This window comes from Phyllobates terribilis, unplaced genomic scaffold, assembly GCF_046119375.1.
Source record: "Phyllobates terribilis strain yellow unplaced genomic scaffold, ASM4611937v1 Scaffold_11__3_contigs__length_659146591, whole genome shotgun sequence".
In the NCBI taxonomy this organism is placed as follows: domain Eukaryota; kingdom Metazoa; phylum Chordata; class Amphibia; order Anura; family Dendrobatidae; genus Phyllobates; species Phyllobates terribilis.
In genome coordinates this window covers 282,091,140-282,667,855 of record NW_027362771.1, presented here as the reverse complement: position 1 = coordinate 282,667,855, position 576,716 = coordinate 282,091,140, and the positions used below count along the sequence as shown (strand labels likewise).

Below are 576,716 nucleotides of genomic sequence, written 5' to 3'. Positions count from 1 at the left end.
TTAAAAAAGTGTGGTATACCCCAGTAAACAATAACTGTGGTTTTCCTCTTCCACGGTTGTAATCTACTCTTTATTACCCTTTTTCCATTGATAGTGCAAGTGTAAGCTATTTTACTTCATTTACAATGGGCAAGGGGCGTGGAAGTGGACGTTCTGGTGATGGTTCGTGCAGAGGACGGGGCCGTGGCCAAGGTGAAAATGTGCCACAACCAACAGCCACATCTTCTCGCTCCCACTTCTTGACCGAATTACTAGGGAAGCACAGAACAACACCAGTATTGAGAACTGATCAATGTAAACAGGTTATTAATTGGATAGCAGATAATACTTCCAGTTACCTGGGCACCACCACCTCCGGTCTGTCTTCCACACGGCCAACTCTTAGTAGCCGTGAGTCTCGACCGCATACTCCTCCTCACCCTGATGCTCCTTCCTCCCACCATGCCGAGTGTCGTCAGACAGCAAGTGATCCCACACTTGGACACTCTGAAGAGCTGTTCACTGGTCCATTTCCATATTTGGGCCCCTCGCCTGATACGCTTGAAGTGGTGGAAGAGGAGATCCCATGTTGCGATGCCCAAATATTTGAACAGCCACGGCCACAGGAAGTCGACGTTGGCAATCTGTCACAAGAGGTGGACGATGACGAGACACAATTGCCAGGAAGTGAGGAGGAGGATCGTGGTGCGCAAGTGGAAGAGGAGGAGGTGGTGGATGATCTAGTAACTGACCCAACGTGGAAGGAGGACATGCAGAGTGAGGCCAGCAGCACACAGGGGGAGGGAGGCAGAGTACCCCAACAGGCAGGAAGAAGTAGTGTGGTGGCCGCAGACAGAAGGCAGGCAATCGTTCCACGTAACACCAACACGAGGGACGTTGCCAGTACAAGCGGTAGGTCTTCCAGAGTCTGGAATTTTTTTAAAGACTCTGCTGATACCCCAAAAAGGCCATATGTACCACCTGCCATGCCAGCATCAGCAGGGGTGACAAAACTACCAGCCTGACCACCACCAGCATGATCAGGCACATGGCAGCAAAGCACCCGACTTTGTGGGGCGAAACCCAGGGTCCACGACCAGTGTCAGCGGGTGTCACCACTGCTTCGTCCACTGTTGTGCGTGCAATAGAACCCCCTGTTATGTGTGCAAGGCAATCCCCTGTCCATACTGCATGTAAAGATGCCCCCTCCTCTCAGTCTTCACTTGTTATGGCAGTTTCTCAAGAAACAGCATCAACGTCCACGTCCACGTCCCACCGCAGCGTTCAATTGTCCATATCTGCCGTGCCCTCAACAACGCAGTTACTGGGAGAGTCCACCTGACAACGAACTCGTGGACAAGTGCTTGTGGCCAGGGACGGTACATCTCCCTGACGGCACACTGGGTAAACATAGTGGAAGCCGGGACCCAGTCGGATCTTGGGAAGGAACACATCCTCCCCACACCGAGGATTGCGGGCCCTATGTCAGTCAGAGTTGCCCCCACAGTGTACAGCTCCTGCGCATCCTCCTCCTCCTCCTCCTCATGTTCAGCCTCCATCTCAGATATCACCACATCAGTTACAAGCTGGAAGCATTGCAGTACTGCCTCCGCCAAGCGGCAACAGGCTGTGCTGAAACTCATAAGCTTAGGTGATAAACCTCACACTGCTTGTGAGTTGTGGACAGCTGTGAAAGAGCAGGCAGATCTGTGGCTGAGACCGCTGAACCTACATCCCGGCATGGTCGTGTGTGACAATGGCCGTAACCTGGTGGCGGCTCTGAGGCGAGGTGAGATCACACACGTACCATGCCTGGCTCATGTGCTTAACCTCGTGATTCAGCGGTTTCTTAAATCGTACCCCGAGTTGCCAGATCTGCTCGTGAAAGTACGTCGCCTGTCAGCTCATTTTCGCAAGTCGGCTACAGCTTCCGCCGCCCTTGCTGTGTTGCAGCAGCGTTTGCAGCTTCCGGCACACCGACTGGTGTGTGATGTCCCCACACGTTGGAACTCTACCCTCCACATGTTTCAAAGGATTTGTGAGCAGAAGAGAGCAGTTGTGGAGTACCAGCTGCAACAAGGCCGTCGATATTCAGGTCAGACTCCACACATAAGACCTCAGGAGTGGACCTGGATGTCTGACATATGTACCATCCTGACAAACTTTGAGGAGGCCACCAAGATGGTGAGTGGCGATGACGCCATCATTAGTGTCAGCATCCCACTTGTCTGTCTTTTGCAATGCTCTCTGCAGAGAATTAAAGAGGAGGCATTGCAGCCAGAGTATGATGAGATGGATCAAGAAGCCGTAGCGGGCGATTACACACAGCCCAGCCTCATCTCATCCCAACGTGCATTGGGGGACAATGAGGGAGAGGAGGAGGAGGAGGAAGAACAGGAGCTGCTATCATGCGTTGTAGACGGTAGTACCTGTACAAGTGTCATACCGTCGGTTCAGCGTGGGTGGCCTGAGGACAGGGGGGAGGAGGAAGAGGAGGAGGAGAGCATGGTCAATCGTCATCTTGGTGAGGACACGGAAATCTTGCCCGTTACCAGTCTGGCACGCATGGCTGACTTTATGTTACGCTGCCTTAACCGTGACCCTCGCGTTGTCAAAATGTTGGGTGACAGTCATTACTGGTTGGTGACACTTGTAGACCCCCGCTACAAGGAGAACTTTCACTCTCTTATTCCTGAGGTGGAGAGGTCTACAAAAATTGGGCAGTACCAGAAGGCCCTTGCTGCAGAACTCTTAAAAAAATTCCCATCTGAACACGCTAGCGGCAGAGGTCACAGTTCATTGCCCAACCAAGGCGTACAAGCGAGAGAGATGCAACTCCAATCCAGCAGAGGCAGGGGAACACTGTCAACGTTCTGGGACAGTTTTCTGACACCCGCCCAGCTTACAGGCCCTGAGACGCGGGGTACTCTCACAAGGAGTGGAAAGTTTCAAAAGATGGTGAGGGAGTACTTTGCCGACCATACCAGCGTCCTCCGTGATTCCTCTGTGCCTTTTAATTATTGGGTATCCAAGCTGGACACTTGGAATGAACTCGCTCTGTACGCCTTGGAGGTCCTGGCCTGCCCTGCCGCTAGCGTGTTATCGGAGCGTGTTTTTAGTGCCGCTGGGGGAATTATAACTGATAAGCGCACTCGCCTGTCAACTGACAATGCTGACAAGCTGACCCTTATCAAAATGAACAAGGGCTGGATTGGGCCAGACTTCTCACCACCAAATGACAGCAGAGTAACATAAAGTCAAATCCACTGTGTTATTTCGGGAGGTGTATTCACATGCACCGCTTCACACCCACACATGGGTATATGCTTCCTCGTTTCGGCTGTTTTATGTTCTTCTCCTTATCCTCAGCCTCCACCACCACTATACCACCAGGGTGCCAGCATTGCAAGTTCCTCCGTCCTTATTTTTGGCAGCTTTTGCTTGCAAGGCATAAGCAAATACTATGGGACACCCACTCCCCAATAATGGGACTTATGTTTGTAATATGCTGTACTGCATGGCTCTTGTAAGGGGCATTGCAAGTTGCTCCGTCCTAATTTTTGGCAGCTTTTGCTTGGAAAGCATAAGCAAATACTATGGGAGACCCACTCCCCAATAATGGGACTTATGTTTGTAATATGCTGTACTGCATGGCTCTTGTAAGGGGCATTGCAAGTTGCTCCGTCCTAATTTTTGGCAGCTTTTGCTTGCAACGCATAAGCAAATACTATGGGAGACCCACTCCCCAATAATGGGATTTATGTTTGTAATATGCTGTACTGCATGGCTCTTGTAAGGGGCATTGCAAGTTGCTCCGTCCTAATTTTTGGCAGCTTTTGCTTGCAAGGCATAAGCAAATACTATGGGACACCCACTCCCCAATAATGGGACTTATGTTTGTAATATGCTGTACTGCATGGCTCTTGTAAGGGGCATTGCAAGTTGCTCCGTCCTAATTTTTGGCAGCTTTTGCTTGCAAGGCATAAGCAAATACTATGGGACACCCACTCCCCAATAATGGGACTTATGTTTGTAATATGCTGTACTGCATGGCTCTTGTAAGGGGCATTGCAAGTTGCTACGTCCTAATTTTTGGCAGCTTTTGCTTGGAAAGCATAAGCAAATACTATGGGAGACCCACTCCCCAATAATGGGACTTATGTTTGTAATATGCTGTACTGCATGTGACGCGCCCCCTGGGCCGTGTGTACACGTGTGTGGGATACCCGGTGCCGGGTCTCTGGGGTCTGTAGTCTCCGTGGCGGTGACCCGGTCCCGTGGCTCAGGCTGGTCAAACCTGTGGCAGTCTTTCTTAGGTTTTGAGGTTAATTGTCCGACTGCGCCACCCGTGGATTGCGGTCAGGGAGTACCACCGCTGCGAGGCAGACCTCTGAGGCTGGTGTTGTGTGCGCAGCAGGGAATGGGATAACTCCCCACGGGAGAAGTATAGCCTCAGGGCAGTGAGTGTGGATGATGGGGGTGATGGTGCACGAGCGCAGCAGGAACGACTCAGAGTCTTTGCAGTGCAGTTCAGGGTCTTTACTGATGATTATAAGGTAGACCCTCCCGGGAGTACTGGCTAGCATAAGAGGCCTGGTCAGTCTGTGAGCAAGCAGGAGTTCCCCTGGCCAGGTGGAGTTGTAGGCCTCCCCGTCTGTCTGCACTCTTCCTGGCTACCTTGCTATAAGCGGGTAGAAGTAGCCCACGTCCCTGAGTGTACCGTGTAGTGCTCACCCGTACGGCTGGTGACTTGCGGCCTTCTGTTAGCCTCCTCTCCACAATGGCGGTGCTGGTCCCTTGCTTGTGACTGAGCCTCCGGGCTTCTATGGCCAGAGGACCTGAAATCCCCTGCCGTCTGGTTTCTGCTGCTGGATATATAAGTCCTCACAGCCTCGGACTCCTGTGTCCGGTTCCTATTGTCTTCTGCCAGGGCGAGCTCTGCTCAGCTTCCAGCCCCTGGTCTTTAGCTCCTAGCTCCTACAGAGCTCCTTGCTGTTACTTTCCCTTGCTCTCACTCTGACTCTGACTGTTCTCTGTTCTCTGACTCACTCAACCCCGCCCCAGATCCAGTTTATAAGGGCAGAATTCTCCCCTCCCAGGACTGGGGCAGGAGGATGTTGCATGTTAAAGGGATCCTGACCAGGAAACCTCCCACTTGCTCTCCGACGTAATATCTCTATTACTGTGGTGACCAGACCCCTGGGGTGCCACACATGACTCTTGTAAGGGGCATTGCAGTTCCTCATAATTTTTGGAAAGCCTTCCATTCACTGCTTAGGCCAACAGTGCACAGGAGACCCAGTTGCTATAAATGGAAAAAAAGGTTTAGTTAACGCCCTCTGACCTCCATGTCATTTCCAAGGGGCATTGTAGTGCCTCAAAATTTTTGGTAGGCATTGCACTCACTGTATGCCCTATAACTGTGTAGCTGAACCGCTCCTTTTGTTACAGAAACATATCCTACAAGACATATCTGGTTGACTGGCCTGATATTGATGTGAATGGTCCCTGTTCCTCCTGCTCTTTCTCCTTTGCCACTACCTCATCCATCATTTATCACCTGAAGCTTTGTTTTAACGGGAGTCATAGAACTTGGATAGTAGCAGGAAAACATCCAGTAATCCTCGGAGGAGGTAGGATATGCACCAAAACACTGACCACCTCAGGCCTAGCCGCTACTACATACATGCGCTTGCATTACAACAAAACAAAGCAGATGCTAACTTCTATCATCCTCATCATGCTCCTCACCTTGGCACTCTCAACTCCCCTGATGGAGAAGCCAGGGCCCACCGGAGGAGTCTGATAGTCCGGTGGGCTCGGCCAATACTGCCCTAAAGCAGGCCAGGCTAAGAAAAGTGTGGGAAAGGTTACCGGGACAAATAGGGGTGGCTGGGGACCGAGTATGGACACCCGTCCACCCCCTGGAGGCTGGGGAGCAAGCGGGGACACCCGGCCACCAGGCGGCTGGGGACTGAGTATGGATACCAGGCCGCCGACACAGCCATGGCGTGGTGGCCAGATTCCGCCTCCACATGCCTAAAAGGCCCAATTTAAAGTGCAAGCAAGCAGTATGGTATTGCAGCCTGGGGGTGGGTGGGTGGCAGGCTGCATACTTGCGCTTGCATTGCAAGGAATGGGAGAGGTACAATTGAACACTGCCCTGGGACAAGGACTTGAATGGGGATAGTTGCAAGTCTGCAACGACAGGTGCAAGGTGGGAGGCATCTTCGCATGTACCATGAACAGGGGTTTGGCATGCACACACTACAGCGGAATAGCCTCTCCTTCCCACTAAATGCACTGGGGAGGGCACAGGTAATGTTTTGGTATACACGCTTAATCTTATGTATAAGGCACACCAGGACAAATAGGGGCGGCTGGGGACTGAGTATGGATACCTCGCTGCCGAAGCAGCCATGAGGTAGTGGCCAGCTTCGGCCTCCTCCAAAGTAAAAGGCCCCATTTCAAGTGCAAGCAAGCTAGCAGTATGGAATTGCAGTCTGGGGGTGGGTGGGTGGCAGGCTGCACACTTACACTTGCATTAAAAGAAAACATAGCAGATGCTAACTTCTGTCATCATCATCATGCTCCTCACCTTGGCACTCTCAACTCCACCGATGGAGAAGTCAGGGCCCACCGGAGGAGTCTGGTTCTCTGGTGGGCTCGTCCAATGCTGCCTAAAGCAGGCCGGGCTAAGAAAAGTGTGTGGGGGGATGTTCCAAGGAGAAATAGGGGCGGCTGGGGACCATTTATGGACACCCGGCTGCCCCCAGGCAGCTGGGGACCGTGTGTGGACACCCGGCCGTGGGGCGGCTGGGGACCGAGTATGGACACCCGGCCGCCGGGCGGCTGGGGACTGAGTATGGATTCCAGGCCGCCAACACAGCCATGACGTGGTGGCCAGATTCCGCCTCCACATGTCTAAAAGGCCCAATTTCAAGTTCAAGCAAGCAAGCAGTATGGTATTGCAGCCTGGGGGTGGGTGGGTGGCAGGCTGCATACTTGCGCTTGTATTGCAAGGAATGGGGGAGGTACAATTGAACACTGCCCTGGGACTAGAACTTGCATGGGGATAGTTGCAAGTCTGCATCTTCTGATGCGGCAAGGATCACTTATGATGGGCACACTTTTAGACAGTGACCTGGGAGTCAGAGATGCTTCCAGGGGTCTTCCCTATGCTGTTCCCATGTCTTTTCAGCACTTTATGCATGTGTCACACAGCACATGGCCAGATAAGGTTGTAAAATGTTAAAATGACATTTTCCGGTGAATGCATTTGTCATAGTTGAAAGCAATACAAAAGTGCAAAAACGCATAAAAAATGCTACTTGTGAACATAGCCGAAGGTGTGGAGGAGTATTTTTGTTTTTGGTCATTTATTTTAACTTATACACAAGTCTTTTCCCTGGAAAGGATGTTCCTTAACATATTTCACAATAAAAAAGTTTCACTTTGGTTTTTGAACGTTTTATTGTGAGCCCGTAAAAGTGGCTTAATACCTCTGACCACGTTGTTGACAGCAGTGACCTGGGGGTCAGAAATGCTTCCTGGGGCGATCCCCATGCTGTCCCCATGTCATTTGAGCACTGTCACTATCGTTTTGGGCACTTGTTAGGCTTTTAAAAGACTGCCGGGGGTGCCACCGCAAAAATGCTCGAGTCTCCCATAGACTAACATTGGGCTCGTTGCTTGGGTCGAGCACCCGAGTATCAAGGCGAGCTCGGCCCGAGCTTCGAGCACCCGAGCATTTTAGTGCTCGCTCAACACTAGTGCTAACTAGTGATGAGCGAACATGATCGCAACTACTCGGTACTCGCCCGAGCATCTCAGTGCTCAAGATGCTCGGCGAGTATTTTCTGAATGCTCGGGCAGGAGCTCGAGTCCCTGCCACGCATGTTTGGCACTGTTTAGACAGCAAATTAACATGCGGGGATTGCATGCCACTCACTGTAATGCCGCAGCCATGTTGGTTGTGGCTAGGCCCGGATTGGCAATGTGCCAAAGCGGGCAGATGGCTCAATATTACAAAGTGGGCCGCCGGCCCTTTAAAAATCTCACTGACGGCCCTGTGTGCGTTCGCTCTCACAAGCATGCTGCGACACCCCCTGTCAGGTCGTGCGTGGCTGTGGCCCCACCTGTCAGGCCGCGCGATGATGCGGCCCCCCATGTCAGGCCATGAGCGGATGCAGCCCCCCATGTCAGGCCGTGAGCGGATGCGGCCCCCCATGTCAGGCCGTGAGCGGATGCGGCCTCCCTTGTCAGACCGTGCGCGGCTGTGGCCCCCTCTGTCTGGCCGTGCCCCGGATGCGGCCCTTCCTGTCAGGCCGTGCCCGGCTACAGCCCACCCATCAGGCAGTGTTCCGATGTGGCCCCCCCATTAGGCCATGCGCGGATGCGGCTCCCCTGTCAGGCCGTGCACGGCTGCGGCCCCCTCTGTCTGGCCGTGCCCCGGATGCGGCCCTTCCTGTGAGGCCGTGCCCGGCTACAGCCCACCCATCAGGCCGTGTTCGGATGTGGCCCCCCCATTAGGCCGTGCGCGGATGCGGCTCCCCTGTCAGGCCGTGCACGGATGCAGTCCTCCCGTCAGGCCTTGCACAGCTGCAGCCCCCCAGACAGGCCATGCACGGCTTCGGCCCCCCATGTCAGACTGTGCGCGGCTGCGGCCCTCCAGTCAGGCCGTGCGCGCTGCTGCTGCAACCCCTGTCATTGCATGCGTGTGACCATTGTCAATGTGTGCAAGCAAGAAGTTTGAAAGGGCCTCTGCGGCGCGCACAGGGCTCTTCTGTCTGACGCTGGCCTGTACCAGCTTCAGGGCGACTTTTTTTTATGGTTCCTGCTCCAATCACCAGCCCCAGCCAGGGTTCCACTCTTCTGCGCACCTGACGATGGACCCTCTTCAGCTCTTCATCCTCCCCCCATCTCAAGGATCTGGGTGAGTCCCAATATGGAAACTTTTTTATGTATATACAGCATTTGCAGTATCACCTGTATACTGTATATAGACTACTGTATATACAATATATAGGTGATACTGCGATTATACACAGCAGTCTGTATATTATATAGGTTATACTGTGACTGCTGTATATATATTACATATGTGATACTGTGATTCTATACAGCAGTCGCAGTATCATCTATATATTAAATATATATAGCAGTTGCAGTATCACCTGTATATTATATATATAGCAGGCTCAGTACCACCTGTATAATGTATATAGACAGCAGTCTATAAGTTATGTATGTGATACTGCAACTGCTGTTTACATTATATAGATGATAATGCTGTATATATACTGTATGTTACATAGGTTATACTGCGACAATACACAGCAGTCACAGCATCACCTATATAATGCATAAACACTAGTTGCAGTATCACATACATAATGTCTACATTTCTGTCTATATACATTATGTATGTGATAATGTATGCGATACTGCGACTCTGCTGTATATACATTATGTATGCGATACTGCGACTGCTGTGTATAGTCGCAGTATCACTTATATATTGTATATACAGCAGTCTCAATGTGATATATATTCAGCAGTCATGGTGACCAGTATGTGATGTGTGCAACATAATATAGTATATAGTATAATGCTGTCTTAATATATTATATAATGTAGAGTTGTGTGTGTATATATAGTGTACAGATGTTTATATAGTATGGTGCTGTGTATATAGTATATTATGTGAAATTCACACTATATATACACGTATATTATGTGAAATTCACACTATATATACACAGGCACACCGCTCCACTCTATATTACCTAACACAGTATATATTATGGAGCTGTGTATGTTGTGTATACTTCCCCTGTCCTGTATACATGGTGTAATTCTCAGTATCTATATATGCTGGACATTTTATATATATACAGTACAGACCAAAAGTTTGGACACACCTTCTCATTTAAAGATTTTTCTGTATTTTCATGACTTTGAAAATTGTACACTCACACTGAAGGCATCAAAACTATGAATTAACACATGTGGAATTATATGCTTAACAAAAAAGTGTGAAACAACTGAAAATATGTCTTATATTCAAGGTCCTTCAAAGTACCCACCTTTTGCTTTGATGATTGCTTTGCACACTCTTGATGAGCTTCAAGAGGTAGTCACCGGAAATGGTCTTCCAACAATCTTGAAGGAGTTCCCAGAGATGCTTAGCACTTGTTGGCCCTTTTGCCTTCACTCTGCGGTCCAGTTCACCCCAAACCATCTCGATTGTGTTCAGGTCTGGTGACTGTGGAGGCCAGGTCATCTGGCGTAGCACCCCATCACTCTCCTTCTTGGTTAAATAGCCCTTACGCAGCTTGGAGGTGTGTTTGGGGTCATTGTCCTGTTGAAAAATAAATGATGGTCGAACTAAACGCAAATCGGATGGAATAGCATGCCGCTGCAAGATGCTGTGGTAGCCATGCTGGTTCAGTATGCCTTCAATTTTGAATAAATCCCCAACAGTGTCACCAGCAAAGCACCCCCACACCATCACACCTCCTCCTCCATGCTTCACGGTGAGAACCAGGCATGTAGAGTCCATCCGTTCACCTTTTCTGCGTCGCACAAAGACACGGTGGTTGGAATCAAATATCTCAAATTTGGACTCATCAGACCAAAGCACAGATTTCCACTGGTCTAATGTCCATTCCTTGTGTTCTTTAGCCCAAACAAGTCTCTTCTGCTTGTTGCCTGTCCTTAGCAGTGGTTTCCCAGCAGCTATTTTACCATGAAGGCCAGCTGCACAAAGTCTCCTCAGTTGTTAAAGAGATGTGTCTGCTGCTAAAACTCTGTGTGGCATTGACCTGGTCTCTAATCTGAGCTGCTGTTAACCTGTGATTTCTGAGGCTGGTGACTGAGATAAACTTATCCTCAGAAGCACAGGTGACTCTTGGTCTTCCTTTCCTGGGGCGGTCCTCATGTGAGCCAGTTTCTTTGTAGCGCTTGATGGTTTTTGCAACTGCACTTGTGGATACTTTCAAAGTTTTCCCAATTTTTAGCACTGACTGACCTTCATTTCTTAAAGTAATGATGGCCACTCGTTTTTCTTTACTTAGCTGCTTTTTTCTTGCCATAATACAAATTCTAACAGTCTATTCAGTAGGACCATCAGCTGTATATCTACCAGACTTCTGCACAACACAATTGATGGTCCCAACCCCATTTATAAGGCAAGAAATCCCACTTATTAAACCTGACAGGGCACACCTGTGAAGTGAAAACCATTTCCGGTGACTACCTCTTGAAGCTCATCAAGAGAATGCCAAGAGTGTGCAAAGCAGTCATCAAAGCAAAATGTGGCTACTTTGAAGAGCCTAGAATATAAGACATATTTTCAGTTGTTTCACACTTTTTTGTTAAGTATATAATTCCACATGTGTTAATTCATAGTTTTGATGCCTTCAGTGTGAATGTACAATTTTCATAGTCATGAAAATACAGAAAAATCTTTAAATGAGAAGGTGTGTCCAAACTTTTGGTCTGTACTGTGTATATACAGTACAGACCAAAAGTTTGGACACACCTTCTCATTTAAAGATTTTTCTGTATTTTCATGACTATGAAAATTGTGCATTCACACTGAAGGCATCAAAACTATAAATTAACACATGTGGAATTATATACTTAACAAAAAAGTGTGAAACAACTGAAAATATGTCTTATATATACAGTACAGACCAAAAGTTTGGACACACCTTCTCATTTAAAGATTTTTCTGTATTTTCATGACTATGAAAATTGTGCATTCACACTGAAGGCATCAAAACTATAAATTAACACATGTGGAATTATATACTTAACAAAAAAGTGTGAAACAACTGAAAATATGTCTTATATTCTAGGCTCTTCAAAGTAGCCATCTTTTGCTTTGATGACTGCTTTGTACATTCTTGGCATTCTCTTGATGAACTTCAAGAGGTAGTCACCGGAAATGGTCTTCCAACAATCTTGAAGGAGTTCCCAGAGATGCTTAGCACTTGTTGGCCCTTTTGTCTTCACTCTGCGGTCCAGCTCACCCCAAACCATCTCGATTGGGTTCAGTTCTGGTGACTGTAGAGGCCAGGTCATCTGGCGTAGCACCCCATCACTCTCCTTCTTGGTCAAATAGCCCTTACACAGCCTGGAGGTGTGTTTGGGGTCATTGTCCTGTTGAAAAATAAATGATGGTCCAACTAAACGTAAACCGGATGGAATAGCATTCCGCTGCAAGATGCTGTGGTAGCCATGCTGGTTCAGTATGCCTTAAATTTTGAATAAATCCCCAACAGTGTCACCAGCAAAGCACCCCCACACCATCACACCTCCTCCTCCATGCTTCAAGGTGGGAACCAGGCATGTAGAGTCCATCCGTTCACCTTTTCTGCGTCACACAAAGACACGGTGGTTGGAACCAAAGATCTCAAATTTGGACTCATCAGGCCAAAGCACAGATTTCCACTGGTCTAATGTCCATTCCTTGTGTTCTTTAGCCCAAACAAGTCTCTTCTGCTTGTTGCTTGTCCTTACCAGTGGATTCCTAGCAGCTATTTTACCATGAAGGCCAGCTGCACAAAGTCTCCTCTTAACAGTTGTTGAAGAGATGTGTCTGCTGCTAGAACTCTCTGTGGCATTGACCTGGTCTCTAATCTGAGCTGCTGTTAACCTGCAATTTCTGAGGCTGGTGACTCGGATAAACTTATCCTCAGAAGCAGAGGTGACTCTTGGTCTTCCTTTCCTGGGGCGGTCCTCATGTGAGCCAGTTTCTTTGTAGCGCTTGATAGTTTTTGCAACTGCATTTGGGGACACTTTCAAAGTTTGCCCAATTTTTCGGACTGACTGACCTTCATTTCTTAAAGTAATGATGGACACTCTTTTTTTCTTTACTTAGCTGTTTTTTTCTTGCCATAATACAAATTCTAACAGTCTATTCAGTAGGACTATCAGCTGTGTATCCACCTGACTTCTGCACAACACAACTGATAGTCCCTACCCCATTTATAAGGCAAGAAATCCCACTTATTAAACCTGACAGGGCACACCTGTGAAGTGAAAACCATTTCCGGTGACTACCTCTTGAAGCTCATCAAGAGAATGCCAAGAGTGTGCAAAGCAGTCATCAAAGCAAAAGGTGGCTACTTTGAATAACCTAGAATATAAGACATATTTTCAGTTGTTTCACACTTTTTTGTTAAGTATATAATTCCACATGTGTTAATTCATAGTTTTGATGCCTTCAGTGTGAATGTACAATTTTCATAGTCATGAAAATACAGAAAAATCTTTAAATGAGAAGGTGTGTCCAAACTTTTGGTCTGTACTGTATATACGCAGCAAGTGGAGGACTCTTTATTAGCCCATGTGATAACGTTTCGGATCCACAACAGAACATTTCTCTGCTATGGAACTGAAATGTTGCCCCATGGGCTAATAAAGAGTCCACTGCTTAAGTCTGTCACCCCCTGGGACGTTTTTTAGGTATTGATACGGGCATACAGGTGACAGAATGGTTAGAATAGTCCTACCTGTATGCTCATATCTGCAGACTTGTTGTGGAGAAATCATCTATGGTAATGCATTCTTCCAGGCTCCGGGGCATGCGGTGCCTGGAAGAAAACTCTGCCTCCAGTCTTCATTTGCATACCACCCCATCCCATCAGCGTCATAGTGCTTTGTGACGTGTACTCTGCCCATTGAATGGCGGAAAAGGTGCATATAATCACGCTATTGCAAGGCGCAGGCACGGGATTCCTGGGCCACCAATACACGTCACAGGGCCCTGTGACGCTGATGGGAGGGGGTGGTACGCAAATAAAGACCAGAGGCAGAGTTTTCTTCCAGCCATCGCATACCCCAGAGCCTTGAATATCGCATTACCATAAGCAAATAAAAGATGATTTCTCCACAACAAGACTGCAGACATGAGGCATACATATAGGACTATTATAACCATTCTATCACCTGTATGCCCATAGTAATAGTTTAAAAACTTCCCAGGGAGTGACAGATTCCCTTGATTTAGTGCTGCTCAGTTATAAGATATATACTGCCTGTGGGGGGCAAATCTAAGTATCTGTATATCCACACTGCACAGTACCACTTCTCCTGTCCTGTATATATACACTGCACAGTACCACTCCTCCTGTCCTGTATATATACACTGCACATTGCCACTCCTCCCGTCCTGTATATATACACTGCACAGTGCCACTCCTCCAGTCCTGTATATATACACTGCACAGTACCACTCCTCCTGTTCTGTATATATATATACACTGCACAGTACCACTCCTCCTATCCTGTATATATACACTGCACAGTACCACTCCTCCTGTCCTTTATATACACTGCACAGTACCACTCCTCCTGTCCTGTATATATTGTGGCATTGTGGTAAGATGACTCGCTCGGCCACTTCCAGAAGTAGACTTAGAAACCAGGTTTTCTCTGCAGGCTTTATTATATGGCATAAAGCCCTGCAACTCCAGCAAAGATAAACATGACCTTACTGGCAAAATGACAAAACAAAAGATAAAAGGTAGCACAATCCATATGTATGTGGAATTCGCCCACATGGGGTGTAGTACCAGCCTTCAGCTCCGTCATGAGCTGAAGCTTTCCCAGTCTGGAAACCTTGCCTCTCCAGACCACAGCACAGAAAAAAAACCAGGACTGAACATTTAAAGCATGCTCAGCCATACCCTGAGGGGAGGTATGGTGAATGACATCCCTCCTATCTCTATGTCATTCACATGAATGCCAGTAATATCCCACAATTCCAAGAAACGCTCTCACCTGCTTCTTGGAGAGTGGTTGCGGCCAGTTCTGAATTGCCTCGATCTTATTGACCTGTGGCTTAATTTCGCCTCTCCCGAAGAAGTAGCCTAAGTACTTGAACTCCTCCTTTCCAATGGCACATTTTCTCGGCTCTATTGTAAATCCTGCCTTCCTTAGAGCATCCAGAATTGCCTGTACCTTTGGCAGATGACTAGCCCAGTCTGGGCTAAAGACGACAATGTTATCAAGGTAGGCTGCGGCATACTTCTTATGTGGTCCGAGGATCTGATCCATGGCCCTCTGGAAGGTGGTTGTTGCCCCCTGCAGTCCGAAAGGCATTCGAGTGTACTGGAAGCACCCATCAGGTGTTGAGAAAGCTGTTTTCTCCTTGGCCCTCTCCTCTGGGACATGAAGATCTGCCAGTAGCCTTTCATCAAGTCGAGGGTGGTAATATATCTCGCAGGTCCTAGCCTCTTGATGAGTTCATTGACGTAGGGCATCGAGTATACATCACAGTTGGATACCTCATTCAGCCTGCGGTAGTCATTACAAAATCTCCACTCCCCGTCGGGCTTCGGCACGAGAACGATGGGACTCGACCATCCGCTCTTTGATCCTCTATCACGCCGAGGTCCAGCATCCTCTTCACCTCGGCTGAGATTACCTAACGGCAGGCTTCTGGAATCCTATAGGGTTTAAGGTTTATCCTAACATGCGCTTCCGTCAGCACGTCATGCTCGATCACCAGCGTACGCCCCGGCAACTCCGAGAACAGGTTACGGTTCTGTTGCAGCAGCTCACTACATTGTTGCTTCTGTGCCTGCGATAGAGTCTCTGCTATCGTGACTTCCTCGACTTCGGCTTTTGGACTGGCTCCCAAACGAGAAGCCCCCAACGTTTCCCGATCTCACCATGGCTTGAGTAGAAGTAGCAATAATATGATTTGTATTCATATATATATCATACCCAGTCATCAATAGAATACAGCAAGGGCATTTCAGACTCTAAAATATAACTTTTAATAGATAAGTTTAAATATTAGGTATAAGACAAATATGACGGAGATAAAGTACACATACTCCCCAGGTCGTGGTAACAACTATAATAAGAGAGCAGAACACGTCACCTAAATGGCGTACCGGACCCTGGTCAGATAGGACCAAACAAAAACCCTAATGACACAGGATCCCTATGAAATGTCCAAAAAGTGAGTGGACAAGATTAGACGTTTCTCGAGTGAAATCAAATAATGTCAGATGATGATCCTATCATTAACAAAGGATAAACGTCTTAGGATGATTGAAATAAAGCGTTTCTCATTTACATTCAAGATAGATGAGGTAAAGTTATGGTAATCATCCATCCATATATATATATATATATATATATATATATATATATATATATATATATATATATATATACAGTACAGACCAAAAGTTTGGACACACCTTCTCATTTAAAGATTTTTCTGTATTTTCATGACTTTGAAAATTGTACATTCACACTGAAGGCATCAAAACTATGAATTAACACATGTGGAATTATATACTTAACAAAAAAGTGTGAAACAACTGAAAATATGTCTTATACTCTAGGTTCTTAAAAGTAGCCACCTTTTGCTTTGATGACTGCTTTGCACACTCTTGGCATTCTCTTGATGAGCTTCAAGAGGTAGACACCAAAAATGGTTTTCACTTCACAGGTGTGCCCTGTCAGGTTTAATAAGTGGGATTTCTTGCCTTATAAATGGGGTTGGGACCATCAGTTGTGTTGTGCAGAAGTCAGGTGGATGCACAGCTGATAGTAGTACTGAATAGACTGTTAGAATTTGTATTATTGCAAGAAAAAAGCAGCTAAGTAAAGAAAAAGGAGTGGCCATCATTACTTTAAGAAATGAAGGTCAGTCAGTCCGAAAAATTGGGCAAACTTTGAAAGAGTCCCCAAGTGCAGCTGCAAAAACCATCAAGCACTACAAAGAAATTGGCTCACATGAGGGCCGCCCCAGAAAAGGAAGACCAAGAGTCACCTCTGCTTCTGAGGATAAGTTTATCCAAGTCACCAGCCTCAGAAATCGCAGGTTAACAGCAGCTCAGATTAGAGACCAGGTCAATACCACACAGAGTTCTAGCAGCAGACAAATCTCTACAACAACTGTTAAGAGGAAACTTTGTGCAGCAGGCCTTCATGGTAAAATAGCTGCTAGGAAACCACTGCTAAGGACAGGCAACAAGCAGAAGAGACTTGTTTGGGCTAAAGAACACAAGGAATGGACATTAGACCAGTGGAAATCTGTGCTTTGGTCTGATAAGTCCAAATTTGAGATCTTTGGTTCCAACCACCGTGTCTTTGTGCGACGCAGAAAAGGTGAACAGATGGACTCTACATGCCTGGTTCCCACCGTGAAGCATGAAGGAGGAGGTGTGATGGTGTGGGGGTGCTTTGCTGGTGACACTGTTGGGGATTTATTCAAAATTGAATTCATACTGAACCAGCATGGCTACCACAGCATCTTGCAGCGGCATGCTATTCCATCTGGTTTGCGTTTAGTTGGACGATCATTTATTTTTGAACAGGACAATGACCCCAAACAAACCTCCAGGCTGTGTAAGGGCTATTTGACCAAGAAGGAGAGTGATGGGGTGCTACGTCAGATGACCTGGCCTCCACAGTCACCAGATCTGAACCCAATCGAGATGGTTTGGGGTGAGCTGGACCACAGAATGAAGGCAAAAGGGCCAACAAGTGCTAAGCATCTCTGGGAACTCCTTCAAGATTGTTGGAAGACCATTTCCGGTGACTACCTCTTGAAGCTCATCAAGAGAATGCCAAGAGTGTGCAAAACAGTCATCAAAGCAAAAGGTGGCTACTTTGAAGAACCTAGAATATAAGACATATTTTCAGTTGTTTCACACTTTTTTGTTAAGTATATAATTCCACATGTGTTAATTCATAGTTTTGATGCCTTCGGTGTGAATGTACAACTTTCAAAGTGATGAAAATGCAGAAAAATCTTTAAATGAGGTGTGTCCAAACTTTTGGTCTGTACTGTGTATATATATATATATATATATATATATATATATATATATAACAGTAAGATATTGAATAAGAGTAATGGAACGTCCTCACCCGATATGTGGAGTAGTACACGTCACAGTGGGGTAAAAAGAGGAGATATTTCCTGAAGGGGAGGCAGGTAAGCAGGCAAAAGTCCAGGGGAGGCGTATATTTCTGCCCCTATTAACACCATATATAGACTGCGCTATCCCTGTACCCCTTTGCTCCTGCCCTAACAAGGACAGTCCACATCTAGACTGCTCTAATAGCCCTGTGCTTGCCCTTATTCAATATCTTAATGTTCTATATATATATATGTATGGATGATATAAGTTTTCTCTTGATGATGTCATTACTATAAATTTACCTCATCTATCTTGAATGTATATGAGAAATGCTTTATTTCATTCATCCTAAGACGCTTATCCTTTGTTAATGATAGGATCATCATCTGACATTATTTGATTTCACTCGAGAAACATCTAATCTTGTCCACTCACTTTTTGGACGTTTCATAGGGACCCTGTGTCATTAGGGTTTTTGTTTGATCCTATCTGACCAGGGTCCGGTATGCCATTTAGATGATGTGTTCTGATCTCTTATAGTGGTTACCACGACCTGGGGAGTATGTCTACTTTGTCTCCATCATATTTGTCTTATACCTAATATTTTAAACTTATCTATTAAAAGTTATATTTTAGAGTCTGAAATGCCCTTGCTGCATTCCACCATGGCTTGAGCAAGTTCACATGGTACACTTGGTCGGCTTTCTTCGGTCAGGCTGGTGAACTTTGTAGTTCACTTCGCTGAGTTTCTCCACCACCTCATACGGGCCTTACCACTTGGCCAGGAGCTTGCTTTCGATGGTGGGAATAAGCACCAGAACGCGATCCCCAGACTGGAGCGGTCTCAGCCTCGCTGACCAGTTATAGACCCTTGACTGGGCTTCTTGAGCCTTGAGGAGATGCGCCTTCACGATAGGAATCACTTTCGCCATTCTCTCCTACATCTGGGCGACATGTTCTATGATGCTCCTGTGGGGCATAACCTCGGCTTCCCAGGTTTCCTTGCCAATATCCAGGAGCCCTCGTGGATGTCGCCCATACAGTAGCTCAAACGGGGAGAAACCCGTAGAGGCTTGTGTGACCTCTCTTACCGAGAAAAGCAGGAACGGTAGCAGGTAGTCCCAGTAATGACCATACTTCTCTGCTACCTTTTTGACCATTGCTTTTAAGGTTTTATTAACCACTTCGCGCCAGAGCCTGTTTTTGCCTTCGTGACCAGGCCAATTTTTTCAATTCTCACCACTGTCACTTTATGAAGTAATTACTCTGAAATGCTTCAACGGATTCCCCTGATTCTGAGATTGTTTTTTCATGACATATTGTACTTCATGATAGTGGTAAAATTTCTTCGATATCACTTGCGTTTATTTGTGAAAAAATCAGAAATTTGGCAAAAATTTTGAAAATTTTGCATTTTTCAAACTTTGAATTTTCATGCCCTTAAATCAGAGAGATATGTCACACAAAATAGTTAATAAATAACATTTCCCACATGTCTACTTTACATCAGCACAAATTTGGAACCAAAAATTTTTTTTGTTAGGAAGCTATAAGGGTTAAAAGTTGACCAGCGATTTCTCATTTTTCCAACAAAATTTACAAAAACATTTTTTTAGGGACCACATCTTATTTGAAGTGACTTTGAGAGGCCTTTATAACAGAAAATACCCAAAAGTGACACCATTCTAAAAACTGCACCCCTCAAGGTGCTCAAAATCACATTCAAGAAGTTTATTAACCCTTCAGGTGTTTCACGGGAATTTTTGGAATGTGGAAGAAAACAATGAACATTTAACTTTTTTTCACAAAAATGTTACTTTAGACCCAATTTTTTTATTTTCACAAGGGTAACAGGAAAAAATGGAATACACAATTTGTAGTGCAATTTCTCATTAGCGCGCTGATACCCCATATGTGAGGGAAAACCACTGTTTGGGCGCACTGCAGGGTTCGGAAGGGAAGGAGCGCCATTAGACTTTTTGAATGTAAAATTTGTTTGAATAATTAGCAGACGCCATGTTGCGTTTGGAGAGCTCCTGATGTGCCTAAACAGTGGAAACCCCCCACAAGTGACACCATTTTGGAAACTAGACCCCTTAGGGAACTTATCTAGATGTGTGGTGAGCACCTTAACGCTAAGGTGCTTCACGGAAGTTTATAAAATTGAGCCATAAAAATAAAATTTTCACATTTTTCCCACAAAAACGTTTTTCATCCCTTAATTTTGCATTATCATAAGCGTAATAGGATAAATTGCACCATGAAATTTGTTGTGCAATTTCTCCTGAACACGTCCATACCCCATATGTGGAGGAAAACCACTGTTTGGGCGCACGGCAGGGGTTGGAAGGGAAGGAGCTCCATTTGACTTTTTGAATGTAAAATTTGCTTGAATAATTAGCGAACGCCATGTTGCATTTGGGGAGCCCCTGATGTGCCTAAACAGTGGAAACCCCCCACAAGTGACACCATTTTGGAAACTAGACCCCTTAGGGAATTTCTCTAGATGTGTGGTGAGCACCTAGCACCCCCAGGTGCTTCACAGAAGTTTATAATATTGAGCAGTAAAAATAAAATTTTCACATTTTTCCCACAAAAAATGTTTTTCATCCCCTAATTTTGCATTATCATAAGGATAGCAGGAGAAATTGCACCATGAAATTTGTTGTGCAATTTCTCCTGAGTACGCCGATACCCCATATGTGGGGGAAAACCACTGCTTTGGTGTACGGCAGGGTTCGGAAGAGAAAGGAGCGCTATGTTGGCTGGGATAGGTTGCAGACACCATGTCACATTTGAAGAGTCGCTGACATGCCGAAACAGCAGAAACCCCCACAAGTGACCCCATTTTGTAAACTACACCTCTCAAGGAATTAATCTAGGGAAGTAGTGAGTATTTTTTAATTTTTAAATTTATACCATTGAGCAGTGAAGAAAACATAATTGTATTTTTACCACAAAAAAATGTTTTACCCTCAGATTTTACATTTTCACACAGGGCAATGGGTAAAAATGGTGCCGAAATGTGTCACACAATTTCTTCTAAAAGTGGCAATACCCCATATGTGGCTGTATCGTACCACTTAGCCATACGGCGAGATCTGGGAGGGACGGAGCGCTATTTGACAATTGGAGAACAAATTATTGTAGATTAGGCATTTGGATTTGGGAGCACAAAATTTTCTGAATTTCTTTTGGAGGGCAAGGGCCATTTCGCTTTTCCAGAGCCTTTCTGCTACCAGTAACTTGGAAGTCCCTTATATTTTTAACAGATGACGGACCTGAGTGGGGACTAGCTTTTTTTGAGGACCGAGTTGAAGCTTTTATTGGGAACATTTTACGTAACATTTATCCGCCGCTCTAGGCTGAGCACTTACATCGGGGTTTCCATCTAAATTTCCAAGTGATGTAATTCAGATGAAACCCCTGCAGGATCCATTCACTATAATGAGGCAGCAGAGTTACTCTGGACTCCGTCTGGCCTCTGTTTAGCGGTGTCCTTTTTTTCAGAAGTGCACAAAACTGTGGCCAACCGCACTTTTATGCACGCCTAAAAAAAATGACACCGTGGGATCACAGGCCAGATAGCATCCACAGTGGCCTATATCTGCCTCATTACAGGGAATCTTCCGTCATGGGTTCCGTCTGAATCACATATTTCAGAGATTTACACGGAAACTCTGGTGTAAGTGCTCAGCGCAGAGCGCAGGATAAATGTGAGCAGAGCCTTACTGCGATCTTTGGAAGACATAATAAACTATTCAGTAGCAGGTGAAGAATTGGTTTTATTTACCTCGTGCGTTATAAGTGATGAGATTACTTTATTCTTCGGGTCGGTGCGATTACAGAGATACCAGATTTATATTGGGTTTTTATGACTGACAGCAGTCACACACTAAGAGACGCTTTTTTTTGCGAAATCTAGTTTTTGCATCGTCATATTTTGAGAGCTATAATTTTTCCATATTTCGTCCAACAGAGTCATGTGGTGGCTTGATTTTTGCGGGACGAGTTGACATTTTTATTGGTACCATTTTTGGGTACGTGATATTTTTTGATCGCTTTCTATTCCGTTTTTTGGGAGGTAAAATTAACAAAAACCAACAATTCAGGAATTGTTTTTTGAGAGCTTTTTTTATGCCGTTCTGCGTGTGGTAAAAGTGATAAGGCAGCATTATTCTTCGGGTCAGTACGTTTACAGCGATACTACACTTACTGTATATTTTTTTATGTTTTGGCGCTTTTACACAATAAAACAATTTTATAGAAAAAATATTTTTTTTTGCATCGCTTTATTCTGAGAGCTATAACTTTTTTATTTTTTGGCTGATGGAGCTGTATGGCGGCTTTTTTTGCGGAACAAGATGACGTTTTCAGCGGTACCATTTTTATTTCCATTTTGCTTTTTGATCGCATTTTTTTCCACTTTTTGTTTGGCGATATGATGAAAAGCATAGTTTTTTGCTCCGTTTTTTATTTATTTTTATTACAGTGTGCACAGAAGGAGTTAATTAGTGTGACAGTTTTATAGATCGGGTTGTTTCAGACGCGGCGATACCAAATATGTGTACTCTTTTTGATTTTGCATAAATATACGGATTTATTGGTTTAATATTTTATTTATTTATTTTTATTTATTTTGTGATTTTTTTTTTTAAGTTTGAAAACATTTTTTAGACTTTTTTTTACATTTTTACTTAGTCCCTGTATGGGACATTAATTTTTATTTTTCTAATCACTGTTCTCATGCAAAGTAATAGACATGTATTACATTGCATGAGAACTTTGCTGACAGTTTCACACTCTCTGTCTCCTGCTGGACTCAGCTGCAGCCTGAGCTCAGCAGGACACCATATATGGCAGATCTGGAGGCGGTCATGTGACCTCCAGCTGCAATAACAACGGCAGGTCCTGGAAGGCATCAGGGGGCCGTCGGAGAGGTAAGTGGATGACCCCCTCTCCTCTCACTATCTTCTATATGCCGCGATCACTATAGATCGCGGCATATAGAAGATAACATAGGGTTAACATCATTGGGACCTGATCCAATCAGGTCCCGATGATGTCCCCTGTCAGAGCTGTCGCTCTGAACCGCAACCGCAGCACTTGCAGGACCCTGGGGGTCCTGAGGGCTGCGGGACCGACCGTTCATAAACGTCGGCGCTGCACAGAGCCCAGGCAGCGCCGACGTTTATGTACAGTGGGCGGTCGGGAAGTGGTTAAAGCATTCCACCAGGCCGTCTGTTTGTGGATGGTAAACGGAGGTTCGCAGCTGGTTAATCTGAAGGACTTTACACAGCTCCTTGCTCATGAACGGGGTTCCTTGGTATCTCCTTTGGCAGTCCAGTCCTGGCAAATTTATGGACAAGTTCCCAGACTATGCTCCTACTTGATGAGTTCCTCAGTGGTACCGCTTCCGGGTACCGGGTTGCATAGTCCATGACAACCAGGATTTATTGGTGGCCCCGGGCCGATTTGACTAAGGGTCCTACTAGGTCCATGGCAATCCTCTCAAAGGGGATTTCTATCACAGGTAGGGGGATTAAAGGACTACGGAAGTGGGAAGAGGGGGTGGTTATCTGGCAGGTGGGGCAGGACCTACAATAGTTCAGGATCTCCCGGTAACACCCTGGCCAATAAAGCCTCCTCAATATCCTCTTCTGAGTCTTCTAGACCCCCAGGTGTCTCCCCAGAACATGTGATTGGGCCATATCTAATAGCTGCTCCACTATCTCATCACCCCTTGGTTTGTTCACCCGATCCAATAACTCCCCCTGAACTGCGAAGTGTGGGTACCTGGTGTCTGCCCCGGCTCTTGAGCAACCCCATTACAGACAGTAACATTGTCCCATGCCCCCTTCAAGGTTAAGTCCCGAACTTGAGCAGACCCAAAGTTCTCTCCTGTCACCTCTAACTCAGGGAGGTCAGCCTCCTCGGTCACAGTCTCGTTCCCGTTGCCGGCAAGGACACACAATGGGAACTTATCCCCTAGAGAAGTCGACGGGGGTATTTCCCTAGGGACCTGGATTTTGTCCACGCGACTCAGTCCGGTTCCTTTCCCCCACAAGTCCCAGAACGGGAAATCGCGCCCCAATATGACGGGATGTATCAGGTCCTTAACCACCCCGACCTCGTGGGATTGAGCACCACAGTCTGTTCCCACTGTCACTCTGGCCACAGGGTAGTCCTTGGCGTCCCATGTATGTGACGCGCCCAGGGGATGGGGACGACTCGGCGCCCGGGCCTTGTTGTTGCCTGACCTTGAGGGATGTCACGGTGGTCGGCTCCCGGGCCCGTACCCTGGGGTCACTGTTAAAAGAAAGGGGGGAAGTTATATGGGATAGGGGAATGTTCGTGACGCCACCCGTGGTGTCTGGTGAGGATCACCAGCGCTGCGGCAGTCCTCTGAGGCCGGTGTTCAGGCAGCTTAGTTGGTGCGGCTCCCCACAGGTGGAGTGGGGCCTCAGGGAATAGGCACGCACACCGGAGTTCACTTCAGTACCTTTACTGGTGGTGTTTCAGGCACGATCCAGGGCACTGTAGGGTGAAGGGTGCATATCAAGACTCTCCCCAGTGAGCAGATGTGGGGCCTCCTGTTTCTTGCCTTTCCTTGATAAGTTTCTGACCTGCCTGGAGCTAGGCCTAACTTGGTCTCTGTCTTGCACCGGCTGACCTGGTGGTAGGGCCTTCTGTTGGAGATCACACACTCTGGTCTCTTGGGCCTCCGTCACTCCTGACCCTGGTATAACAGTCAGCTTTTGGTGTTCCTGGGACATATAGTTCGCCAGGGGTTCCGGTTGTTTCTGATGGGCCTAATGAATCCCTGCAGATGCGGACCCGGTGTCCGGTAAATGGTTTTGGGGTGAGCTAGTTAAGCTCCTCCGCCCCCTATGTTGCTCTCTTTCCACTTGCCTTCGGCCACGCTCTGGGCCCTCGCTAGGTTTCTCACGGGCAGTAGGCCTCGCTACTCTTCACCGCTCTTTTGGCGTTGGCACGCCTTAGGCTCACTAACTCGAGCTCTCTGAGTCTGGACTGACCTGACAACCTCTCTGGCTGCAGCAGACTGTAGACTGCATACTCCAGGCTGTAGATACCAGACTGAGCTGCCTAGCTCCACCTTCCCTATTTATATCCCTAACGGGCTCCCTCTGGTGGTCTGAGGTGGAAGGTGGAGGTGTGTGAATGCTATGAGGGCCTCTTGTGGAGGAATCCATCCATGCACCCCTCTGGGATCTGTGGCACCAATGCGCAGCAGGGCGCCACATTCCCCCCTAGCAAAGCTCAGTACTCCCGGACTCAAGCAATTTTTATAACAACAATAACTCTTCCCTTTATGCTTGAACGTTGCATATAAAACATTAGAGTTAATAAATAGATATGTACAATACAATAAGCAACCTCAGAATTCAAGTATCTTCCGGTGAGGTCCCCTAACAGGATGTCCATCTCACAGGTTAAAGTACTTGGTAGCTTGAGGGACCTGTCCAAAGCAAACCCTCAACGTAGGCCCTGGGGTGGCAGCAGGGCATGGTGATCCCGAGTTGGACCTCCGCTTGTGCCGCGCCAGACAGGTTTTTGTTCTGAGGTCACCTAAAGTGCAATTATTTACAGCAAACAGTTTTTGGGCTGCACACAGTCCTCAGCCGCAAAGTTCTTTATGTACCCCTACGGGTAACTAGAGGCAACCAGAGAAGTGTCCATTTCACTTAGATTGTCCATTTTAAGGCAAAAAACAAGTTAAGAAATTCATACATGAAAATACACAATATAATACCCCAAGGGCAACTATTTACACTATCAGAGTTTCCTTCTTTACTCTCTGTATCTGACAGGGGTCTCACCTCGTGTGTTACGTGTCGATCTGCGTAGTACGGGAGTGTGGATGGTATCTGTGTCTGCACCATCTGCTACCCTGTCAGTTCTACGTGTGGGTAGATTGTAAAACTACCTTAACCTCTCTATGGGACTGGCAAGTGTACCATTGGCTGGGCCTTCTTGCTCTGCTCCAACCGGGGATCCTTCTTCCAGGGATTCTTCTTGAGCCGGCTCTTCTGAAGCACTTACAGGTTCTATTTGCTGTGGAGGGTCTTCTGACTGTTGAAAGAAGTGGATCACAGGTATTATTACTGCTCCTCCTAGTTGAGGCCAATCTTCCGGGAAATCTCCTAAGTCAGTATGAAGTACTGCTTCTTTAGGTTCCTCCGGTACGATGAGAGGCACTTCTTCTTGGGGCTTTAGCAGGTCTGGACACAACTTCAGATAGTCTCTAGATACCGTTGCAGTCGTTATTCCTCCGTCTTTGCTAATCAAACAGGTCTTCTTGTTATCAAATCATGAATTTAACACGGTGTAGGGTTCTCTCTCCCACTGGTCATCAAGTTTGTGGTTTCTCCTTTTCCTCTTTAACACCACTTCTCCTGGTGTGAAGGGTTCTGCGGGCGCACTTTTATTGTAGTGGGCTTCCTGTCTGTCCCTTACCCGAGTGAGACTGTCTTCAACACAGGCCTGTACTCTTCTGTACTGCTCCTGTCTGGTCGTGTCCCAGTCCTCAGTGGACATATCTGCTTCTGGTTCTACTACACCAAGCTCCAGGTCCATGGGCAACTTCCCGAGTCTGGCTCGCATGAGATATGCTGGAGTACAATTGGTGGAACTCACAGGGATGTGGTTGTACAGATCTACCAGGTCAGGTAGTAGGTCTGGCTACTGATTTCTCTCCTCTAGTGGTAAGGTCTTCAGCAGGTCGATGGCGATGTTATTCATCTTTTCACAGAGACCATTGGTTTGGGGGTGGTACGGTGTAGTCCGGATCTTTTTACACCCGTACAAATGGCAGAACTCCTCGAACAATTCGGCTTCAAAGGCTGAGCCTTGATCTGTCAGCACCTACTCCGGGTATCCTTGGGGCCTGCAGAAGTACGCCTGAAACGTCCTTGCTGCTGTCTCTGCCGTCAGATCCTTGACGGGGGCGACCACCAGGAACCGGGAGTAGTCATCCACCATGGTCGGGGCATAAGAATATCCGGACCTGCTGGGTGACAGCTTGACATTATCCAGGGTCACGATCTCCACGGGATGAGTCGTCTTGATGGGTTGCAGGGGTGCCTTCTGGCTGTTGTAGTCTTTTCTTCTGAGGCTACAAGGCCCACAATTCCGGCACCACCTCTCAATAGAACTGCGCATTCCTACCAATAAAACCGACACTTCAGCAGGGTTTCTAGCTTCTTCCAGCCAAAGTGCCCCGCCTGATCGTGGTAGGCTTCCAACACCATCTGGATGTCTGTCTTGGGTACCACTATCTGCCATACCATCTCATGGGTTTTGGGGTTGACGTACAGTACAGACCAAAAGTTTGGACACACCTTCTCATTTAAAGATTTTTCTGCATTTTCTTAACTATGAAAATTGTACATTCACACTGAAGGCATCAAAACTATGAATTAACACATGTGGCATTATATACTTAACAAAAAAGTGTGAAACAACTGAAAATATGTCTTACATTCTAGGTTCTTCAAAGTAGCCACATTTTGCATTGATGACTGCTTTGCACACTCTTGGCATTCTCTTGATGAGCTTCAAGAGGTAGTCACTGGAAATGGTCTTCCAACAATCTTGAAGGAGTTCCCAGAGATGCTTAGCACTTGTTGGCCCTTTTGTCTTCACTCTGCGGTCCAGCTCACCCCAAACCATCTCGATTGGGTTCAGGTCTGGTGACTGTGGAGGCCAGGTCATCTGGCGTAGCACCCCATCACTCTCCTTCTTGGTCAAATAGCCCTTACACAGCCTGGAGGTGTGTTTGGGGTCAATGTCCTGTTGAAAAATAAATGATGGTCCAACTAAACGCAAACTGGGTGGAATAGCATGCCGCTGCAAGATGCTGTGGCAGCCATGATGGTTCAGTATGCTTTCAATTTTGAATAAATCCCCAACAGTGTCACCAGCAAAGCACCCACACACCATCACACCTCCTCCTCCATGCTTCACGGTGGTAACCAGGCATGTAGAGTCCATCCGTTCACCTTTTCTGCGTCGCACAAGACACGGCGGTTGGAACCAAAGATCTCAAATTTGGACTCATCAGACCAAAGCACAGATTTCCACTGGTCTAATGTCCATTCCTTGTGTTCTTTAGCTCAAACAAGTCTCTTCTGCTTGTTGCCTGTCCTTAGCAGTGGTTTCCTAGCAGCTATTTTACCATGAAGGCCTGCTGCACAAAGTCTCCTCTTAACAGTTGTTGAAGAGATATGTCTGCTGCTAGAACTCTGTGTGGCATTGACCTGGTCTCTACTCTGAGCTGTTGTTAACCTGCGATTTCTGAGGCTGGTGACTCGGATAAACTTATCCTCAGAAGCAGAGGTGACTCTTGGTCTTCCTTTCCTGGGGCAGTCCTCATGTGAGCCAGTTTCTTTGTAGCGCTTGATGGTTTTTGCAACTGTACTTGGGGACACTTTCAAAGTTTGCCCAATTTTTCGTACTGACTGACCTTCATTTCTTAAAGTAATGATGGCCACTTGTTTTTCTTTACTTAGAATTTATATTATGGCAAGAAAAAAGCAGCTAACAGTCTATTCAGTAGGACTATCAGCTGTGTATCCACCAGACTTCTGCACAACACAACTGATGGTCCCAACCCCATTTATAAGGCAAGAAATCCCACTTATTGCGCCTGACAGGGCACACCTGTGAAGTGAAAACCATTTCGGGTGACTACCACTTGAAGCTTATCAAGAGAATGCCAAGAGTGTGCAAAGCAGTCATCAAAGCAAAATGTGGCTACTTTGTAGAACCTAGAATATAAGACATATTTTCAGTTGTTTCACACTTTTTTGTGAAGTATATAATTCCACATGTGTTAATTCATAGTTTTGATGCCTTCAGTGTGAATGTACAATTTTCAAAGTCATGAAAATACAGAAAAATCTTTAAATGAGAAGGTGTGTCCAAACTTTTGGTCTGTACTGTACCTCCGGCACAGCTTCTCTCTATAGATGAATAGCCGGCTCTTCTCATTCCACAGCTGCTTGGCTTGTAGAGACGCGTCCTTCTCCAGGGAGGAACCTTCCTGGGTTATCAGCTCTTTGATACGGCTGACAGTCGGGTCGCTGTCCTGGGTCTCCTTCCAGCTGTGGAGAGGCAGGGGGTTTAACGTCTTACCGCGATGCCTCCTGGAGGCTCGTTGCTCGAGGACCACTCCATTACAGTGGAAGGCAGGTAGCTCAATCTCCTCCAAGTCATCCACTTCTTCAGTGTCCGACTGGTGAGGCATCCTGGACAGGGCATCGGCGTTGGCGTTCTTGCGGCCCGCCCGGTACTTAATAGTGAATTGGTAGTTTGACAGGCGAGCCATCCATCGTTGTTCCATAGCTCCTATCTTGGCTGTTTCCATATGAGTCAAGGGGTTATTATCAGTGAAGGCAGTGAACTTACTGGAGGCTAGGTAGTGCTTGACCCGCTCGTTGATGGCCCAGACCAGGGCCAGGAACTCCAACTTGAAGCTGCTATAGTTCTCTGGGTTCCTCTCGGTCGGGCGGAGCTTCCGACTTGCATGGGCGATCACCTTCTCTCGGCCATCCTCCTAACCCTTCGTTGCTGGCATCAGTGTACAGTAGGAATGGTTGGCTGTAGTCAGGGTAGGCTAGGATCTCTTCGCCGGTCAGAATCCCCTTCATATCCTCAAAGGATTCAGCTTGCTCCTTACCCCACTGGAGCGGGGGATTTCTGCCTCTCCCGGACTGTCCTATCAGGAGATCTTGCAAAGGCGCCGCTTTCTTGGTATAGTCCTTCACAAACCTCCGGTAATACCCGACTAGTCCCAGGAACTGACGTACCTCCTTGAGGCTCTTCGGCTCCGGCCATTTCTGGATGGCAGTGACCTTCTCCGGGTCTGGTGCTACTCCCTCTGGACTAACGATGTGCCCCAGGTACTGTACCTTTCGCTTGAGCAGGTGGCACTTTGAGGGCTTCAGCTTCATCCCACACTGGGACAGCGACTCAAATACCTCCGCCAGGTGCTTCAAGTGGTCCTCATACGTTTTGGAGTACACTATCACGTCGTCCAGGTATAGTAGTACAGTCTCGAAGTTGCGGTGTCCCAGGCAGCACTCCATCAATCTCTGGAACGCTCCGGGGGCGTTGCAGAGTCCAAAAGGCATACTATTGAACTTGCAGAGTCCCATCGGGGTAGTGAAGGCCGTCTTCTCCCGATCCTCCTCAGTAACAGCTACTTGCCAGTTCCCACTAGTGAGGTCAAGGGTGGAGAAGTAATTTGCAGACTTTAAGGCAGCCAGGGATTCCTCTATACGTGGTAAAGGGTATGCATCTTTATGTGTAATGCGATTTACTTGTCTGTAATCTACACACATTCTCATGCTTCCGTCCTTTTTCCTGACTAGAACTAGGGGAGCTGCCCAGGGACTACAACTATCCCTTACTACCCCTACCTTCTTCATGTCGTGCAACATCTCCTTCGCCTTCTGGTAGTGTGCTGGTGGTATAGACCTGTAACGTTCTTTGATGGGTGGATGGTCACCTGAGGGGATATGGTGTTGAACCCCCTTAATCCTCCCAAAGTCAAGTGGGTGCTTACTGAATACCTGCACGTATTCTGAACCACCCGGTGTACACCCTGCTTCTGATGGGCAGGAGTGGTGTCTGTCCCAACATGGAGCTGTTGACACCAGTCTTCCACCTGGGTTGCCAGGTCATTATCCTCCACTTAGTCTGGTGAGGTTAAGAACTCTGCCGTGTGTATGGAGTTGTTATTTACTGTGTACAGTTTGGCAACAGTGGCGTAGCGTTGTAATCTAACCTCATCCTCCCCATAGTTTAGGAGGCGTACGGTACCCTCTCATTGCGTACATCCACTACCCCTCTGGCAGTCAAGAGTGTAGGTCTATGCTCCGAGCTAAGGGGCTCTACTACCGCCTGGTAGCTCCGTCCTTTGAGACCTATTGCTGCTCTACACCAAATCAGCATCTCACTCATCGGGGGAATCACAATGGGTACCAGGACAAATAGACAAAATAGCAAAACATAATGAAGTGATTGTAATGGGGGATTTCAACTACCCGGATATTGACTGGGAAACAGAAACCTGTAGATCTCAGAAAGGAAAAAGGTTCTTGACAAATATTAAGGATAATTATCTCTCCCAACTAGTGCAGGAACCAACGAGAGGGAAGGCCGTGTTGGACTTAATATTGACTAATAGGCCTGATAGAATAACTGAGGTACAGATAGGGGGGCACCTAGGTAATAGCGACCATAATATTATCGACTTCAAAATGCCCTTCAGTAGGGTTATCAATAAGGGAACAACAAAAACATTAAACTTTAGGAGGGCGAAGTTTGATCAGCTGAAAGAAAGCCTTCAACTTATTGACTGGGACAAAGTTCTTAATCAAAGGAATACGAATAGTAAATGGGAAACCTTCAAAAGAATTCTGAATACTCAGTGCGAGAGGTATATACCGTATGGGAATAAAAGGGCCAGAAATAAGAGGAAACCAATATGGTTGAACAAGAACGTAAAAGGGGCGTTAAATAGCAAAAAAGAGGCATTCAAGAGATTAAAACAGGAAAACAGTAAGGAGGCACTAATGTGTTACAAGGAAAAAACGAGAACCTGTAAAAAACAAATAAAAATAGCGAAGGAGGAAACAGAGAAACGTATTGCTAGGGAAAGTAGATCAAATCCCAAACTGTTCTTTACGTATATAAATAGTAAAAGGATTAAATCGGATAATATTGGACCGATAAAAAGTGAGGAAGGCAAAATCATAGAGAAAGATGAGGATAAAGCTAATCTATTAAATAATTTTTTTTCGACAACTTTCACAAAGGAAATCGAACTAACAGGAGAAATGAGAAGTGACAAGCTTAATCCTCCACTAAGTATGACAAGTATGACAAATCTAACCCAAGCTGGGGTACAGAAACGCCTCAGTAACATTAAAATAAACAAATCACCAGGACCTGATGGCATACACCCACGGGTACTAAGGGAACTAAGTAATGTGATAGACAGACCGTTATATCTTATATTTAAGGACTCTGTTGAGACTGGGTCTGTACCACTTGATTGGCGACAGGCGAATGTAGTGCCAATATTCAAAAAGGGAGCGAAAAGTGACGCCGGAAACTATCGGCCGGTGAGTCTGACGTCCGTTGTGGGCAAAATTTTTGAAAGCTTCATTAAAGAGGCAATTACGCAGCATCTTGATGCTAATAATCTTTTAATCCCGAACCAACATGGATTCATGAGGAATCGCTCCTGCCAAACAAACCTGATTGACTTCTACGAGGAGGTTAGCTCTCGAGTAGATCAGGGGGAACCAGTGGATGTCGTGTATCTCGACTTCTCAAAAGCGTTCGATAGCGTGCCACATAATAGGTTGGTATACAAAATGAGAATGATGGGGCTGGGGGAAAATGTCTGCAAGTGTGTAGCTAACTGGCTAAAGGATAGAAGGCAGAGGGTGGTTATAAATGGAATATACTCAGATTGGGTAAGCGTCACTAGTGGGGTACCACCGGGGTCTGTACTAGGCCCAATGTTATTTAATATCTTTATTAATGACATAGTCAACGGGATAAATAGTAAAATATCAATATTTGCAGATGACACAAAGTTATGTAAAACAATTAATACAAAAGAGGACAGTGCAGACCTACAGAGGGATTTGGATAAGCTGGGTAGGTGGAGCATTAAATGTCAAATGAGGTTTAATGAGGAGAAATGTAAGGTCATACATATGGGAAGGAAAAATGGAAGTCACCAGTACTCACTGAATGGGAAATCATTGGGGAATTCAGAGATGGAGAAGGACTTGGGCATCTTGATTGATAGCAAACTAAATTGGAGTGCCCAAAGTCAGGCCGCTGCTGTAAGGGCAAACAGGGTAATGGGATGTATCAGAAGAGGTATAGCTGCAAAGGAGGAGAATATTGTTCTTCCACTGTACAAAGCACTGGTCAGACCACACTTGGAATACTGTGCTCAGTTATGGGCCCCAATATATAGAAAGGATATAAATGAGCTTGAAAAGGTACAAAGGAGGGCAACAAAATTAATAAAGGGAATGGAGGGACTGCAATACCCAGAGAGGTTGGCAAAACTAGGACTATTCAGCCTGGAAAAGAGAAGGTTGAGGGGGGACATAATAAATGTGTACAAATATGTTAGGGGACAGTATAGAGATCTTGCCCGGGATTTGTTCAAAAGGAGGGATATTACGGTAACAAGAGGGCATTCACTAAGACTAGAAGAGAAAAGGTTTCAGCACCAGCATAGGAAGGGGTTCTTTACGGTAAGAGCAGTGAGAATATGGAATTCACTGAGTGAGGAGACGGTAATGTCGGATTCACTACACCAGTTCAAGCGGGGACTGGATGCATTTCTAGATACCAGGCAGATTTCAGCATATACTTAAAAATAAAATAAAATAGTAGGTTGATACAGGGATTTATTCTGACTGCTGGTTTCAGAGTCGGGAGGGAATTTTTCCTCAAGTGAAGATTGGCTAAATCATTTGGGGTTTTTGCCCTCCTCTGGATCAACTTTAGCAATTACAGAACTAACAGGTCGAACTTGATGGACGCAAGTCTTTATTCGGCTTTACAAACTATGTTACTATGTTACTATGTCTGTCACCCGTACATTACCAATTTCACCGCCTGTTAGCTTTACCGGTTGCTGGTACATAAGGGCTCGGATCTCTTTCTGGAGCGCCCTTCTCTGCCCTGGTCTGGCAGTGTCAGCTATCTGTTGGAGCAAGAACAACACTTCTCCCAAACAGTTACTAACAATATTTGTGCCAAGTACCATATACAAGTCTGTATCACCAGGATTAGTCTCTACTACAATTAGTCCCTGGTCCTTCAGTTCTACTCTTCCCACCTTTACTGCCACATCCTTAACCCTGACTAGGTTAAGGGGGAGGCCGTTTGAGGCATACACGGAAAGATCTGGATCTGGTGGGTGAAGTTCGTCTATGGACCAGAACCTTTTGTAGAGGACATCAGGCATGATGGTTACCTGAGATCCTGTGTCCAGCAGAGCGGGTGTCGCGATGTCGTCCAGCACGATGGACAGGAAAGATCTTCCTCCCACGAACCTGCGGTACCAGTTTGATGGGCCTGAGGGGTCTACTCCTGGGTGTCGGCCCTCGGCCCCAGGGTTTGCTCATTTAAAGGACAGCTCCGGACGGCGTGACCTGTCTTGTGCCAGCAGTGGCAGACAGGGTCTTTCGGCGGGCGGTGTTGGTCGCTGGTCATCCCAGGGGGTGGCGTTGTCCTCCTTCTGCTTCTCATCCAGGGGACATCCTCAGGGCTGTCAGCTAGCAGGATCCTTCCTTCCTCCTCGGGCTCCATCTGCAGCTGCAGGGCACTCAGTACAGTGGTCAGGGTTTTGCTCAACTGACGCACTTCAGAGCGCAGGCTGTCCAGCTCACTAGGGGACGTTGCTTGCACCTTGGCTTCAGCAGCCACCGGGGAAAAGGTGGACGCTGCAGGCACTGGGGTGGCCCCACCCTGGTAACATTGGATAGCAGTTGTTTCCAGGGGCTGCAGTCCTTTTATAGCCATGTCCTTAAGGGTGTCAAAGGTGGCATCTGGATGATCCAGGGACCACCAACGCACAGTCCTGCTCTCCTCTTGAGACCTCAGTCCCCGGATAAACTGTTCCTTCAGCATTTTATTTTCATTATCGATGCTGGTTGGACTAACCTGTTTCAGAGCTCGCAGGGCCCCTTGTAAACACTAGGCATAGTCCTGAACACTGTCCTCCAGTTGCTGAGCGCAGTTGTAGAACCTCATCCGGAGGTCTGTCTCAGTACGATTCTCAAAGACAGTCTGTAACTTTTTAAAGATTGCGGACACTGACTCTTGGTCTGCGGCCGACCAGGTTTCTACTTCTCGCTCCGCAGCACCAGTCAATTGTCCCAATACAACAGCGGCTCTATGCTTGCCTGTCATAGAGTACATGTCCGGTATACCGCATATTTTCCTATTGAATCCAGACAGGGTATCTGGTTTGGCGCTGTACTGGGGGAGCCACTTCACTCCAGGGATGTACGGTAGGGCCATGGGTATGACAGGGGTTACAAGCCCTGCTGATGGAGCGGCTGCTTCGGCCTGCTCGGCGCCTAGCGCGGATTGATGATCAGGGCGGTTAACCGGTACTCCGGCGTTGTGCTGTTCTTCGGACATTCTGGCGCCCCCTAGCGAACCATAGCCTACCTTCTTTTCTTTTCTTCCGCAGGTGACTGTCTTCCTTCAGGACCTTGCGTCGCTTGCGTCCTACGTCAGAGCGCTCAACGGGGCTCCTTCCAGGACCTGGCTCTCCCTGGTTTGACGTCGAGGCGTGGGGCATGTCCGGGGCATTGCGCGCTTCAGCAGGTACGCCTCTCAGTTTCCCGCGGTTACGCCCTTCTTCCTGCTCGGCGGCACAACTATGGCGGCGATCTTCGCCACAGTTAAATACACAGTTCTGATTAAAGGCGCACAGTACCCGGTGGCAACGGGCACAACATTCCGTCGTTGCACGGAATCCTGTTCGTGACGCCAGGAAGAGATGACGCGCCCAGGGGATGGGGACGACTCGGCGCCCGGGCCTTGTTGTTGCCTGACCTGGGGGGATGTCGCGGTGGTCAGCTCCCAGGCCCGTACCTTGGGGTCACTCTTAAAAGAAAGGGGGGAAGTTATATGGGATAAGGGAATGTTCGTGACGCCACCCGTGGTGTCTGGTGAGGATCACCAGCGCTGCGGCAGTCCTCTGAGGCCGGTGTTCAGGCAGCTTAGTTGGTGCGGCTCCCCACAGGTGGAGCAGGGCCTCAGGGCAGTGTAGGTGAAGGGATGCAGGACAGAGGGGACCCAGCCGGGTCAGGGGAAGGATAGAAGAATAGGCACGCACACCGGAGTTCACTTCAGTACCTTTACTGGTGGTGTTTCAGGGACGATCCAGGGCACTGTAGGGTGAAGGGTGCATATCAGGACTCTCCCCAGTGAGCGGGTGTGGGGCCTCCTGTTTCATGCCTTTCCTTGATAAGTTTCTGACCTGCCTGGAGCTAGGCCTAACTTGGTCTCTGTCTTGCACCGGCTGACCTGGTGGTAGGGCCTTCTGTTGGAGATCACACTCCCCGGTCTCTTGGGCCTCCGTGACTCCTGACCCTGGTATAACAGTCAGCTTTTGGTGTTGTTGGGACATATAGTTCGCCAGGGGTTCCGGTTGTTTCTGCTGGGCCTAATGAATCCCGGCAGACGCAGACCCGGTGTCCGGTAAATGGTTTTGGGGTGAGCTAGTTAAGCTCCTCCGCCCCTATGTTGCTCTCTTTCCACTTGCCTTCGGCCACGCTCTGGGCCCTCGCTAGGATTCACACGGGCAGCAGGCCTCGCTACTCTTCACCGCTCTTTTGGCGTCGGCACGCCTTAGGCTCACTAACTTGAGCTCTCTGAGTCTGGACTGACCTGACAACCTCTCTGGCTGCAGCAGACTGTAGACTGCATACTCCAGGCTGTAGATTCCAGACTGAGCTGCCTAGCTCCACCTTCCCTATTTATATCCCTAACGGGCTCCCTCTGGTGGTCTGAGGTGGAAGGTGGAGGTGTGTGAATGCTATGAGGGCCTCTTGTGGAGGAATCCATCCATGCACCCCTCTGGGATCTGTGGCACCAATGCGCAGCAGGGCGCCACATATGCAGCGAATGCCCACAGTCTTGGCAGAGATCAGCTGGTTGGCACTGATTAGGGTCACTAGACTCCCTGAATTCAACAGTCCAAGCACCATTACCCCATTAACAGACACAGCACATGCCTGCGGCCCCTCACCAGGTTGACCATCCACGCTACAGGCCGGATAGGCATAATATGAACCAGGGGTGGACACTGACTGCTTGGGGCCCCTGTACAAGAAATGTGTCTGGGCTCCCCCACCTTTTATGACGACAAAGCTACAGATGTATATATAGTCACACACACATATATACCGCTTACATAGCCATAGCCTCCTTTATTATGTATATTGCCGTCCCTTGTTACACAGTGCCCTCTCTTGTTATGTACAGCACCATCCCTTACATATTGGATAATATAGCACGCTGTTTTTTATTACATACCGTCCTTTCTTGTTAGATATATAATGCAATGACGGCTGATGGAGCATGGGAAAGCTTCTTTTCTGATGGAGGAGCTGACGGACTGGTCTTCTGGTCCCTGAGTCCTCCATCAGCAGTCATTTTATATCTAACAAGACACGACCATGTAATAAAAGAGGGTGCTGTGACTGAAAAAATTAACAAGAATATGCTATGTAAGGGACAGCATTGTACATAACAGCACAGTAAGCTCTACAATAAGAGACGGCACTATATATAATTAGAGACGATGGTACGTAATAAAGGAGGGTGTTATACATAATAAAAAATGAAACTATATAACTAACGATGGCGCTTTACATAATAAGTGAGTACACTATATACTAAGGGACTGTGCTATACATAATAAGGCTACATTCCTGTATCTGTGTGCAGTGTCGGTGTGCTGCCCGCTTTTACAGACGCATTGTGCATGTCCTATTCTAATCCACAAAATCAGATCAGAACAGGACATTCTCTGACCCTCACAGATCTCATTCTCAGATCCGTGAATTTTCATGGATGTGTGAATGGATCTGTAAAACTCTACGAGTCCATGGACCATCCGATAAAAGAATCTGTCAGCACACGGACGTTTCACACAAATGTGAGAATGCAGCCTAAGCGATTTTACAGATAACATTATCACTCCAAGTCACACAGTGCAGATACAGAATAATATTTACATCCAGGCACTTTCCGCTGACGTCTCATCTGATCAGAGTCAGTTTCTGCAGCTTCTTCTCCATCTGGTCAGACCTTCATGTCAACATCTCCCAGCCACGTCTTGTCTTGTCACGATGATCTCCAGCCTAGTAAAAACAAGGTCACATATATTGCATACATACATGAGTCTCCCCCACACTGCACCCCTGAATACAGATATGTACCCCCCCCATTAATATACTATTAGCCACTTAGTAATCAAAATATAAAGTGATAAGCACCGCTGTGCCTCCCATTAACTATAATCTCCACCGGCCAATAATATAAATGATTCAGTCTCTGTGACTCTCCCCAATTAACTGTAAGACTATGTGCACACGGAAAATATACAAGGTTTTACAGTACAAGCAAAGTGAAACCCCAATCATTGCTCTCTCCCAGCACCCCCGTGATTTCTCTCTCACAGCATCCCTGTCATTGCTCTGTCCCAGCACCTCCATCATTGCTCTGTCCCAGCACCCCCGTCATTGCTCTATCCCAGCACCCCCGTCATTGCTCTGTCCCAGTACCCCCGTCATTGCTTTGTCCCAGCACCCCCATCATGGCTCTCCGCATCGCCACCATTGCTGTCCTTAGCCCCATCATTGCTCTCCCCATTGCCACCATTGCTCTCCTTAGCCCCATCATTGCTTTCCCCATCACCACCATTGCTCTCCTTAGCCCCATCATTGCTCTCCCCATCGCCACCATTGCTCTCCTTAGCCCCATCATTGTTCTCCCCATCGCCACCATTGCTCTCCTTAGCCCCATCATTGCTCTCCCCATCGCCACCATTGCTCTCCTTAGCTCCATCATTGCTCTCCCCATCACCACCATTGCTCTCCTTAGCTCCATCATTGCTCTCCCCATCGTCACCATTGCTCTTCTTAGCCCCATCATTGCTCTACCCCACCTCCCCTTATTCTCCTGTTCTCCCCAGCGTTTCAGTATATAAAAATAAAAAAACACACAACTTACCTCTCAGCGCGCTCCGCATTGTCCTCACCGGCAGCTTTCTCTCTGACACAGGCCCGCGCTGCATGATGACATCATCAAGCATCGCGGGCCTGTGTCAGGGAGAAAGCCGCAGCAGCGAGCAGGAAGCAGAAGTGAGGACGCCGGATACCTCCAGCTCCGCTGCCATTTTCTCCTGTCAGCAGCGGAGCTGGAGGGATCGCTCCCCGCACCGCCGCATATAATGAGGGCAATTTGGCCATGGGCCCCCCGGAGCTTGGGGCTCTGAGAAGCAGGCCAGATTTCCCTCATCATTAGTCGCCCGGCAAGGGCCCCCCTGCACCAGCTGCACCAGCGGTAGGTCCGCCCCTGATAGGGACACCGTCCTAGGCTGCAGTCCATTGGTTCAGGAGACATACAACACTGGGCCTCTATGTGTCCAGGGTCATGATACCGCCAACATACCACATCCCTCACAGCAGTCTTTGCAGGGCCCTCAGTGGGATTGGGACGACGCCCGTTTGTGACTCTAGACCCCTTATGTGGTGAGCCCACCCCTCTTTGGGTACTACAGTACGGCGAATTGACTATATCCGGTTTCCCAAGAGATTTTTTGACCACTTGGTACCTCTCTACCAGGCCCACGAAGTCGTCCGCGTTCCGGGGGTCGCCCTGGGCAACCCAGGTCTGCACCGGCCTGGGTAGGGAATGGACGAACCTGTCCATCACCACTCTTTCAACCATCTGGGCAGGAGAGGAAGACTCTGGCTGCAGCCATTTCTGGACTAGATGTAACAAGTCAAACATCTGCGAGCGAGGGGGTTTGTCACCAGCATATGCTAAGTGGAGGACCCTTTGTGCTCTCACAGACATATTCACTCCCAAGCGTGCCAGTATATCGGTCTTTAACTTGGCATACTCCTGTGCATCCTGTTGAGTCAGGTCATAGTAGGCCTTTTGGGGTTCACTCGTTAAATAGGGGGCTAGCACCTCCGCCCACTGCTCCAGCGGCAGTTTTTCCCGCTCTGCTACCCTTTCGAACACAGTCAGAAATGCCTCAAGATCATCCCCTGGGGTCATCTTTTGCAAAGCATGCCTTACCGCCTTCCAGACGTATGAGACATCACCTGGAGTTGGGGGAGGGGCGGCCTCTCTGTTGCGAACTTCCCCCGCTAGAAGTTCCATCTGCCTTTGTTGCTGCTGAATTTGCTGCATCAGGAGTTTATCGGTCTCTTGTTTTGCCTGCTGCTCTCGTTGCTGCTGTAGAAGCCTCCCGGTGCTGCTGTTGTAGGCTCTGCAAGTGCAGTTGATGTTGCTGTTGTTGGCTCTGAAGCAAGTGCTTGAGGAGCTCCTCCATGCTGCCGGACACCTCTGGCTGGCTGGCAACCTTTACCCAGGACATCCACCGATCTCTGTGGCAGGTACGCATGTTCCTGGAATCGTGCTTGCACTCTCACACAAACTGTGGTAAGACGACTCGCTCGGCCGCTTCCGGAAGTAGACTCAGGAACTGGGTTTTCTCTGCAGGCTTTATTATATGGCATAAAGCCCTGCAACTCCAGCAAGAATAAACACAGCCTTACTGGTGAAACGGCAAAACAAAAGATAAAACGTAGCACAGTCCATATGTATGTGGAATTCGCCCACACAGGGTGTAGTCCCAGCCTTCAGCTCCATCCTGAGCTGAAGCTTTCCCAGTCTGGAGACCTTGCCTCTCCAGACCACAACACAGAAAAAAAAAAACAGGACTTAACATTTAAACCATGCTCAGACACACCCTGAGGGGAGGTATGGTGAATGACATCCCTCCCATCTCTATGTCATTCACATAAAACCACACCCTTTAAAAGAGTTAGCCCCCAGCATATAACATGCTGGCAGAAATTCAGTAGGTCTCAGTTCACACAGGAGAGCAACCTGAGTGACACATACCTCCCTCATATATCACACCAGTGACTCTGTCACAATATATACACACACTGCACAGTACCATTTCTCCTGTCCTGTATATATACACTGCACAATACCACTTCTCCTGTCCTGTATATATACACTGCACAGTACTACTGCTCCTGTCCTGTATATATACACTGCACAGTACCACTCTTCCTGTCCTGTATATATACACTGCACAGTAACACTCCTCCTGTCCTGTATATATATATATATATATATATATATATATATATATATATATATATATATATATATATATATATATATATATATATACACACACTGCACAGTACTATTCCTCCTGTCCTGTATATATTCACTGCACAGTACTACTACTCCTGTCCTGTATATATACACTGCACAATACCACTCCTCCTGTGCTGTATATACACACTGCACAAAACCACTTCTCCTGTTCTGTTGTCGGAGAACCGTTAATATTGGTTTAGTATTTTCAATATTACTATGGCAAAATAAGAATAAATATTGGAAAACCTGTTTAAATAGATTATCCTAAGTAATCCCCTCTCCTCTGGATAGGGGATAACTGTCCAATCGCTGGAGATCCAACTGCTGGGACCCTATGATCCCAAGAATTGGAGCTCCTGTAGAGCACCATGTACAGTAAATGCAGCTGTAGTCGATCATACGCACTGTGGCTCTTCAAATAACTCCTTTTAGGAGAGTGAGGGGCACAACAAAATAAAGCAAAATTCACAGATCGAGGGTAATGAGTGTTATACTATGTGGACTGGTGAGGTTTGTGTGGCAGGGCTGTTTTTTGACCCAGTCCAGCCCTGGTTGTGGCATTACAGTGATTGGCTGGCCGCATAGCGTCATCGGGTCTATATAAGACCCAGTGACCCTATGCTCGTCACAGTCTACCCTTCAGACAGGCAGAGCTGCAGCTGAGTGAGGGACAGAATTGGCAGTTGATTTAATCAGGTAATCCACAGCAATATACATCTAAAGTAACAGTCGTTCTAAGGACTAATTCAGATGTATATCATTCATGGTGATAGCAGGAGTTAGGCAGGCAGTGTTTGTGGAGAGTGTACACAGCAGAATAGGGTCCATTACACGTTCTGTCTGCTGCTGTTACTGATATCCATAGCTCTAGATATCAGGGCTAATATTCTTTTTCCTCTTAATCCTGATTATTTTGTTAAAAACCAATATAATACACTATTTTTACTGCTCCATTTGCTTGTTAGCAGCATACAGCTAGATTTGTTTGATTTTAATGTCATTGCTGTATTGTGGAAGCATAGAAACTTGTCCACCATCTCAGGTGATCCTATATTACTTCAGTAGTAATCCTGCCATTTTTGGGAACGTGACAAAATATTATACTCCATTTAAAGTCTGCCAGTTATGTATTGTTCAAACCTATTCACATTTGGTCACTGACCAATACCATACTATTAGGCCACTGCCTAAAACCGTGGTCATCATATGTGATCCCATATTACTGTGGTAATAATCCTGACATTTTTGGGAATGTGACCAATATTATACTCCATTTAAAGTCTAGCAGTTGTGTGTTGTTCAAACCTATTCACACTTGGTCGCTGACCAATACCATACTATTAGACCACTGCCTAAACTGTGGTCATCAGACGTGATCCTATATTACTGCGGTAATAATACAGACATTTTTGGGAATGTGACAAATAATATACTCCTTTTAAAATGGGCAAGGCACATGGCAAGGGATGGGGAAGTGGATGTGATGGTGATGGTGCACTCAGAGGCCGAGGTCATATGCAAGCTGAAATTGTGCCTGCTAAGGGAGCACAACAAACACCCACATCATGTCGCCTTACCTTCCTGTCCCACTTTTTAGGGGGCCACGGAACACACCTATTGAATCCAGAGCAGTGTGAAAAGGTTTTGGTTGGATAGCAGATAATGCTTCCAGTCAGTTTGCCACCACCACCACCCTATCTCAGTAGCCGTGAGTCTGGACCACATATTCCTCACCCTGATCCTCCTTCCTCCCACCATGCCGAGTGCCCGGAGACAAGTGATCCCACACTTGGACACTCCAAAGGGCTGTTCACTTCTCCATTTTTTTAGATTCGGGCCTCCCGCCCAGCACGCATGAGGAGATCGCATGTAGCGATGCCCAAATAATTGAGCAGCCACGGTCACACAAAAGCGACGGTGAAAAAGTGCAATTACTGTCGCAATAGGTGATGATGATGATGAGACACAATTGCCAGCAAGTCAGGAGGAGTCCCAGGGTGCGTATGTGGAAGATGAAGTGGTGGACGATGAAATCACTTTCCCAACCTGGCAAGGTGATGTGCATAGCGAGGACAGCAGCGCAGAGGGGGAGGGAGCTGTAGCACCACAACAGGCAGGAACAAGCAGTGGGGTGACCACAGACACAAGGCGGGCAACTGTTCCCCAGAACACCAACACGAAGGAAGTTGCCAGTCCAACTATTAGGTCTTCCCGAGTCTGGCTCTTTTTTAAAGACTGTCCAGTTAACCCCAAAAAGGTAATCTGCAAGATCTGCAACGCCAGCATCAATAGTGGCAGCAAAACTACCCAGCCTGACCACCACCATCATGCTCAGGCGCATGACAGCAAAGCACCCGACTAGCTGGGCCGAACGCCAGGGTCCAGAAACAGTGTCTGTGGGTGACACCACTGCCTGTCCCGCTCTTGTGCATGCACGCCAATCCCCTGTCCATGGCACAGGTGAAGATGCCTCCTGCTCTGCACCTGTCACATAGGATTTCGCTCTGTATATCTATCAACCCCATGGATTAAATGAGCAGCTGAATTTTAGTTGCTTCGTTTGAATGTTTTCAAGTTGTCAAACATGACTTAAATAGGACCGTTAAAATCTGATATATAATATTGTCCCTATTGGGTAATGGACTTTGTAATACTATACCCAGATTAGTGTTTTCTTTTCTATCTTTAAAGAAACCACTTATCATTGCATTTTTGGTGACATACTCCTTTTATTTGTGAACTGTGATATCTTCATGATAAAAGTGCCCCTTTTGTAACCCCCAAACATTATATTATCAAAAGGAATCTATGTCATAGATACCGATCCCAGAAACGCAACCAGTAGAACGCACATAGACTTCCGGTCACGTGCTTCTGACGAGCTAGGTGACGCTGACAGCGATGGTGTCTGGAACGCTGGAAGTATTCATACCCCTTTAATTTTTTCGCTCTTTGTTTCATTGCAGCCATTTGGTAAATTCTAAAAAGTTCATTTTTTTCTCATTAAAGTACACTCTACACCCCATCTTGACTGAAAAAAAAACAGAAATGTAGACATGTTTGAAAATTTATTAAAAAAGAAAAACTGAAATATCATATGGTCATAAGTATTCAGACCCTTTGCTCAGACACTCATATTTAAGTCACATGCTGTCCATTTCCTTGTGATCCTCCTTGGGATGGTTCTACTCCTTCATTGGAGTCCAGCTGTGTTTAATTAAACTGATAGGACCTGATTTGGAAACACACACACCTGTCTATATAAGACCTCACAGCTCACAGTGCATGTCAGACCAAATGAGAATCATGAGCTCAAAGGAACTGCCCAAGGAGCTCAAAGACAGAATTGTGGCAAGGCACAGATCTGGCCATGGTTACAAAAGAATTTCTGCATTACTCAAGGTTCCTAAGAGCACAGTGGCCTCCATAATCCTTAAATGGAAGAAGTCTGGGACCACTAAAAGTCTTCCTCGACCTGGCCATCCAGCCAAACTGAGCAATCGTGGGAAAAGAGCCTTGGTGAGAGAGGTAATGAAGAACCCCAAGATCACTGTGGCTGAGCTCCAGAGATGCAGTAGGGAGATGGGGGAAAGTTCCACAAAGTCAACCATCACTGCAGCCCTCCACCAGTCGAGCCTTTATGACAGAGTGGCCTGACGGAAGCCTCTCCTCAGTGGAAGACATATGAAAGCCTGCATAGAGTTTGCTCAAAAACACATGAAGGACTCCCAGACTATGAGAAATAAGATTCTATGCTCTGATGAGACGAAGATAGAACTTGTTGGTGATAATTCTAAGCGTTATGTGTAGAGAAAACCAGGCACTGCTCATCACCTGCCCATTATAATCCCAACAGTGAAACATGGTGGTGGCAGCATCATGCTATAGGGGTGTTTTTCAGCTGCAGGGACAGGACGACTGGTTGCAATTGAAGGAAACATGAATGCAGCCAAGTACAGAAATATCCTGGATGAAAACCTCTTCCAGAGTGTTCTGGACCTCAGACTTGGCCGAAGGTTCACCTTCCAACAAGACAATGACCCTAAGCACACAGTTAAAATAACAAAGGAGTGGCTTCAGAACAACTCTGTGACCATTCTTGACTGGCCCAGCCAGAGCCCTGACCTACACCCAATTGAGCATCCCTGGAGAGACCTGAAAATGGCTGTCCACCAACATTCACCATCCAACCTGATGGAACTGGAGAGGATCTTCAAGGAAGAATGGCAGATGGTCCACAAATCCAGGTGTGAAAAACTTGTTGCATCATTCCCAAGAAGAATGATGGCTGTACTAGCTCAAAAGGGTGCTTTTACTCAATACTGAGCAAAGGGTCTGAATACTTATGACCATGTGATATTTCAGTTTTTCTTTTTTTAATAAATTTGTAAAAATTTCTACATTTCTGTTTTTTCAGTCAAGATGGGGTGCAGAGTGTACTTTAATAAGAAAAAAAAAAGTAATAATCCCTTGTAATAATTTAGTTGCCCACCTTTGAATTGACTCTAACTTCTGAATATCCATTTTAAAATGTGGAGCTCAAAACTGGATTCCATATTCTAGATGTGGCCTTACAAGTGATTTATAGAGGGGCAACAATACGTTAGGGTCATGAGATTTTAGCTCTCATTTCATACAACCTAAAATCTTGATTGCTTTTGCTGCTTGGCATTGAGTACTGCTGCTCAGCTTACTTATAATCAGAATACCCACGTCCTTCTCCTGTTCTGTAGTCCCGTGTACACTCCCATTTAATGAAAAGTATATGCATGTAATGACCGGAGGTCCGAGAGAGATCCAGTGAGTCACAAACTGAGACAGAGACAGAAATAAACAACACTTTCTTTACTAAAACAGGGATTTGACTAAAATTCAATATTGCATGAATCAGTCTCAGGCTCCACCTGGGACACTGTCTCTACTAAATACACACAATCAGCAAAAGCTGAAATCAATGTGCCAATCTCAAGGTTTCCAGCTTATGTGAATTATTCTAAAGATCTGGAAAAATTTTACCTAAACAGTCTAGTTAGGGCGGTCTATAGGGACCCCCTGAGATGGCACCCTGAGTACAATCCTACCACTATTAACAATAACAATGCATGAAACTATACCAATTGCTCTTATACCCCTATTATAAAGATACCTGGGTATCTTAAAGTTACGGTACCGTTAACCTCAGATGTAGTCTAGCACAGGCCTGTGAATCGCGGTGGCTGCAGCTAGTCCCGGAAAACTTTGGCACCAAAACAAAAGCAACGTTCACAAAATCAGCAAAGGTTCCTTGTCTTGTCGGCCGATGCCGAGCCCACACGCTGGGGACTTTAGTCCTGTAGCCTCAGGTTAAGGTCTGGGAAGATCTCTTCACAAGGCTTGTCAGTATCCTCTCAATGTGAATGGCACCGGACCTCTTCTCTCCTCTCGCAGTCACTCACTCTTTTCCAGATCGCCGACCAAGTGCTCCGTCATAGAGATGGATTCTTCAGTCTCTTTCCCTTCTCACTCGACACTTGGCTCCTTCAGCACAAAGTCTCTAGTCCACTCAGCATGGACTTCCACAAAACTCCAAAGAGCCACACAGCTTTCCCCAGCTCAGCACTTGTTCTTAAGCAGGGACACAGCTTCACCAGGGACAGGGGTTAACAATCTCCACAGGGAAGCTTGTAGAGACAGCGTCTTGTTGCAGCTCAGTTCTCACAGACTTCCTGTCTAGCCTCTCACACAGCAGACACCCTCAGAACACACAGGGTCTCCAGGTCTGCCCCTGCTCTGAGCTCAGCCAGGCAAAAGTCACAGGGTCCTAATGCTCTCCTGCTGCTATCACAGTTCACACTCTCACATGCCACCCCAATAGAGGTTGGCGTCCTCGACACACCTCCCCACTCAGTCGTCTTGTGCATTGCGCTGTGGAGGTATACCCGCCGTAGCTCGAGTAGTTCTCCTGGGACCCACCCCAACAGGCTCGGCTCCCGAGGGGGCAGAAGTCTCTTCAACGGGAGCCAATGAGGCTGCTCCCTCCTGAGGTGTGACGCCCTGTGCCACATCATATAGGTCAGGTAACTGACCTGATTCCCCGTTCTCTGAAGGACATACCACATTCTCAATACTCTCTCCACACGGGGACAGATTGATCGCAGGGGGCAAGTAAGCAGGCGCGGAGGCAGACCCACCATCAAATTCAAGAGCATTAAGGATGCCCACCCCTCGGGACATGGCCTGTGGTTCCGTGGAAACGGGGACGGCATCTTTAAACCAGCACCGTTGTAGCATGTTACGATGAAGATTACGGGATGGTCCCCCTGTCCCCACTGGCTCGACCTCGTAGACTGGAATCTCAGGGCTCACCCGTTTTTTTACCAGGTACGGAGTCGCCTCCCACCATTCACTCAGCTTTCCGAACCATCGTTTGATTCTCACCAACACTCTATCCCCCGGGGAGAAAGGCTCGGTTTGCATGGGACGCATGTCCCTATGGGTCACCTGTCTGAGTCGATCACCCACCACCTGATACACCACCCTCAATCGCCGCTGATGTTCCCGAACCCATTCTGATGTGGTCCGAGGGGGATTGGAGGAGGGATCTGGCATGCTCAAATCCTCAATGTCCTGCCCTGGCCTCCCGAACATCAACATGTGTGGTGAGTAGCCAGTAGTGCTGTGCACTCTATTATTGTAGGCCCACATCAATTCGGGGAGATACTCAGGCCAGCGTACCTGTTGTTTACCCTCTAACGTCCTCAACATCTGCAACAGTGTCCGATTAAAGCGCTCACAAGCTTCGTTACCTTGGGGATGGTAAGGTGTCGTTCTCGACTGTGCGACACCATACAGCTGGTACAGCTCCTTCATCAATGCCCCCTGAAAACATGCCCCCTGATCCGAGTGTATTTTTTGCGGACACCCAAACACCTGGATGAAATGTTGACACACGGCTTCAGCCGCCGACTCCGCCATCTGATCTCTTGTCGGCACTGCTACAGCATACTTGGTGAAGTGGTCTGTCATTACCAAGCAATAGGAATACCCAGACGTTGAGTATCCTATCAAGACATAGTCAATCATGAGCAGCTCTAAAGGAGCGGAAGTCTTAATAGATTTCGTGGGCGCCCGCTGCTCAGGGTTCTTACTGAGCCCACAGACCCGACACTGCTGACACGCCTCTGTCACCATCCCCCCCAATTCAGGACAATAGAGGACTCGCTGTAGCCACTGGAGTGTCTTTTCACTCCCAAAGTGGGCCCCCTTCTCATGCGCCTCGCGAGCGACCATCGGACCCATCCCCATAGGGATTACTAGCTGGTACCGGTGCTGCAGCTCAGATGGAAGGTACACCTTACGGTACAAGAGGCCCTGTTCCACACACAACTTATCCCACTGTCGCAGTAGTTTCATTCCTTCCACGGACAGCTGGGCCTTTTCCTCTGCACGTGGCCAGACCCCTTTTTGTACCCAATTGCGCACTAGTGCAATGTCAGGGCAATCGTTCTGGTCCTTCGCCCAATCCGAGGGTGTTTTTCCCAGAACACACGGCATCCCTGACGCCACCCCACTTGAATGTACCACACTTCGGAAGATAGGCACCTGCCCCAAGTCAGGGGTTTCAGTGTCCTCAAGCTGGACATCAACATTTTCCCCTGAGGACCCAAGGTGCACCCTTGAGAGTGCATCCGCATTTCTGATTTCCCGCCCAGAGCGAAACTTAATTCGATAGTTAAACTTAGCAAGGCGAGCGACCCACCGCTGCTCCAACGCTCCCAGCCTTGCGTTTTCTAGGTGAGCCAGAGGGTTATTATCAGTCATGACTAGCACCTCAGCTCCCGTTAAATACTCGGCAAAGGGTTCTGTCATCGCCCACACCAGGGCCAGTAGCTCTAGGCGAAACGAGCTGTAGTTAGCTGGGTTGCGTTCAGTGTCTCTTAAAGACCTGCTGCCATAGGCGATTACTCGCTCCTGACCATCCTGCACTTGTGCTAGTACCGCCTCCAGCCCATGCAGACTGCCATCAGTGTATAACAGGAAAGGGGAATCAAACCGGGCATACGCTAACAACGGAGCACTCGTTAGGGCGGCCTTCACCCCCTCAAATGCCTTTTGCTGCTGGGGTCCCCATGGGATGGAGCGATTTTGTGGGCCTTGTGCCGTCCCTCTTAAGAGCTCATTCAGGGGACTCACTACTTGTGAAAACTTAGGTACAAATCACCAATAGTACCCCGCTAAACCTAAGAAGGCCCGAACCTCTCGCAGGGTAAGGGGGGGTGGCCACTCCTGCACAACCATGACCTTACTGGTCGCGGGCAGAAACCCGTCCGGAGTCACCACGTGACCTAAATACTCAATCTGACTCTGTAACAGTTGGCACTTCTTTGGTTTTATTTTTAGGCCATAACAACTGAGTCGCAGGAGAACTTGACGTAACTTCTCAAGATGGTCTTCAAATGAGGTCCCGAACACCACAATGTCATCTAGGTATATCAGGACTGATTCAAAATTCAGATCGCCTAAGCAATGTTCCATCAGGCGTTGAAAAGTTCCCGGGGCGTTAGTGAGCCCGAAAGGCATCCGGTTGAATTCATAGAGCCCCAGTGGTATGACAAACGCCGTCTTGGCCCAATCTTTTTTGGCCATTGGTACCTGCCAAGAGCCACTTGCTAAATCCAATGTCGAGAAATATTTGGCCCGACCCAATGCCGACAGAGACTCTTCTATGCGAGGTAATGGATATGCGTCCCTCACCGTGTGAGCATTCAATTTGCGATAGTCCACACAAAACCGAAGGGTCCCATCCTTCTTCCGCACCAAGACCACAGGGGCCGCCCAGGCGCTCTGGCTCTCTCGGATCACTTGGTTGTCAAGCATACTGGCCACCATACGCTTCACCTCTTGATAGAGCGTTGGGGGGATTTGACGATAATGTTCCCTAATAGGAGGAGTATCCCCCGTGGGAATCTCATGCTCAATGGTCCGGGAACAACCGAAATCCTCCGCATGTCACGAAAAGGTCTCTTGATGTTCCCACAAGACCTTCTCCAGCTGCTCCAATTGCACGGGGGTCAGTTCCTCCCGATCCAATCCCATCTGGTCCATGATCACACGACCATTCCATTCTTCGGTAGGAGGTTTGGTCCGGCCTACTTCGACCGCGAATGTCCAGGAAGACTGTTCATCTGGGCGAAGTTCGAACACTGTCTTGTCAGGCACCTTCCCTGCTGGCACGAACAGTTCAGCCAGAATGGTCCCAGCAGGAATTGTAACAGCCTCATCTAAAACGTTGATACATCTGACTGGCACCCGTCCATTCTTCACAATCGCCAGAGACCGGGCCACATGCGCCTTGGCGAACAAGGACTTCTCTGGGGCTGGCTCGATGAGTACTTCAAGCCTATTCAGTCTCTGCGCAACCCCCACCGGCAGCATTAAGAGTTCTTCATGCCGGGGCGCTAGTGAGATTGTGGTCCGCGATGGCACACAGACCTGGCCCACCCGACCCCCAGGGACCGCACTCTGAAGGGGATCGCAACTCAGCACTAGACGGTGTAACATTCTCTGGGTGGGTCGATGGTGGGTAGCACGCGCCCAGTATCGGGGTCCCTCACTGGCATACATCTGATGATTTAAATCTCTCAGATCGTTCATTCCGAGCGTCACCTCCATCCCTCTTCTAGGAGGGTGGTCCACCAGCACTATCCCTTTCTGACCCAGCTCTTGACCAAACATTTTCAGTTGCATCCACACGATCCCCTTCACCGTCAGTTGGCAATTGTTAGCGTCTGTAAGCCTTATCACTCGGCCGTCCTCGGGAACCACGAGTTGACTGAAGTGCCTTTCGTACACCTCTAAGGGCATTATGGTACATTCGGATCCTGTGTCAACCAAGTGTGGCGCCCCTGAGGGTTCAGTCGCCACAGGGGTACTGCACCTCAGAACGAGGTGTGGTATCTCCTCTCCCAGGTAAGGATGGAGTACTACACAGGACCCCAACCACACACTCAACACTACACCACTTCAGTTCTGAAGGGGGCCTAAAGCATCATAGTGCTGCCCCGGGCCTGAATGGAGGAGTTGGGGGGAACTAAAGTAAGGGGAACCACGTAGTGAGTGAGGGTGGAGGAAGCATTTACTTAAGCATTGTATTAAAATTCTATATAACTGGAGGCCATTTTAATAACAAGGTCTTTGGTGGTGGGTCTTTGGGACGGCAAGTCAGCACAAAGCAGCAGCCGGCTGAGGGTCCACGGTCCCCGGTCTCAGGCCTCGAGACGGGGGGTCGGGGCAGAGTTATAACCGGCTCTATCCCCGGTCAGGGTCCAAGCAAGAAGGCCCAGGAGGGGAGCAGAGGAGATAGGCTCCACAGTCGAAAGGATCTCAGTGGGTGTGGACGGAGCGGAGTCGCCACCTGCATACCTTATTCTGGCCCAGCCAGAGAGACCCTGCCGCAAGAGGGGGGTACCGGTCCCCAATTATCTGACTTTGCACTTCACATCTCTGTCGGAAAAGTCCGGAGGCTTATGTGGATCCCAGGGGGATACGGACGGAGCGGAGTCGCCACCTGTATGCCCTAATCTAAGTTTATCCAGAGGGACCCGGCCTTACGCCACATTCTCACCACAAGTCACCAAAAAGGGCACCCAGTCGGTCCGGGAACTACACGTTACCCACAAGGGACTTCGCGGTACCCGTACGGGACTCAGTGGGGGAGACAAGGCGGGAGAAGTTGAACAAGAGAGGAACACACTAGAGTGGGGGGTCGTGTCAAGTGCTCCTGAACTACCTGGAGTGTGCTGAACCCCACCCTGGCGGCCGCAGCTCGCCATGTGACAGCAGAGAGAAGCTCTGAGCTGAGAAAACACCACAGTGAGTAAAGACTTGGATGACTTCAACTACTGTCTCTGTCTGTTCTTTCCTCCGCGGCTCTGCACCCGCCAACGCTCTATTCTACACCCTCTCTACACTGCCCTGAGGCCCCGCTCCACCTGTGGGGAGCCGCACCAACTAAGCTGCCTGAACACCGGCCTCAGAGGACTGTTGCAGCGCTGGTGATCCTCACCAGACACCGCGGGTGTCTGGTGAGGCGCCCCTGAGGGTTCAGTCGCCACAGGGGTACTGCACCTCAGAACGAGGTGTGGTATCTCCTCTCCCAGGTAAGGATGGAGTACTACACAGGACCCCAACCACACACTCAACACTACACCACTCCAGTTCTGAAGGGGGCCTAAAGCACCATAGTGCTGCCCTGGGCCTGAATGGAGGAGTTGGGGGGAACCAAAGTAAGGGGAACCACGTAGTGAGTGAGGGTGGAGGAAGCATTTACTTAAGCACTGTATTAGAATTCTATATAACTGGAGGCCATTTTAATAACAAGGTCTTTGGTCGTGGGTCTTTGGGATGGCAAGTCAGCACAAAGCTGCAGCCGGCTGAGGGTCCACGGTCCCCGGTCTCAGGCCTCGAGACGGGGGGTCGGGGCAGAGTTATAACCGGCTCTGCCCCCGGTCAGGGTCCAAGCAGGGGAGCAGAGGGGATAGGCTCCACAGGCGAAAGGATCTCAGTGGATGCGGACGGAGCGGAGTTGCCACCTGCATACCTTATTCTGGCCCAGCCAGAGAGACCCTGCCGCAAGAGGGGGTATCGGTCCCCGATTATCTGACTTTGCACTTCACGTCTCTGTCGGAAAAGTCCGGAGGCTTATGTGGATCCCAGGGGGAGACGGACGGAGCGGAGTCGCCACCTGTATGCCCTAATCTGAGTTTATCCAGAGGGACCCGGCCTTACGCCACGTTCTCACCACAAGTCACCAAAAAGAGCACCCAGTCGGTCCGGGAACTACACGTTACCCACAAGGGACATTGCAGTACCCGTACGGGACTCAGTAGGGGACACAAGGCGGGAGAAGTTGAACAAGAGAGGAACACACTAGAGCGGGGGGTCTTGTCAAGTGCTCCTGAACTACCTGGAGTGTGCTGAACCCCCACCCTGGCGGTCCAGCTCACCGTGTGACAGCAGAGAGAAGCTCTGAGCTGAGAAAACACCACAGTGAGTAAAGACTTGGATTACTTCAACTACTGCCTCTGTCTGTTCTTTCCTCCGCGGCTCTGCACCCGCCAACGCTCTATTCTACACCCTCTCTACACTGCCCTGAGGCCCCGCTCCACCTGTGGGGGGCGCCACCAAATAAGCTGCCTGAACACCGGCCTCAGAGGACTGTTGCAGCGCTGGTGATCCTCACCAGACACCGCGGGTGGCGTCACAAACATTCCCCTATCCCATATAACTTCCCCCCTCCTTCTTTTAAGAGTGACCCCAGGGTATGGGCCCGGGAGCCAGCCACCGCGACATCCCCCAAGATCAGGCAACGACAAGGCCCGGGCTCCGATTCGTTCCCCCATCAGCTGGGCGCGTCACAAGCATCTCATCTTCTGCCCTTCGAACTCTACTTCCAGCACTAGACTGCATGCAAACAAATCTTGTTCTTCCCATCGAGGGCTTTGTGGGGGGTGGGCCGCTGCTGCTCGCCCTCTCATGGCAGCGGCTGGGAGTTTCACGCCGGCGAAGGAGGCTCCGGGGCTGCAGACATCCGGCAGTACTGGGAGATGTGTCCCCGAAGCCCACACCTCCAGCAGGTGACTGCTCCTCGTGGACGATAACTTGGATCATTCGAGGAGGGCGACCTGGCAGACTGTGGAACCACCATTCCAGAGGACAGGGCGGGTGGCCCTTCCGTAGGAGTAGGGACCGGCCCAGCTCTGAGTTTAGACACCTCCAGCTTTAGCTCCTTCAATTCGGCACGCAGAGCCTGTACAACGTTCAAAAGTCCTCCCCCTCCTGAAACTGGCGCCGGACCTCCCTCCAGCTGTGCACTGTCAACTGCCCCCTCGGCCACCAGAGTAGACTCCTCCTCCCTTTCCACCGCGGCCCGATAAATCTGCCAGAAGGATAATTCCGGGGTAGCTCGGGACATCTCCATCAGTTTGTCTCGAAGGAGTCTATTGGTTAACCCCGTTATGAATTTATCCTGGAGCAAGCGGTCTACCTCTCGGAATGCCCCCATGGCCCCTGGGTCTATTCGCTGCACCTCATTCAACGTTTCCTGTAAAGTGTTCGAGTACTGCATCAAAGTCTCACATTCCCTTTGGGGCCGATTGAAAAACAAGGAACGAAGCTGGGCCACACGAGCCCGGCCTCCTGAACTCCCTTCTAACAGCTCCAAGATTTTCTCTATCGTGCTCCTTTCTGACTCTGGACGTACCATCACCATCCGCCTAGCGTCGCCCTCTAGTGCATTTAATGCCAACTCTGCTCGTAATGCGGGGGCCAGATTACACATCCGCAGAACACTCCGGACCCTCTCAGCCCAATCCTGCAACGGCATGTTACGCCCGTCGTATTTCGGCATATGCTGGAGTAAAGCTCCTACCGGCACATATCCTCCCACAGTCGTCGCGGCTGCCAGGGGTTCCGCTACCAGCGGGGGGGCTGCTGGTGCGGTAGAGTCATTTCTTCCCTCGCTTCCGTCCATGACAAGCACTGGATCCTGCCGACTACGCCAAAAATCTATTGACCGGAGGTCCGAGAGAGATCCAGTGAGTCACAAACTGAGACAGAGACAGAAATAAACAACACTTTCTTTACTAAAACAGGGATTAGACTAAAATTCAGTATTGCATGAATCAGTCTCAGGTTCTACCTGGGACACTGTCCCTACTAAATACACACAAAAAGCTGAACTCAATGTGCCAATCTCAAGGTTTCCAGCTTATGTGAATTATTCTAAAGATCTGGAACAATTTTACCTAAACACAGTGTCAGTCTAGTGAGGGCGGTCTATAGGGACCCCCTGAGATGGCACCCTGAGTACAATCCTACCACTATTAACAATAACAATGCATGAAACTATACCAATTGCTCTTATACCCCTATTATAAGGATACCTGGGTATCTTAAAGTTATGGTACCGTTAACCTCAGATGTAGTCTATCACAAGCCTGTGATTCGCGGTGGCTGCAGCTAGTCCCGGAAAACTTTGACGCCAAAACAAAAGCAACGTTCACAAAATCAGCAAAGGTTCCTTGTCTTGTCGGCCGATGACGAGCCCACACGCTGGGGACTTTAGTCCTGTAGCCTCAGGTTAAGGTCTGGGAAGATCTCTTCACAAGGCTTGTCAGTATCCTCTCAATGTGAATGGCACCGGACCCCTTCTCTCCTCTTGCAGTCACTCACTCTTTTCCAGATCGCCGACCATGTGCTCCATCACAGAGATGGATTCCTCAGTCTCTTTCCCTTCTCACTCGACACTTGGCTCCTTCAGCACAAAGTCTCTAGTCCACTCAGCATGGACTTCCACAAAACTCCAAAGAGCCACACAGCTTTCCCCAGCTCAGCACTTGTTCTTAAGCAGGGACACAGCTTCACCAGGGACAGGGGTTAACAATCTCCACAGGGAAGCTTGTAGAGACAGCGTCTTGTTGCAGCTCAGTTCTCACAGACTTCCTGTCTAGCCTCTCACACAGCAGACACCCTCAGAACACACAGGGTCTCCAGGTCTGCCCCTGCTCTGAGCTCAGCCAGGCAAAAGTCACAGGGTCCTAATGCTCTCCTGCTGCTATCACAGTTCACACTCTCACATGCAGCAATAAGATTACTGAGCACTAGGTGAATTACCCTACATTTATCAACATTAAATCCCATTTGGCAAGTGTTTGCCTATTCAGACATCTTAACCTGATCATTTTGTAATGTTGTACTATCAGTACAATTTGTTATGCAATTTCCCCTGAGTACACAGATACCCCATATGTGGTGGAAAACTACTTTTCAGGCACAGTGCAAAGCTTAGAAGGAAAGAAGTGCCATACTGGAATTACAGATTTTTCTGCAATGGTTAGAGGGTGCCATGTCACACTGGCAGAGCCCCTGAAGTGCCAGAGCAGCAGAACCTCCCCCATAAGTGACCCCATTTTATAACCTACACCCCCTAATGACTTCATCCAAGGGTGCAGTGAGCATATTGACACCACATGTGCCTCACAGATTTTTATAACATTGGGCAGTAAAGAAAGAATAATTACATTTTTACCACTAAAATCTTGTTTTAGCCCCAAGTTTTTAATTAATATAAGGGCTAATGGGAAAAAATGGACATCACAGTTTGTTGTGCAATTCCTCCTGAGTGCGCCAATCCCTACATATAATCGGGAAATACTTTTAAAGCACAGTGGAAAGCTCAGAAGGGAAGGACGCCATATTATAGTGCAGATTTTGTTGTTATGGTTTGCAGATGCCATGACCACTAACCCCTCCGTAAGTGACCCCATCTTACAAACTACAGTGAATTCATCTAAGGGTGCAGTGATCATATTCACACCACAGGTGTGTCACAGAATTACATACCATTGGGCAGATAATAATATACTACGTTCTCATATCATCTCATATGTAAATGTAGATTCATGAGAGTAAGCATTTATAGATGTTCTACCCAGATACCACCACATATATAACTAGACTATACAGAGTACCAAAGAAATGGTACCAACAGTGCTATAAAGAGCAATCAACAATTAATAAAACAAATAAATCAATAATTACCTCTGGGGAAAAGGGGAACACAGATAAAGATAAGGCTGCAGTATCTGACAAAATGAACAAGTATATGTCATAATAGGACAAATCGGGGCATAAATGACCTAGATACAATACCGGTCAAACACACATCAAAGATTGTAGATCCAAACAAGGTAAAGCAGCCACATTACTTATCTTATATGTAGCTATCTGCAGGGCATCAGCCTAATTTTCTTGATCCCATCTTCTCCTAATGAACTGTTACCAGATGGGGAAACGCGTGGCAATTTCTCTGGGGGGAGGGGAGGGAAACACCTATATATAAGATAAGTAATGAGGCTGCTTTACTTTGTTTGGATCTATAATCTTTGATGTGTATTTGACCGGTATTGTATCTAGGTCATTTATTGCTCCTAACTAATCACACTTAACCAACAAATAACTGCATAAATGCAAATAATTCAGTCCAAGGTTGGGGCCTGGGTGCCGCGGATGTTGGTGCACTTACAAGAACCATTGGTGCACTTTAACGTCCCAATCAATGCAAAATCCCTTCAGTTCAACAGTTTTCTGATGAACTTCTTAGCAATAGAACTGCAAGTCTCAATAATAACTCCTCAACAACAGTTCGCATACAGATTTCTTAGTAGTGGAGCCATAAGTCCAGCAGGATGTACTCACTCTTTGATGCAACTCTCTAGTCATCTTGTCTCCAGCTTGAGGCTGCAGTGTTCAGACACCTGGGGACACATGGATAGCGGCCAGGAATCTCCTGTCTGATAATCCAGGTGGCGATGGACATCTCCTGGTAACCTGGCCAGTCTGTAGACTGGGTTCACCTCCAGGATTGTGGGAAGAGATTGGGGGGGGGCAGAAAAATCACTGAAATGGATAGAAACAGAGCTCAGATGGAATGGGAACAGCATGGTGAAGACGCCTGACTAACAGGTCGCTGCTGGGAACAATGTTGTCAGAGTATTACGCAACGTTTACACAGACTGACAAAACATGCAAAACCTAAGATAAAATGGATTTCACAGGAAAAAATGTTAGGAAACATTCTTTCCTGTATAATGACTTGCATATAAGGCAAAATTAAAAAGAGAAAAAAAAAACACCGCCTACTCCACCCTTTAATAGTTGTGCCGTCTCTCACCATATTTCGCCATTGCCTATGACTACAGTAGATTACATAGAAGAGGATGAAATAAAACTACACCCACTAGTAGTCAATGTAATTTTAACATTTTATTACCTTATCTGGGCATGTGGTGTGTGTGACCTTTATGAGGGAAGGACTAAAAAAAAACTGCCAAAAATTAGAAGGAAGAGGGACTCTGATACACTCTGTATTAGACATAAAGGAGGGCCTCATACACATTATGTTAGGTAAAAGTAAAAAATAGTTTTCCAGCACACGATGTAGAAAAATTAGAAAAAGCCTTTATTTAATCCATCGTTAAAAAATACAATTCCAACAGAGATAAAAGCATGTGTAGGCTACACGTTTTTATCTCTGTTGGAATTGTATTTTTTAACGATGGATTAAATAAAGGATTTTTCTAATTTTTCTACATCGTGTGCTGGACAACTATTTTTTACTTTCACTGAGGATTTTTCTCCCAGATGGGGATGGACTAATTCCGAGCACCGAGATCATGGAAAGGAGGACTGGGCAGGCTGGGCCAGGTGAGCTGAAGATCTTTTTTTTTACTTACATTCTGTTAGGTAGTAGGTCTCCTAGACTCATAAAGCCTATGCACTAAGTGCAAGGGTTGCCAAAAATTAGAAGGAGGGACTGTAATACATGCTGGAAGACAAAAATTTTGAATGAGTGCCGCATGATGACCATCTAAAAATTTGGAGACAGTGACTATAATGACCTTCTAAAAATTTGGAGAATGACGCATAATGACCATTTAAAAATTTGAAGAGAATGACGCATAATGGCCCTCTAAAGATTTGGAGAGAGTGACGTATGTTGGCCCTCTAAAGATTTGGAGAGAGTGACTATAGTCACCCTCTAAAAATTTGGAGAGTGACGCATAATAGACCTCTAAAGATTTGGAGAGAGTGACTATAATGACCTTCTAAAAATTTTGAGAAAGTGATGCATTATGGCCCTCTAAAGATTTGGAGAGAATAACTATAATGACCTTCTAAAAATTTTGAGAAAGTGATGCATTATGGCCCTCTAAAGATTTGGTGAGAGTGACTATTATGACCCTCTAAAAATTTGGAGAGTGCCGCATAATTGCCCTTTATAGATTTAGAGAGAATGACTATAATGACCCTCTAAAAGTTTGGACAGCAATGCATAATGGCCGTCTAAAGATTTGGAGAGAGTGAGTATAATGACCTTCTAAAAATTTGGTGAGACTGATGCATAATGACCCTCTAAAGATTTGAAGAGAGTGACTATAATGACCCTATAAGAATTTGGAAAGTGACGCATAATGGCGCTTTAAAGATTTAGAGAGAGTGACGCATGTTGGCCCTCTAAAGATTTGAAGAGAGTGACTATAATCACCCTCTAAAAATTTGGAGAGTGAAGCATAATGGCCCTCTAAAGATTTGGCGAGAGTGACTATTATGACCTTCTAAAATTTTGGAGTGTGCTGCATAATGGCACTTTATAGATTTAGAGAGAATGACGCATGTTCGCCCTCTAAAGACTTGGAGAGAGTGATGCATAATGACTGTCTAAAAGTTTGAACAAGTGCCGCATGACGACCCTCTAAAAATTTGGAGAGTGACGGAAAATGATGGTCTAAAAAGTTTGACGGTACAGTGAAACTGTGAATGGCTCATTAAATCAGTTATGGTTCCCTTGATCTCTCCAAACCGTTGACTCGGACAACTGTGGTAATTCTAGAGCTAATACGTGCAAACGAGCGCTGACCGACAGGGATGCGTGCATTTATCAGACCAAAACCAATCCGCGACGATTCATTCGGGTGTCTGCCCTATCAACTTTCAATGATACTTTCTATGCCTACCATGATGACCATGGTCACTCAATGAGGGTAACAGTGGTTTTACTACAGAAAGGAAAATATTTAGCGCTGACAAGGACTGTTGTTTTAACAGTGCAGCAGCGGTTTGCAAGTACTGCAATAGCAATATTAAACCCTGCCTAGATGCCTCTAATTCAAAACTATCCTTCCACTCAATACAGGTAACAAGGAAAAGTGTGAGGACCGCCTGATGACCATGTAAAAATTATAATTGAGGGCCGCCTCATGACCCTATAAATATTTTGATTGAGGGACACCTGTAGACCTTATAAAGAATTTTAGTGCGGGTAGGCTGTAGAAACTATAAAGATTTTGAGTGAGGACCGCATGATGATCCTATATTTGAGCCTACATTTGAATTGGCTTTATGTTCCGTTGCTGTCGATGGGGTTGAGAAGTCTGGGCCAATCCAGGCCTTGTTCACTTTGAGAGAGGGCCGCATGATGACCCTATAAAGATTTTTAGTGAGGCTGCCTGAAGACCCTATAAAGATTTTGAGTGAGGGCCGCCTGTTGACCGTATAAAGATTTTGAGTGAGGGCTGCCTGTTGACCCTATAAAGATTTTGAGAGAGGATGGCCTGTTGACCCTATAAAGATTTTGAGTGAGGGCCGCCTGATGACCCTGTTTATATGGTGGAGGTGGAGGAGGAGGACAAGAAAAAGAAGAAACCATGAACAGTATACCCTTTTTTGGGCGGGAAGGGGTGCAAGGGAATACACCAGAAAAAAAAGAACATTTGAATTGGCTTTATGTTTCGCTGCTGTCATCTGGTGGGGTTGAGAAGTCTGGGCCAATCCAGGCCTTGTTGACTTTGATAAGAGTCAGCCTGTCACCATTTTCAGGTAACAGACGGATGCGCCTATCAGTTATTATGCCCCCAGCTGCACTAAAAACCCGCTTTGACAAAACGCTAGTTGCAGGGCAGGCCAGCACCTCCAAGGCATAGAGGGCAGTTCATGCCATGTGTTCTGCTTGGATACTTAATAGTTGTACGGCACAGAAGAATCACTGAGGATTCTGGTAGGGTCGGCTAGGTACTCCTTCACCATCATAAAATTTTTTTACTTCCTTCTCAGACTACCCTGTGCATTAGGGCCTGGGCACTGGGAGGGTCTAATGAAACTGTCCCAGCCATTTGATAGTGTTCCCCTGCCTCTGTTGGACCTGGTGTGTGTCTACCTCATCTCTCCTCCTTGGTTGCCCAAGAATCTATGACCTCTGCCGCCAGCGCTGTCAGATGTGAATTTTTTTTACTAATTGTTCGACTAGGGCCTTCTGGTATTGCAACATTTTACTAGCATTCTACATCGCAGGAAGGAGAGTTAGAAAGTTCTCCATGTAGCGTGGGTCGAGAAGGGTGAACAATCAGTAATCAATGTTGGTCAAAATGAGTATAATGCGAGGGTCACGAGAAAGGCAGCAGGGCATAAAGTCAGCCATGTGCCAGACTCCCAACAGGCAAGACTTCCCTGTTCCCACCAGGATGATTACTCTCCCTCTCCTTCGCCTCCTCTTCAGCCCATCCATATTGAACAGGCGGGATGAAGCTGGTGTGGTTAGTACCCCCAGTAGAGCAGGCAACCATCTCCTGTTCCTCCTCCTCAGTCTCCTCCTCATTATCACCATTATCAAACATGTATAAATACATCAGGGGGCAGTACAGAGATCTCTCCCATGACCTGTTTATACCAAGGATGGTGACAAAGACAAGGGGGCACACTATGCGTCTGGAGGAAAGGAGGTTCCTGCACCAGCATAGAAGGGGATTCTTTACGGTCAGAGCCGTGAGACTCTGGAACTCTCTGGGAGAGGAAGTGGTGATGTCCAACTCACTTAATGAGTTCAAGAGAGGTCTGGACACCTTTCTTGAGAACAATAAAATTACATCTTATGCTTAGTGATAGTTAATTAATCCAGGGATTTAATCTGACTGCCAGATTGGAGTCGGGAAGTGAATTTTTCCTTAATGATGTAAATCGGCCTATACCGCATGGGGTTTTTTTGCCTTCCCCTGGATCAACGCTGCGGAATAGCTGCAGTGCACAAGAAATAGGCTGAACTGGATGGACGCTTGTCTTTTTTCGGCCTAATAAACTATGTAACTATGTAACCCAAACTGCACTGAGAAGATGAGATGAGGCAGGGCTGGGCTGGTTAGCATCACTCTGTAATTTCTTCCTCCATCTCCATCTGGTCCACATGCTAACTTCCTCTTTAATTGTTAGCAGCGAGCGTTTGAGTAGACACAGAAACATAGTGAAAATGGCCAGCACATCCTTACTAATGTGAACAGGAGCCAACTAATAAAATCCTAACTATAAAAAAAGGTCAAAGTTGCCTCCTAAATTGCTAAGAGTGATTGCTCTAAGACATTGAAACTGCATTACTGCAATAGAAACATAGGAAAGCGCTACAAAATGTGCACATTAAATATTTGAAAAAAAATTTCTGCAATATTAATATTAAAAATTACAGTAAAGGAAAGCACTTAGTGCATAGATTGGCCAATATATGTGTGCCCAACAGCCAGCGTCAAGGCGTCTTTCATTGTTGGGTCCCTGTCCTTCTCTCTCACCTCTCTTGGGCTGAAATGCAAGCCTACAATTTATGGGTTAGGACTGAACCAGCTAACTACTTAAAATCACCTGACGCTACTGGGGTAGGGAGTGTACATGCCAAATAGAGAATTTAGAAACCTGTGCACTCCCTCCCCCATCAGCCTCAGGTGATTTTAAGTAGTTAGCTGGTTCAGTCCTAACCCATAAATTGTAGGCTTGCATTTCAGCCCAAGAGAGGTGAGAGAGAAGGACAGGGACCCAACAATGAAATACGCCTTGACGCTGGCTGTTGGGCACACATATATTGGCCAATCTATGCACTAAGTGCTTTCCTTTACTGTAATTTTTAATATTAATATTGCAGAAAAATTGTGGAGCAGCGGCAGCTGTAGCTGACTTGCAGAAATGGGAGCACAAGCAGTGTACCTTCACAAGTAGCTCAGGCAAATCTGGGTAGATTTTGAGAACATCCTCGCAGATGTTGTCCTTGGTGGGATTTGGGCTGCACCCCCATATATCCCCTGTACCCCCACATGTAGCCTGCACCCCCATATGTACCCTCACATGTAGCCTGCACCCCATATGTGACCCGACATGTAGTCTGCACACACACATGTAGCATGCACCCCCATATGTACCCTGCACCTCATGTACCCCCACACTCAGCCTTCACCACTATATGTACCCCCACACACAGCCTTCCCCACTATATGTTCCCCCCTACTTGTAATCTGTTGCATGGCTCCACCCATAAGTCACATTGGCATGATGTCATCACAGGTCCTTCACCTCTGATTTTTCTTCTTCTGTTGGGTGCAGGAAGCTGATCTGTGCTCCTCTGCCTATGTCCCTCACCCAGCCTGGAAAAAAAATAAAGATGGCGGTTTTCCTCTCCAGTGCAGCGGAGGTAAGGAAAGGAGGGAGATTTAAAAAAAAAATTAAGTCTTCCTACATGGTGGCGCTGTTCCCTGCAACCTGCCGTCCTAGGCACCCGCCCTGTGGGGCCTAGTGGCAGAAACTGTCATGCCCACATGTCTAATTTACATCAGCACAATTTTTGCAACAAAATTTTTTTTTTGTTAGGAAGCTATAAGGGTTAAAAGTTGACCAGCGATTTCTCATTTTTCCAACAAAATTTACAAAACCATTTTTTTAGGGACCACATCACATTTAAAGTGACTTTGAAGGGCCTATGTGACAGAAAATACGCAAAAGTGACACCATTATAAAAACTGCACCCCTCAAGGTGCTCAGAGACACACTCAAAAAGTTTATTAACCCTTCACGTGCTTCACAGTAACTGAAGCAACGTGGAAGAAAAAAATGAACATTTAACTTTTTTCACAAAAGTTTTACATCAGAAGACCACAATTTTCTATTTTCACAAGGGTAACAAGAGAAAATGGACCACAAAATTTGTTGTGCAAATTCTCCTGAGCATGTCAATACACAATATATGGGGAAAAACCACTGTTTGGGCACACGCCAGGGCTCAGAAAGGAAGGAGCACCAAGTGACTTTTTGAATGTAAAATTGTCTGGAATCTAGAGCGGATGCCATGTCGCGTTTGGAGAGCCCCTGATGTGCTTAAACAGTGGAAACTCCCCACAAGTGACCCCATTTTGGAATCTAGACCCCTCAAGGAGCTTATCTAGATGTGTGGTGAGCACCTTGAACTCCCAGGTGCTTCACAGAAATTTATAACGTAGAGCTTAACAAAATCTACAATGGAATGGTTCAAAAATAAACGTATCCAAGTGTTAGAATGGCCAAGTCTAAGTCCAGACCTGAATCCAATCGAGAATCTGTGGAAAGAGCTGAAAACTGCTGTTCACAAATGCCCTCCATCCATCCTCAATGAGCTCAAGCTGTTTTGCAAGGAAGAATGGGCAAGAATTTCAGCCTCTCGATGTGCAAAACTGATAGAGACATACCCCAAGCGACTTGCAGCTGTAATCGCAGCAAAAGTTGGCGCTACAAAGTAGTAACTCAAGGGGGCTGAATAATATTGCACGCCCCTCTTTTCAGTTTTTAATTTGTTTAAAAAATTTAAAATATCCAATAAATTTTGTTCCACTTCACAATTGTGTCCCACTTGTTGATTCTTCCCCAAAAAATTAGAATTTTATATCTTTATGTTTGAAGCCAGAAATGTGGCAAAAAGGTAGAAAAGTTCAAGGGGGCCAAATACTTTCACAATGCACTGTATATAAATAATATAATATATATGAGTTGTCAGGAATCACCACACCGATGACAACAAGGAGATCACACGATATCTCACTGTGCCTTCACGCTGTCAGTATTTTGTCCAGATTTGCAAGCACACGATGCAGACGACTCGCTACGTGGATATCGGCAAGCGACCAGTGAGAGTATTGCGTCACACCTCTGGGTTCCAACGCATGGAATCCATGTTTACGCCCCTGTACCATCACTGTCAGCTTCACGATAGCCCGATTATTAATATTATTCTCTGCTACCACAGGCCGAGTTTGAAATATAATACAGGTTTGGCAGGATGCCTGCATTTTGGTAGCGTATATGGCTTCGGAGAAGGGAACGATTACAGAACAAAAGAAACAGAACTATTCAATTTTATATTTAATCCAAAAGGGAGGCAGTGTTTAAGAAAAAATATATACAAGGATGTTACAAATAAGACATTAAAATACATAAGTAGTCACATAAAATAAACAGGATAAAAGAAGACAACTTACTTTATAAAGATCGCTGCGACGATTCAATATGGGTGGAGGGGAGACGCTCCGTTTAAACTGTTATCAAACAGGGTCCTCACCTATGATAGACATATACAGTACTCCCAGGCAAAGAACACAGCTTCAGCCTCAACAAACTAATTTATGCTGAAGGGAGAGACCCTCCTGTGATGACATCACAGGGGCTGGCTCCACCCTTCAGATTTGTTTTATAAACCTGTTTTTTGGGATAACTCATTATGCATTGATCCCAGAAGCCCAAAAGTGATATCATATTTTCTATTATGATTTTACCTTCATGTAGAGACCACACATCACATAGTTGCAGTCTGCTATCCTGGTGTTTTTGCGCTACAGCTCCCCAGAGGGGCCTACGACTATGAAAAACTGAGCATCTTGTTTCATAGCTGTCCCTGCCACCAAAAATATGGGTCATATTATTGTCAGAATTACGGAACATCAGTTATTCCATATTTCATATCTGAGTCGACGTGGCTGGAGATCTCTTTTTTTTAAGCTCGGGAAAGCAAACCTTCTCAGTTACAGACAACTTATTGCAATCTTGCCACTAATTACCCCCTGCGTCTTTCAGGGACAAGATGCTCGCATTCTAAGTAGCTTGGTGGCACATCTTGGCTGCCATTTGTTTGTGTAAGCTCTTACTCGTGGCTGTGTTAATTGGGGCTTTGTGCTCAGATTTTTATGGAGACAGCTTGGTACTGACAAAAGGGAGAAATGGTCAATATCCATGTCAGGGAAATATGGAAGAACATCTGCTAGACATCAATATCTCCCTGCCAAGAATATATATATATGATATACAGTATATATAATACACAGGGTGGGCCATTTTTATGGATAAACCTAAATTAAATGGGAATGGTTGGTGATATCAACTTTCTGTTTGTGGCACATTAGTATATGGGAGGGGGAAAACTTTTCCAGATGGGTGGTGACCATGGCGGCCATTTTGAAGTCGGTCATTTTGGATCCAACTTAATTTTTTTCAATGGGAAGAGGGTCATGTGACACATCAAACTTGTGTTCAAAGTGCTGCCCATTGTGTTGGATTGTCAATGCAACCCACTTCTCCAACTCTTGACACACTGATAGCAACACCGCAGAAAAAATGCTAGCACAGGCTTCCAGTATCCGTTGTTTCAGATGCTGCACATCTCGTTACTTGATGGTATGGTGAGGTATATGGGGTACAAAGATAGTGTGGCCATTCTTCATCAATGGAAACCTCAATGCCACTGGATATCTGAAATTGCTACATGATGATGTGTTGCCCTCTTTATGCACTGAAGATGGCATGTTCCCTGAGTTTTTCCAACAAGATGGTGCACCACCACATTATAGGTGTCAGGTCCGAGCATGCCTCCATGAACAGTTTCCGGGAAAGTGGATTGGTTATTGTAGGCCAGTTGAATGGCCACCAAGGTCTCCCGATCTGACCCCCTTAGACTTTTATCTTTGGGGTCATCTGAAGGCAATTGTCTATGCTGTGAAGATACGAGATGTGCAGCATCTGAAACAACGGATACTGGAAGCCTGTGCTAGCATTTCTTCTGCGGTGTTGCTATCAGTGTGTCAAGAGTGGGAGAAGAGGGTTGCATTGACAATCCAACACAATGGGCAGCACTTTGAACACATTTTATAAGTGGTCATAAACTTGGAAATAACTCATGAAAGAATAAAGTCATGTTAAAACCAAGCACACCATTGTTTTTCTTATGAAATTCTCAATAAGTTTGATGTGTCACATGACCCTCTTCCCAATGAAAAAAATAAAGTTGGATCCAAAATAGCCAACTTCAAAATGGCCGCCATGGTCACAACCCATCTGGAAAAGTTTTCCCCCTCCCATATACTAATGTGACACAAACAGGAAGTTTATATCACCAACCATTGCCATTTAATTTAGGTGTATCCATATAAATGGCCCATCCTGTATATATTATAGAAGATGAACATATATCCTGCTATAAGTAAAAAGCAATAGTGCATGTAAATAACATAGGGTACTTAGTGAACAATGTTTTTGGTCAAGAGAAAGCCGTAAAAGCCATCCCACCAATGCCAAGGCGTGCCCAGTCTTACCATGTGCCAAAAATGACCTCAATATGTATAAGGGCCGAGCAGGCCCAACTGTGGACACCCAGCCATGGGGTGCTATATAAACGTAATGCCAGCTAAAAAAAAAAAAGGGAGGCCATGCCCTTATTTGCACAGAGTGCAAAAACCTGAAATAAAAACCTAAAGAGTTGAACTGGAATATAAGTTGGTTGGTATGCATGCAACTTGAAGGCGCATGTTCACACTGCCACTAAACACTCTGTGCAAAAACTTGAAAACGGGACATCCTGCAGCAAAAAATTACTCTCAGCCTACGAGCAACAGATGAGGTCTATGTAAACATGTAGAAAAGACACAGGTATTTACCTCCATGCAGACATAATATAAATTTAATATAATATTTTTCCTCAACTGCATCACATCCAATTCAATATAGATGATCCAATAAACAAATGTTCAGTTCAGTATGTTGGCTGTACCATGTGCTCTTTGAGAAGATGCATTGGAGAACACATAAAGGACATGGTGAACTCAGAAAAATACTTAACAGAGAGGCATATTAAATCCTACAATTGGGGACTTGGTTTGTGCATCCAACTTGATATACACTTACTAATCGCACATGTACCTAGGTAGGAAGTTAGCATATTCTGCATAGAAAATATTATATTATATATCCACATCAGAATTAGTTTATCATATCTACAATATTTTAGAACATGCATAAGAAGTGGATATATTGAGATCAATATTTATTTCAGCACATCTGAGATCTTTACAAAGTTATGTTACATGATGGAATTAATGTTTTGCGTATTTTCCAGGCTGCCACACGCAGAGAATTACAAAAAAAAATCAGCATTTTGGAGAATATGGATTTTTGTAAAATTCAATTCCACTGAAATAAATTTTCCCATCTCTAGTATTTTGCCATATTCTTTGAAGAGCACTCACCAACACTGTACACTGTTCTATTAATATACAACAAAAGATGTCTCCTATATGTACAGATTGAATCACTTAACATCTGCTGCTATTGTGCACTGTAATACTGACAATATTGCTCAGTCTATGCATGGAGCAATTTATCACCTTTGAGTCATTTAGGATCATTTGCAAGGGCCCCCAAATTAGAGACTTTTATTGCATATGCATTTTTACACTCTAGACAGTATGTAGGTTTTAATATATGGGTATTTCTATGTGGTGCTATCTATGCCTGCAGACTACTTTTGGACTACACTAGTAGGATTATTATTAATAGCATTTTTTAGTACCATAATAAATTATCCATCAATTACACTTTGAAAGCTTGCATAAAAATCTTTGTTATACCTTTGTGAAGATGATGAAGTCTAGGTGTCATTAGACCTTCCAACGTGATGATCCCATGCCAAGCACACTTCAAAGGCTTGGTTTCAAAAGTCCTGGAAGATTCTGGAGTGGCCATCACAGTTGCCTAACTTGAACTCCATAGAAAATAACTTTAGACTATTACCCATGAAGAATGGGCTAAGAATCCTCAGGGATGCTGCCAGAATCTGTTAAATGACATTTGCAGCAGATCATAAGATCCATAATGTGCTCTACTAAGCACTAAAGACGGTTGTCATGCAGGGTTTGAATAATTTTGACACTACCGGATTCTTTTATAGTGGCATTTTGTGAATTTGGAGAAATGACTTGTAATATTAGTTAGAGGCGTATCTATGGAAAACAGGCAGGGCATACGTCCAGGGCTCATCTAGCAGGGGGGCGCCGTCGGGCTACCTGATGTGGCAGTCTAAGGTGTCTCCCCGGCGACTGCATTTTGCCGCCCTCAGTACTGGGAGTCGGCTGTTTTCAGAGTCGGCTGTCATGTATGCGGACACAGTATGAGGAGCGAGGGTGATGGGATGGGTACAGACACAGTATGGGGGAATATGTAAGGAGGCAGTATGAAGTGCGAGGGGGTAAATATATGAGGAGACAGTATGGTTAGCAGGGAGGATGTGAGAGGAGACAGTATGAGGAAGGAGTGGGAAACATGTGAGTAGACTATTGATAGGAATAGGGTGAGGAGACAGTAGGTGGGGAAAAAAGTGTGAGTGGGCACAGAATAGAGACTGAGTAGTGTGGGGGAGTGTAGCATGGGGGGACAGTGTAAGGGCACAGCCAGGAGAGGACAGTAAGCCAAGGAGGGGGAGTGTGATGAGGGGGCACAGTATAGAGACTGAGCACAATATAGGAGAGCACAGTGTGAGAGGACAGTGTGAAGAGAGAGCCCATGAGGGCATGTACCATCAGAGGGACAGAGTGTGGGAATCATATTTTCTGCAGGGAATATAGGGAGGGGCAATCATTTATTCAGGGGCTCAGCGTAGGGCAGATATTTCTATTCAGGAGCATTATAATGACACTGCTATTTTTAAGGGCATCGTGTTGGAATGTGCTGCAGAATACCAGAGAAGATGAAAGTCTGCACAGACGAGTTATGGCTGTGAAAAGTCATCATGGAGTCTGGACAAGATGAAGAAGAAAAGAAAGAGAACAACTTCAATCAGAGACAATGTCATCTATAAGGTACCTGGATGTAATTTTTTTTTTTGTGATACTGACTAATTCTCATATTTTTATTTATATTAGGAGTAGTGATGAGCGAGCGTTCTCGTTTAACCCTTTTGCAGAGCACGCTCGGGTGCTTTCCGAGTATCTTCGGCGTGCTCGTATATTAAGTTCGAGTTCCTGCATCTGCATGATTTATGGCTGTTAGTTAGCCTCAACACATACAGAGATTGCCTATTTGTTAGGGAACCCTCACATGTGTTGAGGCTGACTAACAGTCATAAATCATGCAAACGCAGGGACTGTAATATACGAGCACACCGAAGATACTCGGAAAGCACCCGAGCACTTGCTCATCACTAGTAAGGAGAATTAAAGGGGTTGCCCAAGTCTGTGATGAGTCTCCAGTCATTCTATGTGACTTCAGACTTTTGAATTCTCACAGTGCGCATTGCACACTGTCAGGATTCTCTGGTGCTGGCGATTTGCATACATGCGGGCATGTGCCGACTAGACATGCGTGGTCTCACTCAATGAAAATGAATGGAGCATGGCCGAACACGTCTAGTCGGAATGTGTCCAGAAGTATACAAATCGCATACTTGAGCTGACATGACTGTCCACTCTTGCCATCAGCCAGGGAGAATCCTAAAAGTGCACAGTGCATGCACTGTGACAATTCAGAAGCCTGCAGTCACCTACAGTGACTGCAGACTTTCATGTCAAACCTGGATAAGCCCTTTAATTTTAAAATGAAACCCTATAGCATCCCAATCCAAACAGCGTGTAATATACTCACTGGTAGTATTTAGCTCTGCTTGAAGGTTACATCAGTTATCACATGGCCATTTCACTCACATGCGATTTTTATACTTACGGTCACGTGACAACAAGCTTCTCTTCCTGCTTCTCTCAGTTTTTCACTGAACATTGAGAGAATTAGTAAGAGCAGCTCGTCAGCATGTGACTGTAAGGCCACTGCCCCACTATCAGTATTTGTTCAGTATTTTTTCTTAGGAGTGGGAGCCAAAACCAGGAGTGGGTGATAACTGCAGAATTGGTGCACTTGTTTCTATTATACCTTTTCTCTGATTGTTCCTCACCTGGTTTTGGCTTCCACCACTGAGAAAAAATACTGACCAAATACTGATCATGGGGCCATGGCCTGAGTGTGAAATCGCATCTGAGCTTGGGATGGGGGAGGAGAGGTAAACTGAATTCTTGCCCTGGGTGCTGGAAAACCTAGACCTCTGATATTAGTTGTGTTGAGGTATGTAAATTGTTCTTGTTAGATTGGTTTATTGCAGATAATAGAAAATTTGTACATTTTGCTAATAATCCTAATTTGCAATGGGGGTTAAGTAATTCTGATTGCAGTCGTAGCTGTAAAAACTGACTACATAAGTAACCTGTATCATTTTGATGATAGAATCAATGATAACTTAAACATAAGAATAATAATGTAACATCATTGAAATTAAAACCGATCGGCACAAATATTCAAGCTTATAATAATGCCTAAGTGGATCACTGATTTATTTGAGCTAATATTACTTTGCAGTTTATTATGAATGGTTTGTATTAAATGCATTAAATGTATTGCTTTTACCGCTTCTAAATGAAATGACTGCATTAATCATCTGAAGGCCACTTTCACACATGGTTGTTTAAAGCAGCCTATTAAGCAACAACGTAAAGTACAATGCAGATGAATGAGGTTTTTTTTGGCAGCAGATGTTACCGCAATGGTTGCAAAGAAAAAGGTGAAATCTTATGCCAAATTTACTGCAAAATCTGCATTTATTATGTGCCTTGACTTTGCGGCATAGTTTCAGGGCATTCCTTTAGATGAATTTTAAATCTTTATGTAAACTTAGCTACATATTTTATTTTATGCTTTCATTTCTTGTTTCTATGTTTTATGTTGATTTCGGTCCCTTTTCATACAGGTGTATTTTTGTCAAGAATTTTTATATCAGATTTTATAAGCCAAATCAGAAGTGGCTCTATAAGGGCTCTTCCACACATCAATGTGTCCGGTACGTGTGGTGAAAGTTTCCACACGTACTGGAGATATTGACACACGCATTCCCATTCAAATCTATGGGTCTTTGCACATGTCAGTGTATTTCCACAGACCATGTGTCTGTGTGCTACACACTTAGACATGTCCGTTTTTTACACTCTGCATGGTCCGCAAAATGTCCCACGCTGAACACACACAGATGACATCCGTGTGTCATCAGTGTGACACGTACCGGCACCTGAGAATCAGTGTACAGTTAGTGCTGTTCCCAAGTGCCGGGTGGTGAACGCTGCCCTCATCATTGTCCCTTGCTCATGCTGTGATGAGCATGAGCAAGGGACAATGTTGGGAGTAGTAGTAGTCTACTCCCGCAGTGTCCATGTGTAAAAATAAGAATAATATAATAAAATTCTTATACTCGCCTGTCTGGAGCTGTCCCTTGCTTTAATCCTCTGACCGCTGACACCAAGGAGCAGTGGCATTTTTTTTTCATGTGTTTTTTTTCAGAAGAAGCATACAGAGAAAAAATGCATCAAAGCCGCAGAATTCAGCAGCGTCTTCAGACCACAGCCTGTGGAGATTTCATAGAATCACGTCTACTTTGCTTTGAAATGTAGACCTTGTTCACATGTAGTGTAAATGCTGCGTATTTTCTGATACTTTTTTTGCACAGAAATTCTGCTGTTTAACTGTACAAGCAAAGTGAATGTGTTTTCCTGAGAACTGTGCCCCCTGTGGTCTAAAGACACAGCTGAACTGTGCAGTTTTGGTGCTTTTTTCTCTCTATAGGCTTCTATGTGGAGCCTAAAAAAAACATGTAAAAAACTGCAGATACTTTTTTAAATGTAGAATCAAAACTTTTCAGTACACATTAAAAACGCAACTTCACAACTGTACCAGAAACGCATCAAATAAGTGGGAGAAGATTGGTATTGAGTAGTTTTGTGCGGATCCTACAGAAAACAAAAAACACAGTATTTATGCAACGTGAACACGGCCTTACAGACACACAAAAGCTAGATGTCGTATAGTGAAGCTACATAAAGATAAGAAAGTTCTGGCATCTCCGACTGTGAATAAATTAACAAAAAATAAATCCACAGGTCCCAACTAGAGATGAGCAGGACTCACAGATGACATCACACTGCCCGGACTAATCAAAACCCGCGAAGGGAAAGGTAAGAGATTTGTGGCCTCCCATCCAGCTGCCAGGTAGCACCGACCTGGACGCTGGACTGGAGTCCCCTGGATACAGCGGACAGTCCCGGATTTGGGTCTACGCCCTGTAGTCTTGGGCATCTGCAGAATATCCCTCACTACCACCACCCCTCTGACATCTCCTCCTGCCATGGGATAAAAAAATGGTAAATGGGCATGAATTGGGGTGTGGCCAGCCGCATGGCCAAAATTTGCCACAGCGTGCTACGTGAGACGCATGATTTGCATAAGGGAACATGGATGGTGTGAAGATCCGGGGTCTTCCGTGGGCGTAACACTACTCAGACAACACAGGGTGAGGGTAAAACAGTGTGGAAGTACAGTACAGACCAAAACTTTGGACACACCTTCTTATTTAAAGATTTTTCTGTATTTTCAGGACTATGAAAATTGTACATTCACACTGAAGGCATCAAAACTATGAATTAACACATGTGGAATTATATACGTAACAAAAAAGTGTGAAACAACTGAAAATATGTCTTATATTCTAGGTTTTTCAAAGTACCCACCTTTTGCTTGGATGACTGCTTTGCACACTCTTGGCATTCTCTTGATGAGCTTCAAGAGGTAGTCACCGGAAATGGTTTTCACTTCACAGGTGTGCCCTGTCAGGTTTAATAAGTGGGATTTCTTGCCTTATAAATGGGGTTGGGACCATCAGTTGTGCTGTGCAAAAGTCTGGTGGATACACAGCTGATAGTCCTACTGAATAGACTGTTAGAATTTCATTATGGAAAGAAAAAAGCAGCTAAGTAAAGAAAAACGAGTGGCCATCATTACTTTAAGAAATGAAGGTCAGTCAGTGCGAAAACTTTGAAAGTGTCCCCAAATGCAGTTGCAAAAACCATCAAGCGCTACAAAGAAACTGGCTCACATGAGGACCGCCCCAGGAAAGGAAGACCAAGAGTCACCTCTGCTTCTGAGGATAAGTTTATCCGAGTTACCAGCCTCAGAAATCGCAGATTAACAGCAGCTCAGATTAGAGACCAGGTCAATGCCACACAGAGTTCTAGCAGCAGACACATCTCTTCAACAACTGTTAAGAGGAGACTTTCTGTAGCAGGCCTTCATGGTAAAATAGCTGCTAGGAAACCACTGCTAAGGACAGGCAACAAGCAGAAGAGACTTGTTTAGGCTAAAGAACACAAGTAATGGACATTAGACCAGTGGAAATCTGTGCTTTGGTCTGATGAGTCCAAATTTGAAATCTTTGGTTCCAACCACCGTGTCTTTGTGCGAAAAGGTGAACGGATGGACTCTACATGCCTGGTTCCCACCGTGAAGCATGGAGGAGGAGTGGTGGGTGTGGGGGTGCTTTGCTGGTGACACTGTTGGGGATTTATTCAAAATTGAAGGCATACTGAACCAGCATGGCTACCACAGCATCTTGCAGCGGCATGCTATTCCATCCGGTTTGCGTTTAGTTGGACCATCATTTATTTTTCAACGGGACAATGACCCCAAACACACCTCCAGGCTGTGTAAGGGCTATTTGACCAAGAAAGAGAGTGATGGGGTGCTACGCCAGATGACCTGGCCTCCACAGTCACAAGACCTGAACCCAATCGAGATGGTTTGGGGTGAGCTGGACCGCAGAGTGAAGGCAAAAGGGCCAACAAGTGCTAAGCATCTCTGGGAACTCCTTCAAGATTGTTGGAAGACCATTTCCGGTGACTACCTCTTGAAGCTCATCAAGAGAATGCCAAGAGTGTGCAAAGCAGTCATCAAAGCAAAAGGTGGCTACTTTGAAGAACCTAGAATATAAGACATATTTTAAGTTGTTTCACACTTTTTTGTTAACTATATAAATCCACATGTGTTAATTCATAGTTTTGATGCCTTCAGTGCGAATGTACAATTTTCATGGTCATGAAAATACAGAAAAATCTTTAAATGAGAAGGTGTGTCCAAACTTTTGGTCTGTACTGTACTGTACTTTACTGAACCACCAAAAGGACAATAAACACATAGAGCAGTCCTAACAAATACCCAAGAGGGTGCAAAATTACACAGTCTCACCCTTCAGCTGGCCCGATGGTAATAGAGCAGCTGTGACTTTGGGACTTCCATGGCCAACTAAATCAACCAGTAGCCCACCGGTTGTGGCGGGCCTCCACAGAGAGGCTGTAGCGGCAAGCTTAGGAAGCTTACAGTCCATTGAGGTACAAGGCCAGGAGACCCGAGGGTCCCACCCTGGCTTCTCCTAGAGTTTCCATGAGGCCAGATGACCAACTGGTCCCAATCGGCTTCTCTGAATGTCTCCATGGGTTCCAGGCGACCGGAGGGTCCCACCTGGCAACCCCAAAACAACATATCCATGGGGCCAGGGGACTTTATTGTCCCAACCTGGTCTCCCCAAATGAATCCATGGGTTCTCTGGAGGTCAATTGAGAAGATCTGTATCCTTCCAGTCAGGGCCGTGTACTCTCAGGCCGGAATCATGCAGAATTTAAATCTGTGTCTCTCTAGATAAAGTTTTGCTACCAAGCTGATGTCCTGAAGAGTCTGTCTGATCTTTGATTCTCTTTGTCAAGTCTGCCTGCTACAGAGGCCTTGTTCCTTAAATAGATCACGATTGTTCTTTCAAGCACACATCCACAGGTGAGGGAGGGTACTATTTCACAGGGCTAAGGTCTTAGCTTTTAAAAAATGTACATAGTTGGTACAGCAGGGGGCACTGGTAAATCAACATCTAGCTGGCTTTAGTATAATATGTAATTATAATATTAACAAACATTATTGTTTCCAGACTTCAAGAGAAGCCAACATTCAGGTTTATACACATAATAGTATGTCCTTCTTGACCAGGCACAGAAAAACACATACATTCACAAGTCAACACAAAGACAATAAAATCTAGACATCTGGCTGATTAAGATAAGAAGCTGTTTCAGCACAGATGGCTATAAGGTAAATGTTCAATGAAGCCAAATAAACAGAGGAGTTTTATTGGGGGAATCTTGTGAGGGGACACTGGGGACAGTGTCAGTAGACCATTTGGGGGAAACAAAGAGCTGGGAGACAGTATAAGCGGGAATAGTGTGAGAAGGCAGTATGAGAGGAATAGTGTGAGGGGACAGTATAAGGGAGAAAAGTGTGTGGGAACAGTATGTATGGAAAGTGTAGGGGAAAAGTATTAGTGGGGACAGTGTGAAGTGAAAATATGAGATGGAAAGTCAGCTTGTGACTGTAAATGTGCAAATCACATGATGACTAAAATTGCTTAAGCTGTGTGCAGAAGCTGTACATGCTATATACAGTGGGTACTGAAAGTATTCAGACCCCTTTAAATTTTTCACTCTTTGTTTCATTGCAGCCATTTGGTAAACTCTAAAAATTTTATTTTTTTTCTCATTAAAGTACACTCTGCACCCCATCTTGACCAAAAAAAAACAGAAATGTAGAAATTTTTGCAAATTTCTTAAAAAAGAAAAACTGAAATATCACATCGTCATAAGTATTCAGACCCTTTGCTCAGACACTCATATTTAAGTCACATGCTGTCCATTTCCTTGTGATCCTCCTTGAGATGGTTCTATTTCTTCATTGGAGTCCAGCTGTGTTTAATTAAACTGATAGGACTTGATTTGGAAAGGCACACACCTGTCTATATAAGACCTCACAGATCACAGTGCATGTCAGACCAAATGAGAATCATGAGCTCAAAGGAACTGACTAAGGAGCTCAGAGACAGAATTGCGGCAAGACACAGATCTGGCCAAGGTAACAATTGAACACATTTTATAAGTGGTCATAAACTTGTAAAAACTCATGAAAGGATAAAGTTACGTTTAAACCAAGCACACCATTGTTTTTCTTATGAAATTCTCAATAAGTTTGATGTGTCACATGACCCTCTTCCCATTGAAAAAAATAAAGTTGGATCCAAAATGGCCAACTTCAAAATGGCCGCCATGGTCACCACCCATCTGGAAAAGTTTTCCCCCTCCCATATACTAATGTGCCACAAACAGGAAGTTGATATCACCAACCATTCCCATTTAATTTAGGTGTATCCATATAAATGGCCCAACCTGTATATGTAAGATATACGAATAGTAAGTGGTGATGATATAAGAACAAGATGAAAGGGCAACCAAATAAGCAAACACAAAATTTAAGAAGGGGGAGAGAAAAATTGGTAATGGGCCTACAATATATACAATATATGTTCTGCTGCTGGCGTCATACCAGAAGAAGGACTCTTATGGGTATTGCATATTAAGGCTTATCCTGGTACTTACCTTCATTACAGCACAATACCTAAGCTATTATCTTGTACTTTGTATATATTTTCCCTTTGGATACATTGTTACTTTTTCCATGGCCCTATTGTCCTCTCCTGTTGGCTGTGGTGCTTTTTTATTGATGGAATCATGTTTTCACTGTGACTAGTTTATTTAGATTATATTTTTGGCATATATTGAACTCTTTTGCAGGATTTAGCCTCATCTTTCTCCAGACTTTTCTCAAGCCAGCTGCACAGTTATGCTCCCTGCAACTCCTATCTGCTTTCCAGTGTTCGACTACTAATACACGATCAATCCAGTGAATCCTATTGCTATTGCATTCTCAACTCTGCTGAATCTGGCCAACTCCTTTCCCGTGATTAACCTCGTCACTGCTGCAAGTTCTTTATTGCATATATGATTGCATATATAGCTCTGGCAAAAATTAAGAGACCACTGCAAAATTTTTATTTTCTCTGATTTTTCTCTTTATAGGTATATTTTTGAGTAAAATGTACATTGTTGTTTTATTCTATAAACTACTGACATGAGAAATCGTCAAAATAATAAAAAAGAAACAGTGCTTTCAGACCTCAAATACTGCAAAGAAAACATGTTCTTATTCATGTTTTAACTCAGGAAGAGTTCAGAAATCAATATTTGGTGGAATAACCACGATTTGTAATCACAGCTTTCATGCGTCTTGGCATGCTTTCCTCCAGTCTTTCACACTGCTTTTGGGTAACCTTATGCCACTCCTGGCACAAAAATTTAAGCCGTTCTTCTTTGTTTGATGGCTTGTGACTATCCATCTCCCTCTTGATTACATTCCAGAAGTTTTCAATGGGGTTCAGGTCTGGAGATTGGGCTGGCCATGACAGGGTCTTGATGTGGTGCTCCTTCATCCACACAGTGATTGACCTAGCTGTGTGGCATGGGGCATTGTCCTGCTGGAAAAAGCAGTCCTCAGGGTTGGGGAACATTGCCTGAGCAGAAGGAAGCAAGTCTTTTTCAAGGATAACCTTGTATGCGGCTTGATTCATACGTCCTTCGCAAAGATTCCCCAGATCATCACCGATCCTCCACCAAATTTTACAGTGGGTGCAAGACACTGGCTTGTACGCCTCTCCAGGTCTCCATCTAACCATTAGACGACCATGTGTTAGGCAAAGCTTAAAATTAGACTCATCAGAGAAGATTACCTTACTCCAGACTTCTGTGGTCCAATCCTTATGGTCTTTGGCAGACTTCAGCCTGGCTCTACTTTGCTTCTCATTGATGAAAGGCTTTTTTCTAGATTTACATGACTTGAGGCCTGCCTCTAGGAGCCTGTTACGAACTGTTCTTGCCGTGCACTTCACCCCAGCTGCCATTTGCCATTCCTTTTGTAGGTCACTTGATGTTATCCTGTGGTTGCTGAGTGACGTTCGAATAAGATGACGGTCATCCCGGTCAGTGGAGTGTCGCTTTCGCCCTCTGTCGGTCTGTAGCTGTAATGCACACGCCCGGGCTGAGTGGCGTGTGCGTGTGTATGTAGTGATTCCACTGTGCCATGAACCGGAGAGTGCCTGGAGGGGCGTAACTAAGTATCTGCCCGATCCGACCAAGGTCGCACGACAGAATACGACGCCAGTGCACCAGGGAGGAATCGAGCAGAGGGACCAGGGTCTACTCCAGGTCAGACTCCGGACACGATTGTTGACCCACACCGGGGAATACAGGAACAGGCAGACTAGAGCGCAAGCTGGGTAGGGTCCAGTACAGACTGGAAGACAAATTCTAAACCGCAGACGCGGTGGACAGGGCAGAGCAAAGCGAAACCGCAGACGCGGTGGACAAGGCTGAGCAAAGCGAAACCGCAGACGCGGTGGACAAGGCTGAGCAAAGCGAAACCGCAGATGCAGTGGACAAGGCTGAGCAAAGCGAAACTGCAGATGCGGTGGACAAGGCTGAGCAAAGCGAAACCGCAGACGCGGTGGACAGAGCTGAGCAAAGCGAAACCGCAGACGCGGTGGACAGGGCTGATCAAATCGAAACCGCAGACGCGGTGGACAGGGCTGAGCAAATCGAAACCGCAGACGCGGTGGACAGGGCTGAGCAAATCGAAACCGCAGACGCGGTGGACAGGGCTGAGCAAAGCGAAACCGCAGACGCGGTGGACAGGGCTGAGCAAAGCGAAACCGCAGACGCGGTGGACAGGGCTGATCAAATCGAAACCGCAGACGCGGTGGACAGGGCTGAGCAAATCGAAACCGCAGACGCGGTGGACAGGGCTGAGCAAAGCGAAACCGCAGACGCGGTGGACAGGGCTGAGCAAAGCGAAACCGCAGACGCAGTGGACAGGGCTGAGCAAAGCGAAACCACAGACGCGGTGGACATGGCTGAGCAAAGCGAAACCGCAGACGCGGTGGACAGGGCTGAGCAAAGCGAAACCGCAGACGCGGTGGACAGGGCTGAGCAAAGCGAAGCCGCAGACGCGGTGGACAGGGCTGAGCAAAGCGAAGCCGCAGACGCGGTGGACAGGGCTGAGCAAAGCGAAACCGCAGATGCGGTGGACAGGGCTGAGCAAAGCGAAACCGCAGACGCGGTGGACAGGGCTGAGCAAAGCGAAACCGCAGACGCGGTGGACAGGGCTGAGCAAAGCGAAACCGCAGACGCGGTGGACATGGCTGAGCAAAGCGAAACCGCAGACGCGGTGGACAGGGCTGAGCAAAGCGAAACCGCAGACGCGGTGGACAGGGCTGATCAAATCGAAACCGCAGATGCGGTGGACAGGGCTGAGCAAATCGAAACCGCAGACGCGGTGGACAGGGCTGAGCAAAGCGAAACCGCAGACGCGGTGGACAGGGCTGAGCAAAGCGAAACCGCAGACGCGGTGGACAGGGCTGAGCAAAGCGAAACCACAGACGCGGTGGACATGGCTGAGCAAAGCGAAACCGCAGACGCGGTGGACAGGGCTGAGCAAAGCGAAACCGCAGACGCGGTGGACAGGGCTGAGCAAAGCGAAACCGCAGACGCGGTGAACAGGGCTGAGCAAAGCGAAACCGCAGACGCGGAGGGGACAGAGCTGAGCAAAGCGAAACCGCAGACGCGGAGGGGACAGAGCTGAGCAATTCGAAACCGCAGACGCGGAGGGGACAGGGCTCTGTTCACACGGAACAGACTGGAAGGGAAAGGCAGAACCAGATACACACAGGATACTTACAATGAAGTAGAGAGTGGACTCCAAACTCACAAATGGGAGTACAAAGACAACGAGTAGGAGATAGGTACGGGATCAGATTCTGCAAGAAAAGGGAAGGTACGGACATAGAGAAAAACAGATAACAGGCTAGAAGAGTATACAAACAAGAGCAGGCAAGATACAGGAACGGATCTAGGTATGCCCCTAGAAGGCGGAAAGAACAGGCTAGGAGCGTGTTCACACTGGCCTGGAAATACAGCCTCCAGGATAGGCAGAAGACAACAGGCTAGAGAGCGTGTACAGACTGCAGGTTAGAGTACACAGGTAGGACACAGTACAGACACGGGAACAAATACTGCAAGACAGGTAACATACACAGGACCTGGCATGTCAGAGACAAAAAGCCAACTGACAGGGCAAGATGCTCAGGCATGGGTTAATTGGAGCAGCTGGTTTAAATACCAGGTGACAGACAGCAATAGGCTGAGGACGCACAAGGGGTGTGCCTGCAGCAGGTACAAAAAGCAGGAAGTGATCGGGCGCCGCCCTTAAGCAGCAGAAACAGAGACAAACAAACAGCATGGAGGGAAGCCAGAGAGACATTCTGAATTGGAGATCAAGTGCGCTCTCTTGCACAGTGGGAGATGGACCACTATGCAAGGACGCCGCCAGGTATGTTACAGTAGCTTTGTTGTCCCCAATGTCTGCTGCTTTACCTTGTTGTAATGGACTGCTGTCTTCGAAATTTTAAGGTTGGAGGCAACATGATGCTCACTGTATCCCTCTGCTAGAAAAGCCAGAATTGAGCCCTTCTTTTCGTCACTCAAGACTTTTCTTTTCAACTCCTTTGGCATGGTTAAAAGTTATTTTTTCATTCAAATTACTTTTGGGCTATTCCTAGCACTTGTTTTGCCATCCAGCTTGTCCTATTGCAAGAGTATTGTGAAGACCACAGCAGTGTTTTTTATACTTTCCCTCGTTACATAAGATTTGGTTCAGGTGATGACCTAATCAGAAGCACATTAAGTAGAATGAGGTGGACTGTGGTTGGAATTCAACTGACACTGGAATGGAATGGCTGTCAGACATGTAGAGATGGTGATTTTTAAAAAAACTGTGCAGTGGTCTCTTAGTTTTTGCCAGAGCTGTATGTTACAAATCATGGTTTCATGCTCCCACCTGGTAATGGAGCTGGTCCGGTACGGCATGTTTCCGGTTGCAAGCGCCATTGTTCTGACCCAGGAGGCAGAGTTACTCCGAATGCAGGTAATCGGTCCCAATTTGGTGTAGCGTCTAGCTCTGGTGTTGTGGGATGTGAGAGGACACAGGACCCTGTGTCCCTCACTGATTTCTATGCCCAAGGAAGATGGGACGGTATCTTCCCTGGTGCCAAGCAACGCAGGAAGCTACTTTGCTTGACAATGAGCAATGGTGGGATTTTGTACAGCCTGTGGTTGAAGCTAGCAGGGAGTGGCTGTCTGGGGATGATTGGAAAGTGGTCAACACTTGATCTTTAGGCCGGCTATATAATGCTAATAATTTCATAATAATGAAAGGGCTCTGACAAAAGTCTCCTTTCCATTTTATGGGAGCTGGGTGAAGAGTATTCCTGGTCCTCAAGGGCTTGCCTAGCTGGGCAGCTTATGCCAAGAGCGTCTGTGGCTGCGCCTTTACTGGCTTGGTGCCAGTCTTTTGGGTCCCTCTTACGAGCACATGAAAATATAAAACTCTACTATTCCTGTGGTTAACCATATTCTTGCTGCAAGATACCTGATTGCATATACTTCTTAGCTTTTCATGTATATAACTGCCCTACATCTGCATCTACTGCTTCCAGCTTCACTTACCCATCAGCCCTGCCATCCTGCATGCTCTCCTAGTCCTCGCAGATCCACATATTTTCTATTTCCACTGCATTGTTATCTATGCTGCTCACCAGGTGAGCCCGTAACAATATGGAAGAATTATTCAGTTACTGTATTGTGAAATGTAAAATCACTGTATCACACCAACCTTCAGTTATTTAGTAATTGAACAGTATTTTTAGCTATAGATTCTTAATAATTGTATACAGAATAGAATCAGAGTTCAAACATTAAAGGGGTTTTCTAGTTTTACGTTGGTAGAGCTTATTCATTATAAAAAAAAATCTCCAACCTTCAATTTACTTTTGTTTCAGTTCCTAAAATGAACTCATTCTTTAAACGTAGAACCTATTAACTCAATTTAAAGAGAGTTTTTGCTAAGCCATCTAAATGCTGAATAAAGTAGGGGCAGAGACATGGATTCCGGTGGTGTACCATTCACGGGACTTCTTGTGTAGTTTTTTGAAAAATCACTGTTTTATCTGCTAGAGATCTCCTAGTCTCAATGATTAGCTTCTGTTATGTAGTTAATATTAATGATCTCTAGATGTTCACCCCCATCACTGATTGACAGCTTACTTCCTATGCACATTGTGAATAAATGTTGTAGGCGGGGTGATATCAAAACTACATCAAGAAGCCCAGTAAGTTAGACAATGCTGAAATCAGGGTGGGTCTATTTCCCTATATTATGCTATGTTCAGATTGAGGAGCATAAACTTAGTGACAGATTCCCTTTGACTGAACATCACTTGATGTTTGGGCCGCCATGATGGGTGATCGATTCCTTTATGTAAACCCCAAACTAAGCAAAAAATGGTCATATGAACAAGACCTCATTTGTACTATTAACAAAGAAAATAGTAAAATAGGATACATAAAAATAAAACTAGTGACTATTCGCATGCACTATTTTATTACATTTATATAATTCTCCGTATTTTTTTTTTAGCATTTATTAAAAGTCATTACTCAAAATGGAAAAGCCTACTCAACTGTTATTAAAATTTGAGTAGAAAATTAAATCCATTCACAGTTCATTAAATTTGGAAGCTGAATTATCAGCAGGGAAGATTATCCTGAAATAGTGTAAGTTTCCTGTTGCAAACAAGCTGAGAAAACATGAATGCAGATAATTTAATACTATAAAAAAAATCTACTTCTGGAATAAAGTAGTATGTAAGATACAGGATTAAATGAAGAAATAATTGTTTAAAGCATAACAGGCCCCAAAGTGTACTTTCTTTTTTTAATAACTGCTTATAATAAGAACTAAATTGCAAAGGATATTTAAATACACCAGTGTTCCTTGTGGAAGAATACAAGAGAAATACACTGGCAGTACGGAGGTACATCGATAGATACATCTTTTACTGTTTAAAATTGCTGGGATAAGGAAGGAGATGGGGAGGGGAGGGGTAGCAGTATAAAAACATCACAAAAACAAACTGCATTATTTTTACATACAGTATATAGTAAAGCCACCAAGATCATTAACTGAGAAGCTACATGGAATTTTCAGGACGCTGCACAAGAATCAGGGTCTCGCAACAACTCCTGCTCCAGAAACCATGCAGTTAAATTGAAAAATTGGCAAAAATCCTTAGAGATATGTATTGTCAGTATTTCATTAAAGCTTTTCCATACTATTATAAACTGTCTCACTCTCTTTTCCTTGCTCAGTGGGGCTTCCACCAATCCATAAGAATAATGTGAGAAAGGACTGTGGGTTGAAGCCAAGTTTGTAGGATTGCCTTATAATTTTCTCCCATGACAAAATGCAATAATCTATGGCATCCCAGAGTACAGTTTCATATGACAAGGTCAGCATAATAAAATATTATCCATAATGGGTCAACAGGGGTGAAGTTTGACATATGTGAATCGGTAAAGATAACTTTTTCCCAAAATTCCCTTATTAAAAGACAGTAAAACAAATAGTTTTATAACCCTGCACCTGGAGCCCCACAAGTAAAACAATCTGACGATTTATACACTATGTGGAAAAAACTATTGGGACACCTATATATTACAGAAGCTTTTATGACATCCCGTCCCACATTCATAGTCAATAATATGGAGTTGGTCTCTTCTTCTGGGAAAGATTTTGGGATGTGTCTGTGGGAAGTTTTGGCCAGTCATCCTGGAGAGCATTTGTGAGGCCAAACACTGATGTTGGAAGAAAAGGCCTGGCTCACAAACTCCATTCTAGTTCATTCCAAAGGTATGTGATGTGGTTGAGGTCATGGCTCTCTACAAGCAAGGTCAAGCCTTCCATACTATACACCCCCCAACCATGCCTTTATGGACCTTGCTTTGTGCACTGGGGCACAGTTATGGAATAGAAAAAACCTTCTGGAGACAAACACCTGTAAATTAGATGGGCTGTCATTGCTACAGAAATGCCAAATGTGGCACCCTGCTACCACAGGTACAACAGAACCCAAAAGGGTGCATGGACGGATTTCTCCACAAGAGGCCCTCATTACATAACAGACACCTCCACCCTTGCACCTCATACCACCAGAGGGAGCCTGGGTCCGCACCTACAGGGTCCTCTACGCCCAGTAGGGACAACCGGTATACCAGGAGGATTGTAAACCCCTCGTCAACCTGAAGCTACAATCATTTAAAGAACTAGGAACCACGAAGGCCCCAGCTTCCAGGGATAGCGGTAGCCAGAAGAAAGTTCTTACCACCAAGCATGCAGGTGAGGAGAGGGAAAAAGTACAGAAGCTAGGCCTAGTTCCAGCCTGGCCAGAAGCTTCAGAGAGAGAGGAAGAAACAGATCAGGAGGCCATATACCCGCTCACTGGGGAGAGTCCAGAAGTGCACCCTTCCTATCAAGTACTCTGGACCGTACCTGTCGTCTACACCAGTAAAGCTACTGAAGCGAACCCCCCTGTGTGCGTGTCTGTTATTCTCCCCTGGCCCGGCTGGGCCACCTCTCACCTGCATCCCTTCCATAAACTCTGCCCCGGGGGCCCGCTCCGCCTGTGGGGAGCAGAAACATCCCAGCTGCCATCCCATCACACCCGGAGGTCTGCAGCAGCGCCGGTACTCATTAACGAGAACCACAGGTGGCGTCACAAGACAAAACTGTTAACAAACCCCTTTTAAAGAGTGACCCCAGGGTACAGGCCCGGGAGACGACTGCCGTGACATCCCACAGAAGGTCAAGGCCCGGGTACCGAGTTTCCCCCATATCCCCCTGGGCGAGTCACCAAACATGTGGACGTTAAATGTGGTTTAGGCACAATATGGGGCTCAGAAGGGAGGGGGCATTTGGATTTGAGAGTGCAGAATTTGCTGAATTTCTTTTGGGGGGGAGGAGCAAGGAGCCATAGTGCTTTTGTATCGCCAGCCATGTGGCTGCCCCCTATATTTCCATTAAGAGATGACGGACCTGCTTTTTTCGTGGATTGATTTGAAGCTTTTATTGGGAACATTTTGACGCGCCCCCTGGGACATATTCCTTTTTGAGGGGAATACCCGGCACCGGATCAGATGGGGGGTTGTAGTCTCCGAGCGGCTGTGACCCGGTCCCGTGCCCAGGGCGTCAAGCTAAGTGTTATGTGGCAGCTTTACAGATGTTACTAAAGTTCTTTTGTGTCGACTACGCCACCCGTTGTGATGCGGTCACTGTGGCCGCCGCTGCTGCAGGGTCCGCTGAGGCTGATGGTGGGTGCGCAGCTTGGTGAGATAACCCCCAACGGGAGGGGTATAGCCTCAGAGGGGACAGGCGCAGAGGATGGGGGTTGTGGTGGTGCGATGCAGCCGGCAATGAAGACAGACTCGGGTTGTGCAGTTAAGGGTGTTTACTTACTGCTGATGTTGTACTGGTCACTCCAGCTGCTAGTGACCACCCGAGCCGTGCTGCGTCCACCAGGTCCTGGATCCGGTCAACCCCCAAACAAGTCCAGAGCGTGGCCCTGAGCTCTCCCTCTGTCCTTTCTTCAGCCGTCCCCACCAGTGATTCACCTAGGTCCAGCTCCCTCGGGCCTTCTTTTGGGACACCCTTGGCCCTGGGTTCCCTGACCCTTCATGTGGTTTGCCTTCAGGGTGAATGTGGTGGGTGACCGTGGTAAACGCTGCCCACGATCTCCGGTCTCTGGCTGGGGAATGTCTTTACCCCCACCAGCTTGGGTTCCGGTACCCTCTTGCTGACTCCTCACCCGGTGCTCTAATTTGGGTTCTTGGGTCCCTTCAGTCTTCCCCCTCTGGGTCTTTCTCTTTCTTTCTCCTCTCTCTCTCTCCAGGGCTGCTGTTTCCTTCTCTCTCCTCTCCAACTGACTTGTTCTCAGCGTCTGACCCTGATCTAAGTTGGTGCCCTCCTTATATATCCCTCTATGTGTGAGCTCAGGTGACCAGCACCCAATGAGCTCCTATCACTACCCAGACTGCTCCCCCTATCTGCCCCTACACTACATGGGATGTACCACCCCCCTCCCACTCCAGCCAGGAACAGGCTCGGTTGTACCTGCACATTTCTAAGTGGGAGTACCGTCGGCCTGCTCCTCTGGAATGGGATGTATGTAGTGCATGCAGTCTATCTGAGCTCAGTTCCACACTCCTTCCTTACCCGGGAGTGGAATATCACACCTCTGGGTTGAGGTGCAATACCCCTGTAGCAGCCGAATCCTCAGGGTGCTACATTCCCCCCTGGTAAATCACAGCACGTCCTCGGGCTGTAAGACATAAAACACCAAAACATACAAATTTTTATATAAACATATAAAACATATAAGACATTATATATATAACATATCTTATCAGATAAAACTTTCTCGTAGACTTCTCTTGTCTCTGGTTCCTCCTCCGGACACTGTGCAACGTGTGTCCGGGAAAAGTGCGACAGTCTCTTAGAAAATCTGGTTTTCTTATAAAACCGGTAGGGGGCGCTTTAGGACGCGCAACTATATACAGGGAAGTTGGAAGTTGGCCGCTCTCAGTCCTCGGCCAGGTAGAGGGAAGGGAATGGCTGCTCACAGTCCTCAGCCTGTAGGATGAAGGGGTTAACGGGTAAAACAGTTCACACATGCTGGTCCCAACGGGGACTATATTAGCAACAGCAACAGTTCCAGTTCCTTTATACCCTGATTGGGTAACTATTTACAACACTTGCTCTGCCGCACTCAACGGCGTCTTCCTCCTGCTCTTTGCTTATAGCTGGTTGTTACTTCAGACCCGTCCGGGTCCTCTTGCTCCTCCCAGATGCGGCACTCTTGGTCTTATGGGCGCGGTGGTGGTGGCGCCCGGGTTGCCCAGGCCTTGCGGCCAGGCCTGGGGCACCTGGAAGGTGAAGGGCACCGTTAATACGGCGGCGCCCTGGGCTACCTGGCCTTGCGACCAGGCCGGAGGCTCCGCAGAGGTAGGGGGCGCTGTTGGTGTTGCAGCGCCCGGGGGTACTAGGCCTTGCGACCAGGCTGGTGGTAATTCCTGCTTTGTCACGCTCCGGGTCGAGACGTGTGACGTCACAGGGGTCGCGGCGGCGGCTTCCGGTTGGGGCCTAGTCTGCGTCGGTGACATGGCGTTTTCGGGCACAGCAGGGGGACTTTCGGGCTCTGCGACGGGGAGCTGGGGCAGGTAAGCGGTGTCACGGCTTGGGGTATAGGCGTCCCCTTTACCTGCCTCCATGCGTTCGGCTCCCTCCTCGGCGCCGTCTCCGGCCTTGGGTCCTCCTGCGCCATCCTCAGAGGCGGTCTGCTTCCTCTTCCAGGGTAGCGTGCTCCGTTGACTGGTCTCTGCTTGCTGGGTCATCTCCCGGCCCCACTCCGCCAGTATCTCGCGCTGTACCCGGGCCATTCTCCTTGCGAGGCCCTCCAGGGCAGTTTGTGCACACTCCCGGTCTCGGGGGAGCTGCGCTAGGATCTCCGCTAGACCTAGCGGGGTTGTGGACTCTAGCAGGCTCCTGACCATCGGGTCGGTGCTGCTCTGCTCGGCTTCCGGCAGGCTCCTGGCCAGCGGGCTGGTGCTGCTCTGCCCTCCTTCCTCGGTCTCTAGCAGACTCCTGGCCAGCGGGCCGGTGCTGTTCTGCTTTCTTTCCATCTCCGGGTGAGCTTCTCCGCTACTCCTTGTTAGACCTCTTGCCTCCGGGTGCGCTCGCTCCAGACTGCTCCAAGCGACACCCATCTTTTCTCTTCTCTTTCGTCTCCTCCCACTTAGAGGGCGGTCCCGGGGCAACTCGGTGACTGTCAGCTCCAGGGGGAGTTCTTTCACGCTGACAGACACCTCCAGCATCACAGTCTCTGTTGGTGGGGGCGGTTTCCACTTTTGGCGCCATTTTCTGTCCTGGCCCACGATGGGAAGTGGCCTCTTGCCCTCCTTTGGCACGCCCATAATGGCGTCCGCTGCTCTTCCAAGGCGGGAAATCTGCGGTTTTGGCGGGAAGCGTCGCCCAGTGGCGGGAAACTCTGCAGATGGCGGGAACAAGCTGGAAATGGCGGACAATCGGCGGGAAACGACTGGTGATGGAGTCCGATGGCGTGGACCCTCCGGAACCGGCAGGAGTCTTCTTTCTGAGGTAAACTTGCACTTTTCTTCAGGCACGCAGTACCCGGGTGTTGCGGGCACGTAATCCTGCCGACTACGCCAAAGTTGACGCGCCCCCTGGGACATATTCCTTTTTGAGGGGAATACCCGGCACCGGATCAGATGGGGGGTTGTAGTCTCCGAGCGGCTGTGACCCGGTCCCGTGCCCAGGGCGTCAAGCTAAGTGTTATGTGGCAGCTTTACAGATGTTACTAAAGTTCTTTTGTGTCGACTACGCCACCCGTTGTGATGCGGTCACTGTGGCCGCCGCTGCTGCAGGGTCCGCTGAGGCTGATGGTGGGTGCGCAGCTTGGTGAGATAACCCCCAACGGGAGGGGTATAGCCTCAGAGGGGACAGGCGCAGAGGATGGGGGTTGTGGTGGTGCGATGCAGCCGGCAATGAAGACAGACTCGGGTTGTGCAGTTAAGGGTGTTTACTTACTGCTGATGTTGTACTGGTCACTCCAGCTGCTAGTGACCACCCGAGCCGTGCTGCGTCCACCAGGTCCTGGATCCGGTCAACCCCCAAACAAGTCCAGAGCGTGGCCCTGAGCTCTCCCTCTGTCCTTTCTTCAGCCGTCCCCACCAGTGATTCACCTAGGTCCAGCTCCCTCGGGCCTTCTTTTGGGACACCCTTGGCCCTGGGTTCCCTGACCCTTCATGTGGTTTGCCTTCAGGGTGAATGTGGTGGGTGACCGTGGTAAACGCTGCCCACGATCTCCGGTCTCTGGCTGGGGAATGTCTTTACCCCCACCAGCTTGGGTTCCGGTACCCTCTTGCTGACTCCTCACCCGGTGCTCTAATTTGGGTTCTTGGGTCCCTTCAGTCTTCCCCCTCTGGGTCTTTCTCTTTCTTTCTCCTCTCTCTCTCTCCAGGGCTGCTGTTTCCTTCTCTCTCCTCTCCAACTGACTTGTTCTCAGCGTCTGACCCTGATCTAAGTTGGTGCCCTCCTTATATATCCCTCTATGTGTGAGCTCAGGTGACCAGCACCCAATGAGCTCCTATCACTACCCAGACTGCTCCCCCTATCTGCCCCTACACTACATGGGATGTACCACCCCCCTCCCACTCCAGCCAGGAACAGGCTCGGTTGTACCTGCACATTTCTAAGTGGGAGTACCGTCGGCCTGCTCCTCTGGAATGGGATGTATGTAGTGCATGCAGTCTATCTGAGCTCAGTTCCACACTCCTTCCTTACCCGGGAGTGGAATATCACACCTCTGGGTTGAGGTGCAATACCCCTGTAGCAGCCGAATCCTCAGGGTGCTACAATTTTACATAACATTTGGGATCACATTTATCCGGCGCTTTACGCTGAGCACTTATATCGGGGTTTATATTGGGGTTTCCATCTAAAATTCACAGTGATGTGATTCAGATGAAACCACCGAGGGAGCCACTCACTTTAATGAGGTTGCAGAGTTACTCTGGACTCAGTTCAGCGTTGTCCTTCTTTTCAGAAGTGCACAAAACTGTGGTGGACCGTGCTTTTATGCACACCTAAAAAGACAGACACTGCCGGATCACAGGTCAGATGACGTCCACAGTAACTCCATCAGCCTCATGATAGGGAAGCTTCCTACGGGGATTCCATCTGAATCACGTATTTCAGAAATTTACATGGAAACCCCGGTGTAAGCGCTCAGCGTAGAGCAGGATAAATGTGAGCCGAGCCTTACTGCAATCTTTGGGAGGCAGAATGAAAAAATCAACAGCAGGTGAAGAATTAGTTTTATTTTTTACGCCGTTTCCTCGTGCAGTATAAAAGGGATTAGATGACTTTATTCTTCGGGTCGGAGTAATTACAGCAATACCAGATTGATATCAGGTTTTTATATTTGGCAGCTGTCACACACATAGACGGGACACCGAGAGCAGGAAATGTACTAAGTTCACTAGAAATTCAGAAGATTACCAACAGAATCGTGTCTACAGATGGCGAGACAGACAGGCTCCCAGACGAAATTTTACACGCTTCGGGCACTCCTCTACAGATCAATCTACCTCGGGATCAGAGGCAGACAGACGCGACCTCACCACCTCTACTAATTTTTTAGGCAACCGCAAGAAGAATTTCAGAAGAAGAGGACCAGGAGAGGAGGCACCCGGAAAAGGCAACACGGACTTTGTTCGAGTGACCCGCTCCCAGGTATAGCCCCACTTGTAATGAACATTTCCTCACGCTCTCTGAGCATTGCTGAAATTGCTGTTCTTCAGAAAGGTCTCAATTTTTGTCCTTCTAACAGGTGTAATACTTTTACATTAGATATGGAATTACAAAGATTTTATCGCTCCATCAGACTCAAAGCACACTTTTCACAGGAATCCCCCCCCCCAACATTACCACTTCACCCCCCCATAGGTTCACCCCACATTACTGCAGCTAGTCTGGGCCTTAAACCCAAAAGTACCTACCTACCACCACGTAACCAACATGCAGTAAAGACCTTCATTGAATTTATAGATAATTTGTTTCAAAAACTATGATTCGACATGGATAGAGGACATATACACTACCATCATAATATGTCCAGTTTGGACAAACAAGCCCTTAAATCACTACAGGCTGACCAGTCAATCATAATTAAACCTGCAGACAAAGGCGGAACTATAGTCGTAATGGACAAAACAACATACGTTACAGAGATCCAGCGATAACTCAATGACACCACTGTATATTTGAAATTATCAAATGACCCCTCACACGACATTAGCACATCCGTCACAGGGATTATAGATCAACACCTGAGTAAGGGCACAATTGATCTCAAAACACAAGATTTTTTAATTAAGAAATTTTCCATAACCCCAGTATTTTATATACTTCCTAAAATACATAAATGCCTAGCGAATCCACCAGGACGCCCGATAGTCGCCTCCACTGATTCTATATTGTCTCCATTATCAATTTTTCTAGAAAAAATACTGACCCCTTTGATAAAAGAAAGCCCTTCGTTTATACTTGATACAGGAACTTTCCTCAATATGATTTGAACAATTCACCAAATTCAACCAGGCGCTCTCCTAGTGACTCTAGATGTCAATAACCTCTATACATCCATTCCACCCAAAAAACGAATCCAATGTGTGGGGAACTTATTGGACAAATCTGACATATCTCCAGAAACTCGCGATCTTTGCATAGATCTTCTCACACTAGTTTTGCCAAAAAACTTCTTTCTGTTTAAGAACACTTATTACATCCAAAAACAGGGGACCGCAATGGGCTCCAACGTAGCCCCTCCATACGCCAATTGCTACATGGCCACTTTTGAAGAAAATATCGTTTACCCTAATAACCTATACAAAACTCATGCTATCTTATGGAAAAGATACATAGACAATATATTCTGCATATGGGGGGGCTCGGTCGAGTCACTTACAGATTTCTTCAATACTATCAACTCAGCATGGGAGGGACTCAAATTCACGATTTCCTCAGACCCTGATTCCATCAATTTCCTAGACACTAGGGTCATAAAGAACCAGGAGGGGATACTCTCTACTGATCTTTACGTTAAACCCACTGATCGAAACGGGCTACTCCGTTTCGACAGCTTACACCCCAAATCCATGGTTTCCTCAATCCCCAAGTCACAATTCCACCTTGTGAAATGAATAGTTAGTGATCTGACTGTTTGTGACCTTAGACTCAAAGAAATGCAATACAAATTTGAGGAACGTGGATATCCCTCCAATCTGTTAAAGAAATCCTTGCAACCTAGGGCCAACATCCGACCCACAACCTCTAACCGCATTCCTTTTGTCCATACCTACCATCTGGCCGTACTCATCCTCCATAAAAAAATCCGACAACATTGGAAAATACTACAAACAGCATATCCCTCTGTACCAGAATTTAACAGCCCCTTCTTACCTTGCTTTAAGAGAGCCCCCAATATCAGAGATCAACTCATCCGAGCTGATTTTGGCACGACTAAAACTCTACCTAGAGAGAGATTTCTATCAAACCCGAAAACCATCACGTTTCCATGCCTACAATGTTACCAGTGTAATAATGTCACCAGAGGTAACACATTTTACCACCCACACTCAGGTAAACAGTACCAAATCAAGGACTATTACACTTGTAACTCAACCTTTGTGATCTATCTAATCAAATGCCCATGCGGGCTTATTTACGTTGGAGAAACAACACAATCCGTCAAAGATCGTATATCAAAACATAAATCCACCATACGTTGTAAGAACTTACTATTACCATTACCCAACCACTTCACATCAGCCGGCCACACAGTTTCCAAACTAAAATTCCAGGTTATTGACCATATACCATTACCACGCCGGGGGGGGGGGGGGGGGTGACCGTATACGTATGCTTATGTGACACCCCAGGGGTCTGGTTGCCACAGTGATAGAGATATTACGTCTGAGAGCAGGTGGGAGGTCTCTTGGTCAGGGATCCTATGCATGCCACACCTCCTGCCCAGTCCTGGGAGGGGAAGAACTTCCCCTATATAAACCTAGGGCTGAGGCAGGGTGAGTGAGTAGAGAAGAAGTAGAGAAGAGAAGCAGCATAGGAAGAAACAACAGGAGCTCTGTGAGAGCAGTGCTACAAGGAGTCAGGGGCTGGCAGCTGCAGAGCTCGCCCTGACTGAGAAGTTATCACCGGACCCGGAGTCCGAGGCTGTGGGGACTAACTCCTATCCAGCAGCAGAAACCGACAGGCAGGGGATTGCAGGTCCTATGGCCCAGAAACCCGAAGGCACGGTCACACGCGTGGGACCAGCACCGGCCATACGGGTGAGCACCACACGGTACACTCTGGGACGTGGGCTACTTATTCCCGCCTCTAGCAAGGTAGCCAGAAGAGTACAGTCAGTTTGGGAGGCCTACAACTCCGCCTGGCCAGGGGAGATCCCATCTGCTCAAGGACTGACCAGGCCCCAATCGCTAGCCAGTACTCCGGGAGGGTCTATCTTTGTAACCAGTAAAGACCCTGAACTACACCGTACCGTCTCCGAGTGGTTCCTGCTACCTCCATCATCCACGTCGGCTGCCCTGAGGCCCTACCCCTCCCGTTGGGGGTTATACTATCACGCTGCACCATCCTACCACCGGCCTCAGCGGTCTGCCCTGCAGCAGCAGCTCCTTAGCTGTACTCAACGGGTGGCGTAGTCGTACAACATCTACTGCCATAAACTGCCACTTAGTTTGACTCCCTGGGCACGGACCGGATCACCGCCACGAGACTACAACCCTCAAGAGATCCGGCTCCGGGTAAGCTCCCGCGTGCGCAACGCAGCGCGACACAGGCCCAGGGGCGCGTCAACTTTTGGCGTAGTCGGCAGGATTTCGTGCCCGCAACCACCGGGTACTGCGTGCCTGAAAAAGACTGAAAACTTACCCGTGGTGAAGATTCCCGTCATCCGGCGCCATCTTCCGCTTTCTTCCCGCCGTCGGTGGAGTTTTCCCGCCATCCGGCGCCATCTTCGGCCTTCTTCCCGCCATCTGTGGAGTTTTCCCGCCGTTGGACGCCATCTTGAGGACGCCGCGCGGGAAGAAGAGGGGCGTGGACTCCGAAAGCGCGCGAGAACTGAAGCCCCGCCTCACGTCCGGACGTTGCGTAAGGTCCTGGAAGGAGCCCAGCAGACGCCGACGTCACAGGAGCGCGACGGAAGGTCCTCAACCCTGACGATCCACTGCGGAGCCGCGGCCTACGGAAGAGGATCATCGCAAGGTAGGCCACGGTCCACTAGGGGAGAGAAGGATGTCGGATACGGAGGAGAGCTTCACCGCTCCAACCCCCGCCAGCGCCACCGCTGTTGCGGTCATGCCTTTCACCATGCCCTATATCCCGGGGGCAGCCTCAGGGGAGTCACATACCCTGCAGGACTTTAGAGAAAAACTGGATAGCCTCTTCCAGGTGTACCCCCTCACAGAAGAGCAAAAAGTGAGCATCCTGGTGGCCCAATTAACCGGGGCAGCCCAAAGGGAGGTAAAGTCCTGGCCACCTGGGGGGAGGACTGTCGCAGGGATACTAACCCGGCTGAGGGACACCTTTGATACCCGCACCTCAGCCGAGATCAAGCTTAGATTCTACGGGTGCAAACAGCGGGCACATGAGAGTATAAGGGACTATGCCCTGAACCTACAAGAGGCCCTGAGAGCCATTAAGCAGACCGACCCTGACGGCGTGGGAGACGAGGACAGGCTGTTAACTGAACAATTTATAGAGGGTTTATATTGCAATGCCCACCGAACCCAGTTGCGGGCAATGGCCTTACAGGACCCTCATCTGGGATTTGCACAGTTCAAGGACAGAGCCATCCGGGTGCTCCGAGAACCGGCACCAGGTGGCGTTGTGACCCACAGACGCCCCACTACCACTTACCACCAGGAGGCGGCGCCCTTGTCGGCAGGGCCTGTGGGAGCTGATGCGCAGGCTTTGAACAATGACTCGGCTCCAGACCTGCACCATCAGGTCCAAGAGCTAGCTAAAAGCGTTGCTGCGCTAACCCGAACTGTGCAGTCTTTACAGGTTTCCACTCCAGGGAAGATCCAGCTGGCATCCGGACCGGAGGACATCCCGTGGCGTCGACCAAGGAGGACCCCACCGGCCAGAGGAAGACCCAGCGACCGATACAACGAGGACGGACAACCCATCTGCCGCCGCTGCAATCAACCCGGACATATGGCAAGGTACTGTCCTTTAAACTGGCACAACCTAGGGTAGAGGGCCAACCCCTAGGAAAAAGATCATCAGGCCCATCGAACTGGCGCGACAAATATGTGGGAGGACGTCTAGTCTTGCCTGTGGTACTGGATGGCATTCCTATGAGTGCCCTACTGGACACCGGATCACAGGTCACCACCATCCCGTACGTGCTCTTCAAGCAGTACTGGAATGACTCGGATATTACCCGCTACCCTGACGACGACTTGAGTATCATCGCCAGCAATGGTCAGCCCGTGCCACAGATCGGATTTAAAGAGGTGACCATTAAAATTGGTAGAGTTGAACTGGCAGCACAGGGACTGATCATTGTAGACATTGACAAACACGAGAGTCACCCAAAGATAACTCTAGGAACTAATGTAATTGAAAATTGTCTTGCAGAGGTGATTTTCCTTTTACAGCAGGTTGCCAAGAACGCCAGCTCCGGCCAGCAGCGAGTGCTCCAGAAAGAGATCCGGGCACTGATGCGACGGCAACAGCTAGAACTCTCCGGTGGTGAGATTGGTAGCGTGCGAATGTGTGACCCTTTCCCTATTGCCATGCCCCCGAAAAGTGAAATGATGATTTGGTGCCGGGCAGCTATTGGTCTGAGAGGTAGAGATTACCAGGCAATGGTAGAACCAGTTTACTCAGACAGTAGGCCCACCATTTTGACAGCACGGGGGGTGGTCAATGTACGCCATGGGAGGGTGCCCGTTCGCATAATAAATATCGGGAAGAGGGAAGTGTACCTGCCCCGGTATGCCACGCTAGCCAAATTGTATACCATCAATCAAGATTCCATACAGTCCGTAGAATCCTTGCCTCCATCTTCCCCGGAGGAAGGTAACGGCTCTAAGAAAACAATGGAGGACTGGTGTCAGCAACTACATTTGGGTACTGACTCCACTCCCTCACACCAGAAACAGGGAGTCTATCGGGTGGCTCAAGAGTACGAGAGAGTGTTTAGTAAACACCCGTTAGACTTCGGGCGAGTCAAGGGGGTAGAACACCACATCCCCACGGGAGACCATCCTCCCATAAAAGAGAGGTATCGACCCGTACCCCCTGCACATTACCAACACGCCAAGGGGATGCTTAGAGACATGAAGGAGGCTGGGGTGATCAGGGATAGCTGTAGCCCCTGGGCAGCTCCACTAGTCTTAGTCAAAAAGAAAGACAACACCATGAGGATGTGTGTAGATTACCGGAAAATCAACCGTATCACACACAAGGATGCGTACCCCTTACCAAGGATAGAGGAGTCTTTGGCTGCTTTAAGATCTGCTAACTTCTTCTCTACCTTGGATCTCACTAGTGGGTACTGGCAGGTTCCTGTAGCAGAGGCGGACCGGGAGAAGACCGCATTCACCACCCCGATGGGACTTAGTGAGTTTACCTGCATGCCGTTCGGACTCTGCAACGCACCAGGAACCTTCCAACGATTAATGGAGTGCTGTCTGGGCCACAGAAACTTCGAGACGGTCTTGTTGTACCTGGACGATGTCATCGTATATTCCAAGACGTATGAGGACCACCTGAAACACCTGGCGGAAGTGTTCGAAGCTCTGGCAAGCTACGGCCTAAAGGTGAAACCCTCCAAGTGTCACCTCCTGAAACCAAAGGTGCAGTACCTGGGACACGTGGTGAGCGCTGATGGAGTGGCTCCCGACCCTGATAAGATCACCGCAATTAAGGAATAGCCAAGTCCCTCCAGTGTAAAAGAAGTGCGGCAGTTCCTCGGGTTGGTAGGCTATTACCGCAGATTCATCCCCGGTTTCACCAAAAAGGCAGCTCCTATGCAGGACCTCCTGATAGGCCAGTCCCGGAAGGCCAAGAACCAGAAGCCACCCTTCAGATGGGAGAAGTTAGAAGAAGAGTCCTTCCGCCAGCTGAAGATGGCCCTCACGGGGGATGAAATCCTGGCGTACCCTGATTACAGCCAGCCCTTTATCCTCTACACTGACGCAAGTAACATCGGGCTAGGAGCCGTGCTGTCCCAGATCCAGCAGGGGAAAGAACGAGTAATCGCTTACGCCAGCCGAAAACTGCGACCCACCGAGAGAAACCCTGAGAATTACAGCTCATTTAAGCTAGAGTTCCTGGCAGTGGTGTGGGCAGTCACCGAACGCTTTAAGCACTACCTCGCTTCTTCCCGGTTCATCGTGTATACGGATAACAACCCGTTGACACACCTGGACACGGCAAGACTCGGTGCCCTAGAGCAGAGATGGATGGCCCGTCTGTCCAACTACGAGTTCACAATCAAATACCGGGCAGGACGCTCCAATACCAACGCGGACGCCCTGTCCAGGATGCCAAACCTACCGGACGTAGGAGAAGATCCAGAGGGACTGGAAGAAGTTGAACTCCCCGCGTTCCACCGTCATGGGACTATCCAGTATTCCCATCTGGTAAGGAGTAAGCAAGCCGCTACGTTTAACCCCTTGCCTCACTACAACTGGGAGGAGACGCAAGACAGTGACCCTGCCGTCCGACTGGTGAAGGAGATGCTGACTCGGCCAGAGGCTCGCCTTGACCCAGACGCTCCGGAGGAAGCCAAGCAACTATGGGCTGAGAAGAGTCGACTGTTCCTTTACAAGGGGAAGTTGTGCCGCAGAATGGTTAACTCCCGGACGCATGAACTAATCTGGCAAGTAGTGGTGCCACGAAGAGACGCAGCCATGGTGATGGAGGCATACCACGACGGGGCTGGACACTTCGGATGGAAGAAGCTGGAGTTCCTGCTGCGCGAGCGGTTCCACTGGGTAGGCATGAGGGGAACCATCGAGAGGTGGTGCAGAGACTGTGGCCCGTGCAACCTAAGAAGGAAGGACCGTGCCAGCCAGAAGACTCCCCTGCAGTCCATCGTCACCCGGCAGCCGTTGGAACTGGTAGCCTTGGATCATGTAAAACTGACCCCAAGCAGAAGTGGCTACGTCTACGCACTAACCATCGTGGATCACTACTCCCGGTTCTTGGTTGTCGTTCCCGTCAAGGACTTAACAGCTCGAACAGCAGCTAGAGCCTTCCAGCAGCATTTCTGCCGTCCACACGGGTACCCGGACCAAGTGCTGACAGACCAGGGACCTGCCTTTGAAGCGGAGGTCTTCCAAGAATTCTGCACTCTGTATGGCTGCCGGAAGATAAGGACAACACCCTATCATCCGCAAACTAATGGACTTTGTGAGAAAATGAACCAGGTGGTAATGGATCTTCTGAAAACGTTGCCCCTGGAAGAACGCAGTCTGTGGCCTGAGAAGCTGCCCGATCTGGTGGACCTATACAACCACATCCCGGTAGGTTCCACCAACTGTACCCCGGCTTACCTAATGAGGGCGAGACCTGGTAAGTTACCTGTTGACCTAGAAATGGGAGTCCTGACACCTGAGGACACTTCACCAGAAGCAGACTGGGACACAGAGAGGCAGCAGCAGTACCGGAGAGTACAGGAGAGCGTGGAGCGAAGTCTCTGTCAGGCTAGGGAAAGACAAGAGAAAACTTACAACCAGTATGCTCCCGCTGTTCCCCTGGTACCCGGAGAGCAGGTCTTGAAGAGAAAAAGACGGCTCCACAAGTTGGACGACCAGTGGGAGAAGGACCCGTACACCGTACTGCCCTCAAGCCACGACAACCCAAAGGTCTGTACCATCAGTAAAGACGGAGGGGAAACCACGACCATTGTATCCCAGGATCACCTGAAGAAGTGTCCCGAACAGCTACGGAACCCTGAAGAGGAACAAGAAGACCCTCGACCCGTAGAGGAAAGGGAAGACATGGTTAGTACTGTGCTCGGAGACTTCCCTCGGTCCTGGACTCAAGTCAATGGCGCAGTTGTGGTACCCGTACTCACCTTCCTCCAACCAGCATCCCAAGTGCCTACGGAGCGACAGGTAGAGCTGGAAGAACAGCCGGTCCAGGAGGCAGAAGACTCCACACAAGCAGAACAGGAGGATCAACCCTCTGCTTATAGTGAGCCTGCCGTACCCCTAGTGAGCCAAAGAGCCGGTAGACAGCTGCCCAGTTTACCCTTGACAGCTCATACACCCTGTAGTTCAGGGCTAGACAGTCAGCTCCGTAGGTCCACTAGGGCCACTAGGGGCCAGTTACCCGCACGTTGGAGGATTTGAAGTGTATAAATTGTTTTATTTGTGGTTACCTGTTTATTGTTGTTTGTGTATAATTATGTGTTTCTAGTTGTTTATAGGAGTCTTTGGTGGATTTACCGGGAATCCTGTGTACATAGTTGGAGCGTAACCCAGGACGGACTAAAGACTGTTAAGGACTCGGGGCAGGACAGACCCCTACCTGGTTACGTCTCCCTGTTTTGGTGAAATGGACACCTTGCTTTCTTCAAAGACTGCACCCAGTTACGGACATGCCGTGACCACCTTTATGTGTTTCTTTATTGTATTGTTATATCTTGTTATGTTTTTCTAAAATATGTTTAGTCCCGGAGTACTAAATTTCACTAGGGGGGAATGTGACACCCCAGGGGTCTGGTTGCCACAGTGATAGAGATATTACGTCTGAGAGCAGGTGGGAGGTCTCTTGGTCAGGGATCCTATGCATGCCACACCTCCTGCCCAGTCCTGGGAGGGGAAGAACTTCCCCTATATAAACCTAGGGCTGAGGCAGGGTGAGTGAGTAGAGAAGAAGTAGAGAAGAGAAGCAGCATAGGAAGAAACAACAGGAGCTCTGTGAGAGCAGTGCTACAAGGAGTCAGGGGCTGGCAGCTGCAGAGCTCGCCCTGACTGAGAAGTTATCACCGGACCCGGAGTCCGAGGCTGTGGGGACTAACTCCTATCCAGCAGCAGAAACCGACAGGCAGGGGATTGCAGGTCCTCTGGCCCAGAAACCCGAAGGCACGGTCACACGCGTGGGACCAGCACCGGCCATACGGGTGAGCACCACACGGTACACTCTGGGACGTGGGCTACTTATTCCCGCCTCTAGCAAGGTAGCCAGAAGAGTACAGTCAGTTTGGGAGGCCTACAACTCCGCCTGGCCAGGGGAGATCCCATCTGCTCAAGGACTGACCAGGCCCCAATCGCTAGCCAGTACTCCGGGAGGGTCTATCTTTGTAACCAGTAAAGACCCTGAACTACACCGTACCGTCTCCGAGTGGTTCCTGCTACCTCCATCATCCACGTCGGCTGCCCTGAGGCCCTACCCCTCCCGTTGGGGGTTATACTATCACGCTGCACCATCCTACCACCGGCCTCAGCGGTCTGCCCTGCAGCAGCAGCTCCTTAGCTGTACTCAACGGGTGGCGTAGTCGTACAACATCTACTGCCATAGACTGCCACTTAGTTTGACTCCCTGGGCACGGACCGGATCACCGCCACGAGACTACAACCCTCAAGAGATCCGGCTCCGGGTAAGCTCCCGCGTGCGCAATGCAGCGCGACACAGGCCCAGGGGCGCGTCACTTAAGCACCGCGAAGCCTATTGGATCCATGAACTACAATCACTTACATCTAAGGGACTCAACAGAGAATATGATCTTTTGTCCTTTACCTGAACAATATTCCTCCAATAAACAACACAACCTTTGCGTTAAACCCATACTAACTCGGTCCTTAGTCATAAGATTTTCCAGCACATATTGTGTTATGAGAATATATGGGATCTTTTGGTTCTACGTTTACTTTTTGGTTCTATGTACAATACGTACCTCATTGATGAGTATGATTGCATAACCTATATATACTCGCCATTGTTTTCCATAAATAGCATTTATACTCTGGTATATGTATCATTGCATGTATTCTAACGTTTTTTCCTTATTTCCTAGAATCTTTCCTAGATCCCAGCCTTCTTCCCTGATCCTTCCTGATGTCCCTACTTTGGATTCCTCTTTCCATTCTTTGCATTTTCCCTGCAATAGCCAGCCATTCTCACCAGCTGCACAGTGGAACGCACAGCCCACGGAGTGGAACGCAAGCGGCACGTCACTTCCGCCCACGAGACACCGCTCAGCTACAGGACCCACCCACAGCCTATTTAAGGCTTACCGCACACTATCCACACCACCCATCACCTGAACAAGTGGTGAATACCGCGTTCTTACAGCTCCATGCAGTCCATACATTAATGCAAGGTATGTGTCCACCATTGACTCCTCTCTGGACCCAACGGATATTACCTTCTTCTCCTAATAATACCCTTTCTCTCCACAGCCTCCTTAGTGGCTTCTGTCCACCACATGAAACTCTAAACAAACAAATACTGGTATGTTCTCTTTCTTTTCTTCCATTTCTGGGACATCTACCTCATGCCTCCTTCCCCTCCTTTCCTGACCCTCCCAGTACAGGTAGTCCACAATTGCTACAACTGTCGTATATTATATTATATATCTTGTTATATAATGGCGTTTCTCTCAAACCTCTGTGACCATATATTGATTGTTATTTCTTTTGTTTTGTTATTTTAGTACACTGATGAAGGTCCTAAGCGACCGAAACGTTTGTACATTGTATTAAACCTCATTAAAATCAAATCAAGAAAATGAATCTAAGTTTTTGAGTGCCGGGTTATTATAATAGGCTTATATCAGGTTTGGTACCATACCCGGGCACCAACCTATATCAGGAGTGCGATAATTTTCATATTGTCACACACTAAGGCTGCATGCACACAATGCGTTTTTCATGCGTTTATGCTGCGGAATTTCCGCAGCGGAAACGCATCAAAAACGCATGGTAATCCACACCCCATGGTCCCCAATGGCATTCCGCAATGTCAATGCACATGCTGCGGATTTTTCCGCAGCGTTTCTGCAACGCAAATAAATCCGCAGCATGTTCATTAATTTTGCGGAAGCGCCGCCATTGACTTTCATTGAGACGCATAATATCCGCGCCTGTACATTTGTACAAGCGGATTTTATGCGTCTCTATGTGCGGATGGTACCCAGTTCTGGAGGAGAGGAGACTCTCATCCAGACCTGGGTACCATTGTACCTGTAAAAAAAGAATAAAATAATAAATAAAGTTTATATTCACCTGTCCGGCGGCTTCTCTCTGCTTGCCGGCGCTTCTCCTTCCAGGACCTGAGATGACGTCGCGGTCATGTGACCGCAGGCTGTCTCGCGATGTGCCGGCAACCCGGAAGAAGCCAGGAAGAGCGCTGCAGCACACGCCGGGGCATCGGGGGTGAGTATAGCTTTATTTTTTTTATTTTTACGGTCACACTGTACAAATCCATGCCGTTTGCATGGATTTATACAGTGTGACCTAGTTGTCAAGCACTTTCCAAGTGATGCTATCGCCTGGAAAGTGCTTGTCAGTCCGCATGCGGAAACACATGCGTTAACGCATGTGGATACGCATGTGAATCCGCATGTATTCCGCATGTATTCTGCAGGAAAAACGCATGCACAATCTGCATGCATTTTTTCTGCCAGGGAGATGCAGAAATGCTGCAGAAATTTTCTGCTTCATTTCTGCATCGTGGGCACATAGCCTAAAAGACGCTTTTTATTGCAAAAACAAGTTTTTGCATCCCCATATTTAGGTAGCTATAATTTTTCCATATTTTGGCTGACGGGGTCATGTGAGGACTTGTTTTTTGCGGGATGAGTTGACGTTTTTATTGGCACGATAGCGGTTGCGGCCAGGTCTGGATTGCCTCCACTTTATTAACTTGCCGCTTTATTTTGTCTCTCCCAATGATATAGCTCAAGTACTTGGCCTCCTCTTTTCCAACGGCGCATTTTTTTGGATTTATTGTAAATCTTGCCTTCCTTAGAGCATCCAGAGCAGCCTGTAGTTTAGGTAGATGACTAGCCCAGTCTGGGCTAAAGACTACAATGTCGTCAAGGTAGGCTGCGGCATACTTCTTATGTGGGGCTAGGATCTGATCCATAGCCCACTGGAAGGTGGCTGGGGCCCCATGTAGCCCAAATGACATCCGAATGTATTGAAAGCATCCATCTGGTGTCGAGAAAGCCGTCTTCTTCTTGGCCGCCTAAGACATGGGGATCTGCCAATAGCCCTTCATCAGGTCAAGAGTGGTGATGTATCTCGCCAGTCCAAGCCTCTCGATGAGTTCGTCGACGCGGGGCATCGCGTACACATCACACTTGGACACCTCATTTAGACAGCGGTAGTCATTAAATCTCCACTCTTCGTTGGGTTTTGGCACGAGGACGATTGGGCTCGGCCACCCACTCTTTGACTCTTCTATCACACCGAGGTCTAACATCCTCTTTACCTCAGTCGAGATCACCTCCCAGCGTGCTTCCGGAATATGATACGGCTTCAGATTCACTCTTACATGTGGTTCTGTTAGCACGTTATGGACTACCACCTGAGTATGCCCCAGAAACTCTGAGAAGAGCTCCCCCGCTGAAGTAGTTCTCGACACTGTTGCTTCTGGGCTGGCGATAGCGTCTCTGCTATAGTGACCTCTCCCACTTTGCCTTCGGGAGAAGCTCCCAGGCAAGGAGTTTTCACAGGTTCCCGGTCCCGCCACGGCTTGAGCAAGTTCACATGGTATACTTGGTGGGTCTTTCTTCGGCCAGGCTGGTAGACTCGGTAGTTTACTTCACTGAGTTTCTCCACCACCTCATTGGGCTTTGCCACTTGGCCAGTAACTTACTTTCGACAGTGGGAATGAGAACCAGAACGTGATTCCCAGGCTGGAACTGTCTCAGCCTTGCAGACCGGTTATACACCCTCGCCTGGGCTTCCTGTGCCCAGAGGAGATGTTCCTTCACGATGGGCATCACTTTTGCCATTCTCTTGTGTAACTGGGTGACATGTTCGATGATGCTCCGGTGGGGTGTGACCTCGGCTTCCCAGGTTTCCTTGGCGATGTCTAGGAGACCCCTTGGATGCCGGCCATATAGAACTTTGAACAGAGAGAAACCAGTGGAGGCTTGGGGAACCTCTCTGACAGAAAAAAGTAGAAACGGAAGCAGGTAGTCCCAGTCTTGACCATCCTTCTCGACGACCTTTTTGAGCATCGCTTTCAGGGTCTTATTAAAGTGCTCCACCAGGCCATCGATCTGTGGATGGTAAACGGAGGTTCGAAGCTGGGTAATCTGAAGCACTTTACACAGCTCCTTCATTACCTTGCTCATGAATGGGGTTCCTTGGTCTGTCAGGATTTCCTTTGGCAAGCCGGTCCTGGCAAAGATGTGGACAAGTTCCCGGCTATGCTCCTACTGGACGAGTTCCTTAAGGGTACCGCTTCAGGGTACCGGGTCGGATAGTACATGACGACCAAGATGTATTGATGGCACCGGGCCGATTTAACTAAGGGACCCACGAGGTACATGGCAATCCTCTCAAAGGGAACTTCTATCACAGGTAGTGGAACTAAGGGACTAAAGAAGTGGGAGGTGGGTGCGGTTATCTGGCAGGTGGAGCAGGACCTACAATAGTTTAAGATCTCCCGGTAACATCCTGAGTTTTTTCAACCCCTAGGTGTCCCCATAGAATATGTAAGTGGGCCATGTCTAATACTCTCCGACGGTAAGGCCCTGGAACTAACAGCTGTTCCATCACCTTTTCACCTTTCAGTTTGGTTACCCGGTATAATAGCTCCCCCTGAACTGCAAAGTGTGGGTACCTGGTGTCCGCCCCTGACTTTTGGGCAACACCATTACAAACTGTAACATTGTCCCACGCCTCTTTCAAGGTCAAGTCCCAAACTTGAGCTGCCCCAAAGTTCTCTCTGGGCACCTCTAATTCAGAGAGGTCGGTCTCCTCAGTCACAGTCTCATCCTCGTCACCGACAAGGATACACAGTGGAAACTCATCCACTTCCGATGTCGACCGGGGTATTTCTCTAGGGTCCTGGCTTATGTCCCCTTGTCTGAGCCTTGATCCCTTCCCCCACAAATCCCAGAACAAGGGAAAATCATGCCCCAATATGACGGTATGTATCAGATCCTTGACCACCCTGACTTTGTGGGATTGGGCGCCACAGTCTGTTCTCACTGTCTCTCTGGCCACTGGGTAATTCTTGGCATCTCCATGTATGCAGCAAACGCCCACAGATCTGGCGGGGATCAGCTGGTGGGGAAGGTTGGCACTGATCAAGGTCACCAGACCCCCGGAGTCCAACAGCCCCAGGACCATCACTCCATTAACAGACATGGCACACGCCTGCGGCCCCTCACCAGTTTGACAGTCCACACTGCAGGCTGGGTAAGCATAGTATGAACATCGTCTGCCTAGGCTGCGGTCCATTGGATCAGCAGACGTATGACACTGGGTGGCTACGTGTCCCGGATTGCGACATCGCCACCAGATCACATCCTTCACAACAGCCCTTGCAGCCGCTTCAGTGGAAGTGGAATGCCACTCAGTTGTGGCTCTGAACCCCTTCCGTGGTGAACCCACCCCCTTTTGGCACTCCAGTAAGGGGAGGTGGCTATGTCGGGTTTCCCCAGGGATTTTTCGACCACTTGGTATCTCTTTACCAGACCTACGAGGTCGTCTGCATTTCGAGGGCAACTCAGGTCTGCCCCAGCCTGGGTAGGGAATGGATGAACCTGTCCATCACCACACGCTCAACCATCTGGGCAGGAGAGGAAGACTCTGGCTGCAGCCATTTCTGTACAAGATGTAACAAGTCAAACATCTGTGAGCGTGGAGGTCTGTCGCCAGCATAAGCCCAGTGGTGGACCCTTTGTGCTCTGACAGACATAGTCACTCCTGAGAATTCCAATATTTTGGTTTTTAATTTGACGTATTCCTTTGCATCCTGTCAAGTCAGATCGTAATAAGCCCTCTGTGGCTCCCCAGTCAAATATGGCGCTAGAACCTCCGCCCTCTGCTCCAGCGGCAATTTCTCCCGTGCCGCCACGCTCTCAAAAACAGTCAGGAATGCCTCAACATCATCCCCCGGGGTCATTTTCTGTAACGCTCTCCTTACCGTCTTCCTGACGTATGCGTCATCATCTGGACTTGTTGGAGCCGTCGCCTTGCCACGGATCATCTCTGCACTTAACTCAATGTGCTGTTGCTGTTGGCGATGCTAATCCTGTTGCTGCTGTTTCTGGAGCTGAACCTGTTGTAACAGCAGCTTAGTGGTCCTTTGTTGCTGCTGTAGCTGCTCACGGTGCTGCTGCATGCTCTGCTGGCTCTGCTGCATACTCTGCTGGCTCTGCACCAGGTGCTTAATTAGCTCTTCCATGCTCTCCTCCTGGCTGGCAGCCTTCACCCAAGACATCCACCGGTTTCTGTAGCATGTACACGTGTTCCTGGAATCTAGCACGCACTTTCGCACCAACTGTGGTAAGCCGACTCACTCGGCCGCTTCCGGAAGTAGACTTAGGAACCCGGGTTTTCTCTGCAGGCTTTATTAAACGGCATAAAGCCCTGCACTCCAGCAAAATAAACACAGCCTTACTGGCAAACGGCAAAACAAAAGAATAACACAGGTTGTAGTCCCAGCCTTCAGCTCTGTCCTGAGCTGAAGCTCTCCCAGTCTGGAGATCTTGCCTCTCCAAACCACAACAGAGAAAAAAAAACAGGACTGAACATTTACACATTGCTCAGCCACACCCTGAGGTGGAGGTATGGGGAAGGACTTCCCTCCCATCTCTATGTCATTCTCATAAAACCACACCCTTTAAAAGAGTTAACCCCCAGCATATAACATGCCGGCAGGAAGTTGATTGGTTTCAATTCTCACAGGCTAGCAACCTGCATGACACATATCTCCCCTCATATATCATACCAGTGACTCTGTCACAATATACACAGATACACATATATTTAAATACAGTCATGGCGGAAAATATTGGCACCCTTGAAATTGATCCAGAAATGAAGTATTTCACAAAGCCACAAAAACAGGCTGCACAAATTTGCTGGCACCCTCAACTTATATTTACATACAGTTTATCTTACTTCACATTTTTTCATTTTTATGCACGATGCAGCCAGGCCCATCACTGTTGGTCTTGTAAACTAGGATATCTGTCCATGTGGGGTGCACTTATATACCGCTGGGCAGCCTGACTAATCTAAGGCCACGTGGACCTGTCGAGTATTTGGTGATTTTTTTATCTCTGTATTTGTAAGCCAAAACCAGGAGTGGGTGATAAATGCAGAAGTGGTGACGTGTTTCTATTATACTTTTCCTCTGATTGTTCCACTCCTGGTTTTCGCTTACAAATGCTGAGTTAAAAAACTCATAAAATATTCAACTTCATTCACATGGCCTAAGCCAGAAATTGTGCACTACATCTGTGTGACTGGTGCCATATACAAGTCTTATTCGTGTGCAATTCTAATACCTTGCAACCACCTCCTCCTTTAATTTGTAGGTATATATAGTTTGTAAGCTTGCAAGCAAAGCTCTCACTCCTTCTGTAACTGTTAAACTACTGTATATGTAACTTTGTAATGTCTTTATTATCCCCGCTTAATTGTAAAGTGCTACGCAGAATGTTGGCGCTATATAAATACAATTATTATTATATTATTATTTAGGCGAGTGTGGTTGTTTCATCAGTATTTTGCATCTGTGTTGCCTCTGCCTTTATAAAGGGGGCGGCTGCATCCTGTACTGCATTAGTTTTGTGACCTGTGTTAGTAAATATGGCTGCCTTTTTACTGCTAGGATTTCCAATTCAGTATGCTAGCAAGAGGTGCAAGAATCTGAATTTGTCCATAACTCCTTCATGTACTTTAAAGGTTTTTAAAGTAGCGATCGCACCCAGAGTCAGAGGGAACAACACCAGGCCGCTATATTCATCTCTGTACATAATTGTGAGTTTCTTGTTTGCGACGTTTAAAATGACACACCCTAATATTGAAAGACTAAAACCACAAACCACATGGGTTCTGTTTTTGTAACCACCATGCTTAAGTGTCTGTGCTTAAAGTAAAGTTTTTCAGTGTCTGCAAGGGTGACTGAATAAGTGTCTGAAATCAGTCATTATGAATGACAAAATCACTACTTCATGACCAGTTTTACTTTAGCTGTGAGGACTGGAGACCAATCTTTTATATCAAATTGACTAACACATGCTTCCCTCCTCTTGTCCGCCTGAAAAGTTATTTGTAGCGGTGATATACTGTGATTATGCTGGGTCTTTGCTACTTTTTAGAATATATGTGAAAACATAAGCAAAAGTCATACTATGAGTACACTATTTTTGTTAAAGCAAAAATACTTTTGTCCTTGTGAGTGCTGTCTCTGATCTAAACATGGCCGCTTCAATCTCAGTCAGTCCAAATCAATACAGAGAGTATGTTATGGTAACCGTTAACTCAATACTGGGTTTCTACAGCCAAACTTGCTACAAGTCACTAAGTTAGCAGGCCCCAGAGTACCTTTGGTTGTCACCCTATCACCCATATACAGGAATCTGGCCGCAGAAGCCGCTGGAGTGCATCCTCTGAGATACTGTTGTCCAGAAGAGCGTGTTGAGAGTAGAATAGTCAGCAAGGCTAGTCAAAACCTGAGAGGGTATTTTGTCAGAATCAGAGGGGTCATGCAGAGACATGAGGCAAAAGAGGACTTAAACAGTCCAGGTACAAGGCACATAAAAAGTTAATCAACAATTGGGTCCGAATATAGGAAATTTATGACGTGGAAATTTGGCTAACAATTTCTGTACTTCTGCGTCTCTAACCACCTTACTGGTGGGTCTCTGGTTGTGTGAACCAAAAGTTCTTTGCAATAAACATCACTCTCAAGGTGGACTCAACCGTGTCACGGTGGACTCAACCGTGTCACAGTGGAGCTGGGGACCCCTCGCTTTCTTGAAGAAGAAACCATACAGTTTTAGAAAAATAAACTCTTCTTTACTAGGTGTTGAAACTATATGTGACGCACCCCCGGGGTCGTGGGGTGCTCGGCAGCCGAGCCTCTGGTTGCCGGGAGGGGGGGGGGGGAATATCACGGTGGCTGGCCCGGTCCGTGACCCAGGGCGGTCAGTACAAAAGGGGGGAAATATTTGTATATGGGGTTTTTGGGATTTTTCGTGACGCCACCTGTGGATTGCGGCTAGAGGGAGCCGCCGCTGCGGAGCAGTCCTCTGGAGCTGGTGTTGCGGCAGCAGGGATGGTGTGGCTCTCCACAGGTAGAGCAAGCTCCAGGGCAGTGTAAGGTGGTGTGGGCTGCGCTGGGCGTTGTAGTGCAGAGAGGGAACAATGGCGCAGATCAAAGAATGGACGGAGGCAGTGCGGTGCAGTCATCCGAGTTTTTACTCACAGTTCTTATGACAGTTCCACTGGTGCACTGTACAGGTGTCAGCCTCCCACGTCGCACTGCGTTCACCAGGTAGGGGTACAGCACTTCCTCAGGGGATTTAGGAATGCCTGACAGAACCGCACTTTCTCGTGTTCCTCTCTAGACCGACTTCACACTGGGTCTTTCTCCTTCCAGCCCTGCGCTGCCCACTCTCAATCCGGCTCGGGTGCTCTGAAGTCCTTCCTGTACGTCGGATCCCGGACCTGCTTGACCGTCCTGGGTTTTAGAATGCGGTTATGATCCCTCTGTCTTCTGACAGATTCGGGGCGTACGGGTGCCGTCCTGCACTCGCCGTACCCCCTAGGATCCCTTCTTAGAACGGAGCCTACTCCCTGCTCCCCTCCTGGGCCTCTGACACTAGGCCCCACTTGTGGAGCAGAGCTCCTACTGAGACTCTGCTCCCGGACTGTTCTTCTGAACTGTCCTCTCACTACTGTCCTATCTCATCTTGTCTGAACTGTTCTGTCACCCTAAGATGGCTTCCCTATTTTATACTCCTACCAAAGTGCTCCACCTAACTACTTCCTCCACCCACACCCACTACTGGTTCCCCCTACCTTTGGGTTCCCCCCATTCCAGCCAGGGTCAGAGCTCAGCAGAAAGATACATTGCGTCTAGCCCCTCCAGCCTTCCTGGAGCAGTGTTGTGTTGGATGTGAGTGTTTGGGTTCCGGGCAGTACTCCCTCCTTACCTGAGAGAAGGAGACACCACACCTCTGGGTGAGGTGCAGTACCTCTGTGGCGACTGAACCCTCAGGGGTGCCACATATGCAATTGGTAGCAGGTAAAATTCTTAAAGAAGATGTCCAGTACTTTTTACTATGCCCCCAATGTACCCTCTGCAGATAAGGGTTTTTGTAAATACCTCTCTTTTTCCTTCTTGCCTGTGAGCGGCGCCATCCTTGACCGCTCACAGGCATCACGTGACCCCCGGCTGCAGCCGGCGCTGACTTCCGCTGTCTGGATGCAGCCGGGTGTGACCTAGTGCTGCGCTCCACGGTGAGTGATGGGCTGTGGGTGGGGTTACCCCGCGCGTCACACCCAGCATCTACCGTGCGCTCTCCCTCTCATTCATTGTGAAAGCACGCGGTGGATGCTGGGTGGGACCACGTCACTGATGTCACGCCTCACCTGACGTGACATCAGAGGAGGCTGCAGCCGGGGGTCACGTGATGCGGTGCTATCGCTGGCCACTCACAGGCAAGAATCATAACAGATGGTAATTACAAAAACCCTTATCTGAAGAATGTAAGTACATTGGGGGACATTTGGGCCACACTAAAAAGTACTGGACAACTCCTTTAAATATGGTTTCTTCTGTGACACATGACAGAGGCACATACGTGGCATTTGTAGACGGTGGCACAATTCTTATGGACAATGGTTCTATTGTACAGCGGTTAAATTGAGGATCCACATCTTCCTGGTACATGACGAAAATGTTACATGTGTAAAGTGATAGCCACTATATCCAATGCTACAATCTATGAACTGTATATTCCTACAAACAGTTATGTTACACCAACATAAGGGAACCACAAATAACTTTATGGAAAAATATTCATAAAAAATATGTAATACCATCATAACAAGAGGGACAGGGAAATACAAAACATAGTTACCCAGAGGCCAGATACCCACCCCCCGTTTTGCCTGATGCTTTTGTAAGGGTGTGTACTACCGTGACCCTGCCCCTGAAGACAGCTTTGCATTATAAGAATAGTGTTGTGCGGTTTTACTGCATTTTAATGCTTCATATGTAGTGCAGGGTTAGCATAGGATAAGATATAATTCAGGATTTAGGACCCAGAGTAGTGACAAATAGAACAGAATAGATAGTGATAGGCATTATAAGTGTAATATGCTTAGTACATACTGTTAGGAGATATTGACTGTACTTAAGTAGGTAAAAGGTTAAGTTTGCCCAGCAACAAGACTGCTGATGCAGACAGAGTAAAGAGACAGTTAAAATGATTGGTCCAGCCCAAAGTGGGAGGGGTTAGGGCCAGAAAAAGGCAACCATTTCCTGGTTTTAGTCAGTTAGTGAAGGAGTTTGTTGGTGAGAGTTGCTAGGGTGCAGTGGGCTGAAGCATGGCATGGGCAAAGACGTTCTGGTGGTAGGAGGTCGCACAAAACTCCCTACGGACATTTGTGCAACGTCCGGACCCAAAGGCTCGAGTCGGGGGCTATAAAGAGCACCGACAACCCTTCCGTACAGTGGAAGATTGGCTTGGAAATGCGTGAGGGAAATGTTGTGGATCTCGGGCATACTGCGGAGCTGGGAAATCCTGGGGCTGACAGGAGGATCAAGCGTAGGTCTGTGTTGAGGAAGCAAGGGACGAAGGGTGCTGTGCCCGATACTGCACATTAAAGATGGCTGTACTTCAACTGTTCAGTAAAAATGAATTTGTTTTAATGAACTGAATGTCCCCTATTGAATGTGCAGCTGTTCCTGAATCCAGGATCATGGAAACAGCACTGCATTTACAGCACATGGAAACTGGGACACCGTTTATTTGTAGGGTGCCAGGGTATGGGAGAACAACAGCCCCTCACCCATGACTACCACCATGCGCACTTTACACTTTCTCAAGACTTTCTCTCACATCCCCTTCAGAAATCATCAGGCTAAAACACACATTGGGGTGTGGGCATCTGTTTGGCCTCTGGGTAGCTATATTTTATATACTATATATGTGATTATATCCTACTTTGATTGCTATTTGATATCGGGACACAGTATCTGTGCCCTTTGATGTTTTGCAGTAGTGTAGCTCTCTTTGAATTTTACTGTATTTATTATATTGACATTGATCCATAGAGTTATTATTTTATATCCATACCAACGCATGTCTGTCTGTACAGTATTTCCCTGACTCCCTCTTTCTAGGATGATGTTACATACAGTACAGACCAAAAGTTTGGACACACCTTCTCATTTAAAGATTTTTCTGTATTTTCATGACCATGAAAATTGTACATTCACACTGAAGGCATCAAAACTATGAATTAACACATGTGGAATTATATACTTAACAAAAAAGTATGAAACAACTGAAAATATGTCTCATATTCTAGGCTATTCAAAGTAGCCACCTTTTGCTTTGATGACTGCTTTGCACACTCTTGGCATTCTCTTGATGAGCTTCAAGAGGTAGTCACTGGAAATGGTTTTCACTTCAGAGGTGTGCCCTGTCAGGTTTAATAAGTGGGATTTCTTGCCTTATAAATGGGGTTGGGACCATCAGTTGTGTTGTGCAGAAGTCAAGTGGATACACAGCTGATAGTCCTACTGAATAGACTGTTAGAATTTGTATTATGGCAAGAAAAAAGCAGCTAAGTAAAGAAAAACGAGTGGCCTTCATTACTTTAAGAAATGAAGGTCAGTCAGTGCGAAAAATAGGGAAAACTTTGAAAGTGTCCCCAAGTACAGTTGCAAAAACCATCAAGCGCTACAAAGAAACTGGCCCACATGAGGACCGCCCCAGAAAAGGAAGACCAAGAGTCACCTCTGCTTCTGAGGATAAGTTTATCCCAGTCACCAGCCTCAGAAATCGCAAGTTAACAGCAGCTCAGATTAGAGACCAGGTCAATGCCACACAGAGTTCTAGCAGCAGACACATCTCTTTAACAACTGTTAAGAGGAGACTTTGTGCAGCAGGCCTTCATGGTAAAATAGCTGCTAGGAAACCACTGCTAAGGACAGGCAACAAGCAGAAGAGACTTGTTTGGGCTAAAGAACACAAGGAATGGACATTAGACCAGTAGAAATCTGTGCTTTGGTCTGATGAGTCCAAATTTGAGATCTTTGGTTCCAACCACCGTGTCTTTGTGCGACGCAGAAAAGGTGAACGGATGGACTCTACATGCCTGGTTCCCACCGTGAAGCATGGAGGAGGAGGTGTGATGGTGTGGGGGTACTTTGCTGGTGACACTGTTGGAGATTTATTCAAAATTGAAGGCATGCTGAACCAGCATGGCTACCACAGCATCTTGCAGCGGCATGCTATTCCATCCGGTTTGCGTTTAGTTGGACCATCATTTATTTTTCAACAGGACAATGACTCCAAACACACCTCCAGGCTGTGTAAGGGCTATTTGACCAAGAAGGAGAGTGATGCGGTGCTACGCCAGATGACCTGGCCTCCACAGTCACCAGACCTGAACCCAATCGAGATGGTTTGGGGTGAGCTGGATCGCAGAGTGAAGGCAAAAGGGCCAACAAGTGCTAAGCATCTCTGGGAACTCCTTCAAGATTGTTGGAAGACCATTTCCGGTGACTACCTCTTGAAGCTCATCAAGAGAATGCCAAGAGTATGCAAAGCAGTCATCAAAGCAAAAGGTGGCTACTTTGAAAAACCTAGAATATAAGACATATTTTCAGTTGTTTCACACTTTTTTGTTACGTATATAATTCCACATGTGTTAATTCATAGTTTTGATGCCTTCAGTGTGAATGTACAATTTTCATAGTCATTAAAATACAGAAAAATCTTTAAATGAGAAGGTGTGTCCAAACTTTTGGTCTGTACTGTATGTTTTTAGGAATATTTTTCAATAAAGTTATGTGTTTCCCTTATGCTGGTGTGACATAACCTTTTGTTGGAATATATATATATATATATATCTGTATGTACACACCTGTTGATATACTTTATTGTATGTACTGTAGGTTGTCTCAATCTATGAACTGTATAAGGGAGCTCTCACTAGCTACCACTTTACTGATGTGCTCCAGCCTGGCTGATCCCGTATCCTTTCACTGCAAACCTCCAGGTCTGGTTAACACTTTACTTGAGCTCTACACCTCTTCCATTAGATCCCCAACTTGCCTGCTGAGAGGAGATGCTGCCGTCCCTGTTTGTCTGTAGTAAGGCTTGCTAATTGCTACCTTTTTGAATTAGTGGCTTTCTTCAGCACACACCCGAAAACAGCTCCCTGAGAGTCCTTCTTCTTCCTTTAACTGCACTAAATCTCCATCTCCCCTAAAACCAGTAACTAAGCTCTAGTTCCTACTTACTTCTCCTCAAACATGGGCTGGCCCTACAGTTAACCTTGTCACCACTGTGCCATAAGCAAATTAAACACTGCAATAACTGGCAAGGGACAAATGTCACATGGGAATCAGCAATTCTTCAGATATACAGTGTATGTTAACTCATTTGTTCCTGCCTATGGCGCTTTTTTTGTCATCACGCTAAGAGTAGCAGGTATGAGCATGGACATTTCAATAAACATAACTGCAGAATATGTTTTATGTGTGACTTCTATGACTCAACCTGTAACCTGGATGTCATTGAGTGATTGTTACATACCAGATGCAATGAAATATGTAATGCTAATGAAAATTGCTAAAGATGTAATTTTTTTGTGAATGCACCAAGCAGAATAATATGCATCTAAAGCTGTGAACATTTCTCTTCATTGACTTTGCTGCATAATCTTCATTCCTACATTTTACAAAATTAGATCTATGCCATCTGGATGCGTATACTCGTGTGCCCTGTGCAAAATACTCTCCTCTCTTGAGAATAAATCCTTAAAGAGAACAGCTCATACATGGTGCCTAATCCGTTGGAAGCATGTATCAAGCACTGCCTGTATGTACTCAGCCAGGTATGTTTGACTCTGAAATGCTGCAGCGTTTAATAGCTGCCAGGGACCGAGCCATGCTATAGACTAGTCGGACAGGCAGGTCCTTGTTGGCTTCTTCCTGCCCGCTGTCTTGAATTTACAAGTCTCTGCTTATACACGCATATAGAATAAATAATTAGCGTGCACTCTTGTCATAAGACGAGAGGTGCTGATGAAGAGACACGAGGTGTCCAATACATATATTAAATTATATCATCGCACACTCATGAATTCTGATGCAGTGTTCATTTATTAACATTTGGCATAATATCAAACCGATCAAACGTGATTTGCGACAGTGATTGGCGACAGAGACGTTTCGGCCTTATCCAGGCCTTATTCATTGAGTCGCACTACTAAAAGAGAGGAAATACGGTGTTAGGAGTAGGGATATAGGAAATCACATTAGTTAAACAGAAAGTCCAAAATATACATTATTGAAGAAAGAGAGGGGAGGAGGGGGGGCAGGGGGGGGGGGGGACGAAGGAAATGAGGGGGAGAGGGGAGAGAGAGATAGAGGCAAGGGGAGGCAGAATAAAATCACAATTATGCATATGTACATTATATACAGTGGAATCATCAAGTAACATAAAGTATACTGTGGGGTTACCTTAAGTGGGTTCAGATGAAGGTATATGCCATAAGAGATAGAATAAAAATCTTTATATGGTGCTGTAATAGTAAGAAATGCATGTTAAGCGCCTGGAAAATCAAACAGGGTTTTTTTAGAGAAAACAGACCACTACCTTTAATGTCTCTTGGTTCACAGCCTAAAGGAGACTTTCATGCTGGTGTGACGTGAAGTCTCTACGTCTTGATACAGTGCTGGCGTCCCTGTTGTGGCTGTTTCATATAGTAGAGAGGAGCGGTGTGGCCTTTTCCCTATATTGTTATTCATATAGTGTGGGGGACTGGAGTAGGGAGAATGTCCCAATTAGTAGTAGGGGTGAAAGAAGAGGGGAGGGGGAGGGCTCCTGGGAGCTGGGTACCTTGTTCCTGTTGGCTTCCGTTTCTGGTTGTGGTGCAGGAGTCCCAGATATGGCTCGTTGTTGCAGGGGAGGAGGAGGGCAGCGTGATCGTCTCCCAGCGCTGTGGAACGTGCACTGGGAGTCCTCATTTAAGTATGTGCGCGCTGAGCGCTGGGGCGGAAGTGCGTCACAAAAGGGGGCGGGGAACCGGAAGTGACGTCGCGCTAGTGGAAAACTCACTTATGTGTGTTTTGGTTGCTATGGTGCGCTGTATACACTGATAGCTGGTTGGCTAATGCACATGCAGAGCGTGTACACTTCACAGCATATCGTGTCATGCCAGTAAAGGGGCATACCTCGCTGCTAGGGGTAAAAATACTCCAGTAAATCAACCATGAGGACTATATGATCCACAGAAATTGTGGTAGTGGAACAGGGTTAAGGTGACTAAACCTCATACTTAAAGAAAGGAAATCTATGTGCACAAATTGTCCTGGATCCCTTAATACACTGTATGTAGTCATGGGTAGTACAGATAGTAATGTTGTCTATTTAGGGGGGGGGGGGGGGGCAAATGATAAGAGAAATATCATGGCATATAGATGGGCACATCAAAAAGTCAGATAGGATAACTTTTAGTTGTGTAATCTTTAGGGGGAGGCAACTGGTAAGAGGGATATCATGGTATGTATAAGGGCACATCAATAGGTCAGAAAGGATCACTTTTAGTGGCAAAAGATAAGAGGGATCTCATGATATGGGCACATCAATAAGTCAGAAAGGGTAACTCACCTAAGAGTGTGTTCAATGGGTCTGTAGGAGCAAAAAGGTCAGTAATTAGAGGTGAGAGAAATAAACTCAATAGATTAAATGGCAATTTTTAGAATCAATGGATCCAGTTAATTTCTCGGTTCAAGCCTTTAGGGGATAGTGTCTGGAGTGTGTGGATCCAGTAGGACTCCCGCTGTTTCAGTAATTTAATATGGTTGCCACCCCTCCTTGGTCTTGCCACATGTTCAATTACTTGGAAGCGGAGTTGGGCCACTGTGTGCCTAGCTCTGGTAAAGTGGTCGGGTAATGGGAGCCAATTTTTGCCGCAGCGGATGGTAGACTTGTGGCTCGCTATGCGATCTTTAATATGTTGTGTGGTTTCCCCTACGTATAGAAGACCACATGGGCATTTGATGATGTAGACCACAAAATTTGAATCACATGTAAAAAAGCCTCTGATGGGGTAGCTTTTCCCTGTCCTTGGGTGCGTGATGGTATCAGACTTGATGATGTTGGAACATGCTGCACAATTGAGGCAAGGGAAAGTACCGTGACGACGGGTACTGAGTAGACGTTGGGAGGCAGTTGTGCGGGAAGATCCTATGTCAGCCCTAATAATCCTATCTCTGATGTTAGGGGCCCGCTTGACGCACATAAGTGCAGGATTGGTAAATGCGGGGATTTCTGGATAGGCTCTAGATAGGAGAGGCCAGTGCTTCCTAATAATGGCTTGGACTTTAGGTATTAGTGGATGGAAGGTATGTACAAATGGTATTCTCTCAGGGCTAGTGGTAGTCAGCTGGGGTGGTTTGGGTTCTAATGCTCGGTCTGTCTCTTGTCGTAGGAGTTGGGTGGGGTAGTCACGTTCTCTGAATTTAGTCGCCATTTCCTGTAGACGTCGAGAGAGTGTGTCCGGGTTGGATACGATTCGAGTCACCCTGTGGAATTGGGAACGTGGAAGGCTGTTTTTTGTCGATTTGGTGTGGCAGCTTGAGTAATGTAGGAGGCTGTTACAGTCGGTGGGTTTCGAAAAGATGTCGGTTATTAGTTTATTATTGTCATCACGGATGACTACGGTGTCAAGGAAAGAAATTTGGTTGTAATCATGGGTAATTGTGAACTGTAGTTCAGGTCTGATTGAGTTGATATGTGTGAAAAAGGAATCAAGTGTTTCTGGTGGGCCTTGCCATATGAGAAAGATGTCGTCTATATATCGATGGTAAGTGGTGCAGTACTGTTTGAATAGCTCATTGGGGTATATGAAGTCTTCCTCAAACTTGTGCATATAGGCGTTGGCATAAGCTGGAGCTACATTGGAGCCCATTGCGGTGCCCTGTCTTTGTATATAGAAGTCATCGCCGAACAGGAAGTGGTTTTGATGTAGGACTAGGGACAGTATTTCCAAGCAGAATTGGATAGAGAGGGGGGAAAGGTCAGATTCGGAAAGAAGATGTGCTGAAGCTTCAAGGCCTAGTTCATGGGTTATGGAAGTATACAAACTGTTGACATCCAGTGTAACCAGTTGACTGGTCGGGGAAAGGCATGTTTTTTTTTTGATGATGTCCAGAAAGGCGTTAGTGTCAAGTAAAAAAGCTCTAGTTTTCTTCACAAGTGGTGTTAGAATTTTCTCAAGATAAATCGCTAGAGGGGAAAGGATAGAATCGGTAGAGGCTACTATCGGTCGTCCCGGAGGATTGCTCAGTGATTTGTGTATCTTGGGGAGTATGTAGAACACTGGGGTTATTGGGTGGGAGTTGGTTAGGAATGTAGCGGTTTTTTGGTCAATTGTCTTACAATCAAGATATCTGGTAAGAATCGCTTGAATTTTAGAATGAATGTTATGGGTGGGGTCATGGGTGATACGATCGTAGGTTGTAGTGTCCGCCAGTTGGCGATTAACCTCGTCTATGTAATTCGTCCGGTCCATGATGACCGTCGCACCCCCCTTGTCTGCTGGTTTAATCACAATGTTTTTGTTACCACTCAGACTCTTGAGGGCCCTTTTCTCCTCATTTGATAAGTTTTGATGTGTGGGAAAGAAACCTAACTGTTGCTCATGTAGCAGACTTCTAATGTCCCTTGTGATGAGGGCAATAGTTGTCTCAGTTGCGTGGTTGGTGTGTGGGGGATTGAATGTACTGTGTGTGCGTAACCCCAGATTAACTATTGAAAGCTCCATTACAGTATCACCCCCAGGTGGAGGTGCTCTGCATATGGAGGTCTCTTTTGACAGTCCAAAGTGAGTCTTCAATCGTAGCCTTCCACGTTCCCAATTCCACAGGGTGACTCGAATCGTATCCAACCCGGACACACTCTCTCGACGTCTACAGGAAATGGCGACTAAATTCAGAGAACGTGACTACCCCACCCAACTCCTACGACAAGAGACAGACCGAGCATTAGAACCCAAACCACCCCAGCTGACTACCACTAGCCCTGAGAGAATACCATTTGTACATACCTTCCATCCACTAATACCTAAAGTCCAAGCCATTATTAGGAAGCACTGGCCTCTCCTATCTAGAGCCTATCCAGAAATCCCCGCATTTACCAATCCTGCACTTATGTGCGTCAAGCGGGCCCCTAACATCAGAGATAGGATTATTAGGGCTGACATAGGATCTTCCCGCACAACTGCCTCCCAACGTCTACTCAGTACCCGTCGTCACGGTACTTTCCCTTGCCTCAATTGTGCAGCATGTTCCAACATCATCAAGTCTGATACCATCACGCACCCAAGGACAGGGAAAAGCTACCCCATCAGAGGCTTTTTTACATGTGATTCAAATTTTGTGGTCTACATCATCAAATGCCCATGTGGTCTTCTATACGTAGGGGAAACCACACAACATATTAAAGATCGCATAGCGAGCCACAAGTCTACCATCCGCTGCGGCAAAAATTGGCTCCCATTACCCGACCACTTTACCAGAGCTAGGCACACAGTGGCCCAACTCCGCTTCCAAGTAATTGAACATGTGGCAAGACCAAGGAGGGGTGGCAACCATATTAAATTACTGAAACAGCGGGAGTCCTACTGGATCCACACACTCCAGACACTATCCCCTAAAGGCTTGAACCGAGAAATTAACTGGATCCATTGATTCTAAAAATTGCCATTTAATCTATTGAGTTTATTTCTCTCACCTCTAATTACTGACCTTTTTGCTCCTACAGACCCATTGAACACACTCTTAGGTGAGTTACCCTTTCTGACTTATTGATGTGCCCATATCATGAGATCCCTCTTATCTTTTGCCACTAAAAGTGATCCTTTCTGACCTATTGATGTGCCCTTATACATACCATGATATCCCTCTTACCAGTTGCCTCCCCCTAAAGATTACACAACTAAAAGTTATCCTATCTGACTTTTTGATGTGCCCATCTATATGCCATGATATTTCTCTTATCATTTGCCCCCCCCCCCCCCCTAAATAGACAACATTACTATCTGTACTACCCATGACTACATACAGTGTATTAAGGGATCCAGGACAATTTGTGCACATAGATTTCCTTTCTTTAAGTATGAGGTTTAGTCACCTTAACCCTGTTCCACTACCACAATTTCTGTGGATCATATAGTCCTCATGGTTTATTTACTGGAGTATTTTTACCACTAGCAGCGAGGTATGCCCCTTTACTGGCATGACACGATATGCTGTGAAGTGTACACGCTCTGCATGTGCATTAGCCAACCAGCTATCAGTGTATACAGCGCACCATAGCAACCAAAACACACATAAGTGAGTTTTCCACTAGCGCGACGTCACTTCCGGTTCCCCGCCCCCTTTTGTGACGCACTTCCGCCCCAGCGCTCAGCGCGCACATACTTAAATGAGGACTCCCAGTGCACGTTCCACAGCGCTGGGAGACGGTCACGCCGCCCTCCTCCTCCCCTGCAACAACGAGCCATATCTGGGACTCCTGCACCACAACCAGAAACGGAAGCCAACAGGAACAAGGTACCCAGCTCCCAGGAGCCCTCCCCCTCCCCTCTTCTTTCACCCCTCCTACTAATTGGGACATTCTCCCTACTCCAGTCCCCACACTATATGAATAACAATATAGGGAAAAGGCCACACCGCTCCTCTCTACTATATGAAACAGCCACAACAGGGACGCCAGCACTGTATCAAGACGTAGAGACTTCACGTCACACCAGCATGAAAGTCTCCTTTAGGCTGTGAACCAAGAGACATTAAAGGTAGTGGTCTGTTTTCTCTAAAAAAACCCTGTTTGATTTTCCAGCGCTTAACATGCATTTCTTACTATTACAGCACCGTATAAAGATTTTTATTCTATCTCTTATGGCATATACCTTCATCTGAACCCACTTAAGGTAACCCCACAGTATACTTTATGTTACTTGATGATTCCACTGTATATAATGTACATATGCATAATTGTGATTTTATTCTGCCTCCCCTTGCCTCTATCTCTCTCTCCCCTCTCCCCCTCATTTCCTTCCCCCTGCCCCCCCCCCTCTCCCCTCTCGTCCTTCAATAATGTATATTTTGGACTTTCTGTTTAACTAATGTGATTTCCTATATCCCTACTCCTAACACCGTATTTCCTCTCTTTTAGTAGTGCGACTCAATGAATAAGGCCTGGATAAGGCCGAAACGTCTCTGTCGCCAATCACTGTCGCAAATCACGTTTGATCGGTTTGATATTATGCCAAATGTTAATAAATGAACACTGCATCAGAATTCATGAGTGTGCGATGATATAATTTAATATATGTATTGGACACCTCGTGTCTCTTCATCAGCACCTCTCGTCTTATGACAAGAGTGCACGCTAATTATTTATTCTATAAATTACCTGGTCTTCAGCGTTGCACCGGTCTTCCAGATGTCAAGCGATACTTTCGCCTACGACGAGACCACCAGTCACAATATACTGTCATCAGTAACTACATATCATGTGAATTCCTTAAGACTCCCTCAGAGGAGATAAGAAGCAAGGATTACGAGAAAGAGAGACGACGTTTCGTCTCCTATGACCTACATGCTGTAACTTTAGCCGAATATCACAGACAGGGAAAGATCCCTAGGGGTCTCAGGAGTAATCTCCGACCCACTCTTTTTTCAGACAACGAACAATACTGTGAAAAATTTAAAAAGATATTAAATAAGTGTTCTCTTGATATAATTATACTCACAGTGGATTTCTTACAGAGAGCCATCAAAGAAAGTCAGAAAACTATCTCCGCCATCGAGACCCAACTCACCGCCAACTTGTCCTCAACCGAGTGGACGACGTTGAAAAACAGGACTGATAAGATCCTTTCGGACTACCAAAAAACTCTACAGGAACGCAAACGCCAGAAATTTCAGAGAGACCAAGAGGACTACAGCAGTAATCGGATCTACAGATGGAACGCCTCCTCCGGTCCCCCCACCCGCCGCTACCAAGCTGGCCATCGCAACTACAACTCCTTCAGCTCAGGAAGCGATTCCTCCACCGGTCGACAAGAGTCGAGTTTTTTATGGAAAAACAAAAAAGGAGGACGCCAACACCCAGACCCACAAGGAGATCGCGGAAACGAAAGAATGACGACCCGCTCCCAGGTAAGACATCGAACCTGGTAATGAACATCTCCAGTTACACCCTCTCCCCCACTGAACTGGCAGTCTTACAGAAAGGTTTATCCTTCTGTCCGACACCAAACTGGGACTCATTCCAGTTGGAGAAGGACTTGCAACGCTTCTATCGATCCCTACGATTGAAGACTCACTTTGTACTGTCAAAAGAGACCTCCATATGCAGAGCACCTCCACCTGGGGGTGATACTGTAACGGAGCTTTCAATAGTTAATCTGGGGTTACGCACACACAGTACATTCAATCCCCCACACACCAACCACGCAACTGAGACAACTATTGCCCTCATCACAAGGGACATTAGAAGTCTGCTACATGAGCAACAGTTAGGTTTCTTTCCAACACATCAAAACTTATCAAATGAGGAGAAAAGGGCCCTCAAGAGTCTGAGTGGTAACAAAAACATTGTGATTAAACCAGCAGACAAGGGGGGTGCGACGGTCATCATGGACCGGACGAATTACATAGACGAGGTTAATCGCCAACTGGCGGACACTACAACCTACGATCGTATCACCCATGACCCCACCCATAACATTCATTCTAAAATTCAAGCGATTCTTACCAGATATCTTGATTGTAAGACAATTGACCAAAAAACCGCTACATTCCTAACCAACTCCCACCCAATAACCCCAGTGTTCTACATACTCCCCAAGATACACAAATCACTGAGCAATCCTCCGGGACGACCGATAGTAGCCTCTACCGATTCTATCCTTTCCCCTCTAGCGATTTATCTTGAGAAAATTCTAACACCACTTGTGAAGAAAACTAGAGCTTTTTTACTTGACATTAACGCCTTTCTGGACATCATCAAAAAAAACCCATGCCTTTCCCCGACCAGTCAACTGGTTACACTGGATGTCAACAGTTTGTATACTTCCATAACCCATGAACTAGGCCTTGAAGCTTCAGCACATCTTCTTTCCGAATCTGACCTTTCCCCCCTCTCTATCCAATTCTGCTTGGAAATACTGTCCCTAGTCCTACATCAAAACCACTTCCTGTTCGGCGATGACTTCTATATACAAAGACGGGGCACCGCAATGGGCTCCAATGTAGCTCCAGCTTATGCCAACGCCTATATGCACAAGTTTGAGGAAGACTTCATATACCCCAATGAGCTATTCAAACAGTACTGCACCACTTACCATCGATATATAGACGACATCTTTCTCATATGGCAAGGCCCACCAGAAACACTTGATTCCTTTTTCACACATATCAACTCAATCAGACCTGAACTACAGTTCACAATTACCCATGATTACAACCAAATTTCTTTCCTTGACACCGTAGTCATCCGTGATGACAATAATAAACTAATAACCGACATCTTTTCGAAACCCACCGACTGTAACAGCCTCCTACATTACTCAAGCTGCCACACCAAATCGACAAAAAACAGCCTTCCACGTTCCCAATTCCACAGGGTGACTCGAATCGTATCCAACCCGGACACACTCTCTCGACGTCTACAGGAAATGGCGACTAAATTCAGAGAACGTGACTACCCCACCCGACTCCTACGACAAGAGACAGACCGAGCATTAGAACCCAAACCACCCCAGCTGACTACCACTAGCCCTGAGAGAATACCATTTGTACATACCTTCCATCCACTAATACCTAAAGTCCAAGCCATTATTAGGAAGCACTGGCCTCTCCTATCTAGAGCCTATCCAGAAATCCCCGCATTTACCAATCCTGCACTTATGTGCGTCAAGCGGGCCCCTAACATCAGAGATAGGATTATTAGGGCTGACATAGGATCTTCCCGCACAACTGCCTCCCAACGTCTACTCAGTACCCGTCGTCACGGTACTTTCCCTTGCCTCAATTGTGCAGCATGTTCCAACATCATCAAGTCTGATACCATCACGCACCCAAGGACAGGGAAAAGCTACCCCATCAGAGGCTTTTTTACATGTGATTCAAATTTTGTGGTCTACATCATCAAATGCCCATGTGGTCTTCTATACGTAGGGGAAACCACACAACATATTAAAGATCGCATAGCGAGCCACAAGTCTACCATCCGCTGCGGCAAAAATTGGCTCCCATTACCCGACCACTTTACCAGAGCTAGGCACACAGTGGCCCAACTCCGCTTCCAAGTAATTGAACATGTGGCAAGACCAAGGAGGGGTGGCAACCATATTAAATTACTGAAACAGCGGGAGTCCTACTGGATCCACACACTCCAGACACTATCCCCTAAAGGCTTGAACCGAGAAATTAACTGGATCCATTGATTCTAAAAATTGCCATTTAATCTATTGAGTTTATTTCTCTCACCTCTAATTACTGACCTTTTTGCTCCTACAGACCCATTGAACACACTCTTAGGTGAGTTACCCTTTCTGACTTATTGATGTGCCCATATCATGAGATCCCTCTTATCTTTTGCCACTAAAAGTGATCCTTTCTGACCTATTGATGTGCCCTTATACATACCATGATATCCCTCTTACCAGTTGCCTCCCCCTAAAGATTACACAACTAAAAGTTATCCTATCTGACTTTTTGATGTGCCCATCTATATGCCATGATATTTCTCTTATCATTTGCCCCCCCCCCCCCCCTAAATAGACAACATTACTATCTGTACTACCCATGACTACATACAGTGTATTAAGGGATCCAGGACAATTTGTGCACATAGATTTCCTTTCTTTAAGTATGAGGTTTAGTCACCTTAACCCTGTTCCACTACCACAATTTCTGTGGATCATATAGTCCTCATGGTTTATTTACTGGAGTATTTTTACCACTAGCAGCGAGGTATGCCCCTTTACTGGCATGACACGATATGCTGTGAAGTGTACACGCTCTGCATGTGCATTAGCCAACCAGCTATCAGTGTATACAGCGCACCATAGCAACCAAAACACACATAAGTGAGTTTTCCACTAGCGCGACGTCACTTCCGGTTCCCCGCCCCCTTTTGTGACGCACTTCCGCCCCAGCGCTCAGCGCGCACATACTTAAATGAGGACTCCCAGTGCACGTTCCACAGCGCTGGGAGACGGTCACGCCGCCCTCCTCCTCCCCTGCAACAACGAGCCATATCTGGGACTCCTGCACCACAACCAGAAACGGAAGCCAACAGGAACAAGGTACCCAGCTCCCAGGAGCCCTCCCCCTCCCCTCTTCTTTCACCCCTCCTACTAATTGGGACATTCTCCCTACTCCAGTCCCCCACACTATATGAATAACAATATAGGGAAAAGGCCACACCGCTCCTCTCTACTATATGAAACAGCCACAACAGGGACGCCAGCACTGTATCAAGACGTAGAGACTTCACGTCACACCAGCATGAAAGTCTCCTTTAGGCTGTGAACCAAGAGACATTAAAGGTAGTGGTCTGTTTTCTCTAAAAAAACCCTGTTTGATTTTCCAGGCGCTTAACATGCATTTCTTACTATTACAGCACCATATAAAGATTTTTATTCTATCTCTTATGGCATATACCTTCATCTGAACCCACTTAAGGTAACCCCACAGTATACTTTATGTTACTTGATGATTCCACTGTATATAATGTACATATGCATAATTGTGATTTTATTCTGCCTCCCCTTGCCTCTATCTCTCTCTCCCCTCTCCCCCTCATTTCCTTCCCCCTGCCCCCCCCCTCTCCCCTCTCGTCCTTCAATAATGTATATTTTGGACTTTCTGTTTAACTAATGTGATTTCCTATATCCCTACTCCTAACACCGTATTTCCTCTCTTTTAGTAGTGCGACTCAATGAATAAGGCCTGGATAAGGCCGAAACGTCTCTGTCGCCAATCACTGTCGCAAATCACGTTTGATCGGTTTGATATTATGCCAAATGTTAATAAATGAACACTGCATCAGAATTCATGAGTGTGCGATGATATAATTTAATATATGTATTGGACACCTCGTGTCTCTTCATCAGCACCTCTCGTCTTATGACAAGAGTGCACGCTAATTATTTATTCTATAAATTACCTGGTCTTCAGCGTTGCACCGGTCTTCCAGATGTCAAGCGATACTTTCGCCTACGACGAGACCACCAGTCACAATATACTGTCATCAGTAACTACATCATGTGAATTCCTTAAGACTCCCTCAGAGGAGATAAGAAGCAAGGATTACGAGAAAGAGAGACGACGTTTCGTCTCCTATGACCTACATGCTGTAACTTTAGCCGAATATCACAGACAGGGAAAGATCCCTAGGGGTCTCAGGAGTAATCTCCGACCCACTCTTTTTTCAGACAACGAACAATACTGTGAAAAATTTAAAAAGATATTAAATAAGTGTTCTCTTGATATAATTATACTCACAGTAGATTTCTTACAGAGAGCCATCAAAGAAAGTCAGAAAACTATCTCCGCCATCGAGACCCAACTCACCGCCAACTTGTCCTCAACCGAGTGGACGACGTTGAAAAACAGGACTGATAAGATCCTTTCGGACTACCAAAAAACTCTACAGGAACGCAAACGCCAGAAATTTCAGAGAGACCAAGAGGACTACAGCAGTAATCGGATCTACAGATGGAACGCCTCCTCCGGTCCCCCCACCCGCCGCTACCAAGCTGGCCATCGCAACTACAACTCCTTCAGCTCAGGAAGCGATTCCTCCACCGGTCGACAAGAGTCGAGTTTTTTATGGAAAAACAAAAAAGGAGGACGCCAACACCCAGACCCACAAGGAGATCGCGGAAACGAAAGAATGACGACCCGCTCCCAGGTAAGACATCGAACCTGGTAATGAACATCTCCAGTTACACCCTCTCCCCCACTGAACTGGCAGTCTTACAGAAAGGTTTATCCTTCTGTCCGACACCAAACTGGGACTCATTCCAGTTGGAGAAGGACTTGCAACGCTTCTATCGATCCCTACGATTGAAGACTCACTTTGTACTGTCAAAAGAGACCTCCATATGCAGAGCACCTCCACCTGGGGGTGATACTGTAACGGAGCTTTCAATAGTTAATCTGGGGTTACGCACACACAGTACATTCAATCCCCCACACACCAACCACGCAACTGAGACAACTATTGCCCTCATCACAAGGGACATTAGAAGTCTGCTACATGAGCAACAGTTAGGTTTCTTTCCAACACATCAAAACTTATCAAATGAGGAGAAAAGGGCCCTCAAGAGTCTGAGTGGTAACAAAAACATTGTGATTAAACCAGCAGACAAGGGGGGTGCGACGGTCATCATGGACCGGACGAATTACATAGACGAGGTTAATCGCCAACTGGCGGACACTACAACCTACGATCGTATCACCCATGACCCCACCCATAACATTCATTCTAAAATTCAAGCGATTCTTACCAGATATCTTGATTGTAAGACAATTGACCAAAAAACCGCTACATTCCTAACCAACTCCCACCCAATAACCCCAGTGTTCTACATACTCCCCAAGATACACAAATCACTGAGCAATCCTCCGGGACGACCGATAGTAGCCTCTACCGATTCTATCCTTTCCCCTCTAGCGATTTATCTTGAGAAAATTCTAACACCACTTGTGAAGAAAACTAGAGCTTTTTTACTTGACACTAACGCCTTTCTGGACATCATCAAAAAAAAACCATGCCTTTCCCCGACCAGTCAACTGGTTACACTGGATGTCAACAGTTTGTATACTTCCATAACCCATGAACTAGGCCTTGAAGCTTCAGCACATCTTCTTTCCGAATCTGACCTTTCCCCCCTCTCTATCCAATTCTGCTTGGAAATACTGTCCCTAGTCCTACATCAAAACCACTTCCTGTTCGGCGATGACTTCTATATACAAAGACGGGGCACCGCAATGGGCTCCAATGTAGCTCCAGCTTATGCCAACGCCTATATGCACAAGTTTGAGGAAGACTTCATATACCCCAATGAGCTATTCAAACAGTACTGCACCACTTACCATCGATATATAGACGACATCTTTCTCATATGGCAAGGCCCACCAGAAACACTTGATTCCTTTTTCACACATATCAACTCAATCAGACCTGAACTACAGTTCACAATTACCCATGATTACAACCAAATTTCTTTCCTTGACACCGTAGTCATCCGTGATGACAATAATAAACTAATAACCGACATCTTTTCGAAACCCACCGACTGTAACAGCCTCCTACATTACTCAAGCTGCCACACCAAATCGACAAAAAACAGCCTTCCACGTTCCCAATTCCACAGGGTGACTCGAATCGTATCCAACCCGGACACACTCTCTCGACGTCTACAGGAAATGGCGACTAAATTCAGAGAACGTGACTACCCCACCCAACTCCTACGACAAGAGACAGACCGAGCATTAGAACCCAAACCACCCCAGCTGACTACCACTAGCCCTGAGAGAATACCATTTGTACATACCTTCCATCCACTAATACCTAAAGTCCAAGCCATTATTAGGAAGCACTGGCCTCTCCTATCTAGAGCCTATCCAGAAATCCCCGCATTTACCAATCCTGCACTTATGTGCGTCAAGCGGGCCCCTAACATCAGAGATAGGATTATTAGGGCTGACATAGGATCTTCCCGCACAACTGCCTCCCAACGTCTACTCAGTACCCGTCGTCACGGTACTTTCCCTTGCCTCAATTGTGCAGCATGTTCCAACATCATCAAGTCTGATACCATCACGCACCCAAGGACAGGGAAAAGCTACCCCATCAGAGGCTTTTTTACATGTGATTCAAATTTTGTGGTCTACATCATCAAATGCCCATGTGGTCTTCTATACGTAGGGGAAACCACACAACATATTAAAGATCGCATAGCGAGCCACAAGTCTACCATCCGCTGCGGCAAAAATTGGCTCCCATTACCCGACCACTTTACCAGAGCTAGGCACACAGTGGCCCAACTCCGCTTCCAAGTAATTGAACATGTGGCAAGACCAAGGAGGGGTGGCAACCATATTAAATTACTGAAACAGCGGGAGTCCTACTGGATCCACACACTCCAGACACTATCCCCTAAAGGCTTGAACCGAGAAATTAACTGGATCCATTGATTCTAAAAATTGCCATTTAATCTATTGAGTTTATTTCTCTCACCTCTAATTACTGACCTTTTTGCTCCTACAGACCCATTGAACACACTCTTAGGTGAGTTACCCTTTCTGACTTATTGATGTGCCCATATCATGAGATCCCTCTTATCTTTTGCCACTAAAAGTGATCCTTTCTGACCTATTGATGTGCCCTTATACATACCATGATATCCCTCTTACCAGTTGCCTCCCCCTAAAGATTACACAACTAAAAGTTATCCTATCTGACTTTTTGATGTGCCCATCTATATGCCATGATATTTCTCTTATCATTTGCCCCCCCCCCCCCTAAATAGACAACATTACTATCTGTACTACCCATGACTACATACAGTGTATTAAGGGATCCAGGACAATTTGTGCACATAGATTTCCTTTCTTTAAGTATGAGGTTTAGTCACCTTAACCCTGTTCCACTACCACAATTTCTGTGGATCATATAGTCCTCATGGTTTATTTACTGGAGTATTTTTACCACTAGCAGCGAGGTATGCCCCTTTACTGGCATGACACGATATGCTGTGAAGTGTACACGCTCTGCATGTGCATTAGCCAACCAGCTATCAGTGTATACAGCGCACCATAGCAACCAAAACACACATAAGTGAGTTTTCCACTAGCGCGACGTCACTTCCGGTTCCCCGCCCCCTTTTGTGACGCACTTCCGCCCCAGCGCTCAGCGCGCACATACTTAAATGAGGACTCCCAGTGCACGTTCCACAGCGCTGGGAGACGGTCACGCCGCCCTCCTCCTCCCCTGCAACAACGAGCCATATCTGGGACTCCTGCACCACAACCAGAAACGGAAGCCAACAGGAACAAGGTACCCAGCTCCCAGGAGCCCTCCCCCTCCCCTCTTCTTTCACCCCTCCTACTAATTGGGACATTCTCCCTACTCCAGTCCCCCACACTATATGAATAACAATATAGGGAAAAGGCCACACCGCTCCTCTCTACTATATGAAACAGCCACAACAGGGACGCCAGCACTGTATCAAGACGTAGAGACTTCACGTCACACCAGCATGAAAGTCTCCTTTAGGCTGTGAACCAAGAGACATTAAAGGTAGTGGTCTGTTTTCTCTAAAAAAAACCCTGTTTGATTTTCCAGGCGCTTAACATGCATTTCTTACTATTACAGCACCATATAAAGATTTTTATTCTATCTCTTATGGCATATACCTTCATCTGAACCCACTTAAGGTAACCCCACAGTATACTTTATGTTACTTGATGATTCCACTGTATATAATGTACATATGCATAATTGTGATTTTATTCTGCCTCCCCTTGCCTCTATCTCTCTCTCCCCTCTCCCCCTCATTCCCCCCCCCTCTCCCCCCCTGCCCCCCCCCCCTCCCCTCTCGTCCTTCAATAATGTATATTTTGGACTTTCTGTTTAACTAATGTGATTTCCTATATCCCTACTCCTAACACCGTATTTCCTCTCTTTTAGTAGTGCGACTCAATGAATAAGGCCTGGATAAGGCCGAAACGTCTCTGTCGCCAATCACTGTCGCAAATCACGTTTGATCGGTTTGATATTATGCCAAATGTTAATAAATGAACACTGCATCAGAATTCATGAGTGTGCGATGATATAATTTAATATATACACGCATATAGGCAAAGACCAGTAACTGCCAGTAACTGGCAGAGGGCAGGGGGGAACTCACAGGGACCCGCCTGTCCGACTAGTCTACAGCCCAGCTCGGTTCCCGGAGGCTAATAAAGTATGTTTTCTCTGAAACTCCGCAGCGTTTTAGAGTTAAACATACCTAGCTGAGTTGATACAGCCAGTGCCTGATACCCGATGCCCACATATTTGGCAGCATGTATCAGCTGTCAGGTTCTCTTTAATATTACATTGCTTTGAGAACAGTTGAGTGAAACTCTAAATATGAACTGCAGTTATTCATTTACCTTGGGATACATGAATACAGCCACCGGTACGGTCATCCTTGTGACAGCACATTAAAGTGGTCATGTGCAGTGATTTCAAGGTATGCACAAATAAATGGACAGCATTAGAGCCTGGTGATGATGCTGACATATGACCACTTGGATGTAAACTTCCAAGTATGAAGCTCATTGAGTTGTTTAAGGTTGATTTGATATCTACATGTAGATATCAATGTATGGATAACATGCTAATAGCTACCTATGACTAAGGGCTTCGGCCAGAAACGCATCAGAATAGGCACGGGTTTTTAACTGTTTGGATATCCTTTTAATCATATGGAATAACGATCAGAATTTTTAAACAAATAATGACACATGGATCCTTTTCCTTCATTTTCTGTAAGGATGGTAATGGTAAGGATGGTAAGGATGGTAATTCCTCATCTTACTATATTTCAGTATTCCCCCTTTATATTTGTTGCTGCCCCAATAAGGTTATAATTGCTTTTTACATACTCTCATTATGCTACTTGTTTGCAGTGGTGCCCTTGCCCACCTCCGCTGTGGCCGCAATACTCCATACCCTCCAGCAATAACTACAGGACACTGACCAGCTTGTCTGCACAGAAGGGAAGTACAGGGTGTACATTCTAATTTATCTAGGTCTAGCTTATTCTTCTCAGTGTCCAGGGCAGAGGCGGTCATACTATTGGTGCAACCTGTGCAACTACGCAGGGGTCCAAAAGGTAAGGGGGCCACCACCATATCCAAAGCATCTTCTGTTACAGACATATAAACGGGTGCATTGTGATGAACTATTCAACTGTAAAGTGCTCATATATTGTTCTTATGCAGACACTGTGAGATTTTGGTTTTGGCTATTATCTCTGAATAATCTTCCTTTCTGAAGAGACAATTTGCAAATATTTCCGTAACACTCTCAGTGGAATAGAGGAGGAACTTGATAAGAGTCCTTTTTTATTTTTTAAAGGGATTCTCTAAAACTCCAAAAAGTGTTGAAAATTTGATGACTACCATCTGTGCATACACACAGATCCAGCATGACCATGAATATTGCTGCAGTGACATAAATTTGTAACAATGCAGTTCCAGATTTCTTGGCTCAGGACCCCAGGAAATCAATTCAGTCCAAGAAAGGCTGCAGTCACAGTATGAAGTAATACTATTATTACTGCATGTAGTTTTTAGGCAAAAACTAAGAAAGGATTTAGTAAAGTGGAAACTCATAACTATTTCAGACATACATCTACCCTCTGTAAGCTTCATTCCCTCTTTTTGCTACAAAACATTCAAAAGAGAAAACACTGTTTATATCATTTTTATTTTGTGCTGACAGAATGAATAATGAATACAAATAAATTGCATAGTTTCATTCTGTCAGGTAATTAGTCTTAATATCTTAAATGAAATCACATTGAGCTACAACGGCCAAAATGGAATGAAAATGAGTTTTTCATACAATTCATACAAATATAAACCAAAGAAGAGAGATCTAGAAGTAAATGTATATTCTCTGTGGGCTTAAATGCACTGCCCCCTAGTGGTAATAATAGGGGATTGTTCCCCATAATAAAACACATGAGACGTGTGGGAGAATCTCTTACTGGGGATGAATTATTTTTTAGGATTTTTACAATTGCGAATATTGTTTAAGACATATTGTGTACAAAGTAGTACCGCAAGATGGGGAACTGGTGTACCCCTTATGTATAAACTGAGCCTTTGTGCAAATTTCAATGTACTGAGCAATGGCGCCAATGAAAATGACCTTTAGCTAGAAAATTACCTCCACAGTGAGTATTTGGTGAGTTTTGGATGTTGCAGATTTTCTGCACCATTTCTGCCCCCATTATGTAAAATAGGTTACTTGCATTTTTTTTCACAAATCTGCAACATCAAAAACTCACCAAATACTCATGGTTGGAAGTAAGCCTAAGGCCGTGTGCCCACGTAGCGTTTTTCAAGCGTTTTTGATGCGGAATTTCCGCAGCGGAAACGCTTGTAAAACGCTTGGTAACCCGCACCCCATGGTCCCCAATGGGATTCCGCAACTTCTATGCACATGCTGCGGATTTTTCCGCAGCGTTTATGCCGCGTTCAAAAATCCGCAGCATGTCATTTAATTTTGCGTTTCCGCAAGCGGAATTGCCTTAGTCCAATGCATAAAAAACGCAAGGCAATTCCGCATGTGGAAAACGCGTGATAAACGCGCGAAAAATGCGCGATAAACGCGTGCGGAATTCCGCATGCGTTTTTCCGGGAGAGGACTTGCATTTATGCAGCAGAAATTTTCTGCTTCATAAATGCAACGTGGGCACATAGCCTAAGAGGTATTTATTAGTACTGGTCTTCTCATATGGGCCAGAGACCTTCTGTGCTCCCTAGGCTCCAGTGTCTGGGGGCAATTGGAACCCCTGCACCCACTACACTGCTGGCACTGAGATTTGTGCTATGAGATAGCAGGTATTTGGGCTGGCAATAAGGCAATTTCCACTCCCAAATTTTTTTTGCAAATGGCTCCTTCACTGTTCACCCTTAGTCCTGGGTTTTGCAACTGGCAAATCTTTCCCCTCTTGATGATACAGAAGAGAAATGGACTTGGAACTTTCTATTTCCGAGTAAGCTCCTAATGCTGTGGGTCATCTACATCGTGGGGATCTGGAAATAAACAGTCTGTTCCTGAACCAGACATCATTCTTATCAAGTACCCAATCACCAAAACAATACACTGCTCTGCAGACAAACATGATCAAAAAAGAAAGAATCCGTAAATATATATGGCTTCATATAATTTAGCAAATTATAATTTGCATGAATTTAATATGCAAATTGCCTCTTCAGAGAAAAAGAGGACTATAGCGCCACCTATTGGAAGCAGCAATCCTACAAGTCACAATCAACCCTTTAACGAGTTGTGCAATATGACTTAGGATAAAAGCCAAATCAGAATCTCAATTTGCAGACACGGTGTTTCAGGCTGTTGGCCCTCGTCAGTGCAAAGTATGAGAACTGATTTGGCTAGGTGAGAGGAGCACCCAGAGGAGCATTGCACGGCGAATAAGCCTCCTTACCTTGACGTGCCAGAGCGGGTGTGTCACTCTCCATAAGGAGAAACATTACCCCATGAATTTAATGAATTTGTCATTGTGCATATATAAGATTCTAGCTAAGGCACCATAAAAGACAAGTATATAAATTAACTACCGTCTGATCTATATATCATAAACTATCTATCTATCTGATCTTTCATAAACTATTTCTCTGATCTATGAAAATGTATGTAATATGCTGCGGAATATGTTGGCGCTATATAAAAAAAAAAAGATTAATATTATCTATATCATGATATATTCTATCATCTATCACATTTAATAAAATTATAATAATCTATTTATCATATGTGGAAGTGGAACTTCCCAAAGTGAAACTTGTGTATATATTATATAGCTATAATTTGCTTAGAACATCCCGTCTTCCTTACTGAATTGCATCTAGCTGCCAGCAGATGGCGCTCTTCCAGAGCCGCTGCAGGAACGCTTCTTGTCAGCTTTGTACTCACTAGCCAGGATAGGAGCCTCATTGACGTGCACGGGGTTTTGGTGCAATGCGAATTATCTCTGAAGTCATTATTGAGTTAGTGCTGTCAGGCTGGGCAGGGAACTCACACACCGCTCCGGCGTGCTATCCCCATAACAGCATGCACTAATCCTCCGCTGGTAGCGCAGTGGCAGTAGGGGGAGCACAGCCTGCAATTGGCAGCACCACCCCCTGCTTGTGTCTGATAACACTGCCATGCATCGCTGTCTCCTGGGAGGGAGCGCTCTGTGACAGGGGATACCTGCTCTACAGTCCTCAGCTCCGAGTGTGCGGCTCAGTGCAGGACTTGTGGCAGACTGGAGAGGCTGCAGAGCCCCACAGCGGCAGAGCAGCAGAGCAGCACAGCCCCACAGCAGCAGAGCAGCACAGCCCCACAGCAGCAGAGCAGCACAGCCCCACATCTCCAGCTGAGGAGCAGTCACCTTCAATGTGACAGTGCAGTCAGATATTAGGGCTGATCCGCTCCGCTGGTTTGGGCAGAAGCTAACCAGGAAGTATTTGCTGACAGAGGAATTCAGCTCCGAGAAGAAGGGGCATCGTGAGGTGAACTCTTGTCTTTGGGGGACATATCAAGTCTTACTTGTTGCCATGGCTCGGGAGAATGGAGAAAATAGCATCTCCTGGAAAAAGCAGGTGGAGGACATAAAGAAGATTTTTGAATTCAAGGAGGTTCTTGGCTCGTAAGTACCGAATTAGGTGGTACATGGGGTATATAAGGGCAGAGATGGTGTCTATGGGGTATATGAGGACTGGGATGTGATGGGGCAGTGATGTGGTACATGGAGTACATGGGGCAGTGATGTGGTACATGGAGTACATGGGGCAGTGATGTGGTACATGGAGTACATGGGGCAGTGATGTGGTACATGGAGTACATGGGGCAGTGATGTGGTACATGGAGTACATGGGGCAGTGATGTGGTACATGGAGTACATGGGGCAGTGATGTGGTACATGGGGCAGTGATGTGGTACATGGGGCAGTGATGGGGTACATGGGGCAGTGATGTGGTACATGGGGCAGTGATGGGGTACATGGAGTACATGGGGCAGTGATAGGGTACATGGAGTACATGGGGCAGTGATAGGGTACATGGAGTACATGGGGCAGTGATAGGGTACATGGAGTACATGGGGCAGTGATAGGGTACATGGGGCAGTGATAGGGTACATGGAGTACATGGGGCAGTGATGTGGTACGTGGAGTACATGGGGCAGTGATGTGGTACGTGGAGTACATGGGGCAGTGATGTGGTACGTGGAGTACATGGGGCAGTGATGTGGTACATGGGGCAGTGATGTGGTACATGAAGTACATGGGGCAGTGATGTGGTACATGAAGTACATGGGGCAGTGATGTGGTACATGAAGTACATGGGGCAGTGATGTGGTACATGAAGTACATGGGGCAGTGATGTGGTACATGAAGTACATGGGGCAGTGATGTGGTACATGAAGTACATGGGGCAGTGATGTGGTACATGAAGTACATGGGGCAGTGATGTGGTACATGAAGTACATGGGGCAGTGATGTGGTACATGGGGCAGTGATGGGGTACATGGAGTACATGGGGCAGTGATAGGGTACATGGAGTACATGGGGCAGTGATAGGGTACATGGAGTACATGGGGCAGTGATAGGGTACATGGGGCAGTGATAGGGTACGTGGAGTACATGGGGCAGTGATGTGGTACGTGGAGTACATGGGGCAGTGATGTGGTACGTGGAGTACATGGGGCAGTGATGTGGTACGTGGAGTACATGGGGCAGTGATGTGGTACGTGGAGTACATGGGGCAGTGATGTGGTACATGAAGTACATGGGGCAGTGATGTGGTACATGAAGTACATGGGGCAGTGATGTGGTACATGAAGTACATGGGGCAGTGATGTGGTACATGGGGCAGTGATGTGGTACATGAAGTACATGGGGCAGTGATGTGGTACATGGGGCAGTGATGTGGTACATGGGGCAGTGATGGGGCAGTGATGTGGTACATGGGGCAGTGATGTGGTACATGGGGCAGTGATGTGGTACATGGGGCAGTGATGTGGTACATGGAGTACATGGGGCAGTGATGGGGCAGTGATGTGGTACATGGGGCAGTGATGTGGTACATGGAGTACATGGGGCAGTGATGTGGTACATGGAGTACATGGGGCAGTGATGTGGTACATGGGGCAGTGATGTGGTACATGGGGCAGTGATGGGGTACATGGGGCAGTGATGTGGTACATGGGGCAGTGATGGGGTACATGGAGTACATGGGGCAGTGATAGGGTACATGGAGTACATGGGGCAGTGATGTGGTACATGAAGTACATGGGGCAGTGATGTGGTACATGAAGTACATGGGGCAGTGATGTGGTACATGAAGTACATGGGGCAGTGATGTGGTACATGAAGTACATGGGGCAGTGATGTGGTACATGAAGTACATGGGGCAGTGATGTGGTACATGGGGCAGTGATGGGGTACATGGAGTACATGGGGCAGTGATAGGGTACATGGAGTACATGGGGCAGTGATAGGGTACATGGAGTACATGGGGCAGTGATAGGGTACATGGAGTACATGGGGCAGTGATAGGGTACATGGAGTACATGGGGCAGTGATAGGGTACATGGGGCACATGGGGCAGTGATGTGGTACGTGGAGTACATGGGGCAGTGATGTGGTACGTGGAGTACATGGGGCAGTGATGTGGTACGTGGAGTACATGGGGCAGTGATGTGGTACGTGGAGTACATGGGGCAGTGATGTGGTACGTGGAGTACATGGGGCAGTGATGTGGTACATGGGGCAGTGATGTGGTACATGAAGTACATGGGGCAGTGATGTGGTACATGAAGTACATGGGGCAGTGATGTGGTACATGAAGTACATGGGGCAGTGATGTGGTACATGGGGCAGTGATGTGGTACATGAAGTACATGGGGCAGTGATGTGGTACATGGGGCAGTGATGTGGTACATGGGGCAGTGATGGGGCAGTGATGTGGTACATGGGGCAGTGATGTGGTACATGGGGCAGTGATGTGGTACATGGGGCAGTGATGTGGTACATGGAGTACATGGGGCAGTGATGGGGCAGTGATGTGGTACATGGGGCAGTGATGTGGTACATGGAGTACATGGGGCAGTGATGTGGTACATGGAGTACATGGGGCAGTGATGTGGTACATGGAGTACATGGGGCAGTGATGTGGTACATGGAGTACATGGGGCAGTGATGTGGTACATGGAGTAGTGATGTGGTACATGGAGTACATGGGGCAGTGATGTGGTACATGGAGTACATGCGGGTAGTGATGTGGTACATGGAGTACATGGGGCAGTGATGTGGTACATGGAGTACATGCGGGTAGTGATGTGGTACATGGAGTACATGAGGACATGGATGGGGTACATGAGAGTAGAGATGTGAATGGCAAGTAAATGTTTTGTTTTTTTTCCAAGCGTTTCCAAGTGTAGCCCACTTCAGGAAATGGTTATGAGTATGAGGGCAGGGATGAGGTGGTACATATAGAATATGAGGGTATGAATGTAATACATCGAGTATATGGGGGCATGGATGTGTTACATGGGGTATATGAGGGTAGTGATGAGATACATGGAATATATGAGGGTTGTAAATGCGGTACAATGAGTATATGATAATAATGGCTTGTATGGGAGATGAAGTGAGGGAGGACGTTAGTGTGTACAGGACATGAATGAGGGAGGTCAGTAGTGTGGTACCTCAGGTGAGGGAGGTCAGTAGTGTGGTACCTCAGGTGAGGGAGGTCAGTAGTGTGGTACCTCAGGTGAGGGAGGTCAGTAGTGTGGTACCTCAGGTGAGGGAGGTCAGTAGTGTGGTACCTCAGGTGAGGGAGGTCAGTAGTGTGGTACCTCAGGTGAGGGAGGTCAGTACTATTTACCTCAGGTGAGGGAGGTCAGTAGTGTGGTACCTCAGGTGAGGGAGGTCAGTAGTGTGGTACCTCAGGTGAGGGAGGTCAGTAGTATTTACCTCAGGTGAGGGAGGTCAGTAGTGTTTACCTCAGGTGAGGGAGGTCAGTAGTTTTGTACCTCAGGTGAGGGAGGTCAGTAGTATTTACCTCAGGTGAGGGAGGTCAGTAGTGTTTACCTCAGGTGAGGGAGGTCAGTAGTGTTTACCTCAGGTGAGGGAGGTCAGTAGTGTTTACCTCAGGTGAGGGAGGTCAGTAGTGTTTACCTCAGGTGAGGGAGGTCAGTAGTGTTTACCTCAGGTGAGGGAGGTCAGTAGTGTTTACCTCAGGTGAGGGAGGTCAGTAGTTTTGTACCTCAGGTGAGGGAGGTCAGTAGTATTTACCTCAGGTGAGGGAGGTCAGTAGTATTTACCTCAGGTGAGGAAGGTCAGTAGTATTTACCTCAGGTGAGGGAGGTCAGTAGTTTTGTACCTCAGGTGAGGGAGGTCAGTAGTATTTACCTCAGGTGAGGGAGGTCAGTAGTTTTGTACCTCAGGTGAGGGAGGTCAGTAGTATTTACCTCAGGTGAGGGAGGTCAGTAGTGTTTACCTCAGGTGAGGGAGGTCAGTAGTGTTTACCTCAGGTGAGGGAGGTCAGTAGTTTTGTACCTCAGGTGAGGGAGGTCAGTAGTATTTACCTCAGGTGAGGGAGGTCAGTAGTATTTACCTCAGGTGAGGGAGGTCAGTAGTATTTACCTCAGGTGAGGGAGGTCAGTAGTATTTACCTCAGGTGAGGGAGGTCAGTAGTATTTACCTCAGGTGAGGGAGGTCAGTAGTATTTACCTCAGGTGAGGGAGGTCAGTAGTTTTGTACCTCAGGTGAGGGAGGTCAGTGGTGTGGTACCTCAGGTGAGGGAGGTCAGTAGTGTTTACCTCAGGTGAGGGAGGTCAGTAGTATTTACCTCAGGTGAGGGAGGTCAGTGGTGTGGTACCTCAGGTGAGGGAGGTCAGTAGTATTTACCTCAGGTGAGGGAGGTCAGTAGTGTTTACCTCAGGTGAGGGAGGTCAGTAGTGTAATACCTCAGGCGAGAGGGGTCAGTAGTGTGGTACCTCAGGCGAGAGGGGTCAGTAGTGTGGTACCTCAGGTGAGAGGGGTCAGTAGTGTGGTACCTCAGGTGTGGGAGGTCAGTAGCGTGGAAAATATGAGGGAGGTCAGTGGAGATATGAAGTGAAGGTAATCAGTGCACTGGTACGTCAAGAGAGGGAAAATGATGGTGTGGCACATGGGGTCAGCAAGGTGACTGATGGTTGGCATAATGGTGTGGTACATGAAGGGAGGGAATTCAGTGAGTTGTATTTTAAGAGATGGAAGACAGTGGTTTTGTACAGACAGTGGACGGTATTTGAAGTAAGAGAAGACAGCAGTGTGCTACATGATGTGAAGGGGGACATTGGTTTCCTCGTGGCTTTGACAGTAAGAGATGAGAACAGTGGTTTTGCAAATATATTTGTAGAAGACAATGGGTAATAAATGAAGTTAAGGAAGAGTAAAGGATGATATTAGTTCCCAAATGAAGTGAGATAAGGGAGGATATCTATGTGGTACATGAGGTGAGGGAGGATAGTGGTATGGTACGTGAGGTGTAGAGAGGACAGTGGTATGGTACGTGATGTGAGGGGAGGACAGTGGTATGGTACATGAGGTGTAGAGAGGACAGTGGTATGGTACATGAGGTGTAGAGAGGACAGTGATATGGTACGTGATGTGAGGGGAGGACAGTGGTATGGTGCATGAGGTGTAGAGAGGACAGTGATATGGTACTTGAGGTGAGTGGAGGACAGTGGTATAGTACATGAGGTGAGTGGAGGACAGTGGTGTGGTGCGTGAGGTGAGGGGAGGACAGTGGTATGGTACGTGAGGTGTAGAGAGGACAGTGGTATGGTACGTGATGTGAGGGGAGGACAGTGGTATGGTACATGAGGTGTAGAGAGGACAGTGGTATGGTACTTGAGGTGAGTGGAGGACAGTGGTATAGTACATGAGGTGAGTGGAGGACAGTGGTGTGGTGCGTGAGGTGAGGAGAGAACAGTGGTATGGTACTTGAGGTGTGGGGAGGACAGTGGTATAGTACGTGAGGTGTGGAGAGGACAGTGGTGTGGTGCGTGAGGTGTGGAGAGGACAGTGGTGTGGTGCGTGAGGTGTGGAGAGGACAGTGGTATGGTGTGTGAGGTGTGGGGAGGACAGTGGTATAGTACGTGAGGTGTGGGGAGGACAGTGATATAGTACATGAGGTGTGGGGAGGACAGTGGTATGGTGTGTGAGGTGTGGGGAGGACAGTGGTATGGTGTGTGAGGTGTGGGGAGGACAGTGGTATGGTGTGTGAGGTGTGGGGAGGACAGTGGTATAGTACGTGAGGTGTGGAGAGGACAGTGGTGTGGTGCGTGAGGTGTGGGGAGGACAGTGGTGTGGTGCGTGAGGTGTGGGGAGGACAGTGGTATAGTACGTGAGGTGTAGGGAGGACAGTGATATAGTACATGAGGTGTGGGGAGGACAGTGGTATAGTACGTGAGGTGTGGGGAGGACAGTGGTATGGTATGTGAGATGAGGGGAGGACAGTGGTTTCACACATAATGTGACTGAATGGACAGTGGTCTGGTACATGAGGTGAGGGGGACAGTGGTATGGCATTTGAGGGAACTAGTTTCACAGGGGTGAGGCAGATGGAGTAAGAGAAGAGATGCTTTAGTAGATATAATGACGGAGTATGGTGGCAGGATACATAGAGTGAGCAAGGACACTGAGTAATTTCATGGAGTAAAGCCATATTTACACCAGCCGGCATTTAGCACATTCACATAGTGATTGGCAGCCTGTTTATACTGCACGATTATCAAAAATAAGCATTCCTAAGAGCGCTGGTACCTGATAATTGTGCAGTGTAAATGCACCTTAAGCCAGAAAGTACACTACGTCTGTAGGTCTGTAGTACCTGATAAGACAAGACAAGTGATGAGCACTTAGTTGAGATTATTATCTGCTGACATGGAGTTAATGACAGAAAGATGGTTTTGAATGTGTATAATATCAATATAGCATTTTATAACTTTCCAGACACTATCCCTTCATTACGTGAATAATGCTTACAATTTTTTAAACAATAGAGTATAGTGTATATGGAAAAAATATATATATACAGTACAGACCAAAAGTTTGGACACACCTTCTCATTTAAAGATTTTTCTGTATTTTCATGACTATGAAAATTGTACATTCACACTGAAGGCATCAAAACTATGAATTAACACATGTGGTCATCTGGCGTAGCACCCCATCACTCTCAAATAGCCCTTACACAGCCTGGAGGTGTGTTTGGGGTCATTGTCCTGTTGAAAAATAAATGATGGTCCAACTAAACGCAAACCGGATGGAATAGCATGCCGCTGCAAGATGCTGTGGTAGCCATGCTGGTTCAGTATGCCTTCAATTTTGAATAAATCCCCAACAGTGTCACCAGCAAAGCACCCCCACAGCATCACACCTCCTCCTCCATGCTTCACGGTGGGAACCAGGCATGTAGAGTCCATCCGTTCACCTTTTCTGCGTCGCACAAAGACACGGTGGTTGGAACCAAAGATCTCAAATTTGGACTCATCAGACCAAAGCACAGATTTCCACTGGTCTAATGTCCATTCCTTGTGTTCTTTAGCCCAAACAAGTCTCTTCTGCTTGTTGCCTGTCCTTAGCAGTGGTTTCCTAGCAGCTATTTTACCATGAAGGCCTGCTGCACAAAGTCTCCTCTTAACAGTTGTTGTAGAGATGTGTCTGCTGCTAGAACTGTGTGGTCTCTAATCTGAGCTGCTGTTAACCTGCGATTTCTGAGGCTGGTGACTCGGATAAACTTATCCTCAGAAGCAGAGGTGACTCTTGGTCTTCCTTTCCTGGGGTGGTCCTCATGTGATCCAGTTTCTTTGTAGCGCTTGATGGTTTTTGCAACTGCACTTGGGGACACTTTCAAAGTTTTCCCAATTTTTCGGACTGACTGACCTTCATTCCTTAAAGTAATGATGGCCACTCGTTTTTCTTTACTTAGCTGCTTTTTTCTTTCCATAATGAAATTCTAACAGTCTATTCAGTAGGACTATCAGCTGTGTATCCACCAGACTTCTGCACAACACAACTGATGGTCCCAACCCCATTTATAAGGCAAGAAATCCTACTTATTAAACCTGACAGGGCACACCTGTGAAGTGAAAACCATTTCCGGTGACTACCTCTTGAAGCTCAGCAAGAGAATGCCAAGAGTGTGCAAAGCTGTCATCAAAGCAAAAGGTGGCTACTTTGAAGAACCTAGAATGTAAGACATATTTTCAGTTGTTTCACACTTTTTTGTTAAGTATATAATTCCACATGTGTTAATTCATAGTTTTGATGCCTTCAGTGTGAATGTACAATTTTCATAGTCATGAAAATACAGAAAAAGCTTTAAATGAGAAGGTATGTCCAAAACTTTGGTCTGTACTGAATATATATATATATATATATATATATATATACACTGCTCAAAAAAATAAAGGGAACGCTCAAATAACACATCCTAGATCTGAATGAATGAAATATTCTCATTGAATACTTTGTTCTGTACAAAGTTGAATGTGCTGACAACAAAATCACACAAAAATCATCAATGGAAATCAAATTTATTAACCAATGGAAGCCTGGATTTGGAGTCACCCCCAAAATTAAAGTGGAAAAACACACTACAGGCTGATCCAACTTTGATGTAATGTCCTTAAAACAAGTCAAAATGAGGCTCAGTATTGTGTGTGGCCTCCACGTGCCTGTATGACCTCCCTACAACGCCTGGGCATGCTCCTGATGAGGTTGCGGATGGTCTCCTGTGGGATCTCCTCCCAGACCTGGACTAAAGCATCCGCCAGCTCCTGGACAGTCTGTGGTGCAACGTGACACTGGTGGATGGAGGGAGACATGATGTCCCAGATGTGCTCAATCAGATTCAGGTCTGGGGAATGGGCGGGCCAGTCCATAGCTTCAATGCCTTCATCTTGCAGGAACTGCTGACACACTCCAGCCACATGAGGTCTGACATTGTCCTGCATTAGGAGGAACCCGGGGCCAACCGCACCAGCATATGGTCTCACAAGGGGTCTGAGGATCTCATCTCGGTACCTAATGGCAGTCAGGCTACCTCTGGTGATCACATGGAGGGCTGTGTGACCCTCCAAAGAAATGCCACCCCACACCATTACTGACCCACTGCCAAACCGGTCATGCTGAAGGATGTTGCAGGCAGCAGATCGCTCTCCACGGCGTCTCCAGACTCTGTCACGTCTGTCACATGTGCTCAGTGTGAACCTGCTTTCATCTGTGAAGAGCACAGGGCGCCAGTGGCGACTTAGCCAATCCTGGTGTTCTGTGGCAAATGCAACGCGTCCTGCACGGTGTTGGGCTGTGAGCACAGCCCCCATCTGTGGACGTCGGGCCCTCATACTACCCTCATGGAGTCGGTTTCTAACCGTTTGTACAGACACATGCACATTTGTGGACTGCTGGAGGTCATTTTGCAGGGCTCTGGCAGTGCTCCTCCTGTTCCTCCTTGCACAAATGTGAAGGTAGCGGTCCTGCTGCTGGGTTTTTGCCCTCCTACGGCCCCTCCACATCTGGTGTACTGGCCTGTCTCCTGGTAGCTCCTCCAGCCTCTGGACACTACGCTGACAGACACAGCAAACCTTCTTGCCACAACTTGCATTGATGTGCCATCCTGGATGAGCTACACTACCTGAGCAACTTCTGTGGGTTGTAGAGTCCGTCTCATGCTACCACGAGTTTGAAAGCTCAACCTACCTTCAAAAGTGACCAAAACATCAGCCAGAAAGCATTGGTACTGAGATGTGGTCTGTGGTCTCCACCTGCAGAAACACTCCTTTATTGAGGGTGTCTTGATAATTGCCAATAATTTCCATCTATTGTCTATTTCATTTGGACAACAGCATGTGAAATTGGTTGTCAATCAGTGTTGCTTCCTAAGTGGACAGTTTGATTCCACAGAAGTTTGATTTACTTGGAGTTATATTCTGTTATTTAAGTGTTCCCTTTATTTTTTTGAGCAGTGTATATATATATATATATATATATATATATATATATATATATATATATATATATATATATATATACACAGTTCATGCACAGTTGGGAAAATAAGTGTATGATTCACTGCCGATTTTGCAAGTTTTCTCACCTACAAAGAATGGAGAGGTCTTTCATTTTTATCGTAGATACACTTCGACTGTGAGAGACAGAATCTTAAAAAAAAATCCAGAAAATCACATTGTATGATTTTTACATAATTAATTAGCATTTTATTGCATGAAATAAGTATTTGATACAATGTAAAAACGGAACTTAATATTTGGTACAGAAACCTTTGTAATTACAGAGGTCAGACGTTTTCTGTAGTTCTTGAGCAAGTTTGCACACACTGCAGCAGGGATTTCGGCCCACTCCTACATACAGATTTTCTCCAGATTTTCAGGTTTCGGGGCTGCTTCAGCTCCCTCCAAAGGTTTTCTATTGGGTTCAGGTCTGGAGACTGGCTAGGCCACTCCAGGACCTTGAAATGCTTCTTACGGAGGCACTCCTTGGTTGCCCTGGCTGTGTGTTTCGGGTCATTGTCATGCTGAAAGACCCAGTCACAACCCATCTTCAATGGACTTACTGAGGGAAGGAGGTTGTTGGCCAAAATCTCGCGATACATGACTCCATCCAGCCTCCCTTCAATACCGTTCAGTCATCTTGTCCCTTTTACAGAAAAGCACCCCCACCAACGTATGATGTTTCTCCCACCATGCTTCACAGTTGGGATGGTGTTCTTGAGGTTGTACTCATCCTCCTTTTTCCTCCAAATACGGTGAGTGGAGTTGATACCAAAAAGTTCTATTTTGGTCTCATCTGACCACATGCCCTTCTCCCATGCCTCCTTCGGATCATCCAGATGGTCAATAGCGAACTTCAAACAGGCCTGGACATGTGCTGGCGTGAACAGGGTAATCTTGCATGCCCTGCAGGATTTTAATCCATGACGGCTTAATGTGTTACTAACGGTAATGTTTGAGACTGTGGTCCGAGCTCCCTTCAGGTCATTGACCAGGTCTTCCTGTGTAGTTCTGGGCTGATTTCTTACGTTTCTCAGAGTCATCCTTACCCCACGAGGCGAGATCTTGTATGGAGCCCCAGACTGAGGTAGAACGTGAGCAGGGGGACCTAGCGTGCCCTGCAGGATTTTAATTTATGATGGCACAGTGTGTTACTAATGGTAATGTTTGAGACTGTGGTCCCAGCTCTCTTCAGGTCATTGACCAGGATTTTAGGTGTAGTTCTTGGTTGATTCCTGACGTTTCTCAGAATCAGCCTTACCCCACGAGGTGAGAGCTTGTTTGGAGCCCCAGACCAAGGAAGATTGACAGGCATCTTGTGCTTCTTTCATTTTCTAATAATTGTGCCAACAGTTGTTGCTTTCCCACCAAGCTGCTTGCCTATTGTCCTGTAGCCCATCCCAGCCTTGTGCAGGTCTACGATTTTGTCCCTGGTGTCCTTAGACAGCAGTTTGGTTTTGGCCATGGTGGAGAGGTTGGAGTGTGATTGATTGAGCGTCTCGACAGGTGTCTTTTTTACAGATAACAAGTTCAAACAGATGCGATTTATACAGGTAATGAGTGCAGAGTAGGAGGCCTTCTTAAAGAAAAACAGTTCTGTGAGAGCCAGAATTTTTGCTGGTTCGTAGGTGATCAAATATTGTATTTTTCGGACTAGAAGACGCACTTTTTTACTCCCAAATTTTGGAGGAAAGTGGGGGTGCATCTTATAGTCCGAATACTATATACATGGCTGTGCCTGGTGGTGGGTGTGGAGGAGCAGCAGTGGGTGATCAGCGTGGCACAGGAGGCAGAAGCCACCTGCTGCAGCCTAAGCTGTGTCCGCTACTAAAGAAAATGAATATTCCCTGCTCCCCACGCCCATGTGCGACCCTTAGCAGCAACAACTGCAATCAAACGTTTGCAATTACTGGCAATGAGTCTTTTACAATGCTCTGGAGGAATTTTGGCCCTCTCATCTGTGCAAAGTTGTTGTATTTCAGCCACATTGGAGGGTTTTCAAGCATGAACCGCCTTTTTAAGGTCATGCCACAGCATCTTAATTGGATTAAGGTAAGGACTTTGACTAGGACACTCCATAGTCTTAATTTTGTTTGTCTTAAACCATTTAGGTGGACTTTCTGGTGTGTTTTGGATCATTGTCCTGCTGCATAACCCAAGTCCTTTAGGATTTTGTGGTAGATAGCAGAATTCACAATTCCATTTACAACAGCAAGTCTTCCAGGTCCTTAAGCAGCAAAACAGCTCCAGACCATCACATTCCCACCACCATATTTTACTGTTGGTATGATGTTCTTTTTCTGAAATGCTGTGTTACTTCTACGTCCGAGAAAAATGATCCGAGTTTCATCAGTGATTGTGATCAAAGTTTCTCTAGACTATGGTCAGTGTGTCAATTTTTACAATCAGAGTGTGGTCAGAGTTTCATTAGTTTTTCTTTATTGGGAAAAAAAGAGGTTTCTCAAGCTTCTCTTACTAAACAGTCCGAAATAATCAGATAGCACACAGGTGGCATCCAAGTGCTGTCCAATTTTTTCACTGACCCCTGGATTTGCTTTGTCAATTTTCAATTTGGTTCCGAGAATTGGATTAATATCGGACAAGTCTCCGTGATTTTGTGCAGACCACTTGGTCCGATGAAAACTTGGACATGTGAACTACCCCGTAGACTGTCATAGGTGCTAATGCTATCTGATAACACGCCCTTAGGCTCAGTTTTTTTCACGTACGAGAAAAACAGACCAGGTTTCATCATTGATGTTCATCAGATTTTCATCAGAGTGTGATCCAAGTTTCATCAGTTTGGTCGGATTTTCAGCAATTTTTCTCGTATGTGAGAAAAAAAGTGTGCCACCATGTTCTGCTATCTATCAGTCCGTGAAAAAACAGACTGCACTTGGATTGCATCAGAGTAATATCCAATTTCTTCACGGAATTTGCCGAATTTCATCTAAGATTCAAATCAATATTGGACGCGTCTCTGCAATTTTGCATGGACCTCCTGGCCAGCGAAATATCACAGACATATAAACTGCCCCATTGATGATTATAGGTACAGTACAAGTGCTATCTGTGAAAAACATGGATATCACTTGTACGTGAAAAACTGAAGTGTGAATGATGCTTTAGGGTGAATTTTGCTAAGATTTCCCACAGATTTCCACTTTCGATTGCAAATCCCAACATAATCCGAAATGTATTTCAAATTTTATTTTATGTTTTTAGGAAACAATGAATTCATGCTTTGTTTCATTGGTAATTACTTTGAACTCTTTCCAATTTGATGTTGATGATCTCACATACAGTTTCTTTACAGTTTCTTTATAACAGAATGCCACACTCTCTGAAGCAGATTAGATTAGTTTGTCTGTTCTTTTATTATCTTTATTATCAAGATTGGAAACATGGTCCAGGTGCATTGCCTATGGTGTTAGAGAAAGCGAGATGTGCTGCAAAATACATTTATGGATAGAAAGAAGAAATACAGCCCCTGGGAGTCATGTTTGCTTTTGGCTTTGCTTCTACAGGTACCATGGAAATAAATACTTTGGTGTTTTTCCAAGTCACTGGCTGAGATTATAAGGGGATAAAGTACTGTATTCTTTTTATGGGAAGCTAAGCGCTATTAGTTGTGTTAGTGACATTAACCTCAGTGCCGTGACATCCTACCAGACATTAAGAAGTTATCAAGGGTCATGTATTTACTAATTTCTTTCCCCAGACTGCAGGTCCTAGTGCCAGTGTCCTGTCCTCTGTAATAGGGTTGGCCGGGATTTTGACAACTAACCTCTGGTTAAAGGTTTTGTCCACTTAGCCTATTTTTTAAAAGGCACAGAATGCGATAAAAGAATGTAAATAAAAAAATAATCTTCACCTCTGCTGCTATTTCTCTGGCATTTGTCTTCAGTTCCTGTTGCAGTGATGTCATCTGACACAAGGACTCATAACCACTGCAGCCAATCAATGGCTCAGGCGAGAACCACTGCGGGCAGTATTTGAGCAGTCTTTTTTTATGTGAGATCATGAAGCCGTAGAGACCAGCAGGAGAAACATCAGAACAGAATTTGCAAGATATCACTCTTCTTTGCTTATGTTGTTTCAAGACTTTTTTTTTACATTTGTTGAAATAGATAACCTTTTTAAAATCAAATCTGGCATCTACTATGCCAGAAATAGCAGTTTGACCCACCGCCTTGCATATGGATGATTGCTGGCTTTTTGTGACATCCACTTTAATTAAGCTTTCTGATTATTAAAAAAAGAAGAAATATTATCATATATATTTTTCTCTTTTGTTTTGTGCATCTTTTTTCTGATTATTTATCAATGCAAGCAATGAATGTTTAAGGCTATGTGCCCACGTTGCGGACCTGAAGCATATTTTTTACGCTTCTCCCTGGCGGGAAAATCGCATGCGGATATTACATGCGGTTTTCCCGCCAGGTAGAAGCGTTTGTGAGGCGTCTTTGCATGCATTTCCGCATGCGGGTTATCAAGCACTTCTCCAAGCATCACTTGGAAAAGTGCTTGACAACTTGTTCAGAATGGTAAAAAATAAAAAAATAAACTTTTATACTCACCTTCTGATGCATTCTCTGCCCCGTCCGGAGGCTTGAGCGGCTCACGCTGTTGTGTGCAGGACCTGCGGTGACGTCATTGAGTCATGTGGTGGGTCACATGACTCAATGACGTGGCAGGTCCTTCAGACAACAGCGCGACGGAGGGAAAACATCAGAAGATAAGTATAAACTTTATTTTATTCTTTTTTTTTACAGGTTCTTTGGTACCCAGGTCTGGATGAGAGTCTCCTCTCATCCAGACTTGGGTACCATCCGCACATTGATTCCGCTGCGCTTCCGCAAAATTAATGAACATGCTGCGGATTTTTGACCGCAGCATATACGCTGCGGAAAAATCCGCAGCATGGGCATTGACATTGCGGAATGCCATTGGGGACCATGGGGTGCGGATATACATGCGTTTTTCAAGCGTTTACGCTGCGGAAATTCCGCAGCATATACGCTTGAAAAACGCTACGTGGGCACACAGCCTAATTCTAGTTACCATAGCCAGGGATATTAATACATGTAAACATGGAAGTTCCTTCTTGCCTCTAGGTTATGCCAGATAAATGACTTAGCCTAGGTTCACAGTAGAGTTCTTTGTTGCTTTTTTTTTTAGTTCCGTTATGTGAACCTAAAAATGATACTTTTGCAAAAAGAAAAAGCATCTGTTCTACAATGGATACAAACGGCGCCAAGTGGACTCCATTCACTATAATGGTGTCAGTTTGGTTTTTGCTTAGGGGACTGTCATTTTATTGAAAAAAAACAAACAACATGGTGTGCCCACAGCCCATCAATCAGCAGGGAGCGCATCACTGGGTCACGCCTGGCTGCAGCCGGAACTTGACTGGATGTCAGCCGAGGGCACATAATACCTAGTGAACGGTCAGCGATAGCGCCGCTCACAGGCAAGAATGACAACACAAGGTAATTACAAAAACACTTATTTCCACGCTTTAAATCAATGGGAGCAGTATATATAGTAGTGGACATCCTCTTTAAGTACCAGACAAACTTCACGATCGCTGCATGCAGGCAGAACCACACCCACATGCAAAGACCAATGGCCACATAATGTTGTGAGTGAGAATGAGGTATTACCTTCTAAATCATCTAGCCATCGGCCACCATTTGGAGGCCTGATTTCGGTTGTGTGACATATGTTCCTGGCTGTTCTGTGATTTTAGTACTTTAAATATTTATCTAACAAGATGAGTAGTCCGGATATAAAGTAACAGGTGGAGAGAAAAGATGCTTTCTCAGCACCGTATAGTCTGCGGTTATCACCGTAACCCTAGAAGCAGGAGATTAAACAGGCAATATTTAACTTTTTTTAAGAGCAGGAAATGAGTACAAGGCAAACAACTTCTGTTAAACAGCTGTTGCTTTAACCCATTCTCTGCCCAAGAAATGGCACCTTCTCCTGCTCACTTCAGATTTTTTTGCGACTCTCAGATGTCTTTAAATGAAGAGAATGATTAGAAGTCCTAATATAAGCCAGTGATCACTGATTAGTCAAGTAGGATGACTAGTTCATGGCTCCTTTACGAGAAAGGCGGATATAATATAATATCATTACAACTTACAATAGGATCTTTACTTTAAAAAGTGACAGATTGGTTCTTAAAGGGAGTCTGTCGGCAGTGAATGACTGTTCAAACTAAGTCCCACCACTCAGTGCTTCATGGTGTAACCAATCATTTATATACACCTTCCCACCTGCTTGTGTTCCTCCATCTCTGCCATCCTCTTCTCTGATTGACAGCTCTGGCTTCATAGGACCAGAGAAGGAAGGAGATAGATGGAAAGCAAGCAGGTGCGAAGGTGTATATAAATGATTGGTCCTGCCGTGAAGCACCGAGTGCCTGTACTTGGTTTGAAAGACAGTCATTCTGTAATAAGAGTCCCTTTAAAAGCTAATACAGGCTAAAAGTGAAACTATTGATCTTTGATGGTTAGGAAACTAAATATGAGTTTGATCACCATGGTTCAGAGCTCTTCTTTTTGACAGAACCAGTTTTTGTCAATGATAACCAGCGGCGGGCACAGACAGAAGAGGGTTCCTATGCATGAACAGTATATGGGACCTTAGGGCTATGATCCCATGTTGAGTATTTGGTGCGTTTTTGATGTTACAGATTTTCTGCACCATGTCTGCGCCTATTATGTAAATTAGGTTTCTTGCATTTTTTTCACTGCATTTTTGTGTGTGTTTTTTTAACATGCGTTATTATCTGTTATTGACGCTGCAGTTTTTGACTCTTTTTGGTGCGTCATTCTTTAAATAACGCTGCTTTATTTTGGTACTTCCTGGCTTTGACATAACTTTATTGATAAACTTAGGAGCGGAGTACATGTGTTTTTTGATGCATTTCCGCAGCGACTAAAAACCCATGTTCGTTTTTACCAGCGGATTTTCTGCATTTAATGCAAGTCTATGGGGAAAATCTGCACAGAATGCCCAGCATACTCGCAAGAGAAATTGACACCTTGCGGATTTGAAACGCGCACCGCAGGTCAGTTTGCACTGAGTAAAAAAGAAGCACAGAGGGCATGAGATTATTATAAATCCCATCTACTTTGCTGGAACTGTTAAGACGCTGCATTTTTGACACAGGAAAATTTGCATCATTTAAAACTCACCAAAAGCTCATTGTGGGAATGTAGCCTTAGGTAAATTAAGATACTTGCGTTTTTCTTTTTCATTAAGTTTTTGAGTGTTTTTTCACATGCGTTTTTATGGCGTTTTTTTGACGTTGTGGTTTTTGCCTTTTTTGATATGTCATGTTCTAAATAAATCTGCTTTATTTTTGATACTTCCTGTATTTGGCTTTTACAGAACTGTATTGTAACAGTCACATGCAGATTATACGTGTTTTAAGTGTGTGTCTGCAGCGGAAACACACTAAGAACGCATGTGTTTTTTACTTGCAGACTTTCCACATCTAATGCAATCCCATGGGGAAAATTTGTAGATAAAACTCAGTGTAAGGCTATGTTTACTTGACAATATTTTGGTCAGTTGTACACATCAGTATTTGTACGCTAAAACTAGGAGTGGGTCAAAAGTCATTGATTGTTCCACTGCTGATATTGGCTTACAAATATTGATGAAAATAATGAAAAATACTGACCAAATACTGATGTGTGAACATGGCCAAACTGCAAGAAAAAATCGACATTTCGCGAGAATTTCAAAAGTGCTCCGCAGGTCAGTTTACACAGTGTTAAATAAAAGCAGAGATGGCATCTTATTTCTATAAAACCCATCCACTCTGCTGTATCTGTAAGCAAAAACTCACCAGGAAACTAATCGTGGGAACTTAACCATGCCGTTCAGTAGCTCATAATAATTCACCCCTTTATGCGTCTGTGACAGAAGTTCACAGAAACAAAGAGTCATCAGTGACCTCCATTTCAGGAGCTGGGCTAGTCCCTGTTCTACTGAGCATAAGTCAGTTTTTAATTCCTACATATGTTCAGTAGATTCCTGTCACTACACACGGTTTTTCTTAGTGCACAGTGACAGTGCGCCCTCTCGCCAGCTCGGATCAGAAGTGACAAGCTGGAAACAGAGCACACTGTTACTGCACAGTGTAAGTGAAGAACTATCGAGCAGAGACCAGTGCCGCCCCTGCAGGTGGCGTCAAAACTGAGGCATGCTCAGTAGAGCAGGGACTAGCCCAGCTCCTGAAATGGAGGTCACTGATGAAGCTTCGTTTCAGGAAGAAAGCAGAGGTTGCGGCAGTGACCGCAGCCTCTGCCCCCTGATGATACTTCGTTTGCGTATCCAGCAAGTACTGGGGATTCTGAAATGAAGCATCAAAGAGGAAGTAGCAAAACAAAATGAAGCAGTGTAATTAGGGATGGATATTGAATTTTTAATTAAAGTATATTAGAAAACAAGATGTGATTATGACATTAAATAGATTTTATGATGAAAATTAAATTTTGTTTTGGACCACTCCTTTAACCCCTTTCTGGCTCAGGACGTACTAATACGTATCTGTGCCCTGGACCTTATGGGGCAGATACGTATTAGTATGCCCTGGCGATTTCGCCCGCACACAAGCGGTGCGGGCGAGATCGCTGCCGGGTGTCAGCTGATTGTCACAGCTGACACTCGGTGCTATGTGCAGGGAGCGGTCCCTCACCGCTCCCTGTACATTAGCCCCCAAAAACCCCAAAATGCTGCAATCTAAATGGATCGCAGCATTCCGGCGGAAAGAGGTAAGAGGAGGTAAGCGCGACACTTACCTTCTTTTCCAGTGTCCCACAGCGTCTGAATCCAGTCCTGAATGTTATCTTGGTGACCCGATGTCATCATGACAACATCCGGGTCACCAGGAGGCAGGAAGTTACTTTGGTTATGCAAAGTGCGCGACCAAAGTAACTTCTCCCTGTGCGGCGCTGACAGGCTGCGTAGCATAGGGATAGTTCTGCATTCCTGTGCTCTACAGCCAATCAGGCTGCAAAAAGTGAAAGTCACATAGTGGGACAAAGTGTAAAAGTAATAAAAATGTCAGAAAGTGAAAAAATAAAAAAAAATTGTAAAAATATTTAAAAAAAAATAATAAAAAAATAACCTATAAAACTGTCCCACTAGTTAACCCCTTTAGTGAACACGGTAAAAAAATAAAATAAAAAACGAAACATAAAACAATGCTTTATCATCATACCGCCAAACAAAAAATGGAATAAAACGCGATCAAAAAGACGAATGTAAATAAAAATGGTACCGCTGAAAACGTCATCTTGTCCCGCAAAAAACAAGCTGCCATACAGCTCCAACGGCCGAAAAATAAAAAAGTTATAGCTCTCAGAATAAAGCGATGCAAAAACAATTCTTTTTTCTATAAAATAGTTTTTATTGTGTAAAAGTGCCAAAACATAAAAAAAAATATACAAATGTGGTACCGCTGTAAACGTACTGACCGGAAGAATAAAGCTGCCTTATCAATTTTACCACACGCAGAACGGCATAAAAATCAAAACAAAAAAACAATTCCTGAATTGTTGGTTTTTGTTTATTGTGCCTTCCAAAAATCGGAATAGAAAGCAATCAAAAAATGTCCCGTGCCCAAAAATGGTACCAATAAAAACGTCAACTTGTCCCGCAAAAAAGCAAGCCATCACATGACTCTGTCGCCCGAAATAGGGAAAAATTATAGTTCTCAAAATATGGCGATGCGAAAACTAGTCTTTGCAAAAAAAAAGTTTTTTTTAGTGTGTGACAGCTGTCAATCCTAAAAACCCGATATGAATCTAGTATCGCTGTAATTGCACCGACCCGAAGAATAAAGTCGTCTAATCACTTATACCGCACGAGGAACGGCGTAAAAAATAAACTTTAGGGTTAGAGTTGTGCTAGGGTTAGGGTTGTGCTAGGGTTAGGCTTGTGCTAGGGTTAGGCTTGTGCTAGGGTTAGGCTTGTGCTAGGGTTAAGCTTGTGCTAGGGTTAGGCTTGTGCTAGGGTTAGGCTTGTGCTAGGGTTAGGCTTGTGCTAGGGTTAGGCTTGTGCTAGGGTTAGGGTTGGGCTAGGGGTAAGGTTGGGCTAGGGGTAAGGTTGGGCTAGGGGTAAGGTAGGGGTAGGGTTGGGCAAGGGCTAGGGTTGTGCTATGGCTAGGGTTGTGCTATGGCTAGGGTTAGGGTTGTGCTAGGGTAAAGATTGTGCTAGGGTTAGGGTTGTGCTAGGGTTAGGCTAGGATAAGGGTTGAGCTAGGGTTGGGGTTGTATTAGGGTTGGGATTTTTTCAGAAGTAAAGAAAAAAAATGACGACGATATGGCGACTGATGTTGAGCGCAAGTGCTTGCTACTTCAGTTTGCATCGGGTGCTCTTGTATGCACCGAGTATCGCGGGTGCTTGAGTGACATGCTCGAGTCTCCACCGCAAATGTTTTGCAGCTGTTATACAGCCAAAAAAACCTCGCAGGGATTGCCTGCGATGCACGAGTGATCCCGCATATTTTTTTTGGGGTGCCTAATAACCGTGAAACATGCGGGGCGGGGACTCGAGCATGTCACTTGAGTACCCGTGATACTTGGTGCATACCCGAGTACCCGATGCAAACTCAAGTAGCGAGCACTTGCACTCAAGACTAATGACAACTTATTCAATATGATTGTTATGATCTGCAACAAGTACTAAGGAAAGATAGGGGAAAGCTGTCCCTACAGTAAGACTAAGCTGAATATCTACGATGTAGTGGGCTGACTGGTCCTAGCGAACAGACCCGCCTTAGTCCTCGGCTAGTCTGAACGAAGACCTGTAGCATAAGGGGAGGGGTCCCTAAAAGAACTAAGGACTGGGACAGAAAAGGGACACCTCCTAAACAGAGAAGTTGTTGCAGAACACAAAAAGACAAACTGACAAAAAGGTACTAGAGGTCCCAGAAGGACCAAGCGAACTGACAGAGAAAGGCACAGAAGCACCTGGCTAGAGAAACAGTCAAACACTGAAGTCCAGCACAGCCAAAAGGGCGGAGCTGGAATATAAAGGCAGATGGTCACGTGACTGCAAAACACAAGATGGAAAAAACAAACAGGAGGGTTCTAACAGTACCCCCTCTTTTATGAGGAGCCTCCAGGCCAATGCCTATCCGGAAACCTCTTGTGGAAAGCTTTAACAAGCCTAGGAGCAGAGACATCAACCGTCCTTACCCAGGAGTTGTCTTCGGGACCGAAACCCTTCCAGGAGACAAGATACTGTAATCTCCCTCTATGCCATCTAGAATTCAAGATCCGATAAATTTCATATTCGCCATCTTCCACCACAGGAGGAACTGTGACAGTGGCGTCCCCATCTGATGCATCATCCTTTTTCAACAAGGAAACATGAAACACAGGATTAATCTTCCAAGAAGTAGGGACATCCAACCTAACAGCAGACAGGTTAACAACCTGAAGCACTTTAAATGGACCCACAAACTTAGGACCCAGTTTTTTAGAGGGAATCCTCAACCGCAGGTTCTTTGAGGACAACCAAACCATGTCACCCACAGTAAACAAAACCTCCTTACGTTTCCACATACATTAGTCCAAACTCTCTCCAAATCACCGGAAAAATTCTCCTCTTCCGGCACCGCCGACCCCAATTTGGAGAACGAACCAAAAGACGGATGTCTCCCAGTACAACAAAAGAAAGGAGAACACCCAGCAGAGGAGGGTGTATGATTGTTAAGAGCAAATTCTGCGAGAGGCAGAAACTCAGACCACACCTCTTGATTGTCCGCCACAAAACAACGCAAAAACTGTTCAACATCCTGGTTCTTTCTTTCAGTCTGTCCATTAGACTCAGGATGATAACCAGACGAAAATGACAAATAGACTCCCAACCTGTCACAAAACGCACGCCAAAAGCGAGCCACAAACTGAGGTCCTCTATCAGAAACAATATCCGTGGGAACGCCATGGAGCTTGACAATCTCCTTAACAAACGCCTTAGCGAGTGTCTTGGCACAGGGCAACTTAATGAATGGAACCAAATGACACATCTTACTAAAACGGTCCACGACCACCCAGATGACAGTAAAACCCTCGGACACAGGAAGATCAGTAATAAAATCCATAGTGAGATGCGTCCAAGGCGCAGTAGGAACCTCCAGAGGGCAAAGCAACCCCGCAGCAGGAGTGTGTGAAGCCTTTGACCTAGCACACACAGTACATTGATGCACCCACTTGATGACTTCCTTCTGCCATACAGGCCACCAAAAACTGCGACTGATAAGTCTCTTAGTCTCTGAAATTCCTGGATGACCTGCCTACCAGGACTCATGACACTCCACAAACAAATCTCTCCTAAAGGCTCTAGGCACAAACAACCTCCCATGGGGAGTGTTAGATGGAGCATCATCTTGAGCTTTCAGAATCCCATTCTCCAAAACGGAGTCCAATGCCGCCACCACAACTCCTTTCTGTAAAATGCTCTCCTCCTCTTCGGCACCAACTGTAGAAGAGAAGCTGCGAGATAAAGCATCGGCTTTAACATTCTTAGTACCAGGGATATAGGTAACAGAAAAATTAAACCGAGAAAAAAAAAGTGCCCACCTAGCTTGACGGGCATTCAATCGCTTGGCAGGATCCAGATAGATCAAATTCTTATGATCTGTGAAAACCTGAATAGGAAATCTAGCGCCTCTCAAAAAATGACGCCAATGTTCAAACGCGAGTTTAATAGCCAGCAACTCCCGATTTCCAACATCATAATTCAGTTCGGTTTCCGAAATTTTTTTCGAAAAGAAGGCACAAGGATGTGCTCCATCCTTGCTCTCCTGAGACAAAACTGCTCCGACCCCCACCGATGAAGCATCGACCTCGACCAAAAAAGGCTTGGTCTCATCATGTTGCATAAGGATAGGGGCAGAACTGAACCTCTCTTTGAGATACTCAAACGCTTTAATGGCCTCAGTAGTCCACTGGACCGTATTCGCACCTTTCCTGGTGAGATCGGTCAGAGGCTTAACAATTATAGAAAAATTCTTTAATTAATTTCCTCTAATAATTGGCAAAACCCCAAAATCTCTGTATAGATTTCAAACCAGTAGGCCTAGGCCATTCCTGCACAGCCTGAACCTTCACCGGGTCCATCTCAAAACCCTCGCTGGAGACAATGTAGCCCAAAAAACTAATTTTCTGCTCAGCGAACTCACATTTCTCCAGCTTAGCAAAGAGTGAATTATCACTCAATAACTGCAAAACTTCACGTACACTCTGCCAATGGGACTCTAAATCTGGTGAATAAATCAAAATGTCATCCAAATACACAACCACATTCTTACCAATCAAAGGTCTCAGGATGTCATTAATAAGGTTCTGAAAAAATGCAGGTGCATTGGTAGGACCAAAAGGCATCACCAGATTCTCAAAATGACCTACCGGAGTGTTAAAAGCAGCTTTCCATTCATCACCCTCCTTCACTAGTAACAAATTGTATGCCCCCCGGAGATCAATTTTAGAGAACCACTTGGCCCCCACCAGCTGGTTAAACAAGTCAGAAATTAACGGCAATGGGTAGGAATTGCGTACGGTAATCTTATTAATTTCACTAAAATCCAGACATAAACGTAAACCTCCGTCCTTTTTTTTAACAAAGAAAAATCCAACTGCCACAGGCGACTTAGAAAGTCTAATGTGACCTGCAGCCAGGCTAGTCTGTATGTACTCCTCCAAGGCCTTTCTTTCAGGAATAGTCAGATTAAACAAGCGACTCTTGGGAAGAGTAGCTCCAGGAACAAACTCAATGGCGCAATCATAATCCCTATGAGAAGGTAAAACTTGCGACTCCTCCTCTGAAAAAACCTTCCAAAAATCTTGAATAGGTACAGGTAATTCCCCTTTTTCCACAGCCGCAATGCGACCATTACAACATTTATCATAACACTTCGGACTCCAAGACTTAATCACATTAGTAGACCAGTCCAGCAAAGGATTGTGCAGTTTTAACCAAGGCAAACCTAAAACGACCGGAGAGGGTAAATTATCTAATACAACCAAGTCCAAAATTTCTTGGTGAACTCCACTGATAGGGGAAATGCAGCAACCTTGTGAGTAATACATTTCTAGGGAGTGTTATCAATTGCAATCACAGAAATAGGTGATGACAAAAGTTTGGATTTCAATTTAAGGTTTTCCAAAAACCCTTTATCAATCGCATTAAGTGTTGAACCACAATCCACAAATACCTGAAATTCAATCAAATTTTCCTGCAAAGTAGTACTCCCAGAAAGAAATACTCCTGCAGAGCGTAAACAAGCAATTCGGGCGTAACTGACTTTTTTTTTCTTTACTTAAACGAAGCTCACAATACTTAATCAAATGGTCAGCTTTACCACAATAAAGACACAATCCCTCGGCGAACCTCCGGTCTCTAACCTGAGAGCGGAGTGACATCGCCCCAATCTCTATCGGTTCTCCGCCGTCAGAGCAGATTTTCTGGGGACTAGGACCTGACATTACAGGAGTCTTTACCTCATTCACCCTGGACCTCAGTCTCCTGTCCACACGAACAGCTAATTGTATGGCATCCTGCAGAGCCTCAGGTGTAGGGAATGCAATTAGCAGATCCTTAACCCTTTCACTCAGACCAGCAAGAAATAAACATTTCAGCCCAGGATCATTCCATTTGACTTCTGAAGCCCATCTCCTGAAGTGTGTGCAATAATTTTCAACATCACCTGACCCCTGATTCAAACGCCTGAGTTCTGCCTCAGCAGAAGAGATTCTATCAGGATCGTCATATAATAGCCCCATACAAGAAAAAAATTATTCTACAGACCTTAAACACGGATCATTAGGTTGGAGAGAAAAGGCCCACCCCTGTGGTTCATTGCACAAAAGTGACATAATAAAACCTATGCGCTGTGATTCATTCCCAGAGGACCTTGGTCTCAAACGAAAATATAACAAACAAGTATTTTTAAAGGAAAAAAAATCTTGCTGTTTACCATAAAACACATCAGGCAGTCCTACCTTGGGTTCCACAAAATGCGTTCCAGAACAGCTACTCGCGTGTTTCTGTAGCTCGGCCACCTCCAGAGACAATCCCTGCAAGCGTTGAGCCAAATCCTGGATGGAAACCATACTGATCCTCAAATATCTTTCCTTTTAGTTTTTTGGGCTGGACTTACTGTTAAGATCTGCAACAAGTACTAAGGAAAGATAGGGGAAAGCTGTCCCTACAGTAAGACTAAGCTGAATCCCTACGATGTAGCGGGCTGACTGTTCCTAGCGAACAGACCCGCCTTAGTCCTCGGCTAGTCTGAACGAAGACCTATAGCATAAGGGGAGGGGTCCCTAAAAGAACTAAGCACTGGGACAAAAAAGGGACACCTCCTAAACAGAGAAGTTGTTGCAGAACACAAAAAGACAAACTGACAAAAAGGTACTAGAGGTCCCAGAAGGACCAAGCAAACTGACAGAGAAAGGCACAGAAGCACCTGGCAAGAGTAACAGTCAAACACTGAAGTCCAGCACAGCCAAAAGGGTGGAGCTGGAATATAAAGGCAGATGGTCACGTGACCGCAAAACACAAGATGGAAAATACAAACAGGAGGGTTCTAACAATGCTGACTTAATATAATCAAATTCTGTGTACAAAATGTTCACTATACCCCTTTATAAAATCCTTGAGGGGTGTAGTTTCCAAAATTGAGTCACTTGGGGGGGGTTCCACTATTTAGGCACATCAGGGACTCCCCAAACGCAACATGGCGTCCTCTAATTATTCAAGCAAATTTTACATTCAAAAAGTCAAATGGCGCTCCTTCCCTTCCGAACTCAGCCGTGCGCCCAGACAGTGGTTTTCCCCCATATATGGGGTATCGGCTTACTCAGGAGAAATTGCACAACAAATTGCATGGTGCAATTTCTCCTGTTACCCTTATGAAAATGCAAAATTGGGGGCTGAAAAACATTTTTGTTGGAAAAATGTGAAAATTTTATTTTTACAGCTCAATGATATAAACTTCTGTGAAGCACCTGGGGGTTCAAGGTGCTCACCACACACCTACATAAGTTCCCTGAGGGGTCTAGTTACCAAAATGGTGTCACTAGTGGGGGGTTTCCACTGTTTAGGCACATCAGGGGCTCCCCAAACGTAACATGATGTCCGCAAATTACTCAAGCAAATTTTACATTCAAAAAGTCAAATGGTGCTCCTTCCCTTCCGAACCCTGCCGTGCGCCCAAACAGTGGTTATTCCTCACATATGGGGGTATCTGCGTGCTCAGGGGAAATTTCACAACAAATTGTGGGGTCTATTTTTTCTGTTACCCCTGTGAAAATAAAAAAATTTGGGTCTAAAGTAAAATTTTTGTGAAAAAAGTTAAATGTTCATTTTTTTCTTCCACATTCCAAAAATTCCTGTGAAGCACCTGAAGGGCTAATAAAGTTCTTGAATGTGGTTTTGAGCACCTTGAGGGGTGCAGTTTTTAGAATGGTGTCACTTTTGGGTATTTTCTATCATAAAGGCCCCTTAAAGTTTCACGTCAAATGTGATGTGGTCTCTAAAAAAATGGTTTTGTAAATTTTGTTGGAAAAATGAGAAATCGCTGGTCAACTTTTAACCCGTATAGCTCCCTAATAAAAAAAAAATGTTGGTTCCAAAATTGTGCTGATGTAAAGTAGACACGTGGGAAATGTTATTTATTAACTATTTTGTGTGACATATCTCTCTGATTTAAGGGCATAAAAATTCAAATTTTGAAAATTGTGAAATTTTCAAAATTTTCGCCAAATTTCCGATTTTTTCACAAATAAACGCAAGTGATATCGAAGAAATTTTTACCACTATCATGAAGTACAATATGTTACGAAAAAACAGTCTCAGAATCCGTGGGATCCATTGAAGCGTTTCAGAGTAATTACCTCATAAAGTGACAGTGGTCAGAATTGTAAAAATTGGCCTGGTCATTAACGTGCAAACCAGCCTCGGGGGTAAAGGGGTTAATAGACAGACCGCAGTAAATGACTGCCGATGGGAAATGGTTTACCGATTGGTGGTCATTTAGTGCTGCAGTATACAGGACCCCTATACAGAATAAATATTTACATCCAGCAACTTACCCCTGATGTCTGTACTGATTACAGCCTTTTTCTTCTTCATCTTGTTGAATGTTTTGTCGATGTCCTAACGACATAACTCGGTCACTGCAGAGTTTTCTGCACTGGTCAACGGGCCCCTGAAAATAAAAAAGATCATGTACAGTATATGTACACATTTGTTTCCAGAATAAGAAATCTTCTACACTGCGCCGCTGAAAGCAGACATGCACCCACTATTAATATATCATTAGACATTATGCAACCCAAATGTAAATTGATAATATTGTTAACTATAATTAGCCACTTTCCTCCACCTGATAAATATATAAATGAATTAGCCACTGTACTGTTTTTCCCAATTCATTACCAGTCACTCACCTGTGTCCTCAATGACCCACCACTGTGCTCCTCCCACTCACATGATTCATTATAGTTACATGCCACTCTCCACCCCAGTTAATTTTGTCATGTCCTATCTTTCACCCACCCACCCTCAATTCATTATAATGTACTCTCTCCCACCCCAATCTTCAATTCATTTTAATATAATGTCCGCTCTTCCACCCCCACCTTCAATTCATTATAATATAATAGAAGAAGTAGTGTTCTAGCGTCTGGATATGATTAAAACTTTCAAGTTTATTGTACAAAAAGGTTAAAACATCACCATAGGTCACCAACCCAACCAGAATGATATATTACAGCAAATGCGTTTCAGACCTGCATATTTAATCATTGCATGCAGGTCGGAAATGCGTTTGCTGTAATATATAATTCTGGTTAGGTTTATTTTCTACAATAAACTTGAAAGTTTTAATCATACCTGACGCTGGAACACTACTTTTTCTATTTTGGATTCCTGCCGCACAGCTGGTTCCAAGCATCGGATTGCCACATGGGTGAGCTGATACAGTCTGTCTTTTTCTCTATTATAATATAATGTTCCCTCCCCCACCACTCACCCTTTATTCATTATACTTTCTTCCCCCATCCTCTGTTCATTATACACTGCTCAAAAAAATAAAGTGAACACTCAAATAACACATCCTAGATGTGAGTGAATGAAATATTCTGCTGGGTTGTTGCCCTCCTACGGCCCCCTCCACGTCTCCTGGTGTACTGGCCTGTCTCCTGGTAGCGCCTCCAGCCTCTGGACACTACGCTGACAGACAGCAAACCTTCTTGCCACAGCTTGCATTGATGTGCCATCCTGGAGTAGATCCCACAGGAGACCATTCGCAACCTCATCAGGAGCATGCCCAGGCATTGTAGGGAGATCATACAGGCACGTGGAGGCCACACACAATACTGAGCCTCATTTTGACTTGTTTTAAGGACATTACATCAAAGTTGTATCAGTCTGTAGTGTGGTTTGGGGGTGACTCCAAATCCAGGCCTCCATTGGTTAATAAATTTGATTTCCATTGATGATTTTTGTGTGATTTTGTTGTGAGCACATTCAACTTTGTACAGAACAAAGTATTCAATGAGAATATTTCATTCATTCAGATCTAGGATGTGTTATTTGAGTGTTCCCTTTATTTTTTTGAGCAGTATACTTTCCTCTCTCCCAACCCCATTTCATTTATTGAAAAAAAAAATGTTTTCTCTCCATACGATCCCCTGCAACTCCACTTCTTGTGACCTTGGGCCCTGGACGGTAGCCCAGATTGCCCTCATTATAATCCGCCTATGATTATGCATTTACAGAAAAATGTAAGCGATAAGATGTGTATATATATATATATATATATATATATATATATATATATATATATATATATATATATATATATATATATTCTTTGGTTGAAAGTTAATTAAGGACAATGAAAAAAGCATTATTCTGGTAATCTATTTAGGTAGATATAGCACATAATTGTGCAGTAGTCTTGTAGTGCGGTTGCTATTTCAGGTCGTGCAGTCTGTTAGTTTGTGACATCCTGATTTCCTCTCCAGTGAAGCATCCCATGTTTATATTTGCCTGCACTTTGCACATCATGCTCTGTGTATCTGTAATTCACTCTGACTTCACTGAATTGCCTAGAGCTGACTAATCATTGAAGAAAAAAACAAGCATACATCGGAAGTGCAGTGGATATGGGCTTTTTGGTTTTTTTAGCTTGCAGAAAAACATACCCTTCCTACTGAAAGGTATATACTGTACATATTTCCTGTTCATTGCAAACACATTTTACTTTTGTCGCTTATTTGAGTCACAGGCCATACCTTGAATATATAAAGATAATGTTTTATTTTCCTTTAATTATCAATTTGTTTTACATTGTTTAAAAATGTCAGTCTAGTGGTCCCTACCTTCTTGTCTAGTCCCATCCGACAACACACAGACCAATGTTGACCACAGGACAGATTAAGATGTCAGTGATTTTTCTTGTACACCAAGAAAAGAAAAGAAAATCAGTATTTTGAATGACATTTTCATTAGTGTTTGGTCAGTTAATCAGTTTTTATCATTAGTTTCATTAGGTTTTTCTTTTTGCAAATGAGAAGGTTTCAAACAAACATGAAAATGGTACAGCTCTATAATGCAACAAGGATGACATTGTGATGCTGTTGTTTTTTTTTTTTTTACAAGGAACTATAGACTTGAAATTAAGAGTTTGATCCATGACTAGGATGGACAAGTCTCTGTTCTTTTTTTTTAGGTAGGCATAAAACTTTTGCCATGTGAACAGCACCATATAAGTTCACCTTATACAATAAGGCTATATTCACATGTTACATTTTTTCCCTTTTTTCTGCGGGTTTTTGCCTAAAAAAGACAGCAGTTTACTATCTCAGCAAAGTGAATGAGATTTCTGAAATCTCATGCACATGTTGCTTTTTTTTTTTGAGATTTGAAGCGGTTTCATATCTGCAGCATGTCAGTTCTTTCAGCGCTTTTCATCCAGCTTATCATAATAAGAGACAACGCACATATTTTACGCAGCATTTTCCACATCAGTATTTGCAGTAGATTTGTCTACTGCAAATACTGAACGTGTGCACACAGCCTTATGATTACAATTGTGCAGTTAAAATCACAGATAGAAATTGTATTAGAATCACAGACTTCTGAGTGAGCCTTTAGGTCCATGTGGGAAAAATCTCCGCATTCACTAGTCTTTTGTTGTACAGAAGAGACAGTCAGTGTTTTAATGGCGGAAAGCTCTTGCACCTGTCTGCTATGTGGATGGGCGCACAAAGCTGAGTACAGACTTAGTTACCATGCGTCATTTGTGAACATGATTAGTCTGAGAATGGCGATGTTTGTCTGAATAAAGTATAAGTAATATGTTTTCCTTTAATAGATCATTCAATCTAAAATGATATACAGTGCATGTCTGATCAGTGGGTTGTTTCTGTCACTTTACATATAATTCACTGGATATAAATATTTCATGAATGACAGTCATCAGAATACCACTTTAAATACCTTCCTAAGCCGTCTATATGGGCATGCAGGTCACAGAAAGCTGAATAAAATGATACCTTTATATCTGTGATCTGATGTCTTATCCCAGAGTAATCCATGTTTTTCTTGCATGAAAATCAGCTGTTAAGATCTATGGGCCAGAGAATGATCTCCCTGAGAATCTGCCTCCAGAGCTTATAGCTAATGACTGACACTTTGCTCTCATAATCACACACAGCATCAGTGAGATCAGAGCCAACTCAGTACAGCACAAATGACGTTTGTCTCATTACAAACACATTTGTTGCTGCAGTCATAACATGTCTCACATTGATAACTGGTGATCGGACCCATAGATCTAAACAGCTCGTTTACATATAAGAAAAAGTGGATTTCTCTAGAATAAGACATCGGATCAAAGATATCAAAGTATAATTTTATTCAGGTTTCTATTACGTACATGCCTGTGTGGACGGCTTAAAGCACCACTCCAATATTTATTTTTTGCTCCGTTGGAGTGGTGCTTTAAATGTAATTCCCCTGCCCAGTCTCATATTCACCTGCTGCCACCTTCATCGTTTTCCAGAGTTGCTTTCGTCGGTCTATGGCGCCCCATTCAAAATAAAACCATTAAAAAAAATAATCAAAAATACACATATTTGGTATCGCTGCATTTAGAATCGCCCTATCTCTCAAAATATAAACTAAATTAATCCGATCGGTAAATGGCGTAATGAGAAAAAAAATCAAAACACCAGAATTAAGTTTTTTGAGCCGCCGCAACATTGCAATAAAATGCAATAACAGGCAGTCAAAACATCGTATCTACCCCCAAATGATATCAATAAAAACGTCAGCTTGGCGCGCAAAAAATAAGCCCTCACCCGGCCCCAGATCCAGAAAAATGGAGACGGTACGGGTCTTGGAAAATGGCTCCATTTTTTTTTTCTTACAAACGTTGGATTTTTTTTTCACCACTTCAGTAAAAAGAACCTATACATATTTGATATCTGCAAATTTGTAATGACCTGGAAAATCATAATGGCAGGTCACTTTTAGCTAGCATTTAGTGAACATGGTAAAAAAATAAAAAAACAATTGTGGAATTGCACTTTTTTTTTTAGAATTTAACCGGACTTGGATTTTTTTTTCCATTTTCCAGTACACTATATGATAAAATCAATGGTGTTGTTCAAAGGTACAACTTGTCCCGCAAAAAACAAGCTCTCACACGGCTATGTTGACGGAAAAATAAAAAAGTTATGGCTCTGGGAAGAAGAGGAACAAAAAATGAAAATGCAAAAACGGAAAATCCCAAGGTCTCATTTTATGCCATTCACAGACATGACTTCCATCTATACATTAGAAGAGCCAAAATAATTCCCTTTCTCACAAAGGTTCAGTAATGCAGCTATTCATTTCTACATATCGAGGGATAGGTTCCCGGTGGCATTACTGTACTAAGTGAGCAATCTTTTAAGTGTGAACTTTAGTGCATACTACTTTTAGACCTAGAGCTGTTGTAAATAAAAGGTGAACTACACAGAATAAAGACATCTCAGTATTGTGAAATAATTTTGTGGGATAAGTATGTTATGTGATGTAGACGTCAATTCAAAATTGGCATTTCTGTGACCTACATCAGTTCTATAATATCACCATTTGTAGCTGAAGGCTAATGTGTTTCTGGCTTTGGTCATTATCAGTATATTGTTCATGCCAGATTGATTAAATCTAGTTAATAGCTAGTTTGCTATGTAACTATTTCATTTTAGGGATGATGGAGGGGGCACCAGATGCATTTGTAGTTTTTTTTTCTTTATAATGGGAAATTCCTGTATATGGCCTCATTCAGACATCAGTGATTTTTCATGAAAATGAACATTATTTCTCCCTGGAGCTGCTTGCTTTCAGTCATACAAAAGTGCCCATGTGGCTATATTGATCACTCACTATATTGTAAGTGACAGTATATTGCATCAATGCAGAACTATCAGTAAGCCAAAGTGTCGGGGTATACGATGTACTTACATCTGCCACTCACAGTGCTGCGAGCAATGACTGTAGCCGTGTCTGCAGTCTTGTATGACTGAAAGCCAGCGGCTCCTGGGAGAAATAAATGTAATTATCTCCTGGGTGCTGCACTTTCAGAATGGTGTCCAGGCACCTTCCTAACGCTATTAACCTGCAGATTAACCCTATATCTGCAGATTGATAGTGTTATGCAATGTGACAGGTTAAAAAGGCATTATTTTCACATCTGGTATTGTATATCACAGTGGTCATGACATGAAATTCCCATGTTTTACAATATCAGTAGTTTTGTTTTTGGTATGGAGCAAGTTACCTCAGGACTCTTTCACACTTTGCCTTTGATGCACTTATTTGATTGCTCCAGTCAGAGCGTATCTCCAGCCGAAAACCAAACTTGAGTCGAACTCTTTATGTGCACTAACAATGTGCAGAATTTTGTTCATAAACAGTCTATGAATGGAGAGACAATATGAATAAACATATTTTGGGAGTTCATTAATGTTAAATTAAAGTATACCTTCAACTATGACAATTTTCTTATTTGTTTATATATTTACAGGGTTATACCCAAAATGTTAAGTTATCCTCTCCATATTACACAGAGCCCAATTCCTGGGTAGCTGTTCCCCGATCTTGGGATCACAGGGGGTCCCAGCGGTCAGACCCACAACAATCAGTAAATTAACTCCAAACCTCAGGATAGCCCAACATTTTGGGAATAACCCTTTAAAATTTAAGTTTTAAGTAGAAATTTAGGTAGAAAATTTTGGAAAGAAGCATTTTATAAAATATCTCTGTAGGGAATTGATCTCTGTGTTTTTATAAAGCGCATCCCCTTTCCAGCTTTCTTTCTAACAGCAATAAAAACATTGGAGGCTAGCAGCTACCATTAAGCCGGCTACAGACAAGCATTAAAGCCGCCGGGTACCCATCTCGCCGACTCTTCTCCTGTGCAGGCTCAGTCCCCGGCGTCTTTAAAAGTATGTTTTTCTCTGAAATGTTGCAGCGTTTCATAGACAGATATGCTTGGCTGCAATCATACAGCCAGTGCCTGATACATGCTGCCCATGGATCAGCAGCATGCATCAGCTATCAGGTTCCCTTTAACAATCCCCGCTGAACATTTTTTAGAAATAGACTCTAGTTGCCTCATTTGTGCTTAGAAGGGAAGTTGTGACAGCAGAACTTATTTCTTCCTTCTAGAAAGATAATTACTATGTTCACAAAGTTTTTTTTATTGATAGAACCACAGAGAAACATCTACAATATTGCATGTCATCACTTGTTGTTTACAGCCTTTCTAGATATGTTATAATACAATGTTCAGTGAGCAACATACTCGGATAAATTACGGCTCTGTCCATCATCAAACATATATAGGCATTGATATGTCACCATATTTGTAAGTGTTCTATTTTATTTGTGTCTGAAAATGGTGTGCAATAGATAGGTTCCCTAAATGCTTTTAACATGATCTGAAGCTTCTGGGATAACTGACCTCTGTTTATCAACATCCCTCATGTTTATGAAAGGGAGAACCTGCATGAGCTACCTGGCTGGGTAACAGAACATCAACCCTTGTGAACAAGGCTATCAGTGTTGAAATGTTCACCTGAGCAGTTCATCGTTTGGAACAGTGCATTCAAGGGAAAATATTTTTTAAACTTTACACTTTGGGCATTTTTTCTTTTTTTTTTTGTTTACCCCCCATCCTTACACCTTGACGCAGTAGTACATCAAGAGCCTTAGGTAGTTTTATGTATTGTTATGTCCCAATGGTTTGCATGGGCTCAGCAGATGGGCCATGTTATTACCATGGGATCGCATAGGAATGACATAGACCAGACCTGGGCCATAAGGGACCCACAAGGTACATCCGGCCCTCCACAACAGTCACAGTCTCTCATGTGCCCCCTTAGCAACATTAATTTCCCACCCCTGACATAGACTGTGTGCAGAAGGAAAGCAGGTGACCCCCACAGGCTATGCACTCTTAAATATCAATGACTCTCAGGACAAGTAAGAGCAGATACTTCATGAGATGTAGAAGGGGAATTCACGCTAGAAATGATGCCAGGCAGGCACATGACTGCTGATGATGGCAGCAACATCCTAGACTCACAGACATCCAATCCATTGTGTATTATTGGGAGGGATACAGCCACATAGGAAAAGTTTGAAACTAGAAACTGTATATCATGAGCATGATAACATCATTTATTCCACATTTTAAGTGTCCATAGCTTTTACTGCTAAAATAAGTTTCATCCTCAAGAGGTTAAGACAGAAAAATATGTCTAGAAGTAGGAATTAATGCAAAATTTCTAATTTTACCATTTGTAATTCAGTGCAATAAATTTAATAAAACAAATTTATATGAAAAACGAATCCTCTAATTTTTTCACATGGGTTCCCATTGTTAGGGCTCATGCAAATTGGTCCGATCTCAGACCGCAATACACGGACTGGCTGCTGTTCTGGACTGTGACGCTTGGGTCAGGAGTGCCGCAGCCAGTCCGTATATTAGCAGTATGCTCAGAACGATTTGCATGAGCCATTATTTTATTGTGTCTTCAGTCATTAGCTGATCATTGAGGACACTTGATCATCTGAACCTTTCACTTGACTAAGATTGGCCTGGAAAAATGTTTTCCTAATTTCCTTAATGGCAGAGCGCTATACAGCAGTGAGATTTGACATTATATTGGTGCATGTTTATATAGTCCTTACTTGTGAGGTGTATCCACTGTAATAACATACTATATATATCGATGATGGATGCAGACAAGTAAAGACTGAAATTCCATTAAATGTCAGGCCTATAGAAACATCTATCTTGTATTTAAAAATTTTGTAGAAATAATTATGGGAAAGAATGTGGAATATTTATCATTACTGTCTAGTTGTTAGAGAGCGCAAACTCAGACCAGACAGCCTAAAAAGAACCAGATTTATTTTAGCGGCTGATTCTGTTTGATAAATCTTGTGAATTTTTAGACTGCCTAGTCTTAAGTTTACACCACCCATTAGTTGGCTTACTTCTGGTGCATTTTTTGGCACATGATTTCACATGTTAGATCTATTTCCCCAGAAAGCCACACCCCCTTCTCAATTAGGTCACGCCCCTTATTTGGACAAGGCAAAGAAAGTGTTTGAAGCACATAATAAATAGGGTGCAAGTAATGAAAAATGGTATTTTTTTGCACAAATTCGGTTAAAAATTAGAGGAAAAAATGCTACCTCACTTTTCTATTCCAAATAGGAAGTATGAGGCCACACCACCGCCCCGTGTTTGTAGATGCACATTTGACTAGAAAAAGGTTCAGCTCCAAATCTGATTAGAGATAAAATCATAACTTTATTGTTGGTCCATTAAAATTATATATACATTGCCAAAAATAAAGGGGGAGACCAGGACTACTTTATGCTTTATTGGTTGTTGTTGGCCATACTGTTCACCCTGTTGCAGTGAAGATACCTCTCAGTATTATGGCAGTATTACTTTTCAAATGCCATATTCTATGTTGTTATACCTGCTGTGTTCTGCCAGCAATGTGTTATTACTAGATATGATTATGCTCATGACAATTACAAATGCACTCTATTGCCTATTTGTTTATTACTGTCGTGTGGCATGCATGTGCTGCGAGAGATGTTCAAAAAATGATGTGACAAACAAGACAGATATCCGAAACACTGCATGACTGATGCAAGTGAGTGACAAATATATGATATGCCCAATTTAAAAATGTCTAGACAAGATGCCACTGGTTGTTCTGAGTTGATACTCATTACAAAGTGAGTGTTGCTCGGTGTCTCAACAATTATTCCACTGACTTGCAGATGACACGACTGGGTCAGATGGCTGCATAGGGTTAGCACCATAAGCACAACCACCTGTCTTAGAATTACAAAAAGTACAGAAGATTCCTGTTTAAATTCAGTAGAGGTCAGATACATGCAGATGAAGCAGCCAGGCAGGAGGACAAGCTGTGTGGCCCAGCAGAGGTGTCCGTGTCACAGCTAGCTAGTAAGTGGGAGTGAGTTGTATTGTGTTTTTATACATGTAAAAAGCTCCAGCCTGTACTGATGTAAGTGTAGTTTTTCCCAAATGAAGATCAGATTACCTCTATGAGAATATCGCCATTGCTGAGAGAACAAGGATTCACACCATAGAGGGGAGACAAGAGGGTTATTCCTGTGATAGGAGGGTGCAGATAGGTGTGGATTAGCTGCTCACATAAGGCAAAGAGATAACACACCACATGGAGTCTATATGCTACTGCTCAAGTGTGAAGGCAATTGCCAAGACTGCCAAGAGTGTTGGCAACGTAAGGAGACTTGTACCTGAGTGTGCAGGACTGATAAAACTTATACACTGAAGGTAGGCCAGACAAATTTCAGTAGTGCATTTTTGCAGGAGAGAGGTGACCAAAAGAGGGCCTGTGACAGGCACTGTGAGACTGTGCTGTGTTGTGATCAGGGGTGGATTAAGAGTAGCCAGGGCCCCAGGCAGTTTAGAAGGTGTGGGCCCCCCCCCAGGTACCCGATGTGTCACGTGACATGTCACATGATCCCCTTTGATTGATCATGTGATAGGTCATGTAACACACAGGTGCTCTGGTGCACATATGTAGATGAAAAATGCCAGAGAGAGATAGTGGCGTACATAGCGCACCGCGCAAATTTTTCCCTTATGTACAGCACTATACATAACACAGCACTATACATAATAGAGCAGTGGTGATAGACAGTGACTGTTGTGGAGACTGAACGAATAGGCTGAAATTAATTTTGCTCAATATTAACCCCTTTACAGCCCATGACGTATTAATACGCGTCAGTGCCCTGGGCTTTAAGAGCCTGACCCGTATTAGTATGTCATCGCGATCGCGCGCGCACACAGGCTGTGCGGGCTCGATCGCCGCCGGGTGTCAGCTGACACCCGGTACTATGTGCAGGGAGCAGTCCTGCACCGCTCCCGGCACATTAACCCCTGCAATGCTGCGATCGAAGTCGATCGCAGCATTGCGGTGGCAAGGGGAGGTGATCGGTATACTCACCTCCTTTTCCGGCCTCCAGCGCTGTCTGCCGTGGCTTCCCGGGTGTTGCCATGACGACCCGATGTCGTCATGATAACATCCGGGTCACCAGGCAGCAGGAACATTGTTTGGTCATGCGCAGTGCACAACCAAACAATCTTCTCACTGTGCAGCGCTGACTGCCTGCATGGCACAGGGATGGTGCTCCATCCCTATGCTGTGCAGGCGATCAGAATAAAAAAAGTTAAAGTCCCAGAGTGGGACGAAGTAAAAAACTGTAAAACCTCTCAGAAAGTGAAAAAAAAATTGTAAAAATATTTAAAAAAAAAAATAAAAAAAAGAATCCACCAAAAAGAAAAACATAATGTACCCATCAATAAATATTATTCTGAAAAAAAAGCAAACAAACAATAAAAGTACACATATTTGGTATCGCCGTGTCCGGAACGACCTGACCTATAAAACTGTCCCACTAGTTAACCCCTTCAGTGAACACGGTAAAAAAAAAAAAAGCATAGCAAAAAACAATGCTTTATCATCATACCGCCAAGCAAAAAATGGAATAACACGCGATCAAAAAGACGAATATAAATAAAAATGGTACCGCTGAAAACATCATCTTGTCCCGCAAAAAACAAGCCGCCATACAGCTCCATCATCCGAAAAATCAAAAAGTTATAGCTCTCAGAATAAAGCAATGCAAAAAAATTATTTTTTCTATAAAATAGCTTTTATTGTGTAAAAGCGCCAAAACATAGAAAAGCAATATAAATATGGTATCGTTGTAAACGTACTGACCCAAAGAATAAAGCTGCCTGAATTGTTGGTTTTTGTTTATTCTGCCTCCCAAAAATCGGAATAGAAAGCGATCAAAAAATGTCACGTGCCTGAAAATGGCACCAATAAAAACGTCAACTCATCCCGCAAAAAACAAGCCATCACATGACTCTGCCTGCCAAAATATGGAAAAATTATAGCTTTCAAAATATGGCGATGCAAAAACTAAATTTTACAAAAAATGCGTCTTTTAGTGTGTGACAGCTGTCAATCATAAAAACCCCATATGATTCTAGTATCGCTGAAGTCGCACCGACCCGAAGAATAAAGTCGTCCAATCACTTATACCACACGAGGAACGGCGTAAAAAATAAACTCTCAGGTTAGGGTTGTGCTAGGGTTAGGGCTGGGGTTGGGGATAGGGTTGGGGTTGGGATTTTTTTCAAAAGTAAAAAAAAAAGATGACGATATGGCGACTAGTGTTGAGCACAAGTGCTCGCTACTTGAGTTTGCATCGGGTGCTCTGGAATGCATTGAGTATCGTGGGTATTTGAGTGACATGCTCGAGTCTCCGCCCCATATGCTTCGCGGCCAAAAAAATTTTGCGGGGATTGCCTGCTATGCACGAGCGATCCCTGCATGTTTTTTTTTGGGTGTCTAATAACCGTGAAACATGCGGGGCAGGGACTCGAGCATGTCACTCGAGCACACGCAGTACATGGTGCATACCTGAGTACCCGGTGCAAACTCAAGTAGCGAGCACTTGCGCTCAAGACTAATGACAACTTATTCAATATGATGACCTAATGTTATCAAATTCTCTGTCGTACCTCTGGGTTCAAAATGTTCACTATACCCCTTGATAAAATCCTTGAGGGGTCTAGTTTCCAAAATGGGGTCACTTGTGGGGGAGCTCCAATGTTTAGGCACACAGGGGCTCTCCAAACGCGACATGGTGTCCGCTAACAAATTGAATGGAAAATCGGCTCAAATTGTTAGCGGACACCATGTTGCGTTTGGAGAGCCCCTGTGTGCCTAAACATTGGAGCTCCCCCACAAGTGACCCCATTTTGGAAACTAGACCCCCCAAGGCACCTATCTAGATGCATAGTGAGCACTTGGAACCCCCAGGTGCTTCACAAATTGATTCGTAAAAATTAAAAAGTGGAAAAAAAAATACTTTTTAATTTTTACGAATCAATTTGTGAAGCACCTAGGGGTTCCAAGTGCTCACTATGCATCTAGATAGGTGCCTTGGGGGGTCTAGTTTCCAAAATAGGGTCACTTATGGGGGAGCTCCAATGTTTAGACACACAGGGGCTCTCCAAACGCGACCTGGTTCCAATTTGTTAGTGGACACCATGTCACATTTGGAGAGCCCCTGTGTGCCTAAACATTGGATCTCCCCCACAAGTGACCCCATTTTGGAAACTAGACCCCCCAAGGCACCTATCTAGATGCATAATGAGCAATTGGAACCCCCAGGTGCTTCAAAAATTGATTCGTAAAAATGAAAAAGTGGGGAAAAAAAACACTTTTATTTTTACGGATTAATTTGTGAAGCACCTGGGGGTTCCAAGTGCTCACTATGCATCTAGATAGGTGCCTTGGGGGTCTAATTTCCAAAATGGGGTCACTTGTGGGGGAGCTCCAATGTTTAGGCACACAGGGGCTCTCCAAACGCAACATGGTGTCCGCTAACAATTTGAGCCGATTTTCCATTCAATTTGTTAGCGGACACCATGTCGCGTTTGGAGAGCCCCTGTGTCCCTAAACAATGGAGCTCCCCCACAAGTGACCCCATTTTGAAACTAGACCCCCCCAAGGCACCTATCTAGATGCATAGTGAGCACTTGGAACCCTCAGGTGCTTCACAAATTGATTCGTAAAAATGAAAAACTGGAAAAAAAAATACTTTTTCATTTTTACGGATTAATTTGTGAAGCACCTGGGGGTTAAAAATGCTCACCACCCATCTAGATAAGTTCCCAGGGGGGTCTAGTTTCCAAAATGGGGTCACTTGTGGAGAGTTTCCACTGTTTAGGCACATCAGGAGCTCTCCAAACGCAACATTCAATTATTCAAGCAAATTTTACAATCGAAAATTCAAATGGCGTTCCTTCCCTTCCGAGCCCTGCCGTGCGCCCAAACAGTGGTTTTTCCCCACATATGGGGTATCTGCTTGCCCAGGGGAAATTGCACAACAAATTTTGGGGTCCATTTTTTCCTGTTACCCCTGCGAAAATAAAAAAAAATTGGGTCTAAAGTAACATTTTTGTGAAAAAAGTTAAATGTTCATTTTTTTCTTACACATTCCAAAAATTCCTGTGAAGCACCTGAAGGGTTAATAAAGTTCTTGAATGTGGTTTTGAACACCTTGAGGGGTGCAGTTTTTAGAATGGTGTCACTTTTGGGTATTTTCTGTCATAAAGACCTCTCAAAATCACTTCAAATGTGATGTGGTCCCTAGAAAAATGGTTTTGTAAATTTTGTTGGAAAAATGAGAAATCGCTGGTCAACTTTTAACCCTTATAGTTCCTAACAAAAAAAAAATTTTGGTTCCAAAATTGTGCTGATGTAAAGTACACATGTGGGAAATGTTATTTATTAACTATTTTGTGTGACATATCTCTCTGATTTAAGGGCATTAAAATTCAAATTTTGAAAATTGCAAAATTTTCAAAATTGTCGCCAAATTTCCATTTTTTTCACAAATAAACGCAAGTGATATCGAAGAAATTTTACCACAATCATGAAGTACAATATGTCACGAAAAAACAATCTCAGAATCAGGGGGATCCGTTGAAGCGTTCCAGAGTAATTACCTCATAAAGTGACAGTGGTCAGAATTGTAAAAATTGGCCTGGTCATTAACGTGCAAACCACCTTGGGTTGTAAAGGGGTTTATTATAATGATTTTTTTTATATTAATTGTATGACTTAATATTGAGCACAATTAAGTATGCTGACATCCCCCTATATACAGTATGAGCCCCCTCAATCAACAACCAAAGCGATCAACCGGGGCCCTTATTCTTGTAAACCATAACAAAAAAAGACCATAAAAAATTATTTCATTAATTAGTTAATTTAAAACCCCAAAACATAAAGACAGAAATGCACACACATTTGCACAGAAAAACAGTGATTTTAAAAAAAGAGCAGAAATGAGGGGAGATGAGGACTAGTTTTGCCCTTCACAATTCCCTTCCTGAGAGCGGAGGTTGGCACCCTAGGTTCGGTATGGCGCCCCCGCTCCACGTCGACCTTCCCTATGTAGCCCGACCACTACTGTACCTGACCAGGCATCCTCTATAGGTGAGCACATAATATGTAATGAACATTATATATACAGTACAGACCAAAAGTTTGGACACACCTTCTCATTTAAAGATTTTTCTGTATTTTCTTGACTATGAAAATTGTACATTCACACTGAAGGCATCAAAACTATGAATTAACACATGTGGAATTATATACTTAACAAAAAAGTGTCAACCGAAAATATGTCTTATATTCTACGTTCTTCAAAGTAGCCACATTTTGCTTTGATGACTGCTTTGCACACTTTTGGCATTCTCTTGATGAGCTTCAAGAGGTAGTCACTGGAAATGGTCTTCCAACAATCTTGAAGGAGTTCCCAGAGATGCTTAGCACTTGTTGGCCCTTTTGCCTTCACTCTGCGGTCCAGCTCACCCCAAACCATCTCGATTGGGTTCAGGTCTGGTGACTGTGGAGGCCAGGACTTCTGGCGTAGCACCCCATCACTGTCCTTCTTTGTCAAATAGCCCTGACATAGCCTGGAGGTGTGTTTGGGGTCATTGTCCTGTTGAAAAATAAATGATGGTCCAACTAAACGCAAACCGGATGGAATAGCATGACGCTGCAAGATGCTGTGGTAGCCATGCTGGTTCAGTATGCCTTCAATTTTGAATAAATGCCCAACAGTGTCACCAGCAAAGCACCCCCACACCATCATACCTCCTCCTCCATGCTTCACGAAGGGAACCAGGCATGTAGAGTCCATCCGTTCACCTTTTCTGCGTCGCACACGGTGGTTGGAACCAAAGATCTCAAATTTGGACTCATCAGACCAAAGCACAGATTTCCACTGGTCTAATGTCCATTCCTTGTGTTCTTTAGCCCAAACAAGTCTCTTCTGCTTGTTGCCTGTCCTTAGCAGTGGTTTCCTAGCAGCTATTTTACCATGAAGGCCTGCTGCACAAAGTCTCCTCTTAACAGTTGTTGAAGACTTGTGTCTGCTGCTATAACTTTGTGTGGCATTGACCTGGTCTCTAATCTGAGCTTTTTTGTTAAGTATATAATTCCACATTTGTTAATTTATAGTTTTGATGCCTTAAGTGTGAATGTACAATTTTCATAGTCATGAAAGTACAGAAAAATCTTTAAATGAGAAGGTGTGTCCAAACTTTTGGTCTGTACTGTATGTGTATATATATACATATATATATATATATATATCATCAGTATTTTTCAACAATCTGACCAGAAAAAAAAAAACTAACAAAATTCAAGAAGAAACATGAGTCCTTGTCAAACCCTTCAGATCATAAATGGCCGGTCATGTTTTAGTGCAAATAACTCTACAAATCTGACGTGACACCACTTGCTATCACTGAGCGCAGCTCCAGGGGCACTCGCTGCAGCTCGTCTGCCGAGTGGTCGCATGGATTACAGCGAGGGACACTTAGGAAAGGTGATTATATGGCTTTTTTATTTTATTCTTATTTTTACGGATGGACATTGCAGGAGCAGACACTACTACTCTCATCATTGTCCCTGCTGGTGCTGATCGCAGCACCGGCATGGAACCTTGATGAGGGCAGCGTTCAGCACCCGGCGCTTAGGAACAGCGGAAACTGTACCGCTGATTCCCAAACACCGGTCCGTGTCACACGGATGTCATCATTCACTTGAATGGGTCCATGTGATCCGTGCTGCCGGCCGAAAACAGACATGTCAGTGTGTGGATCACATTGTCTGTGTAAACACACTGACATGTGCGCAGACCCATAGATTTGAATGGGTCTGCGTGTGTCAGTGTCTATGGTACGTGTGGAAACTGTCACCACACGTACTGGACACACTGACGTCTGAAATAGGCTTAAAATGGGGTTGTTTGAGTAGTGGAAAACCCCTTTAAGTAGTTAACAGCAGCTGGCGGAGCTCAGTTCCACCCACGACTGCGAGAGACAGATCCTGGTTGTAACTGCGCCCCGACACTGACAGCTGCTCAGCATTAGGGCTCTTTCACATGTCCAGATATTACCGGTATTGGAAAAAACAGTACTGGAGATATCCGAGTCACTGTGTACCTGTGTGGAATACGTGTGGCAACCGTGTGCTGCCAGTGTGCCGCATCAGGATCACACGTACTGATGCCTGGGACTTAGCTGTACAATTAGTGCTGTTCCCAAGCACGGGGTGCTGGAGGCATCACTCATCATTGTCCCCTACTCGCGCTGCAATCAGCACAAGCAGAGGACAATGTTGAGAGTTGTATTGTGCCACCGCTGTGTCCAGCAAGTGTTCAAATTAGAATAAAATAGAAATATCCTTATAATCACCAGTCTCACGCTGTAATCCATCTGACCGACAGGCGACCGTATACGCCGAGGAGCAGAGCAGAATGACTTGCTGCCGCGAGCGGACCTCTGACCTGTGCTGTCACTTAGTGAGCTCAGGGCAGGTCAGAGTCCCGCTCGCTGCAGCGAGTCATTCTGCTCTGCTCCTTGGTGTGTGCGGTCGCCTGCCGGTCAGACGGATTACAGCGTTGGACACTGGATTTTATTTTTTTTATTTTATTCTTACTTTTACACTTGCTGGACACAGCGGGGGCTAGATACAACTGTCAACATTATCCCCTGCTCATGCTGATCGCAGCGCCAGCAGGGAACCATGATGATGGCAGTGTTCAGCACCCAGCGCTTGGGAACAGCGCTAACTTTACACTGATTCCCAGGCACCGGTACGTGTCACATGGATGACACACGGATGTCATCAGTGTGGGATGTTTTGTGGACCGTGCGGTGTGCAAAGAACGAACATGTCAGCGTGTTTTGCACACGGACACACGATCTGTGGAAACACACTGACATGTGCACAGACCCATTCATTTGAAAGACAAGGAAAGACTAGAAGCAATGGGATGAAACTAAATGGGAGGAGACACAGATTAGATATTAGAAAAAACTTTTTGACAGTTAGGGTGATTAATGAGTGGAACAGGCTGCCACGAGAGGTGGTGAGTTCCCCTTCAATGGACGTCTTCAAACAGAGGCTGGACAGACATCTGTCTGAGATGATCTAGTGAATCCTGCTTTGAGCAGGGGGTTGGACCAGATGACCCAGGAGGTCCCTTCCAACTCTACCATTCTATGATTCTATGAGTCACATGTCTGTAGCCACATAGAGTCACGGCGGACTTGTAGATTTAGACCGGACAACCCCTTTAGACACAGTGCAGCTCATGCCATAGTTACTGTATGGGGGATTGTTATACTATCAGACAGGGGCTTATTATAAGTTCTAAACTGTAAATATAATATGCCCCTACCTCCCTATCTCCACCCTCCCCAGACAGCAGCTATGACATGAGATTGCACATAATCTCAGTACACAAGGCCCCTTGTGCCCCCCACCCCGCTACCCCAATCAGTTCCCCCTATTCCCCTCACATCCACTCCCACAGTAACATTATATGTTGCAATTCATAAAAAAAAAAACTAAATTGGCTCCAGCAGCACTTACATATGAGCCTGATGGTGATTGGTCCGGACCAGGCACTTTCTAGGCACAATCTCTGCTGCAGCAGCTCACTAGGACACAGGGTCCAGTGTGGACCAATCAGGGCGCTCATGGGTCGGAGCTAACTGCAGCACTGCCAGCCTATAAAAGATCATAACAAGCCGGCATGCTCAGCTACTCAGCTCAGGCAGGGGAGCGAGGGAGGTGGAGCGGCTCCTCTTCGGCAGACCAGTCAGCGCGTGAGTCACAGCTTTTGAACAGACGCGCCCTCGCTGTGTATGCTGGGTCCTGCTCTGCGTGACGTCATGCGACAGGGCGGGCCCAGCATCACAGCCTGAGGCCGCGGCCCGCTCCGATGATAACACACATGAGATTGTGGATTATAATGGGGGCAATTCATGGGGCCAGTGTGAGTCCTGTAGATCAGGAGAAGGGACATTATATGTCTCTCTTTTGAGTAACACCCCCTTTCATTTAAAATAAGCTCTGCAGGCAGATTCTGAAGGATATCTGTGTCCAGCCAATAGATCTTAAAGGCAATCTGTCAGTAGGATCAACCCTAAGCCATCTATATGGGCATGCAGTTCATAGAAAGTTTAATAAAATAATATCTATATCTGCCATCTGATGTCTTATTCCAGAGAAGTCCAAGTTTTCTTATATGTAAATTAGCTATTCAGGGCTATGGGCAAGACACTGATCTGTGTGTATGTGTGTGTATATATATATATATATATATATATATATATATATATATATATATATATATATAAAAAGCACATACTGTATATAGTGAAAAGCACATACATATATATTACAGAGTCAGATATTACAATATCAACCAGTGGTAAGGGAGAAATCAAATTGCCTAGCCAGCCCAATTTATTGAAGTATTAAGAAAAATGTGGATTTCTCTGGAATTAGACATCGGATCGCAGATACTGAAGGGAATCTGTCAGAAGGATTTTGCTATATATTCTGAGGACAGCATGAGGTAGGGGTTAAAACACTGAATTCAACAATGTATCACTTATCAGGCTGTGTGCTGTTGTTTAATTACAATGAAGGTTTTATCATTATGAGATTATCACTGTTAGGTCTGATGTGCACTGGACTGCTTGTCTGACTCCACCCCTTCTGTGATAAGCAGCTCACTGTCTATAGAATTTGTACACATAGAGCCTGGTGTGGGCGGGGTTAGCTTTCTCAGCTCTGCTGCATTGATAAATCTAAAAGCCCTGATTACTTCAGAACTGCTGCACCAGTAAACTAAGTGATATATTGTTGGATTCAAGGTCTCTTTGCCTACATCATGCTCATCTCACATGAAGTTGCAAAAACCTGCACAGATTCCCTTCATGGTATCATTTTATTCAGCTTTCTTTGACTTACATTCCCATATAGATGGCTTAGGGGGTTGATCCTACTGACAGTTTTTTTAATCCATCAAGCTTGTTGCCTCTTGTAAGTCTCTGTAACCAGCAGGCATGTTGCTTTTTCATGAGTAAAGCTATCTTTGAAGTGCCTCCTTTGTACACCTGCATTCTTTCTGCCATCCTAGAGTAGGATATACAATTTATTTAATAGTGCACACCACCACCCAACAAAGCTGGTGCACACTTCTCCTTTAAATGCTAGTTTTGAAAGATTGTAAACTTTAGTTATAGTAAAAAATATATCTTAGCTCTAAACACTGCTAGAAATACAATTTTATTGACTTTCACCTGACAGTTTCCCACACCTCATAACAACAACTTAATTTTCAATTGAGGTGTCAACTATTGTTGTACGCATAGGTTCTCTGCTTATTCTATACGGTTTTTTTTCACCAAATTCAGTCAGTAACTATTTTTAATAGTCACCCCCAAAATGGCATTAAACCTACCTAAACATTTATATAGGCGGCATAGCTCCTATTTAAATCACACTATGCAAGTATATCTTAACTTTATAGTTAATTAATAATCAACTTTTATTTCATATGCACATGAAAGATGCTTTGGTTCAACATTGGCATGGCCTATGCTTTGGTGCACTGTCATACCCTCTTATTTGCAAAATAAAGCCACTGCCTCACATTGATTGACTTGTTTCTAAGGCCCAGAGCGAGCGCTGCATGCTCACGGAGTGAGTATTTGTGCTGGTGCACACACAGTGGCTGCAGGTGCATTCTGATGTCCAGCTCCTGCCTATCGGTGGCTGCCGCTCGCTACACTTCTGGGTAACCTTTGCCGTAATCATGCAGTGTCAGTGCATAGGCGACAGGGCCTTACAGACAAGTCAATCAATGCGAGGTACCAGCTTTATTATGCAAATTGGGGGGCATGACTGTGCGCCAAGACATAGGCTATGCCCTCATTTGCATATCAAATAAAAGTATAAAGTTAAAGAAGATGTCCACTGCTTGGACAACCCCTGTTCATACCCCTCGCTTGGCCCCCATAAAGTAATAAAGCTTATACTCGCCTCCTGTGCTGGCGCCGTTCCCGCGGTGTTGGCACTTGCGGTCCCGGGGCTGCCACGTGTTGTGACACGTGACCCCAGCGCCCAATCAGTGCTGGCGTCACTGTTCCCACCTTCTGTTGAATTGAGCATTAAGAGGAAGTCAGAGATCAGCTGCAGTTCCTTTTCATGTCCGATTTGTCCAAAGCTGGAGACAGTGACGCCAGCGCTGATTGGGCTCCGGCGTCAGGTGTCACAACAACAGCACGGGAGCCCCTGGACCGCGAGTGCCGACACCGTGGAAGTGGCGCCAGCATTGGAGGTGAATATAGGCTTTATTATTTTATCGGGGGCCAAATATTTTGATCAAGAAGGGGTTGTCCTAGTAGTGGATAACCCCTTTAAGTCCTACTTACCTAGCTTGATTTAATTGGGGCTATGTCCCCTACATTTCAGAGAAAAACATACTTTTAATAACGGCCAGGGACCGAGCCACTCTGCAGATTAGTTGGACAGGCGGGTCCCCAACAGCTACTCCCCGCACGCTGACAGTGACTGATAGGTCTCTGCTTATATTGACATGTAGGCAGAGAACTGTCAATCCAGGGCAGCAGGCAGTGGGGAAGAAGCTGCCGGAGACCCGCCTGTTCAACAAGTTTATAGTATGGCTTGGTCCCCGGCTGCTATTAAAAGTATGTTTATCTCTGAAATACTGAAACATACATGACCGAGATCGCACAGACAATACCGATACATGCTGCCCACGGACTGGCTCCAGCTGCCACAGTAGACCTGCAAACTTGAGCTAGAATTTGATTTTACATTGCTTTTGTAGACTTATGTTTTGTTTATTGAACAGTCAGTAGAAATGTCATCCCATTCACAGCAATGCCTTAGCAGTGTGTGTAACAAGGTGTAATGTAAAAAATGAGGCTTATTGCAATTTTGCACCAAAATTGAAAAATCCTTTTATTTCAATTTAAAAGGTATTGCACAATTATAGCTATAATAATGTTATAGCTTACCAAAGATATCTGTAGACCTATATACATGCATACATTTATACTTTTTACCATGGTAGATGAAAGCTGTTTTCCATGAGACTGACCTCAGTCCAGTCACAGAATAGATTAAACAAATTAAAGTGATGAAGTAGCCAAGCTGTAGAAACATTGAAGCACAAATGGATGTAGACAGCAAACAGATTAAGCCATATATCCATAATGCCTAATGTTGTTAAGAACAAATGCACTAGTTAATTACGATTACAAGTTGCCACTTACAGTGTCAGTTCTCCATTTGCAGTGTTTTGGAGGCAGCTGATGGACAAGTCTGGTCACATGATACTTTATCGGCTTCTATATTGGGAAAAGGAGGGCTGTGCAGTCTGGGAGGAAGGCTGCACCAAAAAAAGTGAAGGATGAGACCCTGTAATACTTATAGTAAGTTCCTTAGTAAGTGGCATAAAATAATGTCCCCAACACCCTTGGTAAAATTATGTAAAAGTGCAGAGCCCATTTAACCATCCCTGTGGTGTTCTACTCGTGTTTCATCAAGTACAGCAGGGAAGCAAGAGCACCTAAGGCAGAGGAGTATGAATTGAAGCCTAGATCTAAAATTTGCATGGCAGAAAATCTAGTTTTTAGCATTATGATGTACACGCTCCACATCAGAAAGCCAAGTTTAAAAACAGCGGCTCACTTTCAAAATTAGAATCAAACTAATAAATACATTTTGAGATCAAAACTACATGAAAATGAACCTGTCATGTGAAAAAAACGCTATTAACCGGCAGATATGGGGTTAATCTGCAGGTTAGTAGTGTTCTGAAGTTGCCTGATGCCCCCACTGAAAGCCCGGCGGCCGGGAGGAAAAGAACTTTATTCCTCAAAGTAACTTTGGCTATCAGTCATAGAGGCACAGTCGGCACTTCTTAAGTCACCGCTTGGTACATAGTGAGCAGCAGCTGTAACCACAGCACTGACTGACATCCAGCTCAGCACTAATGCACTGCAGTGCCAGCTGTCAGTCAGTGCCAGGCTGTGGTTTCAGCCACTGCTCACTATGTACTGACGACCCGAGGCGGCCGGGAGGAATAGAGTTAATTTCCTGCCAGTAGCCGGGCTTTCAGTGCAGGCATCGGGCAACTGTCTGCAAGTTTCCATTAAGTGCGTTAATTAATTAAATGTAAATTATATGTCATACATTTTGGAGTTTTCTTTTTTTACGACTTGGAAAACTTTTTATCGGTATGATGTAAATAGCAAGACAAGGCATTTTAGGCCTTTATCACTAAAGGTGGCCACAGATATTAGATAAGTGCCTGTACCCTTTTCCAGAAATGAAGAATCCTAGCCCAAGCAATGAATACTAATACCATTAAATAGCCTCCACTAAATTTTAAAGCATGTAATTTGGTAGATGCAATATTATTCTCCACTCTTCCACCAAATGCAGGTTCACCCATTAGCCTGGCAGATTGTACATGTGATTAATCAATCAGGAAATGCTCTTTTTCTGAGACAGTTTTTAGAGGAGGTCTTAAAGGGACTCTTGTTAGCAAACAATGACTGTTCAAACCAAGTACAGGTGCTCGCTCGGTCCTTTAATTTCATTTTCTTAAGCAGTATAAGGCCGGTTTCACACGTCCGTATATCTCCGGTACCGGATGAAACGGTACCGGAGATATCCGTATTCCATGTGTTCGTGTGTGTTTTACATGTTGCATCCATGTGTGGCACGTGTGCCGCATCAGGATCACATGGATGGGCACCTGGGAATCAGCACTACAGTTAGCGCTGTTCCCAAGCGCCGGTTCTGAACACTGGCCTCATCATGGTTTCCTGCCGGCGCTGCCATCAGCACCAGCAGGGACCATGATGAGGGTAGTGGTAGTCTGATCCTGGTGTCCCAACCTGTAAAAATAAGAACAAAATAATAAAATCCATGTACTCACCTCTCCTAGGTGTCCCCCACTGTAATCCATGTGACCGCTGGAGCCGGGGAGAATGAGACGCTCCGGAGCTGCGCTCAGTGAGTGACAGGACACTGCTCCTGTTCTGCAGCTCTGAATCGGCTCATTCTCCCTGGCTTCAGCGGTCACATGGATTACAGCGGGGGGACACCTAGGAGAGGTGAGTACATAGATTTTATCATTTTATTCTTATTTTTACACGTGGGGACACTGGGATCAGACTACCACTACCCTCATCATGGTCCCTGCTGGTGCTGATGGCAGCGCCGGCAGGGAACCACGATGAGGACAGCGTTCAGCACCGGCGCTTGGGAACAGCGCCATTCCCAGGTGCCGATACCAGTCACACGAATGACACATGTCATCCGTGTGGTACGTTTTGCGGACCGTGTATCTGCAAAAAAACTGACTTGTCTCCATGTGGAGCATACGGACACACAGTCCGTGAACACACACTGAGATGTGCACAGACCCATTCAGTTGAATGGGTCTGCGTTTGTCAGTGTCTTCCGGTGGAAACTGTCACCAGTCGTACTGGAGATATGACGTGTGAAAGAGCCCTAAGGATATGTGCACGCGGCACCTTTAAGACGTTGACGCACACGCCGAGCTTTTCCCAGATGAAGCTGCTTCAGTAAAAAGCTGGCAGTCATTTTTCTGAAGCAGCTTCGCTAGTGGTGTTACCACTGACGGTGTCTTTTTTTTTTCTGTGATTTTATCCCCTTAATGACCTCCTTTTTCCCTCATCGCCGTTTTAAAACGATGATCAGAAATAAGTGTATACCACCCCTCAGAGTGCAAAAATCTCCAGGGGAGACCCTGGAGATCACGATCAGGGCTGGATTTTTTGGTCCCTGATCACGTAAAAAAAAAAAGTGTGCCCGCTATCAAAATCACTTCTCTCTCTTCTGACATGATATACATGTCAGAGGAGAGAGAAATGATGTCCCCCGGCACCTCCTCCATCGCCCACACCCTCCTGCTCCATCCCACGGACCTCTGCCTCCTCTTCCTGAAAAAAAATGTCAGGCGCATGCGCAATGCGCCCGTCGAGATCTGCCGGCCGGCAACAGCAGGGAATTTTCTTATTGGTTCCTGACTTGATCACTGTGATAGACCCTATCACAGTGATCAAAAGGCAATAATTAGTAAATCATCCCCCCCTGTCATATCCTTAGTCAGATTAAAAAAATGTTATTTTATCATTTTTATTTCTTTCATTCTTTGCCGTTAGGGTTACGGTCGGCCTTAGGGTTTAAGTTAGGGTTGGGCTTAGGGTTGGGCTTATAGTTGGGGTTGGTGTTGGGCTTAGGGTTATGGTTGGGCTTAGAGTTGGGCTTTGGGTTAGTGCTGGCCTTGGAGTTAGGGTTGGGTTTAGGGTGGGGGTTAGTTTTTTTTTTTTAAAATGATCACGATATGACGACTAGTGTTAAGCGCAAGTGCTCGCTACTCGAGTTTGCTTTGGGTGCTCGGATATGCATAGAGTATCGCCGGTGCTCAAGTGACATGCTCTAGTCCCCGCTGCTCAAGTGACATGCTCTAGTCCCCGCTGCATGTTTTGCGGCTGTTAGACAATCGAAAAAAAAACATGCGTGGATTGCCAGCCATACACGGCCAATCCCCGCATGTCTTTTGGCTGTCTAACAGCCGTGAAACATGAAGGGCGGGGACTCACACGAGCACTCACTATACTCTGTGCATACTCGAGCAGCGAGCCCTTGCTCAACACTAATGACGACATATTCAATATGACTATCTAATGATATTAAATTCTGTGTAGTACCTTTTGGTTCAAAATCCTTACTATACCCCTGGATAAAATCCTTGAGGGGTATAGTTTCCAAAATGGGGTTAGCTGTGGGGGGTTTCTGAAGTTTAGGTACCTTAGGGGCCCTGCAAATGTGACATGTCACCCGCAATCTATTTCAGCCACTTTGTGCTTCAAAATTCAAATTACTGCTCCTTCCGTTCCGAGCCCTGCAATTTGTCCAAACAGAACTTTTTGACTACATGTGGGGTATTGCTGCGCTTGAAAGAAAGTGGGTAACAAACTGTGTGGTCTACTTTTTGGTGTTACCTCTTGCAAAAAATGAAAAAATTGGGGCCAAAGAAACATTTTAGAAGTAAAATTTACTTTTTTTTTTTTCATTCTATTTTGCATTAATTCCTGTGTAGCATGCGAAGGGTTAAAAAATTTACAGACAACAGTTTTGAAGTATTTGAGTGGTGCAGGTTTTAAAATGGTATCACCTTTGGAGAGTTTCCAACATATAGGCCCCTCAAAGTCCATTTAAATCTGAATAGGTCCCTAAAAAAAAAAAAACGAGTTTTGGAAATTTGTTGAAAAAAATAAAAATTGAAAAATGGTGCAGATGTAAAGTAGACATATGGGAAATGTTATCTATTAATTATTTTGTAAGACATGACTAACTGGTTTAAGGATATAAAGATTGAAAGTTTGAAAAATACAATATTTTCAGAAAAAAACGCAGGTCATATCGAACAAATTTTACCATTATCATGAAGTACAATATGTCACAAACAAAACAATCTCACTGGCATCTGTTGAAGCATTCCAGAGTTATTACCACATAAAGTGACACTGGTCAGATTTCTAAAATTTGGGCTGGTCATTAAGGTCAAAATTAGCTCTGTCACTAAGGGGTTAATTATAACTAGTGACCAGCGTCCTAGCAAAAGCCACTCAAAGAATGAACATACAACTTCTTTTATCATTTCACGATTTCCGAACCCTGGAAAGGTTAAAAGAAGTGACAAAAGACTGAACATTTCCACAGCAATGTCGTTCCTACATTGCTGTGCGTTATGCTAATTTTTTAGTATGGATTTTCAGGCAGAATCCTCCTGAAAGATGTTGTGCTGAAAAATATGTTGTGTGCACATACACTTAAGACGTTTTTAAAGGTTTTTGGATGAGTTTTATTTCAGAAGCAGTTTTTTTTTGCAGTGTTTTGAGTAGACAGTGCTTAGTTTGCAGTGAATTTCATCAGGAGCCGCTTTAATGAAGTGGCATGCACTTTCTTTTTCCCACTTTTCAAAACCTGAAGCGAAATAAGATGCTCAAAATTCAGAACATATGACCAGGAATGTGATTTTATAATAGAAATAAATAGGAAGAGGGTTTTTTTTTTTACAATTTTTTTTATGTTTTTTTGGAGCAGACCTGCTAAAAAAACACCTAAAAAAACTCAACGTCAAATTACTAGAGTTCGGATCGATTTGCAGGATTTTGGTCCATCGGCCAAGGTCAACAGTCTGTGGCCACTGGTCGAGTGGCTCTTACCTTCCAGTATCCCCTGCTCAGCTTTTGATTAGCAGGGCTGGCACAACATCATCATTGCGGCGTGACGCACAGCTGAATTTAAGTGTTATTCTTGGCTTAGTGTACAGTAGCCCTGTAGATGTTTTCTGCAGAATATATAGTACTGTGCAAAAGCTTTAGACAGGTGTGGAAATATGTTGCTAAATAAGAATGCTTTAAAAAATTAAAGTGTTAATAGTTTATTTGTTCAATTAACAAAATGCAAAGAGAATAAATAAACGAGAAATCTAAAATAAAACTATTTTGTGTGTCAACCATTTCTTTCAAAACAGCTTCAATTTTTCTAAGTACACTTGCACAAACTCAGGGATTTTGTAGGATTATTGTCAGGTGTATGATTAAGCAATTATACCAAACAGATGACAATGTTAATCACATTCATATTAGGTTGAAACACTGTCATTAACTGAAACATAAAAAGTGATGTATGAGGCTTAAAACTGGTTGAGGAAACTGCTACAAAGGTGAGGTTCTAGAAGACTGTTTTTATGTCACAGATCTTACACAAAGGCAAGACTGAGCACAGCAGCAATACATTAGGTAGTTATACTGCATCAGCAAGATATGTCCTAAGGAAAGATTTCAAAGCAGACTGGGGTTTCAAGCTATTCAAGTTCTGTTGAAACACTGAAATGGGCAGTGTTGTGGACGTTAAATGCAATGGTGGACCAAGGAAGCTTTTTGCGGCAAATGAAAACCAGCTTCCTTTTGAAACCAGAAGATGTCCAGCAGTGTCATCAGCTCAGAACTGACAGCAAACAGTGGGATCCAGCTACACCCATCTATTTTCAGAGAAGTCTGGCTAGAAGTAATCTTCATTTAATAATTTTGGCCAAATAAACATACATTCAAAATGGAAACGAGGCCAGTGAGTCAACTATGCACATAAATATAGCAACAAAGGTGCAAAAAAAATGGCTGCAGCTGCTTCTGGACTAATAAGTCAAAATGCGTTCTATTTGGTTGTAAAAGAAAGACGTTTGTTACATGAAAGGCTGGGTAGCGGTACAGTAATGATTGAAGCATGGTGAAAGTTCCTTGCAAATTTAGGGCTTCATTTCAACAAATTGAGTTAAGGATTTGGTCATGATTAATTATGTCCTCAATGCTAAGAAATGCAGGCTGACACTCATCCATCATTCAATATCATCAACATTATTGCGTCTCTCTGAGATTACATGAAGAGACAGAAGGATTTGTGCAAGCACATCCCCAAAATGACTGTGGTTAGTTCTTCAAGATGTTTGGAACAACCTCCCTGCCTAGTTGCTTCAAAAACTGTGTGCAAGTGTAACTAGAAGAATTGATGCTGTTTTGAAAGCAAAGTACAGTTTTACCAAATGTCGATTTGACTTAAATTTCTCTTTTGTTCATTCATTTTGCATTTTGTTAATTGATAAACTATTAAGATTTATATTTTTAAAGCAGTCTTACTTTGCAGAATTTTTCAATACTTGCTTAAAACATTTGCCCAGTCCTGAATGTGAATCACAGTAACCTACAGCCTTTATTGTGCTACATTAACTACACTGCAAATATAGATTGTGTTATCGACAAAGTTAGGCATTCTGTATGAACATTGAATATTTATGTCAATCAGATTGTGTGAATTTATAAATAGACTTTAAAAGATTATATTAGATATTTTACTCTATACTAACAAATATATAGAGTAAATCAATTTAAATCTTGTTGTTTTTTTTTTATTCAGGTACAGCTTTGAATACATGTATTGAACTGTGCTTTGCTATTGTATGCTTCAGAGCTTTCATATGTGCAAGTTATACATTATACATGGCGTAGCACATTTATACTGCATTTCTTCAACAAACTGAACTGTGCCGTGTCTATGATATCATCTAATATTTATCAAAGCATCCTACTATGCTACCTTTGTCTGACATTCCAGTCGATCTAATGCTGACATGAACAAAAAAGATATGCTACATAAAATACAACAGGAATAGTGATACAAAAGGATTCATGAATGGAGGTGAAAAATCACTGTTTGATGGAATTTTCAAAGTGTAAATCCATTTTTTTTCATGTTGCTTTCATACCATTTCAATTTGTGCGTACTTTGCAAAGACAACTCAGCACGCTTCAAATAATGCTTATTGCAGTTAAATGTGTTTATATTAAAAGAGTTATCCACTCTTTCAATATTGATGACCTATTCTTCAGATTGGTCATCAGCAGAGGCATAACTGCACTGTGTGTAGAATTATTGGGCAAGTGAGTATTTTGACCTTATTATCATTTTATGCATATTTTCAAACCCTAAGCTGTATAAACTTTAATACTTACTGGATAAAGCAGATCAGGTGATGTGTATTTGTGTAATGAGGCAGGATGTGGCCTAAGGATGTCAGCAGCCTTCATCAAGGTGTACAGAATTATTGGGCAGCTTGTTTTCCTCAAGAAAAATGGTCCAAAAAAGAGATGTATCACTCTGAAATTGCTAAGATATTGGGGCTTGATCACAGAACCATCAGAAGTTTGTTGTTAATAGTCAACAGGATCGCAAAAAACATGTTGAGAAAAAAAGACGCACATTAACTGCCAAAGATTTGAGATGAATCAAATGTGAAGCGACCAGGAACCCACTATCCTCCAGAGCTGTCATATTCCAGAACTGGAACCTCCCTGGAGGCCCAGAAGTACAAAGTGTTCACTGCTCAGAGACATGGCCTAGGCAAGGAAGGCTGAAACCCGACCACTGAACAAGACACATAAGTTGAAACATCAAAAATGGGCCAAGATATGTCTAAAGACAGTTTTTTTAAAGGTTTTATGGACTGATGAGATGTGAGTGACTCACATCTAGATAGTCAAGGGCACAGATAGATGTGCCCTTGACTGGAACAATAACGGGTACAGACCTCCATGTCAACTCCGACCTCATCAAGGTGGAGGTGGGGTACTGCGATGGGCTAGTGTTATGAAAAATTAACTAGTTGGGTTGAAGATGGTCTCAAAATCATCTCTCAAACGTACTGACAGTTTTTGGAAGATACGTTCTTCAAGCAGTAGTACAGAAAAAAAGTCTGCATCTTTCAAGAAAACTATGATTTTTATGCAGGACAATGCTCCATCACAATGCATTAAAGTCCTCCACAGCTTGACTATCAGTAAAGGCCTTAAGGATGAAAGAGTAATGACATGACCCCCTTCCTCTCCTGAGTTAAACCCTATTGAGAACTCCTATGTCATTCTTAATTGGGAGATCTATGATGAAGGAAAACCGCACTCCTCTGTGAACAGTGTCTGGGAGGTTGTGGTTGATGCTATTCAAAAAGTTGATTGTCAACAGATTAAGAAACTGACCGTCTCCATGAATGACGTCTTATTACTGGTATTGAAAACAAGAGCTCTATATTGGTCACTGAGATTTCTTTGAAATGTCAGACATGTCATTTTGTACATTTTGAGTTTGGTTATTATTCTCACTTTAATAGGTGAAAATAAGCAATTGAGATGGAAAATTTACATTTTTGACTTAGTTGTATAATAATTCTTCACACTAATAGCTGCCCAATCATTCTGCATACAGAGATATACTCCTAAGAAAGACAAAACCTCACTTTTACTTTCTTAAATACTCAGGTTTATTAACCCCTTAATAACATTTGACGTACTAATACGCGTCTGTGCCCTGGGACTTAAGAGCCAGACCCGTATTAGTACGTCATGGCGATCGCGCACGCACACAGGCTGTGCGGGCGCGATCGCTGCCGGGTGTCAGCTGATTGTCACAGCTGACACCCGGTACTATGTGCAGGGAGCGGTCCTGCACCGCTCCCAGCACATTAACCCCCGCTATGCTGCGATCGAAATCGATCGCAGCATTGCGGGGGCAAGGGGAGGTGATCGGCGATACTCACCTCCTCTTCCGGCTTCCAGCGCAGACTGCAGCGGCTTCCCGGGTGTTGCCATGACGACCCGATGTCGTCATGACAACATCCGGGTCACCAGAGAGCAGGAAGATTGCTTGGACATGCGCAGTGCATCTCCAAGCAATCTTAACACTGTGCACTTCTGACAGCCTGCATGGCATAGGGATGGTGCTCCATTCCTATGCCATGCAGGCGATCAGAAAAAAAAAAGTGAAAGTCCCAGAGTGGGACAAAGTAATAAAGTGTACAAACTGTCTGAAAGTGGGAAAAAAAAAAAAAAAAAATGTGCAAAAATATTATAAAAAAATAAAAAAAATAATACACCAAAAATAAAAATATAATGTACCCATCAATAAATATTATTATAAAAAAAATAAAAAAAAAACAATAAAAGTACACATATTTGGTATCGCCGCGTCCGGAACAGCCTGACCTATAAAACTGTCCCACTAGTTAACCCCTTCAGTGAACACGGTAAAAAAAAAAAAAAAAAAAAGCAGCAAAAAACAATGCTTTATCACCATACCGCCAAACAAAAGTGGAATAACACGCGATCAAAAAGACGCATATAAATAAAAATGATACCGCTGAAAATGTCATCTCGTCCCACAAAAAACAAGCCGCCATACAGCTCCATCAGCCGAAAAATAAAAAAGTTTCAGCTCTCAGAATAAAGCGATGCTAAAAAATATTTTTTCTATAAATTAGCTTTTATTGTGTATAAGCGCCAAAACATAGAAAAATTATACAAATGTGGTACCGCTGTAAACGTACTGACCCGAAGAATAAAGCTACCTCATCAATTTTACCACACGCGGAACAGAATAAAAAAAACAAAAAAAAAACAATTCCTGAATTGTTGGTTTTTGTTTATTCTGCCTCCCAAAAATCGGAGTAGAAAGCGATCAAAAAATGTCACGTGCCTGAAAATGGCACCAATAACAACGTCAAGTCATCCCGCAAAAAACGAGCTGTCACATGACTGTCTGCCAAAATCTGGAAAAATTATAGCTCTCAAAATATGGCGATGCAAAAACTAGATTTTACAAAAAATGCGTCTTTTAGTGTGTGACAGCTGTCAGTCATAAAAACCCCATATGATTCTGGCATTGCTGTAATCACACCGACCCGAAGAATAAAGTCGTCTAATCACTTATACCGCACAAGGAACGGCGTCAAAAATAAACTCTTGGGTTAGGATTGGGCTAGGGTTAGGGCTGGGTTTGGGGCTAGGGTTGTGCTGGGGCTAGGGTTGTGCTGGGGCTAGGGTTGTGCTGGGGCTAGGGTTGTGCAGGGGCTAGGGTTGTGCTAGGGCTAGGGTTGTGCTAGGGCTAGGGCTGGGGTTGGGATTTTTTTCAAAAGTAAGAAAAAAAGATGACGATATGGTGACTAGTGTTGAGAGCAAGTGCTCGCTACTTGAGTTTGCATCGGGTGCTCTGGTATGCATTGAGTATCGTGGGTATTTGAGTGACATGCTCGAGTCTCTGCCCCATATGCTTCGCGGCCAAAAAACTTTACGGGGATTGCCTGCCATGCACGAGCGATCCCTGCATGTTTTTTTTTGGGTGCCTAATAACCGTGAAACATGCGGAGCAGGGACTCGAGCATGTCACTCAAGCACACGCTGTACATGGTGCATACCTGAGTACCCGATGCAAACTCAAGTAGCGAGCACTTGCGCTCAAGAATAATGACAACTTATTCAATATGATGACCTAATGTAAACAAATTCTGTGCCGTACCTCTGGGTTCAAAATGTTCACTATACACCTTAATAAAATCCTTGAGGGGTATAGTTTCCAAAATGGGGACACTTGTGGGGGAGCTCCACTGTTTAGGCACATCACGGGCTCTCCAAACGCGACATGGTGTCCGCTAACAAATTGAATGGAAAATCGGCTCAAATTGTTAGCGGACGCCATGTTGCGTTTGGAGAGCCCCTGTGTGCCCAAATATTGGAGCTCCCCCACAAGTGACCCCATTTTGGAAACTAGACCCCCCAAGGCACCTATCTAGATGCATAGTAAGCACTTGGAACCCCCAGGTGCTTCACAAATTGATTCGTAAAAATGAAAAAGTGAAAAAAAAACACTTTTTCATTTTTATGAATCAATTTGTGAAGCACCTGGGGGTTCCAAGTGCTCACTATGCATCTAGAAAGGTGCCTTGGGGGGTCTAGTTTCCAAAATGGGGTCACTTGTGGGGGAACTCCAAAGTTTGGGCACAGAGGGGCTCTCCAAACGCAATGTGGTGTCCGCTAACAATTTGAGCCGATTTTCCATTCAATTTGTTAGCGGATACCATGTTGCATTTAGAGAGTCCCTGTGTGCCCAAACATTGGAGCTCCCCCACAAGTGACCCCATTTTGGAAACTAGACCCCCCAAGGCACCTATCTAGATGCATAGTGAGCACTTGGAACCCCTAGGTGCTTCACAAATTGATTCGTAAAAATGAAAAAGTGTTTTTTTTTTCACTTTTTCATTTTTACGAATCAATTTGTGAAGCACCTGGGGGTTCCAAGTGCTCACTATGCATCTAGAAAGGTGCCTTGGGGGGTCTAGTTTCCAAAATGGGGTCACTTGTGGGGGAACTCCAAAGTTTGGGCACAGAGGGGCTCTCCAAACGCAATGTGGTGTCCGCTAACAATTTGAGCCGATTTTCCATTCAATTTGTTAGCGGATACCATGTTGCATTTAGAGAGTCCCTGTGTGCCCAAACATTGGAGCTCCCCCACAAGTGACCCCATTTTGGAAACTAGACCCCCCAAGGCACCTATCTAGATGCATAGTGAGCACTTGGAACCCCTAGGTGCTTCACAAATTGATTCGTAAAAATGAAAAAGTGGTTTTTTTTTCACTTTTTCATTTTTACGAATCAATTTGTGAAGCACCTGGGGGTTCCAAGTGCTCACTATGCATCTAGAAAGGTGCCTTGGGGGGTCTAGTTTCCAAAATGGGGTCACTTGTGGGGGAGCTCCAAAGTTTGGGCACAGAGGGGCTCTCCAAACGCAATGTGGTGTCCGCTAACAATTTGAGCCGATTTTCCATTCAATTTGTTAGCAGATACCATGTTGCATTTAGAGAGTCCCTGTGTGCCCAAACATTGGAGCTCCCCCACAAGTGACCCCATTTTGGAAACTAGACCCCCCAAGGCACCTATCTAGATGCATAGTGAGCACTTGGAACCCCTAGGTGCTTCACAAATTGATTCGTAAAAATGAAAAAGTGTTTTTTTTTTCACTTTTTCATTTTTACGAATCAATTTGTGAAGCACCTGGGGGTTCCAAGTGCTCACTATGCATCTAGAAAGGTGCCTTGGGGGGTCTAGTTTCCAAAATGGGGTCACTTGTGGGGGAGCTCCAAAGTTTGGGCACACAGGGGCTCTCCAAACAGAACATGGTGTCCGCTAATTATTCAAGCAAATTTTACAGTCAAAAAGTCAAATGGCGCTCCTTCCCTTCCGAGCCCTGCCGTGCGCCCAAACAGTGTTTCTTCCCCAAATATTGGGTATCTGCGTGCCCAGGGGAAATTGCACAACAAATTTTGGGATCCATTTTTTCTTGTTACCCCTGTGAAAATAAAAAAAATTGGGTCTAAAGTAACATTTTTGTGAAAAAAGTTAAATGTTCATTTTTTTCTTCCACATTCAAAAAATTCCTGTGAAGCACCTGAAGGGTTAATAAAGTTCTTGAATGTGGTTTTGAGCACCTTTAGGGATGCAGTTTTTAGAATGGTGTCACTTTTGGGTATTTTCTGTCATAAAGACCTCTCAAAGTGACTTCAAATGTGATGTGGTCCCTAAAAAAATGGTTTTATAAATTTTGTTGGAAAAATGAGAAATCGCTGGTCAACTTTTAACCCTTATAGCTCCCTAACAAAAAAAAATTTTGGTTCCAAAATTGTGCTGATGTAAAGTAGACATGTGGGAAATGTTATTTATTAACTCTTTTGTGTGACATATCGCTCTGATTTCAGGGCTTAAAAATTCAAATTTTGAAAATCGCAAAATTTTCAAAATTTTCGCCAAATTTCCGTTTTTTTCACAAATAAATGCAAGTGATATCGAAGAAATTTTTCCACAATCATGAAGTAGAATATGTCACGAAAAAACAATCTCAGAATCAGGGGGATCCGTTGAAGCGTTCCAGAGTAATTACCTCATAAAGTGACAGTGGTCAGAATTGTAAAAATTGGCCCGGTCATTAACGTGCAAACCACCCGCGGGGCTTAAGGGGTTAACCTTTTGAATTGACCGGCTGCTCTGGAGTTGATCAATAATAAAATGAATCATCAAAAATACAGATTGCCTAATAATTGTGAACACAGTGTAAATGTGTATTACAGTATATACAGATCTATCCAGTAATCCAGTAACTTACTGGTGTTTTTTCTCTGTGATCAAAGTCATTAATTTCAATTGTTTTTCTCTGTACAGCCCCGACAGCCATGACAACTTCATCCATTCACATCTTGTTTCTGCAGAATGTAACACCGAATTTTTTGTCTCATCACTTTTACTCAACCCTAAATAAAGTAAACAGCACCACCCACAGTAATAATTCCATCCCTCATTGAGAAAGGCGGATATAGTTAAAAGCAATGCGTGCCTGGTGATCCCGGTAGCCTCCTTTCCCCCTGGGCACGGAATGTGAAGGCGATTGTTATCCACTGGTCATCAATATCAGATCATTGGGATCAGACACTCCTTCCAATAAAGGGAATCTGTCTGCAGGTTTTTGGTAAGTAATCTGATTGCAGAATGAGGTAGGGACAGAGATCCTGATTCCAGGGATGTATCACTTAGTGTACTGGGTGCAGTAGTGATAGAATCACAATTTTCTCTGCTGCAGATCTAGCAGAGCTTGGAATGTTGAGTAACCCCGCCACACCACTGATAGGCAGCTTTCTGTGTACAACGTATAGTGACAGAAAGCTGCTAATTAGGAGTGGGTAAGTTTAGTTACAGTTGATACAAATTTGATGGAATTGTATAGGAGCTTGTTTTTTGTTTGACAAGCTGTAGTTTTTACTGGTACCATTTTTATGAGATCCAACCAGTGTAAGGGTAGGTTCACATGAGCGTATAAAAAAAAAAAATCGGTCAAAGTTTCATTCAAAAAAGTGGGATGATTTCTTTCTCATTTATCATACATGTGCAGCTCGTATGCCATCCATTTTTTTCTAAAAGCAGCAGTTATTAATCATTTACAAGACCATTTACAGTTTCCTTTGTTACAGAATTACACTATATCTGTAAAAATCGGGTGCTGTCCTGTGGCTCCGTATGACATGCGATATTTTTTTTATGCACCCACAGACTTCAGTGGATGAGTCTCATCCAATTTTTGGAAGAAATTAGTGCATGCTGGGAATTTCTTCACATGCAGATTCACTTAGTGAAGAAAATCGTTCATCTGCACACCTCTATTGAATAACATTGGTCTGAGTGAGGTCCAGTTTTTTCACGGATAGCACTTGGCCTGAAAATACAGTCATATGTACAAGCCCTGATATTCTGGTGCCATAGGCCCAGCAGTAAAATTGAAACTGGGACCCTACCTATATCTACATGCAAATAATATCTACCTGCCGTTAGCAAACTCTTGGCCAACACATTCCATACATTTGAATTAAAGATTGGCTGCATTTCCATGCATCATATGATATCCAAGTATATGGAGAATGGAGTGGGAAAATATGCATAGCCTGGCTGGTAGAGCATGGTTGTCAGACTCAGAAGGCAGTCGGGAAGTTGCTTCAAAACCAGGGGATATAGAACGGGAGCAGACAAGTGGATGGTTCGAAAACGACCAAGGTCAAACAACAGAAAAATACTAGCAAGGCTGAGTCAGACAAACATGTGTTGACCAGGTCTAGAATAACTATAACTGGCAATGGAAAACAGGAAAATAGCCAGCAGCCCCCCAGGATTAACTGCAGGACTTCCAGTGATCTGCAAGTTATACCTGTTAGAACCCTCCTGTTAGCTTTTTTCTATTTTGTGGTCAGGTGACCTGCTGCCTATTTATTCCAGCTCCGCCCTTCTGGCTTTGCTGGACTTCAGTGTTACTTTGACTCTTAATCTAGCCAGGTGCTTTGTACCTATCTCTATAGTTTGCTTGGTCCTTGGACCTCTAAGTATTTTTGTCTGTCTTTTTGCTCCGCTACAACTTCTGCTAGGAGGTGTCCAATTTTGTCCCAGTCCTTATATTTTTAGGGACCCCTCCCTTATATCTATAGGTCTGCGTTCAAACTAGCTGAGGACGAAGGCGGGTCTGTTCACAAGGAACAGGTTGCCCGCTGCATCGTAGGGAATCAGCTTAGACCTATTGTAGGGACAGTTTTCCTACCTTTCCTTAGTTTTTGTAGCAGATCATAACAATACCCTGCACTATGGATTTAGTAGGAATAACCATTTTATAATTTTCTTTCAGTATTAGCCTGCCACCTTGCCCTTATTACAGATTGTTTCTGTTCATGCCCTTACCTCGGACTAGGAGCCAGGGATCCATGCCCACACTATGCCAGCTCACAGGCTCCTTTACCTGTCTGTATATAGTGCATCAAGTGTACTCTACCAAGAATTGCTCATGTAAGAGAGAAGGACCCCCAGTGCTTTCCCATATGGGCGTGTCCAAGCCTCTATATGAGATTTTATTGATTTTTTATTCCAGATATTTGGGGAAACAAAGTGACTAAAAACAACTCAAGCATTCTTCTCTTAATAGTTTTTTTGGGGTGTTTACGTAGTTGGATAATGTGATATTTTAATAGTTCAGACTGTTACATACATGGGAATTCTAAATTTGTTTATTGTTTGTGTTCCTCTCTGAATGGACAATTTGCATGTTTTTTTAATTGTAACTTTCATTTAGTGCTACTAGGCACTGTAGTGTAGTGTCACTCTTTTCAGCTGTAAAAGTACAAAGATGACAAACATTGGGACTTTATAAGATCCCTGGATGATAAACCATCATCACCCCACGATCGCTTTGCTGGGGGTTTAGTGGGATGAAAGAGGGAGACCCTAACTAATATTGACTGAAGCATCTAAAGAGTGAGACCCGATACGAAGTTATGTCTGATCCTGGCCATTATAGTAGGAGATCAGATTCTTAGCCCACTCCGTACAACTCTGAATTCCACCGTAAAATTTTTGTGCACTACTGTTTATCATGTTTGATAGTTTTTTGACATGCAAAAAATATTACAACGCTTGAATGGTAAAAACGGAGACATAGGACAGAAACAGTTGAAAAATGGATGTAACACACTGATAAAAATCAGTTGTTTTTTAAGACTATAAAAAAAATAATGAACATGTAAATAAGGGCTTCTTCCGCTGTTGTTCCATAGTACACAGAAATCCATCTGACATTGCAGATTGACTGCACAGATTTCTTCTGAGTTTACATGCTTGCACACTCATGGTCTAACCCCTCAGTGTTATCTCCACCCCAGAAGCTGGAAGTCTCGCAAAGCTGTCAAAATTATTAATTAATCCAGCTGATTCCAGTCCCTTTATTATTCAAGAAGACATTTTTTTTCATATGGTTTTATATTTTGATCTCTTATTACTTTATGAAGTTTTCTAGGAGATGATAGTTCATCTTTAATATTCTCTTAGAATATGGGCTGATTCTGACCCTGGTTATATATTCCTCTTTAGTGGTGAAAGTTATGATAACAGGAGAATGCATTGAGCTGTAGGGTGCATTGCTGGAAAAGGGGGGGGCTCTTTAAATCTCTTAGTTTGCGAGTGTGACCGGAGTGTAAGTGCGAACGAAAGTAAGTGTGTGACTTGTTTTTCAGTGACTTGTGATTCAGGGAGTTTGGAAGGGAGGACTTTGGACTGAATTGCTGTCTGTATTTTATTAATTCTTTACTTTTCTTTTTACTTAACATTCTGTCTATTGCAATCCCCATTAGAAAATGAGCTCCATTATTGACAATGCTATCCAGTGTACATCTTGCCACATGTATGCATTCCTTGAACAGCCGGTCGGGGTTGCATACTGCTGCGCGAGATGTGTGCACGTTGTGCGTTTGGAAGCCCAGGTACTGGATCTAAATGAGCAGCTGGCAACACTGAGATCCATTGACAATATGGAAAGGAGTCTGCTGCTCACTGAGCAGCAGCTCACTGGGGTAGATGTGGGGGAGGGTGGTAGTCGGGAGCTGCAGGACAGTGAGGCCGCTAGTTCCGTGACAGTTAGAAGGGGGAGTAGAGGGAAGAGTGCCAGGGAGGCTAGTCCTGATCTGGCACACCCCAATAAGTTTGCAAAGTTGGCAGATGAGGGGAGTGACGGTACAGGGGTAGCACTGCTGCAGCAAGGCATGTCCCCTGAAAGCTGGAGGAGTGTCAGCTCCAGTAAAGAGGGAAATAGGAGAGCAGGGCAGGCCAGGCAGGTGCTGGTAGTGGGGGATTCAATTATTAGGGGAACAGATAGGGCAATCTGTCACAAAGACAGGGATCGTCGAACAGTGTGCTGCCTACCTGGCGCTCGAGTCCGGCACATCGCTGATCGGGTTGACAGATTACTGGGAGGGGCTGGTGAGGACCCAGCGGTCATGGTGCACATTGGCACAAATGACAAAGTTAGAGGTAGGTGGAAGGTCCTTAAAGATGATTTCAGGGAATTAGGCTGCAAGCTGAAAGCAAGGACCTCCAAGGTGGTATTCTCTGAAATACTACCGGTACCACGTGCCACGCCAGAGAGGCAACAGGAGATTAGGGAGATAAATAAGTGGCTCAAGAACTGGTGTAGGAAGGAGGGATTTGGGTTCCTGGAGAACTGGGCCGACTTCTCAGTTGGCTACAGACTCTACGCTAGGGACCGGCTGCACCTCAATGGGGAGGGTGCAGCTGTGCTGGGGGAGAAAATGGCTAGAAGATTGGAGGAGTGTTTAAACTAGGGATTGGGGGGGGGTATTTATTTTATAGGTGGGGAAGATAGTGCAGATAGTGACCTGGGCATAAATAAAGAAATTGGGGGTGGGGTTAGAACAGTCAATAAAGTAAGAAGGAATAGAGGTACAGAGAGATACATAAAATGCATGTACACTAATGCCAGAAGCCTCACCAACAAAATGGAGGAATTAGAATTAATTTTGTTGAAAAATAATTATGACATGGTAGGGATATCTGAGACGTGGCTGGACGAGAGCCATGATTGGGCAGTTAATTTACAGGGCTATAGTCTGTTCAGAAATGACCGTACAAGCGAGGGGGGGTGTTTGTATATAAAATCATCCTTAAAACCCCTCTTGAGGGAGGATATATGTGAATCTAATGAAAATGTAGAGTCCCTGTGGGTGGAGATAAGGGGAGGGAGAAAAAATAATAAATTACTGATAGGGGTTTGTTATAAGTCTCCAAAAATAATGGAAGTAGTGGAGAATATCCTCGTAAAGCAAATAGATGAAGCAGCGACTCAAGGAGATGTCATTATTATGGGAGACTTCAACTACCCTGAAATACATTGGGGGACAGAAACATGTAGTTCTCGCAAAGGTAATAGGTTTTTGACAACGATGAGAAACAATTACCTTTCACAACTGGTTCAGGACCCAACAAGAAGGGGGGCACTGCTAGACCTAATATTAACCAACAGGCCAGACCGCATATCAAATATACGAGTTGGGGGTCACTTGGGTAATAGTGATCACAAAATAATACGTTTTCATGTAACCTTTAATAAGATGTGTAGTAGAGGGGTTACAAGGACACTAAACTTCAGGAAGGCAAATTTCCAACGGTTGAGAGATGATCTTAGTGCAATAAACTGGGACGATATCCTGAGACATAAAGCTACACAAAGCAAATGGGAGACATTTATTAACATCCTGAATAGGACCTGTGCACAATATATACCCTTTGGGAATAAACATGCTAGAAATAGGAGGAAACCACTATGGCTAAATAGAGCTGTAAGGGGCGCAATAAGTGACAAAAAGAAAGCATTTAGAGAACTAAAGCAAGTAGGTAGTGATGAGGCATTAAATAAATATAGAAAATTAAATAAATTATGTAAAAAACAAATCAAGGCAGCAAAGATTGAGGCAGAGAGAATCATTGCCAGAGAAAGTAAAAATAACCCCAAAATATTCTTTAACTACATAAATAGTAAAATACTAAAAAATGATAGTGTTGGCCCCCTTAAAAATAGTCTGTGTGAAATGGTGGATGAGGATGAGGAAAAAGCCAATATGCTAAATGATTTTTTTTCAACCGTATTTACACAAGAAAATCGCATGACAGAAAACATGATTAGTGATAACAAAAATTCTCCAGTAAATGTCACTTGCTTAACCCAGCAGGAAGTACGGCGGCGTCTAAAAATCACTAAAGTTGACAAATCCCCGGGTCCGGATGGGATACACCCGTGAGTACTGCAGGAATTAAGTAACGTCATAGATAGATCATTATTCTTAATCTTTAAAGATTCCATAATAACAGGGTCGGTACCACACGACTGGCATATAGCAAATGTGGTGCCAATATTCAAAAAGGGGACAAAAACTGAACTTGGAAATTATAGGCCAGTAAGCTTAACCTCTACTGTGGTTAAAATCCTGGAGGGTTTCCTAAGAGATGCTATACTAGAGTATCTGAAGAAGAATAACCTCATGACCCAATATCAACATGGGTTTACGAGGGACCGTTCCTGTCAAACTAATCTGATCAGTTTTTATGAGGAGGCAAGTTCTGGACTGGACCAAGGAAATGCAGTGGATGTTGTGTATATGGACTTTTCAAAAGCTTTTGATACGGTTCCACACAAAAGGTTGATACATAAAATGAGAACAATGGGGATAGGGGAAAATATATGTATGTGGGTTAAGAATTGGCTCAGTGATAGGAAACAAAGGGTGGTTATTAATGGAAAACACTCAGACTGGGTCTCAGTTAACAGTGGGGTACCACAGGGGTCAGTATTGGGCCCCCTTCTTTTTAACATATTTATTAATGACCTTGTAGGGGGCATACAGAGTAATATTTCAATATTTGCAGATGACACTAAACTCTGCAGGGTAATCAATACAGAGGAGGACAATTTTATATTACAAGAGGATCTATGTAAACTAGAAGCTTGGGCTGATAAATGGCAAATGAGATTAAATGAGGATAAATTTAAGGCAATGCACTTGGGCAGAGGAAATAAAATGTATAATTATATGCTTAATTGTAAAACACTGGGCAAAACTGTAACTGAAAAAGACCTGGGTGTATTGGTGGACAACAAGCTCACGTTTAGTGGCCAGTGTCAGGCAGCTGCTGCAAAGGCAAATAAAATAATGGGATGCATTAAAAGAGGCATAGATGCTCATGAGGAGAACATAATTTTACCTCTATACAAGTCATTAGTGCGACCACACTTAGAATACTGTGTACAGTTTTGGTCTCCGGTGTATAAGAAAGACATAGCTGAACTAGAGAGGGTGCAGAGAAGAGCGACCAAGGTTATTAGAGGACTGGGGGTCTGCAATACCAAGGCAGGTTATTACACTTGGGGTTATTTACTGTGGAAAAAAGAAGGCTTAGAGGTGATCTTATTACTATGTACAAGTATATGAGGGGACAGTACAAAGACCTTTCTACTGATCTTTTTACTCTGAGGCCTGAGACAGGGACAAGGGGGCATCTTCTACGTCTGGAGGAAAGAAGGTTTAATCATAATCACAGATGTGGATTCTTTACTGTAAGAGCAGTGAGACTATGGAACTCTCTGCCGCATGATGTTGTAATGAGTGATTCACTGTTAAAATTTAAGAAGGGCATGGATGCCTTTCTTGAAAAGTATAATATTACAGGTTATATATACTAGATTCCTTCATAGGGCGTTGATCCAGGGAACTAGTCTGATTGTCGTATGGAGTCGGGAAGGAATTTTTTTCCCCAATGTGGAGCTTAGTGTTTGCCACATGGGTTTTTTTGCCTTCCTCTGGATCAACATGTTAGGCTATGGGTTGAACTAGATGGACTTAGCCTTCCTTCAACCTTAAAAACTATGTTACTATGTAATATGTGGTTAAATACTTGTTTGTATATATTCAGTTTCCTTAATACGCTTTTTATACTGAATGCCATAATTATTCTGTATTTTTAATTATGCATTTTTGGAACCTAATCTGTCTACCATTTTGTAGTCCACGTGTATAGCACATATTGATATAATCCTGGTATGTGAAAAGTTTCAATAAAAAATGTATTGTAACTAAATTGCTACAATATATTATGCATTATTTTAAATGCCTTCAAGACATGCCCCTATATCACTCTTTCCAAGTCATCATTTTAATGACTAATTAATGGCAATTACATAGGTTGTTTGGATAACTATAAACAGATAAAAGAGAGCCAGAAACTGCCAAAGTTGTTTAATTAGGCATCTTTGATGGTGTGAATCATGGTCTAGCATTGGTTTCTATACACTAGTCATTTGCAGTTTATGTACAGAGGTTGTGATAGGACTGGAATTTCCACATTTCCCCCTGGTTGTGGACTGGATTCGAAACATTTGCAACAAATCTTCCTGGATTAGCGTACTGTGTTACCATGGGAACCTGAGGTTGAGCGATAGTAGTATCAAGTTATGCAATGGATGGAAATAAATTGCTATATACAGCATAATAGAGGCGCATCTTGTGTGATTAAATTTAGCAAGCTGGTGCTTTTTTACAGTAGGCGACTATCATGGAATGTAGAAATCACTATATGACATAAGTATGATATAGCATTACATACTAGCGTATAATATTACTTTCTAGTGTTATACATGCTATTCCGTAATCCTACATCATATTTCATAGCATTGGCTGATGAGTAAAAAAAATTAGATTCATTATAAAATGTAATATAACACTACATCTACTATACAAGTCAGATAATACCAATGCTTAGCTCATCTAGCACTGTCAAGCCCTGTTAGACAAGAACATGCATAGAAGGAGCACTTAATAAGGGAGGGCATAAAAAACTGGTTACTCAACCAACTGTTTTGGTCTCTGTCTGGCATATGTCACTGGAAGTGTGTTTGTGTGGGGGGGGGGGGGGGTGCAACATTATCCTACTTCTTCTGCATTAGAATGGGAGCTTCGTGAGATTGATAACGCTGAATTTTATTTTTTTGTACTAATCACAGCCCTTTAAGGGCACTGTCAGACGGATCGCATCGCAGTGCATGTACTGGCCGGCGGCTCTCCTGACCCAGGTGCGACAGCTGCATAGAAATACATGCAGCTGTCACTCTTGGGTCGGAAGATCCGCCGGCCAGTCCGAGCATTCGTCGCGATTGTCGTCCATGTTATACGGCCATCTGACTGCGCCCTTAAAGTAATTTTTATGGACTATTATTAAAATAAGAGATACCATGTTGGAAACCAGACAGACACCATTAGTATCGTTTACATCCGTTATGAACCGGATCCATCCTCCTCATAGATTCCAATTTTCTATTCCAGGAACAGAACAGAGAAACTGAATTGCAACAGGCAGGTGTGAACAGAGCCTATCTTCCCTGACTATTGTTAGTTTTGTTTTGTTATTTTTTACTCAGAATAATTAAGAGCATTAATTGCCAAAGCCTTGATGACAAGAACAGCCCCACCCCAAAAGTTTACAGTGAATGTTCGTCTAATGTGTATGGCCACATTACTGCTGTCAGGCACTGTAGTTACCTACATTTCAGTAATTGACCAGACCGGTTGCTTGGCAAAGAGCAGGGTTGTAACATATGAGCCAATAGCAGTAAAAAGAAGAAGAAACAAATAAAAACTGTATTTGTTCTGTATATTTCATATGGGTCAGAGATCAGTATTTGAAATGCAAGCAGAAGCCTGGGGCCATACGTCTTTCTTTATCACAGTCAGGAAATGGAGGTTTCTTAAATCCGTCTCCTTTCTGTTTACTGTTGGAGTGTACGTGCTATGGAAACTTTGGCTTGTTCAAAAAATACATCTTATACAGTTACTACCTGAATCAATATGTGTTCAGTAGTTGAATAGTTCACCCTGCGAACGCACATATCATGTTACTGTAGAACGCTATAACAAATCATACCTCCATCTCTCCTGTAATGTCATAGCAGCACTAGAATTATTATCATTACAGTTATCTTGCCGTTGGATTTAACCGCTCATTGAAAGCACAGTTGCATTCACAAGCACAGACTGACTTTTTATAATCTATGCCTTAACCCGTCTAGCCAGAATTTACCAGTGTATCATACCTTTGACTCTGTATGTGGTTCTATTGACCTACAAACATGATGAATTGAGAAATTGCGTCATTGGATCATCTTATGATAACCTTATTCTCACCTCTATTACCTAGAAAGATCAATTATTCAGACTGTTCAAGAAAGCATGCTAGGTAGGTGTTTAACCTCTTGCTTCAGCCCTAAGGTAGAGAAGTGAAATTTAATTTAGGCTTAGGTTACATTTTCATACATGAGGATATAGGATGCTATACTATCTACAGGGGCCAGCGCTGCCAATGCCAGAGGTTAAAGAATAACTAGCCGACTTGACATCTGCTTTCCTATTAACTGTATTATACAATTTTCCTACCTCACTGTTTATTGTAATTTAATTATTTCCAAGGTCTGGTTCATTCACTTTATTACACAACATGCTATAGTTTCGGATTACTTGTATCCATTTTGTATTATGCTAAGCCTAAATTCAGAGTTTTCTTTTTGCTGTGTTTTTCACCATTCTATTCCTCGATAAAATTACAAGCTATTGATACATCATGAGAACTTTTCTGTCAATGGAAATTAAATGGTGTCATATGAATGTCAGTGATGTTGACATTAACTTTTTTCTGGTTTCCTTCTAACATATATGCTTTTATTCATACATTTCCTCCTGTATTTCAGAAAGTATACAATACACATTTGAAAACATCCACTTACCAGTGATGAAGCTCTGTAACTGATGATGGTGGACAAATTGAATGATTTATCATGTAATCCATGCTGCCCCAATATATTGGGTTGGATAATGTAGAACATGTTCTTCCTTATAGGGAACCTGTCAGCAGGAATATGCATGTTAAACTAAAGCTATTGGCAGAATGGCGCTGTCATACTGATTTACAATAGGTACGGAAAGCATTCAGACCCCTTTAAATTTTTCACTCTTTGTTTCAATGCAGCCATTTGATAAATTCTAAAAAGTTAATTTTTTTTCTTATTAAAGTACATTCTGCACCCCATCTTGACGGAAAAAAAACAGAAATGTAGAAATTTTTGAAAATGTATTGAAAAAGAAAAACTGAAATATCAAGTGGTCATAAGTAATCAGAACCTTTGCTCAGTATTGAGTAGGAGCACCCTTTTAAGCTAGTACAGCCATTGGTTTTCTTGGGATTGATGAAACAAGTTTTTCACACTTGGATTTGGGGATCCTCTGCCATTCTTCCTTGCAGATCCTCTCTAGTTCTGTCAGGTTGGATGGTGAACGTTGGCGGACAGCCATTTTTAGGTCTCTCCAGAGATGCTCAATTGGGTTTAGGTCAGGGCTCTGGCTAGGCCAGTCGAGAATGGTCACAGAGTTGTTCTGAAGCCACTCCTTTGTTATTTTAGCTGTGTGCTTAGGGTCATTGTCTTGTTGGAAGGTGAACCTTCAGCTAAGTCTGAGGTCCAGAGCACTCTGGAAGAGGTTTTTGTAGCATCGGCGTCACTGCCTCCTGTCGGGCAGAGACGCCGTTCCCCTTAGCGCCGCGGTCCCGGTCCGGCGTCTTCCTGCTCCCCTTCTGCTGCTACTGTGGCACGCGCCGCGCGCAGCTTCCCGGACACTGTGCTTAGGGCGCACGCGCGCCCCCCGCCCCTCTTAAAGGGGCTGCGCACACCGTCCTAAAGAGTCCCGGGCCAATGACTGGGGGACTTCCCCTATATAAGGCACCTACTCCAAAATGAAGGTGCCTGTGCAAGGTTGTTGTTTTGTGTGCTAACAGTCTCCTCAGCCCTCAGGTCCCGCTGCCTGTCAGCCATGCCCGCCAGTCTGTCTGTCTGTCAGCCGTGCCCACCAGCCAATCTATCCGCCTAGCCCGCCAGTCAATCTATCAGCCGTGCCCACCAGCCTGTCCTACCAGCCGTGGCCACCTGCTTGCCTACCCGGAGCACCTGTCTGGCTATCCGCCGTACCCGCTTGCTTGCCTACCCGGAGCACCTGTCTGGCTATCTGCCGTACCCGCCTGCTTGCCTACGCGGAGCACTTGTCTGGCTATCCGCCGTACCCACCTGCTTGCCTACCCGGAGCACCTGTCTGGCTGTCAGCCGTACCTGCCTGCTTATCTACCCGGATCACCAGCCAGCTTTCCTGCCGTGTTCATCTGCTGTAACGGTCAGCTCCTGTCATCTGACCTGTGGGAGCCACCTGATCTCACACAAGGTCGGTTCCAGAGTGGCACCTGGTTCACCTGACCGGTCCCTCCCTGGTTCACGGAGTCGACTAAGCCGCCGTGTGACCTGGGTCAGTCCGAGTAGGCACTTAGTTACGCCCCTCTGGTCCCTCCTTGCACCGAAGCGCAGAGGTTCCACCACTCGGACCCGTAACAGTTTTCATCCAGGATATCTCTGTACTTGGCCGCATTCATTTTTCCTTCAATTGCAACCAGTCGTCCTGTCTCTGCAGCTGAAAAATACCCCCTAGCATGATGCTGCCACCACCATGTTTCACTGTTGGCATTGTATTGGGCAGGTGATGAGCAGTGCCTTGTTTTCTCCATACATACCTCTTAAAATTATCACCAAAAAGTTCTATCTTCGTCTCATCAGACCAGAGAATCTTATTTCTCATAGTCTGGGAGTCCTTCATGTGTTTTTGAGCAAACTCTATGCGGGCTTTCATATGTCTTGTACTGAGGAGAGGCTTCCGTCGGGGCACTCTGCCATAAAGGCCCAACTGGTGGAGGGCTGCAGTGATAGTTGATCTGTGCCTTGCCACAACTCTATCTCTGAGCTCCTTGGGCAGTTCCTTTGAGCTCATGATTCTCATTTGGTCTGACATGCACTGTGAGGTCTCATATAGACAGGTGTGTACCTTTCCAAATCAAGTCCTATCAGTTTAATTAAACACAGCTGGACTCCAATGAAGGAGTAGAACCATCGCAAGGAGGATAAACAAGGAAATGGACAGCATGTGACTTAAATATGAGTGTCTGAGCAAAGCGTCTGAATACTTATGATCATGTGATATTTCAGTTTTTCTTTTTTAATAGATTTGCAAAAATTTCTACATTTCAGTTTTTTTTTTCAGTCAAGATGGGGTGCAGAGTGTACTTTAATGAGAAAAAAAAATGAACTTTTTAGAATTTACCAAATGGCTGCAATGAAACAAAGAGTGAAAAATTTAAAGGGGTCTGAATACTTTCCGGACCCACTGTAATACCTTCAGTGTAAAAATCTGCAGTCTGGTTTTCGTTAAACCATCATGATTCATTTTGATTTCCTCATCTCTTCGTGCTCCAGGGCGGGACTTGTGGGCGGGACTGTGGGTAGGGTCTTCGGCTCAGAGGACTCAGCCACGGCCCCTCCGCTGCCTCTGTTGTATTCATCATTTAAATTTTGGGCTGTCACTATCCTCAATGTGGGCGGCGCTCACTGCAGATTCAGCTGGTGACAGTCTTCATGAATATTGCGCCGGCGCAGATGGTCCTTCGATGGTCTTCAGGTAAATGGCACATTAGGTGACGCATGAGCAGAATGAGATCTCGGCTTGTCATTTACCTGAGATCTCATTCTGGCGCCATTTTACTGAAAACCGCCGGAGGTCGATATGCGCCAGCGCCATTTTCAAAAAGACCGTCACGAGCTGAATCTGCGAGAGCGTTGCCCACAGCTAGGATGGCGCTAACCCAAAATTTAAATGCCGAAGATGATGAATACAGCAGAGGCAGCGGAGGGGCAGTGGCTGAGCCCTCTGAGCCGAAGACCCTATATACAGTCCCGCCCATAAGTCTCGCCCCGAAGCACAAAGAGATGAGGAAACCGAAATTTATCATGACAATTTAACGAAAACCAGGCTGCAGATTTTTACACTAAAGGTATTGTGACAAAGTCACGGCAAAGTACTGGAGGGGAGATATGTAGCACTGAGATTATTAGCTCCAGTAATATAAATATAGGAAAATGCTACAGCACACAAAGTGTTCAGAGGGGTTAATCAGCCATGTTTAGTGCTAGGGTGATTAAACCTCTGCAGAGTGGGAGGAGTCCAGAGGATAAATACTCAGTCTTCTAGAGCATTTGTTGTAGGGTGGGCCTGGAGGTACAAGTTCTGGAGCTGTACTGTAATGTGAAGGAAAGCTAAACATTGTGTTATTTGTTCCTGAAGCAGGCGTTTTCACGTAGCAACAAGGATGGTGCCATACGTTATGTGTTGTTTTTCCTGTTAGGCCGGGAAGGCCATGTTTGTTTTGCTAATGTTGCCCTGGTTTTATGCAGCATGTTTAATAACGCCAGTGGAAAATTTAAAGAGACAGTGTTCCTGTGTCTACCTCTATGTGTAGCCAATCAACCACAGTATGTATTAAATCAGTAGGACAGCGCCATTCCGCCCATACCTTTAGTTTAACATGGATATTCCTGCTGACAGGTTCCCTTTAAAGGGGTTGTCCAGTGAAAAGAGAATGAATTAGAGCATTGGTCGAGAATCCACCTTGCTGCTCTTTTCTAGTATTCTAATATTAAAAGTGCCCAGTTCTGCCAATCAGTCAGGGTACCTGCAGTCGTCTAAAGCCCCCGTCACACTAAGCGAGATCGCTAGCGAGATCGCTGCTGAGTCACAAGTTTTGTGATGCAACAGCGACCTCAGTAGCGATCTCGCTACGTTTGACACTTAGCAGCGACCCGGCCTCTGCTGTGAGATCGCTGGTCGTGTCAGAATGGTCTGGACATTTCTTTGATCGTTGAGGCCCTGCTGGGTAGCATGCATCGGTGTGTTTGACACCTTACCAACGACCTTGTTGACGACTCAGACACAGAAACACATAGGCGTGCATTTGCGTTGCATCGTTATACAGATCGTTACGGGTCGCCGCATCGTTGCTGCGTCGTTGGGAAGATCTGACTGTTTGACATCTCACCAGCAACCACATAGCGACGCAGCAACGATCCCTGACAGGTCGTATCTTTGTCGGGATCGCTGTAGCGTCGCTTAGTGTGACGGGGCCTTTAGATGGATCTAGAAGTTACCACTTTCATGTGGATAAATGATGACTTCTTTTCACTGGACAATCCTTTGGACTTGATTCATATATTGTGCATTTGCCTGATTTAAAAAAAAAAATAAGAGAAAATCATAAGTAGTTTACTTAAACCTTTCTATCGGTGTTTTTTGTAGCGATTGTGGAATGATTTAACAGGGTACAAACTAATGTAAATATTTACCCAATTTAATGTTCCCTTTGAGGCAGTGAATAAAGGAAATGATTGAATACATTCTAGCAAGTTTCTAGGGATAATTCTTACAGATTATTTGTGCTCCCTTAGGCACTGATTTTGAAATAAACCAAACCTTTGCATTAGGCGTGAGACAGCCAGGAAAATGTGCTTATTGGAAGCAAATCACACCCATGGGAGGTCAGAAGACCTTGGGTGAATGTGATTATGTTACTTTCTTCCCTAGAGCGCTGTTCTTGTTGTACTGCAACAGTCTGTGGTTTGGTGACAAATAGATGGTGCTTGAAAAAGCGCAATCCTCTTTCTCACTGGATGCTCTATTCAGTAAATATATATTTTGATACATTTTGTCAGCATTCGCTTTGTGAATCAACACTTGTATTGGTTGTCGTGAAAAAATATGACAGTGCACTTTTGGCACTCAGCTTGTTATTCTCCTAAACCTAGTTGGGACCTCATTTATTCCATCATGTAGGGATCTTTTTTAGATCATTTAGAGCAGGGTTCCCCAACTCCAGTCCTCAAGGCCCACCAACAGGTCATGTTTTCAGGATTTCCTTAGTATTGCACAGGTGATGGAATTATTGCCTGTGCAGGTGATGGAATTATCACCTGTGTAATACTAAGGAAATCCTGAAAACATGACCTGTTGGTGGGCCTTGAGGACTGGAGTTGGGGAACCCTGATTTAGAGGCCAACAGCTCTGCACTACTATCTGCTCTGCTTTCTATTGTTCTATTGTAGTCTGTGTGCCCCTGTGATGTCTCAGTGTAACATGTCCAGTACGTAAGGCCTAATACTACACATTAAGGGGAACCTTCCAGTTTATTCATGTTGCTCAAAACGTGGGCAGCATGAATCAGAGCCTGGCTGCACAATTGCAGGCTAGTGTGCTTTTCTCTGAAACGCTTCAGCGTAGTTTTAAGATCCTGTTTGGGATCAAAGGGAGAGATCAGACTAGTCCAGCGGAGCCCTTAGTCTTCACTGCTCCGCTCCAGGTGATTTTCAGGTATTTTTTATGTGTGTACATCTGAAGAGACCTGCTATGGCTGAGTGTCCTCACGTTCACTCTGCCGGCACCATTATAGTCTATGGACCCATCAGCACATACTTCCCAATCCCGTTTTGCGTAGGGTGTTCGGACACAAGCCCTGATGGGAGAAAAGCGCAATGTGAAAGCACCCTAAGGGGTTAAGCTTATTATATCCCTGTTTTTCAGGATATCTAAAAAAAACCAAATGTAGACCTTAATTATACTGTACCGTACCAATGTTCAGAAATATATGCTGCCACGTGTCAGTATATATTATGATAGGCAATTGCAGCTGCGTCACTCATTGTACTGCAATACATTTTAACAGTAATGCACAGCTTTTACATATTTTCTATACACATAACATTGTACATTTTTAGAATTTAAGGCTTGCTTTTTAGCAGTGAAAAATTATTTCTAAAATGTGTCTGAATCTTATAGCCTGCAGTCAGGAGAACCTGACAGCACCAGACCCTACTGACTGCTTTCTTGAAGATCATAAAGCAGCCTGCCTGATCATTAAAATGCTCTTCTAATGGGCGCCTCTGTAGAGCTGCCTCTAATTACCATATACTACTGCTTCGTGTCTGAAATCTTGTTTATTCCTGTTTTCTGGATTCTAAGTGGATTTGATAAAGCCTTAACTTTTGCATTTAATGGATGGTGGAAGCTCTTTTTACCACTTCATCGATAATCCGCAACTCTTCATCCTGGAGCCAGGTAACCACACTTTCCAGGATGGAGCCAAGAGCAGGCTACGGCATCTCCACCATACTTTTCCTGATCTGTCTGATCTACACAATGGAAAGGAGTTAGCAGTGGTTAGTGCTACCAGCATGAGGGGAAGTATCAGCAGCTGTCCCCAAACCCACACTAATGGGGAGCAGATGCCAGCATTGTTTATTTAAGTGTGTAAGTACATGACATGGTGTATCATACCACCATTCTTACTGTTGCTATAGCGCTACCCTGAAATATGGTCTTGTGAAAAATGTTATATACAATTTTGGGACATTAACTCCTACACGTGCAAGACCACCAGGGAAGCTTTAACCTAGGTTCATCCTGTGATTCTTAACACCTTCACTTCCCTGGATTTAGTAGTTGATCTTATGGTGTATGGAACTGTGGCGCCCCTGAGGGTTCAGTCGCCACAGAGGTACTGCATCTCACCCAGAGGTGTGGTATCTCACTATCCGGTAAGAATAGAGTGCTGCCCGGGACCCTAACGCCTGCATCCAACACGTCCACTTCAGTAGGGCTGGGCGAGATTGCTCCTAAGGGAGAGCACAGTCCCTGGTACCTGGCTGGAGTGGAGGGGAACCAAGTGAGGGGGAGCCATGTAGTGGGTATGGATCGAGAACGTAGATCAGGGGAGCACTTGAAGAGGAGGTGTATAAAAGAGGGAACCATCTTGGAAAGACAGATCAGTCAGAGGAGGAGAGTGTGAGAAGCAGGGGCTCTACAGGAGCTCTGCTCGGGAGGCGGGCCTAGCCTGAGAGGCCCAGGACTGAGAGAGGAGAAGGAGTAGGAGAAAGGCTCCAGGAACAGAAGTGATCCCAGGGGTACGGGAAGTGCTGTAGGCCACCCGTACGCACGAATCTGCCAGGCGGTGGAGGGATCGAGCCGCAGAGGGGACTGGCCCCTAAACTAGTGGAAAACTACAGTGGTGGCCAAAAGTATTGGCACCCCTGCAATTCTGTCTGATAATACTCAGTTTCTTCCTGAAAATGATTGCAATCACAAATTCTTTGGTATTATTATCTTCATTTAATTTGCTTGCAAGGAAAAAACACAAAAGAGAATGAAGATCATTTCACACAAAACTCCAAAAATGGGTCAGACAAAAGTATTTGCACCCTCAGCCTAATACTTGGTTGCACAACCTTTAGCCAAAATAACTGCGAACAACCGCTTCCGGTAACCATCAATGAGTTTCTTACAATGCTCTGCGGGAATTGTAGACTATTCTTCTTTGGCAAACTGCTCCAGGTCCCTGATATTTGAAGGGTGCCTTCTCCAAACTGCCATTTTGAGATCTCTCCACAGGTGTTCTATGGGATTCAGGTCTGGACTCATTGCTGGCCACCTTAGAAGTCTCCAGTGCTTTCTCTCAAACCATTTTATAGTGCTTTTGGAAGTGTGTTTTGGGTCATTGTCCTGCTGGAAGACCCATGACCTCTGAGGGAGACCCAGCTTTCTCACACTGGGCCCTACATTATGCTGCAAAATTTGTTGGTAGTCTTCAGACTTCATAATGCCATGCACACGGTCAAGCAGTCCAGTGCCAGAGGCAGCAAAGCAACCCCAAAACATCAGGGAACCTCCGCCATGTTTGACTGTAGGGACCGTGTTCTTTTCTTTGAATGCCTCTTTTTTTTTCCTGTACACTCTATGTTGATGCTTTTCCCCAAAAAGCTCTACTTTTGTCTCATCTGAACAGAGAACATTCTTCCAAAACGTTTTAGGCTTTTTCAGGTAAGTTTTGGCAAACTCCAGCCTGGCTTTTTTATGTCTTGGGGTAAGAAGTGGGGTCTTCCTGGGTATCCTACCATACAGTCCCTTTTCATTCAGACGCCGACGGATAGTACGGGTTGACACTGTTGTACCCTCGGACTGCAGGGCAGCTTGAACTTGTTTGGATGTTAGTCGAGGTTCTTTATCCACCATCCGCACAATCTTGTGTTGAAATCTCTCGTCAATTTTTCTTTTCCGTCCACATCTAGGGAGGTTAGCCACAATGCCATGGGCTTTAAACTTCTTGATGACACTGCGCACGGAAGACACAGGAACATTCAGGTCTTTGGAGATGGACTTGTAGCCTTGAGATTGCTCATGCTTCCTCACAATTTGGTTTCTCAAGTCCTCAGACAGTTCTTTGGTCTTCTTTCTTTTCTCCATGCTCAATGTGGTACACACAAGGACACAGGACAGAGGTTGAGTCAACTTTAATCCATGTTAACTGGCTGCAAGTGTGATTTAGTTATTGCCAACACCTGTTAGGTGCCACAGGTAAGTTACAGGTGCTGTTAATTACACGAATTAGAGAAGCATCACATGATTTTCCAACAGTGCCAATACTTTTGTCCACCCCATTTTTTAGGTTTGGTGTGGAATTATATCCAATTTGGCTTTAGGACAATTCTTTTTGTGTTTTTTCATTGAAGACAAATTAAATGAAGATAATAATACCAAAGAATTTGTGATTGCAATCATTTTCAGGAAGAAACTGAGTATTATCTGACAGAATTGCAGAGGTGCCAATACTTTTGGCCACCACTGTACAAGGCTCAGCTAGGAACCGGAGGCTGCTGTACTTGCAAGGTGCAGTGGCCACATCCGCAATTATATCACTGAAAAGGTGGCCACAGAGGGTCCAGGGGACTGCAGGTCGCTCGACAAGACCCGAGGCTACCGGATTGGGACACTGATTGCGAGGCGCAGGGCAGGAGGGCGAGAGCCAGCGCAGGAAGACGACTGGGGAAGGCACATAGAAAGGGGTCCTGTCAGGCACTCTTGAATTACCTGAGGGATTGCTGAGCCCCTGCCTGGTGAACGCTGCACGACGTGGGAGGTTGTTGTCCGGAACCTGTAACCTGAGCAACTTAACAACTGTGAGTGGGCTCGGAAGACTGCACCCCACTGTCTCTGTGATTATTATCTGCGCCATCACCCCTGCACTACAACGCCCAGCGTTACCTATATCTTCTATAACATCTACACTGCCCTGGGGCTAAGCTCTACCTGTGGAGAGCCACACCAGCTTTGCTGCACTAACATCAGCTCCAGAGGACCTGCTCCGCAGCGGCTCCCTTTAGACACATACCACAGGTGGCGTCACGAACATTCTACAAAAACTATAATCCCCGTAAATAATCCCCTTTTTAATGACCGCCCTGAGTCACGGAACGGGTCACCGCCACTGTGACATCTCCCATAGCAACGACCGGCCCGGCACCGAGTACCCCACGGCCCAGGGGGCGCGTCAGAACAAGCTCAGAAGCTGAGCCCATCCCATAAAGCTCATGCTGATATCCATGGATCTCGGCACGATCACTGACTGCAATGCACACGCTGTCCGCGCGTCTCCCATCCAGAGCATGACAGCTTGATATACAGTCATGGCCGAAAGTGTGGGCACTCTTGAAATTGTTACAGAAAATGAAGTATTTCTCTCAGAAAATTATTGTAATTACATGTTTGGTTATATACATATTTATTTCCTTTGTGTGTATTGGTACAAAAAAAAAACAGAAAAAAAAAACAGAAAAAAAGGCAAATTGGACATACTTTCACACAAAACCCCAAAAATAGGCAGTTTGCCAAAATGTACATTAGTAATCCAAAATCCTTCTGGGAAAGTGTCTCATGGACAGATGAGACCAAGATAGAACGTTTTGTTAAAACACATCATTCTTCTGTTTACCAAAAGCGGATTGAGAAAAGAACACAGTACCTACAGTCAAATATGGTGGAGGTTCAAAGATGCTTTGGGACTGTTTTACCATCTTTGGCACTCGGTGCCTTGACTGTGTGCAAGGCATCATGAAATCTGAAGATCACCAAAGGATTTTTGATTGCAATGTAATGCCCAGTGTCAGAAAGCTGGGCTTGCATCCCAGATCATGAGTCTTCCAGCAGGGCAATGACCCCAAACATACTTCAAGAAGCAACCAGAAACAGATTGAAACAAAACATTGGAGAGTTCTCAAGTAGCCAGAAAGGAGTCTGGACTAAATCCCATTGAACAACGGTGAAGAGATCTTAATATTGCTGATGGGAGAAGACACCCTTCAAATATGAGAGACCTGGAGCAGTTTGCAAAAGAAGAGTGGTCCAAAATTCCAGTTGAGAGGTGTAAGAACCTTGTTGATGGTAATAGGAAGCGATTGATTGCAGTTATTTATTCCAAAAGGTGTGCAACCAAATATTAAGGGTGCCAACTATTTTGTTCGGCCCATTTTTGGTGTTTTGTGTTAAATTATTTCCAACATGCCTTTTTGTCTCTGATTTTTTGTGTTGTACCAATGCACACAAAAGGAAATAAACATGTGACAAAATGTGTAACATTTTTCTGGGAGAAATACTTCATTTTTAGGAACAATTTTAAGGGTTCCAACACTTTCGGCGATGACTGTATTTTTATGAGGCTGTCATGTTTGGATTGGGTGACCCCCCAGCCAGTCTGTGCATTGCAATCCACCTTGGGACCGAGATGCTTGGATGTCTGTATGAGCCCTTACAGAACAGGTGCAAACTTATACAGCTGAAATCTGTTTCTAACAGCAGCTTTTGAAGAGTGCTCCAATCGTTGCTGTTTAACCACTTAAATGCCACTTTCAGTCACAGGGTGCAGATGGGTTGCTATAGCAAACTACTAAAGGCCCACATTGTCCACATCTTGATGTACGTGTGAAGCTCAGCAATAGGCTAGGTTTCATAGCATATTATTTATCTGTGCTATGTCTTACATCACTGAAGTATTCCAGGTTCAAGTCCCATTGGGGGCGGGGGGACTAAAAAATAAAGTGAAAACCAAATAAAAAGTTAAAAGAAACAAAACATAACAGCTTGATTTACCACCTTTTTCTCATTTAAAAATAAGTCAATACAAATATAAGTATATTCAGTATCACAGGGTCTTTAAGAGTCCATGCTATCAAAATATAAAATTATTTAACCCATACAGGTAACATTAAAGCCAATTAAATGAGAATGCGTAAAAACTGTGAGGATTCTCTAAAACAATAAGAATTTTATTACATTAATGAAACACAAAAGCAATTAAAAGTACACTATTGATCATAGTACAACAAGTGTATGGTCATAATAAACTCATATACCCAAACCTCATACTACATAAATACAGATATGCCACCAGTCCTGTGATGTAAATAATAATCTATCATGCAGCCTGATCCAAATTGCATAGATCATCATAATTACAGGTAATCATAATCACTGTGCGTAATAATGTTAAAAAATATGGCAGAAAAAAGGCAGCTGTATTTACCGACACAGGTTACAATTCTGATGCAGTACAGGATGCAGCAGCCCCATGATAAAGGCGGGGGCAACAAAGGTGCAAAATACTGATGAAACAACCTCTCACTCACCTACCATCCATGGAGCGGGTGGTCGTCACCTAGTATTAAAATTGCACACGGATAAGGCTGCTATAGGGCGCCAATCACACAGATGTAATGCACTGTGTCTTGCTTATGACGCGCCCCCTGGGCCGTGGGGATACCCGGAGCCGGGCCTTGTAGATGCTGGGTGTTGTAGTCACCGTGGCGGTGACCCGGTCCGTGACCCAGGGCGGTCAAACCAGGGGTAGTTTATGTGCACGAATATCAATGTCCGACTACGCCACCTGTGGATTGCGGTTATTGGTAACCGCCACTGCGGGGCAGTCCGCTGAAGCTGGTGGTATGTGCAGCAAGGTGATGTGACTCCCCACAGGTGGAGTGTAGCTTCAGGGCAGCGTGAGTGGATGATGGTGGTGATGGTGCAATGTGTCGCGGTGCAAGAATGATCACAGAGTCCAGATGATGCAGTCCCAGATCCTTTACTCACGGTTTAAGCAGTTCCACTTACAGGGCCAGTGTAAGAGCCCACGGCGTCCTGTGCTCACGCAGTAAGGGGCTCGGTCGACCCTCGGGTATCTCTGGAGTACTTTTCAGGACCCCCCTTCTATGTGTCCTCTCTGACCTCTCTCCTTGTACCTCACACCTAGCGGCACCTCTGTCCAGGTGTCCTGGCGGTCTCACCCTGGTTTAAAGGGCCTGGCTCTGGCGTCGGGAATGGGACAGCTTCGGTGGCACCCGGGATCTGCGACTCCACCAGGGGGCCCAGGAGCAGGTCGACGCTTACAGCGTCCGGCACAGGAGAACTTCTCCTACCTGCTCCTGCGGCCGCTCCTGCGTCAGGCGCCGTCTCCTGACCTCGATCCCGGTCCTCGGAGGCTGGGGCGCCGCCGGTGCTGGGCAGCGTCGCTGGCTGCCGGGCCGCCATCCTTTGCTCCATCTCCCTCTTCCAGTCCACGATGGGCCATCCTCCGGCCCAGATCTTCCATGCCGGCGCAGAGGAATTCAGTATCCTCCCGGGGGGAGATTGGCCACCAGCTCCTCCAGGGTATAAGGCACTTCGGCCGGCAGCATGTCGCTGGCAGGGTCTCCGGAGCTGCCACGGTCCATCTCCTTTCCCGGGTGCGGCCTGCCTCGACTGGTCCAGACCACACCCTGTCTCCCAGTTTTCTTGCCTCCCCTCCCCTTTCGGGGACGGTTCAAGGGCAGTCTGCTGTCGGTCACCTCCAAGGGAAGCCCCCCCACGTCGATGGACACATCCACATACATGATCACTGCTGGTTGGGGCGGGCCCCGCTTTTGGCGCCATTCTGGGACCTGGCCCACGATGGGAGGTTACCTTTGGTTGTTGTTTGGCTGGCACATAATGGCGCCCGTTCTTCAGGGGTGGGCGCCACATTCAGTAGAAAACACAGTCTCTTAGGCACACAATACCCGATGGTAACAGGTGGGTTACGTATCCTGCTGACTACGCCAAAGTTGACGCACCCCCTGGGCCGTGGGGATACCCAGAGCCGGGCCTTGTAGATGCTGGGGGTTGTAGTCACCGTGGCGGTGACCCGGTCCGTGACCCAGGGCGGTCAAACCAGGGGTAGTTTATGTGCACTAATATCAATGTCCCACTACGCCACCTGTGGATTGCGGTTATTGGTAACCGCCACTGCGGGGCAGTCCGCTGAAGCTGGTGGTATGTGCAGCAAGATGATGTGACTCCCCATAGGTGGAGTGTAGCTTCAGGGCAGCGTGAGTGGATGATGGTGGTGATGGTGCAATGTGTTGCGGTGCAAGAATGATCACAGAGTCCAGATGATGCAGTCCCAGATCCTTTACTCACGGTTTAAGCAGTTCCACTTACGGGGCCAGTGTAAGAGCCCACGGCGTCCTGTGCTCACGCAGTAAGGGGCTCGGTCGACCCTCAGGTATCTCTGGAGTACTTTTCAGGACCCCCCTTCTATGTGTCCTCTCTGGCCTCTCTCCTTGTACCTCACACCTAGCGGCACCTCCAGGGGTGGATTAAGAGTAGCAAGGGCCCCGGGCAGTTTAGACGGCATGGGCCCCCCCCCCCACATACACACACACACACACACACACCTGATGTATCACATGACTTGTCACATGATCCCCCTTTGATAGATCATGTGATAGTTCATGTGAAATTAATTCTGCACAATATTAATATATTAATTATAATTATTTTTTTATATTAATTGTATGACTTAATATTGAGCACAATTAAGTATGCTGACATCCCCCTATGTATGTAGAGTCTCATACTGTATAATATGAGCTTTCACATAATCCTCCTATACACAGCAGGAGGCCGCACGGCGCCCCCCCAGATGCAGCCGGAGGCCACACGGCGCCCCCCCAGATACAGCAGGAGGCCGCACGGCGCCCCCCCAGATACAGCAGGAGGCCGCACGGCGCCCCCCCCAGATACAGCAGGAGGCCGCACGGCACCCCCCCCCCAGATACAGCAGGAGGCCGCACGGCGACCCCCCCTAGATACAGCAGGAGGCCGCACGGCGCCCCCCCCCCCCCAGATACAGCAGGAGGCCGCACGGCGCCCCCCCCCCCAGATACAGCCAGAGGCCGCACGGCGCCCCCCACAGATACAGCCGGAGGCCGCACAGCGCCCCCCACAGATACAGCCAGAGGCCGCACGGCGCCCCGCCCCCCCCAGATACAGCAGGAGGCCGCACACACACAAACAAACATATACAGACATATACAAAGACAAATACATACACGCATAGGCTGCGTGCCCACTGTGCATTTTTCAAGCGTTTCTTTGCCACGGAATTTCGTCAGCGAAAATGCTGAAAAAACGCTTGGTAATACATGCCCCATGGTCTCCAATGATAATCCGCATGAGCTGTGCACATGCTGCGGAAATTTCCAATGCGGATTATCATGGCAGTCCCGGGCCCCGGGCGGTAGCCCGGATTGACCTCATTATAATCCGCCTATGGGCACCTCTGTCCAATGTCCTCGGGCCTTGGCGGGTGACGTGTGTTCCGTCCCCTGGCCCTATGTGGCTTCTTTCCTGGTGGCTGGTGTGGACGGCTTGCTGTACTTGAAGTGCTGCAGCCTCCGGTTCCCAGTTGAGCCCTGTAGTCTCTGCTTATTGGGGGACCCGGTTCCCCTTCTTGGCCTGACCCCCCTACCTCCTGGCAGCGGCGGGCGTACGGGTGGCTTGCTGCATAGCCCATACCCCTGGGGTCCTTCCTCCTCTCGTCCTGGAGCCTCTCCTGCTCCCCTTTTCCTCCTTTCTCCTCCAGGCTCAGGCCTCCTAACTAGGCCCGCCTCTGGAGCAGAGCTCGTGCAGAGCCTCTGCTCCTGTCACCTCTCCTCCTCTGACTCACTGACCTAAGATGGTTCCTTACTTTTATACCTCCTACTCCTGTGCTCCCAGGATCTATGTCCTCCACCCATCCACTACTTAGTTCCCCCTCTCTAAGTGGTTCCTCCCCACTCCAGCCAGGGATCAGGGACACTTGTGCTCTCTCGTAGGAGCATTATCGCCCTGTCCCCCGGAAATGTGGTGTAGTGGATTTAGTGTTAGGGTCCTGAGCCATACTCCTTCCTTACCTGAGAGTGAGATACCACACCTCTGGGCGAGATGCAATACCTCTGTGGCGACCGAACCCTCAGGGGCGCCACACTTACATACTATTAGATGAATCAGACTGCCCACTATATAGGTGCACCCCACAGGGACAGGCACCCTAGTTTACCAGGCCAACATTGATGAGCTTGGTTGCTTCCTAAATGGAAATGAAATTTGAGGGGTTCAGTTTTTAAAATGTCTTGTTTGGGTGTTTTCTAAAATATTTGACTCTCAAAGTCACTTTAAAAGTGAAATGGTCCCTAAAAAAAATATTTTAATAAATTCTGATGAAAAAATAAAAATTGTGGCTAAACTTTTAAGCCTTCTAATATCTTAAAGAAGCATACGTTTTTGGGAAAAAAAACATGCACTTTTATGTTTTTCCTTCTAACAATAGGAATCACCATCACTAATAAATACAATATCTATTCCTTTACAGTGGTATAATCTGGGATGTTTATTGTTCTTAAAAGAGTAAGGACCAAATATAAAGCTTTCCTTATAATGCAGTTCTTCTTCCATCAAACTTAGAGAGGCTCATGATATAGAAGGACCATCAAAACAAGGAACCATATGTCCTTCTGTAATAAAGATGCCCAGAACATTTGTGGCGATGGTGTCTTGTTTTCCTCTTGCTTTGGTAGATTCTAATTTTTCCATAAATCACAAGCGTGACTACAAGTCTTTTTCTCATACTAAGGTCTATCTAAAAGCCATGTGCTGCCCCCATGATCTTCTCGCTGAATGCTTGAATCACTATTTACACATGGTGGTGATTCGGAGCTGGATATTGCTTGCAATGCACTTGGTTTCAGATTGATTTGTAGTGCAAGAGATAAGAATGTTCTGTTGCTATCAATGAAAGATTGAAACATTATAATTTTAAAAGTGAAGCAGATAGCTTAATGAATAGGCCCATCTTTACAATGCCTATCTGCTTTTGTTCAGCTAATGGATTGTGACGCAACTTCTGTGCTCACCATTTGCTAAGAGATGTGAATTATCTCTCCCTAAGAAATGCTTGGGTTTTCCCCCTGTCATCACTAATCTATTCTCATTCATCCCAAGGTGAGAAGAAAAGGATTAGTAGATTCATCTGACCCAGGTTAGTGTGCAGTAATTACAAAGGGAATGTGAAATTGAACAGTTGGAGCTTCAGCTTTCTTGCCTGTGAGACTATAAATACAGGGAGTGTTAAATGCATCCAGGGAAACAATATCATGCAGTAACATTAGGTCGCTTGGTTAATATTAAACTTTCCTTCTGCCGATGTTCATATGGCTCTTTCCTTGTGAGGCAGTCACAGCAATAACCCTCCGCCATAGTGGAATAATTGTTGTGATTACCATTTGCAGTAAAGGGGCAATTTCCTTTCTAGCATCTTATATTACTCAACAATAGCCAGTAGCAGAATCCATTAGCGTGCAGTAATATGATATGAACCCACTGAGGACAAGATTGCTTCACAAATTACTATGAGACTATATCTGTCTGTATTTATTATATAAATGTTAATTGTCTGTCTGTCAACCTGTCTATCAAAAAGAATGCATCGCTTTAGGCTAAATTCAGTGAAGAAAAGGTGATATTAGTCACCCATGTGCTCAACGTTTCACAAGATTGATGAAAACCCAAGTATATCGGGCTGTAACGTTGCATACATGATGGGCATTTATCTAACGAATAGGACAGGTGCACAATGCCTGCCGATCCTGCAGATGCGACGCAGTCAATGCTGCTCACCACCCAATGCTGATGTGAGTGGCGCCAGACTTCAACTTCAATGTTCATTTTGAATAACTACTATTTCAGATGTCTAGCTATGTATGAGGCAAGGCTTTATGCACATCTACATTGGTCAGCTCTGTTTTTCTGTTCCATTATATCAGCAGAACAACGGAATTGATGGCAGTACAGGATCCATCACATGACAGACAGACCACATTAACTATAATGCCGTCCATTGGATTTCTATCATGGTGTCTGTTATGTTATTGAAAGAATAGTTCAGAGTGCTGTGTTTTTCTTCCCCAACAAACATGACAGAATCTGCAATGGAGCCTTTAAACAGTCTCAAATACAGATGTAAGCAGAGCCTAACCTGCACTGGACCTGCATTGATTTAAGGCCTTTGTATCCGCCACAAGGTCTTTTGGTTGTCAATTTGTCGCCATGATTTCATTTTTCTCCATAATATAAATGCATTATTGTATGAGCAGAAGATTCTAATGTAACAGGCATCAGCATCACTCAGGGTGATTGATGACTATATGGATATGCTGGTCAAGCCTGTGTCGGCTTAACCAGAAAAAGTTGGGCACCATAGCAGACTTTTGAATGGGCCCCCTTTCCTTGAGCATGACACATACACATTACAGTATTTTAATACATCTGAATTTGTAAGTGGAAACTGGCTTGTAAACAGAGAAAAGCTATATTAGAAACATTTTGCACCTTTTCTACATCTTTTAACCACTCCTAGCTTTGGCTTACAATTACTGATGATCCCCTGGTCTTTCGTATGTAAAACTAACATCTATAGGTTGGTGGCCTGGAGTCCACTATTAGGTCTTCATCTGCCATCTGTGATCAGGTTATGGGGGAGGAGGGAATGGGGGGACAGTGATAGCCTAGTCATTTAGTAAAACACCTAGATACAGGAGTCTGCACTAACACAACGTCTAAGTGAAATTGCCATGATTGATAAATACTTCTGGAACCAGCAAGTGATGGTGAGGACTAGTGATGATTAAGCGTGTTCTATTAACCCCTTCGGCGAGCACGCTCGGGTGCTCACTGAGTATTTTGGCGTGCTCAGCAATTCTTTTAATGTCGCCGTGCCTGCAAGTGTCACGGCTGTTTGACAACTGTGACACATGCATAGATTCATGACAGGCAGGCAATCTCCGCATGTGTCACAGCTGTCAAACAGCCATGACACTTGCAAGCGCGGCGACATTAAAAGAAATGCCGAGCATGCCAAAATACTTGGCGAGCACCCGAGTGTGCTCGCCGAAGGGGTTAATAGAACACACTCGATCATCACTAGTGAGAACCCATCACCTGTGCCAGCATCATCATTACACCATATTAACATCACCCCAATTTATACACCTCCGCCTCTACCGTCTCCCTACACATGACAGTGGTGTTCTGAGCCCAGACCCTGCAAGTGTATGCATGGGACTTTAAAGACATTTATGCAGATGTCACATGACTGGAGCAGCAAATCAAAAGGAATGGGTGTTTTCCAATAGATTTTGGTGACTCAGCCAGCATATCATATCGCCCTGATGACTTGGGGTAACGTTTTTGGAAGCTCAGCATTTTGGAGGATGTGCTCATTTAATGTAAGTACTGAGCTGCGCATCCTCTACTTTGGTCAGGCAGCCTGACCCCCTGATACCTCGGGCCCCTATAGCTCCTTCTATGGTGGAGGTTACACTCCTAATTGTCAAGGTGTGTGTAATTATTATTTTTTTTAATTTGCGCTATCTAAGCTTATCACATTGTTTGCTTTCAATGCATTTTTTCATAAGTGAATATTTTTTCCTAGTGTTGATCTCATATATAAGTGATATTATGGCGAATAGCAGATTTGGTAGCATCACCCATGGCTCTTGGAAACCTGTGATATTTTTATAACATTATATAATTCTATAACAACCACTGAAGTCAGTGATATAAATTGTCAGAATGCCAGTTTCCTAATCTGAATAAACCTTCTGTCTGTGTGGGAGAAAGGGAAATAATATCCTCTCTGGATATTAGCAATAGCAGTGCTCAGATAGGAGTTTGTCAACTAATTATACTGATACTACATAGGGGTTAGGATCCCACCATGAGTCACACACACACAACAGTCATGCCCCCTGTGTCCTCAAATGAGCAGATGAGATTGCAAGAACACTGAGGTATTACCCGCAAACTTCTACGCTTATTCATCCCTTCAGATGGACATGGCTTTCGGCTTAAAGATAATGAAGTATGAATGCTGTGCCATTTTTTTGTCTTTGTTCCTTGTGACAAATACCCAAACTTTGGTCCATCGTGGCGATGGATGAAAACTGTTTTGAGTGTGTATAGTTAAAGCTGTGTACTAAATGGCATAGTTGCATTAGCTTGTAGATCATCAGCATGTGAAAATCCAAGGCTGGATTCTTAGGAGTTTATTCTGTGTTTTATAATACAAATATATGTGAGTGAAAAATGCTATGCACATCACAGAATTGAATACCTCCTCTGATGTGTGATATTTCTGACCCCAAACACAACCTTGTGGAGTGCTTGATGACTCACGCATGTCTGGCTTTGACAGATTTTATTTCTGAATATCACTTTTGCATGGTATATCCTTTGGTGATTCATTCAGCTATCAGAAATATATTGCCTTCAAGAACCTTTGACTGGAACTAAAAGAAGGTATTGAGGTGATGTAGGCAGATAAGGTGCTTACTATAGAATCAATCATTGCCAAAATCATTAGTCCGCATCTAGGTTGGCAGGAGCTATGAATCCAAGAAACCTGTCCCACAGGCATTCAGGAAGGGCTATGGAGTCATTACCAATCACATGGACAGTCAGAGACAGTCTTATATTGGCAACAATGCAACAGATTTACCCATACATAGATTTACACACACCATAGTTGCTTAGTTTTGACTGATGAAATGTAGGAGTTGTCATCCATCATAGATGGATGATTCAAAGGGAACCGGTCAGTGGCTGCAACAGTGGGTCTTGGAGGATGGACCCCAAAATCAGTCATTGATAACTTTTTCTATAGAAATGTCTTCAGTGTACAGTGTAGTGAAAAGTGTTTGACCCCTTCCTGATTTCTTAATCTTTTGCTTGTTTGTCACATTTAAATGTTTCAGATCACAAAACAAATTTAAATATTAGACAAATATAACAGAAGTAAATGCAAAAATGCAGTTTTTAAATGAAGGTCTTTATTATGAAGGGAAAAAGAAACCCGAACCTACAAAGCCCTGTGTGAAAAAGTTATTGCCCCCTAAACCTAATAACTTAGCAGCAACAACGGAAATCAAGCGTTTGCGATAACTGGAAATGAGGCTTTTACAATGTTCTGGAGGAATTTTGGCCCACTCATCTTTACAAAATTGTTGTAATTCAGCCACATTGGAGGGTTTCCGAGCATGAACCGCCTTTTTAAGGTCCTGCCACAGCATCTCAATCGGATTAAGGTCAGGACTTTGACTAGGCCACTCCAAAGTCTTAATTTTGTTTTTTTAAGTCATTCAGAGGTGGACTTGCTGGTGTGTTTTGGGTCATTGTACTGCTGCATAACCCAATTGTGCTTCAGTTTGAGGTCATAAACAGATGGCCGGACATTCTCCTTCAGGATTTTTTGGTAGACAGCAGAATTCATGATTCCATTTACCAAAGCAAGTCTTCCAGGTCCTGAAGCAGCAAAACAGCTCCAGACCATCACATTACCACCACCATATTTTACAGTTGGTATGATGTTCCTTTTCTGAAATGCTGTGTTACTTCTACGCCAGATGTAATGGGACATACACCTTCCAAAAAGTTCAACTTTTGTCTCGTCAGACCACAGAGTATTCTCCCCAAAGTCTTGGTGATCATCAAGATGTTTTCTGGCAAAACTGAGACAAGCCTTGTTGTTCTTTTTGCTCAGCAATGGTTTTCGACTTGGAACTCTGCCATGTATACCATTTTTGCCCAATCTCTTTTCTTATGGTGGAGTCATGAACTGTGACCTTAACTGACGCAAGTGAGGTCTGCAGTTCTTTGGATGTTGTTGTGGGGTCTTTTGTGACCTCTTGGAAGAGTCATCACTGCGCTCTTGGGGGATTTTTGGTCGGCCGGCCACTCCTGGGAAGGTTCACCACTGTTCCATGTTTTCGCCATTTGTGGATAATGGTCCTCACTGTGGTTCGCTGGAGTCCTAAAGCTTTAAAAATTGCTTTTTAACCTTTTCTAAACTGATAGATTTCAATTACTGTGTTTCTCATTTGTTCCTGAATTTGTTAGGATTGCAGCATGATGTCAAGCTTTTGAAGATCTTTTGGTCTGCTTCACTTTGTCAGGCACATCCTATTTAAGTGATTTATTGATTGAGAAAAGGTGTGGCAGAAATCAGGCCTGTGTGTGGCAGGGGACATTGAACTCAGCTTCCCAAAGATGTGATAAACCACAGTTAATTTGTTTTAAGTGTGTGTGTGTGTGTGTGTGTGTGTGTGTGTGTGTGTGTGTCTGCTCCTGGTGTCTGTTATTGTCTGCAGTGTTGATGCGACATTGATAGCGCTGTACACAATTGAGCTCAGCGACTCTACCTGTGTAGACGGCAAGAACCATTGAGGTCACTGGCAGCCAATCAGGCTAGTGCCATCTACAAAGGCAGAGACACTAATTCATTTGTCTGCAGCGCTGTCGATATCATGCAAGTGCTGCAGACAACAACATCGGGACCAGCCACTGAGATTGAGTGCTGGACCCGGGCAGGGTAAGTTAGGCTCAATTTGCCTTATGTTATTACTAAAGGAACTTATAGGAAAATGTTTCTGAAAGGGGACAGACCGTTAAATAAATGTTCATGATGCTTTTTATGTATTTTCAATGGCAAATAGTCAATTTCAAACTTATTGTTGGTTAGCTGCCCTAAATTCTAAATATCTTCAGAAATAGATGCCTGGCAGGAAGGTCAGCGTTTTATCTTTTAATGCGAAACAAGTTTTACAACATGGCAGCATCTCCAGAGCCCTCTTTTGCTATTTTTAGCTAATCTCTGCAGTTTCCCCAGCTGTTCTGCTCACCCTAATGCAGCTTATACTAATGGGCATAGACAGATCCGGAGAACCTAATATTGCAATGACTTAGATTTGCCTCTTGATTTTGAATATCCAACAAGTCATATAATGCCTCTTGTCCTTAATATGTAGATTGTAGTTTTGTCTCAGCCAAGCAGTTAAAAACTGAAAAAGATTTTTGCAATCTGCTGCAAAGTTAAAATATAAATTTCCCCTAACATTACACCAGGTGTTCTGTTAACTTCTAACCACATATTTATACATTGTTCTCATTTAGGGCTGTTGCAGACGACCATATTATCCTTCCGAGTGCGATCAGACAAAACATCAGATTGCACTCGGACCAATAATACTTTATGGGGCTGTGCACGTCCGATTTTTTTTTATGGACAGAGCTGGTGCAAGGAAAAAAATCGCAGCATGCCCAAGTTTGATCCGATATTCAGATCGCACTCAGCCATGCAGGTCAATGAGTCCGTGGGAAACATCAGACTGCAGTCCGATTTCCATGCTCTGACACAATGGAGAAGATGGAGAATTTTTTTTCCATCTTCTCCTCATCCCAGAAAATTGGATCAGAGTGTGATTTGCATAATTGACCCAATTCTCTCGTATGAGAGAATATACGCTTGTTTGACCCAGGCCTTAGGGCAACCAGTGTACAACTTGATTCAGGTTGCCCATTCTTTTAGAATAACCAGATTTCATGTGACGGCTAATCATACACATTTATATAGTTTGATTAAGGCCTTATTCATGTGATATCATTAGATTTTCACATATGCGCGCTGTCAGTGTTTTTCACTGATGCTATTTTCTGTAGGTCTTATACATGTCAGGTGTTTTTATGCTCAACTATGGTCCGATTAAAAAAAAAAATGGAGACATGTCTGATTTTCATCTGATTTATGGATTAAATTTGCCTATTCAAGTGAATGGATCCATGAACAAAACACACAGCACTCTGATGACATCCGTGTTGTATTCATGTGCTGACCGTATTTCACTTACTGATGCTAAGAAAAGTTTGGGAAACCTCCATCAGGTTTTTTTCTCCTACAAGAAATACGGATGACGCACACAAAGCAAAAACAGTCATGTGAAAAGACCCAAAGACTATAATGAGTACATGTTCTAATCACACAAAAATAGAATGGTGCTCCAAACTCTGACGTGTGAATGGGGCCTTGTTCATTTATATTTCAAGCTGACACTTTGAGCTTGAACCATTTAACAGGTATATTTTTGTTGCAGATCGTTTTTTGTGGGAGGGCTACACCGCTTGGTGAAGTATTTTAGTGCCTCACTGTTAGCTATGCAGAGTGATCCTTGAATAAATATGTATTGTAGCACACACATCCTAGGCAGGAGAATCCATTATCGCTGCACATCTTCAGACAAGAAGTGTTAAGTAACTGATAACATTTTTGACACTAGCGCTGGATTCTCAGTGCCATTCACATATAAAAAAAAAAGCTGCATCTTGCGTTCTGATAGAATCTGCAGTATTATCGTCTTGTGAGAAATGTGGAAACGTTTGTGCTTAGCACTCCACACCTTCTTTCTGTAGGATTTTCTGGTTTGTTATACTTGATAATATTTTAACACAACTATAATTACAATTCCTATGTAATGTTTAACCTGTTCAGTAGCGGAGGGTTTGCCCCTCTATATGCAAACCTATTTTGGCTGAATTTTCTCATTTTTCATTGCCGCATTTAGAGAGCCATCCATTTTTTTTCTTTCATATGTCAATGTAGCTTTCTGAGAGCCATGTTGGGACACGTATAACTTTTTTTAAAATTATTAAAAGGGTTCTCCACTACTTGAACAACCCCTCTTTATTGCTGTAGTTCCCCGAGTAAAATAAAAACCCCTTATACTCACTTACTGTAGCGAGGCTATTCTAAAAATATCAGCACAAGGGTGTCCCAGCGCTCTCATGACATTGTTAAGTCACATGAGCGCTGCAGCCAATCAGCGTTTGCTAATAGGCTGACACTTTTTGCGAAACAAAACACGGACAGCTGAGGGAGGTGTCAGCACTACAGTCCAATAGAGGTCACTGATTGACTGCAGTTCTCCCGTAATATAACAATGTTACATGAGCCCTGGGATACCTGTTGCTGACATTGCTGGAATGGCACCTGTGTGGGAGGTGATTGTAAGTTTGTTTTTTCTATTTTACTTGGAGACTAAAACATTTAAAGGGAATCTGTCAACAGATTTTAGCAAAGTAATGTCAGAGAAGCATGATGTAGGGGAAGAGACCCTGATTACAGTGATGTTTAACTTACAGAGCTGTGTTTTGCTGTTTCAATACAACCAGTGTTTTATCAGCAGCAGATTATCATTAACCGCTTCCCGACCGCCCACTGTAGATAAACGTCCGCGCTGCCTGGGCTCTGTGCAGCGCGGACGTTTAAAAACTGTGGGTGGTCTCGCAGTGCTCAGGACCCCCAGGGTCCTGCAAGCGCTGTGAGAGCGGTGCAGAGCGTTAGCTCTAACAGGGAACATCATCGGGACCTGATTAGATCAGGTCCCAGTGATGTTAACCCTTTGCTGTCTTCTATATGCCGCGATCTATAGTGATCGCGGCATATAGAAGACAGCAGGAGGAGAGGGGGTCGTCCACTTACCTCTCCGACCACCCCTTGATTGCTTTCAGGACCTGGGGTTGCTATGGCAGCTGGAGGTCACATGACTGCCTCCAGCTCTGCCATATATGGTGTCCTTCCTGTGAAACAGTCGGTGAAGATCTCATATAATGTAATACATGTCTATTACATTACATGAGATCAGGGATCAGAAAAATAAAAATTAATGTCCCATACAGGGACTAAGTAAAAATGTAAAAAAAAGTAAAAAAAAATGTTTTGAAACTGTTAAAAAAAAAATACAAAATAAATAAAAATAAATAAATAAAATATTAAACCGATAAATCCATATATTTATGCAAAAATAAAAAAAGATCACATATTTGGTATTGCCGCGTCCGAAACAACCCGAGCTATAAAACTATCACACTAATTAACTCCTTATATGTACACCGTAATAAAAATAAATAAAAAACGGAGCAAAAAACTATGCTTTTTCCTCATATCGCCAAACAAAAAGTGGAAAAAAATGCGATCAAAAAGCAAAATGGAAATAGAAATGGTACCGCTGAAAACGTCATCTTGTTCCGCAAAAATCAAGCCGCTATACAGCTCCATCAGCCAAAAAATAAAAAAGTTATACCTCTCAGAATAAAGCAATGCAAAAAAAATATTTTTTCTATAAAATTGTTTTATTGTGTAAAAGCGCCAAAACATAAAAAAATATACAGTAAGTGTAGTATCGCTGTAAACGTACTGACCCGAAGAATAACGCTGCCTGATCACTTTTACCACACGCAGAACGGCATAAAAAAAAACCTCAAAAAACAATTCCTGAATTGTTGGTTTTTGTTAATTTTACCTCCCAAAAAACGGAATAGAAAGCGATCAAAAAATGTCACGTACCCACAAATGGTACCAATAAAAATGTCAACTTGTCCCGCAAAAAACAAGCCATCACATGACTCTGTCGGCCGAAATATGGAAAAATTATAGCTCTCAAAATATGGCGATGCAAAAACTAGATTTCGCAAAAAAAAAGCGTCTCTTAATGTGTGACAGCTGTCAGTCATAAAAACCCGATATAAATCTGGTATCTCTGTAATCACACCGACCCGAAGAATAAAGTAATCTAATCAGTTATATCACACTAGGAACGGCGTAAAAAATAAATAAAACCAATTCTTCACCTGCTACTGATTTGTTTATTATGTCTCCCAAAGATCGCAGTATGGCTCGGCACACATTTATCCTGCGCTCTGCGCTGAGCACTTACGCCAGAGTTTCCATGTAAATCTCTGAAATATGTGATTCAGCCGGAACCCATGACGGAAGATTCCCTGTAATGAGGCAGATATAGGCCACTGTGGATGCCGTCTGGCCTGTGATCCCACGGTGTCATTTGTTTTAGGCGTGCATAAAAGTGCGGTTGGCCACAGTTTTGTGCACTTCTGAAAAAAGGACACCGCTAAACAGAGGCCAGACGGAGTCCAGAGTAACTCTGCTGCCTCATTACAGTGAATGGATCCCACAGGGGTTTCATCTGAATTACATCACTTGGAAATTTAGATGGAAACCCCGATGTAAGTGTTCAGCCTAGAGCGCCGGATAAATGTTACGTAAAATGTTCCCAATAAAAGCTTCAACTCAGTCCTCAAAAAAAGCTAGTCCCCACTCAGGTCCGTCATCTGTTAAAAATATAAGAGACTTCCAAGTTACTGGTAGCAGAAAGGCTCTGGAAAAGCGAAATGGCCCTTGCCCCCCAAAAGAAATTCAAAAAATTTTGTGCTCCCAAATCCAAATGCCTATTCTACAATAATTTGTTCTCCAATTGTCAAATAGCACTCCGTCCCCCCCAGATCTCGCCATATGGCTGAGCGGTACGATACAGCCACATTTGGGTATTGCCACTTTTAGAAGAAATTGTGTGACACATTTCTGCACCATTTTTACCCATTGCCCTGTGTGAAAATGTAAAATCTGAGGGTAAAACATTTTTTTGTGGTAAAAATATAATTATGCTTTTTTTCACTGCCCAATGGTATAAATTTAAAAATTAAAAAATACTCACTACTTCCCTAGATGAATTCCTTGAGAGGTGTAGTTTATAAAATGGGGTCACTTGTGGGGGTTTCTGCTGTTTCGGCATGTCAGCGACTCTTCAAATGTGACATGGTGTCTGCTGCCTATCCCAGCCAACATAGCACTCCTTTCTCTTCCGAACCCTGCCGTACACCAAAGCAGTGGTTTTCCCCCACATATGGGGTATCAGCGTGTTCAGGAGAAATTGAACAACAAATTTCATGGTGCAATTTATCCTGTTACCCTTATGATAATGCAAAATTAGGGAAAGGAAAACATTTTTTGTGGGAAAAATGTGAAAATTTTATTTTTATGGCTCAATATTATAAACTTCTGTGAAGCAGCTGGGGGTGCAAGGTGCTCACCACACATCTAGATAAGTTCCCTAAGGGGTCTAGTTTCCAAAATGGTGTCACTTGTGTGGGGTTTCCACTGTTTAGGCACATCAGGGGCTCCCCAAATGCAACATGGCGTCCGCTAATTATTCAAACAAATTTTACATTCAAAAAGTCAAATGGCGCTCCTTCCCTTCCGAGCCCTGCCGTGCGCCCAAACAGTGGTTTGCCTCCACATATGGGGTATCGGCGTGTTCAGGAGAAATTGCACAACAAATTTCATGGTGCAATTTATCCTATTACCCTTATGATAATGCAAAATTAAGGGATGAAAAACTTTTTTGCGGGAAAAATGTGAAAATTTTATTTTTACAGCTGATTATTATAAACTTTTGTGAAGTACGTTGGGGTTCAAGGTGCTCACCACACATCTAGATAAGTTCCCTAAGGGGTCTAGTTTCCAAAATGGTGTCACTTGTGGGGGGTTTCCACTGTTTAGGAACATCAGGGGCTCTCCAAACGCAACATGGCGTCTGCTAATTATTCAGACAAATTTTACATTCAAAAAGTCAAATGGCGCTCCTTCCCTTCCAAACCCTGCCATGCGCCCAAACAGTGGTTTTCCCCCACATATGGGTATCGGCGTGTTCAGGAGAAATTGCACAACAAATTTCATGGTGCAATTTATCCTATTACCATTATGATAATGGAAAATTAAGGGATGAAAAACGTTTTTGTGGGAAAAATGTGAAAATTTTATTTTTACAGCTCAATATTATAAACTTCTGTGAAGCACCTTGGGGTTCAAGGTGCTCACCACACATCTAGATATGTTCCCTAAGGGGTCTAGTTTCCAAAATGGTGTCACTTGTGGGGGGTTTCCACTGTTTAGTCACATCAGGAGCTCTCCAAATGCAACATGGCGTCCGCTAATTATTCAGACAAATTTTACATTCAAAAAGTCTAATGGCGCTCCTTCCTTTCCGAGCCCTGCCGTGCGCCCAAACAGTGGTTTTCCCTCACATATGGGGTATCAGCACGCTCAAGAGAAATTGCACAAAAAATTTTGGGGTCCATTTTTTCCTGTTACCCCTGTGAAAATAAAAAAAATTTGGTCTAAAGTAACATTTTTGTGAAAAAAGTTAAATGTTATTTTTTTTCTTCCACATTCCAAAAATTCCTGTGAAGCACCTGAAGGGTTAATAAAGTTCTTCAATGTGGTTTTGGGCACCTTGAGGGGTGCAGTTTTTAGAACGGTGTCACTTTTGGGTATTTTCTGTCATAAAGACCCCTCAAAGTGACTTCAAATATGATGTGGTCCCTAAAAAAATGTTTTGTAAATTTTGTTGGAAAAATGAGAAATCGCTGGTCAACTTTTAACCCTTATAGCTCCCTATCAAAAAAAAATTTTGGTTCCAAAATTGTGCTGATGTAAAGTAGACATGTGGGAAATGTTATTTATTAAGTATTTTGTGTGACATATCTCTCTGATTTAAGGGCATGAAAATTCAAAGTTTGAAAATTGCAAAATTTTCAAAATTTTCGACAAATTTCTGATTTTTTCACAAATAACCGCATGTGATATCAAAGAAATTTTACCACTATCATGAAGTACAATATGTCACGAAAAAACAGTCTCAGAATCAGGGGGATCCGTTGAAGCGTTCCAGAGTAATTGCTTCATAAAGTGACAGTGGTCAGAATTGAAAAAATTGGCCCGATCACGAAGACAAAAACAGGCTCTGGTGCGAAGTGGTTAAAAGACAAACTCCCTCGTGCATCCTAGTCCAACTACTCTCTCAGCACTGGTTAGCAGCTTTCTGTCAATATACAGTGTACACAGCTGCCAATCAGTGGTGTGGGCATGGCTGAATATCTGAGCCCTGCTAGATATGCAGCAGAGAAAACTGGAACTATATCACAAGTAGTGGAAAGCCCCTTTAACTTTTTTCAAGGGGAATAGGAAAAAAAGAATTAATTCTGCCATTGTTTTTTTTTTTATTTTAAATTCATGCTTTTCAATCTGCTGCATATATAAAGTGTTTCTTTTATTGAATGGTACGGTTAAAGGGAATCTGTCACCTGAAAAAATGCTATTAACCTACAGATATGGGGTTAATCTGCAGGTTAATAGCGTTCTGTACCTGCCCAGTGCCTGCACTTAGATTCCCGCTGCCAGGAAGAAATAAACTTTATTCCTCCCGGCAGCGTTTGGGTTTCAGCCATGTGGGTGGAGCTGGCACAGGTTCAGTAACCACTCTGTGTTTAGAGATTGACAGCCGGCCCCAATGCTGATCCTGCTGTCAGTCAGTGCCGGGGGTGCAGTTACAGCCGTCGCTCTTTATACACAGAGCGGTGACTGAACCTGCGCCAGTGCCACCCCTATTACTGGAATCCGAACGCTACAAGGAGGAATAAAGTTAATAAAGTTAATTTCCTCCCACCAGTGGTGCTCTAATTACAAACGCCGGGAAGGTAATGAATGCTATTAACCTGCAGATTAACTCCATTACTGCAGGTTAGTAGCGTTTTTTCACATGACAGGTTCCCTTTAAGCATCAGATATGTGAAAAAAAATAAAATTTACTACTTTTCCACAACAATAGCAGTTTTCATGGAAAGAAAATAGTTTGCATATTGATGCTTTTCAGGAGCCACAAACTCTTTATTTTCTTCTATGTAGCTGTTTTTTTGCTGGACAATTACTATTTTTTTTAAATCAAAACTATAAATTTGGGTTAAGGCCTCACTAGATCAATTTCCCATCAGTGTTCTTGATCTGATATTTATCGGTGTTTGTGCGAAAAAAATAAAAAAACTGCACCATTCATAACTCTCATGACTTGAAAGGATAACAGCATACAGCTCGCAATTATCCGGGAACTCCGGGTGCTTCACCAAACGCAAGATTTGCAAGAGAGAAAAGGAGGCACTCGCTGTCCTATAAGAGCGTGATAGAGACAGCAATGGTGCTTCAGCGATTGTTTGCACCTGTTGAAGCACCATTGTGTGTGAAACGGCCGTCGTCCGCCTCTTGCTCCCACATTCTCCTCCATTTTTTAATGATTTTGCAATAAAATGTTTTTATGGGACAGAGAGTGTCACCTACACCAGGTGTTAGGCCTACTACACAGCCGTTTATGTTTCAGTTAAAGACGTTGTCCAGTACTTTGTATTACCCCCCCAATGTATCCCCCCGGGGCCCCTAAGACTTATTGTAAATACCTTCTGTTGCAGGTTCTGCCTGTGAGTGGCGCTATCGGCCGATCACAGGCATCACGTGACCCTGCGCTGACGTCACGACAATTGAGGCGTGTTACACCCCACCCCCCACCCCCGCGCGTCACAACCAGCATCCACTGCTCGCTTTCCCAATGAATGGGGAGAGGCAGAGCACACGGTGGATGCCGGGTGTGACGCGGGAGGAATAACCCTGCCCACAGCCCAGCAGCCACCGTGGAACCAGGAAGATCGGGACCCCCGGCTGCTGCCAGCACTTGTCGTGACATCAGCGGATGTCAGAGCCGGCTGCAGCCAAGGGGTCACGTGATGCCTGTGAGCGGCCAGTGATAGCGTCGCTATTATTATCAGCAACAGAGGGTATTTACAAGAAGTCTTAGGGGCCCCGGGGGGATACATGAGGGGCGGAATATAAAGTAGTGGACAACCCCCTTTAATGACTGTGTTTCAACCTACATATGGAAATGATCATTAGAATCTGGTGTAGTTGGTTATTTATTTACCTGACTATGATCCTACAAAATTCCTACATTTGTGCAATTGTACCTAGAAGAATTGATGCAATTTTGAAGGCAATGGGTGGTTACACCAAATATTGATTTGATTTAGATTTTTCTTTTTGTCATTCACTTTGCAATTTATTAATTGCTAAAAATAAACTATTAACACTTCTTTTTTTAAAAAAACATTCGTACTTTCCAATATTTTCCCACAGCTGCCTAAAACTTTTGCACAGTATTGTATATATTTTGCACACTTGGATGTAGGCATATTATACGAGGATTATGTTTCTGGCTGGCAGTAACTGGCACTGACAATGCCTATCACTCCTTTGTGGAGATTCAATCTTTCTGTGTCTGCAGTTGAAGTGCAATATGATGCCAGAGGGCTGCCTGCAAGTTCCTTATCTCAGATGTTATTTTTTTTAAGAAAAAGATTGCTGAGCAAATACAACTCACATGTGACAAAGAAATTTTTCCCACAGCTGTGACAAATAATATTTTGTGATGGATATGCTAAATAATAATAATAATAATTAAAAATAATAATATTACAGTTATATTAGAATAATAGCATTGATCTGTATTCTTTGCCACATTGTTAATATTGGTGTATATAGATAATACATAACAGTTTACTAGAATCGTGCGTTATTATAACCACCATTGCCTTGCAAAATCGTATGGTGTTAGTGTTCACACTGTGGGGTTTATTGTTAGCAAAAGGCAGCAGTGGATTCAGAAGGAATGAGAAATATAAAGGAGGGATTTATACTCCTACCTAATGGACCCAGTTTGCTTTGTCTTAAAAAAATGCATTAAAAACTGCAATTGTTCTTTCTAAACGTGGTGTGTGTTAAACCTTCCCTAGGGTATATTTCCAGAAGGTAGATATGTTGCAGAAATTTCTGTCACTTAAAACGGCTTTTGTGATATGTTCACATGGAACTTTTTGACATGTTTTTTGCCACCTATTCTGTGCTAAAATTCACATTAACCCCTTCACGACACATAAAATAAAGTTAAGTCAAATTTTGCGTCCTTGTTTTTGATGAGGGCTCCCGGCAGGTGATGGCTGATTTATACAGCCATCATGTGCCTCTAACAGCTGCAGGTGGAGCGGAGCTCTGTCCGCTGCTGTTAACATGTTAAATGCCCCTGTCAATTTCTGACAGCGGCATATAACATGCGCCGGCAGAGTGGGGCGCATCATTCCCCGCAACCATCAGCACGCCCCTGACCTGATCGTGGGGCGCCGATGGGTTGCCATGACTGCTGGGGGTCTGCTGAAGACCCCCGTGCCTGTTATTACGATAATTCTATGAAAGCCAGTATTAAGACGATGCACTGCTATGTATAGTACAAGTGATCGAATGGTCGCAGCTTCAAGTCACTAAGGGGACTATTAAATCCAGTAAAAAGTAAAAAAAGTTTTTAAAAATATGAAAAAAATATAAAAAATACAAAGGTTCAACTCAACCCCCTTTTGTCCCATTAAAAATAAAATTATATATATATATATATATATATATATATATATATATTTAATATCACCGTGTTCAGAAAAGTCTGATCTATCAAAATCTAAAATAAATTAATCCCGATTGTTAAATGGCGTAATGAGAAAAAAAAAATCGATATATGCTTGCCAGAGCAAAGGAGGGCAATTGTTACCCGAGTTTTGTAGTCCTACTGCACGACCTGTTGGTTCCTATTGTGGTGGTAGTGATGCTGCTGCTAATGGCTCATTCATTTTTGGCTACGGTATGGGACATTTTTTCTCTCACACTACCTCGTCCGTTGCCAGTTATATTTTTTTGTTTACCGCACATTTTGTACCAGATTTCTGCAACCCTTGATAAAAAGGAATGAAGAAAAAAAGCTTGGTAGGTTGTACGTAAAGCCTAAAAAACCTAAAGCAACAACTTTGCGTCCATAGTATTAGTGGGATGTGTACGTGTCTCAATTTGACTAGTTAAACAGTTTAGCCAAAATAGACCTGCACAGTTAAATTTGTTAAAAAAAATTTTGTTGACCAAATGAAATGACCCTGGCAAAAAAGGACATAATAAAAATGCCAGCTAGGTACACTAGGAAGACAAATGCTTCAAGGAAACAGCCTGCAGAATTGTGTTGCATATGCTTTTCAAATTGGACTAGCAAAATAGGTATGCAAAAAGCCGCAAACAAAAATGCATCATTGGTAGGTAGATACACTCCTGCAAAGCAAGAAGCCACAATTACTGGTTGTGTCACATAGTTGTCAAATTGCACTAGTAAAATAGGTATACAAAAGTTAACACAAAAATGTTTGTTAGTTTTTTAAGTAAATTCAGTTCCTCCTTTCCTAAACAGACTGTAACTAAAAATATAGGTTGGTATTACTCCCAAAAGCCAGCACCTGCATCAGGGCAGTGTTTTCATGTGGTGTGCACAGGTGTAATATTGGACTAGTATAGCAAGTGAGTAAAAAAGTAAAATAAAATTGTAACACGCACACTTTGTGGGGTAAACAGTCATAATTAATGTCTGGAATGTTGGTATTCTAGTTTTGTCTCTGTTCAAAAAAATGAAAACATTTAAAAAATTACCCTCTCCACAAAAATGAATGCACAAGAAATGCAAAAAGTTGTCACTTCTTGTTTTTCAGTGTCACTAGAGTGCAAGAACACTTTTTGTGTTTTTTTTCAGTAGAGAAAAAGACTGAGAGGTAAAAACTGCCTTCCTGCAGTATAACGCTTCAAAAATGAAGAAAGAATTTGTGTAATTAAATTCACAGGCAGGAAGAAAAGGTGTCTGGCTGGAATATATAACTGTCTGACCAATTTACACACAGTTTGCAGGTGTAAGCAACTCTCATGTCACTCTCTCTCACTATTAATTAAATCTATGTATTATTCACAGACTACTATCATTCATACCTTCTGTCTTCACGGCACAGCCGCTCCTGAGATCATTTTAGCCCTTTGTGGCTGATACAATCTTCTATAGTATATAAAATGCCAGTAGGCATTTTTGTAATGGTTTGTGCCAATAGCAACCCAAAAATAGCTAAATAATTCAATCACAGTGGATAATATATATATTAAAGGATATACTCCTTGAGAAAGCCATCCGGCGAAACGGCGTTGGAGGTGGTGGGGCATAGCCATATGGTATTTATATTGAATTTTCCCTTCTATGTGTTTACTTTAGCACTTTTTGATGCATTCTTTAGCACTTTAATATATATATTATCCACTGTGATTGAATTATTTATCTATTTTTGGGTTGCTATTATATGTATCTGTTTGCACTATGCACTTTAACACATAGTCTGGATTTGTTATTTATGATTTTTCCCTACATTGATCTATGCCCCACAACAAATTTATTTATTGGCTATTTATTATACTATATATCCCGGAGTCTGTTTTCCTGTAATTATGTCTTTTTGATCTATATGTGTATATTTATTAAATGAATAATTTTAAAATGATTGAGTGGTTGTTCATTGTTTTTTGAGAGAGTCGTATATTGAAGATTAATGAATTACCTGGTGTAATATATTGTGCCATATTTTGGTTAGTTGTGTTGCTGGTTTTAATATAGTAATAGTTTTTGCCAAGCGTATGGAAAACTGCTGCCAAAAATGCACTATGACTCAAACAGTACATCACACCACTTGACAGCTGCCATTATACTAGATAATATTATATACTGGTTTTAATTAAATGTCTGTAGGTTGTAATTATCATTTATTTTATATTTTCTCAAATTTTATTCTTATTTTTGCAGTTTTCTAAATTAATTTATTCAATGATTTTAACAAACCAGAGCTGTAATTCGGCATTTTATCACCTGGTGGAAAGCTTAGTGACACATCCTCCATTACACACACACACATGTATGCACATGCCAAACACATATACAAACATACACACTACACACACTTATTATATCTGCACATTGCACACATAACACAGTCATAAATAGACATCACACCTTAGCTATTCCTCTCCCAATGACGTCATCAATGATATCCTAATTTTCTGGGAAACACCGGTCACGCTATTAGAAGCATGGGGTACTGCACATAAGAACACAGTCCGTGATATGAACCTTGTGTTAGGGACTAGTGTTGAGCGAATTTGTTTGGCATTTCAAATTCGGATTCGTGTTCGGGGTTCCGGCTTGTTTGCGCCAAAAAATAGTCTCCGCCCACGAACATCCCTGATTTGCCACGCTGTCACGCAGATGTTAGCAGATGTCACGCAGATGTCATGCACAAACAAGCCGGAACCCCGAACACGAATCCGAATTTGAAATGCCAAACAAATTCGCTCAACACTATTAGGGACTGGTATGACAGACTTGAGTATTCTTGTATGCGTTCTTGAAGATTTACACATCTCTAGTCATTAAGTTCATATCATAATGTATCTTCCGTAGTGACTGGAGGCTGGCTCCTGAATTGGGAATACACTCTGAAGAGAAAATATCAGCAGCCTTGTATTTTAACAAAAAAAGTTGCAAATGTTGGCTTTAAATTGTGACTTTTCTCTCTCTACTTTCTGGATAACAAGAAGATGGCAGGAACAGAAAGGTTTTACAGATTTGTCATTATTGAACCCAGAAAATGGCCCAAATTATAACTGAAATCTCATAGCAAGCGTAGCACATTTATTTTTTGCCTTCAGAACAGTCCAAGAGGACATTTGTTAATGAGCATTCACTTCTTAATGAATTTGGCACATTTCACTCCAAAAATTCACGTTTACACAAGGTCTGTCCCCCCACTCCCTCTGCACAGTTTGTTGTCCAGCATCATCAACTAAACTACATTAAAGAAGCACTCTCAACAAAATTTTTATCCTCTTAATATATATCAATAATTGTATTATAGAGCACTGTGTACTTACAATTGTCAATTTTGCCTTTCTTCCCAGCTAATTCTTCTCTTTTTCATTTGGTCTATGACATCACATGATTAAAAACTGACAAGCTGAATTCTTCTAAGCTCTATGTAGAAACAGGAGGTCAATTTTCCCTGTATAGAGTCATAAGTCACTGCAAAAGTCCCTGGCAGAGTTGGTGGGGGGGGGGCTTAACGGAGCAGCTGGGTTAGGAGTTGAAGAGGGGAATAATATTTGCAGGGACAAGTGACTTCTTGTTTCTACATAGAGCAGAGAAAAGAGAAGAATTAGCAGGGTAGAAAGGCAAAATGAGCAATTGTAAGTACACAGTGTTATATACTATGATGATTGCAATATATTAAGTGAATAAAAACTTTGATGGGAGGAGGAGTGCTTCTTTAAGCTGCACATGGAGTCCATTGAGTTGAACACACATGAAGGTTTCATGCAACAGTTACTCAGTAAATACAATATATAATAAAACAGACATGGGCCTAAATACATGCAAGTTACTCACACAACACTGCTACCTTGGCTTGCATTGTGTTAAAAGTAGTCTTTAAACAGTTTTAACGGCTCAGAACGGCTGACAGCACTGTATAACTAACGATGCGAGCAATTGAAACATACCTACTGTGCATGGTCATATAGGTTTCCTAAGGTAGAAAAGTATACATTTGTTTGCCTACTAAATTAAATGTAACACACTGCTTTTTATGCTATTTTAGTGTGCGATTACTAGATTATTTTCTAAACAATAGGACATTCATAGTATTAAAGAAAGGCTCGGTGCAGTAGTTGCTTGGATAATGTCTCAGTGGAAGCCATTGTTGTCACCCACCTGCTTTCTGCTGAGGGTCCAGCATGACATTTTTATTCTGGTAAAGCTTTTTCCTGTTGTGAAACAAGTTCTACCTTAGTTATCTGAAAATAAATGCGAACACAAAACATTCATTTTTAGTGCTAGTTTATGTTATAAACTAATCCCTGATTCATCATTTGTGGGGGGGGGGTTTAAGTCACTTTCCTTTTTGAGTCTTGAGGTATTGCTGTTTTTGGTGCCAAATTTATCAAAATGGCAACGTGATTCACAAACTTGACGCAAAGTCAAAAAAGGGTTTTCTTACTGTTTTGAACTGTTTTTGAAACTTTTGGCTCCAAAAAGTTCCAAAAATTGTACCAAAATACTAGAGTACTCAAAAATACACCAGGGAGGGGGTACTGGAGTGAAGTTGCACCAAATTTTGTGACTTTTCAAAAAGTCGCAATTGGGGAATCAGGCTGAAACATAAATAAAACAGGCAAGCACATATAAAATAGTCTTCAAAAAAGGCACAAATAAAATAATTTGGTGTAAACAAATAAGACACAAAACACAGAAAGCTAGACAAAAAACAAGCACAAAGGCAATGCTGAATCAGGACATAAAGGTTTATAACGAGTCTATTGTTTCTGTATACTCAACTCTAATAAGCAATACAGTATTAAAGCATGTATGTATGAGCTTTTTCTTATAAACATACATTTTAGTATGCAGATGCATACTATTGGTTCATAATGTCTGGCTTTTTGGTTACTAGACTCGGAAAAGTATCAGTTTAAAGAGTAACCATTGTTTTAATTTTGCTTCCATAAATCAATAAAACAAGTCAAGATGTTGAATTTATAATATATCTTACTAGATAAACATGTCCATTTCTCTATCTGAACGGATCTTTCTCACTCTCAGATCAAGTGTAACATCTGTCTTCAGTAAAGAGAGTTTTTGAGCTCACTGAGAGATGACCGTTGCTGCTCATAAAAGTCTATGGCGAGGGGGGAAGAGGAGCTAGGGGCAGACACAGATATTTACCTAAAGCATTAACAACATTATTTACAAGATGTGTACTTAGTATCGGCAGCACTTTGTCACTGCACAGATTTACCTCGTCTGCATTAGCACATTCATTACCGCAATAGGACTTGCAAATGGTGGAACTATTTAGCAGTTTTTCTGTAGTGGGCATGAAGGACAATGTGGTTCTGTGTATAATTACCCCTTATTAGCAATCCTTTAACAAAAAATCAGAACAATTCTGATACTATTTTGTAAAGCATTCTTTCGTTGCAGCATTTTTTTCCAGACAAGGCTAAAACTTTTGCACAGTGCTGTATGTGTTAATATGCAGAAGTATTTTGTAATTTGTAAATCTGCTGCCGGTTTTAATAACTTTTTGTTCAGATATTCAAACGTACTTTCTTTTTGAGACAACCTCTGGCCATATATCAGCAAATCTTCAATCTACTCTTATTTGACCTGGCATTTTTGCACTGCGCTGGACACGTTTTTTCAACTTTAAAGAGAACGAAAAGTGTCTTAACATATTGTGTTGTCACTGCTTTTCTGTTCAATGTCATAAGGTGTTACAGAGATATATTAATTCTATAAATCTGAATATATCATAGTAACATAGTTTTTAAGGTTGAAGGAAGACCATCTAGTTCAACCCATAGCCTAACATGTTGATCCAGAGGAAGGCAAAAAAAAACATGTGGCAAACACTAAGTTCCACATTGGGGAAAAAAATTCCTTCCTGACTCCATACGACAATCAGACTATTTCCCTGGATCAACGCCCTATCAAGGAATCTAGTATATATAACCTGTAATATTATACTGTTCAAGAAAGGCATCCATGCCCTTCTTAAATGTTAGTAGTGAATCACTCATTACAACATCATGCGGCAGAGCGTTCCATAGTCTCACTGCTCTTACAGTAAAGAATCCGCGTCTGTGATTATGATTAAACCTTCTTTCCTCCAGACATAGAAGATGCCGCCTTGTCCCCGTCTCAGGCCTCAGAGTAAAAAGATCAGTAGAAAGGTCTTTGTACTGTCCCCTCATATACTTGCACATAGTAATAAGATCACCCCTAAGCCTTCGTTTTTCCAAAGTAAATAACCCCAAGTGTAATAACCTGCCTTGGTATTGCAGACCCCCAGTCCTCTAATAACCTTGGTCGCTCTTCTCTGCACCCGCTCTAGTTCAGCTATGTCTTTCTTATACACCGGAGACCAGAACTGTACACAGTATTCTAAGTGTGGTCGCACTAGTGACTTGTATAGAGGTAAAATTATCTTCTCCTCATGAGCATCTATGCCTCTTTTAGTGCATCCCATTATTTTATTTGCCTTTGCAGCAGCTGCCTGACACTGGCCACCAAATGTGAGCTTGTCGTCCACCAATACACCCAGGTCTGTTATTATGGAATCTTTAAAGATTAAAAATAATGGTCTATCTATGACGTTACTTAATTCCTGCAGTACTCGCGGGTGTATCCCATCCAAGCCCGGGGATTTGTCAACTTTAGTGATTTTTAGACGCCGCCGTACTTCCTGCTGGGTTAAGCAAGTGACATTTAATGGAGAATTTTTGTCATCACTGATCATGTTTTCTGTCATGTGATTTTCTTGTGTAAATACTGTTGAAAAAAAATCATTTAGCATATTGTCTTTTTCCTCATCCTCATCCACCATTTCACCTAGACTATTTTTAAGGGGGCCAACACTATAATTTTTTAGTTTTTTACTATTTATGTAGTATCAGAGCTGTAAATTCATAAATCTGGATAACTATGGGCAGCACGGTGGCTCAGTGGTTAGCACTGCAGCCTTGCAGCGCTGGGGTCCTGGGTTCAAATCCCACCAAGGAAAACATCTGCAAGGAGTTTGTATGTTCTCCCCGTGTTTGTGTGGGTTTCCTCTGGGTTCTCCGGTTTCCTCTCACACTCCAAAGACATATGGATAGGGAATGTAGATAGTGAGCCCCAATGGGGACGTTGACGATAATGTCTGTAAAGCTCTGTGGCATTAATGGCGCTGTATAAGTAAGTAAAATAAATAAAAAATAAATTAAAAAAACAAATATTACTACTCTTTATAGTAGGTGAAAGCTCAAATATTGGGTGAAAGCTCAAATATTGGAGTTTTGTATTTTAATATAAAAATAAAGGGGAGCCACCCAATTGACAAATTTTACGTTGTGGCCTGCTCTTTTTTTAAAACTAAGTCATTTATAAAATGCTACACTGTTTCAAAGTAAAACCCATCATATATTTAGGGATACTGTTAATTTGTCATACTGCTTATGGTAGTGTAAATCTCCTCCCTGGATCTCTATAAAACAACAAAAATAGAAAAGCTCAAGGCCAAAGGTCAATTTTAGTTGCTCGTGATATACTGGCCATCAGGTGGCACTGCATTAAAAACAAGCATGATTCGGTCATGCAAAACATGACATGGGCTCAGGGATACTTCCAGAAATTATTAACTGGGAACACATTTTCCGTGCAATCCACAAATGCAAGTTAAAGCTCTATCATGAAAAAAGAAGCCATTTATCAACACAATCCCAAAACACTGCCGTTTTCTCTAGACCAAAGGTAATTTAATATGGACTGAGACATAACAAAAAACTGTTCTGTGGTCAGATTAATCAAACTTTGAAATTCTTTATAAAAACCACGGGGCCTGCACCTCTGACTGTATAGGGTGCATTAGTGCCTATGGAATGGGCAGCTTACACATCTTGAAAGGCACTAACAATGCTGAGCTTTACATAGGGGTTTTAGAAAAAGATTTAGACAACTTCCATTTCAAGGGACGTCTTGCATATTTCCGCAAGGCAACACTAAACCACATACTGCATCCATCATAACAGCATGGCTTTGCAGATGAAGAGTTTGGGTGATGAATTGGCCACCTGCAGTCCAGACTTTTCACCAATAGAAAACATTTGGTGCTTGTTGAAATTAAAAATTCGGCAAAGAAGACCGAGGACTGTTGAGCAGATTGATGCTTACATCAGACAATAATGGGACAATATTCGTCTCTCAAAACTCCAGCACTTGGTCTCTTCACTTCCCAGACATTTAAAGACTGTTGTAAAAAGATGTGGATGCTACACAATGGTAGACATGACTGTGTCCCAGGTTTTTTGGAATTGGTGTTGTAGGAGGCTACGATCAGTTTAAAAAAGATCCAGTAGTGATGGCTATAAGTACAGATTACATAGAAAGCACATACATTTGGCATTGCCGACAAGAAAAAACTTTTCATGAATACCATTAACTGTAAAGTGACGTCCTTTTCGCTCCACTTTTTGTGCAAATTTATAGCCATTACACATAATGTTATTAGTGTGAACTGCACCAATAGTAAGACAATAGCAATGTAACAATAATTCATAGTCTGAAGATTGCAGAAAGCTTTCTATACTCTCTTGCCAAATCTCTCTGCTCGTAAATCATGTAATGCTTTTTAAACACTTTCATTTACATTAATGTGTGTTGGTTTCAGGTGTGCCATTAATGTGTGTTGGTTTCAGGTGTGCCATTAATGTGTGTTGGTTTCAGGTGTGCCATTAATGTGTGTTGGTTTCCGGTGTGCCATTAATGTGTGTTGGTTTCCGGTGTGCCATTAATGTGTGTTGGTTTGAGGTGTGCCATTAATGTGTGTTGGTTTGAGGTGTGCCATTAATGTGTGTTGGTTTGAGGTGTGCCATTAATGTGTGTTGGTTTCAGGTGTGCCATTAATGTGTGTTGGTTTCCGGTGTGCCATTAATGTGTGTTGGTTTCAGGTGTGCCATTAATGTGTGTTGGTTTCAGGTGTGCCATTAATGTGTGTTGGTTTCAGGTGTGCCATTAATGTGTGTTGGTTTCAGGTGTGCCATTAATGTGTGTTGGTTTCAGGTGTGCCATTAATGTGTTTTGGTTTCTGGTGTGCCATTAATGTGTGTTGGTTTCAGGTGTGCCATTTATGTGTGTTGGTTTGAGGTGTGCCATTAATGTGTGTTGGTTTCAGGTGTGCCATTAATGTGTGTTGGTTTCCGGTGTGCCATTAATGTGTGTTGGTTTCTGGTGTGCCATTAATGTGTGTTGGTTTCAGGTGTGCCATTTATGTGTGTTGGTTTGAGGTGTGCCATTAATGTGTGTTGGTTTCAGGTGTGCCATTAATGTGTGTTGGTTTCAGGTGTGCCATTAATGTTTGTTGGTTTCAGGTGTGCCATTAATGTGTGTTGGTTTCTGGTGTGCCATTAATGTGTGTTGGTTTCAGGTGTGCCATTAATGTGTTTTGGTTTCTGGTGTGCCATTAATGTGTGTTGGTTTCAGGTGTGCAATTAATGTGTGTTGGTTTCAGGTGTGTCATTTATGTGTGTTGGTTTGAGGTGTGCCATTAATGTGTGTTGGTTTCAGGTGTGCCATTAATGTGTGTTGGTTTGAGGTGTGCCATTAATGTTTGTTGGTTTCAGGTGTGCCATTAATGTGTGTTGGTTTCAGGTGTGCCATTAATGTGTGTTGGTTTCAGGTGTGCCATTAATGTGTGTTGGTTTCAGGTGTGCCATTAATGTGTGTTGGTTTCTGGTGTGCCATTAATGTGTGTTGGTTTCAGGTGTGCCATTAATGTGTTTTGGTTTCTGGTGTGCCATTAATGTGTGTTGGTTTCAGGTGTGCCATTAATGTGTGTTGGTTTCAGGTGTGCCATTTATGTGTGTTGGTTTGAGGTGTGCCATTAATGTGTGTTGGTTTCAGGTGTGCCATTAATGTGTGTTGGTTTGAGGTGTGCCATTAATGTTTGTTGGTTTCAGGTGTGCCATTAATGTGTGTTGGTTTCAGGTGTGCCATTAATGTGTGTTGGTTTGAGGTGTGCCATTAATGTGTGTTGGTTTCAGGTGTGCCATTAATGTGTGTTGGTTTCAGGTGTGCCATTAATGTTTGTTGGTTTCAGGTGTGCCATTAATGTGTGTTGGTTTCAGGTGTGCCATTAATGTGTGTTAGTTTCAGGTGTGCCATTAATGTGTGTTGGTTTCAGGTGTGCCATTAATGTGTGTTGGTTTCAGGTGTGCCATTAATGTGTGTTGGTTTCTGGTGTGCCATTAATGTGTGTTGGTTTCAGGTGTGCCATTAATGTGTTTTGGTTTCTGGTGTGCCATTAATGTGTGTTGGTTTCAGGTGTGCAATTAATGTGTGTTGGTTTCAGGTGTGTCATTTATGTGTGTTGGTTTGAGGTGTGCCATTAATGTGTGTTGGTTTCAGGTGTGCCATTAATGTGTGTTGGTTTGAGGTGTGCCATTAATGTTTGTTGGTTTCAGGTGTGCCATTAATGTGTGTTGGTTTCAGGTGTGCCATTAATGTGTGTTAGTTTCAGGTGTGCCATTAATGTGTGTTGGTTTCCGGTGTGCCATTAATGTGTGTTGGTTTCCGGTGTGCCATTAATGTGTGTTGGTTTGAGGTGTGCCATTAATGTGTGTTGGTTTCAGGTGTGTCATTTATGTGTGTTGGTTTCAGGTGTGCCATTAATGTGTGTTGGTTTGAGGTGTGCCATTAATTTGTGTTAGTTTCAGGTGTGCCATTAATGTGTGTTGGTTTCCGTTGTGCCATTAATGTGTGTTGGTTTCCGGTGTGCCATTAATGTGTGTTGGTTTGAGGTGTGCCATTAATGTGTGTTGGTTTCAGGTGTGTCATTTATGTGTGTTGGTTTGAGGTGTGCCATTAATTTGTGTTAGTTTCAGGTGTGCCATTAATGTGTGTTGGTTTCCGGTGTGCCATTTATGTGTGTTGGTTTCAGGTGAGCCACAGGTGTTTACAGGGCATTCCTTTTGGGTATATATTAAACTACTAGTGTTTTGAGATAACAATGTGCTCTCATTTTAATAGCAATTAAAATGAAATGCTTACGTTGTATGTCCCCACTCGTACATTTAGACAAAAGCCCAATTGACTGTGTATTGTGTTAACCCAGATTCACCACTGCTTCCAGTCATAACATAATACATTTTTATAGTGTGCACTTTAGGTATTGGTAACAATTTTCCTATCTTAGAGCACATTAATTGCTTGTGGGCTCCTGCATCATTGAAAGAGAAAGCGTCTCTAGAAAAGATTGATTTCCCTGCCATCAGTGGATTGGTGTAATGTTAGAGCTCTTTCGGAAATAATGAAAAATATAAATCAGAGTGTTGTAGCAATCACAATGTAAACAAATTACTTAATAAGTACGTCTTTATAGATCTGCCGTGTTTAAGATTACACATTATTTCCTGAAATTTGGAATATATTTCTGAAAGTGTCTTACCAACGAAAACATCCATGGCCTAGGTAAGCATAGTTAACAAAAAAAAACCTGTATGTGTATATTCTTTTAGTATACATTCAGTATACATCTGAATCAATTGAAAGTGGTAGTCTGGTTTTAGAAGAAACGTTTGCAGTCATGATTTTGTGCCGAATCATGACGATGATCAGTACACACATTTTCACGATTCCTCTGTTTTCCTTGTTAGGTGGGGCAGTCATGCGACCGTGTGTATGCGATTTGCAGTCACTTGTCGGCTAATCCTACTCCGCTTCTCACAATAGAGAAGTGACCCTTCACTTGCATGGGGAGTATAAGGTAATCGTGGCAGTGTGTACATCACACACTGACGATTCGGCAGTCTGCAGCAACATAGTGACTGCAGACTATTCTTCTGAGGCTGGACAACCCCTTTAACGAAACAATAAACAGAAAATTCATATAAAAACACAATAACTTCTTGTTAACTTCTTTGTTTTGATAATGGTTTGTCTCATGTTGTGGTTAAAACTAAGAAAATATAATGGGTGAGATTTATCAAAATAAAAGCACCTGAATTCTGGTGCCATTTGCTCCAAGAAACCTACCACATATTTATTATGTGAACATTTATGTAAACATTAGTGTTGCGCGAACGTCCTCGGATAAGGGGTTATCAGAGCACACTCGAGTCCTAACAGATTATCGGCGTGCTCAGAAAATATGTTTGCATCGCCGCAGCTATCTAACAGCCGCGAGACGTGCAGCCGCGGCGACGCAAACATGTTTTCCGAGCACGCCGATAATCTGTTAGGACTCCAGTGTGCTCTGATAACCCCTTATCCGAGCACGTTCGCGCAACACTAGTAAACAGGAGATAAGGTACAGTACATCGGACTGTTAGAACCTTGCTGTTAGGTTTTTTTTCCTTTGCTGGTCACATGACCTTGTTGGCCTATTTAATCCTGCTCCGCCCTTCTGGCTTTGCTGGACTTCATTGTATATCTACTTTCTAGCTAGCCTGTGCTCTGTATCTAACTCTGTTAGTTTGCTTGGTCTACGGACCTCTATGTTCTATCTATTTTGTTTGTTCGTCTGTCTGCTACTATTTCTGTTAGGAGGTGTCCCATATTCCTCCCAGTCCTTAGTACTTGTAGGGATTCCCTCCCCACATCTATAGGTCTTCGTACAGACTAGATTAGGACTTTAGCAGGTCTGATCGCAGGATCAGGTTCCCTGTTACATCGTAGGGATTCAGCTGAGTCTTATAGTAGGGACAGATCTCCTCTCTTTCCTTAGCTTTGGTAGCAGAACATAACAGTAAGTCCAGCCTGCAAATTCTCTAAGGAAAGATTTTTCTGTTCCATCATGGTGTCGGTTCAGGATTTGGCTCATCGCCTGCAGGGACTCTCTCTGGAGGTGGCCGAGCTCCGTCAGCACGTGAGTAACTGTCCTGGAGCACATTTCTTGGAGCCTAAGGTATGTTTGCCGGATTTATTTTTTGGTGAACACCGAGAATTTTTTTCATTTAAAAATGCTTGCTTATTGTATTTTCGTTTGAGACCTAAGTCCTCTGGGGATGAATCCCAGCGCGTAGGGTTCATAATGTCACTTTTGCGCAAAGAGCCTCAGGAGTGGGCCTTTTCTTTGCAACCTAGTGATTCATGCTTCAGATCAGTGGATAGTTTTTTTTCTGCTTTGGGACTATTATATGATGATCCTGACCGTGTCGCATCAGCTGAGACTGAGTTGAGACGTCTAAAACAAGGATCGGGTAATGTGGAAAAATATTGTACACATTTTCGTCGTTGGTCCACTCAAACAGGGTGGAACGATTCTGCTCTGAAAAGTCTATTTCTTGCTGGGCTCAGTGAAAGGGTTAAAGACCTGCTAATTGCTTATCCTACACCTGAGGATTTGCAACAGGCTATGCAATTAGCTATACGGGTGGATAGAAGACTGCGTGCTAGGGTTAATGAGAGCAAATCCTCTGCTATGTCAGTTTCTGGTTATGATAATGTGTGTACTAACAGTGGTGAACCGATGGAGATTGGATCGGTGGCACCTCGCTCTCAAGAAAAAGACCGTCGTTTTTCGCAAGGCTTGTGCTTCTATTGCGGAAAATCTGGTCATTTGATTAAAGGCTGTGAGCTTCGGATGAAGAAAGAAAAAAAAATGGTCAGTCACGCCCGTATTGCCTGTTTAAATTCCAAAGGTATATTTTTAGCTGCTTCCACGATTGCTCAGGAAAAATTAATGGAATTTCGGGTGTTTGTTGATTGCGGGTCTACACTGAATGTAATTGATGGGGGATTCGTGGAAAAACTCAATTTAAAACCTGAACCTTTATCATCCCCCATTGCTGTGGTTTCTGTGGATGGCTCCCCTTTGAAGAATATTACTCTCAAGGTCAGTGAATTTCCTCTCACTATTAATGGTGTTCACCATGAGAAATTGGATTTGGTAGTGTTGAATAACTTGCCTTCTCCAGTAATATTGGGTTTGCCCTGGTTAAAATTTCACAATCCTGTACTGGATTGGTCTACCAGTGAAATTAAATCCTGGAGCCATAAATGTTATGACAAGTGTTGTAATGGGCGTATTGCAGCTTTGGATAGGGGAGAATTGCCTGTTCCTATTCAGGATTTTTGGAGAGTTTTTTCTGAGAAGGAATCGCAGGTTTTGCCTCCCCATAGAGACTATGATTGTTCTATTGAATTTGTCCCTGGAGCGACTCTTCCTAAAAGTCGTTTATTTAACCTTACTATTCCTGAGAGGAAGGCTTTGGAGGAATACATACAGACAAGTTTGGCCGCCGGTCACATTAGGCCCTCTAAGTCTCCTGTGGCGGTTGGATTTTTTTTTGTAAAAAAAAAGGACGGCGGTTTACGTCCTTGTCTGGATTTTCGTGAGATTAACAAAATTACGGTACGCAATCCTTACCCACTGCCATTGATTCCTGATCTGTTTAACCAGTTATTGGGGGCCAAGTGGTTCTCTAAAATTGACCTTAAGGGGGCATACAATCTGTTGCGCATGAAGGAGGGTGATGAATGGAAGACTGCTTTTAACACTCCTGTGGGTCATTTTGAGAATCTGGTTATGCCTTTTGGTCTTACTAATGCTCCTGCATTTTTTCAGAATCTGATTAATGACATCCTTAGACCTTTGATCGGTAAAAATGTGGTTGTGTATTTGGATGACATTTTGATTTATTCGCCAGATCTGGAGTCTCATTGGCGGAGCGTGCGTGAGGTATTACAGTTATTAATGGACAATTCACTTTTTGCTAAGCTGGAGAAATGTGAGTTCGCTGTACAGAGAATTAGTTTTTTGGCTACATTATCTCCAGCAAAGGTTTTGAGATGGATCCGGTTAAGGTTCAGGCTGTGCAGGAATGGCCTAGGCCTATTGGTTTGAAATCGATACAGAGGTTTTTGGGTTTCGCCAATTACTACAGAAAATTCATAAAAAATTTTTCTAGTATTGTCAAACCTCTGACTGATCTCACCAGGAAAGGTGCTGATGCGGTTCAGTGGTCTTCTGAGGCCATCGAAGCTTTTGTGTATCTCAAGGAGAGGTTCACCTCTGCTCCCATCCTTATGCAGCCTGATGTTACTAGGCCGTTTTTGGTTGAGGTTGATGCTTCCTCTGTGGGGGTTGGCGCAGTATTGTCTCAGGATAACGGGGATGGATTACATCCCTGTGCCTTTTTTTCAAAAAAATTTTCGGAGACTGAACTGAATTACGATATTGGTAATCGGGAATTATTGGCTATTAAACTCGCATTTGAACACTGGCGCCACTTCTTGGAAGGTGCGGAATTTCCCGTTCAGGTTCTTACGGATCATAAAAATCTGATATATCTTGATGCTGCCAAGCGCCTGAATGCCCGTCAGGCTAGGTGGGCACTGTTTTTCTCGCGGTTTAATTTCTCCGTTACTTACATCCCTGGTACTAAGAATGTTAAGGCGGATGCCTTGTCTCGCAGTTTTTCTCCCATAGTCGGTGCTGAGAAAGAGGAAAACATTTTACAAGAAGGTGTTGTGATAGCTGCTTTAGACTCCGTTTTGGAAGATGAGATTCTTAAAGCTCAGGAGAATGCCCCATCTAACACTCCTCATGGGAGGTTGTTTGTGCCTGGGACCTTTAGGAGAGATTTGTTTGTTGAGTGTCACGAATCTCGGTTGGCAGGTCATCCCGGAATCTCTGAGACCAAGAGACTGGTGGGTCGCAGTTTTTGGTGGCCTGGATGGCAGAAGGAAGTCATTAAGTGGGTGCGCCAATGTACTATATGTGCTAGATCTAAGTCCTCACATACTCCTGCTGCGGGGTTGCTTTGTCCTTTGGAGGTCCCCAGTGCTCCTTGGACACATTTGGCTATGGACTTTATAACTGACCTTCCCCCCTCTGAGGGTTTTACTGTCATCTGGGTGGTCGTGGACCGTTTTAGCAAGATGTGTCACTTGGTTCCCTTCGTCAAACTGCCCTGCGCTAAAACTCTCGCTAAGGCCTTTGTCAAGGAAATTGTCAGACTTCATGGCGTTCCTACTGACATTGTTTCTGATAGGGGTCCTCAGTTCGTGGCTCGTTTTTGGCGTGCCTTTTGTGACAGGTTGGGAATTCATTTGTCGTTTTCCTCCGGATATCATCCTGAATCTAATGGCCAGACAGAAAGGAAAAACCAGGATGTTGAGCAGTTCTTGCGTTGTTTTGTGGCAGACAATCAAGAGGGGTGGTCTGAGTTTCTGCCACTTGCCGAATTTGCTCTGAACAATCATACATCTTCTTCTGCTGGTTGTTCGCCTTTTTTTTGTTGTTCTGGGAGACATCCGTCGTTTGGGTCGTTCTCCAAGTTGGGATCTGCCGTGCCTGAGGAGGAGAATTTTTCCGGTGATTTGGAAAGAGTTTGGACGGATGTGCGTGGTAATCTTCAGGAGGCCAACAGAAAATCTAAAGACTACTTTGATAGGAAACGACAGGAGGTTTTGTTCGCTGTTGGTGACATGGTTTGGTTGTCCTCTAGGAATCTGCGGTTGAGGATTCCTTCTAAGAAATTGGGTCCCAAGTTTGTAGGGCCCTTTAAGGTGCTTCAGGTTGTCAACCAATCTGCTGTTAGGTTGGAGGTTCCTACCTCCTGGAGAATTAATCCGGTCTTTCATGTCTCTCTGTTAAAAAAAGCTGTTGTGTCGGATGGTGACGCCTCTGCCTCTGTTCCTCCGGTGGTGGAGGACGGGGAATATGAAATTTCTCGCATCCTTGACTCTAGACGGTATAGAGGTAGTTTGCAGTATCTTGTGGCCTGGAAAGGTTTCGGACCCGAGGATAACTCTTGGGTGAGGTCAGATGATGTTTCCGCGTCCAGACTTATCAGAGCGTTTCACAGGAGATTTCCTGATAAGCCTGGTCCTAGGGGATCCGGAGGATCCTCTTAGAAGGGGGGGTACTGTTAGAACCTTGCTGTTAGGTTTTTTTTCCTTTGCTGGTCACATGACCTTGTTGGCCTATTTAATCCTGCTCCGCCCTTCTGGCTTTGCTGGACTTCATTGTATATCTACTTTCTAGCTAGCCTGTGCTCTGTATCTAACTCTGTTAGTTTGCTTGGTCTACGGACCTCTATGTTCTATCTATTTTGTTTGTTCGTCTGTCTGCTACTATTTCTGTTAGGAGGTGTCCCATATTCCTCCCAGACCTTAGTACTTGTAGGGATTCCCTCCCCACATCTATAGGTCTTCGTACAGACTAGATTAGGACTTTAGCAGGTCTGATCGCAGGATCAGGTTCCCTGTTACATCGTAGGGATTCAGCTGAGTCTTATAGTAGGGACAGATCTCCTCTCTTTCCTTAGCTTTGGTAGCAGAACATAACACGGACACTAAACAGTGTTGTGGCCAGGGAGGTTTTAACAGCTGATTGGTGGGGATTGCGGGTGTTAGCCAGCTATACTTTCATTAAAAATTAGAATAAATTACTATTGGTGCAGTAAGGAACTGTACATGTGATGAAATAATATCTAAGTTATAAATTTGTAGGTGTAGTTATTTATTTATTATCCATTTATCCAAGCTTGTTCACATTTGGTGGATATTTGTGATCTATTGTGCTGCAGTTTGGAATTTATGATAAAGGCGCCTGGTAATTTTTACTAAATAGTTTTAATTAAAACTGTCTGAGAAATATGGATGCGTAAGCAGATGCATGGCCTTGAGAGTGGCCTTCCCTCAAATGCACAATGCAGAAAATATAGAATTAGATCTGTTACACACGCCGCCTAAGTTCAGATAGAGGCGAGTCCAGTAACATGAATTCGTTGGAATCCTGGGGGAACCGTTACTCAGGACGACCATAGGCTGCAGCTTCTCTCAGGCACACAATAGATTCAGTTGCTGAACAGACACATCTGACAAGAGTCTTCATAAACGGTAGAACTGTAACATTTAATGAGGCACGGCCAGTGCAATGCAAATGTCTCTTTGAGCAACAGGCTCCAGTAATAACAGTACAGTCTCCTTTGCAGCACAGCAATACACAGTCTATTATCCGGTAGCACAGTACAGCACAGTTTTAATGCATATGCAACCACAGTCTTTTCCTTCACAAGGACTCAATAGTACACAGCATTCTTTATCCTGCATGGAGATGGGGGAGGGAAGGGTGTGATGAGGGAGATGATCTCTGTGACAGGCTTCCTTCCAGTCCTTATCTTCCTGGCCATTAATACTCCACACTGTTAGCTTAGGGAGTCTAACTGACCTGTGTTTAGCTTCCCTCCTGACCTGAATTCTACTCCCTTGCCTTCTGTGAGATACAGATCATAAGCCACCTTTCTCTTTGGCTCCTGCCAGACAGTAAATAACTTCCCCACAACCCCCCTGGGGCTCTGCTAAAACATGCCCCTTCTCCTGTGACTGTGTTAACCCCTCTAGTTGCTGGATGCTTCTGGAGCACAACACTTCCTGTCTCCTGTGCTTGTGTTACTTCTAATAGTTGCTGAATGCCTTTAAAGCAACAGTACTACTTCTGCATGTCACACTCTGCAACATCACTACTTCTGCATGTCACAGATCATGACTCCAATAGTATTAAATGAACTGGGGCTTCAATGCAAACATATATATATACAACAACTATTCAACAGCACTCTGCAATCAATGAACACATGATCTCCACTATAGCTACATACATAAAAAACGTGAGCCCATCTACCTGCGTCAAAGTGAGCTCATGGCAGATAGGAGCTGGAGCTTGTCTCTACAAACTCACCTCTCCATGTGCCTAGGCCTCAAATGAACTAGGGAAGAAAAGATCCAGCTATACACTGCTCTAATTAACAACAGTATGGGAAAGATGAGTGGATAATAGGGTGTGCTGCCTTGGAGGTAACCACGTCCCACAATGAAAAAAATGTAGACATTCCCCAGAACTACATATAGCATTAAATTAACACACAGGTATGCTGTGGGTGCAATACAAATGTATATATGCAAATACTATGCAACATCACTCTTCAATTATTGAATACATGAACTCCACTTTAGCTCCACATATAAAAAAGGGAGGTACTTAGTTTACAATTTTGATCAAAATAGCATAAGCCCATCTACCAGCAGCAAGGTGAGCTCATGGCAGATGTGACCCTGATTGTACACACTTGTGCCTAGGTGTCACATGAACTGGGGAGAAACAAGATAAGTTGTATGAGTATCAATGTAGCAGAAAACCCTTTTAATATATTAGGGGCAAGGTGATAAGCTTAGGTGCAGGATGAGCTCCATAGGAGAACTGCAATTTTACTTCACACTGCAATACTGTGATATTGCAATTTCAAGTACCTTAAAGGGGATGTCCACAACTAAAAAAGCTCCTTCTCAATCCAAATGTTTGGCGCTGATAAAATAAAAACACGTATACTCCTCTCCCATGCTGATGCCTGCAGTGTTGGCACTCGCGGTCCCGGGGCTCTCGTGCTGTTTTTGTGACACGTGAGCCTGGCGCCCAATCAGCGCTGGTATCACTATCTCCGCCCTCAGACAAATTGAACATGAAGAGGAAGTCCGGGCTGCGGCTGCTCTCTGATTTCCTCTTGATGCTCGATTTGTATTGCCATTTTCCGAGACCTGTAACATTTTAATTTTTCGGGATGTTGGCCTGTGTGGGGGCTTATTTTTTGTTCCCTTAGCGGACGTTTTTTCTGATACCATTTTGCGGTAGATACGATGTTTTCATCACCTCTTATTGCATTTTATTGCAATGCTGTGGTGGCCAAAAAAACATAATTCTGATGTTTTGATAAGTTTTCTCATTACACCGTTTAGCAATTGAATTAATTTATTTTATATTTTGATAGATTGGACTTTTACCAAATAGGTCTAATTTTTATTTATTTATTTATAATTGTTTTATTTTTAATGGGGGCAAAAAAGGGTGATTTGAAATTTTGTGGTTTTTTTTTTATTTTTTTTTACTTTTTACTGTATTCAATAGTCCCCTTAGGGGACTTGAAGCTGCGATCGTCTGATCGCTTATGCTATACAGAGCAGTGCACTAGCACTGAAATCACAATCTTCTATGAATGCCAGCTAAACGCTGGCTTTCACAGGAGGATTGTAATGACAGGTATGGGGGTCATCAGCGGACCCCCAGCTGTTATGACAATCCATCGGCACCCCGCGATCATGTCAACGGCGCGCCGATGGGCGGGTGGAATAACGCTCCCCCCTGCTGGCGCATGTTAAATGCTGCTGTCAAAGATTGACAGCGAGATTTAACAGGTTGACAGCCGTGGGCGTACTGGAACAGCCAGAGTGCTGGTTGTGGCCCGCGAGATGCAGTTTGCCCATCTCTGGATTAGTGAACTCAACATGTAATGAGTGTGACCATATGTAACTTTCCTACACAAAGTGAAAGTGCTTGACAAAGCCACCTCTTTCACAAGACACTCCTGATCCGGATTTTTGTGATGGATTTGTAGTCTCCTTACAGACTATGTTTAATAAGAGCCTCGTGCTGTTACTAAGTACTCCTATATGTTAAATCCCCTACTGGAAGTTCATCTTCACAGCAAGAAAAAAAGGCAAAACCCCTGCTTTTGCTTTTTTGTCTTTATGTTAATTGCCTGGCTGTTTGATCTGCTGAAAGGCCCTGTCTGGTCATAACAGCAAGCAAAGCTTACCTGTACCTTGGGGTAGGCCTTGGTCCGAACAAGGTTCAGTTGAGAATTAGGTGCCCCTCTAGTGTGGACAGTGCAGATTTTGAAGACAATCTACATGCTGGTGTTTATTTCCATGATTACTGTCTATACAATAATATAATAGGGAGTTTGTGCAGCACTTACATATTGATAATTCACCCGGAGTATAGGTCATCAATAGCAAATCCATGCTGATCCAGCACCCCACCCATCAGCTATATCAGGTCCCACTGCAGCCAGATACACATCTTCCGACCACTGTAAAGTGGCCATTTTTGGGGACTGCGTCTTCTCTTCCCTTCAGTAGTTTTTTGTTTGTTGTAATCTATTTTTTCTGGAAAGTTTTCACAAGTAGCATGAAAACAGACCACTAAAATTATGGTAATTGCTTTATCACTTTATGTCTGTTTTCTCCTAGATACTGTAGAATATGTATAGAACTAAAACAAGTCTTTTCACCTATTACAGTTTTAAAATGTGGATGCTAATCCCGATCCAAATCTATGTTAGTGTAAATCAGGATTATTAAAAGGATTAGCGAGATTATCAGGCAAGTGTATAACAGAAGCTCTCGAGTTCATCACCCTATGAAACATAAGGCAGATTAGCAGGTTCTGGAGTCAGGGATCATAGATGTGTTTTTTTTCTAGTCTTTGTTATCGACTCAACCTATTTTTCTACTTTGTGGCAGCCAACAGAATAGATACACAAGTGAGACCGAAAACAGGATGGCTTTATTCACATTAGTGTTTGTTATTTCCATTTTCCTGCTCCGTCACAGGAGCGGAAGAGCAAAATTAATGACAGTTCTGCATCCATCAGATAGCATTGATATCGTAGGATCTGATGAATTTCTGTCATTGACTCTTCCAGATTTACGGGGCAAAATAACTTAGTATCTTGTGCTAGTTTGTCCTTTATTTTTAATAGATCCGTGTTAGAGGATCCAAAAGCCTAAATGAGTTTTTCATATAGAATTCCAGTAGATAGAGACATGTAGTGGCACATTATTTGCATTATAAATGTGTTTATTATTTATGGAAAGTGCACAAGCATTAAACTAAATGGCGAAATTGGAATTAATCAGTCGCATGTTGCAATAATAGTATCAAAATATTGAGAGGATACAAGACATACAGTTCATGGAATTCGAATTATTGTAAGTGGCAATTGGCATGTGCTTCATAGGGTTTCTTTCCTTTATCTGGATCAACAAAGTAATAATAAAGACTGGACTTGATGAATCTTTGCCTTTTTTATTAACCTTATAAATTATGGAATATATACAGTATACTCATTACTTATAGATGATATTGCTAGCATATAATTTATTAGTGATCAGGACAGAGATGCAAGCAGTCTATATATTTGTTAAAGTGGCTATACAGGATTTTAAGAGATGCCCACAAAGCTATTATTTAAAGAGGTTGTACACTACTAAGCCATCTGTTCTCAATCTGAATGATTGCCACTATTAAAATAAAAACACCTCTACTCTCCGCCAGTGTCGTTCCAGCTGTGTCTGCACTCGCGTTCCCGGGGCTCACGTCAGGTTACGTCAGCCGGGTCTCTCACCTCCTCTTGATTACTTACACGTCTGAAGGCGAGGACAGTGACCCCAGTTCTAATTGGTCTCAGGGATCACGTGACATAGCAGACTCATGTGAGCCCCGGGAACAAGAGTGCCGACACCGCTGGAGTGGAACCGACACAGGAGGTTTTTATTTTAAAGGGGGCAAACATTCAGATTGAGAACTGGTTGTCCTAGTAGTGGACATCCTCTTTAACTGGTATATCCCTTGCCCCTCCTGTGCTGCAGCTATTTTGCTTTCTATCTTGCTGTGATAACTCACTGACCACAAACACAAACACACGACTGCTGCAGCTGTCACTGGGCTCTGTTATGATGGTAGCACAGTCATCTCATGACTACAGAGACCAATGTTTGGTGCAGCAGTCACGTGCACGGGGTCGACATGTCATCACTGCAGGACTGTTGGACCATGGGGAATGTGCCAGTTGAGTATGACATATTTTGTTATTTTATTGCTTTCCCTGCTTTGTGGGCATTTTTTAAATATCCTCGGCACCCTCATTAGTGATAGGTGATATCTGACTCAGAGTGACATACAGTCATGGCCAAAAGTATTGAGAATGAGACAAATAGTAATTTTTCCAAAGTTTACTGCTTCATTTTTTGTAATGGCAATTTGCATATACTCCTGAATGTCAAAGAGTGATCAGCTTAACAGCAATTACTGTACTTGCAAAGTTAATATTTGCCCAGAAAATGAACTTTAACCCCCAAAACACATTTCAACATCATTGCAGTCCTGCCTTAAAAGGAGCAGCTAATATCGTTTTAGTGATTGATCCATTAACACAGGTGTGGGTGTTGATGAGGACAGGGCTGGCGATCAATCAGTCATGATTAAGTAAGAATGACATCACTGGACACTTTAAAAGGAGGCTGGTTCTTGATATCATTGTTTCTCTTCAGTTAACCATGGTTATCTCTAAAGAAACACGTGCAGCCATCATTGCACTGCACAAAAATGGCCTAACAGGGAAGAGTATCGCAGCTCCAAAGATTGCACCTCAGTCAACAATCTATCGCATCATCAAGAACTTCAAGGAAAGAGCTTCCATTGTTGTCAAAAAGGCTCCAGGGCGCCCAAGAAAGACCAGCAAGCGCCAGGACCGTATCTTAAAACTGTTTCAGCTGCGGGATCGGACTACCAGCAGTGCCGAGCTTGGTCAGGAATGGCAGCAGGCAGGTGTGAGTGCTTCTGCACGCACTGTGAGGCGGAGACTCTTTGAGCAAGGGCTGGTTTCAAGGAGGGCAGCAAAGAAGCCACTTCTCTCCAGAAAAAACATCAGGGACCGGCTGATATTCTGCAAAAGGTACAGGGAGTGGACTGCTGAAGACTGGGGCAAAGTCATTTTCTCTGATGAATCCCCTTTTCGATTGTTTGGGACATCTGGAAAACAGCTTATTCGGAGAAGAAGAGGTGAGCGCTACCACCAGTCTTGTCTCATGCCAACTGTAAAGCATCCTGAAACCATTCATGTGTGGGGTTGCTTCTCAGCCAAGGGTATCGGCTCACTCACAGTCTTGCCTAAAAACACAGCCATGAATAAAGAATGGTACCAGAATGTCCTCCAAGAGCAACTTCTCCCACCCGTCCAAGAGCAGTTTGGCGCCCAACAATGCCTTTTCCAGCATGATGGAGCACCTTGCCATAAAGCAAAGGTGATAACTAAATGGCTCATGGAACAAAACATAGAGATTTTGGATCCATGGCCTGGAAACTCCCCAGATCTTAATCCCATTGAGAACTTGTGGTTAATCATCAAGAGACGGGTGAACAAACAAAAACCAACAAATTCTGGCAAAATGCAAGCATTGATTATGCAAGAATTGACTGCTATCAGTCAGGATTTGATCCAAAAGTTGATTGAGAGCATGCCAGGGAGAATTACAGAGGTCTTGAAGAAGAAGGGGCAACACTGCAAATATTGACTTGCTGCATTAACTCATTCTAACTGTCAATATAACCTATTGGTACTCATAATATGATTGCAATTCTATTTCTGTATGTGATATAAACATCAGACAAACACTAATAAAAACCAGAGGCCAGCAGATCATGTGAAAATATAATTTTGGTGTCATTCTCAAAACTTTTGGCCATGAATGTACGTCCTATTTGCTATTGCATAGAAAAAGTTAAAGCACACAGAAGAAGGTTTACTTAGACTTTCATATGTCATTGTAAAACTGATGTGCGGTGAAGGAACATGAACCAAATGTATTAATATGATAAACACTCCCCTTAGTAAATTTGGCACATCCTTGGCTGTTTGTGTGCCAGAATTTGCAATGTACGCAGTATGCATCTATACTGACCTCTTTATTTTCTAGGCTGCACTGGAACATAACTATGAACTATGCTTACTGTGGCCAACAAGGACACTTTTTTGCTGACAAATTCTTACTTCTTGGCACAAGACAAGTTATTACTTAACATAACCTCTCCTGGAAGAGGCAAGGAGCTGGCAGGAGTACTTCAGGCTCTTCAATCTAATTCTGGGTTTCTCCTCCACCAATACTTAACTTTTTGTCATAAGATTACTGATTAAAATGCATGTGTTGAATATATTTATGTAAGTTTTTTGTGCCTTTTTAGCTTCCTCATAAAATATCCTGCTCGTAAAATATTTTTTCTGTCTTCCAAGGTATATTATTGGGTAACGGAAACCGTGATGTTTGACTATAGAGTTTCTGAATTCAATATTTTTTTCTTTTTTTAACTGTCCTTCAGTGATGATTTACTGACACTGCATATATGACCACTGCAACCCATCACTGCCTCAGTAGTGATGGTAAAACAGTTGAAACGTGATCCCTGAGGTCAGTGATTGGCTACAGAATGTGTAGCGTCAGAACATCATCACAGAAAGAAGTTCATCCAGGACATGATCTAAATTAGATTGACAAACGGAATTGGATAGATTTACTCTTTGTGCGTGCTCTGATTGTTGAAAAGCTGAAGACCCGGTTTATAGGAGGATTTAGCGTTTTTGGGACAGAACATAACAGTTTACATCTTTTTATACATTTTACTAGAAAACAGCCAATCTTGTGGGTAATGTATTACAAATCTGAAATAAAATAGTAGTCTGCTCCATTTCATGTTTTATTATGGAATTCTTCTTCTCCAGAAGCATTACCTCCACCAGGGAACATTATCTCTGACATAAGGCACCTGGTGTGAATAAGACCTTATACTGAGGACTTGATGGGCATCCCAGTACAAAACTGCTGTGAGATCAATGTACTTATTTTGGCTTTGGCACCTGGTACATAAGTTGAAAAAATAATCAGTTCTAATGTATTTCTATGTAAGTTCTGGCATTTCTGCAAACCTTTACCCTTGTTTTCTCCTTGTACCACAACTTTTAGGATTTCACTCAGCTCCACAGTTATTACCAATTCATCCAGATAATTTCAGCTATTTTCATTTCATGTTTTTGTTACTTGGATGCCAACCAGGGTTTTGTCCTACACTGTAAAATATATTACTTAGATGGATAAAACTATAATAAAACCAAAGTCGTTATAAAGAATCAGCTTCAATATACTATAGTTAATCGATGAGAAACAGATTAGCTTGTATTGTTTGTAACGCAGACAAAGAGCCACAATTAATCTTGCTCTTCTGAGGTTTTTGTTGTTGTTTTTCTTCCAGTACACCTTTGAGCAAGATTTTGAAACAATGACAAAATGTAATGTAGGCTTGGTTTCTATTATGTGCCTCTTTTGGTGAGTTTATAAGCAGATTTGTCAGCATTGTCAAAGCGCGGTATTTAAAGTTAAAGCAAGTAACATATATGCCTACTAGTGTTGAGCAAGCATGCTCGTTTAACCCTTTAAACAAGCACGCTCTGGTGCTCGCCGAGTAGTTTCGGCGTGCTAGGCATCTCGACACATGCAGCCGCGGAGGCTCAAACAGAGATGCCGAGCATGCCGAAACTACTCGGCGAGCACCCGAGTGTGCTCAATTAAAGGGTTAAAAGAGCACGCTCGCTCAACACTAATGTCTACTATAGGTTTATAAAGGTGAATACTGTCCAAAACAGCTTTGGCAACCACTTATCTTCCAAGAAAACAAGTGGATCAGGAGTTTGAATTTAAGATGCACAATCCTCCTCTCACTGACATCATCAGATGGGGAAATTCAGGCAGCTTCCAAACATATTAGACGGTTGACATGTCAGGTTCTTTTGACTTTAATTTAATATAAAAACTAGAGGGATTGGAGTAAACCATAATCACTGAAGAGAAGAATTGTTAAAAAGACAAAAAAAAATTATTGGTACGAAAAACACAATTCTAAAAACATAGATACAGGTCCAAAAGGATAAGATATGATGGACAGAATGGACAGACAGGCAACACCAAAAAGTATATGCTACATAGATGAATACTTTGGCCCAAACAAAGGAGATTTGATATTTACAAACAGTTGTATACAAATGAATATTGCAAAATATATGCAGGATAGTATCAATTAGATAACATCATATAATAAAGAATGGCCAAGTATAAGTAAAGTATCAGTGCATGAGTGAAAGAGAGAAGATAGAATGTCCTAATTGTGGTTCCCTAGATGCTGAATTTTCCTGCATTGAAACACTATTAGGTAAATATATGTATATGTATTCGGCTCCCAAACATTTAGAGCAACGAACCACATGTATTAAAGTTCAAGTGCATTATTAGGGATAACCTCTCTAGACTCTCAACTCTCTCATTTAAAAAGGTACTGAGATGATATTACTTTAAAAACCATATAGTCTATTATATTGAGGACTGGTGTACCACGAAGTAGGATGTCAGTCTGTAGTATTAGTCTATTGGCACTACATTTCCATTACAGCATAAGTATGTTTGGTATTACAGAGTAGCTACTGCTTAAAGATCCCCATACACATTGGATGAAGGTTGTCAGAACCCACTAATTTCTGTGAGACTAGCCGACAATCTGATATGTATGGGGGTCTCACAACTCTCTGCCAACAGATAATGTCGGGGAGAGAAGTTCCCATCAGTTGGGATTTCAACTCCCAAACCTTTTGTTTTCAGGGAAGATAAGTCACTGTGGAGCGTTCATGTACATAAGGGAGTTGGGAGAGGTAGCTGTTTGCCTTACAAATGTTCAGCTAACAGCTATCTCATGTGTTTTCCCATATTTAAGAAGTGTCATTAAAGTTCAGTATATTAGTTGCACAGAAGGCCAACTAGTTGGTTGAGACGACAAAACTGTTAAAGGTGGGATTGTCTTTATTATGCCATTAGTTTTCAGCAACATTTTTTGAAGCACTTAACTGGTAAACTTGTTGAACAAATGAAGCTGAATTACCAATGTCCTTATTTATTTTATTTTACATTGTAAGTTTCGTCCACTTCTGTCTCTTTTAACTATTAATACTTCTAGGAAAAACAGTACTTTAGCAGTCCTAATGCTTTCAAATGCAATTATTTTATAGAAATATTATCTCTTTCTTCTTCTGAATGTCATTCTTAATATCTGATTTAGTGGTTTTGAATGGAAATGAGATGATCTAAAAGACAATATGCTCTTTAGAGTCAATTTATTGGCAAAATTATATTACACTTTAAACACACCCCAATTAATGATAAATGCCTTATAAAATATAGTCCTGCAGGGTATTAATCAGACAGTGAAATATAATTAATCAGAGAATGAACTGCTATCTTAAATTATAAGCTTTATCGGACATTTTACTTTACAGTCGGGGTAGCTGAACTTCACAGAAGTACCAAAATAGCAGCAATGGGGCCTTCAGCATACACCCGACTGCCTTGGTAAACCATCAGTGCTTCACCATCACTCCACGGGTAGGCAGTGGAAGCCATTGGGCGCACATCTGCTCCTGCTTAATTTAAAGAGGTTGTCCACAACTTTTACATTGATGGCGGTCTGATCGGCTGGGGTTTGACACCCAGCACCCCGCCGATCAGTTGTTATTGTTGGCGGCAGCCGGTGGCCGGCCGGAAGTACTTACTTGTGGAGCTGGCAATCTACTTGTAGTGGCCGGGGCCTGGTACTGCACATGCGCCTCCTATTGATTTGAATATGAGGTAGATGTGCAGTAAAAATTCCTGCCACTACAAGTAGACGGCCAGCTCCGCAAGTAAGTACTTCCGGCCGCCACTGAGAACAGCTGATCAGCGGGGGTGCTGGGTGTTGGACCCCGGTCGATCAGACATTGATGACCTATCCTAAGGATAGAAAAAAAAAGACCCTCCTACTATATACAAAACATATATGCAGAGAAAGGTAACTATCATGGGAGAGTAGGGATATTGACTCTAATGAAAGTCTAACGGTTTCCCTACCTTGCCGCGGAGGTTGGCACTCTATGGGGGAACAAAGTGGTGCCCCCGCTCAACGTTGGCTCTCCCTAACTCTCCCTATTACTCCCTGCATCCCTGCAAGGGAATTGCACCACAAAAAATGTCAAACAGCAAGCAAACATATACTAACATGTACTCTCTCAAATAGGACTCTGATGTGTCCTCTATAGGCATTAATCCCCTGATAAACCCCTACCAGTAGAGGGGGGAAATGCATGGGGATGGATATCGGATTATCATTGAGGATGAGTTCTTTATGGATACTATCAATTTATTGTGTCTCTATTTGGGCTATTACCTATTACCGGTACTTTACTGTATGTTCCTGTGTCTCTGTATGGCAGCTCTGATTGATCCGGTAAAAAATCTAGTATCAATATACTGTTATATATGAATTTTCTTGGGCATGTTATATTTTTTTCTGAGGTGAATTATCGACTTTAAATTGATTATTAATAATCTTTGACATCTTTGGGAGTGAAGGATCCTCACTCCAGACTTCAGGATATATCTAATGCGTGTATCTCTATTTATTGGCCTGTGGGCAAGTGTAATAGATTCTCTTTTTCGCATGGTAAGCCAATATGTAATCCCCCTATATAGGGGCTGCCTCCGCTTTTGATCTAACTTCGACTCCGGGGCTAAGGAATTTTAGTGTCTTCCTGATGATTTTTGGAAGGGTTTATCTTGATTCCTGCCCATGCAATATAGGGATTACTGGCTATGCACATTACAGCCATATAAGTGTACCCTAATCCCTGTTTATATATAGGGGCTATTGGTTATAGCATATTATTACATCCATTATTACCATATAGGGATCCATAAGGAGCAATATATTGTTGTGATCAGGTCCAAAAACCATGTTTGCAACACCTGAATGTATATTGTTATCTCCTTGAGGTGTGTGTGATTGCAACTGGTGTATATACTGAAAGCCTGTGGCACGTACAGTACAGAGACCAAAAGTTTGGACACACCTTCTCATTTAAAGATTTTTCTGTATTTTCATAACTATGAAAATTGTACATTCACACTGAAGGCATCAAAACTATGAATTAACACAGGTGGAATTATATACTTAACAAAAAAGTGTGAAACAACTGAAAATATGTCTTATATTCTAGTTTTTTCAAAGTAGCCAAAGTTGCTTTGATGACTGCTTTGCACATTCTTGGCATTCTCTTGATGAGCTTCAAGAGGTAGTCACCGGAAAAGGTTTTCACTTCACAGGTGTGCCCTGTCAGTTTAATAAGTGGGATTTCTTGCCTTATAAATGGGGTTGGGACCATCAGTTGTGTTGTGCAGAAGTCAGGTGGATACACAGCTGATAGTCCTATTGAATAGACTGTTAGAATTTGTATTATGGCAAGAAAAAAGCAGCTAAGTAAAGAAAAACGAGTGGCCCTCATTACTTTAAGAAATGAAGGTCAGTCAGTCCGAAAAATTGGGAAAACTTTGAAAGTGTCCCCAAGTGCAGTTGCAAAAACCATCAAGCGCTACAAAGAAACTGGCTCACATGAGGACCGCCCCAGGAAAGGAAGAGCAAGAGTCACCTCTGCTTCTGAGGATAAGTTTATCCGAGTCACCAGCCTCAAAAATCGCAGGTTAACAGCAGCTCAGATTAGAGACCAGGTCAATGCCACACAGAGTTCTAGCAGCAGACACATCTGTACAACAACTGTTAAGAGGAGACGTTGTGCAGCAGGCCTTCATGGTAAAATAGCTGCTAGGAAACCACTGCTAAGGACAGGCAACAAGCAGAAGAGACTTGTTTGGGCTAAAGAACACAAGGAATGGACATTAGACCAGTGGAAATCTGTGCTTTGGTCTGATGAGTCCAAATTTGAGATCTTTGGTTCCAACCACCGTGTCTTTGTGCGACGCAGAAAAGGTGAACGGATGGACTCTACATGCCTGGTTCCCACCGTGAAGCATGGAGGAGGAGGTGTGATGCTGTGGGGGTGCTTTGCTGGTGACACTGTTGGGGATTTATTCAAAATTGAAGGCATACTGAACCAGCATGGCTACCACAGCATCTTGCAGCTGCATGCTATTCCATCCGGTTTGCATTTAGTTGGACCATCATTTATTTTTCAACAGGACAATGACCCCAAACACACCTCCAGGCTGTGTAAGGGCTATTTGACCAAGATGGAGAGTGATGGGGTGCTATGCCAGATGACCTGGCCTCCACAGTCATCAGACCTGAACCCAATTGAGATGGTTTGGGGTGAGCTGGACCGCAGAGTGAAGGCAAAAGGCCCAAAAAGTGCTACGCATCTCTGGGAACTCCTTCAAGATTGTTGGAAGACCATTTCCGGTGACTACCTCTTGAAGCTCATCAAGAGAATGCCAAGAGTGTGCAAAGCAGTCATCAAAGCAAAAGGTGGCTACTTTGAAGAGCCTAGAATATAAGACATATTTTCAGTTGTTTCACACTTTTTTGTTAAGTATGTAATTCCACATGTGTTAATTCATAGTTTTGATGTCTTCAGTGTGAATGTACAATTTTCATAGTCATGAAAATACAGAAAAATCTTTAAATGAGAAGGTGTGTCCAGACTTTTGGTCTGTACTGTATAAGAACCATTAATATAGCTGATTCACCTCTGAAGTTGGGCCTTGACTGGTCACATATAAGTTACATTTTCCTATGTGTTCTCTGGTCGGCAGGGATATTTAGCTTTTATAGTTACCACCCTGTCAGGGATTGTTAGGACCAGGAAGGGTGAGCTGATGTTGAGCAGGGGTGCCATTTAGACTACTAGGGTGCCAACCTCTGTGGCAAGGTAGGGTAAGCATGAGGATGTGAATTAGGCCACAACCCCACTCTCAGTATTTGGTCAGTATTGGGTCAGTATTTTTTCTCAGGAGTGGTAGCCAAAACCAGGTGAACAATCAGAGAAAAGGTATAATAGAAATAAGTCACCAATTCTGCATTTATCACCCACTCCTGATTTTGGCTCCCACTCCTGAGAAAAAATACTGACCGAATACTGACCAAATACTGATAGTCGGCCTGTGGCCTTAGGGTCATTTTCCTGGTTACCCAACATTTTTCCCTGCCGATATGCAATATTCTTTCTGTTAAGGTATCTAATACAAGATATTGGAGTGCATTGTTACCAGACAAATACTCATGTGCCCTTATCATTGCTCTCATGTATGTTGGTATATGTTTTCTTGCCGTTTGACAATTTTGGTTGTGCTATTCCCTTGTAGGGTGTAATAGAGAGAGATAGGGAGAGCCAATGTTGATCGGGGGCGCCACTTTGTTCCCCCCTAGGGTGCCAACCTCCGTGGCAAGGTAGAGAAACCATTAGACCTTCATTACGGTCAATATCCCTACTCTCCCACTATACTTACCTTTCTCTGCATATATGTTTTGTATATAGTAGGAGGGTCTTTTTTTATGTTTTTTCTGGGTATCGGGACTTGAGTTGTTATTGATTTTTGTGTGCTTTCTAGCCTAAAGATAGGCCATCAATGTAAAAGTAGTGGACAACCTCTTTAAATGCAATGTCTAAGATGGACAGTGGCATCTAAATGGTTAACAGAAGCAATTGGCGTTCCACTCCGTTTTCTGCTTTTAGACACAGATGCCGGTTATGTAACATAGCTGTTATCTACCATGTGTGAAAGGATCTGATTGTGAATTATAGGTTCTTTGGTTCTTTTGCTATTTTATCATGTTTGTTTTAAACATTTTTTATAATCTCGAAAAACTCCCTCAATGAATTCTAAAATCTCACAGCTAAGAATAAGCAAAGTTGTTTTTGTTTTGTACACTAAAGGAACATATGGTATATATTTCATTGTATCTGTGATTCTAAGACTCTATTTAGAGTTAATATCTGATGATTACGTGACTGAAACAGCAGTGCGTAAGCAAAGCCTTCTATCTAAAAAGTACAATTCATGTAAATTGTTATATTATGATAGAGATAGCATACTAATCAATATTAATAAATTATAATCAGAATTCACAAATAATCCTGCAGTATTTGGCTCATAAACATGGTTGAAATGGAGTAAGCATTGTTGTAATAAATTTGTAAAGTGAAAATGATCCAAAAGACCTTTTTTTTATCACCCACTCCTGGTTTTGGCCCCCACTCCTGAGAAAAAATACTGACCGAATACTGACCAAATACTGATAGTGGGGCTGTGGCCTTGGGCTGAGGCTACACGACTTTGAAAGCCACACAGCTTCCGTGGCCAAAAATTGCTCTGTGCTGCACCTGCATAGTGCGGGTGGATGGGGTGAAATTGTGACCTTTAGTGTACTGCAACTGTGACAAACAAAAACAAAAAAGTTGGAGCCATTGAAATTTTTGAAACTATGAAGAAATAGTTCACACTTTACTATTCTGATTTGTGTTATATTTTAGCCAAAAGTAGGCATGGACCCTCCTCTTTTTTTATATTATTAAAAATATCATCAGATAGCAAATTATGAATTAGGCCTTACACTGATTAAATCTATATTTCTAATAAGAAATATTCATATATTTTATTTGTAGTTATCAATTATTATTTATCATTATTCTTAATACTTTAAATTCTTACTATACATGTGTTAATTTGCTATGATGAATACCACGTGTAGTCATAACTTTCCCACAGACGTGTGTCAAGCCACTCAGTAAATTCTATAGTCTTTTTAGTTTATATTTATAGTTTATATGTATTTTACATTTAGAGCTTGAAGGGGTTGGCGACTTTATCTTTGTTTTACAGACAAACAAAATCCACATGTGATGCAATATGAGACACATAGGTAGGAGTTGTAAGTAAGATGTTAATTGTGTGTTCAGCAAGACAGGAATAGACACAGTCAGTGGTCACACAAGTCCACATTCTATCAGAAACATGAAAAGAATCAAGCAACAGCAGCCACCAATAGTGAAGTATTGCTGGTTCCCTTTGTATAAGGTCTCATTCACATGTTCAGTATTTGGTCAGTATTTTACATCAGTATCTGTAAGCCATAACCAGGAGTGGGTGATAAATACAGAAGTGGTGACGTGTTTCTATTATACTTTTCCTCTGATTGTTCCACTCCTGGTTTTAGCTTACAAATACTGATGTAAAATACTGACCCAATACTCTGTGAACGTGGCCTATAAAGCAACTTTTTATCACTAAACAGGGTATTTAATATGGCATATCCGTGATCTCTAAAGTATAATCTACAAAACAAGAGTAGCCACGTGTCTATTCTTCTCAACTGGAGTTTCACCTTTCCGGCTTTTTGTGGGGCATGGTCTCATTCCCATTCCTTTCTTTTATTTAAATCCTCTTTTATCCCATTAATTCCATATTTTCATTTGTTTGCCACTGATAAGCATATTATAAGCCCCTTTCTCTAAGCCTGCATTTTTAGCATACACTTGAAGCTTTTGATAATTTTCTTTAATTAACCCCTTCATGGCATGGCCATTTTCCATTTTTTCTTTTTTGTTTTTTCCTCCCCTTCTTCCAAGAGCCATAACTTTTTTTATTTTTCCTTTAATGTAGCCGTATGAGGGCTTGTGTTTTGCGGAACGAGTTGTACTTTTGAATGACACCATTCATTCTACCATACAGTGTACTGGAAAACAAAAAAAGAATTCCACGTGCGTTGAGATAGCAAGAAAAGTGCAATTTTACAATTGTCTTTTGGGTTTTTTATTTACTATGTTCACTATATGGTAAAATTGACCTGGCAATATGATTCCCCAGGTTAGAATGAGTACACAGATACCAAATATGTATAAAAGAATGTTTTTGCTTTTGTCACCATTTTCTAAGACCTGTAACGTCTTAATGTTTTGGCATCTGGGGCTGTGTCATGGCTTATTTTTTGCACCGTGAGCTGACATTTTTACTGATACCAGTTTTAGTCACCTGTTAGTGCACTGGTGCGCCAATGGGAGCATTGAATGGCGCGCCGCCTACCAGCGTGTGTTAAATGCCGCTGACAGGTTAACAGCCATGGGCGGAGCTCCACTCCACCTGTGGCTGTTAGAGGCACATGATGGCTGATTAAATCAGCCATCATGTGCGGGGGGGGGAACGTGGGTTCTGCGTGCGAGCCTGCGTCAAAGGCAGGGACCAGACATATGACTTAAGTTTATGTCATATGTCGTGAAGGGGTTAATTTATTGTTTTAAAGTTACTTTATTTTAGCAAATTTGTTGGGGTTTACAAATTATGTTGTGACACTTCTAATATATAAGTATTGCAGCTTTCCTGTTCTGTTGGCTGCTGATGGAGGAGCAATGTGACCAGACAGTCTCTGTCTCCAATTAAAAGAAATAAAAGCTTTAGTGTGTGCAGTGGTTTTCAGTTGGAGGAGACTGATGGTTTTACAGGTGATTTGGTATTAGAACAAAAACTAGAAGAGGACAGATCAGACTAAATCTATTTACAAGAAAGACACTTATGAATAGCAAATAATGGACATAAACATTGCAAATGGATACTTAGTTATGTTTATGGGCTCCACGGTTTGCTTTCTGGCAGGCATTTCCAGTAATTGTATTTTTAATAATGATATTCTTTCCAGACTTAGTGGTTCTATTTGTAATCACATTGTGCCTTTCTTTATGCAAGACATGGAAATGTGTCTGAAAGCAAATAATTCAGAGAGGAATCAAATATCAACAGATACAAACTTCACAGTGTCTTACATTTGTAGACATAGATTAATGAAATAAGTGCCATTTCTGATTATTGTGTGAGTAAAATTTTTAATGTATGGTACACTGTTCTGTGCAAAAGTTTTCTGCAGTAAAAAATACTGCAAAATGAGAATGCTTTAAAAAAAAGTGCTAATATTTTATTTGTATCAATTAACAAAATGCAACGTAAATGAACAAAATAGAAATAAAATTCAGATCAATATTTGGTGTGACTTCCCCTTGGCCTTCAAAACTGCATCAATTCTTCTACATATACTTGCACAATGTCAGGGATTTTGTATGGTTTTAATCTGGGTTACTATAGGAGTAAGAAATTATACCAAACAGGTGATAATGATCATCTTTTTCATGGTTGAAATACAGTTATTATCTGAAACAGAAATAGCTACAGTGGGGAAAAAAGTATTTAGTCAGCCACCAATTGTGCAAGTTCTCCCACTTGAAAAGATGAGAGAGGCCTGTAATTGACATCATAGGTAGACCTCAACTATGAGAGACAAAATGAGAAAACAAATCCTGAAAATCACATTGTCTGATTTGGAAACAATTTTTTTTTAAATTTTGGTGGAAAATAAGTATTTGGTCAATTACAAAAGTTCATCTCAATAATTTGTTATATATCCTTTGTTGGCAATGACAGAGGTCAAACCTTTTCTGTAAGTCTTCATAAGGTTGGCACACACTGTTGCTGGTATGTTGGCCCATTCTTCCATGCAGATCTCCTCTAGAGCAGTGATGTTTTGGGGCTGTCGCTGGGCAACACAGACTTTCAACTCCCTCCAAAGGTTTTCTATAGGGTTTAGATCTGGAGACTGGCTAGGCCACTCCAGGACCTTGAAATGCTTCGTTGCCCTGGCGGTGTGCTTGGGATCATTGTCATGCTGAAAGACCCAGCCACGTTTCATCTTCAATGCCCTTGCTGATGGAAGTAGGTTTGCACTCAAAATGTCACGATACATGGCCCCATTCATTCTTTCATGTACACGGATCAGTCATCCTGGTCCCTTGGCAGAGAAACAGCCCCAAAGCATGATGTTGCCATCCCCATGCTTCACAGTAGGTATGGTGTTCTTTTGATGCAACTCAGCATTCTTTCTCCTCCAAACACGAAGAGTTGTGTTTCTACCAAACCGTTCTACTTTGGTTTCATCTGACCATATGACATTCTCCCAATACTCTTCTGGATCATCCAAATACTCTCTAGCAATCTTCAGACGGGCCTAGACATGTAATGGCTTAAGTAGGGGAACACATCTGGCACTGCAGGATCTGAGTCCCTGGCAGCATAGTGTGTTACTGATGATAGCCTATGTAACTTTGGTCCTAGCTCTCTGCAGGTCATTCATTAGGTCCCCCCGTGTGTTTCTGGGATTTTTGCTCACCGTTCTTGAGATCATTTTGACCCCACGGGGTGAGATCTTGTGTGGAGCCCCAGATCGATGGAGATTATCAGTGGTCTTGTATGTCTTCCATTTTCTAATTATTGCTTCCACAGTTTATTTCTTCATACCAAGCTGCCTGCCTATTGCAGATTCAGTCTTCCCAGCCTGGTGCAGGGCTACAATTTTGTTTCTGGTGTCCTTCGACAGTTCTTTGGTCTTCATCATAGTGGAGTTTGGAGTGTGACTGTTTGAGGTTGCAAACAGGTGTCTTTTATACTGATAACAAGTTCAAACAGGTGCCAGTACTACAGGTAATGAGTGAAGGACAGAGGAGCCTCTTAAAGAAGAAGTTACAGGTCTGTGAAAGCCAGAAATCTTGCTTGTTTGTAATTGACCAAAAACTTATTTTCCACCAAAATTTGAAAAAAATTTCTTTACAAATCAGACAATGTGATTTTCAGGATTTGTTTTCTCATTTTGTCTCTCATAGTTGAGGTCTACCTATGATGTCAATTACAGGCCTCTCTCATCTTTTTAAGTGGGAGAACTTGCACAATTGGTGGCTGACTAAATACTTTTTTCTCACTGTATATTATTGTAAGCACTCTAACGTTGTAGCTTTTTTTCCATGCATACCTAAAAATGTTAAGGTAACATTTTAATATTATTCCCATGCAAGTAAAATGCCCCTAATGATGGTGTACTTACATTACAAGAAAACTAGAATGACTCTATAATCCTTTCTGAACATGCAGCATGCTATGATATACACTACCATATTTTCAAAGTGTATTCAGGCTGTAAACTTTATCTCCTCCACCTAGCTCGAATGCAGGGTCGGCGTTAGGGGGGGCAAACTCGGCATCTGCCTAGGGCCCCCACTCCCTTGGGGCCCCCCCAGCGGCTACAGCAGGAGCTTTACTGATAATAGGATTATCAGTGAAGCTTCCAATGTAGAGACTGGTTGAGGACCTGTAGTGACATCATGATCATGTGACCATGATTTCACTGGCCTTGCAGTCTGAAGAGCTTCAGGACCTGGCCACTGAACCTCCCTCATCAGAGTGATAGAAGCCTCACTGGCCAGTGCTCCTGTCCTCCTGTGTCCTCCTGCACAGAGCCTGAGAGGGAGGGGGAGCCAGAGACCGGCACCTACTGAGCTGAGCTGCCAGATAAGTTCTCCTGTGTCCTCCTGTGTTTGCTGTGCTGCTCCTATCATCCTCCTCCTGCCAGCCTTCCCTTGCTCCTGCCAGCCTCCTCTTGCTCCTGCCAGCCTCCTCTTGCTCCTGCCAGCCTCCCCTTGCTCCTGCCAGCCTCCCCTTGCTCCTGCCAGCCTCCTCCTGCTCCTGTCAGTCTCCTCCTTCTCCTGTCAGCCTCCCCTTACTCCTGTCAGCCTACTCTTGCTCCTGGCAGCCTCCTCCAGCGCCTGTCAGTCTCCTCCTGCTCCTGTTAGCCTCCCCTTACTCCTGTCAGTCTACTCTTGCTCCTGGCAGCCTCCTCCTGCTCATTTCAGCCTCCTCCTGCCAGCCTCCTCCTGCCAGCCACACCTTGCTCCTGCCAGCCTCCTTCTGCTCCTGCCAGCCTCTTCCGCCTCACCTCCTCCACCTGCTCTTGCCAGCCTCCTCCGCCTGCCCCTACCAGCCTCCTCCGCCTGCTCCTACCAGCCTCCTCCGCCTGCTCCTGTCAGCCTCCTGTTCCTGCCAGCTCCCTGCGGAGGAGAGGGCAGGGAGGTGTCTGCTGGGACAGTGCTGCTGTGAGCAGGAGAAGCTGCAGCTCATATGTGTAGAACATCTTCATTTCCTCCAGCATAAAGCAGTGTGTGTATGTGAGGTGTGTGCAGTCTGTGAGAGATTTGTATGTGTTTATATGAATGTTTGTTGTCCTGCATACATGTGCTGTGTGTAATGTGGGGATCTGCTGAGCATTTGTTGTGCAGCTTGTATGTGCCATGAACATGTGTGGGCCGTATACAAGTGTGTGATTTGTGTGCCGTGTACGTGTGTGTAGTGTGTGTATGTTTATAGATTTTATTGCATTATTCTAACTTGTATATACACTGCTCAAAAAAATAAAGGGAACACTTAAACAATAGAATATAACTCCAAGTAAATCAAACTTCTGTGAAATCAAACTGTCCACTTAGGAAGCAACACTGATTGACAATCAATTTCACATCCTGTTGTACAAATGCAATAGACAATAGATGGAAATTATTGGCAATTATCAAGACCCACTCAATAAAGGAGTGGTTTTGCAGGTGGGGACTACAGACCACATATCAGTACCAATGCTTTCTGGCTGATGTTTTGGTCACTTTTGAATGTTGGTTGTGCTTTCACACTCGTGGTAGCATGAGACGGACTCTACAACCCACAGAAGTTGCTCAGGTAGTGCATCTCATCCAGGATGGCACATCAATGTGAGCTGTGGCAAGAAGGTTTGCTGTGTCTGTCAGCATAGTGTCCAGAGGCTGGAGGCACTACCAGGAGACAGGCCAGTACACCAGGAGACGTGGAGGGGGCCATAGGAGGGCAAGAACACAGCAGCAGGACCGCTACCTCCGCCTTTGTGCAAGGAGGAACAGGAGGAGCACTGCCAGAGCCCTGCAAAATGACCTCCAGCAGGCCACAAATGTGCATGTGTCTGCATAAATGGTTAGAAACCGACTTCATGAGGGTGGTATGAGGGCCCGACGTCCACAGATGGGGGTTGTGCTCACAGCCCAACACCGTGCAGGACGCTTGGCATTTGCCACAGAACACCAGAATTGGCAAAGTCACCACTGGCGCCCTGTGCTCTTCACAGATGAAAGCAAGTTCACACTGAGCACATGTGACAGAGTCTGCCGTGGAGAGCGATCTGCCTGCAACATCCTTCAGCATGACCGGTTTGGCAGTGGGTCAGTAATGGTGTGTGGTGACATTTCTTTGGAGGGCCGCACAGCCCTCCATGTGCTCGCCAGAGGTAGCCTGACTGCCATTAGGTACCGAGATGAGATCCTCAGACCCCTTGTGAGACCATATGCTGGTGTGGTTGGCCCTGGGTTCCTCCTAATGCAGGACAATGCCAGACCTCATGTGGCTGGAGTGTGTCAGCAGTTCCTGCAAGATGAAGGCATTGAAGCTATGGACTGGCCTGCCCGTTCCCCAGACCTAAATCCGATTGAGCACATCTGGGACATCATCTCTCGCTCCATCCACCAACGTCACGTTGCACCACAGACTGTCCAGGAGTTGACGGATGCTTTAGTCCAGTTCTGGGAGGAGATCCCACAAGAGACCATCCGCAACCTCATCAGGAGCATGCCCAGGCATTGTAGGGAGGTCATACAGGCACGTGGAGGCCACACACAATACTGAGCCTCATTTTGACTTGTTTTAAGGACATTACATCAAAGTTGGATTAGCCTGTAGAGTGTTTTTACACTTTAATTTTGGGGTTGACTCCAAATCCAGGCCTCCATTGGTTAATAAATTTGATTTCCATTGATGATTTTTGTGTGATTTTGTTGTCAGCACATTCAACTTTGTATAGAACAAAGTATTCAATGAGAATATTTCATTCATTCAGATCAAGGATGTGTTATTTGAGTGTTCCCTTTATTTTTTGAGCAGTGTATGTTAATAGTATATGTAGATGGCCGGGTGCGACACACAGCGTGTGTGCGTGCGTGATCCACATTTATAAATCCCGGCAGTGTGCCCATCATTCTTCCTCAACTGGTGTAAAGAGACCGGCAAACAACCGTCGAATGAATTCAATATTGTCGATCACGCTCATTAAACGGCCTGAACTCAGTGCATGTAAATACAATCAAAATGTTTGAGTGTGATGGTGCAATATGTGAGCATTTAGGGCCCCACATTAAACTTTTGCCCTGGCATCCACTTTGCCTAAAACCGGCCCTGCTCGAATGGCAAGCTATTTTCACTGTCCTCCCTGCTCCGGCTGCTCAGATCTTGCAGATACTCTTTAAAAGCTACAGGTTTAGTGTGTAATAACATTTTCTAATATCTGCTGCAAGAATCATGTTCATCAAGAGTAAGGCCCTGTTCACATTGCATTTCCCGCAGCGTGATCGCAGTCTCGTCTGAATGCTCCTAAAAATGGGATAAAGACAGACCCCCAATAGGTTCATAAACAGTAATGACACAAAAAGGTTTTCACATGAACTGTGTATTTTTTTTCTGAACTTTTCTTTTCAGATATAACTCAATCGGAGTTCATGTGAGCTCCGTTTGTGTATCTACAGACTATGGCCCCATCCTTAATGCATTACAGAAGTGCAGTGTGTACAGGGCCTATGTCTGCATTGTATACTATCTATAGTAAACCATGGTAAATGTTAGATAGGAATTTCATGGGTGTCCAACACAGTGCTGTGTGCAGGAGGGAACAGATGAAATTGAGTATTAAAGGGACTCTGTCAGCACAGAATGACAGTCCAAACCAAGTACAGGCGCTCTGTGCTTCATGGTGGCCAAACATTTATATACACCTTCCCAGCTGCTTGTTTTCCATCTATCTCTGCCCTTCTCTGGCTCTGTGAAGCCAGAGCTGTCAATCAATAAAGAGAGGGGGTGGAGAGAGAAAACAAGCAGGTGGGAAGATGTATATGAATGATTGGCTCTGCCATGAAGCACCGAGCAGCAGGATTTGCTTTGAACAGTCATTCTGGGCTGACAGAGTCCCTTTAATAAAGTGCACGAGCGTAAAACATCGCATAGCACTCGGCCCAATGTTATTCTGTGGGACAGCTCAGATCTGCCATTATTTTCTCATCCCGATTCGGTTACACTGGTGTTTCTAATAATAAAAAAGTAAAAACCTCTCTAAAATCTCAGTTTTCCCAATAAATCTGGAAAACACCCAGAAAAACTGCACACATTCGGTATGGCTGCTTCCTTAACAACCTGTTGTATAAAACTATATAACTTCTTATCCTGCATGGTGAAAAAGAAAGTGATCAAAACGTCATGTGTCACACTGTCAACAGATGAATAAAACAAGTTATAGCACCCATAATGACAGTATTTTTTTGTAAAGAGTAGCTTTATATATATATATATATATATATATACAGTACAGACCAAAAGTTTGGACACACCTTCTCATTTAAAGATTTTTCTGTATTTTCATGACTATGAAAATTGTACATTCACACTGAAGGCATCAAAACTATGAATTAACACATGTGGAATTATATACTTAACAAAAAAGTGTGAAACAACTGAAAATATGTCTTATATTCTAGGTTCTTCAAAGTAGCCACCTTTTGCTTTGATGACTGCTTTGCACACTCTTGGCATTCTCTTGATGAGCTTCAAGAGGTAGTCACCGGAAATGGTTTTCACTTCACAGGTGTGCCCTGTCAGGTTTAATAAGTGGGATTTCTTGCCTTATAAATGGGGTTGGGACCATCAGTTGTGTTGTGCAGAAGTCTGGTGGACACACAGCTGATAGTCCTACTGAATAGACTGTTAGAATTTGTATTATGGCAAGAAAAAAGCAGCTGAGTAAAGAAAAACGAGTGGCCATCATTAATTGGGAAAACTTTGAAAGTGTCCCCAAGTGCAGTTGCAAAAACCGTCAAGCGCTACAAAGAAACTGGCTCACATGAGGACCGCCCCAGGAAAGGAAGACCAAGAGTCACCTCTGCTTCTGAGGATAAGTTTATCCGAGTCACCAGCCTCAGAAATCGCAGGTTAACAGCAGTTCAGATTAGAGAGCAGGTCAATGCCACACAGAGTTCTAGCAGCAGACATATCTCTTCAACAGCTGTTAAGAGGAGACTTTGTGCAGCAGGCCTTCATGGTAAAATAGCTGCTAGGAAACCACTGCTAAGGACAGGCAACTAGCAGAAGAGACTTGTTTGGGCTAAAGAACACAAGAATGGACATTAGACCAGTGGAAATCTGTGCTTTGGTCTGATGAGTCCAAATTTGAGATCTTTGGTTCCAACCACCGTGTCTGTGTGCGACGCAGAAAAGGTGAACGGATGGACTCTACATGCCTGGTTCCCACCGTGAAGCATGGAGGAGGAGGTGTGATGGTGTGGGGGTGCTTTGCTGGTGACACTGTTGGAGATTTATTCAAAATTGTAGGCATACTGAACCAGCATGGCTACCACAGCATCTTGCAGCGGCATGCTATTGCATCCGGTTTGTGTTTAGTTGGACCATCATTTATTTTTCAACAGGACAATGACCCCAAACACACATCCAGGCTGTGTAAGGGCTATTTGACCAAGAGGGAGAGTGATGGGGTGCTACGCCAGATGACCTGGCCTCCACAGTCACCAGACCTGAACCCAATTGAGATGGCTTGGGGTGAGCTGGACCGCAGAGTGAAGGCAAAAGGGCCAACAAGTGCTAAGCATCTCTGGGAACTCCTTCAAGATTGTTGGAAGACCATTTCCGGTGACTACCTCTTGAAGCTCATCAAGAGAATGCCAAGAGTATGCAAAGCAGTCATCAAAGCAAAAGGTGGCTACTTTGAAGAACCTAGAATATAAGACATATTTTCAGTTGTTTCACATTTTTTTGTTAAGTATATAATTCCACATGTGTTAATTCATAGTTTTGATGCCTTCAGTGTGAATGTACAATTTTCAGTCATGAAAATACAGAAAAATCTTTAAATGAGAAGGTGTGTCCAAACTTTTGATCTGTACTGTATATATATACAGTATATATATATATATACATATATATATATATATATATATATATATACAGTTGAAACCAGAAGTTTACATACACTATATAAAAAGACATATATGCATGTTTTTCTCAATATCTGACATGGAATCAGAATAAACCATTCCCGTTTTAGGTCAATTAGGATTACCATACTTTTTAATATTTGCCAAATGCCAGAATAATGAGAGAGAGAGAATGTTTTAAGGCATTTTTATTACTTACTGCAAAGTCAAAAGCTTACATACATTTCTTTAGTATTTGGTACAATTGCCCTTAAGCTGAATGACTTGGTTCAAACATTTGGGATATCCTTCCACAAGCTTCTCACAATAGTTGGTCGGAATTTGGGCCCATTCCTCCTGACAAAACTGGTGTAACTGATCCAGGTTTGTAGGTCACCTTGCTCGCACCTGCCTTTTCAGCTTTGCCCATAAATTTTCAATAGGATTGAGATCAGGGCTTTGTGATGGCCACTCCAAAACATTGACTTTGATATCCTTAAGCCACTTTGTTACCATTTTGGCAGTATGCTTCAGGTCATTGTCCATTTGGAAGACCCATTTCCTCCCAAGCTTTAACTTCCTGCTTGATGTCTTGAGATGTTGCTTCAGTATTGCCGCATAATCTTCTTTCCTCATGATGCATCTATTTTGTGAAGTGCACCAGTCCCTCCTGCAGCAGAACAACCCCACAACATGATGCTGCCACCCTCGTGTTTCACAGTTGGGATGGTGTTCTTAGGCTTCCAAGCTTCTCCCTTTTTCCTCCAAACGTAACGATGGTCATTATGCCCAAAAAGTTATATTTTAGTTTCACCAGACCACAGGACGTCTCCAAAAATTAAGGTCTTTGTTCCTATGTGCATTTGCAAATATTAATCTGTTTTTTTTATGTTTCTTTTGGAGTAATGGCTTCTTCCTGGCAGAGTGGCCTTTCAGCGCATGTTGATACAGTATTCGTTTCACTGTGGTTATTGACACAATCTTACCAGCTTCATCATCTTCACAAGGTCTTTTTCTTTTGTCCTTGGGTTGATATTTTGGGATTCCATTTCTGGTATCTCAAAGGTTCTGGAAAAGCGACATGGCTCCTGCCAAACACCATCCCAGCAGAATCCAGGCTTCCAAAGTTAAATGTCTCTCCTCCCTTCTGAGCCTCGTTTTCTGCCCAAAAGGAAGTTAGTGTCCACATCCATAGTATTGCTGTAGCAAAGAGAGCCCTCTTAACACTTTGCTATGTGCATGATTCCAGAAGCACAGGCTGAGAAGCTATTAAACTGTCATATTATTTAACCCATACTGCTAACATTGTAAGAAAAATTAAAAAAATTCTTAGTACACTCCTAAATGAATTAATAGAGGTGTATAATAGCCAAAATGGGGTATTTTTCTCTACAGTTCTGCCACTTCATGAGCTTTGAAAATGGCATCCACAAGCTGTTCCAGAAAAATCTGCATTGTAAAAGTCGAATAGCACTGATTAGCTGCTTTCTGCCAATATACAATGTACATAGAAAGCTGCTAATCAGTAATGTGTGGGGTCAGCATTCTGAGCACTGCTACATTTATAGCAGAGAAAACTCTGAATTTGTCATAATGGCTGCACCCAGTAAACTAAGTGATATATCGCTGGAATCAGGGTCTCTTTCCCTACGTTATTCTGCTCTCAGATGAGGTAGAAAACACCTGTAGACAGATCCCCTTTAAAGATGTAGGGTTTGTTCATTTTCTTAAAGCCAAAACGGTAGTAATGGATCACTTCTGGTTTGGCTTTAAAACTTGCATCAAAAAATTAACAAAACCTACAATATGTCATACCCTTTGTAGAACAATCACATTTGTATACTCTTTTGTTTAAAAGGAGTAAAATGACTTAATAGTGAAGGGTAATATAATTTTTAAGAAGCAAATTCATGCTCCTGCCTTCCAAGATAATACTATATATCTTCTGTGTGTTTTCTGGTTAGTATTTGGTTACTCCTTTAGTTTAAGGGGTATTCCCATCTGCAAGCTCCTATCCCAATATGTAGTAGGTGTAATAATAATATTATTAGCAAATACCTCCAATTAGGAATGTAGTATAGTTCTTCTAATTCCCTTTGTCTCTTTCCTCATGTTCAGGTATCACAAGCCCTTAGGTATCCATGGTTACGACAACTAGCAACTAGCTTGTTGTCACTATATCAGTGGTCGTAACCATGAATACCTAAGTTCCTGCAATGCCTGCACATGAAGAAAGAGACGTAGCGAATCAGAAAAACTATACTACATTTCTAATTAGAGGTATTTGCTAATATTATTATTATTACACCTACTACATATTGGGATAGCATCTGAGAGATGGGAATACCCCTTTAAGTCTATATGCCTTTCAACCTAAATTGGTGGAATAACAGCAATGGCCATGTATAGGACACAATGGATAGCCAGGTGAATACGCTCATAACAATAGTACTAGGTTCTCCATCCCTGGCCTAGAATATAAGCAGTACATCTGTATTCACATCCGTGCCGACCTCATGTATCCCATATTGCATTTCCGTTTCACAACTCAGGGCTTAAAAGATTTAGTATTTGTGGAAAGTACTCATGGGACTCTATAAATCCACTTATCGGTCAGGCATACCGCAGATGTGCCTTTAAATCTACTCAGTGTTTTCCTTATGTTACTTGCAATGTAATAAAGGTGAAAATCAGCATCCCCACATGTTACCAATTTCTTGGTTTTCTCCTGAATAAGAACAACTATTCCGTACAATACAGCAGAAGAAAGCGTCTAATAATTCTTACTGCACAAACTACCTATTTTTTTTTTCTTGAAGTGTACCTAAAATTAAAAGAGCTCTTACATTGGCAATACTTGGGTTTGATTAATTTACTCTGCTTCCTTTCAAACCTATTGAAGGCGAGCGACCATGTGACAGCTACATGTAGAGATTGTAAAAACTTAACATGGCACGTGCTGCGTTAAAATCCACAAACTTTATCAGGGCTTTAAACATAAATAGATGCAAGCTACTCACAGTTTTGTAGACATCTTCCGGATATCGTCCACTGTCATTAATAATTTAAACAGCTCTTGTGAATGTTACATTCAGAGAAAGCTGACACATCTCTATCGCATAGACACCTTTTCTCATGCAAGATTACTGAATGAAGCTGGTGAACGCCATGATCCAGTATTGACATATTATTTTGGTTTGGATACTAGTCAGGTACATTATGTATATTACGGGTTTCCTTAGCTGTTGTATTAAATAATGTACAGGCTGCTTTTCTTTCATGCTCATGTCTGAGGTCTGTTTCACACATCCTGATATTTCCGGTATTGGAAAAAACAGTTCCGGAGATGTCTGTGTGCACCTGTGTGGCCAGGGGTGGATTAAGAGTAGCAAGGGCCCCAGGCAGTTTAGAAGGCGCCCCCCCCCCCCCACACCTGATTTATCACGTGACCTGTCACATGATCCCCTGTGATAGATCATGTGATAGTTCACGGGAAATTAATTTGGCACAATATTAATTGTGCTGCCCCATCTGAGAGCAGCACAATATTGGGGCAGATACCCTGATTCCAGCGATGTGTCACTTTTTCAGCTGCTTGTTGTCATTTTGAGAAAATCACCGTTTCATCTGCTGCACATCTAGCAGCTCTCTGAATGCTGCGCTCTGTATAGCCCCACACACACCACTGATTGGCAGCTTTCTGCCCATGCTCAGTGTACACAGAAATCTACTGATCAGTGATGGGGGTGGGGTCCTACAGAACTTACTAGTCAATTACCTTCTGACAAATCAATGATTTTATCAAAGCAACACTAAGCAGCCCAGTAAGTGACACATTACTGGAATCAGTGCCTCTAACCCTACATTATGCTGCTCTCAGATTAGGTGGCAAAAACCTGATGACAGATTCCCTTTAAAGGAGCTGTAAACACAAAAAAGTTTGTATTAAAAAAAATACAACCCATTTGTGAAATTAACTTTTTTTCATTGTTAATTCACATTAGACTGTATCTTCAACACTTTTGTCAGCAGGTCTTATTACAGACTCTGAATAGGGCAGCTCTCTCCCTCTCCCTCAGCAGAAAGTCACAGCATGGTTAAAAAACGGGATCTTTTATGATTTTCTCATAATAAATAAAAAAGGACATGCAAGTCCTACAAACTATTTTCCATTTCTCTATAGGGGTGGTCCTAAATCTTTCTTGTTCTTTAGTTGATCACATGTCAAAAAGGCAAAGCATTTACTATGAACTCGCCTAAAAAAATATACACTGGGAGAGTAATATCATCATCTGCATGTAAATATTCCTTGACTCTAAGGGCTCGCTCACACTGTCGTATAACACGGCCGAATGCTATGTGATGTTTTATCGGATAGGACTCGGCCCTATGTTATACTATGGGACAGTGCAGATCTGCGATTATCGGCATGAGAAAATAATGTCATTCGATATTCGGACCATGTGCACCCATACAAGTCTATGGGTGCACGTAAAACATTATACTGCACTCGGATGTCATCCAAGTGCAGTCTGATGAACACTCACAGAGACTATGGAGAAGATGGAGAAAGTAAGTTCTCCATCTTCTCCATATCTGTGCTGCGAGAGAATCTGATCACACTCAGTTGAAGCTCTGACAGAGTTTGAGCCGAGTGTCATTAGCATAATTGGCCCTATTCTCTTGCATGAGAGAATATATGGCTTAGTGAGTGGACCCTAAAACTGAATAGTAGTGACGGACAGGCACCTCACAAGCGGGATCCATGTAGCTCTCAGATGTCTTGTAGGTAGGGCTTCATTCCATGGGGTAGGGCTTAATTTCAAGGTATATAAAAAAAATGGACTTCAAATAAAAATTAAATGAACACAAAAAGCACTAATTGAATTATTTTTTTCGTATTTATGTTTGCAGCCCCTTTAAAAACCCTTTGAGGACCAAGGCACATATATGTCCCATAGTTTTAAAATGGAAAAAAATTTGATTGAATAAAATTTAAGGTCCTCGAAGGTTTAAGTAGGTCATAAATTCATATGAATACTTGCTCATACAATTGCATATGCCAGTAGATGAAGAAGAACAGAATCAAAAATATGACATTAAGTGGAGCACTTACAGGTATTCAAGGTGAAAGAGACCAGCAAAGGCATCGTCTCGAATGACAGTAAATGAGTTAGAATTCAGCAAGCTGAAAATGAAGACAGCAGGTTAGAAGCGAACCAGACTTTATGGTGCTCAGAATTAGTCAAGCAGAATTTATTGACTGCTCTTGCAAAGCACTGAGACTCCCGCGGTATATAGATGGCGCCGTGTGGCCTCCCGCTGTGTATAGATGGCGCCGTGCGGCCTCCCGCTGTGTATAGATGGCGCCGTGCGGCCTCCCGCTGTGTATAGATGGCGCCGTGCGGCCTCCCGCTGTGTATAGATGGCGCCGTGCGGCCTCCCGCTGTGTATAGATGGCGCCGTGCGGCCTCCCGCTGTGTATAGACGGCTACGTGCGGCCTCCCGCTGTGTATAGATGGCTATGTGCAGCCTCCCGCTGTGTATAGATGGCACAGTATAGATGGCTACGTGCGGCCTCCTGCTGAGTATACGTGTATAGATGGCTACGTGCGGCCTTCTGCTGAGTATAGATGCCGCACAGCGCCCCCCCCAGAGACAGCAGGAGGCCGCACAACGCCATCTATACTCAGCGGGGGGCCGCACGTAGCCATCTATACACAGCGGGAGGCCGCACGGCGCCCCCCTCAGAGACAGCAGGAGGCCGCCCAGCGCCATCTATACTCAGCGGGAGGCCGCACGTAGCCATCTATACACAGCGGGAGGCCGCATGGCGCCCCCCCAGAGACAGCAGGAGGCCGCACAGAGCCATCTATACTCAGCGGGAGGCCGCACGTAGCCATCTATACACAGTGGGAGGCCGCACTGCGCCCCCCCAGAGACAGCAGGAGGCCGCACAGCGCCATCTATACTCAGCGGGAGGCCGCACAGCGCCATCTATACTCAGCGGGGAGCCGCACAGCGCCATCTCTACACAGCAGGGGGCCGCACGGCGCCATCAATACACGATGGGGGGCCGCACGGCGCCATCTATACACAGAGGGGGGCCGCACGTAGCCATCTATACACAGCGGGGGGCCGCACGTAGCCATCTATACACAGCGGGGGCCGCACGTAGCCATCTATACACAGCGGGGGGCCGCACGGCGCCCCCCCCAGATACAGCAGGAGGCCGCACGGCGCCAACTATACTCAGCAGGTGGCCGCACGCAGTCACGCACACACACAAACATATACAGACATATACATACACGCATAAACACATTTGAAACACAAAAATACATATAAACAGACATCACACAATGATATCTGCCCACACACACACAAACAGACATCACACAATGATATCTGCCCCCCCCACACACATACAGACATCACACAATGACATCTGCCCACACACACACAAACAGACATCACACAATGACATCTGCCTACACACACACACACACACACATGCACACACAAACAGACATCACACAATGACATCTGCCTACACACACACACAAACAGACATCACACAATGACATCTGCCTACACACACACACAAACAGACATCACACAATGACATCTGCCCACACACACACACGCAGACATCGCACAATGACATCTACCCACACACACACACAAACAGACATCACACAATGACATCTGCCCCCCACACACACACACACACACACACACACACACACACACACACAAACAGACATCACACAAGGACATCTGCCCACACACACACACACAAACAGACATCACACAATGACATCTGCCCACACACACACACACATATACAGACATCACACAATGACATCTGCCCACACACACATACAAACAGTCATCACACAATGACATCTGCCCACACACACACACACATCACACAATGACATCTGCCCACACACACACACACACACAAACAGACATCACGCAATGACATCTGCCCACACACACACACAAACACACACACACACACAAACAGACATCACACAATGACATCTGCCCACACACACACACAAACAGACATCACACAATGACATCTGCCTACACACACACACACATACAGACATCACACAATGACATCTGCCCACACACACACACAGACATCACACAGTGACATCTGCCCACACACACACACAGACATCACACAGTGACATCTGCCCACACACACACACACATACACACACATACATCACACAATGACATCTGCCCACACACACACACAGACATCACACAATGACATCTGCCTACACACACACAGACATACAAACAGACATCACACAATGACATCTGCCCACACACACACACACACAGACACAAACAGACATCACACAATGACATCTGCCCCCCCCACAAACATCACACAATGACATCTGCCCACACACACACACAAACAGACATCACACAATGACATCTGCCCACACACACACACACACACATATAAACAGACATCACACAATGACATCTGCCCACACACACACACACAGACATACACACACACACAAACAGACATCACACAATGACATCTGCCCACACACACACACACAAACAGACATCACACAATGACATCTGCCCCCACACACACAAACAGACATCACACAATGACATCTGCCCCCACACACACAAACAGACATCACACAATGACATCTGCCCACACACACATACAAACAGACATCACACAATGACATCTGCCCCCCCCACACACACATACAAACAGACATCACACAATGACATCTGCCCACACACACAGACATCACACAAACAGACATCACACAATGACATCTGCCCACACATACACACACACACATACACACATATACACACACACACAGACATCACACAATGACATCTGCCCACACACACACACAGACATACACACACAAACAGACATCACACAATGACATCTGCCCACACACACACACACAAATACACACACACACATACACACACATACACAGACATCACACAATGACATCTGCCCACACACACACAGACATACACACACAAACAGACATCACACAATGACATCTACCCACACACACAAACAGACATCACACAATGACATCTGCCCCCCCCCACACACACACAGACATCACACAATGACATCTGCCCACACACACACAAACAGACATCACACAATGACATCTGCCTACACACACACACACATACAAACAGACATCACACAACGACATCTGCCCACACACACACACACACAGACATACACACACACAAACAGACATCACACAATGACATCTGCCCACACACACACAAACAGACATCACACAATGACATCTGCCCACACACACACAAACAGACATCACACAATGACATCTCCCCACACACGCATACAAACAGACATCACACAATGACATCTGCCCCCCCACACACACATACAAACAGACATCACACAATGACATCTGCCCACACACACACACACACAGACATCACACAATGACATCTGCCCACACACACACACACATCACACAATGACATCTGCCCACACACACACACAGACATACACACACAAACAGACATCACACAATGACATCTGCCCCCACACACACACACACACATACACACATACATACACACACGCACACATACATACACACACACACATACACACACATACATACACATACACACACACATACACATACATACACACACACACACATACACACTCACACACATACACACACACATACATACATACACACACATACACACACACAGACACACACACACATACATACACACACACATACACACACACACACATATATACACACACATACATACACATACATACACATACACACACATACACATACATACATACACACACATACACACACACACACACACATACACACTCACCATCCCCCGGCTCGGCTCCAGTCCTCAGGCTCTTCGGTGCAGCAGTGCAGGCCGGGTGCGCACTGCGTGACGTCACAGCTAGGAGACACGGCCGCGCACAGGGCCGTGTCTCCTAGCAGTGACGCGGCCGGGCCAGCACAGGGAAGTTAACTGCTGCAGTGCTGGCCCGGCCGATGAAGAAGTAGCGGCAGCCGCTGCTGGGGGAGCGGTACGGGGCCCCCCCTCCCGCCACTGCTACCGGTATGTGCCGCGGCGGCCCGCACATATAATGAGGGCAATCCGGCATTAGACACCCCGCCCGGAGCCGCGGGCCCTCTGGAGGCTCGGGGCCCCGGGCAGTCGCCCGGATTGCACTCATTATAATCCGCCTATGTGTGTGGCATACATGTGGCAACTGTGTGCTGCATCAGCATCACTCGTACCGGCGCCAGGGAATCAGCAGTACAGTTAGCACTGTTCCCAAGCGCCGGGTGCTGGAGGCAGCTCTCATCATTGTCCCCTGCTTGCGCTGATATCAGTGCGAGCAAGTGACAATGTTGAGAGTAGTATTCTACCCCCGCTTTCTCTAACAAGTGTAAAAATAAGAATAAAATGAAAATCACATTATACTCATCTTTACACCTAATTCCCTGAAGCCATTGTCCCCTGTAAAAGAAATAAAATAAAAAAGAACAATATCTCTCACCTGTCCAAAGTTTAAATAATCCAGTGTCCCATTTTTAATCCATCTGTGTAACATATGTGCATCAGCGTGAGCGGTGGCTTGAAGCGACTGCACACACTGAGGAGCAGCGGAGAGTGACTCGCTGCAGTGAGTGGACCCATTGCCTGCAGCACCAGGCGCCGGGGAGCAGTGAAAACTGTACGATGATTCCCAGGCGCTGGTACGTGTCACACTGATGACACACGGATGTCATCAGTGTGCACGTGGGTGGGACGTTTTGCAGCCCGTTGCGATGTGTAAAAAATGGACATGTCAGCGTGTTTTGCCCACAGACAAACGGGCCGTGGAAACACACTGACATGTGCGCAGACCCAGTCATTTGACTGGGTCTACGTGTGTGTGTCTCCAATATGTGTGGAAACGGACACCACACTTACTGGAGTCACGGACGTGTGAAAGAGGCCTTAAGGAGCAAAAACTTGGCACTCAAAATATTTGGAAATTCAAAGATAATTTAATATGCAATCCAAAAAAGGTTTCACAGATGTTTTGGTCTAAACTAGACCTTCTTCAGTGTAAAGGTTCATATCACTAAATTAGAATATCATCAAAAAGGTAATTTCAGTTCTTCAATACAAAAAAGTGAAACTCATATTATATAGAGTCATTACAAACAGAATGATCTATTTCAAGTGTTTATTTCTGTTAATGTTTATGATTATGGCTTACAGCCAATGAAAACACAAACGTCATTATCTGAGTAAATTAAAATAATTAACAAAAAACACCTGTAAAGGCTTCCTAAGCATTTAAAAAGGTCCCTTAGTCTGTTTCAGTAGGGTCCACAATCATGAGGAAGACTGCTGACTTGACAGATGTCCAAAAGGCAGTCATTGACACACTCCACAAGGTCCCAGAGTTTCAAATTTCATTTGGAAATCAAGGTCCCAGAGTCTGGAGGAAGAGTGGAGAGGCCACAATCCAAGCTGCTTGAGGTCTAGTGTGAAGTTTCCACAATTAGTGATGGTTTGGGGAGCCATGTCATCTGCTGGTGTAGGTTCACTGTGTTTTATCAAGACCAAAGTTAGCGCAGCCGTCTACCAGGGAATTTTAGTGCACTTCATGCTTCCCTCTGCCGACAAGCTTTTTGGAGATGAAAATATCATTCTCCAGCAGGACTTGGCACCTGTCCACACTGCCAAAAGTACCAATACTTGGTTTATAAACAACAGTATCACTGTGCTTAATTGTCCAGCAAACTCGCCTGACCTTAACCCCATAGATAATCTATGGGGTATTGTCAAGAGGAAGATGAGAGACACCAGACCCAACAATGCAGACAAGCTGAAGGCTGCTATCAAAGCAACCTGGACTTCCATAACACCTCAGCAGTGCCACAGGCTGATCACCTCCATGCCACGCCACATTGATGCAGTAATTGATGCAAAAGGAGCCCCGACCGAGTATTGAGTGCATTTACTGAACATGCATTTCAGTTGGCCAACATTTCACTTGGCCAACATTTCACATTTTTCAAGCTGTTGTTATAAAGTATTCTAATTTACTGAGATAATGACTTTTGTGTTTTCATTGGCTGTAAGTCATAATCTTCAACATTAACAGAAATAAACACTTGAAATAGATCACTCTGTGTTACGGATCCGGGTGGTGGAACCTCTGTGCTTTTATACAAGAAGGGACCAGAGGGGCGTAAGTAAGTGCCTACTCGGACCGACCCAGGTCACACGGCGGCTTAGTCGACTCCGTGAACCAAGGAGGGACCAGGCAGGTGAACCAGGTGCCACTCTGGGACCGACCTTGTGTGAGAGCAGGTGACTCTCACGGGTCAGATGACAGGAGCTGATCGGTACAGCGGATGAGCACGGCAGGTAGGCTGGCGGGTGATCCGGGTAGACAAGCAGGCGGGTACGGCGGATAGCCAGACAGGTATTCCGGGTAAACGAGCAGGCAGGTATGGCAGGTAACTTGGCAGGTGCTCCGGAAAGGCAGGCTGGTGGGCACAGCAGGTTACTGGCAGGTGCTCCGGGTAGGCAGGCTGGCGGGCACAGCAGGTAACTGGCAGGTGCTCCGGGTAGGCAGGCTGGCGAGCACGGCAGGTAACTGGCAGGTGCTCCGGGTAGGCAGGCTGGCGGGCACGGCCGATAGACAGACTGGCGGGCAGGACTGTTAGACAGACTGACGGGCAGGACTGTTAGACAGACTGGCGGGCAGGACTGTTAGACAGACAGGTGGGCAAGGAACCTGAGGGCTGAGGAGAGTGTTAGCACACAAGCAACAACCTTGCACAGGCACCTCCATTTTGGAGGAGGTGCTTAATATAGGGACAGTCCTCCGGCCATTGGCAGGGGACGCTTTAGGAGGGCGTGCGCGGCCCCTTTAAGAGGGAGGGAGCACGCACGCGCCCTAAGCACAGTGCCCAGGAAGCTGCGCACAGTGCACGCCTCAGCAGCAGGAGAGCAGGAAGACGCCGGACCGGGACCGTGGCGGTGAGGGGAACGGCGTCTCTGCCCGGCAGGAGGCAGAGACACCGATGGTACACTCCGTTTGTAATGACTCTATATAATATATGAGTTTCACTTTTTGTGTTGAAGAACTGAAATAAATTAACTTTTTCATGATATTCTAATTTAGTGAGATGCACCTGTACCTCAACTTCAATTGCATGGCACATAGTCAGGATTGCGTTTATCTCTCTAGAGACTTAGGAAGTGATGAACGCAGCATCCACCGTTGGTTCAGATAAGAAGGTCTAGTTTAGACTGAAACGTTTGTGAAACTTTTTTTGGATTACATATTAAATTATCTTTGAATTTGCATCTATTTTGAGTGCCAAATTTTTGCTCCTTAGTATAATGGGTTTGGATCCTACTTGTGCACCATTAAGCCGTAGTGACGTGGTTTATCTTTAATTATCTTGGTATCAATTTTAGACACACCACAAGATTAAAAAAACAGCAGCGCATGTTAATATATGTGGCTTTTGCTGTTAGGTCCAAAGACTCCAGCTTTTGCTCTTATTTTCTGCTGCTTCTCTGAGTAATCATTTTTTTTTTAAATCCGCCATAAGGTTACTGATGGACCTTTTTATTTAATGCTCATTTTTTGTCAAGGGGGTGGTGCTCATAGGATTCTCTGGGGCGTGTCTTTAGGCTGCCCTAAATTATTACCCTGTGAGCAATGCCTCCCTTTCCCATAAAAATTAGCACTAAACAAAAAGGTTCTCTGGAACTGTATGGTAGATTGAAAAAAAGCGAAACAACGGAATACTCACGAGAGCGGCGTGAATAAAATAAGAGCAAAAACTGGCCATTTTGGATTTGGTGATAGGTCTTCTTTAAGGACCTTTTTTTTTTAGAATATGTTCTTATCATTTTAAAACTGAAACATTATTGTTTTTATAAATGAATTACCATCACAATAAGAGGGTTTATGACGTTCTGTAGTTAAAGACCATTGTGGCAAGAATTTAGTAAAACCTGTAAAGAGTGTGTCTTGTCTAATTTTCATACAGTGGTGACATTGTAGGGGAATTGAACACTTGCTGTCTGGTTCCAAATTATTGCAAATTGTAGGGGGTCTTATCAGTGACATTCCTTACTAAGCAATGTAAAGTTAGCACTTACAAAGAATGGAAATATCTTATCAACTTGGATTGAATGAATAAGCTGAGTACCTATAATGACATTGGCTCCATAAATAATATAGATGATTATTATTAACAGGGTCTTCTCTATGAATTCACTATGAGAGTGTTTAAAAATGGCTTTCTCAACCATATAATATTCATTTTATTGATATTTCCACAATATTATATTAAATAGCAGTGATGAAAACAAGATTAATTTTATACATTGCTGTCCTGCCATGTTAGTCAACTATTTAATGCACACTGAGATCTACATTGGTCAGTGTTTAGCTTTGTCTATTATTGGTGAGATCCTATTCATTTTTTTTATCTGCACAATTGCTGACAGCTATGTTTTTCTCTGAAATGCTGCGGAATTTCTCAGAAAATATACATTGAAGACCCTTCTCCTCGCTCCACTCCACTTGATTAACAGGTCTTTTTCCATGTGTGTACGTAGGGAGAGACCTGTCAATCACCTGAAGCGGAGAAAAGCCGGGACTTCAACAGACTCATCTCTTCTTATGACTCTTAAAATTATGTTTTCTCTGATTCATGCTGCCCAAACCACAGACTGTATGAATCAGAGAAAACATAGTTTGAAGAGACGTGTGACATGAATGACAGGTTCCTTTTAATCAAATACGGTATTTCCTTCTTCTGTTTCCTACCTTGGCTGATATTGACTGCTTTGCTATTCTCCCTAAAGGTTACTGCAAGGGAAATGCCTGGGTGAAAAAATTAGCTGTTTGTTAGGGGTGCTAGACATATATTTTGAAAGGAGTTCCCTTTTATGAAACAACTCCTTTAACCCTTTAATGACACTCAGTGTAACTATTTCACGGTGGCCTTAGCACTGTAAAAAGGCGGCGCTAAGGAACAACTAAACGGTGCCCTCCAATGGTCAAAAATGTAGTGGGTGTCCACTTTATTCTATAGGTGGCATCCTGCTGCATCTGCCACATCCAGTTATGACAGCGGCACCTAGATGGTTAAAAGAGGGGGTGGGCTCCTTCTTTAGCATAATCATCAGTCCAGATATTTTTTATGGTAGCTTGAGGCCAAATAATGGCCTCAGTGTTTGCTGGCCCATTAGGGCTCGCTCACACTAGCGTATACATCAGATGAGTGCTATCCAGTGTTTTATCCAAATGCACTCAGACCAATGATATACTATGGGGTAGTGCTGATCAGTATTTTTTTTTCTCATACCGATTTAGCATGAGGAAAAAGTTGCAGCATGCTGCAATTTGCAGAGCAAATTAGATCGCACACACCAATTTAAGTCAATGGGTGGGTCGAAATCATTGGACTGCACTTGGATGATATCTGAGTTCAGTCCGATTTCTGCAGACTCACAGAATGGAGAAGATGGAGAAATTTTGTTCTCCATCTTCTCCTGACAGTGTGCTACAATTCTCTCATTTGAGAGAATCGTATTACACCCAGCTGGCACTCTGATCATAGTTTGATTGGAGTGTCGTTAACATAATCGATCCACATGAGAGAATCTACGCTCATGTGAAGTGTGAAAGGGGAACTATTCCAAAAATTAAAACTGTAATAAAATGTTAATTTGGTTTTAAATAAAAGATAGTTGACTCATTTTTTTTGGGATGAGCGGACCCGTAGAAGTTCGGGTTCTGGTACGCGACCCGAACCTTATTCCAAGGTTTGGGTACCAGAACTGTACCGTAACTTGAATCAGAACTCGAACCCCATTGAAAACAGTGGGGACCCGAACTTTTGAGCTGGAAAATATTCTCTCTCTGCAACGGACTTCCCCCAGAAACCTGAACCTGAACATTGCAACGGACCTCCGGGAGAAGTCAGTGTTCGGCGTTTAGCATCAGACACTAATTGTCCAGTACAAACCAGAACTTAAAGTTCGGGTACGCTCATCTCTACTCATCTTTAAAGCGAACCTGTCAGCAGGATTTTGCTAAGTAAACTACAGGCAGTGTTATGTTGGGGTTGCTGCACTGATTAATATGAGACCTAAGGTGAAGAAATCCGTCTTATCCTGATGCTCTAGGCCAGAAAAGACCTGCCCACAGGCCTGCCTCTATCTGTCTCTCTGTCTCTATGATGAGGAACATACATGTGCTTCGGGATGGCCTGTGGGGAGGTCTTTTCTTGCTGATCTGGCCTACAGCACCAAGATAAGACCCTGCCTACAGTCCCGCCCCGGAGCACGGGCATATCATTAACTCAAAACTGCAAACACTGATTACACAAGAACCACAAGATGGATTTCTTCATCTCAGGTATCATTTTAATCAGTGTACCAGCCCAACCTGACAATGCCTGTAGTTTAGGCCAGTTTCACACGTCCGGATATTTCCGGTGCCAGAAAAAACGGTACCGGAGATATTCGTGCCCATGTGTGGTATCTGTGTGCGGCACATGCTGCATCTGGATCACACAGACAGGCGCCTGGGAATCGGCACCACTGAGCTGCAGGTCTGGAGCGGCTCATTCTCCCAGGCTTTCTGCAGCTGCGGTCGCATGCATGACAGCAGGGGACACCTAGAGAGGTGAGTATAAGGATTTTATTATTTGATTCTTAATTTTACAGGTGGGGACACTGAGAGTACACTACTACTGCCCTCATCATGGTCCCTGCTGGTGCTGATCACAGCGCCGGCAGGGAACCATGATGAGGGCAGCATTCAGCATCGGCGCTTGGAAACGTGTCACACAGATGACCCAAGGATGTCATCCGTGTGGTACGTTTTGTGGACCGTGTGTCTGCAAAAAAACAGACTTGTCTCCGTGTGGAGCATACGAACACATGGTCCGCAAAAACACACTGAGGTGTACACAGACCCATTCATTTTAATGGGTCTGCATGCATCAGTGTCTCCAATACGTGTGGAAACCACTCGTACTGGAGATACTGACGTGTGAAAGAGCCCTTACTTAGCAAAATCCTGCTGACAGGTTCCTTTTAAAGCTGCACATAGCTACTTGTTCCTTTTACTTGAAAAAGCAGGAAGAGCGACTCTAGAGCGAGCTGTTGACTCTAGAAGTATTTAGGAACATTTGAAATGAAGGAAGTAGATTTTGAACAAAGACATTGTAACGTGTAAATCCACATTGACGCTAAAGGTTATCTGAATGGCAATCATAGGAACGTCTCAAAGTGAATTTCCTCATTAAATACATATAATATAACACATATACATTTTTCAATGTATTTTTCTCTGACCGCTCACCAGGCATCACGTGACCCAGCTGCAGCCGGCTCTGGCATCCTCTGATGTCACGTGAAGTTCCGGCTGCAGCCGAGGGTGACTCAGTGACGCGCTCCCTCCTGATTGATGGGCTGTGGGTGGGATTTCACCGCACATCACAGCCCAGCATCCACTGCTCGCTTTCCCAATTAATATAGAGGAGAAGGAAAGCACTCAGTGGATGCTGGGCTGTGACGCACGGTGAAACCCCGCCCACAGCCCATCAATCGGGGGGAGCGCGTCAGCGGGTCACGCCCGGCTACAGCTGGAACTTGACATGACATCAGCGGATGCCAGAGTCAGCTACAGCCGGGGTCACGTGATGCCTGTGAGCCGTCAGCGATAGCGCCTCTCACAGGCAAGAATCATAACACAAGGTATTTACAAATAATCTTATTTACACCTTTTAAATCAGTGTTTCCCAAACCCCATCCTCACGGCCCCCACAGGTCATGTTTTCAGGATCTCCTTAGTATTGCACAGGTGAGAGAATTCCTGATGCCTTGATGATACTTCAATCACTATGGAAATCCTGAAAACATGACCTGTGGGGGCCGGGAGGATGGGGTTTGGGAAACACTGTTTTAAATCAACGGGGGCATGCTGTAAATGAATGGACAACCTCTTTAAGGTACAAAGTCAGAACGAAGAGGATTTTGGGAGGTTTTGTACACATACACTGAGATTAGTGCCAGGTCAGAAAGAAAAGGGGCAGAAGGCACTGTCCAAACAGAGTAACTCTTTTAGGTATAATATGTTGTTCTCAAATATATATATATATGAATATATAGTATGAATGTCTGCTTATATACTATATTTATGCTGTTTAACACACCGCCAACATATTTAGAGATTTACAAAAATTATCATTACTTCTCTCATTTGGGCTCGCGGTCTAAATTTCATATCATTATGTGTTTTTGGAGTGTAGAAACACAAGGAGGACATACAGCTCCATGCATATGTTACCCTTGGTTGGATATGAAACCATACCCCAAGCACGGCCACAGTGCTATCCTCTGGCCACCGCGCGGTGAGAAGCAGTTATAAGCTTCTGGAATGCTTTCCTTCATTATACTGTATGACATGCTTTTACTTGTCATAGTTTCATCTTAGTAAAATATTAGGCTTGGGGGCTACACGGTGACATGTGTACAGATACAGACATTCTCAGAAAAGTTGTACAACAAAAAACATTTGTACAACAAAAAACATTTGTGCAACGTGTCTGCAACTTGTTGACATGCAACTACTTTAGGGTGATTTTTGCTGTGAATAAAATACCAAGTCGCTGAGATGTCACATGCAAGTCACAGTGACTTGCATTGAAGTCTATGCCAGGTGACTGGCCAATAACAGAAAATCCAAGACATTAGGAAACATTTGTGACTCTGTTGCTGACATAGTAGATCGCAGGTCGCAATGTGGTACCATAGGAAATCATTAGCTGTGAGTCGCCATGTAGCCCTAGCCTTAGGTTAGGTTCACACAAGCATATAAAAATCATTCAGAGTTCTATCCAGAAAACAATTTTTGTCTTGCTTATCATCCTTGTGCTGTCCTTATGCATGGTAATCCTTTTATCACTTACTTTATTATTTATGGACTACTGCAACTTTCTTCTGATCGGTCTCACTCTTACCAAACTTTCTCCTCTCCAGTCCGCCCTGAATGCAGCAGCCAGGGTCATGTTTCTGGCTAGCCGCTTCACCGATGCCTGTCTTGTGCCAGTCATTACACTGGTTGCCCATTTGCTACAGAATACAATATAAACTCATCACCCTCACCCACAAAGCATCTCCACAGTTCTGCACCGCCTTATATCTCCTTTCTCATCTCTGTCTATCGCCCAACAGGTGCCCTCTGATCTACAAATGACCTAAGACTAACATCCCCCATAATCCGAACCTCGCACCTCCGACTCCAAGACTTCTCTCATGCTGCGCCAGTTCTCTGGAATGCTCTAACCCAGACGATCTGACATGCCTAGCCACCACGTCTTTAAACGCGCTTTAAAAACCTCTCTCTTTAAACAAGCCTACCACCTCAACTCAGTAAACTAACTTTCCCCTGTTCCCCCCATCTAAATATTATTCAGAATCTGCACCTTACTGTTCATCTATCTTCACACCCTCCATGCACAAGATAACTGCACTCAATACTTGATTATTGCACTTAAGCATACTGGCTGATGACCGGATCATGCAGCTTTATATGAAAATCCCTATTATAATTGCTAGATCTGAAATAACAAGCACTTTTTACCTATTGTGTCCACCCATTCCCTTGTAGATTGTAAGCTTGCGAGCAGGGACCTCACTCCTAATGTAATTGTTTAAACTAGGGCTGTCAAGTTGGAGTCGTGGAGTTCGAGACCATTTTGGTGGAGTCGGAGTCGGTATAAAATGGACCGACTCCCACTCCTAAAATATATAATGAATTGGGTACAGTAGTTCAATGCAGTTTGTGGGGAATATTTTTTCATAAGAATTTGGGAAAGTTCTGAAATGTCCTATAAATGTCTGTCCTATTCCTGATCTAAGGGTGTAGACTTTTAGCTGAGATTAATCTGTGCTACAGTAAATTTATCACTTAAACATGAGCCATGTATGAGGGAGTCAGAGTCGGTGTCATGGAAATTGAGGAGTCGGAGTTGGAGTCGGAGGTTTGGCTTACCTACTCCACAGCCCTGGTTTAAACTGTCTTACCTGTATTGAATTTATTGTTTTGTACATGTCCCCGCTTACTTGTAAATTGCTGCGGAATATGTTGGCACTTCATAAATAAAAATAATTATTATTATTACATCAGCCACTATTAATAATTTACAAGAGCATTACAGTTTCCTATGCTACAGAATTGCAATGTATCCGTAAACAATGTCTCTGTATGGCATCCAATTATTTTTATGCACCTATAGACTTAAATGGGCGAGTCTCATCCAATGTACGGAGGAAACTCGTGCATGCTGCCATTTTTTTTGATATGCAAATTCGTTCAGCGAAAAAAATCACTTATCTGCACTGCCCCATTGAGTGATATTGGTCTGTTTTGTTCACGGATAGCACTTGGACTGAAAATACAGTCGTGTGAACGAGCCCTACACTGTGTTCCAAATTATTATGCAAATAATATTTTCTCAGATTTTCCCAAATTACCTATATGAATTGCAGTCATTGTAATTTTCCAGTCAAATAACTCTTAGAGTACAATTGAAAGGTTTTTGTACAAACTGCCTATGATAACAGTATATTTTTAAAAAAATAAAAAACTCAAACTGCACTCAAAATGCATGTTCCAAATTATTATGCACAGCAGAGTTTTCAACCTTTTCATTTTATTAAAGAACAAAAAAATGGTCATTTTTGAAATTATAAGCATTAGCAGGTGATTACAAACTGAAATCAAACAGTTTTCAACTCAAAACTTTATTCTAGGTGATGTTACATTTGCACATAGGATCGCTTGTTTTAAGGAGCTTCTGAACTCTCTCGTCCATTGAATTTGTCAGGTTTTGGATGATTTCTGCTTTAATTGTTTTGCATGAGGACAGAATACCCTCCCAGAGCTGTTGCTTAGATGTGAACTGCCTCCCGCCATCATAGACACTCCTTTTGATGATGCTCCAGAGGTTCTCAATGGGGTTGAGGTCAGGGGAGCATGGGTGCCACACCATAAGTTTGTCCCCTTTTATGCCCATAGCAGCCAGAGATGCAGATGTGTTATGTGCAGCATGAGACCGGGCATTATCATGCATGAAATGATCTCGATGGTCCAGATAGATGGAGTGGAGGATGGCTGATTGATGGACACCCCATGCAAACACGGCTACGGCGCTAACAAGGAGGAGGTGGAGTAATGTTTTGGGCTGGAATCATGGGGAGAGAGATTGTCGGCCCTTTTAGGATCCCTGAAGGGGTAAAGATGAACTCCATAATGTATGTTGAGTTTCTCAAACAGCACTTCCTTCCATGGTTCAAGAAGAAGAACCGTGCATTCCGCAGCAAGATCATTTTCATGCATGATAATGCACCGTCTCATGCTGCACATAACACATCTGCATCTCTGGCTGCTATGGGCATAAAAGGGGACAAACTTATGGTGTGGCCCCCATGCTCCCCTGACCTCAACCCCATTGAGAACCTCTGGAGCATCATCAAAAGGAGTGTCTATGATGGCGGGAGGCAGTTCACATCTAAGCAACAGCTCTGGGAGGGTATTCTGTCCTCATGCAAAACAATTGAAGCAGAAACCATCCAAAACCTGACAAATTCAATGGACGAGAGAGTTCAGAAGCTCCTTTCGAACAAGGGGTCCTATGTGCAAATGTAACATCACCTAGAATAAAGTTTTGAGTTGAAAACTGTTTGATTTCAGTTTGTAATAACCTGCTAATGCTTATAATTTCAAAAATGACCATTTTTTTGTTCTTTATTAAAATGAAAAGGTTGAAAACACTGCTGTGCATAATAATTTGGAACATGCATTTTGAGTGCAGTTTGAGTTTTTTATTTTTTTTTTAAATATACTGTTATCATAGGCAGTTTGTACAAAAACCTTTCAATTGTACTCTAATAGTTATTTGACTGGAAAATTACAATTACTGCAATTCATATAGGTAATATGGGAAAATCTGAGAAAATATTATTTGCATAATAATTTGGAACACAGTGTAAAGTGAGCTCCCTTTGAGCTATAGTTATAAAGTTTGATTGGAACAGGTTGGCTTACGTGAGATCTTTTCCTGTCCACTATTGTATATGAGGATAGAGCGAATACAAGGATAATTTTCTCCAAATTATCTAGATAGGAAGGTATTTTTAGTAATGATACAGGGAATAATAAAGAAGAAAACAATACGTTGCTAATGTGTTTGACAATATATTTCCTGTATAGTGTATGACTTTTTCTATGTTTTTCTATTCTATTTGTGCATTGAATAAAAGTTAGTCTATAACTACATTTATTTGCCATTTTTACCATAATCTCCATTTTCGGATCCTGGTTAGCTATTACATTGCCAAATATTTTCTGGATCTGATCAGTTGAGAGTGAATGTCAAGTCTACTTACTGTACTTTCATTAAATATTAAGGCAGCAAAAACTCAAATGAATAAATAAACTGTTTTCTGTAACAATAGTTTGTTTAACGTGGCGTAGATATGAGATTGAAGCAGCCAGAGAGAAGTGAATAGGTGATGATTGACTGATGAAACATGAGCCGGTGTGCACACAGCATAGTGCTTGTGGGTCAGTGCAGTGGAAAATGAGAGGCTCAATTCAGCACATTTTGCGCTGATAAGTCAGCACTTTAGAAATGGATACAACCTCGTCTTTTACTGCTAGCTGTTTTCTGCCTCAGTAACTGCAGAACAACTAACTGTGCAAGAAGCGGAAGTCACCAAATTACAAATTAAATATGCTGTAGAAATAAAAAAACAACTGTATCATTTCCAGTATGTACATACTGTATAGCTAAAATGTATACGGTATTAATGTAAACACGTTATGTGGACTAAAATGACAAAAGAAGTTGTATGAACATGCAGCTGGAGTGCTAACAATCATAGCATTCCAACAACGGCCATTGCTATGACTTTTCAAATACAAAGGGAGAATTCTTCACACAGGAAAAATGTATATTAAAGGGAACCTGTCACCAGAAATAACGCTGTTAGCCTGAAAATATGTGGTTAATCTGCAGGTTAACAGTGTTATTATGCTGCCCGGCGCCTCCACTTAGCCGAATGCATTGGGGAGAAAATGAACTTTATTCTCCCTGCCAGCATTCAGTTTCAGTCATGGAGTCGGGAGCGCCGCCGGTTCAGTCATCGCTCTGAGAATACAGAGCCGCTGTAACCGCTCCCCCAGTCCTGACTGACAGTCCGCCCCAATGCAGAGAAAGTCATTTAAGGCCAGGGCTGCGGCTACAGCGGCCGCTCTGTATTCTCAGAGCAATTACTGAACCCGTGGCGCCCCCGTCTCCATGACTGAAATCGAATGATGTAGGGGAGAATAAATTTAATTTTCTCCCTGCTGCATTAGGCTGCGTGCAGGCGCCAGGCAGCATAATAACGCTGCAGATTAATTGCATATCTGCAGGTTAATAGCGTTATTTCTGGTGACAGGTTCCCATTAAAGTTGAAAATATTTGTGCCACTCGTACTTTTACCATTTTTCTCTGGCTTGGTGGGAGGGACGTGGTCAACTGTGTTGTGTCCGATATACTATAATTTATGCATTAATTAATTTGGCGTATCTTACTTCCAGGAGGTTTTTGATTAAAACTTGTGGAGGAATTTCCCCCCAAAGTCTCTATTATGTATGAAGCAGAAAAGCACAATTTAAAGGTCTTTGTAGCCATTAACAAAATGTGCATTTTGTTTTTAGCTTTAACACCTCTAAGGCTAAATTTCCACTATGAGTTTATGGTGAGTTTTTGACATTGCAGATTTTCTACAGCTGTTTTGTAAATTAGATTACTTACGTTTTTTTCATTGTGTTTTGAGTGCGTATTTTTACATGCGTTTTTATCGTGTTTTTGCCGCTACTTATTTTGTCTCTTTTTGGGGTGTCATGCTTTAAATAAAGCTGCTGTGTTTTTGATACTTCCTAGTATTTTGCTTTGCGCTTGAAAAATTAGTTTTAGTTCAGTCGCCATCGTTTGTTCGCCGCTTTTTTTTTTAACCTATAAAATAATTCTATGCACTTGTGTAATTTTTAAAAATAATTTTTTTTGTTTGAGGATTTTATTTCATTCATACATTTTTTTATTTGCATTTTGTTCAAGTATTTTTCAAATCCTAGAGTGAAGCTAATGGAAAATACCTGAAAAATGTCAGTCCTTGATCACTTATTTATGTTATTTTACAGCAATTTTTTTCACCACATACAACCGTTCATTTTTTAAAAGGAAACAAATCAAAAACACAAACTGCCAAAAAGATTGCAAACCTATACTACTGTATCTGCTATGATAGAAAATGGAAAAGTACATCTTAAAGGGAACCTGTCTTTTTGGAAAATGCTGTTTTACCTGTATATATAGGGCGAATCTGCAGGTAAATAGTGTTATTGAAAGTGTGGCTACTGGGAGAAAATTAATATTTCTTCCTGGAAGCTGCTTCTCAAATAGATTCTTATAGATCCCTTCTTAGGTACATAGTGATTGTGGGAATAACCTCCCTGAATTCAAACTAGGGTGAATGATTTTTTCAAAATGTTATTATTGCTATTTATTTATTTTTTGTCTGGCATTTAAATCCTATAATGACGCTTAATGGAAAATGCCTGAAAAATGACAAACATAGATCACGCTGCCTTTTGAAAGAAAAAAAGCGTAAAATGGCACAAACAAAAAAGTCTTTGGTGAATCAGGATAAGGTTTTGGCAGATTATTTTTTCCCCACTCTTCAGTTTGTGAACAGACAGGATTTGACTGAATAATTGATATTATTTTGATGTGTGCATTTACCTGTGCAGTTGTTTGACATTTTGATGTAAAATTCATGATATCCAATATCCTAACACAGTGGGCGACGTGTGAAAACATGGATAAAGACTATAATTGTTGCCTATAACATCAGTCACTATTCACCACTTTTATTTCTCATTGCTGCATATTTGCATCCGAAAAAAAACGCTCTGTATTGTGTACAGGTAAAAAAAAGGATGAGATTTCTATAAATCTCATACCTACTGTGCTTTTATTTCATGCTGCAGAAAATGATCCGCGGTGCGATTTTGAAATCTGAAACATGTTAATTTTTGTAAATATGGAAATTTGAGGTGCAGAAATTCAACAGATAAAACACGCATATGTGGATTTATTGCACTTTCGTTGCGGCGACGCAGTAAAAACGCATGTAATCTGCACTTGAATATATCAATACATTTATATGAAAACTAAGTAACTTCGACAATAGGAAGTTTCGAAAACTAATTTTATTTAAAACTTGACCTATCCAGAAAAAAAGACCTATACAGCTGGGAAAAAAGCAATGAAAAGGCATGTAAAAAACCACAATGAAAAATGGAAGTAACCTTAATTTGCTAATTGGTGCAGAAATGCTGATGAAAAGCCGCAGCATAAAAAATGCACCAAATACTCAGTGCTAGTTTTTCGAAATTATCACTAAGACTTCTTTCACATGAAAGAAAGATATCACAGTTTATGCTGCGTAGGCAAAGAGCAAGAACCCAGGAAAACGTTATCTGTGAGACCACAATAAGTCACACTTGGCAGGACTGTGAGGTCACTCCACTTTTAATTAAAAAAATGCTGTTAGTGCCAGTAAAAGTGTTGGTGGATTACATTCATTTTACATTTATGTTCACTGTATATGATAACCACATCTATAGATCCCTGTTCACCAGATTACAGCAAATTTGTGTTCTGTAATCTATATCAGGGTTACAGTTTTGGGGGTGTATAAAGGTGATACCAGCTGCCCTATTTCATGCAGTTGCGTGCTGCAAAAATACATGTATTCTGCAGTATTTCTTGCAATGGAGTCCACTGTATGGCATCTGTCGCAGTATTTTGTTAAATGTATATATTTTTTAGCTTTTCTTCCTGTAGGCATTTAATGGAAGACTTGTTGGAAGTTGTAGTATTTGAATAGAGACATAGAGTTATAAGGATCATGAAATGTGTCCTTGTGAACCCAAATTTTAAAAGGGCGGCACTATATTGGCAGCACGGTGGCTCAGAGATTGGCTCTTTATCACTGGGGTCCTGGGTTCAAATCCCACCACAGACAACATCTGCATGAAGTTTGTATGTTCTCCCTGTGTTTGTGTGGGTTTCCTCCAGGTTGAAGAAAGTGTAAATACAGCAAAGGGTCCAATAAAAAATTCTTCTTTATTTAAAGTCCATTAAAATCCATAAGTATTAATAACCGCAGACGCGTTTCTGACTGATATTCTTATTCATCCTTATTCATTGGTATGCAATGAATAAGGACATCAGTCAGAAACGCGTCTGCGGTTATTAATATTTGTGGATTTTAATGGACTTTAAATAAAGAAGAATTTTTTATTGGACCCTTTGCTGGATTTACACGTTTTCTTCATGGTGGAACCTTGCAATACTACAAGATCATCCGTGCAATAGGGATCCATTTATCCATGGGTGAGCTGATTTTCTGTGGACCCTGACGGGTCTCACACTACTTTCTCTTTCCTCCAGGTTCTCTGGTTTCCTCCCATACTCCAAAGACATACTGACAGGCTTGGATTGGCCCACAGGGGAACAGGAGAATTCTCCAGTAGGCCCCTGTGATGGAGTGTTAATGAGTAGTGCTATTACACTTGATTCACTATTTGCAAGAAAAAGGTATAATATAATCATTCATTAAACAAGTTAGCCAAATTATTATTACAAAGAAGCAAAAGTAAATTTGGGTACTAGGGTCAGGTTATTTTTTGCATATAGCTGAACGGTGGGCCCCAAGAATCAATTTTACTGGTGGGCCTTTGCCAACCCAGTCCGACACTACATACTGATATTTAGATTGTGAGCCCCAATGGGGACAATTATGATAATATCTGTAAAACGCTGTGGAACTAATGGCACTAAATAAATGAGCAAAATAAAGAAAATAAATAATTGTCATTACAAAACGTAAATTGAGACAAGAAGGTTCAGGGCAGATTATTTTATTTTTAGTATATTGTGTCATTGTAAATCTGTAGTAGCCAAAACTATACATTTTATCTCAGTGAGCTAATTTCAGATTCTAGAGACTTGTGATGTGCTGTTAGCATCTGTGTGTACATAGGACTTTTTGAAGATTTAATACTAAAGTTTTATATTAAAATGACATAGTGGCTTATAAGATTGCTGGCGTGCAGCTGTTCGCTGTATCAACAGTAAACAGATCAATGATACGCACTGTTTTGTGAGCTAGGCTTGGGAATAATCCATCAAGAGTTCAATATCCTATCACTCAGCAACCAAAAGAGCACAATAGTATTGGTTTCGTCTGATTCATTTTTAAAGAGGCATCGATGTTCCTATCATGAAAAAAAAGCATAATTGTGGTATGATTTTGTCTGAATATTAATGTTTCATATACATTGAAGGACAATTCGAAGCTGATGATGAAGACGTTGTGTGATTCATGTGTTATCCTACAGGACTTTTCCTCCTTTATGACTGAAAGCTAGAGTTGGTTAAGAGGCGGACAACTAGATTAAATGTGATGGAAGGTCGATCGTATGATAAGAGATTAGAAAAATTGAGCTTGTTTAGCTTAGAAAAGCGACGCCTCAGAGGAGATCTCATTTACATGTATAAATATATGTGTGGTCAGTACAAAGGACTGGCACATGACTTATTCCTTCCAAAGACTATACTAAGGACCAGGAGGCACTCATTACGGGTGGAAGAAAGGTGATACCGGCACCTAAACAGGAAAGGGTTCTTTACAGTCCGAGCACTCAGGCTGTGGAATGGCAGATACTGTAACAGCATTTACGAAAGGGGGGCATGTTTTTCTCACAACAAATGGCATTGTGGGTTATAAATAATCTAGCAATTTGTATATCTGGTGGAGAAAGGTTGAACTTTGATATGGACATGTCTTTTTTCAGCCTATGTAGTTCTTCATCATTCTGCATAGATGGGTGTACAGTAGGCCAAGACAGACCTTTGTCACTGCTTTTGTATGTAACAGTTTGTGTGACAATATTGTATGTATCCAGATGATAAACTATAGCAAAACTCCTTTCAATTTTACCAGACATGAGTCTAAGCTAAGACATAATCCTATGTTTATTTGGGATGACCCGTCTGTAAATGGCTCACACATGGGAAAACCTAAAGCAATAGTAGTTTGTTATATTGTTGTAGAGCAATTTTTACACCATATTTCATAATACTTCTATAAGAAAAAAATCCAAAAAATATATACTGTCAAAAAGAGTGCAAACATATACAACTATATCAAAACCAAAATAAATGAACTGGAGTATAAGTTGGTATACATGGAGCACATTCACACTGGGGCCATTATACAGACAAAACCTTAAGTAGAAACAAAATGAGCAAATATTCTGTTGAAGGTAAGTAAAGCCTAATAGTACATATAAATAACATTGGTTACTTAGTAAAAAAGTGTAAAAGCCACCCCACTAGCACCAAGGTGTACATAATCCGGACGGGCCTAACCTCTAGTATTAAAGCCTTAACATGTGTCAAAAATGACCTCAATGTGAATAAGGGCCGAGCAGGACCGGGGCCTGACTATGGACTCCCAGTTAAGGGAAGCTTTAAAAATGTAATGTCCAACTCAAAAGATCACTTATCCATTCTTATAGGAACTTAGCTCTTCTAAAATTCATAACTGTATTACTGATTTCACTAAATTTTTTTAACATAAAAAATGTTTTATTTCATATATAAATGAGGGGATCTTGGTATCCCATCAACATGGCCAAGGACCCAGTGCACCGTTAAACCCCCTCAATTTCAATCCTCCACATCTCTCTTTATGTTGATTGACAGCTCTCGGTTTGGAGTCCAGCCTAAATTGAATCCCCAGGTCTGCACACACTAAAATGGCAGTAACCAAGAGCTAACATAGGAATCACAGCACTCCTGCACTGACTCTCTCCTTTCTGCAGCCGCTGCTCACTGCACACAGGGTTACATAGTAGTAATTTATAGTAATTGAGGGGGTGGAACGGTGCGCTAAGCCCTTGGCCATGACAAGGGTGCACCAAGGTCCCCTCATTTACATATTTTATAAAATGTTGTTTTTTTATATGAAACCAAGTTAGTGAAATCTGTACTACAGGTACGATTTATATAGGGGCTTAAGAAAAATATATATTCTTGTACCGTGTTAGCCAGTAGATAGAAAAATATTTAGATTTGTGAGTCCTCAGTGGTTGATACCTTTTAATGGCTAACTGAAAAGATGGTAACAAATTGCAAGCTTTCAAGACTACGCAAGTCTCTTCATCAGCCTAGTATACCACAAAATCTGAAGAGTCACATATTTATACACAATAAGACACACAAAAAATGCAATAGGTAAGACAGGTGATGAAAAGCAGAGTTATTATGGAAGATATAAACAGTTCTGGCTATAAATATTTTAGCAGTTAATAGATAAGGAGTGTGAAGGTTTTATTGTCCTGTGACTAGGTCCAGTGTTGTGATGGCCTCACAAGTCTGAGGAGCACATTCCTTAGTTGATGTAGAATGACATAAATCCATGCGACACATTCATTCCTGCTCTGAAAGTGTTAAAGGTCACCATCAGTTTATATTCTGAGATTCTTCTTTCTCTTTGAGATTTGAAGTTACCTTTTAATACCAGTAATTTCATGTCTTTTATGCTGTGATCAGGGGAACAAAAATGCTTGGCTACAGGTAGATCTATTCTTTTTTCTTTTATTGTGTGGCGATGATGATTCATTCTTGTCCTAAATTTTTGCCCTGTCTCCCTGTCTTTTCAGTTAGCCATTAAAAGGTATCAACCACTGAGGACTCTCAAATCTAAATATAGGGGCTTAAGTCTTTTATATTATTATTATTATTATTATTATTATTTTACTCACTTATATAGCGCCATTAATTCCACAGCGCTTCACAGACATTATGGGCACTGTCCCCATTGGGGCTCACAATCTACATTCCCTATCAGCATGTCTTTGGAGTGTGGGAGGAAACCGGAGAACCCGAAGGAAACCCACACAAACACAGGGAGAAGATACAAACTCCTTGCAGATGTTGTCCTCCTTGGTGGGATTGGAACCCAGGACCCCAGTGCTGCAAGGCTGCAGTGCTAACCACTGAGCCACCGTGCTGCCCATAAATGTATAAGAGATTTAATTTGAGTTTTGGGGGAGACAGCCTCCCTTTAAGTGTATGTTCAAACATTATAGATTTGTTTTGGATTTCTTTGCTGGTTTAAAGAGTTTTCAGTTTTTTTGGGGAAAGTTTTCTGTAGATTTTCACTGTTGATCTAGCAATCATGCAACAATTGCCCTCTCTGGATACACTCTATATTGATTGTCTACCCTTAAAAAGCTTTATTTTTTTAATCTAGTAGTAATGAAATTATGTGAACATTTTTTAATGCATGTATTTAACGATTGGAGCTACATTTTTCTAATAGATTGTTCATAATCCCCTGTATAGCTATCTAAAAATGTGCAGACATATAGTAAATGGTCAAATAATCGAATAGCCTGCCATTATCACTCATGTTCATGCATTAAAACAATATGCCTAAACTCCCCTAAGTGATGGCTGAAGGTAGCTGCAATTTAATCATGTCTTGGCAAAAAATATAGGGCTTCCTGTATTGTAGGTGACATTTTCTTTAATGAGGCATAGTATTAGGATCTGATTTTGGAGACCCTATTACAAAAACTAGAGCCAATTCCACTTCTACGACCTGACCTGGCAGACACAGAGGGTACCATATGCCACAATACAGTTCACACTTGCTTTTTAACACCGAATATCCTGTTAACCCTTGCTGTAACGTGATCGATGAGCAGCTTTTTAGAATGGGCATCTATATGCATGGATTTTTTTCTACAGCATTATATTCTGTTAATCTACAATCTCATCCAGCATCTATATAAACACATTTGTAGACAAGACGAGCTATAGCTTGCCATGTCTAGATTTCTAAATGCTTATTTATAGATGTGCTGTTGAGTCAGACAAAGCTTTGATGGCAGTTAAAGGGACGCTAGCAATGGGAAGAGCCCCTGAAGTGGGCACAGCTTCGATAAAGATATGCCTACGGCACCCTTCTGTTGTGGACATATGTTCGGAGGATGCATTCAATATTTAATATTAGTTCCACTTAGCAATACACAAATCATAAAACATTAGACACGTTAGAAGTACCAATGCAATGTTGAGGTACCCGGACTTGAGATAACATAACAAGACATTCAGAAAACAGTCAAGTGCCAGATTCTTTTTCAATTAGCTTTTAAGAACCCTAATCCACGTGGCACAGAAACACACGACTACAAATGAATTTAAATAATATTTCCAAAGTTGTTAACGACACTAAAGGCGTTGCAGGGTTTCTATAAGGCATTTTACAAAATTCTGCATTTTCAATGGGACATCAACATTTAAGAGGTTGTCCACTACTTTTTCATTGATGACCTATCCTTAGGATCGGTCATCAATGTCTGATTGGTCATGTTCTGGCACCCTGGCGATTATCTGCTCTCCGTGACGGCGGTCACTGTCCAGAACTGAACAACTGCAGAGCTGCTCTGTCTTTTGATAATGGCCGCGGGAGGGTACTGCACATCCACCTCCTATTGATTTGAAGAGGAGGCAGATGTGTAGTACCCGGCCATGGCCACTGCCAGAAGACAGAGCAGTTCTGCAATTGAGCAGTTGCAGCCACCAACACTGAGAATAGCTGATTGGCAGGGGTGCCGGGTGTTGGATCCCGACCGATCAGACATTGATAACCTATGCTAAGGATAGGTCATCTATGAAAAAAATGGTAAACCTATTTAATTATTAATTTCTAGTTTTTACATAACCCCTCACATTAGTCCATGTTCACAGTGGGCTCACAATACGGAATAGGGCAATTATCATATGTAGGTTTTGGAACGTGGAAGAAAAATGTAGTGGAAACTCTAGGAAACCATTATTAAAATTGCTATCTAATATATAATGGATTTTTGGGGTTTTAGAAAACCCAGTTTCGAGAACCATTAGCTATTAACTCGAGACTAGCTACATTAGCTATTAACTAGAGAGTGGTTACATCAAGCAGCTATAGATTTGCAGAACTTGACATAAGTACATTAGATAGGTAGCCCGTGCATTTCACTGGTAACTATATAATTGCAGGGGAATTGAACACTTGCTGCTGGATTCCTGAATAGACTAGAGTTGGACTCCCTATAATCAACTTAGCATTAAAGATTCCTGATAAAGAAAAGAAAAACAAGCAGACGCTAAAAAAAGGAGGAGATGTTGTTAGAGCATGATTATTTTGATTTCCTTAACACGTGGGGAGACCTGAATAGTACAAGATAATTTTACACTTCTATAAGATGTATATTTAATAGATCTTTCTAGCAAAATAACTAACTTCTTGGTTTTTCTTTCTCCATAGTGGGGCATTTTCTGAAGTTGTTCTAGCTGATGAAAAGCTGACTGGTAAACTTTTTGCTGTGAAGTGTATTCCAAAGAAAGCACTAAAGGGAAAAGAAAGCAGCATAGAAAATGAAATTACTGTTCTGAAGAAGTAAGTACCTGTGATATAAAGCAACAATAACAAAAATCACAATGTCCCAGATGATGTTTGTATTTTTCTTTATTACTGCTGTACAACTGCAAAGCTGTCCTGTACTCTCAGATGTACTTACCATCATTAGTGTACTGAAGATTTTACAATATTGATGACCTATCCTCACGATGGGTGCTCAATATCAGATTCGTGGGGATCTGACACCCAGCTCCCAGCTCTTTTCAACTTCAGGAGTACAGCATGGCTTCATTCACTGTATAGTAGGAGTCCAGCTGTGGCACTTGAGAACGGCCGCTACAGAACTAACAGAGCTCTGCTGTTCTGCATCTGTTCCCTCTTTACATTCAGTATTGCTGAAGCTGATCAATAGGGACCACTGTGATATTGATAAGCTATCCTAAAGGGTGATCTACCCCTTTAAAGTTAGCATCTAAATAAATTATATTTAAGAATTTCACTTAGGGATCACAATGCATATTAGGCCGGGTTCAGACAAGCATCTGTAAAATCATTCGTTTTTCATCCAGAAAAAAAATTAAATTTTTCATCCATATTGTCATCTGTATGCAATCCATGTGTCCGTTTTTTACATCCATATGGCATCTGTTTCTTACATAAACAATTTAACAAATAATAAAAGGTCAAATATAGTTTTCTATCTTAATAACTCTAATAGATCCATGAAAAACACTTGACACATGGATGGTAACCCATATGCAATCTGTGTTTTGCGCACTCATGAGCGAGTCTGATCTGGAGTACAGTATATGACAATATATACAATATATGACTTTTTATTCGTTTTTAAAGCTGTTGTACGAGTTGTCACTGTTTCATTGCCATTGTTTTTTTTTGTATTTTTTTTAGCATTTACGTGATAAATATAACTTTAATTCAGGGGTGGGTAATTGATTTTCCCAATCAGAGACCGTGTTTTGTTGTGGAGGGGTGAACCAATCAGCCAAACGTAATTCTGCTCATTATTATTGTTTTGTATCAATTTTTATCAATTAAGCAGAATTAAGTATGGTGACTCACTGCTACTGCTAATACATCTTATGATAAGGGTGCTTTCACATTGCGTTTAGGCACCCGTTCAGTAGACCCGTCGGGGCTTACGTCCGAACCTCCGACAAAATGGGATTTGGATATATGCACCGACGGGGCCATAGACTATAATGGTGCCGACAGAGCGAACGTTCGCTCTGATGTGCATCATTTTCTGGCGTATATGCCTACTGGAGGGCACAGCATTACAGTCCTGCTTATCGTTATTGGCACCTATGAAGTTTAAGCACATAATGGTGAATATCTCCTGAAAGAAATTAATCAAATGAAACAGTTTTTTTGCATAGAGCACTCGTGTAAAATACAAAAGACCAAATGATAAACAATAATGTAACACTAAAAGTAATGGGAGGAAAAACTAGAAACCTAAAGCTTGCTGTGTCACAGGTATTGGCCCCCCTTCACATTAATTTAGTATGGAAACACGCCAGTGGTATATCACAAAAGAGATTCACCTGTGATTAATTGTCGGTGCCCATGTGACATGAAGTAGCCAATGAATGATAACTTAAGTGTTTTAAAAAGCCACATGGTAGGCCCTGTTTTTTGTCACAATGGCGAAGACAAAGGAGCTGTCTGAGGATATCAGAACTTCTATTATTAGCAAACACAAGACTTACAAAGGGTATAAGGCGATCTCGAAAGACCTTGGTATCCCTGTTTCCACAGTGCGCAATGTTATTAAGAAGTTCGCTAAGTCTAGAACCGTCAAGAACCTACCTGGACATGGAGGAAAGAGGAAAATTGACAAGAGATGTCTTCGAAGGTTGGTCCGAATGGTGGAAAAAACATTATGTCAAACATCCAAAGACCTGAAGGCCAACCTGGAACAGTGCAAGAAGCTTATAGATGGCTACAAGAAGCTTTTGGAGGCTGTTAGCAATGCCAAAGGGTGTGCAGACAAGTATTAATTAGGGGTGCCTTTATTGCTGCACATGCTGTTTATTCTGTTTCTTCTTTGAAATTGCAACATGGAAGTTGAAAAACAATGTTTTATTGTTGTATTACTTTGGACCACTAATTAAAAAATCCTGAGGATATAACTTTGTACAATATCTTCAGAAATAGATGGAAATGTACCAGTCTATGAAAAAAATGAAGGAGTGCCAATAATGGTGAGCAGCACTGTATGTCCTCACACATGCCCTTCAGGGCACAGCATTATGTATATCCCCACAGATACCACACAGGGTACAGCGTGATGTCCCCACAAATTCTCCTTAGGGCACAGCATTCTGTCCCCACAATTGCCCACAATGTACTGTGAATTAGAAAAAAAAAATCAGCCACTCATCTAACCTTGTTCCCCGCAGCTCCGGTCTGCACTGCGTATTGTGGCAGATGTGATGTGTTGGTATCGCGCCCTCTGCACTCTCTGACGCAGAGGCTTAATGATGGAAGAGGGAGCTGACAGCTCTATGTTTCATCATTGTATTCACCAGTGTCTGCATCCAGAGGATACAGATACCAGTGATAGAGAGATGATGGGCAGAGGGTGGCCACGTGGTGTGGGATGCCACTGCATTAAACCCTTTGGCTGTCCCGGTCAGCAGGCCTCACTGAAGCAGTCAAAGAGCGGCTTGTGGCCCACGGGCCGCAGTTTGCCAGGTCTGCTTTAATTTTATTGTGCATAGGTGGTGACAGATGCTAAATACATTTTTTGTAAAATAAAACATTTTGTAAAGTAAAAATGTTTTTTTTTGTTTTTGTGATTCTTTAATAGGTTTATCTTTCCCGCAATCAGGCATACTGTTATGTCCCAGGAATGGCATGGTAACACAAGGTGGGTCCATGCTATCAGCTGCAAGACACAGCTAAGCTCCTGCTGCATGTGCTGGGTCACTTTAACCCCTCACATGCCGCTGTCAAAAATGACATGTGAGGAGTTTGACAGAACAAGATCACTCCCTCTATCAGCACAATAGTGAGAAGTTAGTGGGTCGCTATAATTTCCACAGGCCTTTGTGTCTGGCATATCCTTCAGCCTAACAGATCCCACCAGAGGCGGGGTCTAATAGGCTACCTAAACCGCAAAAGAAAGCAATGGCCGTATATCAATATGATGTAAAATAAAATGTTACTCTTCAGACCAGACCACCTTGTTCCATTGCTCAGTGTTCCAGTTCTGAAGCTCCAGTGCCCATTGTAGTCACTTTTGGTGGAGGGCAGGATAGGATGGGCACTCTGACAGGCTTGTTGCTACTTGGCCAGATAGCAGCAAGTTGTGATCTGTGGACCAGTCTAACCTTGGCTTCCAACACACATCGGCGAGCCTATGGTGTAAACGACCCTGGCACTGGTTGTCCTTACATGGACCATTTTTGGTCGGTTCCAACCATTGCATACCGAGAATACCGAACAAGACCTGATGTTTTGGGTTTCTGTTGTAAATATTCCTTATAATTGCTTGTTAGGTGAAAACTTTATCTTAGGCATAAAAAAGCATCATCACTAAACAGGGCACATAATGTTCAACTAATGCTGTCATCTAAAGTACAAATAATCATTGTAAGAACTCGTATCCAAGACCTTCTACACTGAAAATCTGCTTTTCCTGGCTTCACATGTTGGGCTCATGCTGTGTTTATAAAAGCATGGCTAGCCAGAGTGCATATGCTCAAGTAGATTTATGTAAAAAAATTGGACCATAAGCGCAGCAATCTGAGAGAGTGCTTATTTACATATCTCGTTCCAGGAGCTCCCACTTCAGCAGCTGCTCCGTATGATTAGAGAGTCTCTGCGTGACTATCTGCCTTTTCTGCTATTTTTTATGAGGGAACTTATGTGGCGCATCAAATGTCCATCATACTAATTCATATCTATAATGAATATTCTGTAATTATTGGACATCTCATTTTTATCTTATTTACCTCTTCAAACAGTGATAATACATGGAATAAATTACACTTTGAAAAAGCATATTCTATTGAATATATTATAAAATCACATGTAAGGAATTCGTATGGAAATTCTATTTAGAGGAGGTCAACATAACCTAAAATAAAAGAGGCTATCTGGCAACGAATGCCTGGAAGTTTAGTGAGCTCATATTTACTTTTGAATAAAGATCATCAGGATATCTACTTTAAGAAAGTGTTTTTTTCAGTCTGAATAAATCTTCTTATTTATAGTAGATTAATAGTCATTGTGGGCTTTCTGTTGTATAAAGATTCATGTAAGGTGGCTGCTGAACACATAGTGATGGGAAATATGTATCACAGAGGTGCATGTCCTCTGTGTTATAAACCTGGAGTAATACTCTAGAAAATATAGTAAAAAGAAGGGTTAATTGGCCATGTTAGGTCCAGCTCTAATTGTGAGCAGTGAAGAGTTAGCGCGGGTAGGCTGCTCACCATATCTCCACCCCTGAGTGTGGTTCACATTGTAAAATGGGACCTGTGTATTTGACACATGGTTCTGTTTATGAAGGTGGGCAGACTTCCTGGATTGTGTGGCTTTGCAAAAGGACTAAGAAGCTGGACTCTAACCCTAATGAGCGAACCCACACTATTGTATGGACTGTTTACTTTATGTTTCACTTTGTGCCGGACAAGGGCTGTATTTAATTTTGCTGTCATGTGGTTTATGAGGACTGCAATAAACCAGCTGGACTTTAAATAGAAACAGTTCCTGTGATACCTCAGATCGCTTCCAAGTAAGTAGCATTGTTGCAGTAAATAAATAGACTAACTTATTCTCTGTTCCTTTAGGTGTTCCCTTCCATCCGTGAATAAATGTAGACTGAATTGGCATTCATTACATGCACTAGAACAATTTTAGATTACCAAGTTCCTTTCATATTGCCATAGGAGGTTAGTTGGTGTAAAGGTGAACTGTATGTAGAAAACTGGTAGCTCTAAATAGGACTTCAACTTATAGATTTAGCGCAAGCCAATCCAAAGGAGATCTGGACAAGAGGGTCCCCTGGGTTATGTCCATGGAATAGCTGCTGGCTGGTGGAGAGAGCTGGCAGAGGATAATCAACTAGCTGGGTAAAAATCAGATACAAGGCATTATTAGGAGTCAGAAACAAAGTCAAGAGATAGCCAGGGTCAGAACTAGAAGGATGGCACTTGAGGCAGAATTGTTAGGCAAAAAGAGATCATTCCAGAGTAAGTAACAGGGTGTCAAATAAGCCAGGTCAGATAGGAAGGTAGCACACGGAAAACAAAACAGGGTCAGTATACACTTATAACTGGCAGCTGGCAGCTGTATGCTGAGAGTTTAAATAAAGTGTGGTACTGCCTCATTGGCCAAAGCTGGATGCTGATTACACCTGCTGAGCTGCTGAACAGCAAACAACCCATTCTAGGAGGCACCACAGGTCCCAGCCACACTTGTGTCTGGCTGGAGAGTGCCTTTACCACACAGAGCTATTGGCCATGACGTCTCATCCATCACCAGCGTTTCCCACAGAATGAATGCGAAGATGCCTGGTTACATAAGAGGAAGCCATTGGGGCAGGTTTACATAGGGATATGATAGTAGGACTCAGCAATTCACTATGACAAACTCCACCCTGACTACTGCCGGGATCACGCAAGCAAATATAATTAGGGCCAAAATATTGAAATATCTTGTTGAGTAATAGAATGAAAATGTTCAGAGTGAATCTGATCAGTTTCATTTAGTATTTTAAACACATGTAATTGGGCTTCATATATGCTTTCCTTCACTTTGACTTATTTGTATTCGTGGTTAAAAGAACCATACTTATTTCTTAATATTTTCCCAGCAGACTATGAACTCCACAAGGCACTCTCTGTGGGTTTTCTAATACCTTGAGCAGAGAACAATAAGCAGAGCTTGCTTTAGTCTCAGCGTACCGCAGGATAATACGGACAATAATGTACATGCCTTTGCATATTTTCATTCATCAGACATTTTTTATCTCTTTTTTTTGGCAGTAAAATTCTCAGAAAGGTTTTGCTAGCATCAAGTTTCAACATGATATTTTGACTAGTGCTGTATCAGTGACATATATCCAACCAATTCTGACATACATTCAGTCTGTTGGGAAATCAGTCATTTCCTAATTAGTCAATTTAAGGTATTGAGTAACATTTAAAATGGATTTGATTTGCTTGTAATTACAGTAGGAAACATTAAAACTCTTTATTGTCTGTGTCTACTGAAAAGAAGCTCGGGGCCGATGGGCGTTAAAGAAAACCCGTCAGCCCTTTTCAAATGTCTGTTTGATTAAATAATAGTATTCCCTATAACAAAACAATTCTGAAGCATCTTTGCTTAGAAATCTGCTTTGATAACTTTATATAAAATAATATATTTTTAGTAGCAGTTTTAGCTTCCACTAGTCAAATAAAGAAAACCGTAAAATTCAGCCAGTTCTGTTAATAACATGTCCTTCATGTACCAATTTAATGATTTAATATCCATGGGACCATGACAGTAGAAATTAAAAGAAGAGAAAAGGAAAAAGCAATCCAGTGGAAAATTGAAGAGTTAACCTACTTTTGGAGAAAGAAACATAAAGCTTCCTTTTAAAAACGTTCATTCAGCTGTGTTTGATGCAAGCACATTTACTGTTTGCTTTCTTACCACATATATAACGTGCATTTTTTTTTATTACATTGTAACCAATTGGCTCAGCAGCCAGTTTTGGCCTTTACAACGCTGCATTTTTTTCATCCCTCCCAACCAAGAGCCATGCCTCCATCCAAATGTTTGTGCCAGAATTCCGGCATAAAACTAAAAAGTTGCAAAAGTGTTTGCAACTTTGAGGTGTGCAAAAAATACGATTGTTATTTTTATGTAAGCTCTGCAAATTTTATAAATATGGTGCAGTCTAGCAGGAAGAGACATGGCCGAGCATGACCAACAAATTCATCAGAACTTATGCAATGAAAGTGTCACTGACTAGAGTAGATACAGTCATGGCCGAAAGTGTTGGCACCCTTGAAATCGTTCCAGAAAATGAAGTATTTCTCCCAGAAAATTATTGCAATTACACATGTTTTGTTATACACACATTTATTTCCTTTGTGTGCATTGAAACAACAAAAAAAAGGAAAATTGGACATCATTTGTTCCAACACACACAAAGGAAATAAACGTGTATAACAAAACATGTGTAATTGCAATAATTTTCTGGGAGAAATACTTCATATTCTGGAACGATTTCAAGGGTGCCAACACTTTCGGCCATGACTGTATATTACGTTAGCGCATGACATCTGAAAGATGAGCCAATTTCATTTAGAGATGCATGCCGTTTATGAATTCGATACATCTTAGTCCGTCACACCTTTCATCAAGATTGACATGTGAAACGCTAGACTTGATGAATCGGAGCACATTACTTTTATTTTCCTGTCCAGTTATGTTTGCTTGCTGTGTTGCAGGATAAGTTGTGGGATTTTTCAATGGTGCTATTTTGGGGTAAATATAATGTTTTTAAAAAAGTCTTTAATTTATTTGGGGGTGTGAGAATAATTGGAGTTTTGATTGAAGGCATCACTGTACAGTATAAATGAGATGTAGCCTTTATTCTGTGGGTCAGTACGACTACTGCAGTGCTGAATGTCTATCATTCTTTATGTTTCATTACCTTTGCACACCAGAAAAACATTTATTTTTGTGCTGTCAAATTTTTCTGCACAAACAGAATTGTGTGTGATCATTTTATTTTTTTTTGCTGGATGAATTGATAATCGTTGTAATCGTTTTAGGGTGAATACTGCTTTTGATCAATTTTTATTCCATCTTTTGAGCGCTGACGAACTAAAAACCCATACATTCAGGAATTATGTTTTTTTTTTTTTGTTTTATGGTGCTTGACATGTTGATTAAATAACATGTTAATTTTATGTTTTAAGTTAACAATGGCAAGTATCTGCACTTCTTTTTTTTATTTATGTAACAAACATTTTTAGAGTAAAAATAGTTTTTGTAGTTTTTTTTTACCTATTTTGTTGATGTTTTTTATTTTATTCAGCTTCATCTTTTATATTTTTAGGACTCTGCTAGGTTTGAGCTTGTATGCTGCTGCTATGTAATGTATTTGCATAAGACCGTCGTTTCAGTGCAAGTGTTGTCCGTGAAAAAAAATGTATCTCACTCGGACCAATGTTGTTCATTGGGGCTGGGCAGATGAGCCATTTATTTCAATGACAGAATCTGCATGTGAAAAAAATTGCTGCATGCACGAGTTTCTTCCATGTGTTGGATGAGACTCACCCAAGTCTATGGGTGCACAAAAAATCAGATGCCATAAAGAGCCACAGTACAGCATCCGATTTTTACTGGTACATTGCAATTCTGTAACATAGGAAACTAAATTGTCCTGTAAATGATTAGTAGCTGTAGTTGTCAGGGCTGTGGAGTCGGTAAGCCAAACCTCCGACTCCAACTCCTCAATTTCCATGACCACAACTCCGACTCCTCACACATGGCTCATGTTTAAGTGATAAATTTACTGTAGCACAGATTCATCTCAGCTAAAAGTCTAGACCCTTAGATCAGGAATAGGACAGACATTTATAGGACATTTCATAACTTTCCCAAATTCTTATGAAAAAATATTCCCCACAAAATGCATTGAACTACTGTACCCAATTTATTATATATTTTAGGAGTCGGAGTTGGTCGATTTTATACCGACTCCGACTCCATCAAAATGGACACCGACTCCAAAGCCCTGGTAGTTGTAAAAAAGCGGATTGCATAAGGATGACAAGTGAGAAAAAAATTGTCAAACTTTTCTGGAGAAAATTTTTACATTTTTTATACTCTCGTGTGAACCTATCCAAACACTGACAGGCATCTCATTTGGCCCTAACTATTATCATGCTCCTCATTTCTGCTACCTTTTAGTTCCAGTTTTCCTTATTGTTGTTGTACATTGCCATCATAGTTGCAACACAACCCCCAATTTCTTTTTTACAAACTTCTGAAATGTTTTGACTATGTATAATAAAAAATCCATGCAAGTTTGGTAGAGTCGTAAGCAAACTTAACAGGAGAATTATATTTCCAGATCATTATACTTCCAGATCATTTTACCATATAATAAATACCATAAAAGCAGAAAAAAAAGTGCAGAATTACATTTTTTTATCATTCCACAACTCATTCCACACAAAAACTCAGCCCTCATATAGTTATGTAGACAGAAAAATAATAAAAAGATATGGGACTTGGATGAAGGGCAAGGAAAAATTTTGAAAGTAAAAAATAAAGATTGACTACCAAGGCAAGTATTTAATGAGCCACTGAGACAACATATATTTTTTGAGGCGTTTCATTAGTGAACTCGTTATTTTCGCTGCTGCCATAGCTCTTTTAAAATCAGGAATGAAGAGGAGTGGAAAAAGGTGGATTGTAAAATGAAATATTGGCAAATGTAATATTTCTTTGATTTTTAATGGAAAAAAAAATAGATGGAAATTATTGCACTGTTAATGTCTCCCTTATTATTCCAGTATATGCCTGAAAAGAAGCCATGTGCACAATATATTTCATCCTGTATTTCATCCTTTATGAACAAATGTATTTGGACATCTACACATTACATCTACAAGAGCTTTTATGATTCCCATTCTAAATCCAAAGGCATTAATATGGAGCTTTGCAGCCAGGACAGCTTCCATTCTTCTGGGAAGGCTTTCTAAAACATTGTAGAGTGTGTTTTTTTTGGAATTTTTGCTCATTCATCCAGAAAAGCATTTGTGAGGTGAGACACTGATGTTGAATGATAGGGCCTGACAATTTTCGCTCTAGCTTATTCCTATTTCAGGGAGTTTAGGTCAGAGCTCTAAGCAGGCCAGTCAAATTCTTCCGTACCAAACTCCTAATGTGGTGAAGCAATATGGTTTACCTGCAGGGAACTAAGGATTCCAAGCCACACCATAAGCCACCAAACTTTATAGCTGGCACAATGCAGTCAGACAGGTAACATTCACTTGACAATCATTAAACTCAGACTCGTTCATCAGACTCAGAGGTAAAAGCATGAGTTGCCATTTCACGGAGCACATTTCCAGTACTCCAGATTCTAGTACTGCCGTGCTTTACACGGCTCTGTCCAATTCTTTGCATTGTGCTCGGTGATGCCATGTCATGAAGTCCTGGTGCGCAGTTTTTGTGCTGATGTTAATGTTAGAGGAGGTTTTATTCTCTGCATTTATTTTTGTCATTTCCCTGGAAATTAAAATTTTCAATATGATGACTTAATTCGGTGTAGTACTTGCGGATTCAAAATATTCCCTATGCCCCTGGATAAAATCCTTGAGGGGTGTAGTTGCCAAAATGGGGTCAGTTGTGGAAGGTTTCTGCCGTGTAGGTGTCTTAGGTGCCCTGCAAATGCGACATGGTGCCCGCAATCTATTTCAGCCAAATTCCAAATGTTCATGTTCCAAAATTCAAATGGTGCTCCTTCCCTTCCGAGACTTGCCGTTTGTCCGAACAAAGGTTTTTGACCACATATGGGGCATCAGCGCGCTCAGAAGAAACTAGGTAAGAAATTGTGGGGTCCATTTTGTCATACTATCGCTTGTAAAAGTGAAAAAATTGAGGCTAAAGCAACATTTTTTTTTCATTCTACTTTACATTAATTACTGTGTAGCACCTGGAGGGTTAAAAAATTTCCTTACAGCAGTTTTTAAATATTTGAGGCATGAGGTTTTAAAAATGGTAACACTTTTGGGGAATTTCCAATATATAGGCCCAGCAAAGTCCATTTAAAGGGAATCTGTCAGCAGGATTTTACTATGTAATTTGAAGATATCAGGAGATAGAGGCTGAAACACAGAATTCAGGGATGTCACTTGTCAAAGTGCATGCTGTTTACTGTGAAGGATTTATCACTAAAGGCCCCGTCACACTTAGCGACGCTGCAACGATCCCAACAACGATATGACCTGTCAGGGATCGTTGCTGCGTCGCTATGTGGTCGCTGGTGAGCTGTCAAACAGGCAGGCTCACCAACGATCAGGGGAGCAGCGACATCGTGGAAAGAATCTTTCCAGGATGTCCTGCTCCTGGTTACCAGCCTGCTGCTGAAGCAGGAGCAGGCTGGTAACCATGGTAAACATCGGGTTACTAGGGGCACACGCGCACCTAGTAACCCATTGTTTATCATGGTTACCACTCTGCTACAGTGAGCGGGAGGTTACCGCTCACTTTAGCAGCAGGCTCGTAACCATGATAAACAACGGGTTACTAGGTGCGCGTGTGCCCCTAGTAACCCGATGTTTATCATGGTTACCAGCCTGATCGCTGCTCCCGCTGGTCACACACAGCGATGTGTGCTGACCAGCGGGAGGGCAACGACCAAAAAATGGTCCAGGACACTTTGCAGTGATCAGCGACCTCACAGCAGGGGCCTGATCGCTGCAAAGTGTCACACATAGCGACATCGCTGGTGAGGTCGCTGTTGCGTCACCAAAACCGTGACACAGCAGCGATCTCGCTATGTGAGAGATTGACTAGTCCAGCAATGCACCCTCCTGTGATAAGCACCTCACTGTCTATGGACATTGTATGTAGAGAGCCTGGTGTGGGTGGGGTTAGCTTCCTCAGCTTTGCTTCATTTTAAATCTATAAGCTCTGATTGTGTCAGAAAGGCTACACCCAGTAAACTAAGTGATACATCGCTGGATTCAGCATCTCTTTGCCTACATCAGGCTGCTCTCAGATAAGGTAGCAAAAACCTGCTGACAGATTCCTTTTAAATCTGAATAGGTCCCTTAAGAAATAGGTTTTGTAAATTTCTTGAAAAAATGAAATATTGCTGCTAAACTTTTAACCCTTCCAACATCCTAACAAAATAAAATGACATTTGAAAAATGATGCAGATATAAAGTAGACATATAGGAAATGTTATTTATTAATTATTTTGTGCAGCATTACTAACTGGTTTAAGGATATAAAAATTATAAGTTTGAAAATTGTGAAATTTGTGCCAAAATTCCGATATTTTCACAAATAAACATAAAAAATTTCGTCCTAAATTTTCAACTATCATAAAGTACAATTTGTCACAAAAAACACTGAGAATCACTGGGATCCATTGAAGCTTTCCAGGGTTATTACCACATAAAGTGACACTGATCAGATTTCAAAAATTTGGCCTGGTCATTAAAGGGGTATTCCCATCTCCCTTCCCAATATGTAGTAGGTGTAATAATAATAATAGCAAATACCTCCAATTATAAATGTAGTATAGTTTTTCTGATTCGCTATGTCTCTTTCTTCATGTGCAGGCATTGCAGGACCCATGGTTGCGACCACTAGCATCTGGCTAACTAACTATATCAGTGGTCGTAACCATGGATACCTAAGGTCCTGCAATGCCTGCACGTGAGGAAAGAGAGATAACGAACCAGAAAAACTACACTACATTTCTAATTGAACATATTTGCTATTACTATTATTACACCTACTACATATTGGGATAGGATCTTGGAGCTAGGAATACCCCTTTAAGGTCAAAATTGGCTCCGTCACAAAGAGGTTAAATAGAGTCCAATTACTTAATTTGAACACTGGTGCATGGCTTTAACCAAGTTGACTCATTCTTAATCGCCAGTTTCATAAATGTTCTATTCCATAAATTTTCCATTGTAACTCTATGAGTTTTACATCAACAAATTGAAAAATATAAAGCTTGTTATGCTAACAAGTTCCTGTTTATTTTTACAGAAATTATGGCTTAAAATATTATTTCATTGACATTGGAGCATAACTGATCTGCCTCTTTTCCGCTGCCTGCTGTTATGTAAGCAGCTTAATGAAAATACAAATCCTATTTAATACAATTCTGTCCATCTAAATAACTCATCTCTAAATGTGAAACATGTGAGAGCCATCTTTATTCTTCACAGCACAGAACCTTTATTTTGGGGGTTTATTTTAGCAACATACGTCAGACTAAAACTGTCTGCATCCACACGAGTCTGTAAAATAAACCAATTAACCACATTTGACTCATTCACTGTGTAAGTAGGCTCTGTGGACATTATGTGTTTGTAAAGAGCCTAAGTGTACCAGAATAACTAATGTAATAGTTTAGAATAGTGACTACATGTAATAAAAAGCATACACATTGTAGTAAATTATGTCATTGCATAGAATGCACTTGAAAAGTATTGAAGAGCCTACACATTGCAGTAACAGATGTTTTGAAGGTTACTTTTTCATTTTAAAGGGAAAATATATTTTACAAGGTAAAATACATACTTGCACATTTTTTGTATGTATTCTGCTTACATTTTCTGATTGTATACTTTTGTATTCTTTACATGATCATGGGGTTAGCCATCATACCTGGAATATAATATACCCCTGTTCATATTGAATATGTGTTCATTCTATTATCTACTGTACATATACTCCATGTTCATTCCACACCTAATAAGGACAGGGAATATAATATACATCTGTTTATATGAGATATGTTTTGTTTTCCCTTTTATCTACATACAGTGCTGGCCAAAAGTATTGGCACCCCTGCAATTCTGTCAGATAATACTCAGTTTCTTCCTGAAAATGATTGCAATCACAAATTCTTTGGTATTATTATCTTCATTTAATTTGCTTGCAAGGAAAAAACACAAAAGAGGATAAAGCAAAAATCAAATCATTGATCATTTCACACAAAACTCCAAAAAAGAGCCGGACAAAAGTATTGGCACCCTCAGCCTAATACTTGGTTGCACAACCTTTAGCCAAAATAACTGCGAACAACCACTTCCGGTAACCATCAATGAGTTTCTTACAATGCTCTGCTGGAATTGTAGACCATTCTTCTTTGGCAAACTGCTCCAGGTCCCTGATATTTGAAGGGTGCCTTCTCCAAACTTCCATTTTGAGATCTCTCCACAGGTGTTCTATGGGATTCAGGTCTGGACTCATTGCTGGCCACCTTAGAAGTCTCCAGTGCTTTCTCTCAAACCATTTTATAGTGCTTTTGGTAGTGTGTTTTGGGTCATTGTCCTGCTGGAAGACCCATGACCTCTGAGGGAGACCCAGCTTTCTCACACTGGGCCCTGCATTATGCTGCAAAATTTGTTGGTAGTCTTCAGACTTCATAATGCCATGCACACGGTCAAGCAGTCCAGTGCCAGAGGCAGCAAAGCAACCCCAAAACATCAGGGAACCTCCGCCATGTTTGACTGTAGGGACCGTGTTCTTTTCTTTGAATGCCTCTTTTTTTTCCTGTACACTCTATGTTGATGCTTTTTCCCAAAAAGCTCTACTTTTGTCTCATCTGACAGAGAACATTCTTCCAAAACGTTTTAGGCTTTCTCAGGTAAGTTTTGGCAAACTCCAGCCTGGCTTTTTTATGTCTCGGGGTAAGAAGTGGGGTCTTCCTGGGTATCCTACCATACAGTCCCTTTTCATTCAGACGCCGACGGATAGTACGGGTTGACATTGTTGTACCTTCGGACTGCAGGGCAGCTTGAACTTGTTTGGATGTTAGTCGAGGTTCTTTATCCACCATCCGCACAATCTTGCGTTGAAATCTCTCGTCAATTTTTCTTTTCTGTCCACATCTAGGGAGGTTAGCCACAGTGCCATGGGCTTTAAACTTCTTGATGACACTGCGCACGGAAGACACAGGAACATTCAGGTCTTTGGAGATGGACTTGTAGCCTTGAGATTGCTCATGCTTCCTCACAATTTGGTTTCTCAAGTCCTCAGACAGTTCTTTGGTCTTCTTTCTTTTCTCCATGCTCAATGTGGTACACACAAGGACACAGGACAGAGGTTGAGTCAACTTTAATCCATGTTAACTGGCTGCAAGTGTGATTTAGTTTTTGCCAACACCTGTTAGGTGGCACAGGTAAGTTACAGGTGCTGTTAATTACACGAATTAGAGAAGCATCACATGATTTTTAAAAGGGTGCCAATACTTTTGTCCACCCCTTTTTTAGGTTTGGTGTGGAATTATATCCAATTTGGCTTTAGGACAATTCTTTTTGTGTTTTTTTCATTGAAGACAAATTAAATGAAGAGGATAATACCAAAGAATTTGTGATTGCAATCATTTTCAGGAAGAAACTGAGTATTATCTGACAGAATTGCAGGGGTGCCAATACTTTTGGCCAGCACTGTATATTCCATGTTCATTCCATGGCTAAAATGCCTTAGAATCCTCTTCTACCACTCCTTATTCTTGAACAAATAAGTTACCGGTATGTTCATTCTTTTTATTCATTCCTTTTCTTCATTCTTTTTAGTACGTCCCCTGTGTTGATGCAAAAGCTTGTGCAGAGTTTTGCTTTACATAAAGTAGCACCAACGTGCAAGAATATGACTCTTTGGGCTCGTTCACACAATTGTATTTTCGTGAAAAAAAACGGACAGCTCCCAGACTAATGTTTTTCAATGAGCCACTGCAGATGAGCTATTTTTTCCCTGACCAAATCTGTGTGTAAAAGAAAAATTGCAGCGTTCACTAGTTTCTTCAATAAATCAGATGAAAATCACCCTTTCAAGTCTATGGGCACACAAAAAAATCACATGCCGAACGGAGCCACGGTACTTATTTATTTTACTCACTTATATAGCGCCATTAATTCCACAGCGCTTTACAGACATTATCTGCACTGTCCCCATCGGGGCTCACAATCTACATTCCCTATCAGTATGTCTTTGGAATGTGGGAGGAAACCAGGGAACCCGGAGGAAACCCATTCAAACACAGGGAGAACATACAAACTCCTTGCAGATGTTGTCCTTGGTGGGATAGTATAACATCAAATTTTTACGGGATACATTGCAATTCTGTAACATGGGAAACTGTAGATGGTCTTGTAAATGATTAATAACTGCTGCTGTAAAAAAAAACGGATTGTAAAAGGGCTGCACAGAGATGACATGTGAGAAAAAATAGTCTGAATTTTCTGGATGAAACAGATTTTTTTATACTCTCATGTAATCCTAGCCTTTGTTGCATATTTATCAATGCGATCTAATTTTTAGACAATGCAAACTTTGATTAATCTTAAAATGCAGCAGATTTATCATGCTGTCTAGTTATTTGTTAGCTTGCTTACTTTGTGCCACAAATCTCTGCCAAAATTTTGACTCCTGGTCTTACATATGATGTCACACCTCTTTCTGCTCTGTCACACCTCTTTTTTCACCTAAGCCATTTTTTGTCAGACTAGGCACAGAAACTGATTTGAAACACAAGTAATGAAGGACAGTTTTTGGAGCAAAATATGGCAGAATTCTTGCACACTTAGCATTGACTTTTTTGGAAGCGTGTGAGGAGCCTGTCACTGTGTAGCTAAAGGGGAAAAGACAAATAGTTGAGGTCTAACCATCGGCTGTTATCAAAGATTATCAATCATTTCCAAAGATTTTTTAATGAACAATGACCACAAATGTGTTAAAGTTTGCCAAAAAATGTGGGCTAGCAACCTCTTGTTCTTGTTGGTGGGAATGGGGGTGCAGATATTATAAAACTTATTGGAAAGCAAAAACTTGTCTTTTAGGCTTCAATTATTTGCACCAAACCGGTAATAAAACGACTAAATAAAAAACAAAACAAAACTCAGCTGAAGATTACATTTTTTTTGTTTCACCAATCATTAGAGAAATCTCAGACAGAAATGAGAACGGTGTGTTGTGCTTGAGAAAACAGAACAAAGCAGATTGTTAGTATCCTGAACATCTCTAGAGAATTTTATGATTTTAAACTCTAATACCGGATAAATAGTTTTATTCTGTTTGTTCCATGGCTGATCGTTTTTGCCCAGGCCAGGTGTTTGTAAATTCTCAAAGTAGAGTATGAAATCCTTTTCCTCTGGGAATCCACCAAGTGGCACTGTCTTTTCTAAGATAACATTTCAATGACTTTGCAACATTTATGCTTCTTTAGGTTCTTTATTGGATTAAAAAATAATGGGGCCAATTCATCATTGTTGTTGTGCCTTTTTTTCTAGAGCAAAAATGGTTCTAATAGTGATTTTTTAAAAATATTTTCTCCTTATTCATTATTTAATTTACATCATCTTTTAAGTTTACTTTATTTGGTCTGGGGTTTTTTTCTTTGTGGAGGAGGGTGTGCTTGTCGTCATAGGAGTGGTTTTATTTATCCTGGTGTTTTAGCCTATGCCATCATTTGCGACTTTTCTAAATGCTACAATTGTACTCCCTTACCCTAGAAGATGTAATGCACACGCCGTGTGCGTGTGATTCCACTGGACCGTGCCGGAGAGTGAATGCCTGGAGGGGCGTAACTAGGTATTCACCCGATCCGACCAGGGTCGCACGACGGCATACGACGCCAGTGCACCAAGGAGGAACCGAGCAGAGGGACCAGGTGCTACTCCAGGACAGACCCCGGACACGGCTGTTGACCCACACAGGGGAATACAGGAACAGACTGGTTAGGCTGGCACACAGACTGGTGGGAATAGGCAGGCACGACTGTTATGCAGGCAGGCGGGTATGCAGGCAGGGGGGTACAGGCAAGCACGGCTAGAGTGCAGACAGGGAGGCATTAGCAGGTAGGAACACAGGCGGGATAGGACCCAGTACACACTGGGACTCAGGAACAGAACCACAGATGTGGCGGACAAACACAGCAGAGTGAGGCCGCCCAGAGAGGTGAGCGAGAGCAGGGCAGGACGAGACCACCTGGAGCAGTGAGCAAGAGTAGAGCAGGACGAGGCCGCCTGGAGCGGTGAGCAGGAGTAGAGCAGGACAATGCCGCCTGGAGCAGTGATCAAGAGTAGAGCAGGACAAGGCCGTCTGGAGAGGTGAGCAAAGGAGTCAGAGCTGAGTGAGACTGCCGGAGCAGTGAGCAAAGGAGTCAGAGCAGAGCGAGACTGCCGGAGCAGTGAGCAAAGGAGTCAGAGCAGAGCGAGACTGCCGGAGCAGTGAGCAAAGGAGTCAGAGCAGAGCGAGACTGCCGGAGCAGTGAGCAAAGGAGTCAGAGCAGAGCGAGACTGCCGGAGCAGTGAGCAAAGGCATCAGAGCAGAGCGAGACTGCCGGAGCAGTGAGCAAAGGCGTCAGAGCAGAGCGAGACTGCCGGAGCAGTGAGCAAAGGCAGAGCAGGCTAGAACCGCCGGAGCGGTGAGCAAAGGCAGAGCAGGCTAGAACCGCCGGAGCGGTGAGCAAAGGCAGAGCAGGCTAGAACCACCGGAGCGGTGAGCAAAGGCAGAGCAGGCTAGAACCGCCGGAGCGGTGAGCAAAGGCAGAGCAGGCTAGAACCGCCGGAGCGGTGAGCAAAGGCAGAGCAGGCTAGAAATGCCGGAGCGGTGAGCAAAGGCAGAGCAGGCTAGAACCGCCGGAGCGGTGAGCAAAGGCAGAGCAGGCTACAACCACCGGAGCGGTGAGCAAAGGCAGAGCAGGCTAGAACCGCCGGAGCGATGAGCAAAGGCAGAGCAGGCTAGAACCGCCGGAGTGGTGAGCAAAGGCAGAGCAGGGGGGACAGGGCTCTGTTCACACGGAACAGACAGGAAGGGAACGGCAGAACCAGATACCCACAGGGTACTTGCAGTGAAGTAGCGAGTGGACCACAAACTCACAAACGGGAGTACAGTGACAACGAGCAGGAGTTAGGTACGAGTTCAGACTCTGCAGAAAAAGGAAAGGTACGGACATAGAGAATCACGGGAAACAGGCTAGAAGTGAATACAGACAAGAACAGACACAGTAGCAAGATACAGGAGCGGGTCTAGGTAGCAGCCCCTAGAAGGCGGGAGGAACAGGCTAGGAGCGTGTTCAGACAGGACAGACAAGATACAGAAGCGGGTCTAGGTAATCGGCCCCTAGAAGGCGGGAGGAACAGGCTAGGAGCGTGTTCAGACAGGACAGACTGGATACAGGAGCGGGTCTAGGAATGCAGCCCCTAGAGGGCGGGAGGAACAGGCTAGGAGTGTTCAGACAGGCCTGGAAATACAGCCTCCAGGATAGGCAGACAAGAGAACACAGAAGGGACCTGGCACATTCAGAGTGCAAGAGCACACTAAATGAAACACAATGCTCAGGCAGGGATTGATTGGAGCAGCTGGGTTAAATACCAGGTGACAGACAGCAATAGGCTGAGGACGCACAAGGGGTATGCCTGCAGCAGGTACAAAAAGCAGGGAGTGATCGGGCGCCGCCCTTAAGCAGCAGAAACAGACACAAACAGACAGCATGGAGGGAAGCCAGAGAGACATTCTGGACTGGAGATCAAGTGCGCGCTCTTGCACAGTGGGAGATGGACCACTATGCAAGGACGCCGCCAGGTATGTTACAGAAGAGCACAAAATCAAGCTAATTTATTTATTTTTCTCCTTTAAAGTAATTTCACAACAAAAAAATAGCGCCTATTTTGATGACTACGGCACATAATCTGCCAATGCTAAAAGAAAGACCAGACAAAAAAATTGACATAAATTTGTATTGATAAATTGGGACCTATAGTTTTTTTTACTCTACTTATGATATAAGTTTCATTGCTGGGCATGACACAAATCGACGCCGATTCATCAAAGCAATTTTACCTGAATTCTACCGTAAATTGCTTTGAAGAGTCACAAAATTTGGGTGCAACTCACGACAGTTTCTCTCAGCTACGCCAAAATGCCCGTAGCTGGGTCATAACGAGTCGCAGCAGGGGTGTGACAGCACAGATTATTTAATTCATGATGAGCTGTGGCGTTACTTATGCCATAAATCTTACTCCATGTACTGAGATATACGGCACTCAAAAAAATACAGGTGCTCAAAAAAAGGTTCCATCCCGTCAATAAGGTATAGTAAAGTATTCGGCACTCCAAGTAATGATGCCTATTAGAATTCATTAAAATTTTTATAAGGCAATCCAAAAGAAAATTTTTGACATTTCGGCCCTAGACATGGCCCTTTATCAAACATGGACTGCTTTTGGAATCAGAGTCTCAAAGTAGCGCAACGGAAAGGCAAAAGATACTTCGTGATGATCGATATGATGTAGACATTCGATAGACTGACAGTTACGAGGCAAAGATATTAAAGGTAAATCATCACACCAAAACACTATTTACCTGCGGTTTTACGGTTTATCTGCAGGTAAATAGCGTTACAATGATGCTCATCCACCTTGCTGAAACTGCGGCTTCTGGGAGAAAATTAACTTGTTTCCTCCCTGGAGCTGCTGTCATTTCGACATGCATGGAGTGGCTACAGTTACCATCACAGCATTGCTCATTATACTGTGAGTGGCGGTTGTAACAATGCCCCGACACTTTGACAGAGCTGCACAGATGCAATGCAGAGCTGTCTGTCAATCACAGTGCTAGAGCGTTCCTACAGGCACCGCTGTAAGTGGTTAAGTTTAGCCGCTTAGTGCAAGCCAAAAACACGGCAGCTCCATGGAGGAAATAAGTTAATTTTCTCTTGGTAGCTGCACTTTCAGTAAGGTGGTGCTATGGTAGTGTACCAACTCACTCAGTGAAAACAGGTAACACACTAAAACTGCAACTGACTCTGCTGTTTCCTGTACAGACTAGAGATCCTGACCCCGCAGTCTTAGTGTCCTTTGATGTTTCAAGCTCATATATGTCCATTCCACACGACAAGGGTATCAAAGCCGTGAGGGATTTTCTCATGACATCGTCCCAAGATACACGTGTGCTATCTGTTTGTACAGACCTTCTTACCTTTGTGTTACTTGAAAATTATTTCTTGTTTCAAGATTCTTTTTACCTACATGTCCAGGGGACCGCAGTGGGCTCGAATGTGGCCCACCCATATGCAAACTGTTACATGGCAGCATTCGCAAAACAAGTAGTGTACTCCAATCATCTTTTTCAACAATATTTTTGGAAACGCTGTGTTTTGAAACGATGTGTTCTGCATTTGGGGGGGTTCATCCAAGTCCCTTCTACAATTTTTTAACATACTGAATTCAGCATGACCTGGACTAGGGTTTACTATACAAATGGACCAACACAAATTGAATTTTCTTGATACACTAGTCTTAAAAAAATACGTTGGCCATACTCACCACTGACCTATATGTGAAAAACACTGATCGGAACAACCTCTTGAAATATGACAGCTTTCATCCCTCACCTATGAAAAGGTCCTTAGATGTGTTACAATATCAGCAGGTGAGGAGAATTGTGTCCGATAAACCTACCTGTTAGTTACAACTCCATGAGATGAGCTCAAAGTTCGTAGCTTGAGGGTATTCACCTGGTGTCCTACACTGAGAACAAGGGACTGTGTCAGTTGCAACCATACAAAACTCAGAATACATCCCTTTCGTGAATACGTTTCACCCCTTTGCTTACAGAACCCAGAGATCTATCCGTAAGCACTGGTACATTATTAAGACAGCCTATCCCAACATACAAGAGTTCCAGATCCTGTTTTTGCCCTGCTTTAGACATCCTCCTAATCTTAAGGACAAACTGGTTAAAGCAGATATTGGCCCAACTTCTAATGTTCCACGACAAAGTTTCTCGCCACACTGAAATATGGTACTTTCCCATGCCCACTGCTTTCAGGGCAATAATATTCTCAAAGGAGATACCATCCATCATCCGTACTCTGGTAAACGGTTTTGTTTTTTCCTGGATTTGCTACAATTAATAAATATTCCTGTTGAAGACACCAAAATGAGTGCGAAGTGTTTTTACAATAGGACTTCCAAAAGAAACTATCACCAGCAGGAAATACCAGCAGGGGGAAAGTACATAGAGCTACACAAATGTCATGGGCAGACAAATGAGTAAATGAAAACACCTGTTACCCTAAAAAAACTGAAGCAAGGATAACAGAAGAGGTGTATATGCTGTGGCTCGGTGGACAGAGAAGCCGACCACACAGCACAGGCTCACGGGTTTGAACCCAGATGCATGACAGGTGATTGGACAGCATTGTAACGCTATTCACCTAGACCTAGAGATTAACCCCTATATCTTCAAGTAAATAGTGTTGTCAGAGGTGACAGGTTCCCTTTTGTAGATAAATAGATATGAAATAGATAAATTGATAGATAGGCACATACAAAGATGGTTATGAGGTTGATATATGTATTATAAATATGTGTGTGTATACTGTGCATATATACAGTGCTCAGCATAAATGAGTACACCCCATTTTAAAGTAAGTTTTTAATCAATATCTCACTGAACATTAGAAAAATTTCCAATATTTTGACAAGGCCACACCCACTAGACAGGTTCTGCCCGGGAGAATGCATATCACATACCTAACCGCCGCTCCCAGGGCAGAGAAGGGTAAATCCTTGCAGCACACAGTGTACACTGGGAGGATTCACTAGTCTGCAGTCACAGAGTGACTGCAGACTTTTCTTTTTAAACCGGACAACCCTTTTACCCCCGGAGGCTATTTGCACGTTAATGACCAGGCCAATTTTACAATTCTGAACAGTGTCACTTTGTGAACTAATAACTCTAGAACACTACAACAGATCCCACTGATTCTGAGGTTATTTTTTTGTGATATATTGTACTTCATGATAGTGGTAAAATGTAATTGATATGACTTGCATTTATTTGTGAAAAAATCGGAAATTTGACAAAAATGTTGAAATTTTCAAACTTTGAATTTTCATGCCCTTAAATCAGAGAGATATGTCACACAAAATAGTTAATAAATAACATTTCCCACATGTCTACTTTACATCAGAACAATTTTGGAACCAAAATTTTTTTTTTGTTAGGAAGTTATAAGGGTTAAAAGTTGACCAGCGATTTTTCATTTTTCTAACAAAATGTACAAAACCATTTTTTTAGGGACCACATCACATTTGAAGTGACTTTGAGGGGTCTATATGACCGAAAATACCCCAGAGTGACACCATTCTAAAAACTGCACCCCTCATAGTGCTCAAAACCACATTCCTGCTTCACAGGAATTTCTGGAATGTGAAAGAAAACAATATCTTTTCACAAAAATGTTAATTTAGACCCAATTTTTTTTATTTTTGCAAGGGTAACTGGAAAAAATGGACCCAAAAATTTGTTGTGCAATTTCTCCTGAGCACGCCTATACCCCATATGTGGGGGAAAACCACTGTTTGGGCGCACAGCAGGACTCTGAAAGGAAGGAGTGCCATTGAATGTAAAATTTGCTTGAATAATTAGTTGATGCCATGTCACGTTTGGAGAGGCCCTGATGTGCCTAACAGTGGAAACCCCCCATAAGTGACACCACTTGTTGTGTAATTTCTCCTGAGTAAGCCAATACCTCATAAGTGGGATAAAACCACTGATTGGGCGCATGGCAGTGTTCAGAAGGGAAGGAGCGCCATTTGACTTTTTGAATGTAAAATTTGCTTGAATAATTAGCGGACGCCATGTTGCGTTTGGGGAGCCCATGATGTGCCTAAACAGTGGAAACCTCCCACAAGTAACACCATTTTGGAAACTAGACCCCTTAAGGAACTTATCTAGATGTGTGGTGAGCACTTTGAACCCCCAAATGTTTCACAAAAAAATCACTTTTTTCCCACAAAAATTATATTTCAACCCCAATTTTTTTTCACAAGGGTAACAGGAGAAATTGGACCGCAAAACTTGTTGTTCAATGTCTCCTGAGCACGCAGATACCCCACATGTGATCGAAAACTACTTTTGAGGCACAGAGCAAAGCTCAGAAGGGAAGACGCGTCATATTGGAGTTCATATTTTGCTGGCTGGTTGCATGGGGCCATGTCACATTGGCAGAGCCCCTAAGGTACCAGAACAGCAGAACCTCCCATAAGAGACCCCATTTTACAAACTACACCTCTCCACCTCTCAATTAATTAATCTAGGGGCGCAGTGAGGATGTTGTCACCACATGTGCCTCACAGAATTTTACACCATTGGGCGGTAAAGAAAGAATAATTAAATTTTTACCACCAAAGTTTTGTTTTAGCCCCAGATTTTACATCTTCACACTGGGAAATGGGTAAAAATGGCACCAAAATTTGTCACACAATTTTTGCTGAATGTAGAAATACCCCATATGTAGCTGTACAGGACTGCTTAGCCATACGGTGAGACTTGGGAGGGATGGGGCACTATATGCCTCCTGGAGCGCAGATTTTCCTAGAATAGCATGCAGTGCAGACTCCATATACATAGCTCCTACGTATTTCAGATGAACCCCCAAGAGATCCATTCACTATAATGAAGCAGCAGAGTTAGGCATCTCACACGTCAGTGTGTCTGGTACGTGTGGTGACAGTTTCTACACATACCGGAGACACATACACACACAGACCCATTCAAATGAATGGGTCTGTACACATGTCAGTGTGTACAAGTTGATGTTTTTATTGGCACCATTTTCGGGCATGTGACATTTTTTGATCGCTTTGTATTCTGATTCTCGAGAGGCAGAATAAACAAAAACCAACAATTCAGGAATTTTTTTTTTGTTTTTATGCCGTTCCACATGTGGTAAAATTGATAAGGCAGCTTTATTCTTCGGGTCAGTATGTTTACAGCTATACTACATTTATATGGTTTTTTTATGTTGTGGCTCTTTTATACAATAAAAACTATTTTATAGAAAAAATAATTTTTTTTGCATCGCTTTATTCTGAGATCTATAACCTTTTTATTTTTTGGCTGATGGAGCTGTATGGCAGCTTGGTTTTTTTTGCAGGACAAGATGATGTTTTCAGCGGTACCATTTTTATTTACATTTGCCTTTTTGATCGCGTTTTATTCCACTTTTTGTTCGGCGGTATGATGATAAAGCACCATTTTTTCCTTATATATTTTTTTATTCATTTTTATTTTTTAAAAAATGGTTTTACAACTTTTTTTTACTTTTTTTTTTCCCCTTTTTGCAGTCTGATCGCAGTTATAATGTACAGTGGGTACGGAAAGTATTCAGACCCCTTTAAATTTTTCACTCTTTGTTTCATTGCAGCCACTTGGTAAATTCTAAAAAGTTCATTTTTTTTCTCATTAAAGTACACTCTGCACCCCATCTTGAGACATTTTTGCAAATTTATTAAAAAAGAAAAGCTGAAATATTACATGGTCATAAGTATTCAGACCCTTTGCTCAGTATTGAATAGAAACACCCTTTTGAGCTAGTACAGCCATGAGTCTTCTTGGGAATGATGCAACAAGTTTTTCACACCTAGATTTGGGGATCTTCTGCTATTCTTCCTCGCAGATTCTCTCCAGTTCCATCAGGTTGGATGGTGAACGTTGGTGGACAGACATTTTTGGGGCTCTACAGAGATGCTCAATTGGGTTTAGGTCAGGGCTCTGGCTGGGCCAGTCAAGAATGGTCACAGAGTTATTCTGAAGCCACTCCTTTGTTATTTTAACTGTGTGCGTAGGGTCATTGTCTTGTTGGAAGGTGAACCTTCGGCCAAGTCTGAGGTCCAGAGCACTCTGGAAGAGATTTTCATCCAGGATATCTCTGTACTTGGCCACATTCATGTTTCCTTCAATTGCAACTAGTCGTCCTATCCCTGCAGCTGAAAAACACCCCCATAACATGATGCTGCCACCACCATGTTTCACTGTTGGGATTGTATTGGGCAGGTGATGAGCAGTGCCTGGTTTTCACCACACATACCACTTAGAATTATCACCAAAAAGTTCTATCTTCGTCTCATCAGACCAGAGAATCTTATTTCTCATAGTCTGGGAGTCCTTCATGTGTTTTTGAGCAAACTCTATGCAGGCTTTCATATGTCTTGCACTGAGGAGAGGTTTCCATCGGGCCACTCTGCCATAAAGGCCCGACTGGTGGAGGGCTGCAGTGATAGTTGACTTTGTGGAACTTTCTCCCATCTCCCTACTGCATCTCTGGAGCTCAGCCACAGTGATCTTGCGGTTCTTTTTTACCTCTCTCACCAAGGCTCTTCTCCCACGATTGCTCAGTTTGGCTGGATGGCCAGGTCTAGGAAGACTTCTGGTGGTCCCAAACTTCTTCCATTTAAGGATTATGGAGACCACTGTGCTCTTAGGAGCCTTGAGTAATGCAGAAATTAATTTGTAACCTTGGCCAGATCTGTGCCTTGCCACAATTCTGTCCCTGAGCTCCTTGGGCAGTTCCTTTGAGCTCATGATTCTCATTTGGTCAGACATGCACTGTGATCTGTGAGGTCTTATATAGACAGGTGTGTGCCTTTCCAAATCAAGTCCTATCAGTTTAATTAAACACAGCTGGACTCCAATGAAGGAGTAGAACCATCTCAAGGAGGATCACAAGGAAATGGACAGCATGTGACTTAAATATGAGTGTCTGAGCAAAGGGTCTGAATACTTATGACCATGTGATATTTCAGTTTTTCTCTTTTAATAAATTTACAAAAATGTCTACATTTCTGTTTTTTTTTTCAGTTAAGATGGGGTGCAGAGTATACTTTAATGAGAAAAAAATGAACTTTTTAGAATTTACCAAATGGCTGCAATGAAACAAAGAGTGAAAAATTTAAAGGGGTCTGAATACTTTCCGTACCCACTGTATAGCGGTGCAGGATCACTGCTATACATTATAACCTGTCAGTGCTGCCGACACAAGTTAGTTTGATCATGCACTGTGCATGATCAAACTAACTTGCTGGTGACCCAGATGTCATCATGACGGCATCGGGTCACCAGGCACCACTCCTGGCACTGAGTGCTGGGTGTTAGCTGTCAGAATCTGACACCTGGCGGCGATCGCGCCCGCACAGCTTATGTGGGGGCGCGATCGCTGTGTCGTAATAATACATACCTGGTCCATAAGGCCAACGGCACAGGGACGTATTATTACGCACAATTTCAGAAAGGGGTTAACTATCATTTGAAAAAGATGCAACATTTTGTGGTAGAACTACATGCAAATGCTGGTGGCTGGAAATTTTCAAAGAAAGGTCACAAAATATTTGCATATAGTTGTAGAGTTGGGCCCTCAGAATCAATGTTATTTGTGGGCCCTAGCACCCCAGTCTGACACTGCTAGTACCACTAGTATAAAAGTAAATATATCCATGTACTGTTATGCCTTTTTCAAACACAACCTTATGGTTTTACATAAACATATACTCAAACGCTAAAAGTGTCAGAAAGTATACAATACATAAGATCATAAATATGTATCAGGTTCAAACTAAGCCTGAAGGGTGTTGGGGGTGGTGCTGGACTGAAAACAAAAATGACAACTGCTCTGGATGTCTTAATGTCGTGTCTAGAGGGCACAGCAGATCATCAAGCATTTGCCTTTATATTACTCTTTTCATTAAAAAAATATCACAGATAAACTTTCCGTGAACATCCCTATTGATTTCAAATACATGTTTCTGGTGGTAAATGCCTATGGTGGCTTCAGATGGCCTTTAGTCAGGTTTCCATTTTTTGGCTGGCAGAATAGCATAGTGTGCATTGCTATTTTACCCTTAAGAAAATGGAAGCATGTCATATAACATAAATGTCAGTGATCATGAAGGATCCGTTATGCTTTCCTGTTTAAGATGTGAAGATTATCTGTATGGAGGTCTGTCCAGGCTAGTGGATGTTCAAAGGGAATATGCAAGCAGGTTTTTGCTATTTAGTCTGAGAGCAGCATAATTTAGGAGCTGAGCCTGATTCCAGAGATGTGTCACTTGCTCAGTAGTTTTCTTAGTTTCAATACAATGAGGGTTTTATCAGCAGGAGATTATCATTAGAGGACTAGGTGTCTTGAGCAAGGCAGTCCACCTCATTTTTGTAAACCTGCCCTCACCACTGATTGGCAGTTTTCTGACAATGTACAGTGTACACAGGAAGCTGCCAATCAGTGGTGTGGGTGGGGTTATACAGAGCTCAGCATTCTGAGCACTGCTACATCTACAGCAGAGAAAACAGGGATTCTATTAAAACTATAGCAAGCAGTTCAGTAAGTGATACATTGCTAGAATCAGTCTCTCTGTTTCTACATCATGCAGCTCTCTGCAAAAGCCTGCTGACAGATTCCTTATAAAAAAAGGCTTTTTAAACTGTACTATGATTTCAGATTCTTATTGTTAGAATGATTTACATTTTAGGCTCTTTTCACATTTCTATGGCAGATTTTGTAAATAATGGCTGACAAAATAGCACAATAGGCCTGGTAAAATGCCAGACACCATGAGGCAAACTCACCGAACCCCATTAGAGTCAGTGAGGTCTGTCAGGTATTGTTTGTATCCATCATATCAGGTGTTACATACTAACAGGGAAATCAGATTTGTGAGCCCCAATGGGGACAGTGAGGGCAATGTCTGTAAAGCGCTGTGTAATATGTTGCGCTATATAAGGAAGCAAAATAAAAATAAATAGTCATTCTGTTGTTCTTACTGTACTGCTTATATAATGGAGCAGAAAACTGGAAATAACTAACACAGATGTGAACAGAGGAAAGTATCCCATACACAATTCTTGGCATTATTCAGTAGTCTTTTTTTCCTTTTATGCCTATGTTCTTAAAAGAAAAACATTTTGACTATATTGCAAATGAAAAATTGGAAAAAAATATTTTTTTGCCACATATTCCATTAAGCAACAAAAGATGTGACCTTCTAGGTGCAGTGGTTGGCCAGACTTGGCAGTAATGAAGTAAAAAACATTGATATACTATTAGTTCTTGCTTGAAGCAATAAAATTGAATGAGAATTTGTTCAATTTCCTTCATATCCTATACTGCGTGTACTTGGAAGATTGGAGTTAAATAGGGATTACTAGTTAACCTTTGCCTGATGCGGCTCTGTTTGAAGGTCAGCACTCAAACTGATTATGATGTGTTTCTCAGAAATTATTTTAGGAATAAATTGCTGCAGTGGTCTGGCTGCGAAACTCATAGGTAATTACTGCAGAGAATGATCTTTGAGTTTAACCTTAATTCTTTCAAATGGCTTTTAGCACTTTTTTTTTTTATTCTATAGGGAAATGCATTATTTATGTTTTCTACATGTTCATATGATAGAAAATAAACATCATAAGGTCAATGTTAAATTGAAAACAAATACCAAAATTGGAAATTTATATTAATAAAATTATAGTGACCAAGCAAATACTTTCATGCTAAATCACATAATAGTATTATGTTTAGCTTTATCATTAAAGTGTTAATAGAAGGGTTGCCTAGTTAAAAAATATATCCTAATATGTATTTAAAATAGGTGCCCTGATCTCCAGATATACAGTACTTAGTCTTGGATTCCGTGTGTGAATGGGGCCTTTCAATAGCTAAACTAGTTTTCTTCTCCATCTATTCAACCGCGGGATAAAGAAGGGAACTGACTTAGCGTTTTTGCCACAATCACGTTTTTTCCAGAAAAAAAAATGCAATGTGACCGCAACATCTGAGCACAGCCAAACAGTGTGAAATCGCTGAAAAATCAAAGCGGATTTACCAGGAATTTTTAAAAAAAATTACTGCAAAACAGCACTAATTGACCTCGATTTTCAAAAAATGGCAGCAAAAACAGTTTTACGCTGCAGCCTGCTCTCAGTCCAGCACTGCAGCCAAGCAGAACCATTCACCTCACTTTTTTTTTAAGAAGTCACTATCTGTGCTCATGCCACCAGCTGCCTCAGGACATCACAGAGAGGACGGAGAAGTAAGGAACTATAAGTACACATTACCAAAAGCAGAGGGACTCATCAAACAGCTTTTCCGATTACAAAAAAAATAAGCATGATGTTTTGCAAAAAAATATAGACAATCACAAAAGGAAGAAAAAGTTATCAAAGGTGCACAGAGCATTTAATATTAAAGTTTAAATATGTGTATTTTTTTCCAAAGTTCTTTTTCTTTATTTTACTTTATTGTTTCTTTTAATTTATTGTTTCCTTAAGAAAAAAAAATGTGGTAAAAATGAGCTTCAACGTTATCTCTTGAATGTACGTTAAGTGGATAATACATACCTACTAAGAATCAATAGCACAAGTCGTTCCATTCATTGCCGTGAGAAGTTAAGTTTATACTGTAATTTAAAATAAAGGACAAAATCAGACTAACCTGGGATTAATGAGAAATTAGACTCACCTTTCAACACCTTGACAGTGCTCACATAACTTTAATTAGCCTATGAATGGTGACTTCAATTCTTAAAATGGCCAGTTCGATTCCTAGTTCCTTTTTCACAATGGCAAAGATAGGAGAGCTGTCTACATAGACCACATATGCTATTATTACCAAGCACAAGAAGTTTATAGACTATCTCCGCATGTCTTGGCATCACAGCCTCAATTTGAAATGATATCAAGAGGTTTGCTACACATAGAACAGTCAAGAACCATCCAGGTGATGGTGGAAAGTGGGAAATTGATGAGAGCCATACAAAAGATGGTTTCGCAATATGGCATAGAAACCAAAAACAACATGCAAAGAACTTCAGGCTGAGATGGAGACATCTGGACAAATGCCTCTACGTAAAGGAAGGCATATAGAGCAATTGAAGTTTGCTGAAAGTTACATAGACAAACTTTACTCAATCCTGGGAAAATGTTCTATGGATCTTAGAAACTAAACTAGAGCTCTCTGACAATGCATGCCTGTGTTATGTTTATAGACAATGAAATGAAGCCTATAAAGAAAAGTTCACCCCACCTACAGAGAAACATGGTGGAGGAGCCATAGAGTTTTAATAAGGATAGAATTCTATAGGCAGCTCTGAAAGGAGCAAGAAGGCTTGCATTCACAAAAATGTTACAATTTTTGCAGAATAATATTTGCACACAATATCTATAGTCACATCTTCATCTTTTGTGATTGGCTTGTTTGACTAGAAAACCATGATAGCCAGCGGCAATAAAAGTGATCTGTGGTAATAAAAAGTAAAAAAAAGCATTTGTCATAAGTTATTAAGCCAGTAATCTTCAAGTCTCCACGCTGCTTGGCTAAAAAGTAGGTGTGGATGTTAAGAAATTAGGTAATTATATAGTATGAGAGGCGGTGTTTGCTGCCTATCCAAATGAGAAGACGTTTATTGTGATGACTTTATATCTGTGCAAGTTAAAACTCAGCCCAAGTTTCACATTCTGCAAAAACAATTATTTCTCACATTACTGGTTCCAGCTTATTGTAGAGAAAATTATGTCATGCATTAATATGGACTGCATTACCTCCTACTTCTTCTCTTACATGAGAACATCACACTAACTTTGCTCTGAAACTTTAACCATTTCCAGACCAGGTCATTTTTTTTAGCCTTGACCTATGCATTTACATTAGTTTACTACACCCTCAAAGATTGATGTGTTTTTGGTCATTGAGAAGGCAGAGATGGTAGTAAAAAGCTCTGTCTCTCTGGGGTAGATGTTTTAATACTTGTGCAGTTTGGCAGTATTATACAAATATGTGATCTCCATAGAGTATACAGCATAGTCAATAGTAGGTCACAAACAACATTAAGAATATGTCCCTACATGAGCTTACATATATAATATATCATCTCCCAATAAGTTTTACAAAAATATTGAATGATATACTGTTTTTAAAAAGTGATGAGCTCTCGCTGCTAAAACACTGCCAAATGTTCGGTGATGGTTTTCATTTTAATGGGGGCAAACATTCAGATTGAAAAGGGGCTGTCCTAGTGGTGGACAACCCCTTTAAACTCATGGACAGATGTTCTGACATTTTCTTATAGAATCTGCTAATATAATTAAAAGTTCATTGTTTCATCAATGATGGCAATCTGGGCTGGTCCAATTGCAGCAAAACAGGCCCAAATCATGGTACTACCACCATACACGGTATGAGGTTTTTATGCTGTAATCCATCACCAAAACATTGCTCCAATAGCCTTGTGGCTTGACCAGGTGATCTTTAGCATACTGCAGATAGGCAGCAATGTTCTTTTTGAAAAGCAGTGGCTTTCTCCTCTTTGCAATCCTGCCATACACTCCATTGTTGTTCAGTGTCCTCCTAATGGTGGACTCATGATCATTAAAGAGGTTGTCTGCTAGTATAAATAATGCCCCCATCGATTTTAAACTTTGGAAAGAACTTCTTTTTTAAATTACCTTCTGTTGTTATAAGTGCCTGTGAGCAGCGCTATCACTGGCCACTCACTGGCATCACGTGACCCCGGCTGCAGCCTCCTCTGACATCCGCTGGTGTCACATCAAGTTCTGGGAACCCAGACGTGTGGCCCAGTGACACGCATCCCCCTAATTGACCGCAAGCACACGCTAGATGCTGCGCTCTGACGTCCGGTTAAACCCCGCTCACAGCCCATCAATCAGGGGGGTGCGTCTCACTGGGTCACACCTCTAGATTCTCGGAACTTGACGTATTTCCAAAGATTAAATTGATGGGGGCATTACTTATAGTAGTGGACAACCTCTTTTAACATTAGCTAATGTAAGAGAGGCCTTTAGTTGCTTAGAGGTTACCTTATATTCCTTTGTGACTTCACTATTATACGCCTTGCTCTTGGAGTGATCCTTCTTGGTTGACCAATCCTGGGGAGGGTAATAATGGTCTTGAATTTCCTCCATTTGAATTTACTCCAATTTGTCTGACTGTGGAGTCCAAACTCTGTAGAGATGGTTTTGCAACCTTTTCCAGCTAGATAAACATCAACAACTCTTCTTTTGAGGTCCTCAAAAATGTAAATTTTTCCTGCTATGGCACACTTTTTTTTAGAAACTTTTTATGAAAACTAGACTTTGATAGGCCCTTGCTCTTTATACAAAACAGGTCACCCACTAACTCCTGATTGTCATCCCATTGATTAAAAACACAAGACTATAATTTCACTATCAAATTATCTGCTAATCCTAAAGGTTCATATACTTTTGTTACTCAAAGACATGATATTGGATTATTTTCCTCCATAAAAATGTCTAATATTTTTTAGTCATTTGTTTGATTTGGTTCTTTTTATCTACTTTTAATACTTGTGTGAAAATCTGTAGTTAGGACAAATCTATGCAGATAAATGTAAAATTCTGAAAGGGTCACAATCTTTCAAGCACCACTATAAGGTTACTGCCACAAAAAAAGTTACTTTGAAGCTTCCGTCACACACTTTTTTTAAGTTTGTAACAAAGCTTTGTATTATACGGATTTCTACTACAAGATTTTTTTATGCCTTTTGTTCAACATTTTATTTGACTTCAGTCATTCAGGCTTGTAATGAGAATAGCTGCTTTCATGTGATGGCCAGATGTGGACAGATTGCTGCAACAGTTGAGTGGGCTGTGCTGAGCTGTTTCTGTAACTCGTATAGAAGTGAAGGGGAGTTATGGCACCAACATAGAAAAATGAGCCTTTCAGCTTATGTAACTCCTACGTTCCAGAAACTCCAGTCTGTTCTACTGTTTCTATAATTCCATCTACCTCTGGCTGCTGCATATAAACAGATATTCCCATTTCAGCCATAAGATGTAATTTTTTGGGTGTCTTTTTTTTATACTTTTGATGCACATTTTTTTATTTCCATCCACAGGAAAAAATGTGTTTCTATTAAAAAAAAAAAAACGCCACAAACAAGCTTGTAAAAAATGAATTAAGGGCCTAAAAATGTAATTCGCTTTCTTGAGCATTTGACAGTTATTGCCATCAGCCACATCCATATGTTGATGCATACATTAATCAATGTTAATGTTCTCTTGTAAAAATGGATCAATCTTCTGTTAGCACAATTTTATTAATTTGCTTCCACCTAAAGTTCACTGTGATAATGAACATGCTGTATATTCTGAAATACTTTCATGCATCTTAATTAAAATGCTTCAAGCCCTATGAGGTGTGTTTTGACTTTAAATTGAAAATATGAAGGGTTTAATTAAGAATGGACTTTACGGGTGTCGTTTAATTGTAGCAAAGTCTATACTAATATTTCCTGTGAGAATATTATCATCTCTTGTGACATGGGGCTATTTTTAATTAGTGTCGGACTATACATGGAATGAAAGTTAATAGTTGTCACTGATGGTTGTTAAGGAGACTATATAGAATTGTGTAAGAAGAAACATTCTAGAAAACAAAATACATAAAATAATAATTTGGTATTTAAATGAGTTTTTATTAACTTTTTTAAAAAAACAACTGTAGTCAGAGGTTGTCCACTACTTTTTCATTGATGACCTATCCTTAGGATAGGTCATCAATGTCTGATCGGCCATGGTTCGGCACCCCCGCCGATCAGCTGTTACCAGTATCGGCGGCCACCGGCTGGAAGTACTCACTCGCAGAGCTGGCCGTCTTCTGGTAGTGGCAGAGGCTTGGTACTGCACCTCCACCTCCTATTCAAATCAATATAGGGAGGTGCAATACCAGGAGGCGGAGGTGCAGTACCAAGCCTCGGTCACAACCAGAAGACGGCCAGCTCTGTAAGTGAGTACTTCCACCCGTCGGCCGCTGTCAACACCAGTAACAGTTGATTGGGGGGTGCCGGGTGTTGGACCCCGGCAGATCAGACGTTGATGTCATATCTTAAGGATAGGTCATCAATGAAAAAGTAGTGGACAACCTCTTTAACTATCCTTAAATCAGCAAGTATTCAACATTACTAATATACTTTGTCTGAACAATACCCCAATCTTCAGCTACAAGCTCTTGTCCTAAATCCTGGCAGATACTCTTCATAGGACAGCATTTTTTTTGTTGGTACATGACTAAAACTATGTATGAATAGAGATGGGCCTGCTTATTTTAACCTTTTAATGATCCATGATATTATTGTTGTACTACTATAATGACAGAGTTCCAAACTCCAAGAACTGTGGGTCGAGAGCTTCACGGAACCTCATCATCTAACATCATTGCTTGACTTGCTCTTTTTTTGCCAGAATGAGCACAAATTCCCAGGCACACTGCGTCCATAAATTGTTCTAGTAAACGCAATTAGTAAAAATAATTTGCATTAATAATAAGAACAGCAACCTAAGGCAAATCAACCATATTATTTAACAAATTATGCAAGACATGTCATCTTTGTCAACCAGATTTTGTCAGATAATCAATCTATCAGACTGGATTTCTGACAACAGGGTGTGTCATTTCTAATAGTTAATAAGCTATGAATTTAATTGTCGTATTTAATAATAAGACCAAATACTAAAAGGAAGAGATGAGACGGGTGTGTCTGCAATTATTTACAGCTTTTTACTAAATAAGCACCATGGAAGGCACAAGTGAGATCACATTAAGGCGCATTGTGAGAAGGTTCTTCATATGTGCGGCAATAAAAGCGGATTTTACAAGCATAATAAATTTATTATATCTAAGTACATTCACATTTAAGCACGGCATTTGTGGCATTTATTGCCTACTTTTAGGTTGCTACAAAACACTGCTATGTTTTTGCTGTTGAGACATCCGCCAAGCCAGAATGAAGTAGCCGCTCAACTAAATTAGTCAATCTTTTACAATTAATACTACCTTTAACTCAGTGTTTTCCAAACTCCAGTCCTAACGGCCCACCAAAGATCATATTTTCAGGACTTCCTTAGTATTGCACAGGTGTTGGAATTATTATGAAGGCATCAGAAACTGCCACCTGTGCAATACTAGGGAAATCCTGAAAACCTGATCTGTTGGGGGTCGTGAGGAGTAGGACTTGAGTTTGGGAAACACTGCTCTAACTGTATTTCTCTCCAATGGTGGTGCCAGGGTCTACTACCTAGCTCCATTCACTTTGATGAAGCTGCATTGACGTTCCTTGTATGGTGTCTGGTCAGGTGCACCGCTATGTAGGGAAAATCGAAAGGGACATCGGTCCCTTTATACTTTGGATTGACATGAATGTCAGAGGATAGATCTCCTCCCAATCAATATTATACACGTGATATGCCCTATGAATATATAATGGGAATAGCCCTTAAGCATGACTATACACATTAGATAAACTCAGTCTAACCCTTCAATTGCAGCAGAAATGGCTGAAGAGATAATTTGTCCTCAGCAGGCATTTACTTTCTCCGAGCAGTCACATCAGAGAAAATGTTTTAGACTGTTCTTCTACTGTAAGTACATGTAGAACCTCTCTGCCTGGCCTAAGGACAGCCATACACATTAGATGGTTGTCGGACGCGCTTGTCTGAGGGAGAACAATGTAATCAGCACTCTGAAATCAGACATGTACGATTGACATCTCTCCCGTCCTTCAGTTGGACAGTGCCCCCATACACATTAGACCAGTGTTCCCCAACTCCGGTCCTCAAGAGCCACCAATAGGTAAAGGTTTCAGGATTTCCTTAGTATTGCACAGGTGATGGAATTGTTGCCTGTGCAGGTGATGTAATTATCATCTGTGCAATATTAAGGAAATCCCAAAACAATGACCTATTGGTGGCTCTTGAGGACCGGAGTTGGGGAACACTGCATTAGACCATGGACCGGTATCGGCGGGTTCAGTCGACATTTGTCTAATGTGTATGGCGGCCTTAAGGCATAAGGGTCTTAAATAAGGGACTCCTCTGTATAAATTTAGAGTTCACTAATAGTTTTCTAAAACTTTTAATTTTATTAAAGGGGTTGGTAAGGTTTCTGATATTGATCACCCATTCTTAAGAAAAGACATCTGCAACTATACCTAGCAGAGAAAGAGGTGGGGAGCAGGGGGAGTGATTGGAGCCAGGATGCCTTGTGTCGCATGTAAGAAGTAAATAAACTATAAAAAAATCTGTGCATAGACCTACTTTTTCAGATACATTTGTTGAAATTGTGTTCCTTGAAATGCATGTGTTTTTCACTATTCACCTTCTGTAAAGTTGAATTTCTCCTCTTGCTCCCTGTAGATGCATTAGTGACAGTCTATTTATATCCCATTGGGTAGCAGGATAAGATCAGATGAAATAAATAATAGTTGGCAATTACGCTTTTGTTTTCTGCGGGCATGGTGGCAGGATTTTCAGAATGAGTAATTGGGACCTATGTGTTTTACACACGGACACTATGTGTGATATGTGTTTTGTGTGTCTGTGTTGCCTGGATTCTAGATAACAGAACATCTGCTGCTTTACCGAGAACAATCAATGCTTCACTGCACCTTGCTATTAAGCAGCACTGTTTACTGTGCTTTATCATAGTGTTCTTGTCTCCCACCTTTTTATCAATGTAAGTAATGAAAAGAACTTCATATGCGGCTTCTGTTGATCTTCACTTGATCGAAATATGCACTAAAACAATGAATATCACAGGTCCAATTCACGCAATGATAAGAGCCTGCAGTTGAGGTATACTTTTATTTTTATCTACCAAGAGAATTAAACAACATGCTCAATTGCATACAAAAAAGGTGTTTGCGGAATTGAATAGTATGGTAGACTATGCTCTTAAATAATGCCAAGAAGCAGTGCCCAGATAAAACATATGCCAACAGGACACTCTTTAGGCTCATGAACATGTCAGATGATAGCTCTAAATAGTGTCTTTTTATCCTTCAGGCATAATTTGTGAACATTAACGGGGTTGTCCGGTTGGAAATAAGTCATTACCTATCCTCAGGATAGGTGATAATTTATTAATTGGTGGTGGTCCAATAGTTGAGACCAGCATGAATTGGCAGTGAACTTCTATGAGGCTGCTGGTCACTGTTATTTCCAGCTGCCCCGCAATGAATGAATAAAACTTTGGTCGGGAATGTGTAAAGCTGCTCCATTCTAATGGGGTTAAAAATGCTCTGTTTGGGATAAAAATTCCCAGCGGTCGGCTCCAACTTTTTAACCCTAGAACGCATACCTGGGGCCTCGCAGGCCCGCCCTGTTAATTGTTTTCTATTTTCTGCAAGATTTCTTTAGTTAGAATTTTGAAACTCTAGGTATTCCTCAGGTATATAGTTGTTTGTCATTTCCAGTTGGTCATTTATTTATTATTTGCACACGGGCTTAAAAGGCCCCAGGTATGTGAAAGTGTAGATTTTTATGGTCATGCATTCTAGGGTTAATGGTCAACTTTTTTAAGTGAATAGAGCCCTGTTGCTTAATAAAACTTAGCCTTGCGCACTGTGCCCTTACACTCTCTCTGACTGGGTGCAAAGCCTCCCTTAGAGAATAGATAGCAGTCAGCCAATCATTTGGACGATTGACGATAGCTATCTCTACCACAATAATCAGAAATGCTTGGCTAGGACGACTGCTCCGGTTTCCTCTATTACCGCCGCTGTTAAAGGAGTCAGGTAGTGTCCTTTCTCTTGGAGAATAAAAGGATTGGCCATTAGAAATCCACTAAGCCTGATAATTATTAGACTGTTAGCTGATTCCACTGGTATCGGTGGGTTTGATCAATGTTAATCTAATGTGTATGGCGGACTTAAAACTACTGCCTACAGCAGGAGTCCCCCTGCTTTGGTCTTTGTGCAGCAGGACAAAAGATTGCAAAACCCAGCCCACATGGCTAAGGGTGAATGGCTTCAATCGGCCATTAGCAAAAAAAATGAATTGATCAGTAGGAGATTACTCCATTTGTTCTCTACCTGATTTTTACATATTAGAATCATGGTCTAATATACTGTGAGAGTGACTGTTTTTCTTGTCTCGTTTAATTATTAATCCCTTATCTATATTGAACATACTGGTATGTCCAATGTTGGGTCTTTGTTTTTCCATCTCCTGAGGCTGCATCTTTCCCAGCTGATGATGGTAGTGATATTCAGCCATCTTCTGTACCTAACAGCCACGAGTGGAGCTGAACCCTGCCTGCTACTGTTAAATGCCACCTGGAGACACGCCGTCCTAAACACCCATTGGCCCCACTGATCACGGGGAGTTGATGGGTTGCCATGACAGCCAGGTGCTGAAGATTCTATGTGTCACGATACTGTAAGTGGATATCCCGGAGCAATGAGCTCCTTCTTTATCCTTAAAGTGAGGGGGCTCCCTAGCTATCCCTGTTCCCCGGATTACCTCTGATGGTGCAGACGCCGGGGCCATGTGCCTTACTGAGCACTATCCAATAAAATATAAAATTTATAAACCCGATTGGTAAACATAGTGAGAATCAAATTTCAGTCACTGCAAAGAAATGCAATAAGAAGCGAAATGGAAAAAAATGCAAAAAAATAAGATCTCATGCAACTCTATTGACTGAAAAAATGAAAGAGTTACGGGTCTCAGAAAAATAAATAAGTAAAAAATAAGTAAATAAATACATGTTTGGTAGATTGATATTGTTGTAATCATACTGACCAGAAGAATCATATTGCCCTTTAGTTTTTGCCTTTCCTTCTTCCGTGTCTGGAAGGGGTTTATTTCTCGGATTAGTTTTCTTTTTAAGTAGCGCAATCTAGTTTTTTTCGCAAATACAGTATCGTACAGTATCAGTAATCGCAGGAGCACTTGTAACCTGCTTATATGTTTATACTAATTTGGGGCCTTTTTATGTTTTAGGGGTTTACTTACTTTTTCAAGTGATCTTTTCCGATTTCTCAGGTTTCCACTTGAATAGGTCAAACGACTGTGGTCCTAGAAAATGTAGATAAGTTAGCCCATAAACATATTCAGAATTGATTTATATGTTTTTCACAGACTAAAAGGATTCACTCAGCACAGTTATTTTCCTTAGGGTACTACTGGTCTTTGATGTCAGATGTTGAAATTTTAGATGTAGTGCCTGGTTCCTCAGATCTTTGGCAAGTTACCAGACCTTTAGGCTTGAAAATTTGTGTGTATGGAGATTACTTTTTCCTACTTTATGTATATCTAGTTAAATGCATAATTTAATAAAGAGTAACTAAACCTTTATAACGTTTGGTTTTATATTTGAGTGCCCTTTTAATTGCAAGCAGATCGATGGGGGTCCACTTACACAACGTCCTAAAAGAGAACTGCACACTGATCATGAACAATCAGATTATCCCAGCTGTTTGACTACGTGCTATCATCACACATTCCATGGAATGTATAGCCTGAAAACAAGATAACCTTGTAATGCTGCTTCATGCAATGATTGAGTGGAGCTATCTTCCATCCAGTTTGCAAGTTGCATACTGTATATCTGGTGGATGAGAACATGTTTGGCAAAGCAATCTCTGTATTCTGTCTACATGAATAGATTTTTTCATACACATCTATTACTATTATGGTCTTGTTCTTAAAATATGCCAAATATGTGAAAAAATGAAGTTTCTGCAGTATAGAATGGGATTTTAAGCAAGAGCAAAATGATCAACAGTTTAGCTGCATCTTTTGCAAATGTATTGATACATAACAGTAGCTGTAATAAAATACTATAATACTCAGCGCTTATAATTACTGCTGTCTCTTCCCTTTAGATATCCAGTACTTCTTATCTCTGGGTCATGGCAGATCTATTTCTCTTGTACTGATTCAATCTTACCCATAACGTGATTACCCTTTCTGCACTTGTGGGTAGACCATCTTAAATCTCATGAATATCTCATCCTGACGGCTACATGCAGAATATGGGCCAACACTTTTCTCCCAACCGAGATGCAGTAATCTAAAGCATATTTGGATTTGTATATGCTTGCCAGTTAAGCTTAGATTGTAGTAAACAAACTTTGATATTTCAGCACCGTAACTGCTATTTTAGCATATTTTATTCAGTGTTTTATGATCCATTTATCTTGTTCTAAATAACGGTGACCATTTACACCCATGTGAAATCATAATTGCCTCTCTCTAGGTATGTAAAATAAAACAACTCAAACTTCATCAATATTAAGACTTTTGTTGTGATGCCCTACAAATAGCTAAATGTTGCATAACAGATAAATAAAATGCTATTTGACAAAGAGTGACACAGACAAGGCGTTTACTGGTGTGACACTGTGGTGGGAACTTCATTCCCCCAGAACTCGGGAATTTGGGAAATATTGGGCACACCAGATTGTGAAATCTATGTACATAAACTAGCCCTACCTTCTATAATACCTTCTTGTTTTTCATCCTCTTTTTGAATGTTATTAATTTAATAAGTGTTTTATCTTTTTAAAAACTATTACATTTTCATTATTGGTTACATCATGTATTTATGATATAACGCATGGATTGGTGCTGATTATTTTTTATCAATACTACACAAGGTACAAACATAAAAAAATTAATTATCTATTCTGGGAAAAATATATTGTATTCACATTAGGTTCCTAATAAACCTCATTCAGCCTTGCAAAGTACATCATGCTAACCTACCAAGCTTATTTCCAGGAAAGCTTGTTAGACTGGGGTTACCTGGAGAGGCACTGATCCTGAAGTCAAATACAAAGAATATATGTGTAGCTTTAGATCCCAATTACTAATGAATTAATTGAAGCAGCTCTGGATGCCCCCTGAAGGTCTCCTTTCCTCCTACATTGCGAAACGATTTGAAAATGTTCTCTGTTTATTTATTTAAACCATACAGTACAGTATAATGACTTTACAATACCATGTCCTTTCCTTCTTACTGGTGCTTCCACTGAACATAGCGCCATTGTATGTACTGCCCGTACACAGTTTTGTGCTGTAGTTCCTAAACTCTTCCACTTTTCAATAACACCACTCACAGTTGATGATGGAATATTTAGGAGGGAAGAAATATCACAAACTGTCTTCTTTTACCGGTGACTCCTGTTAGGCTAGGTTCCCACAATGAGTTTTGGTGATCTATTGATGCTGCAGATTTTCTGCACCATTTTTGCACCTATTATATAAAATCTGATTCAATTCTATAGGAAAAATCGGCCCATAAAACTCTGCGTATCCGCAAGAGTAATTGATATATCGTGGATTTAAAACATGCACTACAAGGCAGGTTAAGATGAGTAAAAAAAGCACAGTAGGCATGAGACTTCTATAAATCCCATCCACTTTGCTGGAACTGTAAGGCACTGCATTTTTGACGCAGTGTAAGGCTAAGTGCCCACGTTGCGGAACTGAAGCATATTTTTTACGCTTCTCCCTGGCGGGAAAATCGCATGCGGATTTTACATGCGGTTTTCCCGCCAGGTAGAAGCGTTTGTGAGGCATCTTTGCATGCATTTCCGCATGCGGGTTATCAAGCTCTTCTCCAAGTGATTTAAGCATCACTTGGAAAAGTACTTGACAACTTGTTCACACTATGTAAATCCATGCAACCGGCATGGATTTGTATAGTGTGACCAAGTAATAGTTAAAAAAAAGAATCAGAATGGTAAAAAATAAAAAAATAAAGTTTATACTCACTTTCCGATGCATTCTCTGCCCTGTCCGGAGTCTTGAGCGGCTCACGCTGTTGTGTGCAGGACCTGCGGTGACGTCATTGAGTCATGTGATGGGTCACATGACTCAATGACGTGGCAGGTCCTGCACACAACAGCGCGACGGCGGGAAAACACCGGGAAGACATCAGAAGATAAGTATAAACTTTATTTTTTCTTTTTCTTACAGGTTCTTTGGTACCCAGGTCTGGATGAGAGTCTCCTCTCATCCAGACTTGGGTACCATCCGCACATTGATTCCGCTGCGCTTCCGCAAAATTAATGAACATGCTGCGGATTTTTGACCGCAGCATATACGCTGCGGAAAAATCTGCAGCATGGGCATTGACATTGCGGAATGCCATTGGGGACCATGGGGTGCGGATATACATGCGTTTTACAAGCGTTTACGCTGCGGAAATTCCGCAGCATATACGCCTGTAATACGCAACGTGGGCACGCAGCCTAAGGGGTGTGGATTGGACTGTTCCTACCCCCGAAGACACTAATCATGTTGTGTGTACTACATCTTGCATCTTTTATCACGTGAAGTGTAATATATATAGTGTATAAGTAATGTAAAGATAATCCATAATGTTGGTAACGTATAGGTTGGTAAGCCAAACCTCCGACTCCTCAATTTCCCTCATTCCCGTCTCCACAGCCCTGCCTCACTACTGAGCATGTACATAAAGTGCAGCCCTGCCTCACTACTGAGCATGTACATAAGGTGCTGCTCTGCCTCACTACTGAGCATGTACATAAGGTGCAGCACTGCCTCACTACTGAGCGTGTACATAAGGTGCAGCACTGCCTCACTACTGAGCGTGTACATAAGGTGCAGCACTGCCTCACTACTGAGCATGTACATAAGGTGCAGCACTGCCTCACTACTGAGCGTGTACATAAGGTGCAGCACTGCCTCACTACTGAGCATATACATAAGGTGCAGCACTGCCTCACTACTGAGCATGTACATAAGGTGCAGCACTACCTCACTACTGAGCATGTACATAAGGTGCAGCACTGCCTCACTACTGAGCGTGTACATAAGGTGCAGCACTGCCTCACTACTGAGCATGTACATAAGGTGCAGCACTGCCTCACTACTGAGCGTGTACATAAGGTGCAGCACTGCCTCACTACTGAGCGTGTACATAAGGTGCAGCCCTGCCTCACTACTGAGCGTGTACATAAGGTGCAGCACTGCCTCACTACTGAGCGTGTACATAAGCTGCAGCCCTGCCTCACTACTGAGCGTATACATAAGGTGCAGCACTGCCTCACTACTGAGCATGTACATAAGGTGCAGCACTGCCTCACTGCTGAGCATGTACATAAGGTGCAGCACTGCCTCACTACTGAGCATGTACATAAGGTGCAGCACTGCCTCACTACTGAGCATGTACATAAGGTGCAGCACTGCCTCACTACTGAGCATGTACATAAAGTGCAGCACAGATTCCTCTCAATTAAAAGCCGAGATCATTAGATCAGGAACAGAACAGACATTTATAGGACATTTCATAACTTTCCCAAATTCTTATGAAAAAATTTGGAGCACATCCTGCATTGTATTAGTGTACCAATTTATTATATATTTTAGGAGTCGGTACATTTTATACCGACTCTGCCAAAATAGACTCCGACACCACAGCCCTGGTGTACAGTACAGGATAAGTGTTGGTTAAGACATAGTTTAGGGCTTAGGACACAAGATAGGTAGTATAAGGTAGTTTATTGTGGTTAGGTAGCGACATTAGAGTAAGATAGTTATTGTTTGGGACTAGCCCATAGTGGGAGGGATAAGTGTAAGTGTTAGGGCAAGTCACTGCTTCCTGTAAATAGTTAGATAGGGACAAGCTCAAGTTCGAGTAGGAAAAGTTCTGTGAGTAGTGCTGCCATTTTTGGTGAACTACAGAGGAAAAGAGACTTAAGGGACAAGGGAGTAGCTCGATCCTGAAGTGACAGATGAGACAGAGCAGCCTTCCAGAAAAGGAATCCTTGGATAGGACAACGTGTCACGAGAAACCCAGAGCTTGCAAACCGCTGAAGGTAACAGACCTAAACAGGATTGAGTTTGTGGGACTAGTGGTGGTCTCGAGCGGGAGATCAAGGGCGCCAGTAGTGGAAGAAATAGGATGCAGAGCCACTGACCAGATAGAGAGACTTGCTGATCAAGACTGTGGCAACAAGCTAGGCTGTGACTACGTAGGGCGAAACAGTGTGCTTCACCGGCCCTGGAGTAGACTACAGTGGAAGGATACTATGTGAATGAAAACGCTTTACAATGTGAAGGAAACGTCCATAAGACTTTGTACCCGCTGGCCCTTGTATACAAACCTTACGTAAAGACTGTGTTATAGAACGGGAGTCTACTTTATTGAACTGCTGAACCTATGGTCCTGGCCAGCCAATGCCATCAGCCACAGCGGCTTGCACGAGCACAAGGCCCTCACAGCACCGACACCAACATATAGCCAGGACCCTCACTTTCATGTAGCGCATCGGGTCGTAAAAGTAAGAGACCAGTGCCTCGCCTGTGGCTGCTGCCCTGCGGCGAGCTACATCAGCAAAAATTGACAGCGTTAAAAACTCATCTTGGGCACACAGCCTTAGGGTATCAGCATTGAATTCAATGAGCTTTTTAGTATATTCCGTTCTTTTACAAATGTTTGTACAGGCAAACTGCATGGCTAGGAAAGGAAACACTCCCATCATTTTTTTCCTGCTAATCCTCTCTAAATATTTCTGTAATTTAATGCAGTGTAAAGGCCCGCTCACATGAGCTTATAACATGACCAAGTGCTATCCGATATTTTATGGGGCACTGCAGATCTGCGATTTTTTTCTACAAACCACATTAATCTGAGCAACAATGGCAAAAGAGGCCAAATGTGAGTATTCATTCTGGCTCAATATGACTGTGTTCAGGAACATGGATATATCTCTGCTGTAATTATGTTTCTACACTTGTAAAGTTGATATATCTTGTATAGACTAATAAAGTAGACCAATAAAATATCGAAGTTACACCTATAATTATATCGGGGCTTGGCAAAACCCATCAACAGAACACTATGGCTACTTTAAAATCATTCCTGATATTTTATCACCATATCTATTCAGCATCCTGGCTCCATCCTTTCTTCATAGAGATAGTAAAATGACTTTTATTGGAGAGTGCAGAAAGCGGCATTATTGGGCCACTGATTGCACTATTGGCTGACGAGGAGGGTAAAATACCTGGTGATGAGGGCGTTATGGTGGATAATGTTAACCAATGGTGGATGCAAAGTATAATATCTATTAAAACTAGTATTATAAAATGCTTCTTAGGGGCAATATTTGAATATTGGGAGTACGATAGCACCTAGTAGATGCATTATGGTGTTTTTATAAAGGCTGTGATTGTAGCTGGCTCATAACTTTCACAAGATGCCTTCTATAACCCAGAACAATGTGTCAAGACCATATATATATATATATATATATACATATATATATATATATATATATATAATATACACAGTGGGGAAAATAAGTGTTTGATACACTGCCGATTTTGCAAGTTTTCCAACATACAAAGAATGGCGAGGTCTGTAATTTTTATCGTAGGTACACTTCAACTGTGAGAGACAGAATCTAAAAATACATATTTGATCACCTACCAACCAGCAAGAATTTTGGCTCTCACAGACCTGTTAGTTTTTTTTAAGAAGCCCTCCTACTCTGCACTTATTACCTGTATTAATTGCACCTGTTTGAACTCGTTACCTATATAAAATACACCTGTCCACACACTCAATCACACTCCAACCTCTCCACCTAAGGACACCAGGGACAAAATTGTAGACCTGCACAAGGCTGGGATGGGCTACAGGACAATGGGCAAGCAGTATGGTGAGAAGGCAACAACTGTTGGCGCAATTATTAGAAAATAGAAGAAACACAAGATGACTGTCAATCTTCCTTGGTCTGGGGGTCCATGCAAGATCTCGCCTCGTGGGGTAAGAATGATTCAGAGAAAAGTCAGGAATCAGCCCAGAACTACATGGGAGGACCTGGTCAATGACCTGAAGAGAGCTGGGACCAGTGTCTCAAACATTACTGTTAGTAACACACTACACCGTCATGGATTAAAATCCTGCAGGGCACTTAAGGTCCCCCTGCTCACGCCAGCGCATGTCCAGGCCCGTTTGAAGTTCAACAATGACCATCTGGATGATCCAGTGGAGGCATGGGAGAAGGTGATGTGGTCAGATGAGACCAAAATAGAACTTTTTGGTATCAACTCCACTTGCCGTGTTTAGAGGAAGAAGAAGGATAAGTACAACCCCAAAACACCGTCCCAGCCATGAAGCATGGTGGGGGAAACATCATACTTTGGGGGTACTTTTGTGCTAAGGGGACAGGACAACTGCACCGTATTGAAGAGAGGATGGATGGGGTCATGTATCACGAGATTTTGGCCAACAACCTCCTTCCCTCAGTAAGAGCATTGAAGATGGGTCGTGGCTGGATCACAGCCAGGGCAACTAAGGAGTGGCTCTGTAAGAAGCATTTCAAGGTTCTGGAGTGGCCTAGCCAGTCTCCAGACCTGTCTTTGGGGGGGGGGGCTGACACTAAATGTTGCCCAGCGACAGGCCCGAAACCTGAAAGATCTGGAGAAGATCTGATATGGAGGAGAGGGCCAAAACCCCTGCTGCAGTGTGTGCAAACTTGGTCAAGAACTAAAGGAAACGTCTGACCTCTGTAATTTCAAACAAAGGTTTCTGTACCAAATATTAAGTTCTATTTTTCTATTGTATCAAATACTTATTTCATGCAATAAAATGCAAATTAGTTATGTAAAAAAATCACACAATGTGATTTTCTGGATTTTTTTTAGATTCTGTCTCTCACAGTTGAAGTGTACCTACGATAAAAATTACAGCCCTCTCCATTCTTTGTAGGTGGGAAAACTTGCAAAATCGGCAGCGTATCAAATACTTATTTTCCCCTCTTTATAAATAACTATATATATGTACATATATAGTTCTATGTATATGATGAACATGCCCCAGGACACACATGAAAATATTGCTCAATAAATTGGAAATAAAACATCCAAAGTTTATATTACTTTGTAATTTTATTTTTTATTTGTGCAGCTTTATTCGTACAAAAATGTAAAAAGTTCATTTAAAACATAAATTGTCTTAAAAAAATAAAATGAACTCTTTACTGCAGTATGCCTTTCACATATTATGTATTACTTATATATTCCTGTGACCAAATGATCTTAGTAACAAATGGCAATTTCAGGTAGATCAGTTCAGTCCAGATAATAATCTACCTAGAAGCTAATTTACAGTTTTTCTTTTTTTTCTCAGGATCAAGCATGAGAACATCGTTGCCTTGGAAGATATCTATGAGAGCCCTAGTCATTTGTATCTGGTCATGCAGCTGTGAGTAGTCATTAATTACAAGTTTCAAGCATTGTCCCCTGCTGGTCCCACAAATTCCTTCCATAATGGCTCTTATACAGAGGTACCATTTGATAAACATGTACTGTGTTGGTGTCATAGCCTGTAGGTATAATTTGCAATGTTACTATGACGACCAAAGTGTTTTATATCAAGTTTCACTATAGAGATAATTAGCAGATATAATTGCATATTTTTGTCTTGAGATGCATGACTTTTAACCACTTCGAAATCAGTACATTTAGGTGGTATCCTAGAAAGTATATAGCTATGAAAAGGAAACTACAGCACATAAATCAATACTACAGTGCTGGATAACTCTTAAAAAACATAGTTATATAGGTTGAAAAAAGACCTAGGTCCATCAAGTTCAACCTTTCTCCACCAATTGTACATTTTGTCACTAAATTATTTATAACCCACAATGTTATGTGTATCGAGGAAATCATCCAGTCCTTTTTTGGAAGCTGTTATAGTGTCTGCCATCACTACCTCTTGTGGTAGGGAATTCCACAGTCTGACTGCTCTAACTGTAAAGAACCCTTTCCTGTTTAGGTGCCGGAATCGCCTTTCTTCCACCCATAATGAGTGCATTTCGTGTTTATACGAACTGGATAGAATCTTCCTTATGAAAGGAAAATTGAGTCAAAATGTTTTTCAGTGTTTGAAATAAATAACTAAGGAATAACTTGGTAAAACCCTTCTGTCTGTGTTTCCAACCTCCCTCTGTCTAAAAAAACACCTCAAATTTTTGTGTCACAACAAAATTGATCAAAGGAGTTGTCAAGTTAAACAAATTCATCACTTATCCACAGGATGGTTGATAACTTGTTGATCACCAGGTGCCCTACGCAGGGACCCGATCAGCAGAACAGGGAATTTACCACACTGACACAACATTTTTATGCCAGTTACAGATTGGCACGGCAGGTTGAACAACCAACTGCTGCTCCATTCATTCCCTATGGGGCTACCAGAAAAAAGCCGAGCGCAGCTATTTACAGCCCCATAAGAAATTAATAGAGAAGTGGCCAAGCGGTCAATATACCACACAATTTTGTAATAGGGATAAAAGTTGGGGATAAAAATTCCTTTTTTTGGTTAATTCCTGCTGGTCACAGCAGTCGAACCCTCACTGATCAACAAGGTATCACCTATTCTGACCACATGGCCACTATGGTGCCTATGAGTTGGTGGGCTCTCTTAGTCTAGCTTCTCAATTTCAATGGTTTCTACATCCTGAGGATGCAGATTCAGTTGAATACAACTGTATCTTTCATTGGCTCCCTGCTCCATCATTCAGTCTTCAAAGGGGAGGGGTTGCTAAAACTGTGGGGGCCATCATATTGTGTTTTGGGGATGATATAGTAAGAGGTATAATACTGTGTGTGGTGCATCATACTATTTTGGAGTGGGAATGTGGGAGCCATCACACTGGCGGCATCATACAATATGTGGGAGTATCATACTATATGTGTGGCTGTGGAGGCCATCATGCTGTGTGGCAGCCTTTATACTGTGTGGCGTGGTTGTGGAGGCCATCTTAATGTATGTATGGGACATCATATTATGTGGGGGCTGTGGGTTCCATCATACTGGGTGGGAGTTCACTGTGAGGGTCTCAAATTGTGTGTGGGAGAACTGTAGCGACATCATACTGTGTTGGGGGTATTGTGGGAGCATCATACTTTCCTGTCTGCACTGTTTGGTCTTCACTCTGTGCATGTGGGGGGAAATTTTGTGGGAGAATTCACTGTGGGGGTATCATTCAGTTCTTTTGAGGGGTCATCATACTCTATGGAAGGGGTATCGTAGTAGATGAGAACACTAAAGGGCTTCAGTATCAGCAGAATTACTATGTACATGCTGCAATACTTAAAAATTGGAGGTATGCCCTTCTGTGCCTGCACCTATGCTCTCTGTCCCTTCCTTCTTTGAATATTTTTTTGGGATGGTAGAGGGCAATTAAGACTTGTGCTATGGGGCCCCATCATTACTATGTATGCCCTGGCTATGTGCATAAACTCATATTTTGAAAACAGGTCTAATTGTTTTTCTATATTTTTTTATTAAATATTGAAAGGCTAACTGGGACTCCAGGAATACATTCCCACATAGAAACACTAGAGTACATAGGTGTACCATAAAAATAAATTTTAGTTATTTATCAGTTCAATATATATTGTCTGTTAGAAAAAAAGAATGCACACTAAGTAGATATTAGATATACAGTAAAAAAAGAGAATTTATTTTATGTTGATTGACAATGATGGCTTACACTGAGCCAGGGCTCTCTGAAGATAAACCTTTGTTAGTTGATCACTGTCCCTGTGTAGGAGATTAAAAAAGATTTTTTTTGCATTGTTAGTTTGAAGTTTAAATTCAGGGTGACAGACTCCATTTAAGGTATAAATACACTATGGCATATTATATTACTACTGCTAATGACTAGTATGAATACACCGGGTTGGTGTAGTAATTTATTGTCTCAAGTCTAGTTTTCTGTAACACCTTGGTCAGTGGCAGACACAGACAGAAAAGGTCCCCTGAGCAAAAACAGTATACGGGTCTTTTGCATTTCAATAAGGTGTCTTTGTCAGAAGTCACTTGTTGCTTTGCAGGTGGTAGTGGGCCCCATTGCCATTAGGACCCCTGTGTGGCAGCACAGGTTGCACCAATAGTATGTCCGCTCCTGCACCTTGCCATGGTTTGGTAACCGAAATATAGCTGATCAACTCACCACGTCAGTGGTTTACATGTCCCCTGCCTCTGTCTTCGTGCTAACATTATATATATATACACACATACCTCAATATTAGTTACTGTACTTGCATATAGCAACTGCTGAGCGTTTTCCTGCAGCGACCGTATCCTCTTTTTTTTACTGTATCTCTAATATTTAATGATTGTGTTTTTTTTCTTTCTATGACATGCAATGTATTTTAATTGATTCTATATAGGTCTATAATAAAAAAAAAGATCAATGTGCTCCAGATTTTCTTTTATTAATTGATATTTAAAGAGTGGTCTGTTATGACTAATGAAAATTGACTATATATGAACGTCTCTTTGGTTACATACGTTCCCATAAGAAAGGGTTTTGGACTATTTCTCTGGTTATTTTTCATGTTGAAAGATAGCCATTGTAAAATAAACCCTTATTTTGGATTAGTAGCTGTGACAATGTTATATGACTATTTAAAAAAATAATTGTGTCAGTCTTCGGTGCAGCAGAACGCTTGTTTTAAGTCCATATTAATATTTGCAGTGTCCAACAAAAATATTTGCCATGCAGAAGCACTTATTAAAATGATTTCCACCCACACAAGTTATTGCTGAAGCTCTTGACTGCTCTGAAATGAATTGTTTCATCAACACACTTCAGTACACTTCTACTCCTGCTGTGCACTCCGGTCTCTCATTATGTTACTCCATTGTGAGCACCGTCTAAAAAAATCCATTTCATCTTGCCTTGAAATCTGCTTGTAGCACTTATAATATGACACTCCGTGCATTGTATATGGTAAACAGTGATAATAAGTAGTCATTATACGCACATCTTAAGGCAATACAACAGGTATGAAAAAGACAATGTCACAGTTACGGAAAATTATTACGTACATTTGTTTAATTCCAGGTTCACTTAAAGTGTTTATGCTGCTCGAAGTGCGCATGTTGTTTATCCTAGAACTATTCTTCAATTCATATATAACTATATTGAACTTTCTGATTTGACTAATAGAGGGGAAACTCTAAGTCGATTCCCTGTCTCTATGACATATGCCCTATTATGTTGACATTTGCCTTAACATCATTTGTTTGCTTATGAATACATTTCTATAACATGGACTAATTTTTTATGTCTCTGGCCTGTTCTCTCTACATATCATAAAATATTCCCCTACCATGCTTCATGGTTGGGATGGTGTTCTTGGGGTTCTACTCCTCCTTCTTCTTCCTCCAAACACAGCAAGTGGAGTTGATACCAAAAAGTTTTATTTTGGTCTTATCTGAGCACATGACCTTCTCCCATGCCTCCACTGGATCAGGCAGATGTCCATTGGTGAACCTCAAACGGGCCTGGACATGTGCTGGCGTGAACAGGGGGGACCTTGCGTGCCCTGCAGGATTTTAATCCATGATGGCATAGTGTGTTACTAATGGTAATGTCAGGTCATTGACCAGGATCTCCAATGTAGTTCTGGGTTGATTCCTGACCTTTGTCAGAATCAGCCTTACCCCACGAGGTGAGAGCTTGCATGGAGCCCCAGACTGAGGAAGATTGACAGTCATCTTGTGTTTCTTCCATTTTCTAATAATTGCACCAACAGTTGTCAACTTCTCACCAAGCTGCTTGCCTATTGTCCTGTAGCCCATCCCAGCCTTGTTCAGGTCTACATTTGTGTCCCTGGTGTCCTTAGACAGCTATTTGATCTTGGCCATGGTGGAGAGGTTGGAGTATGATTGACTGAGTGTGTGGACATGAGTCTTTTATACAGATAACAAGTTCAAACAGATGAAATCAATACTGATAATGAGTGCAGAGTAGGAGGGCTTCTTAAAGAAAAACTAACAGGTCTGTGAGAGCCAGAATTCTTGCTGGTTGGTAGGTGATCAAATACGTATTTCATGCAATAAAATGCAATTTAATTATTAAAAAATCATACAATGTGATTTTCTGGTTTTTATTTTTAGATTCTGTCTCTCACAGTTGAAGTGTACCTACGATAAAAATGACAGACCTCTCCATTCTTTGTAGGAGGGAAAACTTGCAAAATCGGCAGTGTATCAACAACTTATTTTCCCCACAGTATATAGCTTACATTTTTATAAACCGTTGAGTTTTAGAGTCATTTTAGTACAGGGTGATTCACTCACTACTTTACCCATAAAAATTGCTGTAACTTCTAAAAGAGACAATCTATCGTACTGAAAATGTGGTCTGTACATGCCTTGGTTCATGAGAATCTGAAGTTTTAAAGCAGGTGCTGAAAATGTCCACCTTTCACATGCAAGCGCGCCTGCACACGCCTTTCCATGTTGTTGAATTAATTCCGCAGGACGTCTGGGGTCATAGCCTGAATTTCTTGCTGTACGTTCCCGACCTTTCAAATGGCCCCAAAGGAAAAAACCGGGCTGTGTTAAATCAGGCGATCTTGGTGGCCAGAATCCCTTGGAGATTACTCTGTCATCAAAGAAGGCTTCAATTCATGGTTTGGACCAAGGCTCTGGAGTAGTAAAGCCAAATTTCCGACTCCTCAATTTCCCTGACTCCCGACTCCGACTCCATGACTCTGACCTCCGACTATACAGCACTGCCTCACTACTGAGCATGTACATAAGGTGCAGCACTGCCTCACTACTGAGCATGTACATAAGGTGCAGCACTGCCTCACTACTGAGCATGTACATAAGGTGCAGCACTGCCTCACTACTGAGCATGTACATAAGATGCAGCACTGCCTCACTACTGAGCATGTACATAAAGTGCAGCACTGCCTCACTACTGAGCATGTACATAAGGTGCAGCACTGCCTCACTACTGAGCATGTACATAAAGTGCAGCACTGCCTCACTACTGAGCATGTACATAAGGTGCAGCCCTGCCTCACTACTGAGCGTGTACATAAGGTGCAGCACTGCCTCACTACTGAGCGTGTACATAAGGTGCAGCACTGCCTCACTACTGAGCGTGTACATAAGGTGCAGCACTGCCTCACTACTGAGCATGTACATAAGGTGCAGCACTGCCTCACTACTGAGCATGTACATAAAGTGCAGCACTGCCTCACTACTGAGCGTGTACATAAGGTGCAGCCTTGCCTCACTACTGAGCGTGTACATAAGGTGCAGCACTGCCTCACTACTGAGCGTGTACATAAGGTGCAGCCCTGCCTCACTACTGAGCGTGTACATAAGGTGCAGCACGGCCTCACTACTGAGCGTGTACATAAGGTGCAGCACTGCCTCACTACTGAGCGTGTACATAAAGTGCAGCACTGCCTCACTACTGAGCATGTACATAAGGTGCAGCCCTGCCTCACTACTGAGCATGTACATAAGGTGCAGCACTGCCTCACTACTGAGCATGTACATAAGGTGCAGCACTGCCTCACTACTGAGCATGTACATAAGGTGCAGCACTGCCTCACTACTGAGCGTGTACATAAGGTGCAGCCCTGCCTCACTACTGAGCATGTACATAAGGTGCAGCCCTGCCTCGCTACTGAGCATGTACATAAGGTGCAGCCCTGCCTCACTACTGAGCATGTACATAAGGTGCAGCACTGCCTCACTACTGAGCGTGTACATAAAGTGCAGCCCTGCCTCACTACTGAGCGTGTACATAAGGTGCAGCCCTGCCTCACTACTGAGCATGTACATAAGGTGCAGCACTGCCTCACTACTGAGCATGTACATAAAGTGCAGCACTGCCTTTCTACTGAGCATGTACATAAGGTGCAGCACTGCCTCACTACTGAGCATGTACATAAAGTGCAGCACTGCCTCACTACTGAGCATGTACATAACGTGCAGCCCTGCCTCTCTACTGAGCGTGTACATAAGGTGCAGCACTGCCTCACTACTGAGCGTGTACATAAAGTGCAGCCCTGCCTCACTACTGAGCATGTACATAAGGTGCAGCCCTGCCTCACTACTGAGCATGTACATAAGGTGCAGCACTGCCTCACTACTGAGCATGTACATAAGGTGCAGCCCTGCCTCACTTCTGAGCATGTACATAAGGTGCAGCGCTGCCTCACTACTGAGCGTGTACATAAAGTGCAGCACTGCCTCACTACTGAGCATGTACATAAGGTGCAGCACTGCCTCACTACTGAGCATGTACATAAGGTGCAGCACTGCCTCACTACTGAGCATGTACATAAGGTGCAGCACTGCCTCACTACTGAGCATGTACATAAGGTGCAGCCCTGCCTCACTACTGAGCATGTACATAAGGTGCAGCCCTGCCTCACTACTGAGCATGTACATAAGGTGCAGCCCTGCCTCACTACTGAGCATGTACATAAGGTGCCGCACTGCCTCACTACTGAGCATGTACATAAGGTGCAGCCCTGCCTCACTACTGAGCGTGTACATAAAGTGCAGCACTGCCTCACTACTGAGCATGTACATAAGGTGCAGCACTGCCTCACTACTGAGCATGTACATAAGATGCAGCACTGCCTCACTACTGAGCATGTACATAAAAGTGCAGCCCTGCCTCACTACTGAGCGTATACATAAGGTGCAGCACTGCCTCACTACTGAGCATGTACATAAGGTGCAGCACTGACTCACTACTGAGCATGTACATAAGATGCAGCACTGCCTCACTACTGAGCATGTACATAAAAGTGCAGCCCTGCCTCACTACTGAGCGTATACATAAGGTGCAGCACTGCCTCACTACTGAGCATGTACATAAGGTGCAGCACTGCCTCACTACTGAGCATGTACATAAGGTGCAGCGCTGCCTCACTACTGAGCATGTACATAAGGTGCAGCACTGCCTCACTACTGAGCATGTACATAAGGTGCAGCCCTGCCTCACTACTAATCATCTACATAAGGTGCAGCCCTGCCTCACTACTGAGCGTGTACATAAGGTGCAGCCCTGCCTCACTACTGAGCATATACGTAAGGTGCAGCACTGCCTCACTACTGAGCGTGTATATAAAGGTGCAGCGCTGCCTCACTACTGAGCGTGTACATAAGGTGCAGCACTGCCTCACTACTGAGCATGTACATAAGGTGCCGCACTGCCTCACTACTGAGCATGTACATAAGGTGCAGCACTGCCTCACTACTGAGCATGTACATAAGGTGCAGCACTGCCTCACTACTGAGCATGTACATAAGGTACAGCACTGCCTCACTACTGAGCATGTACATAAGGTGCAGCACTGCCTCACTACTGAGCATGTACATAAGGTGCAGCACTGCCTCACTACTGAGCATGTACATAAGGTGCAGCACTGCCTCACTACTGAGCATGTACATAAGGTACAGCACTGCCTCACTACTGAGCGTGTACATAAGGTGCAGCCCTGCCTCACTACTGAGCGTGTACATAAGGTGCAGCACTGCCTCACTACTGAGCATGTACATAAGGTGTAGCACTGCCTCACTACTGAGCGTGTACATAAAGTGCAGCACTGCCTCACTACTGAGCGTGTACATAAGGTGCAGCACTGCCTCACTACTGAGCATGTACATAAGGTGCAGCACTGCCTCACTACTGAGCATGCACATAAGGTGCAGCACTGCCTCACTACTGAGCGTGTATATAAAGGTGCAGCACTGCCTCACTACTGAGCATGTACATAAGGTGCAGCACTGCCTCACCACTGAGCGTGTACATAAGGTGCAGCACTGCCTCACTACTGAGCGTGTATATAAAGGTGCAGCACTGCCTCACTACTGAGCGTGTACATAAGGTGCAGCACTGCCTCACTACTGAGCGTGTACATAAGATGCAGCACTGCCTCACTACTGAGCATATACATAAGGTGCAGCCCTGCCTCACTACTGAGCGTGTACATAAAGTGCAGCACTGCCTCACTACTGAGCATGTACATAAGGTGCAGCACTGCCTCACTACTGAGCATGTACATAAGATGCAGCACTGCCTCACTACTGAGCATGTACATAAAAGTGCAGCCCTGCCTCACTACTGAGCGTATACATAAGGTGCAGCACTGCCTCACTACTGAGCATGTACATAAGGTGCAGCACTGCCTCACTACTGAGCATGTACATAAGATGCAGCACTGCCTCACTACTGAGCATGTACATAAAAGTGCAGCCCTGCCTCACTACTGAGCGTATACATAAGGTGCAGCACTGCCTCACTACTGAGCATGTACATAAGGTGCAGCACTGCCTCACTACTGAGCATGTACATAAGGTGCAGCGCTGCCTCACTACTGAGCATGTACATAAGGTGCAGCACTGCCTCACTACTGAGCATGTACATAAGGTGCAGCCCTGCCTCACTACTAATCATCTACATAAGGTGCAGCCCTGCCTCACTACTGAGCGTGTACATAAGGTGCAGCCCTGCCTCACTACTGAGCATATACGTAAGGTGCAGCACTGCCTCACTACTGAGCGTGTATATAAAGGTGCAGCGCTGCCTCACTACTGAGCGTGTACATAAGGTGCAGCACTGCCTCACTACTGAGCATGTACATAAGGTGCCGCACTGCCTCACTACTGAGCATGTACATAAGGTGCAGCACTGCCTCACTACTGAGCATGTACATAAGGTGCAGCACTGCCTCACTACTGAGCATGTACATAAGGTACAGCACTGCCTCACTACTGAGCATGTACATAAGGTGCAGCACTGCCTCACTACTGAGCATGTACATAAGGTGCAGCACTGCCTCACTACTGAGCATGTACATAAGGTGCAGCACTGCCTCACTACTGAGCATGTACATAAGGTACAGCACTGCCTCACTACTGAGCGTGTACATAAGGTGCAGCCCTGCCTCACTACTGAGCGTGTACATAAGGTGCAGCACTGCCTCACTACTGAGCATGTACATAAGGTGTAGCACTGCCTCACTACTGAGCGTGTACATAAAGTGCAGCACTGCCTCACTACTGAGCGTGTACATAAGGTGCAGCACTGCCTCACTACTGAGCATGTACATAAGGTGCAGCACTGCCTCACTACTGAGCATGCACATAAGGTGCAGCACTGCCTCACTACTGAGCGTGTATATAAAGGTGCAGCACTGCCTCACTACTGAGCATGTACATAAGGTGCAGCACTGCCTCACCACTGAGCGTGTACATAAGGTGCAGCACTGCCTCACTACTGAGCGTGTATATAAAGGTGCAGCACTGCCTCACTACTGAGCGTGTACATAAGGTGCAGCACTGCCTCACTACTGAGCGTGTACATAAGATGCAGCACTGCCTCACTACTGAGCATGTACATAAGGTGCAGCACTGCCTCACTACTGAGCATGTACATAAGGTGCAGCACTGCCTCACTACTGAGCGTGTACATAAGGTGCAGCACTGCCTCACTACTGAGCGTGTACATAAGGTGCAGCACTGCCTCACTACTGAGCGTGTACATAAGATGCAGCACTGCCTCACTACTGAGCATGTACATAAGGTGCAGCACTGCCTCACTACTGAGCGTGTACATAAGGTGCAGCACTGCCTCACTACTGAGCGTGTATATAAAGGTGCAGCACTGCCTCACTACTGAGCATGTACATAAGGTGCAGCACTGCCTCACTACTGAGCGTGTACATAAGGTGCAGCACTGCCTCACTACTGAGCGTGTATATAAAGGTGCAGCACTGCCTCACTACTGAGCGTGTACATAAGGTGCAGCACTGCCTCACTACTGAGCGTGTACATAAGGTGCAGCACTGCCTCACTACTGAGCATGTACATAAGGTGCAGCACTGCCTCACTACTGAGCATGTACATAAGGTGCAGCACTGCCTCACTACTGAGCGTGTACATAAGGTGCAGCACTGCCTCACTACTGAGCATGTACATAAGGTGCAGCCCTGCCTCACTACTGAGCGTGTACATAAGGTGCAGCCCTGCTTCACTACTGAGCATGTACATAAGGTGCAGCACTGCCTCACTACTGAGCATGTACATAAGGTGCAGCACTACCTCACTACTGAGCATGTACATAAGGTGCAGCCCTGCCTCACTACTGAGCGTGTACATAAGGTGCAGCCCTGCCTCACTACTGAGCGTGTACATAAGGTGCAGCACTGCCTCACTACTGAGCATGTAATTGAAGTGCAGCACTGCCTCACTACTGAGCATGTACATAAGGTGCAGCACTGCCTCACTACTGAGCGTGTACATAAGGTGCAGCGCTGCCTCACTACTGAGCATGTACATAAAGTGCAGCACTGCCTCACTACTGAGCATGTACATAAGGTGCAGCACTGCCTCACTACTGAGCATGTACATAAGGTGCAGCACTGCCTCACTACTGAGTGTGTACATAAGGTGCAGCACTGCCTCACTACTGAGCATGTACATAAGGTGCAGCCCTGCCTCACTACTGAGCGTGTACATAAGGTGCAGCCCTGCTTCACTACTGAGCATGTACATAAGGTGCAGCACTGCCTCACTACTGAGCATGTACATAAGGTGCAGCACTGCCTCACTACTGAGCATGTACATAAGGTGCAGCCCTGCCTCACTACTGAGCGTGTACATAAGGTGCAGCCCTGCCTCACTACTGAGCATGTACATAAGGTGCAGCACTGCCTCACTACTGAGCATGTACATGAAGTGCAGCACTGCCTCACTACTGAGCATGTACATAAGGTGCAGCCCTGCCTCACTACTGAGCGTGTACATAAGGTGCAGCCCTGCCTCACTACTGAGCGTGTACATAAGGTGCAGCCCTGCCTCACTACTGAGCGTGTACATAGAGTGCAGCCCTGCCTCACTACTGAGCATGTACATAAGGTGCAGCCCTGCCTCACTACTGAGCATGTACAGAAGGTGCAGCCCTGCCTCACTACTGAGCGTGTACATAAGGTGCAGCACTGCCTCACTACTGAGCATGTACATAAGGTGCAGCCCTGCCTCACTACTGAGCGTGTACATAAGGTGCAGCACTGCCTCACTACTGAGCGTGTACATAAGGTGCAGCCCTGCCTCACTACTGAGCATGTACATAAGGTGCAGCACTGCCTCACTACTGAGCATGTACATAAGGTGCAGCCCTGCCTCACTACTGAGCGTGTACATAAGGTGCAGCACTGCCTCACTACTGAGCGTGTACATAAGGTGCAGCCCTGCCTCACTACTGAGCATGTACATAAAGTGCAGCACTGCCTCACTACTGAGCATGTACATAAGGTGCAGCCCTGCCTCACTACTGAGCATGTACATAAGATGCAGCACTGCCTCACTACTGAGCATGTACATAAGGTGCAGCACTGCCTCACTACTGAGCATGTACATAAGGTGCAGCCCTGCCTCACTACTGAGCATGTACATAAGGTGCAGCCCTGCCTCACTACTGAGCGTGTACATAAGGTGCAGCCCTGCCTCACTACTGAGCATGTACATAAGGTGCAGCACTGCCTCACTACTGAGCGTGTACATAAGGTGCAGCCCTGCCTCACTACTGAGCATGTACATAAGGTACAGCACTGCCTCACTACTGAGCGTATACATAAGGTGCAGCACTGCCTCACTACTGAGCGTGTACATAAGGTGCAGCCCTGCCTCACTACTGAGCATGTACATAAGGTGCAGCACTGCCTCACTACTGAGCATGTACATAAGGTGCCGCACTGCCTCACTACAGACCATGTACATAAGGTACAGCACTGCCTCACTACTGAGCATGTACATACGGTGCAGCCCTGCCTCACTACTGAGCATGTACATAAGGTGCAGCACTGCCTCACTACTGAGCGTGTACATAAGGTGCAGCACTGCCTCACTACTGAGCGTGTACATAAGGTGCAGCCCTGCCTCACTACTGAGCATGTACATAAGGTGCCGCACTGCCTCACTACTGAGCATGTACATAAGGTGCAGCACTGCCTCACTACTGAGCGTGTACATACGGTGCAGCCCTGCCTCACTACTGAGCATGTACATAAGGTGCAGCACTGCCTCACTACTGAGCGTGTACATAAGGTGCAGCACTGCCTCACTACTGAGCGTGTACATAAGGTGCAGCACTGCCTCACTACTGAGCATGTACATAAGGTGCAGCACTGCCTCACTACTGAGCATGTACATAAGGTGCAGCCCTGCCTCACTACTGAGCATATACATAAGGTGCAGCACTGCCTCACTACTGAGCATGTACATAAGGTGCAGCACTGCCTCACTACTGAGCATGTACATAAGGTGCAGCCCTGCCTCACTACTGAGCGTGTACATAAGGTGCAGCACTGCCTCACTACTGAGCGTGTACATAAGGTGCAGCACTGCCTCACTACTGAGCGTGTACATAAGGTGCAGCACTGCCTCACTACTGAGCGTGTACATAAGGTGCAGCACTGCCTCACTACTGAGCATGTACATAAGGTGCAGCCCTGCCTCACTACTGAGCGTGTACATAAGGTGCAGCACTGCCTCACTACTGAGCATGTACATAAGGTGCAGCCCTGCCTCACTACTGAGCATGTACATAAGGTGCAGCACTGCCTCACTACTGAGCATGTACATAAGGTGCAGCCCTGCCTCACTACTGAGCGTGTACATAAGGTGCAGCACTGCCTCACTACTGAGCATGTACATAAAGTGCAGCACTGCCTCACTACTGAGCGTGTACATAAGGTGCAGCCCTGCCTCACTACTGAGCATGTACATAAGGTGCAGCCCTGCCTCACTACTGAGCATGTACATAAGGTGCAGCCCTGCCTCACTACTGAGCATGTACATAAGGTGCAGCCCTGCCTCACTACTGAGCATGTACATAAGGTGCAGCACTGCCTCACTACTGAGCGTGTACATAAGGTGCAGCACTGCCTCACTACTGAGCATGTACATAAAGTGCAGCACTGCCTCACTACTGAGCGTGTACATAAGGTGCAGCCCTGCCTCACTACTGAGCGTGTACATAAGGTGCAGCCCTGCCTCACTACTGAGCATGTACATAAGGTGCAGCCCTGCCTCACTACTGAGCGTGTACATAAGGTGCAGCACTGCCTCACTACTGAGCATGTACATAAAGTGCAGCACTGCCTCACTACTGAGCGTGTACATAAGGTGCAGCCCTGCCTCACTACTGAGCATGTACATAAGGTGCAGCACTGCCTCACTACTGAGCATGTACATAAGGTGCAGCACTGCCTCACTACTGAGCATGTACATAAGGTGCTGCACTGCCTCACTACTGAGCGTGTACATAAGGTGCAGCACTGCCTCACTACTGAGCATGTACATAAGGTGCAGCCCTGCCTCACTACTGAGCATGTACATAAGGTACAGCACTGCCTCACTACTGAGCGTGTACATAAGGTGCAGCACTGCCTCACTACTGAGCGTATACATAAGGTGCAGCACTGCCTCACTACTGAGCGTGTACATAAGGTGCAGCCCTGCCTCACTACTGAGCATGTACATAAGGTGCAGCACTGCCTCACTACTGAGCATGTACATAAGGTGCCGCACTGCCTCACTACAGACCATGTACATAAGGTACAGCACTGCCTCACTACTGAGCATGTACATACGGTGCAGCCCTGCCTCACTACTGAGCATGTACATAAGGTGCAGCACTGCCTCACTACTGAGCGTGTACATAAGGTGCAGCACTGCCTCACTACTGAGCGTGTACATAAGGTGCAGCCCTGCCTCACTACTGAGCATGTACATAAGGTGCCGCACTGCCTCACTACTGAGCATGTACATAAGGTGCAGCACTGCCTCACTACTGAGCGTGTACATACGGTGCAGCCCTGCCTCACTACTGAGCATGTACATAAGGTGCAGCACTGCCTCACTACTGAGCGTGTACATAAGGTGCAGCACTGCCTCACTACTGAGCGTGTACATAAGGTGCAGCACTGCCTCACTACTGAGCATGTACATAAGGTGCAGCACTGCCTCACTACTGAGCATGTACATAAGGTGCAGCCCTGCCTCACTACTGAGCATATACATAAGGTGCAGCACTGCCTCACTACTGAGCATGTACATAAGGTGCAGCACTGCCTCACTACTGAGCATGTACATAAGGTGCAGCCCTGCCTCACTACTGAGCGTGTACATAAGGTGCAGCACTGCCTCACTACTGAGCGTGTACATAAGGTGCAGCACTGCCTCACTACTGAGCATGTACATAAGGTGCAGCACTGCCTCACTACTGAGCGTGTACATAAGGTGCAGCACTGCCTCACTACTGAGCATGTACATAAGGTGCAGCCCTGCCTCACTACTGAGCATGTACATAAGGTGCAGCACTGCCTCACTACTGAGCATGTACATAAGGTGCAGCCCTGCCTCACTACTGAGCGTGTACATAAGGTGCAGCACTGCCTCACTACTGAGCATGTACATAAAGTGCAGCACTGCCTCACTACTGAGCGTGTACATAAGGTGCAGCCCTGCCTCACTACTGAGCATGTACATAAGGTGCAGCCCTGCCTCACTACTGAGCATGTACATAAGGTGCAGCCCTGCCTCACTACTGAGCATGTACATAAGGTGCAGCCCTGCCTCACTACTGAGCATGTACATAAGGTGCAGCACTGCCTCACTACTGAGCGTGTACATAAGGTGCAGCACTGCCTCACTACTGAGCATGTACATAAGGTGCAGCCCTGCCTCACTACTGAGCATGTACATAAGGTGCAGCACTGCCTCACTACTGAGCGTGTACATAAGGTGCAGCACTGCCTCACTACTGAGCGTGTACATAAGGTGCAGCCCTGCCTCACTACTGAGCGTGTACATAAGGTGCAGCCCTGCCTCACTACTGAGCATGTACATAAGGTGCAGCCCTGCCTCACTACTGAGCGTGTACATAAGGTGCAGCACTGCCTCACTACTGAGCATGTACATAAAGTGCAGCACTGCCTCACTACTGAGCGTGTACATAAGGTGCAGCCCTGCCTCACTACTGAGCATGTACATAAGGTGCAGCACTGCCTCACTACTGAGCATGTACATAAGGTGCAGCACTGCCTCACTACTGAGCATGTACATAAGGTGCAGCACTGCCTCACTACTGAGCGTGTACATAAAGTGCAGCACTGCCTCACTACTGAGCATGTACATAAGGTGCAGCACTGCCTCACTACTGAGCGTGTACATAAGGTGCAGCACTGCCTCACTACTGAGCGTGTACATAAGGTGCAGCACTGCCTCACTACTGAGCATGTACATAAAGTGCAGCCCTGCCTCACTACTGAGCATGTACATAAGGTGCAGCACTGCCTCACTACTGAGCATGTACATAAGGTGCAGCACTGCCTCACTACTGAGCGTGTACATAAGGTGCAGCACTGCCTCACTACTGAGCATGTACATAAGGTGCAGCACTGCCTCACTACTGAGCATGTACATAAGGTGCAGCACTGCCTCACTACTGAGCATGTACATAAAGTGCAGCCCTGCCTCACTACTGAGCATGTACATAAGGTGCAGCACTGCCTCACTACTGAGCGTGTACATAAGGTGCAGCACTGCCTCACTACTGAGCATGTACATAAAGTGCAGCACTGCCTCACTACTGAGCATGTACATAAGGTGCAGCCCTGCCTCACTACTGAGCATGTACATAAGGTGCAGCCCTGCCTCACTACTGAGCATGTATATAAAGTGCAGCACTGTTTCATCTCAACTAAAAGCCGAGAACCTTAGATCAGGAATAGGACAGACATTTATAGGACATTTCATAACTTTCCCAATTTTTTCTGAAAACATTTACAGCACATCCAGCACTGTACTAATGAACCCAATTTATTATATCATTTCGCAGTCAAAGTCGGTCAATTTTCATTCCGACTCCACCAAAATGGACTCCAACTCTGCAGCTCTGGTTTGGACAGTGGATTTTGACTTCTTTAATGACTCAGTTTTCCAATAAGTTTTCACAATGAAAACACGCTCCTCCAAGCTGTACCTGTGCATTGTTAACAAATGAAGAAGGAATTTTGGCATGAGAGAAATGTAAGCACCACACATAAACTACTGGCGAGCAGAAAGGAGTGCAGCAAGTCTATTCTATCTCCTAGTGGAGACAACTGGCGGGGCGACAAGTCGGTGAGACCACTCAGCGAGAGGATGTTTCTTGTCGCTGAGGTTCATGGCACTCTCACTTCTCATGAATAAAAGTATGTACAGTTCAAATTTCAGTATGGTCGACCATCTCTTTTAGAAGTTACAGCAATTTTTCTGGGTAAAGTAATGAGTGAATAACCCTGTATAAATAATAATAAAAAGAAGAATACTGTTGTGCATATATTGAAATACATATTAGGTGTTAATAAGCCCTAGTGTTCCCACTACTAGTCATTTTCAACAGCCTCATCTCTTGATAAAACTGGTCAGTCCATACCGGCCTCTGGTTTTTAGAGTTGATTTATTCATTTTAAGAGCTACCTATGATGTAACGGTGACGCTTGAACAGCAGTGCTTGGGTTAATGGAGGTCCTTTCCAAAGCATCTGACAATTGTCTATTAATTTCCTGCCTTACAAGCCTAAATTACTTTAATAACATCCTTTGTGCCGAGCACAAATGTTCCTATAATAGGACAAATGCACCACTGGCAGGAATTGCTTCACAAAAGGTGTAAACAGTGAAACCTGTTCCTGTTTTCTGGATCTCATCTTCACTATGAAGATGTATCTTTGTGGCATAACAGCTTCTTGAATAATTTTTTTTTCTGCCAGGGGTCTAAGTCGAGCCTTTTATTGAAGAAATTATTTTTATACTAGAATATTAATTTTATGGAATTCATAAGGGAAAGTAACTGGCAATATGTAACTCCATACCTACTTTTATTTCAGTAGAACATTTTTTTAAGGAGTTATTTAAATGTCATTCTTGTGAAATGGAATAAAAACATTCTAGGCTTAGTATATTACAGGTATATAGTAGAGAGCATATTATCCTATGCCTTATAGGTTCTACTATTAGGCATCCATCTCAGCCTCTATTTAGTATATACTGTATAGTAGATTGGAAAATATTTCTGCCATACACATTAAATTGAGGCAAGAAAATGCAATGTGAACTTGCCTTAGGCTAATCGTTTCATATAGGCGTTCTTCTAGTCCTGCACACCTTTGTCGTCCTACTCTTTTCACATTTTGTTAACTCTTTAGTGTCATAAGCACCTTTATTTGTACCAATATAATCAGGTCACCAGTTTCTAGAATCTTTACCCGTATGATCCGTGTCTCTGTGGGTATACTCATTGCTGTCATTGCCCACAAGCTGCTCTTTTTTTTTCTTGTTTTTTACAAATATTATACCTAAAGAGGACCAATAAATACATATATACATCAGCGGTAATGCCTACAGTGCAATAATAACATAATTAAAATGCTTGTTAATTACACATATAAGCAGGACTCTGTGAGTTGTGTAGGTCATGGCCAGCATGCATTGCAGAGGGTGGGCAGAATGCCCATAGCAGAACTGGAATTTCAAAGCATCTTTCATCTTGATACGCTATGCTCGAATTTTACAGTAATCAGGCAGTATGTTCCGTTACAGTTCACTGAAGCCAACACAAGATGTAATTTAGCCCACGTTACTTCATAACTTGGACTACATCATTATAATTGTGTTATCTAAAAAACACATGTGTCGCTTAATGGGAGAAGACTTATTAAAGCAGGATGTAACAAGCAAGAAGCAAGCTTTACCAGGTAGATGATAGTTGCACAGAACATTCATCTATATATAAACTTCTATTAATGTTACGACAGTTGGCAGGCAGGCAGAGCAGGGTTCATCAGGAGATATAAAGCCAGGAGGTACTGAAGATATATAAACAGTTCTGGACTAACAGCAGCTATGCAGTGTGAATAAGTCCAAAGATGAGATTGTTATGCTTACAGAAGACAAAGGGTTAATTAGCAAATGGATAACCGCCGGCAGCAGTGATGGACAGGCAAACTTGTTGTAGAGATGATACACTCTGATGTAGCATTTGTAATGTGAACATGATTAGATATCAGTTTGTTTTGCTTACAGCAGATGAAGGGTTAGTTGCAGGTCTGAGCCAGCAGGCAAATGCAGAATAAAAAAGCAAACAGGAGTTTGCGGAGATGATTGCCAGCTGAGAGAACTGGTGAGATAAAACTCCGAGGCTCAAGGTAAGAGGACACATAGCTTACTTAATACTCAGACACGAGTGTCAGAGTCCGCCTAAAAGGACTTGATGATGATGTCACTGGAGTTCAGTGAGCAACCTGTTAAACCTAATGTAGAGAACAGCCATTGGCTACGGCCACAAGGGAAAGTGGCTGAGACAGGAGTGTAACATTAGATTTTTACAAGTAATTTATTTAGACTAAACACATAAAAACAATGTATCCTAATATTAAGAAACTTAAACACTGTGTAAGAAAAGGGTTTAGGCGGCCATTGAGATAATTCGGGCCTGTCATGTCTGCAGTTTGGATCCATTTTCAACCTGCCATTACATGCACTATTCTTCTCCATAATTCGGAGATGAATAATGCATAATGTCCACCTGCTATGCTTGCATGTATCAGTATAGTAAGCGGCTGTTGCAGACAGGAGAGAGGGATGAGGCACACCTGCACTGACACTGTGTGCGCATGCTTGATGGGCTTGAGGGTCATTGTGCTACTCAAAGGGCTGGGGATTTGGTTCAAGCAGCGTGGTCAATCAACAAAATGGGAACTGCACAGCATTGTAATTGAGGAAGCAGAATGGTGCACTTTGCCTATAGCCACACAAAGGCTCATGCAAAAACTAAGCAAGTAAAATGTATATTACAGGGATGATTTTCATAGGAGTTGACATCACCATTCAGAGCTCACTGCATAGTTTCTGGCTGAGTCATTCAAAGCACAGACAGAGATCTAGCTGTGCTTTGACTGAACTATTGAAGGAAATAAGGAACTGGAAGACATTACCACTAATGTTGAGTGAATTTGTTCGGCATTTCAAATTTGGGTTTGTGTTCGGGGTTCCGGCTTGTTCGCGCCAAAAAATCGGCTCTGCCCACGAACATCCCTGATTTGCCACGCTGTCGCGCAGATGTTGGCGCGAACAAGCCGGAACCCCAAACACGAACCCAAATTTGAAATGCCGAACAAATTCGCTCAACGCTAATTACCTCATACACTGATGAGCAAAAGGGTAGCAATGTTTTGAACTTTTGACTTTCAGGCTCTATATCTCACCATACATTACTCCTTCAAACGTGAGACTACCATCATTTTATAGACAATTATCTTGGCTATTTCATACAGAAATTTGACTTACAACTATTTAGCATATAATTAGTTATGCAGATTCTTGTCATTTCACTGCATTGTTACTGTTTTGCTCCTGTTGGTGGAAAAATCTTTTTCTTCCTGTATACTACAGAATACAACCTGTTCTCACATTCCCTAATAGCTCAGTGTGTTACTAGGTTGATTTCCAAGCGAAAGGTCACTGGTTTGAATTGAGGAGCAGCCATGAAGAAGATTTCCCCAAAAAAAGAGAAACAGCATCATCCAGCTCATAGAGTCTCTCAGCCAAGACAATTGCCAAACTGCATCATGTGAGTGCGAAATGAAGTCCGTCCATCCATTCAAAAGCCAAGAGGTGGACGTCCAGGCGAAATATCGGAGTCATCAAGTTGGCTCATCACAAGGTCTTTCAGTTCTGGCTCGACAAACACAGGTGGCTCTTATGCTTCCTAACAGTGAGATCACAGACATCCATGCAAGCACCGTGCGATGCACATTACACAAGTCTGGAATGGTGGCCCGAAAATAGGTGAAGAAGCCTCGTCTTCAATATTGTCATAAGAAGCGTCGGCTTGAGTTTTCAAAGAAGTACGAAGTGGACAGTAGAAGATTGGAAACGGGTGATTTGGAGCGATAAGACAAAAATCAATCAACTAGGTTCTGATAGGTGCAAATGAGTCTGGAAGAAACAAGGGAAAAAGGGGCTAGCGGATCGAGAAATTGAAGGATCTGTCAAGTTCAGTGGGGGAAGCCTGATGATATAGGGTTGTTTCACAGCCAAAGGCGTTGGATACCTGACCAGGATCGATGGTAGTCTCTAAACCGAGCTATATGTGAGTATGATACAAGATGAGTTACTTCATACACTCGAGTATTATGGGTATGAAAAGGATGACATATAGTTCCAGCAGTAGAGTGACCCAAATCATACTTCGAGATTGGCGAAGAAATGGTTCAATGAAAATGAAGTAGAGGTGCTGGATTGGCCCATCGAATGCATATGGGTAGAGTTGAAGAAAAAACTGTATAAATACCAAAGAAAGTTGACCAGTATGCACCAACTTTGGGAACGTGTAGAAGAGATCTGGGACCAGATTTCGGTCAAGACATGTTTGAATCTGAGAGCATGCCCAGAAGGATTCAGGCAGTATTGAAAGCCAAAGGTGGATTTACAAAATAACTAACAAAATAACGAAAATGAAAATTTAGATTTTCAGGAGCAAAACAGTAACAATGCAGTGACATGACAAGAATCCGCATAACTAATCACTAGAGATGAGCGTTGGTCTACTCGAACTGTTCGCCAATCTCAAATTCGAGCTGTTTTGGGCGGTGTTCGAGCCGTTCGGCGAACACGAACAATTTGAGAAAAATTCGGCTGTTCGAGGTTATGTTCGATAACTGTTCGTGCACCAAAATCATAACTGGATTTTTTCTCAGTAATGATGAAAATTAATGTTAATACGCAGTTTGAGTGTACAGCGGGGTGGGGGGAGGGGCAGGGGATGGATCTCTGCAGGAACAATGAAGATCTCCATTTTTTTTTCTCTTTCCCGCATTTACAGTGGGGAGGTGCAATCTGTCAGCCTATCAGCAGCGCACACACGGAGCGAAGTGCTTTTTTTCACACAAGCAAGGGCATGTGTCATTGGCAGTGTATGTCACATGTCCTTGCCCTATAAGACCAAGCCATTTTCCCCGTCGCCACCATTTTCTCACTGCTGCAGCTGCATGTTAGACGGCACCGCTGTTGCTGTGTGCGCTATACCTTGTTAATTTCAAGCCAATTTTCGCACAAATATACAGATAGCTTGGGAGTAGGGAATAGTTGTGATTGCAGTCCTTTTAAGGACTAGGTTACAGCATTTCCTACGACTTTTATCAGGGAGGTCTGTGCTCTTAAATAGATAGATTGTGGGAGTAAAGACTAATTGTAATTGGAGTCCTTTTCAGGACTAGGTTACATCAGTTCCTATCAGTTTTTGCCAGGCAGGTCTGTGCCAGTGCTGTGCAAGTTTTTTTCACAGCATTTGGCTGAATCTAGCAAAGCTAATCCTTTTTGGCCTATTGCAGAGTGTGTTAGTCAGTGGAGTAGCCTATCTGTGTTGCAAGATATACCACCTGTGTATAGAATACCAATTTTTTTACTGCACCTAGTGAAGTAAAATCTTTTGGGCATAGCATCATTCTATTAGTCCATCTATACTGACCTCCATCAGGTTGCAAACTGAATATATTTTTTTCTGCATCTACCTCTGAAAAAATATTGGGCTTCTAGCTGTGTGTGGGACTTGTTGTATTAGTCCATCTATACTGACCTCCATCAGGTTGCAAACTGAATATATTTTTTTCTGCATCTACCTCTGAAAAAATATTGGGCTTCTAGCTGTGTGTGGGTCTTGTTCTATTAATCCATCTATACAGACCTCCATCAGGTTGCAAACTGAATATAATTTTTTTCTGCATCTAGTTCTGAAAAAATATTTGGCCTTCTAGTAGTGTGTGGGACTTTCTCTGTTAGTCCATCTATACTGACCTCCATCAGGTTGCAAACTGAATATATTTTTTTCTGCATCTACCTCTGAAAAAATATTGGGCTTCTAGCTGTGTGTGGGTCTTGTTCTATTAATCCATCTATACTGACCTCCATCAGGTTGCAAACTGAATATAATTTTTTTCTGCATCTAGCTCTGAAAAAATATTTGGCCTTCTAGTAGTGTGTTGGACTTTCTCTATTAGTCCATCTATACTGACCTCCATCAGGTTGCAAATTAAAAATAATTTTTATCTGCATCTACAGTACCTCTGAAAAAATATTTGGGCTTCTAGCTGTGTGTGGGACTTGTTGTATTAGTCCATCTATACTGACCTCCATCAGGTTGCAAACTGAATATATTTTTTTCTGCATCTACCTCTGAAAAAATATTGGGCTTCTAGCTGTGTGTGGGACTTGTTGTATTAGTCCATCTATACTGACCTCCATCAGGTTGCAAACTGAATATATTTTTTTCTGCATCTACCTCTGAAAAAATATTGGGCTTCTAGCTGTGTGTGGGTCTTGTTCTATTAATCCATCTATACAGACCTCCATCAGGTTGCAAACTGAATATAATTTTTTTCTGCATCTAGCTCTGAAAAAATATTTGGCCTTCTAGCAGTGTGTGGGACTTGTTCTATTAGTCCACCTATACTGACCTCCATCAGGTTGCAAACTGAATATATTTTTTTCTGCATCTACCTCTGAAAAAATATTGGGCTTCTAGCTGTGTGTGGGACTTGTTGTATTAGTCCATCTATACTGACCTCCATCAGGTTGCAAATTGAATATAATTTTTTTCTGCATCTAACCCAGCCAATAGTTTTGGCCTAATACCACAGTTTGGCCACTCAGCTCTGCTCGGTTACCATCCATTGTTTTTTTGTGCAAACAACTCCAGAGTTGTGAATTAGTTAACCACCAAAATGAGTGGAAAAAGGCCTGCTGCTGGTGGAAAGGGGAATAGGCGTGTTGGGAAGGGGAAAAAAGGTTGTGTCCGTGGGGTAGGTGTTAAAGCAACAGTAACATCTGCAGAAGAAAGACCATCTTCCAGCCAAACTAAAATGTCTACTTCTTTTAGCGGACAATGTGATAAGATCCCTTTCTTACGGCCACGCCAATCGCTACAAATTCCAGATGAGGCACAAAAACAGCAGGTGCTTCAACGGATATCAAGTGCTCCTTTAAGTGGGCTCTCCTCCACATCAACTTCAACATCACAAATACTCCAGTCCTCAAAGGTGTCACCCCAATCGCACTTGCTTCCTCACAGCTCCCAAATCTCCAGCTGCCCGTCTGAGTATGAGGTAGAACAGATGGTTGAGTCTGCAGAGCTGTTTACTCATACTATAGCCTGGGAATCAGAGGTCGACTCCAGCGCTTCTGTGAATCCAGACGAGGAAATGATCTGCACTGATGCCCAGAATCTTTATGAGTCGGATCCAGGACCAGACGCAGAAGGTTCTGACCATAATGTAGACCCTCATTCCCAAACTGTAACTCCTGTTGGTGGAGACTTTGAGGAAGACGATAAGACTCAAATACCTGATTGGAGCGACAACTTTAGTTTTTTGTCAGGGCAGGAACAGGTTGGCTCTGAGGACGACGGGTGTGATAACGCACAGGGTGATGATGATGAGGTTGGAGATCCCACTTACTGTCAACCCACAGTCAGCCAAGAGATGAGGTCAGCAGAGGAGGTGGAGGAAGATGCTAGTGACGACGAGGTCAGGTTGCGCCTTCCTGGACAGAGACGTAGTACTGGAAGCACGTCAACAACTGCATCCTCAAACACAACTCTGCCTCTCACCACAAGTCGTGGTGGCTCTTCAGGTCGCATGGGTGCTAAGCCTTGCATAGCCTGGGCATTTTTTCAGATCGATAAAGATGACCCAACTCGTGTTATCTGTAACATTTGTCAGCAAAAGCTAAGTAGAGGCCAAAAAATACATAGTTTGAGTACTTCATGCATGAACCGGCACATGGACATGAAGCATAAGTTGCAGTGGGAAGCTCAGTGTGCTACAATGCGGCCTAGCCGGCCGGGCCAACCACCGTCTGCCATATCTTGTGCATCCGCGGCCTCTTCATCCTCTGTGACTGGGGGGACAGCAGTCACACCTGTTTTGGGGCGCAGACCTGCCACCTCTTTACCCGCAACAGCCAGCGTGATTGGCAGGTCATCATTTTCTTTGGAGGTGGGAACACCAGCTGGTGTTGAGCGCTGTCCGACATCGATAGCACCACCTTTGGATCAAGGCAACCTAACATGTCCGCCTGCATCTTCCTCACAGACCGGCAGTTTGCCGGGGACACCCTTATCAACCCCGTCTAAGCACAATAGCCAGCCCTCGGTCCCTCAGATGTGGACAAGTAAAAGACCATTTCCTCCTAGCCATGAGAAAGCTAAGAGGTTGAATTTCACCATCTGCAAGCTCTTGGCTACAGAAATGCTGCCTTTCCGCCTGGTGGACACAGAGGATTTTCGAGACCTTATGTCCGTCGCAGTGCCCCATTACCAGATGCCCAGTCGGCACTACTTCTCAAAGAAAGGTGTGCCTGCGCTCCACCAGCATGTCGCACACAACATCACCGCTTCTTTGAGAAACTCTGTGTGTGACAGGGTGCATTTCACCACAGACACTTGGACGAGTAGGCATGGACAGGGGCGTTACATGTCGCTGACTGGGCACTGGGTAACTATGGTGACAGCAGGACAAGGGGCTGCTGTCCAAGTCTTGCCGTCCCCACGAGTTGTGCGTCAATCCTCTTTATGTCAAAGTTCCTCCACTGCTTCTGCCTCCTCAACCTCCTCTCGGTCTTCCACCTGCACCCAAAGCCTGTCTGGTCATGCCACAAGCTTTCTAACTGCGCAGAAGGGATCCTGCACACCTCCTTACTATGCTGGCAGTAGGGCTCAACGTCATCAGGCGGTTTTTACATTGAAATGTCTGGGAAATGTGAGTCACACAGCTGAGGAGTTGTGGTCAGCTCTGGAGAACCAATTTCATGAATGGTTGTCTCCACTGGACCTGAAACCAGGGAAGGCCGTGTGCGACAATGCTGCAAACCTGGGTGCGGCCCTTCGCCGGGGCAATGTCACACACGTGCCTTGTATGGCTCACGTGTTGAACCTGGTTGTCCAGCAATTTTTAGCCCACTATCCCAGACTAGATGGCCTTCTGCAGAGGGCACGGTCGCTGTGTGCTCACTTCCGCCGTTCGCATCCCGCAGCTCAGCGACTTACATCTCTACAGAAGTCGTTGGGCCTGCCACTTCACCGGCTAAAATGCGATGTGCCTACCCGGTGGAATTCAACTCTGCACATGTTGCAGCGACTGTGGCAGCACCGACAAGCCCTGGTGCAATACGTTCTGACGTATAGCCTGGGCCAACGAGATTCAGAGGTGGGGCAAATCACGCTGGAGGAGTGGTCTCAGATCAGGGACCTATGCACCCTTCTGCACAGTTTTGAAATGGCGACGAAGATGTTTAGTGCTGACGATGCCATTATCAGCATGACTATTCCGGTGATTTACATGCTGGAGCACATGTTAAACAGAATTCGGAGTCAGGTGGTGGCACAAGAGGAGGTGGAGGAAGTAGAGGAGGAGGAGTTGTATGCGGAAGGGCTAACATCTGCAAGGTCCAGACGGTCGGCAGCACCAAGGCGGCAGGCATGTGAGGGTGGGGGAGATGGTTTTACCAGGGCGCATGGTAGCAGCCAAACTAGTAAGGAAGGTGCAGGAGCCCAGGAAGAAGTGGAGGACGAACTGATGGAAGACTCATCAGATGAGGGAGACCTTGATCACATTTCTGTTGTGCGAGGTTGGGGGGAGAGGACAGAGGAAGGAAGCATGATTGTTACCTCGCCACCAACACAACAGGGACTTGGTGCTCCTGGATGCGCAACACACATGAGTGCCTTCTTGCTGCACTACCTGCAACATGACCCTCGAATTGTGAGAATTAGAAATAATCCTGACTACTGGGTTGCCACACTGTTAGATCCCCGGTACAAAAGTAAATTTGCAGAAATTATTCCTGCCATAGAAAGGGATGCACGCATGCAGGAGTATCAGCAGAGACTGTTGCAGAATCTTACATGTGCTTTTCCACAAAATACCAGTGGTGCACGTAGTGAATCTCACAGTTCCAACTTGCCAACCGTGGGACCGTCAAGTGTTCAGCACTCAAACCGTAACAGAACCACAGTATCTGCTGGTAACATCAATTTTGCGGAATCATTTCACCACTTTTTTAGCCCATCCTTTGCAAGGCCACAGGAGACAAGAAGTCTGACACATAGTCAACGCCTAGAGACGATGGTACAGGAGTATCTCCAAGTAAACATTGAAGCCACGACTGTGTCACTGGACCCTTGCTCTTTTTGGGCTTCCAATCTGGATAAATGGCCGGAGCTAGCCACTTACGCCTTGGAGATCTTGTCATGCCCCGCAGCCAGCGTTCTGTCTGAACGTGTGTTCAGCGCTGCTGGTGGTGTGCTGACAGATAAGCGCACGCGGCTCTCCACTGATAATGTAGACAGACTCACGTTCATAAAGATGAACAAATCATGGATCCGAAACGACTTTTCTACCCCTGTGTCATCCTGGGGAGAGTAAAAGCTTGATGATTGGTTAAAATCACCCTACCAACCGTTTTAAGCTTTCAAATTACTAATCATGTTTATCTGTATCTTGACTGGAAAATAATTTGGGCTTTGTAGCAGTGTGCAGCACTGATCCTATTAGGCCATCTATACTAAAGCTTCACCAGATTTAAAATTAAAAATAATTTTTAGCTGCATCTAGCCCGGAAAATAATTTTGGGGCTCCGAGATGCGCAAGACACATAAGTGCCTTCTTGCTGCACTACCTGCAGCATGACCCTCATATTGTCAGAATTCGAAGTAATCATGACTACTGGGTTGCCACACTCTTAGATCCCCCAAACTTTTCGATCAACCTTTTCATTTTAATAAAGACCAAAAAAATGGTCATTTTTGAAATTATAAGCATTAGCAGGTTGTTAGAAACTGAAATCAAACAGTTTTCAACTCAAAACTTTATTCTAGGTGATGTTACATTTTCACATAGGACCCCTTGTTCGAAAGGAGCTTCTGAACTCTCTCGTCCATTGAATTTGTCAGGTTTTGGATGGTTTCTGCTTCAATTGTTTTGCATGAGGACAGAATACCCTCCCAGAGCTGTTGCTTAGATGTGAACTGCCTCCCGCCATCATAGACACTCCTTTTAATGATGCTCCAAAGGTTCTGAATGGGGTAGAGGTCAGGGGAGCATGGGGGTCACACCATAAGTTTGTCCCCTTTTATGCCCATATCAGCCAGAGATGCAGATGTTTTATGTGCAGCATGAGATGGTGCATTATCATGCAGAAAAATGATCTTGCTGTGAAATACACGGTTCTTCTTCTTGAACCATGGCAGGAAGTGCTGTTTGAGAAAATCCACATACATTATGGAGTTCATCTTTAGCGCCTTCAGGGATCCTAAAGGGGCCGACAATCTCTCTCCCCATGATTCCAGCCCAAAACATTACTCCACCTCCTCCTTGTTGGCGCTGTAGCCGTGTTTGCGTGGGGTGTCCATCAACCAGCCATCCTCCACTCCATCCATCTGGACCATCGAGCGCTGCACGGCACTCATCCGTGAACAAAACTGTTTTGAAATCAGTCTTCATGTAATGTTTGGCCCACTGGAGCCGTTTCTGCTTGTGTGAAGTGGATAGAGGAGGTCGACAGGATGGCGTATGCACAGCTGCAAACCTCTGAAGGACCCTGCATCTTGTTGTTCGGGGGACGTTGGAGGCACAAGCAGCTTCAAAAACTTGTCTGCTGCTATGACAAGGCTTTTTTGCCGCTGCTCTTTCAACCTGACGTAATTGCCTGTAGGAAAGAGTCCTCAATTTGCCCTTATCAGCACGCACACGTGTGTACTGTGAATCAGCTACATACTTCTTGATTGCCAAGACACTTCATCCTGATCATCGCACAATGTTGATTGTAGTCATGCCTTGACCTAAACACTCCACAATTTGTTGCTTCTCAGCAGCCGACACATCCTTTTTCTTTCCCATTTTGGCAGAAAATGTAGGCTGCTTAATAATGTGAGAGAGCCTTCTTAAGTAGTCTTGCCTTTCATTGGACACACCTGCCAAACTAATTAGCACAGGTGTCTGCAATTGCTTACAGTGATATAAAGAGCCCTGACACACATCACCATCAATGAGTTTAACTGACAAACAAACAAATTCTTCCCTTATCACTCCTAAACACTTTTTGCATAATAATTTGGAACGCAGTGTACATGTGCTTTTCCACAAAACACCAGCGGTTCACGTAGTGAATCTTACAGTTCTAACTTGCCAACCGTGGTCTGTATGGAATTGTTCAATAAAGGGCCCAAAATTAAGATAACATAGATGGGAGAGGTCTCTATGAATAGGAATTCCTAAGTATTTGATACCCTGTGAGGGACAGGCAAAGGGAAAGTTGGACTGGATGGAATCCTATATGGATTTGGGGAGGGAGACATCGAGGGCCTCAGACTTCGCTGCATTGATTTTAAAATTTGACCATGTAACAAAGTGATCTATTTCAGCCATAACAGCATGGATGGATATATGTGATTGAGTGATATATACTAGGACATCATCAGCAAATAGAGAGCACTTGTACTCGGTGCCTCCCACCTCAATCCACCTAATATTGGGGTTATGGCGAATTGATGAGAGCAGGTGCTCCGTCACTAGGATGTATAAGAGAGGGGACAGAGGACATCCCTGCCTTGTCCCATTGGTGATTGCGAAAGGTGATGAAAATGTTCTGACGCACCCCCTGGGCCTTGGGACACCCGGAGCCGGACCCTTTTTGGTGGATGCTGGTGGTTGAAGTCTTCGTGGCGGCGACCCGGTTCCGTGGCTCAGGGCGGTCAAACCAGTGGCGGAACTATTTATGTGGTTTTGATGTTTAAATGTACGACTACGCCACCCGTGGATTGCGGTCAGAGTGAACCGCCGCTACAGGGCAGACCGCTGAGGCTGGTGTTGTGGGTGCAGCAGAGCGTAGCATAACTCCCCACGGGAGGAGTATAGCCTCAGGGCAGTGTATGCGGAGGATGGGGGTGATGGTGCAGGGCAGCAGCAGTAACGACACGGAGTCAGTGATGCAGTTCAGGGCCTTTACTCACAGTTCTTATTATCCAGACCACGTCTGCAGGTAACGGCTGCCCACGTCGTACTGTGCTCACCAGGTGAGGGGCTCAGACAACTCCCAGATAACTTTGGAGCACTTCACAGGACCCCCTTTGTGTGTCCTTTGTCTGACCTTTCTTACCAACACTTCTGTCCGGCTGCCTCGGGCCTCCTCTTGGTAAACTTGGCGCCAGTTTCCCTGACCCTATGTGGTGCCTTCCTAGCGGGTGTAGCGAGGGGCTGCGCCACATAAAATGTCAGAGCCTCCGGTTTCTAGCTGAGGGTCGTTTCCTGCCTCCACTAGTTCGGGGACCGGTCTCCCCCTTTGGCCTGACCCCTCCACGCAGGTGGATTCGGGCGTGCGGTGGCGACTCGCCCGTCCGCACCCCTGGGATCCCTTCATTCCTCGTTCCTGGAGCCTTCTCCGCTCCTCTTCCTTCCTTCTCCCTCTTCCAGGCCTGGGCCTCTGTTACTAGGCCCGCCTCCGGAGCAGAGCTCATGCAGAGCCCCTGCTCCCTGCCACTTCTGCTCAGACTTCTCTGCACTGAACTAAGATGGTGCCCACCTTTTATACTCCCTTCTCAATGCACCCAGGAACAGCTTCCTCCCTGCTCCTGCACTACCGGGTTCCCCTTCCTCAGTGTTCCCTCCCCCCACTCCAGCCAGGGACAGGGACTGTCGTGCCCATCTCAGGGGCATATTGGTCGCCCTGCCCCACGGCAATGGGGTGTAATGCATGCAGGTGTCGGGTCCTGATCCACACTCCATCCTTACCTGAGAGTGAGATATCACACCTCTGGGTGAGGTGCAATACGTCTGTAGCAACCGAGCCCTCAGGGTGCTACAGTTCCATTTATCTTCAGCCTAGGTGACGTATTGTGATACAGGGCCGTGATTTTGGCTATAAAAGGGTCCACTAGACCTCTACCCCAAGCTTTTTAAGAGAATCATATATGGCGTGCCAGGAGACTCTATGGAATGCTTTCTCAGCATCCAACGAGAGTATCTAATTACAAATTTTTAACTGCATCTAGCCCAGGAAATACTTTGTGCCTAGTAGCAGTGTCTGCTAATCAGCGGATTATCCCGGCTGTTAAGCAAGCTACACCACCTGTAGTTTAGACACATAATTTTTTCAAAGGAAATGCTTCGGGACCATGGGATACTTAGTGAAGAGCATCAGGAGGCACCCCAAGGCATAGGGGCTGGGACTGGCAGTAGGATGCCTTGCGGTGGACAGCCGAGCTCGATCCTTATAAAAGCTTTTTAACTGCAGCAGCTTTAGTGGACGCTACTGGAGCTGGAATTACGCGGCTGCTGGCATGAGACTTGCCCTCCAATAGATCCTTGTAAATGGATTTAAAGTGTATTCATTCAAATTAGAGAGACAATTTAAATTAAAAAGCTTAGAGCTGCCTCCACCACAGGGGGGCTCGCTCGACCCACCAGTGGACAGGCACCAGTATTGGGAGAGGGGGGCTGGCCATCAGGGTTCACCGCGGCTCTGGCACAAACCCGGCGACGCGGAGGTGGCACGGGCAGGAGCGGACTGGAAGTGTCGGCTTCTCACTTTTTGGATTTTAGAAGGGCATGACATGCCTATATCTGTGTCTCCCCCTCCTTTTACTCCTCCACCTCTTTTCTTTTCGCATGACTATATGTACTTGTCACTTTTCCATGTGTTAGTTGTGTCTTCTGAGCAGTTTGTCAGCTTTTGGACACCTTTGAAGGTGTTTTCTATGTGTTTCTATGTGTTTTTGTTTGCCTGCCATTGGTTTTAACGGTGTTCGAAGGTGTTCGACGAACAGTTCGACGAACAGTTCGGCGAACACACGGGTGTTCGACGAACCGAACCGAACTCGAACACTACGGGGGTGGCTCAACACTACTAATCACATACTAAATAGTTGCAAGTCAAATTTATGTATGAGATAGCCAAGATGATTGTCTATAAAATGATGGTAGTCTCACTTTAGAAGCAGTAGTGGATAGTGAGATATGGAGCCTGAAAGTCAAAATTTCAAAACATTGTTATCTTTTGCTCGTCAGTGTATGACAGCTAAGGAACAGAGCACAATTTTAAAAGCAAGTAAATTGTGAAGTTTCTTCTTTTCTGAATAAATTACAATGCTTTAATAATCTAAAAACCCCTTTAAGTTTGTTTTTTGTCAGTTAAAATAATGGTAATTAGATATGTTTTTCTATAAACAAGGAACTTGCTTACCATTCTTGTCAAAATACTATCAAAACCAAGTTGTTATACTCATAGTCCAACAAAATTTCTGTCCCTATTCTGTCACCAAGTTTTTGGTACCCCATCTAAGAGAAGCATGATGTAGGGGCAGAGACTGTGATACCAGCAATGCATCAATTACTGGACTGCTTGCTGTAGTTTTTAACACTGTTTTATTTGCTGCAGATTTACCATTTCTCTGAATTCTGAGCTCTTTTTACACTGTGCATTGACAGAAAGCTGCCAATCCCTTGTTGGAGGCAGGGTTAAACAGAGCTCATATGGAGGACTACATGGCAGCAGGTTCACTAGTCCTCTGGTGATAATCTCCTGCTGATAAAACAGTGATTTTATCAAAATGACTCAATGCAGCCCAATAAGTGACATATTGATTGAATCAAGGTCTCTGCCTCTACATCATGTTGCTCTCAGATTAGGTTGTGAAAACATGGTGACAAATTCACTTTAAGATAAACATACACATGCTTCATTGACATATAGGCATTTGCTGGATGATAATCACTTAGTTTGCAGTCAATCAGTCAACTTTCAGATCTTAATTAATAACCTTTATACATTGGAATCAATAATAGGAAAATAAACTTTGTAATATATTGTGAAGACCCGTGATCTTCCGTGGGCGTAATACTATTCAGACAACACAGGATGAGGGTAAAACAGTGTGGCAATACTTTATTGAACCGCTAAATGGACAATAAACATGTAGAACAGCCTTTAATCAATTTACATAGTTGGTATAGCTGGGGGCTCTTGTAAATAAACATCTAGCTGGCTTTAGTACAATATGCAATTAGCATTGTAACAAACATCATTGTTTCAGATCCAAGAGACGACAACATTCAGGGTTATACAAATACTGGTCTGTCCTTCTTGACCCACCTAAGAAACACACAAGTTCTTAAGTCAACACAAACACAATAGTGCATTTCTCTTGGCATAACAAATCTAGACGTCTGGCTGATTAAGATAAGAAGCGGTTTCGTCACTTATGTCTTATGAGAAACATATGCTTTTTTTCTCCACTTATGAGCCACTTCTTCTCATCCCCCTGTATCTGTAACTGAACATTCACTATGAAATACAGCTAGAATCCATCCGGCTCCGGATAAGGTGAACTATCAGCTCACTGAGGGATCAGATTACTTGCTGCCTATTCAAATCTATGGAGATAGCAAAGTGAAGGAGGGAGAGGCACAGTGTGAGAGAGAGAGATAGAAAGATACACAGTCGTGCTGATGTTTTCTAGTAAATGTTCTATTTCACCACTTTGTTGGATTGACAGCTACAGAGCTCAGTGCTGCCTTATAAAGTCCTCCATTCAGATCAAAATTGGTAAAAATGCATGATATAATGACCAAAAATACTCTTATTCCTAAGGTACAGACATGACGGCTGACTTTAAAGTCACCTAAAACTACAAGAGCGCATTAAAAAATATTAGACTAAAGTTCATTAAAAAAATCTATTTCAACCACAATGCACGTTTGATAAGTCAAATTTAACAACAAATATAACAACAAAGTATCCTAGCATTATGTCATTCTTGTTCACTATATTATGTGTCTGTACGCCTCATATTTTGTACTTGATGAAGGAGTTAGAACAACTCCAAAACACGTTGTCAATCAAGTCCCCCTTTTCCAATCCTCTGGTTACTTTGTCTTCCTTGGACTCGGCCGCTCCTACATCTTTGAATTGTTTTTTCTCCACTTCCCTGCCTGACTTGGTCAGGTTCCGCGGGTGGAGCAGCAGCCAAGTCCGACCAGTTCCTAAACCCTTTGCAGATCTTAAACGCTATCTGCACAACCTTACCAGGTGAATGGCTACTTTGAGTCTTTATTCCTCAACCTAATCTCACTGATTTTACACATTGAGCACCCCTGCTTCTTATTCTTTCATACATTACTTTATATTCGTGAAAGCAGCATGGGAACAAAGAGAAAAATAATCCAAATACTTCAGTGTTCAAGAACTTCATTTTGCTTTTAGTTATAAATATTGTTAACATATATATTTGAGGAGATAATTACATTTATTGCTATTTTATCTCTTTTAGTGTCCTTTACGCTTGCTTTTTCAGTGTTCTTGAATCTTAACGTTTTAGTGTCTTTTTGGTTGTTTATCAGGGAATTTAACGCCTTTGGTGCGTACTGTTACTGACCACGTCGGAAAGGCGTTGAGCCCACGCTGAACCGGGCACATGTCAGCTGATTTATACAGCTGACGTATGCCCTCAACAGCCGCGGGTGGAATCGCGATCCACCTGCGTCTGTTAACCAGTTAAACGCCGCTGTCAATCTCTGACAGCGGCATTTAACTCGCGCTTCTGGGAAGTCCCGTCAAGTGATCACCGATGGGTTGGCATGATAACCCGAGGTCTTCGCTCATAGCAAGTGAGCATTTCTACTATATAGAGGTGATCTGCTCATCGCCTCTATATAGCAGAGGCGAATGGACAGCTGCTGCTTCTAGTCTCCTATGGAGACTATTGAAACATGCGAAAAGTGTAAAAAAATATGTTTTTAAAAATATGAAAAAAAAAAAAATATATAAAGTTTAAATCACCCCCCTTTTGCCCCATTCAAAATAAAATAATAAAAAATAAACCCCACATACACATATTTGGCATCGCCGAGATCAGAATCGTCCGATCTATCAATATAAAAAATGAATTAATCCGATCGGTAAACGGCGTAACGAGAAAAAAATTCCAAACACCAAAAATACATTTTTTTGGTCATCGAAACATTGCAATAAAATGCAATAACAGGTGATCAAAACATCGGATCTACCCCAAAATGGTATCAATAAAAATGTCAGCCCGGCGCGCAAAAAATAAGCCCTCACCCGGCCCCAGATCCCGAAAAATGGAGACACTACGGGTCTCAGAAAATGGTGCCTTTTTTTTTTTTTTTTTTAGCAAACTTTGGAATTTTTTTTCACCACTTAAATAAAAAGAACCTATACATGTTTGGTGTCTAAGAACTCGTAATGACCTGGAGAATAATAATGGCAGGTCAGTTTTAGCATTCAGTTAACGTGGTAAAAAGAAAACAACTGCGGAATTGCATTTTTTCTCACAATTTCACCGCACTTGGAATATTTTTCCCGTTTTCCAGTACACAATATGGTAAAACCAGTGATGGCGTTTAAAAGTACAACTCGTCCCACAAAAAATAAGCCCTCACATGGCCATGTTGAGCAAAAAAATAAAAAAGTTCTGGCTCTGGAAAGAAGGGGAGCAAAAAATGAAAACGCAAAAACGGAAAATGCTCCGGTCAGTAAGGGGTTAAAGATTAGCTATCACCTTTTTGTGGCTGTTTTTTTAGTTACCAGAAGTTTCCCTAAAGCCAGCATTAATGACCCAACTCTCTAGCAAAAGTTGAGTCCGAACTTCCGAGCTGTGGGATCACAACATATAGACTTATCAGTAACATAACTACAGCGGTTACCTATTTGTAAAAGATGCGGCAGCGCTTGCTTTATTTCAAAGTGTAAGATCTTGCAATACTTCACACTTTCACAGTGAGGAGGGCCATAGAGGGCTATGGGATTCTGCTCTGCATGCAGAGATTGCACAACCTGGAAATTCGAACCTGGCTTTTGCTAGAAAGCCAGATCATTTATGCTGCCCATTTTTGTTAATAAATTATACTTAGTAAAAATCATCTGTGTGTAGCTGCCTGCTATTTTTTAAAATTAAAAGGGCAGACACTGACAGAAACTAGATACTTTTTGAAGGGAATCTGTCAGCAGGTTTTTGTTATTTAATATGAGAGCAGCATGAGGTAGGCCAGAGAGCCTGATTCCAGGAGTGTGTCACTTGCTCAGCAGCTTGCTCTAGTTTTAATACAATCTGTCTTTTATCAGCAGGTGATTATCACTGCAAGACTAGGTGTCACACTCAAGCCAGTCCAGATAATCTATGTAACCCCACCCCCTTCCACTGATTGGCAGCTTGCTGATAATCCACCATCAGTGGTGTGGGTGGGGTTATACAGAGCTCCTCATTCTGACTACCCCTACATCTACAGTAGAGAAAACAAGGATTCTATCAAAACTGCACCAAGCAGCCCAGTAAGTGAAACATCGCTGGAATCTGTCTCCCTGCCCCTACATCATGCAGCTCTCAGGTTCCATAGCAAAACCCTGCTGTCAGATTCCCTTTAAAAGGGCTGGCCAGGGTATAGAATGAACTCGGAGTAGAGAATGTGTTAAAATAAAAAGCAACAACATCAACAGCGTACATTCACCTGCTGGATATAATTCCCTGTATTCTAATTAAAGGGGTTGTCCACTAATAGGACAACCCATTCTTGATCTGAATGTTTGGCGCTGATAAAATAAAAAAGCTTATACTCACCTTCTGTGCTGGCGCCATTCCAGTGGTGTCGGCACTCGCGTTCCCGCGGCTCTCGTGTGTTTGTTATGACGCCCGGCGCCCAATCAGCACTGGCGTTACTGTCTCCGCCTTCGGACAAATCAAGAGGAAGTGAAAGAGCAGCCGCAGCCCGAACTTCCTCTTGATGTTCGATTTGTCCGAAGGTGAGGCCAGTGACGCCAGCGCTGATTGGGCGCCAGGCTCACGTGTCACAACAACCACACGAGAGCCCCATTTTATCGGGGCCAAGCATGGGATATGAGAAGGGGTTGTCCAAGTTGTGGACAACTTCCTTACGTAACAATGTCTTGTTTTAGTTATATACCTTACAATAATGGCTTACTAATATTTATTAGTTACAGAAATGTACATGAGATCTTGCTAATGTGAACCAAGTGATTCATGAATGTTCATGTAGTTGATGTTCTCCAGTTTGCATTGGCTACTACTGCAACATCACTAGATGGTTAAGGGTTTAGGTTGCATACAATATAGTATACTGTTCATTTATTTATAAGCAATACAATTACATCTTGATATCCCATTTGTTTAAGAAGGTTATTGTACATTTAATTTAATCATATATGAAAATGGTAACCGATATGTTATTTGCATGATAAAGACACTTACAAACAAAGATAGTTGATTGCATTCTCCCTGCATGATATAGATGAGTGCATGTGAATTCACAGAACAGGAACCACAACATGACCAAATTAAACATTTGATGCCAATTTAGCCTTGGGATTACTAGCACAAAGGCTGTACAGGAAAAGTTGTAATGCCATACATCCAAGGCAGATATCAATCAGATATGAATCAGTCAAGGGCTCTCCCATTATCATCTCCTGAGCACCCTTTGAGCAGTATGCAGTGGGATCACGTATACTTGATGACTCTACATACAATTTCTTCTTACCCTGGATGTAATGTGAGGACTGTGATGGGGGAGTCACAGAAATGAGGCTATTAAGTTTACAGCATCCAAACCCATCTGCCACAACAAGAGTAAAGCATATAGACAGGACGAGACTGCTGAATCCTGCGATTGGGTGCAATTGCTGGATGTGCTGTAAAGTGGATGCACACCTGTTAAAAAAAAACAACTGGGGGGAGCATTGGAGAAGCGGTGCTCAAGCGGCAGAGACATCAACATGTACAGTGAGTAGTACTTAATTTGTCAGAATTACCTATCTATGGGCCAATTTTATAGCTAGTGTTAGGGTGCCTTTACGTTGCGTTTTGGTACCCATTTAGTGGCCTTTTTCAGAGCTTATGTAAAAAAAAAAAAAAAAAGCGTCTTTTAATGTGTGATAGCAGCCAAATATAAACAAACAATATATATCTGGTATTGCTGTAATCACACCGAAGAATAAAGTCATCTAATCACTTATACCGCATGAGGAGCGGCGTAAAAAATAAATAAAACCAATTCTTCACCTCCTGTTGATTTGTTCATTTTGCCTCACAAAGAATGCAGCTCGGCTAACATTTATTCTGCGCCCTACACTGAGCATTTACACAGCGCTTACATCGGGGATTCTGTGTAAATCTCTGAAATACGTGATACAGACGGAACCCCCGGTAGAAGATTTCCTATAATGAGGCAGATGAAGACACTGTAGACACTGTCTGGCCTTTGATCTGGTGGTCTCCGTCTTTTTAAACATTCATAAAAGCGCGGCTGACCACAATTTTGTGCACCTCTGAAAAGAAGGACACCGCTGAACAGAGGCCAGAAGGAGTCAAGAGTAACTCTGCTGCCTCATTATAGTAAATGGATCCATCGGAGTTTCATTTAAATCTCGTTAGTCGGAGATTTAGATGAAAGTGCTTAGCTTAAAGAACAGGATAAATGTGATCCAAATTTTTATGTAAAATGTTCTCAATAAAAGCTTCATCTCAATCCACAAAAAAGCAAGTTCACACTCAGGTCCTTCATCCATCAATGGAAATATAGGGGGCTTCCACGTTACTGGTAGCACAAATGCTACAGAAAAGCGCTGTGGTTCCTCGCCCCACAAAAGAAAACTAGCGAATTCAGCACTCCCAAATCTAAATGCCTCCTTCCCTTCTGAGCCCCACAGTGTGCCTAAACCACATTGAGTGTCAACATGTTTGGCATCTCTGTAGTGATGAGAGCCTGCTTAATCTACGGGGTCCATGTCTCCAGAAGCATGAGCTTGGCACAATGTAAGGGCACTACAGTGGCTGATTTGCCAATTTTCACTCAGAACATGGATTCAAAATGTCACTGCACCTGTAGATAAATTCCCTGATGGGTGTAATTTCCAAAATGAGGTCACTTGAAGGGGGTGGGGGGATTCTGTTCTTCTGGCACTTAGGGGCTCTGTGCAGAGGTATATCTAGATTCTCTGGCACCCAGGGCAAGAATTCAGTTTCGACCCACCTTCCTCCCCCAAGCACATATGCGATTTGCACACTTACAGTCATGTGCCAATGAGCTGCTCTTTCTAATTCTCTCAATGTTCAATGAAAAATGGAGAGAAGGAGGCTGGAAAGCTAGTTGTCACATGACCGTAAGTATGAAAATCGCATATGGGTGAAGTGGCCATGTGATAACCGCTGGAACCAGCAAGCAGAGCTGAAGCCTGACAGTATATTACACGCTGTTAGGATTAGCATGCTGCAGGGCTTCATTTTATTATTAAAGGGCTTGTCCAGGTTTGAGCTAACAGTCTGCAATCACTTTTGGTGACTGCAGACTTTCTAAATTCTCAGAGCACATGCACTGCACACTTTTAGGATTCTCCCTTGCCGGGGACGAGAGTAGACGGTCATGTGAGCTCAAGGATGCGATTTGTATACTTCTGACCACATTTCGACTAGACGTGTCCGGCCTCGCTAAAAAATCATTTTTATTGAGTCAGGCCACGCATGTCTAGTCCTCACGCGACCACATGTATGCAAATTGCATACTTGTGGTTTCGTGTCCTCCCACTCTCTCTGCCAGTACCAGAGAATCCAGACAGTGTGCAGGGCATGTGGTGAGAATTCAGAAGTAACATAGAATGACTACAGACTCATCACAAACTTGGACAACCCCTTTAATGCTCCTAACATAAATAAAAGCGCAGTAATCCTTAGCTTGTCTTACGGCACAACACTTTATTAACATAGAAAAAAGGTTTTGCACTAGCGCTGTGTTTGTTAACTTCTAAGCTACAAACTGAAGAGCACCTTTGCCTAAGTGCAGACTAGTGAAACCAGTAAAAATCCAATGTAAAAAGTTGGAGATGCGCTAAGAAGTGAATCCAAAACTAAAATGTAGAAATAATATCAGTATTTTATATGGATATAAACCAATTGGATATACAGGTAAAGGTTCCAGTAAATGGTGTTTCCTACGTTTTTATATGATGATCCTTTTGTTCGCTCCAAATAAACTGTCCTGCAGAGCGTTGCACTTTGCTCAATAGAAATCCTGGCAAATGTCCTGCAGAGCGTTGCACTATGCTCAATAGATATCCTGGCAAATGTCCTGCAGAGTGTTGCACTATGTTCTTGCATTATGTTCAATAGAAATCCTGGCAAATGACCTGCAGTGTATTGCACTGTGCTCAATAGAGATCCTGGCAAATGTCCTGTCTCCTGTGCTCAATAGAGATCCTGGCAAATGTCCTGTCTCCTGGCTGTGCACTTACACTGTCCCCCCCATTCTAACCCCCCACACTACTCAGCATCTATTCTGTGTCATTTACATATTTCTCCTCCCATACTGTCTCCTCACATTATTCTCCTTAGACATTCTCCCTTCCCTCTTCATGCTATCTCCTCTCACATACCCCCTGTTAACCATACTGTCTCCTCACATATTTACCCCCTCGCTCTCCATACTGCCTCCTCATAATCCCCCGACTCCCCATAATTTGTTCGCACCCATCCCATCACCCTTGCTCCCTATACTGTGTCCGCATACATTCTTTCCCTCGCTCCTTATACTGTGTCCTCATACATTCCCCCCTTGTTAGTCATACTGTGTCCACCTACATTTTTCCCCTCGCTCCTCATACTGTGTTCACATAAATTCCCCCACTATTACTCATACTGTGTCCACATACATTCTCCCCCATTGCTCCTCATACTGTGTCCGCACCCATCCCCAGACTCACTATACTGTGTCTGCGCCCATCCCCAGACTCACTATACTGTGTCTGCATCCATCCCCTGCCTCACTCCCCATACTGTGACTGCACTTATCCCCTCCCTCTCTCCCCATACTGTGTCTGCATACATTCCCCTCCTTCGCTCCTAATAGTGTGTCTGCACTCATCCTCCACATTCTGTCTGCATACATTCCCCACCCCTCTCCTCATACTGTCTGCATCCATCCCCCCACTCACCATACTATGTCTGTGTCCATCCCCCTTCTGTTTCCTCATACATGCCCCCATCTCCGCCTTTGCTTCTCATACTGTCTGCATCCATCCCCCCACTCACCATACTATGCCTGTGTCCATCCCCCCTTTTACTGTTTCCTCATACATGCCCCCCATCTCCGCCTTTGCTCCTCATACTGTATCCTTAAATTACTCCCGCTCCCCCCTCACTCCCCACATTGTATCCGCACCCATCCCTTCCTCGCTCCCCAAACTGTGTCCTTAAATTTTCCCCACCTCTTTACAAGAAATCTTCGGTGTCTTCAGCTCCACTGGTGCACTTATCACCAATGTTGTTTGTGCTTTTGCTGCACCGGCGAGTGACGTCAGCATTGTGATCACGTAACCTGATCACGCTGATGATGTTGCCCAGCTGTACTTGCGTCTAAAAGATGCAAGTACAGATGATCACAGGGAGGTCGCGCACTGCACCTTCTCTGAGCCGGCTGTCTGCTTGACACTCCACTCAGAGAATGGCCGACTCCCTGTCCGGGGGAGGTGGCAAAATGCAGTTGCGGGGAGCTTATCAGTAGTGTACCGAACAACCAAGGGCTTCCAAGTGTACGGGGACCCTATACTAGCAATCAGTGATCTAAGTAAGCATTTATTTGATAAGTCTACAATTAGACGAACAGTTATTAAGATGCTACAGTACTCAATTTTGCATTACATAAATATTTTAAGATTTTAGAATCAAAACAACAATTGTTAGAGCTCTAATGCTTTTGGGATTCTTGCAGTTGTCACAAGTTTTACAAAACCAATGAAGAGACAAAGAGTTATTGCCTAAATGGTATATTAAAAATACATGCTTTATCAGCAGAAAAATCAATATTGTAATGGGTGATATATAGGATTGTGAATTGGAAAGGCTATATGCGCAATACTAAACAGAGTCCATAAATGTCAAGAGACAATGGGGTGCAGTGGGTAAAATAGCAATATAATTCTATGTAAAGCAATATAATTCTAAAAAACATAAGCAAAAATATACTTACCATCTGACATTCTTATAGAATCATAGAATCATAGAATGGTAGAGTTGGAAGGGACCTCCTGGGTCATCTGGTCCAACCCCCTGCTCAAAGCAGGATTCACTAAATCATCTCAGACAGATGTCTGTCCAGCCTCTGTTTGAAGACGTCCATTGAAGGGGAACTCACCACCTCTCGTGGCAGCCTGTTCCACTCATTAATCACCCTAACTGTCAAAAAGTTTTTTCTAATATCTAATCTGTGTCTCCTCCCATTTAGTTTCATCCCATTGCTTCTAGTCTTTCCTTGTGCAAATGAGAATAAAGATGATCCTTCTACAATGTGACAGCCCTTGACATATTTGTAGACAGCTATTAAGTCTCCTCTCAGTCTTCTTTTTTGCAAGCTAAACATTCCCAAATCCTGCAACCGTTCCTCATAGGACATGGTTTGCAGACCAGTCACCATTCTGGTCGCTCTTCTCTGAACTTGTTCCAGTTTGTCTATGTCTTTTTTAAAATGTGGTGCCCAAAACTGTACACAGTATTCCAGATGAGGTCTGACCAAAGAGGAGTAAAGACCGATAATGACTTCACGTGATCTAGACTGTATGCTTCTGTTAATACATGCCAGAATTGTATTTGCCTTTTTTGCTGCTGCATCACACTGTTGACTCATGTTCAGTCTATGATCTATTAGTATACCTAAGTCTTTTTCACATGTACTGTTGCTTAGCTCTATTCCTCCCATTCTGTATATGCTTTTTTCATTTTTATTGCCCAGATGTAGTACTTTGCATTTTTCCCTGTTAAAAACCATTCTGTTGGTTGCAGCCCACTGCTCCAGGTAATTTAGATCTTTTTGAATCCTCTCTCTCTCTTCTCTAGTATTAGCTATCCCTCCTAGCTTTGTGTCATCAGCAAATTTAATCAGTTTACCCTCAATTCCTTCATCTAAATCATTGATGAAGATGTTGAACAATACAGGTCCCAGGACAGAGCCCTGTGGTACCCCACTTGAGACATTCATCCAGCTGGATGTGAAGCCATTTATAACCACCCTTTGAGTCCGATCACTAAGCCAGTTATGAATCCACATAACAGTTGCCTTGTCCATTGCATACTTGGTCATTTTTTCAATAAGGATGGTGTGAGATACTTTGTCAAATGCTTTGCTGAAGTCAAGATATACTATACAGCATTTCCCTGATCCACCCAGTCAGTGATTCTGTCATAGAAGGAAATTAAGTTAGTCTGACATGACTTGTTAGTTACAAACCCATGCTGACTCTGGTTAATCACTTCATTCTTATCCATGTACTTACATACATGTTGTTTAATAATTTGTTCAAAGATCTTTCCTGGTATAGAAGTCAGACTCACCGGCCTATAGTTCCCTGGGTCCACCTTCTTCCCCTTTTTGAAGATAGGAACAACATTTGCTCTTCTCCAGTCTTCTGGGACTTCTCCTGTTCTCCAAGAATTTTCAAAGATTATGGAGAGTGGTTCTAAAATTTCTTCTACGATCTCCTTCAGTACTCTGGGGTGTAATTCATCTGGACCTGGAGACTTGAACTCATTTATGTTAGCTAAATATTCCCTCACAATCTTTCTGTTTACAGATAACTTGGATTCTTCTATTCCTTTAAAAGGACAGTGAAGATCAGTTGATGTTACATTTTCTTTCTGAGAGAAAACAGATGCAAAATAGGAATTAAAAAGTTCGGCCTTCTCAACATCCTCTCTTACCATTTCTCCATTTTCATCCTGTAAAAATCCTATAGCATCTTTGACTTTTCTTTTACTTTTGACATACCCCCAAAATCCTTTTTTATTGCTTTTGACATCTCTTGCAAGCCTTAATTCATTGTCAGCTTTAGCTAGCCTGATACGTGCCCTGCAGGATCTGCAGACTGCATTATAATCTTCTTTAGATATGCCTCCCTCTTTCCATTTAATAAACATTTCTTTCTTTCCTTTTAGCATGTGTTTAAGTTCTGTGTTCATCCATCCTGGTTTCCTTAAATGCTTCCCATTCTTCCTACTTTTCGGGATTGTTAACGATTGTGCTTTGAGAATCTCATTTTTAAAAATTTCCCATCCTTCCTGGACATTTTTGTCCTTAAGGACATCCAGCCATTGGATCCCTCCTATTCTCTTTCTGAGTCTCTTAAAATCTGCCTTTCTAAAATCTAACCTTGAAGTTTGAGTCTTCACATGTCTTCCTCCTCTAGTTATCCAAAATTCTATAATAGCATGATCGCTGCCTCCTAGGGTCCCAGCCACCTTTACCTCCTCAACCATTTCCTCCCTGTTTATAAGGATTAGATCCAAAGTAGCAGATCCCCTTGTTTTCTCCGATACCTTTTGGAAGATAAAGTTGTCAGCAAGAGAGGATAAGAATTTGCTTGACCTGTTAGTTTTACTTGAGAGAGATTCCCAACAAATGTCTGGATAGTTGAAATCTCCCATGACCACTACGTCATATTTTTTGGAGAACTTGGTCATTTGATACATAAAGAGTTCATCCAAATCTTCAGCTTGCCCAGATGGCCTGTAGTAAATGCCTACAATGGTGTCCTTTCCGTTGTTCTCTCCTTGTATTCTTACCCAAACAGTTTCCACAGAACTCCCAGTCTCTGAAGCTTCAATCTCTGTGCAGATATATGCTTTTCTAACATACAATGCGACACCTCCTCCTCGTTTATCAAGTCTGTTTCTTGCAAATAAGTTGTATCCTTTTAGCCTTTTATTCCAATCATGTGTATCGTCCCACCAAGTTTCAGTGATTCCAATGACATCATATTTCTTTTCCTGCATTAGTAGTTCCAATTCTCCTTGTTTGTTGCCCATGCTTTGTGCATTTGTATAAAAACATTTTAGTTTGTGATTGGTTTCTCTTCCTCCCATATTTTTATTTAGATTTTTTTGTCTTTGTTCTTTCTTTCCACTTCCAGTAGCAGAGATCTCAATAGTATTTGTCAGCTGTATGGCTTTTTCTGGCCTTTTGCTTCCCTTCCCACATTGTTCTAGTTTAAAGCTCTCCTGATGAGTGTAGCAAGGCGACTTCCAAATACATGTTTTCCAGTCTTCGTAAGGTGCACCCCATCTCTAGCAAGTAGTCCATCGTATAGGTAATTCATTCCGTGATCCAGAAATCCAAATCCTTGTTGACGGCACCATCGACGTAGCCAGTTGTTCACCTGTAGAATCTTATTCCACCTCATTGTTCCATGGTCATCCACTGGGAGGATGGATGAGAAGACCACCTGCGCTCCCAATTCTTTCACTTTCTTGCCTAAGTCTTCAAAGTCACTGCAGATGGTTTCCAGGTCCTTTCTTGCGGTGTCATTTGTCCCCACATGTATTAGCAGGAATGGGTAGTGATCTGTAGGTCTGAAGAGTCTTGATATCCTGTCAGACACATCTTTAATTTTTGCTCCAGGAAGACAGCACATTTCTCTTGAGGTTATGTCTGGTCTGCAGATAGCGGCCTCTGTTCCTCTTAACAGGGAATCCCCCATGACCACCACTCTCCGTTTTTTCTTCACAACATTCTTCTTTCTCCATCCAGGAGGATTCTGAGGGCTTACAAGGTTATTCATTGCTGGCAAAGTCTTATCTTGCTGTATTTCTTCATGGTTCTCCTGCGTGAGAGCCTGGTACTGGTTCCTGAGCAGTATGGGTGCTGACTGCCTCTCGATCCTTCTGCTTCTCTGGGTCACATGCTTCCATTCCTCTGTTTCGTCAGGTGCAGTTCGAATTTCTTCTCTTTCTGAATCATGAAGAGATAATTCTGCTCTGTCTAAGAACTCTTCACCATCCTTAATGATTTTCAAGGTAGTTAACCTCTCTTCTAGATTTCGCAACTTTTCCTCCAACAGGGACACAAGCTTGCATTTCTGGCATGTGAAGTTTGGCTTTTCCACTGGCAAGTCTGTGAACATGTAGCAGGATATGCAGCTCACCAAATGGCTCCTGGACTCTTCCATGTTCTTACTGTTAATGTTCTGAAAACAGTGAAAAATGCTTCAAAATGCGCCGTTAGGCGCGCGGTTTACCGATGTCCTCTTTTCAGCTCCAACAGCCAAAATCCAGTGTTCTTTGAGCTCGCGGAGACTCTTCACTTACCCCAAAATGCAGTGGGAATATGCAAATTATCTCCTCAGGACTCCTCCCCTGGTTTACCGATATATATATTTGTGCTTTTCTTTATATATCATTTAATTGCTATCTTACCATATCTTTCCCTTTGTCTCTTGACATTTATGGGCTTCATATGTTGCCCGTGTAGCCTTACCAATTTACTATCTTATAAATGACTGTTACTATTTTTCTATTAATAAAGTATGTCATTTTAATATACCATTTAGGCTCTTTGCCTCTTTAATGGTTTTGTATAAGTTTTTTTAGAGATGCTTCTTATATATAATGTATTGCGTTTCCTAATTGTCACACGTTTCCTGCAATTTTTCCTCCCATAAGGAATCATTGATGTCATAAAGATGGTGACCCACACTTTTATTGCAACCAGCATGCAACCTATATTGCTGTAAATCCTAAAAACCATTGGAGACTTATAAAACTTATAAAAGTAGAGATAATAAAAACAATGGTTTCTGTCATCCAATTAGATTACATCTTTCATTGTTTATGTCAGGAAGGAAAATATGACCTGATTTGCTAATGACAAATGTGATGTTAGTAGCATTGTTATCTATTTATCTTATTAAATTCAATCATATGGCATTTGAGTAGACGAGGGGTTGTCCCAACAGGACATCCTATGTCCAAATTAAACTATTCGAGTATTTGGCCCCTGCACCCAAAAACTATCATTCTGGTGCGCTCTCTGGTTCTTCATCCGAGGGACCCAAATGCTCTTTTATTAAAAAAGTGAAACTTTTCTACTGTCATGTACATCCTTTACCTGCCCATATTCAATCACTCTTTCTTTACTCTCCTTTTACTATGTGACTTCTTAAACATTCAATAAGTTTCAGTAAATCTAGTCTATACCAAAGTATTATCTCATATTTTCTTTACGTATTGTTGGACACTTTCTTATATTCTCTGAAAACCTAGTAAAATGATTAAAAAATGTTTTAACTTTTTCTTTCTGCCTTTCTTTTTTTAAGAATAAAAAAAAAACATGTTTATTTTTTTAAGTATCTTTACAAAGCAAAGAACAATTGGAATGAATAATTTACAATGGCAGCTGAGAAAACATTGCATATTTCCTCTTTTGTTTATGACTACTGTATCAGTATTTAGTTCACCATCTTAGTCAGTAATTGGCCCAGGAGCTCTGAATATTGATCCTAGAAGACTAATTATGCTCTTCTTGCCCTTTTTAGAGCAAAAACCATGAATCCTTTAAAGGGAATTAAATAGCCCAATAGAGCATATAGATCTCGTCTCATTAGCTATGATTTCTTAAAGCACAAGTGTGTCCTAAGAAGTCGCATTATTCTGTTCTGCACTAAAGATTCTAGAGAGGACAGTGTTCATCGCAGTCATCTGTCACAAGGCAATGTGACAGAGTGTCGTAGTGCCCTCCTGGGGGAATACCATAGTACAGCTTTTGTCAGGCTGGAGGAAACATCAGAACAAGAGGCGACCAGAAGGTTAAAGTATTTTATCAGTAGGAAAGTAATGGAAGCGAGCAAAGACAGATGTGCTGCAGGCACAGTATAGTGCAAATGGAAGAAGAGGCAAGATGATAACATTAGCATCAAGCCAAGGAAAGGGAGCGCAGAACTGGACATTAACATTCATGAATCTGATGTCTCGTGATATGTATTTGCCAGTACTGAATATTCTGAAATTGCATTAAATGTCCCCAGTCTTTAGCACTGGTTGTGACACTGTCTATGCCTTGCCATAAAAAGAAAAAAGAATGGTAGATTTTAGCTTTTTCACATGATTACTTGTATATGCAATCATGATTTTTAGAGATCTTTTCTTGATCACCTTTCTTTTTGGCTTAAGTTATTGCAAAATGAATGATACCAGAAAACCAGCTTTGCACACTTTTCACATTTACATGCCAGGCGTTGTTTATGCTAGTTATGTTTGTCAGACGATGTGTAGAATTTGTATTGTTAGAAAATGGAATTATTGAAGAAATCTAAGGATGGACACAACTTATTCCACTCTTGTAACTGCAGACTTGTGAATCCTCACAGCCCCGGGAATAGTGGTGATGTATGCGATATGCTTACTCCCGGGCAGAAGCCGTGTATCGGGTGCAGCCTCGCTCCATACAAGTGTATAGAGCGAGGGCGCATGTTAGGACAGCCCCAGCGCCCCTGCATGAGTCCCCTTCCCCCTCTCAGCAGGGGTGCTGGCATGTTCACTCACCTCTCCATCCTGCTCCGGTCCTTGCCGTCTCTGTCTCCTCCCCGGGCCTGCACACAGCATACGCAGGTTTCCTGGGAGAATGCTTAGGACACGCACGCGCACGCTCCCTGCTTCTCGAAGGGGCTGCACGCGCGTTTCTGAAAATGTCCCCAGCCAATGGCTGGGAGTCATTAGGTGTGAGTGTCCTGTTACCTAGTTGTAAGGTCCCTGTACCTGTGCTCTCTGAATCTGATCATGTCCGCCCCATTTACCTAACCCTGCCCGCCCTGTCTGCACCTGTTGTTAGAACCTTGCTGTTAGGTTTTTTTTTCCTTTGCTGGTCACATGACCTTGTTGGCCTATTTAATCCTGCTCCGCCCTTCTGGCTTTGCTGGACTTCATTGTATATCTACTTTCTAGCTAGCCTGTGCTCTGTATCTAACTCTGTTAGTTTTCTTGGTCTACTGACCTCTATGTTCTATATATTTTGTTTGTTCGTCTGTCTGCTACTATTTCTGTTAGGAGGTGTCCCATATTCCTCCCAGTCCTTAGTACTTGTAGGGATTCCCTCCCCACATCTATAGGTCTCCGTACAGACTAGCTTAGGACTTTAGCAGGTCTGATCGCAGGATCAGGTCCCCTGTTACATCGTAGGGATTAAGCTGAGTTCTATCGTAGGGACAGATCTCCTCTCTTTCCTTAGCTCTGGTAGCAGAACATAACAGTAAGTCCAGCCAGCAAATTCTCTAAGGAAAGATTTTTCTGTTCCATCATGGTGTCGGTTCAGGATTTGGTTCATCGCCTGCAGGGACTCTCTCTGGAGGTGGCCGAGCTCCGTCAGCACGTGAGTAACTGTCCTGGAGCACATTTCTTGGAGCCTAAGGTATGTTTGCCGGATTTATTTTTTGGTGAACACCGAGAATTTTTTTTCATTTAAAAATGCTTGCTTATTGTATTTTCGTTTGAGACCTAAGTCCTCTGGGGATGAATCCCAGCGCGTAGGGTTCATAATGTCACTTTTGCGCAAAGAGCCTCAGGAGTGGGCCTTTTCTTTGCAACCTAGTGATTCATGCTTCAGATCAGTGGATAGTTTTTTTTCTGCTTTGGGACTATTATATGATGATCCTGACCGTGTCGCATCAGCTGAGACTGAGTTGAGACGTTTAAAACAAGGATCAGGTAATGTTGAAAAATATTGTACTCATTTCCGTCGTTGGTCGACTCAAACAGGGTGGAACGATTCTGCTCTGAAAAGTCTATTTCTTGCTGGGCTCAGTGAAAGGGTTAAAGACCTGCTAATTGCTTATCCTACACCTGAGGATTTGTAACAGGCTATGCAATTAGCTATACGGGTGGATAGAAGACTGCGTGCTAGGGTTAATGAGAGCAAATCCTCTGCTATGTCAGTTTCTGGTTATGATAATGTGTGTACTAACAGTGGTGAACCGATGGAGATTGGATCGGTGGCACCTCGCTCTCAAGAAAAAGACCGTCGTTTTTCGGAAGGCTTGTGTTTCTATTGCGGAAAATCTGGTCATTTGATTAAAGGCTGTGAGCTTCGTATGAAGAAAGAAAAAAAAATGGTCAGTCACGCCCGTATTGCCTGTTTAAATTCCAAGGGTATATTTTTAGCTGCTTCCACGATTGCTCAGGAAAAATTAATGGAATTTCGGGTGTTTGTTGATTGCGGGTCTACACTGAATGTAATTGATGGGGGATTCGTGGAAAAACTCAATTTAAAACCTGAACCTTTATCATCCCCCATTGCTGTGGTTTCTGTGGATGGCTCCCCTTTGAAGAATATTACTCTCAAGGTCAGTGAATTTCCTCTCACTATTAATGGTGTTCACCATGAGAAATTGGATTTGGTAGTGTTGAATAACTTGCCTTCTCCAGTAATATTGGGTTTGCCCTGGTTAAAATTTCACAATCCTGTACTGGATTGGTCTACCAGTGAAATTAAATCCTGGAGCCATAAATGTTATGACAAGTGTTGTAACGGGCGTATTGCAGCTTTGGATAGGGGAGAATTGCCTGTTCCTATTCAGGATTTTTGGAGAGTTTTTTCTGAGAAGGAATCGCAGGTTTTGCCTCCCCATAGAGACTATGATTGTTCTATTGAATTTGTCCCTGGAGCGACTCTTCCTAAAAGTCGTTTATTTAACCTTACTATTCCTGAGAGGAAGGCTTTGGAGGAATACATACAGACAAGTTTGGCCGCCGGTCACATTAGGCCCTCTAAGTCTCCTGTGGCGGTTGGATTTTTTTTTGTAAAAAAAAAGGACGGCGGTTTACGTCCTTGTCTGGATTTTCGTGAGATTAACAAAATTACGGTACGCAATCCTTACCCACTGCCATTGATTCCTGATCTGTTTAACCAGTTATTGGGGGCCAAGTGGTTCTCTAAAATTGACCTTAAGGGGGCATACAATCTGTTGCGCATGAAGGAGGGTGATGAATGGAAGACTGCTTTTAACACTCCTGTGGGTCATTTTGAGAATCTGGTTATGCCTTTTGGTCTTACTAATGCTCCTGCATTTTTTCAGAATCTGATTAATGACATCCTTAGACCTTTGATCGGTAAAAATGTGGTTGTGTATTTGGATGACATTTTGATTTATTCGCCAGATCTGGAGTCTCATTGGCGGAGCGTGCGTGAGGTATTACAGTTATTAATGGACAATTCGCTTTTTGCTAAGCTGGAGAAATGTGGGTTCGCTGTACAGAGAATTAGTTTTTTGGGCTACATTATCTCCAGCAAAGGTTTTGAGATGGATCCGGTTAAGGTTCAGGCTGTGCAGGAATGGCCTAGGCCTATTGGTTTGAAATCGATACAGAGGTTTTTGGGTTTCGCCAATTACTATAGAAAATTCATAAAAAATTTTTCTAGTATTGTCAAACCTCTGACTGATCTCACCAGGAAAGGTGCTGATGCGGTTCAGTGGTCTTCTGAGGCCATTGAAGCTTTTGTGTATCTCAAGGAGAGGTTCACCTCTGCTCCCATCCTTATGCAGCCTGATGTTACTAGGCCGTTTTTGGTTGAGGTTGATGCTTCCTCTGTGGGGGTTGGCGCAGTATTGTCTCAGGATAACGGGGATGGATTACATCCCTGTGCCTTTTTTTCAAAAAATTTTTCGGAGACTGAATTGAATTACGATATTGGTAATCGGGAATTATTGGCTATTAAACTCGCATTTGAACACTGGCGCCACTTCTTGGAAGGTGCGGAATTTCCCGTTCAGGTTCTTACGGATCATAAAAATCTGATATATCTTGATGCTGCCAAGCGCCTGAATGCCCGTCAGGCTAGGTGGGCACTGTTTTTCTCGCGGTTTAATTTCTCCGTTACTTACATCCCTGGTACTAAGAATGTTAAGGCGGATGCCTTGTCTCGCAGTTTTTCTCCCATAGTCGGTGCTGAGAAAGAGGAAAACATTTTACAAGAAGGTGTTGTGATAGCTGCTTTAGACTCCGTTTTGGAAGATGAGATTCTTAAAGCTCAGGAGAATGCCCCATCTAACACTCCTCATGGGAGGTTGTTTGTGCCTGGGACCTTTAGGAGAGATTTGTTTGTTGAGTGTCACAAATCTCGGTTGGCAGGTCATCCCGGAATCTCTGAGACCAAGAGACTGGTGGGTCGCAGTTTTTGGTGGCCTGGATGGCAGAAGGAAGTCATTAAGTGGGTGCGCCAATGTACTATATGTGCTAGATCTAAGTCCTCACATACTCCTGCTGCAGGGTTGCTTTGTCCTTTGGAGGTCCCCAGTGCTCCTTGGACACATTTGGCTATGGACTTTATAACTGACCTTCCCCCCTCTGAGGGTTTTACTGTCATCTGGGTGGTCGTGGACCGTTTTAGCAAGATGTGTCACTTGGTTCCCTTCGTCAAACTGCCCTGCGCTAAAACTCTCGCTAAGGCCTTTGTCAAGGAAATTGTCAGACTTCATGGCGTTCCTACTGACATTGTTTCTGATAGGGGTCCTCAGTTCGTGGCTCGTTTTTGGCGTGCCTTTTGTGACAGGTTGGGAATTCATTTGTCGTTTTCGTCCGGATATCATCCTGAATCTAATGGCCAGACAGAAAGGAAAAACCAGGATGTTGAGCAGTTCTTGCGTTGTTTTGTGGCAGACAATCAAGAGGGGTGGTCTGAGTTTCTGTCACTTGCCGAATTTGCTCTGAACAATCATACATCTTCTTCTGCTGGTTGTTCGCCTTTTTTTTGTTGTTCTGGGAGACATCCGTCGTTTGGGTCGTTCTCCAAGTTGGGATCTGCCGTGCCTGAGGAGGAGAATTTTTCCGGTGATTTGGAAAGAGTTTGGACGGATGTGCATGGTAATCTTCAGGAGGCCAACAGAAAATCTAAAGACTACTTTGATAGGAAACGACAGGAGGTTTTGTTCGCTGTTGGTGACATGGTTTGGTTGTCCTCTAGGAATCTGCGGTTGAGGATTCCTTCTAAGAAATTGGGTCCCAAGTTTGTAGGGCCCTTTAAGGTGCTTCAGGTTGTCAACCAATCTGCTGTTAGGTTGGAGGTTCCTACCTCCTGGAGAATTAATCCGGTCTTTCATGTCTCTCTGTTAAAAAAAGCTGTTGTGTCGGATGGTGACGCCTCTGCCTCTGTTCCTCCGGTGGTGGAGGACGGGGAATATGAAATTTCTCGCATCCTTGACTCTAGACGGTATAGAGGTAGTTTGCAGTATCTTGTGGCCTGGAAAGGTTTCGGACCCGAGGATAACTCTTGGGTGAGGTCAGATGATGTTTCCGCGTCCAGACTTATCAGAGCGTTTCACAGGAGATTTCCTGATAAGCCTGGTCCTAGGGGATCCGGAGGATCCTCTTAGAAGGGGGGGTACTGTTAGAACCTTGCTGTTAGGTTTTTTTTTCCTTTGCTGGTCACATGACCTTGTTGGCCTATTTAATCCTGCTCCGCCCTTCTGGCTTTGCTGGACTTCATTGTATATCTACTTTCTAGCTAGCCTGTGCTCTGTATCTAACTCTGTTAGTTTTCTTGGTCTACTGACCTCTATGTTCTATATATTTTGTTTGTTCGTCTGTCTGCTACTATTTCTGTTAGGAGGTGTCCCATATTCCTCCCAGTCCTTAGTACTTGTAGGGATTCCCTCCCCACATCTATAGGTCTCCGTACAGACTAGCTTAGGACTTTAGCAGGTCTGATCGCAGGATCAGGTCCCCTGTTACATCGTAGGGATTAAGCTGAGTTCTATCGTAGGGACAGATCTCCTCTCTTTCCTTAGCTCTGGTAGCAGAACATAACACCTGTTCCAGTCCGTCCTGCTGTACTTATACCCGAACCCGTCCTGCCTGTGCCTAGTCCTGTTCCTGATCTGTCTGATCCAGCACCTGTGAATCTGCACCTGTGATCCTGTAGCTGTGGCCGTCCCATGTTCCTGTACCTGTCCTGCCTGTGCCTGATTCCGCATCTGTCTACCAACCGTATCCCTCCTGCTAACCCGTTCCTGACTGTTCCTGCTTCGCTTCTCCTTTGGGGGTTGGCTGCCATGGCTCCGGGTTCTGTCCTGGAGTAGCACCTGCCGTCCACCTGGGTTCAAGTCTAACCACACCATCAGGGGCCTAGTGAAGAACCAGGTGGTCGCTTAGTCACGCCACTCCAGGCTCTCCCCGGACCGTGGCACAGTGGTTCCACAACCACGTGCGTAACAGCGCTGCCGTCTAGTGGGTGTGCTGGGAAGATTCACAAGTCTGCAGTCACACCAAGTGACTGCAAACTTTTTATTTTATACCAGACACCCCTTTCACCAATTTTACATATTAAAGGGACCTGAATAATTCATTGTGACCTTTTCTGTTCCTTATTAAACCACTTTTGATAAGTACAAACAATTTTTCTTACTCTGTGTAGGTTAATATTATTTTGTGGTTTTGATATTTTCTACTCAGTACCTTTATCCATATATTTCTACTAGAAAAAGCCAAATCACTATTATAAAGAGTCTTGAACCGTATATTCAAGTCATTCCTAGATTAAAAAACCCTCCTCTTATAATGGCATAATCAATAATTTCTTATTTCTATGTGCACTGTGCCTAAAATGCCGACCATCACAACTACATACTAGTGAAAACTGTGCATGCAACAGATAGAAACTATCATTTAAAAAAATGCTTATACTTTTAGCCAAATTGCTATGCACTGTTGGATTTGCTTGATAAAAATAAACGTCCACTGCAGAACTACATCTATGTAAGGCTAAAATAAAGTCTACTAAGCATTATATCAATTTAACCCCTTAGTGACCGCCAATACATCTTTTTACTGACCTGCAAAATAAGAGACTAGCATCCTCTGACGGGTGACAATCTTGTAGCGGTCAGCTCTACACTATAGCTGACAACTTGCTGCATCAACCACGATCAGTGTTGGCACCGACCATCGCCATTTAACACCTTAGATGCTGCTGTCAATAGTGACTACAGAATCTAAATAGTTAACAGAGTGTGGGGTCTTCCTCTTTAACCCCATTGGCACCCTGAGATCTTGATTGTGTGGTCCTGATGTTTACCATAGCAGTTCATGGCCAAATAACGGCCTTAGAGTCTGCCAGTAATAGCGGCCTATTCAGAAGTTATCAAAAGTTGGGTGGTAAAAATAAACTTTTTCATTCCTGTCAAGTCAATTTGCATTAATTCCTGAAATGCACCTGAAGGGTTAATAAACTACCTGGCAACAGTTTTTAATACATTGAGGGGTGTGTTTTTTGAAATGGTATGACTTTTGGGTGGTTTCCAATATATAGGACCCCCAAAGTCACTTCAAAACTGAATAGGTCCCTATAAAAATAAATTTTGCAAATTTCCTTGAAAAAATGAAAAATTACTGCAAAATTTTTAAACCTTCTAAAATGTTAATAAAATAAAACAACATTTTACAAATGATGCTGATATAAAGCAGACATGAGGTGTGGTATGACAATCTAGATTAAAGGGATAATCAATCAATGTTTGAACTTTGCATTTTTTTTTATTCTTTGTCAAATTCACGATATTTTTATAAATAAAAGCAAAACATATCAACCTAAATTTACCATTATTATAAAGTATAATGTGTCGCAAAAAAACAGTCTCAAAATCAATGGGATATGTTGAAGCGCTGTGGAGTTATTACTACATAAAGTAACACAGAGAATGGCGTAGAAGGGAGGAGGGGAGAGGAAATGTAGAAAGCTTACCAAGTTGTAGATTTCAAAAGCCGGAATCCATCCTGAGGGTGCCGCACCCATTGGTGATCACAAGCAAATGAAAAAGAAAAGGGAAATGCACCGGCACATCCAACAGGAAATAATTAAAAATTGTTCTTTATTGAAGAAAAAACTAAAACATGCTAAAATGAAACCTCAGAAACCTAAGAATTTTTAATTATTTCCTGTTGGATGTGCCGATGGATTTCCCTTTTCTTTTTCATAAAGTAACACATGTCAGTTTTAAAAAAATGTCAGCACAGTTGAATAGAATCACATTGCGACTTCTAGGGTATGGCAACAAGCAAGTTTCAAAAATTTCAAATGGCTCCAACTTTTTTCAACTTGTTTGTCACAGTTGCAGTACACTAAAGGTCACAATTTCACCCCATCCACCCGCACTATGCAGGTGCAGCACAGAGCAATTTTTGGCCACGGAAGCTGTGTGGCTTTCAAAGTCGTGTAGCCTCAGCTCAAGTCCACAGCCCCACTATCAGTATTTGGTCAGTATTCGGCCAGTATTTTTTCTCAGGAGTGGGGGCCAAAACCAGGTGAGGAACAATCAGAGAAAAGGTATAATAGAAACAAGTCACCAATTCTGCATTTATCACCCACTCCTGGTTTTGGCTCCCACTCCTGAGAAAAATACTGACCGAAAACTGATAGTACTTCTGAGTAAACACTATGATACAATTGACTGAAGAGATAGAAATATTCTCATCTGTGTAACACCGGGCTTCAACTTTCTTTTCAACTAGCCATGAGAAAAAAAAACCTTTCATTCATGTGTATCATTGGACTTCTGTCTGCAATCTTGTATCATTGGACTTCTGTCTGCAACCTCTTTAAAGGCAATCTGTCAACAGGTTTTTGCTACCCCATCGGAGAGCAGCATGATGTAGGGGCAGAAACCCTGATTCCAATGATGTATCGCTTACTGGGTTGCTTACTGCAGTTTTGATAAGAACACCTTTATCTGCTGCAGATCTACCAGTTCCCTGAATGCTGAGCTCTGGATAACCCAACCCACACCACTGATTACCAGCTTTCTGTGTACACTGTGCATAGACAGAAAGCTGCCAATCAGGGCCGGGACAAGATATTTTGGAGCCGCTAGGCACATGAAGCTGACGGCGCTCCCACCCCAATGCACCCTCAGCACCCAAGTAAAGGAATGGGTCAGAAACTAAGGTAAAAGTACCCCTAAAGTATCCCCTCCTTTTCACAAAAAAATACCAGCAAAAGTAAAAGAAAAGTGATGTACTTTAAGGGTGAGGCTCAACAGGGAGTGGTGCTGTTTGGTTTCAATTAAAGTGTCCATCATTTGGCAGATACCCCAATGGAAACTAAACAGATAAAGGGATATGGATACGTATGATTGTTTTTAAAGAAGCACTCCTCCTCCCATCAAAATTTTTATTCTCTTAATATATTGCAGTAATCATCATATTATAGAGCACTGTGTACTTACAATTGCTCATTTTGCCTTTCTACCCAGCTAATTCTTCCCTTCCATTAGATCTGTGACATCACGTGATTAAAAACCGATGAGCTGAATCTTTCAGTCAGGCCCATATACATTTGTATCTCATGAACCTATAACTCCCAGTATGTCCTTAACAATGGTTAGGAGATGCTGGCAGTTATCAGTCTTTATCAGACTGTGGACCATACAGGAACCACAGTACTGATGAGACATAATCAATATCAACAAGTGATCATTTATATCCAGGTACCTTATGCTTGACATCTTCTCTGATTGAGTCTTTTCATCTCCATCTTGTCCAGACGCCATGATTACTTTTCACAATCACATCTCGCTTCTCCAGATTCCTTCTTCTCCGGACTTCTGCAGCAAATCCCAACACAGTGCCCTTTAAAAATAACAGTGATATTATCATGCCTTTTGCATAAATATATCTGTCCATATTATGACCTAAATAAACCTCCTATAGTATATAACCTCCTCACTGTCCACCTTAATAAGCTACACCCACCACACTGTCTGCCATAATCGGCTATAACTGCTACACAATCCACCCTTATGAACCACGGCCTATTCCATGGTTGTCCCCTCTCTAGTTTTCTCTGCTAACCTCTCTCCATACTGTGCCCCCATTTCACGCTGCCCCCTCTCCATATCCATTCTGTGCCCCTTTTAACACTCTATCCTCATACTGCCCACCACGTTGTCCACTCCAAACTGTATCCCCCCCACACTGTTGCCTACACAGTATGATGGTTACCACAGCCATCCATACAGTGTGATATCCACAACATCCCCCCAATATACACTATGATGTCCACCACAGCCCCCTATGTAGTATGATTCCCCCCCCCCCACATCCCACTATACAATGATGCCCCCTTATATTCTATATAGTATGATGTCCCCACAGCCCAGGTATAACGTCCCCCACACCTTCCAGTATAATGTCCCCCAAAGCTCCCATTATAATGTCCCCCACAGCTCCCAGTATAATGTCCCCCACAGCCCCTCCTGTGATAGCTCCCACAGCCAGCCCATCGTATATCCCCGCAGCCAGCCTGACTTATGTCCCCAATAGCCCGTCCCTCTTATGTCCCCCACAGCCAGCCCCACATATTTCCTACATAGCCAGCCCCTCTTATGTTCCCCATAGTCAGCCAAACATATGTCCCCCATAGCCAGCCCCACATATGTCCCTCATAGCCAACCCCACATATGTCCCACATAGCCAGCCTCTCGCATTTTCCCCAAAGCCAGCCCCACATAGCTAGAACCTCATATGCCCTCTATTCATTGGCAAAATATAAAGAAAAAACACTTATACTCACCTAATCCCAGCTCCCTGTACACAGCGATCGCGGACTATTCTTGCATCCTGTACAGCAGTGGATGCTGGATGGCATGATGACTTTACTACTCCCTCTAGTGATAATTTCCTGATGAAACGTTAATTTTATCAAATCTACAGCAAGAAGCCGAATACCTGACATATCACTAGAATCAGGGTCTCTGTCTCTACATTATGCTGCTCTCAAATTAAGTGGCAAAAACCTGGTGGCAGATTCCCTTTAAAGTAGCTCCTTGAAAATACATTCATCACAAAGTGTACCCCTGCTGAGATCCCCAGAAATCAGTGGTAAACCGTAAGTAAAACAGGCAATACGTATTCTGTCTCCCTGCGTCGTCACCACAAGGGAAATTAAACATAGTCCATTCAGATTAATGGGGTCTCTGCATACTGCCGGACAAGACAGGTCCTTCAAAGCGAGAGAAGCGCTCTACAGTGATATGAGGGTCCTGAACAGAAAGTCTTGCTCTAACCCAGGAGTCCCAAAATGGTTTATATCAAAATGTATTTTCTTAACTAGACAGCTCCCTTTAGATTACAATATTTTTAGGTCTCATAGCCCCAGTTTCTGCTATGAGAAAGTGATGTCACTTAATAATGATACTAATATATATTCAAAACTTTTTAATTTCCTCAAATTAATTTTGTTTTTATTAAAACATATTTTTCTGAAAAATCTCATTATTAGGATTGTTGGTGCAAAAAAAGTGTGCCTAATTTATTCAATCATCACAAATCCAGATGCACATATTTATCAGTAACAGATGTTGGCAGCTTTACTGAAATCATGTCTATACAATATTGTCACTGGTTTCTTTAGCCACCAGCGAAACAGCTCAGAGATTCATATATGTCAGCATGGTGTTAGTGCTCCCCCTGCTGTATAATTTGTAGTAGAGCCACAAATTAAGTCTGATGTACCGTACTTATTTCATGGGAATGCTTTTATTACTAAAGCGAGAGAAATGTTGATGAAGAGATAAAAATAAATTTTTTAGACTTTGTTCATAAGTCCTTTTTACTCTGTGTACAGCGTCCTTCTATAGGACTTTGTTAATCCGACTTATACCAAGAGTGTTCTTTTAGATTTTGTTCTAGGATATGCACCTGCATACATTTTTTCAACTGTACTGAAAAGAAAATGAATATAACTACTGCAAAGAAACATATATAACATGGTATATGGTGCTTTTATGTGGGACTTTATATGATACCAATTAATAAACTCATGAGTTCAAATCTATAATGCAACAGTAATTTAGAAATGATCAGGAAAATTTCTGCAGCGTTTCTGCACCTCTTGGCAGTAAAAACGCTGCAGAAAATCCACAGCATTTTTTATGCGTTTTTTGATGCGTTTTTGCCTGCGGATTTGCCATGCGTTTTATCCAATGCATTGTATAGAAAAAATGCACAAAGAATGGACATGCTGCTTCTTTTGCTGTACGTGAAATTCAGTCAGGAAAAATCCTGATCATGTGCACAGAGCTTGCAAAATGTCATAGGAAACCATAGGATAAGGTTTGCAATGCGTTTTTGGCCCATTTCTGCGCTGAAAAAACGCACCAAAAACGCACTGTGTGCACATAGCCTTATAGTAATAAAATATCAACTTTATTAATTCATTGAATCAATAAAGTCACTTAAAATACACAAAGAGTAAAAATTAAGAAGGCACTTGATGCACAAGAGTGGCAAAGGTAAGATTTATACATATAACAGCCTGAACCAGGCTATGCAGTATATTAAGTAATAGTCCGATACACCAAAATACAAACAGCATGCTTGCAATCATAGTACTTATCAATTGCACCACTGTGGTGAGAATATCTAGGAAAAAGCAAAGTGAAGGACAGTGTCATAGAGAAAAAATTTAAATCCATACAGACATCTCCAGGAAGGGAGCATGTCCCCCTCACATTGAACATATGGGGAAGTGAGAAAAACTAATTATAACAGGTAAGAGGGAAAAAGAGCAAACACCTCAATCTCAATTGAAGTAGCAGCCCCCTGTAGTGGTTAGGTAATTACAGCAGGGAGATTTGCTTGGATACAGACAACCAGTCTGTGATTCATTTATGCAGAGGAGAAGAACTGTCTTCCCAAGCATAATCTTCCTCTCATTACATCATCTTTCATAGACACTCTGTTTCCGGTGACCAGTGATGAAAATTGGGATTTGCATTAATCCGATAATTAAGGGGGATATATTTTCAGCGTCGTGGCAAAGGGACGAACAGAACACATTCACTCGCATCACTGTAAGGCCATTCTAACTCTTCCAACTTAACGGTTGGATGGATAATGCTATCCAGGCCATGTTTGATCTCCATGTAACGATTAAATCGTGATAAGAAATATGTTGGTTGACAATATCTACCGGCTGGGACCTTCATGGGTGAAGATATCCTGTAAGTTGAGGATCTCATAAAACAGACCTAGCATATCCCACAGTCAGCCCCCACATGACCTCATCAAGGGGAGGTATGTGGGTGTAAACTTGAGCTAATAAAAAGCAGTTTTGAGTTTGGGTCACTGTTCATTCTGGAAGTCATAGTTCGCTGTCAGAGTGGTCCATTTTTCCAATCGGAGTGCTTCCATCTGCTAAGTTCTGAGCTATTACCGTGACATCATGTTTAGTAATTCTCTTCCGTTATTCCTTTTTATTTTATGTAATTTCAGATATTCATATCGTTTTGTTCCCATTTTGTATCATCTTTGTATATTTTTATAAACACTGCCTACCTTTTTGCATTAAATATATAAAATTTAATAGCTCTGTTTCTCTTGCTCTGTAAACTACACCCCTGAAGCCATACGCTACCTGTAACGGGTGTCCAATCGGTCTGTATAAACGATTGGTGGTGGCAACTAATGGTTCTTTTTGTTATTGTGGAGCTGGCAGTGACCGTACCTGGGTATATGTATATATTCCATGCATTGGAATCGGATGGGTATATACCATACGCTTACTGTGAGTTCCCCCTAGTAGTGGAAGCAGCCGCGGCCTCAAACATCACTCATCACTCAATTGCGTAATTGTCCTGATGATTGGAGGCAGCTGAGTTGCGTTTCCTTGACAACTGGTGGCAGCGATGGGATCTGCGTGATCTCTCCGGTGTCATCTGTGACAAAGGGGTAGCAGTGGTGGCATCTGTGCGACCCCCTGGCTGTTATCAGTGACAGACGGTATTCTCCGAGTGACCCATAACTCTCAAGGTATGTTTCGCCACAAAGGCTTCATCCGGTGGTGAGTAATATTGGGTCTTTAGCATACTTATAGAATACTGGTATATGACACTTAAAGGAATATTCCCATCTCCAAGATCCTATCCCAATATGTAGTAGGTATAATAATAATAATATTAGCAAATATCTCCAATTAGAAATATAGTATAGTATTTTTGATTCGCTATCTCTCTTTCCTCATGTGCAGGCATCGCAGGACCTTAGGTATCCATGGTTACGACCACTAGCAGCTAACTAACTGTGACTTTATCAGTGGACGTAACCATGGATACCTAAGGTCCTGCAATGCCTGCACATGAGGTAAGAGAGATAGCGAATCAGAAAAAATATACTACATTTCTAATTGTAGGTATTTGCTAATATTATTATTATTACACCTACTACATACTGGGATAGGATCTTGGAGACGGGAATACCCCTTTAATTCTTCTTAATATTTAATCGCCTTTATTTAGTTAAATCTAATAGGCCTAACATGGTTTAATAAATATAAAAACTATGCTTGCCTCCCATGCCGGCCCCGCTCTTCCACACTAAATACTGTTTACTCTCCCAGTCTCCTGTCATCAACATCTAGCTAAGGACATCATGTGACCTCTGCAGCCAATTAGCGACCATTGATCGACTACAGCCTTAACATTTCATTCAAACAAGAGGAAACATTTCTCTTCCTGATTTGACAAAATGCAAAGGCTGCAGCAGGTCAGCAGCCGCTGATTGGCTGCAGCGGTCATAGGATGGTCCATACCAGATGTTGATACTGAGAGACCAGCATTGTGCAAAGAAGTAGCAATGGTTCGGGAACTGAGTATAGGTTATTTTTTTTTGTTTCTTAAACCAACATGGGTCCATTATGTGTAACTTTTAAAATAAGGGACAACCACTTTACAAAATTTGAATTATGATGCTATAAAAAATTCTGATGACAATTTCATCTCACAAATAAAGAATATTTGCTCCTTCTCTGCACAGACATTTCATACCTGCTTTTCAGAAGAGTGTAACAAGTTTTTTAACAAGTAAATGTATTAATTTACCCTACGGATACATTTTAATAACAAAGCATTTTGGCCACCAGATGGCTCTACACGTGTATACAGATTGTTGTATTTGGTTGTGTCCACAGTCTTGAAACCTCTTACTAACAGATGGAGGATGTTTCTGCTGCATTCTTTACCTAAATATTCATGAACATAAGTAAGGCTTATTCTGGGCTTGCTCATTAGAATCCTGGTAAGATGATACATTAGTACAATTACCATCAAACAAAGTAAATACGGTATATACATTTATAATGACCAGCTTCAATGCCAAATAACCTCAATGTCTCCAAATTAAAACCTATTATATCATCATTGCATGTACAGTACAGACCAAAAGTTTGGACACACCTTCTCATTTAAAGATTTTTCTGTATTTTCATGACTATGAAAATTGTACATTCACACTGAAGGCATCAAAACTATGAATTGACACATCTGGAATTATATACTTAACAAAAAAGTGTGAAACAACTGAAAGTATGCCTTATATTCTAGGATCTTCAAAGTAGCCACCTTTTGCTTTGATGACTGCTTTGCACACTCTTGGCATTCTCTTGATGAGCATCAAGAGGTAGTCACCGGAAATGGTCTTCCAACAAACTTGAAGGAGTTCCTAGAGATGCTTAGCACTTGTTGGCCCTTTTGCCTTCATTCTGCGGTCCAGCTCACCCCAAACCATCTCGATTGGGTTCAGGTCTGGTGACTGTGGAGGCCAGGTCATCTGGCGTAGCACCTCATAACTCTCCACCTTGGTCAAATAGCCCTTACACAGCCTGGAGGTGTGTTTGGGGTCATTTTCCTGTTGAAAAATAAATGATGATCCAACTAAACGCAAACCGGATGGAATAGCATGCCGCTGCAAGATGCTGTGGTAGCCATGCTGGTTCAGTATGCCTTAAATTTTGAATAAATCCCCAACAGTGTCACCAGCAAAGCACCCCCACACCATCACACCTCCTCCTCCATGCTTCACGGTGGGAACCAGGCATGTAGAGTCCATCCATTCACCTTTTCTGCGTCGCACAAAGACACGGTGTTTGGAACCAAAGATCTCAAAGTTGGACTCATCAGACCAAAGCACAGATTTCCACTGGTCTAATGTCCATTCCTTGTGTTCTTTAACCCAAACAAGTCTCTTCTGCTTGTTGCCTGTCCTTAGCAGTGGTTTCCTAGCAGCTATTTTACCATGAAGGCCTGCTGCACAAAGTCTCCTCTTAACAGTTGTTGAAGAGATGTGTCTGCTGCTACAACTCTGTGTGGCATTGATCTGGTCTCTAATCTGAGCTGCTGTTAACCTGCGATTTCTGAGGCTGGTGACTCGGATAAACTTATCCTCAGAAGCAGAGGTGACTCTTGGTCTTCCTTTCCTGGGGCGGTCCTCATGTGAGCCAGTTTCTTTGTAGCGCTTGATGGTTTTTGCAACTGCACTTGGGGACACTTTCAAAGTTTGCCCAATTTTTTGGACTGACTGACCTTCATTTCTTAAAGTAATGATGGCCACTCGTTTTTCTTTACTTAGCTGCTTTTTTCTTGCCTTAATACAAATTCTAAGAGTCTATTCAGTAGGACTATCAGCTGTGTATCCACCTGACTTCTGCACAACACAACTGATGGTCCCAACCCCATTTATAAGGCAAGAAATCCCACTTATTAAACCTGACAGGGCACACCTGTGGAGTGAAAACCATTTCCAGTGACTACCTCTTGAAGCTCATCAAGAGAATGCCAAGAGTGTGCAAAGCAGTGATCAAAGCAAAAGGTGGCTACTTTGAATAACCTAGAATATAAGACATATTTTCAGTTGTTTCACACTTTTTTGTTAAGTATATAATTCCAGATGTGTTAATTCATAGTTTTGATGCCTTCAATGTGAATGTACAATCTTCATAGTCATGAAAATACAGAAAAATCTTTAAATGAGAAGGTGTGTCCAAACTTTTGGTCTGTACTGTATGTATCAATGAAATCCAAATAAAGCACTGTAAGAAATCTGCCTTAATATTTGTATCATGTTTTCTGTGTTCCCACTATCATTCTAGCTTTATGGAGTTATTATAAAAGTCTTGATTTTACATTTTGCTGCTAGGACATTCTCACATTCTTTTGGGAAATAATGGTAGGGATGATAAAATTTGCCCCCACTTTGTTAGTTTGATAGTTTGCCAAAATCAAGGAAACAACAGTTGAAAGAAAGCATTATTAACATCTTAATGAGTAACTCTACCCCTGTCTGCACAGTCCAGGCAGTGTTTTATGCTTCCTACCAATGGCGTAACTAGAATCCGATGGGCCCTGGTGCAAAATTTGGACCTTGGCCCCCACCTGCATGTTGGTCAGGTGTATGAGCCCTTGTAGATTTCTAGATCCTATGAAGACATTCTTGTTTGCCCCCATATAATAATTTCCCCATCCTGGCTCCTTCTTGTAATAATCTCCCTTATCCTGTGCCCCTTCCAGTAATAATATCCCCATCCTGGCTTCTACCAATAATAATGCCCCATCCTGGGCCCCATGCTATAACATTTTCCCCCATCCTGTGCCCCTTCGTGGTATAATGTCCACCATCATTGTATAATGTTACCCATTCTGGCATAATGTCCCCATTCTGGTATAATGTCCCCATCCTGGAATAATGACCCCATTGTGGTATAGTGTCCCTATTCTGGTATATTGTCCCCATTCTTGTAAAATCCCCATGTTGGGCCCCTTCTATTCTGCTCCAGCAAATCTTCTCCAGCACATTTTAAAAACAAACAAATGATTATTATCAACTTCCTCTGCTCCCACAACTTGCTGCATCCTCTTCTGTAGCCGGTGGACGAGCTGGCAGCTGACTTCGGTGTGCCGTCATGGGCAGTGCATGACGTCACTGCCATGCGCGCAGCTGGTGGGCGTGTATTGCAGTGCAAGGAGCCGGTGGGTTTCTGCTCTGCAATACATTTCATCAGAATATACATCCGAGGACGCACATCCAGGTGAAATTGTTGGCAGCGGGCACCCTACTGGCACGGGCCTGGTTGCGGTCACACTCTCTGCAACTGCAGTCATTACGCCCCTGCTTCGGAAATTGCTCCAGCCATGCAGTGCCAATTTGCTAATATCTATTCACACTTTCCGTATTTTCTATGATATCACATAACCAGCACTATGCTCTGTCATCCACTGAGGGCTATATTCTGGATGTCACAAGTGATGTCATGTATACAGAAAGAGGAATACGCCCGTGGAGCGTATTTGCGCATACACATGGGCACTTTTTCACTGCTTGCAGGCCGGCTCATTTTTCAAATGTGGAAGCATCAAGATGGTCCCTGTACATGAAGTAGGTGGGATTATAAAGAGAGAACAAGGCATAGATAGCACTGACTGAGAAGCTAGGCTAGGCATGATGGGAAATATAATACACTTAACGAGATACTGACGTGGCTAGAAGCTCTGCTTGTTAACACATGGGTACATGGTGGTGAGATCAGGAAAAGGTTTAGGGGAGCTTGGGAACATTCCAGGAACTAGAGTAATTTTCTTGCGGTTTCTAGTGCAATGAGCAGCCACATATCAGTCTCTATCAGCACTCTGCCCCAGGACCACCAGGCCACTTCTACTCCTCCCCTGCCTACATTATCGCTATTTGTCCTGCTTTCTCTCTTGCATTAGGTGGCACTTGCAGTTTAGCTGGTATCTCTGGGACATATAGTCATCCTGAGCTCAAATACCTCCTGGTCGCTACAACTGCTCTAGACCACACACTAAAGCACTATCACTTTTATAATCTTTTGCCCTGTAATGGCCATGTTTATTAGCTGCTCAGAGATCTACTTCTTCTGTAGTGAGAAACGTCACGCACAGAATTTATGCTTTTATGAGATTGTGTGACACCCCAGGGGTCTGGTTGCCACAGTGATAGAGATATTACGTCTGAGAGCAGGTGGGAGGTCTCTTGGTCAGGGATCCTATGCATGCCACACCTCCTGCTCAGTCCTGGGAGGGGAAGAACTTCCCCTATATAAACCTAGGGCTGAGGCAGGGTTAGTGAGTAGAGAAGAAGTAGAGACAGAGAAGCAGATATAGGAAAAGAACATCAGGAGCTCTGTGGGAACAGTGCTACAAGGAGTCAGGGGCTGGCAGCTGCAGAGCTCGCCCTGACTGAGAAGTATCACCGGACCCGGAGTCCGAGGCTGTGGGGACTAATCTCTACCCAGCAGCAGAAACCGACCGGCAGGGGATTGCAGGTCCTCTGGCCCAGAAACCCGAAGGCACGGTCACACACGTGGGACCAGCACCGCCATCGTGGAGCGAAAGCCATTAGAAGGCCCCGAGTCACCGGCCATACGGGTGAGCACCACACGGTACACTCAGGGACGTGGGCTACTTTTACCCGCCTCTAGCAAGGTAGCCAGAAGAGTACAGTTAGTTGGGAAGGCCTACAACTCCGCCTGGCCAGGGGAGATCCCATCTGCTCAAGGACTGACCAGGCCCCGATTGCTAGCAAGTACTCCGGGAGGGTCTATCTTTGTCACCAGTAAAGACCCTGAACTACACCGCATCGTCTCTGAGTGGTTCCTGCTACCCCCATCATCCACGTCGGCTGCCCTGAGGCCATACCCCTCCCGTTGGGGGTTATACCATCCACGCTGCACCATCCTTCCACTGGCCTCAGCGGTCTGCCCTGCAGCGGCAGCTCCATAGCTGCATTCAACGGGTGGCGTAGTCATCCACCATCCACTGCTAATAGACTGCCACTTAGTCTGACTCCCTGGGCACGGACCGGGTCACCGCCACGAGACTACTACCCCCCATCTGATCCGACTCCGGGTATGCTCCCGCGTGCGCAACGCTGCGCGACTCAGGCCCAGGGGCGCGTCAATTGTCTATTAGGGGCCTCAGCTCCACTGATGATAGCATGCTTGTAACATGTAACCAGGAGAGGACACAGATAGAAGAGGGCTCCCGCGTGCGCAACGCTGCGCGACTCAGGCCCAGGGGCGCGTCAACTTTTGGCGTAGTCGGCAGGATTTCGTGCCCGCAACCACCGGGTACTGCGTGCCTGAAAAAGAGACTTTTAAAACTTACCATCCGTGAAGTTTTCCCGCCATCCGGCGCCATCTTCAGCCTTCTTCCCGCCATCCGTGAAGATTCCCGCCATCCGGCGCCATCTTCAGCCTTCTTCTCGCCATCCGTGAGGTTTTCCCGCCATCCGGCGCCATCTTCAGCCTTCTTCCCGCCATCCGTGGAGTTTTCCCGCCATTGGCCGCCATCTTGAAGACGCCGCGTGGGAAGAAGAGGGGCGTGGACTCCGGAAGCGCGCGAGAACTGAAGCCCCGCCTCACGTCCGGACGTTGCGTAAGGTCCTGGAAGGAGCCCAGCAGACGCCGACGTCACAGGAGCGCGACGGAAGGTCCTCAACCCTGACGATCCACTGCGGAGCCGCAGCCTACGGAAGAGGATCATCGCAAGGTAGGCCACGGTCCACTAGGGGGGAGAAGGATGTCGGATACGGAGGAGGGCTTCACCGCTTCAACCCCCGCCAGCGCCACCGCTGTTGCGGTCATGCCTTTCACCATGCCCTATATCCCGGGGGCAGCCTGGCTACCCCAGTACTCAGGGGAGTCCCATACCCTGCATGACTTTAGAGAAAAGCTGGATAGCCTCTTCCAGGTGTACCCCCTCACAGAGGAGCAAAAAGTGAGCATCCTGGTGGCCCAACTAACCGGGGCAGCCCAAAGGGAGGTAAAGTCCTGGCCACCTGGGGGGAGGACTGTCGCAGGGATACTAACCCGGCTGAGGGACACCTTTGATACCCACACCTCAGCCGAGATTAAGCTTAGATTCTACGGGTGCAAACAGCGGGCACATGAGAGTATAAGGGACTATGCCCTAAACCTACAAGAGGCCCTGAGAGCCATTAAGCAGACCGACCCTGACGGCGTGGGAGACGAGGACAGGCTGTTGACTGAACAATTTATAGAGGGTTTATATTGCAATGCCCACCGAACCCAGTTGCGGGCAATGGCCTTACAGGACCCTCATCTGGGATTTGCACAGTTCAAGGACAGAGCCATCCGGGTGCTTCGAGAACCGGCACCAGGTGGCGTTGTGACCCACAGACGCCCCACTACCACTTACCACCAGGAGGCGGCGCCCTTGTCGGCAGGGCCTGTGGGAGCTGATGCGCAGGCTTTGAACAATGACCCGGCTCCAGACCTGCACCATCAGGTCCAAGAGCTAGCTAAAAGCGTTGCTGCGCTAACCCGAACTGTGCAGTCTTTACAGGTTTCCACACCAGGGAAGATCCAGCTGGCATCCGGACCGGAGGACATCCCGTGGCGTCGACCAAGGAGGACCCCACCGGCCAGAGGAAGACCCAGCGACCGATACAACGAGGACGGACGACCCATCTGCCGCCGCTGCAATCAACCCGGACATATGGCAAGGTACTGTCCTTTAAACTGGCACAACCTGGGGTAGAGGGCCAACCCCCAGGAAAAAGATCACCAGGCCCATCGAACTGGCGCGACAAATATGTGGGAGGACGTCCAGTCTTACCCGTGGTACTGGATGGCATTCCTATGAGTGCCCTGCTGGACACCGGGTCACAGGTCACCACCATCCCGTACGTGCTCTTCAAGCAGTACTGGAATGACTCGGATATCACCCGCTACCCTGACGACGACTTGAGTATCATCGCCAGCAATGGTCAGCCCGTGCCACAGATTGGATTTAAAGAGGTGACCATTAAAATCGGTAGAGTCGAATTGGCAGCACAGGGACTGATCATTGTAGACATTGACAAACACGAGAGTCACCCAAAGATAACTCTAGGAACTAATGTAATTGAAAATTGTCTTGCAGAGGTGATTTTCCTTTTACAGCAGGTTGCCAAGAACGCCAGCTCCGGCCAGCAGCGAGTGCTCCAGAAAGAGATCCGGGCACTGATGCGACGGCAACAGCTAGAACTCTCCGGTGGTGAGATTGGTAGCGTGCGAATGTGTGACCCTTTCCCTATTGCCATGCCCCCAAAAAGTGAAATGATGATTTGGTGCCGGGCAGCTATTGGTCTGAGAGGTAGAGATTACCAGGCAATGGTACAACCAGTTTACTCAGACAGTAGGCCCACCATTTTGACAGCACGGGGGGTGGTCAATGTACGCCATGGGAGGGTGCCCGTTCGCATAATAAATATCGGGAAGAGGGAAGTGTACCTGCCCCGGTATGCCACGCTAGCCAAATTGTATACCATCAATCAAGATTCCATACAGTCCGTAGAACCCTTGCCTCCATCTTCCCCGGAGGAAGGTAACGGCTCTAAGAAAACGATGGAGGACTGGTGTCAGCAACTACATTTGGGTACTGACTCCACTCCCTCACACCAGAAACAGGGAGTCTATCGGGTGGTTCAAGAGTACGAGAGAGTGTTTAGTAAACACCCGTTAGACTTCGGGCGAGTCAAGGGGGTAGAACACCACATCCCCACGGGAGACCATCCTCCCATAAAAGAGAGGTATCGACCCGTACCCCCTGCACACTACCAACACGCCAAGGGGATGCTTAGAGACATGAAGGAGGCTGGGGTGATCAGGGATAGCTGTAGCCCCTGGGCAGCTCCACTAGTCTTAGTCAAAAAGAAAGACAACACCATGAGGATGTGTGTAGATTACCGGAAAATCAACCGTATCACACACAAGGATGCGTACCCCTTACCAAGGATAGAGGAGTCTTTGGCTGCTTTAAGATCTGCTAACTTCTTCTCTACCTTGGATCTCACTAGTGGGTACTGGCAGGTTCCTGTAGCAGAGGCGGACCGGGAGAAGACCGCATTCACCACCCCGATGGGACTTAGCGAGTTTACCTGCATGCCGTTCGGACTCTGCAACGCACCAGGAACCTTCCAACGATTAATGGAGTGCTGTCTGGGCCACAGAAACTTCGAGACGGTCTTGTTGTACCTGGACGATGTCATCGTATATTCCAAGACGTATGAGGACCACCTGAAACACCTGGCGGAAGTGTTCGAAGCTCTGGCAAGCTACGGCCTAAAGGTGAAACCCTCCAAGTGTCACCTCCTGAAACCAAAGGTGCAGTACCTGGGACACGTGGTGAGCGCTGACGGAGTGGCTCCCGACCCTGATAAGATCACCGCAATTAAGGAATGGCCAAGTCCCTCCAGTGTAAAAGAAGTGCGGCAGTTCCTCGGGTTGGTAGGCTATTACCGCAGATTCATCCCCGGTTTCACCAAAAAGGCAGCTCCTATGCAGGACCTCCTGATAGGCCAGTCCCGGAAGGCCAAGAACCAGAAGCCACCCTTCAGATGGGAGAAGTTAGAAGAAGAGTCCTTCCGCCAGCTGAAGATGGCCCTCACGGGGGATGAAATCCTGGCGTACCCTGATTACAGCCAGCCCTTTATCCTCTACACCGGTGCAAGTAACATCGGGCTAGGAGCCGTGCTGTCCCAGATCCAGCAGGGGAAAGAACGAGTAATCGCTTACGCCAGCCGAAAACTGCGACCCACCGAGAGAAACCCTGAGAATTACAGCTCATTTAAGCTAGAGTTCCTGGCAGTGGTGTGGGCAGTCACCGAACGCTTTAAGCACTACCTCGCTTCTTCCCGGTTCATCGTGTACACGGATAACAACCCGTTGACACACCTGGACACGGCAAGACTCGGTGCCCTAGAGCAGAGATGGATGGCCCGTCTGTCCAACTACGAGTTCACAATCAAATACCGGGCAGGACGCTCCAATACCAACGCGGACGCCCTGTCCAGGATGCCAAACCTACCGGACGTAGGAGAAGATCCAGAGGGACTGGAAGAAGTTGAACTCCCCGCGTTCCACCGTCATGGGACTATCCAGTATTCCCATCGGGTAAAGAGTAAGCAAGCCGCTACGTTTAACCCCTTGCCTCACTACAACTGGGAGGAAACGCAAGACAGTGACCCTGCCGTCCGACTGGTGAAGGAGATGCTGACTCGGCCAGAGGCTCGCCTTGACCCAGACGCTCCGGAGGAAGCCAAGCAACTATGGGCTGAGAAGAGTCGACTGTTCCTTTACAAGGGGAAGTTGTGCCGCAGAATGGTTAACTCCCGGACGCATGAACTAATCTGGCAAGTAGTGGTGCCACGAAGAGACGCAGCCATGGTGATGGAGGCATACCACGACGGGGCTGGACACTTCGGATGGAAGAAACTGGAGTTCCTGCTGCGCGAGCGGTTTCACTGGGTAGGCATGAGGGGAACCATCGAGAGGTGGTGCAGAGACTGTGGCCCGTGCAACCTAAGAAGGAAGGACCGTGCCAGCCAGAAGACTCCCCTGCAGTCCATCGTCACCCGGCAGCCGTTGGAACTGGTAGCCTTGGATCATGTAAAACTGACCCCAAGCAGAAGTGGCTACGTCTACGCACTAACCATCGTGGATCACTACTCCCGGTTCTTGGTTGTCGTCCCCGTCAAGGACTTAACAGCTCGAACAGCAGCTAGAGCCTTCCAGCAGCATTTCTGCCGTCCACACGGGTACCCGGACCAAGTGTTGACAGACCAGGGACCTGCCTTTGAAGCGGAGGTCTTCCAAGAATTCTGCACTCTGTATGGCTGCCGGAAGATAAGGACAACACCCTATCATCCGCAAACTAATGGACTTTGTGAGAAAATGAACCAGGTGGTAATGGATCTTCTGAAAACGTTGCCCCTGGAAGAACGCAGTCTGTGGCCTGAGAAGCTGCCCGATCTGGTGGACCTATACAACCACATCCCGGTAGGTTCCACCAACTGTACCCCGGCTTACCTAATGAGGGCGAGACCTGGTAAGTTACCTGTTGACCTGGAAATGGGAGTCCTGACACCCGAGGACACTTCACCAGAAGCAGACTGGGACACAGAGAGGCAGCAGCAGTACCGGAGAGTACAGGAGAGTGTGGAGCGAAGTCTCTGTCAGGCTAGGGAAAGACAAGAGAAAACTTACAACCAGTATGCTCCCGCTGTTCCCCTGGTACCCGGAGAGCAGGTCTTGAAGAGAAAAAGACGGCTCCACAAGTTGGACGACCAGTGGGAGAAGGACCCGTACACCGTACTGCCCTCAAGCCACGACAACCCAAAGGTCTGTACCATCAGTAAAGACGAAGGGGAAACCACGACCATTGTATCCCGGGATCACCTGAAGAAGTGTCCCGAACAGCTACGGAACCCTGAAGAGGAACAAGAAGACCCTCGACCCGTAGAGGAAAGGGAAGACATGGTTAGTACTGTGCTCGGAGACTTCCCTCGGTCTTGGACTCAAGTCAATGGCGCAGTTGTGGTACCCGTACTCACCTTCCTCCAACCAGCATCCCAAGCACCTACGGAGCGACAGGTAGAGCTGGAAGAGCAGCCGGTCCAGGAGGCAGAAGACTCCACACAAGCAGAACAGGAGGATCAACCCTCTGCTTATAGTGAGCCTGCCGTACCCCTAGTGAGCCAAGGAGCCGGTAGACAGCTGCCCAGTTTACCCTTGACAGCTCCTACACCCTGTAGTTCAGGGCTAGACAGTCAGCTCCGTAGGTCCACTAGGGCCACTAGAGGCCAGTTACCCGCACGTTGGAGGATTTGAAGTGTATAAATTGTCTTATTTGTGGTTACCTGTTTTTCTTGTTGCTTGTGTATAATTATGTGTTTCTAGTTGTTTATAGGAGTCTTTGGTGGATTTACCGGGAATCCTGTGTACATAGTTGGACCGTAACCCAGGACGGACTAAAGACTGTTAAGGACTCGGGGTAGGACAGACCCCTACCTGGTTACGTCTCCCTGTTTTGGTGAAATGGACACCTTGCTTTTCTTCAAAAACTGCACCCGGTTGCGGACACGCCGTGACCATCTTTATATGTTTTTCTTATTGTACTATTATTGTTTATACCTTGTTATGTTTTTCCAAAAATATGTTTAGTCCCGGAGTACTAAATTTCACTAGGGGGGAATGTGACACCCCAGGGGTCTGGTTGCCACAGTGATAGAGATATTACGTCTGAGAGCAGGTGGGAGGTCTCTTGGTCAGGGATCCTATGCATGCCACACCTCCTGCTCAGTCCTGGGAGGGGAAGAACTTCCCCTATATAAACCTAGGGCTGAGGCAGGGTTAGTGAGTAGAGAAGAAGTAGAGACAGAGAAGCAGATATAGGAAAAGAACATCAGGAGCTCTGTGGGAACAGTGCTACAAGGAGTCAGGGGCTGGCAGCTGCAGAGCTCGCCCTGACTGAGAAGTATCACCGGACCCGGAGTCCGAGGCTGTGGGGACTAATCTCTACCCAGCAGCAGAAACCGACCGGCAGGGGATTGCAGGTCCTCTGGCCCAGAAACCCGAAGGCACGGTCACACACGTGGGACCAGCACCGCCATCGTGGAGCGGAAGCCATTAGAAGGCCCCGAGTCACCGGCCATACGGGTGAGCACCACACGGTACACTCAGGGACGTGGGCTACTTTTACCCGCCTCTAGCAAGGTAGCCAGAAGAGTACAGTTAGTTGGGAAGGCCTACAACTCCGCCTGGCCAGGGGAGATCCCATCTGCTCAAGGACTGACCAGGCCCCGATTGCTAGCAAGTACTCCGGGAGGGTCTATCTTTGTCACCAGTAAAGACCCTGAACTACACCGCATCGTCTCTGAGTGGTTCCTGCTACCCCCATCATCCACGTCGGCTGCCCTGAGGCCATACCCCTCCCGTTGGGGGTTATACCATCCACGCTGCACCATCCTTCCACTGGCCTCAGCGGTCTGCCCTGCAGCGGCAGCTCCATAGCTGCATTCAACGGGTGGCGTAGTCATCCACCATCCACTGCTAATAGACTGCCACTTAGTCTGACTCCCTGGGCACGGACCGGGTCACCGCCACGAGACTACTACCCCCCATCTGATCCGACTCCGGGTATGCTCCCGCGTGCGCAACGCTGCGCGACTCAGGCCCAGGGGCGCGTCAATTGTCTATTAGGGGCCTCAGCTCCACTGATGATAGCATGCTTGTAACATGTAACCAGGAGAGGACACAGATAGAAGAGGGCCCCTGTGCAAAACCAGTATATGGGCCCTTTGTAGTTCAGTAGCTCATCATAATGCACAATTCCATTTGCTTTGGTGGTAGATGTCCCCCATCCTTACCTCTTGGGCCTCTGTTCACCAATGGTATGTCCGCCCCTGCATGTAACCTAAATATTTGAGTCGTGAATGTTCCATAAGGGATAAAATGTTTGGGTTTACGACATGGTTATTAATTCCAACAGTGTTAAGTGTTCTCAGATCATCTGAAATGGGTCCCTGTGATCCTTAAATTCCAACTAATTAACTGCTAAGCACGTTTTAATATTATTAATTTTTAATATCTCTAACCTCTAGACTCATTATGTGCCTTTATATTTTCAGATGTTAATCAAGTTTATTGGTAGTAGATATCTAGTTATTACAGTGAGGTAGAGCTTTAATTAAAACCCAGGAGCTAAGACTTACAGTAATTTGTTTCTAAGGCCCACAAAAGGAAGGCTGTAAACATCTATAAATTATGTAGCACTTAGACTCCACTGGTATTGATTCAGAATGATAATTTAGTACAGTAGGCGGTTAACTGTTTAACCCTTTTCTTTCAGGGTGTCCGGTGGAGAGCTGTTTGACCGAATAGTTGAAAAAGGGTTTTATACTGAGAAAGATGCAAGCACTCTCATCCGACAGGTGTTAGATGCTGTCTTCTATCTTCACAGACTTGGAATTGTACACAGAGACCTAAAGGTAAGATTTCACATGAAACATACAGGTACAGCGAATTTTCTGGAAAGAGAATTAGAATGTTTCCAAATCGAAGAGGGTCCAAGATGCTGGACAACACAACTGATCCAACTATATAGTGGATATAGCGTAAAAATCTGCCTCTCCTTTTCTCTGGAGAGGCAATTTGCATATTAAAGATCCCAGAGGAGCATTGCATGGCGAATAAGCCTCCTTACCGTGGCATGCCAGAGCTGGTGTGTCACTCTCCATAAGGAGAAACGCTACCCCTTAGACCTCAGTCCAGAGCCGCTCACCTAGCCAAATCACTTCTCATACTTTGCACTGACGAGGGGCAATATCCTGAAACACCGTGTCTGCAAATTGAGATTCTGATTTGGCTTTTATCCTAAGTCATATTGCACGACTCGTTAAAGGGTTGATTGTGACTTGTAGGATTGCTGCTTCCAATAGGTGGCGCTATAGAGTACAAGTCCTCTTTTTCTCTGAAGAGGCAATTTGCATATGTTTCTCCTTGAAAACTCTTTTAAGGGGTTGTCCCATGTGACACAAAAACTTTTAGATTAAATCAGCCTTCTAGCACCCCCAGTGAAGCAGCCCATAACTGGCCAAACATTTCCCCTACTGTGTCTGTTGCCTGGTAAATGTGTATGGAGGCCGTTTATCTGAATGGTCATCTATGCAATTCACAGACAACAGTTCTGGTGGACTCTCCTGCAGTCAGCATGCCAATTGCACGCTCCCTCAAAACTTGCGACACCTGTGGGATTGTGCTGTGTGATAAAACTGCACATTTTAGAGTGGCCTTTTATTGTGGGCATCCTAAGGCACATGTGTGCAATAATCATGTTGTCTAATCAGCATCTGGATATGTAACACCTATGCAATAATCAGCATCTGGATATGTAACACCTGTGCAATAATCAGCATCTGGATATGTCACACCTGTGCAATAATCAGCATCTGGATATGTCACACCTGTGCAATAATCAGCATCTGGATATGCCACACCTGTGAAATAATCAGCAGCTGGATATGCCACACCTGTGCAATAATCAGCAGCTGGATATGCCACACCTGTGCAGTAATCAGCATCTGGATATGTCACACCTGTGCAATAATCAGCATCTGGATATGCCACACCTGTGAAATAATCAGCAGCTGGATATGCCACACCTGTGCAATAATCAGCAGCTGGATATGTCACACCTGTGCAATAATTAGCATCTGGATATGCCACACCTGTGCAATAATCAGCATCTGGATATGCCACACCTGTGCAATAATCAGCGTCTGGATATGTCACACCTGTGCAGTAATCAGCATCTGGATATGCCACACCTGTGCAATAATCAGTATCTGGATATGTCACACCTGTGCAATAATCAGCATCTCGATATGTCACACCTGTGCAATAACAATGCTGTCTAATCAGCATCTGGATAGGACACACCTGTGCAATAATATGTATCTGGATATGTCACACCTGTGCAATAATCAGCATCTGGATATGTCACACCTGTGCAATAATCAGCATCTGGATATGTCACACCTGTGCAATAATCAGCATCTCGATATGTCACACCTGTGCAATAACCAGCATCTGGATATGCCACACCTGTGCAATAATCAGCATCTCGATATGTCACACCTGTGCAATAACCATGCTGTCTAATCAGCATCTGGATAGGACACACCTGTGAGGTGGATGTATTATCTCGGCAAAGGAGAAGAGCTCACTAACACAGATTTACACAAATTTGTGAACAATATTTGAGAGAAAAAGGTCTTTTGTGTACATAGAAAAAGTCTTAGATCTTCGAGTTCAGCTCATGAAAAGTGGGAGCAAAAACAAAAGTGTTATGTTTATATTTTTGTTCAGCCTAATATGATTATTGCAATATAGTAAGAGGATAAAAACGTTGATGGGAGGAGGAGTGCTTCTTTAACCATCTTTCCCCAGTCCTTCTTTAAAAAGTTAAACCATTAATATTTGTAGTAAAAGCCATGTAGGAGAGAAATAAACCTATCAGACAGGTGAAGATAACTATCAGTTTAGAGCGTATTCTTATTGATATCAATGCGATTTATGTAGATATTAGTGCCACTAAATGACCAGAAGGGCAGAAAGGTGGGAACTCACCTAGTTGTGTTTTGCATATGAATTCCTTTTTTTTCCTATTTTTTCTCTCTTTAGCCTGAAAATCTATTATATTTTAGTCAAGAAGGAGAGTCAAAAATTATGATAAGTGATTTTGGTCTCTCAAAGATGGAAGGTAAAGGAGATGTGATGTCCACAGCCTGTGGAACGCCGGGGTATGTTGGTAAGTGACGCATTGTTCAGTTGACATGCAGATGAAAATGCAAATGTAGCAAGCGTTAAAGAAGTTCTATACTACTTGGACAACTCCTGGTCATACCCCACGCTTAGCCCCAAGTAGTGGACAACCCCTTTAAATTGACAGCCAGTGCTCTCTATTAATACAGTGCACTAATGTAATACTAAGGGTATAGATAGAAAGTTGCAACCTTCAAATTGTGGCTTTCCTGCCTTTGTGAAACTTTAGCTCCATGAATGCCCAAATAATAATTAATAGTTTTCAATACAGAGTTGCCTACAAAATAAAAATTCGGATAAAAACATGGGAACCCTGAGAATATACCCTTAGACTAGGTTCTGGCGTTAAAACGTAAATGACATGTAACATTTCTATGTCAGATTTATTCCATAAAGTCTTCATCTATGTGATGTGATCTATGTAAGTGGGTCATTCATTAATTCTTGCCACACAACAAGGATATTTGGAAAAGCTCTTCCGACTAAGATGTGGCATAATGTAAGTGTCTGTGACAAGCACAATCAGAAACTTCAGGTCAGGGAAACCTCATTTAGGTGGCATTTTATGTATGTTGACTACAATGCCTCTCAGAATTTTGCCACAGTAATTAAAAAAATTACAGCTATATAGATGTGAATTTTACTTTAAAATTGGATCCAGCTCAGTGATTTTTGTCTTGTGACTTTGGATTGTATTTGTGGTTAGTATAAACTACAATTTGTCTAGATACAAAATATGGACAAAAGTTTTAGGACGATTACACATTATGCCAACAGAAGCTTTTATGGCATCCAATTATAAATATTATAAATCCATAATATGGAGTTTGTCCTCTTTTTGCAGCTTAACCACTTTCACTCTTCTGGGAAGGTTTCTACAAGATTCTGATGTGTGTCTGTGGGAATTTTTGCCATCCAAATAAGCACTTGTGAGGCCAGACACTGAAATTAGACAAAAGGGCCTGTCTCACAATCTCCGTTCTAGCTCATCATCCCTATAGTGTTGGGTGGGGTAGAGGTCAGGGCTGTGTGTGGAACAGTCAAGCTCTTCCTTACCAGCTCACCCAACCAGGCCTTTATGGACTTTGCTTTGTGCATCAGGGTACAGTTAAGCTGGAACCAAAAAGGACCTTTCCAAAATATTCCTGGAAAGTTGTAAGCATACAATTCTCCACAATATCTTTTGTATACTGAAGCTTTAGCGTTTCCATTTACTGGAACTCAGAAACGCATGGAAAAACAACCCCGTAGCACTATCTCTTCTCCACCAGTTGATGCAATGCAGTTTGGAGCCTGCAGTTATTCAGTCAGCAGAGTGATGGTTGCTTTTAGGCACTTTGTGACCTTGCTCTGTAACGTTGTGTGATTACCATTTTATGGACGGGCTGTGGTTCTGGTTCTTAAACGCTTACACTTTTGAATGATGCCACCCTCAATTGATAATAGATTTGGAAGGGAATACATTTCACAAACTGTCTTGTTACATTGGTGGCTCCTATAGCTGAATAGACACATTAATCACAATTGGGGTTTTTTTGTAGATTTTTTTTTTGATGTGCCGAAAAACATTTTTAAGTGTTTTTTATATATTTTTTACAAATGTTTTTTTCTGGGATTTTTATGATAAACATGCTTTTCCTAGAATCAAAGCACAACAGTAATTAAAATATATTGAATATTTACAGCATTATATTTCTGACACATTTCTCACAATGATCACATTCAGTTGCTGAATTCAGTTGCTAACCTGCTTTTTCTTTGCTTTGTGAAGTGTATTAGACCTTTTCTACTGGGTACACTGCTCCGCACACATTAGGAGGGAGATATATTAAACCTTTTCTATTGGGAACACTGCTCCACACACATGGGGAAGATGTATTAAAATTGAGGTAAAGTAATATTGTAAATAAAGGCTGCGAACGCAAAAGTTTCTATAGGAAACTCATCCCCTTTAAAATAGGTTTTAACACTGTTACGCTATATTCCCACAATGAACTTTTAGTGAGTTTTTGATGCTGAAGAATTTCTGCACCATTACTGCGACTATTATTTAAATTAGGTTGCTTGCATTTTTCCATTGCGTTTTTGTGCGAATTTTTTTAACGTACATTTTTATCGCGTTCTTGACTCTCCGTTTTTTTGTCTCTTTTTTGTGTGTCATGCTTTAAATAAAGTAACTTTGTTTTGATACTTCCTGGTATTTGGCTTTGACAAAACTTTACGGATATGCTTAGGTGTGGATTACATTGATTTTTGATGTGTTTCCACTGCAGAAAAACACTAAAAATGCATGTGCGTTTTTTACCTTTGGAATTTCCACACCTAATGCAAGATTATGAGGAAATTCCGCACATAAAACTCAGTTTACCCTCGAGAGATTGACATGTTGTGGATTTGAAACATTCATCACAGGTCAGTTTACGTTCAGTAAAAGAAAAGCACAGAGGGCTTGAGATATCTATAAATCCCATCCACTTTGCTTGAACAGTAAGATGCTGCTTTTTTGGCGCAGGAAAAACATGCAGGGTCAAAAACGCACCAAAAGCTCATCTTGGGAACATGGCCTTAATCTTACCTATGGAATCCAGTTCTTTGGTGCGGTGAACGTACATGAGTTGTATTTGTGTACAGTTGTTTTGTCAATAAATATAAATACTTAAGGATGTCTTATACTTTCAGCTCCAGAAGTTCTTGCCCAGAAACCCTACAGCAAAGCAGTAGACTGTTGGTCCATTGGTGTAATTGCATATATCCTGTAAGTACAGCTTATCATAATAACTTCCTAAATTGCAAATTCTAACTTGTTGGATGGGGCGATTTATTAAGATTTATCAAAGGGCATGCTAGTAAAATGTAATACAATCTGCTAAACATTTTCACTGTGGTTCTGGATTGTTCCTGTACATTTTCTTTTTGGAAAAGTTATAGAAAACTGATAAATTGCTTGGTGTTATAGAACAAATGGTTGAAGTCATCTCTAGGATATTCCACCACTTCCTGATCATTGTGGTGTAATGCTCCTGTTCACACAGTTAAATTAAGCGTTCCTTGCAAGCAGGTGATGTAAGTACCTGTGGTGCATGGAAAAAGCTGATAAGACATGTCTCTTCTGTCATCATAGATAAAAATACAATTTTTGTCTATAAAACTGGAAGGGGAAATACGATAGGATACTTCTGTGTTGCAATGTATTTTCCTGTCAGGGTTCTAATTTTAAAAGGAATTTGTCACCAAGTTTTTGCTATGTATTTTGAGAATAGCTTAATGCAGGGGCAGAGGCCCTGATTCCAGTGATTGGTGTACATTTGATAAAATTACAGTTTCCTCTGCTGCAGATCTAGCAGTGCTCTGAATGCTCAGCCATCTGCAACCCCACCCACACCACTGATTGGCAGCTTTCTGTATACATTGTTCATAGACAGAAAGCTGCTAATCAGTGCTGAGGTTACACAGTGCAGGACGACTACATGGCAGGAGACATCTAGTCTTATATTGATAATCTTCTGCTGATATAACACTGAAACTACAAGAAGCAACCTAGTAAATGACACATCACTGGAATCAGGGTCTCTGCCTCTAGATCATGCTGCTCTTAGATTATATAGCAAACACTTGCTGACAGTTTCTTTTAAAAGCTTAACATGAATAGTGACATAGTAAGCACTGAGGTCTTCATTAGGCCCCCAGCTGACATGACATGATGGAAACGATAGAATGATAGAGGGGCCCTAAGCCACTCTGCCATCTAAAGTGTTAACATACCAGAATTGGACGCCTTTCTGATCCCACTAGTTGCAATGGGGTGTCCCCTATATTTCACACCTTGTCCCCGCTATTTATAGAGTGAGCTCTGCTCCTGAGACCACTACATACAAGTCCTTCCAGCTTTACCATACATTTATGGCGGATGTTGGAAAGAGGTAAGTCACATGTGTTGGCCTACCTCATAATGCAGACTTGCTTTTCCACCCAAAAGATATACATGGCATTATGTAAAAAAAATCAGAAGTAAGCAACATCAGTCTTTTGTAAAAACAATGAATGAAAGGAAGTGTAGCCACATTAACTGACTGTAATCTAAAACTGATTGTAAAACTTTGTGAGGTCAGGAAACTAATTGTAACAACCAATATGATTGCTCTACCTATTGTCAGATCTGCATCACCACTGCTGAAAAACAGACAACTTCCAATATCTCTAACTAAATCATGTTGTTAAAGTTAGCCTTCTAGACCTACTAAATACACTGCTCAAAAAATAAAGGGAACACTCAAATAACACATCCTAGATCTGAATGAATGAAATATTCTTATTGAATACTTTGTTCTGTACAAAGTTGAATGTGCTGACAACAAAATCACACAAAAATCATCAATGGAAATCAAATTTATTAACCAACGGAGGCCTGGATTTGGAGTCACCCCCAAAATTAAAGTGGAAAAACACACAAGCTGATCCAACTTTGATGTAATGTCCTTAAAACAAGTCAAAATGAGGCTCAGTATTGTGTGTGGCCTCCACGTGCCTGTATGACCTCCCTACAATGCCTGGGCATGCTCCTGATGAGGTTGCGGATGGTCTCCTGTGGGATCTCCTCCCAGACCTGGACTAAAGCATCCGCCAACTCCTGGACAGTCTGTGGTGCAACGTGATGTTGATAGATGGAGTGAGACATGATGTCCCAGATGTGCTCAATCGGATTCAGGTCTGGGGAACGGACGGGCCAGTCCATAGCTTTAATGCCTTCATCTTGCAGGAAATGCTGACACACTCCAGCCACATGAGGTCTGGCATTGCCCTGCATTAGGAGGAACCCAGGGCCAACTGCACCAGCATATGGTCTCACAAGGGGTCTGAGGATCTCATCTCAGTACCTAATGGCTGTCAGGCTACCTCTGGCGAGCACATAGAGGGCTGTGCGGCCCTCCAAAGAAATACCACCCCACACCATTACGGATCCACTGCCAAACCAGTAATGCTGAAGGATGTTGCAGGCAGCAGATCGCTCTCCACGGCGTCTCCAGACTCTGTCATGTCTGTCCCATGTGCTCAGTGTGAACCTGCTTTCATCTGTGAAGAGCAGAGGGCGCCAGTGGCGACTTTGCCAATCCTGGTGTTCTGTGGCAAATGCCAAGCGTCCTGCACGGTGCTGGGCTGTGAGCATAACCCTCATCTGTGGACGTCGGGCCCTCATACCACCCTCATGGAGTCGGTTTCTAACCGTTTGTGCAGACACATGCACATTTGTGGCCTGCTGGAGGTCATTTTGCAGGGCTCTGGCAGTGCTCCTCCTGTTCCTCCTTGCACAAAGGCGGAGGTAGCGGTCCTGCTGCTGGGTTGTTGCCCCCCTACGGCCCCCTCCACGTCTCCTGGTGTACTGGCCTGTCTCCTGGTAGCGCCTCCAGCCTCTGGACAGTACGATGACAGACACAGCAAACCTTCTTGCCACAGCTTGCATTGATGTGCCATCCTGGATGAGCTGCACTACCTGAGCAACTTCTGTGGGTTGTAGAGTCCGTCTCCTGCTACCACGAGTGTGAAAGCACAACCAACATTCAAAAGTGACCAAAACATCAGCCAGAAAGCATTGGTACTGAGATGTGGTCTGTGGTCCCCACCTGCGGAACCACTCCTTTATTGAGGGTGTCTTGATAATTGCCAATAATTTCCATCTATTGTCTATTCCATTTGCACAACAGCATGTGGAATTGATTGTCAATCAGTGTTGCTTCCTAAGTGAACAGTTTGATGTCACAGAAGTTTGATTTACTTGGAGTTATATTCTGTTGTTTAAGTGTTCCCTTTATTTTTTGAGCAGTGTATGTTAAATTTTACATTTTAGGTGGAAATCCTCTTTAACAACTTGGTCCTTAATAATTATATATGTTATGGATGTAATCACAATAAATGATAATTCTATACACTGCTGAGAACGCATTATTTTCTTATAGAGTAGATGATGGCGGCATTATTTATAAATCAATATAGTATTGTATGGATACGTGAACCTTTCGTGGACATAAGCAGGCTATATATAACACAAATAACTGAACATATTACACACAATAAAAAGGGGAAGGGAAAAACGGAGAGAAGGTGTGCAATTCAAGATATTTTAATCAAGTGATAATATATAATTTTCACAACATATGTACATATGTACACAGCATATACATCACATAAGGCATAATGGTACACATACAAAGAGAGGTTTAACGGTACCCTGCCTAAGTTGAGTAAAGTGCAGTGCCATGCAGTGGAAGAATCCCCCTCTTACAAACCCCGTATGTTTCCTCTTGCAGTTATAGCTTCATCAGGGGGAATGAAGCTATAACTGCACGCTGCAGTTTACTCAAGTTAGGCAGGGTACCTTTAAACCTCACTTTGTATGTGTACCATTATGCCTTATGTGATGTATATTCACTCTCTGTCCTTTTATGGTCTTATGTTTTACAATCTCTGTGGTTTGTAGACAGATTTGGTCATTTGTGATCATTCTAATACATAATTGATATGGATTGACATTATACTACTTTGTTTACTACCTTAACCTGTGGACTAATGATTGTATATCATTAAGTGTATGATTGTATGTAACATGCATTGACCTCTTTTTGTATCTACCTTTCTGGTTCCAGAAATATGCTCTGAAAATGATATATTATCACTTGATTAAATTATCTTGAATTGCACACCTTCTCTGCGTTTTTCCATTCCCCTTTTTGTTATCCAGTTCTGGAGTTTTGTATGTGCATGGTGACAATATGTCCCCTAGACACATTTCATGGATTGTATGGAAATCTTATATCTACCATTACACACAATGTAACCCAAAAATATATTTATGTGACTGCAGAAATGCCAGTCAGTAATGTATAATAATTACTTCCAGACGGTTTTATTTGGTTTATTGTACAATCTGTCAAATACACCATTGATAGCAAAGTACTGTATGTTAGTCAGACACAGACAAGTTATTACATTTCCTGTTATTTTATAACAAAAGCCTGTTTTATACAGATTGCTCATTTATAACAGTGTCTGCATTACTATGTCAAATAGTAGAACGCCAAGTATCCACATCTTTTACACTGCTAGATTATGGTAGTGTATACTGGCTTTTACTTAATAACCGTACTTTCAAAAATTACTTGTCAACTAAACATAAATTTATACATTGCCATCAAAGATATACATGCAACTACATTGAATTTTATTTAAATGTACATTATTTAATTACTAAATGGTTTTCCGCCTCATTCTTTTATCTAACATATGGCCCAAGTGTACTATCAAAATAACAAATACTCACCTATCAATCCCCACTGCTCCGCCTTACTGCTGGTAGGGTCCCCAAATTGTCACTGCTGATGGCCTTTGATTGGCTGCGGCAGTCAGGTGCCAACAACACCAGAAGAGAAGGAGAACAGATCCATGTGAGACCTGATATAGAAGAATGGCGGGGGATTGATAGGCAAGTGCGGTAAGTGCTGTTTATTATTTTGATAGTACACCGAGGCCATGATTTAATAATAAAACAGTGGAAAACCCCTGTATTATCACATGCCACCTCTACTATAATACATTGAAGATATATTGTTTAAAGATGATAGCATTTATTACACTGGGTAAAGGCTGTGTTGTGTTCATAGAAATGATTTCCTTAAATTTCAAAGCCCTGGTAATAACAAGCAACTTTGCAATTTAATTGTTGAGAAAAACCATCTGTTCTCAAGAACGGAAGAATTTTTAATTTTTTGCTTCATACTAATTGACTAGGTTACCGACCACCACTGTAGTTTAGCAACGGTGGCAGAGCATGCGTAGTGCAACTGTGCTCCTCCGATGCTCCAGAAGCAAAGCTGGCTCTGTTTGCAGCATCGTACAGCGCATAAATCCGGCCGGCAGCACAAACATGGTGCTAGCCCCAACCGTCAGTCATCAGGAGCACACTGTCCCTAGGCAAACAGAATGCCATTAGGCTATAGAGCGGTGTGCTCCTGAAGATGAAACATCAGTTTTCCTCAGACAAAATGAGCCAAAAAAAAGATTTAAATGACTCTGAAAAGTCAGACCCTGAAAATTAATCATCAAAAATACAAATTACCTATTAATTCTGCACAGTGTATGGATGTTTAATGATAATTTGTTACGTTATGATAAAAGATAATACATTAAGATATGGCAATAATACTGTATGTCTGTGAATTCTTTCAGACTTTGTGGATATCCACCTTTCTATGATGAAAATGATTCAAAATTGTTTGAACAGATTCTGAAGGCAGATTATGAATTTGACTCTCCATATTGGGATGATATATCAGATTCAGGTAAATCAAACACTGAACATGCTCCATGCTGTTTAAATGTTGCTGATGTCATAGTAGTCAGGGGCCTGCTAAAGGCTCCCAGTGCTGCCATGAAGTTCAGGAGAGCGTCATTTTGAATATATATTGCAATACATTGGAATTTCAGTGTACAGTACAAGTGATCAAGTCCCCTAAGGGGACTGAAACATAAAGTAAAAAAAAAAGTATATAAAAATATATACGTATGTGTGTGTATATGTATATGTAATATATGTAAATATATATACATATTTATATATAGATATAGTGGCTGGTATAGCGTAGTGGTTACATGGGAGACCGGGGTTCGAATCCCGGTCCTGTCAGAAGAAATACTCTCTACCACACCAGCAGGGGTCCTTGGGCAAGACTGCTAACACTATAATGCCTACCTCAATGAAGAAGAGAGTCATTTCGGACATCGCCCGACGTTGAGGTACCAGGACAATCTGATTATAAATGGGATATTGGAACAAAACCATACATGGACAAGGCAAGAGAACCTGGATCTGTTGATATGGTGCTACAACAGCAAACTGAATGAGAGAGGATATATGAAGCGTACGAGGAACCTGTGGATAGATATAAGACCTGCATGTCCATTGACTGGGAAACAACTGGTCACCCAACATTTCAATGTCAGCGCTGATTGGGTGGTGGGGGCACGTGGCACAACAACCTCACGGGAGCCCCGGGGAGAGCAAGTGCCGACACCACGGGAATGGCACCGGCACAGGAGGGGAGTATAAGCTTTTTTATTTTATTGGGGGCAAGCGTGGGGGGTGACAAGGAGTTGTCCAAGTAGTGGACAACTTTTTTACGTTTCATCCAAGAGAAATGTGAGTTTCACATAAGCATCAGGAGACACCGCAGCGTCATAATTGGAAAAGCGCTGGTGCAGCAGGTGAGAATATTGTGTTTTTAGTTTACACGGGGGCCTGTTGCACTTAAGAAGTGGTTGTCCAACTAGTGGACAGCCCCTTTAAATGAGCCACAATTTGCTTATTATGGATGAAGTCCTATGATTTAACAGATGAAGCACTATAATGTGATTGAGTACACACAAAGCCCTTAGTAAAACAGTCACAAACAATCGTACTGGAATAATGGCTCAGATTTGCTGCATTTTCAGGATAACAAGCCTTGTGATAACTTGAGTAGCACCCTGAACATTACTTGACGTGATCTTTAGTTTTCCTTAAAGGTTAACTTAAACCTTTATCACTTTATTTTTTATAAGCGAGTGCCATTTTAATTGCAAGCAGATAACCCCCCCTCCCTAGAGGAACACCCAGCTCCCGCCTGAGCGTGAACACTTGACGCGCCCAGGGGATGGGGACGACTCGGCGCCCGGGCCTTGTTGTTGCCTGATCAAGGGGGATGTCACGGCGGTCGGCTCCCGGGCCCATACCCTGGGGTCACTCTTAAAAGAAGGGGGGAAGTTATATGGGATAGGGGAATGTTCGTGACGCCACCTGTGGTGTCTGGTGAGGATCACCAGCGCTGTGACAGTCCTCTGAGGCCGGTGTTCAGGCAGCTTAGTTGGTGCGGCTCCCCACAGGTGGAGCGGGGCCTCAGGGCAGCGTAGAGAGAGGGTGTAGAATAGAGCGTCGGCGGGTGCAGAGCCGCGGAGGAAAGAACAGACAGAGGCGGTAGTTGAAGTCATCCAAGTCTTTACTCACTTTGGTGTGTTGTCAGCTCAGAGCTTCTCTCTGCTGTCACACGGCGAGCTGCGGCCGCCAGTGTGGGGTTCAGCACAATCCAGGTAGTTCAGGAGCGCTTGACAGGACCTCCGCTCTAGTGTGTTCCTCTCTTGTTGAACTTCTCCCTCCTTGTGTCCCCCACTGAGTCCCGTACGGGTACTGCGATGTCCCTTGTGGGTAACGTGTAGCTCCCGGACCGACTGGGTGCCCTTTTTGGTGACTTGTGATGAGAACGTGGCGTAAGGCCGGGTCCCTCTGGATAAACTCAGATTAGGGCATACAGGTGGCGACTCCGCTCCGTCCGTATCCACCTGGGATCCACATAAGCCTCCGGACTTTTCCGACAGAGTAGTGAAGTGCAAAGTCAGATAATCGGGGACCGGTACCCCCTTTTGCGGCAGGGTCTCTCTGGCCGGGCCAGAATAAGGTATGCAGGTGGCGACTCCGCTCCGTCCGCACCCCCTGAGATCCTTTCGCCTGTGGAGCCTAACTCCTCTGCTCCCCTCCTGGGCCTTCTTGCTTGGACCCTGACCGGGGACAGAGCCAGTTATAACTCTGCCCCGACCCCCCGTCTCGAGGCCTGAGACCGGGAACCGTGGACCCTTAGCCGGCTGCAGCTTTGTGCTGACTTGCCGTCCCAAAGACGCACGACCAAAGACCTTGTTATAAAGATGGCCTCCAGTTATATAGAATTCTAATAAAGTGCTTAGGTAAATGCTTCCTCCACCCTCACTCACTACGTGGTTCCCCCTTACTTTGGTTCCCCCCAACTCCTCCATTCAGGCCCGGGGCAGCACTATGGTGCTTTAGGCCCCCTTCAGAACTGGAGTGGTGTAGTGTTGAGTGTGTGGTTGGGGTCCTGTGAAGTACTCCATCCTTACCTGGGAGAGGAGACACCACACCTCATTCTGAGATGAGTACCCCTGTGGCGACTGAACCCTCAGGGGCGCCACACACTGATAGGCTTTTTTCAATTAAAAGGGTACCGAAATAAGAAATAAAAGTGATAGCAGTTTAGTTTCTCTTTACATATCGTTTGCAAATAAGCATCTTATATTCTGAGAATAAATATGCAGAAAAGTTGTAAATTCTGAGATGAGATTCAAAACAGAAACACGGAACAGTTGCCTTATATCACAGTGCAGAATTCAGCAACAGTTCCATATAAACGTTTTATTTGTATTTCAACAGCTAAAGACTTTATCAGTCATTTGATGGAAAAAGATCCAAGCAAGAGATACACCTGTGAACAGGCCCTGAGACATCCATGGTAACTATATTTCACTCAGTTTATTGTTGAATGCTGCTCACCGTACTTCTTCCCATTTTATATGTAATCTGCAAATCACTTTATATAAAAGTTGTGTTGTCTTACTTCAGATAAATCACCCCAGCGCTGGCCTCTAGGTGTCTCCCTTTTGTCTTGCTGTCCACTGCCTAATGTCACATATAATCTAGCTCTAGCAGCAGAGACACTGGGAAAGATTACAGGATCAGGGTAGACTTATTGTTGTCTCTCAGCTCCTGCTCACTTGTCTCTCAAACTCCATACAGGCATAACAGAAAAGGGGGGCTTTGAGTTTGTGATAGGTTACCATCATAATGCATGTTGTGTAGTGAGTAAAAAGGAAGTTCCAGCACCTATAGAACTGATAGAATGTTAATGAAGAGAAACCACTCACTAAAAGGCTAGGGTCACCAACTATTTTCTCTTCATCCGAGAAAAACGGTCTGATAATTCATATGCAAATGAGGAGGCTTCGGTGCACCCATGGCATGGCCAACAATTTGGTTCACTGTATCTCCTCAATTGCATATTGGGGCCCTTCCCCCACTTCTGATTGACAGTGCTCGATTACCACTGTCTGAATACTGCCAGTGTGTGTGTGCAGCCGTGCTCGCATTGCCCGCAAGCGTTCTCCTCTCTGACTCCTTTCTTCTAACGCTTCTCTCTACACTAATATACCCATAAGTGAAGCGAGCAGTGTCAGAAGAAAGGTGACAGAGGGAGAATGCTCGCGGCCACTGCATGTGTATGCGACAACACACACGTCAGCAGCATTCAGACAGTGCTCGCTCTGGGAAGCACTGGATGGTCGGTGTCCAGTCTGGTCCTTTGTAGCAGCTGGTCTGCACCTGTTTACCTGGTATCCTAGTTGCTATGTGCTTACTAGGCCCCATGCGATGTCATGATATATATGCCCAGGGCCTAGTAAGTGTGAGAGATGCCCAGGATATCAGGCGCAGAAGATAAGTTGCCACAGTTAACCAGGGCATTACTCATGTCTAGTGGCATTTAACTATAACTCATCATGCTAAACAACAAGCTCTAGACAGAAAAATAAAAAATGCCTCCTGAAGAAGAAGTAGAAAAATAAAGAAGACAGTCTTTTTTCAGATAGAATTCAGCTTGGCAAATAGATGTTTAGTGTGAATCCGAAATCAGTCTTAAAAAGGGGTTGCCTGAATGAGACACCATATTCGGTATAAAGCAAGGTGGTCCTAAGAAAACATATTTATCACAACAATAAAATTATATGTACTGGCTGTTGTTCCTGATTTGTAGAGGACGATTTATAGTGTAGTAAACAACAATACATGGTAATAACTTTAAAAGGAACCTGTCAGAAACTGCTACCCTCCTAAACCATTAATATACTTGTGTAGCCCTCTAAAATATAAGCCAGTTGATCCCTTTATGAGCCCAATGTGAAAAATCATGTTTTGAAGTTAAATCTGGAAATGCATTGGGGTGTGACGATGCATTTACGGCTCCTGAGCCTGTCATGTATTCCTGAACTAGCACCACACTCCCGTGGTACTCTGGCCACTGACTTGTCGATGAACCAGGGGAGGGTGCTGCAAGTTTAGGAATACAGCGGAGGCCTAGGACCTGTAACTGCACTGTCACGCCCCTATGCACTTCCTGACTTAACTTCAAAATGTGATTTCTTGCTGAAGCAGCATTTTGGAGTCATAAAGGGATCAACTGGCTTATCTTTTGAAAGAACTGAACGATTTGTGGGTGGATAGGGGGTATAGATTTCTGAAAGGTTCCCTTTAAATAGGCCCTGTCACCTGCTCAAAAATTTAGTTAAATACCTTGTAAAAAAAAATCCTGAGCTCTCCTGATTCTTCCGCTCTTTTCCTTTTTGTCTCATTGCAGAGATATTCACATTTGATGCATTAGGAGCACAGTATGTGAAATCTCTGCTTGTAGCTCAACTGGGCGTCTATTTAGAGTTTTCTTTGGAAGCCTGTGTTTTCACCCTTCCTTCTCAGATGCTATATTTCGCAGCTGTGATTGGCAGCATCTGAGAGGGCGGCGTAAAAAGCACACACACCTGGGGAATACTCTGAAGAAATGCCCACTTGGACTGCAAGCAGAAATTTCACAAACTGCACTCCAAAAGAAACAAATGTGAATATCTCTGCAATAGAGCGACACATTGCAAAAGGGAAAAGAGCGTCAGAATCAGAAGAGTTCAGAGGTTTTATAAGGTATTAAACTCCATTTTTAAGGAAGAGGCAGTTCCTTTTTAAATATGATCGGCCCCAGCTGATTGACAGTTAGATTTTACAAGGCTCGATAGTTTATTTCAGCTTGCATTGTTTAGTCGTTGCTGTACTGGAGGAGCATGCGCCTTGGCAGCAGTGCCTAGGTTCAGCAGAGGTGTAGTAAACATATAAAGTAGCACTTCTTGGAGGCAATCTCCTTCGCAACATGCAGAATATCACTCAACACAACTCGGAAGGCAGCCATGCTTACTTATGGCGAATTTCATGCAGTTTTCCAATTCTCATTCCTGATTATTCTGCAACTAAGCCCAATGCAATGCAAGTGAGTGGAATTTTACAAAACTCCATTCACATGGAGCAGAATAGATAAGGCATTTTGTGGAGCAAGACCTATATGTCACGAATGTCTCTGGATTTCTGCTAGTGATTTCACACTTTGCTTAAAAAAATATATAAAGTGGGTACGAAAAGTATTCAGACCCATTTAAATTTTCCACTCTTTGTTTCATTGCAGCCATCTGGTAAATTCTAAAAAGTTCATTGTTTTTCTCATTAAAGTACACTCTGCACCCCATCTTAACTGAAAAAAACAGAAATGTAGACATTTTTGAAAATTTATTAAAAAAGAAATCTGAAATATCACATGGTCATAAGTATTCAGACCCTTTGCTCAGTATTGAGTAGAAGCACCCTTTTGAGCTAGTACAGCCACGAGTCTTCTTGGGAATGATGCAACTAGTTTTTCACACATGGATTTGAGGATCCTCTGCCATTCTTCCTTGCAGAACCTCTCCAGTTCCGTCAGGTTGGATGGTGAACGTTGGTGGACAGCCATTTTCAGGTCTCTCCAGAGATGCTCAATTGGGTTTAGGTCAGGGCTCTGGCTGGGTCAGTCAAGAATGGTCACAGAGTTGTTCTGAAGCCACTCCTTTGTTATTTTAGCTTACCCCGAGACATAAAAAAGCCAGGCTGGAGTTTGCCAAAACTTACCTGAGAAAGCCTAAAACGTTTTGGAAGAATGTTATCTGGTCAGATGAGACAAAAGTAGAGCTTTTTGGGAAAAAGTATCAACATATAGTGTACAGGAAAAAAAAAGAGGCATTCAAAGAAAAGAACACGGTCCCTACAGTCAAACATGGCGGAGGTTCCCTGATGTTTTGGGGTTGCTTTGCTGCCTCTGGCAGTGGACTGCTTGACCGTGTGCATGGCATTATGAAGTCTGAAGACTACCAACAAATTTTGCAGCATAATGTAGGGCCCAGTGTGAGAAAGCTGGGTCTCCCTCAGAGGTCATGGGTCTTCCAGCTGGACAATGACCCAAAACACACTTCCAAAAGCACTATAAAATGGTTTGAAAGAAAGCACTGGAGACTTCTAAGGTGGCCAGCAATGAGTCCAGACCTGAATCCCATAGAACACCTGTGGAGAGATCTCAAAATGGCAGTTTGGAGAAGGCTCCCTTCAAATATCAGGGACCTGGAGCAGTTTGCCAAAGAAGAATGGTCTACAATTCCAGCAGAGCATTGTAAGAAATTCATTGATGGTTACCAGAAGCGGTTGTTCGCAGTTATTTTGGCTAAAGGTTGTGCAACCAAGTATTAGGCTGAGGGTGCCAATACTTTTGTCTGGCCCATTTTTGGAGTTTTGTGTGAAATGATCAATGATTTGATTTTTGCTTCATTCTCTTTTGTGTTTTTTCCTTGCAAGCAAATTAAATGAAGATAATAATACCAAAGAATTTGTGATTGCAATCATTTTCAGGAAGAAACTGAGTATTATCTGACGGAATTGCAGGGATGCCAATACTTTGTATATCACTGTCAGCCTGTAATACCCAGTAATAGGAATATAATGCAATTCTGCAGATTAATTGTATTTTAAAATCGTATTGTTTTTCTAAGATCTTTTACATAAAATTAATTTACTGTCATGGTAAAATCTTTTTAAGACAGTCCACAGCTTACCTTGCTAGCAAGAGTTTCAGACCATGTACTTTCTGCATATTAGATTGTAACTACACAGAATAGACATGATTCCTCCTGCTGATATCAAACAAAACATTTAATTTATCAAGGATATAGACACTCTGCCTTGCTTTCCCACAGTGCTTCTTTTGTATGATGATGTATTTTCCAGTTTACCATCCTTATAGAATTGTAGATTTTTACTGATAAGCGGTATTATATTATATTATACCTACACAGAATTCTTCATATAAATATCTTTGCTACTTCCAGGGCGCCCATAGACTTTGCAGTTGCGGGAGTGGGGATCTGGCTGTCAGAGAAAGTTGGAGTGCTCATAGAGAAGGCAGAGACGGTTTATTACCATCTGTGCCCCCTCTGTCTTCACTGTGTCTAAAGAGGGAGCAGGAGTTGCTGGGTTATAGGAGACCTAGACGGCTCTGCCATGCAGCCAGGAGACTGAGATGAGATGAAAATAAAACGATTTAAATATTGAAATTCTCCACCAGAATGTTTTTTTATGACCTCAAGGGGGCACAATGTGTAAAATAAATGAAAAATAAATAATTCAATTAATTAATATAAAAATAGCAGATAATAAATAAATAAGCCACTGCCAATTCAATTTGCTGTTACTAGCTCCATCAAACATGTTTGATGTGTAAAAATAACTGTTACAGAAATGTATTTTAGTGGTCATAAAAAATGGGAAAAACAGACAGTTCGCTTATTTTCCCACTGATATCAGCAAAAATAAGAGAATATGACAGTGACATAAACATGAAGCCCCATTTATCATGAACGAAAGATGTACAAATTACTTGAATATTCCAATGACAAAAGATGTTACAGTTCTTTAAACCACATGTATGAAAAAAAATGAAAATGTATCTGGTCAGAAATGGGGGTAAATAGCCTGGTCTTGAACTGGTTAAAGATAAAAAAGATCAATAGACTTAAATGTATAATTTATATTACATTTCTATATTCCTTTCATAGTTATATTCAAATACAGCACTCACCCATAACTGCAGAGATCACTGACTTTTACGCAAGGAAAGCAATAAGAGGGAGGATGACAGGTTTAGAATACTCCATGGCCCATTTCTGGAATTTCAGTTCAGCCTTGTTTACAGAGGACGTCACCAGGTCAAAAGTGCCCACTGTTTGCTCTTATTTTATTCCCACTGCTCCCCTGAGTTTTCAGGTTGTTGTTTTTTCATTCCACAATATAGTTCCATAGGTTTGGACCTTTTTATTCAGTGCTAATTCTTTCCAAGGGGGCAATGGATCAGATGAATGGTGGTGGGTCTTTGGCTGTTCTGCATTATTATCATGTAATACGAAAAAAAGAGGAAATGGTGTAAACCAGCACTAGCACCAATATAATACAATAAACAAAATATATATGCTAAAAACATCAGCATTTTTTTATTTAGTAAACGTAACAAACAAGAGACACAATATATTAGAAGAAAACCAATTAAAATAGGAAAATAATATTTTTGCAACACAATCAACAGGGCATCCAAAGAACAGCCCTGGCAAATTCCCTATTAATGAGTATATAAATCCATATGTGTAATAGGATAGTGTAATACACAGCCAAAATGTAAGAAATAGATGGAAAATACGAATGAAAGAACATGAATATACCCTAAGGAAAAATAGATAGAAAAAACAAAAACTTAAATAATGAATAGAATGGTGATCTTCATGCAAGAGGATCGGATCACAGTAAAATGACGCTCGGCTCACGCTCGTAGCGGAGTTTGAGCTGAGTGTCATTGCTCTCACATTGGATGCTATACGCTAATGTAACCCCGGTCTTAGAGTGTGACCCTTTAACATTATCCAAATGGATATAATAAGGAGGGAAAGGCTGTGAACCCCACGCTTTACTTTACCTACCTGTGTTGTTACTTACGCTTCATGTAATTTTGACAGTCCATCACTGAATAGTTGTTTCCTTGTTTACCAAATTGTACATGCAAAAATATAAGATATATATTTGGAATATTTTTCAGGATTGCCGGAGATACAGCTCTATGTAAAAACATACACGAATCTGTTAGCGCTCAAATCCGTAAAAATTTTGCAAAAAGCAAATGGAGGGTAAGTGTTTATAAAATCATAATTTTTTTCTACTATCTTAAAATACTGCAGGTGTGCGGTAGCCTATAAATGAAATAGAAAAAATGGTATTTGAAATCATGATTCCTAAAGATAAAATTGGGTTAATTGAAAATTTACGTTAGTTCCATATTAAAGTTAAGATTTATTCACACGACTCTTGACATTTTGTTAACGGAAATTACTGCAACACAACACGTTTATGATTCATGTTAGTAATATGCTATCTTTTCTCAAACCTGAGCTCAGCTGAAATAAGGGTCTGCCATGTACTCTATGTGTGGGGTGATCGCTAAAAAATGTATTGTAGGTTGGAAACAAGGTTGTGGTGGTGGATAAAAAATGCAAAAGCACAATAGGGTCTTATCCAAGTAATAAAGAGAAAACAAAGGGTAGGTGTGCTCACCTTATGGAGTTGTGTCTCACACAACCCCTAGAATTGCATAAATGACAGCCACTGCAGCTTCCAATGGAAATATATACAAATGTGCCAAGGGTGATGGAAGCATCCTGTGCTGCTGATTAAATGACAAGTCATGATGAGATGAAGAATTGCTGGTTTAATGTCAACACATTGCGGAGTCACACCGACTCCTTCTTCAGGACAACCACAAATAAAAACTGAAAAAAAACTAAAAACAATGGTATTTCTGCTCGTTCTGAAGAAGGAGTTGGAGTGACTCCCAAACGCGTTGACATTAAACCAGCAATTCTTCATCTCATCGTGGCTTGTCATTTAATCAAGTGCGCAGGATACTTCTATCATCCTTGGCACATTTGTTAAGGTTGTGGTTAAAAATTGTACAAAGCTAAAAAAAAGAGAATATTCAGTTGCTGGTCAATACATACACACACACATCTATATATATAATCGTCTTATCCCGTCTGTCTGTGTGTCTCTCTGTCCAGGAAATCCCGCGTCGCTCATTGGTCCGGCAGCGGCCAATCAGCGCCGCGGGATTTCTGAAAAAAGATGGCGGCCGTTAGCGGCTCAACTGCGAGACGGAGCTTAGCGGCGATGCAGCCGGGAAATGAGCGCCGGGAGGCGCTCATCTCCCGGCCGGCAACAGCAGAAGGAACCCGACTGCCGGACCCATCTGCGGGACGGAGATGCAGCCGGGAGATGAGCGGCGCGAGGCGCTCATCTCCCGGCCGGTATCAGCGGATGAACCGCCGGCGCCGCTGACCTCCATGCGGAAGGGAGGACCGGGGAGCGGCGCTGCGGGTCGGGATATTTCTGCTGCCAGCGCCCGCTCATGTCCCGGGTACTCGCAGCGTAAGTAGCCACACAGGCAGCGCCGCTCCCCGGTCCTCACCAAGACGATTCGATGATTGGTCGCGGTCTTCGGACCCGACCAATCACTGATCTTAGCGCAAAACTTAAACACCGCTGTGCTGATTGGTCGCCGACGCCGCCCGCGACCAATCACCGATTTGGGCGCCACATTTAAATATCGGCCGCGACCAATCAGCACAGCGGTGTTTAAATGTGGAGCCAAGATCGGTGATTGGTCGCGACCAATATTTAAATTTGGCGCCCAAATCGGTGATTGATCGCGGGCAGCGTCCGCGACCAATCAGCACAGTAGTGTTTCACTTTGGCCGCAAGGTCAGTGATTGGTCGCGGGCCAAGTCCGCGACCAATCAACGATTTGTGCAGCACATTTAAATACCGGCCGCGACCAGTTGGATGTCAGCGCCGCTCCCCGGTCCTCCCTTCACGCCCTAGCCGCATGGATGTCAGCGGCGCTGCCTGTGCGGATACTTCCGCTCCGAGAACCCGGGACATGAGCGGGCGCTCGGAGCAGCAGTATCCCGACCTGCAGCGCCGCTACCCGGTCCTCCCTTCACACCCTAGCCGCTGATGTCCCCACAGTATCCGCATGGTGTTACAAAGATCCGGACATTTGTGTTACAAATCGCTGATTGGTCGCTGGCGCTGCCCGCGACCAATCACCGATTTTGGTGCCAAATTTAAATATCGGCCGCGACCAATCACCGATCTTGGCTCCACATTTAAACACCGCTGTACTGATTGGTCGCGGACGCTATTTAAATGTGCCGCCAAAATCGGTGATTGGTCGCGCCCAGCGTCGGCGACCAATCAGTACAGCGGTGTTTAAATGTGGAGCCAAGATCGGTGATTGGTCGCGGCCGATATATAAATTTGGCGCCCAAATCGGTGACCAATCAGCGATTTGTAACACAAATGTCCGGACCTTTGTAACACCATGCGGATACTGTGGGGACATCAGCGGCTAGGGTGTAAAGGGAGGACCGGGGAGCGGCGCTGCGGGTCGGGATACTTCTGCTGCGAGCGCCCGCTCATGTCCCGGGTTCTCGCAGCGGAAGTAGCCGCACAGGCAGCGGCGCTCCCCGGTCCTCCCTTCACGCCTTAGCCGCATGGATGTCAGCGGCGCTGCCTGTGCGGATACTTCCGCTGCGAGAACCCAGGACATGAGCGGGCGCTCGCAGCAGAAGTATCCCGACCTGCAGCGCCGCTCCCCGGTCCTCCCTTCACAACCTAGCCGCTGATGTCCCCACAGTATCCGCATGGTGTTACAAAGGTCCGGACATTTGTGTTACAAATCGCTGATTGGTCACCGATTTGGGCGCCAAATTTAAATATCGGCCGCGACCAATCACCGATCTTGGCTCCACATTTAAACACCGCTGTACTGATTGGTCGCGGACGCTATTTAAATGTGCCGCCAAAATCGGTGATTGGTCGCGCACAGCGTGACCACATTCAAATATCGGCCGCGACCAATTACCGATCTTGGCTCCACATTTAAACTCCGCTGTGCTGATTGGTCGCGGACGCTATTTAAATGTGGCGCCAAAATCGGTGATTGGTCGCGGGCAGCGCCAGCGACCAATCAGCGATTTTGAATAAAAATGTCAGGACCTTTGGAACACTATTCGGATGCTGTGGGGAGATCAGCGGCTAGGGTGTGAAGGGAGGACCGGGGAGCGGCGCTGCGGGTCGGGATACTTCTGTTGCGAGCGCTCGCTCATGTCCCAGGTTCTCGCAGCGGAAGTATCCGCCCAGCAGCGCCACTGACATCCATGCTGAAGGGAGGACCGGGGAGCGGCGCTGCGAGTCCGGATACTTCTGCTGCCAGCGCCCGCTCATGTCCCGGGTTCTCGGAGCGGAAGTAGCCGCACAGGCAGCCGCTCCCCGGTCCTCACCAATACGATACGCTGATTGGTCGCGCTCTCCTGACGCGACCAATCAGAGATTTTAACGCTGAATTCAAACATACTGTCCGCTGCTTAGTAACACGGCGCGCGAGATTTAAAACCTGCTTTTATGATTGGTCGCGGACGCCGCCCGCGACCAATCACAGATTTCCGCTCCAAATTTAAACACGCTCTCCGGCCAATTACCGCAACATTTGAAATATCTACGCCACCTTCGGGAGATAGCACGGCTAACTCCGCCCATTTGTCATGTGACTCACAAAATGCTCATAACGTACTGAGCAGGTTTTCTTTGTCACACTGTGCGAGGGATTTCAGTCAGACTGTGCGAGGGACTTCAGTCACACTGTGCGAGGGACTTCAGTCACACTGTGCGAGGGACTTCAGTCACACTGTGCGAGGGACTTCAGTCACACTGTGCGAGGGACTTCAGTCACACTGTGCGTGGGACTTCAGTCAGGTTTACTGAACACGTTCTGCCAGTGACAGCGCGCTGAACAGATACTTATTTACGTTTCCTGTTTTATAATGGGTCGTAAGCGAAAATACGCCACGGAGGAAGACAGAAAAGCAGCAGAAGCAGCAAGAAAACGACAACGTCGAGAGCAACAGACACCATAACACACTGCCGCCAGACAAGCCCAGGATGCAGAAGCTCACAAAAAACGCCGGGAACAGGAGACACCGCAACACACTGCCGCCAGACAAGCCCAGGATGCCGAAGCTCAACAAAAACGCCGGGAACAGGAGACACAGCAACACACTGCCGCCAGACAAGCCCACAATGCAGAAGCTCAAAAAAAACGCCGCGAACAGGAGACACCGCAACACACTGCCGCCAGACAAGCCCAGGATGCAGAATATCACAAGAAACGACGGGAGCAGGAGACACCGCAACAAACTGCTGCAAGACAAGCCCAGAATGCAGAAGCTCAACAAAAACGGCGGGAACAGGAGACACTACAACACACTGCCACAAGACAAGCTCAGGATGCGGAAGCTCACCAAAAACGCTGGGAACAGGAGACACCACAACACACTGCTGCCAGACAAGCCCAGGATGCGGAATCTCACCAAAAAAGCCGGGAACAGGAGACACTACAACACACTGCCACAAGACAAGCTCAGGATGCGGAAGCTCACCAAAAACGCCGGGAACAGGAGACACCACAACACACTGCTGCCAGACAAGCCCAGGATGCGGAATCTCACCAAAAAAGCCGGGAACAGGAGACACCACAACACACTGCCAGCAGACAAGCCCAGGATGCGGAAGCTCACCGAAAAATTCGGAAGCAGGAGACAACACCACACACTTCCGCCAGACAAGCACAGGATGCAGAAGCTCACAGAAAAATTCGGGACCAGGAGACTCCACAACACACTGCCGGCAGACAAGCCCAGGATGCGGAAGCTCACAGAAAACTTCGGGACAAGGAGACACCACAACACACTGCCGGCAGACAAGCCCAAGATGCGGAATCTCACAGAAAACGTCGGGAACAGGAGACACCACAACACACTGTCGCCAGACAAGCCCAGGATGCCAAATGTCACAGACAACGTCGGGAACAAGAGACACCACAACACACTGCCGCCAGACAAACCCAGGATGCGGAATCTCAACAAAAACGCCAGGAACAAGACACACCACAACACACTGTCACCAGACAAGCCCAGGATGCGGAATCTCACAGACAACGTCGGACACAAGAGACACCACAAGTCACTGCCGCCAGACAAGCACAGGATGCGGAATCTCACAGACAACGTCGGGAACGGGAAACACTGCAACACACTGCGGCTAGACAGGAACACGATGTGGAATCCCATAGACAATGTCGTCTCAATGAATCTCTAGAATCCAGGACAAACCGAGAACAACACGATCGACAAATTTATCAAAAACGAATGCTCTACCAACTAAGGTAAACCAAGCAGAACATTCAACAACTTGCACGTTACGTAACAGACAATGAAACTAACATTATTCAACACTACTGTGGGAAGATGAATGTAGTTTGTTCAAAATGCGAATCTATGAATTTTATCAAGGAAAAACCATCTGACAATCAGTTTACTCAATGCTGCCAAAAAGGAAAAGTAATGCTACCAAGATGTCACTACTCAGATCTGTTTGAGCAGTTGATGAAAGGAACGCATGAACACAGTAGAAATTTTATGGAAAACATCAGAAGTATCAACAGTTCTCATGCTTTTGCTTCATTTGGTGCCAACATTGCACCGCCCCCTGGATTCGGACTGTATTGTTTTAAAATTCATGGCCAGATCTACCACCGTACCGGAACACTTCACCCAGAACTAGGACAACCACCAACATTTGCACAATTATACATCTTTGATCCAAATGAGGCTACAGAACAAAGGATGAACCGAAAAGAAAATGAAAAGTGTAATGCAGAACTGATGAACCTAATTGCCGTACATTTACAAACAATCAGCCCATTTGCTGCCGCATATCGCATGCTAAAAGACGTTGAAGCTGAAGAGGAACAGAGAGATATACAAAATGGGACGGAAATGCCTTCTATTATCATGGCCATTAAACAAGAACGTCAACAAGATCCCCGATGTTACAACAAACCACTTGTAAGTGAGGTCGCAGTTGTTTTTCAAAGCGATGATGGAGAGCCTCCTTTTCAAAGAGATATATTAGTCCATCTTAAGCCAGACAAAAACAACCCTTTCGTTCCTAAAACACAACGGATTAGCATTTTGCACAGCAACCTTGATGCTCTTCTGTATCCGCTATTCTTTCCAAGCGGTGATCAAGGCTGGCATGAAAACCTACACCAGCAAGGAACTTCAAGAAGAATTACACAACTACAGTACTACAGTTTTCTTCTGTCTGTGCGAAATTACTTCAATCCTATTTTAAACGGTGGGAAACTGACACAACAGTACTTAGTAGACGCATACGTAAAAATTGAAGCAAATCGGCTCAATTTCATATGAAGGAACCAAAAACAACTTAAAGTTGAAGACTACTGCGTTCTTCAAGAACATTTGCAAAAACAATCCATTCAAAAAGAAATTCCAATAGGAAAAACAGTAATTCTCCCGTTGTCCTTTGAAGGTAGCCCCCGCAACATGCAACAGCGTTATCAAGATGCAATGGCAATAGTAACAAAGTATGGAAGACCTGACATTTTTTTAACAATGACCTGTAATCCTAAATGGCCGGAAATCACAGAAAATCTACAACCCTGGCAGCAAGTTGAACACAGGCCGGACTTAGTTGCACGCGTATTTCCACTAAAACTCAGCAGCCTTTTAGAAGACATCAAAAAAGGCCTTTTTGGAACAGTCGTAGCAATGGTACACATCATAGAGTTTCAGAAACGAGGTCTCCCACATGCGCATATACTAATTATTTTAGACGCGGATTCCAAATTTCGCACGGAGGACGAAATTGACAACATAGTGTGGGCTGAAATTCCTAACCAAGAAAAGTATCCTGAATTGTATAATATTGTAATCTGTAATATGGTTCATGGCCCATGCGGTGTAGCAAATCCAAAAAGTCCATGCATGGAAAACGGAAAGTGTACAAAAGGGTTTCCAAAGCAGTTGAGACAGCACACTGTTAAAGATTTGGACGGCTACCCATCCTACCAGAGACAACTGATTGATAACATTGTACACAACAAAAAGATTATAAATAACTCATGGATAGTTCCATACAACCCGTACTTATTAAAACGCTACAACTGTCACATCAACGTTGAAATCTGCGCTTCAATAAAAAGTGTTAAATATCTTTTCAAGTACATCTACAAGGGACATGACAAAGCTAACGTCGAAATCCAACAAAAAACAGTCAATCACGATGAATCATCACGGTTTGTTGACTCAAGATATGTCAGTGCTCCAGAAGCTACTTGGAGAATATTTGCATTTCCAATGCATTCACAGTCCCATGCCATTATACGTTTAGCTATTCATTTACCAAATCAACAACAGCTTTATTTCTTTGAAAATGCTCAAGTCGAAGATGTCTCCAAAAATTTAAGCACAACGTCAACATTAATGGAATGGTTTTTGCTGAACCAACGTGACGAAAACGCAAGGCAGTATTTGTATCGAGAGATTCCAGAGCATTACGTTTGGAATAAAATTTGGAAGCCAAGACAACGAGGACTTAGCAGAATAATTGGACGCATGTATACTGTTAGTGTCACGGATCAAGAAAGATATTGCCTTCGGCTGTTACTACTGCATGTCAAAGGAGCTAGAAGTTACGAAGATTTGAAAACAGTTAATGGAGTAGTGCACGATACATTTAAAGCTGCAACTTTGGCTTTAGGACTTCTATTGGATGATACTATGTGGACACTTACTTTAGAAGATGCAGTTACCCTACATATGCCTAAGAAACTTCGTGAATTGTTTGCCTACATTTGTGTCTTTGGACCGCCTACAAATCCGGATCAACTTTGGACAAATTTCAAAGAACATATAATTGAAGATTACTGCTTACGTCTTCACAACAAAAGTGGACATTGTCACAATTGCGAATCTTATGCCATGCAAGATATCCAAAATATCCTGCTAATGCATGGAAAAACATTTTCAGACTTTAATTTGCCACAGCCTACAAGTCAAGTTGCTCAAATTCAAGAGTATGACGAAGCTTATGAATTATTGTTGGCAACAGAGAAGAAAAACTCCTTAAATCAAGAACAACGAATTGCATATGACACTATTGTGAGCGCTGTAGAAAACCAAGCCGATCCAACGGCAAAATGTTTCTTTATTGACGGTCCTGGAGGCAGCGGTAAAACATACCTCTATGAAGTTTTAATGCATCACGTTAGAGGGTTAGGAAAAGTCGTATTGCCATCGGCTACAACAGGTATTGCAGCAAACCTTTTAAGAGGAGGTCGCACTATGCATTCACTCTTTGGGATACCGGTTCCGGTCAATGAATTCTCCGTTTCCAGAATCAAACAAGACACATTTGCAGGAAAACAGTTGAACAGTGCAAATCTTTTGACACTTGATGAGTGCACCATGGCGCCTAAATATGCTTTGAGCTTAATTGACAGACTTCTGCGTGAAGTTATGACTACAAATATTGCTGAAAAAAATGAAATTCCTTTTGGAGGTAAAGTTTTTGTCCTTGGCGGAGATTTTAGGCAATGCCTTCCAGTTGTACCGAATGGAACAAGAACAAATATTATCGAGTCAACCCTAAAAATGTCAGACCTTTGGAAAGAGTTTAATAAACTACAACTAATTAACAACATGCGATCTTCTGACCCAGAGTACAGCAACTGGCTTCTTAAACTTGGGAATGGTGAACTTAGCAATGAATATAACCTTGGAGAAGACATTGTTGAAATACCAGAAGACATGTTGTGCACTGACTGCATCGTAAGTGATGTTTTTGGACAACGCGTTGAAATAGATGTGAGCGACCAAAGCAGTGTTGAGAGAGCCTCTTCCTATGCTATTCTCTGTCCCAAGAACGATGACGTAGCTCTGCTAAATTCCCGTGTGATGGATAGAATGCCTGGAGAGTATAAATTATACAAAAGTGATGATTCGGTGGATGTCGACAATGAAGATGAACGAGAGCATTATCCAGTTGAATTTTTAAATAGTGTTACGCCATCAGGAATGCCATCCCACAGACTACAACTTAAAGTTGGAGCAATCGTCATGTTGCTGCGGAATCTAAATACAAGAAATGGTCTATGTAATGGAACTCGCCTTATTGTTACTGGACTCCATTCCCACATAATTCAAGCAACAGTGATCACTGGATCTGCAAAAGGAGACGAAGTGTTCATTCCACGCATTGATTTATGTCCTTCAGACACCGGTCTTCCATTTAGGCTTAGACGTCGACAGTTTCCAGTAAAACCAGCATTTGCCATGACAATAAACAAGTCACAAGGTCAAACTCTACACCGTGTTGGCATATATTTACCAGAGCCCGTTTTTGGACATGGACAACTGTATGTTGCATTTTCAAGAGTTAAAATGAGATCCAATGTCAAGGTGCAAGTTTTGGATATCCATTTACAAGGAAAGTTGCTTACAGATAGTCCAAAAGTATTCACCAAAAATGTCGTGTGCAAAATTATTTTAGGTTGATATTGTTAAGAAATATATTCTAAAGTCGTACTTCTTTTGTCCGATGATTTATTGTAAAATATTGTTACATATTCATCGAATAGTTTATATATTTTGATTATCTGTTTAATAATTTTGTTCAGTTGTATTAAGTTCTATAACCAATAATAGTTAATAAAGTATTATTTTCTGTATTCATTGTATTATTGTTAAATCTTCATAGCGACATCTGCAGCATGTGCTACTAAAGTTAATGCAGATTTGTGCCTCTCCACGCACTTAGTCCCGGCGTGGAAAGCAGCGAATCTACAGACAGCAGCTAATCACAGCAGTATCTGAGAGCGCATGCTGTGCCTCACATCCTGCGAGGAGCTGCTGAAAACAGGACAGACAGCGCTGGAGCAGAGAAAAGGAAACAAGGGGAGGATTAGGGTTTAGTTTTTGAAATGTGCTGTGGAGATGGGGGAATGAGTAGGTCATACAAAACCAGGATAAGCAGGCCATACAAGCTAAGATGAGGAAGGCGTACAATCCAAAATAAGTCAGCCATACAAACCAGGATTAGATGAATGACGCAGCCATACAAACCACATTGACAGACCGCGCTGTGGATGCTGGATATGACACGATGGGGGATAACCCATCCCGTCATTCACTGTGGTGCGCGGAACAGCAGACCCCTGGCTGCAGCCACAAATAGTTGTGATGTAAGCGGAAGCAACAGCTGGCTGCAGGCGGGACAATTACATGCTGGCTGTGCGTCGTCAGTGATGTTGTCACAAGCAAGATTGACAACATAACATAATGACCAAATTCATTAGGGGCACCGAGGGGAGACATTGTGAAGTTAATTAAAAGTAGTGCACAACCCATTTAAACACAGCTGCGCTGCTTAGTGGCGCCCGGTCAGCCGCATGTTTATTCTAGAATACCCGATGCATTAGAATCGGGCCACCATCTAGTATATATATATATATATATACACTACCGTTCAAAAGTTTGGGGTCATTTAGAAATTTCATTATTTTTCAAAGAAAAGCACATTTTTTTCAATGAAGCTAACATTAAATCAATTAGTAATACACTCTATACATTGTTAACGTGGTAAATGACTATTCTAGCTGCAAACGTCTTGTTTTTAATGCAATATCTACATAGGTGTATAGAGGCCCATCTCCAACAACCACCACTCTAGTATTTTAATGGTACATTGTGTTTGCTAACTGTGTAAGAAGGCTAATGGATGTTTAGAAAACCCTAGAAAACCCTTGCACAAGTATGTTAGCCCAGCTGAAAACGGTTTGGCTGATTTGAGAAGCTATAAAATTGACCTTCCTTTGAACTCGTTGAGAATCTGGAGCATTACATTTGTTTGTTCTATGAAACTCTCAAAATGGCCAGAAAAAGAGAGAACTTTCATGTGAAACTCAACAGTCTATTCTTGTTCTTAGAAATGAAGTCTATTCCATGCGAGAAATTGCCAATAAACTGAAGTTTTCGTACAACGGTGTGTACTACTCCCTTCAGAGGAGAGCACAAACAGGCTCTAACCAGAGTAGAAAGAGAAGTGGGAGGCCCCACTGCACAACTGAGCAACAAGACAAGTACATTAGAGTCTCTAGTTTGAGAAATCGACGCCTCACAGCTCCTCAACTGGCAGCTTCATTAAATAGTACACGCAAAACGCCAGTGTCAACGTCTACAGTGAAGAGGCGACTCCGGGATGCTGGCCTTCAGGGCAAAGTGGCAAAGAAAAAGCCATATCTGAGACTGGCCAAGAAAAGGAAAATATTAATATGGGCAAAAGAACACAAACATTGGACAGAGGAAGATTGGAAAAAAGTTTTATGGACAAACAAATCAAAGTTTGAGGTGTTTGGATCACACAGAAGAACATTTGTGAGACATAGAACAACTGAAAAGATGCTGGAAGAGTGCCTGACACCATCTGTCAAGCATGGTGGAGGTAATGTGATGGTCTGGGGTTGCTTTGGTGCTGGTAAAGTGGGAGATTTGTACAAGGTAAATGGGATTTTGAATAAGGAAGGCTATTACTCCATTTTGCAAAGCCATGCCATACCCTGTGGACAGCACTTGATTGGAGCCAATTTCATCCTACAACAGGACAATGACCCAAAGCACACCTCCAAATTATGCATGAACTATTTAGAATACCAGCTGCCTGCTTCTTCCCTATCTGTAATGGAGTGGCCAGCGCAGTCACCAGATCTCAACCCCATTGAGCTGTTGTGGGAGCAGCTTGACCGTATGGTACGCAAAAAGTGCCCATCAAGCCAATCCAACTTGTGGGAGGGGCTTCAGGAAGCATGGGGGGAAATTTCTCAAGATTACCTCAGCAAATTAACAGCTAGAATGCCAAAGGTCTGCAATGCTGGAATTGCTGCAAAGGGAGCATTCTTTGACGAAAGCAAAGTTTGAAGGAGAAAATAATTCTTTCAAATAAAAATCATTATTTCTAACCTTGTCAATGTCTGGACGATATTTTCTATTCATTTTGCAACTCATTTGATAAATAAAAGTATGAGTTTTCATACTTTTTACATAATTGTCTGGGTGACCCCAAACTTTTGAACGGCAGTGTATATGTATATACACTGTTTATATGCTATAGATAAAACAAATATAAATATATATATATATATATATATATATATATATATATATATATATATAAATATATATATACATAGATAGATACATATAGGAAAACGAGTGTTTACAAGCAGTGAATGTTAACTCAAAAAGTGTGTAGTTGTATTGACTAGGATGACATTAAATAGTACGTCATTTTTACTATTGTAATTCTTAAAAATGTATTTTTGGCAGGGGGGTGGTGTTATAATAAATAATCGTACCTTCTTTTTAAGTGAAAATGCTTTTATTAAAGAATAAGGCTCATCAAATTTTAATTCTGTAATCGGTTCTAATTATGTATGTAATGTAGTGTAAGTGTATTAAACTACTTATAGACCATCTTCCTCGGTTCCAAGCACTACCCCATTCCTCTTCTAGCACACATAACCTGAAATCAGGCTGGCCGACACAGGGGTTTAAATGTGGACCGGAAGTCCCTTTCTGAATGTAAATCTATGCAGTTTCTTAGACTTATATTGCTAAAACAGCTGCTGCTCCACAAGTTTGATGCTGTGTGAGCTGGCAAGGCTACAGAGAAGTCAGGTGGGGCCGGAGCATTGCTGGAAACTAGAGAAGACCACGATCGGTAAGTATTTTAATACACTTACACTCCATTATTTACATAATTAGGATGGATTATGGAATACAAATTTTGAATGAGACTAATAATTTAAACAATGTAAAATGTTAAAGAGAATCTGTCAGTAGGATAAACCCTCCAAAGCTGTCATAGAGAGTTGAATATTATGATACCTTGATGTCTGCAATCCAATGTTTTATTTCACAGAAATCAACATTTTTCTAAATATGTAAATGAGCCATTAAGATCTATGGGCCGAACATAAATCTACCTGAAAATCCCTGAGCTTATTTTATATGAAAGGGATTGTACCAGTGTGAGACATGTAATGACTGACAGTCTCCTCTCCTGATCTACATGTCTCACACTGGTAACTCGCCATTTCATGTAACATAAACGCTGGAGGCAGATTCTAAGGGAGTTCTGTGTACGGCCCATAGATCATAACGGATCAATTACATATTAAGAAGAAAGTGGATTTCTCAGTAAAAAGACAATGAAAAGCAAAAATCAAGGTATAATTTTATACATCATTCTTTGACCTACATGCCCATATAGACGGCTTAGGAGGGTTCATCCTACTGATAGATTCCCTTTAAGCAAATGTCCTTTTCTAACATTTCCATTCTGTCCACCTTCAGCAAGCATTTAATGCTACTGCCGTAGTGAGACACATGAGAAGATTGCACCTTGGAAGCAGCCAAGACAGTTCAAGTATGTCCAGTGGACACAGCCCTGCAAAACCTCTTCCAGATGGAACAAGTCATAAAGACTGTAAGTCAATTGTTCTCAGTGATCCTCGCTAATGTAATACAATTGGAATTGCTTCCTTTTCAAGCAGAATCCAAAAATAACCTAAATGGCTACAGGAAATTTCATTATTCCCACCTTTGTTGCAGGATGTATGACAATGTATGACAGGCCATATTCTTTCAATGAAATGCTGACACAAAGTGTTACGATGCCACAGTGCCTTTCATCAGATGATGACAGGCTTTACGAGCATTGCATCAATGGTACATAGGCTGCCATAAATAGGACCTGTGTTTTCTTACAGCTTAAACAGGAAAATGGTAGGAAGTAATATATTATTATTCTTGATTTATTTGTTTAAATAGTTCCAAAATTGGAGTTTGTGTCACCAGGTTTCTGTTTCCCCATTTGAGAGCCGTATAAAGTAGGGGCAGAGACCCTGATAGTAACACTTGATCACTTACGGGGCTTCTTGCTGTAGTTTTCATAAAACACTGTTCTCTCTCTCTAGCAGTTGTGCTATTCTTTCAGAGATGAGCTCCTGCTAAGTAGGGCCGTGACATTAATCCTTTCCCTGCCAGAAAAGAGATAATGTGTGATCTCCTCCTGTCCCTCTATAACACTAGGTTTTATGTATCTCACCGACAAAGTTAAAAATAAAAACTACAGTTCACAACGTAAAAAATAAGCCTCATACATGTCCCTTAGCGAAAACATAAGAAAGTTACTGCTTTTACAATATGACGACACATATATTATTGTTATGGAAAAATTGGATTTCGTGGTAAAAAAGTGGTAAACTAGAAATAAACTATACATTTTTTGTATCATTGTGTCTGTAAAGAACCAAAACATAAAATGAAATGGCTATTTATCCCCCCAGTGAACACCATAAAAAAAGTCAGAATTGTTGCTTTTATTTCAAGTTATCTCACAAAAGATGGAATAAAAAATGATCAAAAAAGTCACATAAACCCCACAGTGGCACTCAAAAACAGCTCCATTAACAGAAAAATAAAAAGATTACATCTCCCAAAATTTGGCGACACTAAAATATTTATTTTATTTTACAAACTATTTTTAATACGCGATAGTAAAATATAAATCTATATAAATTTGGTATCTCATTAATCGTAGTGACCCACAGAATAAAGTTAATATACAACACCCCCATGCCCATCTCAATTTTGAAAAAAATTGCAATTTTCTCTTTTCTTCCAGACACTACACATTAATTGCAATGTTTTTTTTTTTTAATTAATTCAAATTCAATGTGTCATGAAAAAAAAACTGTCTTAGATCCACTAGGATTCCACAGTTATTCCTATGTAAAGTGGCACTTGTCAGATTTAAATGTTCCAGCATAAAACCAGACTTTTGGTCTTTCCAGTTCTGATTATTTTATAAAGATACATAAAATGTAGATCTAGGTCCAAGCAGTATGCAGGGACTCTGCACACGTTGAACTTTTATTTTAAGGAGGCGTTTTGTATCTAATTTCAGTGTGGGTCACACTTTTTGCCACTAATATAAATATGCATGCTATTTTCATTAAAAATATTCGCTTTGAAGCAAAGTTGCATAAAGGTGCTTGTGTATTAAAATTGCTAAGTGGCATTTTGACAATGTGCCCCGTGTCTACTTTCAGAAAATGTATGGGGGGTGTAACATAATAACATATATTTTTTATTTTGTAATTTAGATTTTATTTGTACATGTCAAAAGTGTGAAAATTGTTCTGGCAACCAGAGGTGCAAATATGTAAAAAAAAATTGCTGGTAGCGGGAGGTTTAACGAGTCCCTGCTATCCCATCCCCATTAATTGGCGGCTTTCTGCCTACGCCTAAATCAATGGCGCAGGCATTTTTATACAGCGCTTATTAGAAGACTAGCAGAGCAGCAGCAGATAAAACAGTGATTTTATGAAAACTACACTAAGATGCCCAGCAATTGCCAAACAGCTGGAATCAGAGACTCATTCCCTATTTTATGCTGCCATCATACACCTGGCAGCAGATTCCTCTAAAGAGCTTCTGTAGGTGACTTAAATAAATATAGTTTATTTTAACCTGCAAGTGCAATGAGTTACTAATAAACAAATGGCACACAAACAAGTCTATATGGTGTGCACCAGTCTAAACAAGTGTACAAAGGCCAGTACTGCACATAAAACCCACGGAAATGCATCCAAGAAACACTCTCATTTGCTTCTCAATAATAAAACTATTCAAAAATAAGCTAATTTGGAATTTTCCAGTGATTTCCCAGATGAAATCAGTGGATGTTCGTATAGTTTGCAATCACAAAAAGATCTATGGATCTATTATAATATTATGAGGCGTGAGTGAAGAAAAGCTGGAAAAACAATAGTGCAATAGGGTCTTATCTGGCATATAAGTAGGATCAGGGTGCTGGGAATTTCTCACCTGATGGAGTTGTTGCAGACCCGCAAGATAATCCCAGTAGAAACAATGAAGAGAAGGGGTTCATTGTGCTGCTGAGGATACCAGTAAATGAAACCAGGAAATACAACTAGATGAAACCAGGAAGATACCAGTAGATGAAACCAGGAAATACCGGTAGATGAAACCAGGAAATACCAGTAGATGAAACCAGGAAATACCAGTAGATGAAACCAGGAAATACCGGTAGATGAAACCAGGAAGATACCAGTAGATGAAACCAGGAAATACCGGTAGATGAAACCAGGAAGATACCAGTAGATGAAATCAGGAAATACCGGTAGATGAAACCAGGAAGACACTAGTAGTTGTAACCAGGAAGATACCAGTAGATGAAACCAGGAAATACCATTAGATGAAACCAGGAATTACCGGTAGATGAAACCAGGAATTACCGGTAGATGAAACCAGGAAATACAGGTAGATGAAACCAGGAAATACCGGTAGATGAAACCAGGAAATACCGGTAGATGAAACCAAGAAATACCAGTAGATGAAACCAGGAAATACCATTAGATGAAGCCAGGAAATACCGGTAGATGAAGCCAGGAAATACCGGTAGATGAAACTAGGAGACCAAGGATATTTCTGTGCAATTTATTGTCAATGTGTGACACCCCAGGGGTCTGGTTGTCACAGTGATAGAGATATTACGTCTGAGAGCAGGTGGGAGGTCCTTTGGTCAGGGATCCTGTGCATGCCACACCTCCTGCCCAGCCTTGGGAGGGGAAGAACTTCCCCTGTATAAACCCGGGGCTGAGGCAGGGTTAGTGAGTCCAGGAAGAGTAGAGACAAGAGCAGCATAGGAAGCAGCAGAGTCACAAGGAGTCAGGGGCTGGCAGCTAAAGAGCTCGCCCTGACTAAGAAGATTCTTTACCGAACCCGGAGTCCGAGGCTGTGGGGACTAACTTCTACCCAGCAGCAGAATCCGTCAGGCAGGGGATTTCAGGTCCCCTGGCCCAGAAGCCCGAAGGCACGGTCACACGCGTGGGACCAGCACCGCCATCGTGGAGCGGAAGCCATTAGAAGGCCCCGAGTCACCGGCCATACGGGTGAGCACCACACGGTACACTCAGGGACGTGGGCTACTTACATCAGCTTCTAGCAAGGTAGCCAGAAGAGTACAGTCAGCTTGGGAGGCCTACAACTACGCCTGGCCAGGGGAGATCCCATCTGCTCAAGGACTGACCAGGCCCCGTTCGCTAGCAAGTACTCCGGGAGGGTCTATCGTTGTTACCAGTAAAGACCCTGAACGCTACCATACCGTCTCTGAGTGGTTCCTGCTAGCCCCATCATCCACGTCGGCTGCCCTGAGGCCATACCCCTCCCGTTGGGGGTTATACTATCACGCTGCACCATCCTTCCACCGGCCTCAGCGGTCTGCCCTGCAGCAGCAGCCCCCCTGGCTGCATTCAACGGGTGGCGTAGTCATCAACCATTTTCTACCGCTAACAGACTGCCGTCCAGTTTGACTCCCTGGGCACGGACCGGGTCACCGCCACGAGACTACAACCCTAAACAGATCCGGCTCCGGGTAAGCTCCCGCGTGCGCAACGCAGCGCGACACAGGCCCAGGGGCGCGTCAACTTTGGCGTAGTCGGCAGGATCACGTGCCCGCAACCACCGGGTACTGCGTGCCTGAAAAGCAAAGACTGTTCAAACTTACCATCGGTGAAGATTCCCGCCATCCGGCGCCATCTTCAGCCTTCTTCCCGCCATCGGTGAAGTTTCCCGCCATCCGGCGCCATCTTCAGCCTTCTTCCCGCCATCCGTGGAGTTTTCCCGCCATTGGACGCCATCTTGAGGACGCCGCGCGGGAAGAAGAGGGGCGTGGACTCCGAAAGCGCGCGAGAACTGAAGCCCCGCCTCACGTCCGGACGTTGCGTAAGGTCCTGGAAGGAGCCCAGCAGACGCCGACGTCACAGGAGCGCGACGGAAGGTCCTCAACCCTGACGATCCACTGCGGAGCCGCGGCCTACGGAACAGGATCATCGCAAGGTAGGCCACGGTCCACTAGGGGGGAGGAAGATGTCGGATACGGAGGAGAGCTCCACTGCCTCAACCCCCGCCAGCGCTACCGCTGTTGCAGTTATGCCCTTCACCATGCCCTATATCCCGGGAGCAGCTTGGCTACCCCAGTACTCAGGGGAGTCACATACCCTGCATGACTTTAGAGAAAAGCTGGATAGCCTCTTCCAGGTGTACCCCCTCACAGAAGAGCAAAAAGTGAGCATCCTGGTGGCCCAACTAACTGGGGCAGCCAAAAGGGAAGTAAAATCCTGGCCACCTGGGAGGAAGACTGTCGCAGGGATACTAACCCGGCTGAAGGACACCTTTGATACCCGCACCTCAGCCGAGATTAAACTTAGATTCTACGGGTGCAAGCAGCGAGCGCATGAGAGTATAAGGGACTATGCACTCAACCTACAAGAGGCCCTGAGGGCCATTAAGCAGACCGACCCTAATGGAGTGGGAAACGAGGACAGGCTGTTGACCGAACAATTTATAGAGGGTTTATATTGCAATGCCCACCGCACCCAGTTGCGGGCAATGGCCTTACAGGACCCTCATCTAGAATTTGCACAGTTCAAGGACAGAGCCATCCGGGTGCTCCGAGAACCGGCACCAGGTGGCGTTGTGACCCACAGACGCCCCACTACCACTTACTACCAGGAGGCGGCGCCCTTGTCAGCAGGGCCTGTGGGAGCTGATGCGCAGGCTTTGGACAATGACCCGGCTCCAGACCTACACCATCAGGTCCAAGAGCTAGCTAAAAGCGTTGCTGCGCTAACCCGAACTGTGCAGTCTTTACAGGTTTCCACTCCAGGGAAGATCCAGCTGGCATCCGGACCGGAGGACATCCCGTGGCGTCGACCAAGGAGGACCCCACCGGCCAGAGGAAGACCCAGTGACCGATACAGCGAGGACGGACGACCCATCTGCCGCCGCTGCAATCAACCCGGACATATGGAAAGGTACTGTTCTTTAAACGGGCACAACCTGGGGTAGAGGGCCAACCCCCAGGAAAAAGATCACCAGGCCCATCGAACTGGCGCGACAGATATGTGGGAGGACGTCCAGTCTTGCCTGTGGTACTGGATGGCATTCCCATGAGTGCCCTACTGGACACCGGGTCACAGGTCACCACCATCCCGTACGTGCTCTTCAAGCAGTACTGGAATGACTCGGATATTACCCGCTACCCTGACGACGACTTGAGTATCATCGCCAGCAATGGTCAGCCCGTGCCACAGATCGGATTTAAAGAGGTGACCATCAAAATTGGTAGAGTCGAACTGGCCGCACAGGGACTGATCATTGTAGATATTGACAAACATGAGAGTCACCCAAAAATAACTCTAGGAACTAATGTAATTGAAAATTGTCTTGCAGAGGTGATTTTCCTTTTACAGCAGGTTGCCAAGAATGCCAGCTCCGGCGAGCAGCGGGTGCTCCAGAAAGAGATCCGGGCACTGATGCAACGGCAACAAGTGGAACTCTCCGGCGGTGAGATTGGTAGCGTAAGAATGTGTGACCCTTTTCCTATTGCCATGCCCCCAAAAAGTGAAATGATGATTTGGTGCCGGGCAGCTATTGGTCTGAGAGGTAGAGATTACCAGGCAATGGTAGAACCAGTTTACTCAGACAGTAGGCCCACCATTTTGACAGCACGGGGGGTGGTCAATGTACGCCATGGGAGGGTGCCCGTTCGCATAATAAATATCGGGGAGAGGGAAGTGTACCTGCCCCGGTATGCCACGCTAGCCAAATTATATACCACTAATCAAAATTCTATACAATCTGTGGAACCCTTGCCTCCATCTCACCCGGAGGAAGGTAACGGCTCTAAGAAAGACATGGAGGACTGGTGTCAGCAACTACATCTGGGTACTGACTCCACTCCCTCACACCAGAAACAAGGAGTCTATCGGGTGGTTCAAGAGTATGAGAGAGTGTTTAGTAAACACCCGTTAGACTTCGGGCGAGTCAAGGGGGTAGAACACCGCATCCCCACGGGAGATCATCCTCCCATAAAAGAGAGGTATCGACCCGTACCCCCTGCACATTACCAACACGCCAAGGGGATGCTTAGAGACATGAAGGAGGCTGGGGTAATCCGGGATAGCTGTAGCCCCTGGGCAGCCCCACTAGTTTTAGTCAAAAAGAAAGACAACACCATGAGGATGTGTGTAGATTACCGGAAAATCAACCGTATCACACACAAGGATGCGTACCCCTTACCAAGGATAGAGGAGTCATTGGCTGCTTTAAGATCTGCTAACTTCTTCTCTACCTTGGATCTCACTAGCGGGTACTGGCAGGTTCCTGTAGCAGAGGCGGACCGGGAGAAGACCGCATTCACCACCCCGATGGGACTTAGCGAGTTCACCTGCATGCCGTTCGGACTCTGCAACGCCCCAGGAACCTTCCAACGATTAATGGAGTGCTGTCTGGGCCACAGAAACTTCGAGACGGTCCTGTTGTACCTGGACGATGTCATCGTATACTCCAAAACTTATGAGGACCACCTGAAACACCTGGCGGAGGTGTTCGAAGCTCTGGCGAGTTACGGCCTAAAGGTGAAACCCTCCAAGTGTCACCTCCTGAAACCAAAGGTGCAATACCTGGGACACGTGGTGAGCGCTGACGGAGTGGCTCCCGACCCCGATAAGATCACCGCAATTAAGGGATGGCCAAGCCCCTCCAGCGTAAAAGAAGTGCGGCAGTTCCTAGGGTTGGTAGGCTACTACCGAAGGTTTATTCCCGGTTTCACCAAAAAGGCAGCACCTATGCAGGACCTCCTGATAGGCCAGTCCCGGAAGGCCAAGAACCAGAAGCCGCCCTTCAAATGGGAAAAGCTAGAAGAAGAGTCCTTCCGCCAGCTGAAGATGGCCCTCACGGGGGATGAAATCTTGGCGTACCCGGACTATAGCCAGCCCTTCATCCTCTACACCGACGCCAGTAACATCGGGCTAGGAGCCGTACTGTCCCAGATTCAGCAGGGGAGAGAACGAGTAATCTCCTATGCCAGCCGAAAACTGCGACCCACCGAAAGGAACCCCGAAAATTACAGCTCATTTAAGCTAGAGTTCCTGGCCGTGGTATGGGCAGTCACCGAGCGCTTTAGGCATTACCTCGCTTCTTCCCGGTTCACCGTATACACGGATAACAACCCGTTGACACACCTGGACACGGCAAGACTCGGTGCCCTGGAGCAGAGGTGGATGGCCCGTCTGTCCAACTACGAGTTCACAATTAAATACCGGGCAGGGCGCTCCAATACCAACGCGGACGCCCTGTCCAGGATGCCCAACCTGCCGGACGGAGGAGAAGATCCGGAGGGACTGGAAGAAGTTGAACTCCCTGCGTTCCACCGTCATGGGACTATCCAGTATTCCCACCGGGTAAGGAGTAAGCAGGCTGCTACGTTGAACCCCTTACCTCACTACAACTGGGCGGAAACGCAAGACAGCGACCCTGCCGTCCGACTGGTGAAGGAGATGCTGACTCGCCCGGAGGCTAGCCTGGAATCAGACGCTCCAGAGGAAGCCAAACAACTATGGGCAGAGAAGAGTCGACTGTTCCTTTACAAGGGGAAGTTGTGCCGCAGAATGGTTAACTCCAGGACGCATGAACTACTCTGGCAAGTAGTGGTGCCACGAAGAGACGCAGCCATGGTGATGGAGGCATACCACGACGGAGCTGGACACTTCGGGTGGAAAAAGCTGGAGTTCCTGCTGCGCGAGCGGTTCCACTGGGTAGGCATGAGGGGAACCATCGAGAAGTGGTGCAGAGACTGTGGCCCGTGCAATCTGAGAAGGAAGGACCGGGCCAGCCAGAAGACTCCCCTGCAGTCCATCGTCACCCGGCAACCGTTGGAACTGGTAGCCTTGGATCATGTAAAACTGACCCCCAGCAGAAGTGGCTACGTCTACGCGTTAACCATCGTGGATCATTACTCCCGGTTTCTGGTTGTCGTCCCCGTCAAGGACTTAACGGCTCGAACAGCATCTAGAGCCTTCCAGCAGCACTTTTGCCGTCCACACGGGTACCCGGACCAAGTGCTGACGGACCAGGGACCTGCCTTTGAAGCGGAGGTCTTCCAGGAATTTTGCAATCTGTATGGCTGCCGGAAGATAAGGACGACACCCTACCATCCGCAAACTAATGGACTTTGTGAGAAAATGAACCAGGTGGTAATGGATCTTCTAAAAACGTTGCCCCTGGAAGAACGCAGTCTGTGGCCTGAGAAGTTGCCCGATCTGGTGGACCTATACAACCACATCCCGGTAGGTTCCACCAACTGTACCCCGGCTTACCTAATGAGGGCAAGACCTGGTAAGTTACCTGTTGACCTGGAAATGGGAGTCCTGACGCCCGAGGACACTTCACCAGAAACAGACTGGGACACAGAGAGGCAGCAGCAGTACCGGAAAGTACAGGAGAGCGTGGAGCGAAGTCTCTGTCAGGCTAGGGAAAGACAAGAGAAGACTTACAACCAGTATGCTCCCGCTGTTCCCCTGGTACCCGGAGAGCAGGTCTTGAAGAGGAAGAGACGGCTCCACAAGTTGGACGACCAGTGGGAGAAGGACCCGTACACCGTACTGCCCTCAAGCCACGAGAACCCGAAGGTCTGTACCATCAGTAAAGACGGAGGGGAAACCACAGCCATTGTATCCCGGGACCACCTGAAGAAGTGCCCCGAACAACTGAGGAACCCTGAGGAGGAACAGGAAGACCATCGACCCGTGGAAGAAAGGGAAGATATGGTTAGTACCGTGCTCGGGGACTTCCCTCGGTCTTGGACTCAAGTCAATGGTGCAGTTGTGGTACCCGTACTCACCTTCCTCCAACCATCATCCCAAGAACCTACGGAGCAACGGGTAGAGCTGGAAGAGCAGCCGGTCCAGGAGGCAGAAGACTCCACCCAAGCGGACCAGGAGAATCCACCCTCTGCTTATAGTGAGCCTGCCGTACCCCTAGTGAGACAAAGAGCCGGTAGACAGCTGCCCAGTTTACCCTTGACAGCTCCTACACCCTGTAGTTCAGGGCCAGACAGTCAGCTCCGTAGGTCCACTAGGGCCACTAGAGGCCAGTTACCCGCACGTTGGAGGATCTAAATGTTTAAGTTGTTTTACAATGTTTACCTGTTTATTGTTGCTTGTGTGTAATTTTGTGTTTCTAGTTGTTTTTAGGAGTCTTCGGTGGATTTACCGGGAATCCTTTGTATATAGTTGGAGCGTAACCCAGGATGGACTAGAGACTGTTAAGGACTTGGGGTAGGACAGACCCCTACCTGGTTACGTCTCCCTGTGTTGGTGAAATGGACACCTTTGCTTTTCTTCAAAGACTGCACCCGGTTGCGGACATCCGTGACCATCTTATTGTGTTTCCTTATTGTATTTTATTGTTCTTTGATATACCTTGTTCTATTTTTCTAAAAAGTGTTTAGTCCCGGAGTACTAAATTTCACTAGGGGGGAGTGTGACACCCCAGGGGTCTGGTTGTCACAGTGATAGAGATATTACGTCTGAGAGCAGGTGGGAGGTCCTTTGGTCAGGGATCCTGTGCATGCCACACCTCCTGCCCAGCCTTGGGAGGGGAAGAACTTCCCCTGTATAAACCCGGGGCTGAGGCAGGGTTAGTGAGTCCAGGAAGAGTAGAGACAAGAGCAGCATAGGAAGCAGCAGAGTCACAAGGAGTCAGGGGCTGGCAGCTAAAGAGCTCGCCCTGACTAAGAAGATTCTTTACCGGACCCGGAGTCCGAGGCTGTGGGGACTAACTTCTACCCAGCAGCAGAATCCGTCAGGCAGGGGATTTCAGGTCCCCTGGCCCAGAAGCCCGAAGGCACGGTCACACGCGTGGGACCAGCACCGCCATCGTGGAGCGGAAGCCATTAGAAGGCCCCGAGTCACCGGCCATACGGGTGAGCACCACACGGTACACTCAGGGACGTGGGCTACTTACATCAGCTTCTAGCAAGGTAGCCAGAAGAGTACAGTCAGCTTGGGAGGCCTACAACTACGCCTGGCCAGGGGAGATCCCATCTGCTCAAGGACTGACCAGGCCCCGTTCGCTAGCAAGTACTCCGGGAGGGTCTATCGTTGTTACCAGTAAAGACCCTGAACGCTACCATACCGTCTCTGAGTGGTTCCTGCTAGCCCCATCATCCACGTCGGCTGCCCTGAGGCCATACCCCTCCCGTTGGGGGTTATACTATCACGCTGCACCATCCTTCCACCGGCCTCAGCGGTCTGCCCTGCAGCAGCAGCCCCCCTGGCTGCATTCAACGGGTGGCGTAGTCATCAACCATTTTCTACCGCTAACAGACTGCCGTCCAGTTTGACTCCCTGGGCACGGACCGGGTCACCGCCACGAGACTACAACCCTAAACAGATCCGGCTCCGGGTAAGCTCCCGCGTGCGCAACGCAGCGCGACACAGGCCCAGGGGCGCGTCAAATGCGTTTCAAAGTTAACAAACTACTTCATCAGGACAAACAACAAATCTCGGGGTGACACCCATAATAGCTGAGTACTACATAAAGACTAAGTAATTATTCATCTCCTTAAGCTCTAAAGAAACTTGTAAGAAAAGATCCACACATGCAAAAGAAGTTCAGTCATCATGACCGTATTAAGTATATATCATTTGTGAGCCATGTTTTGAGAAACCGTGTAAAAAAGTAAACCGTAAGATACAAATCAGTTATTGTATTTTCTATTGCTTCTTATCGAATGCTTTATTTTAGATATTAAACTAAAGAATAAACAGAAAATTCCATACCTATAAGTTGTTAGGTATTTTTAAAGGCCATTCTACAGTCCTGATATGTCCTGAAATCTCATTAGAACACAACACAGACAGTGCTGTTTGGCTTTTTCAACCTTTTTTTTATGTAAACCTTAGCCAACAGGAAACCAGACAATTTTCCAATGATTCTTCACCACGTAGGAAAATATTATATTAGCTTGTTTGTCAAGACTGAGGTGATTATTTTACTGGTTTCAATTATAGTGCAGAAGAAATCTAAAATAATTCTAAAATTTATACCAAACTAGTTGTATATAATAATAACAACTTATATGACACTGAATGTTATTGACTCTTAAGGCCGCTGATATATATGGGAGCCCCAGACTCTTCTCCGACAGATGATGTCAGGGGAGATAAGGATTTGGCATGTGCGATTTCAGGTGGTCAATTGCACACTTCTGTAAGAGATAAGACATCTCAGGCAGAGGCTCTATCATAGAGAACACAGGGGGCGCATCTGTATATGGGAGAGATGGCTGCGGGCCGAACGGCCTGTCAAACCATCGTTCAGCCTACTGCTATCTAAACTGCATGGAGAGCTAAACAGAGGACCAATCTTTTAGATGGCTGCTTGAAGTGTAGAAACTGCTGTGATTTGTACTACCTTGTTAAATACATTACAGGTTGGTAGATATTGCTTCCCCCAGAGGTAAAAGTCAAATTGGCATGTATAGTCCTTTTCACTAAATAAGGCAGCTGACATAGGTGTACCATCTGTAAGCCATTTTCCAACTTTAAAAAGAACTGTCCTAAAAGCAATAGTCATTTTCTGCTGATAGTATGGAAATAATGTTTAGTAAAGAATCAAAATGGGTTTCATGTCAATGCTTATAAGTTCTAGAAATTGCATTGTTTAGCATATTTTAATTCTGAATATAAAGATAAGTGTTTTGTTAAGGAAGTGGACGTGCGCGTGACTGTAAGTATGCAATTTGCATACATGCGATCATATGCCGACTAGACGTGCACAGCCTCTCTTAATACAAGTGAACTGAGCGAGGCAGGAAAGTCTAGTCAGAATCTGTCCAGGAGTCTGACTTGAAGTCACAAGACTGTCTGCCACAGCAACATTCAATCCTGATAGCGTGCACTGTGAGGTCTCACAAGTCTGCAGTCACATGAAGTGACTGCAGACTTGAGCCCCAAGTCTGGAGAAACACTTTAAAGGTTTTCTCCCACTAAATATGTTTATCTTATATCCACAAGATAAATGATGAATGTATGATCACTTGTAGTCAGCTGATGGGACCTGATTCCAAGAATGGGAGTCCCAAAGTCCCCTGTGTGAATGCAGCAGTGGTGCGCATGCAGTAGTTAGCAAATCTCTCTAAGAAGAAGACATTTCACCAAATTTTTCATGTTGAACTGGACACAAAATGTGATACGGCTCCAGAGCTGAATAAAACATTTTTTTTAATTTTGCTTCTCTGTTGCAGAAATATTAGCAATCAAAGTATGTGGCACCTAAAAGTTTGCTTTTTTTTTAAAGTCCCAAGCAGGTGTTATCAGTCAGTTTTCACTGTGGGCATGTACTTCCTCTCCCTGTATGATGCTAGCCAATCTTAAGCAGGCAGCAACACTCAAAGGATAGAAGACCACCCTCCCCAAACAATAACTTAGAGCAGGTTTGTCAGCATGGGAGATGTAATCACACTTACTTCTCTTCTGCTCAAGCAATTTGTACTCGCTCTGGAGTGATATCAGTGCTGTCGTTATATCCCACACAGGAGCTGTCTGTTCTAGGCTACTCCTGTGTGATATGTAATTACACCCTGGTCATTATCTCACTGCTGAACTAGTACAAGTTGAGCACAGCAGACATAAGTGTGATTACTGACACATCTCCAGATAAACAGTGCTAGGAGAGGAGGAAAGCTGATAGAATGATTTGTAATGTGCCACAGCTAAACTCAGCTGTGTTTCCCCTCCGTCCAGAGGGATATTATCTGAAAAGTGTTAGTCATCTGTGTTTTCTAATAATGCAGGAAGTTAGAAAGGAAATCAGAGCTGTCTGTTATACATCTCATACACTGAGAAACCCGATCTAAGCGATGGTGGGGGTGTGTTCTTTTTCTCCTGTGTTGCTGCTTGGTTATGATTGGTCACCACCTTACAAGAAGTTCACTCCCTCAGTGAAAACTGTCTGATAACACCTACTTGAACTTAAAAATGTTACTTCATTAGGTGTCAAGTACTGTGATTGCTAATGACTCTGCAACGGGAAGGCAAACAAAAAACAAGCAAAAAACTTCAAAACATTTTATTCCACTCTGCAGCCACTGCTACATCGTGTGTGCAGTTCAACATTAAATATTTGGTGAAAAGTCCTCTTAAATTACCTGTTTCTTTTCAATGTGTAGCGGCCACTGCTGAGTACATGCAGAACAGCTCCAGTTCTATTGAATAGGAGCTGTTCTGTCAGCAGAAGACACTACTTGAATGGAATGTAACTGTGCAGTTTTGGACCTTCACCTGCCTGATATTAATGACCTATCCTGATGATAGGTCATCAATATAATCAATATCTGGTGAACAGAAAACCTCTCTAATGTGGTGATATTACATTTGTGTTGACATTACAATATGTTGCATTGTTTTTTCATATTATTTGTATTTGATTTTTTCTTACAGGTAAGTCTCCATCCAGCCCATATAGCTTCTTGTCTGGAGTAACCTCGTCTTCGGCTATCACAGCAGTCGGTGGAGATCATAGGCCGAGACCAGCCTCAATCACAACAGTGCATTCTGGAAGCAAATAAGCAGCCAAAGATCGAGTCACGGAGCAGACTCTTCATTTGATTTCATTCTGAATTGTGCACTGTAGGATGGACTCATAGTATATAAAGGAAATTTTTTATGGCCATATTTTATACTTCAGCAAAGATGGGTTCATGTGTTATAAACTGCAATGGCTCCAGCTCCAATAAGGCAAAATAGTTTGACTGTATCTGGTGCTGCACGAGTCTTGCAATATTCTTACTACTGGACATTACTTTTTTTCTGATAATTTGCTTTATTCTCAACGTGGGTATTGGTATTGTATATGTTGTATTTTTTCATTAATCGAGGTTTCAACTGGATTATTTAATTAATACTTATTTAGGTGGTTTACTTTATATTTTTATGCTAAAATAATATTTTGCATTAAAATCATGGTGTTCTTTTTATTTTTCTCATAGAGACAGAGAATATAGTATGCAAACAATCAGATTTAAAAAAAACCCCTCAGAGTACCGTACATTATGGGAATGACCACACTGGGACAAATCACAGTATGTAAACAGTAAGGAATCTTTAAGAAGTAGCCGTCAGTTCCCACTCTCCTTTCCTGATATTATTTGTATTTAAAGCACCTTATTTCCGAGGAAAATATATGAATGGCTTATCCTTAGGGAATGCCATCAATTTGAGTTCAGTGAGAGTTCATCAGGACCACCAGTGATCAGCTGAATTAATCGGCTGTAGTCATCCTGCACTTAAAGAGGACCTGTCACTTGCTCTAAAAACTGGAGTTACCTTGTGAAAATCCCTGAGCTCCCCTGATTATGCCTCTTTTTTCCGTTTTGTGCTGCGTCACTCCATTACTGAGATTTTAATTTGTTGATTTTAGAACACAGTATGAGAAATCTCTGCTTTTAGTTCAACTGGACGTTTCTTTAAATCTTCTATGGGGGTATGCGCATTCATCTCTAACTCCCAGACACTATGAATCACAGCACGGCAGCTGATGTAGCAGTCTAGCAGTCTCACACACTGCCGAGCTGTGGCAGCATCTGGGAGGGAGGGGTGAAAGCACATGCCCCCAGAAAAGACTCTGAAGGAACACCCAGTTGGACAGCAAACAGAGATTTCATATACTGTGCCCAAAACAAATGCAAATATCTCTGCAATGGAGTAACGCAGATCAAAAAATGAAAAATTTCGCACATTCAGGGGAGCTCCAAGATTTTTTATAAGGTATTAAACTCAATTTTTTTGAGCAACTGACAGGTCCTCTTTAAACTGAGCTGAGCTTCAGCTGAGCTGAGCTAGAGTACCAAATACAGCCACATGTGCAGATGCACCACGATGCCTGGAGAGACATTGAAAGGGTCCTGCTTTTATTATGACCAGAGGGCTTTATGTGGTTTCCCCACTGATCACAAGAATAGATTATCTATGTATATTCTTGAATAACGTTATATTGGCTGCTCTAAAACATTAAAACCCTTCTTTATCCTGCAAGTTAAGGAAGGAGTTATTAAAATACCTTTTTATTTCCATAAAAAGTGTATACTGTAAATATACAATGGTAACATCCTGTTGGTATCAGAGTTTATTTTCTCAGGTTTTTTGTTTACCTGCCGATTAGTTGAATTAAGTTTCTAAAAGATACTTCCTGAACGTTTTGTTTCTGAGACTGTGCAGAGGAAGACGTATTAAAAAGGGCTTTGTAATTAACTGTAAGGGACTTGCTTTCCTATTATATTTTTCAAAAAGAAAAAAAAAATAATCATAAAAAATGCTTTGTAAGTTAAAGATAGGACAAAGATGTATCATGCCACAGAAAAGGTAGAGGTGTGCAACGACAATGCACAGTTGAAATCTATTGCTTGTGAAATTGTAAATTACGTAATGTGTCAAATGTTTTTCACACAAGTTGTGAGCTTACAAAAGCTGTAATTTGCCGTGAATTTCACATTGTTTCATAATGCTAAAAAGAACTTGACTTTCCTCTCTTTGTTTAGCAGATACACAAATTTTGTATCTAATTTTAAAAGCAAGAGATAATGTTTGAAAAATGTTGCTCTTGAAAGAAGATGGGTGATATAATTTGCAGACAGACATTTGTCACTGCACACAGTAGGTTTCTTAGGCTTTACCTGCTGTTGGCGTAACATTTGTCTACAGAACTTCTAGCATACTTATTTCCTTATACCTTTTAATCATTACTTATTCCTTTTTTTTGTCATGTGTTCTTTTTAATCATTTAAGCAGAATCTATTTAGCTTTCTGTATTTTTTCTTACCTTTTTATTAATAAAAAACCCTCCTATTTTTAATATATTTTCTGTTTCTATTACCTTATATATTAAGACAAAACCTATAGAAAAATAGCCAACACAAATATTTTAAATATGGAATTTATTTTTGTGAATAATGGGCTTTTTATAGTGATTACATACAGCCAAAAGCAAAACACTTACTCATTAAAACATTTTTGCTCAATCTATAAAAACACAACATAAGACTTCCAAATCAATTCCAATAATATAAAAAAATCTGATTGTTATGGTTACTGCTTCCACTTTTTTTGTATTTTTTTTTTTATCTTTATTACTGTTTTGTAAAACAAATAATAATATTTTAGTCTAGAGCATTTTAAGTTTCAATTCCATACAAGCTAGGTTATATGTTAACAAGTTTTAAAGTAAAACCTTGGTAACATTAGATTGGCCATATCTAAGTGTCAAACTAAGATATACTCTCTGTATAGAGAATTTTACTTTAAGTGAACAAAATGCACAATTTAAAAGAAAACCATGTATATGCTAGAAATTGAGGTCTCCTAATTCCTAACTTTGTATGTGTAGTCTTATACAAACTTATTTGGTTGTATAATATTTGCAATTTCTATAAGAAATTATATGACTTTTCACGTAGGTGAGTACAACTTCATCCTTTATTTAAATTTCCAAAATGGCCAAGTTATGTGAAGTTGTATGTTTGGTTTAAGTGAGTTGTCTCATAAGGACAAACCCTGTCTATAGGGGCCAACTGGGTATTAGGGACACCTAAAATTAACCATGCATCTTAGATGGCTGTTCGTTTGGCTAACATCTATTCTTTTTGTAGCCCACTCCATAACAACTCGCTCAACCAAGTACGTATATATTCTCCATAGAAAAATAAGTCACTTCCAGAAACTTCTGACAACAAATGATCGAGCATGTTGAAATGGAACATGCTTAACCTTTCTCTTTCCTGATATCTGGCCTGCGGGAGAGATGGAGCAATTCCATACACATTAATTGGTCGACCAGTCCCATTGTTTGGCATTTGTCTACTGTGAATTGGTAATTTCACAGCTAAAACAGGGGGCTCAAGGTAGTTGTGACATGGTGTACTGCTTCCAACTATGTTTTATTGTAAAATTAACCATATAATAAAAGATTTCCACAGCAGTTTTTCACTAACAATATCTTCTGATAACTGTGGATTTCAGGAGCTAGACATTATTTGACCACCAGGGCAGCAATCTTTACAGGAGGGGATATTTTTTTTATCCATGCTAAAAAAATCACAATTTTTTGTAATGTAACTTTAAATACCTACTTAATAGTCTGTCAACTGATTGTAATTTAATATTACCAAAAAGTACGTAAAATTAGGTATTGCACACCAATATCACCTTCAGACATTAAAGGGACTGTCCACTACTTTGGTATCCTTGGGATAGGTAATCGGTATAAAATCAGAAGAGTCCAACACCCAGATCCCCCACCAATCAGATGTTATCACTTCCTGCACCAGCTGGATATGAATAGTGTACGGATCGGAACACCACAACTTCATATACTATTTAGTGGCTGCCTGGTCCTCAGATCAGCTCTTATTCTGCTGAATAGGATCTGATCAGCAGTAGTAAGCAATGGCCACTAAACAGTGTTTGGAGCTGTGATGTACCACTCAGTACACTGTTTACATCTGGCCCATGCTGGAGGTGATGACAGCTCTTTGGTGTGGTCATTATAGATCATTAATACAAAAAGTAGTGTATAATCTCTTTAATCTGCAGTTTGTAAAAGAGCATAAAAGTAAAAGATTTTACCTAAGTAGCACAAGTTACTCCCGGTATATTGCATGGGCTTGTTTTTTAAAAGGGTTCTCCATTACTACAACCCCTTCTCAAACCCTATGTTTTACCCCAGTAAAATAACACCAATACTCACCGCCGGTGACGTAACCATTCCAACAGTGTCGGCACTAGTTCTCCACGTTCGCGGGACATTTTTATGACTTTGGCGATTTAGCGCTGGCTTCACTGTCCCCTTTTTATGGCAAATAAAAAATCCAGAGGAAGTGAGACAGCAGGCAAAAAGAGAAGAGAGAAGAGTGAAGCCAGCGCTGATTGCCCCCAGGGATTGCGTAACATATTAATGTTACATGATCCCTGGGAGAGCCAGTGCCAACATCGCTTGAATGGCACAGGGAATGAGTATAGGTGATGTTATTTTCCTGGAGGTTATCATAGGAATTGAGAAAGGGTTCCCCGAGTAGTGGACAACCCCTTTAATTAAATTCAGTTATTCTTTGCTGGAAATTTGTTTATAATTTGCAAGCATGCTCTACAGTATACTTCTATAAATCGAGACATCAGACTGAATTACAGGACGAAAAAGCTTGTTGTATAACACATACTTTTCTCAAGTGTTATATTGTTCATTTTTTATTTCATTTTCTAAAAAAAAAATGTCCTTGTTTTTATAGTGCATTATGACTAATATCAGGAATGTGCAGGCAGATGGTTTTCTATTTAGAGTTTTTCTATCTATTCAGCAGGACCTGGATATTTTTCTTTTAGTAGTTTCTGGAATACATAGTTGTATGCTGAAGTATGCTTGTGTGTAGACTTTTTAATGTCAATTATAGCTTTGTCCTATGTCGTCTCGGTGTCGAAATTGCTGGTATGTATTTGTCTCTATGTATACAGAACGGCTGATCGGTTTCATGTAGTAAAACAAATTCATTTTGTATATTATAGTGATAGAGTTGTTTCCCATTATGGAGCTCAAAGAAGTTTTTTTTCCATGTACAAAAAAAACCTTTCTCAAATGGTCTAAAATAGAAAAACAAACTTGTTAATATACTTATCTTTCTGATTTTATTCTTCATTTCAGATTCCCTGCTGCACCAGTGTTTATGAACCTATTTAATGACATATTGCCAACATTATTGGCGTGTCTTCCATAGTGACATCGCTATAGCTGAAATGTCATTATACAGGATTGTAAGCATCGGAGCTGCAAGGATCTGGAGAGCAGTAACAGGTAAGGAAAGGAATATTATCATGTTAAGTGCATTTTAAAGTTTGTTGTTATGTGTATTTTATGCCATTTTGAAGAGTTTTCAATAATACCAGGAACACTTCTTTTGGTTCATTGTTGGGCTCGGTGTTTAAGCAGAACATACAGTATTCTTGCTTTCTTTCTATTTGGAGAGAACAGTGGTCAGTTGCCTAGAGGCTGAAATCATATGTAGTTTTTCAGGCCAAATACAAAGTGAGTCCAAAAAAAGAAGCAAACGGATAAAGGAAAGACTGATGCATCTCTCTTTTTTTATCCACCTCTGTGTTTGGCTGAATAAACAGCCACAAAAACTGCATGTGTAAATCCAAACCAAGGGTCTATGCACACATCGCCTTTTAGATGCTGGCGCACCTGCATAGTTTTTGAAGCAGAAGATGCTTCAGGAAAACAGTGGTTTTATCCCTGAAACGTCTTTTCAGACTTCCTTTTGGTTGTATTTTGTGGCTGTCTATCCACTGGTGTTTGTTTTTTCTTAATTCTATATATAACAAAGTTGGTGACTTCCAAATGGAAGCTGCCTAAAGATTGGTCTAGTCACTTCTTTTAGCTGCTTTAGCTGAAGCAACTAAAAGAAATTAAAAGAGACATTACTGTGCAAATGTTCATAGTTTTTTGCATTTTTTAGCGCTTTTTCAGGCAGTTTCCAGGTGCAATCCACCTGATATAGATGTGTGCACATACCTTAAAACAATAAAAGTTTCTATCAAAGTATCACAAGTTTCCCTAAAAAAAAGGTGTCACCGACTTCTTGTACTTGTTTTTTTCTTACTGCAGTAAATATTCAGTCTTTGATTGCATTAGATCCTTGATGAGATCTTTGGATATGAAATGGGTTCATCTATTTAAGTGTTACCATTACAATTGTGCATTAAACACTAATGTAACCAACTTACTAATGCATATTATAGGTTCTACTTTGTTTTTGTGAAGCAACATCCAATGGTTAGCCAAGTCTTCTAAATACGCCGCTCCACTCCAGAAGGTGGCCACAGATGGAGGGTTCTGTGATGCAATGTCCATCACCAACCTCCACAGTCATATATTGCTGATGGTCTCATATCCTGGACCTGAAGAAGTTCAGATTAAACGTTGGTAGTAAAATGACCGAATACTTTCATTTCTGCGTCACTGGATGCTCCATCAGAATTAGCATAGAGCATGGGAGATGATTGTTAAGCAAACCATGTGGTTTCACAGAATATAAACACAGTGCAGATAATTTGTATATATTAGTAGATTGACTACATTAATCTCTATCGCGCATTTGTCATGATTATACCTAGTGACTAAATCCTTTAGCATCTGAAGATCTGAAATCTGAAATCAATAGCTGGACATTTACTGCAGTAAATACATGTGTCAAGACAAATTGGACAATCTTTTTTTCACACATTTGTCCAGATTATTCCTAAAATGAACAACCCTTTAAAACAGGCCAATTTGTAGTACTTCTATGGGCATATATTTGCATTGTGCACAAGCGTTATTTAATCCATTTCCATCATTGTTAAAATTATTAAAGAGTTTATGTATTTTTGAGCACCTTAAAAAAAGTACAGTATCTCGCAGTTTAGAATACATCTGATATTGTTCAATTTAGATTCATGTAATCTGGAATATTTAGTTTCTTAATGTATTTATACTGAAACAGAATTATACACGTGAAAGTACTTTCTTATTACTTATATAGCATATAGATACTCCACAGAAGTATTTCTGTCCCAGGAGTAAAACTTTCCTCTTGTCCACAGACATATGGTAGAGCCAATTTAATTAGACGCTAACAAGCTAATCACTGTGGAGTTTGTCCAGACTCAACCCACAGAAGGGAGAACATGAAAATTCCATGTTGCCCTGGTTTGACACAAATTGCTTTTTAAACACATTAAAACTGGTGTGTCATACGCCAGTTTTAATGAGGGGCATGCAGGAATAAGATGCGCTGAATTCATTAAGAGGCGTACACGTACATGCGCCTTGCCAGAAATATTACTCCAGTTAGAGACTGGAGTAGCAGTTCTGGCAAAAGGAACTCTCCCACTTTTGATGAATTTGTTTGGCAGGTGTTATCACACCCTATTCAGCCTTGGCTCTTCTGCTGCTCCACACTCTTTGGCAAAACTGGTTGAAAATGCCAAAATTCACAATTTCTTTGCATAGCTTCGCATCACACTAAAGTTTTGCAACTTTTCAAATTATTTTATGCCAGAATTCTAGTATAATCACTGATGAATTGGGAACTATAGTACTTTATATTGGTCAGGTTTGTAAGTTTTATAAACTAGCACTATTATTAAGACAGGCATAGTTTTAATCTTAAAGAGTTTGCCCTTCTGAATCCTTATGTTTTCCATAAGTAAAATAATAACACATACTCACCTCTGGTCACAGCCCTGTTCTAGCGGTGTCAACACTGGCTCCCCGGGGCTCAACTGACATTGGGATCACATGACATAACAATTAGTGGCTGCTTCACTCTCCTCCCCTCTAACAAATCAGATATCCGGAGTGAGAGAACAGCCACGGCTCTCATTCCTCCAGATGTCTGTTACATCCGAAGGAGGGGACAGTGAGGTGGCCGCTGATTGGCCACAGGGATTGTTATGTCACGTGAGCCCTGGGAGAGCTAGAGCCAACACCACTAAAATGGCACTGGAGGCAAGTATAGCTGTTATTATTTTACTTTGTGGAAACAGTGATTGAGAAGGGATTGTCCAAATTGTGGACAACTCTTTTAATGCTAATGTTTTATTAACTTGAAAATGCAATGTGAAATTGTGATTTGTCACTGCTGAATATACAGTATATGCAACTTAAATAGTTTAACCCTGTAATAGTAATCTCAATCATGGTTCCAACATATACAATACACTTATTCAATTGTTTGCTGGTACAAGCTGTACCCACTGTCCCAATACCCTATATACAAGTATTTATACCAATACAGTCCTATAATCCTATAATCTATCCCTCACTACTAAGAAGTCTATGCAGAATACAAAATCAGGAATTCCCACAGGTAAAATTAATGCCATGCCACAATGTAGTATTGATTTAACTGTAAAAAAAAACAAACTGAAATATATGATGAAATGAGGGCTGTGCAAACATGAAATTATCACTTTTTTTAAACTGTTCTCATTTGGTTATTAAATGAGTTTTCTGTCCATAAGGAACGAATGAGCAAAAAGTGCACACAGAACAGATCAAAGTTCCAGGCGTCACAAGTAACTAAACCTCTTTGGTACCAGGTGACCTGCATATTGTGGTAATCTTCAGTGCAGGCCTTGTCTAGTATGAAGAACTTAAATATGAAATGTCAATTGAAAAAAATAGAAACTAATAAAACTGCATGAAATGACTATGCATGATCAAATATATAACAGTCTCTTCCCTACTATGTTGCCTTTTCCTTATTTTGGAACAATTCCAGGCAAAAGTACTGCTCAAAAGAAACAATCCACACAAAAGAAATGGGGTCTGTTCTTAAGAGAGCTGTCATTCTGAGGGCTCCCTTTGTGGCATGGTTTTGGCTTCAGGAGATGCAACACGTTCCTTGTGGCAAATGTCCTGTGCTTAATATCTATGCAGTATGTCAAGTGGTCAGATTCTCTTGCCAGAATTTGTCACCCTTGTGTGTTGACTACACGTCCTTTGTTTTCTATGCATGTTTCAGTATGTCTGTGTCTTTTTATGCCTTGTATCACTGTCCTGACACAGTGGCTGTCTCACCCCACTACTATGTGTATCTCCCGATTTTTGACTTTGTATACAATTTAAATGCATGAACTTGGTAAGTTAGAATTGACATCTGATAGTCCACTCCATCAATTCTGTATATTTATTTTTGAGTGCGGAACATATGTAGTCAAAATCTCAACTAATCATGTCAATACAGATCTCCATAGGAAGTATAGATGGGCTTTTTTTCTTTTATTTTTCTTGATACATTGAGTATTACTGCAGATTACAATATAGTTTCCCTATAATTATAAAGAAAATTGTTTTGGTGTCTGTCCACATGATGACTATATAATAAGAGTGAAGGTGAAGGCTGAACATTTACAGATTGTTTGCAGTCAAAGCTTCATGAGTGTACGTCCATTTCCATTGTTCTTCTATGTACCATCAACACATGATGTATTCATGTTCTTTACACTGTTATGTAACTAAGTGTATGTTATGTGTATTTAAAAAAACACTGAAAAAGTTATATGACTAGATCTAAATCTTCAGCAACAAGTGTACCATGGCACAGTTATTCTGTGATTTGTGTCTATTTACTGGGAAGGCAATTACACTACTGACTTATAATATTAAGATGAAGCATGCACTGCAATATGTTGCATGTTTATCTCTCAAATGGAAACTTTCCAAATTAATGCTGCTATTGCGGGGAAAATAAGTGTCCTTTATATCTCGATTTCAATGAACAGTGGGTTGTATTCCATATTGCATGCAAAGATAGCAGCCAGCTTCCAAACTTCCGGAAATGATTACAATTCACAAATGTAACAAAGCTTATGTAGCAAATGATTTTCTGCCTTGACAATCATATTTACATATCAATATTTTCATCGTAATAAGAAGCTGAAGGGATGCCAGACTGTTTCCTCAAATAAATCCAGTTTAATCACCTCAATACGAAGTATGAGTATTTTTTTGTACTTTTTGTTTCTTTTTTAAAAAAAATTGAAGCTATATTGTAAAAGGATAACTATTCACATCAACATCAGCATTATATTAGCATTTTTTACATGTTGCAGAGCTTATAAGACCACCTTGCTTATCATTCCTTTTGACAGTTATTTTCATCTCTCTGTGCGGTAACCACTCATTCAGCAGAAACTAGCCCATACGTATACTCATAGGCAAGCAAGAAGTGACCTCAGTATGTACCACTAGGCTACCAGGCCTTGGAACTGTACATTGTATGTATTAAGAGGTCAACAAGAACCGATTGCAGTATATTGTAGTGTAAGACATTAATCTCAGATTGGTTATATTACACATACAATGCAGTATTTGGTTGACATGGAACATATGATGAGGACATCTTCAGGGGTATTTTTTACCCAAAGAGAACCTATCAAGTGCTCAAATAAATAATTTTTTGTAAAAATCCCTGAGTTCTTCTTATTCTGCCACTATTTTCTATTTAGATATGCGTAACTCAATTGCAGAGATATTCACATTAGTTTCTTCTAGAGCGCAGTATGTGAAATCTTTATTTTGCAGTCCAACTGGGCATTTCTTCAGAGTCCTTTCTAGGGGCATCCTTCCCCTCTTACAGACACTGCAAATCATAGCTCAGCAGCTGATTTAGTAGTCTGTCAGTCTCAGATGCTGCCCAACTGTGACTGGTGAGCATCTAGGAGGGAGAGGTGAAAGCACACGCCCCAGAGAAGACGCTGACATAATGCCCAGTTGGACTGCAAAGCAGAGATTTCACATAGTACTCTGCAGAAGAAACAAATGAGAATATCTTGGCAATGGAGTGACACAACGCAAATCCGAAAAAAGCATGATAATCAGGGAAGTTCAGGGATTTTTACAAGGTATTTACCTTCTTTTTTAAGCAAGTAACAAGTCCTCTTTAATTGTATGTATTTTGAGCTTGAAATCATTTTTGCAACTGAGTTTAATTTAAAAAAAATTGCACCATTTATCTTCTATAGCTTCTGTATTGTACAGTCTCCCGCTGGTTGCTGTGAATGAGTCAGCTGAGAATCTTTCAGTGAGCTTGTTCTGACAGCAGGGTTTAAAATCTCTTACCTTCTTTTTTTCTGAGCTACTCTCAGCTGATTTAAGACCACATGAAGTTGAACTGAATTGAATATAGGAGTTCTGAACTCTCCTAGTATGAGCTCACTGATGGCTTCTTAGATAACTAATTCTTCAACCAGCAATAGATTGTCTACTATAACTTATGTATTGCACTAACAGTGTAAAATCAAAATTAACTGAAAAAATAGTATTTAGCCCAAAATACTTGCATTTAAAGTGAAAACAAATTGCCCCACCTCCTCCCTAGTCCATATCATTTCAAATATTGGGGTTATTGAATTACAATGCCTTAATACCAAAGGAGATCATATGATTAGTACTTTTAGCATTGGGATAACCTTTAATGCTAGAATAATAAATGGGCGCATACAGTCACAGCCGAAAGTGTTGACATCCTTGAAATTGTTCCAGAAAATGAGGTATTTCTCCCAGAAAATTACACAAGTTTTGTTATACTCATGTTTATTTTCTTTGTGTCTATTGGAACAATACAAAAAACAAAGAAAGAAAGTCAAATTGGACATAATTTCACACAAAATGCCAAAAATGGGCCGAGCAAAATAGTTGGCACCCTGAACTTAATATTTGGTTGCACACCATTTGGAATAAATAACTACAATCAATCGCTTCCTATAACCATCAACAAGGTTCTTACACCTCTCAACTGGAATTTTGGACCACTCTTCATTTGCAAACTGCTCCAGGTCTCTCATATTTGAATGGTGCTTCTCCCAACAGCAATTTCAAGGGTGCCAACTCTTTTGGCGATGACCAAACACATTAGAGAGAAATATTTTGTCCAGTTTAGCCAGTCATCGTTTGAGATCATTACACAAATGTTCAGTTGCTATGACTAATGTTGTATCATATCTCACTTACAGCTGACCCCTTGCAATTTTGTAAGGCATATTTTAGTCTCTGATCTGTCTGCTTAGTTTGGCAGATGGATGGGAGTTTTCTTCATACACATATTGTATTATCTGATTCATAAACCACAAGGTGTCTATATAGGAAGCATAAATATGTACTTGCAATTTTATACTTTCCAATGACTACAAGGGTTGTTTGGTCCAAAGGTATTAATTACCTTTGCCAGGTATTGCAGGACAGCTTTTATTTAAAAGGATCCTGTCACCATACTCATGCTGCAGCATTTCAGAGAAATCATTATTTGAAAAGTTGGCTGGGAACCATAGGGAGAGACATGACTAGTTCAGCGTGGCTGCCAATCATTCTCTCACCACCCCTATCCAGGTGATTAGCAGGTCTCTTTCTATTGTAAGAGGGCCGCTGAACAGGTCCTTAGGGGGAGATATGTGCCCTGGAGGTGGTTAGCCTCAGTGATGTAAGCCCAGAAAAGCAGGCTCCAGCATGTATAGTGATGAGAGAGTTAATAGGGCGTAGCAAGGGTCGGGTTTAGGAGCAGTCAAAGAAATGGGTGTGACTGGCTGCTCCCATATCTCCACCTGTGCGTGGGGTACGGCCTATATAAGACAGTTCAGCTGCCTCATTGAGTGCCTGTGAGTGAAGGTTTAAAGACCTCCAGTGTTCTGTCTCTGCTCGAGACTTAGAGTTGGACACTTACCTGAGCGGGTGCCATCAAATGGACTGTTTATTTTCTGTTTGTTTTTGACTTGCCGTTATGCTGAAGGAAAGGCCTTGTGTTTTCCCTTATACTGAAAGTTTATGAAGTCTAATAAACTTTCTTGTTTGCAGAAGCTTTGTGTTTGTGTGCACCTGGCTACTACCAAAGAGCTAAACTCCTACACTGTGTACACACATGGAGGGAGGCGGGGAGAGGCCAGTCGGGAAGGTTGTTGGACTAGTTACGCTTCTCCTTGGCCGCCTATAGCTTTTTAAACTATTCTTTCTCTAAAGCCACACAGTGTTTCAGAATAAAATATACCTGGCTGCAATTGTGTAGCCATTCTCTGATTCATGCTTCCCATGGTTTGGACAGGATGAAACTAGTGACATGTTCCCTTTAGGAGAAAAGGAGAATCCTATTGAAGAAAATGGGATACATTTTTCAGTACCTGGAGGTGGCAGCTACATATTGAATGGAGTTGTACGTTGTAGCTCCATTCAAGGTCAGCAATATCAGATTTGCAAGGATCGGACACCTAGGACCCTCACCGATTTCATATTAAAGACCTATCCATAGGATAGAAACATATGCAAACACACAATGCTATATCAAACTGCGATTAATAAGTGCATGAATTCCACTATTGCCATACACGCAAAAAAAAATTATGGTACTTAACATTTTGGCATAAAGTCATTCAACCACGTCAAGGTGTACCTCATATGGATGATCCCTAACTCTGTTTCACTTATCCATATGCCCAGACCTCATCTGCAATGGAGAAGAGATAGGAACCAGGCTTAGCTTCTAATTAAAACCTGTCTGGGAAAGATGAGTGTGGGCCCTTTTTTATTTTTAAATATTTTTTGTATTGTGCATTGGGGTTGTGATCCCCTCCCAGGCTGTGTTCCCTTATCCACACATCTTTCCCAGGCTGGTTTCATTACAAGCTAAGCCTGATTCTTAACTCATCTCCATTCCATTTGAGGCCTGCCTGTGCACATGGAGAGATGAGTCTCTAGTTAGGGACCATCCATATACAGTAAGGTACATCTTGTCGCAGTTGGGTGGCTTTTACACTTTTTAATCTAAAAATATTAACTGCGTACTTCATGTTTTTTACAAATATAGTATCAGTGGAATTTAAGTATTCATTAATCGCAGTGTGCTAACGCACATAGTATATACATAGTTATATATTGGCAACAGCTTATTTGTGCGCCTGAATATTACTACAATAATATAGGTGTGGGGACCTATTTCATGTTTTATTTTCAATATCTTGTGTCTGAACAACGCCTTCAACTCATTCATAAAACACTCACTTTGACATACTATTACAGCAAAGTGATGGTGCTGGCACAGAACCTGTGCCCATCACCTGCAGACGTGGCTGTATTATACACCCAACACCCCTCTCTAATCGCAGTGGAATTGTAGATAGTTCCAATTTTCAACTTGGCATCTAGCATATTTACGGAGAGTGGATGCACCCTTTGTACTCTCAACAGCAACCTGCAAAGTGATTGTGGGGTCACCAGCTTTTCCGTGTATGAGGTCTATGAAGACATAATAGGCTTCCAGGCAATGTAAGTATGGAAGGTATAGTACATTGCAATACAAAAGTATTCTAGTTTATTATACAAGAAATTAGGAAAGTGCTTGTTCAAGTTGCCCAAGTTGAATCCTAACAAAGGAAAAATGCTATGAACATCGTCTTCCTTAGATGTGAACCTAAATTGTATTTCGACAAATAAACCTGCAGCCATTTAGCCATGTTTATTGTTCTTTGCCAGTTGTTTTGTCTGAGTTAGGCGACCTGAACACAGTCTTCTTTTTGCGCTGCTAACAATTGATTTAGCATGCCTTGTCTCAGTGACTTGGTAAAAAGAAGAGATCCACCTGTTATATTGTTTCCTGGTTAGGTGAGGACACTCGTAAAGATGTACAGATTATTTTAAGAAATGCAGACACATTGGGTACCAGATTTTAAACACATACAAATCCAGACATACAAAATAAAATTGGACAGTTTATTTGAAGGCTTCACAGATACAGCTGTCTATTTCAGATGGTGAACAGACGTGTGCGAAACACATGGGGAGACATAAACACTACTTTTAATTAAAACATCACTAAGGAAAGACAATCAAAACAGCCAAGTACAAAGCACACACATGCCAGTTGTGCCATTGCACAGATGCAAGTGTTCAACCAGAAAGCAAGTATCTTGATAATTCCTTCAAGGTGGAACTAGTATGATTATCGTGTAAGTCAGGCCTTCTATATACAGTACCTTCCAAAAGTTTGGACACACCTTCTCATTTAAAGATTTTTCTGTATTTTCATGACTTTGAAAATTGTACATTCACACTGAAGGCATGAAAACTATGAATTAACACATGTGGAATTATATACTTAACAAAAAAGTGTGAAACAACTGAAAATATGTCTTATATTCTAGGTTCTTCAAAGTAGCCACCTTTTGCTTTGATGACTGCTTTGCACACTCTTGGCATTCTCTTGATGAGCTTCAAGAGGTAGTCACCGGAAATGGTTTTCACTTCACAGGTGTGCCCTGTCAGGTTTAATAAGTGGGATTTCTTGCCTTATAAATGGGGTTGGGACCATCAGTTGTGTTGTGCAGAAGTCAGGTGAATACACAGCTGATAGTCCTACTGAATAGACTGTTAGAATTTGTATTATGGCAAGAAAAAAGCAGCTAAGTAAAGAAAAACGAGTGGCCATCATTACTTTAAGAAATGAAGGTCAGTCAGTCCGAAAAATTGGACAAACTTTGAAAGTGTCCCCAAGTGCAGTTGCAAAAACCATCAAGCGCTACAAAGAAACTGGCTCACATGAGGACCGCCCCAGGAAAGGAAGACCAAGAGTCACCTCTGCTTCTGAGGATAAGTTTATCCGAGTCACCAGCCTCAGAAATCGCAGGTTAACAGCAGCTCAGATTAGATACCAGGTCAATGCCACACAGAGTTCTAGCAGCAGACACATCTCTACAACAACTGTTAAGAGGAGACTTTGTGCAGCAGGCCTTCATGGTAAAATAGCTGCTAGGAAACCACTGCTAAGGACAGGCAACAAGCAGAGGAGACTTGTTTGGGCTAAAGAACACAAGGAATGGACATTAAACCAGTGGAAACCTGTGCTTTGGTCTGATGATTCCAAATTTGAGATCTTTGGTTCCAACCACTGTGTCTTTGTGCGACGCAGAAAAGATGAACGGAAGGATTCTACATGCTTGGTTCCCACCGTGAAGCATGGAGAAGGAGGTGTGATGGTGTGGGGGTGCTTTGCTGGTGACACTGTTGGGGATTTATTCAAAATTGAAGGCATACTGAACCAGCATGGCTACCACAGCATCTTGCAGCGGCATGCTATTCCATCCGGTTTGCGTTTAGTTGGACCATCATTTATTTTTCAACAGGACAATGACCCCAAACACACCTCCAGGCTGTCTAAGGGCTATTTGACCAAGAACGAGAGTGATGGGGTGCTATGCCAGATGACCTGGCCTCCACAGTCACCAGACCTGAACCCAATCCAGATGGTTTGGGGTGAGCTGGACCGCAGAGTGAAGGCAAAAGGGCCAACAAGTGCTAAGTATCTCTGGGAACTCCTTCAAGATTGTTGGAAGACCATTTCCGGTGACTACCTCTTGAAGCTCATCAAGAGAATGCCAAGAGTGTGCAAAGCAGTCATCAAAGCAAAAGGTGGCTACTTTGAAGAACCTAGAATATAAGACATATTTTCAGTTGTTTCACACTTTTTTGTTAAGTATATAATTCCACATGTGTTATTTCATAGTTTTGATGCCATCAGTGTGAATGTACAATTTTCATAGTCGTGAAAATACAGAAAAATCTTTAAATGAGAAGGTGTGTCCAAACTTTTGGTCTGTACTGTATATAGATAACTTTTGTTATACATGCATTAACACTGAAAGATCATCCTAGGCCGCTTGTTTCATGACAATCTTGCAGCCTAAACAGGCCGCCGATCATCAGGTGAAATCATCTTTTATGCTGCATAAAAGATCATCGTTCTCGGCAGCACATCGTCCTGTGTAAAAATGACCTGTGCTGCCCAGAACAATGCCAGCCTATGTGCACTGAACAATCTATTACAGATTGCTCACGGTGCATCAGGAGTGCAGTCTGCCTGTGTAAAAAGAAAATGAAATAGCTGTCATTCAGCAAACAATTAGCTGATTGGTGACTGTTTAGTGCCGCCATTCATTGACCTTTAGAATAGGGTCAATATGACAAGCCCAGGGGATGGGGGATGACTCGGTTACCCGGGCCTTTAGCCTTAAGGAGGTCGCGGTGGTCGGCTCCCGGGCCCGTACTCTGGGGTCTCTCTTTAAAAGGGCGTTAATCGATGTTAAGTTTATAAAAGAAAGAGTTCGTGACGCCACCTGTGGTTTCTGGTGAGGATCACCAGCGCTGCGCAGTCCACTGAGGCTGATGATAGGGCAGCTTGATGGTATTGCTCTCCACAGGTAGAGCTGGGCCTCAGGGCAGTATAAGAACGGGGATGCAAGACAAGGAGACTCAGCCGAGTCGGAGCAAGAACAGGGACGGACACAAAAGTCACTTCAGTACCTTTTACTGATGGAAATTCAGGCACTCCCCAGAGCACTGTAGGGTGAAGGGTGTATGTCCGGATCCTCCCCAATGAGCAGGTTTTGGGCCTCCTGGTTCTTGCTGCTGCGTAATAAGTTTCTGACCTGCCTGGAGCTAGGCCTAACTTTGTCTCTGTCCTGCGCTGGCAGACCTTGTGGTAGGGCCTTCTCTTGGAGTGCACGCTCCCGACCTACGGGGCCTATGTGTCTCCTGGCTCTGGTACGTATCAGCACTTTTGCGATCCTGGGACTTGTAGTTCTCCAGGGATTCCGGTTTATCTTACTGGGTCGTGGAGATCCCGGCAAGCTTCGGACCCGGTGTCCGGTAACTGATTCTTCTTCGGGGTGAGCTAATTAAGCTCCTCTGCCCCCTATGAACTAACTCTCTACTCTTTTTGCCTTCGGCCTACTCGGACCCTCAATAGGCTACTCACACAAACGGCAGCGGGCCGCGTTTCACCGATCTTATGGCGCCGGCACACCTAAAGCTCACCTCTCTGAGCTACACGGAGTCTTGATCTGGAAGCTCCACTGCAGGATAGCAATTGCAGGAGCTGGAACAGACTTTTGTCCTCTGAGGTAACTCCTCTCAGACTGCACTGGACTCACTGTTAAACCAGACTGAACGCTGACTCCAACTCACTAACTGCCAGGCTCCACCTTCCCTTTTATATCTCCCTAAGGAGCTCCCTCTGGTGGTCTGAGGTGGAAGGTGGAGATGTGTGAATGGTTATGGGGGCCTCTTGTGGAGGAATCCTTCAATACACCCTTCTGGGTCTGTGATGCCAAGCACAGCTGGGCTTCACAAATATCTTAGAAGCTTTTTTTGGATATTATATTACAGACTACAACCCAGCCGGTGTATATAAATCTCTTTAAATCACTTTAATCTCTTTACAGGTAAAATATTTCTATTCACATCTATTAACATGTGATTTGTGGACCTTATAGGTATAGAACAGGGATGTGTTTTAGATATGTGGGGTGCCAAATGGACAACTACATTGAAACTCTGGTAGGACAGTCTGTAGGACGGTAGAGAGACTTCCTTTATTGCTTAGAGAATAAATATGCAAGTAGCTCTCCTTAAAATATAGGCAACGTTCTCTGAGTACTAATGTCACTACTGTACTAATGTCAATTTACTATTAAATCTACAAGTTCTCTGTAGATGTTTAATGTATATTCTGTCATTTTATATTTTTCATTCTGCGATCACAAAGTTTATCCTAATTACATCTGTATTACTGCACCCAAGAAAATGCCCAGTCCATTATAATGTATAAGCTAGTCCACCTTTGCATTCCGAGAAATGTGATAAAATAAATAATACACATTAAAAAATTACACATTTTTCTAAATACCTATATTTAGCAAACAGATATGCTTTTATTAGTGCATTCTGTCAGGCTTTTAAAGATGACAACTTTCATCTAGCAGTGTACAGCCGTCCTAGGACAAGCAGCATGAAAAGCGAGCACTACACTAAAACTGTCAGGTTGATGGAGATGGATGATCATTCTCAGTCAGTTAAAGAAAGGTTTTACCTTCTCCTTTATTCCGACTCCACTCAGTGTCCTGTCAGGTTGACTGAACGGAGGAATGTGAGTTCACTATTCCTGACAGGATGCTGCTTGGACCTGACATATGTCTAGAGCAGATGTTTTTTATGCAGCTCGTCCTACTGCGTGTCCTCTGAAATCTAGGATGGGTGCACACTGATTTATGGCAGTTGTCATCTTTAAAATCCTGACAGAATGCAATAGGTAGTACAGACATTTTTGCTAAGTAAAGATATTTAGAAAAAAAAAAAAATTAAACGTGTATTATTTATTTTAGTTTTTTAATTTTAGAACAATTTTCTGAGAACCCTTTTAAAGACAGAGTGACAGCTATTTCATCTGAGTTCCCCTTACTTTCTGTCTGGCCAGTCATGCTTGTTTATTTCTAGTGGGGAGAGGGAGACTTACACTGCCAGACACCTCAATTAGCAGCTAATACCCCAGCAGAAGTAATGTGGACTAGACATGTTAAATTCCAACATGCCCAATCCTTATTTTTCCTCCCTGACCTTTGCTTTTGACTGACATTTGGCAGTGTCTCATACACATCTATTTGTCGGCAGATCCTGCCAATAGTGACAGGATTTGCCACCATTAATCTAATATGTGGGAGCATCCTAAATAAGAATATAAAGGGAGATACAACACTTGAATAATCTTTTTTTTTTCCTAAATATACAAACCACTAGTTTAACTTTTTGCCAATTTATGCCCCCGGAAGATGTTTAAACTTTAAAATTTGTGAGGGTTCAGCTAAATGAAAAGTACGGACACAATACTGGGTCCTGCCCTGTTAGCATCCATTGATGCTAATAATATCTGATGACTACTGCGTTATGTCAGCAAGCCAATAATGAATCATGGTGCTTCAAGCGTATTCCAACCACTTTCCTCCTGCTGCCAGAATATCTTGCCAATAAAAATAATAACAGACATAAACTGAATTGTGGCATTTCTCAGACTGAATTATTCATTGTTGCCCACATTTGACATGAAGATGAGGTGTTTACGATTAGGCATTCGAGACAGGAGCACAGATTTCTTGTAATCACTTACGGCAGTTCAGCTAAGCTTATCATGTATTGATTGTCTGTCTTCAGACACAAACAAGTCCAGTTTCTTGTTTGTTTTCCACAATTATTGTAATGACACTTTTACCGCAGTCTTTTTTTTTATTAATTAGAATATTTAATACGTTATTGACCATATTATAGAGGGTCTGCATATCTGTGCTCAAAGACTTGCTGGAAACCGTGTGTAATGTCCTTGTGCCATATGACGAACCATATGCATCTTGTAAGGGTAAAGAATAGTTTATTTCGGCAATAGGAAACCAATAGCTTGAAATTCCTTCGAGTGTTCCTTAATTTAAAAAACGGGTTTCCTTTTGAAGCCACGAAAAACAGGATTCGGATGCAACCAACGACAGACTATTGAGTTTAATGAAATAGAAGGAGTCACTTTGTGTCCACTTTTTAGAGGCAGACATAAAATTGTGGTCAACTGAGCTTTTGTGCCTATCTAAAAAAAGACAGACATTGCCGAAAAAGAAGTCAGACAGAGAACAAAGTGACTCTGCTTCACCAAACTCTCGTCGGCTTTTCTGCCCAAATCCCGTTTTTAAGAGCTTGAGATGGAAGCTTCGAAGGAGCCATTGGCATGCGCCAAAAATGCAATGTGAAAATCACAAACCGCATAGGTTAACTTTCTAAATGGTGTCTCTTATTCATTTCACATTAGATTTCTAATATTGAATTGAGACAATTTGTAAGAAAAAAAATCATAGATGGAAATGGAACATGTTTTAAAGAAATTAATGCAATTATGTATCATTATTTTATGAAAGACAATTAATAGATGGGAAACCATAAGCTCTAGAATTAGGTTATATTCCAGAGTAAAATCTGGATACTAAAAGTAAAGTTCCTTGAAATTAAGAATATCTTAAGACAAATGATTTTGATGTTAGTGTGCAGGAACTTTACATCTGGACTACATAATTGACTATATCTTCTAACCGACACCAACCCATTTACATATGGGGCAAGAGATCTTATCCTAGATAATATAAGTAGAATATTCCTAGTATAATTGTTAACTCCTTACTACAGAGTTTATTATGGCTTTATGAAGGTGCCTCTTATTCTTTGTCACTGAGAAAAATGTTATGTGGATTTTTAATGAGACATGTGGTACCCTGGCTATTACCAATGAGTTTTATAATACATATATTCTTAAATGGTACTAGATATAGCACTTACCACGAGAAAAATGAGGCATTCTGGATCCACTATTGATTCATCTTAAACACACATATAGATGACTCGCCCAGGGGAAGGGGATGACTCGGTACCCGGGCCTTTAGCCTGGCCTTAGGGATGTCGCAGTGGTCGGCTCCCGGGCCCGTACCCTGGGGTCACTCTTTAAAAGGGTGGTAGTTTGTTTATTTTATAAAAGTTCGTGACGCCACCTGTGGTATCTGGTGAGAAGCACCAGCGCTGCAGCAGTCCACTGAGGCCGGTGATATGGCAGCTCGATGGTATAGCTCCCCACAGGTGGAGCTAGGCCTCAGGGCAGCGTACGGAAGGGGGATGTGTGACACCCCAGGGGTCTGGTTGCCACAGTAATAGAGATATTATGTCTGAGAGCAAGTGGGAGGTTTCTCTGGTCAGGATCCCTAAGCATGCAACACGGTCCGCCCAGACCTGGGAGGGGAGGAATCTGCCCTTATAAACTGGGTCTGGGGCGGTATTAGAATAGTCAGAGCCTGGAGTTCAGTTCCAGACACAGGGAAAGCAAGAACAAGAGCTCTGGAGGAGCAGTAGCTGAAGGCCAGGGGCTGGAGCTGAGCAGAGTTCGCCCTGGACGAAGATACTAAAGCCGGACACAGGAGTCCGAGGCTGTGGGGACTGATATACACCCAGCAGCAGAAACCAGCCGGCAGGGGATTCCAGGTCCTCTGGCCATAGAAGCCCGGAGGCTCAGTCACAGAGAAGGGACCAGCGCCGCCATCCAGGAGCGGAGGCTAACAGAAGGCCCCAAGTCACCAGCCATACGGGTGAGCACCACACGGTATACTCAGGGACGTGGGCTACTTGTAACCGCTGACAGCAAGGTAGCCAGGAAGAGTGCAGATAAACGGGGAGGCCTACAACTCCACCTGGCCAGGGGAACTCCTGCTTGCTCGCAGACTGACCAGGCCCCTTATACTAGCCAGTACTCCCGGGAGGGTCTGCCTTGTACCATCAGTAAAGACCCTGAACTGCACCACACGTCTCTGTGATTCCTTGCCGCACCAGCACCATTAGTACTGGGACGCTCACACCATCACTCCCATCATCTCTCACATTAGCTGCCCTGAGGCAATACTCCTCCTGTGGGGAGTTATCCCATACTCGGCTGCGCAACCAACATCAGCCTCAGCGGTCGGCAGCGCAGCGGCGGTCCCCACTGACCGCAATCCATGGGTGGCGTAGTCGGACACTTATTACAACATTTAGACTGCCACTGGTTTGACCACCCTGGGCACGGACCGGGTCACCGCCACGGAGAACTACAACCCCCAGCGATCCGGCTCCGGGTATTCCCCCTGCACAGCAGCAGCAGCACAGGCCCAGGGGGCGCGTCAGATGCAGGACAGGCGAGACCCAGCCGGGTCAGAGCAAGAACGGGACAGACACGACAGTCACTTCAGTCAGACACGACAGTCATTTCAGTACCTTTTACTGATGGAAATTCAGGCACGTCCCGGAGCACTGTAGGGTGAAGGGTGCATGTCAGGATCCTCCCCAATGAGCGGGTGTAGGGCCTCCTGTTTCTTGCCTCTGCGTAGTAAGTTTCTGACCTGCCTGGAGCTAGGCCTAACTTTGTCTCTGTCCTGCGCTGGCTGACCTTGTGGTAGGGCCTTCTCTTGGAGTACACGCTCCCGGTTTGCGGGGCCTAAGCGTCTCCCGGCTCTGTTACGTATCAGCTCTCTAGCGATCCTGGGACTTGTAGTTCTCCAGGGATTCCGGTTATATCTTACTGGGTCATAGAGATCCCGGTAAACTTCGGACCCGGTGTCCAGTAAATTCTTCGGGGTGAGCAAATTAAGCTCCTCTGCCCCCTATGTACTAACTCTCCCCTCGCCTTCGGCCTACTCGGGCCCTCACTAGGCTACTCACACTAACGGCAGCTTGCCGCGCTTCACCGATCTTATGGCGACGGCACACCTCAAGCTCACCACTCTGAGCTACAACTGAGTCTGGACTGTGCTCCACTGCAGACTAACCTCTCTCAGGCTTCTCTACTGCAGGAACTCTCTCAACAGGCTTGGCTTTCTGTCTACTCCAGTCTAGACTGACTGCTGCCTGGCCCCACCTTCCCTATTTATCTATCCATAACGGGCTCCCTCTGGTGGTCTGAGGTGGAAGGTGGAGCTGTGTGAATGGTTATAGGGGCCTCTTGTGGAGGAATCCATCAATGCACTCTTCCAGGATCTGTGATACCAAGCGTAGCTGGGCGTCACATATACACCAGGAATAGTGTACGAGAATGTGCAGAGAGCAGCCGAGCCAGAGTCTACAGGGTGGAAGAAAGAAATCACACAGGTCATATCAAAGTGTAGAGAAAGCGAGGCGTACATACAGCGCAGTCTGCAAGATAGAAAATGACAGCAACAAGAGTCTGTCAGTATTAATATCTACAAACGAAATTCCTCAGGGGCTCTATCCTCATCGGCAGACGATGGAAATAGTCCAGGAATTAAGACATGGCAGCTAGTGAAGGCATCAGCATTCAGAGGAAACAGAACTAATATTAAGCATGTATTCCAAGGGGAACACACCCACAAAAAAACAAGTTGGAAAGTAGGAGAAACTTTACCTAAGGATATGGAAAAAGTGTATAAAAAGTTTAATAACAATGTTATTTCTGACAGGGACCAATTTTGCCTGAAACGAGACCTAACGACAAATCATAATTTCAAACTTGACAGAAGACCTGGACCTCTAATGTACACTGCTCAGAAAACACTTGCACATAACAGTACAGTTCAACCCCTAGTTAATTAACCTTCAGAGATATCAATCTGTTCACTTAAGAACCAGATGTGATTGTGAAGCAATTCCACCTGCTTTGGTGAAAATGAAAGTGGCAACAGGTGCACTGAAGAGGCAACAATGAGGCGACCCAAAACAGTGAATGGTTTTACAGGAGGTGGCACAACAATTACTTTCTCCTTATCCTTTCTGACAGATTCTATTCTAGTTTTGCATTTTGCTAGTGTTCTTGTCACAACAGGTAACACAAGGTTGTCCCTGTAGTCCAGTGATTTTCAACCTTTTTTGAGCCGCGGCACACTTTTTATACTTAGAAAATCCTGGGGCACACCACCAACCAAAATAGCACAAAATGACACTAAAACAGTCATATTATACATATAGTTAATAATATAGATTCTAAATTTATTTTGCTCACTCAGTGTGAAACCTGGGCCTGTTTCGATAAACACAAAAGGGATATCCTGGCAGGAATGGTGGAAAGACACACACAAAGCTCTTCCTCAACAGTTCTCAGTTTCTCCCTGTTTTTAGTTTTTATCGCAGTCAAGCTTGAGAAGCCCAGCTCACATAGATATGTGGTTGAAAATGGGAGCAATGTCAAAATAGCTTTGTTGGCCAGAATGGGGAACTCCTTGGCAACAGATAACCAAAAACTGTCCAAAGGAAGATCAGCAAACTTTAGCTTTAAACCGCGATCTTGCTTCAGTTCAACGAGTTCCTCTTGCTCCTTTAAAGTCATGTCCTTTCCAGCAACGGATAATGAGCTGTATGGGTCCCTAACCCAGTCAAGGCATTCTGTGAAGGCTGAAGAGAAATAGAACGATAACTTCTCCTCAAGAGTTTTCAAATGTCTGCCAATCGCTTCGCACATTGCAGCAGTATTGTCATCATGCAGTTTCTCGGTGAGTGGGAACATCTGAAGGTTGCCACCCTGCACATGTTGTTGCCAGAGCTGCACCTTTAAACGGAATCCGTTCATTTTATCAGTGCTTGTAAGCAGGTTTTCATTTCGACCTTGCATCCGTGTGTTTAGTTCATTCAGATATTGAAATATATCAGCCAGGTATGCCAGCTTTGCACACCACTCATCACTTGCAAGCAGCTTTGAATAATCGGACCTCTCGTTTGTAAGAAATATTTTAAGTTCCTCTCACAACTCATACACACGGGCCAGCACTTTGCCGCGTGACAGCCACCTGACCTCCATGTGGAGCAATAAGATTTTATGTTCCGCTCCCATTTCTGTACACAAAGACGCAAATAAGCGACATCTCAAAGGTCGCGTCTTCACAAAGTTCACTATGCGCACAACATCATCCAACACAGGAGCTAGATCTGCTGGTAAGGTCTTTGCAACGAGGGCCTCACGGTGCAAGAAACAGTGGGTAGCAAGAACATCTGGGTTTCTTTCTTTAACCCTACTTACAAAGCCTTTGATGCGCCCGACCATGGCTGCGGCTCCATCAGTGCAGACACCTGTGCAGTTTTCCCATGTAAGTCCACTTTTATCAAGATATTCCGATGTGACTTGGAATATTGCCTCTCCTGTTGATTTTTCTGTCAGTGCCTTGCAAAATAGGAAGTTTTCTCTAATGGCTTCACCATCCACAAAACGCACATTGGCCAACAACTGACAATGTCCACTGATATCCGTCGACTCATCAAGTTGCAAGGCAAATTTCTTACTGATGCGCACCTTTTCCAAAACAACTGTTTCAATGTCCGCAGACAAGTCATCAATCCGTCTGGCAATTGTGTTATCAGAGAGAGGCACTTTAGCTATCTCTTTAGCTGCTTCAGGGCCAAGCATCTCATTTACAATAGCTTTACAAGCTGGTAGTATTAATGTTTCTGCCACAGTGTGGGACTTTTTTGATTTAGCTATGAGTTCAGCAACAAGGTAGCTAGCTTTGAGGGCTCTCTTATTTACCTTTGTGCTTTTCCTCAAAAAAGTTGCCCCTTTCTCATTGTTTGTACGTAAGCGTACAAAATACTCCATCGGTTTATTTTGAACGGAAGGGTGTTTCGTTTGGAGATGGCGTTTAAGTTTGCTTGGCACCATAGCGCTATTGGAAAGCTTCTCACCACACACCAAGCACAGTGGTGTTGGTGCTGTCGCTTCCCCAGTGGAAGTAAATCCAAATGAAAGATAGCTTTCACTGTATTGCCTTGAGCTCACCGTCTTGTCTTTTTTCTTTTGTCGAACTCTCATACTAGGGCCTTCATTTGGGTTAGAATTGTGTCCAGGGTCCTGTTCGGCATTTGCCTTTTCCATTCTCAAATACTTCTCCATCACTGCTGAGATAGTGTGCGCAGCCACACACTAAAATAGAAGAGTATTACATTATCTGCAACACTTAAAGGACCTCTGCTAGGCATATTTCATTCCTGAGGGCTTAAAAAGCAGCTCTCGTGGTGACAAGAAGCTGATTTAAACTCCCCAAGAGGGAACTTCGCGAGAGCTGTATGTGTGTGATAATAACTTATATTACTACGGTCTGCATTTCCTGCTTGAATTGACACTAGTGACGTAGCACTCAGCTTTCTCTATAAGTAGAATAGAGCCGGCTGCCAAGTGCTATGCCACTAGAGTCAATTCAAGCAGGACATGACTGCTGAAGAACGGTACTAATATCATTTATTATTCCATACATACAACTCTCACGGAGTTCACTCTTGGGGGTTTTAAATCAGCTTCTTACCACCACAAGAGCTACTTTTTTAGCCCTCAAGAGTGAAATATGCCTGGCAGAGGTCCTTTCAATAAATTATTTATTTTAAAAAAGTGAAATAAAAAAGGATAACCCCCTCATATATTCAATCCCATGTAACCTCATAAATACAGTCCCACGTATATGAGCACATGATTATCAGCATCATATACTGTGGTGATGTGCACTGTACAGCGCCACAGTATATGGTGCTGATTATTATGTGGCTCATATACTGCAATATAAAGGGGTACAATGAGAAGTACTATGGCCATGAGGCCAGAGTACAAGTGCCAGCTCATATACTCAGCATATGAGTTGGTACTTGTAGTACTCCAGCCTCATGACTATAGCATTTCTTATTTTACATTTCTCATTGTTATATGCAGTATACTGCTGGAGTGCTAAAAGTACCAGCTCATATGCTGAGTATTCTGCCAACAGTTCATATACTCAGGCAAAAGCTCATATAGTCAGCATTATTGGCGGGCATTACCTTGGCGGCGGGCAAATGCGAGAGTCTCTCCGCTCTCAGGATGACGCGCCGGCCTCGGTGACGTCATTAAGCCGCGCGAGGTTCAAAGCTTGCGCATGTGTTATTGTACACGTCTCCTACATTGTAAGAAGGTGTGACTGCGCATCGAGCGCATTGCCGGGAAACAAAACACAGGGGGCACCATAGTTTGGAAAACTTTCCCCGCGGCACACCCGACCATGTGTCGCGGCACACTAGTGTGCCGCGGAACACTGGTTGAAAATCACTGCTGTAGTCCATTGAGGTTGCACAGGTAGTCCAGCTTCTCCATAATGACACAGCAATTCATGCTCTTGCAAGAAGGTCTCATATGCATGAAGATCTTTATGAGCAGTGATGGATAGAGCTATAAGGCTGTGTGCCCACTATGAGTTTTTCAAGCGTTTTTGCAGGGGAATTTCCGCAGCGAAAACGATTAAAAACACTTGGTAATACGTGCTCCATGGTCCCCAACGATAATCCGCATGTGCTGTGCACATGCTGCAGAAATTTCTGCTGCGGATTAACATTACAGAAAAATACGCAGCACTACCAATTATTTTGCGGACACGCAGCGTAATTGCCGCCATTGACTTGCATTGAATCGCTTAATATCTTCATCACCACATGTGCACATGCGGATATTAACGGATTCAATGTGCGGATGGTACCCGGGTCTGGAGAAGAGGAGACTCTCCTCCAGACCCGGGTACCATGGTACCTGTTAAAAAAAGAATTTAAAATAAAAAATAAACATATACTCACCTTCCGATGTCCCCCAGTCTTTTTTCCGCTGCGCCCGGTCTCTTGTACGGCTCGCGGTAGTGGGAAAGGACCTTCCATGATGTAATTTAGTCATGTGTCAGCGGTCGCGTGACCTGTCACATGACTAAATGACATCATTGAAGGTCCTTTTACACCACCGCGAGCCGTACAAGAGACCGGACGCAGCGGAGAAAAGATCGGGGGCCATCAGAAGGTAAGTATAAATTTTTTTTTTACCATTTTTATTCTTTTTTTCACATAGACTGTCTAGGATCTCACTTATGTCCTCATTGAGGCGATTCCCCAAGGGGAGTATCAGCCATCGCAGCAGGAGTATGCCCAGATGTTGTTAGGAATGCATACAGGCATGTGGGAGCCATACTCAGTACTGAGTCACAATACAAGCTGCTGTGTGAAATTCACCCAAATTGGATCTGCCTGTGATTTCAATTTTTTACTATGATTTTTTGGGATTTTTTGGAGTTCAGCCCTCAATTAGTTGATGATTTTGACTTTCATTGGCTGTTTATATGTCATTTTCTCCTCAACGAACTACACAATTTATAACATTAAAGATTTTCAACTTAAATCTTTCTTTTTTTGAGCGGTGTATATGGACACATAAAAGAATAGAGGCGCAGAAGCCTGTCTGGTTTACATATGTTCTCTAGGATAATATTTGACCTTCAAACTGATTAAAGACAATTCTAAACAAAGCATCTTAAAATTCCAGTCTAATACAGAACAGACTCTCCATACAATATTATAAAGTTCTAATCTTCTGTCCTTGACACAGTTTGTAATTCTCCAGTAATTAGCTGAGAAGCTCCTAACAACACTATTGTGTTATAGACAGTTGCGTTTTCCACATGTAACAACTTTAAAGCCAAAATCATGAGCAGATTGTGTATTTATATAAGAAATACATCTACAGTACATTCCATGCAGTTGATTCATCCATTTTAAAGTTATCAGATCAAATTAACAACAGACATCCATAGAAAGGAATGTATTTGATTAGTCTTATCCCAATGTACATTGCAAAATGACCAATAGTTGTAACAAGCTTAGAGTGGAAAAACATGAATGCAAAATGGGTTTTATGAGAGGGTTTCCAATTGTAAAGCTATAAAGGGAATGTAAAATCAGAACATATTGTTTTGATAAAAAAAAATATTGGTGGCTTTTTTTTAATTGTCCATTTCTAATATATTTTTAAAAGAGCAGGAAATCTTGCAGTTTTCTCTTGGACCTCTGAGCTTCATAATGTGCTGGTACTTTCTGATCTGAGGAAATCACTTTTCAACAGCCATCTCATTATCATCACAGGTAGAAAAATAATAAGAGATATCACTTTTATGCAGAAAACTCATGATTCAGAATTATTACAATATGTGATAGTCACAACTCACCTACCTCCACTTCCCTGCAGTGAATTTGCACAGGCCATTGAGCATGCCTAGAATATGGATCTGTGGTGCCCCTGAGGGTTCAGTCGCCACAGGGGTACTGCACCTCAGTTCGAGGTGTGGTATCTCCTCTTCCAGGTAAGGATGGAGCATCTCACAGGATCCCACTTTATCACTCAACACTACACCACTCCTGTCCTGTAGGGGGCTTAAATGCACCAGGGTGCTGCCCCGGCCCGGGATAGAGGAGATGGGGGGAACCAAAGATAGGGGGAACCATGTAGTGGGTGAGGGTGGAGGACACACTTTTAGGAAACACTTATTGATTCATATTTAATCTACGGCCATCTTAAGTTCAAGGTCTTTGATTGTGGTCTTCTGCCAGGATCCAGCAAAAGTCTGCAGCTGACTGAAGATACACAGTCCTCGTACTCTGGCCTTGAGACGAGGAGCGGGTCAGAGTTAACCACTGTCTCTACCCGGTCAAGGTTCTGACCTAAGAAGGCGATCTCGCTACGTTTGACACTTAGCAGCGACCAGGCCCCTGCTGTGAGATCGCTGGTCGTGTCGGAATGGTCTGGACATTTCTTTGATCGTTGAGGCCCCACTGGGTAGCATGCATCGGTGTGTTTGACACCTTACCAACGACCTTGTTGACGACTCAGACACAGAAACACATAGGCGTGCATCGTTATACAGATCGTTACGGGTCGCCGCATCGTTGCTGCGTCGTTGGGAAAATCTGACTGTTTGACATCTCACCAGCGACCACATAGCGACGCAGCAACAATCCCTGACAGGTCGTATCGTTGTCGGGATCGCTGTAGCGTCACTTAGTGTGACGGGGCCTTTACACATCACTGAAATCTGTGTTTCAGCCCCTATCTCCTGCTGTCTTCAGATTACATAGCAAAAACCTGCTGACAGATTCCCTTAAAATATACATAGACTATTTTAAGGCATTGCCATTACATTTCTGAGAATGTTTCTAAAGTGTTAATAGATGTTTCAACCCTATCCCGACATCCGCCATACATATATAGTGCAAGTTGGAAGAAGTTGTATTGAGCAGGCACAGCCCCATTCGCAGTAGATGGTAACTGTACCATTGTCTGACAATGGCATTTAAAGAGTGAAAATCAGGGAACATGCCATTCCACATACCAATGGCCCCCATTGACGTGATTGTAGGGTGCCAATGGGTTCCACTGGCAGTAGTGCATCTGCTGAAGACTCCTGCATCTGCCATACCAGTACTCCTTAGAAAAACATCCAGTGGCTGGATTTCATAGAAAACCATGATTTTTACTATATACTGCAATACAGAAGTATTGCAGTATATAGTAGAAAAGATCAGATGATCGGAGGTTCAAGTACTCTGAAGACTAAAAAATAAATAAATAAAAAATAATCTTAAAATAATGAAAAACATAAAAATTCAAATGACCCACTATTGCCAATTTAAAAAAAGAATATTAACCCCTTCACCCTCAGCCTGTTTTCATCTTCCTGACCAGGCCAATTTTTTCAAATCTGACCAGTGTCACTTTATGAGGTAATAACTCTAAAACGTTTCAACATATCCCAGTGATTCTGAGACTGTTTTTTGTGACATGTTGTATTTCGTGTTAGTGGTAAATTTTGATCAATATCATTATTTTATGATTATTATGATTATTATCGATATGATTATTTATGAACATATCAGAAATTTGACAAAAAAATTAGAAAATTTAGCAATTTTTATGCCCTTAAACCAGATAGTTATATCACACAAAATAGTTAATAAATAACATTTACCACATGTCTACTTCACATCAGCATCCATTTTGAAACAATTTTTGTTCAAGGAGTTAGAAGGGTTAAAGGTTAATCAGCAATTTCTAATTTTTCCAACAAAATTTACAAAAACAATTATTTAGGGATCACATCACATTTATAGCGACTTTGAGGGGCCTATGTGACACCATTTTAAAAGCTATACACCTCAAAGTGCTCAAAACCACATTCAAGAAGAAGTTTATTAACCATTTAGGGGCTTCACCAAAATTAAAACAATGTGGAAGGAAAAAGGAAAATGTTACTGTTTCCTACAAAAATATTGCTTTAGCTCCAAAGTTTGCATTTTCAAAAGGGTAACACCGGTACCCCATATGTTTGGCTGCGCGGCAAGGCTTGGAAGTGAAGGAGAACCATTCAACTTTAGGAGCGCAAAATTGGCTGGAATAGATAGTGGACACCATGTTGCGTTTGATATGCCTAAACAGTGGAAACCCCTACAAGTGACCCCATTTTGGAAACTACACCCCTCAAGGAACTTATTTAGAGGTGTGTTAAGCACCTTGAACCCACAGGTGCTTCACAGAATTTTATAACGTTGAGCCGTGAAAATGAAAAAATAAATTTTTCCTGCAAAAATGTTGCTTCAACCCTTAGTTTTTAATTTCTACAAGGGTAACAGGAGAAAATGGACCATAGAATTTGTTGAGAAATTTCTCTTGAGTATGCTGATACCCCATACGTGAAGGGAAACTACTGTTTGGGTGCACGGTAGGGCTCAGAAGGGAAGGAGCTCTAATTTAATTCTAAAGAGCAATTTTGGCTGGAATAGATTGTGGATGCCATGTCACATTTGAAGAGCCCCTGACGTGCAGCAGAAACCCCTCGAAGTAACCCCATTTTGGAAACTACATTTCTTGAGGAATTCATCTAGTGGTGTAGTGAGCATTTTTAACCATCAGGTGATTCACAGAATTGTATAACATAGGGCTGAGTCATTGGAAACTTACCATTATTTCCACTAAAATGTTGCTTTGGCCCCAAGTTTTCAATTTTCAGAAGCCATAATAGGAGAAAATGAACCATATAATTTGTTACGCAATTTCTCCTGAGTACGTCAATACCCCATATGTAGTCAAAAACTTATTTTAAGACAAAGTGCAAAGCTCAGAAGGGAAGAAGCTCCACATGGGAGTCAGATTTTGCTGGAATGATTTGAGGGTGTCATGTCACATTGGCAGAGCCCCTGAGGTTCCAGAACAGCAGAATCCCCCATTTTACGAGCTACATCTCTCAATGAATTAATCTAAGGGTGCAGTGATCATATTGATAAAACCTGTGTGTCACAGAATTTTATACCACTGGGCAGTTAAAAATAATAATAATAATTACATTTTTACCACAAAAATGGTTGTTTTAGCCTCAGGTTTTACATTTTCACATGGGGAAATAGGTTAAAATTGCATAAAAATTTGAAACATAATTTCTGCTGATTGTGGCAATCCCCCATATGTGGCTGTACAGTACTGCTTAGCCACATGGCGAGACTCGGAAAAGATGGAGCGCTATTTGACTCTCAGAGTACAAATTATTATAGAATAGTTTGTGGACTCCATACGCAGTGCCTCTCAGTGCCAGAAGAGCAGAATCCCCCTCAAGTAATCCCATTTTGGAAATTACACCCCTCTGTGAATTTATCTACATGTGTAGTGGCGATTTTGATTCCATGTATGTTCTCCAGAAACAAGCAGCAGTGGATGTAGCTGAGTGAAAATTGCAAATCTGCCTTTGTAGTGCCCGTACATTGCAGTGCCCCTGATGTTGTAGCGCCCAGCACATTGAAGTGCACATTGCACATACATTGTGGCCAGCTCGTACATCTGGAGCCATGCACCCCGTAAATTAAAAGGACTATCATCACTACAGAAATGCCAAACACGTGGCGCTAAATGTGTTTTAGGCACAATGGGGCTCAGAAGGGAGAGGGGCATTTGGATTTGGGAGTGCAGAATTCGCTGGATTTCTTTTGGGGGGCGAGGAGCCATAGCGCTTTTCCAGAGTCTTTGTTCTACCAGTAACACGGAAGCCCCCTATATTTCCATTGACAGATGATGGATCTGAGAAGGGTGTTTTTGTTGATTGCGTTAAAGCTTTCATTAAGAACATTTTACATAACATTTTGGATCACATTTATCCTGCGCTCTACGCTGAGCACTTACACACGTGGTCAAAATTGTACCCTCGTTTAATGAAAGAAAAACCCACAATGGTCACAGAAATAACTTGAATCTGAAAGTAATAATAAATTAAAAATCTATGAACATTAATAAATGAAAATCAGACATTGTTTTTCGATCCTGCTTCCACAGAATTTAAAAAAAAAATAAAATCATAAAGTAGGCCTGGACAGAAATGATGGTACTGTTAACTTAATATTTTGTTGAACAACCTTTTGAGGCAATCACTGCAATCAAATGGTTCCTGTAACTGTCAATGAGACTTCTGCACCTCTCGACAGGTATTTTGGCCCACTCCTCATGTGCAAACTGCTCCAGTTGTCTCATGTTTGAAGGTTGCCTTTTCCAGATGGCATGTTTCAGCTCTTTCCAAAGATGCTCAATAGGATTTAGGTCAGGGCTCATAGAAGGCCACTTCAGAATAGTCCAATGTTTTACTCTTAGCCATTCTTGGGTGTTTTTAGCTGTGTGTTTTGGGTCATTATCCTGTTGCAAGACCCATGACCTGTGACTAAGACCAAGCTTTCTGACACTGGGCAGCACGTTTCTCTGTAGAATCCCTTGATAGTCATGAGATTTCATTGTAGCCTGCACAGATTCAAGACACCCTGTGCCAGATGCAGCAAAGCAGCCCCAGAACATAACCGAGCCTCCTCCATGTTTCACAGTAGGGACAGTGTTCTTTTCTTGATATGCTTCATTTTTCCATCTGTGAACATAGAGCTGATGTGCCTTGCCAAAAACTTCCATTTTTGTATCATCTGTCCATAGGACATTCTCCCAGAAGCTTCATGGCTTGTCAACATGTAGTTTGGCAAATTCCAGTCTGCCTTTTTTATGATTTTTTTTCAACAATGATATTCTCCTTGGCCGTCTCCCATGAAGTCCACTTTGGATCAAACAACGACTGATGGTGCGATCTGACACTGATGTTCCTTGAGCTTGAAGTTCACCTTTAATCTCTTTAGAAGTTTTCCTGGGCTCATTTGTTACCATTTGTATTATCTGTCTCTTTGATTTGTCATCAATTTTCCTCCTGCGGCCACATCATGGGAGGTTGGCTACAGTCCCATGGATCTTAAATTTCTGAATAATATGTGCAACTGTAGGCACAGGAACATCAAGCTGCTTGGAGATGGTCTTATAACCTTTACCTTTAACATGCTTGTCTATAATTTTCTCTTTCCTTTGCTTCCTCTGGTCCATGTTGAGTGTGGTACACACCGTGTCACCAAACAGCACAGTGAGTATCTGTAGTCCTATATACAGGCCCACTGACGGATTACAAAATTGTAGACACCTGTGATGCTAATTAGTGGACACAACTTGATTTAACATGTCCCTTTTGTCACATTATTTTCAGGGGTACCATCATTTCTGTCCAGGCCTATTTCATGATTTTAATTTTTAAAAAAATTCTGTGGAAGCAGGATTGAAAAACAATGTCTGACTTTCAGTTGTTCATTTTCATAGATTTTAATTTATTATTACTTTTGTCAGATTCAAGTTATTTCTGTGACCATTGTGGGTTTTTCTTTCATTAAATGAGGGGTACCAACAATTATGACCACGTGTGTGGATCGGGGTTTCCATCTAAATCTCTGAATGATGTGATTCAGATGAAACCCCTGAGGGATCCATTCACTATAATGAGGCAACAGAATTACTCTGGACTCTGTCTGGCCTCTGTTCAGTACTGTTCTTCTTTTCTGAGGTGCACAAAACTGCGGCCAACCAGACTTTTATGCGTGCCTAAAATGACGGACGCCACTGGATCACAGGACAGACGGCGTCCACAGCATATCCATCTGCCTCATTATAGGAAAACTTCCTCTGGGGGTTCCATCTGAATCACGTATTTCAGAGATTTACACGGAGACCCCTGTGTAAGCACTCAGTGTAGAGCGCAGGATAAATATGTGCCAAGCCCTACTGAGATCTTTGGGAGGCACAATAAACAAATCAACAACAGGTAAAGAATTCATTTTATTTATTCTTTATGCCGTTTCTTGTGCGGTTGGTGATTAGACAACTTTATTCTTTGGGTCGGTGCGATTACAGCGATACCAGATTTATATCATTTTTTTACGTTTTGCTACTATCACACTCTAAAAAATGCTTTTTATTCAAAAACAAGTTATTGCATCGCCATAGTTTGAGTGCTATCATTTTTCTATATTTCTACCGACAGAGTCATGTGAGGGCTTGTTTTTTTGCGTAACGAGTTGACGTTTTTATTGATATCATTTCCGGGCGCATAGCGTTTTTTGATTGCTTTCTATTCAGATTTTTGGAAGGCAAAATCTATTCTGATTTTTATAAGGCAGAATGAACAAAACCCAGCAATTCAGAAATTATTATTTGGTTTTTTTTATGCTGTTCACCGTATGATAAAAGTAATAAGGCAGCTTTATTCTTTGAGTCAGTACGATTACAGCGATACCACATATATATATAGAATTTTTTATGTTTTGCCACTTTTACATAATAAAAACTATTTTATAGAAAAAAGAATTGTTTTTGCATCGCTATATTCTGAGTGCTATAACTTTTTTTTATTTCTCTACTGATGGAGCTGTATGGCGGCTTATTTTTTGCGGGACAAGATTTTTTTTATTTTTACTTCTGTTCGACTTTTGATCGTGTGTTATTCCACTTTTTTGTTTTGGCAGTATGATGAAAAAAGCATAGTTTTTTTTAACCACGTTTTTTTTTTTTTTTACAGCATCAAAAGGCTGTAAGCCAGACACTGTGCATCACAACACCTAACTGTGTGGCAAGTGTCCTATATCAGCCTCATCGGTGTGCATTTTTAATATTAGGCAACCACTCCCTCCATGAATTGGTAGGTGTATGAATGATTGTTTCATCAGTATTTTGCACCTGTGCAGCCCCGCCTTTATCATGGGGGTCTGCGGCATCCTTTTAGTAAAGTTATTCATTCCATACCCATGTTTCAACTCCTGGATAAACCAAGCAGTTTCAAAATGATCAAATGGTTCCTTAGTTGTCCACAACTTTAATTGCTCTATTATTGATATTTATAGTAATTGTAAAGCCATAATACCATTATAGAATCATCCTGTATTAGAAAGAATGCAGTATGAGAGGGTGTCTTTCATAGCTGGGAAAACCGGGCCAGGTCAAGTATAATTATTTCATGTAGTGTAATTGCTTCCTGTTCATCTATCACTTTTTTTGGAAATATTCCAATTTGTATTTTAATAATTGGTAACTTTTCTTGAAACTGTCATATTCCCTACATTCTCAAATTAGATGTGAAATGTACAAAGACCAGACATACTGTGTTTGTGTGCATCTTCCAAAAGACTGACATGACACAGGATGTGGTCAGTATCTAAATTACAAATCCTGGTTCTTTACCTCTGGCAATTTAAAACATGTTTACATTACAGTGTCTCGCTTGATTAATTCAAATAAATGTGTTAGAAAACTAGGAATCCAATGAGCCAATAAAAATTATATATAGTTATGTTTATAATCATTTTGATAGAACACAAAATTATGTTTTGAAGGTTGGGTAGTGGAAAAAAAGGAAGTAATTTTAATTATTGAAAATGAAGAAATTCAGAAGCAGCCAGTTTCTATTCCTGGCATTGGATGTAATAATGTAACAATCAATTTTACAACTAATAATAATAATTATGAGACTATCAGTTAAAGAAGGAAACATCCTCCATACGGGCTTCAAGTGACGCGCCCCCTGGGCCTGTGCTGTGCAGGGGGATACCCGGTGCCGGATCGCTGGGGGTTGTAGTCCTCCGTGGCGATGACCCGGTCCGTGCCCAGGGCGGTCAAACCAGTGGCAGTCTATTGGTATTGTAATTGTCCGACTACGCCACCCGTGGATTGCGGTCAGTGGGGACCGCCGCTGCGCTGCAGACCGCTGAGGCTGATGTTATATGCGCAGCCAAGAATGGGATGACTCCCCACCGGAGAAGTATTGCCTCAGGGCAGCTAGAGTGAATGATGGGAGTGATGGTGTGAGCGTCCCAGGAGTAATGGTGCTGGTGCGGCGATGAAACACAGAGACGTGTGGTGCAGTTCAGGGTCTTTACTGATGGTATAACACAGACCCTCCCGGGAGTACTGGTTAGCAGTAGGGGCCTGGTCAGTCTGTGAGCAAGCAGGATCTCCCCTGGCCAGGTGCAGTTGTAGGCCTCCCCGACTATCTGCACTCTTTCCTGGCTACCTTGCTCTATGCGGGTAGAAGTAGCCCACGTCCCTGAGTATACCGTGTGGTGCTCACCCGTATGGCCGGTGACTTGGGGCCTTCCGTTAGCCGCCGCTTCACGATGGCGGTGCTGGTCCCTTGCTTGTGACCGTGCCTCCGGGCTTCTATGGCCAGAGGACATGGAATCCCCTGCCGGTTGGATTCTGCTGCTGGACCTGGATGTCCCCACAGCCTCGGACTCCGTGTCCGGTATTAGTGTCTTTAACAAGGGCGAACTCTGCTCAGCTCCAGCCCCTGGTATTCAGCTACTGTTCCTACAGAGCTCCTAGGTCTTCCTTTCCCTGTGTCTGCTGTCCTCCAGACCAGACTGCGTCTCTGTCTGGGACTTCACTTCCTAATCCCGCCCCAGACCCAGTTTATAAGGGCAGATTCCTCCCCTCCCAGGTCTGGGTGGGCCGTGTTGCATGCTTAGGGCTCCTGACCAGAGAAACCTCCCACTTGCTCTCAGACATAATATCTCTATTACTGTGGTAACCAGACCCCTGTACTGTAGATCAGCCTGGAAGTGGGAAATGCACTGCAGCAAATTATTTTTTTTTTTTAAAAACGTTAAAAGTTAATTCAGAGTGTCATTTATTATTCAATCCCTCAAACCACAAGAATTCTGTTTGGTCCCCCTAAAGTATTAAGAAGTAGTTCAGGCACCAAGAATAATGAGCTTCACATGTGTGGATTAAAGATCTCTTTTGTCAGCCTTTTCTGACTATTTAAGACCCTCCCCAAACTTGTGAACAGCACTCAGACATGGTCAACATGGGAAAGACAAAGGAGCATTCCAAGGCCATCAGAGACAAGATCGTGGAGGGTCACAAGGCTGGCAAGGGGTACAAAACCCTTTCCAAGGAGTTGGGCCTACCTGTCTCCACTGTTGGGAGCATCATCCGTAAGTGGAAGGCTTATGGAACTACTGTTAGCCTTCCACGGCCTGGACAGCCTTTGAAAGTGTCCTCCCGTGCCGAGGCCAGGCTTGTCCGAAGAGTCAAGGCTAACCCAAGGACAACAAGGAATGAGCTCCGGGAAGATCTCATGGCAGTGGGGACATTGGTTTCAGTCAATACCATAAGTAACGTACTCCACCGCAATGGTCTCCGTTCCAGACAAGCCTGTATGGTACCTTTACTTTCCAAGCGTCATGTCAAGGCTCGTCTACAGTTTGCTCATGATCACTTGGAGGACTCTGAGACAGACTGGTTCAAGGTTCTATGGTCTGATGAGACCAAGATCGAGATCTTTGGTGCCAACCACACACGTGACGTTTGGAGACTGGATGGCACTGCATACGACCCCAAGAATACCATCCCTACAGTCAAGCATGGTGGTGGCAGCATCATGCTGTGGAGCTGTTTCTCAGCCAAGGGGCCTGGCCATCTGGTCCGCATCCATGGGAAGATGGATAGCACGGCCTACCTGGAGATTTTGGCCAAGAACCTCCGCTCCTCCATCAAGGATCTTAAGATGGGTCGTAATTTCATCTTCCAACAAGACAACGACCCAAAGCACACAGCCAAGAAAACCAAGGCCTGGTTCAAGAGGGAAAAAGTCAAGGTGTTGGAGTGGCCTAGTCAGTCTCCTGACCTTAACCCAATTGAAAACTTGTGGAAGGAGCTCAAGAATAAAGTCCACATGAGACACCCAAAGAACCTAGATAACTTGGAGAAGATCTGCATGGAGGAGTGGGCCAAGATAACTCCACAGACCTGTGCCGGCCTGATCAGGTCTTATAAAAGACGATTATTAGCTGTAATTGCAAACAAGGGTTATTCCACAAAATATTAAACATAGGGGTTGTATAATAATTGACCCACACTTTTATGTTTAAAATTTAATAAAATTCAAATGAGCAACATAACTTTTTGGTTTGTAAGATTTATGCTTCTGTTCATAAAACCTACTCTCGTTTGCAGTTTGAAGGCTCTAACTTATTTGCATCTTATCAAACCAGCTAAATCTGCAGGGGGTTGAATACTACTTGTAGGCACTGTATTTACAAGAAGCTTCAGTTCTTTAAAGGTCACGGCGTGTCCGCAACCGGGTGTCCATATCACCCAAGGTGAAGTTTTAAGCGAAGTAGGGGACCTGTCCAAAGCAAACCCCTTGCGTTGGCCCTGGGCGTGGCTGCAAGGCTGGAGCTAGCTACTTTGGGCCGCAAGGAGGCCACGCCAGACAGGTTTTCTCTTCTGCGGCCGTCTTCGCAAGAGGCACCAAGGTGCAACTATCTACAAAATTGTTCCGGTTATCCAGTGTCCATAACCTGTTAGTCCAAAGAAATCTGCAGGGTAACTGAGAAACATAATTAATAACAGGCAACAAACATAAACCATAAACAGTTAAACAGAAACAGGTAAATTTACAGTGCATTACTTTAGATTTTCCAGCGAGCGGGCATCTGACCTCTAGTGACTCTAGTGGACCTACGGAGCTCACTAACTGGTCCTGCACTACAGGGTGTAGGAGGTGTTATGGGTAAGCTGGGCAGCTTTCTGCGTACTCTTTGGCTCACTAGGGGTATGGCAGGCTCACTACTAGCAGAGGGTTGATCCTCCTGCGCTGCTGGTGTGGATTCTTCTGCCTCCTGGGCCGGCTGCTCTCCCAGCTCTACCTGGTCTTCTGTAGGCACTTGAGGGGCTGGCTGGAGAAAGGTGAGGACGGGCACCACGATAGCGTTTTTTACTTGTGTCCAGGACCGGGGAAAGTCTCCGAGTACGATGCTGATCATTTCCTCCTTTTCCTCTACGGGTTGAGGGTCTTCCTGATCTTCATCCGTGCTTTGAAACTTCTCGGGGCACTTTTTCAGGTGGTCTCTGGAGACAGTGGCTGTGGTCTCTCCTCCATCCTTGCTGATGACGTACACCTTTGGATTATTGCGGCTTGAGGGCAGTACGGTGTACGGGTCCTTTTCCCACTGGTCGTCCAACTTATGGAGCCGCCTTTTTCTTTTCAAGACCTGCTCTCCAGGTACCAGGGGAACAGCGGGAGCATGTTGGTTATAAGTCCTCTCCTGCCTTTCTCTTGATTGACAGAGACTTCGCTCGACGCTCTCCTGTACTTTCCGGTACTGCTGCTGCCATTCTGTATCCCAGTCTGCTTCTGGTGAGGTGTCCTCGGGTATCAGGACTCCCATATCCAGGTCAACAGGCAGCTTACCAGGTCTTGCTCGCATTAGGTAAGCCGGGGTACAGTTGGTGGAACCTACCGGGATGTGGTTATACAGGTCCACCAGATCGGGCAGTTTCTCAGGCCACAGACTGCGTTCTTCCAGGGGCAATGTTTTTAGCAGATCTATCACCACCTGGTTCATCTTCTCGCAGAGTCCATTGGTTTGGGGGTGATAGGGTGTTGTCCTTATCTTCTTGCAGCCATACAGGTTGCAGAACTCCTGGAAGACCTCCACTTCGAAGGCTGGTCCTTGGTCCGTCAGCACTTGGTCCGGGTACCCGTGTGGGCGGCAGAAATGCAGCTGGAAGGCTCTGGCTGCTGTCTGAGCCGTTAAGTCTTTGACAGGGACCACCACCAGGAACCGGGAGTAGTGATCCACGATGGTTAGGGCATAGACATACCCGCTTCTGCTTGGAGCCAGTTTAACATGGTCCAGAGCGACCAATTCCAGCGGCTGCCTGGTGATGATGGGCTGCAGGGGAGTCCTCTGGCTGGCACGGTCCCTTCTTCTTAGATTGCACAGGCCACAGTCTCTACACCACCTCTCAATGGCTCCTCTCATGCCTATCCAATAGAAAAGTTCACGCAGCAGGAACTCCAGCTTCTTCCATCCGAAGTGCCCTGCCCCATTGTGGTAGGCCTCCAGCACCATAGCTGCGTCCCGTCTCGGTACCACAACCTGCCAGATCAGTTCATGTGTCTGGGAATTGACCATTCTGCGGCATAACTTCTCCTTGTAGAGAAACAGTCTGCTTTTCTCCGTCCACAGTTGCTTGGTCTCTTCCGGAGCATCTGGGTCCAGGCGGGCGTCAGCCTGGGTCAGCATCTCCTTCACCAGACGGACTGCGGGGTCACTGTCTTGCGTCTCCGCCCAGTTGTAGTGGGGTAAGGGGTTGAACGTAGCGGATCGCTGGCCCCTCACACGGTGGGAATACTGGGTAATCCCATGACGGTGGAACGCAGGGAGTTCGATCTCTTCCAATTCTTCTGGATCCTCCCCTTCATCCGGTAGGTTTGGCATCCTGGACAGGGCGTCCGCGTTGGTATTGGAGCGCCCTGCCCGGTATTTGATTGTGAACTCATAATTGGACAGGCGGGCCATCCATCTCTGCTCCAGGGCACCCAGTCTTGCAGTGTCCAGGTGTGTCAACGGGTTGTTGTCCGTGTACACGGTGAACCTGGAAGAGGCAAGGTAATGCTTAAAACGTTTGGTTACTGCCCACACCACTGCCAGGAACTCTAGCTGTAATTCTCAGGGTTTCTTTCCGTGGGTCGCAGTTTTCGGCTGGCGTAAGCAATTACCCGTTCTCTCCCCTGCTGGATCTGGGACAGTACGGCTCCTAGCCCGATGTTGCTTGCGTCCGTGTGGAGAATAAAGGGCTGGCTGTAATCAGGGTACGCCAGGATTTCATCCCCCGTGAGGGCCATCTTCAGCTGGCGGAAGGACTCCTCTTCCAGCATTTCCCATTTGAAGGGTGGCTTCTGGTTTTTGGCCTTCCTGGACTGGCCTATCAGGAGGTCCTGCATAGGAGCTGCCTTCTTGGTAAAACCGGGAATGAATCTTCGGTAGTAGCCTACCAACCCGAGGAACTGCCACACTTCCTTTATGCTGGATGGTCTTGGCCAGTCCTTAATCACGGTGATCTTGTCAGGGTCGGGAGCCACTCCGTCAGCACTCACCACATGTCCCAGGTACTGTACCTTTGGCTTCAGTAGATAACACTTTGAGGGTTTTACCTTTAGGCCATAGTTCGCCAGGGCTTCAAACACTTCGGCCAGGTGTTCCAGATGGTCCTCATAGGTCTTGGAATAGACGATGACGTCGTCCAGGTATAATAGGACCGTCTCGAAGTTCCGGTGTCCCAGACAGCATTCCATCAACCGTTGGAAGGTTCCTGGTGCGTTGCAGAGCCCGAACGGCATACAGTTAAATTCGCTGAGTCCCATCGGGGTGGTGAATGCGGTCTTCTCCCGGTCCTCCTCTGCTACAGGAACCTGCCAGTACCCGCTAGTGAGATCCAAAGTAGAGAAGAAGTTAGCAGATTTTAATGCAGCTAAGGACTCTTCTATCCTTGGTAACGGGTACGCATCTTTGTGTGTGATACGGTTGACCTTCCTGTAGACTACACACATTCTCATGGTGTTGTCTTTCTTTTTCACTAAGACTAGTGGAGCTGCCCAGGGGCTACAGCTGTCCCTAATTACCCCAGCCTCCTTCATGTCTTTTAGCATCCCCTTGGCGTGTTGATAGTGTGCAGGGGGTACGGGTCGGTATCTCTCCTTTATGGGAGGATGGTCTCCCGTGGGGATGTGATGTTCTACCCCCTTTACTCGCTCGAAGTCTAGCGGGTGTTTACTGAACACTCTCTCGTACTCTTGAACCACCCAATAGACTCCCTGTTTTTGGTGTGAGGGAGTGGAGTCAGTACCTAAATGCAGTTGCTGACACCAGTCCTCCATTGATTTCTTAGAGCCGTTACCTTCCTCTGGTTGAGATGGAGGCAAGGGTTCCACGGCCTGTACAGAGTTCTGGTTGATGGTGAACAATTTGGCTAGCGTGGCATACCGGGGCAGGTATACTTCTCTCTCCCCGATATTTATGATGCGGACGGGCACCCTCCCATGGCGTACATCGACCACCCCCCGTGCTGTCAAAATGGTGGGCCTACTGTCTGAGTAGACGGGTTCTACCATTGCTTGGTAGTCTCTACCTCTTAGACCAATAGCTGCCTGGCACCAAATCATCATCTCACTTTTCGGGGGCATGGCAATAGGGAACGGGTCACACATTCTCACGCTACCTATCTCACCACCAGATAGTTCCACCTGCTGCCGTTTCATCAGTGCCCGGATCTCTTTTTGGAGGACACGCTGCTGGCTGGAACTGGCATTCTTGGCAACCTGTTGCAAAATAAGAATCACCTCTGCAAGACAGTTTTCAATTACGTTAGTACCTAGGGTTATTTTTGGGTGACTCTCGCGACGGTCAATGTCCACAATGATCAGTCCTTGTGCCGGCAGTTCAACTTTACCGACCTTGATGGTCACCTTCTTAAATCCTATCTGTGGCACGGGTTGACCATTGCTGGCAATAATGCTCAGGTCATCATCTGGGTAGCGGGTTATGTCCTAGTCATTCCAGTACCGCTTGAAGAGCACGTACGGGATGGTGGTGACCTGTGACCCGGTGTCTAGTAGGGCACTCATAGGAATGCCATCCAGTACCACAGGCAAGACCGGACGTCCCCCTACGTATTTGTCACGCCAGTTTGATGGGCCTGATGATCTTAAGCCTGGGGGTTGGCCCTCTACCCCAGGTTGTGCCCCTTTAAATTACAGTACCTTGCCATATGTCCGGGTTGATTGCAGCGGCGGCAGATGGGTCATCCGTCCTCGTTGTATCTGTCGCTGGGTCTTCCTCTGGCCGGTGGGGTCCTCCTCAGTCGGCGCCACGGGACGTCCTCCGGTCCGGATGCCAGCTGGATCTTTCCTGGAGAAGAGACCTGTAAAGACTGCACAGTTCTGGTTAGCGCGGCAACGCTCTTAGTCAGCTCTTGGACCTGATGGTGCAGGTCTGTAGCCGGGTCATTGTTCAAAGCCTGCACATCAGCTCCCACAGGCCCTGCAGACAAGGGCGCCGCGTCCTGGTGATAAGTGATAGCAGGGCGCCTGTGGGTCACAGCGCCACCTGGTGCCGGTTCTCGGAGCACCCGGATGGCTCTGTCCTTGAACTGTGCAAAGTCCAGGTCAGGGTCCTATAAGGCCATTGCCCGCAACTGGGTTCGGTGGGCATTGCACAGTAGACCCTCAATAAATTGTTCGGTCAACAGCTTGTCTTCATTTCCCACGCTGTCAGGGTCTGCCTGCTTAATGGCTCTCAGGGCCTCTTGTAGGTTTAGGGCATAGTCTCTTATACTTTTATGTGCCCGTTGTTTGCACCCGTAAAATCTTAGTTTTATCTCGGCTGAGGTGCGGGTGTCAAATGTGTCTTTCAGCCGGGCTAGTATTTCTCTGACAGTCCTCTTCTTCCCAGGTGACCAGGACTTTACCTCCCTTTGGGCTGCCCCAATTAACTGGGCCACCAGAATGCTCACTTTTTGCTCTTCTGTGAGGGGGTATACCTGGAAGAGGCTATCAAGTCTTTCCCTAAAGTCACTCAGGGTATGTGACTCCCCTGAGTACTGGGGTAGCCAGGTTGCCCCCGGGATATAGGGCATGGTGAATGGCATGACCGCTGCAGCGGTTGCGCTGGTGGTGGCTGTGGCAGTGGAGCTCCCCTCGGTGTCCGACATCCTCCTTCCCCCCTAGTGGACCGTGGCCTACCTTGCGATGCTCTTCTTCCGTAGGCCGCGGCTCCGCAGTCAATCGTCGGGGTAGAGGACCTGGCGTCGCGCTCCGATGACATCAGCGTCGCTCTTCCTCCCTTCTAGGACCTTACGCAGCGTCGGAGCGTGAGGCGGAGCGTGGGGCGGAGCTTCGGATCTCGCGCGCTTTCGGCGTCCACGCCCCTCTTCTTCCCGCGCGGCGTCCCGAAGATGGCGTCCGAAGGCGGGAAGCAGCTGCGGATGGCGGGAAGAAGGCAGAAGACGGCGGGAAACGGTCCAAGATGGCGTCCGATGGCGGGAAACGGCTCCGGACGGCGGGAAACTTCGCCACAGGTAACCTTAAAAGTCTTTTTCAGGCACGCAGTACCCGGTGGTTGCGGGCACGAAATCCTGCCGACTACGCCAAAGTTGACGCGCCCCCTGGGCCTGTGCTGTGCAGGGGGATACCCGGTGCCGGATCGCTGGGGGTTGTAGTCCTCCGTGGCGGTGACCCGGTCCGTGCCCAGGGCGGTCAAACCAGTGGCAGTCTATTGGTATTGTAATTGTCCGACTACGCCACCCGTGGATTGCGGTCAGTGGGGACCGCCGCTGCGCTGCAGACCGCTGAGGCTGATGTTATATGCGCAGCCAAGAATGGGATGACTCCCCACGGGAGAAGTATTGCCTCAGGGCAGCTAGAGTGAATGATGGGAGTGATGGTGTGAGCGTCCCAGAAGTAATGGTGCTGGTGCGGCGATGAAACACAGAGACGTGTGGTGCAGTTCAGGGTCTTTACTAATGGTATAACACAGACCCTCCCGGGAGTACTGGTAAGCAGTAGGGGCCTGGTCAGTCTGTGAGCAAGCAGGATCTCCCCTGGCCAGGTGGAGTTGTAGGCCTCCCCGACTATCTGCACTCTTTCCTGGCTACCTTGCTCTATGCGGGTAGAAGTAGCCCACGTCCGTGTGGTGCTCACCCATATGGCCGGTGACTTGGGGCCTTCCGTTAGCCGCCGCTTCACGATGGCGGCGCTGGTCCCTTGCTTGTGACCGTGCCTCCGGGCTTCTATGGCCAGAGGACATGGAATCCCCTGCCGGTTGGATTCTGCTGCTGGACCTGGATGTCCCCACAGCCTCGGACTCCGTGTCCGGTAGTAGTGTCTTTAACAAGGGCGAACTCTGCTCAGCTCCAGCCCCTGGTATTCAGCTACTGTTCCTACAGAGCTCCTAGGTCTTCCTTTCCCTGTGTCTGCTGTCCTCCAGACCAGACTGCGTCTCTGTCTGGGACTTCACTTCCTAATCCCGCCCCAGACCCAGTTTATAAGGGTAGATTCCTCCCCTCCCAGGTCTGGGTGGGCCGTGTTGCATGCTTAGGGCTCCTGACCAGAGAAACCTCCCACTTGCTCTCAGACATAATATCTCTATTACTGTGGTAACCAGACCCCTGGGGTGCCACACAAGCACAGATCCCTATGTATTAAAATTATCTTATCCCTCTACATTTATAAAACCCCAACCACTATGGTTTTCAGTGATTTTTATTCAACAGCATATCTGCACTATGGTAAAATAAATGCTCTATTTCATATATTTTATTTTAGTCCTACAGATAGGTCATCAACAGTTTAGTCTCGGACAATCCCTTTAAATGAGTTGCTGTTATATCTTACGTGCTGAGGAAGTTCCTCAAAACCTCTGGCCCAGAAGAGCACATCTTAAATGGATTGTCTACTACTCGGACCATTCCAATGGTGTCAGTACCATCTCTCCCAGCGATTGCGTAACAGTGTGACATCATGCGAAACCCTACGGCTAATCAGCAGTGAGAGCAGCAGCGTTTACTTCCTCCGGATGTACACTATTTGTCCGAAGGAGAGGAGAGTGAAGCGGCCGTTGATTGGCCACAGGTTTCGCGTGACATCACACTGTTACTCGATCGCCGGGAGAGATAGGCTAACACCACTGGAACGGTGCCGGCCTCATAGGCGAGTATAAGTGTTGTTATTTTAAAATCCAAATAGTGGACAACTCCTTTAAAGGGAACCTGTCATGTGATCATGCTATCCAATTTATGGGCAGCATGAATGATAGCATGACAGCACAATTGCAGCCTGACATATTTTTATCTGAATGCTCTGGCATTTCAGTGAAAATATTCTTTGAAGAGCCGGACGGGGACCATAGCTGGAGAAAAGATGCTGTAGCAGATGAATGTCAGGTCTCTCCCTTGTGTTTTCAATGGTAGAGACCTATCAATTACATGCTGGGAAGAGTCAGCCATGATCAGATTTTTTGTGCTCGAGGTTTGGGCAGCATGAATCGCCTGAGAGGTTTCCTTTGAACATCATGGTGTGACGCCTCTACTCAGAAAGCCTGTGTTTTACCCTGGGTGATGGGGGACTCGGTGTCGGGCCCTGCGTTGAAGAGATGGGATGCAGCCATGGCCCAGGCCCGACCCGTGCTCAGGGCCGTCACATTAGAAAGAGATGGTGTGGGCTATTCCGGGTTGAGTGGCTGATTAACGACTACGCCACCTGTGGTGTCTGGTGAAGGGCCACCAGCGCCGCTACAGTCCGCTGAGGCCTGGTGTCATGGCGGCTAAAGTTCTCACTGCTCCCCACAGGCGGAGCAAGGCCTCAGGGCAGGCAAGACAGGATGAAGGGGGGGTAGTAGTGCGGGGAGTACGGGCACCGTGTCGAGTGGTATGGCGCGTAATGAACAGTCCGGAGGCCATAGGGGTGAACTTCCAAAGCTTTACTCACTCAGAGATGTTAGCGGGAAGGCGACTCCCTGCTCCTCGCGGAGTCCTGCGGCCACCAGGGACGGGGGTCCGACTACCTCCGAGGAAGTCCAGTGTTTGGTAGCGACCCTACACCAGAGTGTTCCTGCACTACAGACTTCACCCTTTCCCATCTGTGCGTGTGTAGATAGGCCGGGTCTCCCTCTGAGCTCCTCTCAGGTGTAGGGGTCGGGTGGCAATTCCTCTCCATCCGACGCCCGGTGGGATCCTCAGGGCCTAACCGGGCTTTCCCGTCCTGGACGTAGAGTACGAGGTCGGGTGTCAGGGGCCAGTACCCCTCTTGCAGCTGGAATCCCTCTGAATAGATCAGGTAGGCGAGGACAGGTGGCGTGCTCCGCTCCGTCTGCATCCTCCCCGGGACCCATTTGCTAGGGAGCCACACTCTAAAGCTCCCGGGCCTTCTTGATCCTGGTCCTCGGCCGGGTTGAGACATTCCTACGCCTGCAACCTCCCTCTCGTCCCAAGATCAGGGTACGAGGGCTGTGTCCCATGCCGGTGCAGGCCCACACAGGATCTGCGCTCCCAGAGGGAAGTCACATTACACACAGTATTTTGACAGCACAGTGACAGCCGACAGACTAGCAAAGGCTAGACAAAGGACGGACCACTTGACAGACAGACTGCCAGAGCCCAAAAAGGACTGAAGGACCAAGATCAAAGATGGCATCCTATTAAATATGAAATTAGAAGTGTAACTAACTAACTGTTCCTCCACCCACACCCACTAACTGGTTCCTACCACTTTGTGTTCCCCAGTCTCCCTGTAACCAGGGAGCAGCACCTAGTGCATACTAGCTCCCTCTGGTGGAAATGTGGTGTTGGATGCAAAAGGCTAGATCACTACCATCACACTGGCCTTACCTCAGAGGAGGAGCACCACACTCCATTGAAGAAGTGCAGCATTCCTGTGGCGGTCGAACCCTCAGGGGCGCCACAATGGCATCATGGACAGGTGGCACTAGTGCAGGAGGATGGATGAGACAGTACACAGCTGTGTTAGGGAACTTCAATAATCAGTAGTGGAACTGGGGTAATGGAGACCTGAATGTAGTAGAAATGTGTGTCACCCAGGGGGAATATAGGGGACTCGGTACCCGGGCTTTTTACCTTGTTTAGGAGGTCACGGCAGTCGGCTCCCGGGCCCGTACTCTGGGTCTCTCTTTAAAAAGGGGTTTTAGTGTACAGTTTGTCTTGTGACGCCACCTGTGGTTTCTGGCATTGGTTACCGGCGCTGCTGCAGACCTCCGGGGGTGATGGGATGGCAGCTGGGATGTTCTTGCCCCCCACAGGCGGAGCGGGCCCCCGGGGCAGTGTAGGTGCAGATGGTGGTGATGCTGGGGCTTGTAGTGCAGGAGAGATGGCGCAGCGGAAATAACTGACAGAGGCAGTGCAGTCATCCGAGTTTTACTCACAGTTCTTGTTCAAGGTTCTCAGGTACACTGTACGGGTGTCAGCCTCCGCGTCGCACTGCGTCTACCAGATAAGGGGTTCAGCACTTTCTCAAATTGATCAAGAGCACTTGACGGAACCCCACTTTCTTTATGTTCCTTATTAGACCGACTTCTCGCGCTGGGTCATCTCCCTCCTGCCCTGTGATTCCCACACACAGTCCCGATCGGGTGCTCTGAAATCCCTCTGGGCAACCTGGAGTTCCCGGATCTACTTGACCCTCACGGTGACTAGGGTGAGACTGTGGCGACTGCACCATGGAAGTGCAGAAGCCTCCGGTTTTTCCAGCCGAGACCTGGAGTAACACGGCTGGGCCAGGGACCGGTCCCTTCTTGCGGCCTGATCCTTCTGACACCTGGCAGATTCTGGGCGTACGGGTGCCGTCCTGCACTCACCGTACCCCCTGGGATCCCTTCTATAAAACGGAGCCTTTCTTCTCTGCTCCCCTCCTGGGCCTCTATTACTAGGCCCCACTTGTGGAGCAGAGCTCCAGAAGAGACTCTGCTCCCCTCCTACTCACTGCCTGACTGTCCTCACTGATTAACCTGCCACCCTAAGATGGCTACCCTTTATATACCTCCTACAATGGTGCTCCCCTACTCTACATCCTCCACCCACACCCACTACTGGTTCTCCCTCACTTTGGTTCCCCCCACTCCAGCCAGGGACAGGGCTCAGCAGGAGACACAGTGCATCTAGCCCTTCCAGCCGGCCTGGAGTAGTGTAGTGTTGAATGTGGGTGTTGGGGTTGCAGGCAGCACTCCTTCCTTACCTGAGAGAAGGAGGCACCACACCTCTGGGTGAGGTGCAGTACCTCTGTGGCATCTGAACCCTCAGGGGCGCCACACTCCCCCCTGGTAAAACACAGCACGTCCGCGGGCTGGAACTGAGCAAAAACATGGTATTTAGACATACAAAGATGTTTAGAATGCATTAGCATATAACATTATAAACGTAACATTTCTTCCCTTTATGGGAGGCACTTCTTCTTAAACGTTACAGGCTAGCATTATTACAACCAGTATAAAACTTTTCACTGGCATATATACATTTTCTCAAGCATCTTGCAGTAAGATCCCAAACAGGGTGTCCATCTCACTGGTAAAGGTGCAAATCAAGCAGCATGAGGGACCCGTCCGAAAACCCTCAACGTAGGCCCTGGGCCTGGCTGCAGGGCTTAAGTGATCCTGGTGCTGGACCACGTCTTCCGCCATGCCAAACGGGTTTTTGTTCTGAGGTCTGCGGTTGCAAATATAAAACCAATAGAGGGCACTTTAAGAAGTGCAAACTATATACAAGATCAGTTATTGGCTGCTCACAGTCCTCAGCCTGAAGTCTGTATACCCTGACGGGTAATTATGCACACAAAAAGAAACAAATTTTCTATTGGTACCCTTACGGGTAACTTATTTACAATGTTCAGTCCCACCTACTGGTACCTAATAGTGGGGTCCCCGCCGGGGGTACTCATGATTTTTGCTGGCTGACCCAGCCGGGTCATCAGCCATGAACTGCGGGGGCATGTCCTCTTCCTCCTTGACCACGCGGTATACCTGGAGGGCATACCACCCGCGTTCCCCGTGGTGTCTGGTATAGGTTACACGGTCACCGGTGTACAAATTCCGGTCGGGATGGCCCTGCTCCAGATGGGGCTCAACATCCCGCCGGTTAACAAAGATGTCTCTGCTGAAGTGGGGATCGCGGATGAAGCCCCACCCAGCCTTCAAGTTGAATTTTACGACCAGTCCCTCTTCACGGGGACTAGGATGGGCAGATTCCGCTTGCCGGACCTGGGCTTTTGCGGCCTTGTTCCGGGCTTCCAACCGCTCGCAGCGCGCCGGCCTGCTGCACCGCTCCTTCTCTAGCTGCAGGAGCTCCCGTTGACAGAACTCCTTTCTTGCCAGCGCCTGGGCTTGGGTCTCCTGCGGGAACCCCATCAGGTCCCCCCCCCCCGGTTGTCCCAACTAAACTCTTCTCCTCCGGGGCAGGCGACCTGGGGCACTGGTGTCGGGAGTAGCGGGTACTGTTGCTGGTCCTCAACCCTGGCGGACCAGTCGAAGGAGGGCGCGCCGTACACGCACTCGGGTGCCGGAGGTGGCGGTTCCGGAAGGGAGCCGAGCAGGAGGTCCGCAGAGTCATCGCCCGGGAGTGGAGGTTCCAGGAGGGAGCCGAGCAGGAGGTCCTCGGAGTCAGCGCCCGGGGGTGGAGGTTCCGGGCTTAGCAGCTGCTCCAGGGTGTACATGCCTGGGTACGGGGGGTGCTGCTGTAGAAGGCCCAGGAGCAGGTCGGCGCTTGCAGCGCCCGGGACAGGGGAACTCTTCCTACCTGCTCCTGTGCTGCACACGGCCTCCTGGCACTCATCTGGCTCCACCGGGGCTCGGGCGCCGCTGATGGTACCCGGGGTTGGCTGCCGCCGAGCTGCTAACTTCTCCAGCAGATCCTTCTTCCACCTGACGACCGCTGCTTGCTGGGCCCATTCCACCTGCTGGCTCAGCTCCTGGATCTCGCTCTGGAGGAATTCAGCATCCTCCGGGGCAAGTTAGCTTGTCGCTCGCTCCTGGTTGAGGGTGGGCACTTGCTGCTGCAGGCCAGAGGCGGAGGCTTGATCCTGGCTTCCGTCCATGCTGGCTGCCGGGTGCGGTCTGTCTAGACTGGTTAAGACCACACCCTGTCTTCATTCCTTCTCTCCTCCTCCCCTCCCTTTTCGGGGGCGGTCCCATGGCAGCCTGCTCTCGGTCACTCCCTGGGACGTCCTCCCCGCCTTGACGGACACATCTATGCGGATAGTCACAGTTGCAAGGGGCGGGTTGTGCCTTTGGCGCCATTCTGGGACTCGGCCCACAATGGGAGGTTACATATTGTTGTCTTTGATCACGTACATAATGGCGCCCGTTCTTCTGGGGCAGGCGCCACATTCAGTGAAGAAATACAGTTCATAGAAGGCACACAGTACCCGGTGGCAACGGGCACGAAATCCTGTTCGTGACGCCAGGAAAGAGAGCTGTGTCACCCAGGGGGAATATAGGGGACTCGGTACCCGGGCCTTTTACCTTGTTTAGGAGGTCACGGCAGTCGGCTCCCGGGCCCGTACTCTGGGTCTCTCTTTAAAAAGGGGTTTTAGTGTACAGTTTGTCTCGTGACGCCACCTGTGGTTTCTGGTAATGGTTACCGGCGCTGCTGCAGACCTCCGGGGGTGATGGGATGGCAGCTGGGATGTTCTTGCTCCCCACAGGCGGAGCGGGCCCCCGGGGCAGTGTAGGTGCAGATGGTGGTGATGCTGGGGCTTGTAGTGCAGGAGAGATGGCGCAGCGGAAATGACTGACAGAGGCAGTGCAGTGCAGTCATCCGAGTTTTACTCACAGTTCTTGTTCAAGGTTCTCAGGTACACTGTACGGGTGTCAGCCTCAGCATCGCACTGCATCTACCAGATAAGGGGTTCAGCACTTTCTCAAATTGATCAAGAGCGCTTGACGGAACCCCACTTTCTTTATGTTCCTTACTAGACCGACTTCTCGCGCTGTGTCATCTCCCTCCTGCCCTGCGCTTCCCACACACAGTCCCGATCGGGTGCTCTGAAATCCCTCTGGGCAACCTGGAGTTCCCGGATCTACTTGACCCTCACGGTGACTAGGGTGAGACTGTGGCGACTGCACCATGGAAGTGCAGAAGCCTCCGGTTTTTCCATCCGAGACCTGGAGTAACACGGCTGAGCCAGGGACCGGTCCCTTCTTGCGGGCTGATCCCTCTGACACCTGGCAGATTCTGGGCGTACGGGTGCCGTCCTTCACTCACCGTACCCCCTGGTATCCCTTCTATAAAACGGAGTCTTTCTCCTCTACTCCCCCCCCTGGGCCTCTATTACTAGGCCCCACTTGTGGAGCAGAGCTCTAGAAGAGACTCTGCTCCCCTCCTACTCACTGCCTGACTGTCCTCACTGACTAACCTGCCACCCTAAGATGGCTACCCTTTATATACCTCCTACAATGGTGCTCCCCTACTCTACATCCTCCACCCACACCCACTACTGGTTCCCCCTCAGGGGCGCCACAAATGGAGCTGGGGAGTTGTTGCAGCAGGAACCAAATGTTGCAAGACTTAAACAGCACAGTTGTAGTGGATACCTGATGTAACAGAGCTGGAACAACTAAGTTATTGTATTGGACACCAGATGTGGCTGAGCTGGAAAAGCAGAGATGGTTTAAGGAGATCAGATATAGCAGAGTTAGAACCATGGTTTGTAGTGAAGACCAAATCAAGCAGAGCTGGCAAAATGGGGTTATTGTAATGGAGATCAGATGTTTCAGATATAGAACAAATATGAAACAGAAAAGTTGTGGTGGTGGAGACCAGATGGAATAGAGCTGGAACAGCGGTCGAGGCTATTGTAATGGAGACCAGATATAGTAAAGATTGAACTGTATAATTGTTGTAGTGGAGATCAGATGTAGCAGAGTTGGAACAGTGGGATATTTGAATTGAAGAACAAATGAAGCTGAGCTGGAATAGCACTGGAGACCAGATGTAACAAAGTTAGAACAGCGGAGTTGTTGTAGTGTAGACTAAATATAGTGGAGTTTCTTTGGAACTATGGGGCCTAGGCTAACCCCTGAAAAACAACCCCATAGCATAAAAAGCAGAACTAAGCTTTCCAGCACCCTGAGCAAAAATTCAGCATGGTGCCCTCCCCCTCTTAAGCTTAAAGAAGCCCTCCCATCAAAATTGCTATCCTCTTAATATATTGCAATCATCATATTATACAGCACTGTGTACTTACAACTGCTCATTTTGCATTTCTACCCAGCTAATTCTTCTCTTTTCCATTAGGTCTATGACATCACGTAATTAAAAACTTACGACCTTAATCTTTCTAAGCTGTATGTAGAAACAGGAGGTCAATTTTCCTTGTATGAGTCATAAGTCACTGCAAAAGTCTCAGCAGAGGAAGGAGCAGAGCAGCTGGGTCAGGAGTTTAAGAGGGGGATGATAAACGCAGGGACATGAGACTTCCTGTTTATGCATAGAGCAGAGAAAAGAATTTACTGGGTAGAAGGACAAAATGAACAATTGAACAATTGTAAGTACACAGTGCTATAGAATATGATGACTGCAATACAGTAATAGGATAAAAACTTTGATGGGAGAGCTTCGTTGAAATTTAGAGCAGATAGAATGGCCATAGTAATGCTGTTCTGCAAACTCTAGTGTTTAATACATAGTTAAAAAATCCACATTAGCTGCTTGTGAATGTGATTTAGGGCACTATTTCTGGCTCTACCCTCACTCTGTTTGCAGTGTCTCTAGCTCAAACAATTTCTCTCCCTTTGTCCAACACACAAAGATTTATCAATTTTCCCAATCAGAAAAACTAGAAAAGGCGAAGTCCCATAGCAAATTATTTAAAGCATGAATATTTAGACATAGCTCCCTACCATCCAAGATACAGTAGTACCATCCCGATGGAAGGGAACTGCCCTGCTGTACTGGGAGGTCAGGGCCATGTTTTGACTTTCACTCATTCTGTGTCTGTGATGTCTTGTCACCTGCTGTACAGCCACAGGCTGCACTGTCAAGTATAAAATAATTTTCTGTACTTGAATGTGCATTGTAGTCTTCTTCATTACAGGCACATTGTACTGATACATAGAGCTTCATCTCTATATACACTGCTCAAAAAAATAAAGGGAACACTTAAACAACAGAATATAACTCCAAGTAAATCAAACTTCTGTGAAATCAAACTGTCCACTTAGGAAGCAACACTGATTGACAATCAATTTCACATGCTGTTGTGCAAATGCAATAGACAATAGATGGAAATTATTGGCAATTATCAAGACACCCTCAATAAAGGAGTGGTTCTGCAGGTGGGGACCGCAGACCACATCTCAGTACCAATGCTTTATGGCTGATGTTTTGGTCACTTTTGAATGTTGGTTGTGCTTTCACACTCGTGGTAGCATGAGACGGACTCTATAACCCACAGAAGTTGCTCAGGTAGTGCAGCTCATCCAGGATGGCACATCCATGCGAGCTGTGGCAAGAAGGTTTGCTGTGTCTGTCAGCGTAGTGTCCAGAGGCTGGAGGTGCTACCAGGAGACAGGCCAGTACACCAAGAGACATGGAGGGGGCCGTAGGAGGGAACAACCCAGCAGCAGGACCGCTACCTCCGCCTTTGTGCAAGAAGGAACAGGAGGAGCACTGCCAGAGCCCTGCAAAATGACCTCCAGCAGGCCAAAAATATGCATGTGTCTGCACAAACGGTTAGAAACCGACTCCATGAGGGTGGTATGAGGGCCCGACGTCCACAGATGGGAATTGTGCTCACAGCCCAACACCGTGCAGGACGCTTGGCATTTACCACAGAACACCAGGGTTAGCAAAGTCGCCACTGGCGCCCTGTGCTCTTCACAGATGAAAGCAGGTTCACACTGAGCACACGTGACAGACGTGACAGAGTCTGGAGACGTCGTGGAGAGCGATCTGCTGCCTGAAACATCCTTCAGCATGACCGGTTTGGCAGTGGGTCAGTAATGGTGTGGGGTGGCATTTCTTTGGAGGGCCGTACAGCCCTCCATGTGCTCGCCAGAGGTAGCCTGACTGCCATTAGGTACCGAGATGAGATCCTCAGACCCCTTGTGAGACCATATGCTGGTGCGGTTGGCCCTGGGTTCCTCCTAATGCAGGACAATGCTAGATCTCATGTGGCAGGAGTGTGTCAGCAGTTCCTGCAAGATGAAGGCATTGAAGCTATGGTCTGGCCCGCCCGTTCCCCAGACCTGAATACGATTGAGCACATCTGGGACATCATGTCTCGCTCCATCCACCAACGTCACGTTGCACCACAGACTGTCCAGGAGTTGGCAGATGCTTTAGTCCAGGTCTGGGAGGAGATCCCACAGGAGATTATCCGCAACCTCAACAGGAGCATGCCCAGGCGTTGTAGGGAGGTCATACAGGCACGTGGAGGCCACACACAATACTGAGCCTCATTTTGACTTGTTTTAAGGACATTACATCAAAGTTGGATCAGCCTGTAGTGTGTTTTTCCACTTTAATTTTGGGGGTGACTCCAAATCCAGGCCTCCATTGGTTAATAAATTTGATTTCCATTGATGATTTTTGTGTGATTTTGTTGTCAGCACATTCAACTTTGTACAGAACAAAGTATTCAATGAGAATATTTCATTCATTCAGATCTAGGATGTGTTATTTGAATGTTCCCTTTATTTTTTTGAGCAGTGTACAAGTACATTTCTATGTACCTGTATTCTACAGGTAAAATAAAAGTCAGAGATTTTTTTCTTCCTATAAAATTAGTAAAAAAATAGTTAAAAACAATTGCAAGACTGACATTTTAATGCACTTAAAAAATAAGCAAAAATCACAAATTAGTGAATAACACAGACATATTTGGAATCCCTGTAGTTGTAACAACCTGTTCAATACAGCCTACAGATTACATACAGTGATCGATAAATGGTGTAAAAAATGTCGTGATTGATTTTTCTCTTCCATTAAACCAATAAAAAATGTAATAGAAATGTAACTCTGAGGATGTTTTCACACGTAGTAGTGCTACATTTTTCCTGCTGTTTTTTATCTGCATATTTTCTGCAGGTGTCCGCACCACACTATACAATAACAACCTTCTCCGATTATTGTATTTTTTTCTGTGTTTCATTATACCTTTTCCCCTTTATTTGATTTTTTTCAGGGTCAACATAGAAGCTTATAGAGAAAAAATCCACCAAAATTGCACAGGTCAACAGTATCTTTAGACGCACAGTGGATAGAAGTTTTCATGAAATCACCACTTTGCTTGGACATTGTAACAGTACAATGCTCATCTTAGCCCCCCCCCCCCCCCGGTATACAACCCCCTCCTGCAGAATTTCACTCCTCTGCCTTTCTGTATGAAGGCCCATACTGCAGTACATCACTCTTCTCATCTCTATACAGCCGCATGCCGCAGTATATAACTCTTCCCATCTATATAGAGCCCAATCCTGCAATCCTGCAGTATATAGCTCCTCTCAGCTATATACAACACCCATGCTGCAGAATATCACTCTTCTCATCTATATACAGTCCCATTGAGCAGAACATCCCTCCTCTCCTTTATTTACAGTCCCACCCTGCAGTGCATCACTCCTCTAAGCCTCTATGTACAGTCCTATCTTGAAGTACATCACTCCTCTAAGCCTGCTACATATACAGCCACAGCCTGCAGAACATCACTCCTCTCATCGCTATACAGCCGAATACTGTAGTATATAACTCCTCTTATCTATATCCAGCAGAATATCCCTCCTCTCATCTATATACAGCTCCATCCTACAGAACATCACTCCTCTATATACAGCCCTATCATGCAATATATCACTCCTCTAAGACTCCTCTATACACAGCCCCATCCTGTAGAACATCACTCCTCTCAGCCCCTGTGTTCAGCATTATTCTGCAGAACATTGTTCTTCTTAAAGTGCACCTGTCAGCAGGATTGTGCTCAGTATATTACTTACACTGTCAGGTGGGCGACATTACACTGATTAAAATGATACCCTGGTTGATGAAATCTGTCCTGTGGTTCTTGTGTAATCTTTACTTTCAGTTTGGAGATAATGATATGCCCGTGCTTCGGGGTGGCCTGTATGCTCTTATGACATGTCACTGTGTCTTCACTGACCTGCCTCCTATTTTACCTAGTCCTGCACTACTAGATGCATTATGTAAAATAGGAGGCAGGTAAGTGAACAATCAGTGAGCTGTCATAAGAGCATACAGATGAATGTATAAGCAGGGCACCAGATAGAGCCCACCCCACAGGTCGCCCCAAAGAACAAGCATATCATTATCTCTAAACTGAAAGTAAAGATTACACAAGAACCACAGGACGGATTTCATCAACCAAGGTATAATTTTAATTAATTACCAAAATCCCAAAAACATATTGCTGGTCGGCACATCGACACATGAAAACTAAAGTGTGTCACTGCACACAAACCACTCCGAATATGAAGAGAATGAACAAAAGAACAAAAGGAGTTTTGTAAGGTTATAACAATGAGGCAATTCTTTATTAAATATAGAAAAACATATACAAAAACATTACATAAAAAGTGATAAAATAGACCATGTGCAGCATACAGTACGATTTACACCTGAGAAGCCTGAGGCTGGGAAGAACAGCCCTAATATAGGTAAAGGAAATATGCGCCATGAAAAAAGAAAATGCAGCATAGAGAAAGCCACTTAAGGGGAACACTGGCTATAGGCTAGTGTGACAGACCAAGTGGTCAATAAAGGAAATGCACCATGTAACTACACCATGTCAATGTATGGTAACCCTGCCAGTAAAGATTCCCTTTAGGGCAAGTGACACAAGTGTGCACATAATAACTATAAAATTCTATACTGCACCGCTTACCCAGCCAGATGTAGGCACTGAAAGAGTGTCCAGATGAGTGTACCCTGCTTCCCCACGCGCATTTCGCATGGAGTATAAAGGCTTTTTCAAGAGAAGGTGGATTAGAGTGCTTCCAGGACCGTTTTGTAGCCCAGGTAACGGAACACGTGACGTATCATGTGGTCGGAGTGCATCCAATGGCGCTGCCGCATCGGATCGTGTCCCACACCACAAGCCTGACAGTCAAGTCCGCTGGGGGCATGCGCAGGGAAGGAAGCCAGCGTGCGCATGGACCTGAAGCTGCGGTCACGATGGCCGCACGTGCTCTATAGTGCCACTGGAGGAAAGTATTGTTTAAAAGTAAGTTGATATCAAAATCTAGACATGTAAACAGAGCCATGGAGACAAAACTACCATGATCAAAACCGATAACTGACACAGATAAAATACATGGAGATAAAAATAACGCCCAACAAAACTAATGATAATTGATATATGCTTGGCAAAGTTTTCAAAGTCAGAGGTAGATGGTTAATCAAGATGTCACTATTCCATGAATCCTCCACCAAATATCCAAGAAAATAAATGAAACCTGGGCTAATAAAACAAGAATCAAAAGGAAATAAAATTAATACAAAAAAGCACTACAAAAACATTAAAACCAAATGACACTACAAAAAAGCACCAGAAACAGTAATACAATAGCGAATTAGCAAAAAAGAGAACAACTGCATATGGGGGTAAATGTTAGAGAAAAGAGGAGAAGCTAAGAAACTCATTAAGGCCCCTAGGGGTCACTGTGTCTAGAGTAACAATCCACTTAGCTTTGCGTTGCTCAAGGAATTTTTTAACATTGCCTCTCCGGGCTCCGAGATGGACAATGTCAATCCCCCTGATTGAAAGAGACCTAGCATCGCAGTTGTGAAACTGACGAAAATGGCGGGGGAGCGTTTTAAGTTCGGAAGGGTCGGCCACTGACTTGGCCACGCCAATGTCTCGAACATGCTCCCGAACCCTGACTCTCAGCTCCCTAGAGGTTAGTCCCACATAAATAAGTGGGCAACTGCAAGTAGAATAGTAGATGACATTAGTGCTAATGCATGAAATACAATGTTGGATTTTGAATTGGCGGTCCCCTTGGATGGTGAAAAAGTAGTTGACCTCTGGGGTTGCTTTAGCCCGGTTATAACCCCTCTTGATAGAGCATCGGCTATAGCCACGTTGTTCAAACCTATTTCTTAGGTCCGCAGCTTGAGCTTTCTGGGTGGAGGAACAAATCTGCCTCACCCTCAAGAACTGTCCGACCGGGATGGCCCTGATAGCGGCAGAATCATGGGCAGAAGAAGCGTGGATTAATGAATTAATCAATGTCGACTTCCTGTGAACGTCAGTCTGGATGGACGATTGTGAATTAACCTACAGTTTCACATCCAGGAAGTCAATATTGACTGCGTCAAATTTGTACGACAAATGGATGTTTTTATGATTAGTATTCAGTCTGTCCATGAAAATCCCGAGCTGTTGCGCCGTACCCCTGCACAAAAATAAAATATCATCAATATACCTGTGCCAGGACAGCACATGGTCGGCGGCCCACGCGCCCTCGTCACCAAACAAGGATCTCTTCCAAGACCCCAGGAATAGATTGGCATAAGAGGGCACGCAGGCTGCACCCATGACTGTGCCGCGTTGCTGCAGATAAAACAGATCTTTGAAAATAAAAAAATTGTGGGTTAAGATAAAGCACAGCAGCTCCAGAATAAGCTCGTATAGAGGACCGCCCAGGTTGGAGGCCCCGAGGAAGAGGCGGACAGCATCCAGACCGTCACTGTGGTCAATACACATATAAAGGTTTCCACGTCTGCCGTAACCAAAAGGGTATCAGAGTCCACAAAGATGCCATCAACCTGGGTAAGGACGTCCGTCGTGTCCTTAATATATGACGGCAAAGTCTCAACTAATGGTTTGAAATAAAAATCAACAAATTTACAAATGGGTTCACAGAGACTCTCTACGCCAGACACAATTGGATGTCCCGGTGGGCTGACGGCATCCTTGTGGACCTTTGGCAGTAGATAGAACATGGGTATTTTAGGGAAACGCACAGTGAGTCCATCCAAGACATTTTTGGTGATAGTGCCCTACTCAAAGGCCCTACTCAAGATAGACTGGAGTTACGCCGAAAAGGTGGCCAACGTGTTGTATGACAGACTTGTATAGATATTTTTATCTCGTAATTTGTGAAAGGCCTCATTTTCATAAAGTGTACAAGGCCACACTACAATGTGCCCTCCCCCCTTGTCTGCCTGTTTATATATACCAGATCACGATAGGACTGCAATTTTTTAATAGCAGTCCTTTGGGCATAAGTAAGATTGTCACGCTTGCGAGTGGTAGAAAGTTTTTTACAATTTTTAGACCCAAGTCTGGTAAATATATCCCCCGCAGGACTTAAAGACAAGGGGAGGAAACATGTAGATTTGGGAAAGATGTTCTGGGGGAACCCACCTTTGGCTGCAGGCAATTGTTCCCCAAGAAGGTCCTCCAATGTTTGTAGGGCATCCCTCTTGGCGGGACTCATAAGGGATGGTGTAACTGAGTCCTTATGATGGAGTTTCTTGAGAATCAGCTTGTGTGAGAAAAGTGGCAGGTCTTTCAGGGCTGTAAAATAGTGAAAGCCATTAGTGGGTGAAAAAGTAAGGCCTTTACTCAATACTTCAAGTTCACATTTAGAAAAAGTATGTGTAGATAAATTGATCACCTGCAAGCCGCTCTAGTTATCTGTCCCTGGTAGACCGCCCCTTGGCGGGTCTTAACGCTATAAGCGCCAGTACTCGCCCTAGGGTTCCCAGTATTGACTTTTTTAGATGTAGATGTTGGGATATCACAGGAGGATATGGATCTGAGTGACGAGGATCTGGATCTAGATGATTAATCACCCCTAAGGTGCAGGTGTGATCTATTGTGTGGATTTCTCCACCTATAAACATTGTTAGATTTAAAATAATTGATGTCTCTCTGAAATGTTTTCAATTTATTCTTTTGTTGTTCCTCTGCCCAGGTTTGTAGATCCATATCAATTTCGTCATTTAATTTCTTAAATGCTGTTGCATCATCTCTTTTTTGAGTGAAGTTAGCAACTCCTCAATTTCCGTTTCCATAACAGTGAGGGAAGAATAGTACCTCTCTTTGAGGAGTGTCAAAAAGCCACGAGAGCAGCAATTAGTTAATTCTTCCCACTTATTTTTAAAATCATCATCCCCAATAGGGAAAGAGGGGAATACCTGGACCCGCAGGCCTCTAGGAATCAACCATCGCTGTAAATATTTGTCTAAAAAAGCATGATTCCACCATATACGTGTTCTCTTTTTAATGAGATCCTTTAATCGTGAATTAATTAATGTAGTATTCATGCCAATGCCATCGGTGTTGATATCCGCACTTTCCTTGCATACGTCATTAAATAACAAAAGCCTGTGTCGCCACGGGTTCTATAATCCATAATTAGGTTGGGAAAAACTGTGGAAAACACAAAGACAATAATTAATGACCAAAATCCCAAAAACATATTGCTGGTCGGCACATTGACACGTGAAACCACACACAAACCACTCCGAATATGAAGAGAATGAACAAAAGAACAAAAAGAGTTTTGTAAGGTTATAATAATGAAACAAAAGCATTACATAAAAAGCGATAAAATAGACCGTGTGCAGTATAGTACGAGAAACACCTGAGAAGCCTGAGGCTGGGAAGAATAGCCCTAATATAGGTTAAGGAAATATGCGCCATGAAAAAAGAAAATGCAGTATAGAGAAAGCCACTTAAGCTATATTCTAGTGTGACAGACCAAGTGGTCAATAAAGGAAATGCACCATGTAACTACACCATGTCAATATATGGTAACCCTGCCAGTAAAGAATTCCTAGAGGGCAAGTGACACAAGTGTGCACATAATAACTATACAATTCTATACTGCACCGCTTACCCAGCAAGATGTAGGCACTGAAAGAGTGTCCAGATGCGTGTACCCCGCTTCCCGAAACGAGTTTCGCGTGGAGTATAAAGGACTTTTTCAAAGGAAGGTGGATTGGAGTGCATCCAGGACCTTTTTGTAGCCCAGGTAATGGAACACGTGATGTTACCAAGAAAAGAGAAGGGTGGGCACTACTACAAATATATATAGCGGGGTGCTATAGTAGCCTGAAGGAACTACAGCAAAATAATACAAGAAAAAGCACAGGCTATAGGAACTATGCACACCCACAAGGATATATAGAAAAATCACAAAAACTTTATTGAATTTTTATACATGATTATCTACCACAGTAAATAGAATAAAATCATTTTAAAATAGACAAAACATTGCTCTATTCAGCATCAGAAAAGGGGAAGGTTATAAATGTCTTAACCCAAAAACAATAAATAAATAAAGCCGCATGTAAATGATATACTACTTGTTATATCCCATAATGCAAAACATGGTCATTAGATACATAAGAATAGCATACCACATTTAATTGTCAATAACAGAAAGTGCATGCATGCATATAATAAGCCAGGTCACCCTGGATGACCATGTCAAGAGTCAAAATGTGTAAAGGGAATGAATTGGGATAGTTACCTGCTGGCACTAGAAACCCTACGCGTTGCGCTGCCGTACCGCAGCTTCGTCAGGGGTAGATTGTAGTGGAGCATACATGCTCCTAAATACTGTGGCCAATTTGGCGTGACCTCTTTCAGGTGAGGGTCCATACCCTCATGTGATTGCTGCGTCCACATGGGACGCCAGGCAGCCACTTCCTACCTAGGATGCGTTCCACCTGGATCGCGCTGTGGAGCGCAACCAGAAGTAGCGATACACCATATCCGGCTAATCACGTGGTAGGGGTGCATCCAATGGTGCTGGCGCATCCGCACATCGCGGATCGCGTCCTATACCGCAAGCCCGACAGTCAAGTCACGCGCAAGTAAGGAAGCCAGGACATGCACGGACCTGAAGACACCGAGCAATGGGCGCACGTGCTCTACAGTGCCACCAGAGGTAAGTATTGTTTAAAAGCAAGTTGATAGCAAAACTAGACATGTAAACAGTGTCATGGAGATAAAACTACCATGATCAAAAGGGATAAGTGACACAGATAAAATACATGAAGATAACAATAACCCCAAACAAAACTAACGAAAATTTATTTATGCTTGGCAAACTCTTCAAAGTCAGAGGGAGATGGTTTATCAAGATGTCACTATTCCATGAATCCTCCGCCAAATATCCAAGAAAATAGATGAAACCTGGGCTAATAAAACAAGAATCAAAAGGAAATGAAATTAATACAAAAAAGCACAGCAAAAACATTAAAACCAGTGTAATGTCACCCACCTGACAGTGTATGTAGTTTACTGAGCACAATCCTGCTGACAGGTGCGCTTTAATTACCTAAAACACATGCACTGCTGCTTCCTGATATGATCTCCGCACTGTAATGTGGGAGGCTCTGCCCCTCCCCATGACATTAATCTCCACAAGAACAGCTCCATTCTATACATGACTGTGAGGAGCAAGTAAGGATAATCACTGCTGCAGCAGCCCCACAGACAGAGAGCCTCCAGCAGATGAAGAAAGCAGCTGATTACTGCAGGAGCCCTGTGGTTTGGGGGCTGCAGCAGCAGCAGCAATCTTTTATTGCAAATCAAACTATCCCCCCTTGTTATGCCCCTGTATAGTATTATTTTTCCTTCACCAAATTTTAGAGTTGGCACAATACAGTTAGACAGGTAACGTTTTCCTGACATTTGTCAAACTTGTCTTCCAGACTGCCAGATAGAAAAGTATGACTTGTCACTACACTGAATACATGTCAACTGCATCAGAGTTCTGAGGCCTCATGCTTTCCACCACTCCATCTGATGACTGGCATTATGCTTGATAATGTGGGGCTTTCATGCCGCTGCTTGGCCATGGAAACTCATGGCATAAAGATTCCAGTGCAGTTTTTGTACTGATGTTAATGCTAATGGGAATGCCAGTTTTTGAGTCAGCAGAGCATTGGCAACTTTGAAGTGCAGCGAGCCTTTACACTTGGCCATCCCACTCTGTAACTTTAGGCAGGTCTGCATTTAGATAAAGTAAGATCCTGAGCAAAAATTAAAACTGGGGCCCCAAGTGCTAATAAACCATCACACATATACATTTAGGGCCATGTTCACACTATCAGTCTGTGGTCAGTATTTTACCTCAGTATTTGTAAACCAAAATCAGGAGTGTAACAATAAGAGGAAAAGTATAATAGAAACACATCACCACTTCTGTATTTATCACACACTCCTGGTTTTGGCTTACAAATACTGATATAAAATACTGACCAAATACTGAATATGTGAATGAGGCCTAAGATGAATTTACACAAGGCAATTTCAGGCCATTAAAAGAGTTCTGATTGATTATACTCTAGTCATTCCACACTTGTTTACTTGCCTCTTTACACAGACTGAAAAAGAATGATGAATGCAGAACAATCACTAATACAATTGGTCTATCTCCATACAGTATTACGTTATCTGCAGCACATGTTCCATGTATAATGTTTAAAGTGGTTTTCCCTCAAACAAAGTACATTTTAATTAACAGATCTTGGAATAAAAATAATTTTCAGAATTGGATATTTTAATAAAAAATGTTCCTGTGCTGAGATAATCTTATGACTGTGCCCCTACTATGTGCTGTGTAATGGTTGTGTCTCACCCTGAAGGAACATGGTTTGATCATACCACAGCTCCTGGGCAGGGGAGGAAGCAAAAGAGTATACAGACATGACAGCAGGGGATCACAGCTGATTCTTCTTGTGAGGTAAAACATTTCCCTGCCTGTTTTTAAACAATGTTTTACCTCAAGAAAAAATAATCTGGGTTCCCACGCTGTGCTATTACACAGCCATTACACAGTACACAACAGGGGCACATTTATAACATCTCAGCACAGGAATATTTTTTTAAAACACATCCAATCATGGAACTTATTATTATTCAAAGATCAATTTATTAAAATGTTGATTAAAATTAACTTTATTCATGGCAAAACCCCTTTAAATTAATATTAGCTTACACTGGGCAATGTACTGCTGATAACGATCATTTTTGTTATGGCAAAACCCTTTCAATAACTGGATGAAGGAGCATTTTGGTCATTCATTGTGTGATTGCTGACATGTTTATACCTACTAATGATCGACTGCAGTGCCAGTATTTTTAAATGTCGATGCTACACACTCAGGACCACCTACATATAGGGGGCAGCCATTTCATTGACAAGAACCCTTATCTTTCTTCCATCTCACACAACTCCCCTTCCAGATTAATCTATCACAATAAATCACGTTTTCCCCTGTTCCAGAAGTACGTTGCCTCGGAGTAACCCTTGTCTCTACCCTTTACTTCAAACCACACATCCAACCCCTGACCACTTCCTGCCATTTTCAGCTCAAAAATATTTAAAGAATCTGTCCTTTCCTCAACCCAGACCTACTAAAATGTTAGTGCACGCCCTCATCATCTCCCACCCCGACTACTGCAATTTCCTCCTCTGTGGCCTCCCTGCTAACACTCTTGCATCTTTCCAGTCTGTCCTTAACTCTGCTGCCCAATTAATCTAACATTCCCTCTGCTGCTCCTCCAATTCTCACCTCTGCGAATGCCTTCACTGTCTTCCAATTTTCCAACAAATCCAATTCAAACTACCAACATTGACCTACAAAGCCATCTATAATCTGTCTCCTCCTTATATCTCTGAACTAATCTCCTGATATATTCCCAAACGTAATGTCCAGTCCTCCAAAGACGTCATACTGTCCTCCACACTCGTACTTTCCTCACCCAAACGCCTCTAAGGCTTCTCCTGAGCATCCCCCACCCTATGGAATTCCGTGCCCCTACTTGTACGATTATCCATAATTTTCAGATAGAACTTGAAAACCCATCTCTTCAAGACAACTTACCACCACCAGTCTTACCACCACCACCAGAGCTGCTGCAAACCCCCAACCTACTGTCTCCCTCCACATTATCCTGTAGACTGTAAGCCCGCAAGGGCAGGGCTCTCTCCCTCACTGTTTGTCATTGTTATTTTGTTCATTGTAATTTATATTTGTATTTTGTGTGTAAACTCTTTTAACATGTACAGCACCATGGAATCAATGGTGCTCTAAAAATAAATAATAATAACAACGCAGGAGGCTCTGTGTAAGTCCAAGGCCCCCTGGTCTTCCTCCGCGAGAATGGCTGCTGACCAAGGAAGCGAGCTGAAAAAGAATGGTCATGATACAAGGTCAAAACCAGGAGGTCATGGCCTGATTACAACTGATAATCAGCACTAAGCAATAACATATGGATTCCCTCTCTGGACGGTACCACAAATCCAAGCAGCACTAAAGGTAAACTGGACCATGCATGTGTCTCACAGCTCTTCCCATAGTACAAGCAACACAGGCAGAAGTCATAGGAGAAGGCTGAGACATAAACGTAACACACTCTGCATGCACACATTAAACACACTGCATTTACACACATTGCATGTTACACACATATAAATTTCATATTACACACACACTGCATGTTATACGCATTACATGTTAAACACACATATTGCATTTTACACACACTGCATGTTATACACACACATGTACAATACTGTATGTTACATACACAAACACGCTGCATATTACACACACATGCAGGCTGAGGATATACCCAGTTCCCTATTCCTATACATCTCCTCCATACTCCCGCAGGATAAAGGACCTCTGGTCATATGACTATGATGTCACACTTCTAAACTTGGAAGCTACCCTGATAATGCAGGAATGGCTTTTAAAAGGTGGAAACCCCAGAATAGTTGGTGGTCCTGGGCACTTGCGCATTACCCCCCCACCACCACCCTCGCCCTAATGCTGACACAGACTTTCTGTGGTCTGCTGGTTGAGTTGCTGTGGTTCCTAAATGCTTCCACTTTTTAATAATAAAAATCATGGAATATTTAGGAGGGAGGAAATTTTGTAAACTAGCATACTACACAGTAACTCTCTCAAATTCAGGGAGCCCTTTAGAATGACCCATTTTTTCACAAATGTTTTCAAAGGTAGGATACATGGCTAAGTTCTGGATATTATATGCATGTATCAATGGAAATTAATGAAAAACCTGAATTTAATTGTAAAGGTGTCGTCTCATGTTCTAAAATAGGTAAACTTGATTGTAAAAACAAGCAACTGTGGAATTTATCTGCTATTATAAATCTTCTTAACAATAGAAGGATTTTTAATTTTAGAATGTAGAACTGGTCGCTTGGGTTACTGGTCACCCTGCAGTCTGAAAGTGGCCGGATTCCTAAGTAATGAGTGTGCGCCACTTGCGGGCTCTATGCTTTTAGAGCCTGATTGTCAGCTTCAATCCCCCTGCACTGCTCCCGTGCTGTCTGTTAGTTGCCTGGGAAAGTGCACAGTTCAGAAGCACAACCATGACACTGGTCCAAACTATCAATCTTCAATACTACACACAAAAGCAGAAAGCTGTGGACTGGGAGCGGTGCGCTCCTGAAAATACAACATTAGAACAACTCTTTAAGGAGTTTGTTACAATTCTTATATCCAATGTAGTTTAATCCCTTAAGGGCTCAGACAATTTTCAATTTTGTGTTTTCCTTTTTCTACTCTTTTCCGAATAACTAACTTTTTTATTTTTCCGGTGTTGATATAGACAAATAAGTACTTGATTTTAGTGGGTCGAGTTGTAGTTTGAATGGCGCCATTCATTTCCCTATTTAGAGTAAGGGAAAATGGCAAAAAAATGCCAAGTGCAGTGAAATGGTGACAAAAAATGCAAGTTTGCCATTGTTTTTTTTTTTTAAACATCAATTTTAATTTTGAATTACAAATGGCCTGATAATATTATTCTTCAGGTGAGTGTGATTATGGAAATATCAAACATACAGTATATAGTTTTTTTACTATTTTAGCGGCTTAAAAAACTTTTGAACTTTATAAAAAAAATTTGGATTGTGTTGGCATTTTCCAAGAGTCATAACTTTTAGATTTTTCCCCAATGAAGCTGTGTGAGGGCTTTTTTTTGCACGAGAAGCTAGTGTTTTCATTTATACGATTTTTGGTTTACAGACTGTGTTTTGATCCTTTCTTCTTGCATTTTTTTGCATTGTTGCTCTGAGTGAAAAACAACAATTCTGGCAATTTGATTTCTTAATTTTTATTTCTTAATTTTATATTTTGATATATCCTAAGTTGTCTATATGGGCATGCAGGTGATAAAAAGGCGAAAAAAATATTACCTTGGTATCTACGATCCAATGTCATATTTGAGAGAAATCCATGTTTTTCTTATATGTCAATGAGTTATTAAGATATATGGGCGGACACAGATCTGCATGAGAATCTGCCTCCAGAGCTTATTTTAAATGAAAGGAGGGGGAGTTACCAGTGTGAGACATGTAATGACTGACAGTCTGATCTCCTGATATACATGTCTAACACTGGTAACGCCCCCGTTCAGTTAAAATATACTCTAGAGGCATATTCTCTGGCAGAAAACACGGTTTTCTCTGGAATAAAACATCAGATCGCAGATATAAAGGTATTATTTTATTCAGCTTCCTATGACCTACATGCCCATATAGACGACTTAGTATGGCTGATTCTACTGACCGTTTCCCTTAAAGCCCTCTTGGTTTTGGCTCAAAATACAAATGTTAAATACTGACCAAAATATGCAAGTGTGAAAGTGTCCTAAATAGTATATAGCCCTGGCCAAATGTTCTGAGGCTAACATAAATGTTGTTTTTCACAATGTTTGGTGGTTCAGTTTTTTTTTATAGTTTTATAGTGACAATTTGCAAACTCTAGATTGTTATGAATAGTGATCAGATGAATTGCAAAAAAATTAAAACTGATTCTTTGCCATGAAAATTTACTTTATCACAGAAACCCCATTTTCTCTAAATTTCAACCCTGCCACAAAATGACCAGCTTATATACTGTAATTTCAGTGATTTTCTAACCTCAGGAAAAAAGTGTTAAAGAGGACAAGGCAGTTGATATAACTTTGCGATGCTGATGGAATTATAATAAAAGACACATTTCGTTAAAAGGGGTCTGGTGCTGGAAATTCTTCTGTTAAACATGGTTACCTCCAAGGAAACTCATGCAGTCATCATTGCTTTTCTTCAAACGGGCTTTATACGCATGGACATTGCTGCTTGCATGATTGCTCCTTAATCAACCATATATTGGATCATCAAGAACTTTCAAGAGAGGTTCAATTGCTGTGAAGAAGGCTTCAGGTCGCCCAAGAAAGTCCAACAAGTGCCAGGACCATCTCATAAAGAGGATTCAGCTATGGGATTAGTTCAACATCAGTGGAGAGTTTGTTCAGGAATGACAGCAGGCAGGTGTCAGTGCACCTGCATCCACAAAGAGGTGAAGGCTTTTTGAGGCTGGCCTGGTGTCAAGAAGGGAAATAATGAAGCCACTTCTCTCCAAGAAAGACATCAAGGACAGACTGACATTGTACAGGGATTGGACTGCAGAGGACTGGAATTAAGTTAATTTTCCCGATGAAGCCCCCTTCAAACTGCTTGAGACATCTGGATGAATGATTGTGTAGAGAAGAAATGGTGAGGTCTACCATGAATTGCGTGTCATGCTAACAGTAAACAGTAAAGCATCCTGACACCATTCATGTTTGGGGTTGCTTTTCATCCAAGGAAATGTACTCACTCACAATTTTGTCTAAGAACACTATCATGAATAAGAATGGTATCTAAACATTCTGCAAATCTGCAAAGGCAGCTTCTCTCCACAATCAAGGAGCAATTTGGTGATGAACAATGTTTTTTTCCAGCATGGAAACCATGTCACAATGCAAAAGTGATAACTAAGTAGCTTGGGGAACAAAACATTGAAATTTTAGGTCCCTGTCGTGAAAATCCCGAGATGTCAATTCTATTGAGAACCTGTCGTCTATTCTCAAAAAGTGGGTGGACAAACAAAAACACAGAAATTGTGATAAACTCCAAGCACTTATTAAGCAAGAATGGGTACGCATCAAACAGGATTTGGCCCAAAACCTGAGATCCAACATGATAGGGTGAATTGCAGAAGTCTTGAAAATTAAGGGTTAACGCTGTAAATATAGAGTTTCTTTGCATAAACTTGTCAATGTATTGTATTGTATTTGCCAATAAAAGTGTAAAAACTTATGAAATTCTTATAATTGTACTTCAGTAACCATAAAAACATCTTACTAACACATATAAAAACACTGAAGAATCAAACTTTCTGAAAGCCAAAATTTGTGTCAGTCTCAAAATTTTCTGCCACGATTTAACACACATATAGAAGCATTCTATACTCAACTATAAGTATAGTTCCTGCTAATTAGCCAACTTATCTCACAATATAATTCAATAATAGGGCAGCATGGTGGCTCAGTGGTTAGCACTGCAGCCTTGCAGCGTTGGGGTCCAACCAAGGACGACATCTGCAAGGAGTTTCTATGTTCTCCCCATGTTTGTGTGGGTTTCCTCTGGGCTCTCCAGTTTCCTCCCACATTCCAAAGACATACTGATAGGGAATCTAGATTGTGAGCCCCAATGGAGACGTTGCCCATAATGTCTGTAATGCGCTGTGGAATTAATAGCGCTCTATAAGTGAGTAAAATAAATAAATAACTAAAAAAATAAATAATGAACTCATAGTAAGAGATATGCAAAGAAAAATTGAATTTACACAGATGTTCAGTGTGAGAAATGTGCTGAGTACATATAAATTAGGGATGCAGTTTGTTAATGGAGTTTAAATTAGATAGGGAGTGGCTTCAGAACAACTCTGTGACCATTCTTGACTGACCCAGCCAGAGCCCTGACCTAAACCAAATTGAGCATCTCTGGAGAGACCTGAAAATGGCTGACCACCAACGTTCACCATCCAACCTGACGGAACTGGAGAGGATCTGCGAGGAAGAATGGCAGAGGATCTCCAAATCCAAGGGTGAAAAACTTGTTGCATTATTCCCAAGAAGACTCATGGCTGTACTAGCTCAAAGGGGTGCTTCTACTCAATACTGAGCAAAGGGTCTGAATACTTATGACCATGTGATATTTCAGTTTTTCTTTTTCAATAAATTTGCAAAAGATTCTACATTTCTGTTTTTTTTCAGTCAAGATGGGGTGCAGAGTGTACTTTAATGAGAAAAAAAAATGAACTTTTTAGAATTTACCAAATGGCTGCAATGAAACAAAAAGTGAAACATTTAAAGGGGTCTGAATACTTTCCGTACCCACTGTGTATCCAGATGCACTGCTTAGTCTAAAAACAACTTCTATAACAAATCTAGTCTGCTCATTTAGTGATATATTGGGGCATAATTGTTATGATGAAGTTAATTAAAAAATGTCAGAGTTGCTGTTTGTTATACATCTTGACTTCCAAAAAAGAGTGAAATGCACCCAAAATGTTACTAATGAAAATGTTAACTTGCCCAACAACAAATAAGCCACCATACAGTTCAGTTTAAGAAAAGAATAAAAATATTATGGAATGCTGTAATACGAAAGTAGCTTGACCACTATTTTTTTTCTCAACAAAACAAAAATTAACCCAAGCGAAACTAACCCTATAGGGAATGGTCGTTCCACTGGGAGTCTTTAGCAGTGTGCCTTCTTTGGCATAAGGATTGCATTTTGCTTTCTACTTCTGCAACACAATCAGAATAGTACTAGTCAGTGGAAAAGAGTTTAATCAGGGTAATTATAAAAGTTTGAGGTCAAGAGGAATGCTTAGGGCCTCATTCAGATAGCAATGATTTTTTCTTGTGTAATGCAGGTGCCGGAATGCAGCGCACAGAGACACAAGGTGAGAACAGTCAGAGATGAATATGAACAGTTTATATATATATAACAGGTATTCTGAACAAGGGATTGGCAAAAAGGGTAATGAACAGTAATTTGAAATGTTAGCAAAATACGAAGTCTCTCAAAGTGATGTGTTGCCCTAAATCATGGGAGACACCACATGAGTTCTTTAACTCTGCATATGGCCCTAGCGAGGGTCACTGGTTATTCCCGCTAGGCCGAAAGTCTTTTCTGGACATATTCAATTAGATCACGTTGAGCTTCCTTAGCCCCAACCGTTCCCCTCCCAACCTGAGTACCTAAACCCAATTGGCCCCAGTACCGTGAGTGAACAGTAGAAGTGACAGCCCTGTTCACGTATGCTGCTCCTCTGCCTTAACTGGCGTGACTTTCCTTGGGCAGCCGTCTCTCAACTCCTCTCTGCTTGACTGTTGAAGGCAATCTCTCAAGCCTTGGGTAGGGGGGTCCAGACCTAGTCTGTCGGCGGGCGACGTCGGGTTCCGCGAACTCACTCAGCACCGCAAGCAGGATCCGAGTCTACGCAGCAGGCACAGCACTCGGGTCACATCTGCAAGGGATCCGGAGCTCTTCCACCGGCGCCCGGCTGTGGCACCTCACAGGCCTCTGGCTTAGGCCCGCCACGCGGAGCTGCTCAGCACGCAGAGAACACGCCTGATCCTCTCTGCTGCTTGGCGCCAAAAACTCCTCAGGCTTGGTGCGCTGGCCTCTTATCTCCAGGAACTCCTTCCTGACCGGGTCCAGCGTCTAAATCTGCTCTCCCTTCAACTTCTCTTGTATATGTTGGTTCCGTTTGACTGTGTCTGGCCAGCAGGTGGCAGTCTCTCTCCATCTTTGAAGCATCATGTAAGAGTTCTCTTAAAGGCTCTCTCGCTTCTACTACATTCCACCCTCCTTTTTGTTCGCCAGTCCTTGGGCGAGTGAATTTCTTGCAGGATTGACGTCTCTTTCTAGGCAGTGCAAGCTCAGACAGGAGTTGGGCACACTCCTGCGTTTTCTGTTGGATCTGAGACCAGATAAACTCTTCTTGAGCATACCGGTTATGAGGAATTCCTGCATTAGCCCGCTCAGTTCTGCGAGGCTCCTCCTGCGGAGGTGACTCCGGGATATCCGATGAATCAACCACTGGGGATTGCAAGTCACTTCTTGATTCATTCTGGGTCCCACTCGGGGTTGGCATTGACGGTTCTGACCAGCCCAACTGCATTGTGGCCCATCCTTCTTCATCCCCCAAGGTTCCTGTATGCGGCGCCTCAGCCAATTCGTTTGAAGGCCCAACTTCGTTACAGGCCTCTGCTTCAGAAGAGCAAGGGCGCAGCATGTTACGGTGCAACACCTTGGGTGTCGCGGCGTCATCCCCTTCAGGCCTGACCTCGTAGACTGGGTTGTCGGGGTGAATCTTCTTCATCACCCGATATGGTATCGCCTCCCAACGATGGTCCAGTTTACTCCCAAATCGTTTGGCCCTTACCAGCACACAGTCTCCTGGCTGGAGTGATGTCGAGGGCCGATCTGCATGCTCTACTTCCTGAAACTTCTGAGCGACCAATCTTCTCACCGTATGAAGCCGGCGCTTATGCTCTCGAATCCAGGTACTCGGGCTACTGCCCAGGCCGGAGTCTTCTGAGTCTAGCTCCAGTTCAGTAATTTCTCGTCCACTCCTTCCAAACAGCAACATGTAAGGGGTGTAGCCAGTAGTCGCATGAACTCGATTATTATACACCCACACCAGCTCGGACACAAATTTGGGCCACTTCATCTTTTTGTCCGCTTCCAGCATTCGCAACATTTGCAACAGGGTTCGGTTGAAGCGCTCGCATGCGCCGTTCCCTTGAGGGTGGTAAGGCGTTATTCGGAATCGGTCGATCCCATAGATACGGTATAGTTCATTCATCACTCGTCCTTGGAAGCAGGCCCCTTGGTCAGAATGTATTCGCTTCAGACACCCATAAATCCGGATGAAATCCTGACAGATGGCCTTAGCTGCGGCCTCTGCTGTCTGGTCTTTGGTAGGTGTCACTACTGCGAACTTGGTAAAGTGATCACTCATTACCAAACAGTGTCCGTAACCATTGTATGAAGTTCCGATCATCAGATAGTCAATCATCAGGACTTCCAAGGGTGCAGAAGTTCGGATGGCCTGAATGGGAGCCCTTTGTTCCGGGGGTTTGTTCAACTCACACTGGCGACATGTTCGGCAGACCCCTTCGACTTCTTGCCGCAGTTGAGGCCAATACACCAGCCGTTGCAACCACCGAAAGGCCTTCTCCACACCGAAGTGAGCACCCCTTGTATGAGCCTCCTGGGCTAGCTGCGTTACCAGCGCCTCTGGAACTACTACCTGCCAGGTAACATCAAACTCTCGAGGTAGCTGGATTCATCGCCACAGCAAGCCATCCTTCAGGAAGAGCCTCTCCCACTGGCCTAGGATTTGTAGGGTAGTTGGAAGTGAAGCGGCCCTGGCTTCCTGGTCGGGTCTTTGACCAAGGGCGACCCATTCTCTCAGCTTTGACAGCTCTGGGTCGGATTCTTGCAGATGTATCCACTCGTCTCTTGAGCGGCTCAGGATTTGAGTGGGCCTAGGCTCCTCTCTGGTCTCCTGGGTGTCGACCACAGCAGCGGCAAACTGGCTGAAATCCGGAATCTCGTCACCTTCTAGCTCCTCATCTCTATCCCTCTTCGGGCCCGTCTGAGTAACCCGGGACAGGGCATCTGCATGAGTGTTCAGGGCCTTGGACCGATAGGCGATCTTATACTGGTATTTGGACATTCTTGCGACCCACCGCTGCTCTAGCGCGCCCAGCTTGGCGTTCTCCAAGTGGGCCAAAGGGTTGTTATCTGTCCGCACTTGCACTTCTGACCCCGACAGGTACTCAGCAAATTTCTCGGTCATGGCCCACACCAGTGCCAGTAGCTCCAGCTTGAACTAACTGTAGTTGTCCGGATTCTTCTCCGTATCGCGGAGCGACCTGCTGGCATAGGCAATCACCGGCTCTTTTCCTCCTTGTACTTGAGCCAGCACTGCTCCCAGTCCATGCAAGCTTCCATCAGTGTACAACACGAAAGGCTGCAAAAAGTCAGCGTAGGCCAGAATTGGGGCATCTGTTAGATCCATTTTCAATGCTCGGAATGCCTCTTCTTGTCATGGGCCCCACTGAATGGGCTGCCGCTTGGCTCCCCCAGCCGTTCCTCTCAGCAATTCATTGAGCGGGATCGCAATCTTAGCGAAGTCTTTAATGAATCTGCGGTAGTATCCAGCGAGCCCCGGGAATGCCCTCAGTTCTCTTAGATTGGCGGGTGTGGGCCACTTCTGCACGGCAGCTACTTTCTCCGCAGTGGGGTGCACTCCCTCACTGGACACAGTGTGCCCCAGATATTCAATTTCCCGCTTGAAGAGACGACACTTACGAGGCTTAATCTCCGAAGCCGTTCTAACACTTGTTCCAGTCGGCGGAGATGATCTTCAAACATAGCGGAATAGATAATGATATCATCCAGATATATTAAAGTGGCTTCAAAGTTGAGGTCCCCCAAGCATCTCTCCATCAGTCTTTGGAAAGTTCCCGGCGCATTTATTAGCCCGAACGGCATCCGATTGAACTCAAACAGGCCCATAGGGAGAACAAAAGCTGTCTTCGGGCGATCCCTCTCAGCTACTGGGACCTGCCAATAGCCACTGGCCAGGTCGATGGAAGAGAAGAACTTGGCGCTTCCTAGCGCAGATAGACACTCTTCAATTCGGGGGAGTGGATAGGAGTCCCGTACTGTACAGGCATTCAGCTTCTGATAGTCTACACAGAATCTTAGGGTACCATCCTTCTTCCGGACCAGCACGATAGGAGCCGCCCAAGGACTCTGACTCTCGCGGATCACGCCGTTCCGCAACATGTGGGCCAACAGCTCTTTCACCTCCTGGTACATCTGAGGCGGGATCTGCCGATATCTCTCTCGAATGAGAGCAGTATTTCCGGTTGGTATTTCCTGCTGAATGTCCCGAGTGCACCCGAAATCGTCTTCATGTTGTGCAAACACTCCCTGATATCGCTGTAGAAGTTGTTCGATCTGCCTTACTTGCCCAGCAGAAATCTCAGTAAGATTAGCCTCCATTTTCTCCAAGAGGTAGCGCCCAGCCAATGGTTCTCTTCCATTCTCTTGGCTGTTAAGGGACACCTCCAGGGTCCATGGCTCTCCTTCCACCGGTGCCAGCCCTATAGCGTCAGCTCTGGTAAGGGCCTCTGGCATTATACACACTCGCACCACCTCTTGTCGGGGGAACAACTGTAAGCTCGTGCCACTTAGATTGATGCAACGCACGGGCACTCGACCATGCCGCACGGTGGCCAGGGTCCGAGCAACCAGGAGTCCAGAGGGCGCTTCCTCTCCCTCCATTGGTTCAATTTGAATGTCCACACCCTCTAAGGACACGTGCCAGCACCGGTAAAGTGAGTACAGTCTGTCCCACTGGCAGTGTCATTGTGGCTTCGGGTGATATCGATACCTTACCAAGGTACTGAGAGGTATGGGGCAATTTTTGAATTTGACTGACCCGCACGAGATGCTGGAATACTCTCTTGTTAGCTGGGTCTTGAGTGGCATGGGTCCAGTTGTTTTTGTTACAGCCCTCAGCCAGGAACTGTCCGACCTCCTTCAGCACATTCATACCCAGAGTTACAATGGGCCCATCGCCTCCGGGCCCTGTGGTCAGTACGATCCCTTTCCGACCGAGGTCCTTTCCACATGCCCGAACGGACATCCATACTACTCCCGCTACTGAGATAGGTAGTTGATTAGCCGCCACCAGTTTGACAGTGGGTTCCCGCCAGGAATGAGCAACTTCAGGAAAGTGACTTTGGAAGTACGTCTCAGGCATAGTGGTCACTTGAGACCCGGTGTCCATTAGACAGCGGATCCGCTGCCCATTAAATTCAGCCCAGATAATGGGCCTCTCAGAGACAATGTCTTCAGAGCTCCCTCTTGCACTCTCTGAAGCTCGAGACCCCACGGTATGCTCCACAACCGTGGGGCATCTTAGTTTAACGGCTGTCCCCGCCTCCTCCTTTCTCGGTTTGGACAGTCTTTGGAGATATGCCCCCTACCACCGCAGGTCCAACACTCTGGTCCTCGTTCCACCGATATGTCGGGTGCATGACGTGTTGGGGCCTGGTAGGATCGTCTTTCTCGCTCTGGTCTCCGCCCACGTGGGGCAGTAGGATGCATCGGCAAGGAGGCAGCAGGGGCCTTTCTAATAGTAAAAAAAAAGCCCCAAACAAGAGTCCAATAGGTATCTAAGGTATAGTCAGACAAATAGACAAATATAATAAAGAGATACTCAAGACTCATTGGAGATCTATACAAAATATAATCTTTATTCATAAATATATCATACTAGACAAATAAAAAGGTATAGGGAGAAGAGCAGCTAAAACAATAGTAGATACAGGTTAAATAAACCCAAGATAGTAAGAGGACCGCAATTAGAGCCCCTGGTAAGTATCATATAAATAGTGATTTAATCAGAAAACAGCAAGGTAATTATACTGAAATAAGACACAGAAAAAGGTGGTTGGCTCAGAGTAAAGACAACCATTAGGGACACCATATCATGCTGGCTCAAAAGAGGTATAATAATCTGAGGTGTCTTAGTCAATCAAGGTAAAGATGAGGGACAAACGGCTGATATAAATCAACAGCCTAACATTAGCTGAGCCATATAACGATATGCTAGCCAGCACTGTGTAAGTAATTACCTTGAGTCATGGTAAAAGTCAGGGGCTCGTGTTGGCGGTCTGCAAAACGCCTCAACGCGCGTTTCACCTCGGCTTCGTCAGGAGGCGTGGTTAGGATAAAAAGTGGGTCCTATTTATATGCATGAGACATGTGTAACTACCAATCGGCGCGCTGTCTCCCGTGATGCCGCGCCCCCGGCGATGACGTGGACCGGCGTGCGGCTCGCGTGATGAGGAGGAGGAACGACGTCATCCCCCCCATCACCGAGGCAACCACGCACAGGCCCCGACGCCGCCGGAGCGCCGCAGCGCACGAGAGAGAGCGCGTCCCTAGATCCACCGACAAAGGAGACTACAGATATGGGCGCCTGTGACTCGTAAGTGGCGTCACTGTAGCCAGGGGGTGGCCAGTCCCCCGCTACCAATGAGGACAAATAGGAGGACAGGAAAAAATATTAAGAACAGCCTACCTATGTCTATAATGATAAAGAGTCTGGGAGAGGCATCTAGTAAGTCATGCTAAATACCATCAAGTCCTATATTATGGGGAAGAATAATAATCTTCCAAGTAAATTACACAGTGTAGCAGTATAAACATACATAAGTACCAATAAATCAATAGAAGAGAACCAAAGCAATAAATATAGGTATAGTTATTGTACATATATACATGAGTAGATGGACTGCAGGTTGAGGGAAATCTTGATAAGAAGCCATCTGTAGAAATCCTTCAGGATATGTATAATGTTTATATCATTATGGTAGAGCCTCATAGCCTCATGTCAGGATAAACATAGCCGGTGAAAGGATGACGATCAGTAGATGATAGAACACTAGAGAGTATCAAAAGGAATAAAGTCAATTATGAATACAAACAATAAATCTTATAAAAAATAAAAGTGAAAAGAAAACATAAAAGGACCCAACATTAAAAAGTTACGCACAGGGAAAATATTTACAAAAAAGACTTGAAGCTAACAGATTCGTTTAAACCAGAGGGCATAACCGTGTCCAATATAATGATCCAACGTGTCTCTTTTTGGAGCAGTTTTTGTTTGATATTGCCTCCCCTAATACCCATATAAACTCTATCAATGCCTCGCGCCGAAAGACCCTTAGGATTACAACCGTGGGCATCAAAAAAATGCCTCGGAATAGATTTGAGTTGTTGAGGGTCCAAGCAGGAGGCAGCATTTTTAATATCTCTAATATGTTCCTGGATACGAATTTTAAGGGGCCTTGTAGTCATACCAATATAGACTAAATCACAAGGACATCGAATATGGTAGACAACTGCTTCCGTTTCACATGTAATATGATGTACAATCTTAAAGTTTTTATTCCTGCCAGAGTCTGAAAACTCCCCCGTTTTAGTAATGTATTTACAGATTGAACATCTACCACAGGCAAAACAGCCCCATGGTGGACCCTTACTGCCAGGAAAAAACTGTTTTTTTGGAGGGACATAATGACTTCTGGAGACAATGTCTCCAAGGGTTTTAGCTCTACGCCATGTTATAAGAGGTTGTTTAGTGAGCTGACCACGTAAATCACGGTCCGTAAGTAGAATTGGCCAATGTTTAGCAAAAATCTTTTTAATATTAAGCCAATTCGTATTAAATGTAGTGATAAATCTAGGTGATATATCAGTATTCGTTTTCTTTTTGACATTTGCCAGTAGACATTGTCTACTGATAGCTCTGGCTCGTAAAAAGCCGCGTTTAATGTCCTGCTTGGGATAACCCCTATCTTGGAATCTACGAGATAAATCATATGCTTGGTGACGAAAATTATTATCGTTAGAGCAAATACGTCGTGCCCGTAAAAATTGCCCTACGGGAATTGAACTTTTTAGTTTTGGCGGGTGTGAGGAGGAGTAATGTAAAAGCGAGTTGGTAGAGGTCTCCTTCCTGAAGATATCAGTCTCAATTCTATTATCTCCTGATTTAGTGATAAGTAAATCTAGAAAGTCAACTGAAGTCTGACTATATTTCCAAGTTAAATTAATGTTGCGGGTGTTTTTATTAAGACTGTCAAGAAATATCTCCAATTGCGAGATGGGACCCTGCCAGATAAACAATATATCATCGATATATCTCGACCAGGACATGACGGCTTCATGGCCCTGTGTGTTAAGGACCGTGTCTCTCTCCCACAGCCCCAGGAAAAGATTAGCATATGAGGGCGCACAACACGCCCCCATTGCTGTACCCTGGAGCTGTAGGAAGGGGCGGTCCTTAAACACAAAATAGTGTTCAGCTCACCCCGAATATCTCGAATTTCCTGATATATCTCCCGTACCCAATCAGGCTCCTTGCTGGTGAATCCAGGGGTAATTGCCTCATGACTTCTAACTGTGGCTTTGAGAACAGGAACTTCTTTCTCCAGGACTCTAGCTTCAGCCCCTACCTCCAGGAAGCCCAGATCAGGGCTCAAACGCAGCCGCTCCTTCAAGAACTGCCTCAGGGAAGGGTCTTTCAAGCCAGCAATCAGTTGGTCACGCAACACTTCATCCAATGGTCCCAGTCCTCGGTTCCCATCTCGAGCCTTCTTAGTGATATGGGCCATCACTTCCTGTAATGCATTAACATACTGATTTATGGTCTAATTTTCCCCTTGGACCCGCTGAAACAACCGTAGGCACAAGTGTCCCAGATCTGTGGTGTCACCGTGCATGTCCTCTAGGATTTTTATCACTTTGTCCACGGTGTCACGGTCCCCATCCCAGTTTGCCAGGCCTCTCCATCAAGGGTTAGGAGGGCCAGTTCCGCCTGGGCTGGGGGATCGAGGGGGTACATACGCAGCATACTTCTCAGTCTTTCTACCCAGTCCCACAGTGACATGCCATCCCCCATGAATTTGGGAAGATGATTGAGCATAGCCCCCAGGGGTATATGGTTCTGGCCAGACCCAGCTCCAGACTGATCTGCCATCTCTGCGTCTGAATGTTGCATCCTGCCGACTACGCCAAATGTAATGCAGGTGCCGGAATGCAACGCACAGAGACACAAGGCGAGAACAGACAGAGATGAATATAAACAGTTTATATATATATATAACAGGTATTCTGAACAAGGGATTGGCAAAAAGGGTAATGAACAGTAATTTGAAATGTTAGCAAAATACGAAGTCTCTCAAAGTGATGTGTTGCCCTAAATCATGGGAGACACCACGTGAGTTCTTCAACTCTGCATATGGCCCTAGCGGGGGTCACCGGTTATTCCCGCTAGGCCGAAAATCTTTTCTGGACAAATTCAATTAGATCACGTTGAGCTTCCTTAGCCCCAACCGTTCCCCTCCCAACCTGAGTACCTAAACCCAATTGGCCCCAGTACCGTGAGTGAACAGTAGAATTGACTGCCCTGTTCACGTATGCAGCTCCTCTGCCTTCACTGGCGTGACTTTCCTTGGACAGTCGTCTCTCAACTCCTCTCTGCTTGACTGTTGAAGGCAATCTCTCAAGCCTTGGGTAGGGGGGTCCAGACCTGGTCAGTCGGCAGGCGACGTCGGGTTCCGCGAACTCACTCAGCACCGCAAGCAGGTTCCGAGTCTCCGCAGCAGGCACAGCACTCGGGTCACATCTGCAAGGGATCCGGAGCTCTTCCACCGGCACCCGGCTGTGGCACTTCACAGGCCTCTGGTTTAGGCCCGCCACGCGGGGCTTCTCAGCACGCAGAGAACACGTCTGATCCTCTCTGCTGCTTGGCGCCAAAAACTCCTCAGGCTTGGTTCGCTGGCCTCTTATCTCCAGGAACTCCTTCCTGGAAGTCACCTGACCGGGTCCAGCTTCTAAATCTGCTCTCCCTTCAACTTCTCTTGTATATTTTGGTTCCGTTTGACTGTGTCTGGCCAGCAGATGGCAGTCTCTCTCCATCTTTGATGCATCATGTAAGAGTTCTCTTAAAGGCTCTCTCGCCTCTACTACACTTGCATGTTAAAACACACCGATTTTGATCAGTGTTTTAGATCAAATTTGCATATTGATATAATTGTTGGGTTAAAACCATCTTTTTGCTTCAATTCCTCCTCTTATTTTGGGTACAAATGATCCAAATTGATTGGACAACCGATGCAGAAAATGATCCAACTCTGCATGCAGGTTTCCTTTTTTTAATCTATTTGTGAATCTGGTTGTATTTACAGGACTCAAGGACATAGTTGTGCTTTTTGGATGCTGACTGATGGGTTTCCACAGGAGGCTTTGTATTACTTTTGTTTTTTGACGTCATACTGTACTAATGTTTCCTGTTTTCAGCAAGAGTCCAGTCAGCAATGTTAAATTCCAGAAATTCCTTAAAACTCCTTGTAAAATGACTGTGCCTCTTGTATAATGGTTTGCCATTCCCGGAAGGGAAAAGTCATTGAGACATTTTGCTTCCTAAGGACATCTAGAAATAGATGAAGAACTCTTACTTGGTAAAGTGTGATTTTAGAAATATATTAAGAGGGCTTGTCTACTTATCTAGCTCTATAGCACTTGCTTTATGGTTTCTTATTAGTGTTGAGCGAACATGCTCGACACTGCTCGGTACTCACTCGAGCATCACGCTACTCGAGATGTTCGGCGAGCACCGAGCATTTCCGGGTTACTCGGGTGGGAGCTCGGGTCTCCGCCCTGCATGCTTGGCGCTCTTTACAGAGCCAATGAACATGCAGGGATTGCCAGCCAGTCACTGTAATGCCGCAGTCATGTTGGTTGTGGGCATTACATTGATTGGCTGGCCGCACAGCGTCACCTCGAGTATTTAAAACCGGGCGCCGCCATCTTGGACACAGACGCCCGGGATTAGCTAGTGTAGGGAAAGTGCTGCAGAGCTAGGGAGAGATTTATACTGCGAAATAGGTAGTGTAGGGTCTCTAAAGACTGCCAGATCAAAAAACAGTCCTTCTCAGGACTAATATCCATCCCAGATATCAGGCAGGCAGGCTGTATAGGAGACGCAGTGGTTATACCAGCAAACGCTGCATTACAGTCCTGTGGGCTCCTGTTGCTGAAATTTCTGGAATTAGCTCCAGGTCTCGGGGGCCAGGAAAAATCCTTTTTTTTCATCTAAATCCTCTTTTTTTTTCCCTCCTTCACACTGTACAAATACCCGTCTTATTAACCTCTTGGTGTCCCCCCCCCACCCAAAAAACAAAAAACAAAGTGTGTCTGTGACAGTTCAGACACAAATATATCTGTTTAAAAGAGTCTGGTGTAGGCCAGAGAAATAGAAGTGTGGTTTTGCAGTTCCACGGTTCAAACCTCTGTATTATCCACTTTTGGGCCATTTTTACAAAAAAAAACTGTTTGAGTGTGTCGCTCACTGTTCAGCCGCAAATATATCTATTTAAAAAAGTCTGGTATACACCAATAAATTATAACTGTGGTTTAGCCGTTCCACGGTGAAAAATCTCTATTATCCTGCTTTTGGCATTTTTTGCCGTAAAGAAAAACAGTAATAGTGTCTCCTGATTGTTCAGACACAAATAGATCTGTTGAAAATAGTCTGGTGAAGGCCAGATAAATAGGAGTGTGGTTTTTCAGTTCCACAGTTCAAACCTCTGTATTATCCACTTTTGGGCCATTTTTACAAAAAAAAAAAACAGTTTGAGTGTGTTGCTCACTGTTCAGCCACAAATATATCTATTTAAAAAAGTCTGGTATACACCAGTAAATTATAACTGTGGTTTTGCTGTTCCACGGTAAAAAATCTCTATTATCCTGCTTTTGGCATTTTTTGCCGTAAAAAAAAACTGTAATAGTGTCTCCCTGATTGTTCAGACACAAATATATCTGTTTAAAATAGTCTGGTGTAGGTCAGAGAAACAGAAGTGTGGTTTTGCAGTTCCATGGTTCAAACCTCTGTATTATCGACTTTTGGGCCATTTGTACCTAAAAAAAAACAGTTTGAGTGTGTCGCTCACTGTTCAGCCGCAAATATATATATTTAAAAAAGTCTGGTATACAGCAGTAAATTATAACTGTGGTTTTGCTGTTCCACGGTAAAAAATCTCTATTATCCTGCTTTTGTCATTTTTTGCCGAAAAAAAAACTGTAATAGTGTCTCCCTGATTGTTCAGACACAAATATATCTGTTTAAAATAGTCTGGTGTAGGCCAGAGAAACAGAAGTGTGGTTTTGCAGTTCCACGGTTCAAACCTCTGTATTATCCACTTTTGGGCCATTTGTACCTAAAAAAAAACAGTCTGAGTGTGTCGCTCACTGTTCAGCCGCAAATATATATATTTTACAAAGTCTGGTATACACCAGTAAATTATAACTGTGGTTTTGCTGTTCCACGGTAAAAAATCTCTATTATCCTGCTTTTGGCATTTTTTGCCGTAAAAAAAAACCTGTAATAGTGTCTCCCTGATTGTTCAGACACAAATATATCTGTTTAAAATAGTCTGGTGTAGGCCAGAGAAATAGAAGTGTGGTTTTGCAGTTCCACGGTTCAAACCTCTGTATTATCCACTTTTGGGCCATTTGTACCTAAAAAAAACAGTTTGAGTGTGTCGCTCACTGTTCAGCCGCAAATATATATATTTAAAAAAGTCTGGTATACACCAGTAAATTATAACTGTGGTTTTGCTGTTCCATGGTAAAAAATCTCTATTATCCTGCTTTTGGCATTTTTTGCCGTAAAAAAAAACCTGTAATAGTGTCTCCCTGATTGTTCAGACACAAATATATCTGTTTAAAATAGTCTAGTGTAGGCCAGAGAAACAGAAGTGTGGTTTTGCAGTTCCACAGTTCAAACCTCTGTATTATCGACTTTTGGGCCAGTTGTACCTAAAAAAAACAGTTTGAGTGTGTCGCTCACTGTTCAGCCGCAAATATATATATTTAAAAAAGTCTGGTACACACCAGTAAATTATAACTGTGGTTTTGCTGTTCCACGGTAAAAAATCTCTATTATTCAGCTTTTGGTATTTTTTCCGTAAACAGAAATAGTTTCTCCCTGATTGTTCAGATTGTTTAAAAGAGTCGGGTGTAGGTCAGAGAAATAGAACTGTGGTTTTCCTCTTCCACGGTTCTAATCTACTTTTTATTACCCTTTTTCCATTGATAGTGCGAGTGTAAGCTATTTTACTTCCTTTACAATGGGCAAGGCGCGTGGCAAGGGACGTGAAACTGGACGTTCTGGTGATGGTGCATGCAGAGGACGGGGCCGTGGCCAAGGTGAAAATGTGCCACAACCAACAGCCACATCTTCTCGCTCCCACTTCTTGACCGAATTACTAGGGAAGCACAGAACAACACCAGTATTGCGAACTGATCAGTGTGAACAGGTTATTAATTGGATAGCAGATAATACTTCCAGTTACCTGGGCACCACCACCTCCGGTCTGTCTTCCACACGGTCAAATCTTAGTAGCCGTGAGTCTCGACCGCATACTCCTCCTCACCCTGATGCTCCTTCCTCCCACCATGCCGAGTGTCGTCAGACAGCAACTGATCCCACACTTGGACACTCTGAAGAGCTGTTCACTGGTCCATTTCCATATTTGTGCCCCTCGCCTGCTCCGCTTGAAGTGGTGGAAGAGGAGATCCCATGTAGCGATGCCCAAATATTTGAACAGCCACGGCCACAGGAAGTCGACGCTGGCAATTTGTTACAAGAGGTGGATGATGACGAGACACAATTGCCAGGAAGTGTGGAGGAGCATCGTGGTGATCAAGTGGAAGAGGAGGAGGTGGTGGATGATCTAGTAACTGACCCAACGTGGCAGGAGGACATGCAGAGCGAGGCCAGCAGCACACAGGGTGAGGGAGGCAGAATACCCCAACAGGCAGGAAGAAGCAGTGTGGTGGCCGCACAAGGAAGGCAGGCAACAGTTCCCCGTAACACCAACACGAGGGACGTTGCCAGTACAACCTGTAGGTCTTCCAGAGTCTGGAATTTTTTTAAAGACTCTGCTGATAACCCCAAAAAGGCCATTTGTACCACCTGCCATGCCAGCATCAGCAGGGGTGACAAAACTACCAGCCTGACCACCAGGCACATGGCAGCAAAGCACCCGACTTTGTGGGGTGAACCCTAGGGTCCACGACCAGTGTCAGCGTGTGTCACCACTGCTTCTTCCACTGTTGTGCGTGCAATAGAACCCCCTGTTGTGTGTGCAAGGCAATCCCCTGTCCATACTGCATGCTAAGATGCCCCCTCCTCTCAGTCTTCACTTGTTATGGCAGTTTCTCAAGAAACAGCATCAACGTCCACGTCCACGTCCCACCGCAGCGTTCAACTGTCCATATCCCAGACCTTTGAACGAAAGCGGAAATTCGCAGCCAACGCCCCACAGGCCACAGTCCTGAATTTGCACATTTCACGACTGCTTGCGTTGGAAATGCTGCCTTTTAGGCTGGTGGAGACGGAATCCTTCCGCAACCTTATGGCGGTGGCCGTCCGTCGGTACTCGGTCCCCAGCCGACACTATTTTGCCCGGTGTGCCATCCCCGCACTACACAAGCACGTGTCCCAAAACATCTGCCGTGCCCTCAACAAAGCAGTTACTGGGAGAGTCCACCTGACAACGGACACGTGGACAAGTGCTTGTGGCCAGGGACGGTACATCTCCCTGACGGCACACTGGGTGAACATAGTGGAAGCCGGGACCCAGTCGGACCTTGGGACAGAACACATCCTCCCCACACCAAGGATTGCGGGCCCTATGTCAGTCAGAGTTGCCCCCACAGTGTACAGCTCCTGCGCATCATCCTCCTCCTCCTCCTCATGTTCAGCCTCCATCTCAGATATCACCACATCAGTTACAAGCTGGAAGCACTGCAGTACTGCCTCCGCCAAGCGGCAACAGGCTGTGCTGAAACTCATAAGCTTAGGTGAGAAACCTCACACTGCTTGTGAGTTGTGGACAGCTGTGAAAGAGCAGGCAGATCTGTGGCTGACACCGCTGAACCTACATCCAGGCATGGTCTTGTGTGACAATGGCCGTAACCTGGTGGCGGCTCTGAGGCGAGGCGAGATCACACACGTACCATGCCTGGCTCATGTGCTTAACCTCGTGGTTCAGCGGTTTCTTAAATCGTACTCCGAGTTGCCAGATCTGCTCGTCAAAGTACGCCGCCTGTCAGCTCATTTTCGCAAGTTGGCTACAGCTTCCGCCGCCCTTGCTTTGTTGCAGCAGCGTTTGCAGCTTCCGTCACACCGACTGGTGTGTGATGTCCCCACACGTTGGAACTCTACCCTCCACATGTTGCAAAGGATTTGTGAGCAGAAGAGAGCAGTTGTGGAGTACCAGCTGCAACAAGGCCGTCGATATTCAGGTCAGACTCCACACATAAGACCTCAGGAGTGGACCTGGATGTCTGACATATGTACCATCTTGACAAATTTTGAGGAGTCCACCAAGATGGTGAGTGGCGATGACGCCATCATTAGTGTCAGCATTCCACTTGTCTGTCTTTTGCAACGCTCTCTGCAGAGAATTAAAGAGGAGGCATTGCAGCCAGAGTATGATGAGATGGATCAAGAAGCCGTAACGGTCGATTACACACAGCCCAGCCTCATCTCATCCCAACGTGCATTGGGGGACAATGAGGAAGGAGGAGGAGGAACAGGAGCTTGTATCATGCGCTGTAGACGGTAGTACCTGTACAACTGTCATACCGTCAGCTCAGCGTGGGTGGCCTGAAGACAGGGGGGGGGGAGGAGGAGGAGGAGAGCATGGTCAGTCGTCATCTTGGTGAGGACACGGAAGTCTTGCCCGTTACCAGTCTGGCACGCATGGCTGACTTTATGTTACGCTGCCTTAACCGTGACCCTCGCGTTGTCAAAATGTTGGGTGACAGTCATTACTGCTTGGTGACGCTTTTAGACCCCCCTACAAGGAGAACTTTCACTCTCTTATTCCTGAGGTGGAGAGGTCTACAAAAATGGGGCAGTACCAGAAGGCCCTTGCTGCAGAACTGCTAAAAAAATTCCCATCTGAACACGCTAGCGGCAGAGGTCACAGTTCGTTGCCCAACCAAGGCGTACATGCGAGAGAGACGTGTGGCGCCCAGCTGCGCTTGGAGCCACAAATCCTGGGGGTGTGCATTAAAGGATTCCTCCACAAGAGGCCCCCACATCATACACACACCTCCACCTTCCACCTCAGACCACCAGAGGGAGCCCGTAAGGGAGATAAATAGGGAAGGTGGAGCTAGGCAGTGAGCAGTTCCTCTGAAGAGTTCAGCAAGTACAGGTCAGAATATGTGTCACCCTGGCCTGGATGCCACAAAATGTAATAAAGCTGTGTCTGAGAGCAAGGGGGAGGTTCTCTAGTCAGGGGAACATTAGCATGCAGTACCTCCTGTCTCAGGCCAGTAGGGGGAGCAGGCTGCCCCTATAAAAGCTGGTGCTGGGGGCAGGGTTAGGGAGAGCTGGACGACCTGTCTCAGGATTCAGGTCCCAGAGCAGAGAGGGACAGTTGTATTGCACCCTAAGAGGAAGTGTGGCAGGAGGAGAGCCACAAGCCTGAGACAAGAGGCGAAGTGAGCCTGTCTTGGCAGATAAAGGACTTAATCTACCAGACTTTGGTGTCTGAGGCTGGAAGGATTCCACATCCCCCAGCAGAAAACCAGTTCGCCGGGGACTGTATATTCCTTGGCCTAAGAAGCTTGGAGGCCCTGCCACAACAGAAGGGACCAGCAAAGCTGTACAAGGCTGGGAGCAGAAAGGAACCCACTTCGCAGGTCATACAGGCGAGAATACACGGAGAGCTCGGAAGCATGGGCTGTTATCCTATAAGGAGGAGATAGTCAGAAGGAGCGCAGAAAGCACGGTAGGCCTACACCCTCACCCTGACCAGGGCCAATTTCCCCGTTGCTCTCAGACATCCAGGTCCCCTCCTAGCCGGGACTGTTTGTGGGTCAATTTACCTGTTCTAGTAAAGACCCTGGACTGGAACCTGTTGTCTGTGTGCTCCTTGCTCCTCCAGCACTATCAGCACTGGGACTCTCACTACCATCACTCCCAACATCCACTACACTGCCCTGTGGCCGCACTCTTCCCGTGGGGAGTCACACCATCCCAGCTGCATACATCATCAGCCCCAGCGGTCTGCCTTGCAGCGGCGGTTCCTAATGACCGCAAATCCACGGGTGGCGTAGTCGGACATAATCATCAGCACATAACGGACTACCACTGGCCTGACCACCCTGAGCCACGGAACCGGGTTGCCACTACTACTCCCATCGTTCCCCTACTGCCCGGATCCGAGTGCCCCACGGCCCAGGGGGCGAGTCAGCTTTGGCGTAGTCGGCAGGATTTCGTGCCCGCAACCACCGGGTGCTGCGTGCCTTGAAAAGACTGTCCTACCTGCCGTGGTGAAGGTTCCCGCCATCCGGAGCCGTTTCCCGCCATCTTCATTCGGTTCCCGCCATCTTCAGTCGGTTCCCGCCATCTTCAGCTGTTTTCCCGCCATCCGAAGTCGTTTTCCCGCCGTCGGACGCCATCTTCAGGACGCCGCGCGGGAAGAAGAGGGGCGTGGACGCCGAAAGCGCGCGAGACCTGAAGCTCCGCCCCACGCACCGACGCTGCGCAAGGTCCTGGAAGGGAGAGAGAGCGACGCTGACGTCATCGGAACGCGACGCAAGGTCCTCGTCCAGAGCAGCAGCAGCGGAGCCGCGGCCTACAGAAGAGGATCATCGGAAGGTAGGCCACGCTTAACTAGGGGGGAGGAAGATGTCGGACACAGAGGCGCCCACTACCACCAACGCAGCTGCAGCAGCGGTGATGCCCTTTTCCCTGCCCTACATCCCTGGAGCGGCCTGGCTGCCCAAGTACTCAGGGGAGCCCCATGCCCTAACTGACTTTAAGGAAAGGCTGTACAGTTTGTTCCAAGTCTACCCCCTGACAGAGGAACAGAAGGTCAGCATATTGACAGGGCAGTTAACTGGCGCAGCCCAAAGGGAGGTAAAATCATGGCCCACTGAGGAGAAAAGGACTGTGAAGGGTATTCTGGCCCGGCTGCGGGATACCTTTGACACACGTACCTCTGCTGAGATTAAAATGAGGTTCTATGGATGTAAGCAGCGGGCACAGGACAGCATCAGAGACTATGCCCTAAATCTGCAGGAAGCCTTGAGGGCTATTCAACAAACTGACCCTGGCAGTGTGCAGGAAACGGATAAGCTGCTAACAGAACAATTCATAGAAGGTCTGCTGTCTAGCGCCCACAGGGCCCAACTGCGCCTCATGTTCTTTCAGAACCCCGACCTGACCTTTGCCCAATTTAAGGACAGGGCCATAAGGGTGCTCGTGAATCTGCAACCAGTGGCGCTATAAACCCCCGACGCCCTGCTCTCACCTACCACCAGGAGGCGGCGCCCTCCTCTATGGACCCCGTGGGGGCTGATGCACAGGCCCTGAACCAAGCCCCGTCGAAAGACCTGCACCACCAAGTCCAGGAGCTGACCAGGAGGGTCGCGGCGTTGACCAGGACCGTCCAGGCATTGCAAGTGGACCCGTCAAGACCCATCGAGCTGGCTTCAAGTCCGGAGGATGTCCCATGGCGTCGACAGAGGAGGATCCCGTCGTTCCGAGGGAGGCCCACAGACCGCTACGCAGAGGATGGTCAGCCCATTTGCCGTCGATGCAACCAGCCCAGACACATTTCCAGGTACTGTAATTTAAACGGGTCCAACCTGGGGCAGAGGGCCAACCCCCAGGCATAAGATCACCAGGCCCTTACAATTGGCGTAATAAGTACGTTGGGGGGCGCCCGGTTTTACCCTTGGTGCTGGACGGTATCCCCATGAGCGCCTTGCTGGATACTGGGTCGCAAGTAACCACTATCCCTTATGTACTTTTTAAGCAGTATTGGACTGATGCTGATATCACACGGTATCCAGACAGTAACTTGAGCATCATCGCCAGTAATGGCTTACCCGTGCCGCAGATGGGGTTCAAGGAGATGACCATTAAAATTGGTAAAGTTGAACTACCGGCACAGGGAGTGATTATTGTGGACATTGGCCGTCGTGAAAGTCACCCTAAAATAACTGTGGGTACTAACGTGATTGAAAATTGTCTTTCAGAGGTAATTGTAATCTTACAACAGGTGGCGGTGAATGCTAGTTCCAGCCAACAGAGAGTCCTCAACAAGGAGATAAAAGCCCTGATGAGACGGCAGCAGGTAGAACTGTCTGGTGGTGAGATCGGTAGCGTAAGACTGAGTGACCCATTCCCCATTTCCATGCCTCCCAAAAGTGAAATGATGATCTGGTGTCGGACTGCAATCGGGTTGAGAGGTAGAGACTACCAAGCCATGGTAGAACCCGTGTACTCAGACAGCAGGCCC

General features: G+C 44.0%; 1 protein-coding gene across 1 annotated transcript; it reads left to right on the top strand.

Annotated features, from left to right (window-relative positions):
* The first annotated feature begins 134,840 nt into the window (after positions 1 to 134,840).
* On the top strand, positions 134,841 to 491,386 carry CAMK1D (calcium/calmodulin dependent protein kinase ID). The gene is made up of 11 exons (XM_073652382.1): positions 134,841 to 135,556; positions 314,948 to 315,079; positions 362,535 to 362,609; positions 437,591 to 437,729; positions 439,924 to 440,050; positions 442,744 to 442,819; positions 448,282 to 448,394; positions 451,307 to 451,385; positions 457,626 to 457,713; positions 470,914 to 471,046; positions 484,935 to 491,386. The coding sequence occupies exons 1-11, from the start codon at positions 135,465 to 135,467 to the stop codon at positions 485,060 to 485,062; spliced, it is 1,182 nt and encodes a 393-aa protein (XP_073508483.1). The 5' UTR covers positions 134,841 to 135,464; the 3' UTR covers positions 485,063 to 491,386.
* The last annotated feature ends 85,330 nt before the right edge of the window (positions 491,387 to 576,716 follow it).

What these genes read in the sequence shown, in the direction of transcription:
- CAMK1D (XM_073652382.1), top strand. Translation starts at nt 135,465, where the DNA reads ATGGCTCGGGAGAATGGAGAAAATAGCATCTCCTGGAAAAAGCAGGTG. An exon ending in GGATGATATATCAGATTCAG is followed by an intron (nt 448,395 to 451,306) that starts GTAAATCAAACA and finishes GTATTTCAACAG; the next exon opens with CTAAAGACTTTATCAGTCAT. An exon ending in TTGCAAAAAGCAAATGGAGG is followed by an intron (nt 457,714 to 470,913) that starts GTAAGTGTTTAT and finishes GTCCACCTTCAG; the next exon opens with CAAGCATTTAATGCTACTGC.